Genomic DNA, 576,716 nt, shown 5'->3' on the forward strand with positions numbered 1-576,716 from the left:
TCTTTGGTGCTCAGCCTACTTTATGGCCCATCTCTCACATCCATATATGACTACTGGAAAAAACCATAGCTTTGACTATACAAACTTTTTGTCAAAGGTATGGTTGTGGCTCAGATGGTAAAGAATCTGCCTGCAATGCAGGAGATCTGTGTTCGATCCCTGGGTGGGGAAGATCCCCTGGAGAAGGGAATGGCAACCCACTTCAGTATTCTGGATGGAGAATTCCATGAACAGAGGAACCTGGTGGGCTATGGTTCAGGGGGTCACAAAAAGTCAGACACAACTGAGCAACTAGTTGTTTGGGCAAGTTATTTAAATTTGATTAACTTTTTTTTCTTCTGTAAAATGGAGATAATGATAACATATGCCTCATAGAGCTAGTGTGAAGATTAAATGATTTAACAATGTATGTAAATGTTAATCCAGTATCTGACACATATTAGAGCTCAATACGTGTTAGCAATTAATTTGTTTAAGAGGATGTTCCTTGATTACATATCTTATAAATGAACTCTCTATGTCTTTGCTATGATGATAAAACATCAGATGTTGGTCCAAGGATTTCAGAATAATCAGTTCTTTTTTTTTTTTTGGATGTGCCACATGGGTTTCACGATCTTAGTTCCCTGACCAGGGATTGAACCTCATGCAGTGGAAGCATGAAATCCTAACCACTGGACTTCCTGAGAATTCCCAGCTTTATTATTATTTTTTTTAGTTTTTAAATAATTTTTTCTTTTCTTTTTTCTTTGGCCATGCCACAGAGGTTGCAGGATCTTAGTCCCCCAATTGAACTGGTACTCTCTGCACTTGAAGCATAGACTCTTAACCACTGGACAGCCAGAGAGGTCCCAGCTTTGAATGGTAAAATTGTATACATGATGGCCATGAATAAATTTATTAAATGGCCTGCATGTGCTTCTTGGAGGTACTAACAGTTCCTAAACTGGGACTTTTACTAGTGATTACTCTTTGCTTGTTTGGGGATTGTGACACTGGTGAAAAGCACCCAAGTTCTATTTAAGTGTCCTTTTCAAACTGGAAACATGAGAAAGCTATTTCTTGCCAGCCACTATTTTTAGAGCTTGTGCTCTGGGTGCACAATGATGGTTCTTCAAGAGAATTAATCCCTGTATCTTTCTGTTACAAGGAGGCTGAGGTGCACCCTTCAATAATTTCTCTGAGCCACAACTTACGGGTGCCTGTAGTATGTAGGTAATGCAAAGACCATGGAAAAGGTGAGTTTCAACAAGGCCAAATCTCCCCTCAGATAGGGATCTTTCCAAAAATAACTCTTTAAGGAAATGAGATTTGAGGAATGTAGGTAAAAATGTAGTAAGTGATGATATCTTCTTATAGATATCTGGGCAAAGGGAGAATTAAAGGATCTTTTCTTAATGCCCCAAAATTAATAGGTCAAGTCAGAACTTGCCCCTGGAATGAAATATATCAATACATTAATGCTCAAAACCTATTCTATGTGCATGATATTTTAAAAAACTTTTTATTTGGAATTAATTTCGAGCTTATAGAGAAGTTACAAAAATAAGAATAGCACAAAGGATACTTGTATGATTCATCTATTGTAGACATTTTACTCAGCTCGCCTTATCATTTGCATTCCTCTTTCTCCCCTTCTCTTTACATATATAAATACTTATATACATATATATATATACACATGATACATATATATGCATACACTACATTTATATGTGTGTGTATGTGTGTGTATATATATATATATTCCACCTTCAGATGTAACACAGTGCCATTTCTGCTGCATTCCATTCATTGAAGCAATCACAAATTTATGTTCAGGCTCAAGGAGTGGGGAAACTGTTTCTGAAATGTTGTATGTATAAAAATAGTTTTTTCCTGAACTTTTTTTTTTAATTGCATGGAGTCTTCTTCGCTGCTCATGGGCTTTCTCAAGTCAGAGAGAGTGGGGCTACTCGTCACTGTGGTGCGCTGGCTTCTCACTGCGGTGGCTTCTCTTATTGAAGAGCATGGGCTCTAGAGCTTGGGCTTCAGTAGCTGTGGTGCACGGGCTTAATTGCCCCACAGTAGGTAGAATCTCCCTGGACCAGGGTTCGAAACTGTGTCCCCGGAATTGGCAGGCAGACTTCTGTCCACTGCACCACCAGGGAAGTCCTTCTTGAACCATTTAAAAGTAAGTTTCATGTATCATGGTCCCTTTTCCCTAAATAACTTCAGTGTATATTTACAAAGAACAGGTGATCAAGTCAGAAGATACTGCATTAGGGAAAACACATTAAGGAGCCTCATTCACACCTGGATCTGACCTATAGGATGGGATTCCAGACTCCAAGCCTGACCCTGATGTCATAATGGCTCTTTTGGAGAAAGGGCTGAAGATATACTGCAATATAGGAGGGAGGTAAATTGTTTGGCCAGAAGTCACACTGTGGCACAGCAATATTTCCAGAGACTATTTCCCTCCCTTTAAACCTGGCCAAAACTTTGTGACTGCTTCAGTGATGCGAATGCCTTAGAAGTGACACTGTGGGACTTCCTGGACGGTCTAGTGGTTAAGAATCAGCCTGCCAATGCAGGGGACACTGGTTCAATTCCTGGTCTGGGAAGATACCACATGCTCTGCAGCAGCTAAGTCTGTGCACCCCAACTACTGAGCATGCACTCTAGAGCCCTTGAGCTGCAACTACTGAAGCCCTCATACCCTAGAGACTGAATTTTCGCAACAAGAGAAGCCACCGCAATGAGAAGACTGCACACGGCAGCGAAGAGTAACTCTCGCTCACTATAACTGCAGAAAACCCATACGAAGAAATGAAGACCTAGCATAGCCAAAAAAAAAAAAAATTAACACTGAGTTATGTTTTAGGCTACATCATGAAAGGCGATATAGCTTAGGGTGATTCCCTTTTTGTCTCTCTCTCTCTGTCTCTGCTCACCTTTGGAACCTAGCCACAGCATTGTGAGAAAAGAGGAAACAACATTACACGTGTAATCGTTCCAACTGACAGTTCCAGCTATGGTCTCAGCCAACAACCAGCATCAACTGCCAGCATGTGAGTGATCAAACCCTCAGAGGATTCCTACTTCCTAGCTTTCAAGCCACTGCAGCTGACACTAAATGGAACAGAGGTTAGTTATCCCCACTGAACCTTGCCCAAATTGCAGATTCATGAACAAAATAAATGTTGTCATTGTTTCATGCCAGTAAGTTTTGGGGGATAATTTCTTGTGCAGGAGTAATAACCAAAATCATATATAGTAGCACAGGGATACTCACTTGTGTAAACAGACATATGTACCAGAATGTAATTCCAATCAGCACTCTAGTGTTTCAGAAGAATGAAAATTTAAGTTTAAGATCAATGAGGGATGGAGTATTGAGGATAGAAAAATTCCTTATATTAGTGTTTGTACAATGCTAAGTTGACCAGAGTTAATAAATGCACACAGAAGCCTACTAACTAGAATTTAACTCTACCTACCTCTGTTTTCATTACATATCCACAGAAACTAGAAGATTTGGATTAATTTAGCACCCTTTCTCCCCACTCCAGTACTCTTGCCTGGAAAATCCCATGGATGGAGGAGCCTGGTAAGCTGCAGTCCATGGGGTCGCTAGGAGTCGGACACGACTGAGCGACTTCCCTTTCACTTTTCACTTTCATGCGTTGGAGAAGGAAGTGGCAACCCACTCAAGTGTTCTTGCCTGGAGAATCCCAGGGACGGGGGAGCCTGGTGGGCTGCCGTCTATGGGGTCGCACAGAGTCGGACACGACTGAAGTGACTTAGCTGCCTTTCTTGGAAGGTTGCCCTAGAGTGCAGAGCATGATCTGAGTACTAATTAAGAGAGTATGTCTGAGTATATTGCAATATGGGAGGGAAATTTGAACCATTTCCCTATGGATTTTCAGGGAACAATTTTTGTATTTATTAGCTACTCTTTTAGATTTTTGCATGAATTAATTGGCATATCAGTATTATTTACTAATGTATACAAAAGTATGTATCTCAGCAATATCTTCTAAGTTATATCCAGGCTAATGTTCATACATTGGTAGAGATCTACTTTCAACCACTAATTATTATACTTTAGCCCAATTCATTCTTTTAGATCAAATTTTAAGGGTGCCTGTTGTCCCCAGAACCTCCTGTCCATTGCCCATTGACAGCTCAAAGAGATCACAGAAAAATAGATATGTAACAAAACCCAACTAAGCTCCTAAACATTTATAACATAAAATTTACTATTTAAACTATTTTTAAGTGTATATTTCAGTGGCAATAATTTAATTGACTATGTTGTTTGCAGTCATTACTACTATTTCTAAAGTATTTTTCATCACTCCCAAACTCTACTCATTAAGAAATAATTTCTGGAACTTTCCTGGTGGTCCAGTGGTTAGGACTCTGTGTTTCCACTGCAGGGGGCAGGGGTTTGATCCCTGGTCAGGGAACTAAGATCCCACATTCCACAAGCTGAGTGGCATGGCCAAAAAAAAAAAAAAATCTACCTGAAAGCAGTCCTCAAACACTTATAGTTCTTACCAAATGTTAGAAGTGAGAATGTTATCTTGCTGGTTAATAATGGATTTTGATTTTTCAGTCGTTTTAGTAGCTAGAGTTGATATTGTTGGTACAAAAGGCATTTCTGATGAAGCAAAGCTTCTTTGGAGTTTCACTTTGGAGTTCTTGGCATGCCTCTCCCTTTATTTATTTTAAAATTTTATTTATTTGGCTGTGTCGGGTCTTAGTTGTGGCACTCGGAATCTTCGATCTTCTTTTCAGCATGTGCTATCTTTCAGTTGTGGCATGTGAGATCTAGTTCCCTGATCAGGGATTGAACCCCAGCCCCCTGCATTGGGAAGGCAGAGTCCTAGCCATTGGACCACCAGGGAAGTCCCCTCTCCCTTTATTTGCTTCCCTACCTCCATGGCTTCACTTTCTCAGTCTTCTTGCTTGTTCTCCATCTCTGAACTTTTAATGCTGGAAGCCCTCTGGGAGGAGAACATGTTCTTGGAGATCTCATCCAGTCTTGAGTCTTTATATGCTATCACTCTCTAATGACTCCTCAGTTTATATCTCCAGCCTGGACTCTTTCTAATGTCAGACAGATATTTAACTCTCTCTTCACTTGGGGTTCCAAGAGGCAACTCAAACATAACAGGTCCAAAGCTGAGCTCCTGATCTGGACCCACAAACTTGTTCTCCTACTCTCTTTCTCATCTCAGTTCAGTTCAGTTCAGTTGCTCAGTTGTGTCCGACTCTTTGCAACCCCATGAATCGCAGCATGCCAGGCCTCCCTGTCCATCACCAACTCCCGAAGTTCACTCAGATTCACGTCCATCGAGTCAGTGATGCCATCCAGCCATCTCATCCTCTGTCATCCCCTTTTCCTCCTGCCCCCAATCCCTCCCAGCATCAGTCTTTTCCAATGACTCAACTCTTCGCGTGAGGTGGCCAAAGTACTGGAGTTTCAGCTTTAGCATCATTCCTTCCAAAGAAATCCCAGGGCTGATGTCCTTCAGAATGGACTGGTTGGATCTCCTTGCAGTCCAAGGGACTCTCAAGAGTCTTCTCCAACACCACAGTTCAAAAGCATCAATTTTTCAGCGCTCAGCTTTCTTCACAGTCCAACTCTCACATCCATACATGACAGTGAATGGCAATTCTATCCTTCCAGTTACTAAGGCCAACTTGGGAGTCACCCTTGAATATTCTCTCAGACATCCCAATCCCATCTATCAATAAATCCTGTTGGATCTTCCTTCAAATTACTATCTTGGGCCCAACATCTCCCAAATTGCCTCTTAACTGGTCTCCTTGTGTTTACCCTTTTGTCTCTTCTCTCACCCAAGCCCATTTTCAACACAGCAGTCAAAGAGATCCTCTAAAAATGCATGCTTGGAATGTCCCTGGTGGTCCAGTGGGTGAGAATCTGCCTGCCAGTGTAGGGGACACAGGTTCAGTCCCTAGTCCAGGAGGATTCCACGTGCTGTAGAGCAACTGAGCCTGTGTGCCCCAATTACTGAGCCCAAGTGCTGCAACTACTGAAGCCTGTGCACATAGAGCCTGTGCTCTGCAACAGAAGCTACTGCATGAGAAGCCGGTGAATCACATGGAAGCCCCCATTTACTGCAAATAGAGAAAGCCCGTGAGCAGCAGTGAAGACCCAGAGCAATTAAAAAAAAAAGCATGTCTAGGACTTCCCTGGTGGTCCAGTAGTTATGACTGGGCACTTTTACTGCTGGGCCCAGGTTCAATCCCTAGTCAGGGAACTAAGATCCCACAAGATGTGGAACATGGACAAAAAAGGAAAAAGAAGAAGAAAATATGCCAAACCTCTTCTTCCTTGAAAAAGCAGCAATAGCATCTTTTTTTTTTTTTTTGGCCTCACCACACTGCATGTGGGATCTCAGTTCTCTGACCAGGCATTGAACCTGTGTGCCCTGTAGTAGAAGTGCAGAGTCTTCACCACTGCACCACCAGGGAAGTCCCAGCATTCCATTTTGCAAAGAGTAAGAGCTGAAATCTTTAAGCAGGCCCGCCTCTATCCATTCCCCTCACTGTCACAGTCACACTTGCTCCTTGCTGGTCCTCACATCTGCCAGGGTGCTCTTGCCTTAGTGTCTAGAACAATTTTCCCTTGGATATCCATGAGATTTACTCTGTCATCTCCTTCAGATTTTGCCTCAAATACCATCTTTTTGCTTCTCTATGACCATTCTATTTTTTTTATTTGATGTAGACCATTTTTAAAGTCTTGTTGCATTTGTTACAATATTGCTTATGTTTTATGTTTTGTTTATTTGGCTACAAGGTGGGATCTTAGCTACTGACCAGGGATGCACCCTCTGCATTTGAATGTCCACCCACTGGACTGCCAGGGAAGTCCCTGGCCATTCTATTTTATTTACTTATGATTGTGCTGGGTCTTACTTGCTACTTGAGGGCTTTGTCTGGTTGTGGTTTGAGGGCTTTTCATTACAGTGTCTTCTCTTGTTGGGGAGCACTGGCTCTAGAGTGTGCGGCTTCAGGAGCTGCAGCACATGGGTGCAGTAGTTGAGGTTCACATGCTCTGGAGCGCCAGTTCAGTAGCTGGGCAAGGGCTTAGCTGCTCTGTGACATGTGGCATCTACCTGGACCAGGGATCCAACCGTGTCCCCTGCAATAGCAGGTGGATTCTTAACCCCGGGACCACATGGAAGTCCCTCATTCTATTTTAAATTGCAACCTTCATCTCAAGACTTTCTGTCTCCCCTTTTGGCCATAGAGCTTGTTACCAACTGGTTGTTATTTTGTTTATTGTCTTTTCCCACTAAAATGTAAATTTCGTAAGAGCTAGAACTTTAATTAAATGTCTTCAATGTGCAATTAAGTGTCTTCAATGCCTAGGACAGTGCCACAGAGCAGGCACTTTAAATTTGTTGAATGAGTGAATGAATGGCTGATTTCTTACTTATCCTTCAAGATTCCCACACCCCAAGACTTCCCTCCCTCTCCACTCTTTCAGTTTGGACTAACGCCGCTCCCTACTTTCAGTTCCCGTAACATACTATATTTATCCTGATCAAATGACTTTAAAATATTCAACTTTGGTTCCCTAAGATTTAGCACAGTCCCTTGCACAAGAAAAATGCTTAATGTGGAAATGAATTATTAGCAGCATTCATATCAAATGATGGGGCGGTGGGAAAATGTTAGCTAGGCAACAGTGAGGGACTTGTCAACTTCCTGTTTTTCTATATGAATTTCCTTCCTCTTTCAAAGAAATCCAGATTTGATTCTGCCTCCTGCCATGGGGTGAGGGTGGGGGGGCAGTAATTAAACACAATTACCAAAAAAACTTTTGACCAAATACTATTGTATAGCTTTCCAACCCTTTTGGAAGAAAATATTGGGACTTGTTTTTAATGATATTAATTGTTGGATCAGTAACACCAAGCAAAGATTTTACCTAAACCTACAATCACAACTCATGTACTGGTTAGCTAGCTTCACCTCCTAGTTCCTTTTAAGACTCCAGTGATTTACTCCATCCTCACTTCCACTGTGAATTCCTATGGAGTTTTCAAATTAAACCACAATTGTGTATGTGTGTGCTCAGTTGCTAAGTCGTGTCCAACTCTTTACAACCCCATAGATTGTCGCCCACCAGGCCCCTCTGTCCATGGAAATTCCCAGGCAAGAATACTGGCGTGGACTGCCATCTTCTCCAGGGGAATCTTCCTGACCTAGGGATCAAACCTGCATCTCCTGCTTGGCAGGTGGATTCTTTACCACTGACCCACCAGGGAAGCCCTATATCACAATTATTAGCCATTAAATATCTAAATGTAGGCAGGCAGATCCCTGTATCAGAATTTTTAAAGATATATATTTATTTATATATTTGGCTGCACCAGGTCTTAGTTGCGGCACTTGGAATCTTTCCTCTTCATTACGGCATATGTAATCTTTAGTTGCAGCATGCAGGATCTTTAGTTTGGGTACGCAAACTCTTAGTTGCGGCATGTGGTATCAAGTACCCTGACCAGGGATTGAACCTGGGCCCCTTGCACTGGGAGTGTGGTGTCTTAGCCCCTGGACCACCAGGGAAGTCCCTCTATACCAGAATTTTTGATAACTAGATTTTATTTTTTTAAGCAGTTTTAGGTTCACAGCAAAATTGAGCAGAAGGTACAGAGACTTCCCACTTGCCCCTGTCCCAAAAATGCATAGCCTCCCCATCAAAATGATAGTTACCAATGGAAAGGAAGCCCCAAGAGATGTCAGACAATTAGACAAACAGCAGACTGGGAGTTCACTAAAAGGTGGGAAATAGAATAGAAGCATTGTGTTAATTAGCCAGGTGAGAAAAAAAAAACACAAAACTCAGCCTGAACTAAAAATAAAAACAGATTTGAGCTGGCAAGAGATTGTATATTTCAAGACACAATAAGATAATAGAATTTAAGATCTGAAAAAAAGCCTGACTGAGTTTAAATCACTCATCTACTAGATGAAGAAATCAAAGGTCAGAGGTACCTTTGGTATTTCTCAGATATCTAAGAAAGCATATTAGACTGATAAGCTGGACTTTGGATGACTTGACAAAGCTATTTAGAACCTAGAAATTGAAATAAGATATATCCTATCTGTTCAGAGCTGGATTCTGTATTATTCTATGTTTTCATTGCTGAGTGGAATTCAATTAATGGCTTAATCTCAAACTTGTAGTTTCTATTATGCTGGAAAAGGCTGGCCTAAGAGTACAATGGAGTTGCCATAATATAAAGAATAAGAAGATCAGAAAGACTACAAAGAAGCTGTTTGATTTTTCAGTAGCTAATAAGAAAAAGCAGCCTTTTGGGTGACTGGTGGTCCTTGCATGAGACCTATTTCCTAACTGATATAAATTATTAATGAAAAAAAACACACAAGTACAACTTCATTGCAGTTGGACTGGAGGAAAACAATAGAGGAGCACTATCAAGTGTAAACACTTACAGAGGCTCAGTGAGTAACATGAAATGTTTGCCCAGCGTGGATTGTGGTAAGACTGAAAAGAGAACTTCTAAAGTAGGTCTAAGTTAAAGGTCCTCACTAAACATTTTCTTTCCCATTCTTAGTTTCAGCTTAGGTATCTGAAGAGTTGGAAGCCCTTAGGGGAAGGCCCTGTAGAAATCTTGACAATTTTAGGCATCTTTTTAAGAATGTTAAGTAGGAAAGAGAAACATCTCTAACTGCTGAGCAGAGAATGATATCTCTTTAGTCATTCTTCAAATATTTTGTCCAGGTTTAAAATGAGAGTGAATTTCATGTCTACAAAAGCAGCAATTCAATTCTTTGTTCCTTGGCTTTGTAATAGGTAAATGATAATAACAAAAATCAGCTTAAACTGATATTAATGTTAAAAGGATGAGGGGAAATTGACTTTCTCAGATAATCTTGATTAGAATATAATTTTTTTTTAGTTTTTGTTTTTTAAATTAGAATGTAAATTGATCCAACTTTTTTTCATTTTAAGAATTTAAGTGAAATAATATATACACCACCTACCCTTCGGGGACTTCTCTTGTGGCTCAATTGGTAAAGAATCCACCTGCAATGTGGAAGACCTGGCTTTGATCCCTGGGTTGGAAAGATCCCCTGGAAAAGGGAAAAGCTACTGACTCTAGGATTCTGGCCTGGAGAATTCCATGGACTGTATAGTCCATGGGGTTGCAAAGAGTTGGACATGACTGAGTGACTTTCACCTTCACTTACCCTTTACCATCATCACCAATTTAAGTGCATGTTTCTGAAGAATCAGATATATTCTCCTTCTCACAGAGCACCATCATCCCAAGTTTGTGTCTTGTAAGACCAAAATTCCACAACCATGAAAGTCTCACTCCCCATTCCCTCCCACAGCCCCTGACACTGATGTCCACTTTGGTCCATGAGTTGTCAACCCCAGGATCCCCACTGGAGTGGAATCCTACAGTGCTTGCTGATGGGTTGTTTTGGAGGAGTTGAGTTTCAGTTTGAATCTCTTCCTATTTCCATCTGAAGAATCTGAATTTAGGGAGAGAATGTATGAAGAAGTGGGTGTACAAGGGACTGGATGTCTGGGGCACAGATGAGCTAGGACCTGACCAGCTGCCTCATGGGCCCTCCTGTCCCATTTCTTGGCTTGCCTCATCTGCTTGCTCTAACTTTTTAGGCAGGCAACCTGGCAACATCTATTAAAACTTAAAGAAGGCCTTCTTCAATGAACAATGCATAAAAAATAGAGGAAAACAACAGAAGGGGAAAGACTAGAGCTCTCTTCAGGAAAATTGGAAATATCAAGGGAACATTTCGCCCAAAGATGGGCACAATAAAGGACATAAATGGTAGAGACCTAGTAGATGAAGAAGAAATCAAGAACAGATGGAAAGAATACATGGAGGAACTATACCAAAAAGATCTTAATGAACTGGATAACTATGATGGTGTGGTCAGTCACCCAGAGCCAGACATTCTGGAGGCGGAAGTCAAGTGGGCAGGCCCACTGCTGTGAACAAAGTTTTTGGATGTAATGGAATTCCAGTAAAGCTATTCAAAACCCTAAAAGATAATGCTATCAAAGTGTTGCACTCATTATGTCAGCAAATCTGGAAGACCCAGCAGTGACCAAGGACTGGACAACGTCAATCCTCATCCCAATTCCCAAGAAGGGTATTACTAAAGAATGTTCAAACCATTGGACAATTGCACTCATCTCCCATGATACTAAGGTCATGCTTAAAATCTTGCATGCTAGGTTTCAGCATTACGTGAACCAAGAACTTCCAGATGTCCAAGCTGGGTTTAGAAAAGGCAGAGGAACCAGAGATCTAGTCACTGGATCATAGAGAAAGCTAGGGAATTCCAGAAAACATCTACCTCTGTTTCATCAACTATGCTAAAGCCTTTGACTGCGTGGATCATAACAAACTGTGGAAACTCTTATAGCAAACTCTTAAAGAGATGGGAATACCAGACCATCTTACCTGTCTCCTGAGAAACCTTATGCAGGTCAAGAAGCAACATTTAGAACCCTGTACGGAATAATTAATTGGTTCAGGATTGGGAAAGGAGTATGACAGGGCTGTCTGTTGTCACCCTGTTTATTTAACCTATACACTGAGCACATCATGAGAAATTCCTGGGTGGATGAGTTACAAGCTAGAATCAAGATAGGCAGGAGAAACATCAACAACCTCAGACATGTGGATGATATCACTCTAATGGCAGAAAGGGAAGAGGAACTAAAGAATCTCTTGATAAGGGTGAAAGAGGAGAGTGAGAAAGCTGGATTAAAACTATATATTAAAAAACTAAGATCATGGCATCTGGCCCCATTACTTCATGGCAAATAGAAGGGGAAAAGCTAGAAGAAGTGACAGATTTCCTCTTCTTGGATTCTAAAATCACTGCAGCTGGTGACTGTAGCCATGAAATCAGAAGAAGATTCCTTCTTGGCAGGAAAACTATGACAAATCTAGACAGCGTGTTGAAAAGCAGAGACGTTACTCTGCTGACAAAGGTCCATATAGTCAAGGCTATGGTCTTCCCAGTGGTCACATATGGTTGTGAGAGCTGGACCATAAAGAAAGCAGAGCACCAAATAATTGATGCCTTTGAACTGTGGTGCTGGAGAAGACACCTGAGAGTCCCTTGGACAGCAAGGAGATCAAACCAGTCAATCTTAAAGGAAATCAACCCTGAACATTCATTGGAAGGACTGATGCTGAAGCTCCAGTATTTTGGTCACCTGATGCAAACAGCCAACTCATTGGAAAGTCCCTGATGCTGGGAAAGATTAAGGGCGGAAAAGAGGAGAGGGCATCAGAGGATGAGATGGCTGGATGGGATCACTGATGCAGTGGACATGAACTTGGGAAAACTTCGGAATATGGTGAGGGACAGGGCAGCCTGGCATGCTGCAGTCCATGGGATCACAAAGAGTCTGCCATGACTGGGTAACTAACAAAACAACAATTAAAACTTAAAAGGTTCATATTCATTCTCTGCCATTGCATTTCTGGGAATTCCATCTACACATACACTGACACATGTAAAAAGGTATATATTTACTAGGGTGTTTATTGTAACAGTACTTGTAATATTGAAACACTCGAAACAATCTAATGTTCATCAATAGGTAATTGGTTAATTATACATTAAATACACAAAATTGGCATCTTTAAAAAGATTAAGATAGAGCTGCATTCTGAGATAAAAAAAAGTCTGGAATATTCAGTTGAGTGAAAAAAGAAACTTCAGATCAATATGTAGACTATAAATAATATGTGTAAAAATAAAGGGAGTGTAAATGCAAATGTTATATGCATGAAAAATATGGTGGGTGTAGTCCCAGAAAACTGGAAAGATTACACACTTCTCCTGTGAAACAGTGAGTGTGACCTTTTGCTTTAGATATACTTTTGTACTGATAGAAATTTTTTTTTTACAATGACTGATAGTACTTTCATTGAAAATAGCTTAGGGACTTCTCTGGCAGTCCAGTAGTTAAGACTCGGTGCTCCTAATGCAGGGGTCGCAGGTTTGATCCCTGGTTGGCGGGGAAACGAAGATCCTCCAGGCCCGGAAGCATGTGGCCAGGAAAAAAATTTTTTTAAAGGTTAACTGCTTTACATAGAAGTATAATACAAGTAGGGAATTCCCTGGCTGTCCAGTGGTTAGGATTTGGTGCTTTCACTGCTGTAACCCCAAAGAACTAAGATCTTGCAAGCTGTGAGGAGGAGCCCCCCCAAAATACACACACACACACACACACACACACACACACACACACACACAATCACAATCTCCTACTGTGTCACCACGGGTAACAAGTCCCTAATTCTTTTAATTTTAAAATTTTTATTTAATTTGTCTGCACCAGGTTTTAGTTGCAGCATGTGGGATCAGGTTCCCTGACCAGGGATTCAACCCAGGGCCCTTGCATTGGACCACCAGGGAAGTCTAAGTCCCTAATTCTGGAAAATCAATTCTCTTATTGTGCAGTCATATTTCATACAGTGTGGGCCTCACTTTGTGGTAATCCAGTTAAACATAAGTCAGGTGCTGCTCCACCCTTTATTATATTGACCTCCTTGTCTGTGACTTATACTTCTTTGGAAATTACTAGAATGACTCTGCCCTATTTCTGTGCCAATTTTCTGGGAGTATAATCTGAGGAACACTGTCATTTAGATTCCCCAACTGGAAGAATAAATTACATACCAATCTCCCATGCATCTTCCTTTGGTTAACTCTTTCACAGACATATAATCATAGGTAAAGCAATGGTTCCTCAAGCGCCATCTAATGCTTAAAGTCAGGGGGCTGGCCAACTCTTCAGTGGATTAAGTGAAAGATAATGAAACAGAAGAAACTAAATGATTAATACAATTCTTTTCACCATGACAGGTAGACTTTAGATTTTCTACACCATCAAACTTAAGTGCTATATCAATTTTAAGATATAATAGAGGTTATGTTTAACATCTGACTGCCTGAGACGGTGTAATACAAACCAAAGAAAGAAAATAAAGTGAAGTCGCTCAGTCGTGTCCGACTCTTTGTGACCCCATGGACTGTAGCCTACCAGGCTCTTCCATCCATGGGATTTTCCAGGAGTGGGTTGCCATTTCCTTCTCCAGGAGATCTTCCCAACCCAGGGATTAAACCCAGGTCTCCCTCATTGTAGGCAGACGCTTTACCGTCTGAGCCACTAGGGAAACCTAATACAAACCAAAAGGCAGGTTTTAATCCCAGTTTAACAGTCTATGGGGTTGCACAGAGTTGGACACAACTGAAGCAACTTAGCAGTAACATTTAAAATTCCCATCAGAAATAACTATCTGCTTCACTGCCTTCAATAATACGTTTAAATGACCTTAAACAACGGAGAAATAGTATTTCCTAGTTTTCTCTCTCAACCCATAATTTTGAGTACTACCTAATCCATGGTAAACCCTGTGATGAAGTGAAAATTTTTATGACCCTAGGGGAAGCTGGGCCTAAACCCAAGGAAGAAATCTTAAAAGTTCCTGTGTATTAGTACTGCTCTAAATCTTTCTTTATGTAGTTTATAGTCTATTCTTTCCTGAGTATTTTATAATAATTTACTATTTCATGAGATAGATTAATTCCAACCCAATCCCACCTTTCAAGTGGGGCAAGTACTAAAAAGAGATAAAACAATTTGCTTCCAGTTCTACTGTAAATCAAGTGGGTAGATAATCACCCAGGGCTGTCCTTTCTACAGCAAGGTCGCCTTTAGGTACTGATTATTTAGGACAGTAATAAAGCCAAGGTATGTTGTAATTAAACTCTTGAGGGTCTTTTCTCCCACAGCTGAGCCCTTTCTTAAGAGTCACTTCCCATTAATAATGAAAATCTACTGCAGGCTGAAGATGACTGAGTTGTTTTGTCTGAAAACCTGCGTTTGAGCCGAACTAATCACCTGGAAATTAAAGGCTTTGAAGTACATTCCCAACCCCCTTATTCATGGCCTTTTAGTAGTGAAGCTAATCTGAGGCCTTAAAATTAACTACCTTACAGTGAACTGGAAAGGGCAGCACTGTGACTAATGCCAGGCTGCTGATCTGGTCTGCCAGGAAAGATGAGTAGAGTTATTACCTTCTCTCTCTAGCAGGGCATATTATAATCTGTTGACTTTAGGAACTAAAATCCTTTTGCTGTTCCTGAATTATGTATCACCTTAAATCTAATCTAATTCAAATGATTATTTTTCAAACAAATGTGTTTTCGTATACAGACAAACTGAATTAAAAAAAGCAAGGAACTGAATTTATTCCATTGTAGGCATATACTATATTTACTTATTCATCTGTCCAGTTGATGAGACACTTGCATTGCTTCTACCTTTTGCTTATTTTGAACAATGTTCTATAAACACGGAGATATAAGTATCTGTTCCTGTCCGGGTTTTCAATTCTTTTGGGTATATAATCACAACTGGAAGTGCTGGATCACACGGTAAACCTGGGAAATTCTGCTACTGTGCTGCAAAGTGGACAGATCCTGAGGACACTATGCTAAATGAAATAAACCAATCACAAAAAGGGAAATACTGTGTGATTCTGCTCTTGAGATATTTAAAAATGATTAGCATGGCAAATTTATATTTTAACATAATTTAAAAATAATAAAGAAAAGCGCAAGGAACTCTCTTATTAGTCTTGTAACGCTCACATTTCTGGTGGGGAGCAACTCTAGCAGATAAGCTAAGCTTTTGCACTACAGCTTCCACTGGCTGTAATAGAGGGAGGCGCAGAGCAGGACGCGCCCAGGGGCAAATTGCCTCGGCGTAAGTGAAAGAAAAACCGGCGTCAAAGGGTCTGGGAATGGGATACAGCTAAAAGGAAGATGTTCTAAATTTTGTCACAAGATTCACTTTCCTTAAGAATCACTCCACTAGGATGGAGAATTCTCTAGTGAAACCCTTAAGTCTCCTTTCCTTTCACAACTTACTTCCTAATCAAAAATGTCCTTAACGTCTGGAATGCCTCTTCTGCCCGTTCCTCTCACGAACCGCACCCGTTTCTGTCTCTCACAAACCGCACCCCTCGGACCCCGGCTCCCTAAGATTCCATTTATCTTTCAAGACGGCTCTGGGCCACAGTCAGACCAACCGTCAAGGGTTACGACCCCGCCCAGCGAGTACCACATCTTGTGGGCGGGAGGACGGCCTCAAGCGCCCCGGAAGTCACCAGTCCTCAGGCGGGCGGAGGCCCCTGGGCCTTGCGGCTTCGGATTGGCCGGAAGGTGGCGATGATGCATTACGCGCAGGGTCTGATCCCGCCCCTACGACCTGCGCGCGGCAAGCGTGAGGCGGGGCGGAGTGGGTGGCCCCTGGCGGCCATTACCCGGAACAATCCCCGGCCTCGGGTCAGCTGACCCTCGGCGGGGCAGGCGGGAGGGAGGGGGCGGGAAGAGGGCGTGAGGAGGGAAGGGAGGGGAGGGGAGGAGAGAGAAGGGCGGAGTAAGAGGGAGGGGAAGGGGGCGGGGTGGGAGCGGGTCACGTGATTCGGCATGGAGGTGGTGGCGGCGGCCGGGAGGAGCCGCCGGGGCAGGAGCCGCACTTGTTAGTGTTGGGGGAGGTGGGGACCGGGGGACGCAGACACCGTCAGCCAGGGACGCCGAGGAGAAGGCGGGAGGGGGGTGGGGGCGAGAGCGGGCTCCGACCCCCGGCCGAGGGGATGAAGGGAGCATGGGCGCCAAGGAGTCACGGATCGGATTCCTCAGCTACGAGGAGGCGCTGAGGAGAGGTGAGGGGGGGAGGGGTCTGGGCGAGCTGCCGGGGAGGCCGGCGACGGGCCGCCCGGAGGGTGGGTGACCGGGAAGGGGAGGGGAGCTTGAGGGCGTGGGGCGCCTGAGGCGGAAGGGAAAGGAGGCCACGATGGGGATTTTTGCGGGGGAGCAGGGTCGGGTGGGAGCAGTGTTTGGGGATTGAGATCGTGTGGACGGGGGCGAAGCTTTCCCAGAGAAAGGGGTGTCAGGCGCTGGCAGGGCGCTGACCGTGCTCTCTGGTGGCGTTGTTCTGGATGTGTCCAGGGAAGTCCTCCTCCCCTTTTTCCTTGGGTGGCACCAGCCCTTTCCAGCCCCCCTTATCCTTTACTGCCATTTTCTCCTATCACTCGTTCATAAACCCTCCAGCGACATCCTAACCTCGTACCTGACAGCCCTGGCTGGAAGGCAGGGGGAAGGCGGCTGCAGTGCTCTCTGTTCGCTAGCAGAAGCCCCTTCCAGTTGTGTGCCGTCTCTGCCGTTTCCAAGGGCTTTTTGCCAGTCTCTTGGGGGGCTGTCACCATCCACTGCCTGCCACCCCCTCACCCTTTGAGCGGCTGACTTTGATGAGAACGACCTGAAATTGAGTTGTGTTTGAGGTGAGATGAGACTGGACAGCTGGTGTTGCCACAAGACCTTGTCTTCGGTTTCATCGCCTCAGACATTGGTCAGAACCTTTCATTACACTTGATCCCCCCTGTTCGCTTCCCCTCCCTCCCCATAAAATGGCATTCGGAAATCCAGCATTCTGATATTGTGTTATAGCTCCCTTTAGAGACCGGCCTTCTTGCTGCCAGTTCTAGCCTGCTGCTTATTGGCTCTGATGCACAGTATGTTGTTAACAGCCCCAACCCCCTACCACTTAATCTGATACCACTGTCCATGATCACTAAAGCACACGCTAACTGGAAGTGTCTATTGCTCAGTTTATGGCCGGAATGTGACTTAATTTTTCATGACTGGGATTTGAGAGAGAGAAAGAGTGTGTGTGTGTGTGTGCGCGCGCGCGCGCACGTTTGCGCTTGTATTTCTTGTTAAAAAGTAAAAAAAAAAAACATTAAGCAGCTTAGGTGTTAGGCATTATTGTTAACAGGTTTCTAAGTCAAGAAAAGTCAAGAAACCAACCATGCTCCAGGTGATGGTATTAGTAGCTGCAGAAAAAAACTAGATTACAAGACAGGCATTCAATATGAGAATTTAGTAGCAAACTCTTGTTCCTATGTTGGAAGGAAAGGGTAAGTTCGTTGGGCCATCACCTGAAATTACATACAGAATTTTGATATATTCTTGGGAAATGACCAGAATAACAAAAATAACACCTTTTAGGTCTTTTTTCACCCTGTGAAACAGTATACTGATTGTTCTTATGGGCAATCTTGCTTGAACTTTTTTCCCTGCTTCAATATGAGAAAAATTCCAAATTCTTGATGTGTTTCCAGCTCTAGTAGGCTAGTCATTTCCGGGATGCTGTTGAGCCTGACAGGTCTGGCCTCAATTAGGCAATGGCTTACATGGCATGAAAGAGGACTTCAGTCAAACTGATTTCCAGCTTTAAGGTTTAGAGGTGTTTCAGTTTGAGGGTGATTTAGCTGACATTAAGGAATTCTGAAATTGAACTTTTATCTAACTCTAGCCGCATATAAAGTAAGATTCTACCATTGTAAATATAAAGGAAATTAACAGTTGGTGTATTTTAAACTGATTTGACTGAAGGTCTTTGTTCAATTTGTTAGACAGTGTCTGCTTGTTGAATTTTAAAACGTATCTTTGAAGAGGTAGCAAAATATTTGTTAAAATCTTATTAAATTTGTTTGAATTTATGTTTTATCATTTTTGCTTGCAGTGAAAAATTAAGGCAAGAAAGAGAAGCAAGCTGTTGATTAAACAGCATTTCTAAATGTAAACCAGGAGCTTTTTTTTTAAAACAACTTTTTATTTTGTATTATGGTATAGCCGATTAACAGTGTTAATTGTGAAAGTGATAGCTTCAGGCGAACAGGGAAAAGACTCAGCCATACATATGCCTATATCCATTCTCCCCCAAACTCCCCTCCCATCTAGGCTGCCACATAACATTGAGAAGAGATGAGCTTTTTAAATAAATAAAAATAAATAAAGTGGGTAATTCTTTTGATTATGATACTGTTTGTTAAATGTCAGACTTTGATACAGAATTTTTTTAGTAAGCTTGTAGAAGGAATTTATAAAGTTTTTGATAAAGCTAGAAAATAGTTTGAGAACTTTTTTGAGGCATGTGAATAATCTAAATAGGTACTAAACTTATATTTGTTAGTCTTAGCTGCTTGCTTATATTGTATAAGGTGAATGGGGAGGGTGAAGGACAAACAAGTAAAAAGCTAACTTGACAAACTACTGAAATACCTACTTGCTTGGCTTTACTTAAAAGTAGTGAGCCCTAAATAATGCCTAACCATAATTAGGTGGTATTAAAAAAAAAGGTCAAGTACGTATTGCCACCTTCAAATATGGAGTTACGGGCTGTTTATCTTGCAGAATGGGGCCTTGGAAATGTGGTGTTATGTTAACGACAGATAACACCTACTGGACCTGAGTGAAAGGGCAGTCTAGTGACTTCTTGTTTACGTTTCAGAAGCTCTCGAAATTAGAAGATTGCTTTTGGATACTATTTTAGCTACACTGTATATCAGCCTAATAAAAATTAATAATTTCCTTAAAGTATACTTTAATCTTTCTTTTTTCAAAGGAGATGTATTAGTGGTAGCTTTTATTTTTGGCTTGTATCTCTATTTTTCTTAAATAGAACACAAGCTTTCCCTTGAAGGCTTGACTCTAGTTAAATTGCATATATTATCTAAAGTATAATATACTTACTATATTTTATGGATAGTGAAAATTTTAGCAGATAAGTTCTGCATCTCTTTACCTCAGTTCTTTATTGCATTAAGTTTGAGGCCGTGTATTCCTAAAAATGTATTCTAAATGCTTGGAGCATAGCATTAAAAAAAAAAAAAAAAAAGGAAGGAGTTGCAGTTTAGAGCATTTAAGAACTCAGAATATCTTCTCCAGTTTTTTAATTCTTTTTTCATGCTCCTCCTTTCCTTGCATCATTCTGGAAACAGAATTATAAGGCTTTTTTTTTTTTAAGTAAGAATTGGCTAAATTAAAATTGTCCTTAAGTGAAGTTGCTCAGTCGTGCCCGACTCTTTGCAACCCCATGGACTGTAGCCTACCAGGCTCCTCTGTCCATGGGATTTTCCAGGCAATAGTACTGGAGTGGATTGCCATTTCCTTCTCCAGGGCATCTTCGAAGCCGGGTCTCCCGCATTGTAGACAGACCCTTTACCATCTGAGCCACCTTAGCTTTTAAATTGTGGTAATACAATACAGTGGGTAAATTTCTTCCAATCCTTTTCTTTGAGTAGAATTTGGCAGTTATATTAGACTAAGCAGCTAGGTGATGTCAGAAAATTTTGTTGTGGATTCATGTTTTGAAGTGTCTCTTTGCTCATACATTCAGCAACCTTTTACTGAGCATTGTCTACTTAGACATTGAAGGAACAGAGATGACTGAGACCCCCTCTCTCATAACCTGTGTCAGTGCTCTCCACTGAAATATACAGTATATACTTCAAAGTGTATGTAGGACTAGCCATGGGAGGTGGGAATAAAATATTAGGATTTCTATTTTAAGATTCTTTTTTTGTGTTTATTTGATAATGGGCATAATAACTTCTAAATGTTTTATGTATTAAATTTATAAATAATGAACACACAATATATTAAGTGCTACAGTACTATAGAAGGGAGTGCTGTGGGAGTGCAAAGTGTGTGGGAGTATTTGGTGACCTGGAGGTGCCCTGCCACCATACTCATTTCATAGTATGTGCTCAATAATTGTTTGTTAAAGAATTTAGCACTTAAAGGTCATTGTGTTTGCTAGTGAAATAATTAAGCATGTAATAGTTGAAGATTGCAAAGCTTCCCATTTTTCTTACCCATCAACCCTAATGTGCTCTAAGACATTGACTCTTCAACCAAAATTTTATCCTCCATGTTTTATAGTATTAATATTAAATTTTCATTAGTATTATACTAACCCTGATGTGATGTTAGCTGGTTTAGTGTAACATACCATTGTGCAAATGGAAATTGAATTTCACAGTTGGTACTTTCTGGGATGCACTGTTCTCTTTTATTAAGACACCAATTTGCCTTCATCGGTATTTGCTAAGTTTACCAGTGAACTCTCTAGCATTAGTGTGGAATGGTAGGTCTAGCCTTTTGCAAGTATGCCTCATCAACTGTTATTATATGTAAAGGAGAAAAACAGAGCAGTTTAAAAAAAAAAATTTATTTGGCTGTACCAGGTCTTAGTTGCAGTGTGTGCACTCTAGATCAGTATGTGGGCTCTAGATCCCTGACCAGGGACTGAACCTACCCGCCTGCATTGGGGGCTTCCCTGGTGGCTCAGATGCTAAAGAATCCGCCTGCAAGGTTGGAGACCTGGGTTCAATCACTGGGTTGGGAAGATCCCCTGGAGGAGGGCGTGGCAACCTACTCCCATATTCTTGCCTGGAGAATCCCCATGGACAGAGGAGCCTGGTGGGCTACAGTCCATGGGGTCGCACCCCTGCATTGGGAGCATGGAGTCTTAGTCACTGGATTAGTTTGCTTATATGTAGTCACCTAAGTAGTTACAAAGATACTGTTCTTCATAATCTCCAGTTTGACACTCCATATGGAGTGTCAGTGACAAAGAGGAGATAAATACACCAGTGAACCCTGGATTTGGGGGGGATGAGCAGAATGAGGTGACATCACTTGACTGTTAACGGCCTCCCCATTTACCAAACTGGACAGCTGTTGTTTGTTTTTTCTTGTTCATTGTTTGCCTTTGTGCTCAGTTAGTGAGACTTCACAGTGACAGCATTCAGGGTTGCCTTCCAGAAAGATGTGTAAGTTCCTTAGAGTTGGGAATATTGTGACCAGCCTATAGCCAGGTGTTCTCTCAGGAGACAGGGAAGGTTTTTGGCCCTTGATTTTATGATAGGTCACTGGAAGAGTTAGGAACGTGAATATTTTTGTTGCTGTGGCTGTAGAAAATCTGTTTTTGGAACACTGGAGTTTAATGATGAGAGTTTAAACTCCATTGTTAGCCAGCTGCAGAGGTGGAGAGATTTTTATTTGTGAATTAAAAGTTGGTGGTTTGATAGTGGTACTGAGAAGGCTAAGATGTTCTTTTTTTTAAATTATATCTTAACATTAAAAAAAAATTACATTGGAGTATAGTTGATTTATAATGTTGTCTTAGTTTCCAGTGAACAGCAAAGTGATTCAGTATTCATGTATACATATATCTATCTATTCTTTTTCAGATTCCTATCCCATTTAGATTATTACAGGAAATTGAGTAGAGTTCTCTGTGCTATACAGTAGATCTTTGTTGATGACAGTCTTTCCAAACCGTTTCCAGAAAGCGTGGCTTCTCTTTTCAGTGCTTGTTTATGCTTCCATTTTTACCTTTTGGGCTTCATGATATTTGTGTTTAAATTGGGCCACCCACTCAGCCTCTTTCCTTTCTTTTACTAAGAAAGAGCTCTTGGAGGTCGGAGGTAGATAGTTGATTACTGACCCCCAAACCTGACAAAACTAGCTTTATGATATTTACTGTTAAAGTCAGAGGCCTTCTGTTAGAAGATCCATCTATTGAAAGATGAAGGCCTTCCCTTGTCACCCATTTTTATTAGGAATTTAATATTAATATAAGGCTCTCTTGAGAAATCCCATGTTTATCACTATCCTATGAACAAGGTTCAGGAAAATTGATGGTGGTTGGAGTATTAGGAGCAAAACTGTGAGGTGTTACAGAGGAAGTTCTCCTTCTGTTTCATTTCTATAAAGTTAGATTGTGTTAACATCTTACCCCTTGCAGAAAAAAGCTTTTAAGGTCTGCTGTGGTGTCTTACCTTTTCGTCATAACTTGTAAAAGAGTCTAGAGAGATTGCATTGTGAGAAGGACTCTTGTATCAAGCTAGGCCTCTCCTAGTCTTCCATGTGACAGTAAGTGGCACCACTATTCCAACACAGTTCCTAAAGCCAAAAATCGATAGACACCCTCCCTTCTTCTCTTTCACCATCTGACCTATCCTCTTATCCCCAGTTTGTTGTCTAGTCCCGTCTGTTAGCGTCTGCTCATCTTCGCCGCCACTTCTCAGTTGCCGTCATCTCTTGCTAGTTCATGAGGTTTCCTAGTTTTACATAGCAGCCAGTGTAATCATAAAATTCAGATGGGATCCTGTCATCCCTTTCCTGTCAACCTGTTTTCCTCTCCGCCTGGAAAAACTGTTTACAAATTTTCCCATGTCTGACTCATTTTTCACACCTGAAGTCCCAGCTCTGATTGCCTCAGATCGGCCTTCTCGTATCCTCTTTCATGATACTTACACTTACTTACATGATACTTAGACTTACATGATACTTACACTTCTGTCATTGTTGCACTGTTCTGCATAGTTCACAACTTGTGATTGTTACATTTATTGTCAGTCATGATGCTGCATTCCCAGTACCAAGATAAGTTCAGTACCTGGTGTATTTTGTGCTTAGCAAATATTGCATGATTGGGTGAATATATAAATGATGTAGAGATTTGGAGAACCACATAATGTTTGTGGAGGGTAAAGTGTTAAGTGCTGACAGGGATGAGTATGCTGAGCAATATATCCATCCCAGAATTTCTTTTCCTTTCATCAACTTTGAAAAAAATGGCTAAAGGTTTTGAATCGTAGTTAAAAACATGGGATCCTTAAAAGTAATACATAGTTTAGTGTGTTTAGTTCAGGTATTTAATCTAATAATGTACATTCCTGAGTAGTCATTGAGAGACTAGAATGGCAGTCAGTACTGTGTTTATGAACGCTTAAGAATGTCTTTTAGTAATACATAGTATTTGGTAATTTTGTTCATGAAGTGATTTTTTGGGAAGAGATTTATTTATTTTCAATTTGTTTTTATACATTGATATTCATATATTTTTCATCCATAATGACAAGTATCATTCTATTGCTGGATATGAGATTAGAGTTGGAAACTTAAATGCTTCAAGTGTTGTATAGAGTTACTTCGGAAGCCAAGAATAAAATTCACATCAACATATAGAGCATTCTCACTGGTTGTAAATAATCCAAATGATTTAAAACTAAATTTTATGAATAGCTTTAAAAAAAAAATTAAGCTTATTTTTCGTACACTCCACAGCTAATGCCTTTCTTTCTCTTAGTCTTTTAGTTTTAATCTTTATCACAATGATACACACACATAATTTAAAATCAAATTATTTTACAGGGCTTGTTATGGAAACAATAGTAGTTATTCTCTCCCAGTTTTCATCCAGCCATCAGCCAATACTTTGAACACTTTAAATTTATTAATTTGGTCCTTATGTCTTGAAATAAAATGTTGAGGACTTGGCTTTTTTTTTTTTTAACACTGCTACCAGTCCCCAACACACACATATGTGCTCCTGTCCTCCCATTTTCTCTTCTTAGTGTGTGTATATTTTAATTTTGTTTAGAGATAGTTGTTAACTGTTTATATATTAGGCCTTTGTAAGTGCTCTTCTCAGCTAAGCTATTTAATGTACTATTAATAGGATTACTTTCCCTTTCCTGTACACTTTATTTCCTCTTAAATATTTCCTTATTAATTGCTTTTATTTGTGTAGGTTTCTATTTACTGTAATTCAACCCCCAGAGTTGCCACCAAATGTTAAATCTATTCCATATGTTAATAGACCTCAGATGTTCACTCAGTTCACCATATTAGAAAAAAACATTTCCTGGAGCCTTCTGGCCTGCTGCAGTCTGTACGTTTTGCCCTTGCACTTCCAGCCTAGCTGCTGTCCCGAGATCTCCTCTGCTGTCCTGTGTTGGATCCTGTTGTCTGTATACCTCCTTTCCTCTTTCTTGATTTACTCTTCCATTTTGGTGAGGCCATACCACACAGAGTGTGGCTTCTTGGTCTCTCAACCAGGGATTGAACCCGTGCCCCTCTGCAGTCAAAGCTTGGAGTCTTAACCACTGGACTGCCAGGGAAGGCCCTAAGCTGGTGCTTCCCTGAAAATTATTATTGTTTCTCTAGTCTTTAGTATCCGAGAGGCCTTCTGTGTTTTAATCAACCAATTATCTTGAAGTTCCTATTGAATAATCCTAACACTTAATCTCCAGTCACGTGGGTCTTAATTTAAGGCTCAGGGAAGATTCATTGCAGTAATCAGAGAGATACTGGGGTGGAAGGAAGACATTGCCCTAGAATGCAGTTTTCATGATCATATATGGTTTAGTGGTAAAGAACCCACCTGCCAATACAGGAGACATAAGAGATGTGAGTTCAATCCCTGGGTCAGGAAGATTCCCCTCAAGAAGAAAATGGCAACTCACTCTAGTATTCTTGCCTGGAAGATCCCATGGACAGGGGAGCCTGACATATCACAGTCCAAGCAATTGCAGAATCAGACACGACTTAGCAAATAAATGACAACATCCAGTCGCTCAGTTGTGTCCGACTCTTTGCGACCCCATGAATCGCAGCACGCCAGGCTTCCCTGTCCATCACCAACTCCCGGAGTTCACTCAGACTCACATCCATCGAGTCAGTGATGCCATCCAGCCATCTCATCCTCATCCCCTTCTCCTCCTGCCCCCAATCCCTCCCAGCATCAGGGTCTTTTCCAATGAGTCAACTCTTCATATGAGGTGGCCAAAGTACTGGAGTTTCAGCTTTAGCATCATTCCTTCCAAAGAACACCCAGGACTGATCTCCTTTAGAATGGACTGGTTGGATCTCCTTGCAGTCCAAGGGACTCTCAAGAGTCTTCTCCAACATCACAGTTGAAAAGCATCAATTCTTCAGCGCTCAGCCTTCTTCACAGTCCAACTCTCACATCCATACATGACCATAGGAAAAATCATAGCCTAGACTAGACAGATCTTTGTTGGCAAAGTAATGTCTCTGCTTTTTAATATGCTATCTAGGTTGGTCATAACTTTCCTTCCAAGGAGTAAGTGTCTTTTAATTTAATGGCTGCAGTCACCATCAGCAGTGATTTTGGAGCCCAAAAAAATAAAGTCTGACACTGTTTCCACTGTTTCCCCATCTATTTCCCATGAAGTGATGGGACTGGATGCCATGATCTTAGTTTTCTGAATGTTGAGCTTTAAGCCAACTTTTTCACTCTCCACTTTCACTTTCATCAAGAGGCTTTTGAGTTCCTCTTCACTTTCTGCCATAAGGGTGGTGTCATCTGCATATCTGAGGTTATTGATATTTCTCCTGGCAAACTTAATTCCAGCTTGTGCTTCTTCCAGCCCAGCGTTTCTCATGATGTACTCTGCATATAAGTTAAACAAGCAGGGTGACAATATACAGCCTTGACGTACTCCTTTTCCTATTTGGAACCAGTCTGTTGTTCCGTGTTCAGTTCTAATTGTTGCTTCCTGACCTGCATATAGGTTTCTCAAGAGGCAGGTCAGGTGGTCTGGTATTCCCATCTCTTTCAGAATTTTCCACAGTTTATTGTGATCCACACAGTCAAAGACTTGGCACAGTCAATAAAGCAGAAATAGATGTTTTTCTGGAACTCTTGCTTTTTCCACGATCCATCGGATGTTGGCAATTTGATCTCTGGTTCCTCTGCCTTTTCTAAAACCAGCTTGAACATCAGGAAGTTCACTGTTCATGTATTGCTGAAGCCTGGCTTGGAGAATTTTGAGCATTACTTTACTAGCGTGTGAGATGAGTGCAATTGTGCGGTAGTTTGAGCACTCTTTGACATTGCCTTTCTTTGGGATTGGAATGAAAACTGACCACTAGTACTAAGGTATAAAACTCCACAAGGGTGGGACATGTATGTTTTACTCACTGCTGTATCCCTAGCACTTACACAGGGCCTATCATATATTAGCTACTCAATATAGATTTGTTGTTTTTTTGTTTTTAAGAATTACTTACATATTTTTCATTGCACTGGGTCTTCAGTGCTGTGCTGGGCTTTCTCTAGTTGTGACGAGCAGGAGCTACTCTTCATTGTGGTGCACGAGCTTCTCCTTGCTGTGGCTTCTCTTGGGGAGCACAGGCTCTAGGCGCACAGGCTTCAGTAGTTGTAGCACTTGGGCTCAGTAGTTGTGGCACACGGGCTTAGTTGCTCTGTGGCATGTGGAATCTTCCCAGAGGGAAATTGAACCCCTGTGCCCTGCATTGGCAGGTGGATTCTTAGCCACTGTACTACCAGGGAAGTCCTCAATACATATTTGTTGAATGAGTGAATTGCATATCAAAGCATTCTTTTCTAAAAACTAGATTGAATTTTTAGAGGAAGATTGGTTTGAATATATGTGTGTGTGTGCCCAGAGGCCTAAAACTCATGTTTTCATATCTATAGTATATATGTATTTAAATGCATCTTTTACTTTTAAAAAATGGTTAGTTGTATTAGGCATGTTATTATGTCATTTTTGGCTCTGCTTTAAAGTTGGTTTTGGAATCTGTTGGTGAGCAGCTGTGGTGGGAAACTGTGATGGGTTTAGAACAGTTGTTGGATTAATAAATCTGGTTTAGAAATTCTTTAGTTTATGTAAGCATCTATAAATGAAGTCTTTCACTGTGTGGAATTTTATAGATCAGAAGTTATTCATTTTGTCAGATGTTGACTCGACCTCTTTAAAGCTGATTATGGAAGGACAAATTGCCTATTCTTTATAAGTTTGGAGGTGTAGTAAGGAGGAATTACCTAATGGTGGATCCATTTTATATTGTCATATCACTGGTACCATCTTAGAGATTCAAACAGAAGTTGATGTGTGATTACCAAGCAAATATATTTAAATTACAAAGAAATAAGACATCATCTGAATGAACACTTGGCAGTGAGTAACATCTCGTAGAAAAATGTTCCATTTTGATTGGAGCATATTTCTTATTTCAGTAGAGTGTAAAATTAAATGCAACTTCTTTTTCTATAGATCTGCTTTTATAATGCATATGTCTGCGATTTACCCATGGCCCCAGGCCAGAAACCTAGTCATCAGTTGAGACTTTTCCTTTCCTCTGTTCACATTTAATCAGTCACAATGTCCCTTTGGTGCTGCCTTCTTATTATCTTCTGTTCCTTTTCCACCTTTAAAGTTGTTGCCTTAGAAAAGACCTTCATCTGTCTCCTGGACTATTAATCTCATACCCTTCCAATCCATTATTTATTTTTCCACCAGTATAGTCTTTCTGAAATTCTCAAGTGCCTTTCAATGGAAGGTACCTGTATCCTATGGTTTAAAGTCAGTCTAGCATGGCAAGCACTCGTAGTTTCTGTGATTTGGTCCTTGCCTGAATACTCTTTACCTTTGAAAATGCTGCTTCCTAGATGTTGGAATGCTTTCTTATCACTTACATATAGTTAAGTGCACAAGTCTCACTGTACAGCTTGATGAAATTTTAGATGTGTACCCAAGTAACCACCATGTAAAATCTAGAAAAAGAACATTTCCCACACCCCCCTAGGCTCCTTCCTGCCCTCTCCCAGTTAACAGTACCCCTCAGAGGTAACCAGTGTTTTGACGTCTGTCACTGTAGATTAGGTTTGCCTATTTTTGAGTCTCGTGTAAATAGGATCATGTAATATTTGCCTTTTTGTGCACAGTGAACTGATTTGTTAAAAAGTTGAGTGTAAACTCATTTTTAAGGCCAAATTTCAAGGCTTTTCTCTATGAAGTAAATTCTTGAGAAGAGTACTAGTGTCTTGAAATTAGGGTCAGTGTGTATTATTTTTATTTCTAGAAGCTGACATAGAGGCTGACATGAATTGATGTGCATCTTTCTTCCTGTACTAGCTCCCTCATCAGATCCTCATCCCTCAAAACTGAGTCCAGGCATTAGGTCCTCTCAGAAGCCTTTGCTGATGCTGCTCCTCCTTTCCCTCCTGCTGTAATGCCCTTTTACTGTAGTAGTTACTCCACTGCATCACAGCTGCTGGTTTAATTGTCACCTCTACTTTATGTTGAGTTCTGAAATGCTTGATAATGAGAACTCTGGGATCTAGAAGGTACCTGGCAGGGCTTATATTAAAATGTTTACAGAATGAAGGGGCCAGCTTAGTGCCTTTTGAATTATGAAGAAAGCTGACAGAATAAAGCTAATAGTAATAATCTGGTAAACTGTGTTTTTACAGGATAAATTATGGTTGTTTCATGACATTTATGCAAATATTTGAATGCTCCAGGAATATAAATATTTAAAATTGAGTTACAAACTGGCTCTGAACTAAAATTATCGGAATCCATGAAGCACTTCATAGAAAATACGGAGGAAAACAGAAACACAACCTTATGTGCAAGGACTAGTAGATTTCTAATTTGTGTTATAATTCGAACCTTTGATTAAGTTTGAGTGCCCACTTTTTGCAGATGAGCAAAAAGTTTTAATGGTTCTGAGACACTCATATTTCTCATAAGCTGTAAATACTAGTATGAATAGATACAAGGGAAAAGTCATGTCAGAAGTCCATGTAATTTTTAGGAATGTTTTCCATATGATTTACACAATTTGATATTACGCCTACTTTAAAATTTTAAACTTCTCCATAATAAGCATTATCTGGGCTAATTGGTTGGTTCTCCTCATTTCAAATTTCTGTCATTTGCCTGGGTGACATTTTCTCTACTTTCATCTATTTTAATAATTTTATATTTTATGAAGTGTTGGACAAACGTGATGAGGCTGGAGTATGAATGGTTCTCATTCTACTCATGTTTTTGGACTTCTAGACTTTGCTTCGCAGAAGGCAATGGCACCCCACTCCAGTACTGTTGCCTGGAAAATCCCATGGATGGAAGAGCCTGGTAGGCTGCAGTCCATAGGGTCTCGAAGAGTCAGTCAGACACGACTGAGCGACTTCACTTTCACTTTTCACTTTCATGCATTGGAGAAGGAAATGGCAACCCACTCCAGTATTCTTGCCTGGAGAATCCCAGGGACGGGGGAGCCTGGTGGGCTGCCATCTGTGGGGTCGCACAGAGTTGGACACGACTGAAGTGACTTAGCAGCAGCAGACTTTGCCTAAATCTTCCTGTCTTCTCTAGAACATTACTGAACTACCCAGAGCTTACTACCCTTGAATTCCTGTGACTCTTAATTTGTATACTTATTATTTCAGTATTTTTACGTATGTATGGTGGTGTTTTATGTGTATTAATTCAGTCTTCCTGCTAGAGTGCAAGTTTCTTGAGGAATATTTTTTCAAAAAAAGTCACTTTGCACAGGTAGATGTTCAGCATTTCTTGGGTTATCTAGTGGCTAAGACAGTAAAGAATCTGCCTGCAGTGTGGGAGACCTGGGTTCGATCCCTGGGTTGGGAAGATTCCCTGGAAGAGGGCATAGCAGCCCATTCCAGTATACTTGCCTGGATAATCCCCACGGACAGAAGAGCCTGGTGGGGTCGCAGAGTCAGACACGACTCAGTGACTGAGCACACAGCACAAGAGAACGAGATGGTTACAGTCATTGGTGTCTTTACATGATTATGATGTGTTGTACTTTATATAAAATCAATAGTTATTTCTTAGTTTTCTTTTAAGATACACACTTGGCCCTCTGTGTTCTGTGGGTTTTGTGTCTACTGATAAGGAGGACTGACTGTATTCATTGTACTGCTCCATTTAATGTAAAGGACTTGAGCATCTGTGGATTTTGGTATTCTGGAACCAGTCCCCCACAGATACCAAGGGACCACTGTACCTTTTAAATTTCATTTCCGTGTCTTCATCTGAATCTTTAAATAACATGTGGCTCATACCTCAAACTTTGTAGGAATGTAAGTGAAGGTTACAATTATAGGTCCAAGAGAACTATACTGCATAGAGGTTCAGTATGTATTAGAAGAATTTATTAGAAGATAGGCATTTGAACACCCCACTCCAGTACTCTTGCCTGGAAAATCCCATGGACGGAGGAGCCTGGTAGGCTGCAGACCATGGGGTCACGAAGAGTCGGATACGACTGAGCGACTTCACTTTCACTTTTCACTTTCATGCATTGGAGAACGAAATGGAAACCCACTCCAGTGTTCTTGCCTGGACAATCCCAGGGATGGGGGGCCTTGTGGGCTGCTGTCTCTGGGGTCGCACAGAGTCGGACACGATTGAAGCGACTTAACAGCAGCAGCAGCAGCAGGCACTTGAGGAGGTGGCAAGAATACTGTACAAAAAAGATCTTCATGACCAAGAAGAACTGTACAAAAAAGATCTTCATGACCAAGATAATCACAATGGTGTGATCACTCACCTAGAGCCAGACATCCTGGAATGTGAAGTCAAGTGGGCCTTAGGAAGCATCACTATGAACAAAGCCAGTGGAGGTGGTGGAATTCCAGTTGAGCTATTTCAAATCCTGGAAGATGATGCTGTGAAAGTGCTGCACTTAATATGCCAGCAAATTTGGAAAACTCAGCAGCGGCCACAGGACTGGAAAAGGTCAGTTTTCATTCCAATCCCAAAGAAAGGCAATGTCAAAGAATGCTCAAACTACTGCACAATCGCACTCATCTCACACACTAGTAAAGTAACTCTCAAAATTCTCCAAGCCAGGCTTTAGCAGTTACATGAACCATGAACTTGCAGTTGTTCAAGCTGGTTTTAGAAAAGGTAGAGGAACCAGAGATCAAATTGCCAGCATCCACTGGGTCATCGAAAAAGCAAGAAAATTCCAGAAAAATATCTATTTCTGCTTTATTGACTATGCCAAAGCCTTTGAGTGTGTGGATCACAAGAAACTGGAAAATTCTGAAAGAGATGGGCATACCAGACCACCTGACCTGCCTCTTGAGAAGCCTATATGCAGGTCAGGAAGCAACGGTTAGAACTGGACATGGAACAACAGACTGGTTCCAAATAGGAAAAGGAGTACATCAAGACTGTATATTGTCACCCTGCTTATTTAACTGATATGCAGAGTACATCATGAGAAATGCTGGGCTGGAGGAAGCACAAGCTGGAATCAAGATTGCCAGGAGAAATATCAATAACCTCAGATATACAGATGACACCACCCTTATGGCAGAAAGTGAAGAGGAACTAAAAAGCTTCTTGATGAAAGTGAAAGAGGAGAGTGAAAAAGTTGGCTTAAAGCTCAACATTCAGAAAACGAAGATCATGGCATCCAGTCCCATCACTTCATGGGAAGTAGATGGAGAAACAGTGCAAACAGCGTCAGACTTTATTTTTTTGGGCTCCAAAATCACTGCAGATGGTGACTGCAGCCATTAAATTAAAAGACACTTACTCCTTGGAAGAAAAGTTATGACCAACCTAGATACATATTCAAAAGCAGAGACATTACTTTGCCAGCAAAGGTCAGTCTAGTCAAGGCTAGTTTTTCCAGTGGTCATGTATGCATGTGAGAGTTGGACTGTGAAGAAAGCTGAGCACCAAAGAATTGATGCTTTTGAACTGTGGTGTTGGAGAAGACTCTTGAGAGTCCCTTGGACTGCAAGGAGATCCAACCAGTCCATTCTAAAGATCAGTCCTGGGTGTTCTTTGGAAGGACTGATGCTAAAGCTGAAACTCCAATACTTTGGCCACCTGACGCAAAGAGTTGACTCACTGGAAAAGACTCTGATGCTGGGAGGGATTGGGGCAGGAGGTGATGACAGAGGATGAGATGGCTGGATGGCATCACCGACTCGATGGACATGAGTTTGAGTGAAGTCCCGGAGTTGGTGATGGACAGGGAGGCCTGGCGTGCTGCGATTCATGGGGTTGGACACGACTGAGCGACTGAACTGACTGACTGATGCAAGTGAAAACACTGCAAGTGGATTTTTCAGCCTTTCAAAATTTTCACATTTATTAAGCTCTTCACAATTATTTCCTGATTTAAAAAAGAAAACTGATTTGATGTTTGCATTTCTGTAAAACCCTTTCTAAACACTGTGCTTGTGTATTCCTAATATTAACAAATAAAATACACTTTTCTCATACATATGAGAGAAAGCGAAATTGTACTCAATTATGATTGCTGATTGTAATAGGAATATAGCTTTATGTCTAGTACTTTCAACTATGTCTTGACCTTATTGTAAGGAACTTCTGAAATGTTTTATGTGAATTTTTGTCTCATCTTCACAGACTCGGGTGTATATGTCATTTTTTTTTCTGACTTCAGTAATGTATTATTACTATAGTAAACTACTATAGTACACTGTATATAGTATGAACTTTACTCTTTGAACCATTTAAAAGTGCATACTTCACTGCCATTAAGTACATTTCATGATATTGTGCAACCATCACCAGTATCTATTTCAAGAACTTGTTCATTAACAGAAACTCTATAATTGTTAAATAATAACTCCTCACTTCTGCCACCCCGCCCCAAGCCCCTGATAACCTTTATTCTACTTCTGTCTCTGAATTTGTCTGTTCTAGGTACCTGAAGCAAAATCATGCAATATTTATCCTTTCATGTCTAATTTCACTTAGCATAATGTTTTCAAGGTTCATCCATGTTGTAACATGTAGCAGATTTCATTCCTTTTTATAGCTGGATAATATGTATATACTACATTTTGTTTATCTATTCATCTGGACATTTGAATTGTTTTTACCTTTTGGTTATTGTAAATGATGCTTCTAGGATCAGTGGTATACACATATCTCTCCAAGACCCTGCTTTCAGTTCTTTTGATATATACCTTGGAGTGTTGTCCAGTTGCTAAGTCATGTCCAACCCTTTGTGACCCCATGGAGTGCAGCACGCTAGTCTCCCCTGTCTTCACTGTCTTTTGGAGTTTGCTTAGATTCATATGCATTGAGTCAGTGATGCTATCTAGTCATTTCATCTTCTGCCACCGTCTTCTCCTGTCCTCAGTCTTTCCCTGCATCAGGGTCTTTTCCAATGAGTCAGCTCTTTGCATCAGGTGGCCAGAGTATTGGAGCTTCAGCTTAACATTAGTCCTTCCAGTGAATAGTCAGGGCTGATTTCCTTTAGGGTTGACGAGTTTGATCTTCTTGCTGTCCAGTGGGTTCTCAGGAATCTTCTCCAGCACCTCAATTTGAAAGCATCAATTTTTTGGTGCTCCTCCTTCTTTATGGTCCAACTCTAACATCTGTACATGACTACTGAAAAAAACCATAGTTTTAACTATACGGACTTTGTGGGCAAAGTGATATCTCTGCTTTTTATTTCAATACGCTGTCTAGGTTTGTCATAGCTTTCCTTCCATGGAGCAAGCCTCTTTTAATTTCATGGCTGGAGTCACTGTCCACTCAACGTTTAACAGTTTGATGAACTGCCAAATTGTTTTCCTAAGTGTCTGCACTGTTCTACACTCCCACCACCAGTGTATGAGATTGCAGTTTTTCCATCACCTTGTCTACACTTATTTGTCTTTCTTTTTTCTTCTTCTTTGTTTTTGCTGTTTATTTTTTATTTGGCTGTGTGGGGTCTTAGTTGCAGCACATGGGATCTTTGTTGTGGCCCGAGGGCTTTGTTTGTTTGGAACGTGGAACTTAGTTCCCCAACCAGAGATCCGACCCGCATCCGCTGCATTGCAGGGCGGATTCTCCAGGGAAGTCCCTATTTGCCTTTCTTATTTTAGCCGCCCTAGTGGATAGCAGTTTTGATTTGTATTTCTGTAATGGCTAGTGATGGTTGATCATCTTCTTCTGTGCTCCGTCATTTGTGTATTTTCTTGTTTTTGAAATGAGTTGTTTGCTTTTTTGTTGTTGTACAAGTTCTTTATGCTTCCCTGGTGGCTCAGAGGTTAAAGCGTCTGCCCGCAATGCGGGAGACCTGGGTTTGATCCCTGGGTCAGGAAAATCCCCTGGAGAAGGAAATGGCAACCCACTCCAGTATTCTTGCCTGGAGAATCCCATGGACAGAGGAGCCTGTGGACTGAAGGCCACGGGGTCACAAAGAGTTGGACACGACTGAGCGACAAGAAGTTCTTTATATATTCTAGATATTAATCCCATGTTGGATATATGATTTTCAAATATTTTCTCCCTTTGTGAGGGATGTTTTTCTGGCTCTTGATAGTGTCTTTGGTGGTCAAAATTTTGATGTCAGGTATTTAGTTTTGTTTTTAAATGTTATAGAGTGTGTAGAGGATAAAGCCATAAAACCCCAAAAGATTGAGCCCGCAGCTGTAGAAATCCAGAGCAGAAAGAACCCTACTTCCTATATCCAAAACACTTCCCCAAATAAGAGAATCCTTTGGACATAAATAATATGCACAGGCTGTGGGTAAATTGAAAGCAAACAATATTCATAAAGGCAGTGCTGTCTGAAATGAAAGTACTGGAGAGCCAATTTCATGATCAAATTTAGCCAGGTTGGAAAATTGGGATATTCACTGAAGAACAGTGTAAAGATCAACCTCTGTCATTGCAAGTCAGTTCAGTCGCTCAGTCGTGTTTGACTGTCTGTGACCCCATGGACTGCAGCATCCTGGGCTTCCCTGTCCATCACCAACTACTGGAGCTTCCTCAAACTCATGTGCTTTGAGTCGGTAATGCCATCCAACCATCTCATCCTCTGTTGTCCCCTTCTTCTCCTGCCTTCTATCTTTCCCAGCATCAGGGTCTTCTCCAATGAGTCAGTTCTTCTCATCAAGTGGCCAAAGTGTTGGAGCTTCAGCATCAGTCCTTCCAATGAATATTCAGGACTGATTTCCTTTAGGAAATTAGGATTGACTGGTTGGATCTCCTTGCAGTCCAAGGGACTCTCAAGAGTCTTCTCCAACACCACAGTTCAAAAGCATCAATTCTTTGGTGCTCAGCCTTCTTTATAGTCCAGCTCTCACATCCATATATGACTACTAGAAAAACCATAGCTTTGACTAGATGGACCTTTGTTGGCAAACGTGCACAAATGATAATTGATAGCCCTCACAAGGAATGAGATGTGCCTTGTGTCTTTATCAAGTCTAAGGAGGCCTAAAGCCTATGTGTTATATATGCTGTCAGAGTAGAGACCATTTTATTGTTAAGATGGTACTTAGTGATGCAAATAATGTTTATATGTCTTAAAATCTTATGTTTTTGTAGGCATTCTTTTAAAGAAAGTTTTGCTTTTTTTTTTTTTAACTTTCTACCTGGAAATAGATTGTCAAAAGTTATATCTTAATGGGCATATAGAGATTAATAGATGAGTAATACTGGGTGATAAATACTTGCTATAAGAGGTTTCTTTTTAGCTTTGTAACCTCACAAATGTAGTTCTTGCCATATCAAAATTTTACTATACCAGTGTTCTTTGTGTGATTTTATTAGAGGTTGTCAGCCACTCATCTAATGATTCTTACTTCACAAGATTTTATCTCTTGGCAGTGGCTTTTTAAATCTTAATATATTGGAGAAAACTTCTTTTCTAGACTTAAGGCTGATATTCTGTGTTAGCCTGAATATTTTTCCCCCAGCTTTTGAATGTTGTTTAACTGAGTAACCAGCTTGAATCAATGATTAATACTTTAATGTTATAATTTGGTACAATTACAGTAGAATACTCCAAGGAAGAAGTTAAATTTTCTTCATTTTAAAAAAGTTGAAAAAATCAGAATATAATTGGCAAAAAAATTGATAGGAAAAATTCAGTGCATATTCTGACCTACTGTTTTTTGATTACATATGTTGGAAGATATGGGTTATCCTTTATTTCCAAATTAATGTAGAAATTAGAAATTTGTTAGAAAAATTAAAAAAGATGAGTCAAAATTAGTATTTACTTTTTTCACCTTCCTCCTGCTGACATTTTGTGCTTAGAATTCACATCTCAATTCTGATTGGCATGTTAGACTTATTTCTGCAGCTTTCTGTCAGATTGCTTCTACCAGTGTTGATGGAATAAGGGTAATCATAACTCTGGCCTTATCCATGGAGTATACTTAGCTCTACTACATTTAAAATAGGAAAAGGAAAAACAGTATTAACCAGAGACAATTTAGTATATGTTATTTATACACTCATGGGTGTGTGTATATATGTTTGATCCTAGAATGCAGATTCCGGCATTATGCTATATAATTTATGGTGCATTATAGATATTTCTTTAAATGATCAATAATACTGTTCATGTAGTACACTATAACTTAAATTATCAGAATTAGTGTTTTATTGTTTGTAATAAAAAAACTTACCATGAATGGTTTCAAGTTTCCTTCTTGTATAACTTAAAATATGGAATGGGCCTCTTTTCTTTCATGAATTGTAATATTCCTTTCTAAATATGGATTAACTTCCAGTACTTTCTCTTTTGTGCTTCCAGTGTTGTGAAAGTACCTCTGAGGTTTCCTTAACGTTGGGTTTTTTTTTGCACCTGTGCTGCTTCCTCTGGGACATCTTCATCATTTTCAACACAACCACTGTCCTTATTTGCCTTTCACTGAAAGTGAAAGTGAAGTCGCTCAGTTGTGTCAGACTCTTTGCGACCCCATAGACTGTAGTCTACCAGGCTCCTCCGTCCATGGGGTTTTCCAGGCAAGAATACTGGAGTGGGTTGCCATTTCCTTCTCCAGAGGATCTTCCCGACCCAGGGATCAAACCTGGGTCTCCTGCATTGTAGGCAGACGCTTTACCGTCTGAGCCACCAGGGAAGCCTTTCACTAAGTTCCTCTAAATGCATATCTACAATGGCAGCCCACTCCAGTACTCTTGCCTGGAAAATCCCATGGACAGAGGAGCCTGGTGGGCTGCAGTCCATGGGGTTGCTAAGAGTCGGACACGACTGAGTGACTTCACTTTCACTTTTCACTTTCATGCATTGGAGAAGGAAATGGCAACGCACTCCAGTGTTCTTGCCTTGAGAATCCCAGGGATGGGGGAGCCTGGTGGGCTGCCGTCTATGGGGTCGCACAGGGTCGGACACGACTGAAGCGACTTAGCACCAGCAGCAATCTCTTAAAAGATAGTAATATCAATATTTCCATGGTCAACTGTTTCTTCTAAATCTCCATTTATGTTCTATTTGAATTTAGCATTATTTCTTCATTTGTTTGCTACATTTTTTGTCTTTGTTGATGAGTTCCCTCTTTTGATTATTCATTTTCATAAAATGTCATGGATTTATTATGCAAGTACCTTTGCTTTCCATGTGAGAACTACGTAACAGATGCTAAGTGACCAATTATAGACATACTTTTAGAGAAGTGACAGGAATTATCACTGATGATGATGTGCCTGTTTGCATAGAGATTTTTGCACTGAAGAGATAGCAGTGAAGTTTGGACTTTATGCGTTATTTACAGTTAATATGAATATGATAACTGAAATTTAAGCTATGTTTTGGGGGGACTTGGGTTATTCAGCTAAACTGCAGTAACTGAAATTCTGCATTGTGTGGTAACCATACAAAGCAAGGACTGCCTTTGTATTAAGAAGAATAACTTTAGTTTCTCTACAGTTCATAAATGCTTTGGTGAGGATTTGATTTCTCAAGAAGGGAATAAATGTGTCTATGGTTTGTAGAATAAAAGGGACATGTGTGCTCAGGCACTCAGTTGTGTCCGACTCTTTGCGACCCAATGGACGTAGCCTGCCAGGCTCCTCTGTCATTGGGATTCTCCCTGCAAAAATAATGGAGTGGGTTGTCACTTCCTTCTGCAGCTGATTTTCCTGACCCAGGGATCGAACCCTGGGTGTCCTGCATTGCAGGTGGATTGTTTACCTACTGAGCCACTAGGGAAGCCAAAGGATATGAGGCTTACCTATATAACCTCAGTTTTTCTTACACTTAAAAATTCTACGAGCTTACTGCTTTTAACATGGACAGTGTATGATGTGCTTACATTCTGTGGGTAGATTTTTAGATGCTTTTTGTTTCTTACCTACCTTGTGAAATTGATTAACAAAGATAGTGTTATTTCACCCCCAAAATTTATTAATGATTATTTGTTTTAAATTGTTTATAATTAAAATAATTAGGAACAGTTTGTGCCCACCAGTAGATTAGTAAAGTGAATTATATTCACACAATGAATATCATAGGCTCATTAAAACTGATACTGTAGAAGAATATTTAATAACATGGAATGCTGTTCAAAATATGATTCAGTGAGGAAAGCAGTATAATGTGTGATCTCAATTTTGTAAAAATGGTATACATGTAAAGGAAAATAAATTTGAAGAATATATTGTAAAATATTAACAGATTATCCCAGTGTTGTGAAGTTGACGGTGTTTTTCTTGTCTCCTTGTATGTGTGTTTTTCAAAATAGCTTAAGTTGTATTTTCTTATTACCAAAAAAAGAGGCAGTATCACGTTTTATGCCACTTCATGAATGACGTGTGTTTCTTTCATATTTAGCTGTAATAAGGAGTTCCATGTCTTTTGATATTCCGGTGGAATTAAAGTCACATTGAAATTTTAAATATTTATTTGTTTTTGACTGCGTTAGGTCTTAGTTGAGGCACGTGGGATCTTCGTGGTCATGTGCAGGCTTCTGTCCAGTTGTGGCGTGTGGGCACCAGAGCACAAGTGCTGTGTAGTTGCAGCACGTTGGCTCCCTTGTTGTGGCTCCTGGGCTTGGCTGCCCCAGTGCATGTGGGATCTTAGTTGCCCAACCAGAGATCATACTTGCATCCCCTGAATTGGAAGGTGGATTCTCAGCCACTGGACCACCAGGGAAGTCCCCCATTGTAAATTTTCTGTGACTTTTTTTAAGATTAAATTTTCAGGTTAATGTATAAATACGTTTTGTGTGCTTTCTGGCCATTATGAACATGGAGTTGTGTTTTATGAAGCTTTCAACAGCTTTTATTAATTTATTCCCTTTACCATTTAACAACTTTTCAAAGTTTTTTGTGCTGCAGAAAAATAGAGGCCTTTTGCTGGTATCACAATTAAAAGTGTTTGTGTTGACAGAATATCAGGTAAAGAGCTCTAGGACTTACTGAAAAATATTCAGTTTTTTTCAATATAATTGAAGAAATTTTTCTAAAAATTGTAGTACATTTTCTTCAAAATCAAAGTTTGGAGAATGATTTGATAGCTGCCTCTTTCGTTAGCTTATAAAGAATTGAAGATGTTTTGAGTTTATCATTAAAGTAATCTAGATAAGTTCCTATTAAACATTTGAATACTACTTTGTTAATCTGAGTTATATACAGAAGTTAAAGGTAAATTATTTTTTAAGTGTTCAAATAGAAAAAATAAAGTTGAATAGTAAGAAATTACATTTCTTTCACAAATCTCTTTTGTGTGTAACTTGTAAGTTCCTTTTGCCTTTCCCCCCTTTTAAAACCTTCATAGTTTGTTAGATTTGACAAAAGCACTTAGATTTCTTATTGAAATAAACAACTGGATGATTAATTCTTTTACTAAATGCATATGTACTGTTCTAGGCTCTGTTGTGAGTACTAGTTGTACCAAGATAAGACATGATATGACCTTCAGGGCCTTATGATTCATGTAAGATAAAACAGGGTCATGAAGGAGAGTTTGGCGATGAAAGAGGACTGAAAGATGATGAGGTGATCAGGTAGCATTGTAAAAAGTAGGATGGTATCTATTGAGAAGGAGGGAGCATTGTAAAGATAGGCAAACAGGGATGTCATCTAACAACCAATAGCACTTTTATCAAATGTGTTTAAAAATTAAAAAGCAATACAATAGAATTACTGAAACCTGGAAAAGAGAGAGAATTTCACTGATGATCCTGTTGCCTGACACAGCCAGTCATTTGCTTTTACTTTTTTTTTTTCCCAATAAATGTTTTATGTTATTTTAACCATAGCTTAAAGCTCAACATTCAGAAAACTAAGATCATGGCATCTCGTCCCATCACTTCATGGGAAGTAGATGGGGAAACAGTGTCAGACTTTATGTTTTTGGGGCTCCAAAATCACTGCAGATGGTGATTGCAGCCATGAAATTAAAAGACGCTTACTCCTTGGAAGGAAAGTTATGACCAACCTAGACAGCATATTCAAAAGCAGAGACATTACTTTGCCAACAAAGGTCCGTCTAGTCAAGGCTATGGTTTTTCCAGTAGTCATGTATGGATGTGAGAGTTGGACTGTGAAGAAAGCTGAGCGCCAACAAGTTGATGCTTTTGAACTGTGATGTTGGAGAAGACTCTTGAGAGTTTCTTGGACTGCAAGGAGATCCAACCAGTCCATTCTAAAGGAGATCAGTCCTGGGTGTTCATTGGAAGGACTGATGCTAAAGCTGAAACTCCAGGACTTTGGCCACCTCATGTGAAGAGTTGACTCACTGGAAAAGACACTGATGCTGGGAGGGATTGGGGGCAAGAGGAGAAGGGGACAACAGAGGATGAGATGGCTGGATGGCATCACCGACTTGATGGACGTGAGTCTGAGTGAACTCCGGGAGATGGTGATGGACAGGGAGGCCTGGCGTGCTGTGATTCATGGGGTTGCAAAGAGTCGGACACGACTGAGCAACTGAACTGAACCATAACATGTGCAGTTTTATATTGTCTAGTGTTTTCTGAGATGTCTATTTTTATTAGTGCCATACATGCATATAGCTCAAAGGGGTAAATAGTTTAAGATTTGTTGAATGATAAGCAGTTGCCTTATCTTCATATTTCCTCCTTCTCACAAGAGACTATATTCTAGGCATTATCTGTTGACTTCCCGACTTCTTAGCATGTGAATTTAGCTTTCTTCTCCTCCCTCCCCCTTAACCACTTCCCCATTCACCTCTCCCTATTACTTCATCCTTCCACTACAGTAATATAGTAATTTTGATGAGATAGATATTCAGTGTGTACCTTAGGACCATGTACATAATTCACAGCCACCGTTATGTAGTGAGCTATGATTTTTCTATCGCAATTTTTTTTTTCCCTTAGTGCTAATAAGGGTGGTTTTATTTGTGTTTGTTTAGTGTTCCTAAGTAAGAATCACTAATTCAACCCTATACTCACCTCTCAAGATTATCAGATGTTATCAGTTTCTTCTAATGTTTTCCTGTAGCCTTCGAACTCACCTCAAACTAGACTGGTTACTCTTTGAACCTAGTCCATAGTTAGGATCCTGGGAATTCCTTCACCCTTATCCTGGGGCTTCTCCTGTTCTAGATCTTTGTTACTTCTATTCCATATCTTCTGCTTTTTAGATTTTTCCTTGATTTGATTTCCTTGAACTTTTTAAGCATGAGTTTATCTAAAATAAATTATTAAAATTTGTAAGTCTGAAAATATATATATTTTAACAGTGTAAGACTTTTTATTTTCATAGCTGGCATTACAAATAGCATATTGATAAAAAAGACGCTGTCCTCCACAAATTCCTCACTGTTACTGTGACCACATCATTTAAGCTGTGTGGACTCTGCTTCCTACTTTTTATTTCATTCAGCAGCTGTGGATATATGTAAGGCTGAAAACATCTTAATTCTGTCCTCATACTTAACTGAAAGTTTGTCTGAGTTAGAATTCTAAGTTAGAAATCAGTTTTCTTCAGAATTTTGAAAAAGTGTTGCTTCATTTTTACCCTGGCTTCCCATTTGCTGTTGAGATATCCAGTGCCATTCTAATTCTCGAACCTTTGTATTTGTTTCTGTTTCTGGACGGTTACAGGATTTTTATCTAAAATGTTCTGAAATTTCACAATGATGTCCTTTAGTATGGCTCTGTTTTCACCTATTTAACACTAAAAACGGAATCCTTTAATCTGAACAGGAAATGAAAAAAAATTATAGATGATTTCCTCTCTTAGATTTTCTTTCTTCTTGCAGCTCTTATTTGGATATTGAATTTCTTGGACTAATCCTCTAATTTTCTTAGCTTTTTCCATCTTGTCTTTTTACCCTTTGGGGGAGATATCTTTAAATTTACCTTACAGGTTTTCAATTGATCTTTGTTTTTCTTCTCTCATTTTTTTTTTAATTTTTAAGAGTGCAATTTTTTCTTATTGAAAATTTTCATGTGGTAAATTTACATGTGGTGAAATGCACAGATCTTAAGTGTACACGTCAATGAGTTTAAAAACATGCATTCATGTTACCTACACTACTTTCAAAATAGATCTTAAATATTTAGTTCAGTGAATTCTGACAAATGCTTTACAATTATGTTATTACCCAATTCAAGATATAGAATATTTCCATCACCCCAGAAAGACCCTTCATGCTTCTTTCCAATCAATTATTCCCAGCCACCAGCTGCTGCTGCTGCTAATAAGTTGCTTCAATCTTGTCTGACTCTGTGCGACCCCATGCATAGCTGCCCACCAGGCTCCTCTGTCCACGGGTTTCTCCAGGCAAGAATACTGGAGTGGGTTGCCATTTCCTTCTCCTCCACCCACCAGAGGCATCCACTTTTCTGATTTCTGTCGCCATGTATTAGTTTTGTTCATTTTTACACTTAATGTAAGTGGAATCATATTGTGTGTATCCTTTTGTGTCTGGCTTTTTTTGCTCAAAAAATGTCTGAGAGATGTGATATTCATCCATGTTGTTGCTGAGTAGTATTCTATGTGAATTTAGTATTCTTCAGTAGGACATTTGGGTTTCCTCATTTTGGCTATTATGAATAAAACTGCTATAAACATTTTTGTACAAGTCTTTCTGAACGTATGCTTTCATATATACCTAGGAGTGGAGTGGAATGGTTGGGACATAGAATCGGTGTTTGTTTACCTTTATTAAAAACCATCAAATAGCTTTTCAAAGTGGTTGTATAATTTTTTCACTTTCACCAGTTTCAGTTGCTGTGCTTCCTTACCAATGCTTGGTATTGTGAGACTTTTTAATTTCAAACATTCAGATTAGTGGGAAGTGGGATGGGGGAGCCTGGTGGGCTGCTGTCTGTGGGGTCGCACAGAGTCGGACACGACTGAAGAGACTTAGCAGCAGCAGCAGTATCTCAGTGTTGTTTGAATTTGCATTTCTTTAAAGACTGCTGCTGCTGCTGCTAATATAGTCCTTAAAGACTAATAATGTTAAATACTTTTACTTGTGTGTGTTGGCTATTTGTATGTCCTTAAGAGCCCTTTTTTGTTCTGTGAATTGTGTTTAATAGTGTTGTTTTTTTTTCTTCATCTTTTTCATATTTTATCTTTGAGGATATTAATGATTTTTTTTATTAACAGGTTTTTTCCCCTCACTCTATAGACTGTTTCCTTAATTTTTTTCCTGTTTTTTTTTTTTTTTTGCTTCTTTCATATTAGAGGCATTTTGCAGATGCCTAATCATCTTGTTTCTCTGCTTATAATGCTGATTAGAAGTTCTGTATTAGGCTTGTTGCTGAGCATTTTTAATGTGCCCACCCCCAACTCAGTATATTTAGGTCTTTTCTCAGAGAAAAGTCCCCTCTAGTCTTTTGTTTGGAGGATAAATTTGTGACTGTTAGATTCTGGAAGCTCAGAGGAGGAAGAGGAGAGATTTCTCTACGTTCCCATTCATATATTTATTTAGTACCCTTATTTTTAGAATGGCTTACCTAATCTCATTTATCTGATGGCCAGAGAAATGTTTCCTATCTTCTAGACAATCAGGTTTTAGTCTTTTGCCATGGCTGGGGAGGCTTAGTGGCCAGGCTGTATGAAATGGAGTTGGAGATCTCTGGAGTATCACAGTTTCTTAAATAGCTTTGAGCCAATAGCACAACTGCCTTCTTTATTCTTATCCTTCTACACAGTCTAGAGGTACCCTGGTCCGACTCATTCTGAGCCTTAATAGGGTTCTGTCATATAAAAAGCTCACCTCCTATTGTCAGCTTAGGATTCAGCTTTATTACATCTACTAAGTCCTAATATTTTATATATGTCCATCCTTTATAACTTCCAAAATTTTCTTAGCTTTATCTCCTATGCTGATTTCTTTTTTGGGGGGGGGGTTTATGCATTTAAAGAAAACAGTCCCTTTACTGAGTTTCAGTGGACTCTTATGCAGGGAGTGAAATTAAATATTTCAATCTAGTGTTCTTTTAATCAAACTCTGTTTTTTGTCATATAGTGTATTGTATGTTAGTTTTTCAAATTGTTATATTTTCATATTTGTAATTATTCTTGGTTGCTTTATATTTGCATTGCCTAAATTGCCTATAATTTACTGTTGCCTTAGTATTAGATATTTAAATTTATTCCAGTTTTTCATTGATTACATTATGGTGAAATGAACGTCTTCATTCATTGAAGCTTCTCCCAAATTTAGGATTATTTCTTTAGGATAGAATTCAAGAAATAACATCTTTTGTCTGAATCATTTTCTTTTTTAAAAAATTAATTTTATTGGAGTATAGTTGATTTACAAAGTTGTGTTAATTTCTGCTGTATAGAAAAGTGATTCAATTATATCAATACATGTATATATTCTTTTTCACGTTCTTTTTCATTATGTTTGTCATAGTATATTGGATATTGTTTCCTGTGGTATATATATAATAGGACCTTATTGTTTTGATATCATTTTCTGAAAGTGATATGAGTGTTGATTTTACTAAAGATTTTGTCAGAATTTGGTATTATAATTTGCGAAAAAATTATTTGCTAATTGAATAGTCCAAAATGGCAACTTATTTTATATTTTTTGATTTAGTTGTCAAACTGGAAGCTTTCCTGTAATTTTTGGTAGCTGTATTTACTCATTGTCTTTTTGTCATTTTTCTTACCAACATTTTAAGTTTAAAGAAAATCACTTTGTAGAACCTCTTTATAATAAAGACTTTAAATGTAAATTGTCTGACAGATTTGCTGTATTTTCTCCAGTTGGTTTACCATTTTATTGATTGCTTTTTGCTATTTTTTTAATATGCATAAGTTTAAAATTTGTATATGGTTAAACCTGTGAACTCTATTTTGTACACTTTGGAAGTTTCACATTTTTACTCTTTAATAGATGTAAAAAAAATAATTTGAATTTATGACTTTATATTTTTAGTATTGAGCCTTAAAAAAATTTACCTGAAATTTATTTTAGAGTGAAAGTTAGTATCTGAATTTTTGTGTTTTTTTTTTTTTTAACTGCCAAGCAATTAATCCAGTATGAGCCAGGGAAACATTTCCGTTTTCTAAAAAGTCTTTAAAAAGAATGAATATGTGTGCTGCGTCACTTCAGTCGTGTCGGACTCTGTGTGACCCCAGAGATGGCAGCCCATCAGGCTCCCCCATCCCTGGGATTCTCCAGGCAAGAACACTGGAGTGGGTTGCCATTTCCTTCTCCTTGAATATGTGTAGTAACTCCTATTTTGCCTCATAAATTTCGTGCTGATTATTCCTCCACGTAGTCTTGCCACAGAAACTTGTGTATTTTCTCAGAGAAACTTGAATTGCATCATATGTAATCTAGACTTCCCTATTTTAAATTATTTTGTTCTGCTTTGGTTGTTTGGGAAGTGTTTGTACACTTTTGGTTTTGTGTAATAACTTCAGAATGTTGCCATCTTGAAGTTGTTTATAAAGCCATGTATGGTTATCAGGAAATAGCTGACAATTATGAAGTGCTTATTGTGTGCAATAGAGAAAAGAAACTCCTAGGCTTGTTTTATGTTTATTTTTTGATGGCCAGATTCAATTCTTGGTTTTAATAGTTCGTTTTGTTTTATTTTTGTTTCTTTAGCTAGGACCTTAGTTTAAAATATATTTTCCTGATAGCCTTTATCCCCTCTACTTATAATGGCCATATAACTGGTAGCCTGTTTCTTTTGAACCAGGGCCTTTTGGTGAAAAGATTTTCTTCTAATAGTAAAGCTACTTTAGATCTTTATGTCAGGATTTCTTATTAACAATAGAACCTCTCTTTTCCTTGATTGCTAGAAAGAAAAACATAAAAACCCCACTTCATATTGAAATGAAATTTAGTGTTTATATAATTCTGTCAACTTTAAAAAATTTTTACATTAAAATAAACAACAAGCAGAACTCTATCCAGTAGTGTTGTGCAGCGTGAAATGCTTCATTATCTCTAGATACTGTGTTTTTCTAGCAGCAGAAAGGATGAAATTGTGTTTATGAAACAAGGTGAATTTGGTTATATGAAATTTTTACTTACTGTCAACCCTTGCATTTTCTTTTTATTTGTTTATTGCCTATTAGCTTAATGGTTCTCTGAGATATATAGATTTCTTTTATTTTTATTTAAAATTAAAAAAAATTTTTTTTGGCTGTGTGGGGTCTTGGTTGCTGTGCAGGCTTTTCTCTAGTTTGGGCAAGGTGAGGGGCAGGGCACCTCTCTAGTTGCAATGCACATGGTTCTCATTGCGCTGGCTTCTCTTTTGGAGCAGCGGTTCTAGGGTGCAAAGGCTTCCATAGTTGCTACTCCGGACTCTAGAGCACAGACTCAATAATTGTGACGTGTGGGCTTAGTTGCTCTGTATGTGGGATCTTCCCAGATTGGGGATTGAACCCATGTATCCTGCATGGCAGACAGATTCTTTAGCACTGAGCCACCAGGGGAGTCTATGGATTTCTTTTAAAACGTGGGTTTAAGATGCTTATCCACTTTAATAATAGCAGCATGTTTCTGTTTCTGGGAGAAAAACAGCAGCACCACAATTTTCAAAAATAGAGTCAAATTAGAATATTTTTAGAATTATAAAAATCATGAATAAATAGCAGGCTCTTAACAAATCTCAGTTATATTTATTTTTCCTAAAAATGCAGTGAAATATTCATTTCAGTTTTAGATAAAACTATTACTATTAAAAATATGATCAAATTTCTTCAAAAGGCAGAACTCTTTTGGGTACCCCTGTTCTAATTTTTCCTCTTATATATTTATTCCATGGCATTATTTTGGGTATTTTAATAAATATATATATAAAGTTTTATTTGTAAAAAATGCCTCTCTGAATGAATCCTTCTAGTAATTACTTTGTTTCCTGACGACTTAATAACCACTGCCATGAGGTCACAGTGTAGAGTTATGATAAAAGGAATAAAATTTTTGTACATAACTAGGACAGAAGTTCCTTGGGGAAATATTGAGTGAATGATTACAGGAAAGATAATTCTTTAGTTACAGATTAATTGTCTTGAAAGTTAAATCCAACTTTAAAAGTCATTTTTAAAGAAAAAAATCATTTATGAAACTAAATTAACTAATTAGAGCTTGGTTGACAAGGAAAGCTGGAAGGTAATACATATTTTCTTCATTTAAACAAAATTAACTTTCACTTGTTGAATTAACTTCCTTTTCATTTTCGTTCAGACCATAAGTTGGTAATGCTGCTGTCGGTAACTCTACCTGAGTATTTAGTAGAATAGTAGTGGCTTTTCCCTCCAGGGCTTATTGATAACCATTGCTATTAGAAAATCTGAGATAAAAAAACTGGTAAGGGACAATATCTAAAATACTCAAGAAAATTAACTATGGTATATGAATCCTTCCTATAAAAATTTGAAGCTGTTAGATTTATTATAATTTTAATTAAAAATTTTTCAGATAAAAGCATTTGTTATTACCAGGTTGGTGTACACCTTCTTATCATAAAGTATGAGTAAAGACTATTGAGAAAATATAAAGCATAAACTCAGTTTGACAATGTAAATATGTGAATTTCTTTAAAGAATTCAAAATTGTCCCATTTAAATAATTCTTTTCAAAATTGCTTTTGGCATCTGAAGGAATAACATATAAAAGTTTGTCAGTTGTTATATGTTATTATCATTAGTAGTACTGAATATGACATTTTTTCCTGTCTTTTATTAGGCGTAGTATTTGCCAAGGCATTGATTTATTTTCAATACTCTTTCTTCTTAAATGACAGCAGTGTTGAGAATATAGGCACTGTGTGTGCTCTTTTTCACTAGTTTTCCAGGATAGTTAAAAAATTAGTTATTTCCACTCTGTATGGAAATTAAAAGAACAATAGCAAATTTCATTAATTTGTTTTCTTCTAATACATTTTTTAATTTCCAAAGTTCATTAACTTGTTCTCTTCTAAATTGGTTTTCTTTGTCATGCCTGTCATCAAGGATCTTAGTGAAACATAAAGATAGGTGAATTCTCATAGAATTGTGGGGAATTTTTCATGGTTTCTTAATTGAAAAGTATAAAAAATAACTTTAAACTTGAATATTATGGATTTAATTAGTACTGGTAGTAGAATATAGAATGTCAGGCTTTTAATTCTGTAATTAATTGCTAAAGATGTACCTGTGTTGTTATTTGTGACTTTCTTTACCAATGGGAGTCTAAAATATAAAATTTGACTTACTTGGAAGATGATGTCATTGGAGAACTGAGCTTTCATTTCTTTGCAGACATCTCAGTGAATAGTAAAATTTCTAAAAAGGAGAGATTTAGGATATGCAGTAAGTCCCCTACTTATGACTCTCCGAGTTGTGAACTTTCAGAGATGCGAAGGTGCATTTGCATATCCAGTCACATTAGTTAATTCACGTGCCTGGGATACATCGTCATGCCTGGGATACATCATCATGTGTGTGCGTCCTCTAGAAGTACTTGTGCTTTTATGTAGTTTATAGTACTGCATAGCCAACAGTAGTACAGTATCTTTTTTTCAAACCCAGATGTCTAGAAGCAAGCATAAAAGCAGCAGTGAGGTAGCTGGTACCGCTAAGAAACACCAGGTGATGTAATGATGAAAGCAAAAATGAAAATGACGGAGAGAGTGGAGTGAGGCGAAAAGATGGAATTGGAGGCCTAGAGAAAGGGCAAAGAGAGACAAGAAGAAGAAATAACTGAAGAACCAAAGGGATTCACAGTGCAGGAGACGCCAAGGGGATTTTCTTTGTTTGAGGAGGCACTGTTAGTTTTGGAGGCACAGGACCTGAACATATGACAGTATACAAAGATTGCAGCAGCCATTCTGAATGCAATCCCTTGCTACCGTGTCATCTAGATGAGCAAAGAGCTACTACCCAGGTATCACTGGATCATCTTTTCAAGATTGTTTTCAAGGGTCAGTAGAATTGAAATCAGCAAGGATCCAGAACCTGTGCCATTAACTTCAGGTGTGAGTGAAATCGCAGCTTGCCATCTGTCTCCTATTAATGATGATCCTTCAGCTGTGCCATCTCTGATCTCCCCTCCCTCCTCCAGTTCACTGGATGCCAGCCCCTGTATGCCAGCTATTGTACTTCCCACTGTACTTTTCAAGGTACTGTACTGTGATATTAAAAATATTTTCTTTAATCTTTGTGTTTGTTTTGTTAATGTACTATTTGTGTGAAATGGGGCTACTACTGGGGCTTCCCAGGTCGGGCAGTGGTAAAGAATCTGCCTGCCAGCGCAGGAGATCTAAGAGACAGTTTCGATCCCTGGGTGGGGAAGATCCCCTGGAGGAGGAAATGACAACCCACTCCAGTATTCTTGCCTGGAAAATTCCATGGACAAAGGATCCTGGCGGGCTATGGTCCAGGGTCTTGGCAAAGGGTCGGGCATGACTGAGTGCATGCACACACACACACATAGGTACAGTACTGTACTATAATATATAGCCTATTGTGTTAGTTGAGTTACTAACTTTGTCAGATTTATGACCGAATTGGACTTGCAGCTACTGCTGCTAAGTCACTTCAGTCATATCCGACTCTGTGTGACCCCATAGACAGCAGCCCACCAGGCTCCCTGGTCCCTGGGATTCTCCAGGCAAGAACACTGGAGTGGGTTGCCATTTCCTTCTCCAATGCATGAAAGTGAAAAGTGAAAGTGAAGTCGCTCAGTTGTGTCCAACCCTCAGCGACCCCATGGACTGCAGCCTTCCAGGCTCCTCTGTCCATGGGATTTTCCAGGCAAGAGTACTGGAGTGGGATGCCATTGCCTTCTCCTGGACTTGCAGATGTGTAGTCAAAACAAAACTTGTTTGTACGTAGGGAACTTACTGTATTATGTTATAAAAAAACTTCTTAAAAGGAAAGAGAATGAAAGTAGTAATTTTTTTAAATTTTAAATTCATGGATATTAAATGTGACTGGCTTAGCAGGTTTTAGGGGATGGTGATGAAAGAAACATCATTGGTTCCCTTCAGTTCAGTTGCTCAATCATGTCCAACTCTTTGTGACCCCGTGAATTGCAGCACACCAGGCCTCCCTGTCCATCACCAACTCCTGGAGTTCACCCAAGCTCATGTCCATCTAGTCGGTGATGCCATCCAGCCATCTCATCCTCTGTCATCCCCTTCTCCTCCTGCCCCCTAACCCTCCCAGCATCAGAGTCTTTTCCAGTGAGTCAGCTCTTTGCATGAGGTGGCCAAAGTATTGGAGTTTCAGCTTTAGCATTAGCCCTTCCAATGAACACCCAGGACTGATCTCCTTTAGAATGGACTGATTGGATCTCCTTGAAGTCCAAGGGACTCGCAAGAGTCTTCTTCAACACCACAGTTCAAAAGCATCAATTCTTCGGTGCTCAGCTTTCTTCACAGTCCAACTCTCACATCTATACATGACCACTGGAAAAACCATAGCCTTGACTAGACGGACCTTTGTTGGCAAAAGTAATGCTTTGCCATAGCTTTCCTTCCAAGGAGTAAGCATCTTTTAATTTCATGGCTGCAGTCGCCATCTGCAGTGGTTTGGTGGACCCCCAAAATAAAGTCTGACACTGTTTCTACTGTTTCCCCATCTGTTTGCCATGAAGTGATGGGACCAAATTGCATGATCTTCGTTTTCTGAATGTTGAGCTTTAAGCCAACTTTTTCACTCTCCTCTTTCACTTTCATCAAGAGGCTTTTGAGCTCCTCTTCACTTTCTGCCATAAGGGTGGTGTCATCTGCATATCTGAGGTTACTGGTATTTCTCCCAGCAATCTTGATTCCAGCTTGTGCTTCTTCCAGCCCAGCGTTTCTCATGTTTCTCTTAGGAAACCTGAAACCAGTGTGTGGGCTGGCCTTCTCTTCCTCCATCCCTCCCTCCTTCCCATTTATCTTTCCTCCTCCCCCTTCTTTCCTTCCTTCCCTTTTTCTTGCCTTTCTGCTTCCTCCTTCCCTTCCCTCCTCGCTTTCAGTCTTTTTCTCTCTCCTCAAGAGAATCAGTACAGAGATATACGTTAGCCTTATCTGACTCAGTTCAGTTCAGTCGCTCAGTCAGGTCTGACTCTTTGCGACCCTATGAACCGCATCACGCCAGGCCTCCCTGTTTACCCAACTCATGTCCATTGAGTCGGTGTCCTTCATTCTTTCTGGAGTTATTTCTCCACTGATCTCTAGTAGCATATTGGGCATCTACTGACCTGGGAGTTCATCTTTCAGTGTCCTATTTTTTTGCCTTTTCATACTGTTCATGGAGTTCTCAAGGCAAGAATACTGAAGTGGTTTGCCATTCCCTTCTCCAGTGGACCACGTTCTGTCAGACCTCTCCACCATGACCCATCCGTCTTGGGTGGCCCCACATGGCATGGCTTAGTTTCATTGAGTTAGACAAGCTATGGTCCGTGCTTATCTGACTAAACTATTGCAAAAATCCTTTTTTTTTTTTTTTGCCATCCCCAGCAGTTTGTGGAGTCTTAGTTCCTGGACTAGTGGTTGAACCCTTGGACCTTGGCAGTGAAAGCTCAGAGTCCTAACCACTGGACTGCTAGGGAATTCCATCCGCCCGCCCACCACTTATTTGGGAAGAATCTTATGAGATAGTGTCTGTAAAAATGCCTTTAAAGCATAAAATGCTAGGTTAGATACAAGGTATATTCTTTTTTTTTTTTTTTAAGAGATTAAAGGCACTGATGACAACTTGTCATTACATTTGGTAGATTTGCAGAGAAATTTGGGCTACTGATTGTCTTTTGACTAAGTTTTTTCATCTCTGGGGGAAAGGAGAGTACTTGGAAACATATATTTTAGAGTAGTTGAACTGATCAGTGCAGTGTTGCTGATAGCTCAAAAGTTTATGAACTAGGAGAATGATAAATTGTGTGTTTGATTTGAAAAACTGCTGGAAGCAAGTGAATGAACTAGAAAACTTGTCATCAACATATGTTAAATAGTCATTTTATATTATGGAGAATAAAAAAAGCCAAGTGAATACTTAAAGGCATTCTTTCCATGACATTTTTAAGACTCTCCTGCAGCATTTTAAGTATACAACAGATTTCCTGTGATCAAAAACTAAGTGGTGTCTTTTCTGATTTATGTTCTTACAGGCAGTTTTCAAAGGCACATTCATCCTTAGAAATTATTTGAGATTGCTAAGTGACATATTTGGCATGTTTCAGAATGTGAGCTGCCATTCTTAGTAGAAGAAAACCTGAACAACTTGCCTGTTTCTCCATTTGTGCTCTAAGCTGATGAGTTGTTATTGGTGCATTCATTGATAAAATAGCTCAGCTGTCCAGCACACATATTCCATTCTGTATTTTTTTTTCACATTTTTATGCTTGTTAATAGAAACTAACAGGAAGACACAGAATTTTCTCTTTGACTACTGCAATTTTTTATGCAGTGCAGCAAAGCTCAGGGATGCTGGGCAAGCAGAAGTAGTGGCAGATGGTTCAACCTGATGGTCTGCAAAGACAGAGTGGTTCCTTTTGATTACAGATACTGGCAGTCTGTGAAATGAAGATACCGAGCCACAGTCTACCACCATGCACTAACCGTGTGCGTGGTGGTAAAGCCAAGAACAACTTTGTATGGGCATCGTAGAAGTGCTGCATTCACTTTTCCACACACCCACACGTAGCAACACTGCCCGCATTGTATCTGTGAGTGCTAAGGCTAAACGGCATTGACGTTGCCATGCTGTTTTCTACTTTGAATTACAGATGATTTAAAACTAGTACATAAAAGCAGGGAACTAGATTTATACCTTCTCAATAACAAGAGAAATGGAGATTTATTTTCTCCATTATTTGAATAACTAACTGTACAGGGCCATACAGGATAGATTCTTTTAGAAATTTTTGTTTGAATTATAGAGACTATATAAACAACAATGAATAAAAGGCTCGGAAAAGTACAATTGTAGGCATGTAATTTGGTAGAGCCATTTGGAAGGAAGTTTGATATTTATTAAATGAAAGAAATGTGAATGACCTAGTTAGCACTTTCTAAAGAAGCATAATATATGTGTATATGTATATATTTTATTAGGAGGCATGATTTTTCATGGCAAATGTTGTATGAAGGAAAAAATGAGAAACAAGATAAATGTCCAACAATAAGTGAATATCTAGACTATCTGTAGTATTGTTGCATAACGGAATACTGTGCAGCACATAAAGGAATGAGCTACATTTCTATGAGTAGTACTTATAAAGGCATGAAAAAAGATCTGAAAGGAGGTAGACCAAACACTGAAGAAGGGTGTGGGATTGAAACTAGTGGGAGGAAGTGACAAGGATTTGGTAGTGGTGAGGCCTTTAGCCTTATGTGCGTGCAGTTTGAATTTAAAAGAAGACTGCTTTTACTTATTATTTGTGTAAAAAAAAGTTAATCAGAAAGCTATCCCAAAGTACTGTCCAGTACAACAACCACTTTGTTTTTGTATAATATCATTCATTGTGTATATATTTTGTACGCTTTTAATAATCTTTGGTCAGTTTATCTTATAAATATGTTTTCAAGGTTCTATGAAGTCTTTTTTTTTTTTTTGCCATCTTTAATGATACTCTTACATTATTTCTTTAAATGAAACTCCCAGGAATGAACCATATGATCAAAGGATATGAACATTTCCTGCTCTTAAATATTTCCATATTAATTTACAAAAGGATTTTTACCAGTGTATGATGCTACCAGCAAAAGTGAAGTGCACTAACTTCATAACCTCAGCATTCAAATTTCTTCTTAAAAGCATAACATAGAGATTAACATTATGGACCCTGGAAATTGAGTCCTTGGGTGCAAATCACGTTTCTGCCACTCAGCTGCCTGACTTTGGGCAAGTGACTTACCTTTTGTTCTCCAACTTCCTCATCTGTAAAATGGAAATAATAAGTGTGTACTCTGTAGGGAAATTACAAGGATTATATGAAATAATATTTGTAAAACACCTGGAATAGTGCCTCCCATAGAGCACATGTTAGATAAAATTAAAAAATAATAATAATAATTTGGAGGCCCCTTGGAGCAAGACTGTGTCATACATATCCAGTTTGTATCTTATCTGACTTGTTTGATATTGTGTGATTCTTTTTCTTCTAAAACTTGTCACTTTTTATCTTGAAGCAAAAAACATACCATGAAAATATATAAATACATAATTTTTGAGTACATGGTATCTGTTTTAATGATAAGGAAAAAGGTACATTTATCAGAGTTAAGAGATTGTGAGTCATCATTTGATTTTCTGCCTTTGCACAAGTAAATGTCTAAATTATACCTATTCTACAGAATTCAGTTCAGTTCAGTTGCTCAGTCGTGTCTGGCTCTTTGCGACCCCATGAATTGCAGCACGCCAGGCCTCCCTGTCCATCACCAACTCCCGGAGTTCAGTCAAACTCAAGTCCATTGAGTCCGTGATGCCATCCAGCCATCTCACACTCTGTCGTCCCCTTCTCCTCCTGTCCTCAATCCCTCCTAGCATCAGAGTCTTTTCCAGTGAGTCAACTCTTCGCATGAGGTGGCCAAAGTACTGGAGTTTTCAGCTTTAGCATCGGTCTTTCCAGTGAACACCCAGGACTGATCTCCTTTAGAATGGACTGGTTGGATCTCCTTGAAGTCCAAGGGACTCTCAAGAGTCTTCTCCAACACCACAGTTCAAAAGCATCAATTCTTCGGCGCTCAGCTTTCTTCACAGTCCAACTCTCACATCCATACATGACCGCTGGAAAAACCATAGCCTTGACTAGACAGACCTTTGTTGGCAAAGTAATGTCTCTGCTTTTTAATATGGTATCTGCTGCTGGTGCTGCTAAGTTGCTTCAGTTGTGTCTGACTCTGTGTGACCCCACAGATGGCAGCCCACCAGGCTCTCCTGTCCCTGGGATTCTCTAGGCAAGAACACTGGAGTGGGTTGCCATTTCCTTCTGCAGTGCATGAAAGTGAAAAGTGAAAGTGAAGTCACTCAGTCGTGTCCAACTCAGCGACCCCACGGACTGCAGCCTAGCAGGCCCCTCCATCCATGGGATTTTCCAGGCAAGAGTACTGGAGTGGGTTACCATTGCCTTCTCCGAATATGCTATCTAGGTTGGTCATAACTTTCCTTCCAGGGAGTAAGTGTCTTAATTTTATGGCTGCAATCACCATCTGCAGTGATTTTGGAGCCTCCAAAAATAAAGTCTGATACTGTTTCCACTGTTTGCTCATATATTTCCCATGAAGTGATGGGACTGGATGCCATGATCTTGGTTTTCTGAATGTTGAGCTTTAAGCCAACTTTTTCACTCTCCTCTTTCACCTTCATCAAGAGGCTTTTTGGTTCCTCTTCACTTTCTGCCATAAGGGTGGTGTCATCTGCATATCTGAGGTTATTGATATTTCTCCCAGCAGTCTTGACTCCAGCTTGTGCTTCTTCCAGCCCAGCATTTCTCATGATGTATTCTGCATATAAATTAAATAAACAGGGTGACAGTATACAGCCTTGATGTGCTCCTTTTCCTATTTGGAACCAGTCTGTTGTTGCATGTCCAGTTCTGACGCTTCCTGACCTGCATATAGGTTTCTCAAGAGGCAGGTCAGGTGGTCTGGTATTCCCATCTCTTTCAGAATTTTCCACAGTTTATTGTGATCCACACAGTCAAAGGCTTTGGCATAGTCAATAAAGCAGAAATAGATGTTTTTCTGGAACTCTTTTGCTTTTTCCATGATCCACCGGATGTTGGCAATTTGATCTCTGGTTCCTCTGCCTTTTCTAACATACTGTATGTCCCACCTGGGTTTCATTTAGTAGGATACTAAATGAAAGAGGAGGAGATACTTCTAGTGATGACAAACATTAGGTATAAGATAATGAGAAAACGGTTTTATTGAGCCCCATTGTGAGTCAGTATTGTTTTAGATGCTGTGATTCAGTAATAAGTGTAAGGCTATCAATAGAAGAATAGATAGGACATTCATTTGATCATTAAAAGAAATCTGAATCTCTATCCAAAAATTTATTGAACATCGTAGTATTTAAGATTCTTTGATTGGTGTTGGGGTACAGATTAATAAGGTCGTTTCTTTGTTCTCATGAGCAGAGGGGCGATACACAATTAAATCAATGAATACAGTGTAAGTTGTATTATTTAAAGGGTGAAGCATTGAAAAATTGATGCTAAGTAAATGGCGATGAAGAAGATCATTCTATGGGAGGAACACATAACTTTTTAGGTAGTGGGGCATGGAAGCCTTTAGAATATGCTTCTAGGAAAAGCACAAGAGAGACATTCGGCACTGTCTTTAATAGGCAGTGCAAGAGTGACAGTGAGTATAATATTGTTAGGGAATGGTAAATACAGTTAACTCTTAATCAACTCAGGTTTGAACTGCACAAGTCCATCTGTACTCAGATTTTTTCTCAGTAGTAAATACATATGTATGATCATGATTGGATGAATCTGAGAATGTGGGACTAAAGATACAGAGGAACCATGTATTCAGAAAAACTGCACATACAGAGAACCGACTATAAGTTTTATACATGAATTTTTCAATTGCATGGAGGGTTGGTACCCTAGCCTCCCCCCAACTCCCACCCCTTTCATTCATTTTTCGAGTCAACTATAATGGAATAGTTGGAGCCTTTGTGTAGCTACTTCTCATTCTAAGTTCTACAGTTAAATTTTTCCAAAAAAAAAAAAAAGGACTTCCCTGACAGTCCAGTGGTTAGGACTCCATGCTTCCTCTGCAAGGGGCCCAGGTTTGATCCCTGGTTGGGGAACTAGGATCTCATATGCCAAGCGGCCAAAAAAAAGAAAAAAAAATATCTTCTATTTATTGCATGCTAAAACATCTTAGATCCTTTTGGTCTAAGACAAGGATTCTCATCATCAGTATTATAGTCTTGGCTAGTTTATCCAAATTCAATATAGAATAAACTCTGTAAAAATTAGTTTCATTTAAAATCTAATTTTTAGATGTAAAAACTCTTGCTTGGGGTTTGTATTCTTGATGTACAGAGTAACGTTACTTTTATTAACCCTTTACTGGTTTTCTGATTCTTTGAATTCTGCATTATCTGCATTTTTCTAGTACTGTTTCTCAGTTTTGAGGTTCTGACCTATAACTGATGTTTTTCTGATTGCTCCCTATATATTTTATATATTCAAGTAACCATTAAATTACAAGCTACCCTGGTGGCTCAGACACTAAAAAATCTGCCTGCAATGCAGGAGACCTGGGTTCGATCCCTGGGTCGGGAAGATCCCTTGGAGAATGACATGGCAACCCACTCCAGTATTCTTGCCTAGAGAGTATCCATGGATAGAGGAGCCTGGTGGACTCCATGCAGTTCTTGGGGTCACAAAGAGTTGGGCATGACTGAACGACTAAGTGCAGCATAGCACAACCATTAAATTATCTTTTATATGCTCTCCTGATTATATTAGATATCCAGATTTAGTTCAGAAGTTTTACTTTTATGCTAGGTTAATGTATCTTGTACTTACCTTTGCAATGTGTTCATGCCAGACATAATTTATTCACCACTCATTTGCTTTTTACCATTTTCCTGTGTCATGTTTGTAGAAATTTCTCTGTTTCTTTTGCGGGATTTCTGCTTTATTACTTGTGCTTTTATGTTCAGTTAACTGTTTATATTTTACCATTCTTTTCCTCTCTATTAGATACTTTGAGAACTTTGAAAGAATGGTTATTTTGACTTTTCCTTAAAAATGCGGTATTTCTGTGTTTTAGAGTCAAACAAAATACTGTGCATGCTTAGAGGGATTTGTGAAAATTTATCTTGGTAGACGTGTTCACTATAAGAAATTAGATTTGTACTATTGAGTGATTTAAATGAGATTAAGAGAAACATACTAGATTAACTGAGCAATTGAAATGTGTTTTTTAAAAAATTATTTTTTTAGTTAAACTTTTTTTTGTCTGTGCTGCATATTCATTGCTGCTCCTGGGTTTTCTCTAGTTGCAGTGCGCAGGCTTCTCATTGCCGTGACTTCTGTTACAGAGCAGGGCTTCGGTCTCAGTAGTTGCGGCACATGGGCTTAGTTGCCCTGTGGCACGTGGACTCTTTCCTTGCCAGGGATTGAACCTGTGTCCCCTGCATCGGCAGGCAGATTCTTAACCACTGGACCACCAGGAAAGCCCAAAATGTATTTTGTATATGTGTATATGTACATATATATATACAAACACACAAAAGAGAGGGTGAGCTAGTTTTAAAGTACTCTACACTTTGAGTTCTGTAAGTTTATTTGGAATTTAAAATTTATTTCTCCATAGAAACAGTGTTAGAAATGATGATTAGATTCATAGGGTGGTGATTTACAGAAATTTAAGTCACTGTGTATCTGAAATATTGTATATTTGCAATAAAAAAGTAATACAAACAATTCTGTGGGGATACTAGATGAACTACAGTAATAATAAAGTTGAAAAAGTTATTTTAAAATATATCTAAATGCTAATATTTGAATATGTGGAATACTGTTCCCTGCTAAGTCAGTGAGTGCTTTTCAGATGCAGCCTCAGAGTGTTTATCAGCTGCATTAGTCACAAAGAAGGTTAAGAGTATTCTTAGGGAATTTTTGTCTTATTTGTAAATAGCTGGGGAGTTGTCAGTAAGTCAGGTGTTTGTATTTGTAGGAATGTTCCTATGCATTTGGGTTAGATTTTTCACATGGGTAAAATCTATTCTTTTTTTAAGTCAGCCTTCTTTTGCTCAATATAACAACAACTTCATCCATGTTGTTAACTTGGTTCAGTAGCTTTTGCCTCTTCTGTGCTGAATAGTATTCTGTAATCTTAATGTATAATGATTTTTTGTTAACCTGTTCAGTGAACATTTGGGTCATTTCCAGTTTTTTGCTGTTATCAGTGAAGTTACTATGAACATTTTGTACAAGTCCTTTGGGATCGTATAGTTTTATTTCTCTTAGGTAAATACTTAGGAGTGAAATTGCTGGGCCATAGGATAGGTATGTGTTAGTAAGAAACAGCTAAACTTTTTCCTAAGCAGGGTATGCTGTTTTATTATATTCCACTGCTGCTGCTGCAGCTAAGTCACTTCAGTCGTGTCCAACTCTGTGTGACCCCATAGATGGCAGCCCACCAGGCTCCCCCGTCCCTGGTATTTTCCAGGCAAGAACACTGGAGTGGGTTGCCATTTCCTTCTCCAAACTAGCAGTGAGTAAAAGTTTCACTTCCTCTGTATCCTTGTCAACATTTGGTGTTCTTAGCCTTTAAAGTTTTAGCCATTTTAATAGTTGTGTAATAGTGTCTCATCAATGGTTTTTTTCTTGAGGAAGTTTGTTTTTTTTTTTAACATGGACCATTTCAACAGTCTTTATGGAGTTTGTTACAATATTGTTTCTGATTTATGTTTTGTTTTTTTGGCCCCGGAGCATGTGGGATCTTAGCACCCTGGCTAGGGATGGAACCCGCACCTCCTGACTCCTGGAAGGGGAGTCTTAACTGCTGAGCTGCCAGGGAAGCCCCTCATCAATGGTTCTAATTTACATTTCCTATCTTCTTTTATGAAATGCTCATATAAGTGTTTTTTCTGATCTTTCACTTGGGCTCTCTGTCTTTCTAATGTGCGTTAAAGGAAGGTAATAGAAGGAGTCTGATACTTAGAGATGAAGTTGTAGATGTTCAGAAGCAATGTAGTTAGTAACTCTTAAACCAGGCAGTGATGTTTTCTGTATTGATGAGACGGCTAGGGATTGGACCTTCAATGATCTCATTTGCTTTTTGTGTTTTGATGGGTAGAATTCAGAATAAGTAGAAAGCTTATTAATTTAGATTGTAATAATAGAATTTAAACTTTGGGTTCCCAGGTAGAGCCATAGCCATATCTGCCATAGCAACAGTTTGTATGAGCATTGTTACGACTCCTACGAGCCATTAGTTTTTTTGAGGGTAATATTTCTTAGAGATCAAAATCAGTACTTAACAATACTAACATTGTCCTTGATTAGCCAAATCAGTCTTTTTTTGGCCTCATGTCTTTTTAGAATAAATACATAAGCATTAAAATTAGTTTTTTTACTTTATCTTATTTAGAGTTAATTTCCTGTGTCAAAGTGAATGTCTGCTTAAAAGGAATTGATCCTTTATATTAGAAACTCTAGTTTATGGAACAAATGTTAGGCAAGATTCAGAATTTCTAACTTTGTGCCGCTTGATTAAAGATTATGAATATGTATGTGATTTTAATCCTTCAACTTTACTTTTCCCCTTCTTATCAGAGGAGAAACTCTTATGTACCATTTGACCCTAGATATATTCTGAAACTTTTTAATTAAAAAAATTTTTTTTTAATTTTAATTTACTATTTTCATCTCTGCTGGGTCTTCATTGCCGCGTGGGGTTTTCTCTAGCTGTGGTGAGTTGGGGTACTCTCCAGTTGCAGTGCGAGGGCTTCTTGTTGCAGTGGCTTCTCTTGGTTCGGAGCATGGGCTCTAAGGTACCTGGACTTCGTAGTTGTGGTGCACAGGCTTAGTTGCTGCGTGGCAGGTGGAATCTTCCTGGATCAGGGTTCAAACCCATGTCTCCTGCATTGGCAGGCAGAATCTTAACCACTGGACCACAAGGGAAGTCCATATTCTGAAACTCTTGTTTTCTGAAGTCACTAGTGGCAAAAAAAATGCTGTTCGTAGGCTGTCTCTTAGATCTGAGACATTCAGGTTGGCCTTTATTATCTACTTGAAGTGACTTTGCAGTAGTTTTTGTTTTAAGTAGTCTGCCAGAGGCTTTTGGTAGGTAAATTCACTTTTAGATCAACCACATTAAGCATATTAAAAAAAAAATGTATTGGGATATAGCCGATTAACAATGTTGTGATAGTTTAGGTGAACCACGCAAAGGGGACTCAGCCATACATACATACATGTATCAAGGACATTTATAAATTAATAGCGGTTGTGATTTTCTTTCTACTTTGGGCATTTTCCTTCTGTATTTGGATATTCTTATTCTAGTTTGGCAGAGAAAAGCATATTTCCTAGTGTGTGTTTACTTCTGTGGTTATCTTCTGCTTCATACGTTGTTAAATTTTCATCCATGCCTTTGGAACCAAATTGTTAAATAGCAACTCCTGTCTTTTAGCAAAAATCTGAATGCATGATAGGCTTTGGCTGTATAAGAAGGATGAAGAAATAGATTGCTTGGTCCCTGCTTTCAAGAGACTTAAAATCTACTTGGAGAAATAAGACTTAACCATAACCTTTGAAAAAAAATTGTGATTTAAGGCAGTGTATAATAGGAATATAGAGTACCAATATTGTGAAATATTTTATAAGCATGTAATGAGTAGTAGTGAAGTAGTGAACTTTTAAAAAAAGCTTACCTTTACAAAAGTGGATTAAATTTCATGTACTTTACATATATGTATATGATTTAAATGGAAGTTAAAAAGAGTATAGTTTCACTAGAGTTCAGAGAATGCACATGGAAATGAAAATATCCATCTTAGGTCATTGCAGAAAAAGGTTGATGACTACTGGTATAGACAAAAGAATTATAAAAGTTTAGAGATAAGCAATGTTCTGGTTTTTTTATACTGATTTTTAAGGAGGGACAATCACAATATAGACATTTATTTTCCTTTCAAAGACTGCATTCTCATCCCTTCATCTGATCCTGTAGAAGCATTTAAGTAGTTTTTCTATCTAAACTAGAAAGGAGGATTTGGCCTGTTTATTATTGGTAATATGACTATTGTATTGGTCTGCTTAGGGTGTCATTTCCTCCTCCAGGGGATCTTCTTGATCCAGGGATTGGCAGGTGGATTCTTTACCACTGAGCTACCTGGGAAGCCTATCTCCTGCTATATTCCCATCTTTATTCCTGGCTTCTGCTGAAGTAGTTGCTTAAGTTTGGGTCTCGTGGACATAACTAAATTCCTTATCAAATAGATATTAGCGTTCTCTTCAGATCAAGCCTTTATCATTTTTTTGCAGTATGGATAGGCTGAGAATTTTCCAAACCTTAAAGTTCTGGGTCCTTTTTGTTCAACAATTCCTTCCATTTATCTCTTTCTTTACATTTTACTAAAAACAAGTAAGAGGAAAACAAGTCTTCAACGTTTTGCTTAGAAATCTCCTCACCCAAATAACCAGTTTCATCACTTCAAAGTTCTGTATTCTGTAGAACACTAGAACATGACCACAGTTCAGGCAAGTTTTTTGTCACATTTTAATAAGAATCAGAGGCTTCCCTGGTGGCTCAGTGGTAAAGAATCCGCCTGCTAATGCAGAAGTGGGTTTGATCCCTTAGGTCGGATCAGGAAGATCCCCTGGAGAGGGAAATGGCAACCCACTCCAGTATTCTTGCCTAGAAAATCCCGTGGTCAGAGGAGCCTGGTGGGCTGTAGTCCATGGGGTCGCAAAGGACTTGAACATGACTTAGCGACTAAAAAACAACAATAAGGGTTATCTCTCCTCTGGTTTCTTCTTCCTCATTTCTATCTGATATCTTTTTACCCAACTGAACTTGGGTTCATTGGCCCACCACTCAGCAAAGCAGTCTCCTGACGCCAGGTAATGGTGAAAAAATGCATGGCCTTTCTTTGCAGAGCACCACGCAAGGAGAGTGCACAGCTAATGATCAAAAGACCTGAACTCCCCCTGTGACTTTCAGGCAAGGGTTTTAAAAGGCAGCAATTAGGGATTGGGGTCATGGAGTGCATGAATCAGCTAGTGGACATCCTTCTGATTGGTTGGTGGTGATATTCAGGAATCTTAATCATCAATTTTCTGGTTTCAGTCAGTGTGGGGGTCTTTGTGCTTGTGGTCATGCTTGTGGTCAGCTTGTAGTTACCACCCTCCACTGGGTAGGCATCTTAGTTTCTGTAGAACAGCTCAATGATACATGTCAGACTGTTCTCTGTATCCCTCCAGTGACTTAGTTTTGTGACTCCGTTCAAGCTATTACTTTTCTTGCTTGACTGCTTTTCCTTTGTTTCAGCATTTTCCACTTCTTTAATTGTTAACTACTTGAGTCTCCTCTTTGGCCAAAACAGAGAGGGACACAGAGGGGCTAGTACCCAGGAAGAGTCTGTGAGGTCCCACTTGGTGTCAGTCTCCTCCTTTTCTTTGATGCTCCTTGGTCACGAGGGGAAGGGGTGGTACAAGAAAGGAAATAAAGGGTTTTTTTAATTAATTAATTTTAATTGGAGGCTAATTAATTTATAATATTGTAGTGGTTTTTGCCATACATTGACATGAATCAGCCACGGGTGTACATGCGTTCCCCATCCTGAACCCCCCTCCTACCTCACTCCCACCCATCCCATTCCTCAGGGTCATTCCACTGTACCAGCCCTGAGCGCCCTGTCTCATGCATTGAACCTGGACTGGCAGTCTATTCCACATATGATAATATACAATGCTATTCTTTCAAATCATCCCACCCTCGCCTTCTCCCACAGAGTCCAAAAGTCTGTTCTTTACATCTGTGTCTCTTTTGCTGTCTCGCATATAGGGCCATCTTTACCATCTTTCTAAATTCCATAGATATGTGTTAATATACTGTATTGGTGTTTTTCTTTCTGACTTACTTCACTCTGTATAATAGGCTCCATCCAGTTTCATCCACTTCATCAGAACTGATTCAAATGCATTCTTTTTAATAGCTGAATATTCCATTGTGTATATGTACCATAGCTTTCTTATCCATTCTTCTGCTGATGGACATCTAGGTTGCTTCCATGTCCTAGCTATAGTAAACAGTGCTGTGATGAACATTGGGGTACACGTATCTCTTTCATTTCTGGTTTCCTCGGTGTATATCCCCAGCAGTGGGATTGCTGGGTTGTATGGCAGTTCTGTTTCCAGTTTTTTAAGGAATCTCCACACTGTTCTCCATAGTGGCTGTACTAGTTTGCATTCCCACCAACAGTATAAGATGGTCTCCTTTTCTCCACACCCTCTCCTGCATTTATTGTTTGTAGACTTTTTTGATAGCAGCCGGGAATGAAGTTTTGGGTAGAGAGGTTAATCATAAACTCTGCAGGGGGAACTTGGTTTCAGTGGGATTTGGTTTCAGTCTCACCAGAATGGCATTAAGCATTCATATTCCTAACCAACATTCTGTTAATGATGTATTCTTTAAGATGTTGGAGACTTTCTCTGTAGCCCTCTTCTTTCTGAACTTGCCCTAGAATTGCCTTTGATGTCCATACTTTTGCCAACAGTTCCTTAACAGCAGTCTAAGCCTTTTCTATCAAGTATCTCAAAACTCCTCCAGCCTCTACCCATTGTTGTTGTTCAGTCGCTAAGTCGTGCCCAACTCTTTGAGACTCCATGGACTGCACCACACCAGACTCCTCTGTCCTTCACTGTCTCCTGGAGTTTGCTCAAATTCATATCTATTGAATGGGTGATGCTGTCTAACCATCTCATCCTCTGCTGCCCCCTTCTCCTTTTGCCTTCTGTCTTTCCCAGCATCAGGGTCCTTACCAATGAGTCAGCTCTTTGCGTCAGGTGGCAGAGTATTGGAGCTTCAGTTTCAGCATCAGTCCTTCCAGTGAATATTCAGGGTTGATTTCTTTTAGGATCTGCTTCTGCATTTTTATACATTTGTTACAGTAGCAGCTCACTTCTCAGTACCAAATTCTGTACCTATTAAACAGCTTGGGCTGCCATATCACAGGGCTTTCCTGGTGCCACAGCAGTAGTGAACTTGCCTCCCAGTATAGGAGATGTAGGCTCAATCCCTGGGTCAGAAAAATCTCCTGGCACAGGAAATGGCAACCCACTCTGGTATTCTTGCCTGGGAAACTCCAAGGACAGAGGAGACTGGCGTCTCAAAAGACTTAGACTCGACTGAGTGACTAAACAATACCACCACCATAACAAATACCATAGACTGGTTGGCTTAAAAAACAAATTTATTTTGTCTCAGTTCTGGAGATGGAAAGTCTACAAAAGTTTAGATTCTAGGAGAGTTTGGTTTCTGGTAAGGACTATTCTTGGCTTGCAGATGGCTGCCTTCTTTCTGAGCTCCTCACATGGCCTTCTATGTATGTGGGAAGGTCCTAGAGACACTGTGAGTCATGTTTCTTCTTACGTGGACATTAATCTGATTGGCCCCACCCTTATAATCTCATTTAACAGGAATTACTTCTTAACTTAAATAGCAGAGACATTACCAACAAAGGTCCGTCTAGTCAAAGCTATAATTTTTCCAGTGGTCATGTATGGATGTGAGGGTTGGACTATAAAGAAAGCTGAGTGAATTGATGCTTTTGAACTGTGGTGTTGGAGAAGACTCTTGAGAGTCTCTTGGACTGCAAGGAGATCAACCAGTCCATCTTAAAGGAGATCAGTCCAGAATATTCATTGGAAGGACTGATGCTGAAGCTGAAACTCCAATCGTTTGGCCACCTCATGTGAAGAACTGACTCATTTGAAAAGACCCTAATGCTGGGGAAGATTGAAGGCAGGAGGAGAAGGGGACGACAGAGGATGAGATGGCTGGATGGCATCACCGACTCAATGGACATGAGTTTGAGTGAACTCCGGGAGTTGGTGATGGACAGGGAGGCCTGGAGTGCTGCAGTCTGTGGGATCTCGGAGTCAGACACAACTGAACAACTGAACTGAACTGACTTCTTAACTCCAAATGCAGTCACGCTGGGGGTTAGAGCTTCAGCATATGAATGTGTAGTGACACATACATTTGATCCATAACAGAAATGTAATTATGGTTGACCTTTGATTAACTTTAGGGGTTCAGGGTGCTGACCCACCACCCTAGTTAAATTTGGGTATAGTTAAATATGGGTTACCAATGAAATGTATGTTGATTTTCGATGCCTCTTTGTCTAATATTTTCTCTTTAACCTTTCTATTTTCACTTAATTAACTTTCTTATTTCATTTGCCTTCATTTCTTCAATCTTGTTCTACTTCTACTTCCTGCATCATTTCTTTCTTAGGCCAGCAAACTGATGGTGGGAATTTTGGTAAGTATTTTTCCATAACGCTGGAGATCTCAAATCAGGGCCCAGTGGCCTTCTCTGTTATCAGAAGATGACATAAAATGAGGAGGAATGGATTTGTATGAGGGCTAATGTATATCTCTTTGGCTTTCTTTTTCAGATTTTTCAGATGTTTAGAGCATGGGTCCCCAAACCTCCAGCATTTAAGGCCTCGTGATCTGATTTGGGGTCCATACGTGGAATGTGTTGCGTTCATATGAACAGTGAACACTTAGTATAGAAGTCTTAAATCAGATTTAATTTTTCATTAGCCTCCAGGTGTGCATTCCAAATTTTAAAAGTTTACATTTTATTATACTTCTTTCACACTCTTACCAGAATAACTCCTGAAAACATAAAACTCATTAGCATATTTATCACCGTAGATATTCCTTCCACTTCTTTTCCCATACTTTTCTTTCACAATTCCCACAATTTGCATTCCAGCCTCTCAAACTGTTCTGCAAACCAGTCATCTTCAACCTTTCTGAAACCAGGGACCCGTTTCGTGGAAGACCGGGGGTGGGGGTGGGGATGATTCAGGTGACTTACTCTGCACTTTATTTCTATTGTTATTACATCCGCTCCACCTCAGATCACCAGGCCTTAGATCCTGGAGACTGGGGACCCCCAGCTCTAAACATTCCTAACATCCTCTGACCTCTGTGCTCACTCCCTTCCTGATACCTGACTGTTCTTCCTGTTTCTCTGTCTTGGGCTCATTCTTAATTTTCTAGCGTGGGAATGGCCCCCTTTTATGAAACTTCCTAGATTCCTCTGTAACCTTCTGTACTCCCATATCACTTGCTTATACCATTTAGGCTATTTATTATATTCTACTTTGTGTTATTAGAATGTTACTTATGTATTCATTTATTTAGCAAACATTTGAATCCCTGGGTTCTACTTACAGACTTCAGTTTATTGTTTTGGGTTGGAGCCTGGGCATCAGAATTCTTTCAGTGCACCTCAGGTGATTCCAGGAATAAGAATTTATGGAATAAAGGTAAAACACAGTGCCCACAGACAGAGTTCAGAGCTGTGGTGGCTTGATGCTGAGATGCTGGTGGAGTGCCTCGGGAAGGTGCGTGGCAGTGCTTGCGGTGCATGATGCCTCTCTTAATAGTCCTTTGCAAAACAAATGCTGAAAGCTGTTTTCTCTTGTCACCTTTTTTTCATAAAAACAAACATCCTCAGATTTCTTTTGGTTAACGAAAAGAGGTGCTAATGCAGGTTTCTCATTAAAAGTGAAGTGGTATAAAGTGAACTTTTGGAAACTGGGGGATACCTCTGTATGTGTGTACGCGTGCATGCAAAGTTGCTTCAGTTGTGTCCGACTGTTTGCGACCCTGTGGACTATAGCCTGCTTGGACCCAATGGCTTCTCTGTCCGTGGGATTCTCCAGGCAAGAGTACTGGAGTCAGTTGTTACCATGCCTTCCTCCAGGGGATCTTCCCGACCCAGCGATCAAACCCACATCTCTTATATCTCCTGCATTGGCAGGCGAGTTCTTTACCACTAGCTCTTCCTGGGAAGCCCTGCCTGTATATGATTAGTTGAAATACATAGTTTTGTTTAGCTTTCCTGATATTTTATGTAGCTGTATGGGCCATTCAGAATATGCTTGGATTACTATGTAACTGGAAACAGCTAGACAAACAGCAGTGAAATGTTTTTTCTGCTTTTGTTTATATTCTTGTTGTTGTTATTCAGTCGTTCAGTCATGTCCGACTCTCTGTGACCCCATGGACTGCAGCACGCCAGCCTTCCCTGTCCTTCACCATCTCCTGGAGTTTGCCCAAATTCATGACAACTGAGTCTGTGATGCCATCCAACCATCTCATCATCTGTTGTCCTCTTCTCCTCCTGACTTCAGTCTTTCCCAGGATCATGGTCTTTTCCAGTAGGTCAGCTCTTAGCAAGTGGCCAAGGTATTGGAGCTTCAGCTTCAACATTAGTCTTTCCAATGAATATTCAGGATTTATTTCCTTTAGGATTGACTGGTTTGGTCTCCAAGGGACTCACTCTCAAGAGTCTTCTCCAACACCACAGTTCAAAAACGTCAATTCTTTGGCACTCAGCTTTCTTTATGATCCAACTCTGACATCCATACATGACCACTGGAAAAACCATAGCTTTGACTAGACGGACCTTTGTTGGCAAAGTGATGTCTCTGCTTTTTGTCTTTTTTTTTGTTGTTGTTCACTTATTATGTCTAATATATTGTCCATAGAGTTGAACTATGTACACCACCATATAGTGTGTAAATAATGACACTTTTAATTTTGCTTTTCTTTGCATTTTTTAATTCTAAAGGCTTGGCTAGGCACTTTTTCATTATTAAATGTTGGATTGAATTGCTAAGGAGTGATATCGTTTTGTTATTCCTGATCTTGGGGCAATCTTTTAATATTTCACTTTAAAGTTGGAAGAATTTTTACATGAAAGCATATGAAGTGTGATTTTTTTTTAAAGATGTGATTTCTCAGATAAAGAAAATGCCCTGCTATTTCTAATTTGCTGAAAGTTTCATTTTGAAATAATGAAAGAGTTTTGAAGTTTATTAAATATCTCTTCTGTATCTGTAAAAATAATAGTAGATTTCCCCCCTTGTTTTATTTTCTTAATTTGATGCATTATGTTGAATTTTCAATGCTAAACTAATATTGTTTAGAAGAAATGCAAGTTGGTTGTAGCTTTGACTAGACGGACCTTTGTTGGCAAAGTGATGTCTCTGCTTTTTGATACGCTGTGTAGGTTTGTCATAGCTTTTCTTCCAAGGAGCAAGTATCTTTTAATTTCATGGCTGCAGTCATCATCTGCAGTGATTTTGGAGCCCCCAAAAATAAAGTCTATTGTTGTTTCCATTGTTTCCCCATCTGTTTGCCATGAAGTGATGGGACCGGATGCATGTTCTTAGCTTTTTGAATGTTGAGTTTTAGCCAGCTTTTTCACTTGCCTCTTTCACCTTCATCAAGAGGCTCTTTAGTTCCTCTTCGCTCTCTACCGTAAGGATGGTGTCATCTGCATATCTGAAGTTACTGATATTTCTCCCGGCAATATCGATTCCAGCTTGTGCTTTATCCAACCCGGCAGTTCTCGTGATGTACTCTGCATATAAATAAATAAGGTGACAGTATACAGCCTTGACGCACACCTTTCCCAATTTTGAACCTGTCTGCTGTTCCATGTCTGGTTCTAACTGTTGCTTCTTGACCTGCCTACAGGTTTGTCAGGCAGCAGGTAAGGTGGTCTGGTATTCCCATCTCTTTGAGAATTTTACACAATATGTTGTGATCTACACAGTCAAAGGCCTTATATTTTAAAAATCCATTTAAAAACACCCTCTGCTACTGCTGCTAAGTCACTTCAGTCGTGTCCGACTCTGTGTGACCCCATAGACGGCAGCCCATCAGGCTCCTCCGTCTCTGGGATTCTCCAGGCAAGAACATTGGAGTGGGTTGCCATTTCCTTCTCCAATGCATGAAAGTGAAAAGTGAAAGTGAAGAAGGGTATTTGGGAGGGGGAAATTCCAGAAAGTTCCAAAAAACCACAAAACTTCAATTTGCCAGTCCTGTTACATGCAGACAACTATATATTGATAGCATCTAACCCTAACCCCGGTTGGATCCAGGGATTCCCTCAGGAGGACCGCGTTGGCGATTAAAAGGATAGATAAAAGGAGAAAGACACAGAGGCTTGACCTGACTGGTTTATGTGGGAAACTAATAAAGTTCGTGACACCGAACTTGCTCTGACTCCGGAGGCCACAGGCGCTCTCTCGAATCGCGGAAGGTGCCCCACCTTAGGCACCTTCTCCAGTGGGTCTTAGAAGCCCAGGCAAATAAGTAGTCTCAGAGAGCCCCCACGCTCCCATCATTCATCCTGAAGGAAGAACAGAGAAGAAAAGGAGAGAAAAGGAAACAAGAAAGAACGACACGGGGAGACCAAGCCTGATGAGCGAGGCCCACAACTTTATTTTCCAAAGTAGCTTTTATACCTTAAATTGTGCATAGAGAATAATAGGGGGTGTAGAGTCATGCAAGGTCAGCAGTCTTTGACTCCTATCGAAGCCAGGCTTTCTTTCTGCAAACTTATCATATGCAAAGGCTTTAGGTGATTTACATCATCTTCTGGCCAGGAGGCCTGTTAACATTTTATGACCCTTTCTTCAGAAAACTTATTTTTCTTTAAAGGTGATTAGTCTAAAGTCAGGCGCCACCCTCCGAAAGCATTAGATAAAGTTGCATTCCTATAGGGCAAAAGTGTGGTGGGCTGTAACAAGGAAAGAATTAACTCAAGGGTCCAAGGTTACAAACATTAAAGTTACTACTTACATTTCTATATAGCAACTATATTAATCAATACACTCCCAGGGACACAGTAGGTAAGGGATATGGAAACTTGGCAGCAAGCATTAGCTCAAGAAAGAAATCCTCTACTAGTTCTATTCTTAAAATTTTAATTCTCTGAGAAGCTCTGCATTGTTAGAATATCTTAAGCTTCCCGTGCCTCTCGTGGTTGGGAGGCTGTGAACAATCACATGGGTAGCTGCAGGAGTCCAAACAAACCTGTCAGGCAAGCTAGAAAGTCATCGGAGGGGTTTGAATTGAAACACTCCTATTATGCCCAGGAGATTTATTAACTAGAGCTCTAAGTTGATTTTTTTCAGAGAAAGGTGGTTGGGGATAGCCCCCGTTAATGTCAGAAGAGTTGGTGAAAGTCGTGAAATAGTAAAACAGACAGATTCTGGTTTGGGGTAGACGCTCAGGCAGATCCAGGGGGGCCCTTGAGCCCTGACTCGCCTTGCCCATCAGGGCTCTCCTGCATGACCTTGTCATGGGTGGGAACTCCCGTGCTGGCTCCTGGCAGCAGTTTACCTCACATTTATATTGTTTTAGGTATTATGAGGAATTGTTTAGTTGCTAAGTCGCGTCCAACTCTTTGCAACCCCATGGACTGTAACCAGCCAGGCTCTTCTGTCTATGGGATTTCCCAGGCAAGAATACTGGCGTGATTTGCCATTTCCTTCTCTAGGGGATATTTCAGTTTCCTGTGTTGATAGGCAGATTCTTTACCACTGAGCCACCAGGGAAGCCCATTAGAAAGGATATGGAGATGACTTAAAATACAGAGTATAAAAAAAAATCTAGAGGAGGACTTCTTTAGATCATATGCAAATACTACATCGTTTTATATAAGAGATTTTGTTCCTCCCTGGATTTTGGTGAGTGGAGTGGCAGTGCTTGTCTTGGAACTGATTCCCTGAGGATACTAAGAGGTGACTTGGGTGCCTTCTTTACAATTAATGAATGACAATACTTTCTCTATGCTTGTCTGTCATACCTGCAGAAATGGCCTCCTTTTTCTTGATGTTTCTCCTCCTTGCTTTTTCTTTTCCTTCCGTCCCTTTGTTCCAGGGTTAGGTGGGTCTGCTGGGGTAGTAATATTAGTCTGCAGGTAAGGAGGAAAAAGGAGAGGGGCAGAAAAAGATTGTTCTTTTTTGAACTTTTACCTCCTCCCTCTGGACCTCATTTGTCACAACTTTCTTCCAGAGTTAGGAGTGGAAAGGTAACAGGGCTGCTCTCATTGCTGCTGGAAATCTCCTCTCCTCCTAGACTGGCATTATTGGACATCCATTCTTTTCCTGCATTTAAAACTTTATTATACACAGACACACGCACACACACACATAAATGACAGTGTTAGATTCAAATATATGTATGTTTTGTTTGTGCTCATAACCAGTTGACCACAGATTTCCAAACTTGGCAGCTGGTGGGCCATATTAAGACTGCATATTGGTTAATTTTTTTTTTAATTAACTGCTAATACTTTTAAAGTAGAGAGATTTCACAAAAATTTTACATTCTTGGGTTCCTTATTGCTACATTGCAGCCTATGCCTGGAACTTAGTAGCAGCTTCATGCTGGGGAAGGAATATGTGTTTTCTAGGGTTCCACAGGCCCTACCTGCCCCACTTCATTTATATTACCAGTATTTCTGTTTTTGAACTTTGCATCATTAGTCTTTACTACCACCAGTAATTCCTTTTATTCTTGAACTTGTGTTCCAGAGCAGAGGAGCTACAGAATATTTTATTCATACAACTTTTTTTCCCAGTGTCGAATCTGAGAATAGTCAGGTACAAAGGAGATGCCTCATGTTTCTGGCCTTTTGTGTTGGAATTACACATGTATGTTCATTTATTTGGACAGTATTTATTGATAGTGATGGGAGAGAATCAAATGAAATTCGGTTCAGAAATAGTGGAGAGTGTTAAGTACAAGTTTCTTGTTAGTGCCCACCACCCTGCCTATGTAGTCCGTCACTGGGATATAGACTGCCTGGATGACTTCAGCGTCCTCCCCTTAGCTCACACAGTATACTGTTGCTTTCATCCTGCGCTGAAAACCAAGTAATGAGAGAGAGTGGGAAAGTCTTAGATGAGAAGGTGTTCAGGAAACACAGATTTGTGGTTACGTTTAAACCAAATCCAGCCACATCAGTCACTGTTACACCAGTTGATACAAGCTGTAAATCTTACTTCTCTATTCCCAACTGGCACAGTGGTAAAGAATCCACCTGCCAATGCAGGAGGTGCAAGAGACGCAGGTTTGATCCCTAGGTTGAAAAGATTTTCTGGAGTAGGAAATGGCAACCCACTCCAATATTGTTGCCTGGAAAATTCCATGAGCAAAGGAACCTGGTGGGTTACAGTCCATGGTGTCACAAAGAGTCAGACACAACTGAGGGACTGAGCACGCATGCATATAAATCCTACTTAGCTCAGAAGACAAGTATTTTCTCTTGTAACTGGTGATTCAGTTCAGTTCAGTCACTCAGTCGTGTCCGACTCTTTGCAACCCCATGAATCGCAGCACGCAAGGCCTCCCTGTCCATCACCAACTCCTGGAGTTCACCCAAACTCGTGTCCATCAAGTCGGTGATGCCATCCAGCCATCTCATCCTCTGTCATCCCCTTCTCCTCCTGCCCCCAATCCCTCCCAGTATCAGGGTCTTTTCCAATGAGTCAACTCTTCAAATGAGGTGGCCAAAGTATTGGAGTTTCAACTTAGGTTGTTTATATTGATAAGTTGCTATATTAGGTTTATTATAGGTCAGCTAGGTCTTGAGAATGTCATGCTTTGGATGCCCAAATGTGAGAAGAAATCACAACAAGGAGATCTTGATATGAAATATATATATATATATGTGCAAATAGTCACTAGAATCACAACTAGCTATCTGCTTTGTTCTTAGTTGTACTTAGTGATGTAGTTTGGGAGCACTCTTTCCCGTTTTTAGGTGTTCTTCCCTGTGCACAACTATGTCTTTTATGTTTACTGTATTGTCATTGCTTATTCATGAGTCTGTCTCTTGGCTGAGTTCCTCGAAGGCAAACTTGGCTTATTAGTTTTGTGTTCCTCATGGCCTAGCACAGTTTTTGGGCATGTGATCAGTAAGGGCCCAGTAACCTTTAATTAATGATTGGTTGACTGATTGCATTTCAGAGGGTCTTACTGGAGGGATTCTGTTTCTGTGGTAAACACCATAATCTTTATTTTATTTCTGTTTCAGTATTTGCCTTTTCTTTGTAATTGCTTTTATCAATACTTTCGTGCTCTAATCATTAAGTGACTATCAAGTACTTTATTTTTCTTACCATATCTTGTATTTGAGTGTGAGTTGCTAATTCTCACTAATTGAATATTTTGAAAACTGATCTTGAAATCAAGGCTTTCTGTTGAATGAGGTTTGTGTTCAGTTCTCTTAAAAATTTGTGTTGATATGAGAAGAGCAAACTTTCTCCCTTATTCCCTTGTCTTTTATTCATACTTCCTGTTTGAGCGACTTTCACTTTCACTTTTCCTGTTTGAGAAAGGATTTTAGTTCTGTTCCTATAGTTTTCAATAAGATTCTAGTTGGTTTCTTAACTCTCATGAGTGTTATAGGTTAGTTGAAATGTTTCTACAGTTCCTTAGATTAAGCAAAACCTAAAGTAAAACCAGTCCTTGAGATTTATTTATTTGGCTGAGCTGGTTCTTCAGTAGCAGCATGTGGAATCCAGTTCCCTGATCAGGGATTGAACCCCGAGCCCCCTGCATTGGGAGCAAAGAGTCCTAGCCACTGGACCACCATGGAAGTCCCAAGATTTATTTTTTTGAAGGTGAAATACCTCTTTAAGATATTATCATTGTGGTCAGATGTATTAGTTTACTGTCAGACTTTCCACTTTTATTCTGGAGTCCTTTCTTCATTTCTAATCTGGTCTTGTTCTCTGTGCTTACTGCGTAGCTGTCCTCCTCAGATACCTTAATCATCCTGGAAATTTCCTTTACCTCTCTCCTGTTGCAGTCCGTCCAACTCTCACATCCATACGTGACTACTGGAAAAACCATAGCTTTGACTAGATGGACCTTTGTTGGCAAAGTAATGTCTCTGCTTTTTAATATGCTGTCTAGGTTAGTCATAGCTTTTCTTCCAAGAAGCAAGCATCTTTTAATTTCGTGGCTTCAGTCACCATCTGCCTTGATTTTGGAGCCCCCAAAAATAAAGTCTGTCACTCTTTCCATTGTTTCCCCATCTATTTGCCATGAAGTGATGGGACCAGATGCCATGACCTTAGTTTTCTGAATGTTGAGTTTTAAGCCAACTTTTTCACTCTCTTCTCTTACTTTCATCTAGAGGCTCTTTAGTTCTTTGCTTTCTGCCATAAGGGTGGTGTCATCTGCATATCTGAGGTTATTGATATTTCTCCTGGCAATCTTGATTCCAGCTTGTGCTTCATCCAGCCTGGTATTTCATATAATGTATTCTGCATATAAATTAAATAAGCAGAGTGACAATATACAGCTTTGATGTACTCCTATAAAGAAAGCTGAGTGCCAAAGAATTGATGCTTTTGAACTGTGGTGTTGGAGAAGACTCTTAAGAGTCCCTTGGGCAGCATGGAGATCCAACCAGTCCATTCTAAAGGAAATCAATCCTGAATATTCATTGGAAGGACTGATGCCGGAGCTGAAACTGCAATACTTTGGCCATCTGATGTGAAGAACTAACTCACTGGAAAAGACCCTGATGCTGGGAACAATTGAAGGTCGGGGGAGAAGGGGCTGACAGAGGATGAGATGGTTGGATGGCATCACCGACTCGATAGACATGAGTTTGAGTAAGCTCTGGGAGTTGGTGGTGGACAGGGAAGCCTGGTGTGCTGCAGTCCATGGGTCACAAAGAGTCAGACACGACTAGTGACTGAACTGAAGTGCTATAGTCAGTGTTTCCTGGATCTGTCTTCTTTCCTTTGTTTACCCCCTCATTTTGTTGTAGGGCAGTCTCCTGTAACTTTCTGGAAAAGGTACAAGAGAGTATCGTACTTTTTTCCTTGTTATATTTTTACAGTACCCTATTCTTATTTGGATGTAATTTTCTTATTCTCCTTTTCTGAAAATATTTGAAGGTTTTCACTTTTTTTCATCCTTCATTATTATTTCTACTTACCCCTCCTTTCCCCTATTTGTCTTGGTAATTTTCTTATTGAAATCTTCCTCAATATTTGGTGTTCTTTAACTGTTCATTCTTTTTTTTTTTCAGTCTATGCTATTGATACATAATTTATATACAATAAAATGCATAGATTTTAAGAATTCAGTAAGTGAACAGTTGTTCACTTTTGTAGCCACCACCCCAATCAAATATATAAAACATTTCCACACCTCAGAATAGTTCCCTCCTATCTCTCTGCAGGTGTCTGTTTCCTACAACTCCAGTCACATACTCCCTACTTCACTACCTGTCAACCACTGTCTTGGACACCATAACTGGTTTTGCTCCTTTGCGACTTTTATATATAATGTAGTCATATGGTATATGCTCTTCTGTGTCTGGCTTATTTTGCTCAGTGTAGTTTTTGAGATTCATTTATGTTGATGCATGGATCAGTAGTTTCTTCATGTTTACTGCAGAATACTATTCCATTGTATGCTATACTGCATTTACTTCATCACCTGTTCCTTTATCAAGGGGTTATTGTTTCTAGTTTTTTTTTTTCCTATTGTTAATAAAGCTCCTATGTATATTTCTGTGCAGTATTTTCTTGTGTAATTAACAAGGAGTGGAATTAATTGGGTTATAAGGTTAAGTATATGTTTAACTGTATCGTGTCGTGAAGTTGCTCAGTCGTGTCCTACTCTTTGTGACCCCATGGACTGTAGCCTACCAGGCTCCTCCCTCCATGGGATTCTCCAGGCAAGAGTACTAGAGTGGGTTGCCATTTCCTTCTCTAAGGAATCTTCCCAACCCAGGGATGGAACCTGGGTCTCCTGCATTCCACGCAGATGCTTTAACCTCTGAGCCACCAGGGAAGCAACTGTATAATGACTATCAAACTGACTTTTTATTTTAAATAGTTTATGCATTAAAAGATTGATTGGAAGACTTATATGTTTGAGTATATCCCTTGTTGTGGATGCTAGATGGCATCCAGTGTTGCTGGATGGCATCACCGATTCAATGGACGTGAGTCTGAGTGAACTCCGGGAGTTGGTGATGGACAGGGAGGCCTGGCGTGCTGCGATTCATGGGGTCGCAAAGAGTCGGACACGACTGAGTGACTGAACTGAACTTAACTGATATCCCTTGTTGACTTGTGGATTTTCCTTTTGGGAACCCAGCCATTTTTAAAAGGGAATGGCGGCATCCCCCTCACCCCATGTCGGTAACAGTAGGTCTTTGTTCTAGGATCATTTACTTTCTTCAGAGAAGAATGCTTATTGATTCTGCCCAGGGGGAGAACAGGGGGAGGGAGGGCAGCACGATGCAGATGCTCACTTAATCTTCACCTTTTTTCATACCTCATTGTCCTTCCTGTAGCTAAACCCGGTGTGGTCGAGTATGGAGCCTTTCTGTCTCTGTGTCTTTGGTTTCTTGATATATATCTACATCTAAAAGTGGTGTGCGGTGGCTAGATGGTAGATTGGTGCCTGACTCTTGTGCTTTAAGGGACCTGAGATTAGTCTAAGCACTTCTCTTGTAACTTTCAACCAATTTCTCTTCCATCCCGCTTTCTACCGCTACCCTCCCTTTTTTGTGTGTGGTAACTGGTACAGTGAATTCCGGAGCCTTTTTTGGGTGCTCTAGACAGGTTAAGTTAGTTTACTTTCTTGTCCACATTTCTCAGTTGGTTTCAATTGCTTAGGTTTCAGTTTTCATGGGTCTGCTTAAGTGAGTCACCACTCTTCCAGACACTAATGTTCCCCAGAAAAAGATTGACTCTCATAGTTCCTCAGTTCTTCTTTCTCCTATTTTCTTTGTCCTTGTGAGTTTGTGTCCTTTTTTAATTCTTACTGCAATTTTAGTGAAGTCTGTAGAGAGAAAGGAGGTAAAGAAAAATCCCACGTGTTGAACTTTCTAATTTTTCCAGAGATTGCCTTTTCTTTCTAAATTAATATTATGTTTTCCTACCTTAAATTTTCTAGGCTTGATTCTCTTTTGTTTTCCATCCTGCCTAAATTTTTATTTTGAAAATTTTGAAGGTTTCACTTGTATAGTGAACACTTTTAGGTATTCCTTGTCTGCAGGTTGGAGACAAGGAATTGTCAGATTTTATTTTTTAATAAAAATACTGTTTATTTTCAGTAAGTATGGATCTCTGGCAGTATTTTAGTGTCTGATAGTCTATTTTGTGCCTATACAATAGCTTATTCAGTCTGTCTGTTTGCTTTTGTTGTTGTTTAGTTACTCTGTCGTGTCTGACTCTTTTGGCTATCATAGACTGTAGCCCGCCAAGTTTCCCTGTCCATGAGATTTCCCAGGTAAGAATACTGGAATGGGTTGCCATTTCCTTATCCAGGGGATCTTCCTAACCCAGGGATTGAACCTGCGTCTCTTGCTTTGGCAGGCGGATTCTTTACCACTGAGCCACCAGGGAAGCCCTGTTTGCTTTTACAAATGCTTTAAAAAGTTTATGTGTATGTCTTCTCATGTTATAAGTGAATAGATTCATTAGTCATCAGTCATCATTGCTTTTTTTAAACATATTACCAAGCATTCCTTCAAATATCTGTAACCAACAGTGTATAGATTCTCACAGTGATTGATTTTTCTTGTCTTCTCTGGACTACGAACATCTAATTTGTTAGTAAAGCCATTAATGAAAAGTAGGCATACTGAAGAAATAGGTATTCCAGTCGCTGAAGGAATTTCTCCTCCATAACTATAATTTATAAAATTATCTTTCTTTTGTTTTTTCACTTTTGCATTCTAAAAAGGGGGCGGAAATCAGTAAATTGGGATGTTAATATTATGAATTTATTTTTTTTAATGAATTAAGCATTTAGTAGTTATACTTTTCTGTAGCTGCTTATTTGTGTATTAGTTCTTATTGTTTTATCATTGACCTACAGGTTGTAGAATTTGTGAACTTTCCCTCCCTACCACAGACTTCTTGACTGATAATCTGTGTGCCAGGCACTCTTCAGTCTTTATCTTGCTGGCCCTTTCTGCCTTCCTCGAGTGTGTAGACCAGCCCCTTCTTCTTGTCCTTTGGAAACTGCTTTTGTTTTTCCCAAGTATTCCTTGTCAGTCTTGTTTGAATATTTTTTTCTTTCTCAGCAGGTACTGGAAGCATTGCTTTCTTCCAGTTTTGTCTCTATGTCATTTGTGCTCTTTATTCATGACTTTAATTGCCAGCTACATGCTCATGACTTTCATCAAACCTTGCCTAAACTTTACACTCATAATTGTAAAAACTCAGTGGGTTTCCTGAAGGTTGCTCATTTTCAGTATGTCCTTATCATTTCAGTTCAGTTTAGTTCGGTCGCTTAGTCGTGTCTGACTCTTTGCGACCCCATGAATCGCAGCATGCCAGGTCTCCCTGTCCATCACCAACTCCCGGAGTCCACCCAAACTCATGTCCATTGAGTCGGTGATGCCATCCAACCACCTCATCCTCTGTCATCCCCTTCTCCTCCTGCCCTCAATCTTTCCCAGCATCAGGGTCTTTTCCAGTGAGTCAGTTCTTCACATCAGGTGGCCAGAGTATTGGAGTTTCAGCTTCAACTTCAGTCCTTCCAATGGATACCCAGGACTGATCTCCTTTAGGATGGACTGGTTGGATCTCCTTGCAGTCCAGGGGACTCTCAAGAGTCTTCTCCAACATCACAGTTCAAAAGCACAAATTCTTCAGCACTCAGCTTTCTTTACAGTTCAACTCTCACATCCATACATGACTAATCATTTAATTTTATTATTTATCATTTTTCCTTCCTCACTTTTTTTTCTTACATTCCCTTTCTATATGCTAAGACCATCCTTCAGAGTTTCTCAGGGTAGAATCCTGAATGTTATTCTACATTACTTCTACTCTTCAGTTAAGTTTCAAATTCTGTTGACTTTTCTTCTAAATAGTTCCCCAACAGCTTCTCCTTTTTCTTCTCATAGTAGCAGTCCACCTTTTGCTTCCACATTTTGCTTACCACAGAACTTGTAAACTACCTGAATTTTATCTGACTGTGTTCTGTTTCCTATCTGCCTGGAGTTCATACCTGAATTGTGTCTGACTGAATCCCTTCCTTACTGTGTCAGAACAGAATTGCTATGACTTGGTCAATGACTGCCTTAGGTTTATCTTACTACTCCCAGCCTTGTTCATTTTTTTCTGGTAACTTTATACATCCTGCTCTGTATACTTTCAAACAAACTATTATCTCTGCCTGGCATGCCCTTGTCCGTTTCGCTTGGGTTAACCTTTAAATTTCCATCCAGCCTTCCATCCATAAGTCTTTTTTTTTTTTTTAATTTTATTTTATTTTTAAACTTTACATAATTGTATTAGTTTTGCCAAATATCAAAATGAATCCATCACAGGTATACATGTATCTTTCTTCTCCAGCGTGGGCTAAAGGCACCATTTGTGGTACCTTCACTTACCGCATAGTACTAAAGAATAGTTTTCTCTCCTTGTAGACAGAGATTGTTCTATTCAGTGAAAGGCTTCAATGCCTAAAATAAAGTAATGGCTCAGTAATTTTTTTGTTAGTGGATGTCTAAAAATTATAGTTTATTAGCATCATCTATTTATAGGTTACTTTCTTTGTTGAGGATGATACAGTTTAAGCTAAATTTGGGAGCATGGATAAATAGGTGCTCAAAGAGTACAAATAATATAATTTTTATTCCAGAGGAGTACATTGCTGCTGAAAAGGTATTAATGTCAGAGCCTAATGCCATTCAGCTTACCTGCTAATTGTTACCTCTTCTTTACCCCTGCCTAGAATTTGTATGCATAATTTAATGTTCTGCCAATTGAAGACAGTGGGTCAAGAATTTTCATATTTATTTTTAAGATTAAATTTGAAAATATTAGAATTATAAAAAATATCTTTGGATTTATTTTACTTATTTGGGAAGAGAAGTAGTATTTGCTAGTTTTTGTTAGGAACTGGGTTGAAAAAAAAGTAAAGATTTTGAGAGACATCTTTTCTCCTCAGGTTTCTTACCCATCTTCTGTTTCTGAATTGCAGTTACAGATGTCGAGCTGAAACGACTGAAAGATGCCTTCAAGAGGACTTGTGGACTCTCGTATTACATGGGCCAGCACTGCTTCATCAGGGAAGTGCTTGGAGATGGAGTGCCTCCAAAAGTTGCCGAGGTAATCTTCATGCTCTAAGTTTTCCTTTGAGATAGTTATCCACCAGTCTGAATTCTTGAGGGTTCTCCTGGTCTTGACCGATTTAATCTTCCCTACAGTTATTTTTCTTGCTGAGTAGGTAAATAGGTCTTGTTTTAGATGTCAATATGGCTGTGTTGTTAGAGGCCAAATGGGAGAACTGCAGGCGTGCAGCTGAGCTTCTGTGTACTTCTGATCTTTAAGAGCCGCAGATCATAATCATGGGACCATTTCTATGATTGGCTTCTTATTCTTATGAACTTTGTCACTCTGACATGTCCTTTTTATGTTGGGAGTGTTTTTATAAACTTTGAGTTTTAAATCTTTCCATATAGTAAGACCTAATTAAATTAATTCTGTAAAATTATTTTGTATATGAAACTTGTAAAGTCTTATTTAGATTCCGTAAAAAATTTTTAGGTAGAGATGCAGTGAGCTAAGTTGGTATAAATATTCCCTTTCTAACATTAAATTCACTGCCTTATGCAGTGAATAAAGTATATATACAGTTATGTAATATGTCATTTGAAAGGTGAAATGAGAATACAGTTAATAAAACTGAAAATTATAGTAAGAATTTTAAGCTTAGTGTATTTCATAAACCTTAATTCACTGTCCTAATTAGTGACGGTTGTAATTTCTAACCTGTGCTATGTGCTTTTGAGTTTATGGTTTATAATATAGAAAGTACACTTACTGCTTTTTTTATGTGTGTTTTACTTTTTTTCTTGGTAGGGATATATGGTGTATTAATTTTATCATGTATTCTTGTGTAGAATTATTATGTACTTTCTTGCTGTCTTTATTTTGGATTTATGACAATTTTTTCCTAATACTATTTATTGGGACCTTTTTTCAGTATGAATTCATCCTCCTGTTTTGTCTTAAATGCCAATATAATATAAAAATTTGGAATTTAGAATTTTTCATTTTAGGATATAATTAGCAATTTAACACAGAGAGGGCAATGGCACCCCACTCCAGTACTCTTGCCTGGAAAATCCCATGGATGGAGGAGCCTGGTAGGCTGCAGTCCATTGGGTCCCTAAGAGTGGGACACGACTGAGCTACTTCACTTTCACTTTTCATTTTCCTGCATTGGAGAAGGAATGGCAACCTACTCCATTGTTCTTGCCTGGAGAATCCCAGGGACGGGGGAGCCTGGTGGGCTGCCGTCTATAGGGTCGCACAGAGTCGGACACGATTGAAGTGACTTAGCAGCAGCAGCAATTTAACGAATTAATATAAGTTGCCAATTAGAGGAAGGGATTTAAACTGGATCCATAGTAATTAAAACAACATTCTTCCAAATTCAAATATATACTAACTTGAGCCTTTCTTTTTCTTCAGCTTCTTCCTTAGGTCAAAATTGTCAGACTGTAAATTCGTGCTGCCGAGAAAACTTAAGTTAGAATATCTGATTTATTTCTTTGGATCATGTATAAAGATTTACATGTGTCCATCTATATATCTATAAATAGATGTCCGTTCAGGTCCTTGTTCAGTTTTTAATTGGGTTATTTGTCTTTTTAATACTTGAGTTGTAAGAGTTCTTTATGTATTCTAGATCCCGGTCCCTTATAAGATACCTGGTTTGCAAAAATATTCACTCGTCACATAATTCACTCTCTTGATGGGCTTACCCATTCTTCCTTTCATTCCTTGTTTCGTCTGGGAAACTAAGGTCACAAAGATTTACTCTTCTTTTTCCCTGTAAGAATTTTAGCTTTTACTTTTAGGTCTCATCTGTTTTGTGCTAATTTTTGTGTATGGTGCGACGAGTCCAACTTCGTTCTTTTGCAAATAGCTTTTTAGTTGTCCTGTTACCAAGTCCAAGCTCCTATTGCTCATTGCATTACAGGTCAGTAAATCAAGAGATGTGTTGTTGGTGCCAGAAATAGCAACTTTTTCGAAAAGCCAGCAAATCAGGAAGATAGATGGTCAACTAGTGTCCCAGAGAACCGTCTTATACCTGAATTAGAAGTTAGGCTTTACACTGAAAGGGGAGAGAGGGTGTGGCAGGTTTTTGCAAACTTTTCGGTACCTTTGTTCTTACAGCTGTCCAGGCAGGTCTCATCACAATGTTCCTAGACCTCCTATGAGATAACAGTTATTCTCCATTCTACTTTTTATTTCTATATGAGTGAGCCTTGAGAATGGGCTCTCCTGTATGTTTCAGGCTATAGCATTCTTTTACAAAAGGTGCAGAGCCTGCATGACTAAGCAGAGGCAGCAGAGCACAAGGGTTAGAGTTAAAGGAATGGATTCAGTATGGAGTCAGGTTTCTTCCTGTCAGTTACAGTCGTAGCACTGTTTGTTGAAAAGATTATTCTTTCCCATTGAATTTTCTTATCACTGTTGTTGAAAAGCAGTTGACCATAAGCATACGGTTTTATTTCTGAATTCTCAATTCTATTCCACTGATTTCTGTCTGTGCTTGCATCAATACTGCATTATCTCGATTACGCTAGCTTTGTAGCAAGTTTTTAAATCAGAAAGTGTCATCTCCTTAGCTTTATTCTTTTTCAAGTTGTATCTGTTCTGGGTCCCTTGCATTTACATATGAATTTTAGTATCAGCTTTTCAATTTCTGCAAAAGAGGCTGCTGAGATTTTAATAAGGGTTGCATTGACTCAGAGTACAGCCATTTTAACAATATGTTAAATCTTCTGATTCATGAAATTAGAATGCCTTTCTATTGATTTAGATTTTTAATTTCTTTCAGTGATGTTTTGTAGTTTTCAATGTACAAGTCAAATGTCCATCAGTAGAACAAAATGTGGTATATCTGTAGAAAGGAATATTGTTAATAAAAAAGGAGTGAAGTTTTCTGTTACATTCATGGATAAACCTTTAAAACATTCAAAGTCAAAGATGCCAAACACAAAGACCACATAATTTTTTGTTCCATTTGCATGAAATGGCCAGGATAGCCAACTCTATAGAAACAGGAAATTAATGGCACTTTCGTTAAAATTTTAGCTGGTTTTTTTCCTTACTTTCTTGCATAGTAGTTGCCTCTTACCCCTGTTGTTGTGGAGGAATCTGTCCTTCTTGAAATGTCAAATACAGGTTTCCCAGTTAGCTCAGCTCTCTGATATGCTCAAGAAATGTAAGATGATAGTTAAACGGTTTTTTCTTGTTTTTTTGGTTAGGAGTGACACTCTTTCAGGCTTTCTACAGCTAAGGTGAAAATGGAACTCCCTGGAGCGTCATTTATATGTGAATATTTTGTAAATTTCATTTTACCCAAAATTATTTCAGGAGTCTCTGTCCTTTGGACTATGTGTTAAAAATTATCACTGGCTAGAATACCTAAAGTAATTGTTTTACAAGAACGATCTTAATTTTAAGTTGTAAAATCTACAGTGATAGTTTCAAATTTCAATTTCTTTGCAGCTTACACATTCTTGTGTGTAAATTCTACCACAGTATTAAACACAAAAAGAATTTTATAAATGCTTTTAGTGATGGTGGTGAGCTTCATTTATTCTATTATTTACTGACCTAGGCTTATTTTAAGTGAGAAGTACTTTAGCACGTGAGTATTGATTAGTGCATATAACATAGTGTAAGTTTTAAAGTACTATAAGGAATTAAGTACTTCTGTCTTTGATCTCTGGTGTGTTTTCGTGGAACGGGTGTCTGTATAGTGTCTCATACAGTAATCTCAAAGAATGAGTGACCCCCATTAAGCTTAGTTCTGGAACAGTTTCAGCATTTGTGTAAAATGAGCCTTTTGCTTATTTCAGGCATCTCTCCAAGGCAGGCAGGTTAATAGATAGATTTCATCAACTTTTGTGTGTATTTGGGAAAAGGATTGAATTTATGAGTATGTTTCATCCTTGCAGAGTACATAGTTATTTGCTAAAGAGGAAATAGTACATTTGAAGTAGAATGGAAGTATAAATCTGGGCAGATAGTTTTGAAATTTGAATTTAGATAATAGTGGGTAGGCAGACTCATAGAATGGAAGATCTGTATTCTCTAGTTGCAGGGAAATGAGGGGATTTCTAAACAAAGTGATTAGTTGCAAAGCTAAGGAAATAATCATTCCACTGTATATAGTCATTGTGAGATCTTTCTTAAAATCCTTTGGAGAGTTTGGGCCTTAAATCTAGGTGAAGAGGGTCACCTACTCCTGGTGAGATTGTGAAAATAATGATTTGAGGCAATAGTCGTGTTTTAACACCAGTATCAGATCCCAGCGATTGAACCTGGGTCTCCCACATTGCAAGCAGATGCTTTACCGTCTGAGCCACCAGGGAAGCCCCCCTTTATAAGAAAAGCCACAGAACCCCTTTAAGCTGCCAATTGTGGATGGAGAAAGAACTTTATTCCCTAGTTTATCAGAGCTTTTCTTTACAGTAGTAGTAATAACATAATATCAAGAGCAAGGAAAGATAGTTTTGGAATCTTCATGCAGAAGGATGCTGAAACCATCCTCTTGTTTGAACATTAAATCTTTTCCAAATTAGAGGAAAATGCACATTTTAAGCAAAAACAATCACAGACCCTGGAGTGTTTTTAGCATAGTGATCAACATGTGCAGACAAGTAACTGATTAGTAGTATATTTTGCCATTAGTATTGATAAATTTATGCTGAAGTATTCGTATTGCATTTAGGTGGCCCTTGGGATTCGAGACATGCATTTACTAGACAGTCTAGGTTTAGGGGGACTACCCATAGAATACAGGTTTGTGATTTTTTGTTTGTTTGTTTTGATGTTTGTTGATCAGTATTATTGATTGCATTCCTTTATGTTGGATTTACTAGCATCATGGATAACAACTTTCTTGACAACTCCAGTCATTGACTGTTATCTCTTGATGCTATTGATCATTGACTATTATAAAAGACTAATATATCAACCAGAGAAAAGCAACTAATGTTTTCATTTGTTACATTAAATCCTAATCTTGACCTTATGGCTAACAGGAGAAAACTAAGCAGGCTACTGATTTAAAATCTTTCCTTGGAACTAGAATCTATAAAATATCCACTGGTCTTTATCTTAACTGCATCACTTAAAAAAATTTATTAATTTGGTTGTGTTGGTTGTGGCATGTGAAATCTTCGATCTTTGTTGTGGCACACAGACTCTTAGTTGTGACATGTGGGATCTAGTTCCTCTCCCAGGGATTGAACTCGGTCGCTCGCACTGGGAGGTGGAGTCTTAGCCACTGGACCACCAAGGAAGTCCAACTGAATCACTTTTGTTCATAGTGTAATATTCATGCTAGTTCTTAAATTTTATTTTATTTTTAAAAAATATTTCTCTTTGTATGACTGGTCAAAAAAGATTCCAAAGGGTCTGTTAGATGAAGATAGTGAGAGAATATATCACTCCCTTCTTGTAAAATTATATATAGACTTTTTTAAAAAGTACATTATTGTCTTGATGGTTCTTAACTGCCAAGTTTTATCCTAGAACAATTTTTTCCTTTGTCTGTAGATACCACTTACTGAACAATGGGGTACACATTTAGTTGGCAGTTCTATAGTTCGGATGGATTTCTGGTTTCACATCAGACGGTGCTTAAAAGCTCATTGATTACACTTTCCATGGACTTGATGTAGCTTGCATTCAGTTCTTTTATCTTCTTCAGTGTTTCCACTTCTTTTTCTCCTGAGATGTTACTTCTGACAGCCCATTATTTTAGCATGTTTCTGTCGAAACTGCTGATTTTGCATTCTCTGCTGATCAGTAGCTGCCATCTCTTCTTACTTGGCTTGGTGCAGTCATTTTGGTTTTTCTCTTCTTGGCTTTCTTGAGTTTGTCCTTGTCCCTTTTCTCTGCCTGGAGGAGCTGGTGGATTCCCTGTGACTGGCTGGTCCTGGTGGCAGCTTCCAGTCCGGCAGCTTCTGTGACTCTAGGAAGTGATGGATCTATTCATCCTTTGAGGAATCACTGCACAGCTCACACTATTGTGTCAACAGTGAGTTCTAAGCACAGCTGCCTGTTACAAACGGCCTGACGGAGTGAGCTATCCTAGAGCAGTTTTTCAACCGTTTCATAAACTGTTGGAAAACAAAGTTTATAGTAGAAGAGCTGACATGTTATTAAGCATAATGGGACTAGGGAACTCCTTGTATAAAACATTGTGTCAAATACGTTACATAAATTATGAATGTCTAAGTGGTATGCCAGATGTCAAAGAAGTTACTCACTTACATTGGTACTAAAAATTACTCTTATAGAAAATAACTTATGCATAATCACTTATTTTGAATCCTGGGTATATTAAGTGAACTATTGACATGACTAGTGAAGTAGATTATGAAAATAATTGGTATCCTTTTCAAGTCAGTCTTGATAAGACACGTCTATCCAATAAACATATTCCTTAATTGGTATTATAAGATAAAATAAGGTTGATTTAATGGATAGTTGAGAGTGTTAAAAACCTTTGCCTAAATTTAGCTGATAAAATTCAGCCAAGTTTGACTATAGAAGCTGGAAATTTTATATAAAATGAATTCTAAATGATGGGAAAAATAACAACCCAAGTTTTCTAAACTTGGGTGAATGTAGAAGGAAAGCATATTCATTGTTATCCTTTTCCCCCTTTCTGCTTGCCTATGGAATAAATACAGCTGTGTTTTATTGAGTGCCTACCTAATAAATTTCTGTTTGTAACAGAAATGGAATGGTTTTATGTTTGCCTTGTATATGGTAGTTATTATCTTTTAGACTATCATCTTTGAGTAGTATGAGTTATTATATTCTGTATTTATATTAAAATGTAAGAAGGGTTATAAAATACAGTTGAACTTTCTATATTTCCATATTTTTGTCATTAAGTGGTAAATATGAGTATCCTTTCTTAATGTACTTCTAAATGTAATTTCTTGATGCTTTATATTTTATGAGTAGCTGCCTGAAAATATGAAGAGAAAAGAATTTGTGTTCAGAGTCATTTATGCTTACAGCTTTAAGGTATACTTTTTTGTCCCTGGGTCTCTCTCAAGTCATAGGAACATCCTGAAGTACCTTTCTGAGAATCTGAGGTGTGGTCCCAAATACTCTATTATAAAAAATGATGGACATAATTGTTAACTGTGTAATGGTTAACTTTTTCATACTATATATATGTTGTGATTTTGAATACAAATATATACAATTCATATGTTGTAGTTTCAAAATATATATAACATTTTATAGTTATCTAAAATTGTGATTTTTAGGGTTAACTTTGCAATTAAGGAACATTTCACTCAATTTTGAGACTTTCACAGGTATATTCTCAGGAAATAAGTGCCTGAAGAAACAACAGTATATCCTCCTATATTCACACAAACTAATACAGGATAGCATTTTATTTATTGGAAAATGTTTATGTATGATGGCTTAAAAGAAAGTCCTTATATAGTCTATCCTTTTTTTTTACAGTGTTGTTTTTAGTAAGAGTCTCATTTATTCCCATTATTTAAAATAGTTATTTGTTGTAAAATGATTTTTTGTGAATAAAAGGTTTTTGAAATGAATTCAAAATCATAGTGTGTAATAAATGGGTTATAATGTGCACACTAGAATGTTACCACTGTATTTTCTCCCATGTTAATTACCTTTTCTCAGCAATGTACATTTAATAACTAATTCATATATTAGTTATTATATTTTAATAATTTATTAAATTATTTTTATATATTTTAATATATATTTTAAATAAGTCTTGTCCTATAGTTTTAGCTGTTAGAGCTAAATTATTGAAGTCTTTAATTTATTCTTACTTTTCCTGAGAGTTTGATACTAGTAGAATATATTTCTTCATTAGGCAGTCGTTGACATTCTTCCTTTTAAAACAGAAGATATTGAAAATGCTCATTCTGCTCATTATAAATGTAGTATGATGTTTTTTCTGAGAGTATTCTTTTTTGTTAGACTGTTGATTCCTTTTTTTTTTTGTAATTATTTATTTATTTTTGATTGCTCCGAGTCTTTTTTGCTGGGTGTGGACTCTGCCTCGTTGTGGCAGACTGGCGCTGCTCTCGGTTGTGGTGCACGGGCTTCTTGCTGTGGTGGCTTTTCTGGTTACAGAGCGCGGGCTGCAGGTGCATGGGCTTCGGCAGTGGTGCAGGCAGGCTCAGCGGTTGTGGCTTGCGGGCTCTGGGGCATGTGGGCTTCAGTGGTTGTGGCACAGGGGCTTAGTTACTCAGCGGCATGTGGAATCTTCCTGGACCAGGGATCAAATCTGTGTCCCCTTGCATTGGCAGGCAGATTATTATCCACTGCACCTCCAGGGAAGTCCACAAGGAATTTTTTTTTAACTACTTTGTAAAATTATATTAAATGACTTAATAGTAAAAAGGAAAATTATTGTACACTCAACAGTATGAGTGAATCTCACAATAATTTTGCTAAATAAAAACATAATTGGTAAAAATAGAGCACATGCTATGATTCCATTCATATAAAATTCTTTAAAATACAGAGTCTGTCATGAAATGAAGCTTACCTAGAGACTGGGTACTGATGCTGGTGCAGAAAGAGAGGGAAGGATAATTCCTCAGGGATAAGAAACTTCTGAGGTGATAGGAATGTTTGAAACTTTTCTTGATTATGGTGATGATTTCATTGATATGGCATGACATATGACAAAACGGATAAATTGTAAACATAAAATATGTGAGGGTAATTGTACCTCAGTTATTCCTCAAAAACTTTGTAAAACATTTGATTGGATGTACTTTTTGAGCTTTTCAGGAAGAATATTTAATCTACTTGGAAAAGTGAGCCAGAAATATAAAAATTGATTATTGGCAGATGTATGGTTTCCTTTTCAGTCTTTGTTAGGATATTTGGGTTTTAGTTCTAATTTTATTATGTACTTCATGTTCTTTTAGTAGTCACTTAAGTTCTGAGGCAAAAGAACCTCTAAACCTTTCATCAAAATCATTGTAGGAATTTATAGGTTTATGACCAGCTTGACTATAATTAGAAGAGTTTGAAGTGCAGTTAAATTGTGATGTTCTTCTGTTGACTTTGAGATCTGCCTGAATTGGAGGAGAGAAGGTTGTGGGCTAGGTTAGTCTGGGAAAGTTGGAGCAGTGAAAGGAAGGAATTCTCATTGATAAATCTGGAGTTCTACCTTTTTCTCCTGATTTAAAGTCACGGGTTAAATTAAACTTTTAGAAAACAAAAGTTACAGCAAGGCAATTCTAGAATGAGATCATTGATCATAAAAGGTCTAGGATAATTAGCTTCTAAGAAAAGTATGGATAATAAAGTAGATAAGGACAGACATGGGGAGCCAGTTTGAAGATAGGGATCCAATCTTACCATCATGGATCAAGATGTGGAACAGCAAAGAAGAAAGCTAGGCAAGAAGTCTCCCTAGACAGAATTCAGGAATATTAACTCCAGGGAGAAAAATTTTCACTTGAAACTTAGTAGTTGAATTTGTAGCATATTAACAGGTTTCTTTCTTCAACCATCAGTGGGTTTATGGAAAATTCCATTTCTTCCTTCAGATGGGAATAGATGAGTTATAAAGGACAAATATTTGCTTTAAAGGAAGCTAGTGAGTAGAAGGGGAGTTACAACCCAGAACTTCAAAGACAATATTTAATTATATTAAGTCAGGGCCAAGCTAATTGAGAGGGTATACCAATAATTTACCTCACTGATGTCTAGTGACACTGTAGTTTATACTGAGTCTCTTTTCTAGTTGTGTATTTGAATAGACTTCAGTAGGCAAGATATCTTCAGAGATGAGAAAGGAGGGTATAAACTGAATCTTAGGACTTGCCATCCAGTGTGGTGGCAGCAGGAATTTACTTAAGACAGAGGTAATAATCTGGTTTGTTTAGTCATTCCTGGGAGTAGTTTATTGGTCTGACAGTCTATGAGATATAAAATAAGTAATGTACAGAGGTATTCTGAATGTTTTGTTTAGGCAAGGCTCCTTTGCTTTTGGACTTAAGGAAAAGAGAGAAGATAATGAATGTTCTATTGTCTATATTTGAAAAGAATATTTATTAGTAACTTACTTCCTGACTCTTCCATAAACATTTAATGGCATGGATTCATGACTAGCATATAACAGTCAACAGTTTCCTGGGATATATATTTGACACAGGTCTGGGATAATTCTTAATGTGAAAAATAGTGGATTGTAGGACAAATATTAATGAAATAAATATACCAAGAATATGGAGCAACTAACATGTTTTAATTTTTTCTGAAAATAATATTTAATGTTTCCCTTTAATAATAAATTTCAAAATGTATTCTTTAACAATAAAGTAAGTTGACAGAATAGTAATCTATATAAATAAAATTAATATCTGTATCTTAGGATATCCTGTGAAAATAACCAGACTTGTGTCACAAAACTTGGCTACATATGTTTGGGGAGATGGGACTTACAAACTATTCTATATTCTGTACATGAACTTTTCATCTTTAGGATAATTTCAAGGAGAGAGGCATCTTACAGAATATCTCATACCGAGATCCAAGAATACCATGTGACTTACCACAAGTATTAAGTCTCAGCAGAATGAGAAAATAAACCATGATTTCAAATATGGATCTTAAATCAAGTTATAAGGGTAGATGGGCCGACATACAGGCTTTATTATTGATAAATAATAAACCGCCTTCTCCCACCTAAAATCCACAGTGACTAAATATATTGATTTTTTTCTTTTATGTAGAAGAATTTCAAAGGTAGGTATTCTAGGGCTTGAGTGGCAGCTGCCCTTTATCGTTAGGGTTGTTGTTTAGTTGCTAAGTTAATTTGGAAATCAACCCTGAGTATTCATTGGAAGGACTGATGCTGAAGCTGAAGCTCCAATACTTTGGCTACCCAATGCAAAGAGCCAACTCATTGGAAAAGACCCTGATGCTGGGAAAGATTGAAGGCAGAAGGAGAAGACTCTTTGCCACCACATGGACTTTAGCCTGTCAGGCTCCTCTGTCCTTGGGATTTCCCAGGCAAGAATACTGGAGTGGATTGGTATTTCCTTCTCTGGGGGATCTTCCTGACCCACTGCCATCTCCTGCTTGGCAGGCGGGTTTTTTACTGCTGAGCCACCAGGGAAAACTGTATTATTAGGGACCCAGTCATATTTGATCAGTCTTTTTGGAAGTCCATCTGTTGACTTTCAGTTTTATCTCATTGGTTCTCCCAAGTTGCAAGAGATGCTAGGAAATGTAAAAATTGTAAGTTTGAACAAGTATGATAGTATCTTAGAAAAAATTAGGGTTCTATTACAAGAAAGAAAAGAAAATAGAATTATGTAGATAACTAATGGTTTCTGCGATGTGCTGTATCATACAGGGTGTATTATGATCCAGGATAAATAGCAACAGGAATATACTTAAATACATTGGACAGTTGAATATTTTATTTAATAAAACTGCCTTTAAAAAATGTATGCAATAAATGTTTTAGTTATAGTGTTCATATTGAATTATAGTGCTCTTCTGTTAATTGCTCTATACTTCATGTTTTATAATCCTATGAACTCTTATTTATGATCTGAATTATTATTTTTATCATAGTGATATATACATATAGTTAAAGTGGAATCAGAGATTTAAAAACAGGAATCCTTGTCCCACCTATTTAAATCTCATCATGGTTCCAGAAGCAACCACTTTCCAGTAATAGTTTCTTATATACATACCTCCATTTTCTAAATACTGTTCTTTACTCCTCACTCTTAATTTTAGATTTTATCCTTTACTTTCCAATGATGGTGGTGGTTGTTCAGTTGCTCAGTCGTGTCTGACTCTTTGTGACCCCATGGACTGCAGCATGTCAGGCTTCCCTGTCCTTCACCATCTCCTGGAGTCTGCTCCAACTCATGTCCATTGAGTTGGTGATGCCATACAACTATCTCATCCTCTGTCTTCCCCTTCTCCTTCTGCCTTCAATCTTTCCCAGCATCAGGGTCTTTTCCAATGAGTTGGCTCTTCGCATCAGGTAGCCAAAGTATTGGAGCTTCAGCTACAGCATCAGTCCTTCCAGTGAATATTCAGAGTTGATTTCCTTTAGGATTGGCTGGTTTGATCTCCTTGCAGTCCAGGGAACTCTCAAGAGTCTTCTTCAACACCATAGTTCAAAGGCATCAATTCTTTGACACTCAGCCTTTTTTATTGCCCTGCTCTCACATCTGTACATGAGTACTGGAAAAACCATAGCTTTGACTAGATGGACCTTTGTCAGCAAAGTAATGTCTCTGATTTTTAATACTCTGTCTAGGTTTGTCATAGCTTTTCTTCCAAGGAGCAAATGTCTTTTAATTTCATGGCTGCAGACACCATCTGCAGTGATTTTGGAACCCAAGAAAATAAAGTCTGTCACTGTTTCGGTTGTTTCCCCATCTATTTGCCACAAAGTGATGGGACCAAGTGCCATGATCTTTGTTTTTTGGATGTTGAGTTTTAAGCCAGCTTTTTCTACTCTCTTCTTTCACCTTCATCAAGAGGCTCTTTAATTCCTCTTCGCTTTCTACCCTAGGGGTGGTGTCATCTGCATATGTGGGGTTATTGATATTTCTCCCCACTCTGCCGGGTCTTAGTTGCAGCATGTGGGATCTAACTCCCTGATCCTCCCTGGCCCCCTGCATTGGGAGTGCACAGTCTTAGCTATTGGACCACCAGGAAAGTTGCTTTCCAATGGTAGAAGATATTTAACATCCTTGCACACTCCATACCATGTCATCCCAATGCAATTGTATCATAACCTTTGATTAAATTGCTATTTGTTACTAATAGCATTATGACTGTGTAAATATTCTCTGCAACATGTAGTATTATTTAATTTTTTATTAATTTTTTTGTTTTTTTCCTGGAATTGTAAGTTTCCTTCTTTTTTAAAAAATTGAGGTATAGTTTATTTAGCATGTTTTATAATGTTCAACAGAGCAATTCACAATTTTTAAAGATTATGCTCCATTTATAGCTGCTATAAAATATTGCCTATATTTTTATTTGCTTAGTTTTCATACCTGTGGCTAAATCGTTCTACACCTTCCAACAGCTTTTTAGTTTAATTTTCTGTGAGACGGTAGTTAACTTTTTACACTGATCTTCTAAATGTATTTTTAGCTTAAGTATTTTAGTTGTGGTAGATTCATATATACATGTCATATCCATCTATTTATACCGGGCTGTCTGTTTCCTCTAATATTCCATGGATTTTTGTGCTTTTTGGAATTCCTTGTCCTAACCATGAATGAAAAAAAAAATTTGATGCAAGATTTAATTAGTGACGTTACCTTACTGGCTATTGGAGTAATGTGGGACATTGAGATAAAATATAGGAGGTGAATTGAGGGTGAATTTTAATCACATCATTTGCATGTTGTTAAATTACCATTAATGACAACAGTGGGAATATACTAGATATAAAATTCCATCTGTACAAAGCAGCTGACCTCAGAGGAAGGAGAAATCAGGCTTAAGAATTGTTTAATTTTATTTTTTTCCCCTCATGAAAGAAGCTGAAATATCCTTTAAAATCAGGTTAGCAGCATCTCTGAAAATGTTTTTGTTTTTTTCTAGATTCTGGCTAGAGTTTAGCTCTTCAAATAGTTTATAAATCTAAAAATCAGTTTATAATTTGTGCTGTTCATAGAAATTAGTAGTAGGCAAAATAGTTGTATGTATCGGTGGCAAATTTAATAGTATTCTATCTTTGAAGAATAATTTTTTCATAAGTTTCTGAATGACAGAAGCAGTAAAGGCATTTTGACAGTTGTACAGAAAACTATACTGGCATATCATACCTCATGTTAGGACTCATCCTGAACTATTTTTCCCATCTTTGCTTTTTCTTGTAGTTACATTTTATTTTCAGAAACTTCAGATTAGGAATCAAAAGACTTACAGGAGCAGTCTTCAGAAAAGTGTATTAAACCAACTTTGCTATGTATGCCCCTTCTTTGCTTTAAATGAAATAGTAGTCTTTCTTTTCCTGGCAGCTTTTTCCTTAACAGTTTCCTAATTATTGAGGTACAATATGTGCTCTTTAATTCACCCATTTGAAGAATATAGTCAGTAGTTTTTAGTTGGTTCTCAGAATTGTGCAACCATCACCACAGTCAGTTTTATCACCCTAAAAGAAACCTTTTTTCCTCCATCCCCTCCTGTGCCAGCCCTAAGCTAACGAATATGCTAGCTACCTTCCATCTCTATAGACTTAGCTATTTTGGACATTTCATATAAGTAGAATCACATCATATATGGTCTTTAGTGACTGGCTTCTTTGACTTAGCATCTATCTTGCAGCATGTATCACTTCTTCATTCCCTTTTATAGAATAATATTCTATTATGTGGATATATCACATTTTGTTTATTGTTTATCTACGGATAGATATTCGAGTTATTTTCACTTTGGGGCTATTATAAATAACAATGCTATGAACATTCATGTGCATTTGTGTGGACGTATGTTTTCATTACTCTTGAGTATATACGTTGGATGAAATATCTGTATCTTATGATAACTCTGTGCTTAACCTTTTGAAGAACTGCCAGATTGTTCTGCAAAGTCGCTTCACCATTTTACATTACCATCAACAGTGTGTGAGGGTCCAGTATTTCTCTACATCCTTGCCAACCTTGTTATTTGTTGTTTTAGTTGGTAAGTTGTGTCCAGATCTTTTTGCAACCCATTGGACTGTAGCCCACCAGGCTTCTCTGTCCATGGGATTTCCCAGGCAAGAATATTGGAGTGGGTTGCCATTTCCTTCTCCAGGGAATCTTTCCAATCAAAGATGGAACTTGTGTCTCTTGTGTCTCCTGCATTAGCGGGTAGATTCTTTACCATTGAGCCACCTGGGAAGCCCAACCAGAGATTGAACCCACAGACTCTTAACCACTGGACCACCAGGGAAGTCCCACTGCTCCGTTATAAATAAGGGACTTGAGCATCCATGGATTTTGGCATCTGCCAGGAGCTTGAAACCAGTCCTCCGTGGACACCAAGGGACAACTGTATGTTTGTTTTTATCATGCTGTGGGTATTGATGGGTTCAGGCTGTAAGTTCCAACCAGTCTTCTTTTGGTTGTGTCAGTGAAGGTTCCACAGCCTTTGCAGTGCTGTTTGGATCTGTACTGCATGTGCAGCCCACCCAGTGGACAGTCTGGAACCTGGGTGTTGATCTATCTTCAATTTGTAATACTGTTTAGGGTCAGATCCATGCTGGTTAGGGCCACATCCATGCATGTGCAGTTTGGAGACCCAGGAGTTGAAAAACATCTTTCCTGAGCTGCTTCCTCCTCTCAATATCCATAATACTTTTCCTTTCCCTGAGCTCCCATTTCTAGTCCTCCTATCAGAGCCAAGCCAGAGGACAACAGAGAGAGGAAAAAACCAATAATGAGAGTTTGTCTCACCTGCTTGGGACTGGAGCTCCTCTAATTGGAGAGTACGATAGGCTGAATCATGGACCCCCAAATCTCCAGGTGCTAGTTCCTGGAGTCCACATGTGGCGTGTCTGTGGAATTGTGGTAATAAATGGGCATGTTCTAAAATGCCAAGTTTATTACCTTACCTGAAACTATTTTTATTTATTTAATTGAAAAAATCTTCCTTGACTACTGGAAATAGGTTTACATAATTATGTATTCTTGGTTGTTTCTCAGTTAGAGATTTTCAACAGTGATTATTCTCTGAAAATTTATTGTGTGGGTGGCACTGTGCTAATGATGATATTGAAGGTATTTATAACCTGTCCTCTTTGGTTTTGTAATAAGTATTCTAGTTGCCCTTGTGATTTAATTAAATAAAATTGGCTGTTTACACAGTGTTTATCACATCCTCATATAAATTGTTGAGTTGAGTCATGATTTTCCCATTTCTCATAGAGTTATGTAGTATTTACCTATACCTAATAGTTAGGTGGCGTGGTGTTTAGGTCAGTATAAGCTACCAAAGGCGTAAGTTTCGGAAGATCATGATCTGAGCATTCCTGGCTCTTAGGTGGAGGGACAGGTCAAGTTAATAACAGTATAATACTGTAGTTTGCTCATTTTTTGTCTCAGTGAGAGATACTGACTATGAAGGTAGTTCTCAGAAGAGCTGTCCTTACTGCAAATTTTACGTTTAAGAAATAAGATTGATAGGAATTGCCTGCTGATCCAGTGGCTAAGACTCCATGCTCTCCATGCAGGGGACCTGGGTGTGATCTCTGGTCTGGGAACTAGATCCCACATGCCGCAACCAAGAGTTCTAATGCCACAACCAGAGCCTGCATGCCACAATGGAAGACCTGGCACAGCACCTCCCCAAAAAAATTATCACAAAAAAATAAATAGAAAAAAAATGCAAAAAATAAAAATAAATAAATGGGGATGATACAGATCAGATCAGATCAGTCGCTCAGTCGTGTCCAACTCTTTGTGACCCACCCCATGAATCGAAGCACGCCAGGCTTCCCTGTCCATCACCAACTCCCGGAGTTCACTCAGACTCATGTCCATCGAGTCAGTGATGCCATCAGCCATCTCATCCTCTGTCGTCCCCTTCTCCTCTTGCCCCAATCCCTCCCAGCATCAGAGTCTTTTCCAATGAGTCAGTTCTTCGCATGAGGTGGCCAAAGTACTGGAGTTTCAGCTTTAGCATCATTCCTTCTAAAGAACACCCAGGGCTGATCTCCTTTAGAATGGACTGGTTGGATCTCCTTGCAGTCCAAAGGACTCTCAAGAGTCTTCTCCAACACCACAGTTCAAAAGCATCAATTCTTCGGCCCTCAGCCTTCTTCACAGTCCAACTCACATCCATACATGACCACAGGAAATACCATAGCCTTGACTAGACGAATGTTTGTTGGCAAAGTAATGTCTCTGCTTTTGAATATGCTGTCTACGTTGGTCATAACTTTCCTTCCAAGGAGTAAGTGTCTTTTAATTTCATGGCTCCAGTCACCATCTGCAGTGATTTTGGAGCCCAGAAAAATAAAGTCTGACACTATTTCCACTATTTCCCCATCTATTTCCCATGAAGTGGTGGGACTGGACGCCATGATCTTCATTTTCTGAATGTTGAGCTTTAAGCCAACTTTTTCACTCTCAACTTTCACCTTCATCACGAGGCTTTTCAGTTCCTCTTCACTTTCTGCCATAAGGGTGGTGTCATCTGCATATCTGAGGTTATTGATATTTCTCCCGGCAATCTTGATTCCAGCTTGTGTTTCTTCCAGCCCAGCGTTTCTCATGATGTACTCTGCATATAAGTTAAATAAACAGGGTGACAATATACAGCCTTGACGTACTCCTTTTCCTATTTGGAACCAGTCTGTTGTTCCATGTCCAGTTCTAACCGTTGCTTCCTGACCTGCATACAAATTTCTCAAGAGGCAGATCAGGTGGTCTGGTATTCCCATCTCTTGAAGAATTTTCCACAGTTTATTGTGATCCACACAGTCAAAGGCTTTGGCATAGTCAGTAAAGCAGAAATAGATGTTTTTCTGGAACTCTCTTGCTTTTTCCATGATCCAGCGGATGTTGGCAATTTGGTCTCTGGTTCCTCTGCCTTTTCTAAAACCAGCTTGAACATCAGGAAGTTCACGGTTCACATATTGCTGAAGCCTGGCTTGGAGAATTTTGAGCATTACTTTACTAGCGTGTGAGATGAGTGCAATTGTGAGGTAGTTTGAGCATTCTTTGGCATTGCCTTTCTTTGGGATTGGAATGAAAACTGACCTTTTCCAGTCTTGTGGCCACTGCTGAGTTTTCCAAATTTGCTGGCATATTGAGTACAGCACTTTCACAGCATCATCTTTCAGGATTTGGAATAGCTCAACTGGAATTCCATCACCTCCACTAGCTTTGTTCGTAGTGATGCTTTCTAAGGCCCACTTGACTTCACATTCCAGGATGTCTGGCTCTAGGTCAGTGATCACACCATCGTGATCATCTGGGTCGTGAAGATCTTTTTTGTACAGTTCTTCTGTGTATTCTTGCCATCTCTTCTTAATATCTTCCGCTTTTGTTAGGTCCATACCTTTTCTGTCCTTTATCGAGCTCATCTTTGCATGAAATGTTCCCTTGGTATCTCTGATTTTCTTGAAGAGATCTCTAGTCTTTCCCATTCTGTTGTTTTCCTCTATTTCTTTGCATTGATCATTGAAGAAGGCTTTCTTATCTCTTCTTGCTATTCTTTAGAACTCTGCATTCAGATGTTTATATCTTTCCTTTTCTCCTTTGCTTTTCGCTTCTCTTCTTTTCACAGCTATTTGTAAGGCCTCCGCAGACAGCCATTTTGCTTTTTTGTATTTCTTTTCCATGGGGATGGTCTTGATCCCTGTCTCCTGTACATTGTCACGAACCTCATTCCATAGCTCATCAGGCACTCTATCTATCAGATCTAGGCCCTTAAATCTATTTCTCACTTCCATTGTATAATCATAAGGGATTTGATTTAGGTCATACCTGAATGGTCTAGTAATTTTCCCTACTTTCTTCAATTTAAGTCTGAATTTGGCAATAAGGAGTTCATGGTCTGAGCCACAGTCAGCTCCTGGTCTTGTTTTTGCTGACTGTATAGAGCTTCTCCATCTTTGGCTGCAAAGAATATAATCAATCTGATTTTGGTGTTGACCATCTGGTGATGTCCATATATACAGCACTGGATCAAATAATTTTGCCATTTCAAAGGACTTTTAAAAAATCTACAAGAGTAAGTTCCAAGACAAAATGAAGAGGTATATGTCAGTTTCTGATTAAAGTTCAACAAAATGTTGGTGCCAAGAAAGATCAGTTAAGTTGTTCTTTACTGTCTCTCCATTTGATGCCTGGCACATAGATAATATTTGTTATGTGGGGTATAATTTTATTAGTTTTTTGGCTTTATAAATAATTTCTTTCTTTCTTTCTTTTTGGCTGTGCTGTGCAGCGTGTGGGATCTTAGTTCCTAACCAGGGGTTGAACCCATGCCCCTTGTGTAGGGGGCACAGAATTTGAACCACTGGACAGTGAGGGAAGTCTCAGTTTGCTTCTTCTTTTTAATTGGGAAAGTGTTATATTATTTTTTGTTTTCAAATACATTCATGTTGTAAATGTGTCGATCTGTGTGGAATTTTTTTCTGTGGTCACTTGCCCTTTAGGAGAAAAACTAGCTATTATAGCTAATAGTAGAGAGAAAATATTATGTAGAATACATTTAACAGAAAATTTTTCCTAAAAATTCTTTCTGTGATACATTTACTCAAATATTAAGATCTGTTCGTCCTAAACTTTTTAACTGAAATTTTTAATGAGATAAATACAGATTCACATGCACTTAATAACAAAGAAAAGAGCACTTAATAACAACAATAAAAATATATTTTGCCAGTTTTTCGTGAAGATAACATTTTCCAGATGCAAAAAAACCACAGCCAGGTATTGTCACTGGTATTATCCACTGATCTCATTTCGCTTTCCATGTGTGTGTGTTTAATTCTGTATAGTTTTATAACTGTGTGGGTGCATGGATCTACCATCACAGTCAAGATACTAGATAGTTGGTAAAGTCATCAAAGCTTGATAGCTTGATAACCTGTGGGTTTTCTGTTGGTAGAAGTTGCAGCATGGAACCACATGCAGTATGATTTACCACAGTCCATTTATCAGTCTTCCAGCAAAGTTCCTTTGGTTTCTGGTTCTGATTGGTCGGGGGCACTTCTCATGATACCTTTAGTTCCTAAGAGTTGAAGTCCCTCATTCAAGTATGTTTGGGGATCCTTTCGTTTGTCCAAGAGAGCCCTGAAAAAGGGTCAGCAGCTTAATTGTACTGGTATTTTGAAAGCACTGTATTGAATGTTTTTGGACTGAAAAATAGTCCCCATTACTGATTTTCATTGTCTCTTTTTTCCCCTTACTAGGATCAGGAATACTTTTTTCAGTCACCCATAAGAACCACATTAAGCCCTCACCAGCCTGTTTATTTGGAGGATAATAGGGCATTTATTTCATGTCCTTGAATCCCAAAGAGATATGACCTGGGCTTACGATGAGCCTTTTCTCTACTAGGTCACTTAGAGCATCATGCTGTAATGACCAAGGTGGTTCATTTTATCCTTCTATGGATAATTTCAGCTGAATCCCAAACTGGCAATAACAGAGTTATATATGATAACGTGGTTTGCAAACATTACAGGAGGTACAAATAAAAGTAATTTGTTAATTTGAAACCAGACCTTTCCCTCAGAGATACTATATGACTGTGAGAGACTTTGGTGGTTGTTTATTAATATTATATGCTGCTTTTAGTATTATACTTTGAACAACCACATAATTCTGTTAATGGGGATATTAACTTTGAATACTTGGTAAAAATTGTGTTTGCCTAGTAAATTCACAGTTTTTTATCTTTTCATTTAACTTACACATTTGTATATATTATGTTTTTCACGATGCCAGTACTGATGTTACTACCATTTTATGAATGAGAAAAAGATACCGAGTCTTAAGGATGTTAGGTTACTTGCCCCAGTATTAAACCTAATGAGATCCAGGATTCAGGTCCAGGTATCCAAATCCTTATTAGCTACTGTTCTGTGTTGCCTCCCATGGATGATGATAATAACTAAAATTCATGGAGTTATTTACTATGTACCTGGCTTAGAATAATTATTTTATGTAAATTATCTCATTTAATTTTCACCATACCATGTGGCTGGTGTTATTATTAATAGCACCATGGAGGTTGGTAGTCCCATTATCTAGACTAGCAAATTGAAGTTACATAATTTATTTGACCATACAACTCCTAATTAGAAGAGCTAGGATTTGACCCCAGATCTTTTTGGTTCCAGAGTTGGTAACAATTATGTTTCACTGAAAACTTACCTGCAGTTGCAAGAACCTACGTTTGTCATGTTAATTCTTTTACCCTCATAAGATGCACGACACTGCCTTCTATTGAAAAACCGTCTTCTCTGGTGACCATGGCTTCATTTCTTACGTGATTTATATCCCTGTCAGTGTGATATGGCCAGTGAGGACAATTAGAAAATATATCTTTTTTTTCTTGTTCTCTTTCTGTACTTTTAAACAAATGATACATTCTCATGGTTCAAAATTTATAAAAGAACAGACGGTGAAAAAAATCTCCTTTCCACCTAGTCCCCTAAGGCCACCTCATTTCCCTTCCCAGAAGGAAGAATATTTCTTACCAGGATTTTTTTCCTTGGCCTTAGTGTGCAGCTTGTGGAATCTTAGCTACCTGACCCAGCCCCTGGCAGTGAACCGAGTCCCCTGACAGTGGAAGCGTGGAGTCCTAACCACTGGACCAACCGCCAGGGAATTCCCTCTTACTAATTTTTGATGTATCCTTTTAAGAGTTAAGATATATCTTAAAAGTGTGAATTGGGATATTTACTCTATTTTTTAAAAATTGCCATCACAGCAGTTTCTTTAAATTTCTAAAACAATTTGTTATCCTGGAATTTACAGAATCTAACTCTTGGGATTTTTTGTTTGTTTTGGTAAGAACACTTAAGTTCTCTTAATGAATTTGAATTAGTAGTATATAATGTATTAATAGTATTATCAACTATGTTCATGTTGTACATTAGGTTCTCAGACATCCTCCTCCATCTTACAGCTGAGAAGTTTGTGCCTTTCTCCCTTCCTGTCCTTGTTTCCCCCAAGCCTTGGTAACTGCTTTTCCACTCAGTTTCTAAGAGCTTGACCTTTTTTTTCCCCTTGAAAGATTCCACATGTCAGTGACACCAGAAGTTTTCTTTGCCTTTGTGGTTTATTACTTGTAGTATAGTGCCCTCAAGCTTTATTCATGTTGCTGCAAATGGCAGGATTTTCTTCTTTCTTGTGGCTGAATAATGCTGCTGCTGCTGCTGCTAAGTCGCTTCAGTCGTGTCCGACTCTGTGTGACCCCACTGTAAATGTATGTGTGCTTAATCGCATCTGACTCTGCGACCCCATGGACTGTAGTCTGCCAGGCTCTTCTGTCCATGGGATTTTTCCGATAATCATACTGGAGTGGGTTGCCATTTTCTCCTCAAGGGGATACCACATCTTTATTCATTTATCCATTGATGGATACTTAAGTTGTTTCCATATCTTGGCTATTGTGAATAATATTTGCTGCATTGAAAGTGGGAGTACATATATGTCTTTGACATCCTGTTTTTGTTTCCTTGGATATATTCCCAGAAATGGGATTGCTGGATTATATGGTAATCCTATTTTTAATTTTTTAAGGAACCACCATATTGTTTTCCATAATGACTGTACCAATTTACATTCCTGCCAATAGTACCCTGGGGCTCCATTTTCTCCACAGCCTCACCACTTTATTTTTTTTCCCAGTTTTATCAAGATACAAATTGACATCCAGCATTGAAGTTTAAGGTGTACAGCATAATGATTTGACTTACATATTTCTTGAAATGTTGCCACAGTAAATTTAAACATCTGTCATTCTATATAGATATAAAAAAGAAAAGAATTTTTACTCATGAGAAGACCTCTTTTAATTTGCTCTCTTGATAACTGTCATGTACACCGTGCAACAGTGTCTCATCTTTTTAATGATAGCTATTCCAACAGGTGTGAGGTGATATTTTCTTGTGATTTGATTTGTATTTTCCTAATGACTAGTGATGTACCTAATGTACCTGTTGGTCATTTGTATGTCTTTGGAAAAATGTCTATATTCAGTTCCTCTGTCCTTATCCAAACCCAGTTTCTTTTTTGTTTTGTTTCTTTTGGCTATTGAGTTCTTTATATATTTTGGATATTAACCCCTTATCGTACACATGACTTGCATATATTTTTCCCATTGTTTCATTGCCTTTTCATTTTGTTGTTGATCTTGTTTGCTGTGCATAAACTTTGTAGTTTGATGTAGTTATTTATTTTTGTCTTTGTTGCCTGGAATGAATGTGTGTTTGGGTTTGTGTGGTGTTTCTCAAATTTGCCTGATGATAAGATATCCCAGAATGTTATTTATTTGTTGAATGCATATTTTTGGCTACTGAGGGAAATAGGAATATAAGAATATCTTGGCACAAAGACATCTCAGTTCTTAAAACTGGCATTTTAGAGCCCACATAGTCTTAAATGTAGCTACAAGGGAGCAGTTGCATATGACAGCGCCTTGCAGTTCTCTTAGTTTGGCTATTGACTTCCCTCCAGGTTTATTTTTACCAGTAACCGGTGTACGTTTGTGCAGAAAGAGTGCTGTGTGCTCAATTACTTCTCTTTTTAAAAATTTATTTGATTAACGCATAGTTGCTTTACATCACTGTTATTAGTTTCTAGTATACAGTAAAGTGATTCAGTTCAGTTCAGTTCAGTTCACTTCAGTCGCTCAGTTGTGTCCTACTCTTTGCGACCCCATGAATCGCAGCACGCCAGGCCTCCCTGTCCATCACCAACTCCCAGAGTTCACTCAAACTCACGTCCATCAAGTCAGTGATGCCATCCAGCCAATCTCATCCTCTGTCGTTCCCTTCTCCTCCTGCCCCCAGTCCCTCCCAGCATCAGAGTCTTTTCCAATGAGTCAACTCTTCACATGAGGTGGCCAAAGTACTGGAGTTTCAGCTTTAGCATCATTAAGTTACACTTATATTAGGTTGATGCAAAAGTAATTGCGGTTTTGCATTAACTTTGCCATTTGATATTGAAATACATTCTTAAATAGATGTGGTTTCATGATACATTACTTTAATGCACAATTTCTTGCTTTATGTTTTTTGCTAATGAATTATTACTTGCTGTTTATTTTACGTTTATTTGGGACTAGGGATTTGTTGATCTCCTTTGCTGTGCATAAACTTTGTAGTTTGATATAGTTATTTATTTTTGTCTTTGTTGCCTGGAATGAATGTGTGTTTGGGTTTGTGTGGTGTTTCTCAAATTTGCCTGATGATAAGATATCCCGGAATGTTATTTATTTGTTGAATGCATATTTTTGATGTTAGACAACAAGCAAATTCAAGCGATTTTGTTACTCAAGTTCAAAATGGGTCGTAAAGCAGCAGAGACACCTTACATCAACAAAGTGTTTGGCCCAGGAGTTGCTAATGAATGTACAGTGCAGCGATGGTTCAAGAAGTTTTGCAAAGAAGATGAGCCTTGAAGATGAGAAGTATAGTGGCCAGCCATCAGAATTGACAACAACCAACTGAGAGCATAACATCAATAAGCTGATGATCTTACAACTTACATGAGAAGTTGCTCAAGAACTCAACATTGATCATTCTAAGATCATTTGGCATTTGAAGCGAATTGGAAAGGTGAAAAAGCTCGATAAGTGGGTGCCTCATAAGCTGACCACAAATCAAAAAAAATTGTTTTGAAGTGTCATCTTCTTTTATTCTACACAACAAGGAACCATTTCGTGATCAGATTGTGATGTGCGATAAAAAGTGGATTTTATGCAGCTACCAGTGATGACTGACTCAGCGCTTGGACTGAGAAGAAGCTCCAGAGCACTTCCCAGAGTCAAACTTGCTCCCAAAAAAAGGCTCATGGTCACTGTTTGGTGGTCTGCTGGCTGTTGGCTGTCCGATCCACTACAGCTTTCTGAATCCCAGCGAAACCATTACATCTGTGAAGTATGCTCAGCACATTGATGAGATGCACCAAAAACTGCAACGTCTGCCGCTGGCATTCTTCTCCACGACAATGCCTGACTACATGTTACACATCCAGTGCTTCAAAAGCTGAACGAATTGGGCTATGAAGTTTTGCCTTATCCTCCATATTTACCTGACATCTCACCAACTGATTACTACTTCTTCAAGCATCTCAACAACTTTTTGCAGGAAAAATGCTTCCACAACTAACAGTACGCAGAAAATGCTTTCCAATAGTTTGTCAAATTCCAAAACAAAGATTTTTATGCTACAAGAATAAACAAACTTATTTCTCCTTGACAGAAATGTGTTGACTGTAATGGTTCCTATTTTGATTAATGAAGACGTGTTTGAGCCTAGTTATAACGATTTCAGATTCAGGGTCCGAAACTGCTATTACTTGTCACCAATCTTAGTTTCATGCACATTACTTCTTGACTTGAACTGATTCCTGGATGAGATTAAGACATGGAAAAGGATAACCAAACATGTTAGTATCTTGCTTGATTGATCAATCTTCAGAGGAATGGTAGTCTAGGTTCTGGAAATGTGATTTTAGATAGATGTATTATCAAGGACATTTCTGGCATGGAGGGACTTGATTATTTCCTCTGTGGCTACTCCAGCTGCTCGTTTTTTCTTTAGCTTTCTTTTGTCTGATTAATAATCTCAGCAGTGGGACTTCCTTGGTGGTCCAGTGGTTAAAAATTCACCTTGCATGAAAAGACAGCCTTCAGAATGGGAGAAAATAATAGCAAATGAAGCAACAGACAAACAACTAATCTCAAAAATATACAAGCAACTCTTGCAGTTCAATTCCAGAAAAATAAATGACCCAATCAAAAAATGGGCCAAAGAACTAAATAGACATTTCTCCAAAGAAGACATACAGATGGCTAACAAACACATGAAAAGATGCTCAACATCACTCATTATCAGAGAAATGCAAATCAAAACCCAATGAGGTACCATTTCACGCCAGTCAGAATGGCTGCGATCCAAAAGTCTACAAGCAATAAATGCTGGAGAGGGTGTGGAGAAAAGGGAACCCTCTTACACTGTTGGTGGGAATGCAAACTAGTACAGCCACTATGGAGAATAGTGTGGAGATTCCTTAAAAAACTGGAAATAGAACTGCCTTATGATCCAGCAATCCCACTGCTGGGCATACACACTGAGGAAACCAGAATTGAAAGAGACACATGTACCCCAATGTTCATCGCAGCACTGTTTATAATAGCCAGGACATGGAAGCAACCTAGAGGTCCATCAGCAGATGAATGGATAAGACAGATGTGGTACATATACACAATGGAGTATTACTCAGCCATTAAAAAGAATACATTTGAATCAGTTCTAATGAGATGGATGAAACTGGAGCCTATTATACAGAGTGAAGTAGGCCAGAAAGAAAAACACCAATACAGTATACTAACGCATATATATGGAATTTAGAAAGATGGCAACAATAACCCTGTATACGAGACAGCAAAAGAGACACAGATGTATAGAACAGTCTTTTGGACTCTGTGGGAGAGGGAGAGGGTGGGATGATTTGGGAGAATGGCATTGAAATACGTATAATATCATACATGAAACGAGTCGCCAGTCCACGTTCGATGCACGATACTGGATGCTTGGGGCTGGTGCACTGGAATGACCCAGAGGGAGGGTATGGGGAGGGAGGAGGGTTCAGGATGGGAAACACATGTATACCTGTGGCAGATTCATTTTGATATATGGCAAAACCAATACAATATTGTAAAGTTAAATAAAATAAAATTTAAAAAAAATTCACCTTGCAATGCAAAGGACACTGGTTCAATCCCTGGTCCAGGAAGACCCCACAGGCTGTGGGGCAACTAAGCCTGTGCACCACAGCTACCCAGCCCATGGGCTGCAGCTACTGAAGCCTGCACACCCTGGAGCCGGTGCTCTGCAACAAGAGAAGCCACTGCAGTGAGAAGCCCATGTACCTACAGAGTAGCACTCCCAGCAACTAGAGAAAGCCCACGACAGCAGCAAAGAACCAATGCAGCCAAAAATAAATAAAAACTAAAAGAAAAGAAAATCTGAGCAGTGGGGACTGCATAGGGCCAGGATAAAGAGGAGAAATGGACTGAGACATTCATATTGTCTTTTTATTTCCTTTTCACCGCATAGTGTATGATATTTGTAAATAATGACTGCGTTCTTATACTTAGCCCCTAAGCTTATTTAGTTCATAATACAGATGAAATGAATACATTCACAGTTGTATACTTTTAAAGTGTTCTTTAAATTATTGTTACTTACTCAGTATTTTAACCACATTATAATTTATGTAGAATTCATGGGGTTAACCAGGGAAATCTGATCATTGGTTGTAAAGGAAAATGCATTCTGAATTCTAAGCAGTTCTTTCTATAAGGTGTAGTATGTGAGTGGGGAATGATTTCCTTGTTTCTTAATAATTAAATAACTTAATAACTAATTGCTTGAGTTATTTTAAGGGCTGCTTATATGTGAAATGATACACATGGCTTTTTGTGTGTGGCTTATTTCCTTTGTGTAATGTTTTCAGCATTCATCCACGTTGTAGTATGTGTTAGAACGTCATTTCTTTTGATGGCTGAATAATATTCCATTGTAACTGATAACTTATTTATTTTTTAATTAGTTCTTGGCTGTGCTGGGTCTTCATTGCAATGCATTAGCTTTCTCTGGTTGCAGTGAGCAGGAGCTACTCTCTAGACGCAGTGCTCGGACTTCTCATTTTGGTGACTTCTCTTGTTGCGGAGCCTGGGCTGTAGGCACTCAGGCTCAGTAGTTGTGGTACACAGCCTTAGTTGCCCCGTGGCATGTGCGATCTTCCCGAACCAGGGATTGATCACATATCCCCTGCGTTGGCAGGCAGATGTCAACCACTAGACCACCAGGGAAGTGCGATAACTTTTAGTAATAGTCAGTTTTATCTCAAACATCCTTCTCTGTTTAACATTTCTCTTATGTTGTTAAAGTTTTTGTGTCTTGCTAAGTGTTAGATGTTGTAAACTGATGTGACACATCACCTTGAAAATGTAAAATATCATGAATTGAGTGAAATTTTTGATTTTCATTTACCCCCTTTAAATTTGGGGGCATTGAAACAGATATGTATATTCACCTGACCTAGTCCCAGCCTCATTTTCCGGTTCTAGAGATAGGGACGGAGGTAGAAGTCACTGGGGATTTTGGCATGTTATCATGAGTCCGTAGTTTTTGCTGTCACCACTAGAACCCCCGTTGGAAATCTACTACTACTCAGAGATGGAATTCAGCTATTTGAATTGCAAAGTGGGAACCTGAACAAGTCCTTTTCCCCTACTGCTCCTTAACCATAGTTGATATGCATAGTGGTTAATCCCATGCTGTTTGTTCTCTAGATGGAATTAGATTAGTAACAGTAGGAGAATATTTAATTCTTTAATCACTACCATGTAGCATCGGAGAAGGTGATGACACCCCACTCCAGTACTCTTGCCTGGAAAATCCCATGGACGGAGGAGCCTGGTAGGCTGCAGTCCATGGGGTCGCTAAGAGTCAGACATGACTGAGCGACCTCACTTTCCCTTTTCACTTTCATGCATTGGAGAAGGAAATGGCAACCCACTCCAGTGTTCTTTTCCTCGAGAATCCCAGGGACAGGGATGGGGGAGCCTGGTGGGCTGCCGTCTATGGGGTCGCACAGAGTCGGACACGACTGAAGCGACTTAGCAGCAGCAGCAGCATGTAGCATTAAATTGTATTAGCTTAAGCAAAAAGGTCATAGCTTTGTTGGCTAAAATTTCCAAGCTTGATCTTATTCTTCTATCCTCACATATAATTCTGACTTTTTAAAAAATTCTGAACACATTACATTTAATCTTGCTGCATTTAGCCTTGTGTTCCTGCCTAAGATGAAGTTAATTCTATATTCTATTGCCTGTTTTATTAGTCATTCCTCCCAGCTTTTGTCTTTTACGAAATTAATACACATGCCTTCTATGTCATAATCCAAATCACTGATTTGTTGTTCTTCAGTTGCTAAGTCATGTCCAGCTCTTTGCGATCCCAAGGACTACAGCTCACCAGGCTCCCGTGTTCTTCACCATCTCCCAGAGTTTGCTCAAATTCATGTCCATTGAGTCAGTATTGCTATCTAACCATCTCATCCTCTGCTGCCCACTTTTCATTTTGCCTTCAGGCTTTTCCAGCATCAGGGTCTTTTCCAGTGAATCGGCTCTTCGCATCAGGTGGCCACAATATTGGAGCTTCAGCTTTATCATCAGTCCTTCCAGTGAATATTCAGGCTTGATTTCCTTTAAGATTGACTGGTTTGATCACCTTGCAGTTCAAGGGACTCTCAAGAGTCATCTCCAACAAAAAGTGTTTAATAGTTGGCAGGTTGGCACTTCTTTAGACCTATTTTTTCCAAAAAAGATGTAGAATTTTTAATCAACACTCTTTTATATTTGAGTTTCAATGAGATTTGCATGACCCTAACTCTAATTATTCAGTCCACAATTTATTATCTAAAATATGTTGTTATTGATATGAGACCTTGTCATAAACTTTCCTAAATAAAGTCAGCATGTTCATCTTAATTATTATTAGTTAATTTAATCACTGTACCATTTTAATTTTCGGGAACATGATCTTTGTCATAACGTGGACTGTAATTAACTTTTTATAACTTCTAGGCTAGCTTTATAGCTGGGCATATGAAGAAATTGGTCTACTTCTTATGTGATCTCTTAAAGGGAAAGGTATATTTTTTAAAATTTTACTTTACAGCTTTTTTTCTTCTTCTTTTTGGCTGCACTCAGTCTTCATTGTATGTCCTCTGGAGGGAACAACAGAGGATGATGGTTGGATGGCATCACCAACTTGATGGACATGAATTTGAGCAAGCTTAAAAAGTGAAGCAATTTTTTTTGGTCACACAGTGCTGCTTGCTGGATCTTAGTTCCCCACCACAGATCAAACCCGGGCCCCCTCCAGTGGAATCTTGGAGTCCTAACCACTGGACCTTAAGGGAATTCTCATAAAAATTCACTTTTATAGAGATTTGAATTGAATCCTTTTTCAAAATAGGTGTAGAAAAATATAAGAATTGATATATTCAGTTATTATTAGAAGATTGTTTCATTCACTTGAAAATAGTTGCTTCTTATATTATTGGTAAAACAAAGAATATGTCAAGTTGACCTTTTGCCAGTGCTATAGACTGTTTGTTTATTTTTCCAAATTAAACATTCATCTTATCATTGCAGGAGAATCTGAAGCATAAGATTAATTCAAGTCTAAAATTGATTTTGCTAAGATTTCTGTATAAGATTCAAAATCATTTGAAGTAAAAACAAGTGGTATCTGTATAAATTTGATCTAAAAGGACCTACTTAAGGAGAAAAAAAAGATCTATTATAATTATCTTTGAAAATGTGTTTTTCTAATGTCATTCATATAAAGAGGAATGCTGCTGCTGCTGCTAAGTCACTTCAGTCGTGTCCAACTCTGTGTGACCCTATAGACGGCAGCCCACCAGGCTCCCCTGTCCCTGAGATTCTTCAGGCAAGAACACTGGAGTGGGTTGCCGTTATATAGTGAGTGCTGAATAGCAGTAAATAGTCGCATAGAATCCCTGCCTCTTATATAACTTACATTTTTCTCAGGAGAGACAGATAATTAGCAAAACATACAAAGTGAAAAATTGCTAGTCTTTTAAAACTCCCAAGTGACTATACTTTGTGTAATTTCAGCTTTCCTTTAAGACAGTATAAACAGAAGGATATATGTCATTAGTTCTTTTGATCCTAAGCAGCCAGAGAATCACTTAAGTTTCCTGAAATAATGGGTTATAAGTAATACAAGGCTTCCCCGATGGCTTAGGTGGTAAAGAATCCACCTGCAATGTAGGAGATGCAGGAGATGTGGGTTTGAGCCTTGGGTTGGGAAGATCCCCTGAAGGTAATGCAACTGACTCCAGCATTCTTGCCTGGAAAATCCTATGGATAGAAGAGCCTGGTGGGCTACAGTCCATAGGGTTCAAAGGAGTCCGACACAACTGAGCATACAAGAAGATAGAAATCTTAGACTACAGCTATGTCTGGTTTCAACACTGAAATGAGTTCACATTCAGAAGAAGGGAATGGACTTTAGGAACTTCAAAATTGTCTAGGATCTTATGTATTTTAATTATTAGTGTGTCCCATGAATCTACTCCTAATTTCTTATAGCTGTAGCATTTTAATGGAAAGTAGGTTGGCACAATGGGACTCTAGCTGCCAACAGACCTGCATAGTGGGGTGAAATGTCTATTTTCTTAAGTGCACTCAATAATTCAGAAAATATTTGTTGTCTGTAATGTATGAAGCACTAAAAGATTTATTGCAATTTTTAAGATCTAGCAGAAGCATAAAGAAAGAAATAAAGCAGACTGAAGCATTTTGTTTTTTGAATATGCAACTGTGTTTGTTTTTTTTTTTAATAGCTGCTTTGGGTCTTTGTTGCTGTACAGGCTTTTCTCTGGTTGCCTGAGAGCAGATGCTACTCTTTGTTGCGGTGCTTGGTTTTCTCATTGCCATGGCTTCTCTTGTTGCAGAGCACGGGCGTGCAGGCCTCAGTGATTTTGACACACGGGCTCACTGGCAGTGGCTCTTGGACTCCAGAGCGCAATCTCAGTAGTTGTGGCACTGGGTTTAGTTTCCCCGTGGCGTGTGAGATCTTCCTGGCATGCGTTCATGGTTAGTCACTCATTCATGTCCATCCGTGTTGTAGCAGATTGCAAAATTTCATTCTATTTTATGGCTGAGTAGCATTCCATTGTGTATATGTAGGTATATACACACACCCCACATCTTTATCCATTCATCTGTTAATGAATACTTAGGTTGCTTCCATATCTTGGCTGTTGTAAATAATGCTATGAACATTAGGATACGTGTATCTTTTTGAATTAGTGGCTTTGCTTGGCAATGTCAAATCTTTGGCACTTAACACATCAGAAAGAGCTCTGTAAATCAGTACTGGAGTAATGGAGGGCATGCTCGGTTACTCATGCAATTAGGTGCCTGGCCCAAAAGTGGTGTCATTTCTCTATATAACCTTTTAGCCAGAAGTTGATATATAGCCCTGTTCATCTGCAAGAAGCATGGGGGAAATGTCTCCATGCCTTATGTCCCCAAGGAAAGGGAAACTGTGTTTGTGAGAGCATCAGAATTCTCTTTTACAAATATCTAGGTCCAGTATTCTCATGCTTTATGTTCTCAGAGCATAAAAAAGAAAGTTTTTATTTATTTGGCTGTGCCAGATTTTAGTTGCGGCACACGGGCTCTTCCATCTTCATTGCAGCATTTGTTTTCTTTTAATTGCAGCGTTCGGGATCTTTATTTGTGGCATGCGAACCCTTAGTTGTGGCATATGGGATCTTGTTCCCTAACCAGGGATCGACTCGGGCCGCCTGCATTGGGAGCACCCGAATCTTAGCCACTGGCTGCTGCTGCTGCTAAGTCGCTTCAGCCGTGTCTGACTCTGTGCGACCCCATAGACGGCAGCCCACCAGGCTCCCCCGTCCCTGGGATTCTCAAGGCAAGAACACTGGAGTGGGTTGCCATTTCCTTCTCCAATGCATGAGAGTGAAAAGTGAAAGTGAAGTCGCTCAGTCGTGTCTGACTCTTCGAGACCCCATGGACTGTAGCCCACCAGGCTCCTCTGTCCATGGGATTTTCCAGGCAAGAGTACTGGAGTGGGGTGCCATTGCCTTCTCCGCTTAGCTACTGGACGACCAGGGAAATCCCTAGATTCCCTTTGGAAGTTATCATTTAGAATTATCTTCTTGTTATCCTACTTCTCTGTTACCTTAGTTCAATAATGTCCTCTAGAAAGGAACATTGAAACATTGTTAATATGAAACATTTAATCTGTGTCAAATGCAGTGATTAACTTAGTTGGAGATGAAATGAAAAAATTGTATGTATGTGGGAGTATTAGTATACAATCTTCTGGGTTTTACTTTCCTAGATGTGTCCACTGAAAAGTTTGAGAAACAGTCAATAATACCCAAGCAGCAAGCACCCTTAGTATCGTGATTGTGATCTCTAAATAGAACTTCCCACTTTAAAGAACCAGGCTGCTTGAGAAAATATCTGATTCTAGGTTTGGGTCAGGAAATTTATAAAGTGAGCTTAGAATATCTTGTTGTACCAGAAAGGAAGGAAAGTGTCAGACAGTACTTAGAGTCATAAAAAATGGATTCAGGAGCCAATTTGAAGAACAGTCTGCCTCTACAAAGGGATAGGGAAATTGATCATGGCTAAACTATGAGTGTAAGGAGATTGAAACATATCAAATATATTTTAAAAACTACCCCTTTTAAGGGGATTGAGGGAGAATGGAGATGTGTATATGTGTGGCTGAGTTCTTCTGCTGTTCATCTGAAATTGTCACAACATTGTTAATCAGCTATACCCCAGCAAAATAAAAAGTGCAAAAGAAAAAAAATATACCCCTTTTGGATACAGGTTTTGAAGACCACTCCCAGATTCATGATTCACAGGAAGGGCTCCTAGGACTGAGCATAGTCATACTCAACTATTCTGATTCATTATCACAAAAGGATACAAAGCAAAATTAGCAAAGAGAAAAGGAATATGGGGCAAAATCTGGAGGAGACCAGGTGTAAGCTTCTTCCATTCCTCTTCCGGAGGGGATATACTTAGTTTCTCTAGTGGTAAGTTGTGACAACAGGTGTGAAATGTTACCATCAGGGACGCTCTTTAGAGAGACACGCATTGCTTAGGGCTTTTACTGAAGCTGGTCACCTGGACACCTTCTAACTTATCACAGGCCAAAATTCCAAACTTCCAAAAGAAAGCAGATGTTGAGCATAAACCACATTGTTTTCATAAACAGTTTAAGCAGTTAACCACATTTAACATTTAGGGAACAGTTAGATTCAGGAAGTCTCCCCAAAATCCAAGTTCACAGATACCAGTCAAGGGCCAAACTTGAAAGCGGATTTAAGGATAACCGTCTCAAGTAGTCTATATTTTCTTTTTTCTGCACAGATACCTCTGAAAAATGCTGGGAAACCAACTCATATTTTAAAAACTGGTTAATGAAGGAAAAGAAGTGCATCTCAGGGTAACCAAAAAGAGAGATAAGCAGTCATTATGTGCCTCCTGATGAAAATACAATAGCACCAACTGGGAGATGGTTCTTGCCAAAAAATATAATTTAAACGTGATCAGTTTTCTGGGTCTAACTACCTATTTACAGGAAATACAGAGGACAGACAATATAGGTCTGTCCCAAGACCTGTTCCCAAGGTCTACATTGTCAAAATGTAGACCTTGGGAAACTCCCCAGGACAAATGTCTTTGTTTCTTCAGCAAATAAATTGTGTTGAAAAAGAGAGGGAGAGAGAAAGAAAACCTACAGATCCAGAGAGTTAAGAGACTAGCAATCAATTATATATTTTAGATCTTAAGTTGAAAAAAAAATGAGATAGTTGGAGAAATTTGAATACTAACTAGATATTTGATGCTACTAAGGAATTTTTGTAGTATTTGTCTCAGTCCATTTTTAGGCTGCTATAACGATACCATGTTCTGGGTAGCTTATAAACAGAATTTTATTTCCCATAGTTCTGGAGGCTGAGAATTTCAGGATTATGGTGCCTGCAGATTCGGTCTCTGGTGAGGGCCCACTTCCTGGTCATAGATGGCCGTCTTTTTGCTGTGTCCTCCTGTGGCTAAAGAGGTAAAGGAGCTTTCCTAGGTCTCCCATTTATGAGAGTACTGAGCCCCCTGAGTACCGCAGCTACTGAGCCCACATGCTGCAGCTACCGAAGCTCGTGCAGACCAGAGCCCATGCTCTGCAACAGGAGAGGCCACCACCACGAGAAGCCGTGCACTGCAACTGGGGAGTAGCCTCTGTTCGCTGGAACAAGAGAAAACCTGCTCATCAACGAAGACCCAGGGCAACCAAAAATAAATTTTCAAAAAAAGACCACCTGTCCCATTTATAAGTGCTTCGCCCTCATTACCTCATCACCTCCTGAAAGTCCCATTACTGGGTTTCAACATAGGAATTTGGGAAGAGAGGGATTTTTTTAGTTTTGATAATGATATTATGCGTTATATTTTAAAAATATCTTGTGAAGAGAGACAATATTTTCATATCAAATTAAGAATAAACTATAATAAGTTTTTAAATTTTATTTAGCTACTTATTTTAAAAATATTTTTGTAATGGAAATATGGTTGATTTACAATGTTGTGTTAGTTTTTGGTGTATAACGCAGTGATTCTATACACACACACTATTTTATATTCTTTTACAAGACATTGAATATAGTTCCCTGTGCTGTACAGTAAGACTTTGTTGTTTATCCATTCTATGTATATAATAGCTTGCATCTGCTAGTTCAGAACTGCCAATCTATCCCTTCTCCCTTCCCACCGTTGACAACCACGAGTCTGTTTCCTGTTTCTGTGAGTCTGTTTGTTTCATAAGTAAGTCCATTTGTGTCGTGTTTTTTATTTTTTAAAATCTGTTCTTTGGCCACACTGTGCAGCTTGTGGGATCTTAGTTCCTCAACCAAGGACTGAACCTGGGTCCTCAGCATTGAAAGCACAGAGTCCTAATCACTGGGCTGTCAGGGAATTTCTTGTGTCATATTTTAAATTCCACTTACAAGTGATACCATAGTATGAAACCCATCATGAATCTATCTTTATGTCATCCTTGCTAAGGGGCCATTCTAATCTCCTCTATATCATTCCAGTTTTAGTATATGTGCTGCTGAAGTGAGCACTACAGGTTGTTTTTGTTTTTGTTTTTATTCAAGCACACAGTTAAGAGTTTGTTGTTGTGTAGACATTTCTAGAAAAATCAATTTTTCATTAACAAATTTAGATCAGCTAAATTTGATGTAAGAAGACTAGATTTGACAGTTCAGAAACTTTTGATATGAACAAAAACCAGCTGACAATCAAATATCTATTAAAAATTTTAGTGGAAAAGTGATTCTCTTGAAAATTATATAAAATGAATGAAAATTTGAAGATATTAATTTGGTTCTTTTGACTGTGAATCAAAATTGTTTAAAAAATGTAATAGTGTTTACTCAGGAAAAGTTGTATTCAAGGGCAAAGCCATGAGCTCATCAATGCTGAGTTAATTCTTACTGATAAACAGAATGGAGTCAGGCTGCAGTCTGCCTTCTGCCCTAAGAGTAGCCTTTCTCACACAGGGGCTGCTCTTCCACCTGGGTTCTAGAATGAGAAGACATGTGACACCAAGCCTCAGAGGACTGGAACTAAGGCTCAGGTAGTTAAGTGATTTGCCCAAGATTACGTAGCTGGTAAATTAGTAAAGCCTGGCTTCAACTCAGGAATTGCATCCCTTACTGCTGTCCTCTAGGAACAGTGGCATATCCTTGTACTTTATGTCCAAAAGATGCTAAAAGGAGAAGGACGAGGATCGTAGAACGTCAGTTGAAATGTGACACGGTCTTTCCTTTACACTGTACACCTACGTACATCTGCCTTTTTAACCTTCTAACTATATGGAGAGGGTTAGGTTCTTTGTATATTATAGTATAAGTCTTTCTCTTTTAAAATGCAGACTAATTCCCCAGTCTTCTCAACTAATCATATTATTTACTGGATGATATCACTGTCTGAAAAGAGGCTAGTGAGATCATTACCATAAGCATCAATTTTACACATTAGTGTAACAGTATGCCAAAGTCTCAATCCAGATGTTAATGGCTACCAAATGTTTAAGAAAATATGTTTTTTATTCTTCTTCCTTTCTAATAGCTACAGAAAATTATTAGAGGGATTTTAAAATAAAGTTTTTATAACAGATTATAGTAATAAGTTAACACGTGCCTTTTAAAAAGTGGCAACAAAATATCCTTGCTTATCCTGTATAGCCTCTTTCAGTGGATCCTAAGAACAGTGTAATGAGCATGGCACTTAATATTTCATTAATGTTAAAGTATTGTCAGTTATATGGTGACTGTTGATATAAAAATAACTTCTGCAGAGTGAAAGAAAGATATTACACATTTAATGTTAGATGCATAATGATTTCTGGAACATTAATAAAAGGTGGAAAATACATTCATCTTAGATCAGGGGATGTGGTAATTTTCTTGGGCCTGCTTTCATCATCTGTTAGATGAACTTTTGAACTTTGTGGTTTTAGAAAGTTATTGCTGTTCTTATGTTTTGGGCATGAGGGACCACTATATTCATTCCAACCAGACGTATTCAAAACAAAATCTACAATTTACAGGTACTTGCAAAACTGAAAAATCATATCTTACTCAGACTTTGTTGGTTAAGTTTACTTTTATGACTTTGCTCTCTTTGTATGAAAACCAATGAAGTGACCACATTATCAAGTTAAAGTGGAAAGAAAGGGATGCCAAAAAGTGGAAAGAAAGGGATGCCAAAAACATAGTGTCTGTAGATTGGGTTTGTGAATACTTTGAAATTTCTTTTGTTTAATCTTCAGTATATTTGACCAAAATGGTATACATCTTGCTGGGGATGTTTTTCATTTTACATGCTAAAGAATATGTGTAATTGTGCTGTGGAACAGTGAAAGAGTTAAGAGTTCAGTGTTAGGAACCTCAGTTTCAATCTTGATCCTGCTGCTTCATTGATGTATGACTTGGGAAAGGTTATTTCAGTCTCCTTGGGCTCTAGTTTTTCTCAGCCATAAAATAGGGACAGCAGTAATATCTTCCCCATGGAATTATCTTGAGGTTTAATACTGGTGAAGCAAAGCACTTGGATTAATACTAGACTTCACTGGTGGCTCAAGTGGTAAGGAATCTGCCTACAGTGGGGGAGACCGGGTTTGATCCCTGGGTCAGGAAGATCCCTTGGAGAAAGGAATGGCAACCCACTCCAGTATTATTGCCTGGAGAATCCCATGGACAGGAGAGCCTTGGGGGCTATAGTCCATGGGGTCACAGAGAGTCAGACATGACTGAGCAACTAACACAATAATATATAATTTAAAAGTATTAGCTATTGTTTTTATAAATTTATTAATGGAGTTGATGTTGGGTTAAACACTATGTGCTGTGATTAATTTCTCACTGGCATTGTGAAGACTGAGCTACAACATGGAATAACATTTTAGAATACAGTAGTAAACTTCCAATTCATCTGTCCCATGTTCTATTGTCATGTGTTTTACATATGCTATAAACACATTAGAATTTTACTGTTATTCCTTCCCTAGTAGCTCAGCTGATAAGGAATCACCTGCGATGCAGGAGACTCAGATTCGATTCCTGGGTCAGGAAGATCCGCTGGAGAAAGGATAGGCTACCCACCTGAGTATTCTTGGGCTTCCCTGGTGGCCCAGATGGTAAAGAATCTATCTGCAATGAAGGAGACCTGGGTTCGATCCCTGGGTTGGGAAGATGCCCTGGAGAAGGGAACAGCTACCCACTCCAGTATTCTGGCCTGGAGAATTCCATAGACTTTATAGTCTGCGGGGTGGCAAAGACTGAGCAACTTTCACTTTCTTTATTCCATTAGCCAGCCAATTATCTTTTAGACCAGTGAAAAATAAGGAAATTCCATATTTGATTTATTCGATTTCCTACTCTTTTTTTCTTTGTGTTGATACAGTTATTTTGTTTGATATCTTATTTCCTTCAGCCTGAAGTGCTTTCTTTTACCCTTTTATGTAGTATACGTTTGCTTCTCTGTTTTTATTTTCCTGAAAAAGTCTACTTTTTCTTTTTAAAAGGTATTTTCATTGGGAATAGGATTCTCAGGGTTTCTTTTCTTTTCTTTTCTTTAATTGCTTTAAAATTGTCATTCCACTGTTGTCTGGTTTATGTAGTTTTTGATGAGAAATGTTTTTCTCAGTGTAATGCATTTTTTTTCCTCTGGCTACCTTAAAGGTTTTCTTTTTACCTTTTGCTTTGAATAGTTTGGATACGATTAGCTGGTTTTGGGGAGTTAAAAGTGATTGTCCTACCTGTTCTCTGAACAACTTATATCTGAGGTTTTGTGTCTATTAGTTTTGGAAAATTCTCAACCTTTATCTTTTCAGCTATTCTGTTCCCTTCTCTTTTACTTCTCAGATTTCAGTTGCATGTGTGTTAAATCATTTTGTATTTTCTCACAGCCTTTGGATTTCCTGTTTTGTCCCCTCCCATCCCCACATATTTTCCCCTCTGTGTTTCGTTTGGATAATCTCAAACTTGAGCCTGTTGAGTTTGCTGTTGAGCCATTCCAGAGCTTTATAAAACTCTATTTCTATGTTTTTCCTTTGTCAGTCTGTGAGGTTTTGGGTTTTTCTCTGCTTCCTTGTGTGACTTATAATTTGTGGTGGGAAGATGGATGCTTTATATAGGACAGTAGAGACTGAGCTAAACAGTGTTTGTGCCTGGCTGAGTCTTAGCACAAGTAGTTGAGTCAGTCTAGACTTGAGTTGAGCTGGTTTTTTAGTGTGTTGTTATGACTTCCCGCAGTGCACACTACAGGCTTCAAATTCCACACTAAGGTTACCTCTTTTAGATTAGAGGCCCGTTTGCCAGGGGAGATTTGTAATGTCTGCTCTACCTTTAACTTTTGATCTTATTTTCTCTTTGGTACTGTACCTCGGAGAAGATCTCTCTACAGTCTTCCCTCTCCTTCAGTGGTAGACTGCTGTTATTGATTGCTCAGTGTTTGCTAACACAGTGGTGGAGGTGGGTGAGGGGTGCCAGGGTGGGGGATTTTCTGTTGTCCTATTGCTGTCTCAGTTTTAGGCGGTCCTTACGTCTCTGCAACTTGGAGGGTGAGACTTTCTCACTGATTCTGCCTCTTGCCAAATGGTAGGGGACCTTTAAAGGTCTGTGGCTGTGATGTTTTCCTGACCCTCCCTTAGAGATAGAGGGTACCTTCCTCTTGGGCTTCCCTGGTGACTCAGACAGTAAAGAATTTGCCTGCAATGCTGGAGATCCAGGTTCGATCCCTGGGGTGTGAAGCTCCCCTGGAGAAGGAAATGGAAACCCACTCCGGTATTCTTGCCTGGGAAATCTCATGGACAGAGGAGCCTGGTGGGCTGCAGTTCATGGGGTCACAAAAGAGTTGGACACGAATTATGCAGGGGCCAACTCGAAATAGTTACTACTCTACAAAGTATATGTGTTATATTCTTTTTATGTTTTGTGTATTCTGATTTGGAAACATCTCCCTGTGCTAGTTTCTGCTGAACATGCTATCAGTGGCACTGTAGACACACAGTTTCTAGCATCAGCTGTCATAGTGTTATTAAATATATTTATAAATATCATTTAATGAATATGTATTTTCATATGTTGACTCTTTAAGTTTTATTCCTTGAATTATCTTTAATCATGTATTTTAATGACAAATTCTTCTTGGCAGATACTAGGTCATGTTTTTTTCTTTTTTAAACCACACAGCACTTCTAACACCAAATGTGTGGAGTTTTTTCCCACATCAATCAGTTCTCTAACTCTCTGGACACCAGCTGGGTGTCCTATAAATCAATTCATTTCTGATACTAACTACCCAGAGTTAGTGCAGACATCCAGGTCTGCCCCCCACTTCAGAAGATGCCAGTTTCAGGTCCCCAACTTCTTCTACTTCTCACCAATCAGCTGTAAGTCAGGGGTTCCCATGTATCCCTCCTGGGATTCAGTAATTTTCTAGAAAGGGCTCACAGAACTCAGGAAGGCATTTTATTTACTGTTACCAGTTTACTATAAAGGATACAACTCACAAACAGCCAGATGGAAAGAGATGCATGGGATGGCGGATAGCGTGGGGCCGGAGGGACAGTTCAGAGGGAGATGGTGCACAGTACTTCCATGTCTTGGTGTTACACCCTTCTTGCACCATGATATGTTCACCAACATACCCATAGTTTAGGGCTTCTTCTGGAAGTTCCATTACATAGGCGTGTTGGTGGTTAGCTCCATTTTCAGCCCTTTGCTCCTTCCCTGACTCTGGAAAGTGGGGCTGAAAGTTCTAACCCTCTAATCACGTCATTAGTTCCTCTGACTACCAGCTCCCATTCTAAAGCTTTGTAAGCTAACCCTAACCTGCCAAGGATTAACCTATTAGCATAAATTCAGGTGTGGTTTAAAGAGGCTTATTATCAATAACAAAAGATGATCCTTTCATCTGTGGTGGTGGGGGTAGTGGTTTAGTTGCTAAGTCGAGTCCAGCTCTTGTGACCCCATGCCAGGCTCCTCTGTCCATGGGATTCTCCAGGCAAGAATACTGGAGTGGGTTGCCATTTCCTTCTCCACCTTTCATCTGTATCACTCTGGGAATTCCAAAGATTTTAGAAGCTCTTGCGTTGTTTTTTTTGGAACCTGGCAGAAGACCAAAATACATTTGTTATATGACAGTATCACACTAGGCTCTCAACACAGAACTGTTGAGTGAATGAATTTATGTGACTGCTGTTACTGTCACTTTCTTATGAATAGCTTTTCCTCTTTATTTCTGATTATTATAATATTCAATTTTAAGAGTATAAAAATGTCTTTATTTTCTTTTTCTTTTACTTAAAAGTTGAATATATTTAATGTACAGCATTGTATAAATTTAAGGTGTACAGCATGTTAATTAGGTGCATTTATATATTGTAGTATAATCACCATTGTATTTCTGAACATCCACTTACAGAATGTTGATTTTTCAAATCAAAATGATATGTAGACATTTAACAGAAGTTGAAGGAGGTTCTCTGGTCAAAATTCTTATCACATTATGGGACTATTGAAGGGGAAGAACTTATCTCTTTGGACTTTGATGAGGACTCCCAAGAGAAAGAAAATTCAGTGAGTCAGCCAGTGATACATATACTTTAGGATGGATACAGTATATTCTTGATTGAGTGTGATAACAAGGTATAAAGGAGGAAGAAGAGGGAGAAATTTAACATCTTTGCACTGAAGTTTATTAGGACCTTGTTTGGAGATGGAGATAAGATTTATTAAAGGTGATGTTACCAGCCTCAAATTCCTCAATAACTGAAATGTCTAAGGTTGGCTTTACCATTTATTTTCTCCTAGGTGATTTACTGTTCTTTTGGTGGAACATCCAAAGGACTACACTTCAATAACTTAATAGTTGGACTTGTCCTTCTTACAAGAGGCAGAGATGAAGAGAAAGCAAAATGTAAGTACTTTTATTATCTCAAAAAGTTAAAATACCACATTTATGTACAGAATAATCTACCTCAAAATTTTGATGACTGTCAAAGGATTTGAATTGATGTTTCTTCAAAGAAGATATACAAATAGCCAATAAGCACTTGAAAAAATGTTAAACATAAGTAGTTATTTGGGAAATGTAAATTAAAATTACAGTGAGATACCACTTAAGTGTAAGATAGATAATGCAGCCACTTTGGGAAACTAACTGGCAGTTTCTCAAACTGTTAAACATTGAGTTTTCAATTTCATTCCTAGATATATACCCAAGGAAACTGAAACCATATATTCATTAAAAAAAAAAGTTCATAACAGCACATTCATAATGGTTACAAAATGGAAACAATCCTAATGCCCATCAACTGATGCATTTATCATAAACAAAGTGTAATATAACCAGCAATAGAATATTGCTTGACAGTAAGAAGGAATAAAGTACTCTGAAAGAGCAGAAAAAACTTCCTTTCTAGGTTGTTTGGCTGATTTAATAATTAAGTTGATGTAAGACAGGTTAAGAGGAGAAAACCAAACACTTTTCGCACGTACGTATTTGTTGTAGTCATTCGTCGTGGCTTTTCTCCCAAAGTGCAAGTGTCTTTTCCTTTTTTGTGACTGCAGTCACCGTCCACAGTGATTTTGGAGCCCAAGAAAATAAAGTCTGTCCCTGTTTCCACTGTTTCCACATCTATTTACCATGAAGCTATGCAACCAGATGCTATGATTTTAGTTTTTTGAATGTTGAGTTTTAAAAATCAGCTTTTTCACTCTCCTTTGTCACTCTCATCAAGAGGCTCTTTAGTTCCTCTTCACTTTCTGCCGTTAGAGTGATATCATCTACATATCTGAGGTGGTTGATATTTTTCCTGGCAGTCCTTAGTTCCAGCTTGTGATTCATCCAGCCTGGCATTTCGCATGATATACTCTGCATATAATTTAAATAAACAGGGTGACAACATACAGCCTTGACATACTCCTTTCCCAGTTTTGAACCAATCCATTGTTCCATGTCTGGTTCTAACTGTTGCTTCTTGACCTGCATACAGATTTCTCAGGAGACAGGTAAGGTGGTCTGGTATTCCCATCTCTTTTAAGAATTTTCCACAGCTTGTTGTGATGCACACAGTCAAGGGCTTTGGCATAGTCAGTGAAGCAGAAGTAGATGTTTTTCTGGAATTCTCTTGCTTTTTCTATGATCCAGTGGATGTTGGCAATTTGATCTCTGGTTCCTCTGTCTTTTCTAAATCCAGCTTGTACATCTGGAAGTTCTCAGTTCATGTATTGTTGAAGCCTAGCTTGAAGGATTTTGAGCATTACCTTGCTATCAAGTGAAATGAGTGCAATTGTCCACGACAAACCTAGACAGTGTATTAAAAAGCAGAGACATCACTTTGCCGACAACAATCCTTATAGTCAAAGCTCTGGTGTTTCCAGTAGTCATGTACATATGTGATAGTTGGACCGTAAAGAAGGCTGAGCGCCAAAGAATTGATGCTTTCGAACTGTGGTGCTGGAGAAGACTCTTGAGAGTCCCTTAGACTGCAAGAGACCAAACCAGTCAATCCTAAAGGAAATCAGCCCTGATTGTTCATCGTAAGGACTGATGCTGAAGTTGCAGCTCCAATACTTTGTCTACCTGATGTGAAGAACGAACTCATTGGAAGAGACCCTGAAGCTGGGGAAGATTGAGGGCAAGAGGAGAAGGGGGCGGCAGATGAGATGGTTAGATAACATCACTGACCCAATGAACCTAAGTTTGAGTAAACTCCAGGAGATAGTAAAGGACAGGGAAGCCTGGCTTGCTACAGTCCACAGTGTCACAAAGAGTTGGATTCAACAATGAACAACAAATTTGTGTTGTTTTTTAGTTGCTGAGTTGTGATCCACATAGTCAAAGGCTTTAGTGTAGTCATTGAAGCAGAAGTACATATTTTTCTGGAATTCCCTTGCTTTCTCCATGATCCAGCAAATGTTGGCAATTTGATCTCTGATTGCTCTGCCTTTTCTAAACTTAGCGTGTACATCTGGAAATTCTTGGTTCACGTACTGCTGAAGCCCAACTTGAAGGATTTGAGCATTACCTTGCTAGAGTGTGATATGAGCACAATTGTACAGGAGAAGTCCAAAATTAAGATATTAGGAGAGTTTTGTTCTCTCTGAAATCTACAGGGAAGAATCCTTCCTTTTTCCTGACTTCTGGTGGTAGCCCTCAATGCTTGGTATTCCTTGACTTGCCAGTTGCTTCCCTCCAATCTCTCACTATCTCATCTCATGGTTTCTTTCCAGTGTTTCTGTCTTCTGTTCTTATAATCAGTCATATTGAATTAGGACCCAACCTAATAACCTCATCTTAATTTGATTTTATCTGCAGAGACCCTTTTTCAAATAAAGTCACATTCATGAGTACTGGGGTTAAGACTTCCAACATTTTTTTTGAGGGGGGAGATATAATTTAATCCATAACAGATGGTCAGAGCCTTCCAGCAAATATTCCCCCCTAACAGAATCAGCCATGGCATGTGGGTGGGCAGGCAAGGAACCCAGTGGGCCTTCAGAGGAATAGAATGTCTCTTCTTTCTATCACCTATGTTTCCAAATAAATTCAAATTCTCAGGTACTTGGAGATTAGGATTTCAGCATATCTTTTGGGCGGACGCAGTTCAACCCTTAACAGCAGTATTTCAAACATAATATGTACTTCTACCCAACTTTATTATTTCTTACCATTGTGTCATATTTGTCCCAGATCTTGGTTTTTTTTTTTTTTTTTTTACAAAATTAAAGATCATGGCCAAGCCAAATAAATGGTATACTATACAGATTTTTCAGTTTGCTTTTTGTACTGAAGATTATTGATATTTACCATGTTGGAACCCTAGTTCCTTTATTTTAATTGCTTTATAGTATTTCATTGTGTGTGTGTCTCAGGTTACCTATTTTTTTGTTGGTAGACATTTATCTTTTTCCCCCCACCTAAATTTCGCTATTATAAAGATTGCTTTGGTGTATGTTGTACCTCATGCTGATATGTATGAGAGTTTTTCACAAGTGGAGGTGGAGTTGCCTAGGAACTGAACTTCTAGCATAAATCTTCATCTTTACATTTTGACAAGGTACTCTCCAAGGTGTTACAGTAATAGATATTCATTAACAGTATATAAGAGTTCCAGTTTATCCTAGTTTATTGCTAACACTTTGTATTGTCACACTTAAACAGTTTTTGCAAGTTTGGTATGTGAAAAGATACCACATTGCTGTTGTAATTAGCATTGGTTTTTTTTTAAGGGATAAACTGTATATTTATAAAATGCTCAGTCACTCAATAATTGTTACCTTTCTCTTTCCTCCCTACATCCACCAGGGTACTTTTAATCTATGTTAAAATTAATTCATTATTTCTTTTTCCTAGACATTTTTAGTCTTTTTGCAAGTGAATCCGGGAGCTATGTTATACGGGAAGAAATGGAAAGAATGCTTCATGTGGTGGATGGTAAAGTCCCAGATACACTCAGGAAGTGTTTCTCAGAGGTACATTTAAAGATTTACATTGCATCCCTGTGGACAGAGTATTAAATCTTAGTTGTATGAGTTTAGCTGTGATGAATAGATGTTTATGTGCAGCATATTCTTGACATTTTTGTATTTAACGGTTGAAGTTTTTTAACGATTTGTGTGCTAGACTCAAAGGTCCATGACACTTACTGCTGCTGTGTTTGTGAATCTGAAAATTCCCAGTTCTACTGTAAAGGCAACTATCTCTACTTATGGTAGATGACACATACTCCCCCACTCTCACACCAGCACGCACACACACACTCACAGGCGATCCTGCAGACACCTGAGCATTGCTTAAGTTGTGGTGCTCTTAATTGCTTTTTGTCATGAGCACGTAGAAATAGCACTCATTGGCCTTGAGCTGTAGGTGACCTCTGTGATCCATCAATGCCTATTTTATCATAAATGCATTTTATAATTTATTTTTTAATTGGTTTGCATAGTGAAATATTTGGGTTTTAAAAATTGGCCATTTTCCTGTTTTCATAAATAATATATTTTCATTGTAAAAAACCTTTAACAACAGAAAATGTATATCTTTTAACAGAGAAAATTTTTCTTTAATTTCTTTTCAGAGGTGTGCTTACATGGGAAGTCCCAAGAGGTGGCAAAATAAAGCTCTTCTACAAGTTTTTGATCCTTTCCTGCAGCACTCAGTGCTGTGTAATTTCTTGTGGCCATTTGATCCACTTCCATTTCACAGATATTAGAGTCTTTCACTGCTGTTGGTTTTATTCAGAGTTTTTATTCAGTTAGTTTAGTCACCTTCCTACCTATATAAGCACTGATTATTAATACTCCAGGCATCTGCATATATCTGGTTCTAATATCTATTTGGACTCTGGCTTTAGCTTTTCATCACTCTGGCTTTAAGTTTCCCCTGTGTTAATAGCACCTGGAGATTTCCCTTTCTTGCTTTTCAGCTTGGCTAAGTAGTTTTTGGTAGTAGTTATGGTGTTACATTTTATTCAGCAGTTCTACATGTTTGGTGCTAAAAGGATTGTCTTCCTGCATTTTTGGTTGTCTTATTGACTGGAAGTTGCTGTGATAGTATTTCAGTACCTTAAGACAAACTAGATCATGTTTTTTGTTTTTCCTCTCTAAAATTTGCTGGCCAAATTTTATTAGGAAAAAAAAAGAGTTATCTAATCTTTGCAAGCCTGATAAATTGGATTTTTCACAGAAATATCAAGTGGTTTGCTTATTTTAGGGGAGAATGTGTATTTTTTTCATTTTAATAAGGTTTATACAGACATTCCTGTTTTATAGACAGGGATTTAATTTGGTTAGCCACCCAGTTCTCTTAAAATTTAGGCACAATAGCAGGTACATATACTAAGATAATAATTAGTGCTGTACAGAAAAATTAAGTAGACCACAGGAGATAGGTGGTGATAGGGAGGCGATATCTAGGTGTAGGTATTTTGTTATGGGATGGTTAGGAACAGCTTATAAGAGAAAGGGACATTAGAACAAAGAATTTTAAGGAAATGAGTATGGTAGTAAATGGCTAGGGAAGTCTTATATGAAGAACAAGGTCTTTGGAAGAGAGGAGATCAAAGAAATGAGAGGCCAAGGTTTGGGGATACTCATGTATATAGCTATTTACATCATTAGGTACTTATGGTTGTTTAAAGAAAAAAAAGACTGTGAATGGGCTAATTTTACCTAATTCAACTATTTGATGTATTTACCTACATAATTTTTGAGTAAGGTATGTGATGTGATCCACACTCTTGCTTCTTGAGTTACTATGTTTCCAGTAACTTGAGATGAAGGAAATCCACATAGGAGCTACATTGATTTTTTTCTTATTGAATTTTTTTGGTTGTTGATTCTCATGGTGGGAATTCGTACTTTATATTGCTCTTCAAAGATGTATCAATTTCAGAAGTTTATTTTTAATTGCCATTTATAGTACTGGAAGTTTTTTCCTAGACTGCTATTGTGATAGTTTATAAAAGATTTCCATTTTGCTTCCTTATTTAGAGCCATGACTCAAGAACATAGAAAGTCATGTTTGACAGATGGGATTTTAGTACTGCCAGTTATATGGAGTGATCCTAATGGGCAAGCAGATTAGAGAGGTCGCTTTGTATTTCACTGAGTTGCCAGGCAGTATATATAGTGTGTGATTCAGGCACAGAGGCTTTGGAGCCTGGACTGCTTGGGTTCAGTTCTATCTCTGCCACTGTATAACCTTGAACATACAGCTTTCAGAGCTTCAGTTTTCTCATGTGTAAAATGGGGATAATAGTATCTCCTATTATTGCTTGAGGATTAAATGAGTATAAAAATACTTAGAATTGTGCTTAGGGCATTGTAAATACACATTAAATATTAACTATGTGAAGTTGTTAGAAGCACCTATTATCATAGGCAGTTTTTTCTTAGTGGTACATGAAGGTGCGTCTTATAATAACATCTTAGCTTCATAAAACCGTTAAAACCACCATGTTCACTGGATATAAGATGCTTTTGATTAATAAGATGTGCTTTTATGTATTACTATAAAGAACAAAAAAACTACCAGTTACAATTAAAGGGTATTATTGATTTTAAGACTTATCCCAATGTCAAAGATGTTAATGTGTAAAAATGTGCCTCAGCTTGTGGAATTTATACTGCAAACCCTCTTTGTAGACCAAATGTGGGTAGAGAAAGAAAATGGATCTGATCCTCTAAACATGCAGCGATGTCCTCATGTCCCTGCAGCAAGTCTGAGTGCCATAGTCCTCCATTTAGAAAGCTAAGATTTCCAGTGTTGTCTTATTTATTTGTTTATTGGCTGCGCTGGGTATTCATTGCTGTGTGTGGACTGAATTGCCTCCAGTGAGGGCTCTCCTTTGTTGTGCTTCATCAGTTTCTCGCTGTGGTGGAACACAGATTCTAGGCCCACGGGCTTCAGTAGTTGCAGCACGCAGGCTCAGTAGTTGTGGCCCATGGGCTTAGTTGCTCCTCGGCAGGTGGGATCTTAGTTCGCTAACCAGGGATCCAACCTGTGTCCCCTGCATTGGCAGGTGTATTCTTAACTGCTGGACCACCAGGGAAGTCCCTCCAATGTTGTCTTGATTGCTTGAATTGTACTGTTAAATATTCTGAAACCATGAAGCTAAGCATATTACTGTACTTAATAGGATGCTACTAACAATATAGAAATTATTTCTACCGTAACTCTTTTAGGTTATAAGTTATTTGTATCACTTAATAGCTCCATCAGGATTATAGCTACTAGGCTCCTGAGTGTCGTTCTTCATTGTATTTCTATGTGGGTTGCTTCTGCCTTTTTCTCATAGAAATATCTGGCCCATACTCTTGTCTTCCAGTCAAAGAGATTGACTTGCACGGCCATATGATGTTTTTTCTCAGCCTGGAAACTTTTTTTCTCTGCAGATTTAGCAAGACAAGTACTTGGAAAGAAAGCAAAGAAATAGAAACCTCCTTGCTTCTTTTTTGTATTTTAGTTGACTTGTGAATGTACGTTTTCAGTGATGACTTTTGGAAGGGGACTCCTGGATAGTTTTTAATTTGCCAATGAAATTTAAAAGATTATTCATATTCCATACACATTGATTAAAATGTGCTTATTCTAACCAATGGAAGTGTTGAAGCAGGATAAAGCAAATGAAAAATGGCTTTTATTAAGTATTGAAAGAAATGCAGTTTACACTGATTGCAAGATGTACCTTAGCAAATAAAATGTGACTTAGTGGAAGTTCACTGCTTTAATGAATTGATAAAATAATTTGCAATTAGCATATAGGTTTTATGCAAATAAAAGTTCTGAAATAGTTACATTTGAAAAGTTTTTTTTCCAAATACATATATAGCCTATAATGATATTTAGATTATTCTTCCTTTATAGATAGTAGAAGGGAGTAAACATCAATTAAATGCAAATTTTAAATTGTGTAAGTTCTACGTAAGGTACCTTAAAGTTTAACTAAACCTGTGTTTTCTTGTTTTAATTTTAGGGTGAAAAGGTAAACTATGAAAAGTTTAGAAATTGGCTTCTTCTAAACAAAGATGCTTTTACCTTCTCTCGTTGGCTACTGTCTGGAGGTGTATATGTGACCCTCACTGATGATAGTGATACTCCCACTTTCTACCAAACTCTGGCTGGAGTCACACATTGTAAGTAATGGCATTTTATTGTGCTCTGTTCACTTTTTAACACAATTGCCTGGTAATAAGAGAATATGCCTATTATCAGTGTGGCTTTTTTTTCTTCCAAAGTGTAATAACGTGGAATGCTGGAGGCTTGAGTACATAACTGAAAAAGATAAACTTTTTTTGTCTACTCACTGAATACTTTCGTACTCCAAATGTGTAAATTTTTTCCCCTCACACCAAGCAATTCTCCAGTGCTCTGTGGACACCAACCGCGTGTCCTACACTTCAGTTCAGTTCTGACACTGTCTGCTGGGATTAGCGCAGACCCACCCCACAGGTTTAGGTCTCAGTCCCAAAAGACTGCCCCTCTGCCCTCCCTGCTTCAGATGCCAAGTCCAGATTGTGACCTTTGCTTCTGACTGACCACCTATAAATGAGACTTCCCATGACCCTCTCCTTGGGTTTGGTAATTTACTAGAACTTCAGGAAACATTTACCTTTACTGATTTATTATATAATAAAAGCTGTATTAAAGGAGACAGATGAACAGCTGGGTGAACAGATACGTAGGACAGAATCTGGAAGGGTCCCAAACCCAGGAGCTTCTGTCCACATGGAGCTGTGTTGCCCCCTTCTTGGCATGTAGATGTGTCTAGGTGCTCTCCAGACCCTGTGCTTTGGGATTTTTGTGCAGGCTTTGTTACATAAGCATTATCAGTTATTAACTGTATTTCTAAATCTTTTCTTCTTTCCAGAGAATGGGGGGTTCGGGGATGGGGTTGAAAGTTCCAAGTTTCTTGTATGGCTTGGTCTTTCTAGTGACCAGCCCCTTTCCAGGAACCTACCGAGAGTTACTTCAGGCATCAGAACAAAAGATTCCTGTCACCCAGAAAATTCTGAGGATTTAGGAGCTCTTCATCAGACATTCCTGTCACTCAGGAAATTAAAGAAATGTCCTCAAAGAGAAAATGTTAGCAAGAACTGGGATCAATATCACTTATTTCACAGCAGCCCTCTACTAATTGTTCTTAACCAAACTATATTAGTTCCTAGGGCTGCTGTAACAAATTAACACAATCCATAAACTGAAAAAACAGAAATCTACTCTCTTAGAGTTCTGGAAGCTGAAACCAAAGTGTTAATAGAGCCATGTTCCCTCTGAAGATCCCAGGGAAGCATCTTTCCTTGCCTCTCCCAGCTTCTTGTGAACCCAGGCTTTGCTTGACTTGTGGCAGCATAATTCTAGTTTCTGCCTCTGTTTTCATATAGCCTTCTGTGTGTGTGTGTGTCCTCTCCCCTTCCTTTAAAGACACCACTCATTGGATTTAGGGCCCAGTCTAAGTTTAGGATGATTTTAACTCTAGAACCCTAATTCGTTACACCTGCAAAGACCCTATTTCCAAGTGAGGTCACATTCTGTGATACCAGGTGATAATGAACTTTTGAGGGACGCTGATTAGGCCACAGCACAGGCCTAAATGTTAACTTCTACTGTTCTTTTCTGTGGTTACAGAATGGACGTACTCTGGGCTTTTGCTTATGCTGCTTAACACCAGAAGGAATGCCTTTCCCTTTTATTCTCCCTGCAAACGCTAGTCATCCTTGAAGATTTAAGTCACATGCTGCTTGCTTTCCATGAAATGTTTTCTTGCCTTCCTGTGAGAAATCATCTGTCCTTCCTCTGAACTCTCATAACACTTTCTTTTGTATTCTTCTTGGATGAACTTACCACTTTCATCTTTGTATTATAATTATTTATAATATTTTATTTATTTGTACATGTCATTTCTCTTAAATCATAGAGAGTCTGTATTATTCTTTTATTCACTCTCAGTGTCAAGCCTTAAATAAGTATTTGTTGACCGAGTAGAGGACCTTGGGTATCAGGCACTGTTTGTATGTATTTTTTCTTGTAATTTGTGAGTTGGCTACTAATTATTCACCAGCTGCTTTCCCTCTCATTTTTATTCCATTGTTACCAAAAATTCTGACACATAAATCCTGGCATGAATAGGCAATTAATTTGATGCTCCTACTTTTTCAGCACTACCATCTTTATTTTGAGAGGAAAGCCTTTTTTAAAAAATAGTTTTGTATAAAAAATTAGGAAATCTTTTTATACTTTAAGCTCTATCATTGTCAGTCATATGGATGTTCTGCTGAACTCTTGCTTTTATTTGTAATTGTATGGTAAATTATTTTTCTATTATTGGCTAAGGGTGTGATTACTTTCCTTGAGTGACACGTTATAGAAAAAATTGTTCTGGCACTTAATAAAATGGTAAACAAGACTTTTTAAAAATCATTTATTTTTGGTTGCTCTGCATCTTTGTTGCTGTGCTCAGGCTTTCTCTGGTTGCAGCGTGTGGGCTCTAGGGCTCTCGGGCTCCAGCAGTTGTAGCGCACGGTCTTAGTTGCTCAGCATGTGGAATCTTCCCGAACCAGGGATGGAACCCGGGTCCCCTGGATTGGCAGGCGAATTCTTATCCACTGTACCACCAGGGAAGTCCCATAAACAAAACTTTACTTCACGACTTTTACTTTTGCAGTAGTGGAGAGAGATTGGTCTTACCTCCAAATATTATAAGGAAAGCAACTTACAGCCAAGGAGCAAGGTGAGGTGATCAGTGGAAGGAAAATTACTAAGAGAAATCATCAAGGGTAGGGGAATTCTTACTAAAAGCTGGCCAAAGACTTATTCATTAAATATGGGGTATGAGGAACTTGATCGGGTATCAAAGATAGGGGATGATACAGCAGGATTCTTTGCTAAGATTCAGCTGGGCAAGCCAAAGACAGAATAAGGGGCCAACTTCTGAGCTTAGTAGAAAAGAGGGCTCAAAGGAGTGGGACTAAATTTTAGTCAAGGTGAGAGTCTCTGTCAGCTGCTTCAAGTTGAATTAGTTCTGACATACTTTGCAAACGCAAATGCTGCTTCAGTTCAGTTCAGTTCAGTTCAGTCGCTCAGTCGTGTCCGACTCTTTGCAACTCCATGAATCGCAGCACACCAAGCCTCCCTGTCCATCACCAACTCCTGGAGTTTACCCAGACTCATGTCCATCGAGTCGGTGATGCCATCCAGCCATCTCATCCTTTGTGTCCCCTTCTCCTCCTGCCCCCAATCCCTCCGAAAAACAGGGTCTTTTCCAATGAGTGAACTCTTTGCATGAGGTGGCCAAAGTATTAGAGTTTCAGCTTCAGCATCAGTCCTTCCAATGAACACCCAGGACTGATCTCCTTTAGAATGGACTGGTTGGATTTCCTTGCAGTCCAAGGGACTCTCAAGAGTCTTCTCCAACACCACAGTTCAAAAGCATCAGTTCTTCGGCACTCAGCTTTCTTCACAGTCCAACTCTCACATCCATACATGACCACTGGAAAAACCATAGCCTTTGTTGGCAAAGTAATGTCTCTACTTTTTAATATGCTATCTAGGTTGGTCATAATTTTCCTTCCAAGGAGTAAGCGTCTTTTAATTTCATGGTTGCAGTCACCATCTGCAGTGATTTTGGAGCCCCCCAAAATAAAGTCTGACGCTGTTTCCACTGTTTCCCCATCTATTTCCCATGAAATGATGGGACCAGATGCCATGATCTTCGTTTTCTGAATGTTGAGCTTTAAACCAAGTTTTTCTCTCTCCTCTTTCACTTCCATCAAGAGGCTTTTTAGTTCCTCTTCACTTTCTGCCATAAGGGGGGTGTCATCTGCATATCTGAGGTTATTGATATTTCTCCCGGCAATCTTGATTCCAGCTTGTGCTTCTTCCAGTCCAGTGTTTCTCATGATGTACTCTGCATATAAGTTAAATAAGCTGCTTATTGTTTATTTTTCAAAGCACTGTATCAAAGATTACAGGCTTGTGTAAATTTAATCAGTCAAAATAATTATCAAAATATTAAAAATGTTATCCCATTATATGGCTCCATTTTAATTTGAAAATGATCTTTTCAGTTTAATTTTTTATCAGTTGGGAAGATTTTGAGATTTTTAATGGTATCTAAAAGTACCTGCAAGGAGATCCAACCAGTCCATCCTAAAGGAGATCAGTCCTGGGTGTTCATTGGAAGGACTGATGCTGAAGCTGAAACTCCAATACTTAGGCCACCTCATGCAAAGAGTTGACTCATTGGAAAAGACCCTGACACTGGGAGGGATTGCAGGCAGAAGGAGAAGGGGACAACAGAGGATGAGACGGCTGGATGGCATCACTGACTCGATGGACATGAGTTTGAGTGAACTCCGAGAATTGGTGATGGACAGGGAGGCCTGGCATGCTGTGATTCATGGGGTCGCAAAGAGTCGGACACGACTGAGCAACTGAACTGAACTGACTGAAAAGTACATGACCTTTGTCTTGTTAAAAAATATTTTATCTTGATTTTATGCATTGTTTCATCTGAAATAATGACCTAATTTCTAAACTGAGTGGCTTTCTCCTAGGCTCATTGTACCTACTAATATCTCTGCAGCATTTTAGCACTATTGACAGTGTTCTTGAAATTCTCTTCTCCCTTGATTTTGAAACATTGTAGTTTTAAGTTATTTCTCATTGATCAGCCTTTAGTTCTGTTCTATTCTTAACTGGCATGCATGCTTTTGCTTCATTACAGCCATTTCTTTTGCTTCATTTATCCTTCATGTCTTTGCAGATGATACCTAGATGAAGTTTACTGATCTTGAGGTATCAAACTATATATTCATTTTATTAAATGCCTCCTGGATATATATTGTAACATCTTAATTTCATATATAACACCTTTCCTTACTTTAGTCCATTTGTAGATCAAAAAAAGCAAACATCCTATTCTTCCTCCTATGATTTTTTTTACTCTCTTTTTTTAAATTGAAGTATAGTTTTTGCTTTTGTTGTTTAGTTGCCAAATTGTGTCCAACTCTTTCTGTGACCCCATGGACTGTAGCCTGCCAGACTCCTCTGTCCATGGAATTCTTCAGGCAAGAATACTGGAGTGGGGAGCCATTCCCTTCTCCAGGGGATCTTCCCGACCCAGGGACTGAGCTGGGTTTCCTGCATTAAAGACAGATTCTTTACTGTCTGAGCCACCAGGGAAGCCCTTAAATCTTTATAGCTAGGCTCAAACACATTTTTATTAATCAAAATAGGAAACATTACAGTCAACTTATTTTTACCAACGAGAAATAAGTTTGTTTATTCCTCTAGTATAAAATCCTTGCTTCAGGATTCGATGAACTCTTGGAAAGCATTTTCTGGATCCTGCTGGTTGTGAAAGCATTTTCACTGCAAAACAAGTTGTTGAGATACTTGAAGAAGTGGTAGTCAGTTGGCTAAACATCAGGTGCATGTGGCAGAAGAGGCAAAACTTAGTAGTCCAGTTCGTTCACCTTCTGAATTACTGGTTGTGTGATAGGTGGTCAAGTGTTGTTGTGGAGAACAGTCGGGCTCTTTCTGTTGACCAAAGCTGGCTGCAGGCACTGCAGTTTTAGGTGCATCTCATCCATCTGCTGAGTATGCTGCTGCTAAGTCTCTTCAGTCGTGTCCGACTCTGTGCATCCCCATAGACGGCAGCCCACCAGGCTCTCCCGTCCCTGGGATTCTCCAGGCAAGAACACTGGAGTGGCTTGCCATTTCCTTCTCCAGTGCATGGAAGTGAAAAGTCAAAGTGAAGTCGCTCAGTCGTGTCTGACTCTCTGCGACCCCATGGACTGCAGCCCACCAGGCAAGATTCAGAATGCTGTGGTGGAGCAGACTGATTTCAGACATGCACAGCAGTAAATGGCAGCTTAACAGTAAGCAACAGCAAGCAATAGCTGGAAGCAAGGTCTTAATTTCCCAGACTGGAGTCCTAACCACTGGACCACAGGGGTCAGCAGTGAAGGCTAGAGTCCCTTCCTAGTCCTTGCCTGACTAGTTAAAAACGAATTCAGGCAAGGAGGCAGAAAGTAAAGAGTAAAGTAAGAAGTTTTTGTCTTCCTTCAGGCCAGTTATCTTGCTTTGTTCCCCTCCCCCCGCTAATTTGTATCAGGACTCTCCTCTGGGGTGCACATGCACCCCTTTAGCCAAGATGAATCTTGAAGCAAAGACTTCAGGGAGGAGCAAGACTCACTGTGGCCTGGAATTATCCTCTGACTTTTGACCCCAAGGAGCCTTTGTGGAAATGTATAGTGTCTCCCTTATCCTAAAAAGGGAGAAGCGGAGATCCTTCAGTCGTTTACTCAGAAAGTGTTTTGCCTCTGTCCTTGCCATAATTATTTCCTCTCCATAATTATATTTCTTCAAGATGTTTACAAGAGAAAAAGACTGGCTGTTTACCTTGTTTCTGTTGTTACTTCCATTTCGGAGGGCAATTGTAAATTCCTCAGCTGGAGCCCACGTAGCTCTTGTCTCAGGAAATGCTGACAGGGGGCCGGCTGTTGTAAATGTCCAGCTTGGAACCCATCTGTCTCCTATCTCAAGATGGGCAGCAGACCACCAAACAGTGACCATGACCTTTTTTTAATGCAAGTTTGGCTTTGAAAAGTGCTTTGGAGCTGCTTCTCCGTCCAGCCACTGAGCTGGTCATCACCAGTTTTTGTAGAAAATCCACTTTTTGTCACCGGTCACAATCCAATTGAGAAATGGTTCATTTTTGTTGAGTGGCATAAGAGAAGACAATATTTCAGAATGACAATTTTTTTGATTTGCTGTCAGTTAATGAGGCACTCACTCAGCAAGCTTTTTCACCTTTCCAATTTGTTTCAAATGCCAAACGAGTGTAGAGTGGTCGACAGTGAGTTCTTCAGCAACTTCTTGGGTAGTTGTAAGAGGATCAGGTTTGATGATTGCTCTCAATTGGTCATTGTCAACTTCCAATGGCCGGCCACTATGCTCCTCATCTTCAAGGCTCTCGTCTCATTTGCAAAACTTCTTAAACCACCACTGCACTGTATGGAAGTATTTCTTTGGAGGGAATGATGCTAAAGCTGAAACTCCAGTACTTTGGCCACCTCATGCGAAGAGTTGACTCGTTGGAAAAGACTCTCGTGCTGGGATGGATTGGGGGCAGGAGGAGAAGGGGACGACATAGGATGAGATGGCTGGATGGCATCACTGACTCGATGGACGTGAGTTTGAGTGAACTCTGGGAGTTGGTGATGGACAGGGAGGCCTGGCGTGCTGCGATTCATGGGGTCGCAAAGAGTCGGACATGACTGAGTGACTGAACTGAACTGCACTGTATGGTCGTTAGCAGTTCCTGGGCCAAATGGATTGTTGACATTGCGAGTTGTTTCCACTGCTTTAGGACCCATTTTGAACTGGAATAACAAAATTGCTTGAATTTGCTTTTTGTCTAACATATCCCTAGTCTAAAATAAATATAAAATACACATCAAGTAGTAAGTCATTAGCAAAAAAAAAATAAAGTGAGAAATGTGTATTAAAATGCTGTGTAACATAACCACATTTATTTAAGGATGTATTCCAGTATCAAATGGCAAATTTCACCAATGCAAAAACTGGAATTACATTTGCACCAACCTAATAATTCTAGTAATCCAATTTGAAGTTACCTTTGACTTTTCTTTATCAAGCTTCATATTAAATCCTATCAGTCTTAACTCAACCATATTTCTTGCATCTTTCTTTGCCACTGTCATCATTACGATAGTTTTTCTTACTTATCTGACCTGACTGTGGTTTGATAATAGGGGTAATCAAAGACGCATTTCTGTTTTTGTTTACTTAGTTTGCATAAAAGCAAAAACAAACCATTCTTACTTCCCTGCTTTGAAACCTTTGAGAAATCTTCACATTCTTAGTTTATCATTCTTATTCTCATTTCTCCTCACTTATGTTCTCAGCTTCAACTGAAGAGCACTGGTCAGTATTCCATGACCGTACCATGAACTTTCATGGCTACCCTCTCTACCGTCACTCCTAATATTCCTTCATGTAAGAATACATTCCATCTTTCAGTTCCTGACAGGTAAAATGCTCTGTCATCAATCCTAACTCAAATGTCATAACCCTTTTGTCATGCCTTCTCCATTTTTCTGCAGTTGGAATTAATCACTTTTTCTCTTTGCATTCCTGCACACTTTACTTTTGAATTAAAGTATTTAAGATGCTTTTTGCCTTACTGTAAAGTCAGTTGAAAATGGCTTTGTTTTTCAACAGAAGTTACAAGTCTCTTGAGGACAAGGCTTGTATTCTATTCATCTTTGGGTTTTTCTTAGTTCAGTGATCTATAATGCATGTTGTTGGACTGAACTGTGTTGGAAAATTTTCAACAACCAAAAGTCTGCATTCTGAGTATTGATTTAAACATTTGAATTCCCCAGGGGAGAGCAGGAGGACTATGTTGTTTTAGGATTGTAGGACTAAACCTACAGGAGGGAGAAGGACCAAGATAAATCATCATGTTTGAATAAAGTTTAACAACTTCATAGTATGTAAGTGTTCATATAAAGGCCTACCATATTTTTAGAGTGAAAATGAATTGTATGTGTCAATTTAAAGAACTGCTTAAGATTGCAAAATAGTTGTTCTTAGATCTTGCCTTTAAAACTTTTGGTTAGAAAAATTATGTGAGCTACGGAAAATTGGTTAGCAGTAACTTGAGGCGCACAGAGATCAGTCTACTTTAAATATTATAGGGAAAAAGAAGATATGTGTGTACATATAACTGATTCACTTGGCTGTACAGTAGAAACTAACTGAACATTGTAAAGCAACCATACTCCAATAAATATTAATTTAAAAAATAAATGTCAAAAAAAAAACCCCCAAACACTACATGGAATAAGCTGTCTGAACTAATTATTTTATCTCCTTCTATAATGTACCTGTTGGTTTCCTTGGTGGCTATAGAAGTAAATTGGCAGTGTGTGGTAAAAACCTGAAGAAATAACTTATGCTTTTAATTTTCTCGCTTATTTATAATATTTTTAATTGCTGACCTCTTAGCTGAATTTTGTTGTGTCCTTATTTCTTGTAAGAAGGATATACAAAAATAATCAACTATTCAACCACTATTTTGTAGTTAATGGCCTTTATCTTGAGCATTAGAATTATTTGAAGAGGGTGTTAAAAATGCAGGTTACTGGTTCTGTCTTCAAAGATTTTTTATCTGTGGGCCGTAGGGCTCTGTACTTTTAACTCTGGGTAATTCTGATATGGATGGATCATGAACTGCATTTTGGGAAATAATTTGTTATCGTTGTTCAGTCACTCAGTTGTGTCCAAGTATTTGCAACCCCATGGACTACAGCCTCCTAGAGCTTGCTCAAACTCATGTCTATTGAATCAGTGATCTCATCCAATCATCTTGTCCTCTTTCGTCCCCTTCTCCTGCCTTCAATCTCTCCCAGCATCAGGGTCTTTTCCAGTGAGTCGGTTCTTTGCCTCAGGTCGCCAAAGTATTGGAGCTTCAGCTTCAGTCTCAGTTCTTCCAATGAATATTCAGGGTTGATTTCCTTTAGGATGGACTGGTTTGACCTCCTTGCTGTCCAGGGGACTCTCAAGAGTCTTCTACAGCACCACAGTTCAAAAGCATCAGTTCTTTGGCGTGCTCAGCCTTCTTTATGGTCCAGCTCTCACATTCATTCATACATGACTACTGGAAAAACTGTAGCTTTGACTATATGGACCTTTGTTGGCAAAGTAACGTCTCTGCTTTTTAATATGCCGTCTAGGTTTGTCATTGCTTTTCGTCCAAGGTGCAGTGAAAGTGAAAGTCGCTCAGTTGTGTCTGACTCTTTGTGACCCATGCACAGTCCATGGAATTCTCTAGGCCAGAATACTGGAGTGGGTAGCCTTTCGCCTCTCCAGAGGATCTTCCCAACCCAGGGATTGAACCCAGGTCTTCCACATTGCAGGTAGATTCTTTCCCAGCTGAGCCACAAGGGAAACCCAAGAATCCTGGAGAGGGTAGCCTATCCCTTCCTCCAGTGGATCTTCCCAACACAGGAATTGAACTGGGGTCTCCTGCACTGCAGGTGGATTGTTTACCAACTAAGCTATCAGGGAAGCCATAATACTGGAGTGAGTAGCCATTCCCTTCTCCAGGGGATCTTCCCAGCCCAGGAATCAAACCCAGGTCTCCTGCATTGCAGGCAGATTCTTTACCAGCTGAGCCACCAGGGAAGCCCTTCAAAGAGCAAGTGTCTTTTAATTTCAGAGCTGCAGTCACCATCTGCAATGATTTTGGAGTCCAGAAAAAGTCATCACTGTTGCCTTTGTTTTCCCATCTATTTGCTGTGGAGTGCTGGGACCAGATGCCGTGATCTTAACTTCTTACTTTGTCTATGGAAAACAGGGGTAATGATACAACTTACATCATAGATTTGTGGTAAGGAGGGCAGGGAAGGAAAAGTATTATCCTGTACTCATCTTGGGCTCATTGGGTGGGGCCCTTTCAATTAGACTAACAAAAGACAGAAAACAAGAGAAAAACATAAGCTTACTTATTACTTACTAAGTTACTTACGCACTGGAACATTTAGTGATGAATAACTCAAAGGGGTGGTTAGAGCTTGAGCTTACATAGCATCTTAGCAAAGAACGGTAATTTGTGGAGAAGTGACAAAACAAAGGAAAAGAACTTTGAGCTGCTAGGAGTGGCACATTGTGGGAAAACAAATACATGGAGAAACTATTGCCTGATGTATGTGTGTTAGTCACTCAGACGTGTTCAACTCTTTGCGACCCCATGGTCTGTCCATGGAATTCTCTAGGCAAGAATACTGGAATGGGTTGCCATTTCCTTTTCCAGAAGATCTTCCTGACTCAGGGATCAAACCTGGGTTTCCTGCATTCCTGGGAATCCTGCTGATTCTTTACTGTCTGAGCTACTGGAGAAGACTTTGGTTGATTTGGCTGGTTAATAAGATTTGTTATGTAGATTCTTTCTTCTGGTGCCATCTCCAGGTTGATAAGGATCTAGAGTTTTCTCTGGTGATTAACATCTATCCTTCCTGGTAGAAAAGTTATTATTGTTCAGTTGCTCAGTTATATCTGACTCCTTGCAACCCCATGGAGTGCACACTCCAGGCTTACCTGTCTGTCCTTGACCATCTCCTGGAGCTTGCTTAAACTCATGTCCATTGAGTTGGTGATGCCATCCAGACATCTTGTCCTCTGTCGTCCCCTTCTCCTCCTGCCTTTGATCTTTCCCAGCGTCAGGGTCTTTTATAATGAGTCAGTTCTTCGCATCAAGTGGCCAAAGTATTGGAGCTTCAGCACCAGTCTTTCCAATGAATATTCAGGGTTAATTTCCTTTAGGATGGACTGGTTTGATCTCCTTGCAGTCCAGGAACTCTCAAGAGTCTTCTTCAGCACCACAGTTCAAAAGGATTGATTATTCAGTGCTCAACCTTCTTTATCTTATAACTGTCACATCCATACATGACTACTGGAAAAACCATAGCTTTCACTATACGGATCTTTGTTGGCAAAGTAATATCTCTGCTTTTAATACACTTTCTAGGTTTGTCATAGCTTTTCTTCCAAGGGGCAAGCGTCTTTTAATTTCATGGCTGCACTCACCATCTGCAGTGATTTTGGAGGCCAAGAAAGTAAAGTCTGTCACTGTTTTCATTGTTTCCCCATCTGTTTGCCATGAATTAATGGCACTGGATGCCATGGTCTTAGTTTTTTCAATGTTAAGTTTTAAGCCAGCTTTTTTACTCTCCTCTTTCACTTTTTTTTTTAGTTTCTTTTTTTTATTTTATAAATTTATTTATTTTAATTGGAGGTTAATTACTTTACAATATTGTATTGGTTTTGCCATACATAAATCCGCCACGGGTGTACACGTGTTCCCCATCCTGAACCCCCTTCCCACCTCCCTCCCCATACCATCCCTCCGGGTCGTCCCAGTGCACCAGCCCCAAGCATCCAGTATCATGCATCGAACGTGGACTGCGATTCGTTTCATATATGGTATTATACATGTTTCAATGCCATTCTCCCAAATCATCCCACCCTCTCCCTCTCCCACAGAGTCCAAAAGACTGTTCTATACATCTGTGTCTCTTTTGCCGTCTTGCATACAAGGTTATTGTTACCATCTTTCTAAATTCCATATATATGCGTTAGTATACTGTATTGGTGTTTTTCTTTCTGGCTTACTTCACTCTGTATAATAGGCTCCAGTTTCATCCACCTCATTAGAACTGATTCAAATGTATTCTTTTTAATGGCTTAGTAATAACTCCATTGTATATATGTATCACAGCTTTCTTATCCATTCATCTGCTGATGGACATCTAGGTTGCTTCCATGTCCTGGCTATTATAAACAGTGCTGCGATGAACACTGGGGTACACGTGTCTCTTTCGATTCTGGTTTCCTTGGTGTGTATGCCCAGCAGTGGGATTGCTGGGTCAAAATCCCATGGACAGAGGAGCCTGGTAGGCTGCAGTCCATGGGGTCACTAAGAGTCGGGCACGACTGAGCGACTTCACTTTCACTTTTCACTTTCATGCATTGGAGAAGGAAATGGCAACCCACTCCAGTGTTCTTGCCTGGAGAATCCCAGGGACAGAGGAGCCTAGTGGGCTACTGTCTGTGGGGTCGTCCAGAGTCGGACACGACTGAAGTGACTTAGCAGCAGCAAGGCAGTTCTATTTCCAGTTTTTTAAGGAATCTCCACACTGTTCTCCATAGTGGCTGTATTAGTTTGCATTCCCACCAATAGTGTAAGAGGGTTCCCTTTTCTCCACACCCTCTCCAGCATTTATTGCTTGTAGACTTTTGGATCGCAGTCATTCTGACTGGCGTGAAATGGTACCTCATTGGGTTTTGATTTGCATTTCTCTGATAATGAGTGATGTTGAGCATCTTTTCATGTGTTTGTTAGCCATCTGTATGTCTTCTTTGAGAAATCTCTGTTTAGTTCTTTGGCCCATTTTTTGATTGGGCCATTTGTTTTTCTGGAATTGAGCTGCAGGAGTTGCTTGTATATTTTTGAGATTTGCTGTTTGTCTGTTGCTTCATTTGCTATTATTTTCTCCCATTCTGAAGGCTGTCTTTTCATCTTGCTTATAGTTTCCTTTGTTGTGCAGAAGTTTTTAATTAGGTCCCATTTGTTTATTTTTGCTTTTATTTCCAATATTCTGGGAGGTGGGTCATAGAGGATCCTGCTGTGATGTATGTCGGAGAGTGTTTTGCCTATGTTCTTCTCTAGGAGTTTTATAGTTTCTGGTCTAACATTTAGATCTTTAATCCATTTTTAAGAGGATCTTTAGTTCCTCTTCGGTTTCTGCCATAACGGTGATGTCATCTGCATATCTGAGGTTATTGATACTTTCCTGGCAATCTAGATTTCAACTTCTGCTTCATCCAGCCCACGATTTCGCGTGATGTATGTACTCTGCATATAAGTTAAATAAGCAGGGTGACAATATACAGTACTCCTTTCCCAGTTTGGAACCAGTCCATTGTTGCATATCTGGTTCTAACAGTTGCTTCTTGACCTGCATACATGCTTCTCAGGAGACAAGTGAGATGGTCTGGTACTCCGATCTCTTTAAGAATTTGCCACAGTTTGTTGTGATGCACACAGTCAAAGACTTTTGCATAAGTCAGTGAAGCAGAAGTAGTTGTTTTTCTGGAATTCTCTTGCTTTTTTTTATGATCCATCGGATTTTGGCAATTTGATCTCTGATTCCTCTGCTTATTCTAAATCCTGCTTGAACATCTGGAAATTCTTGGTTCACGTACTGTTGAAGCCTAGCATGGAGAATTTTGAGCATTACTTTGCTAGCGTGTGAAATGAGTACAATTATGCGGTAGCTTGAACATTCTTTGACACTGTCTTTCTTTGGGATTGGAATGAAAACTGACCTTTTCCAGTCCTGTGGTCACTGCTGGATTTTCCAAATTTGCTGTTATATTGATTGCAGCACTTTAACAGCATCATCTGTTAGGATTTGAAATGGTTCAGCTGGAATACCATCATTCCACTAGCTTTGTTCATAGTAATGCTTCCTGAGGCCCACTTGACTTGGCCCTCCAGAATGTGTAGGTGTGTGATCACACTATCATGTTTATCTGAGTCATTGAGATCTTTTTTGTCTAGTTCTTCTGTGTATTCTTGCCACCTCTTCTTAACTATCTTCTGCTAGGCCATACTGTTTCTGTCCTTTATTGTACCCATCTTTGCATGAAATATTCCCTTGATATCTCTGGTTTTCTTGAAAAGATCTCTAGTCTTTCCCATTATATTGTTTTCCTCTATTTCTTTGCATTGGTCCCTGAGGAAGGCTTTCTTATCTCTCCTTGCTATTCTTTGGAACTCTGCATTTAGATGGGTAGGTCTTTCTTTTTCTCCTTTGCCTTTAGCTTCTCTTCTTTTCTCAGCTATTTGTGAGGCCTCCTCAGAGAACCATTTTGCCTTTTTTGCATTTCTGTTTCTTGGGGATGGTTTTGATCACTACCCCTTGTACAGTGTTACGAGCCTTTGTCCATAGTTCCTCAGGCACTCTATCAGTTCTAATCCCTTGAATCTATTTGTCACTTCCACTGTATAATTGTAAGGAACTTGATTTAGGTCATACTGTTATGGCCTAGTAGTTTTCCCTACTTTCTTCAATTTAAGTCAAATTTTGCAATAAGGAGTTCATGATCTGAGCCACAGTCAGCTCCCAGTCTTGTTTTTGCTAACTGTATAGAGCTTCTCCATTTTTGGCTGCAAAGACTATAATCAGTCTGATTTTGGTATTGACTATCTGGCGATATCCATGTGTCGAGTTGTCTCTTTGTGTTGTTGGAAAAGGGTGTTTGCTATGACCAGTGCGTTCTCTTGGGAAAACTCTGTTAGCCTTTGCCCTGCTTCATTTTGTACTCCAAGGCCAAACTTGCACTCCAGGTATCTCTTGACTTCCTGCTTTTGCATTCCAGTCGCCTGTGATGAAAAGGACATCTTTTTTTGGTGTTAGTTCTAGAAAGTCTTGTAGGTCATCATAGAACTGTTCAACCTCAGCTTCTTCCGCATTAGTGGTTGGGGCATAAACTGGAATTACTGTGAATTACTTGAATTACTGTGATACTGATTTGGCTCACAGTATTTGGAAATACTGTGAATTCCATTTGGCTTGGAAATGAACAGAGATCATTGCATCATTTTTGAGATTGCACCCAAGTAGTGCATTTCAGATTCCTGTTGACTATGATGGCTACTACATTTCTTCTAAGGGATTCTTGCCCACAGTAGTAGATATAAGGGTCATCTGAAGTACATTCACCCATTGCTGTCCATTTTAGTTCACTGATTCCTAAAATGTCAGTGTTCACTCTTACCATCTCCTGTTTGACCACTTCCAATTTACCTTGATTCATGGACCTAACATTCCAGATTCCTATGCAATGTTGTTCTTTATAGCATCAGACTTTACTTTCACCACCAGATGTCCACAACTGGACGTTGTTTCCATTTTGGCTCAGCCTATTCATGCTGTCTGGAGTTATTTCTCCAGTCTTCTCCAGTAGCATATTGGTCACCTACTGACCTGGGGAGTTCATCTTTCAGTGAGGCCAAACTATGATAGGGGTAATAACGACCTCCTTCAGAGGACTTACGCCAGCATGCCGCAGCTCCCAGGACTGTTGTAGTCAGTGCCTCTGACCTCGAGACAGGCTACTGTCGACACACACCTCCGCCGGAGATTCCTGGACACTCACTTGCAAGTCTGACTCCGTCTCTTGTGGGCTCACTGCTCCTTTCTCCTGGGTCCTTGTGTGCACAGCGTTTTGTTTGTGCCCTCCTAGAATGTTTCCCCCGTCCTGTGGAGGTTCTGTAATCAAATCCCACTGTCTTTCAAAGTCAGATTCCTTGGGGGTTCTCTGTCCTTTTGCTGGATCCCCAGGTTGGGAAATCTGTTGTGGGTACCCTAACTTTTCCAAGAGGGCGGGAACTTCTTTGTTATAATTGTTCCCCAGTTTGTTTCTCATCTGCTTGGCAGCTCTACAGTGAAGCTAATGGTGACCTCCTCCAAGAGGACGTATGCCATATGCCGTGCCTCCCAGGTCTGCTGCAGCCAGAGCCCCTGTCCTCGAAACAAAACACTGCTCACACGTGCCTCCAAGGCAGGTCTGGCTCAGTCTCTTGTGCAGGTCACTGCTCCTTTCCCTGGGTCCTGGTAGAGGATCGGGAAGCCATCTTTTCAAATTAGGCCGGTAGGGGGAACTAGAGGGCTTTTCTTATATCTGCTGCTTCTCATTTGCCTTCAACTCAAAATAATCCTTATACTGAAGCAGCATTTCCAGTAGCATATGGTGCTACATGAAATGTTACCTTTTTTAAAGGACTCAGCATTGTGCCTGGTATAGAATAGGCGCTTTACAATGAATATGCATCCTCTCTTTTTTTTTTTGGAGGTGCCGCAAGGCATGTGAGATCTTAGTTCCCTGACCAGGGATTGAACCTGTGCCCCCTGCATTGGAAGCACAGAGTCCTAACAAGTGGACCACCAAGGGATTCCCTTCGGAGAAGGCAGTGGCACCCCACTCCAGTACTCTTGCCTGGAAAATCCCTTGGACGGAGGAGCCTGGTAGGCTGCAGTCCATGGGGTTGCTAAGAGTCGAGCACGACTGAGCGACTTCACTTTCACTTTTCACTTTCATGTATTGGAGAAGGAAATGGCAACCCAATCCAGTGTTCTTGCCTGGAAAATCCCTTGGACGGAGGAGCCTGGTAGGCTGCAGTCCATGGGGTTGCTAAGAGTCGGGCACGACTGAGCGACTTCACTTTCACTTTTCACTTTCATGTATTGGAGAAGGAAGTGGCAACCCAATCCAGTGTTCTTGCCTGGAGAATCCCAGGGACAGAGGAGCCTGATGGGCTGCCGTCTATGGGGTCACACAGAGTCGGACATGACTGAAGCGACTTAGCAGTAAGGGATTCCCTTCATCCTCTTGTATTAGTAAACAGTTGGCTAGGAAATGTCAGTAAGCTTCATCCCACTTTCTCAGAGAGTAATTGTTTGGGGAACAAGCAATTTTCTAGAAATTGTTTTGGGAACAAGCAATTTTATAACAGAGGACTGTAGATCACTACAAAAATTAACTCATCCATGTCAATAGGAAGAAAATGTTTTCCTTACTAATTTGCTTTCCTTTACTTTACAGTTTATAAAAATAAAGGTATAACATACAACTCAATTGCTCCTGGCTTCAGCAAATAGCTGCTTTCTTAGTGGACTTTCCTATGAAAGCATTATCATAAAATCAGAATTACTGCTAAATTTCTTAAAGAAATTCTGACATGGGCAGGTTTATATTCTGATGACTGTGATTTATTGTATTAGTTATAAATTCTAAGCTTCTAGCTAAGCAGTTCACTGTGGACCACATTGCAGGGTTTTCCACTCAAAAATATTTGGTACATTAAACTTTTGAAATAATATATTAGGAATGTGGAAAATTGGGATAAAAATAGAGAATGTTATTAACTTGTCATTTATAAGTAGACATTTATTTTAAAGCATCAGTGACTGCATTTAAATTTGTGTAATAAGCCAAGATATCTAGGAAACAAAAAGGAGTTATAAGTTTTCACTTGTAAATAACATTTATGTTAGAGTACAGATGTATTTACTTTTTCACATATGATTATAAAGTAAAACTTGAAGTCCAGTAAGTTGAACATACTGCCATTTTTAATCAAATTTTTTCTCTTTTATGTATATCACAGATGAAACTGGGTCACTGTTTATTTATATTATTACACACTGAATACTGTATATTCAGTACAGAGTTTAGAATAATTAACTGATTTGATCTATACAAGATTTTAAATTTTGTCATGGCCAGTAGTTTTTAGAACTTAAGATTCCAAACTATTGTTACTTTACCTTTTATTTAAATTTAAGAAATTGAATTAGAACTTTTTGGATTTTTGGCAGTGCCACCCACAGTGCAGAATTTCAGTTCCCCAACCAGGGACTCAGTGAAAGCACTGAGCCCTAACTATTGGACTGCCAGGAAATTTCATGAATTAGAACTTCAGCCAAAAGGTCAAATTGTTAAACAGATTTTTATCAACAACAGATTTTTATGATATGTTTTTATTTTGTAATTTGCTACTTAAATACCTAAGATTAGATTTCCTAAAAAGATCTTTTTTGTCAAATGTTAATATATATACAGTGTTTTATTGACAAGTTAATTTTTATACATTTTGATGATATTCCGAATTGGAGAACATGTATAGATAACATAAACATTTTCTATATAGTTTAAATATTTGAAATAGTTTGGTACAGATTTTATTGGTGTTGTCATCATTATTATTGATATCTGAAAGAAGATTCTACTTTCTAAGACTAATCATTTGGTTTTTTCCTTTTAGTACCCTTTCCTCACCCATTTTGTTCATCATTATTTAGCATCACATAGTGTTGAACTTTGGAGACACAGACTATAAACTCAAAATGTAATTTGTTTTAATCAACTTTTTACAAATTTAGTGTATTGAATCCCCTACTATTGTACATGCATAGTCTTATCTAAACACAGTTTGGAAGCTCTGCTTGAGTTTGAAGGCTCATCTTTTAGATGCTTCGGAATGTCTACATTCTCACTGAACTGTCTACTAATTCTAGGTTGAATTGACATTTTTAACATTCCTTTTTTTTTTTTTTGGCAGGGGGTGGGGAGGTGTCACTCACTGGAAAGTAAAGTTCTTTCTTGTTTTTTGTCTTTTATTGTGGGTCCAGAGCATAAATCCTTCTTACAGGTTCTCCTTTTGCTTTTTTCTAATTATAGCAGAATATAACGGTTAATCTTTGTTTTTGCTTGTCTGTCCTATTGTTAGGTTGGTGCAAATGTAACTGCGGTTTCAGACCATGAATTTTAAATCGTTATAACTAGGTTCAAACACATCTTTATTAATCAAAATAGGACCCATTATAGTCAACACATTTTTGCCAACGAGAACGAAGTTTGTTTATTCCTGTAGCGTAAAAATCTGTACTTTGGGATTCTAGAAACTCTTGGGAAGTGTTTTCTGCCTCCTGCTGGTTGTGGAAGCTTTTTACCTGCAAAAAGCTGTCGAGATGCTTGAAGAAGTCATAGTTGATAAGAGGTCATGTGAATATGGCAGATGAGGCAAAACTTCATAGCCCAGTTCATTCAACTTTTGAAGCATTGGTTGTATGATGTGCTGTCGGTCCTTGTCGTGGAGAATTGGTCCTATTCTGTTGACCAGTACCAGCTGTAGTCATTGCAGTTTTCTCATCAATTTGCTGGGCAGACTTTTCAGATGTAATGTTCCGCTGGAATTCAGAAAGCTGAAGTGGATCAGACAGGCAGCAGACCACCAAACAGTGACCATGACCTTTTTTTCATTCAAGTTTGGCTTTGCGAAGTGCTTTGGAGCTTCTCAGTCCAGCCAGTGAGGTGGTCGTCACTGGTTGTCATATAAAATCCACTTTTTGTCACACATCACAGTCCTATCGAGAAATGGTTTATTTTGTTGGGTAAAATAGAAGAAGACAACACTTCAAAATGATGATTTTTAAAATTTGCTGTCAGTTTATGCAGCACATGTTTATCAAGCTTTTTTATCTTTCCAATTTGCTTCAAATGCCAAATGACTATGGAGTGGTCAATGTTGAGTTCTTCAGCAACTTCTCATGTAGTTTTAAGAGGATCAGGTTTGATGATTGTTCTCAAATGGTTGTTGTCAACTTCTGATGGCTGGCCATTACACTCCTCATCTTCAAGGCTCTTGTCTCCTTTGCAAAACTTCTTGAAACACCACTGCCCTGTACGTTCGTTAGCAGGTCCTGGACCAAATGCATTGTTGATGTTGCAAGTTATCTCTGCTGCTGTATGACCTATCTTGAATGTGAATAAGAAAATCACTCAAATTTGCTTTTTGTCTGACATCATTTCCCTAGTATAAAATAAATATAAAATACACATCAAGTAATAAGTCATTAGCAAAAAAAAGTGAAGTGAAAAATACACATTAAAATGATGTATAAAATAGCCACATTTATTTAAGAATATATTCCAGTATCAAATGGCAAAGTACAACATTGCAAAACTGCAATTACTTTTGCACCAACCTAATACTACCTGTTTTCCATAGAGATTTTTACACGTGTTTTTGCCTTTGTTTGTAATATCCTTCTGCTGCACTCATTTTTCCTTTCTGATCAACCCTTAGATGTTCTGTGTGTACCTCTTTTTAATATCAAGACTTCCAGGGCCTATCTATCTGCTAATGTGCTCTCTGAAAACTGTGTCTCTGTTCCTTCGTTGTACTTTCCACACTAGATTAAAATGACCCATTTTCTCTTCTACTAGAATCTAAATAAAATTATTTTGTTCACAGTCATGTCTAATTTTTAGCACAATGTCAGACACACAAAATGTCTTTATGAATGTTTGCCAAATATTAAATGATCTTGACCATTGGTCCTGTTCTTTTTTCTTCCCCCCCCCCAAAAAAATGCTTAGAAAGAAAGAAAGTGAAGTCGCTCAGTCGTGTCCTACTTTTTGCGACCCCATGGACTGTAGCCTACCAGGCTTCTCAGTCCATGGGATTCTCCAAGCAAGAGTATTGGAGTGGGGTGCCATTGCCTTCTCCAGGGGATCTTCCCAACCCAGGGATCGAAACTGGGTCTCCTACATTGGAGGCAGACACTTTAACCTCTGAGCCACCAGGGAAGCCCCCAAAAAAACGCTTAGGAAGGTTCCAATTTACCACATGCAGACTGAGCACTTACTAAAGGAAGCACTGTGCTCCTTGTACATTGTCTCACTCAAGCCTGTACCACCTCTGAAGTTAATTTTATCTCCATTCCAAAAATGAGGAAACCACAGCTATGAAGAGGTAAAGAAACTTTTCTCAAGATCAAATAGCTAAGAGGTGCTGAAATTGGGATATTAGAACCCAGAGTGCATATTATTATCCCTTTAGAATTTGAAGACAGTTTATTGACACACAGTCATTTTGCTTCTTTAATCTTTTATGAGTGGTCTGTGACTGCAGGTAAAAGGAGGTGGCCATGTGGTAGTTGTGGTTGCGGTGAGCCATCTTCCTCAGACTTGCTTTGGACAGCCTTGCAGGCTCACTTTTCCAATTTCCTTTTTTTTCCCCCTTGGGATACCTTCAAATGATTATTATTTTGAATTTCTCTTTAATAATTAATTTCATTGGATCCAGCAAGATCATTTACCAGCAGTGAAATAGGTGATTAGAAGAACTATGATTTTTAAGGACTGCGTTTTAAATTGAGAATTTTTTTCCTTAATGATGATCATATTTTCATAGAGTTCAGGTATATTATTTAGAAGAAAATATGTGTGCTAATTCTTTCTGTAAATATGTGTTTCAAATAGTAGAATCTAGATCCTGAGGTAATTTATAAATATTTGGGGCTAATTTTAGGGCCATTGAACTCTCTTTCATTGTTTTTCTTTTCTTATCGGAGTCAAATTTATATAGTTTCTATTTTAGCATTTATTATCTCAACTAAAATATACATATTATTATATTACCTTGTCACATTTTAGTTTGCAATGTTAAGACCTTCTTTGTGTAAGAAAAAAGTACTTGAGTGATTCTTCGGCCATCAACTGCCTAGTAAATCTTCATGTCCCTTCTTCAATATCCTCTTCATTATCTTCTTATCTGGTTATAATGATGTAAGGCTTAAGTAGATTACAGAAGGTCATTGCTTTTGAGAACAGGTTGCTTTCTCAGAAATGTTGCAGAACTGTGTTACTCTTTGAAAATACTTCGTATTTTCCTGGGCCTTGTTTTTTGTTTTTAAATGAGAATCCAGTTCTGGCATTAAAAAGCGCTTTCTGCAGCTGGAGCCTTCCGGTAAGGTGGGACTTGATTAGGATGGCTCAAAGGGCAGGCCGACAACTATTTAGACTGTTGGGAATATGTTATGCTACTGTTGTGAACCAGAAAAAATTATACCCATAGGTGGGTGATAAATTCATTCCTGTTTAGCAAATAAAATAGAAGTTTTGGTATTGATTTATGAATTGCAAATAGAGTAACTACTGCCATTATTACCTCTAACTTCTTTAAGTGAAAATAAAGTTAGTTGTTTTTCTTCTCAGCAGTTCAGCTAACAACTCATAGAAGTTTCATATAATTTTAAAAATCAATTCCAGTTACAAAGTAATTGAACCTTTGCAAAGGTTAATTCATCAAGAGGTTACAATATAGTAATGAATGTAGTATGAAAGTAATATATTTGTTATTTGGTTAAATAAGAAAAAATATATGATAGTTATATTGTATGTACCTGAGACATGTACCTTGTATGAAACTTGTATCTTTTTTTGTGTCATCTTTTTTGATGATTTTTGGCTTCCCTGATAGCTCAGTTGGTAAAAAAATCTGCCTGCAATGCAGGAGGCCTCTGTTCAGTTCCTGGGTCAGGAAGATCCCCTAGAGAAGGGAAAGGCTACCTACTCCAGTATTCTGGCCTGAAGAATTCCATGGACCATATAGTCCATGGAGTCGCAGGGTCGAACACGACTGAGTGACTTTCACTCACTTTTGATGATTTTTCTGTAAAATCTTAAAAATGAAATTTATCCCATTGATTATTTAAAACTGAACTAGGGGAAATTCCCTGGTGGTTAGGATTCAGCACTTTCATTGTTGCTGCCTGGGTTCAGTCCCTGGTTTTGGAATTGAGATTCTGTATCCTGCAAGCCACGAGGCATAGCAAAAAAAAAAACCCTGCTCTGAACTAGGATTTTGTGTAATGTGAAAAATCATACAGTGGTATAGATGATAGAATGAAATTATTAGATATAATCTTCCCAAACAGCCCAGGTGACAATCAAGTACATTTATGATTATAGTTAAATGAAGCCAGAGAACTGTGTTTCCTTTTCCTTTTTTTGATTACCTACATTTTAAATATTTTTCATGCAGCAAAATATACCACTAGTTTAATAAAAATAAGTAATACAAATTTTTAAATCAATTTAGTGTTATTAGTATTTTCATTTTTTAACTTCATAAAATACATTATCTTATATCCTTATCACTCAGTTACTTATTACTTTTAGTAAATAATAAGTGATTAGTTTCCTTTACTTCAAAAAGCAGGAAGTGGAATGTGACTGCTTTCTGACTTAGTCACTCAGTAGTGTCCAACTCTTTGCAACCCCGTGGACTGTAGCCTGACTGTTTCCTCTGTCCATGGGATTTTCTAGGCAAGAATACTGGAGTGGGTTGCCATTTCCTTCTCTAGAGGATCTTCCAGAGCCAGGGATCAGACCTAGGTCTCCCGCTTTGCAGGCAGATTCTTTACTGTCTGAGCCACCAGGGAAGCCCTTACTTCAAGTGTAGGGTAACTTCATTGTTGCTCCTGGACCCCTTCTCCATAGGTTTTAAGAGTATATGTTCTAGGATAGGCAAGGAAAGAACTTTCCAGGAGAGCATTCATCTTTGTAAATTGTGGGGACTAATTACATGTCTCAAAGCCTTTTTTGTTTGCAGCTATGGCAGGTATATAGTTATTCCCATGAACTTTTCTTTCTACTTAAGAATAAATTAGAAGAGTGTCTTTCTGAAAATCTCACTTCTTTCATTTACTGATCTATAGGATGATGTGTACAAAATTTTGTTCTCCCAGCAAAGGATTTTTATTTTTTGTTTTCAAAAAAAAGTCATTCTCTTTTAGATCTTTAGACATAGTGAACATCAGAGTAGAGTAGGGGATAGGAAGGAAAGACAGAGAAACATTAGCTTTCTGTCCTGGGAGCCCCTTGAAAGTCAAGCCAAAGGAGTAGTTTTTTTTCTTAAAATTTTATGTAAGTTGGTGGAATATGTTTTCATTTATTAACCAATTTTTATGACTATGATATTTGTATAAATACAGTACAATACATACGTTGATTTGACTATCTCTTAGATATCTTGCTGATAAGGACAAGTTTTTACCTGAAATTTTTTCTTAAAACTCCTAAGAAATAGTGTAAGAATGAATGCTTTGAAGTCACTGGAAATTTAAAATACATTGTTCTTGTCTTCCCAGGTAACTTGTAAGATATTGTCCATTAAAAAATATTTATGGAGTGCTCAAAATGTACCAGGTATTATTCGAAGTTTTAGAACATAGCAAAGAATAAAATAGACCCAAAAACCTGCCCACAAGGAGTATATGTTCTAGTTGGAGGAGACAGCAATAAACAAAACAAATGAGTCGTAGAGAGCAAAGTAAATAAAGAAGGAAAGGGGTGGAGGAATGTCATTGGATGGGATGGACTTTGGAAAATCTTGAGAATGTGACATAAGAGAAAAGATCTGAAGGAGTTGTGGAAATAGCCGTGCAGGTATCTTGGTAAATAGGGTTAAAAAGTTTTGAAGCAGAGAAGTAGCATGATTCTGTTTAAATTGTTCTTTTCAAATGACGTTTTATTCTTAGTGAAAAGTTCTCCCCATTTTTATGAATTATATGTCTTGTACTTGTTAATCTATTGTAGTCCTTATGTTTTTTAACTGCATGTATTGATTTAAACACACTTCTTGGCTGCCCACCAGGCTATTCCTAACTCAGCAGTCAAAAGTGGTGTTTGTTAGTTGGATCATGGCACTCCTCTGCTTCAGACCCTCCAGTGGTTCACAGTTTGACTTAAAATCAGAATCCTTCCAGTGGCCTGTATAATCTGACCACCGTTTTCTTGGTGACTTTATCTCCTACTACTCTCTCCTTACTATTATTATTATTCCCTCTGCTTACTAACTTCACTTTAGCCACTCTTGTTCTTTCTCTTCCTTGAGCTTTCGAGGCATGCTCTATCTCAAAGCCTCTATCCTTGTTCCTTCTGTCTAAAGTGTTTTTTCTCCATGCTTGGACCCCTTGCCTCCTTGAGATCTCTGCCCATGTTATCCTCACATTGTCAGGAGATAACCGTCTCCAGCCAGTAGTTCTGTCCTGTGGAAATTTTGCTGAGACTGAGGCTAGGCAGTTTCATGGGCTGGCAGTTTCAATGGCTCACAGTTTTGAAGTCTCAGAATCTTGAAGGTTGCAGTCTGAAGACTCTGTGGTCCTAAGATGCTGTCATTTATGGAGTTGGAGTCTTGTGGTTGTGCAACTTCAATTCAGGGATGCCAAACATATTTTTAAAAAGCAGTGAATATTTCAGACTTGTGGGCAGTATGGCTCTTCATTACAATTATTCAACTCTGCCATTGTAACATATTAGCAACCATAAACTGTGTATGTAAATGTTATTGTGTGCTAATAAAACATTATTTATACAAACATGCATGTGGCACCCCACTCCAGTACTCCTGCCTGGAAAATCCCATGGACGGAGGAACCTGGAAGGCTGCAGTCCGTGGGGTCGCGAAGAGTTGGACACGACTGAGCAACTTTACATTCACTTTTCACTTTTATGCATTGGAGAAGGAAATGGCAACCCACTCCAGTGTTCTTGCCTGGAGAATCCCAGGGACAGGGGAGCCTGATGGGCTGCCGTCTATGGGGTCACACAGAGTCGGACACGACTGAAGTGACTTAGCAGCAGCAGCATGCAACCAATGAGGCTAGAATTTGTAGACCTCCAGATTAAAAAACTGGTAGTTTCTGGGCTCTCTGGAATAGAAACATGAGCTCACCTTCAGAACATTTGAACTAGAGGTGTACTTCGTCTAACCAAAGCTGCAGCTAAACGCCCACCCACAGTCTGTTATGATTAATGATGTCAGATGGACGTTAGGAGCCGAGCATTTCTTGTTTTCATCATTCCTTTGTATAGATAGTGGTTTCCATCTGGTATCACTTAATCTGAAGAACATCTTTTTATATTCCTTTTGGTATAGTTCTGCTGTTGATGAATTCTCTCAGCTTTTGTTTGTCAAAAAAATGCTTTATTTTACCTTTATTTTTGAAGGAGTTTTCATAGGTTATAGAGTTTAACAGGGTTTTAGTTTATTTTCTCCTTTTTGATCCTCTTCCTCTCCTCCTGCCCCCATTGTCTTCTAGCTGCCTTGTTTCTGAAGAGAAATCATTGTTTAATTCCCCTGGTTATAATGTATTTTTTCTCCCTTCTCATGCTGCTTTAGAGATTTTTTTTTTCTTTATCAGCAACTTGGTTACATCTTACCTTGGTTTGGTTTTCTTTGAATTTTTCTTACACAGGGTTCATTGAACTTCTGGATTATGGGATTATAGTTTTTATCAAATTTGAAAAATTTTCAGCTGTTAAGTGTTTTAAACATTTTCTGCCCACTCTTTCCTGGGACCCCAATAATATATATGCTGTGCTTTTAAAAATTTTTTATTTTTGGCTGTGCTGAATTTCGCTGCTGCGCAGGCTCTTCTCTAGTTTTGAGGGCTACTCTCTAGTTGCAGTGAGAGGGCTTCTCGTTGTGGTGGCTTCTCTTGTGGAGCATGGGCTCTAGAGTGAGCAGGACTCCGTAGCTGCAGAGCACAGGCTCTGGAGGACACGATCAGCAGTCATGGCACATGTGCTTAGTTGCCTCACGGCCTGTGGGATCTTCCTGCACCAGGGGTCAAACCCGGTCTCCTGCATTGGCAGGTGGACTGTTTTACCACTGAGCCACCAGGTATACTTTTGATATTTGCTGTACTTTTGATATTGCCTTATAGGTCACTGAGATTCTAATAATTTTTTCAGTCTTTGTTCCTTGGAAGGAAAAAAACCACACATATAGAATGTAACCATAATTAGAGCTTATCTGTGACTTTTTTTAAAAAGAAAATGCATTTTCTGGTGAATGAGGAGAAAAAGCTGTTCATGTTTTCATGATGCCCCTATTACTTATCACACTATAAATTCTAATCTACTTTCTTTCTCATTTATTGACTTCATAATTTGAGTTTTTTTTAATATATATCTTTTAACTTTTTATTATATAATGGGAATTAGCCAATTAATAGTGTGTTGTGATAGTTTCAGGTGAACATTGAAGGGAACTTCATTACTTTTAACATCTTTTATCCTGTTCCTTTTCATTTCTTTAATAAGTACCGAATGTGTAAGTAGTTACCATATCAACAGGATGAATCAGACATAGAATCCTTCTGTTAGGATGTTTACAGTATAGCCAGGAGAGAAAAGAAAAAAAAAAAATATATATATATATAAAATCATCAAATCCAGGATAGAGATTGAATATTAGCAAAAACGAGTACAGATAAAAATGTTGTGGGAAACCAGAATGAAACATCTCAGTTGTTTACGATTTACATGTTGGACTTAAAACAGCCTACTGGGGAAAAAATTCCATTTTAAAACCCGTTTTATGTTAATTTGACTTACTTTTCATTTCATTTTAGGTATAATGTGTTTGTTTTTCAGAGTTTTGTTTTAGGTAGTTGTTAGCAGTATAACTGAGAAATTAAAACATATCCTTAGAAGTTGCATTTTCAGGATGAGCTAACTAACTGCCTAGAAGAGAAGACTGAGGTTTTATGATCTTGTTTGATTTGACTCTCAGTGGAGGAATCAGACATCATTGATCTGGAGAAACGCTATTGGTTGCTGAAGGCTCAATCCCGAACTGGACGATTCGATTTAGAGACATTTGGCCCATTGGTTTCACCACCAATTCGTCCATCTCTAAGTGAAGGTAGGAATCATTCTGTTTCTATGATGTTCCTTGCTTAAACACACATGAGACCAGCTTTTATTTCTAACCAGTATATCTTAACTCTAAAAGGCCATAATGTTACAGGTTTGCAGGTTTCTTGCAAATAGTTCGGTGGGGAGGAAAATTAAATTGGGAATTAAGATTATAGTCTTGAGCGTCCTATTCTACTTATGTAACCTTGCATAAGTCAGTTTAGCTCCCTCATCGGTACATTTGTGCTAATTAGTCGCTCAGTCATGTTTGACTCTTTGACCCCATGGACTGTAGCCTGCCAGGCTCCTCTGTCCGTGGGATTCTCTAGGCAAGAATACTGGCGGGGGATGCCATGCCGTCCTCCAGGGAATTTTCCCAACGCAGGGACCAAACTAGGTTCTCTTGTGGCTCCTGCATTGGCAAGCAGGTTCTTTACCACTAGGGCCACCTGGGAAGCCTCCCTCTCACCTGTATATTCTCATATGTAAAATGTTTTGACCATGACAGTGGTTATGAAACTGTCCTCCTGTGGGTGCCTCAGAAACTCACTCCTATAGTCCAGGGATTAGGGAGGTGGCCACTGAGCAGGGAAAGCTCTGGACTTCCACATACAGCCCCGCCTCTTCCTCAGCTCAAGAACCTCCACAATTTTTCTTTCACATAAGAAAGTTCACTGGGGAATTCCCTGACGGTCCAGCAGTTAGGACTCCTCGATTTCACTGCCAAGGGCCTGGGTTCAATTTCTGGTTGAGAAGTAGGATCCTGTGTGTGGCACAGCAAAAATTAAAAAAAAGAAGAGAAAGGTGCCACTGTTGTGTCACTCCTTCCCCCACCCAAAAAAAGATTAGGAAACCACTGGACTGGTCCATATCTACAGTTCTCGCTTAGCCCTAAATTTCTCATTGCTATCACTTAAAAAGATGGAAATGTAAACAGTAGTTGTCGGGTGATATCACAAAAACCACATATGGTGTCTGAATACTTGGGTTTTCTTTCTGGTCCAGACCTTGTTAAACTTTGTTTTGGCAAGTTGTTTAACTCCTCCTTAGCTATGATTTTCCTACTCTTTAACTGAGGGCACAGAAGTAGAGTCTTGTAGACTATCTGTATTCTTCACATTCCCTGTGTATTTCGGAAATACTTGTTAGGGGAACCAGAAGAGATAGGACATCACCTACTTCAGAGGTGCAGTTGTGTTTTTAACCTTTTTAGAATTAGAGAGTGATAAGTCATTTTATTTGAAAATAAAATTATTTCATTTCTATGTCATATAAAAAGTTTGAAAACCACAGATTATATTATAAATTCCCTTTTATTTCTGAAATTTAAAACATTTATATTATCAAGTAGCACAAAGAAGACTGCAATACAGAATTTCTTTCTCTTATACTGTATTACTCTTTTTTTGCCTCATGAAAGAGCTTAATGGAGCTTATTAATAACAGCACAGTATATCTTTGATATGCAGTTCAACTTTTCTTCTTTTTTCCTTTTTCTTCTCATTCTTTCCAAATAAGGATAGTTGTGGTCTCTGGCTTTTCTTTTTTTTCGGTTCTTAATTTTTTTAATTTGTTTCTACTTTTTACATACTATAGTCATTTTTAGCTATAGGATTTGATATAAGATAGAGACAGGCAGGCAAACAGAACCAAACACTAAATGATAGTAATGTATTTTGCGGTCTGTTAAAAAGTTAAGTTTTATAATTATATCAGGAAAAAAAAAACCTTCCTGAGACAGTGGGAGCTACTGATAAACTTTTATTTTTAATTCAGTAGTTTATGGGAAAAAGTCATGCCTCCTTTCATAAACATGTCATTAACATTAGGAAATTTGTTGATTCTGATTTATGTTGTCTTTTCCTATTTTACAGGTTTGTTTAATGCTTTTGATGAAAATCGTGACAATCACATAGATTTTAAGGAGATATCCTGTGGGTTATCAGCCTGTTGCAGAGGACCTCTTGCTGAAAGACAAAAATGTGAGTGTGTTAAACATTGTCACAAAATTTGCAAACGATACGGAGAAAAATATCAGCATTCATTCATGTAGAAATCATCTGTGGATTAAGGCTTAAATTTTCATTACTTTGGCAAATATCTATGTTGAAGTTCTAGTGAGGTCACTGTAAGGATTTAGTCATCTTTTTTTTTTTTTTTTTTTTGTACTGTGGAGTGATTTGGAATCTTTGTCATTAGTAATGGGGTTGATTTTCCAGATGAAGGTGCAGTTCATAATAAATGAACTACATCGATCATGATATCTTTGAAAATGTTAAGCACTTAGAAAATATTTTCTGGTAGTCTATATAGAAAATTTTGTATCTTACATGACTTGAATTATAGTTTATTTTCTGTCACTTCTATACATTAATATTTTATTAACAAAATGAAATTTATGATCAAAACACAATTTTATTAAATACTAAAAGTCTTTTAAACCTACTAAAAATGTTACGCCATAATTTATAAGCATTAGTATATTGCTTTAATAAATCTTAACCATATTTGAGAAAATGTAAGTTTACATTTAATTGGAATCTAATTCTAATATATTTACAAAAGTCATTATCTCTCTGTCTTTCAAAAATACAGTTTCACAAATGTTGCCTATTTTGGCTATGCTACTTGTTAGATTTCTTTTTTCTTCTTTGATATGGTATACTATTATTCCAGCATGATTTTATGATAGATTATTTGTTTCCATTAAAGTTCAAATACTAAATAAAGAGACTGACATCTTTGCTTCTCAGTTGAGGTTTATTATTGCCTTAAAATTTTTTAAAAATTGTTTTTTGCTAGTGCAAGTTAATAAGCTAGAGTGATTCATTTGATGTTAATTAGCAAATGTTAGTATTTCTAATTGTTCAGTTCAGTTGCTCAGTTGTGTCCGACTCTTTGCAACCCCATGAATGGCAGCACACTGGGCCTCCCTGTCCATCACCAACTCCCAGAATTTACCCAAACTCATGTCTGTCGAGTCGGTGATGCCATCCAGCCATCTCATCCTCTGTCATCCCCTTCTCCTCCTGTCCCAAATCCCTCCCAGCATCAGGGTCTTTTCCAATGAGTCAACTCTTCGCATGAGGTGGCCAAAGTATTGGAGTTTGAGCTTCAACATCAGTCCTTCCAATGAATACCCAGGACTGATCTCCTTCAGGATGGACTGGTTGGATCTCCTTGCAGTCCAAGGGACTCTCAAGAGTCTTTTCCAACACCACAGTTCAAAAACATCAATTCTTCAGTGCTCAGCTTTATTCACAGTCCAACTCTTTCTAATTGTTAGCCTGTTGTAGATAAACAAAAAATTGAAGAGTTGAACTTGTTCCTTGGCAAAAAAAAAAAAAAAATAGTTGAGTGTACCTTTAATTACACTGGAGAGGGAAAATCTTTGTATGGTTATCTCTTAGTATCAGCTGGGAGTTGGTTCTGGGACCCCTCTAGGACACCAAAATCCATGAATACTCAATTTCTTATATAAAATGGCATAGTGTTTGCATATATAAACTACATATATATTCTTATGTACTTTAAATCATCTCTAGGTTACTTATAATACCTAATGCAATGTAAATAGTTGTAAATACAATGTAGATGCTGTATAAATAGTTGCCAGTGTGTGGCAAATTCAAGTTTTACTCTTGGAAACTTCCTGAAGATTTTTTAAAAATTTTTATATATTTTTGTTTTGTGGTTGAATCTGGGAACGTGGAACCCCTTGGTATGGAGGGCCAAATGTACCAGCTTGTGTTGATTCTTAATATAGATGGAATATTTTCAGCATTGTGAGAATCAATTCTGAAATGATCAGTTTAAAATATTGAAAATTAAAGGCTTGAATTACCACCTCAAAATCTGCAAGATAATGTATAGTAACTTTCAGTTCAGTTCAGTTGCTCAGTCGTGTCCGACTCTTTGCTACCCCATGAATTGCAGCACACCAGGCGGCCCTGTCCATCACCAACTCCCAGAGTTCACTCAGACTCACATCTATCGAGTCGGTGATGCCATCCAGCCATTTCATCCTCTGTCATCCCCTTCTCCTCCTGCCCCCAATCCCTCCCAGCATCAGAGTCTTCTCCAATGAGTCAACTCTTTGCATGAGGTGGCCAAAGTATTGGAGTTTCAGCTTTAGCATCAGTCCTTCCAAAGAACACCCAGGACTGATCTCCTTTAGGATGGACTGGTTGGATCTCCTTGCAGCCCAAGGGACTCTCAAAAGTCTTCTCCAACATCACAGTTCAAAAGCATCAATTCTTTGGCGCTCAGCTTTCTTTATAGTCCAACTCTCACATCCATACGTGACTACTGGAAAAACCATAGCCTTGACCAGACAGACCTTTGTTGGCAAAGTAATGTCTCTGCTTTTCAATATGCTGTCTAGGTTGGTCGTAACTTTTCTTCCAAGGAGTAAGCGTCTTTTAATTTCATGGCTCCAATCACCATCTGCAGTGATTTTGGAGCCCCAAAAAATAAAGTCTGACACTGTTTCCAGTTTCCCCATCTATTTCCCATGCAGTGATGGGACCAGATGCCATGATCTTAGTTTTCTGAATGTTGAGCTTTAAGCCAACTTTTTCACTCTCCTCTTTCACTTTCATCAAGAGGCTTTTTACTGTAGTAAATTGGATCTTATTAATATTTTTCAGTTTATAAGGAATTTAGCTCTAGATTTAGAGGCAGGATAAGGTTCTCCAGCCTGGCTAATGATTTGGAGAGAGAGACTTAGAAATGTGTGCAGGAAGCCCTACAAGTTCAGAGGACTTCCATGACATAGTCTGCTCCAGATGAAAATTTAATCCAGAATGTACTTGCTTGAGAAACTTTGTAATTTTACTAGGGCAGCTTCTAGTAATATGTATTGTACTTCAAAGTATAAAAGTGATTTCCCTCCAAAAGAGTTTCTTTTGTTTAGTTTGTTTCAAGGTGTTTGATGTTGACCGTGATGGAGTTCTCTCCAGGGTTGAGCTGAGAAACATGGTTCTTGCACTATTAGAGGTCTGGAAGGACAACCGCACTGATGATATACCGGTAAATTCTGCTTGTATATACATTTTGGTGCATGTAAACTTCACACCAACAGGAAAATGCAGTGAATAAAATTTTTAAAGAGATCAAGAATAAAGGATTTGCTTTGACTTCTAGTTGCTATATTATGCTACTCAAAATATCTGTAGTTAAAAGTACAAAATTGGGAAGAGAATTTGCCTTAGAAAATTTAATAAACTGAATGTATTGTAAATATTTGACCAAAATATATACTTTTGTTATTGTTTGGTCACTAAGTTGTGTTTGACTCTTTTGCAACCCTGTGGACTGTAGCCTGGCTAGGCTCCTGTGTCCATAGGATTTCCCAGGCACCAATACTGGAGTGGGTTGTCATTTCCTTCTCCATAGGATCTTCCCAACCAAGGGACTGAACCCATGTCTTCTGCATTGGCAGGCAGGTTCTTTACCTCTGAGCCACCAGGGAAGCCCAACATCATATACTTAGTCACTGACTAATAAAAATGATAATCTGCTTTTTTTCTAATTACTTCTTTGGGTTTCTGTTTTTACAGGAATTACACATGGATCTATGTGACATTGTAGAAGGCATATTGAATGCACATGACACCACAAAGGTGAGTGCACCTGGGACTGACTTCTTTCTAAAAATACCTCATACTTTGAATTGGTATATGTAGCTGGTATATATATTTAAATCTCTTGTACGTTGTCTCAACCAAGTGCTTATTTGGACCAGTGGTTACAGTCCCTCCAAGCTGTCTCTAAAGACAGCCCATTCCGTATTTCCAATTTTAGTATATGTGCTGTCGAAGCAAGCAAAGCCTATTCCACCTTTAAACAACTCCGCTGAAGTGTTATATACATAAAAACATTTATATTTTATAAGGTAGGCATGTTATAAAAATTAAGTAAACACAGCCCATGCAATCTACAGTTTATAATCTGTATTTCTCCCATTTTAATAAGTTATAGAAAGGCTAACCTTGTACTCAGCAAAGGAAATGCTGGTAAAATGAAAACACATTGTATGATTCCATTTATATGAAGTTTGAGAATAGAGACAAAACCAGCAAATGGTAATAGGTGTTACAACAGTGGTTTTGCAGATGAGTGATTCAACTGGGAAGGGCCATAAGGAGATAATGGAAATGACTATCTTAATCTGGATACATACATTGTTTTACAAAATTTCTAAAGTAATACTGGTAAAGGTCTCTTCTGAGTTCTTTAATAGCATCCAGAATAACCATGTAATAGAAATAAGCATGTACTTTACAAATAATAAATTCTTGAACTTAGTTTGACAACATTTATTAGTTAGGGATATTATAATAGGTTTTCTCCTGTAGCTTGCTGTGATTTTCATACAGAATGTATGAAAAATGTCATTTTTAGTACACTTTGAAACCAAAAAAGAGTAACATTAAATTATATTTTAGGGAAATGTAATATAGATACTCATTTTTTATTTTTATTAAGTTCTTTTCAATCTCTAAGAACTCTGATGAAGTTGCTAAATATTTCTAAGAAGGGGGTCTTAGAAAATTGTTAGGATTTTATAAACACTTCGACCACTTGAGTTTGTATTTGCGTCAACCTGGGGCCTTTTGTAGGTTCCATAGGTAACGTATGAACCAGAAGATAATGTGAGTTATTTCCCAGGTGTTGTTGAAAGAAGAAGATGGTTGGTGATAAATTATCCTCATTGCCATTGACTACTTTAACGAAAACTTTTAAACTTATCCTGGCTGGCCTATTTCTCAGATGAACAGATAGCACCTGCCTTAAATTGTTGGATTTCTTTCAGACAAATAATCATTAGAAGTTTAATAAACCAGATTTTACTCAAATAAAAAATGAGGGCATTCTTAATATGAGGTCTTTTAAAATACTGTTTCTCTTTCAGATGGGTCATCTTACTCTAGAAGACTATCAAATCTGGAGTGTGAAAAATGTTCTTGCCAATGAATTTTTGAATCTACTTTTCCAGGTATGTTTAAGGTAAATGACAAGTACAGAGGGCAGTGATACCAGTAGTTCTTCATCTTTTCCATTACGTAGTAGTTAACTGCCATCTAAGCTACAAAACCATATATTATAAAAAAAACTACATTATCCTATATACTACCTGAAAGATGGTGAGATAAAGCATGAGTGCCTACTGAAGTTTCTCAAAGTCATGAGAAGTTAGGAGAGTGGAATGTAGCTGATCATGCTTATCTTAAAACTCATCACAGAGCAGAATGTAGACACAGAGAATAATTTAAATTGTGAAAGCCATTATAATTGCTATTTTTCTTCAAAGACCCCTCCTAATAAGGCCGTGGAACAGAGATGGTTCACAAATAGGCACCTGTAAATTTTTCACAAAATATTCAATCTTTCCAGTTAAGAGATTATCTTAGATGCAAAGTTATTTCTTTTTTTTTTCTAATTCTTTATAAGGTCCAAAAAAGATCAAAGGAGAAGGAAGAAAGAATAGCTGCTAGGAATGAGCAGCCAGATTTTAACTGTTTTCCCAGTTAAAATAGGTCTCTTGCTCCCATTTTTAAAAATAGTTTATGAAAAAAATAAATAAATAAAAAATAGTTTATGGTTTCCATTTTTCATAGTTTTTCATAAATACGTAAGTTGACTTAATAGTGATATTTTAGATTCTCCTTATTTTCCTTTCCTTGTAAAAGCACCCCTGTGAAAGTCAGAAAAGTTTGGTATCTTTGTCTTTATCATGATCTTCCATTATAAATAAAGAGGTCTATGACATAACTGTTAGAATAAATGGAAATTGAACTCTTCCTAGTGGATAATTACTAACTAATGTATATTTAAAGCATATGCAATCTGATACGCTTATAATAGCCATTTAAATCATTCAGCTACTCCACTATCAGTTTTCAACAGGAATTTAAGTTGATGGCTTTGGAAAATAAAAAATGTACAAAAGTAATATAAATCACTACTGTAAACAGAAATGACTTACTTGATAATATGAAAATTGATGAGCTCTTTTTTTAATCTCACTTAAAATAATATTCTCAAATTTTAAGTCATAATTAATTATATAAACATTTCGACCACTTGAGTTTGTATTTGCGTCATCCTGTAGTTCTCAGGCAGCAAAGCATTTTGAATTTTTGTATTGGCTTGACTATTTTCTCATGCTTATCAGGGACTTGCTGTGAAAGTATTTTCCTGTGATTCTAATTTATAAATAAACGAATGCTTGAGATTTGTTTCTGTATGTCAGTGTTTCCAGCATTATATTAAACAGTTGAAAGATTTTTTCATTGAGTACCCATCATCTACCTTTTACTGTGCTCACTTTATCCCATATTTAGACATGCTTTTAAAACTTTACGTTCACTTAATATATGTGTAAACAGATTGCTCTGAGTTATCCCCATGGATCCAGTCTAATCACACTAATCCTTAGAAGTGGAAAACTTTTCCCAGCTATGGTCAGAGAAAAAGAGATGGCATTGGGAGCAGGGCTAGAGAGGTGCAGATCTGTTAGCTTTGAAGGTAGAGAAAGAGCCATGAGCATAGGATTGTGGGTGAATTTTAGACACTGGAAAACGGAAGGAAGCATATTCTTCCTTTGACCTCCAGAAAGGAATACCACCCTGTTGCCATCTTGATTTTAGCCTGGAGAGATCTCTACCTTACTTTTGACCTGCATAACTGTAAAATAATAAATTTGTGTTGTTTTAAGCTATACATTTTGTGATAATTTATTACAACAGTAATAAAAATCCAGTACAGAGGGAGATAACCCATATTTATTGATTGGAAGGCTCAATGTGGTAAAGGTATCAGTTCCCCTTCAGTTGACTTAAAGATTTGTGCACTCAAAATCAGAATCCCCAGAAGCTCGTTTTTGTCACTGAGATTTTATAGAACATGACCAGAGGATTCTAAGTACACAGAAAAGTACAAGGGTCAAAAATATAGCAAAGAAGAAATTCAGGACAATGGATTTATATTACCAGATATTAGAACTTTTTATAAAATAGCAAGTGTTACAACAATGTGAAGTCTGCATAAAGTTAGATCAACCAATGGAACAACATTGAGTGTTCTTACACAGACCTACGTAGGTGTGATCACTTGATTTATAACAAAGAAGACATTGCATTGCGGATGAGAAGGGGTGGTCTTTTCAGTAAGTGGTACTGGATTAATTAGTATTCCTGTGGGAAAAACTATGCATCATTATTCATCCCATTACATGAAAAATAATTTTAGACCCTGTTACACAAAGTGAAGTAAGTCAGAGAAAAACAAATATTGTATATTAACGCATATATATGGAATCTAGAAAAACAGCACTGATGAACCTGTTTGCAGGGAAGCAATAGACATGCAGATGTAGAGAACAGAACTGTGCCACAGCAAGGGAAGGAGAGGGTAGAATGAATTGAGAAAGTAACATTGACATATATACACTGTCAGGTATAAAATAGATGGCTGGTAGGAGGCTGCGGTAGAGCACAGGGAGCCCAGCCTGGTACTCTGTGATGACCTATAAGGGTTGGATGGGAGCGGGAAGGGAGGCTTAGGATGGAAGGGCTGTGTGTGTAATTATGACTGATTTGGGCTTCCCTGGTGGCTCAGACAGTGAAGAATCTGCCTGCAACGCAGGAGACCCAGGTTCGATCCCTGAGTCAAAAAGATTCCCTAGAGAAGGGAATGGCTACCCACTCCAGTATTCTTGCCTGTAGAATTCCATGGACAGAGGAGCCTGGCGGGCTACAGTCTGTGGGGCTGCAAAGAGTCAGACACAACTGAGCAACTAATGTGGCTGGTTCACACTGTTGTACAGTGGAGGCCAGTGCAGCATTGTAAAGCAGTTATCCTGCAGTTAAAAATAAACGAATTTTTTAAAAGTAATTTTAGGTAGATTATAAATCTTAATAAATTTAGAAAGTAAAGAATAAATAAAGTGTCTAGAAAATAACATAGATATTGAATGACTTTGAGGTTGCAAAGAGTTCTTAAACAGCGCAGAGCACGCCAAGCACAAAAAAAGTTTTAAGTTGGACTTCAGTAAAATTAAGAATTCTTTTTTTCAAGAGATGCCATTAAGAAAATAATAAGAATTTATTTGCTTTTCTTGTGTCCAGCAAAAGACTTATGTATAGAGCATGTGTGTGCTAGTCGCTCGGTCATGTTCAACTCTTTTTGACCCCCTGCACTGTAGTCCGCCAGGTTCCTCTGTCCATGGAACTCTCCAGACAAGAATACTGGAGTGGGTTGCCATGCCCTTCTCCAGGGGAATCTTCCTGACCCAGGGATCAAACCAATGTCTATTACATCCCCTGCATTGGCAGGCATGTTCTTTACCACTAATGCCACCTGGGAAGCCCATCTAGGGCATACAAAGAACAAAAATCAATGGGAAACAAGGCAGAAGCTTAATATTAAAATGTACAAAAAACTTGAATGGGTGCTTCACAAAAGAGAATATCCAAATAGCTAATAATTATGAAAGGGGGCTAACTTATTTAGTCATAATGAAAATACATATTAAAATTGTACTTGGAATACCATTAGACATCCACTAGAATGGTTAGCCTTGAAGTGATAATGAAGCATTGTTGAAGATAAGAAAGTGTAACTTTCACATTGCCAGAAGGAATATAAATTCTTACAAGTATTGGCTGTTTTTATATATACGCTATAGAAACTTATATATCTGAACACCAAAAGACGTAGAATAAGTTCTTCTAATCACTTCTTATTACAGCCCCAAACAGAAAATGACCTAACTCTACCTGTCAACAATAAATACATAAAAGTTAATGGTGATACTTGCATACATATGGTTTAGTTTAAAGCAATAAAAATAAATATATTACTGCTACATACAACCACATCAAGGAATCTTACACAATATGGAATGGAAAATACTGGACCAGAAAAGCAGACAAAAAGCAATCCATGGTGTGGAATTCAGGGTAGTGAATACATCAAAGGGTACTTAGTGTCTGGGAAGGAACTCAAAGTGGAACTTCGGGGTAGGTAGCAATGTTCTGTTTCTTGACTAGATGAAGGTCGTGTGAAACTAACACAACATTATAAATCAACTATACTTCAATTTAAAAACCTTTAAAAAGTATTGTCTCAACAATAAAACAATGAACTATTGATAAATGGATGAGTCTCATAAACCTAATTTATGTTACTGTTAAGTAAATTTTACCTCAAAAGGTAAACAAAATTATAAACAGGCAGGCTGATATATTTACAGGGAGCTGTACTAATGTCTATAACTTACTTTGAAATACATGCAACAATTAAGATGGATTAATAGATGAATTGAGGGATGGATAGATGAAGTATAATGTTAATGTCAGAATTAGGTAATGAGTATGAGGTGTTCAGTGTAAATTTGTTTCAACTTTTCTGTATTTTTGAAATTTTTCATGATAAAATGGTGGGGGGTGGGGAATAACTTCTTTTATAATGATTTAGAGAAGGCAAATAAATGAGGAGAAAATGAGCCTTAAAAAGCATACTTAGAACTTCCGTGGTGGTCCAGTGGTTAAGAATCTGCCTGCCAATGCAGGAGACGCAGGTTCGCTCCCTGGCCTGGGAAGATTCCACATGCTGTGGAGCAGCTAAGCTGTGGGCCACCGCTGCTGTTTCTGCGTGCCACAACTACTGAAGCCCACTCACCCCAGAGGCCACGCCCCACAACAAGAAAAGTCTCACCCACAGTGAGAAGCCTGTGCACTGCAAAAGAGAGTCGCCCTCGCTCACCTCAGCTAGAAAAAGCCCAGGCAGCAACAAAGACCGGGCATACCAAAAATTTTTTTTAAAAATTCTTTTTTTTTAAAGCATATTTAGCGCTAGTAGCATTAATGTTCTTCTTAGAGCTATTTAAGTTGAAATGCTACCTTTATCCTTCATTTCCGGTATCCTTTTCGTCTCCCCTTTACCTTTCTACCCAAGTGCCGTAGTATGCTCTTGAGATTTCAGGAAAGAAGATAATATTCTCTGTGTGAGATAATTAAGGTATATAGCATTAATGAAACATTCTAAAAAGTAGTTTTTTCCTTCCTTTCTTTCTCCTTTTCTTCCTTTCTCTCTCTCTCTTTTTTTCCCTCCTATCACAGAGATTTGGAAATTGCTTCCATTGAAATGATTTATTTCTTTAAAAAAAACACACAAACTTTAAAGTTCAGATTTGCTCAAGTGGATCATTGGTAATTCATCAGCCAAAAGCTATTGCTAGTTTAGGTTCCCGTCTAGAAGTGGATATTATATAGAGAATGTGAAATATTATATGGTCCAGTCATTGGCACCAGTGAAGTTTAATTTACCATTTTATTTCTAGGTATGTCACATAGTTCTGGGGTTAAGACCAGCTACTCCAGAAGAGGAAGGACAAATTATTAGGTAAGTTTATAGATACAGTCTGTGTATATTTTCATTAAATAGTTAAAATTTCTGACATCTGAAATATATTGTTACTGTGATGACTTGGTATATTGTATGTGTTCTGAAAGAATTCCCCCCTCTAAGTTAATTAAGGCACCCATCACCATCATATATCTTATAATGAAAATTTGTACCTTTTTACCAGTCTCTCTCCCAGCTCCTGGCAGCCTCTTTTCTATTCTGTTTCTGAATTCAACTTTTTTTTGGATACCATGCAGTATTTGTCTTTCTCTGTCCGGCTTATTTCATTTAGAATAATACCCTCAAGCTTCCTCTGTGTGTTTTTGTAAAGACATGATTTCCTATTTTGAAAGGCTGAATAAAATTCCATTTTATATATTCATAAACAGCACATTTTCTTCATCTTTTCATCCACTTTTGGACACTTGGATTGTTTCCATGCCTTGGCTATTGTGAGTAATGTTGCAGTGAATGTGAGAGTAGAGCTGTCTCTTCAAGCTGATGAAGCGATCCATATCAAGACACATTACCATTAGGTTGTCAAAACCCAGAGACAGAGCTTTTAAAGCAGTAGCAGCATAAAGATACCTGTGTGTATCCTTCATAAAATTTAAATCGCTGAAAGAAAAAGAACACTGTAGCCAAGAATTCTATATCCCGAAAAAATATTTCTTCAAGAGTGATTTGGATTTTGAAATGAATTCTTATATAGAACAGAAGCAGTAGAAGAAAGAATAGGTAAATTTGGCTTCATGTAAATTAAAAACTTGTTCTTCAAAGGGCATTGTCAAGAAACTGAAAAGAAAATCTACGGACTGAGACATAATATTTGTAAATCATAGATCTGACAAGAATCAAGTAACTAGAATATATAAAGAACTCCTACAACTCATCAACCAAAATATAACTCAATTTTAAAACGGGCAAGGGACTTCAATGCACATTTCTCCAGAGATGATTTATACAAATGATATACACATGGTTGTCCAGCAGTTGAAAAGATGCTCAAAATCGTTTGTCATTAGGAAAATGCAACTCAAAACCACATGAAATTCCACTTTGTACCTACTAGGATGTTTGTGATTTTGATGTAGAGAATTTGGGATTCTCATTGCGTCACTGGTAGAGTTTGTAAAATGGTGTAACTGCTATAGAAAACAAGTTAGTATTTCCTCAAAATTGCAATTATCACATAACTCAGTAATTCCCTTCTAGGTATTTATCTAAAAAATTGAAAATAGACACTAAAATGCTTGTACCCAGATCTTCCTGTTAGCACTGTTCATAATAGCCATAAGGTGGGAATAGCCCAAATATCAATCAGTAAGGTGAATGGATAAACAAAATGTATATATATGCCATGAAATATCACTCAGCCATAAAAAGAAATGATGTACTGATACCTGATATGACATGGATGAACCTCGCAAATGAAAGAAGCTAGACAATAAGAGGTGACGTATTATACAATTCCATTTGTATGAAATATCCAAAAGAGGTAAAACTAAACTATCAGTACAGAAAGCAGATTGGTGATTGTTAAGGGCTAGGGGAAAGGAGTAACAGAAAAGAACTGCTTAGCTGTGGTGTATGAAATTGTTTTGGAAAAGTTCGCATAACATAAAATTAACCATTGTAAAGCATATATAATATTCAGTGGCATTTAGTACAATCAGAATGTGCAGAGACCACCTTATGTTATATGAATTTCTTCTCAATAAGAATAGTGTTTTTAAAAATCACATTGTGACACCACTTCACACTCACTAGGTGTGTAATAGAAAAGACAGACAATAACAAGTGTTAGTGAGAATGTGGAGCAACTACAACCCTCATACAATAATGATGGGGAAGTTAAGTGGTACAGCTGCTTTGGAAAACAGTTTGCCAGTTGCAGATTATCAGGTATTAGGTAGATAAGCAAAACATACACCAACACCCTGTGGAAAATTACTCAGTAATAATAAAAAAAAAAAACACAAAGTAATAGTATCTGCTCCAACATAGATGAACTTCAAAAACATTATGCTAAGTAAAAGAGGTCCGATGCAGGAGACCATAACATTCCATTTATTTATTTAATTCCCTTGCCCATTTTAAAATTGTGAAATGTTCAGAAATGGCAATCCACTTCAGTATTCTCGCCCAGGAAATCCAATGGACAGAGGAGCCTGACTGGTACAGTCCATGGGGTCCCAAAAGAGTCGGACAGGATTTAACAACTATACAACAATATATCTAATATAGAAAGAACTCTTAAAAATCAAAGTTAAAAAAATACCCCCAAAAAATGTGTAGAAAAAAAGGACAAAAGACATGAATAAACAATTCACAAAAAAGCTATATAATGGCCCATCGTCATATGAAAGAATCAAATTGACTTTATAATAAGAGAAGTACAAACCAAAGCTACCCTGAGACATCATTTGTCTCTTTTGCACATTGACAAAAAATACTTTTGACAAGCCACTCTGCTGGCAGTACTGGGAGAACAGGCATTGTTAAACCCTGCTATCAGGAGTGTGTGACTCAGACAATAAAGAATCCACTTGCAATCCAAGAGATCTGAGTTAGATCCCTGGGAAGATCCCCTAGAGAAGGGAACGGCTATCCACTCCCATTATTTTTACCTGCAGAATTCCATGGATAGAGGAGCCGGGTGTGGGCCACAGTCCATGGGGTCACAGAGAGTCAGGCATAACTGTGTGACTTTTTAAGAGATAGAAAATAAACTAGTGGTGTCATGAGGCTGAGGGCAGTAATTTGACTAAAAAAAATGACTAAAAATAAGGCATAAGATGTCTTCTGGGGGTATCTGAAATAATCTAAAATTGGATTGTGGTAATGGTTGCACATGTCTGTAAATTTACCAAAATCATTGAGTTCTAGACTCAATTCAGATAACTTGTATGTTATTAAATTATTCCTCAGTGAAGCTGTTTTTGAAACATCAGTTGGAGGCTTAATAGTGGTATTATGACTCCTGAAATTGGCTTATCAGTGTTTCACTAATTTAATATGTGGCCATTTCCCAAGTATATCTGTTTCACGCTTTTCCTTTGAAAAGTTTCTAATGATAACTTGTGAGTGTATGGTCATCTGTTTTACACACCATTTGATGTACTGAATTTCTTTTGTATGTAGAGGATGGTTAGAACGAGAAAGCAGGTATGGTCTGCAACCAGGACACAATTGGTTTATCATCTCTATGCAGTGGTGGCAGCAGTGGAAAGAATATGTCAAATATGTAAGTAAGATTCCTATTTATCTACATTTAAAATAAGATTTTTAACTCCATCAGACTTTGTGTGACTACTGGACAGTAATAAAATGCTCCAACCTAGAAAAAGATTTAAAGGTGAAAGAAATGATGCTTGCTAAGGACCAACCTGCTTTTCTAAAAAGCAAGTTCCAGAGCAAGTAATAGATTCACTAAGAAATCAAGTACTATATACTTAGTATTTATAGCACATTATGAAAACAAAAGTGTGAGACTGTAATTCTCACTTGGACAGTGGTTAGCAATTCTGATTGCATAGCAGAATCACATAGAAAGCTTAAAAAAAAAATTCCTGAGCAAATAAATTTATAAAGCATAATTGGAGAAAGGGATTTAATTAATTTAAATAAGTCATTTTTATATAATGAAAATTTTCTTTTGAAATCTAATTTAAATGAAATGCATTTTGCTGTCAGAAAAGCTGTGAGAAGATCAATATATCTTTAATGATTTGCCAAGAGGTCTACAAACTGAAGTCCAAACATATGATTAATAATTTAAATACTCAGGCCTAATTCACAGGCCATAGGTCAGTGTGATTCTATTGTTCTGTTGTCCATACAGTTATGACTTATTTAGTTAATAGTTGAATTTAAAATACTAATGGCTCCAAATCCATACTTAATGTAGTTGCCAGTTTTTAATCATTTGTATACTGTGGTCACCATTTTTTTGCCATATAATTTCCATACTATTATTTTCTTAGTTATATAAATAACTTTATCGTTTTTATGTAAATAAATATATCTTAATATATCTTATTTTAAATCTTATTTATATCACTATCTTAAATAGAAAATCAGTGTCACATTCCAGAAGTAGAAGATCAAAATAAAAATAAATTTAATGGAAGTAAAGTATATTAAATTCCAAGTAGTATTGCCTTTTGAAGACTGATACTGAGGCCTGTTCTCTGTTAAAAAGAGAAATTATCAAGTATTAGATGGGCATATCAAGTATTCAGTTAGCACATTAACACCAAACTGAGATCCTTTCCTCAAAATAATCAAAGGACTGGAAGAGAATTGAATAGGGAATAATTTTTTCACTGTGAAGTAGAGTTATTTAAAACCCAACATAATCTGCTACCTTTCATATATTTTAAGAAAGTTAATAATTAATAGAAGATACTAACATTTGGATCTGTAATAAAGACTATGAATCTGTGTCCTTCTGAATTATTTGAAGTTTTAACAATAAAGCTATTTAACTTTTTTTAGTTCAATAGAGTTAATTGGTATGTAGAAAGAAATCTGGGTTTTATTCTCATTCTTCTTGCCACTCTTTTGATTAAATCACTGTAATTTCTTCAGAACTGGCTTTTGAAGAATCTACATATTAATAGTTTTCACCTGGCTTACAGAGGTTAAAGCGTCTGCCTCCAATGTGGGAAACCCGGGTTCGATTCCTGGCTTGGGAAGATCCCCTGGAGAAGGAAATGGCAACCCACTCCAGTATTCTTGCTTGAAGAATCCCATGGACAGAGGAGCTTCGTAGGCTACAGTCCACAGGGTCCCAAAGAGTCGGACACGACCGAGTGACTTCACTTTCACCTGGCTTACAGATCAAAGAGGCAAAAAACATCTAATAAAATATTGATAAAATGTCTCCTTGTTTTGGCTAAAATTAGGGCTTCCCTTGTGGCTCAGATGATAAAGCATCTGCCTGCAATGCGGGAGACCTGGGTTCAGTCCCTGGGTCGGGAAGATCCCCTGGAGAAGGAAATGGCAACCCACTCCAGTACTCTTGCCTGGAAAATTCCACGCACAGAGGAGCCTGGTAGGCTACAGTCCATGGGATTGCAAAGAGTCAGACACAACCGAGCAACTTCACAGGGATGCTATAATTGTATAAAAAGAATCTAAAGCTTCCACTGTGCTATTGCTATGCTGTGACTTGGAGTTTCGTTCAGTTAGTTACTTTCTAAGTGGTGCCTTCAAGCCCTCCATCCGGATATTCATCAGTTTCATCTACTAAAATTTATGTTGCTGTTTACTGAATACCACTTTACTTCCTCTAGCCATGCTGTCTGTCTCCTCAGATGCCTCTGGGACCTTTTTCTACTGGTTAGCACCTTTAGTCTTTACCTTCACTTAAAAATATCCTGATCTTTTAAAAGGACTCACAGATACATATTCTCATAGCACCTTCCTTTCTGCTTCTCCTCAATCTTAGTTCTCTCTGTTTTTCTGTGTGTTTTTTGTTCACTGATTTTTTTTTTTTTTTTTCCTCACAAATAAGCTTAGTAGAAAATAGTTCTATGCAAGCTGCCTCTGCTTCTAGGGCTCTGTGTGTGTTTTCAGTCACTCATACGTGCCTGACTTTTTCTGACCCCATGTACTGCATGTAGTCAGCCAGGCTCCTCTTCCATGGAATTTTTCAGGCAAGGATACTGGAGTGGGTTGCCATTTTCCTCCTCCAGGGCATCTTCCCAACCGACAGAGGGATTGAATCTGCATCTCCTGCGTTGGCAGGCAGATTCTTTACCACTAGTGCCACCTGGGAAGCTGCCTCTCCTGATTTTTCTCTGGTCATCCAGACTCAGTATCCTTCCTAGATTCTTCTGCCACCAATCCTATAAATACTGTTCTCTCCTTATTCTACATATGCCATATTCTTGTGTTTCCAGAAATCTATATAGTCCCCAATCTATATCTCATCTCATACTCTGTCCTGAGCAATAGACTCAAATGTCCACAGAATCTCAAACCAGAGTAAGCTCATTCCCAAAACAATCCCATTCACTTATACACCTTATCTGATGAAGATGTCAACTCCCATCTAGTCGTCTAAGTCAGCATCTCATGTTCTACTTTGGAATTATCTGTGCCCTTCTTTCATACACAATTAATTGCCACTTTTTTTTTTTTCCTCCTGAATCCATGCTCTCTCTCCATCTCCTTATTTCTGGTTCTAGCTTTATGGTTGAGTATCTCAGCATCTCCTGCCTAAATTATTATAGAAGTCTTCTAACTTGTGTCTCAGTTTTCACTTTCTGCCTGCTTTTTGCACACTATAGAGTTATTTTTAAAACAAAAACTGGATTATACTATCCCCTATTTAGAAGCCTCTCACAGAAAAATCCTGTCAATATAATGTCAAGTGAAAGAAAAAGAAGCAATATGCTGTATTTAAAATGTGTTTTCTGACAACAACCAGAAGGATAGTTTATATTTACTAAATGCCAGGCATTTTACATGTGTCACTCATGTAATCTTCATATAACTCTGAGATACTAATATCCTAGTTTTTACCTATAAAGAAACTGAGGCTTGTAAGTTTATTTTATGAAAGGCTGCATAGCTGGTAGGTCAGTACCCTGCCCTTAATTCTAACCGTATCCCCCACATTTATTTTTTATAGATATGTGTATATGTTCAGTCACAAAAAATAAAGGAAACACATCAAAATGTCAACTATAGTTAATGCTAAGTGATGGAATCTGAGTACTTGTGATGTTTAGTTTCTTCATGTTTTTCTGTATTTCCTATAATAACAATGTAATCTTTAATAATAAAAGAATAAATACTATTTAGCTTTTTAATATTGATAAAAACCTTCCATGATTTTCAACTTTCAGCAGAATAAAGTCTAAATTACTTTATGTGGCACAGGGTCGCTTCAGTCTGTTCCCCTTCTACCTTACCAGTTTTACTTATATACACTATTCTTCTTTGAAGAAATTAAAACTCAGTTATACATCCAAATGTTTTAAGTGCCATAGCCAGCCACAGGAGAATTAGAAACAGTAGACAGTTGGGGGATTCATTTTTGAAGGCTGCATAATTGTCAGATTATTGAATTTTACCTCTTAATTTCTGACTTCATGGTTTTTAGGATGCCAGCCCTGTGGTGATTGAGCCATCATCTGTGCTGAATGGAGGAAAATACTCATTTGGAACAACAGTACATCCTATAGAGCAGAGTGAAGATAGAATTGGAGGAGGCAGCCCAAGTTATGTGAACACCACCGAAGAAAAATTTTCAGACAACGTTTCTAGTGCATCTGAAGCCTCAGAAACTGCTGGCAGTGGTCAGTACAACTTATTTTCCATGAGGTTTAGGCAGGGTCATTTCTTAAAGTGGTACAGTTTGTCAGAGAGTATGCTTGGTGGGATATGGGCATCAGGCTTCCATTCACAGAAACAGGTTTTGAATGAAATAGTCAATTAACAGATTCTTGAATATATTAGTAGCTTTACAAAGATGAACTCTTGTATATTATACATCATTAATCTCTCAATTTGAAAATATTTTCACAGTTTTCATTGATGAGGTCAATCTTTCCATATTGTTATTAAATCATTTTGTCAATAAATTTAGATTAGAGAAGCCATTTTTGAAGAAAATCTAAATTTTTATCTCCAGAACTCTAACCATAGCGCACCTTCATTGGACCAAATGCATCCTCATATTAGATTCAGACATTCCAGGCTGGAATTTGGGAGTTATTTTGTCAACATATTTAGAAAGAATTGATAATGTTGCCCATAATCCCCTTTGGTTGTTGATACCTACCTAAAACTTAGTAGTTTTACACTTATCTGGAAGGCACTTTGCTATATTTTGGCCCAAATGAATTTAGTTGATTCCTGTTATTCTCCAGGACTCTCAGTCTTATTCTGTTGTTTCACCTTTGAGATTTTTCTTCTCCCTTTTCTGTGGAGTAAGAAGGCAAATTGAACAGAGCTAGCATTTTCTCTACCGGAGAAGGCAATGGCACCCCACTCCAATACTCTTGCCTGGAAAATCCCATGGACGGAGGAGCCTGGTGGGCTGCAGTCCATGGGGTCACTAAGAGTCGGACACAACTGAGCGACTTCACTTTCAATTTTCACTTTCATGCATTGGCGAAGGAAATGGCAACCTACTCCAGTGTTCTTGCCTGGAGAATCCCAGGGACAGGAGAGCCTGGTGGGCTGCCGTCTGTGGGGTCGCACAGAGTCAGACATTACTGAAGCGACTTAGCAGCAATAGCAGCAGCAGCATTTTCTTTACAGAACTCCTTGTAGAATCTCAGTTCAGTTTAGTCGCTCAGTCGTGTCTGACTCTTTGCAACCCCATGGAGTGCAGCATGCCAGACTTCCCTGTCCATCACCAACCCCCAGAGCTTGCTCAAGCTCATGTCCATGGAGTCAGTGATGCCATCCAATCATCCCATCCTCTGTTGTCCCCCTCTCCTCCTGCCTCCAATCTTTCCCAGCATCAGGGTCATTTCCAATGAGACAGTTCTTTGCATCAGATGGCCAAAGTATTAAAGCTTCAGCTTCAGCATGAGTCCTTCCAGTGAGTATTCAGGACTGATTTCCTTTAGGATTGACTGGTTTGATCTCCTTGCCATCCAAGGGACTCTCAAGAGCTTTCTCCACACCACAGTTCAAAAGCATCAGTTCTTCGGTGCTCTCTTTCCCCATCTGATGTTATTATAGAGATCACTCAGCAGTCCTAAAAGTGCTCTCCAGGTTCGATGCACGATACTGGATGCTTGGGGCTAGTGCACTGGGATGACCCAGAGGGATGGTATGGGGAGGGGGGAGGGAGGAGGGAGGAGGGTTCAGGATGGGGAACGCATGTATACCTGTGGCGGATTCATTTTGATATTTGGCAAAACTAATACAATTATGTAAAGTTTAAAAATAAAAAAAAATAAAAAAATTAAAAAAGTGCTGTCTTTGATCAGCTCTTCACTGTTTCTTGACCCTCCCTCAGGTCCTTTTTGATGTATGCTCACTCTGCACACAGCTCAGCTCTGTGCTGTCCACGTGCGGAGCAGCACCACAAGTAGAAGGTTAAAAGTGGTTGATGACTAGAATGTTTACCAGAGATTACATGTGGTTGAGAGTTGCAATACTTTAAGATGCCATTCAGGTTCACAACTCTTCAGTCAGACTTATCAATCATTTTCCTGTATATATTTTTCTGTTGTAACATCCATGCCTTCCTTTCAAATAGATTTATTAGGGGACAGTTTCTTCTGTCCTAGCATTCTCCATTCTCCTGTTGGCATTCTTGTTTTTGCGCCTGCTCTTTGGTTTAGAGACTTGTTATCACCCTTATCTACTAAGAACCTTTGCGGGCAGAAGAGAATTAAGGAAAGGTATGGGAGAGTCCAGCTACTTGGCTATACTTCTTCCTTTCCTATCAGAGGACATAGAATTCTTGTGAATTATTAGATATTCTAGGAGTCTGGCCAAATGTTCATTTGATAATAGCTTTTAAAACTTTTATTCTACCTAGTGTTATTCTAGGTATTTTCCAGAAAGGAATACCTCTGTGTCTTCTACACAATTACAGAATCTAAGACTGTACTGACATGTCCACAGAATAATAGCATTAACCTAATACATGGACATTGAGTTCATATCTTCAAGCCTATTTTATGTATAATAAAACAGAGATTCCGTCTTCTTTGTCTTTTACAGGTTTTCTGTATTCTGCCACACCAGGAACAGACATGTGCTTTGCTCGACAACATAACACTTCTGACAATAACAACCAGTGTTTACTAGGAGCCAATGGGAATATTTTGTTGCACCTCAATCCTCAGAAGCCAGGGGCTATTGATAACCAGCCACTAGTAACTCAAGAACCAGTAAAGGTAAGTAATTTGACATCTCTTTCAAGTTGCTAATACATTTCATTCTAAAGAGTTCAGCACACAGAAAATGTTTGTGATTCATTTTATTAACCTGTTGTAGATAGAAATGTTTCTATGAGAGTATTTTATGACTTACTACTTGCATAGACTCAGTTTAGTGATCCTTGGAAATGTTATTTTTCTTACTTAGAACAGCTGCTATGAAAATGTAGTTTCACATGTATATGAAAAAAGCTTTTTTAAAAAATAATAATACTTTTTACTGTTGGAAAGAAGTCTATGAAAGCCATCCTTAATATTTTCAAATGTTCCAGTGATTTTCTTTCAAGTGATTTACCTTGAGTTTCCTTTCTTAAATAGTTTATTTTGAAAGTTCAAAATAAAAACCTTTTAGAAAATTCTTTTTTTTTTCTAGTAATGTAAAACTGAGTAGTGACATGTGTTTATTTTCCTGTGTCTGCTGTTGCTGCTAAGTCACTTCAGTTGTGTCCGACTCTGTGCGACCCCAGAGATGGCAGCCCACCAGACTCCCCCATCCCTGGGATTCTCCAGGCAAGAACACTGGAGTGGCAACTAGGTTTTGTTAAAACACAAGAGACTAATTTTAAATCCAACATTTGGGGGAATTCCCTGACAGTCCAGTGGTTAGGACTCCGAGCTTTCACTGCTGTGGGCCTGGGTTCCATCCCTGGTCAGGAAACTTAAGATCCCACAAGACAAGAGGTGGGGCCAAAAAAAAGAGTCAACATTTACATTCCATTCTTTTTAAGGCTACATCATTAACACTAGAAGGAGGACGATTAAAACGAACCCCACAGCTGATCCATGGAAGAGATTATGAGATGGTTCCAGAACCTGTATGGAGAGCACTTTATCATTGGTACGGAGCAAACCTGGCCCTACCTAGACCTGTAAGTACAGCCAGTATTGCCTTATATAAGCAGCATTTATAATAGGGCCTTCTATTAATTCACTATGTGAACCTCACTACCCACAAATTAGCTCTTAACCATGATAGAGCTTTCAATACCTGTTCAAATTAGTTGAATAAATTTTAGGTTCTTTTATGTTCATTCACTCATTTACTCATACATTTATTGAGCACTGTATTAGGTTCTAACCACAAAATGATATTCCTTTGGGAATGGGCAACTTATATAAAGCGAAGGAAATAATCACTGGACTAAATAGAGTCAAGGAATTATGAGGCTAGGCAATTACATAAGTCATCCACATAAACACAAACTTTAGATAATGCAGAACTTAGACTGGAGCAGAAGTCTGAGAGCCAGTGCCAAGAAGTTCAGTGAATATAGAAACAGTGGTGCAGATGTTATTTCTAAAATTGTTATTCCCATTAGCCACACAGACATCCACTTAGCTGTTCTGGATTTTGAGGTTTGTCTTTTTGAAGGAGGGACATAACAAGATCACAATAGATGATAGTAAGAATTCAAAGCCAGTGAATTCTGATCGTGACCATTAATAGAATGAGTCATTTAGAGCATAAGTGAAATGCTCTGAAGTAATTTAAAGAGCTTGGAGTGTGTAACATGAAAATATTAGTTAACTCTACAGCATCATTTTGTTTATACAGTAAACAGCAGTATTCATTGCCTTAAATACTCTTTACATTATTGATGCAGTAAAATACTTTATAAGCAGATTCTTTTGCCATATCAAAAAACACTCTCCCTTATATAATGTCCAAACTAGAACTTTTTTATACCAGGAAGGTTTTACATAGATAAGATATAGTAAGTTAGATCACTTCCAAAGAGTGAAACTCTGCTGTATATCCATAGTCTATAATTTTATAATGATTTTGTTATTAATAATTATATTTACAAAAATTATGTTTAAATCTTAATCAGGAATTTACGGTTTGTATTTGTTGGCTCCAAAAGGTTTTTACTATATTTATCAACAGAACTCCTAGGTAGTTACATGTAAATATGAATATACGTAGATGTATATGCATACATATTCTTTATTTATTGGGGTTTGGGGTAGTCCTTGAATTAATCACTTAATTTCTGGGACTTTCCTGCTCTGTCTAATATTCTGTACCTGTAAGGGAATCATTGTGATAATTGGATAGATGTTTGATGGATAGATGGATAGATAGATGCAGTTTGATATTTTAGAGTCTGCCTGAATTCACATTGAGTTCAGTTCAGTTCAGTTGCTCAGTCGTGTCCAACTCTTTGCTACCCCATGGACTGCAGTACACCAGGCTTCCCTGTCCTTCACCAACTTCTGGAGCTTACTCAAACTCATGTCCATCGAGTCGGTGATGTCATCTAACCATCTCATCCTCTGTCGTCCCTTCTCCTGCCTTCCAATCTTTCCCAGCATCAGGCTCTTTTCCAGTGAGTCCGTTCTTCACATCAGGAAGCTTCAGGACTGATTTCCTTTAGGATTTATTGGCTTGATATCCTTGCAGTCCAAGGGACTCTCAAGAGTCTTCTCCAACACCACAGTTCAAAAGCATCAGTGTTTTAATCTCTAAATCTTAGTTTCCTCTTCTGTAAAATGGAGTTAACAATAGTATCTACCTCATTAGACTTGTTTTGATAAGTAAATAATGCATATGATTAGCACAGCATCTGAGTTATAGTAATGGTCAGTAGCAAATTTTGCCTGTTGCTGCTGTCATCATCATTATAATTATTAAATGAGTTTTTTCAAAGCCTCACAAAAGGTCATGCTTTTTAACATTGATATCAGATAAATATTAGTTAAGCTACCATTTTACTACATTAAAGCTTCATTTGCTGGTTTGACAATATTTTTTCACCTCTAAATATGATAAGTTGCCTGATTTCAGGAAAAATTGCTATAAAAACACTTAAAGTATGGTGTTCCACGTTAAAGAATACTAAATATATTTGCCACAGCAAGGTTAAAAATCAATACTTTCATCGCCATGTTTACGTAAATCACACCATTTTTTAAAAATATAACTTTAATTCTTGTGAACAAGCTCGTTGACAAATTGAGCAAAGTAAAAAAGAACAAAGAAAATAAAAACCATATCCTACTCCTTAAGAAGTAATTACTATTAACATTTCAGTGTATGTCTTCCCAAACATTCCTCTGTGCCTATTCATGTACAAATTAGTATAAATAATTTTATGAAATTGAATCATATTATGCTTGCTGTCTTGTAATCTTTTCAATCTAAGATAGATGTTATTGATATCTTTCTAGGTTAATAACATAATTTATTAACCAATCACCATGGATAGACAATTAGTTTGCATCTAGATTTTCGTTGTTTAAAACGATTTTCTGGTGAATATTCTCTTTTCCAACGTGTGATGATTTCTTTAAGATAAATTCCTGTAAATGGAATTGCATTTATTGTTATCCAGTTGTAGTTCAATTAGTTCATAGATAAGAATAATTAAAATGTAAATAAATATGTATATATGTTTGATTATGCATGAATGTATAAGAATTCGTTGATCTGTAATTTGCTCACAAATTCACTTATCTTGAAAAGTAATCTACACATTAATAAAAGTTACTTCATTATCAGTTCAGATTCTGCCAAAAGTATGTTTTCTCTGTAGCCTGATAACTACAGGTACAGAATTATTGATCTTTCCCCAAATCACAGTTAAACTGAAGTCCTAAGAAAATTTGACTGTTGGCTACAATTTGTAGCTCTCAGTGACTCTAGAAGAAATGGAGAGACTTTTGTTTTTCTCCGTTGGTCTTACTGTTGGGGAGAGCTCCTTTTACTGCTTATTATTTAAATAGTAGTTGATAAAGCTTACAAGTGGAGCTTTTGTAGTATATATAGCATATCAGAACATGCAGAATACTTTAAAGAAATAGTCCTAAAGGTTTGGTTTGTATCATTGTTTTTATCTGGCTCTTTACTGCCCCCTCTTGATATTAAAAAATGCTCTGTTGCAGAATACATTGATTTCTAAAGCAAAAGAAAATGAAAGCCCAATTACTTGAGGTTGTTAAAGATTCTGTAAGATTTTATGTTTTAGAGAGTTTGAGGACTTCCCTGGAGGCCCAGTGGTTGAGAATCCACCTGCCAATGCAGAGGACATGGGTTCAGCCCCTGTCCTGATGAATATATCCGACATGCCACTGGTGAACTATACTCCATGTGCCGCACTACTGAGCCTGTGTTGTGGAGCCCGTGAGGGCTGTTTTAACCATGTGACTTTCAGTTTAGTACATCCAATTTAGTTGTTTTAATCATAGACAAAAAAGTATATGAACAGTCCAGTTAAAGAAAACATAGATAGTAAATTTTAACATGGAAACATTTTTGTTCTCACTACTAATACAAGAAATACAATTTAAAGTACATTTAAAATATTCTTTATATGTATTAAAGAAATTAAAGTCATGTCCAGTGATAAGGTTTTGTGACAGTAATACATTCATATAATTCTGGGAATATTGTAAATTGCTGCATTTTGGGTGGCCATATAACTTATGCAGTTAATGACATGAATGTGTGTGTGCTCAGTGATTTTAATCTTGTCCGACTTTTGTGACCCTATGGACTATCCCTCCAGGCTTCTCTGTCCTTGGGACTCCCCAGGCAAGATTGATGAATAATCCTGTACTTTTTTACTTGTGACTCCATTCGTAAGAATTTGTCCTCTAAAAGAACATCATTTTTCTATATGAGATATGTAAAAGTGAAAAGACTTATTGTGTGAAAATACTAGAATTGTAGATAATATTTAAGATTTTCCCTTTAATATTGGTATTACTTGCTTTTAAATGAAGGGGGAGAAAATACCTACCAGGAATCCTAATCCTGGAAAATGGACTTAGATGCAGGAGCCTGAGGGCCTATAAACCCATGTCATGTAAACTGGTGACTTTCTGACCTATAGGCAGTGAAGCTTTTGAACATTTCATTTTGAAAGTAAATCTCAGAAATTAGGTAAAAAATGGCAGGTTTTATTTCTTTTATAGTGATCACTTCATATATTTTAAAACAACAGGTGATCAAAAATAGCAAGACAGAAATCCCAGAACTGGAATTGTTTCCTCGCTATCTTCTCTTCCTGAGACAGCAGCCTGCCACTCGGACACAGCAGTCTAACATCTGGGTGAATATGGGTATGATGAGCCTGAGAGTGTTTCCTCAGCATTTACCAAGAGGTAACTTAAGAATGCAGCAAGAATACCGTGCATTTCCTTGAAAAAAATAAAAATGAAAACCAATTTGCTCCAAGCCTGGTGCCACTATTACTAATACACATTTTCATCTGTTTTCATACAGAATCAGAAAATCTCTTATGGGCCTTAGATCTACGGTCATGCGCAAGACTAGCTGGGGTAAAGGCAAAGTCCCAGCAGCAAATGAAAAGGGTTGTTTCCTTTTCTGGCTTGCAAACATACAAAGATAATAAGCAGAAATGAATTTTATATACTTTGTTTCTTTGAGAACAAGCCATTGTAAATTATGTGCTTGACCTCAGTTAGAGTCTGCCAGCCAGTGGCTGTTCTTTTCAACTCCACTCAGATTTCTAAGAAGTAATTTCTTCTGCAATATCCTCTTCTTGTGTGTGTGTTTTGAGTTTTTTGTTTTGGGGGGTTTTTGTAATAAAACATGATATATTTCTCATGCTAGGCCCAAGGAGCCTTTATAACAGATAATACAAAGGAAAAGATCTGTTTTTAAGAATGAAAGTGAACATTTTCTTCGAAAACATCAAGCCTATCAAAATGATATATAAATAAGTTTTCATTTTAATGTGATAGATGCAAAAAGTTCCCTTTTGATTTCTCTCTGAGGTTAAATTTTACCGATGGGCCAGGCTTGCTCTATGCTTTTGCATTACAAATATTTGAAATAGTTCTTCAGCAAAAATAATGAGTTCATCCATTTACACAAAATCTCAGACTATGTTAACAATGCCATAATGTTATTATAATCGCTATAACTTATTATTGCAAAAACCACCTATGAACCCAAACCAACCCTGTAAGTATCATCCCTTCTTTGAAATTTAGTAGGATTAGTTTTATTTCATCATTAAAGATTATATTCAGATAATATATGGAAATTCTTACATGTACTGTTTGGTAAGAATTATGCCAAAGCAGTGCCCTCAAACTTTGTCTTTAGGTAACACATTATAATCAAAAAACAGTGAAATAAGAATCTCTCTGAAACACTCTTAATTTAATTTTCCATTGAATAATATCAATAGTATTTGCCTTTCTTTCATGGCACCCATAGTACATATCTTTTTCAATTCTCTTTGAAAGATATCATGAGAGGCAAGATGTGTTGTTGCGCTTTTAGTAAGTATTCTTTATAACTCTTGTGCTGATCCTAGATTTTTGCTGCTTCTGTAAATTCCACTAGATTTGTTGGTGCTATTCAAAAGTATGAAATTATGTATAATAAGTGGCGGCCTGCTTAATGAGCTATGCTACAAAAACTGTCTAGAATTCAAATAAATTTCTTTATATGGCTTAGGACAATAGAAATTGACTTGGACACTAGCAAATGCTTATGAATCCTACAACTGTATAGTCATTATGCTCCAAATTTGTTCTTAATTTGAAATTTTATTTCTTACTAATTAGTTATGAAATCAATCATTAATCATTTTGAAGTTTATAAAAATATGCTTTCTTGCTGTAATCTTATAACTAATCCTCTGATTGTGTATTTAGAGAAATTTGCCCTTTTGTTTTCTTCTAGGATTATCCTTTGCTTGCTGATAGTAAATGATTTGCTTTGCTAGAGTTTAAAAGTTAATCGTAGTTGGGTTTTGTTCTCCATACATAGTTTTCATCTTTCTTTCTAATTTATCACAGCTATTTACTGGGCTCTTTTATTCCTTTTCGGCTTCCCTGGTTTCTGAGACAGTAAAGAACCTGCCTGAAATGCAGGAAACCTGAGCTCAGTTTCTGGGTTGGGAAGATCCCCTGGAGGAAGGCATGGCAACCCACTCCAGTATTCTTGTCTGGAGAATCCCCGTGGACAAAGGAGCCTGGCAGGGCCATAGTCCACGGGGTCACAGAGTCGGACACGACTGAGTGATTAAGCACACAATTTATTCCTTTTGAAGTGACAAGTTTCCAAACCTTACTACAGTTATCAATGACTTAATGGTAGCCTTTTTAATAGACAAAGCTACAGAAGTCGTTGTTAAATGATTTTTCAGCCTATTTTAGGTGAGTTAATTCTTGGAAGCTCTGAAAAAGTAGATGATGCCAGTGCTTTTCTCCTCTGTTTAGTAAGTAAAGACTCAAAGCACATTTAATGGGAGGGAAAAAAGCTAAGGTACCATTGAATGGGTGGAAAATTACCTGGAGTGTATAATTGTACCCTTGATAGATTATATTGATACATTGAGTGTATTTTTGTTTTGGGTTGCTCAGTGAACTAAATATAATCTCCCATAGGCAGAGATGACCATTTTAAGCTTCAGCTTTTGTCTAGATTTTTGGCTGAATAGTTACCCAGGGTTTAGCAGATGGTTTTAGCAACCTGTTTTTGATTTCCATAATCTCTTGTCATTTTATCCCCCTTTTCTTTTGAAATATATGGCTAGACTTGATACATTCTTCCTTTAGTCTTTACTCTTTCCCTTTATGCCTCTTTTTGTTTGCACTTTGAGCCCTTCAGGAATTCAAGGTCATGTTTACTGTCCTCTTATTGGGTAGACAGACCTTTATGGTTCTCCCTAGTACCTTTTGATAGGGCAGTTTCTTTTTTGTCATGGGACGTTTCTTGGCTTATTTTAAAGCTCTGTTGGCCATGTAATATCTGTGCCTACTTAGAATTCTAAGTAAAAGTTTCTTGAGTAATTGTGCCACAGTGGACCAGGTAATTGGGCCACTTAATGAGAGTGAGGGATTAGCAATGCAAATACAGTTTATTTTAAGAAAGTAGATCAGGTGAATCCAATTATCCTTCTGTGGTATTCAAATCCAGTCCCATTTCCCAGTGTAAGACTCTTCCCCATTCTTTAACACTGAGTTTTGATTTTGCTATCGAGTATGACCCAGCTGAGAGCCAAGAAATCAGTGCCCATTGATATTTGCCACTCTTCTTGGATTCCAGATACTGCCAATTATTTGCGTGTCTGATTTTGTTGTTCTTCCTTTCAAAGTTAAGGCTTACTCTAAGACGCTTAGGTCTCCTGTCTTCATTTTAAAGCTTCTTAAAATTTCTTAATTTATAAAATTATTAAATCTGTAATTCTTATTTCTCATTATTATTTCCTAAAATAGTATGGTCCCCATTACTAAAAGTGGTGCTTTCTCTTTTTTTAACATTTGCCTTTTTCCTTACTGTGATTACTATGACCATAGGAAATGTCCCTTCTCCGAATGCACCATTAAAGCGGGTCTTAGCCTATACAGGCTGTTTTAGTCGAATGCAGACCATCAAGGAAATTCATGAATATCTATCTCAGAGGCTGCGCATCAAAGAGGAAGATATGCGCCTGTGGCTATACAACAGTGAGGTAAGAGGCATGTCAGTCAAAGAAAGTCCTCCTTGTTAGATCCATGTTTCATAAGTATGGAGGGTTTGTCGACATTAATTGTTCATGGACAGTACAATCTTATAAACTCATTATTATAAAGTAACAATAAATACATCTTTTTAACAAATAGTTTATTTCAGATTTGTCTTAAAGTAAGGGACACACATATTGAAATTCAAACAATACGAAAGTATGTGGTGAAAATTCTTCCCATCCTCTGACCTCTGTCTTCCATTCTCCTTAGAGGCAGTGCTTTTAATTACTTATGTATTCTTCCTAACACATGCAATATGTTTTTATTTTACTCTGAAATTGGATGGTAAGTAGTTTTAACCGGCTCTTTATCCCCTAGTTCCTTCTTTCTTACATCTTTCTTTGGTCACCATTGAGAACTGAGAAGCAGTATAGTAAAGAAAGTTAAGAGCACAGCTCCTGGAGCCTCCCTGCCAGGGATTAAGTCCTGACTCCCTCCTGTTAGTTAACTAACCAAGGACAAGTCCCTTAACTCTCTGTCACAGTTTTTCCATGAGTAAATGGGGAAAATAATAATATTTCCCTTAGGATAGTTGTAAGAATTAGATGAGTTAATTTTCCAAGCACTTTAGACAGGGTGAGTGTCAACAAAATGTATAATTCTGTTGCATGGCATTTGGTTTTACATTTTCATTTCCTAGTTAGTGATCAAGGTCCATCTTGAATACAAGCACATTTACTCAGTTTAGTATATACTTACTATATATCAATCAAAACTTCTTTTCTGTAAGCTGTTTAGAAAATCTAAACCTCAGTGAATTTTGGTTTGTGTGATCAGTCTTTCCTGGTCTCCCCAAAATCAGATATAATTTTTTTTAGAAATATAAAATATGTGTTTACAGAGTATAGATTCTTTCCCTCATTTTGCCACCAAAATTATAAGTACTTTTGAATAACTGTAATATGTTAAATGTCTGTACATGAGTTATGTACATGTACCTTCAAGGAATTTTTTAAATTGTCATTCATTTTTATTTCGGCATTTGTTTCAAAGTTAGTAATTAAATTAACAAAACATTTCCTGCTCCATACACAGAATTACCTCACTCTTCTGGATGATGAGGATCACAGATTGGAATATTTGAAAATCCAGGATGAGCAGCACCTGGTAATTGAAGGTACAAGATGGAAACATACATCTGTATTAGATTGTTAGGGAAAGAATGAAAGGTTTAATTACTCACCAATAATCTACTTCATGGGGCTTCCCAGATGGTGCAGTGGTAAAGAATCCACCTGCCAATGCAGGAGATGCAGGTTCGATCCCTGGGTCGGGAAGATCCCCTGGAGCAGGAAATGGCAACCTACTCCTACTTTGTTCTTGCCTGGAAAATTCCATGATGTTGCAAAGAGTCGAAGACGACTGAGCAACTGAGCATGACAAGCCTACTTTATAGGTTTTTCCAGCTGGTATTTGATCAGTTTTCTTCATAGTAAAGAAAACCCATTAAACCTTTATGTAATCCTTTTGTAATGGGATATTATTTAGATTGCTTTAAGAGGAAAAACATGTCTACATTCATTATCTGGCAAGGGTGGAAACAGTTGTAAAAACAAGTGAATTCAGTTATAAGTTTACAGTTTATTAAAATTTTCAAGCTCCCTCCTTGAGTTTGAATGAGGAGATTAACATTCTTGCATTGTTAGTGATGCAGGCTTTTCATTAGTCCTCAACACTGATCAAGAAAGCTTAGCTCGAGTAACATACATTTACACACTGGCATGTATAAGTCATTGAAAACTTAGTGTGTCTTTTCTCAAGATTCATGAAACATTCCTAGCTGCCTTTGTATTAAAATGAATACTCCGGCAGTTTCACAATTTAAGAAAGAATTGTAAAAAAGAAAGAAGAAAGAATTGTGATAGTTCCAGTGTTTTAGGCTTAAGAATTTTAATTCCTTCTATTGAAGGTTGAGTATAATTTTACTTCAGGTATGCAACTGAGGAATTAGTTTACTAATTAATTCTAATCACTGACTATAAAGCCCCCTATCTAAAGAATTGGAATGGTTTCAGAGCCAATTACAAAAAAAATTTTTTTTCAGTTTCTGGTTTAGAAATAAGTTTTTGTTTTTAAACAGTACACTTGAGTGGGTGTGATTTGATTGGATAAGAGATTAACACATTATTGTCTTTCTAGTTCGCAACAAAGATATGAGTTGGCCTGAAGAAATGTCCTTTATAGCAAACAGTAGTAAAATAGATAGACACAAGGGTAAGTTTCCACTGTATTTATTTTTAAACAGATGATCTTAAAAGTATTATTTTATGTTTTCTTCTTTCAACTGTTGAAGTGTTAACAAATTGTAGCTTTCTAGCTCAATAGTGATTAGGCCCCGTCTTATTTTTCTTTTTCCTGAAGCATCACATTTCTTTCTAACCTTGCAATTAAATTATTTATTCATTTTAAAAGATACAATTCTAGGAGAGAGTTGTTTGAACTCTAAAAAACCATCAGAGCAATTGAAGAGAATCATTGCTACTTCCAGAGTACAAATGAGCATAGATCCAATAGATTATCATGATTGCCAGTGAGGCTCCGTGAAAAACTTCTACTTTAACATTGCAAGACCCAACAGAAAATTATTATCTCCATCTAACTGATTAGAAAAAGTATAAAAATCATTGCATTGAATACAAATCACTGTTTAGTCTATGACATCTTGCTGCAACTAGGCTTCTGTTCTCATATTGTTTGTTCCAGTTCCGACAGAAAAGGGGGCCACAGGTCTGAGTAACCTGGGAAATACATGCTTCATGAATTCAAGCATCCAGTGTGTTAGTAACACGCAGCCACTGACACAGTATTTTATCTCAGGGAGACATCTTTATGAACTCAACAGGTAATCTTCCTTGAGTCATTGGCTCTTAACTTTTATAATTTTGATATGAACCCAATATTACCTAAATCTGTTCTTTATTCACCCTGAGGGAGAAAATTCTTCATCTTATTTGCCCTGTTAAGCATGAAGTAAGCTTCCCTAGTGGCTCAGTGGTAAAGAATCCACCTGCCAGTACATGAGACATGGGTTGGTAAAGAACCCACCTGGGTCAGGAAGATCCCCTGGAAAAGGAAATGGCAACCCACTCCTGTATTCTTGCCTGAGAATTTCATGGCAGAGGAGCCTGGTGGGCTACAATCCATGGGGTTGCAAAGAGTCGGACACAATTGAAGCAACTAAAGGACAAGGACCAAATGTTGCTTCTCTTGTTTTGAAAATGTATTTTGATGTGAGAAAACAGATACTAGGCATTTCTATGTTCACATGATTGTGATTTATAAGAATCATTAAGCAATACATTTTCCTCCCAAACTTGTAGGACAAATCCCATTGGTATGAAGGGGCATATGGCTAAATGCTATGGGGATTTAGTACAGGAGCTTTGGAGTGGAACTCAGAAAAATGTCGCCCCATTAAAGCTTCGGGTAAGCATGTTAAAATAATATAAAGGTATTAAGTCTTAAGCAGCTGTTTAAGTAATTTTCTTTGTTTTTTATATTTATCTTTTAATTTTAGCTTAATGTTTTTGGGTCTTTCATAAGACATAAACTTTTACTTGTTCAATTATAAGCAAAATACTCTTATAGGCATAGTAGATAGAAAAAGTTCAGAAGTACAGTCTAAATTTATAAATTTTATCAAGTATTTTACTTGTATATATAGTAAACTTTTCTTTTTTCGACCTTCATTATTATCAGTATTCCAACTGCAAGGTAGCCCTGAGTCTAATTAATGATACTCAGTAGCTTTTTAACATTACTAAGATAATTAGTTCTATCCATAGAACAAAAAAAAAAAGTAGCAGAAAGAAAGACTGTAATTAATGAATACAAATTTTACATTAATATTATTTATAGTGAATTTTAGTAAAGTTTGGATTATTTTTTATCTTTATTTAAAAGTAAGTTGAGAACTTCCCTGGTGGTCAAGTGGCTTATTAGACTCCTTGCTTCCAATGCAGGGGGCCTGGGTTTGATCCCTGGTCAGGGAACTAGATCCCACATGTCACAATGAAGATTGATCTGTGTGCTATAGCTAAGACCTGGTGAAGTCAAATAATTTTTTTAAGGCAAGGCAAAAGCTTTTTAGGTTAAAAATTAATAATCATAGTAGCTAAAAATTTGGTTACTTATCACTTACCAGCCACTATCTGATTACTTTATGTGTATTAACTCATTTAATCTTCTAAATGGCCCCATAATATAAAGCAGTGTTACAGTCCCCATTTTATGGCTCAGGAAACTAAGGAGCCTATCCAAGGTTGCAAGCTAGTTAGTAAGTCTTCACAGTTGAACACTGGGCTATTCTGCCTCTAATAATAAAAGTTAGGATACAACAACACCAGAAAAGCTAACTGTAAAAGAAAACAGGGAATCTTCCAATGTGACCAAATGCTATTTTAATATTTTCATATTGTATCTTAAATAGCAATGGCAACCCACTCCAGTGTTCCTGCCTGGAGAATCCTAGGGACGGGAGCCTGGTGGGCTGCCATCTATGGGGGTCACACAGAGTCAGACACGACTGAAGTGAATTAGCAGCATGTACCTAAAGAACTGTTTGCCTATATTGATACTAAACCAGGACACAGGACTGGCCATAATACTTTTTTTAGTGGGCTGGGGGAGCATCATTTGATATAAAGATTAGAAAGATTTCCTGATTATCCAAAATATATTTGCTGAAATAGACTAAATACTATATTGTTTGGGCTTCCCTGGAAGCTCAGCTGGTAAAGAATCCATCTACAGTGCAGGGGACCCCAGTTTGATTCCTGGATCAGAAAGATCTGCTAGAGAAGGGATAGGCTACCCACTCCAGTATTCGTGGGCTTCCTTGGTGGCTCAGCTGGTAAAGAATCCGCCTGCAATGTGGGAGACCTGGATTCGATCCCTGGGTTGGGAAGATCCCCTGGAGAAGGGAATGGCTGCCCACTCCAGTATTCTGGCCTGGAGAATACTGTGGACTGTATAGTTTACTTATTCTCATGTCTCTGATTGAATTATGGGTATGGTCAGTCTCAATTTTATGGGATAGCAAATAATGAATTGGATTCCTTTTACACTTGTAGTGGACCATAGCAAAATATGCTCCCAGGTTTAATGGGTTCCAGCAACAAGACTCCCAAGAACTTCTGGCTTTTCTCTTGGATGGTCTGCATGAAGATCTCAACCGAGTCCATGAGAAGCCATATGTGGAACTGAAGGACAGTGATGGCAGACCAGATTGGGAAGTAGCTGCAGAGGTTTGTCACTTTTGAGTTTCTAATGTAAGCACAGATAAAATATTCTGGCCCCAAATAAGTTTTGCGCAACTTAAACACTAACTAAACTGTTCTGTGATCAGAATTTTACTGTGAAAATGAAGGAATTTTATAATTCTCTGCTTATTTCTTGTGCCATAATCCCAAAACAAAGTATCATTAATGAACATAGAAAAACGTTTCCTTTCCACATCACACATTTTGGGGAGAGGATGTAGGAATAATTATTCAGTAGAACTTTAGGAGTCCCCATAATTGCTAAAGTAATGTGTATAGTGACTAATAGGCATATTTTATGCGCCTTTAATGGACAAAGAACTCACCATTGTTACCATGGTAAAAAGAAAGAAAAGAAAGTAGGATTTTTCATCTGAATTTAGTATTTTATATATTGAGCAAAAAGAAACACATTCTAAGGAATTTCCTGGCAGTCCAGTGGCAGAGTCCATGCTCTCATTGCAGGGGGCCCAGGTTGGATCCCTGGTTAGGGAACTAAGATCTGAGCGCTGCATGGTGTGGCCAGAAAAAAAAAGAATTACATTCTATTCAATCACTGGTTTTCTTTACTTTCTCAGTAGGCAATATATTTAAAATTATATACCTGATTTGTAAATCTGTAGACAGAAAGCTTATTTTTGAAGGAAAAATTAAGGATTATAATCTTGACATTAAATCTAATATATTTAACCATTGCCTTGAATTTTTGGAGAAAAGCTTATGTTTTGAATTTGGAGGGGATAAAAAAGTTCTCTCATCTTTTTTCTTGCTAGGCCTGGGATAATCATCTAAGGAGAAATAGATCAATTGTTGTGGATTTGTTCCATGGGCAGCTAAGGTCCCAAGTCAAATGCAAGACATGTGGACATATAAGTGTCCGATTTGACCCTTTCAATTTTTTGTCTTTGCCACTACCAATGGACAGTTACATGCACTTAGAAATAACAGGTAGGTCACAAAGTTCTGAAACATTATTTAATTCCTTTGTCTTTTACCTTGTATTCAGTCAGCTTGAATTTGTAAGTTTAGTCATTTGTTTATAGTGAGTTCTCATAAAGATTGGTAGTCAGCATGTTATAGTTTTTTAAAAATTTTATTGGAGTATAATTGATTTACAATGTTCTGTAATGATAACAAGTCTGGTTTCAGGCATGATTTGAGGTTTGAAAGACTTGAACATGCGTCCATTTTTGTGCTCATTGAGTTCTCTTAATTTTAAATGTGCCAGAAGCTCTCTTGAAAAATCTTGCAAAGCCACTCACACTTCTTTATTGGGTGAACATACAAAAATAATGATTTTACTTAATATTATTTTAAACACCACCTGTTGTAGTGTGTACATATAAAAATTCTAGACAGATGTTTACTAGTTGCAAGTCTCACACACACACAGGTATAAAGCTTTCAGTGAAACCTGAATTTTACTAATAAAAATCTTTTCTCTTTACTAGTTATTAAGCTGGATGGTACTACCCCTGTACGATATGGACTAAGACTGAATATGGATGAAAAGTACACAGGTTTAAAAAAACAGCTGAGTGATCTCTGTGGACTTAAATCAGAACAAATCCTCCTTGCCGAAGTACATGGTTCCAACATAAAGGTGATATTAACTATTCTCTCTGGGAAACCCTTGATTCCTTCAAAAATCACAGTTTTCTCAATTAATTATTGTGTTAAATGACCAAGGGAGATAATAAAACACAACAAAAACTGGAAAAAAATTGTAAAGCTTTTCATTCCAGAAGAAACTAAAAGAGTTGTCCACCAGAATAAAAGAGTAAAATGATGGTGATATTTTTAAAGAAGAGAAACATGTAAGCCCAGAGCCCCCTATATGGAGTGGTCTAGCTATGTCAGTACAGTCTGAATTTACCCCAAGGACCGCCACTGCTTTGTTTTATGTCTCTTATGTGTTACTACTGTTCCTAGAATTCTTTAAGTATTTTGTGTATTTATGAATGTGTGTTCTTAATACTTATTTATAAATATATATACCTGGCCTTTAAACACACTAAGAGGGTAAAAACAAAGTGATGCAAATCACTTCTTCCTCCATACCAGCTGGAGAAAGAAGCAATAATAAATAAGTTGCCCTAAATTGAGTTCCTACCATTGGTATTATTTATATTCATCTTCAGGATTTTTAAACAAGTTCCCACCTCCTTAACATTTTTTTCATGTGTAATGCAGAGGTGAGATCTCTGGGGATTTGGGGTTTAGATTCTTGAAATGAAGGGCAAAACTTAAGTCAGTTATACACATCATACTTCCTTCCTATGAAAGAGGATAACGGTTTCTCCAGTAAAGTTAGTTTTCATTCAGTTTATCAAACCTGCATCTTTTAGTTATTTTAGAAAATTTATTCAGACATCTTGTTTGCTTTACTGATAAAAGAATCTAAGACATTTGCTTCAAATATATCAGAGATGATTCTCCATTTTGTCTGAAACATCTCCCCCTTCTCCTCTTGCTTCTTTTTCTGTAGAATTTCCCTCAGGACAACCAGAAAGTACGGCTCTCAGTGAGTGGATTTTTGTGTGCATTTGAAATTCCCATCCCTGGATCTCCAATTTCAGCTTCTAGTCCAATACAGACAGGTAAGAGAGAACTAGAGCTCTTTCTCATGATTTTAGCTTTGAATAATAGTCTAAGGGTTGTCATTCTTTTTCGGTTTTTGTTTAGGCTAAAAATATTAGAGAAAAAAAAAAATTACAGCAAAAGAATGTTGGCGCCTGTAGGAAACCGTACTGAACATCTTAAATTCTTCATTTTATTAATGAGGAACCTAAAATTCAGAGAACCTAAGTTGGATAGATAGTTCTTAGCTAAATCTACCACTGGAGTTCAGATCTTTTAACCCTCTTATCTAATACTAACATGGCAACAGGTGGTATGAAACAAATGTGCTTTAGAAAACAGAATAGTGAATTTGTCTAAAAAAGAAGTTTGTTTATACTCTGATATTTATATGGTCATTTATATAATTTAATATGGTCATCCAGTTAGTCTTCTTGGCCATCGTCTCTTCTTTTTATTGTTGATAATTAGATTTCCCAGCTATCAAAGGCTTCAGAGAGAAGGGGGCTCCTCTCATAGGTGCTCAGTAGATAGTACTGATGGTGGGTTGGTGGATGATTTATTATTGCTTTTTTTGTTTGTTTGTTTATATCATTTATATCACTGTCCTATAGAACCCTCTGCAATGATGAAAACTTTCTTTAATCTTTGCCATCCAATAGAGTATCCAATGGAGAAGGCAATGGCACCCCACTCCAGTGTTCTTGCCTGGAGAATCCCAGGGATGGCGGAGCCTGGTGGGCTGCCGTCGGTGGGGTCACACAGAGTCGGACATGACTAAAGCGACTTAGCAGCAGCAGAGTATCCAGTAGTCACACCAACTGTTTAGCATTTGAACTGTGGCTAGAAAAACTAAGAAAATGCATTTGTAATTTAAAAAGCAATGTCTTTCATCAGTTATAACAAATGTTTCATTGTGGTGGGGGAGGGTGCTAATGGGGGAGACTGTGCTTGTGTGGGGGCAGGGAGCAGATGGGAGTTCTCTGCAGGTGTTTTTAAAAATAAAGTGTTTGTAAAATATCTGGCTAGAGACTACATGGAGAAATGAATTTTTTGAGACTAAGAAAAAGAAAAGCAGAACTATTTTCATGCCATAACATAGGACTGATAAAGATTGTTGTAAAAATTTCACTTACTCTTTCTAGCAGTTACTCTTGTTTAGTCATTTAATCGAAAGTATTAGTAATGAAAGTAAAATCTAAAATGAAAGTCTTACAGTTAATCTAGAATTATTTGACCTATGATTACTTCCAGTCCTAAGTTAAAAGAGACTGTCAGTGGTCTGGGTCCCAGCAATGTTTGAGAAAAGAGGAAAGATAAAGGTACCACAAACATATGATGCTGTGCTTACCTTTGAATTTGTAGATTTCTCCTCCTCCCCATCTACAAACGGAATGTTCACCCTGACTGCCAACGGGGACCTGCCTCGACCAATATTCATTCCCAATGGAATGCCAAACACTGTTGTGCCATGTGGAACTGAGAAAAACTTCACAAATGGAATGGTGAATGGTCATATGCCATCTCTTCCCGACAGTTCCTTTACAGGCTACATCATTGCAGTCCACCGGAAAATGGTTAGTTCAATGTTAGGCAAATTACTGCTGGTCTTTCCAGTGCTATTTATGAAACAGCAGTTTCTGCCTTGGCAACATCTTCAGTGTGTGCACTTTCAATGTGTTGGTTACAGCCAGGATCTAGTATCACATCTGACAGCCTACATAGGAAATGATACTCCTCACTCACATTAAGCAGCAACAAGACAGCTGGTGCATCGGAATACTGTTGTCTCTAGAAAGTTTGTGACTCCTATATGTTCATGTCAGCGTGTACATCTTCGTTACCATATAAGTGTGGCTGCCTTAGATAAGGTTTTGTTTGTTTTGGAAGGAGAAACAAGATTCCTAGGCAAGACAAGTTGTTTCCTAGGACTGCTGTAGCAAATTGGCACAAACTTGTGGCTTAAAACAATAGAAATTAATTCTTTGACAGTTCTGAAGCCCGGAAGTCTGAAATCAAGGCATCAATATGGTTGTGCCCCTCCACAGGTTTTAGGAGAGAATCCTTCTTGCCTCTTCCAATTTGTAAATACCTGAAAATAAACTTTACAAAAAATATACAAGGTACCTATGTAGAAAACAATAAAATATTATTGCTAGAAATTAAAGAAGACTCAATTTGAAGGAATAGACTATGTCCATGGGATGGCAACCCACTCAAATAGTCTTGCCTGGAGAATCCCATGGACAGAGGAGCCTGGAGGGCTACAGTCCATAGGGTCACAAAGAGTTGATCATGACTGAAGCAACAGAGCATGCACTCATGGATTAGAAGACTCAATATTTCAAAAATAACAATTCTCCACAAACAGATCTATAGATTCAATGCACAGTCCTAATAAAAATGCAAACTCTGTATGTTACGCGTGTATGTGTATAACTTTATAAGCTGATTCTAATATATGGAAGCGCAAAGCACTAAAATAACCAAAGCAGTCTTGAAGAACAAAGAATGAGGAATTGAGCTATCAGATATCATGATTTTATTAAAGCTTCCCTGGTGGATCAGATGGTAAAGCGTCTGCCTGCAATGCAGGAGACCCGGGTTCAATCCCTGGGTTGGGAAGATCTGGAGAAGGAAATGGCACCCCACTCCAGTACTCTTGCCTGGAGAATCCCACGGACGGAGGAGCCTGGTAAGCTACAGTCCATGGGGTCACTAAGAGTGATTTTATTAAGCAATGATATTTGAGACATTGTGTTATTGGTATGAGAAAAGGCAAATAAACCAATGAAATAAAATAGCCCCCAAACAGGTTCACACATGTATGGGCACTTGATTTATAACAAAGATAGCATTACAGAGCTGTAAAAGACAACTCACTTAGTAAATGGTGCTGGGATAATTGGGTATCCATATGAAATTTGACATACCTAGATCTCACCACATAAAAATCAGTTGCAGGTGGACTGTAGAGTTAAATATGAAGGCAAAACAAAGGTGAATATGTTCATGACCTTGGTTTAGGGGGAAAACTTCTTCAGTAAGGCACAGAAAGCACTAAATATAAGAGGAAGGATTGTTAAATTGGGCATCATTAAAACTAAGAACTTCAGTTTCATCAGAAGACATCACTAAAAGAATTAAAGTCAAGCCATGGAGTAGAAGATGTTTGTAACTCATATTATCAACAAGAGCTCTCATACACTGCTGATGAGTGCACATTAATACAGCTACTTGGAAAACTAAGTTTTCTAACTGAAGATAAATAATTCCACCATTCTATTTTGTGTTTTTAAAAATGTCCATTAGTAGTAGAAAGGGTAAGGCAGTTGAGTCGTAGTCATAGAATATTATGCAGCATTGAAAATGAATGAATTTATACTTATTCCCAACATAAAAGAATCTCATAAAAATAACGCAGGAAAGAAATCAGAAACAAAAAGAAATGAAATAATATATTTATAAATAAAGCGTTAAAGACAGGGAAGATGAAATTTACTGTTTATTATGCATAGGGTATAAAACAAAGAAAAGCAAAGATATAATTACCAGAATTCAGAAAAACTGTTACCTCTAGGAGGAAGCTCAAAGAAAGCTTTGGAGTGCTGACCGAATTGCTTCTTGACCTGATTGGTGATTACACAGCTAATTACTTTGTGATAATTCTTTGAAATGTACATTTTCCCTTTGAATTAGTAACTCCCAAGTTAAAGTGATTTTTCTGACCATGTAGATGATGGTCTGTGGATCATTTTCTAGACAGGGTTGTTTGAGTAAACATCCTAGAGAATTAAGGGATATATTTGTGTCTTAGAATTTTGTTTAAGTGCAGCTCAAATCTTGTTTAAGCACAGTCCCATCAGCTAAGATCATTGGAGTGATTCATGCATTTCCCCATGTCTTTAAACAAAGCATTATCAGATTAAATATTAAGAACTCTGATGTATTTTAAAAAAATCTTTCTTACAAAACAGCTCCCTTCATCTATCATGTATGTTATATAAAGTGGTTGGTAAGTGCTTAAAGCATTATATACAGGTTTTTTTGTAATTATTGGACCATAAAGTGTGCTCTAAATTTTTACCTTTTAACCAGTTCCCTGTTTCCAGTTTACTTCATAATCTAATAGCTGCTTTGGGGAGTGCCTAAAATCGATGTGAGAGTTGAACTGTGAAGAAAGCTGAGCGCTGAAGAATTGATGTTTTTGAACTGTGGTGTTGGAGAAGACTCTTGAGAGTCCCTTGGACTGCAAGGAGATCCAACCAGTCCATCCTAAAGGAGATCAGTCCTAATGTTTATTGGAAGGACTGATGTTGAAGCTGAAACTCCAATACTTTGGCCACTTCATGCGAAGAGTTGACTCATTGGAAAAGACGCTGATGCTGGGAGGGATTGAGGGCAGGAGGAGAAGGGGACGACAGAGGATGAGATGGCTGGATGGCAGCACCGACTCGATGGACATGAGTTTGAGTGAACTCCGGGAGTTGGTGATGGACAGGGAGGCCTGGCGTGCTGCGATTCATGGGGTCGCAAAGAGTTGGACGTCACTGAGCGACTGAACTGAAAATCGATTTTACCATCTGTCCCAAGTCAACTCCCTTTCTTATTATGTGAAAGGCAATGCCATCCTTCCATGTAAAAGGCTCAAGGCTAGAGATGTTCTTAGATTTTTTCCCCTTTTCTTCTGAAACTCTAGTATATCATGTCTTTTAATTTCTTCTTTCAAAATACTACTTGAATTTACCATTTTCCTTCATTTTCATTGCCACCTTCTTCTTTCAGACACTTTAATCTCATGATTGAATTCCTTTGAAAATAGTTTGTCTTCTATTCCCTTCTACAAGATAGAAAAAGAAGAGGAATAAGGCAAGGTAACCTAAACAAGAATATCAGAGAATAAAGGGAGAAAGAATAGTGTTGTGTTGACACAACTACTAAAGGGAAGTCAACTTCAAAAAAGGGAAGAAAGAAGTGGCTACATGGACTAGAGACATCAAAAAGAATGAAAACTGAAAAGTTTGGCCAAGTAACCAAGTGAAGAAATAGGGCAAGAATTTAGCACAGTTAGGTCAAGTGAGATTTTTCAGATTAAAGAAGAAGTTGTTAGGATAGAACCAAAGAAAGATTCCTGTACAGTAAAGCTGGGAGCATTATCCCACGAAGAACTGAGCAGGTATGGGAGGTATAGGCCACAGGGCCCTGGAAGAAGTTACCTCCAAGAGGAAGAAAATCATATGAGTTTAGAAAAGAAAATAACACTGAGAAGGGTAGAGGAAAGAGATAGTTGCTTAAATCTCATTTATTTAGTAGCATAAGTCATCTACTGAGAGTTGGAGTGGAAGAAAGGTATAAGTTTAAGGAGAGAAAAACTAATCAAAGTTTTTTGATTTTTAAAAAATAGTTCTTCTGAACTATGTCTCCTTTCTATAGGTCTTATAATAATATAACCACCAATACATGAAATGGAGTCTTAAAATCATGTATTTAGCTAATAAGTGAATAACAGCAAAATAAAATACTTGGGGATCTGAAATAAGAGTCTTCCACTTAGAAACTAGTGAGTTTATAAGTTGTTGGCTTAGCTTCTCTACTACATAAAGTTCAAATTTAAAGAATTAAATGTCCAAGTGCTCAGCAGATTTTTTTTAATAATCCTGTAACTCCCAGCAGCTTTTCTATTATACTAAACTTTTGTTTTAAGTCACCATTTCCAGGCTAATTCTGTGCAGTATCTCGCATGTTAAGAAGTGATAAAAATCTCCTTTAACATCCTCAGAGCAAACATCTCAAAAGTTTACCTTTTATTCCATCATATAATTAAAATATGATTAAAAAATTTTTATATATGATTCATTGTGTGTGAGAAATGTTTATCAGAGAAAACTATGTAATTTGAAAATATTAAATGCTGAAAACCCAAGTTTGATAGAGGGCAACTCTGAAATTGGCACCCCTTCAGTGTCTCCACTTTGAATAACCATTCTCTTCACATTTTAATAAAAGATAGTTCTGTAAATAAAGAGAAGTGTGATAGTGACTGATTTGAAAATGGTAGTGATGCTTGTTCAGGGCAGTCCTAGAAGAACAAAAGAGAGGAATCAGAGGCCTCTTCTCAGCTCACTCTTCTCTTGTTTGTACTTACAGATGAGAACAGAACTGTATTTCCTGTCATCTCAGAAGAATCGCCCCAGCCTTTTTGGAATGCCTCTGATTGTTCCATGTACAGTGCATACCCGGAAGAAAGACCTGTATGATGCGGTTTGGATTCAAGTGTCACGATTAGCCAGCCCACTCCCACCTCAGGAAGCTAGTAATCATGCTCAGGATTGGTGAGTCTCTGGGCATCTTCCTAGATGTACAGTTTCCAAATGTAGAAAAAGGAGAATTTATGTTAATTCTGGGTGATTTATAGGACTCACTACAATTCAACCATTGGTTTTGGTTTTCTGAGTAGGAGAGACACTACACTTTCCTTTCATCACCTAGACGTTCCAGAGTCTTATAATCCTTATAATCTCTGATCTCTTACCTAAATCTTTCTGGCAAGTATTATAAGTAAAGAAATTTTTTAGAAGAGAATTGTTGTACAGTTCTCTGCCGGAGTGTTACCTGGCTGTTTTATCTCTTTATCTTTCTTTGCATTCCTTACTTACTGTTGACCTGGTTATCACTGACATGATACTGGACAACATGGGCTATCCATAATCATTCAGTCAATGAGTTAGACAGAAAGATGGGAACTGCTGTGACAGGCGTAATACTCATTCTTGCCCTTACAATGGTTGCCATTACAACCATGAGTCCTTATCATAGTTTCATTACCTTTAGCAGTCATGTGATAGCCACTACAAATTGCCGAATGATCCATAAAGTATATTGCTCTTATGTTATATTCTTTGTGTTGCTTCTTATTGGGGCAAGGATGAATAGTTTGGTTTTTTTTTACAGTCGGAGAACTCATAAAGCTATCTTGCAGTTAAAACATTATTCTAAATATGTTATATAGCTTATAGCTTTAGATAGTTAGGGCAAGGAAAAAGGGATGTCTGTCATGTACCACATCAGGGATTCTGATTAAAGAAGCTTCTAAATATATAGTCAGTCAACTCCTCTAAAACCATTGTGACCTTTCACTTTCCTGTGTTGTATCCGTGTTCTTGTCATAGAAGGAGTCTGGTTTAATGTGAATTAAATCTTTTGATAGAATTAGGGCTGAAAGATAACTAGCATTCGATCTCATGATTAGCTTATTTTATGAAATTTCCGTGGACCACATGGACTCTGTCAGAGACATCTGGCAGTCTGCTGTGTTTCCCCTCTACAAGCAGGGAGCCCTGAGTACAGCTGTGCAGGGCTGAAGTTAATGGGTTAGGATAACCAGCATGGAGCTGTCAGTGTGAGCATACTGCTCTCACAGATGCCCCTTTTTAGGGTTACTTCAGAGAAGATGAAAGAGACTCCAGATAAGAAATGTTTCTTACACTCTGATTTATGTTCTGTTTCAGTGATGACAGTATGGGTTATCAGTATCCATTCACTCTACGAGTTGTGCAGAAAGATGGGAACTCCTGTGCTTGGTGCCCATGGTACAGGTAAAGTCACCTTCTGAAAAGAAAAATGTTAGTAGAATTGCAGCTTCAGATATTATACCTTTTTCTTAAGCTTTCCAGTTTTTAGACGTAATAAGTAGTAATGGGAAGCTTGAAATAAACTTAGGAGTTCTTCATTCATCTCTTCCCTGTGAGGTCTATAGCTAAGTTTTGCTCTTGAGACTTAGCTGATTTTGTTAACTCTACAATCCTCATCAGATTCATAGTTTATGATCAACATTTATCATTCTAGACCTTCTGCTCCTTAGTTATAAATCAGTTTAGCAATTCTGAGTTCAGTAAAACATATTCTATTTACTAGACCTTACTGGAAGTCTATTTTTGGTTTTAAGAAAAGTTATAGAGATTGATTAGTCACTAGTGTTCCAGCTTGGAAAATGCCTGTGTACTGAAGTCAGCTTTCAGAGAACTGTAATAGCCTTAGCAAACTTGAGATGTATAGGCAGTGAAGCCATGGCCTTTGTCATGGTTCCTACCCACTCATAAATTTTTATATGTATTTAATGTGCCATTTGACAAACAAGGAAATAGGCATTGTTATGCCCCATAAGCATTAAGTAACTAAATTTAGAATTTCATGAGAGGTAAATTATCTCAAATATCCACTTCCCTTATCATTTATTTACCGTGAAGTTTCACATATTCATGTGGATTAACAATTGGTTATCAAATGCCTTGAAAAACTAAAGATTTGAGAAGTGTTAAGTGTGATTCAGTGAACTGCTAATAATTACTAACACATATTCATGCATTTATCAGTCTGAAGTTAGAAGCCCATGACGAATTGTGATACCCAAGAAGGAAAGTAGAGAAGTAGAAAAATAATTTTTTATTTTTTGGCCATGACTTGCAGGATCTTAGTTTCCCGGCCAGAGATGGAACCCCTGGGACATGGTAGTGTAAGCACCAAGTCCTAATCACTGGACCACCAGGGAATTCCTAGGGAAAATTAATTTTGATAAAATTTGGACTCATTAATTATTCTTTCCTCAGTAGATTGTTTTTCCCCTCTTTAGATTTTGCAGAGGCTGCAAAATTGATTGTGGGGAAGACAGGGCTTTCATTGGAAATGCCTATATTGCTGTGGATTGGGACCCCACAGCCCTTCACCTCCGCTATCAAACATCACAGGAAAGGGTAAGTACTCCAAGTCACCATAAGATGGCAGTTTTTATATGTAAATAAAAATATACACATTTTTATATGTAAAATATATGTAAAATTTTCCCCAGCTTAACTGTATCATGCTGTTTCTATTTTCAGACAATTTAAATAATAACCAGACAAATATTCATTGATATTCTCTGTGGCACTTAGATATATTAGCATGATTATGTGATTTCAGTTTCCCCACTTGTAGAGATAATTGTGGGGCTTCACAGATGGCACTAGTGGTAAAGAATCCGCCCGCCCGTGCAGGAGACGCAAGGGACTCTGGTCCGATTCTGGGGTCAGGAAGATCCCCTGGAGTGGGAAATGGCAACCGACTCCTGTATTCTTGCCTGGAAAAATTCCGTGGACAAAGGAGCCTCATGGGCTACAGTTTATGGGGTCAAAAAGAGTTGGACACAACTGAGCACCACCCCCCACACCCCTACATACACAAACAAAACACGAGTTAATTGTATTGTTGTTGTTGTTCAGTCACTCAGTCATGGCCAACTCTTTGCAACCCCATGGCCTGCAGCATGCCAGGCTTCCCTGTCCTTCACAATCTTCCCAAGCTTGCTCAAACTTATGTCCACTGAGTCAGTGAGGCCATCCAACCATCTCGTCCTCTGTCCTCCCCTTCTCCTCCTGCCTTCAGTTTTTCCCAGCATCAGGGTGTTTTCTAATGCCTCAGCTCTTCGCCTCAGGTGGCCAAAGTACTGGAGCTTCAGCTTCAGCATTAGTCCTTCCAGTGAATATTCAGAACTGATTTCCTTTAGGATTGACTGGGTGGATCTCCTTGCAGTCCAAGGGACTCTGAAGAGTCTTCTCCAACACCACAGTTCAAAAGCATCAACTCTTCGGCGCTCAGCCTTCTTATAGTCCAACTCTCACATCCCTACATGACTACTTGGAAAAACCATAGCTTTGACTAGATGGACCTTTGTTGGCAAAGTAAGGTCTCTGCTTTTATATGCTGTCTATGTTTGTCATAGCTTTTCCAAGTAGCAAGCGTCTTTTAATTTCATGGCTGCAGTCACTATCTGTAGTGATTTTGGAGTCCAAGAAAATAAAGAAAATGTTAATAGTAAGTAAATCTTGAAACCAAAGTTTGGGCATAAGTAAGAAGATATATTCTCTGGCCAGGGCATGTCAAGCATACCAATCTCTCTACCTGTTTATTAATTATTATTGAAGTTGCAGCATTCGGTAACCACTATTACTTAGCTCAAATGCATTCCAGGACTGTAGCTGCCACCTTTAATAGATACAGTGGTCAGAAAAATTAGAGAAAGGATTGACTGTTTCAAAATGGGGCACCTAAGAGTACACCTCCTTGCCTGTTCTTCACACTTAGCATTCCTCCACTGCCACTCTCAGGCCAGAGCAGTTCTTCAATGTTGAAAATAAAACTTCCAAAAGAATACTGACTCCACTAACTCCATATGCAAAAATGTTTGAAGGGAAGATTGACTAGATGGCTCGTGTGTAGAGATAGGAAGAATCCGATGGAGAAGTAAAAGCAACAGAATTAAAGGGGATGTTTTAGTCACATGAAGAAATGTAGTGGATTTTGCATTTATATGACTCTTGATGGAAATTTCTTTCACTGTTTCTTAATACATTCCCTTTAGATAAGGTAGTAATTAAAATTAAATTTTCTCTTTCTTTTTTTTTTTTTTGAAGTATAGTTGACTTACGGTGCTGTGTTCTGGTGTACAGCAAAGTGATTGACTTATACATATATACATTCTTTCCCATTATGGTTTATAATCACGGTACTGACTACAGTGCCCTGTGCTATGCAGTAGGACCTTGTCATAAATAGTTGGCATCTGCTAACCAACCAGTCCATTCTAAGGGAGATCAGTCCTGGGTGTTCTTTGGAAGGAATGATGCTAAAGCTGAAACTCCAGTACTTTGGCCACCTCATGCGAAGAACTGACTCATTGGAAAAGACTCTGATGCTGGGAGGGATTGGGGGCAGAAGGAGAAGGGGACCACAGAGGATGAGATGGCTGGATGGCATCACCAACTCGATGGACGTGAGTTTGAGTGAACTCCGGGAGTTGGTGATGGACAGGGAGGCCTGGCGTGCTGCGATTCACGGGGTCGCAAAGAGTTGGACACGACTGAGCGACTGAACTGAACTGATTCTCGAACCTCCATTCCACCTTTCCCCATCCCCTTGGCAACCACAGTCTGTTCTCTATGGACTTTTCTGTCTCTCTGTGCTGTTGAGGAGTGGGGGAACTCCCGATTCCAGACCAGATTCCCTGTTTGGAACCCTAACTATGCCCCCACACACCCTCAGGCTCTCACTAACCAAGAATTCTTTATGGATAGTTGCCAAATGAAAGGAAGCTGCAGAGAAATTGATGTTTTGGCAGATTTTGCTCATTGGAGCAAGATTAATTCAGTGACCTCCACCACACTTCCTTTGAAGAGGGAAAATTTTAGCAACTGAAAGATTCTTAAATCTTTGTTAGCACAGAATCTGACAGGACATTACTGTGGCAAGATAACTCCTGTCAAAGATGAAAAACTATTTGGCTGTAAATCTCCTTCCCTTTTTAAGAAGCCCAGTGTGCAATCTGAAAAATTCTAGAGGACATCCTACTTACAGGAAGAAGGACCTGTGTGACCTGTTAAATCTCACCCCACTTCCATTTTCAGTGATGCTTTTAGGGTACCATGGAAACCAAGCTGCTGTTGAGATATCCTTCCTTTCTGGGGAATGGGGCCACATGACTAATACCTTCCTACATGTGGATTCTGCATGTGCTTGGAGAGTCACGTAGACAAAAGAGATATCTTGGTTCAAAATTGAGATTATTCATGTGGCCCCGTAAAATATGTTTTATGTTTTTTACTCAAGTAATTTCCCTTTTAAGAGTTTATTCTAGGGAAATACTCTGATTTGCTGAAAGATTTCATCATAGCATTTGTTAGAGTAGTTAAACTAGAAGCAACTAGTATTTTCCTCACATTAGAGGAGTGGTTAAATAAAGTATGGTATAGTGATTGGGTAAAATACTATGCAATCACTGAAAATGAGGATTACCAGAAGTTTTTACACCAACATATATGGAAAGATGCTAATAATATCATGTGAAGTTTTTTATAAAGTAAGATAAAATTGCATATCCTGAAAAATATATAAAAAGGGCTGAAGAAAATCTGCCAATATTTTGACAGTTTGCCTTTATAAGGTTTCCTGCCTTTTAACATTTTTCACTGCTTTCCAAAATTTCTACATGAATGTTTTATTTGATAAAGAGGGGGAAAAAATAGGCAATTGCTCTTATTCTTTTAATTTTTTCCCTGTTTGAACCTCATATTCATTAATAGAAAATTAAACTAGATAACTTCTTAGATCTTCTCTTTTTCTAATAGTCTTATAATGTATGAAAGCTATTACTTCATTACTTTATGTTTTGGACTAAGGATGAGCTTTCAGGCAACTTAGAGAAAAATAAAGGAAGAGGGTGCCAATAAGTAATTTAGACTATTTGAATAATTATAGAGAATCTGGAGCTAGATCCCAAGGGGAAATTTTATTAATAAATAAAAATTACTGTCATCTGTAGATATGTTTTTTCATCCATTTTCTCATTCCTTCCTGTCTCTATCCAGCTGTCTAGCCTGTGTGTTGTATAGAAAATGTAGTCAGTAAAAGTCAACATTCTTTACCTACTTACTGTAATTTGTGGTTGGCCATAAAGCATCCCTGGTAGAGATAATATAGATAATATTTAACTGGCTGTGAGAAAAGAGACAGTACTATATTTGACATACCTCTTTTTCTTTTTTCCCCTAAACCTTAAACTTTTTATTTTGTATTGAGGTATAGTCAGTTAAGAGTGTTGTAGTAGTCTCAGGTGAACAGCGAAGGGACTCAGTCATACATATACATGCATCCATTCTCCCCCAAACCCTCCTCCCATCCAGGCTGGCGTGTAACACTGAGCAGAGTTCCCTGTGCTATACAATAGGTCCTTGTTGGTTATCCATTTTAAATATAGCAGTGTGTACATGACCTTCCCGACATACCTCTTTTTCTACTCTGATTCTAACCACCATGATACAGCATGTTTCTTTTTGAAGCATGTCAGTGTTCCCTGGGGAAAGTGTCAGAAGTCAGTGACTCAAGGTCAATCCAGATTTCCCTTTCTGAAAGGGTTTTCCTTGAAATTCCCCATTTTCAAATAAATTCTTTAGAAATGATGGGTGATGCAGTGCTAAGCTCTTCATTGCATGATCAACCCCAACCTTGATAGTTTATACAAACATTTGACAGCCTCTGACTCAGCCATCTCACGCAGGGAAAAAGTCACACCTGAAGAAAGCTGTTCTAAACTGAGAGCTCAGGAAGGAAAGCTGGAGGGAAATTGCCTTGGGCAAAGAGAACCATTTCACCTCTGGAAGGGAGGAGTAACAAGTAGGGTGAAGGGACCTGAGTATGACCTTTGCCAAAAAGAGACATTCATTGTTGTGCTTGTCCGGGCTCCACCCTGGGATGTGATCCCTGTGTGTGGTCTCACGGTTGTTCACAGTCATGCGATGTGTGCCTCACCCGCTGTGGTTCCTAATTGCTTTCTAAGTGGCAGCCAAGAATGGCAGAGGGAAAATTTCTTTCTGTTGCATCCTAGGCCCCTCAGTGTCTCCTTCCTCCTGATTCCCACGCCACCTCCTTCCTCGTGTTGGCCTCTTCCTTGCTTCAGTAGGACCACAGAGGTCTGGGCAGGTCTTAGGAAAATCAGGTTGTTTTGAGTCTGCTGTTCCTTTGTTAACCATGTCATATAAAAAGGCACCAAGAGGCAAGAGACAGGTAATGATACACATGGTGTTTTTTTATATTCATAATTTTGTTTATTTATTTATTTTGGCTGTGCTGTGTCTTCATTGCTGTTCAGGCTTTTCTCTAGTTGCAGTGCTCGGGCTTATGGCAGAGGCTTCTCTTGTTGCAGAGCACAGGAGTTAGGGCGTGAGGGCTTCAGTAGTCACAGCTCCCAGGGTTTTGAGCACAGGCTCAATAGTTGTGGTGCACGGGCTTATTTGCTCTTCAGCATACACATGGTGTTTTGATAACTCTGTGTTATGACTTGGCATCAACATGCAAATGATTGTGGCTTTGGGTTTTAATGCCCTGGTGACTGTCCTCTCAAGGTGAGTTTTTCTGTACCCTTTCTTATTTAATCCAGATCTGGCCTCTGTGTTCCAGTGATATTATTTCTCCTAGCCTCTGTAGAGCCTGCAGCATACTAATAATGTCCCCTGTCCCTGTTAAAAAAATAAATGTCCTAACCTCAACACCCTTGACTTGAAAGCCAGCCTGCATATAAGCTGTTTTCAGATTTCAAAATTGTAAAATAAACAGGCAATTCCTTGTTGGTTTTGTTTTTGTCATTTAGTAGCATGCAGAAATTTTTCCCAAAAAGCTATGGTCATTTAAGTAGAAATTTGATCAAAGATGTTATTGATGTGATATCTGGGAATAAATGTGCAAATGCTCTATTTACTCAGACTCTGGTTTGGTTGTATTTTAAAGTAAAGTAAATGAGGTTGAGTCACCAAGAGGATGATGCAGAGCAGGTGACCATTCTAAGCTCCCTCCTACCCCTTCTCCCTCCTACCCCTTCTCCCTCCTACCCCTTCTCCCGTTCCTCGTTTCCTCCACCTGCAGGTTGTAGATGAGCACGAGAGTGTGGAACAGAGTCGGCGTGCACAAGCTGAGCCCATCAACCTGGACAGCTGTCTCCGAGCTTTCACCAGCGAGGAGGAGCTGGGGGAGAATGAGATGTACTACTGCTCCAAGTGTAAGACCCACTGCTTGGCAACCAAGAAGCTAGATCTCTGGAGGCTTCCCCCCATCCTGGTATGTTACAACCCCACCTCTGAGAGAGTAGCAGTCTAGCTTGAAGGAAAGAAGCTGTGAACAAATAAGAATTTTTGAGAATAATCTTTCTTGCCACAGTGTTTAAAATGCTTTTCCTGGGAATTCCCTGGCAGTCCTGTGTTTTGGACTCAGCAGTTTCATTGGCAATTCAGTCCCTGGTCAGGGAACTAAGATCCCAGAAGCCACGCAGTTCAACCAACTATTTACATACATAAAACACTTTTGCTAGTGTACGCAGACCTGAATTGTCCTACATACATTTACTAGTTTTGTATCCTAAAGAGGGTATAGCCTCCAAGGGAAGAGAAGTCATATGGACCAGTAACTGCAGTTGAGTGAGACATGCGAGAAGTGCCCCACGTGGTAAAGCCTGGTGAAGTTGAACTTCAGGAGAAGGTGAAAGCACTTCTAGCTCTAGGGAGAGAGGAAGCTTGAGGTTTGCGCTTTACAGACTATAGAAGAGCAGGGAGCCTGAGCCTCCGGTCCCGCTGTGCTTGGTCACATAGGCGCAGACACCGCTGAATTAAATGTGTGTGCACCAGGTACACAGGGCCAATGTGTTCTTTCTGATTTGATGCACTTCTGCCTTCTCCATCCATGGATCAGGAGACTCTCCTGTTGATTGTCAAGAGTTGGAGTGTCAGTTCTTCCTATTCATTTAAGAAAGCTTTTTTCCATAAGGGAGGAAATCATATTGATAACCAGACCTTGCATCTATTATTTTATTCATATCTTCTTCCTACCACTCTGTGAGACTGAATGTAGACAAGAACAACTCCCCAGGGAAGGAAGCACAAGAAATTACTAACAGGGATTGGCTAGCTCCAGGGATAGCTTCTCTGGTAGCTCAACTGGTAAAGAATCCACCTGAAAATGCAGGAGACCCCAGTTCAATTCCTGGGTCAGGAAGATACCTGGAGAAGGGATAGGCTACCCACTTCAATATTCATGGACTTCCCTGGTGGCTCAGCTGGTAAGGAATCCGCCTGCAATTCTGGAGACCTGGGTTTGATCCCTGGGTTGGGAAGATCCCCTGGAGGAGGGCATGGCAACCCACTCCACTATTCTTGCCTGGAGAATCCCCGTGGACAGAGAGGAGCCTGGCAGGCTACAGTCCATGGGGTCGCAAAGAGTCAGAGACAACTGAGCGACTAAGCACAGCACAGGGATGGGAAGCTGAGCATAGGGACAGGCTTGAGAACAGGTAGGTGGGAAGGGGTAAGGTTTATTTTTTTTGATTGAGGTATGTAGTTAACATGTAGTTAAATTCATAGATTTAAAATATCTAGTTTGATGAATTTTGACAATTATTTATACTCATATGACCATCAAATAAAACATATCACATATCATGAAGTATCAGCATTTATAAAACTGTGTTTTTGAGACAGGAGACTCAGGTTCAATCCCTGAGTTGGGAACATCCCCTGAAGAAGGAAATGGAAACCCACTCCAATATTCTTGCCTAGGAAATCCCACAGACAGAGGAATCACTCTGGCAGGCTCCAGTTCAGTCCATGGAATCACAAAGAGTCAGACATGACTTAGCAACTGAACACAAAGAATAATGAGGAGTAAATGTTATATTGATAGCTCGATGGGCTTTTGTTACATCCACATACCAGCGTGGCCCTTAGAGAGGGATTCGCTTTATGTAAATAGTAAATAGTTAAGCATTTAGGGTAGAGGTAGCCACCCAAATATCTGTGCCCACAATCAGTTCAGTTCAGTCACTCAGTCATGTCCGACTCTTTGTGACCCCGTGGATTGCAGCACGCCAGGCTTCCCTGTCCATCACCAACTCCCAGAGCTTACGCAAACTCACGTCCATTGAGTCAGTGATGCCAATGAGATGGTGATCCAACCATCTCATCCTCTGTCGTCCCTTTCTCCCGCCCTCAATCTTTCCCAGCATCAGGGTCTTTTCCAATGAGTCAGGTCTTCACATCAGGGGGCCAGAGTATTGGAGTTTCAGCTTCGGCATCAATCCTTCCAATGAATATTCAGAACTGATTTCCTTTAGGATGGACTGGTTGGATCTCCTTGCAGTCCAAGGGACTCTCAAGAGTATGCTCACGATAGGGAGCATAATAACACTGTGTTTAAGCCTGAAGAAATTCATTGCTTTTGAAAAGAAAGAGAGAAGCCAGAAAGGAGAAGGAAGATTCTTAGGCTCTTCAGGACAGTGAAACCCCCTGATCTCAGCCAACAGAAATGTTAAGAAAAGAGAGACCTCCTGTTAGAGGCTGGGTAACTTTCATCTGTTAAAAACGCCTCCACTTTTCTTCAAATGATTCAGTCTGTAGTATTCTAGCCTCGTGTATTTGTGAATGGATGATATTGGAGAGAGGTAAAGGTCAGTGTGAGTCACAAGCCCAGAGGACATGGAAGAAGAGGCTCCTTTGATGTTGAAGACATTTGGGAGAGAGTTTGGATGTACACCGATTATGAAATTAGGGAGATTACCGTTTTAGCCACATAGCTAAAGGTCAGTGGCCTCTTAACTAGGTTACATAAGAACATATATTCTTTGGTGGGGGGAAAGACATATTTTTGGAACATATACAAATGTTTTAGACTTTTTTTTAGTGTGTAATTTGTGTCTTCAGAACACGTTAATACAACTGTTTTCTCTTCTTCTCCAGATTATTCATCTCAAACGATTTCAGTTTGTAAATGGTCGATGGATAAAATCACAGAAAATTGTTAAGTTTCCTCGTGAAAGTTTTGACCCTAGTGCTTTTCTGGTGCCGAGGGCCCCAGCTCTCTGTCAGCGTAGACCACTCACACCCCAGGGGGATGACCTCTCTGAGCCCAGGATCCCGACAGGAGAGGTGAAGAAAGCAGACGCTCAGAACTCCGCTGGGGAAGATGTCGTGCTCCTGAGTAAGAGCCCGTCCTCACTGAGTGCCAACATTGTCAGTAGTCCTAAAGGTGAGGAACCCAAAGCTCACTCCGGAGGGGGCCCTTCCTGGGCCCTCTAGGCTGCATGTTTCCCTCCGTCTTCCACTCTAGAGCAACAGCTTGGTTGTACCGGGATCCTTCTGGACTCAGTACATTTGAGCTCTGTGAGTTTTAGCAAGAGATACAGCCTCACTAAATCTCTTTTCTCATTCATAAAAAGAAGAAAATACTCAGTTCACAGAGTGAGAAATTGATACATCAAGAATTAAGCACTGTAGAGACTTCCCTGGTGGTCCAGGGGTTAAGAATCCGCTTGCAGTGCAAGGGTCCAGGGTTCAGTGCCTGGTGGGGGGACTAAGCTCCCACCTGCTGCAGGACGACTAAGCCTAAGCACCTCCACTGCTGAGCCCGGGCACTGCAAAGAAGGTCCCTCATGCCGTAACCAGGACCCAGTGCAGCCAAATAAATAAATATTATTAATAAAATGGAGAGTAAAGCACTTTACATAGCTCCTGGCATTTGGTGATTATGAATGATAGTTGTCATCCTTGTTTGCTTATATCAGAGGTTCTCAAAGTAAAATTTGGGGAAACCCCTAGAGGGTGCCTGAGACCCTTTCTGAAGATCAGAACTGTTTTCATAAAAATACTAAGTATTTGGGAATTCCCTGGCAGTCTGGTAGTTAGGACTCAGCGCTTTCACTGCTATAGCCCCAAGTTCAGTCCCTGGTAAGGAAACTGAAGATGCCACAAGCCATACGGTACAGCCAAAAAAAACCCAAAAGCTAAGTATTTGCCTTTCCACTCTCATTCTCTCACAGGTTGACTTAGAGCCAACATATATGTGATACTGTCCATGAAATATATGTGTCTTGTGTTTCTCAAATTCCTCAGTTTTAACTTCTAATATGGTAAATATATACATGGTAAATATTGATAAATGGAACTCACAAAAACAAAAGTTCTCAAGATCCTCAGCAATTTTTGAGGGATATAAGGGAGTCAGGAGCTGTTTGAGACCTGCTCCTTTGCAGGATTGTTGTGAGAGGTAGAAATAGTAAAGTTTCCGATGTCACGCCTTGCGGGAGTAAGTGCTTGATAATTTGTAGTCATATTTTTTAATCTAAAGAAAAATGCATATTTGTCAAACCCCTTCATCTAATATTATTTTGAATTGAATCTGCCCTAAATCATCTTTCTGCTCTTTTTCTAAGTCCATACTTAACTGTACTTCACATTTTCAGGACATTGCTGCCTTGAGAGGGTTGGCATTGAGGAAGACAAGAATGTAACTTATCGGCCACATAATAGGAGTAAAGCCTAGCCAGTCAGGATGCCCCTGGCTTTACCTTTTTGTGTACACTTGTGCAGTTGACTGCAGAATTAGCTTTTGGTGGCTGGTTCAATTTGTGACATTTGGATTTATCTTTTATTCCCTTTCACAGGTTCACCATCTACATCAAGAAAAAGTGGAACCAGCTGTCCCTCCAGCAAAAACAGCAGCCCTAACAGCAGCCCTAGGACTTTAGGGAGAAGCAAAGGGAGGCTCCGCCTACCCCAAATCGGCAGCAAAAACAAATTGTCAAGTAGTAAGGAGAACTTGGATGCCAGCAAAGAGAACGGGGCTGGGCACGTTTGTGAGCTGTCTGATGCCTTGAGCCGAGGGCACGTGCTGGGGGGCAGCCAGCCTGAGCTGGTCACCCCACAGGACCACGAAGTAGCTTTGGCCAATGGATTCCTTTATGAGCATGAGGCATGTGGCAATGGCTACAGCAATGGTCAGCTTGAAAACCACAGTGAAGAAGACAGTACTGACGACCAAAGAGAAGATATTCATGTTAAACCTATTTATAACCTATATGCAATTTCGGTAAGTGGTTTCTTGTATGATTTTTGGAATGATCTACCTTTTCAGTGGTTGGTTTGTTCATCTTCATTCATTCATCATTTTTTCAGAGCCTGCTCATTTGCAAGGCATTGAGCTTGGTGATAGACTAAGTTAGCAGTAAATATCTTGGCCTTTTGGGTAGAATCCAAGATGCTCACAGTTTAATAAAGGGAACAGTCATGTAATATTCTAGGTGGAGTCACAGGCTTAAGCCATTCAGAAGTGTGTGTTTCTGAGGGAGTTTTGCTTTCCAAAAATAATTACAAAAATAGAATGGTAAGATTCAAAGTTTTAAAATTTTCAGTTTTCCTTCTTGGTTTGTTTTTGGAAGAAGGAAAACACTTTTCCTTGGATTGGATCCTGGTACTTGCCCTGGCCTGAGTATTGTCAACTACTAATACACCTCCACTTTCTTCTCTCTTACAGTGCCATTCAGGAATTCTGGGCGGGGGCCATTACGTCACTTATGCCAAAAACCCAAATAGCAAGTGGTACTGTTACAATGACAGCAGCTGTAAGGTAAATGTCCCCGATCTTTTATAAAAGAAACAGAAATGTCAACAGATCTAGAAGACATTTGTTGAAATAATGGATTTTCTCCAGAATTATTGTTTAGTCACTAAGTCATGTCCTACTCTTTGCAACCCCATAGACTGTAGCACACCAGGCTCCTCTGTCCATGGGATTCTCCAGGCAAGAATGCTGGAGTGGGTTGCTATTTTCTTCTCCAAGGGATCTTTCTGGACCAGGGATCAAACCCGTGTCTCCTGCATTGGCAGGCAGATTCTTTACCACTGAGCTACTAGGAAAGCCCTTTCTCCTGAATAGAAAGTAGTTGTTTCTGTTAGAATCCATATATAGATGCCTTCAATATAAAGGAATAAAAGTGACATGCAGGGAATTCCCTGAAAGTCCAGTGGCTGAGACTTGTCAGGGCCTGGGTTCCATCCCTGGTCAGGGAATTAAGATCCCACAAGCCACACAGCATGCCCCTTCACCCTAAAAAAGTGATATGCAGAGCAGAAAATGAAAACAGTGAAAAAATAGAAGGTATTGATTAATAAGAAAAAGTTCTTATCTTTTGAGCTATTAGAATTTAAAGAAAGTGAAGTCGCTCAGTCGTGTCCAACTCTTTGCGATCCCGTGGACTGTAGCCCACCAGGCTCCTCTGTCCATGGGATTCTCCAGGCAAGAATACTGGAGTGGGTTGCCATTTCCTTCTCCAGGGGATCTTCCCAACCCAGGGATCCAACCCGGGTCTCCCACGTTGCAGGCAGACGCTTTACCCTCTGAGCCACCAGGGAATCCCATTAGAATTTAATGTGTTATTTTGTTTTCTATCATTCTTTTGACTTGTCTATGGCCTGTATATTTTCCCAAAACCAAACATTGAAAATAATGGTTCTTATTTTAGGGGCAGGTATGAGAAAGCCAAAATATTAAGCTGATTGGAAGCGATCAGTTTTAGTCATGAAAGAGGGTTGGTCCTCCCTTCCCTGGTGAGGATGTAGAGTCAGCGTGTGTGCTGTGTGCTTAGTCGCTCAGTTGTGTCTTGAACTGGGGCCCGCCGGGCTCGTCTGTCCATGGGGATTCTCCAGGCAAGAATACTGGAGTGAGTTGCATTCCCTCCTCCAGGGGATCTTCCCTACCAGGGATTTAACCCAGATTTCCCACATTGCAGGCAGATTATTTACCGTCTGAGCCACCAGGGAAGCCCAGCTTTTTTGTTAAAGACTTTTCTTGCTCCTCCAGGAACTTCACCCTGATGAAATTGACACCGACTCTGCCTACATTCTTTTCTATGAGCAGCAGGGGATAGACTATGCACAATTTCTGCCAAAGATCGATGGCAAAAAGATGGCAGACACAAGCAGCATGGACGAAGACTTCGAGTCTGATTACAAAAAGTACTGCGTGTTACAGTGAAGCTACCACTCTGGCTGCTGGGTAGACTGGTGATGAGGGAGATGGCTCCCTGTAGCTGACATTTGGCAAAAGCATCGCTGAAAGGCAAGCTCAATGTGTACTTATTTTATCCTGTGACCCTGAAGCACAAAACTTAAAAAAACTCTAATTAAAATAGCAGTTAACATACCAGTAGTAATAATTTTGTTTGGAAGTGTTTCACGTAAGCTCCCTGGTAGAGAGCTTTCAGGCAGAGCCCACCACTAGCCTGTAAACTAAAGGGTTTGGCACCAGCCACCTGGGACCAAATAAGAACTAAATTGTGCTTGTCCAGACACGAACAACCCTGTAGCGAATATAGTTTACCAATAATCATAACAGAATACTACGAATCTCCTTGGAGTCAAAGTAAAACAAAAAATTGTAGTGTTGTCTGGGGACGACATGATATGCTACCTCCTTTTTCCTGAAGTTTTATTCCATTGTAGCGACTGACACGATGGAGAAAGCGAGATCATGAAGGCGTGTGAAGGATTCTTACAGCATGGACACAGATTTTTCAATTTACGTTTTAAGGCATTTCCCCACCCTTTCTATATCTTCATTGCTTTTTGTTTCTGTTGTTGTGTCATTGTAGTGGAGACATGTATAAGTGGTCAGTCTGAAAGGGAGGCTCTCTTAAGAGCTGCGTGCCTTCTCCCCAGGGCCTTGGTTGGGAGACCCTGTAGGAAAAAAAAAAACATCGTGGGAGATCCAGCTAAAATAGCCCTCCAGATAGAGGCAGCTTGCACTGAGGGTACTTCAAGTGCCCTCAAAAACGTTCCCCCCCACTGCTGAGGGTGGGAGGGGAGTGGCGGCCGACATCGACACCATCCTTCCACGCACTGATGCGCAGTGTCTGAGAGGGGACGGGGCCACAAAGCTAGATGGTGTTTTGCAGTTAGTGGTTGTTTGTTCTTTGTTTCTTTGTTTTGCACTTTAAAAAAAGAATACGTGCAAATGAGCTTTGCAGAACTTGTTCATATTTGATGGCTGTAAGGGCTATAAATTAACTTGATGGGGGTATTTTCCCCTATCATATTAAATTTAAAAACAAAATACATCCCAAACGTTGATAATGTATAAGTATTTTTAATGCAGTTGGGGGATTTAGGAAGTAAACTTTTTGTTTGCATCTCCATTTGCTTTTTTTTTAAATAGTTCTGGTCATCAAAAGTTATGTTTCTTTGCTTACTTCATTTTATCCTCCAATAATTCAAGACTGGAACAAAAATATAAATGTTATTTATTTCAGGCAACATTTTTTTTCTGTGTTGTTTCTAAATATATATTCACGGTAAATATTTCACTTTTTTTATTCATCTGGACCCTGGAAGTTGATTCTCATTAATTGTCAGATTCCATTACCCTTCCCTCCTCATAGATAGTAGGTACCAATGTAATTAAGCATTTGTGTATTACTAACCAATTCTCAGAGCATTTAGAAAGGTAAATGGCTGAGTTGAAAGCCTATTCAGAAGAAGAATATAATTGCAAGTAGGAAGGGTTGGCCTAAATGCTATAATATAATGAAGTCAGACAAAACGCAGACTTTAGAGTTTCATGATTTTCAGTGTATAAAATCTGTCCATTCCTAACTGGACAAGTCCCATGAAAAAGTGGAAGATTTTAAATAATTTCCTTACAGATGTTTTATTTAAGCAGGTAGCACAATCTACTAATGTTGTTTGATCTGTGTTTGTTACATTGGTTGTAATTAATTTTTTTAATTCATGACTAGCAGAAAATTTATTAAATTAACTAACTACATTCACCTTGTAAATTACTGTATAAAACTTGTTGACAATGCACTGACTTTAGAAAGATGTTAATGTACATAAATAGAGTGTAAATAAAATAGTGTTGATGTACTGAAATATGAACTGTATAAAAAAGTATTGGTAATTGTATATGGAGTGTACCTGTTTCTCTGTAACTATTATCCAAACAAATTAAATACTGTGGATGCATCTATGTGCTCTTTTTCCTCTATACAAGTAAACACAAAAATGTCAAATTCTTTAGCCTTCCTCTCTGTGACCCTGTTTTAATTCTCCTATTTGAATACCTACCTGACTTACAGAGTTGGAGGTTCCATCTCTGAGAGAATGGAAGGTATGTTGAATGTAGAACAAGGTACTTGCAGCGACCAGATAAATTTGCTTCACATCCCTGTTAGGAAATTGTTTGGAAGACATTGAAAGTGTTCAGGAGAAGAGTAGCTTGCTCATTTGAAACTGAGAATTGAAGGAGTTTTTGCAATAGTTTTCATGCAGATTAAGGAATAAAGTGAAGAAGAGATGCACTTCTTACACAATGCCTGGAGATGATCCTTAGTTTATAGAGGACACTGAGAAACCAGGGATATATCCCAGGTTGTCATTCCAAGATGTCTCCAGGGAGACCATTCACAGTGTTAAGAAGAGTTGAAGATTTAGAGTTATGGAACCTTCACATTCAGTCCTGTTTATTTACTTTTAAAATCATAATACCTGCCTCTTGGGCTCATTTTTAGGAAATGAGGTATACAAATGCCTGACACAGTTTCTTGATAAGTGCTCAGTGAATGTGAAATCCTACCCCCATGAGATTCAGTCCTATTTGACAAGGAGATTTATGTATTCGCTTATTACGCTGACACTCAAAGAATTTCATATCTCTCTGCTTACATTCTCCAAAACACAGGAACAAAACATTAAAAATGTATAGAATGAAACATGTTGAATCAGCAGCAGTCGGAGCTTGTTTAAGGAAACAAATAAACAGAAAAAAGATCCAAAATGAAGCACCACTTCTAAAGTGCAGTCTGTGTCTCTGGCTTTTTAAATGACCGCCTTGAATATCTTCATCCTTATATCTCAAGCATTGTTCCTGGCACACAGGAAGTCAGTTATATATAAAATAATGTTTTACTGAAAAAATAAGAATAAGGGACAACTTTGGAAAGAAACAGCATAGAAAGGCGGATGGGTGTTTGACTTCTAGTTCTGAATGGCCCTGTAAATTGAGAGTGGTCATCAGCCTCCCAGCCCCTCTGGCTAAGGCAATTCAACATGGAATCTCTCTTCCACTTGGTGGCATTGCTCACTTCATTGTATATACCATTGAACAGGAGCAAGTGGATGCATTGGCTTATTTTCCATAACTGTTCTAAAGGTTAAATAAGAATTTTAATAGGCTACAGCCAGAACGTGCAGCTTAGGGAACAAAGATCCCAGCTTTCCTCGATGACGTATCACCAGGTAGGTTCCTTAGTATTGAAATCACAAGGTCAGAAATGTACCTACCTCATGGAGAAGGAAATGGCAATCCACTCCAGTATTCTTGCCTGGAGAATCCCATGGACAGAGAAGCCTGGTGGGCTACAGTCCATGGGGTCACAAAAGTCAGATACGACTTAGTGACTAAAGCACCACCACCACCAGTAACAGCTTGCAGACAAGCACATCCAATAATACTGACTGATCTAAGGTCCTTCTGAATTTCAACGCTCCACACAGTCCTTCCTTTGAGAAGGAAAAAAACCTTACTCTTCTTAGTCCTCTCACTACATTATTACTATATCAGCATATTTAAATACTTTATTGAAATATGACTGAAATAAACTACACATATTTAAAGTGGACAGTCTGAGCAGTTTTGACATACACGTACCCAGGAAAGCTTCTGGAGTAGGAAATGGCAACCCACTCCAGTATTCTTGCCTGGGAAATACGACAGGTAGAGAAACCTGGTGGGCTACAGTCCACAGGGCTGCAAAGAGTCGGAGACGACAGAGCACATGACCACAGGAAAGCATCACATCAATCAAGATGGTGAGCAACCAGTCATTCCTGAAAGTGTCATCCTATTTTGTTGTAATCCTTGCTTCTTGCCCACTTTGCTCCTAGACAACCACTAATCTACTTCCTGCCACTATAGATTAGTTCACATTTTCCAGAATTTAAATAGAATCATAGAGCATGTTCTTTTTTGTGTGTAATCTGGCTTCTTTCATTATGATTTTGAGTTCATCCATATTGCAACATTTATCAGTAGTTGATTTCCATTTTTGAGAACTATTCTGTTGTAGAATTCCACCATCATTTGTTTATCTCTTCACCTGTTAATGGATATTTTCGTTGTTTACAATTTTTGGCTATTAAAATACACAGAATGCTGTAAAAAAAAAAAAAAATGTACCTACCTCAGCGATGAGAGACCCATACAAGATGGTGCAATAAAAAGAGGCTGCCAGGCTTCCCTAGTGGTCTAATGGTTAAGAATCCACCTGCCAAGGCAGGGGACATGGGTTTGATCCCTGGTTCGGGAAGATCCCACAGGCTTCGGCGCAACTAAGCCCTCATGCCTGGAGCCCATGCTCCACAAGAGAAGTCACCACAATGAGAAGCCTGCGCACCTCGATGAAGAGTAGCCCTTGCTCACCTCAACTAGAGAAAGCCCTCAGGCTGCCACAGGGCAGCCAAAAGTTAATCTTTAAAAAACAATGAGAAAAACGCTGCCTTTAGATTTCGTAGCAGTGGAAAGCAAGGTAATAAATACTGCAGTCGTTGCACCTTCAGAGGCCCATAGGGGCTAGGTTGGGAGCAGAGTGTCAGAGAAGCTGGTCCCGCCGTGGAGAAGGGAACAATGGGGACTGGTGAGTTCTAGGGCACCCATCCTACCTGAGGCTGCATTTGATTGTTGCCATGAAGGAATGCGGGCCCCAGCGTTTCCAAACCTCTTCCACCCCACAGAGAAGCCAGAAACCCAGGTATTTATACAGAACATCCAATTTAGAAATGTTGGCAGGGCCTTGTTTTGTTAATTTTTAAACATTGTACTGTCTAAGTAAAAGTTATTTGCAAGCCAGATACTAGCCACTGGTTTTATGCCCTCTGGTGAGTAGAAAGCCTTGGAGTCCATTATCAGGGTCAGATTCTGCCTCTTGCCATATTACAACTATGCACTACAACAAGTTATTAATTTTTGTTTTTTTCATTCCAAGTGTGTTTATGTCTTCTCTCTTTTATTCTTTTTTTAACTTTTATCTTATATTGGCGTACAGCCAGTTAACAATGTTGTGATGGTTTCAGGTCGACAGCAGAGGGACTCAGCCACACATATACATGTATCCATTCTCCTCCAACGGACTGGTTCCAAATTGGGAAACAAGTACGTCAAGGCTGTATAGTGTCACCCTGCTTATTTAATGTATATGCAGAGTACATCATGCGAAATGCCGGACATCCAGCACAAGCTGGAATCAGATTGCAGGGAGAAATATCAATAACCTCAGATATGCAGATGACACCACCCTTAGGCCAGAAAGTGAAGAGAAACAAGAGCCTCTTGATGAAAGTGAAAGAGGGGAGAAAAACCTGGCTTAAAAGTCAACATTAGGAAAACAAAGATCATGGCATCCAGTCCCATCACTTGATTGCAAATAGATGGGGAAACAGTGGAAACAGTGACAGACTTTATTTTCTTGGGCTCCAAAATCACTGCAGATGGTGACTGCAGCCATGAAATTAAAAGACGCTTGCTCCTTGGAAGAAAAGCTATAACAAACCTAGACAGCATATTAAAAAGCAGAGACAGTACTTTGACAACTAATGTCCATGTAGTCAAAACTATGGTTTTTCCAGTAGTCATGTATGGATGTGAGAGTTGGGCCATAAAGAAGGCTAAACACCGAAGAATTGATGCCTTTGAACTGTGATGTTGGAGAAGACTCTTGAGAGTCCCTTAGATTGCAAGATCACACCAGTCAATCCTAAAGGAAATTAACCCTGAATATTCATTGGAAGGACTGATGCTGAAGCTGAAGCTCCAATACTTTGACCACCTGATGCAAAAAGCCAACTCATTAGAAGAGACCCTGATGCTAGGAAAGATTGAAGGCAGGAGGAGAAGGGGCGACAGAGGATGAGATAGTTGGATGGCATCACCAACTCAGTGGACATGAGTTTGAGCAAACTTCAGGAGCTGGTGATGGACAGGGAAGCCTGGCGTGCAGTCCATGGGGTCGAAAAGAGTCGGACATGACTGAGCGACTGAACTAAACTGATTCTCCCCCCAAACTCCCCTCTCATTCAAGCTGCCACATAACCTTGAGCAGAGTTCCATGTCCTATAACAGTAAGTCCTAAAACAAGTCCTTCACACCCTCAGATTTCTCATACCCAATGAGAATACCACTTCAAAATGTTATTAGAAGGAATAAATAATGAATGTAAATAGGCACAGGCCCTGACACCTATTGGGTAACCAAATCACAGTATTCTTTCCCCACTTAGAGCAGCAGAATGCAGGTATACCATAACTAATACTGGGATCAAACTCATTACCAGTCAAGAAGCATACGACATAGGAGTGCATGTACAGAGCTCTGCGCTCGGTTCTCTAGGGGCAGCTGTTCCTAATCTGTCAATTCAAGAGCACCATCAAAATCAGCTAGGAATTGGGCCTCCCTGGTGGCTCAGTGGTAAAGAATCCCCCTGCCAATTCAAAAGACGGGTTTGATCCCTGGTCTAGGAAGATCCCACATGTGGCAGAGCAACTAAGTCCATGCACCACAATTACTGAGCCTGTGCTCTAGAGCCCAAATGCCACACGCCCTAGAGCCTGTCCTCTGCAACAAGAGGAGCCCCAGTGATGAGAAGGCTATGCCCTGCAACTAGAGTGTAGCCCTCTTCTCCAAAGCTAGAGACAAGCCTGCCCAGCAACAAAGACCCAGCACAGCCAAAAAAAAAAAAAAAAAAAATCAACTAGGAGTTTGTTAAACCTGCTGTTTCCAGAGTTCCACCCACGTTGTCATGTAATATCTGTGCTCTCTGCCTGTTGACACCCAGATTTATGAGATCATCTCCTTCCACGCAGTCCAAATCTCCGCATTTTAGTAAGTTCTCAGGGGAGATTATTTTGCAACCGGTTGGCACTGTCCTGCAGACTGGTCATTTGTGGAAACCACCTCTTCAGAGAATGACTCAACTTCCAGTCTAATTAGGGAAGGATGGTATGCTCATGCACACGAGTAAGGGGGATTGGTAGATATAATTGTCCCGGATGAAGTGCTGACCAAGGACGGTAGACAGTAGCTGTTGGCAGAGTACTTAAGGAAAATCATATAGGAAGAGGGAGTGAGCTATGCCATGAAGCAAAACCAGGATTTTCTCTTTTTTTTTTTTTTTCCAACTTTTTATTTTGTATTGGGATATAGCTAATTATACCCCAATTATAAGAAAGCCTTCCTCAGCAATCAATGCAAAGAAAAGGAGGAAAACGATAGCATGGGAAAGACTAGAGATCTCTTCAAGAAAATTAGAGATACCAAGGTAATATTTCATGCAAAGATGGGCACAATAAAGGACAGAAACAGTATGGACCTAATAGAAGCCGAAGATATTAAGAAGAGGTGGCAAAAATACACAGAAGAACTGTACAAAAGAGATCTTCATGACCCAGATAACCACGATGGTGTGATCACTCACCTAGAGCCAGACATCCTGGAATGTGAAGTCAAGTGGGCCTTAGGAAGCATCACTACGAACAAAGCTAGTGGAGGTGATGGAATTCCAGTTGACCTATTTCAAATCCTAAAAGATGATGCTGTGAAAGTGCTGCACTCAATATGCCAGCAAATCTGGAAAACCTAGCAGTGGCCACGGGACTGGAAAAGGTCAGTTTTCATCACAGTCCCAAAGAAAGGCAATGCCAAAGAAAGCTCAAACTACCATACAATTGCACTCATCTCACACACTAGCAGGAAAACATCTATTTCTTCCTTATTGACTATGCTAAAGCCTTTGACTGTGTGGATCACAATAAACTGGAAAATTCTGAAAGAGATGGGAATACCAGACCACCTGACCTGCCTCTTGAGAAACCTGTATATAGGTCAGCAAGCAACAGTTAGAACTGGACATGGAACAACAGACTGGTTCCAAATAGGAAAAGGAGTACATCAAGGTTGTATATTGTTACCCTGCTTATTTAACTTACATGCAGAGTACATCATGAGAAACGCTGGGCTGGAAGAAACACAAGCTGGAATCAAGATTGCCAGGAGAAAGATCAATAACCTCAGATATGCAGATGACACCACCCTTATGGCAGAAAATGAAGAACTAAAGAGCCTCTTGATGAAAGTGAAAGAGGAGAGTGAAAAAGTTGGCTTAAAGCTCAACATTCAGAAAACTTAAGATCATGGCATCCAGTCCCATCACTTGATTGCAAATAGATGGGGAAACAGTGGCTGACTTTATTTTTCTGGGCTCCAAAATCACTGCAGATGGTGATTGCAGCCATGAAATTAAAAGACGCTTATTCCTTGGAAGGAAAGTTATGACCAACCTAGACAGCATATTAAAAAGCAGAGACATCGCTTTGTCAACAAAGGTCTGTCTAGTCAAGGCTATGGTTTTTCCTGTGGTCATGTATGGATGTGAGAGTTGGACTATAAAGAAAGCTGAGCGCCAAAGAATTGATGCTTTTGAACTGTGGTGTTGGAGAAGACTCTTGAGAGTCCCTTGGACTGCAAGGAGATCCAACCAGTCCATCCTAAAGGAGATCAGTCCTGGGTGTTCATTGCAAGGACTGATGTTGAAGCTGAAACTCCAATACTTTGGCCACCTGATGTGAAAAGCTGCCTCATTTGAAAAGACCCTGATGCTGGGAAAGATTGAGGGCAGGAGGAGAAGGGGACGACAGAGGATGAGATGGTTGGATGGCATCACCAACTCAGTGGACATGGGTTTGGGTGGACTCCGTGAGTTGGTGATGGACAGGGAGGCCTGGCATGCTGTGGCTCATGGGGTCGCAAAAAGTCAGACATGACTGAACGACTGAACTGAGTGAAGGTGCATGGGAAGCATAGTAGATGATAACAATCAGGAGAAACTGTGTTGTAAAGGCCTGCTTATTTAACTTCTATGCAGAGTACATCATGAGAAACGCTGGGCTGGAAGAAGCACAAGCTGGAATCAAAGATTGCCGGGAGAAATATCAATAACCTCAGATATGCAGATGATACCACCCTTATGGCAGAAAGTGAAGAGGAACTCAAAAGCCTCTTGATGAGAGTGAAAGAGGAGAGTGAAAAAGTTGGCTTAAAGCTCAACATTCAGAAAACTAAGATCATGGCATCCAGTCCCATCACTTCATGGGAAATAGATGTGGAAACAGTGGAAACAGTGTCAGACTTTATCTTTTTGGGCTCCAAAATCACTGCAGATGGTGACTGAAGCCATGAAATTAAAAGACGCTTACTCCTTGGAAGAAAAGTTATGACCAACCTAGATAGCATATTGAAAAGCAGAGACATTACTTTGCCAACAAAGGTCCATCTAGTCAAGGCTATGGTTTTTCCTGTGGTCATGTATGGATGTGAGAGTTGGACTGTGAAGAAAGCTGAACGCCGAAGAATTGATGCTTTTGAACTGTGGTGTTGGAGAAGACTCTTGAGAGTCCCTTGGACTACAAGGAGATCCAACCAGTCCATTTTTTTTTTTTTCCAACCAGTCCATTCTAAAGGAGATCAGCCCTGGGATTTCTTTGGAAGGACTGATGCTAAAGCTGAAACTCCAGTACTTTGGCCACCTCATGTGAAGAGTTGACTCATTGGAAAAGACTCTGATGCTGGGAGGGATTGGGGGCAGGAGGAGAAGGGGATGACAGAGGATGAGATGGCTGGATGGCATCACCGACTCGATGGACGTGAATCTGAGTGAACTCCGGGAGTTGGTGATGGACAGGGAGGCCTGGCGTGCTGTGATTCATGGGGTTGCAGAGTCAGACACGACTGAGCGACTGAACTGAACTGAAAGGACTTGGAGGGTCAGACCAGTTCTTATGGAAGTATTTCACATTGCCAAATATGCTGGTGTGGTTGCAAAACATGGTTTTCACTACATACACATCAATCTGAGATCGTTTAAACAAATTTGTTCTTGCTGTAACAACTTTCTCTCTTTCAAATACACAGTCACTTCTGCCGAAAATTCTCTTGGTGCTGAACTTTGGACTTTACCTCAAGCCCAAGAGGAATGCAGATGGAAACCAGGCTTCAAGAATTTCACAGAGGGGAAAAAAAGGAACCAGGCAGGAGGTGGAGGGAAACTTAGGAGAATTGTGGAAAGGGAGAAGGAATGCATGCCAGAGGGAAGAGCCTGCTCAGTGTGGCTGGGAGAACAGAGGCAAGGAGGATCGAGAGGTGGGGGGAGGGGCTGGTGGCGGCACCTAAAACCTTTGGGGGCAGGCATCTGCAGTTCTTCGTAGAAGGATCCTCCGCCCTGGTGCCTAAGCCCAGCCCTCACTGGGGTTATAGAGAGGAGGGCTTCATGTTGAACCTTGGCGGGGAGCGTCCCCAGGGTGGATCAGGAGACACCTGTCGTCAGCAGGGCAGCTCTGGCCCCTAGGCCAGGCCCATCGCCCTCACTGACACCACAGAGAACAACATTGCTCTGCTTCCTACAGGACTGTGTGACTCAGGTGGGTCCCTCAACTCCTCTGGCCTCAGTTTCTTTGTGAATCATGAAGGGTTTGCCCGAGGTCAGTAGTTCTTTAGCTTTTATTTTGAAACAACACTGGGGCAGAACCCTTCCAGCCAACTGCATTTTACCTGCAGGCTGTATATATCGCTGAAGTAGGTGAGGTTGGAGGTCCTCAGGTGGAAGTGACGGTCCAGGATAGGGTACGGCTTGAGCAGCTTTTGAGAGCTCTGGATCAGGTGTTCCGCAAGGCCTCTTGGATACTAAAGCATTCAGGAAGTCCGTCACGGGGAATTCCCTGGCAGTCCAGAGGCTTGGACTGGTTTGTTCACTGCCTCAGCCCTGGGTTCAATCCCTGGTCAGGGAACTGTGCAAGCCAGACTGCACAGCCAGAAAAAGGAAAGGAAGAAAGAAAACCGATCATGATGCAGAGCTGATCCCCAGAGAATGGTCCCCAGCAACAGTGCTGTCAAACCCAAGTTCCGGAGCCTGGCCCTGAGGCTACACAAACCGAAACATTGGAGTTTGGAGCAGAGAGAGAGTTCAGTCGCTCAGTCGTGTCTGATTCTTTGCAACCCCATGGACTGCAGCACGCCAGGCCTCCCTGTCCATCAGCAACTCCTGGAGCTTACTCAAACTCATGTCCATCGAGTCAGTGATGCCATCCAACCATCTCTTCTCTTGTCGTCCCCTTCTTCTCCCGCCTTCAACCTTTCCCAGCATCGGGGTCTTTTCCAATGAGTCAGTTCTTTGCATCAGGTGGCCAAAGTATTGGAGTTTCAGCTTCAGCATCAGTCCTTCCAGTGAATATTCAGGACTGATTTCCTTTTGGAGCAGAGAAAGTTTTATTGATAGGGTGGCAACCGAGAAGATGGAAGGGTAGATTTGTCTCAGATCCACTTTACTGGCCGGCCTGGGCCTAAGGTTTTTAGGGATAAAAAGGAGGGGGTTTCAGGGTGAGTGATCATCTTGTATCAGTCCTCTGATTGGTGCCTGGTGAGGTAGCATGGTGAAGTTTCATAAGAAAACACCAACCACCTGGTTCCAAGCAGCCGGGGTCTTCGTGCTTGTGGTCAGCATGGAGTCCTTCCTCCACCGGATGTGGGTCTTAGTTTTTGCAGAACAGCTCCAAGGTATGAGTCAGATTTTCATGAATAATTGTGACTCTGTATGTGCTCAGTTGTGTCTGACTCTGCAGCCCCTGGACTGAAGCCGCCATGCTCCTCTGCCCATGGGATTCTCCAGGCAAGAATACTGGAGTGGGTTGCCATTTCCTGCTCCAGGAGATCTTCCTGACCCAGGGATCTAACCTGAGTCTCCTGCATCGGCAGGCGGATTCTTTACCACTGAGCCACCTGGGGATCCCATGTGTGATTAGGACTCAGTTTTATAGCTAAACTATCATTTCCTGATCGCTTTTCCTTTGCTTCTGTGTTCCCTCACTTCCCTAATTAGTAACCGCTTGAATGTGCTCTTAAGAACTCAGGGAAGGCCTGAGACCACAGCCTTTTGCTATTGGGTTGGCCAAAAATTTCGTTTGGGTTTTTCTGTTACCTCAGCTTTTTGGCCAAGCCAACACAAACAAGAAATGAGGGGGTGGTGGGGGCGGGGCTGGGAGCATGGAGAATTCCCTGGAAGACCAGTGGTTAGGACTCTGAGCTTTCACTGAGGGCCTGGGTTCAATCCCTGGTTGGGGAGCTAAGGTGCCACAAGCCGCATGGCACAACCAAAAAAGAAAAAGAAACAGGGTGCTTTTGCACCCACGAGGGCCCCATAGGGTCCTGCTTGATTTCAACAGGAGAGCATTCTCATTTGTCTGCTGGAAATGACCATGCCAGCAGAGTGGGCCTTTCCAAAGCCATTTTGCTTCTCTTGGTACATCTGGGCAGGGAGAGAAAGCCAGCCAACCAGGGTGAAGGACAGTCAGCTTCCCTCCCCTGCAGAGACCACTGGAGCAGGCTGGGGCAGGGCACCTATCGGGAGCCAGCCCCAGGGCCTTGGCCTCTCGTGCCACCTGGAGAACGTCCCAGCTACCACTCCCTGTTTGCAGAGCTCCCAGTGGCTTGGAGCTGCAAATAAACATCCTCTCACTTTGGGAGAGATGGGAAAGGGCGAGGACAGTTTATCACTCACCCATCAAATGTTTATTGAGTTCCTGCATGCGTGCATGCTCAGTCACTCAGTCGTGTCCCACTCTCTGCGACCCCAGGGACTGTGGCCTACTGGGCTCCTCTCTCCATGGGATTCTCCAGGCAATAATACTGGAGTGGGTTGCCATTTCCCACTCTAAGCAATGTTCCTGACCCAGGGATTGAGTCTGAGTCTCTTGCGTCTCCTGCATTGACAGGCAGATTCTTTACCACTGCGCCACCTGGGAAGCCCTATTAAGTACTTACTCTGTGGCATAAAAGATAGTCCTCTGCTTGGAATCAGGAGAGAAGTTGAGGAAAGCACTCAGCCATGGAATGGACACATACTGTTTGCCAGACCCCAAGCTATGCCCGTTTCGTTCATTATTTATTGCTCACCGCAGCTCTGTTAGGGATGCACTATCATCTCTTTTTATAAATGAGGAACCACAATCAGTGAGATTACAGTATCATGACAATCACTGAATGAGAAACTGACCGTGAACTGCTTTCACAGCCGATAACACTTATGCAAATACAAAGTATTATTGTTCTATAAGGAGGTAAGGAGAGGAAGTAGGTGTCCTATAAGAAACCCCTCTTCCTGGAAGATGGAAAACTCTCAGGAGCAAACAGCCACGCAGTGACTCTTGAGGGACACCGACGTCCTAGCTTTGTCCTCATCACCTCTGGTGGCCCAGGGACTTTAGGAGCCAGATGGAGGAAGGGGTGTAGAAGGGGAGGTGGGACCAGGGAAGGGGAAAGGATGGACTCTGGGGCGGGTCAAGGCCACGAGCTCCAAACTGGACTTCGGAGTGTCTGATAGGATCTTATCAGGGATTTAGCAGGGATGTGATGGTGTCAGAGGCAGGATGGGAAAGACCAGGATTGAGAGATCTGGTTTCAGGAAGGCAGCTGCCAGCCACGGAAGCCACGAGAATCCCATGTTCCCCACGGGCCCCCTGCCAGACGGGCTACCTGAGAGGCCAACCCACCGAGGACAATGCTTCCTCCTCCCTTCAGCTGAGGCCTTTTCCTTCCTGGCCTTTCCTGGGAAGAGAGGGAAAACAATCGAGCCTGACCGTTTACATCCAGGTATTTGCACCCACAAGCCTGGGCTTCTAAACCGAACACCACATGTCCATCTGGCCACTGCCGTGGGCCAATCGCGCAGCAGGCAGACTCTGCAGGTGCCTTCCATTCAATTCTGACTGCCAAGTCCCAGCGCGGCAGCCCATTGTCTTTCTCTCCAGGGTTTATGGGCCCAACTTTGGTTTTCTCATCTCTCCACTATGATGATAAAGACACGTCAAGCCTCAATCCAGAACTCATATATATCAGGACTTCCCTGGTGGTCCAGTGGCTAAAACTCCATGCTCCCAATTCAGGGAGCCTGGGTTTGATCCCTGGTCAGGGAACTGGATCCCACATGCCACAACCAGGACCCAGCACAGCCAAATAAGTTAAAAAAAAAAAAAAAAAAAAAATATATATATATATATATATATATACACACACAGAAAACTCATATACATCGAGAGAGAGAAAGAAGTGGAAAGAGAAAGCATGGCTAATTTGGACGCTGGGGATGTAAGCAGTGTAAATTTGGAGGGAAATCTCAATGCCCTAGCTGATTAGGAAAGAACTGTTAAAACCCGGGATCTGCTGTGCTGCCCAAGGAACATTCTGGAAGTGGCAGCGTGGTCACAGTGCCTGGAAAAGGCTTGGATGAAATGTTTCATCTAATGCTGTTTGCTGGTTAGTTTGTTGAGGAAACCATTTCCTTGTTTAGACCACAGAGCAGCCTCCTCCCATTCCCTGGAACTTGAACTGTCATCAAATTCCACATGGCAGCCTCTGTGACCTGGCTTCTGGGCTGGCTGTGGCTGGCCTGGCCAAAGAGGCCTTGGGCTCAATGACGTTCACACTCTGAATATGCAGGTTGCATTGGATCTTACTTTTCTTTTAAATTTTATTTATTTTTTTGGTCTCACTGAATCTTCATTGATGATCACGGGCTTTTTCTAGTTGCGGTGAGTGGGGGCTGCTCGTCAGCGGGGTGTGTGGACTTCTCATCACAGCGGCTTCTCTTGTTGCAGAGCACAGGCTCTAGGCACATGGGTTTCAGCAGTTGCCGCACAAGGAAGGGCTCAGTAGTTGTGGCTCCCGGACTCTAACGCACAGGCTCAGTAGTTGTGGTGCATGGGCTTAGTTGCTCCAGGGCATGTGGCATCTTCCCAGACCAAGGATTCAAACTGTGTGTCCTGCATTCCCTGTGCCACCAGGGAAGTCCTGGATCTTACCCTTACAGCTCTTTCCCACTCTCTGTCTACATACTGGTAGCAGCCTTCTGAGGGTAGCTGGATGCAGCCTTCTGAGGATATCTGGATGTGACTCGAACAAGTCCTTGTAGCGACTTCCCTGGTCTTCCAGCGGCTAAGACTCCTGGCTCCCAATGCAGGGGGCCCAGGTTTGGTCCCTGGTCAGGGAACTAGATCCCGCATGCTGCAACTAAAGATTCTACATGCCACAACTAAAAAGATACCACGTGCTACAGCTAAGACCCATTGAAGCCAAATAAATAAATATTGAAAACAAAACAGGGACTCCCCCGGTTGCCCAGTGGCTAAGACTGAGCTCTCAATGGTGGGACCCTGGGTTTGATCCCTCGTCGGGGAACTAGATCCCATAAACAAATAAAAACTAGGTATTTCAAAACACAGCAAAACAAAGCTAGTGCTTTCAGCCGCCACGTGGTATCCACTGAGCAAGACCTCTTGATTTTTCAGGTACTGCTCATCCAACACCAGGACAGCCTCTCCCAGGCCTCCCCTCACAGACGGGGCTGCCAGGATCAGAGCCCCCACTGGTCCCTTCTGTGTCACTAGATCCTTCCCAAAGCAGAGCTGTTTCCCCCTGCATTCGTGTTTGGGAATGTCTCACTGAAAACTCGAGGAGCTGTAGAACTGTAGACATTCTTTATTCAGAGCAGCAGGGCCGACACGCTGTAGTCTCTCCTGGCTGACCCAGCGGACACAGCCCTGTGTGCCAAAAGGCTTTTCGGGTGGTGTTTGTGTAGGCAGGGTGCCCCTGAGCAGGGCTACAAATGATCTCAGCAAAGTCACCATTTACAGAAGATGGGAGGAGAGTGAGAGAACATGGGGTGAGAGACTGACCACCTCCATCTTGGCTGACTGTTATTGCCCTCCAGGGTCAAAGCGCTCTTCCGGTTTTTCTAGGCCACTTCCGTTCCCGTTATGACCCCAGTGTGAATCTCAGAAGCTTACTGATAGATGCCACACTGAACTCCGAGTCCCTCCGAATCCTACAACTCAGAGGCTTCACTTGGACCCAGCAAGTCACACTCACTTGTCACACTTGTCACACCCAACGCCTCTCCCCTAAGAGAGGTTCCTCCCAGGAAACCGCTGGGGAGACCAGGACCCTCCCACCACCCTCCAACCAGTCCCAATGTGACTCAACACGCGACTGCATGTGAAGCCAGAGCTTAAACTAGACTGAAACCCCAATTTGACCTGCAGCCTCATGGAGCCTGGCCAGGCCTGCAGGACGGAGAGGCAGAGCATCTGAGGGGCTACAAATTGGGAACCGGTTTCACTGGGGAACAGCAGAAGCCAGGGATCGAGCACCTCTATGCCTGGGGCCCACATATGGAAACAGGTGCTCAAACTATAACAAAACCAGGCTGATTGTGTCAGTCACTGAAGGAAAGTCTGCATAAATAGAGCTCGGAAGACCAGGCTTATCTCTCAGGATTGCCCAATGGGCAAAGTAAATATTTAGTCCCAGCCCTGGAATGGTGCCTGCTAATTCCGTGCTATGCTATCATTTTTCCCTTTATTCACTCACCTGCCAACATTTGCTGCCAGTCCCACCCTGAATGGCCAACCCTGGCCTGGTATCACCATCCTCCAAGGGCTCAGACGGGATCCTCCCGTTGTCTTCCCGTAGGGCATGTTGTTGGAGAAGGTGGGCAGCAGAGACTAGGAAGGCTTCACTTTTAAGATGCCTTTTGGTTGCTGTGTGAACCTCATGAGATGCAAGCCACAAACGGGAGGGACAGAAAGAGCCTGCCAGATCTAGGGAACAGCACGTGTCCCCAAGTCTCTGGCCGGACTGGTGGTTTCCACACTCAAGCTTCCCTCTAGTGAGGATGCCCCAGAAGCACTGAGTTCAAGCAAGGACTGTAGGCTTTATGTGATATCTTTTGGAAACCCGTGAATGGACTTTTGGGCCAACCCAATAGATGGGGCGGCCACTCACTGGCTGGAAACGGTGAGCTTCTCTACTCGCCGAGCCTCGGTTTCCTTCGGAAAAGTGATGGTAAGAGGGGGCGCTTGAGGATCCAATTGTCTGGGTCCAAATCCTACTAGCCAGCCCCGGCTCCCTGTCTTTCACCTCTTTATCTGAAAGTGGAGAACATACCCATCTCAGAAGCTAAGCATTGAGATAGTACCTCAAATTCTTCCACCTGCATAAACATTGGCTGCTTTGATTATACTGTTGTTATTTGTGCACAGTTGGGAGCAGCAATCCCTGCCCCAGGGTCCTTCCCAGCAGATTGAGAGCCTACTGCGTGCTCTGTGCTATTTGGACGTTTGATGGCCCCAGAAAACCCAAGCAATTGCATGTGCAGGATGTTTACTGAGGTTCGCCTTGTGGCCCAACACGGAGCCAGGGATCCTAGAGAGAAAAGTGGGGTGGTCGTGCAGGCGCAATGCCGACCTCGACAGGCCACCGCCGAAAGCTCCTTGCGGGTCACCCTAAATGGGGCCCGCCCTTTATCCGCCCCCTCCCCACCCTCCCCACCCTTGACCAGTCAATGGCTGGGGATCTGCAGAGAGGAGTGTGACCTTGAGCAAAGAGGCCTCTCCTCCCTGGAGAGGCCAAAGGCTAAAGATGTCCGAACTCCGACAGCACCCAGAGCTGGGACACGCAGTTCCTAGAAGGGGCCACCCCAAGCCGCGCATCACTGTCCCCATGAGCAGGAAACAAAACAGATGAAAAACCCCACGGTCCTGAAGCAGTTGTTCTAGTGGGAGTTGAGGTTCTAAAGGTTGCTGTCAGGATGAAATGAGATAATAGGTGTAAAGTACCTTTCAAAGGGTTTTGCATAACAGAACAGGCTTGCAGACAGGGATAACGACAGACAGATAAACAGATGGGGAGATTGCCAGGTGAAAGGACAGCAAGGAAGAGCCTCTAATGTGAATGGATGGGACTCAGAGTGTCTGGATCCTTCTCTGCCTGCACCGCAGGCTGTGACGTGGACGGGCGTTCCAGGCCCAATGGGGTCCCGCGCTTCTTAAGCCTTTCCTCAGTTTGTAAATAAAACCCTGGCATCAGGTCCCGCTAGACCCCACCAGAGCCGGCAGCCTGGCGCGGCCTGAGGGCTCCCTTCCGCCAGAGGTGGCTGGAATGATGGGCGGCAGCCTGGCTGCAGGAAGGGAGTCCTGGCACGCGCTCTAGAGGGGGGCTCCGGCGGAGACCAGGGAGATAAAGAGATTTCCCTGGCACCAGCCTCTCCCCAGGGGGAGGAAATCGACCAGCAGAAGGGCAAGCTCCAACGCCCTCCAGGGCTGAGCCAGCTGCCCTCCCCTCAAGAGCCGGATGAAACAGTCAGGTCTTCAGGGAGGGGAAGCCCACTGATTAATCTGCTCCCAGTTACCAGGGCCGTGGGCCCCTGGAGGCAGAAGGAAGCTGGCAAGGAGACAGAAGGGGGGTGGTGTCAGCCTCTTTGTCCCTCTTTTTTTTTTTTCCCTTTCTGTCTTGTCCCTCTTTTGTTCACCCTTTTCTCTTGGCCTCAGTTTCCCAGGTGGGACGAGGGAAGGGCCATCAGACCCAGTAAATCCAAATATGTGACACCCAGAGCAACATAAACACAGATAAATGACAGCGATAATATAAGAGTGAAGTGATGTAAAAGTCGCTCGGTTGTGTCCGACTCTTTGTGACCCCATGGACTACAGTCCATGGAATTCTCCAGATCAGAATACTGGAGTGGGTAGCTGCTTTCTTCTCCAGGGGATCTTCCTAACCCAGGGATCAAACCCTGGTCTCCCGCACTGCAGGTGGATTCTTTACCAGCTGAGCCGCCAGGGAAGCCCAATGTAAGGGTGCCCCATGCAATTTGGGAGGGAAAGGCTAAAATGTATTTGTTGTTTATCTGAAATTCACATCTGTCCGGCAACCCTAGGTGGCTGCAGACCTTGTGCTGGGGGAGGCCTGCAGCAAATCCGGATAGGAGAGGCGCCATGGCAGACAGCAGGGACAGAGCCTGAGCTGAAGAGAGAGATGTGTCAGAGGGCGGGCGTGTGGGCAAGTTCACAGCTCCTCGGGGAAGGACCGGAGGAAGGTGAAATGGGAAGCCAGTGCCCAGGCCCTCTCAGTCCCTCAGCAGGGAAGCAGACTGCCCTCTGACCTCACCCGACAAGGCAGGGACAGGAAGGAGAGCTTCGGGGCAGCCTGGACCTCCACTGGCCCCCTGGCTCCTCCTGATGATGGACTGAGTCCCCTAGTGACCCTGGCAATGCTGGGCAAAGGTGGGCTGGGAGGTCCGACTCTGTGAACTTTTCTGTGGATGAGTGAGATGGGGTGAGGGCTGGGGGATGCCCCTGAGTGTCTGAGCAGAGAGGCAGATACAGTGTGTGTGTGTGTGTGTGTGTGTGTGTGTGTGTGCGTGTGTGTGTGTGTGTGTGGTGTGAGGTGGAGGAGATCCTCCCTTAGGTAGGAGCAGCATGGGTCCCCCACCACACACCAGCTGCTGACCGCAGAGGTGAGCCAGTGCTTCTGTTCTTGGAATTCCAACTTGTGCCTGCCGTTCCCTACCTCCATCCCTGGAAGAAGCCAGTTTTCCCCCAACTGTAGGCCTTACCCATCCTTCAGTGCTCTCTCTCTCTAATAATAATAATAATAAACATAATAGAGACTTCCCTCGTGGTCCAGTGGCTGGGCCCCCACTCTCCTAATGCAGGGGGCCTGGGTTGGACCCCTAGTCAGGCAATAGATGCCACAAGCCACAACTAAGACTTTGCATGCTGCAAGTAAATAAAGAGGAAGAAAACACACACACACACATGATAATAACTACAAATTATTTAATACAGCCTCTTGTTATGATATCTTGTTTCATCTTTATAGCAACCCTAAGTGGTAAATGAGCTTCCCTGGTGGCTCAGTGGTAAAGAATTCTCCTACCAATGCAAGAGACAAGGGTTCCGTCCCTGGCTCAGGAAGATCCCCTGGAGGGCATGGCAACCCACTCCAGTATTCTTGCCTGGAAAATCCCATGGACTGAGGAGCCTGGCGGGCTGCAGTCCATGGGGTCGCAAAGAGTAAGATGTATTGACTTAACAATTAAAACAACCACCACAAAGGGATAAATACCATCCTTATCCCCATTTTACAGATGAGCAAACAGGCTCAGATGGTGACTTAAATGACCGAAGTCACCTCAGAGCTAGTCAGCAGGAGAGGGGAACCAAACCCAGGTCTGTGTGGCTCCGGGGTGCCTGCTCTAGGGTGTGTACCTGTGGTTTGTAGGCCTCGGCCCAGGAGTCTTGGGGGAAAGGCTCAGATGGGGCTTTTTCTCCCTGAATCATCCGTCCCTGGCACAGAGGAAATGATAGCGTTTATTGAAAGAAAAATCTTGTTCCCAAACGTATACCCAGTCTGTTCCCTGGCCCCGGCGCCTCACCCCGCCTTCCAGGCTCTGCAGGGCCGCACATGTTGTAGGAGTCCCGTCTCGGCTGGGACGAGGGCTCTGAGGAAGGAACTGGCTTGTGACTTGTCTGTCCCGTGGCTCCCTCCAAAGGAAGCCCCTCCCTGGGCGCAGGCGGGCCAGGAACATGTCCTTGGTCCCCAGAGGAGATAATGCCTTTGTCCCAGTTGAGATAAACAAACAGAGCGGCTAGAACTCGTGTAATGTAAGGTGCAGGAGCGCCCCGCCCGCAGTCACGGGTCTGGCCTCCCTCCCAAGGTCACCAGCAGGAGCCTGAGGACAGCTTCCATCCCACCCCACTTGGATCGAAGGGCCACGCTCAGCCCAGGCCCCGAGCAGGGAAACCACTCAGCTCCATTCCTGCGAGGTTACCAGCTTTCTGGCTTCTTCCCACCCCTCACCCACAGGGGAGCACGGGCCTCAGGGGCCAGCACAGCGCGGTCTCCAACGTGGCCTCCGTGCAGGCAGGCCTGGAGTTCTTTGAAAGGGCAGCCTTCACCTATGTCCCTTTCCACCTCCAGCACCCTTGACTTGGGGCCCCTGTAGACCCCTGGACCCTCCCCTTCCCCGCCGCCCCCACCTCCCTTACCCACTCCCAACACTATCCGAACAGAGCCTCAGGAAGCAGGGCCAGCAAGTGTGCAAACGGAGAGCCAAGATGGGGAAGTTTATTTTCTAAGAATCATCTAAATACACGGGGAGTATTTTTAGCCCCTGGCTCCCTCCCAGATGCCAAATCTAAACACGGGCCGGAGAGACAGCGCGTCAGGGACACCGAGTGGCGCGTGGAGACGGGGTGGGACAGGGTGCTGTAGGACCCTGCCCTGTCCAGGCCCAGAGGTTGGATGACCGTCAGGGAGAAGGCTGGCCACGGAGCCGAGGATGCAGAGAATGACCGCGGCCTCTGACAGGTGCCCTAACCCCGCCATGTGCCTCAGCACCCTCAGCCCACGTGTGACCGCAGTACAGCCTTAGACGATTGTCCTGGAGGCCGCGGTGGCTCCAGCAGGCATTCACTGAACATGCTGGGAGCCAGGGAACTAGAAGTCAGGTGGTGGCCCAGCCCTTCAGCCATGGAGCCTTCCCCAGGCTTAGCCAGCTGCAATGCAGTGTGTGTGTGTGTGTGTGTGTGTGTATACACATTGTTATGCCCAATGCAAGGACTCAGAAGCAATGAAAGTAGAGCTAGGGGCTCCTCGTCGCGCCCCCTCATCTCTGGGGGAGCTGTGTCAGGAGCCAGGCCAGACTGGAAAGACTGATGCCGAAGCTGAAGCTCCAGTATTTTGACCACCTGATGCAAAAAGCCGATTCACTGGAAAAGACCCTGATGCTGGGAGAGATTGAGGGTGGGAGAAGGGGCGACACAGGATGAGATGGTTGGATGGCATCACCAACTCAATGGATAAGAGTTTGAGCAAGCTCTGGGAGATAGTGAAGGACAGGAGCCTGATGTGCTGCAATCCATGGGCACAAGGAGCTTCAAACCCATTCTCTTGAGACGGGCTCTGCAGGGGTGGGGGCCGCTCTCAGGAATACACTGGCCCCTCTACCCCAGCCTCTGGGATGTGGGGCCAGTCCCGGGGGTGGGGCCGCCTGAGTGACCCGCCCGCAGTGACCTTGCTGTGAGTGGAGCATGGACGGCACCTGCTCTGGCCGCCAGATGCAGGCCCTGGACAAGCCGTGCCTGTTCCGGGCTCCGCTGGTCAGGTTCATTACTGTGGGGTCAGAGAGGCGGCAGGGGGTGGGGGGGGCGGTGGGGGGGGCGGTCGTGCGCCTTCAGCCAGGGGGGTGGTGGTTGGAGAGGCCTAGGCTCCCCTAGTCTCTGGCAGAGATCTGGGACTTACTGGTTCTGCTGCAGTGTTATTAGTTACCAAATGTTGCCTGGCGGGCAGGGATGGGGGTGGGGGGCGCTGGAGGGGAGAGGCAGTTCAGACTTCCAAGAGAGAGAGCGCCGAGCCTGGGAGGGACGAGGAAGAGGAGGGCATAGCTGAGATCTCAGATCCCCCCAGGCTGTATGGGAACCAAAGAGAACAGGTTTCAGTCCCTACACCCCCTGCTGACACAAGCTGCCTGCTGTTGCCATAGTGACGGCAATACCCACCCCTCCACCACCACCCCACGGCTGGCTGTGTGGTCACCAGTGAAGGGAGAGGGTGCTTATTCTTGGCCACAAAGGAGAAAAGGGACAGGGAGGCTGCTATGGAGGTGGGGAGGGGGCATAACCCTTCTCTGTCCCCCAGGCCTAGCTGGGGGTAGTCAGGGCCTCTGAGGGTTTCGAAGCCCGAGAAGGCTTAGAGGTCACCTCCTCCAACCAGCTCCGCTCCAGAGGGCAGCAGCAAGCCAGGGCTTCGAGTATCGGGTGCTGGAATCCCGTGTGTGCCAGCCGAGCTCCACGTCTTCCGTAGGTGTCACCCCCAGACCGGAAGCCTGTTACCAAGGCTGTTCCCATGATCTCAGGTGGCCTTGCCCTGCAGTGGTGGTTTGAAGTGGGGCTTGGCTTCCCAGCCGGAGGTTGAGACTGGGTGGTGGCAGTGAAAGCTCCAGATCCTAGCCACTAGGCCAGTGGTCAGAGAAGGGCCCTGGGCCTTCAACTTCGCAGAAAAGAATTCCCACAAAGACGGAAAGTAGTGAAGCCAGTAAAGTATTTATTAGGAGGCAAAAGTGTACAGTACGTGTGGATAGACACACAGGCAGCCTCAGAGGGAGAGTCCCTGAGTCTCGCCCTCATGACAGTTTAAATCACTCACAAGGGGCATTTCTTCCGGGTTTCCTTTGGCCGATCTTTTTGATTGACCTGGTTCACAGTCCATCTTTGATGTAGCTCAGGACCCTCTCATGTGTACACAAGCATCTTAGCCCAGATGGATTCTACCGCAAAGGACTATGGGTGGAGTATCCCTTGACATCACTCTGCTTTGACCTCCAAGGAGCCTTTCTGCAATTATGTGGTCGAGGAGGTCTCCTGACTTGCAGAATGAGAGATGTGGTCTGGGGAGGGCCCAGCTTCCTGCCTTGATTGTCCTGCTCTTCTTGTCTTGGAGATTCGGTCCACAGGGAATGAATCCACAGTCACTTTACCCCCGGGGGGCCCATCTACCTCCCACCTCACCTGCACCAACTGACCAGGCCCTGGCCCTGGCCCCAGGGCCCCTCTTCACCCAGTAAAGCCCGTTTTTGGCCTCTTCCTCTCGTCTCATGTTCCTCCAAAATCCACTCTCAAAATCTATCTCACGCTCTTCCAAAACTCCAGCCCTGCCCTGGGACCCCTCAACCCCTGGTTCCCGGGGCCTGGCCTGACTTGGGACCTGCCTCTCGGGTCCCAGAAAAGACCTTATTTCTTTCTCCCTGTTTTGTGGACTGTCCTCTCCACACCTGCTACCTCCTAGTCTTACTCCCTCCTTGGATTCCAGGAAGAGAAAAAAACCATTAGAAACTGCCAGGGGGGAGGGGAGCCTTTATTGACAGCTCAAGGGCCAAAGACCCTGGGGTTCACGTGTGACCCCTCAGCTCCTGGACACTGCAGCAGGCTCCTGACTGCCCCCACCCCTCCCCTGCACCCGACACACTGGGCCTCTCCCCTGCCCGTTCTGCGCTCTCTCTCCCCTCCCCTCCCTCCACTCCAGGCATGAATATTGCTGGCTTCCAGATGCCCCCCGCCCCCTTCAAGTCTTCCAGTGGGCGCCCCTACCGCTGAGGTCTTCCCTGACTACCTTCCCTTCCTGGTTCAGCTGCCTCCAGCAGTGTGTCTCTTTTATTTATAGTGTCTCCAGCGAGACTGTGAACTCCAGGACGACAGGCATTTCTGTCTTATTCCCTGCCATAACCCCAGTGCCTAGAACATAGATGCGCAAGAAATATTGAGGCAAAGCAATGAACTCCACCACCCACCCTGGACAGGCTGTGTGCACACACTCTGCCCCTAGTACAGGGCGGAAAGGGCAGGCTGGGTCTCAGCTGCCTCTGCTGGGGGTTCACTGGGCAGCCTTCACCAGCCTCCTCTCCTTTCGGGGCCTGTGTGTGTGTGTGTGTGTGTGCACACGCACGCACTTAGTCGCTCAGTAGTGTCCAATTCTTTGAGACCCCCATGGACTACAGCCCGCCAGGCTCCTCTGTCCACAGGATTCTCCAGGCAAGAATGCTGGAGTGGGTTGTCCATTTCCTTCTCCAGGGGATCCTCCTGACCCATGGCTCGAACCCAGGTCTCCTGCATTGCAGGCAGATTCTTTATCAGCTAATTCACCAGGGAAGCCTTTCTGGGCCTCTGCTTCCTCCCTTATATAACGAAAGGCTGGACTGGAACTTCTCCAGCTGTCACTGTGTAGGAACTCTGAGGTCCCTTCTCCATTTCTCCAAGTGGGGTGTCATCGATAGGGAATTCACAAAGGTGGAAGGGGTGCCTAGTGGTCCCTGCTCAGAATAAGTCTCCAGGCCCGAGGCCCTTATCCTGGCACCCTAGGATGGGTTGAGGAGAAAAAGACAGCAGTAGTTGTGGGAACTAAAATCAGGCTTTCCTGGCCATCCAGTGGTTAAGAATCCGCCTTCTAATGCAGGGGACATGGGTTCGACCCGTGGCTGGGGAACTAAGATCCCACTTGCCTTGGGGCAAGTAAGGCCATCTGCCACCACCACTGCGCCCAAAAGGAAAGATCCCAAGAGATACAACTAAGACCCAACACAGCAAAAAAAAGGAAAAAAGAAAAAACTGCACAGATTTGGGAAAGTTTTTTCCAAAAATAGATCCATATTTTAATCACCATCGAAGTCCAATCTGAGAAGCCTGAGGGACAGAGGCCAAGCCCTCTTAAGGGCTGAGACCAGAGGTCAAGTGTCCAGGAGGGAAGGGTCACCGGAGGAAGCCCACTGTCAAGCAGGCGAGCACGGGGGCCAACAGGGTGGGCAGCGGCTGGGCCAGCAGCAGTCCCGGGGCCCCGGACCTGAAAACCTGGCGCTGGCCCAGGCTCTGCACGGGCCTGACGTTGTCCGTCATATTCACTTTCTGCTGGTCGTCATAGAACAGCTTCTGGGAGAAGGCCAAGATCTGTGGGAGGGACAGGGCTCGTCAGGGCGGGTAGGCCCTGCTCAGTGTGTGGCTCAGAGGAAAAGAATGAGGGATGCAGGCCCTTGGCGTCTGGGGCTGCGGGGCGCTGGGGGGGAGCTCGGCTTCCTAAGCTTTCGGTTTGGAGAGTGCATGGTTCCTCTTCCCACCGCCGTATTATCAGAGAAGAGTGCTTCTCAAGCTCGAGCTGGCATCAGCCTCACCTGGGGGCTTGTCGGGCCGCCCTGCGCCCGCGCCCCCGCCCCTGGGACGGCTGGTTTCCGGGAGCCGGGTAGGGGATACTGCACCCTCGGGTGGGCCCTGTGTACCTGGTCCCTGTGGAGCTGTATTGGCTTCTGGAACACGGTCCAGACCACCTTCTCGTCGCAGGTCGGTGTGGTGAGCGAGCCCAGGTAGCGGAAGTAGTGCCTCAGACTCTCCTCCTCGGGGAGCAGGTCGAAGAGGCTGACGCCTTCTTTCATTGTGGTGTTCATATCTGCGGGGACAGAGGTCACCCCCTCACACACCTCACTCAGAGCTCAGGCCCCCACCATGCAGACCTTCCTTTAAAATATATATATATGTATTTATCTATTTGGCTGTGCTGGGTCTTAGTTGCGGCCCTTGGGGTCTTTAGTTGCAGCATGCAGAATCTGGTTCCCTGACCCGGAATTGAACCCAGGCCCCCTGCACTGGGAGCACGGTCTTAGCCACCAGGCCACCAGGGAAGTCCCTGGACCCTCCTTCCTAGGACAAAGTCTCCACCCCCATCCCCTCTGCTCCTGTGACCCCCACCTCCCAGTCCCTGCCATCCTGACTCACTGGGTCTGGGGATGTCAGACAGCGCCTCCACCAGGGGCTGGAAGTTCACATTCTTGGATCCGTCCTGGAATGGGAGGGAATGGGGCTTAAGAGAGGCTTGTGGGGAAGCGGGGTTGGGAGTGGGGTGACCACCAGTTCATTCTCCCAGTCTGGAGTGGGGGTGGGTGGGCAGGCAGTTTCTAGGACCCTGAGAGGCTCTGGGCTCCCCACATGAGGGTACACAAATCACTGAGTAACAGAGGGGACTTCCGAGCCTCCCCAGCCCCCTCCTGCCTTGCTGGGATCCCGGGCGCCTGAATCCTAGGAACCAGCCCCTCCGACCCTGGGGTGGCGGCCCACCTCCACCATGAAGGCCAGCACCGCGATCTCATCTTCGGCGAACTGGTTCTGGCTCGCATTCCCGGATAGCCCCTTCTCTTTCTCGTGCACTATGTGCATCTGGTCAGGGGTGAGTGGGATGGAGAGAGAGCCGGTCAGAGCGTGGACCGCCCTCCTCGCCCGAAGCAAGCATACCCAGGGCCCAGCCAAGGCGCCGACCCCAGGGGAAGAGGTCCCTCACCTCCATGGCAAAGCGCTCCCCGTCGAAGCTGTGCTCTGAGCCCCGATCCATCGCCCTGGACCAGTGCAGGTGCAGCTGCGTGGCTTGGTACCGGGTGCTCAGTCCTCCTCCAGCGATCGAGGGCTTATTCTCCAGCAACACCATCACTGAAGGGCACAGGAGGGTGCAGGGTCCTCGCACCCACCTCCTAGCCTCTCCCAGCCCCGTCCCAGCTCCCCCCAGGCAGGACCTTCTCTCCTATCTCCCTCCCATCCTGGGCTGCGGTCCTGAAGGGACAGGGCGAGTGGCACAGCCTGGCCCTTCCCCTGGCGCCTCACTGCCAGCCTCTCCCTCTGCACGCCCCCCACCGCCCGCCTAACACGCGGCTCAGCCTGGTCCCACCCCTCCACGCGTGGCGCCCCAGTGTTTTCAAGGCAGCGTCCAAATTCCCCAGCCTGGCTGGCTGACCCTGGGCTGGCTCTGTCCTGCACGCACACGGGGCTACACGCAGCCCCTTGAACACCCCAACTGTTGCACGCCCCCGTGCCTTTGCACACACTGTTCCTTCTTCCTAGAACCCGTCTCCGCCCCACCCCAAACTGCTTTGATTGAAAATACCACTAGAGCGTCCCCTCCTTTCCCAGGCCCACCCTGCTCTCCCTCTCTACCCCTGCCCTCCACGCAGGGCTTGTCGGCCCCTCCCCTGGCAAAGGTGCACCTCCCAGGAGGAGCCCAACCCTCCAGTCCTCAGGTAATGTGGGTCCCAAGACCAGGTGCCCCTGCTGCCTTGCCCGGGGTCTTCACCTCGCACGCCCGATACCCACCTGTATGCCCGTTGTTTTGCACGACCCACTGGTGCTTCATGTTGTAGCCAGAAAAGGAAAAGCGCCCCAGGTTTGGGTCCAGCTGAGTCTTGGCTGTGACGATGTTGACGGGGGACTGGCGGTTGTTCTGGCAGCTGCCTTCCCACTCGTCTGGCTCTGAGCAGGGAGGGAGGCTAGGCTGGGAATCAGGGGCGCCTGGCACAAGGGTATGGGGCCCTCTGCCCCATTCAGGTCCACCCAGGTTCAGCAAGGTCCTCCTCTGGAGGCCAGCAGACTGGGCTGGGGGATGCCCAGCATAGAACTCCGCCCTCTCCCTCCTTCCTCCTCAACGTGCACACGAGTGCGCACGCGCGCACACACACACACACACACACACACACACACACACACACACACAGAGTCAGCGAGGCGTAATGTGGGGCAGGGTGGGACTAGGCTGTGAGCTCTGGGGTACAGGACCACCTCGGATGCTCAGCTGTGAAAGGAGAATGCTGGTGATACCTGCTTCCTGGGGGTTCTGAAGTTCAAAGGAGCTGGGTGGCAGAGTGAAGGCAAGCCGTGAAGTCCCCTGGAAGGGCCACTTGCGAAACGACCCCAAGACCTGACACTGAGCCTTGTCCAGACACTGGGGGGCAGGACGGAGCCCCCACCCCACACCCCGCGGAGACGGGCTCCGTGAGTCTGGACCTCTGACACTGGGGGGCAGGGCGGGGGCGGGGAGTGCTGTCAGGCCAGCAGAGGAGGCAGCAAAGTGTGTTCCTCCCTTTGATGCTGCTGCTGCTTTATTTCAGAAGACGGAGGGCTGACTTCTTGGGTGACAGAGGTGATGACAGGAGGTACCAGGAAAAAGTCCAGGTCACTCTAAATCCCGTTTCCTGAGCACCAGGAGTGTGTGTGTGTGTGTGTGTGTGTGAAGCTGATATCTGCCTGCAGCCACCACCACCCTCATCCTTCCCACCGTCCCTGGGTCTCCATTTCTGCCTGGACGGTCCCTACCCCAAGACTCGCCGCACTTACCCAAGCAGGTGTAGTTGGAAGGCTTGACTTGAATCTGGTAGCACCAGTGTGACGCTGAAAGGGAGAGGAAGGACGTGAGGCCTGAGCAGACGCGTGTCAGTGCGGCTGCGTGCACCCATCTCTGTGAGTGCCGGCGAACTGTGTGCACACGGGTAACTGTGTGTGTGTGTGTGTGTTTATGTGGTGAGTCAGAGGCTGGGAACATCCCTGCAGTCAGAGCCCAGCTTGGCATGGGAGGGAGCTGAGGTCCTGTCCTGGGGGACAGAGGGCCCAGGAGGAGGAGACTTAAGAAGAAAAGGTAGGGATGGAGAAGGAGGCGGCTGAAGCAACCAGGCTCCGGGTGTCCCTGACGCACAGCTGGTCCCCTGGGCCTCTTGCCCGGGAGACACTGGCCCCTCCAAAGCTGGTCAGCTCTCCCCAGGGGCCAGCATCACTGTTGTTCATCAGCCACCCCCAACTAGACTTGGAGGAGAGGCTCTGGGGAAAAGGGAAGAGGAAGATTAGGGCCGGGCACCCCCCTCTCCTAGGACAACACAGCCGCGTTCAGCCTGGTTGCTTTCCCAGAGCTGATGGGTGATGGGGGAGACTAGGCTAGCCCCTCCCCAGAACACGCCCCCTTTACCTAGGCCTTCTCCCCTGTCCCACCACCTCAGTCCTGCTGAGGGTCCTGACCTTGCCTTCCCATCCCCCACTCTGCCTACAGCAGACACAGCATCGCCCTCAAAAAATGCTGCCTCAGGGATGTAGCCCTAATGAAAGATTGGCAGGAGGACAAGCTGCGCAGGGAGACCCTCTCCTCTGAGCCTTCTGCTCAGTGTTTCTGTAAACCTGAAACTGTCTAAAATCAGCCTACTGATTAAAAAAAAAGGCTGGGCCAGCAGAGTGGACGAAGCATTTGATCAGAGCTGGAATTCTTAGGTGGGCCACTTATGAAAGGTGGGTTTAGTGATGTCACTTAATCTCTCTGAGCCTTAGTTTAGCCAAGTGTAAAATGGAACTAATACCACCCACAGGGCTAACACCATCCACTCAGAGGATGGGAGGGAGGGTTAATGAGAGAGAGTGTTCCAGGCAGCCTGGAATTTAGTCAAGTCCTTCCCTTTCCCTTGCCTCCCTCCCTCCCTCCCTCCCTGCCCCCTCCTGTCGGGGCACAGATGGCCAAAGTTAAGGAGGGGCTGAGAGGAGAGAAATGAAGTGAGCTGGAAAGAACTCAGGGATGAGGAAATTCCTAAGAAAAGCACAGCTTCTCCAGCTCAGCCTGAGCTAAGGCTTCTAAGCACGTCCATCCCCACCCAACCCAACCTCCTCTGGGGTCCCTGCCATGAACCTGAGATGGGGAAGGGGCAGGCTCTCAGAGGGAGGTGGGAGGGAGGCCAGTAGAGTGAGCATCTAGAGGACCCTGGCCCCCCACCCTCCCCCATTCCCCACCCCCACCCCCCATCCCTGGGAGCCACCCTGGGTTTCCCAGTCTCCAAGTTCTGGAGCAAACGCTTCCCCTACTTTGCTGGCACAGCCTCTTTCAGCGATGGAGTGTCCCTGCAGTGCCTTCCCAGGCCAGTCCATCCCCTGCCTGGGACAGGGCTCTGCTGCGCCCTGTCTCTGCATCTGGGCAAGCCCCATGAGGGGCAGCAAAGGGTAGCGGCCGCTTCCCGTCCAGGCCCCTCTCTGCGCATGGGCAGAGGTGCAGTGCTGGAGCCCATCACCTGGCCTCCAGTCCTGCTCTGAGTCTTGCTTCTTCTCTGCAGCAGACTTCCCTAACTCTTCTGAGCCCACTAGCGTCCTTCCTTCCCGAGGCAAGAGGAGCTGCCACGGATCTCCCAGATCCGGTGTCCTCAGACACACTGGATGGGGGTTCAGCTGCGGCCATAAAAGGCTCCCTGTGTCTCCACCTCTCAGAGGTCCCGACAGCACAAGGGGCTACTGGAGTTGAGCCGGTCCTTCCCTGTAACTGAAGCCCGGCGGGAAGGAGTGTTTCAGGGCAAGCCCGACCTGAGCCAGGCTCCTCAGGACCCAGTTCTGGCAGGTGGAACCCCCATCACCTCCCCAGAGCCCATCTGGTCCAGCCTGAGCTTTTCTTAGGAATTTGGTCTTCCTGCCTTCTGGCTGCAGCTACTGGGATTATAATGGTGACCTCTGATCCAGCGTCTTAATCACAGAGACTTTTGACCTGCTTGGTTGAGTGCCCTTGTAACTACACTCTTCAAGAAGCCAAAGCCAGAAAAAATGTGATGTTGATGAGGCCAAAGCCAGGGTCAGGTCTGTATCCAAAGGCTGAAGGTAGGGGCTGGTTTTTAGGCAAGAGATGGCAGGCTCAAACCAGCTCAGGTTCTGTGCTGACTCGTGAGCAGGCAGCCCTTGTAGATGACTTTCAGCCCGCAGTCTCAGGCCACTTCCCAGGGGGCCGGGGAAGGAGAGGAGCTACTCGAAGGTCTTGGCTCCAAGCTCTGGGTTCTGCCCAGTCCCTCTGCCCTGACCAGGGATGGAGTGAGGGGACGGCCATTGCCAGTCACTCAGCTCCGGCCCCCCACCCTTGACTTACCCATCCCTCCAGCCCCCTGATTTAGAGATGACTGAAGATGTTCCCTCCGGTGGACCTTGCTCACACAGCCCTCCAACTCCAGGGGGAGGGAGGAATCTTGAAAACCAGCTCAGCAAAACCCAAATATGCCCCGGGCAAAGTCTCAGTAGCTTCTGGCCAGGTCTGGGGCTCTACAGGGGCCTGTGACCCTCTCTGCTCCTGTCTCCAGGGCAGCAGATACCCTGGGAACTTCAGTGTGCCGCCTGGTCACCCTGCAGCCTCAAGCTCCCTAGGAGATGAAGCGAGGGACAGTGCTCGGCATCTCCCAGTCAGAAAGCCCCAGCACTTCTGGGGCGCACAGCTTGTTATGAGGGGGTGGCTGAGAGAGGCTCCTGGCTTGCTGGGCCCAGGCCAGTGGTGGAGCAGTCAGAGCCATGTGGCTGCAGAGCGCCTGCCATGTGCCACACTAGCACTTACACCCACTGCCTTACTCGAATCCTTAGAACGGTACTTGAAGTCAGAATTACTTTCTGTTTTGTAAGTGAGGAAACTGACTTACCCAAGGAGGAAGCTGACTTACCAAGGAGGAAAGTGACTTACCCAAGGCCATGCAGCTACCCGGCAGCCACATTAATTGCAAAGCCATTTCTCTTTCTATAAGCCCAGCAGCTTAGAAAGCTTTCAAACCTCCAGCCTTATATACAAAAATGTTCACATCCTGCCTTCTCGCTCAGGATGCCTCTCACGTCCCCACCATGGGCCAGCTAAGTCTCTCCTGAAAGAGGCACCCACACCCTCTTTCTCTGCTACTGGGGGGGAACCCTCAACCCTTGACTCACTTCCAGGGAGGAGCATCTAGCTTTAGAGAGGAGATGCGGCCAGGTGGACCCCAAGGACCATCCGAGGGGTAGCTGAGAAGGGGAATGGCAGATAGGGGTCTCCTTCCAAGAAGACGGTTCCTCTTGGGGTGTGGAGAAGATGCCAGATCAGATTGGATCCCCGTGCCCAGACGCCAGAGGCGCCTTCAGCTCCTTATCAAATATTAACACCCCTCTCCTGCCACCTCCCACCTAGGCGAATAATTAAGGGCTCAGCCTCACCATTAATCTTTAAACGAAAATCACCCTGGCCGGAAAGACCGGCTTGGCCGGGACCTCGGGTCTCCGGATGCCCCCGGCCAGGCTTCATACACAGCGCTGGAGGTGAAAGGTGCTGGCAGCCTCCCGGGGGCAAGGAATCAGGGCGGAAAGCGGCGATGCCAGGGCCCCACCGCACCCAGTTCGTTGCCCCTGGTCTGAGCCGGGGGTAGCCACCAAGCACTGAGCCCCCGCGGGACGGAGAGCGACCCACGACAGACCGAGGAGCGCGAACAAGGGCGTGACACGCCAGAAAGGGTGAGAAAGCGGAGGCGCGCGCTGGGCCGCTCAGGGGAGCATCCTTGCCCGCAGCCCGCACGGCTCCTGGAGGAGGACCGCGGGCCCCGAGCCCCTTCGCTGGTTCCCCGGCGCCCGCCCCGCCCGGCCGCACGCGCCGCCGCATCTCGGGCGGGCGCAGCCTGGGCGCGGGGCGGGCGCGGGGCCGGAGCTCCGAGGGACCACTGAGGGGCCACCGAGGGGTCCCCGGGCCGAAGCCCTCGTTCACCTGCACGGGCCTGGGGCGGGGCGGCGGCGAGGACCAGGAGCGCCAGCAGCAGCCGCATCCTGCGTGGGAGCCCAGCCGGGGGTCGCGCACCGAGGAGGTCGCCGCGGGTGCCGTGGTCATGCCGACCCAGGTTTTATAGCAGAGCCGCAACGGGAGGGAGCCCCGACAGCAGGACGCGGGTAGCGGCTCCTCCCCCTGGCGGAGCCTCCCCTCCCCTGGCTCTCCTGATCAGAGCGCCTCCGTTCCCCGACTAGCGCTCCCGCCCCGCTCGGGGTCACCTTTCCACCAGTGCGCGGGGCCCCCTCCCCTACCTGCATCGGAGGCTGCGCCCTCCGCCCGGCTCCTCCCCATCCCACACCTGCTCTCCTGTTGGGGACTGGGAGAGCGATGTCGCAAGGTACCTGGGCCACACAAGGGTGGGACCCCAGATTCCTGCCTTGGATCATGTTGGCGTGGACCCCTGCGCCGCCCTCTCGCCTCGGGAGCAGCCAGCGTGAGGGCTTGGACCCGGCCAGAGTTAGGGGCTGGGGGAAAGAAGCTGACCTTCGGAGGGGTAGCGGAGTTGAGGGATGTGCGATGCTGTTTCTCGAATCCGGTGTTCCCCGAAAGCGGGGCTTGCTTCTCTCTCTCCGGGAGTGACCGCCGATTCCCTGGATCTTATCTCATTTTCAGCATCTCTCCCAGGCTGCTCCGCACTTAATTTCTAAGCAACCGAAAGACTGTTCTTCTAACAGAATGAGGAGGCCTGTGAATTGCTGTGCGAGGGTGTATGTGATGTCCAGCGCTGGGGATGTTGGGGCGCAGAACTGAGAAATGGATTGCCAAGGGGCTCACTGAGAGAGGAACTGATGAGATCAGAGGGGAGGGGTTGGTCCTCTTGAGACACCACCGCCCCCTGCCCAACTCCCACCCAGACCCCTGAGATAAGATGGGAAGAGAAGAGACTGGGGTCTGAATGGACCTCTCCTTATCTCATCTTTCAGAATCTTCAGAGCAGTTTAAGGATAGGAGACTTCCCTTGGAGGAGGCTCTAGCATTTGGGGAAACCGGGCTGGGCCCTCCCTAAAAAGGAAGCTGCCTCTGGTCCCAGGAGGGCTGCTCCCTCTCCTGGATTTGGCCCGGGGCTGCAGGAGACCCCTTCATGGCTCTGGGTACTGTGTGTCCCACGTGGGGTGGGGGCGTCTGTGAGAGTTTCAGAAGCTCACTCGGACTTGGGTGGGGAATGTGGACTTGGGTGGGCCTGGGCCCCCTACATCAACAGGAAGCCCCGGTTTTCTGGTCGAGTCGCTTCCCCATCCGCTGCCAACCTCTCAGCCCCCACTGGCCTTTGAACCTAGGCGAGAGACCTCTGAAGAGGGATCGCCTCCCCCAGAATGATCCAGGCAAAGGGGCTTCCTCCCTGGCCTGAGTCCTGGTGCACTCCCCGGACCTGCTGGCCCAGGATCACACAGCCTCCCAGAGCAGCTTTGATCCTCAGAGAGGGGAGGGGAGAATACACACCAGGTGTAGGGCCCTATTGTCTGCACTGTCTTAGAATCTAATCACCAGCCTGGGGCTAGTGATTAAATCACCAGTGGTGGGGGGGAGTGATTTAATCACAATTCAGGAGAAGATTCCACACCCTGGGGGTCTTCTCTGGGAAGCGGATCTGTGGTCACAAGGCAGTAAAAATCTCTCTTTTAGGACTGGGGAATGGAGCGAGGAGAAAGTCTATTCCAAGGAATGAAGTCTACTTCAGGGGTCCCTGTAACCCCAAGCCAGCCCCTCTTACAGGCAGGGAAGAGACTTGGAAGCCTTCCGTGAGGTTAAGAGGCTATTGACAAGTGACTTTAGGTTAGTGCTCAGCTGTTTCTGACTCTATAGCCCCATGGACTATAGCCCGCCAGGCTCCTCTGTCCATGGGATTGTCCAGGCAAAAGAGTACTGGAGTAGGTTGCCACTTCCTACTTCCAGGGGGTCTTTCCGACCCAGGGATGGAAGCCTTGTCTCCTGTGTCTCCTGCATTGGCAGGCGAATTTTGTACCACTAAACACCACCTGGGAAGCCCCTGGTGGCTTTAGAGGCACTTCAAAGTCCCTTTGGGAAGAGGAAGCTGATTTCAAAGTACTCCTGCTCCCCTCCAGTCAGGGCTCCCCTTGGTAGGACCGTTGAGCTGAGGGAGGAGAACCACGCCCCTGGGGGGGGGGGCCTCTGAGGCATGAGGTGGTGAGGGGGGAGGATGTTAAGGATGGGCATTTCCTCAAGGCTGCATCTTTAGTCACTGGCACCACCACCCAGACTACACCATCTGTGACGCAGGAACTCAAGGAGGTGGGGGATGGCTCCTGCTCTATCTATCATCTCTGACTCCAAGGTTACACAAAGCAGGTTACCTTGTGTTGCCAAGGTCACCCAGCCTTATCTTCCAGCCTGGACCCCTGTCCTACCTGCCATAAACCTATTACCTGTCACTGTCTAGGTCACGCTGGTCCTAGTTCCTTTGGAGGGGACAAGACCCCCCCCCCATTACAGCAGGAATCATAAGAGCAGGGATGGGCCCTAACACATCACAGTGACTTACAGGGCCCATAAAGCTGCCAGCCTCGGGCCCAGCAGTGCCAGCCCATCACAGCCTCCTTCCTCTTACTCCACATAGGATCCCTGAGTGTCCTTTGTTCAAGTACCCAGTCTTCCTTTGACTCAGGGATGACCTTGGGCAACTTTCCTGCTCCTCTCTGATTGCAACTTCCTCATCTATAACGTGGGGAGGATAATCCTGCCCTGCTGACCTCTGTCAATAAACAGTTATTAGGCCAGAGCCTGCCCAGCCCAGACTTTCACAACCAGCCTCCGGGGTGTAGCTGCTGGCACATTGAAGATGCAGGAATGAATCACAATTCTCATCCTTTGGGGGTTTTCCTGCCACGGCCCTGTCTGGATCGGGAGGGAGGAATTGGGGAAACTATAGGGCTTTAAGGTCAGACAGCCCTGGATCACTCCTGGCCCCACCCACTTGCTCTGTGACATCAGCTGAGCCGTGGTTTTCTTCATCTGTAAAATAAAAACCATATCCCCATCTTCCTCCTAGGTTCCCCATCATTCACTATGAGAATTCAGTGACTAAAGCCTGAGAAGGGCCAACCCAGCCCTGGGCACATTAGCACGAGTCACCGTGACCTTTAAGCAGAGGTCCTTTCACCTGGATTGAACGTGATTCTAAACAAGCATGGATGTAGCGTTGGGTGGCGAGAACACTGAGGTCGGCCCAGAGAGGGTCCTCGGCCACATCCCGGGTCCTCCTGGTCTCGCAAGACCTCGGGAGGGGTGGGGAAGGCTGAGGGGCAAGGAGGGAACCCCCAGCCTCAGGGACCCAAAAGAGGGAGATTTGGATTCAGCCTCTCCTACGACTCTGATGGGCCTCGGGTAGAGGCACAAGGGAGCAAGATGCTGCACTCCTGGTGTCCGTAGGTCAGAGGAGGACCTAGGATGTAGCCCTTAGCAGGAAACGACCAGGAGGCCTGTGATCAGGGGGTGAGATGGGCAAATGGATAAGGCAGGAGATTAGAACAGGCTTTGGAGCAACACTGCCCTGGATTCAACATCCCCGCCTCCCACTTGCCCTGCACTCCCTCAAGCTCAGTGTCCGGATCCAAAAAATGGGGATGAAAGCAGGGCCTCCCTTCCATGGGTGCAGTTAGGATTCAACTAGAGGATGCTGGGGAAAGGGCCTGGCCGAGGTTTAGGTGCTCAATAAACGTCGGCCATAAGCATAGCTATTACAGGTAAAGGTAGCAGATGCCCATGAGGTTATGGGAGCCCATAGGAGGGCTACCTGGCCCAGCCAGTGGGAGCTGGTGGACGCTTCCTGGAGGAGATAAGACTCAAGCTGAGTTTTGATAAGACTCAAGCTGAGACACATCGGTGGGGCAAGAGGGAGAGACTGGAGAGTTATCTGGCACCACACAGGAGGACTTGTCTGTTGGGGTTAGGAAGTTGGACTGATCTTTCCTTTGATGAGGGATAGATATCAAGATCCTGATTTTATAAGCCAGGAAATATCCCAAGAGAGTCATTTGGTTGTAGAAAGCAACAGAGATGCTCAGCTACTTCTCTGAGTCATAGAAGAACTGAGGCTGAGAGAGGGCAGCGACGCAGGCTTGTTGCCCAGTCCCTGCCACTGCCCCTGAGAGGGTAACAAGCAGGAAGGCCAGGGGTCTCCAAAGGGAGGAAATAGGCTGCAAGTGTCAGACATTTTTATCTCTCTTAAGTGGCAGGAGGAAACAAACTAGCGATATTTTTTCCCTTCTCTATACAAATTTAAAAGGAGATTTCTCTTAAAATACTGTGTTGCCATAATGACACCTGGTTTCACCTGAAGTTAACTATTCTCAAACCTTAAGATAACCAATGCATTTTTCTTATGGAAATGTTTGTCTTAAACTATGCTAATGTACTATGCATTTACCCCAGACTCTGTCTTCAAGTTGGTTCACCTAATGGCTCAGAACCTACTCGACAAACCAGTATGTTATACTCAGACATTGTTTCCTTAATCTATGTAAATGAAACTATTTGTATGGTAATCTGCCCTTCTACAAGATTCAAGTCAATCATTTTGTGGCCCGGGATAAATCGTCTGGTGCCAAGATTATCCCAAAATGCATCTTATGGATGAGGGGCCTGGTGCCATTCTGAGTTTTAAGACATTCCTTTCTTTCATTAACTGAAGGCTAGTGAGAAGGCAATGGCACCCCACTCCAGTACTCTTGCCTGGAAAATCCCACAGATGGAGGAGCCTGGTGGGCTGCAGTCCATGGGGTCTCGAAGAGTCGGACACAACTGAGCGACTTCACTTTCACTTTTCACTTCCATGCATTGGGGAAGGAAATGGCAACCCACTCCAGTGTTCTTACCTGGAGAATCCCAGGGACGGGGGAGCCTGGTGGGCTGCCGTCTACAGGGTCGCACAGAGTCAGACATGACTGAAGCGACTTAGCAGCAGCAGCAGCAGCAGTGACTATATAACATCCAGCTGAAGACTAGCAGGGGGTACTCTTTCTGCCCCCTTCTGATGCCTTTGTCAGAAGCTTTCTCCATCTCCTTTATATTTTAATAAAATTTATTTCACAAAAGCTCTGAGCGATCAAGCCTCGTCTCTGGCCCCGGATTGAATTCTTCTCCTCCGGAGGCCAAAAATCCTGGCGTCTTTTCTTGGGTCAGCAACAACTTTTCACTCCCACCCCAGCCTACCCCTCACCACCCTCCCCCCCACCCGCCGCCCCCAGCAACCCGGGCTCTTTCCATGCCATCTCATGCTCCCCAACACACTCCTCCCTGCCATTGGAACCCCTAGCCTCCATTTCCCCTTGCGTTTGGCCCCAGGCAGAGTCCCCTTCAATTAACAGATAATTCAGGGAAATGTTTGCAGAGACGTCAGCTTCTTGTCCTTGGCTATTGAGGTTAAAGCCACATGCAAAGTGGGTTCCACCACGCCTGAACCTGAACCTCTGCCACGTGCAGAGACAAGAAGGTGCCTGTCCAGCCAGCATCTGTGGAAAGGAAGCTGCAGTCCCCCTCCCCTGGTCTCCACACTCAGCCAGTTTCTCTGGCCCGCAGAGGGAACCCGGGAGGGGAGCAGAGAGAGAGCTATCATGAGGACGGGGATACGGCCCTCTTTGGTAGAGAGCTTGGCGGAAACTTCTGCCCCTGAACATCTTGAAATAGTAGCAGCAAGAAGCATGGAACAATCCAGCAATGGAGATGCCATATGTTCTGTCCGCCCCGCAGAGGCCTCAGGAAAGCTCCCCCAGGGCTGCCCCTCCCCTCTCAGCCAGGGAGCCAGGTCACACCGGCGAGAGGCTGGGCTCAGAGCCGCTTTGGATTTTCCCACATAGTATTCATATATATTCTGGTTTGTGGTGGAAGGACCACCAGAGAGGGTGATGAGGGTGGTACCAGACAGAGGGAAAAAGGAAGGGCCACGTAGGCAGCCTTGTGGACAAAAGGGCATCGTTAAGGCTATGCCAACATGAAGAGACAGCCTCTCTTAGGCGGATGTGTGTCTGTTAACTTCTTTTTCTCTGGTCATCCAGATAATACCTACTCATTGTAGAGTATTTGGAAAGAAGCAGAGGGAGAAAACTGCAGATAACCTTATCTCCCAGAGGTAACCATTTTACAATTTTAACGTGTTTCTGAGGGAAAGTATTTTAAAGAAAACAGTCATTCCCACCTTAATCTGTTTCATTTTTCCAACTCCCCTTTCCATTTTTATCTGCAGGCAAAACCTTGTGGACACAGTGAGCAATTCAGTATCCTTTTTTAGCTTTCACCGTGCAGTGTCAACATGCGTCCCTGTTACCTCACAGCCTCTCCAACTGTCGTTCTGTGGTTCCACAGTGTGCACAGCTTGCGTCATCAGTTTACTTTCCACTGTAAATAACACTGCAGAGAACATCTTCCCACTGGGACGGGAAGGGCCACAAGCTGCGGAAGAAAACCAGGGCTCCCAGGTCCTCTCCCTAGCTCCTCGCTCTGAAGGAGCACCACCAGCTTATGAAAATAGTTTGGAGATAGGGTTAGGGTCCAAGGGACCCCTAGAGGCCAGGTAAAGAATCTTAATCAGAAATTCTAACTCTTGGATTGCTGAAGTACCTGTCAGATACGGAATTTGGGCGGGGGGCAGGGTGGTGCACACATCAGTGGGTAAGGAATGTTTCTGTGTAGATTTGCAGAGACAATGTGAGAAAAAATGCATGCCTTGTCGGGGCCCCTTCCTATGGGTGTGTTCACACAACAACAGCGCCCTCTGCTGTCCCTGCTCCCCCAACAGTTCTGTGCCCTTTACAGTTTAGAAGGTCTTCCTCCTGTTTAACCATGGGTTAGTCTGTCTTTCCCTAGTGTTTCTTTTTCCGTTCTGGGGAACATGGTAAGATAGTGACAGTAAAATAATTTTCAAAGAGTTGAAAAACAGTTCTTGGTGGGCTGCCGTCTATGGGGTTGCACAGAGTCGGACACGACTGAAGCGACTTAGCAGCAGCAACAGTACCCTATACCTGATACTCAGATCTTTAGCTCTGATAAAAATAATTTAGCTGAGTAAATTTTAAAGACCTGTTTGGCTTTATTCAATGATTAATTTATTTTAAAATTTTAATTTATTTATTTGGCTGTGCTGGGTCTTAGCTGAAGCATCTTTATTTGTGGCAGGCAAACTCTTAGTTGCAGCATATAGGATCTAGCTCCCTGAACCCGGGCCCCCTGCATTGGGAGTATGGAGTCATAGCCACCCCAGGAACCAGAACCCCAGGAAGTCCCTCAATGATTATTAATTGCGCAGCATCCAATCTAGTAGATTTAATGGAGTTCCGAGGAGCTGTACAAAATACTAGACAAAACAACAACAAAACCAGACTGGTTATGGCAAGTTCACTTTCCTGTAGAGAATAGCAGGGGTTATTCAGAATGAGGCAGATTGCTTAACTACTTCTGGTCCTCTGAAGATCCAGCCCGAGCCCCCCTTCCTTCAGGAAGTGACTCCCTGGCTCTGGCTCCCGCTTGCCCGGAGAACGGATGAAAGTGTCAGAGCTGCAGACAGAAGCTGAAATGTAGCAAGGCTGCAAAGATAATTCACCTCCCACCTTTGATAAGGGCAACAGGTGGGTACCTGTGGAAGGGTCAGATCAATCTGCCCTGGCTCTTCCCTTATTATGGCAACAGAGGAAGGGGGCAGTGATTCTGCCTTAGTAAGTAACCCCAAACTTAACCTTGCAGGGTAAAGCTTATTAAATGACTCTCATGTGGGATGGGTAGGAGCAGTGCTGGCTTCAAGGGCATGGGACTTGCATAGTCGCACAGGGGCTGCACTTGATTTAATGTTCTGCTGTTGCCCTCTCGAAAAGCTTCGTTTTTGAACCAGGGGCTTCTGAGTTTCTATTTTGTAGCAGATCCGAGTTGGGGGCGGGCATGCGCAGCCTTCTCGCTGGCTCTCCACCCTCCCAGGGCGCCCGGAAGCAGCCGGGCAACCGCGCCTCGGAGAGCCCGTGGACCAGCAGCAGCTTGTGGAGTCCTTGGCTGGCTCGGGTTCTGCTTTCTCGCAGGAAACCCTGCACACTCGCTTGTCCCGGAGCGCCGTCGGCTGTGTGCAGCGGCGCGTGACTCTGAGGCACTCGCCACTCGCACCCGAGCACGGCCACCCGGCTCAGCCTTCACCAGGAGGTAGTGCTGGGGTTTGCCGCAGGCTCGGCTCGCCGGGAACACGCTGGACAGCACCTGCTCCGCAAACTTCTGCCTCCGCTGTCTGGTTTCACACTGCGCCCGGGGCTGGTCATCAGAAGGTGCGGGAAGTTCCTGAGCTCCGGGCGGCTCTGGAGGGCCGTGCAGAGTCACAAGGGACGCGGAGGTGCGGCAGGACCCTCCCCGGGCTCGGCGGAGCGCGTGAGCTCCGCGTCCTGGCTGTTCACTGTGCCTCTGAGCCCTGGTTTCTGAATTTGCCCCATCTTCTTCGGGCTTCTCAAAATTACTGCTAGTGTGATCGCGTTTAACTCTTCGGGCAATCTCTCCATCTATACCCTCAAAGGCAAAACCTCCGGACCGGAAGTTGCTGTACTCTACCTGGGGAGTCACTGGCACCTTCCTTCTTGTTCGGACTTTGGAAGCATGGGATGGCACACACACGAGCTGGGGGTCACCCAGAGTCCAAGGAGGGCACATTCACTGGGTGAAAGGTGAAGGGGAGGAAGTTCTAGGGATTTTTCTGTCCTTAATTTTTGAACCAGGGGCTCTGCTTGTTGGGGGCGGTCATGCGCAGTCTTCTCGCTGGAAATCCACCCTCCCAGGGCGCGGGGAAGCAGCCGGCCAAAGTCGTCTCGGAGAGCCTGTGGACCAGCAGCCATAGGTTTTGAACCAGAGCCCCTGGTTCAAAAATTATCTTCTAGGTAGCAGCGTCTACACAGCTTGGATGCTCATAAGGGGGTCGGATCCCTGAAAATTGAGGGAGGCCTTCCCAGTCTCACCAAACAATTCACAAGACAGGTTTAGAGTGGGCGGGGACTATGTTCACAATGTATGAGTTCCTACTAACACCAGGACAGAACAAGAAATTGGAGTTTTGCCCACCACTCCCACGATCCCTGGGTCTGGCCACTTTCCAAGCCTCCTCAGGCAACCTCAGAGCCCCTGCATGCCTCCAGTTTAAACCAGTGATGATCTGAACTGTTGAGGCAATTGATGACCCATGAGGGTTATTGGACCAGTGTGAACACACCCTGGAGTTTGGGCGTCCCCCTGAGGTGGGGACGCGGTTTCTCCTAGGGCGCAGAGGTCTGGGGGAGTTTCAGCACCGCAGGATGGACAGCACCCTAGAGCTGCAAGTCTAAACCCAATAGCCCAGGCGAGAGCCCCACTCCCCCACCGCGAGCTTTAGTGGGGGAGGCCAGACGGAGATGCATTCAGGGCCGGGCCGAGCTCCTGGATCCTGATCTCAAGTCCCAGAGGCTTTGTGGGGCTTGGAGCAGTGTTCAGAGGATAGGACCCTAGTTTGAGGTCCGCAATGAGAGGGAAGGAGGCGGGGAGGGAGCCCGAGCCGACCTAGCCGGAGAAAGTTGGTGTTCCAGAACCGCCGAGCCTACGACGGAGATCCTATTCACTCCCCTGGAGCCTCCTTTCAATTCGCCTGGAATTCCAGTGTAGACGCTTACTCTGGTGCTCTTTACAACGGAACCTCAGGCACTCGCAGGCCAGGTATGCAGCCTCCACTTCCTGCCCAAGATTCAAAGGAAAGATAAGGGCACCGTTTGAAGGGAAATTAAGGTGTGGAAGGGCTATTCCAGGGGAGGGAGGCAGAGCGGTGACCTGGTAAACGCGAGAGAAGTTACAGACTTCGAGGAACCTTGTAATTGGCCCTTTGTCGTGCTGCGATTCATGGGGTGGAAAAGAGTCGGACACAGCCGAGCGACTCATCTGATCTGATCTGAAGGCTCAGATTACACACCTCGTGCCTGGGCCTCCCTGCAGCGGAACGGTCCCCAGAGCCTCCGGGGCCGGTTTGTCCAGGTCAGAGAGAAGCCCCAGGACTCAGCCGGCTAAGGCGGAGGGGGAGGCGCTTGCGATGGGCGGCCACTTGTGGCTCTGGGAGGGCCAGAGGAATTCCTCCCTCCTCTGGGAGGAATCCTAACAAGTTCCCCCTCCCCATCCCAGTGCCAGGATGAAACCCAGGGCTCCCACTAAACGTCACGCCATCTAGACACTGTTACACTCCACTGTCTAACTGGTCCCTGGTCACATCCACTCCACAGACAGTCCCAGGGTTCCACCTCCTCACTATTTCAACCTCCTGGAATTTCTGATTCCACCCACCCGGAAAACTCTACCCAGTCAGGCTTGAACATCCCCTTTGGCCTGAAATATCCTAGCTCCAACCCCTCCATCCCTACTTCTGTAGCCAATGTTACTCTGCAGAACTCTCCTGTCTACCCTTGTCAGTCTCTCTCAACAAGGCCCTGAGCTTCCTTGAGTCAGGAATTAGGTTGGCTTCTCCCATAGCAGCACTACACAGTAGAATACAGTAGGAGCCCCACAAGTATTTGTCAATCAAGCTTTGTCTTGCTTTACTCAGCATGGGTAGCATGGACTGAGGAAAGGTGGGCTCCTAAGGGCCAGTGGCTCAGGATCACCCAGGGAGAGTCTCAGTGAAATGACTGCTCCCTGATCCGACTGCTGGCCCCAATTTGGGTCTATCCAGTTGTACGATGTATTGGCAGTGTTATGAAAATGCCATGGTGGGGGAACCTTATGGTTTCAGGTGTTCTGAATTTCTTTGACAGGACTATAAGCCCAGAGATGGGCTGTGATTTTTCCCAGGTCACCTAGCAAAGTAGCAGAGGGCCAATGTCAAAGTTTTTTTAAAAGATGTGAACAGATGGAGAAAATCACTTTCCATCCCCAGAAAACTGAACTGGGGGTAACCTGGGTGTAGTGTTACTGGAGAAGGCAATGGCACCCCACTCCAGTACTCTTGCCTGGAAAATCCCATGGACAAAGGAGCCTGGTAGGCTGCAGTGCATGGGGTCGCTGAGAGTCAGACACGACTGAGCGACTTCACTTTCACTTTTCACTTTCATGCATTGGAGAAGGAAATGGCAACCCACTCCAGTGTTCTTGCCTGGAGAATCCCAGCCCACCCAAGCCTGGTGGGCTGCCATCTATGGGGTCGCACAGAGTCAGACATGACTGAAGCAACTTAGCTTAGCAGCAGCAGCAGCAGCCGCAGTGTATTCCTGCTGGAAAAGCTTCAGGGGGCCCTGGTCAGGGTGAGACCACTGATATCAGCCACACTGGCGCTGATCCTGGGCTTGCTGGTCCAGGATAAAAGGGGGACTGTAGAGAGCGTTTTTTGTTCCACTTGTTCATTTTATAAGACCCAGACAGAAGAGACATCTGCCCCGAAGCCGCACGGCGAGGTAAGGAGAGGGCCTAGGATAGTGTTCTCGGAACTGAATTATTCGAGAACAATTTCCTTCCACGTGAAGGAACCTCGACCTTCCAGACACCCATGAGGCAACCAGCCAGCGAGGTCCTTCAGTTTAGCCAAGTTTCCGCCTAGGTCCTGGGACCTACCTCGGATCGAGTGTAAGACGCTCTACTTGTAGTCTTGAGTGAAAAGCGAGACCGATCGATTGGTCTCCCTGCCCGGGGTCGCTGAGCGCTGATTGGCTCTGGCTCGGAAAGGAGCGAGGCGGAGGCGAGGCAGTGGGCGGGGCTTGGCGCGGACCCGGCGCCGTTTGGCGTCCTGGGTTCTCGGAGCCCAGGTAGGCCGGCCGGTCTTCAGGAGCTCGGCGAGTACTTCAGGCTGGGCAGGGCCCGGGGCTTCCCTCGCTTCTCGCAGCTATGAGGTCGAAATCTCAAGCTCGTCCTCAGTCTGGCGCCTCCTTGCCTCACTCAGACGCCCTCCTGAGGCTCTCAGGCGCTGTTGGTACCGTCGCTAAAACACTTATAACTGCACCTTCAGTGTCGATATCGAAGCAGTGGTTTTCAAAAGAAATCATTTTCCACCGGCCGTCTGGTGCTGAAAGCAAGGCTGGGGATCTAGGTTCCTGAACACATCTCCACACCCCTGATCTCCGGGGTTCTGCCTCCAAGCATATTCCTGCTCTTTCTTTGTTGCTCATAATACACAAAACGGTGACCTTGGAATACTGGTGACCGTTGGTCACCTGGTCACCATTTCCTCGGCTGAAAGGGGGACAGATTCGAGTAAGATTTGAAATAACAACAACAAAAATCACAACAATAGCAAAAAGTTAGTAAATACCATGCCATCTGAGAGAACAAACTGGCAACAAATAGCTCAATTCTCTGAAAGGGAAATTAATTAAAAGCTCAGAGGAGATGCCAGAACACTTAGCTAGCAGGTTTAAAGAAGGGTGGGGCGGGAGGGGGACTTCCCTAGCAGTCCTGTGATTAGGACCCCGTTCTCCACTGTAGGAGGCAGGGGTTCCATCCCTGGTGGGGGAATTGAGATCCTGCAAGCAGCATGGTGTGGCAAAAAAAAAAAAAAAAAAAGTAAGGGGGCTCTGGAAAATTCCTAGCTATATTGATACAAATAATCCAAGCCTACAGCCCAGAAGGGCAGGCCCAGCAGGGTTAGAGACTATCCATTGTCCCAGCTTTCCCTGTGGGTTCATGGGCTTTGCTGCTTGCCTTTAAGGTGGAGCCACAATCATGCACAGGTTCCCTGAGGCAGTGCTCTGATGAAAGTCCCAGTCCAGCTGTGTCCTACCCTTTGGACAGTGTAATCACTGAGGCCAGAAGCACTGGCTTCCTCTAAGGCCTCTCATATTCATGGAGTTATGGGCTAAGGCCAGCCCCAGAGGCCAGAGGCAGATATTTGCCCCCAGGAGCCTGGTCTGCATGGGCGCAGGGGCAAGGAACTCAGGGAACAGGGACCCTGGAAGAAAGGATTCTCCTTTATTCCTTTGACCTTAGAAAAAAATTTTCTATATTCCAATGAGTTAAAAAAAATTTTTTCCCCATAACTTCAGATTTTCCAGCCCTCTTAATAGAAACTTGGAAGCAAAACTCTGTTTTGACATTTCCCAGCACCAGACTACAAACAGCTGGAATCCTTTAACTGGACTGGTTCAGTGAGACTGCATTGGCCTAGTATTCCCAGTATCACTTTTTAACTCTTACAACCCTTCAGTGTGGGTGGTATCACCCCATTTTATACACGAAGAATGCAAGGCTCAGAGAGATTCAGGGACTTGCCTGAGGCCATTTAGCTAGCAGTGGCCAATCTGTTCTGACGCAGATCTGTCTCATGTCAAAGTACACTTTAAATGGATACATTGTATGTGAATTATATCTCAATACAATTTCTAAAAATATAGCAGTCACTACTTTTAGCCATAAGAGGAGTATGTTTAAGATTAATATTTTATGGGTGGCAACACAGTGACTCATTGGAAAAGACCTTGATGCTGGGAAAGATTGGGAGCAGGAGGAGAAGGGGACAACAGAGGATGAGATGGTTAGATGGCATCATCGACTCAGTACACGTAAATTTGAGCAAACTCTGGGAGATGGTGAAGGACAGGGAAGTTTGGCATGCTACAGTTCATGGGGTTGCAAAGAGTCTGACACGACTGAGCGATTAAACAACAACACAGTGACCTTATTTTGGTCAGTTCTTGGACAAAATTATGAACTGGCTTTATCGTGTCTCGTTTTATCATGTTCTCAGAGTGACTTTGTGTGAGGTTGGTATTCTGTGATTGTTTATGTCCAACAGAAGGACGTGAAATGTCCAGCCAGAGACCTGGCTCTGAGTGTTTGAGGTCTATGAACATCAGATCACTTCTAGTTGTCAAAGGCTGGTTTTTCTCTTCCTCGGCAGACACTGGGAACCTCAGCTGGGCCCTCAGGGACCCACAAGAATTCTAGTGAACACTTGGAATGTCCACAGAAACTCTGGTCCCACCCTCCTGCTGGTGTGAGCCTGGGCTCCGGTGCCTGGGATCTGGGAACTGGGGACACCAGGCCAGAGGAGAATATGCGTCATCTGTGATACAGGGATGTTTTGTACTTGTTATGTTTGTTGCTAATTCAGAATATTGAGAGGCAGAAGTTTGCCCCACTGTCTCTGCCAAGGAGCATCCTCCCCCCCAATACTCCAGTGATTACTTCCAGCCCCTCCCTGCTGGTTCCTCCCCCAGGACTCCGTCTGTAACTCAGGGAGGATTTGGAGGGTGGGGCTGAGGGGCTGAAGCTTTTTCAGGCCTGGCAGTAAGGGGACTTTTCCTGTCTCTGCCTGTTCTCCATTGCAGAGATCCAGGTTGGGAGTTCAGACTACTGATTAAGGCTTATTTTGTGTTGCGATTAATCTCAACAGGCATTCAGGGGGTATCTGGAGTCCCTGTACACCCTTCCTCAGTTCAGTTCAGTTCAGTTCAGTCGCTCAGTCGTATCTGACTCTTTGAGACCCCATGAATCACAGCACACCAGGCCTCTTTGTCCATCACCAACTCCCGGAGTTCACTCAGACTCATGTCCATCGAGTCAGTGATGCCATCCAGCCATCTCATCCTCTGTCGTCCCCTTCTCCTCCTGCCCCCAATCCCTCCCAGCATCAGGGTCTTTTCCAATGAGTCAACTCTTCGCATAAGGTGGCCAAAGTACTGGAGTTTCAGCTTCAGCATCAGTCCTTCCAATGAACACCCAGGACTGACCTCTTTGGATCTCCTTGCAGTCCAAGGGACTCTCAAGAGTCTTCTCCAACCCTACAGTTCAAAAGCATCAATTCTTCGGCACTCAGCTTTCTTCACAGTCCAACTCTCACATCCATGCATGACCACTGGAAAAACCATAGCCTTGACTAGACAGACCTTTGTTGGCAAAGTAATATCTCTGTTTTTCAATATGCTATCTAGGTTGGTCATAACTTTTCTTCCAAGGAGTAAGCGTCTTTTAATTTCATGGCTTCAGTCACCATCTGCAGTGATTTTGGAGCCCAGAAAAATAGTCTGACACTGTTTCCCCATCTATTTCCCATGAAGTGATGGGACTGGATGCCATGATCTTAAATTTTCTGAATGTTGAGCTTTAAGCCAACTTTTTCACTCTCCTCTTTCACTTTCATCAAGAGGCTCTTTAGTTCTTCATTTTCTGCCATAAGGGTGGTGTCATCTGCATATCTGAGGTTATTGATATTTCTCCTGGCAATCTTGATTCCAACTTGTGTTTCTTCCAGCCCAGCGTTTCTCATGATGTACTCTGCATGTAAGTTAAATAAGCAGGGTGACAATATACAGCCTTGACGTACTCCTTTTCCTATTTGGAACCAGTGTGTTGTTCCATGTCCAGTTCTAACTGTTGCTTCCTGACCTGCATATAGGTTTCTCAAGAGGCAGGTCAGGTGGTCTGGTATTCCCATCTCTTGAAGAATTTTCCACAGTTGATTGTGATCCACACAGTCAAAGGCTTTGGCATAGTCAATAAAGCAGAAATAGATGTTTTTCTGGAACTCTCTTGCTTTTTCGATGATCCAGCGGATGTTGGCAATTTGATCTCTGGTTCCTCTGCCTTTTCTAAAACCAGCTTGAACATCTGGAAGTTCATGGTTCACGTACTGCTGAAGCCTGGCTTAGAGAATTTTGAGCATTACTTTACTAGCATGTGAGATGAGTGCAATTGTGTGGTAGTTTGAGCATTCTTTGGCATTGCCTTTCTTTGGGATTTAAATGAAAACTGACCTTTTCCAGTCCTGTGGCCACTGCTGAGTTTTCCAAATTTGCTGGCATATTGAGTGCAGCACGTTCACACCATCATCTTCCAGGATTTGAAATAGCTCAACTGGAATTCCATTACCTCCACTAGCTTTGGTTGTAGTGATGCTTTCTAAGGCCCACTTGACTTCACATTCCAGGATGTCTGGCTCTAGATGAGTGATCACATCATGATTATCTGTGTCGTGAAGATCTTTTTTGTACAGTTCTTCTATGTACTCTTACCACCTCTTAATATCTTCTGCTTCTGTTAGGTCCATACCATTACTGTCCTTTATCGAGCCCATCTTTGCATGAAATGTTCCCTTGGTATCTCTAATTTTCTTGAAGAGATCTCTAGTCTTTCCCATTCTGTTGTTTTCCTCTATTTCTTTGCATTGATTGCTGAGAAAGACTTTCCTATCCTTGCTATTCTTTGGAACTCTGCATTCAGATGCTTATATCTTTCCTTTTCTCCTTTGCTTTTCGCTTCTCTTCTTTTCACAGCTATTTGTAAGGCCTCCCCAGATAGCCATTTTGCTTTTTTGCATTTCTTTTCCATGGGGATGGTCTTGATCCCTGTCTCCTGTACAATGTCACGAACCTCTGACCATAGTTCATCAGGCACTCTGTCTATCAGATCTAGTCCCTTAAATCTATTTCTCACTTCCAATGTATAATCATAAGGGATTTGATGCGCTGCACTTTGTTGGAGCAGCCGTGAAGAGATACCGCACGTCCAAGGTAAGAGAAACCCAAGTAAGACGGTAGGTGTTGCAAGAGGGCATCAGAGGGCAGACACACTGAAACCATAATCACAGAAAACTAGCCAATCTGATCACATGTGTCTAACTCAATGAAACTAAGCCATGCCGTGTGGGGCCACCCAAGACGGGCGGGTCATGGTGGAGAGGTCTGACAGAATGTGGTCCACTGGAGAAGGGAATGGCAAACCACTTCAGTATTCTTGCCTTGAGAACCCCATGAACAGTATGGAAAGGCAAAATGATAAGATACTGAAAGAGGAACTCCCCAGGAGGTAGGTGCCCAATATGTTACTGGAGATCAGTGGAGAAATAACTCCAGAAAGAATGAAGGGATGGAGCCAAAGCAAAAACAATACCCAGTTGTGGATGTGACTGGTGATAGAAGCAAGGTCCAATATTGTAAAGAGCAATATTGCATAGGAACCTGGAATGTCAGGTCCATGAATCAAGGCAAATTGGAAGTGGTCAAACAGGAGATGGCAAGAGTGGACGTCGATATTCTAGGAATCAGCGAACTAAAATGGACTGGAATGGGTGAATTTAACTCAGATGACCATTATATCTACTACTGTGGGCAGGAATCCCTTAGAAGAAATACAGTTGCCATCATGGTCAACAAAAGAGTCCTAAATGCAGTACTTGGGTGCAATCTCAAAAATGACAAAATGATCTCTGTTCATTTCCAAGGCAAACCATTCAATATCATGGTAATCCAAGCCTATGCCCCAACCAGTCACACTGAAGAAGCTGAAGTTGAACGGTTCTATGAAGACCTACAAGACCTTTTAGAACTAACACCCCAAAAAGATGTCCTTTTCATTATAGGGGACTGGAATGCAAAAGTAGGAAGTCAAGAAACACCTGGAGTAACAGGCAAATTTGGCCTTGGAGTATGGAATGAAGCAGGGCAAAGGCTAATAGAGTTTTGCAAAGAGAATGCATTGGTCATAACAAACACCCTCTTCCAACAACACAAGAGAAGACTCTACACACGGACATCACCAGATGCTCAACACCAAAATCAGACTGATTATATTCTTTGCAGCCAAAGATGGAGAAGCTCTATACAGTCAGCAAAACCAAGACCAGGAACTGACTGTGGTTCAGATCATGAACTCCTTATTGCCAATTTCAGACACCCTTCCTGGTATCCATCAAAGGATGCAGAGGACAGGTCAGGTAGAGGCTGGGGTTCCGTTTCAGAGACTGTTTTGGCCTTTCCCTGATCTGTCAGGTCCAGGAGTGCAAGGCCTCATTCCCTGTATTTCTTCCCCATGTCCAGTATGGGTCCTGGCAGAACTGAATTTAAATCTCACATTATCTAGGGTTGGGAAAGGATAAATTAGGAACTTGGGATTAACATATATGCACTACTATATATAAAATAGATAAACAACAAGGTCCTACTGTGTACCACAGGGAACTGTATTCAGTATTTTTATTTTATTTTTTTTTCCCACAATGCTTGCCTTTTGAATCTTCATTCCCTGGCCAGGGATTGAACCTGGATCCCAACACAGAAACACAAAGACTGCTGAGTCCCAACCCCGGGACTGCCAGTGAATTACTTTCATTATTTCTATTAAATATTTATTTGGCTATGCTGGGTCTTAGTTGTAGCATATGGGATCTAGTTCCCTGACCAGGGATTAAACCCAGACCTGCTGCATTTGGGAGCCTGGAGTCTTAACCACTGAATCACCAGGGATGTCCGACCCTTTCATTAATTTTTTTTTCATTCCTTCATTACTATGAGCATGCAAATACTGTTCACAACAGAACCTTACTATGCAATAGAATTGCATTTCCTATTTTGTAAAATATTTTTGTTTTTCCTGTAGTTAATAGTTGACCTACTTTTCACTTGCTTAGTTTCTTTTGTAGCTCATGCATTTTATGCCATATTTCAGAACTCTTTCCCAAATGCTGTATCACTCCTAAGTTTTCTAGTAGGATGTTACTCCATATATTTAGGTCCATGATCCATTTTGAGTTAACTTTTCTATGTAGTGTAGGATTGTAGTTGAATTTTTTTGGGTGAGGGTGCATATGGCAAAGATTGCTTCCTCCCCCACCCCCCACCTGCCCCTCCCCCACCCCCACCCCCAATGAATTGCTTTGGTTCATTTGTCAAAAATCAGTTGACTGGGAATTCCCTGGTGGTCCAGTGGTTAACTCCGTGCTTCCACTGCAGCAAACAAGAGTTCTATCTCTGGTCGGGGAACTAAGATCATGTAAGTCCTGCAATGTGGCAAAAAAAAAGAAAATCAGTTAACCATATAGTGTAGGCCTATTTCTGGGCTCTCTATTCCATTTCTGTACGCCTCAGTCAGTCAGTTCAGTTCAGTCGCTCAGTCGTGTCTGACTCTTTGTGACCCTATGAATCGCAGCACGCTAGGCTTCCCGGTCCATCACCAACTCCCGGAGTTCACTCAGACTCACGTCCATCGAGTCAGTGATGCCATCCAGCCATCTCATCCTCTGTCGTCCCCTTCTCCTCCTGCCCCCAATCCCTCCCAGCATCAGAGTCTTTTCCAATGAGTCAACTCTTCGCATGAGGTGGCCAAAGTACTGGAGTTTCAGCTTTAGCATCATTCCTTCCAAAAAAATCCCAGGGCTGATTTCCTTCAGAATGGACTGGTTGGATCTCCTTGCAGTCCAAGGGACTCTCAAGAGTCTTCTCCAACACCACAGTTCAAAAGTATCAATTCTTTGGCACTCAGCCTTCTTCACAGTCCAACTCTCACATCCATACATGACCACTGGAAAAACCATAGCCTTGACTAGACGAACCTTTGTTGGCAAAGTAATGTCTCTGCTTTTGAATATGCTATCGAGGTTGGTCATAACTTTCCTTCCAAGGAATAAGCATCTTTTAATTTCATGGCTGCAGTCACCATCTGCAGTGATTTTGGAGCCCAAAAAAATAAAGTCTGACACTGTTTCCACTGTTTCCCCATCTATTTCCCATGAAGTGATGGGACTGGATGCCATGATCTTCGTTTTCTGAATGTTGAGCTTTAAGCCAACTTTTTCACTCTCTACTTTCACTTTCATCAAGAGGCTTTTTAGTTCCTCTTCACTTTCTGCCATAAGGATGGTGCCATCTGCATCTGAGGTTATTGATATTTCTCCTGGCAATCTTGATTCCAGCTTGTGTTTCTTCCAGTCCATCATTTCTCATGATGTACTCTGCATATAAGCTAAATAAGCAGGGTGACAATATACAGCCTTGACGTACTCCTTTTCCTATTTGGAACCAGTCTGTTGTTCCATGTCCAGTTCTAACTGTTGCTTCCTGACCTGCATACAAATTTTTCAAGAGGCAGGTCAAGTGGTCTGGTATTCCCATCTCTTTCAGAATTTTCCACAGTTTATTGTGATCCACACAGTCAAAGGCTTGGCATAGTCAATAAAGCAGAAGTAGATGTTTTTCTGGAACTCTCTTGTTTTTTCAATGATCCAGCAGATGTTGGCAATTTGATCTCTGGTTCCTCTGCCTTTTCTAAAACCAGCTTGAACACCTGGAAGTTCATGGTTCACATACTGCTGAAGCCTGGCTTGGAGAATTTTGAGCATTACTTGACCAGTGTGTGAGATGAGTGCAATTGTGTGGTAGTTTGAGCATTTTTGGCATTGCCTTTCTTTGGGATTGGAATGAAAACTGACCTTTTCCAGTCCTGTGGCCACTGCTGAGTTTTCCAAATTTGCTGGCATATTGAGTGCAGCACTTTCACAGCATCATCTTTCAGGATTTAAAATAGCTCAACTGGAATTCCATCATGTCCACTGGCTTTGTTCGTAGTAATGCTTTCAGTTAAGTCCGTATCTGACCTCGGGAGCCAGCAAACACCGTTGATCATGCTGACGGGCTCATACGTGCCTCCAGCCTCCTTACCCTGCAGAATCCCAGAGGCTCCTAGACCTCCTGCTCCTGTTTGGATTGGGAACTGCCTGGTACTGCTGCTATGTAGCTCACCCGAGAGCATCTCTACCCCTTCATCTGGGGGTCCCCGTGCCCCCTCCTATAACAGGTCCTCTTTGTCTGGATCCCATGGCTTCCTCATTCTTTGTTTGTTTTTTTTAAGCTCTTCTGGGTCTTCAATGGGGCGAGTGGGGCCTTCTCTTATTGAGGAGCATGGGGTCTAGAGCTTGCAGGCTCAGTAGTTGTGGTGTGGGCTTAATTGCCCTGTAACATATGGAATCTTAGTCCCTAACTAGGAATCGAACACTGCATCCTCTGCATTTCGAGGTAGTATCTTAACCACTGGACCACCAGGGCAGTTCCTTTAGTTCACTTCTTTGTGTTTTTTGTGGAGCACGTTCTCTGGCAGTTTCCTGGTAGAGGCACATGGAAGGTAAGCTTTTGAGACCTTCAACATCTAATGATATTTTCTTTCTACCCTCACATTTGGTTGATACTTGAATGAAATAATTCCTAAGTTGGAGATAATTTTCCCTCCAAAGTTTGGAGTTTTCTTCTCATGTGCTATAACAATTCATAGTCCCTAATGTCTGATTATTTTTTTGCAGAAAGTTTTAGGACTTCTTTATGTGTTCCTGTATTCAGTGGCTTAGTCATGTGCAACTCTTTTGCTACCCCATGAACCATAGCCTGCCAGGCTCCTCTGTCCATGAGATTGCCCAGAATACTGGAGTGGGTTGCCATTTCCTCCTCCAGGGGATCTTCCCGACCTAGACTGAACCCATGTCTCCTGCATCAGCAGGTGGATTCTTTACATCTGAGCCACTGGGGACACCTTGTCGGTGCTGTGCCTCGTGTGGTAGTTTTCATCCACTGTGTGTGGTACGGTATGAGTCCCTTCAACCTGTCAACTCATGCTCTTCCATTATGGGGGTTAAAAAATAGTCCTACCATTTTCTCCTTCTAGAACTCCTACTAATACGAAGTTTAATCATCATCTAAGTTTCTTAGCTGTTTTTAAAAATCTATTCTGTAAATCTCCTTTCTGGGAAATTTTTCTCAACCTTAGCCTCCAATTCTGTCTGTTTTGGGGGGCATGAGGGGATACAGAATTGGGGATGGGGGCAGAAGAGGGGACGAGGACCCCCTGGAGATGTGTAAGGGAGTTTTTATTGCTCTGTACACTGCCCCGTTTGATGTTCCCAACCTTCCCCCCGGGTAATTCAGGTTGTGGAATTCTAGCTCACTTGGATGCCTAATCACTCAATTTGGCAGGATCCCTACCATGCTGGACTTTAGGGAAGTCCCTGCAGTAACCCCTCATTTTCCCTCATTCTGCCAGTCCTGCTGGATATATTTGGATTCACATTCTTCCCCAAGAGCCTGGCATAGCTGTGACTCAACTACTGCAATGAGCAGCTTAGATAGTACTTCTGGCTCACTGCCCGAGGGCCAGCACATGCAGGAGGTGTCAGGCCCCCTTCCCTCCCCAGGGTCTGCCTGTCTAGCAGCCCCCTTCCTTCTTGGATGCTGTTCACGTCCTTGGCGTGGCTGTAGGCATGTTCACCCAAGGTCTGGCATGTTGGCCCTCAGGCCACAGGAGCCTTCCCTGTGTCCTCCTAGGACTATGTTGTTGAGAACCTGGAGTAGTTATTTGTTACCATGGTAACCAGAGCTGTTTGGCTTTGATGGAGGGGACCTCCATTAGCATCAGTTCCTTGATGGATGAAGCAGAGATCTGGGGACAGGAAGGAAGGTGTTGCAATAAGCTGAAGAGCAGAAAGTTGGGGAAATTATCTGATGGTTCAGTGGTTATTAGACCTTGGCACTTTTACTGCTGTGGCTCCAGGTTCAATCTCTGGTTGGGGAACTAAGATCCCACAAACTGTGCCCACCACACACACACAAAAAGCTGGACTTCCTCTGGGGTTTTGGTGACTGCACCATGGCTTCTATGCCCCTGTTTTCTCATCTACCTAATGGGTTAGTAATATCCACTTTGTCTGCTTCCAGGGGTCACTGTGACGCCCTGGACAACATTAGTGATTAATTCATTGCCGACAAGCTACCCTTGTGGCACTAGTGGTAAAGAATCCACCTGCCAATGCATGAGACATCAGAGACACAGATTCGATCCCTGGGTTGGGAAGATCCCCTGGAGGAGGGCATGGCAAACCACTCCAGTATTCTTGCCTGGAGAATTCCATGGACAGAGGAGCCTGGCAGGCTACAGTCCATAGAGTCACAAAGAGTCAGACACAACTGAAGTGATTTAGCACAGCACATGAGGGCTACAGTATGGGGCCTATGTGTTGGGAGGTGGGGTTAGACCATCTCCTTCTGTGGGTGACTGTCCCCTCCTGTCCCATACAACCATCTTCAGGCACTCATCCAGGGTGAATAAAGAGGGGGGTCAAGCAACTTGATTCACCATGCAGCACAATAGCCAATTTTAAAAATCCTCATTCTGAGATGATTCAACAGTCTTGAGGCTGCTGCCTGCCCTTCCTCTTGGTGTGAACTCAGCCCTGCCATTGTGCACTGTCCCCTGGGGCTCTTCAAGCCACATCCAGCCAGAATGTACTATATGCCCCAGAGAGCCTTAAACTGGAGTTGCCTGGCAGTTGTGGGCACTGGACTTGGGTCCTTACACGAATCTGAGGAGACCAGAACCTGATATTTACTTCTGCCAAATGAATGCTGGCCACACTCAGCTCCTTCGGAGCATCCTCTCAAAACTCTCTTGTTTAGACTTCTACTTCATCTTTCTCTCAGCCTGAAAAGAAGCCTCTGATTAGGAGGCTGATTAGGAGGTAGGACTGAGTTCTGGGCTGCTTTGATGATGCTGTGGGGTCACGGGGTGAGCCAGAGTATGGTAGGTTCAGTGTGGGCTTGGTCCTAGGCACCAGGGGACTGCTCCTTCACCAACTGACCAGCCTTCTGTTCTGGACTAATTTCTGCCCTATAGCCAGCTTCTTCATGCTGCCCAGTATCATGGCCATCACAGTTACACTCAAGTCACTAAGCAACTGAGTCGTTTACTCCTTCAAGAACAAGATTTGGGACTCCAAGTTGCAGAGCTCTTCACTGAAGACACCTGATTTTGCCTACCTGTCTGGACGTTGGGTTGGAGGGAGGGGCTGTGAACACCCACAGAAGTCAAGGTCATCTGGAGTGGAGGGAGAGACATCTTTACTGCAGGGAATGGGTATGTCTGTTTCACCCCACCCCGCACAGGTAGTAGGGCTTGCTGGGTTTGGATGCAAGTGGGAAGAATTGAGTTCCTTCAAAGTGAGTGAACCATCCTCTGGGCCAGTCTCCCCATAGAACTTATAGGCCAAGTCAAAAGGGGTCCATGGAGATGCCCATAGTTCTACTGGTTTCAGGATGGAGCACAAAAATTGACTATTGTCCACTCTGGAGTTGTTTGACTCCCCCCGCCCCCACCCCCGCCCAGGCAAACATAGGCTCTCCCTGGGCCTTCTCAAGGAACTCGGGCCTCTGAGGCGATTCCAGTTTAAACCTGTTAGGCAGACAAGGACCCTTGTGGATTATTAGGCCAGTGTGAACGAGGCCGGAGCCTACCAGGATGGGAATGGCGGCTGCAGGCAGGACTGCTGTCTTTTCTCGGTTGGCGGCGCCCAGTACGCTTCAGCACCGTGGGCTGGACAGCGCCTTCGGAGCAGTGGGGTGGGGCCCGACGGGAACAAGTGTCATCTCTTAACCAGAACTCACCCAGGGGAAAGGGCTGGGTTTCCGGGCAGGCTCTGAGCGGGGGAAGTGGGGGGGTGGGGGGGGGGCAAGGCATCGTGGCCCTAGTGCAGGCCAGTGATTTGACCAAAGAAGGGAAGGCAAAGAATGTGCCAAACTAAGGCTCTGGAAGGGCGAGTGCACTTGGCCAAGAAACCTGAGGAGGCTGGGATCCCCTCTGAGGCTGAGGTGAGACTCAGGGTTCCTGTTAAAGCATGATTAAGTCCTGAGCCTGGCCGCTCTAGGCTGGTCACAACTCCTCTATGGGGACTAATTTTTGACCAGTCCATGCCCAAAGGCTCCTGGCCCCAGAGCTTCCGAATGGGCTAGGTATCCCCAGCTGAGACCCCTCATCCTGGACTATGCACCCTGGGTGCAGAGGTCACAGGGCAGGTCACTGGTTTGCACCCCTCTCCATCTCCCCACACTACCCCCATCCCCAGGAAAGGCTTCTCCCCATGGCCCCAGTGGCCCCTCTGGGCACGTAGTAGAAGCAGCTCCATAAATATTTGTCAGGAAACCAGCCTCACCCTTCTTTCTTCAGGGAGGGTGGCCTGGGCTGGAAAACAGAACCTGGAGCTTTTGTTACCTGACTCAGCCAAACTCTGGACAAGTTCTCAGGATCCTGGGAGCCTTGCGTTTGTTTTTGGACACTGTCCTGGGGTTTCCTGTGCCCGCGAGGCAGGGGTACTGGTTCTCAGCCCCCAGCTGTCTCCTCTGGTCTCTGTAAGTGGAGAATGTGACTGAGAGAGTGGTTGCTTGACAGCTGCCAGGAAAACCAGCACTGTTTGGACCTAATTGGGAAGAAGAAGTGCGGATACCAGCTGTCTCCAGGTGTTTGCTGTTGTTTTTACTTGTCTGCACAGGTTATTTTTTGGGGAGCAGGGGGGCCTTCCCCGATGACTCATCAGGTAAAGAATTCACCTGCAATGCAGGAGACACAGGGAAACCAGGTTCTGTCCCTAGGAAGATTCCTTGGAGGAGGAAATGGCAACCCTCTCCAGTATTCTTGCCTGAAAAATCCCATGGACAGAGGAGCCTGATGGGCTATCGTCCAAGGGATCACAAAGGGTCACACACTACTGAGCTACTAAGCAAGCAGGGTCTTGGTTTTTTTTTTTTTTTAATTATTATTTGGTGGCAGTAGATCTTCTTGCTGTGCACTGGCTTTCTCTGGTTGCCATGCAGTCTTTCATTGCAGTGACTTGTCTTATTGCAGAGCAGGGGCTTCAGGAGTTGCAGCTAGCAATCTATTAGAGACACTTAGAACTCGGGGCTGGCTCACAGAAGAGCCGACCCATTTTGTGGACTAGTAGCCAATTTGGACATCAGTCTGAGTGAACTCCGGGAGTTGGTGATGGACAGGGAGGCCTGGCGTGCTGCAATTCATGGGGTCGAAAAGAGTCGGACACGACTGAGCGATGAACTAAGCCAATTTTGGGGCTTCCCTGGTAGTTCAGCTGGTAAAGAATCCACCTGCAATTCGGGAGACCTGGGTTCAATTCCTGGGTTGGGGAGATCCCCTGGTAGAGGGCATGGCAACTCACTCCAGTATTCTTGCCTGGAGAATCCCCATGAACAGAGGAGCCTGGAGGGCTACAGTCCATGGGGTCTCAAAGAATCAGACACAACTGAGTGACTAAGCACAAGGCAGCCAATTTTTATAGCCTCAAGACAAAGAAAATCCCTGCAGGAAGGGTGGCATTAGGTGAGTGGTTAGGACTCTACAGCATGGGTACTAGGGTGGGTATTTTACCTAGTATGGGATCAGGGGACTGGCCTGTTTGGATCAGGAGGCTCATGGCAACAGTTGCTATGGGGCTTGGTCAGTTCCAGAGATTTTTGTCCCATGATCTTGGTACAGGGCTCCACATCTGTGACCTTGGTCATTAGGGCTCCACAAGGGACTCTAGTCTCTTGCTATCAGGATGGCCTCTAGGTTCCAAGGGTGTCAAACTGAAACCTCTCTTCCAGAACATTCTCTAACTAGAACAGCAACCACACCTCTCACCCAGATAAAACAGCTGCTGCCCTAGGGTGCTGTGACACCAGTGTCTAAGTGGGTGATGTCAGAGTCACCGGGGAAGCAGAGAGGCGTGAGGACAGGTGCGGCCCTCGCAGGGCACGGGGTCTGGGGCGGAGGGAAGTGTGCGGCTGTGGCCCCTGGTGGTGCTGCTTTGATGCCTGCTGGAGCTGTGAGACGTTATGGACAAACTCAGCTGGGGGCTTGAAACTAAAGAGACACCAAGAAGAAACAGGAAAAAGAAAGAGAGAGGTAAGGAGGAAATGGCAACCCACTCCAGTACTCTTGCCTGGAGAATCCCATGGAGGGAGGAGCCTGGTGGGCTACAATCCATGGGGTCGCAAAGAGTCGGACACGACTGAGCGACTTCACTTTCACTTTCAAGGAGAGACAGAGACAGAAAGAATTTCAAAAGGCTCCCTGTCTCCTCTCAGTTCCCTGAGTAAGTGTCCTGAACGGAGCCTGAGAGGGAAGTGGGGCTACTGGGCCCCCAGTTCTAGCTCCGCCTGCGTGTTAGAAAGTGTAGGGAGTTCTCCAAGCTATGGATTGTGCTGCTTTTAGGACTTAATCTTTATGAAGGAGTCTAACATATCCAAACTTCTACAGTAAGGCTGGCTGCTCACTGCAGTTTAAGTCAACCAGCCCATGTTCATTTTCCACAGGCTGTTTGGAAGAAAGCTTGATTTCTCCTGAGATCCACACCATTCTCCTGATCACATGGTTGCTTGGCTACACTGTTAGTGTTCTCCTTTTTTGCAAAATGCATAGGCTGAGAATCTTAAGTTCTGCTCGTTTTTGCTTAGCAATTCCACCTATAAATCATTTCTCTCTTCTTACATATTACTGAATGCAGTCAGGAGGAGCCAAGCCATACCTTCAATGCTTTGACTAGAAATCTCCTAGCTAAACATCCAGTGGCATCACTTGCAAGATCCACCTTCCACAGAACTCAGGAACAGGAACACAATTCAGCCAAGTTCTTTGCCACGTTTTACTAAGGATCAACTTTCCACCAGTTTCCAATGTTGTTTATTTCCTCCAGAGACCTCATCAGAATGGACTTTACAACCCACATTTCTACCAATATTCAATTCACCATCACTTAACTGTTCTCTAAGAAGATTGATGTAAAGAATCGACTCATTGGAAAAGATCCTGATGCTGGGAAAGATTGAGGGTATAAAGGGAAAAGGATGACTGAGGATGAGATGGTTGGATGGCATCACCAACTCAATGGACATGAGTTTAAGCAAACTCCAGGACATAGTGAAGGACAGGGAAGCCTGGTGTGCTGCAGTCCATGGGGTCACAAAGAATCAGACATGACTGAGCAACTGAACAACAGCAAGAAGGTTAAGGCTTTCTCTACAGCTCTCCTCCTCTGGGGCCTCACTCAAATTGCCTTTGACGGTCACTTCATGGCAGTGTAGGCTTTTTCTAGGCTCTAAACTCTTCCAGCCTCTACCATTACCAGTGCCCAAAGCTGTTTTCACATTTTTAGGCTTATCGGTATCTACTTCCTGGTACTGATACCTGCCTTAAACCATTTGGGCTGCTATAATAAAAATACTATAAAATGGGTGGCTTGAACAGGAAACATCTAGGAAAATATTTGCGTTGGATCTTAGTTGCAGCATGCAGGCATGTGGCATGTGGGGTTTTTCATCACTGTGCTCGGGCTCTTCCTTGTAGCTCTGGGCTCAGTTGGCCCACAGCACATGGGATCTTAGTTCTCTGATCTGGCATTGAACTCACCAACCAAGGGAGTCCCATCAGCCTTTTTTTCTCACAGTTCTGGAGGCTGGGAAGTCCAACATCAAGGTGCCACCAAATGTGGTGCCTGCTTCACAGACTGTTATTCATGAAAAGAGGGCACGAGAGCCCTCTGGGGTGTCATATATAAGGGCACTAACACCATTCATGAGTGTTCCATTCTCATGACCTTATCACCTACCAAAGGCCCCACCCACTTCTTAATATTATCATATTGGGGGCTGGGATTTCAGCATATGAATTTTGAGGGGGGTGCAAATGTACAATTCATAGCAGCCTCCTTGCCAACACTCGGTATTGCCAATCTTTGTAATTTTAGTTACTCTGGTACGTTTATGGTATTATATTGTGATTTTAATTTGCATCTGATATCATTTTCCTATTGCCTGAATAACTTTCCTGTGCAGATCTGCTGATGAAAGAGTCTCAAGGCTTTAATTTTTATTTGACTCCTTTGATCTCTGTTCTAGGGAATGTATGGTGAGAGATATATGTATGTGGACTTGCAAGTGGGAGAAGGTGTGAGAAAATAAAACTGTGGGGTTTGGGTGGCAGTGACCTTTAAGGTCTGTGCTCTTCTATCAGTTCTGCTGAGATAATGCAATTACTCTCTCTCTCTTTAAAAAATTTTTAAAAAACTATATTTTTGACTGTGTTGGGTCTTAGTCACATAACACGGGCTCTGTGGTTGCAGCACACAGACTCTCTAGTTGCAGGGCAGCACGTGGGATCTTAGTTCCCTGACCAGGAATCGGAAGCCGCATCCCCTGCATTGCAAGGCAGATTGTTGACAACTGGCCCAGGAGGGAAGCCCCTATGTCTTCTGTTGTTTGGCGGTTCTCCTTGGAGTCTAATGGAAGGTCAGACTGTCACTGTCTCGAGTTGGGGAATCAATGCCATTGCAAGATAAAATAACATGCAGAGAGTTGAAATCAGATAACTTGGAAACCACTCCACCAGAATCTCAGGCTATCTTTATTTGATTCATACCAACAACCTCACCCCCTTTAAATTCTGAAGCACTCTCTCAGATAGCAGAGAGTAAGTGGAAGGGAGGAGATGAAACCAGGTGGTATAGGTTCCTAAACACATCACTGTAGACACTTCCCTTGGTGCAGCCAAGAGGGTGGAGGGTTAGAGGTATTAGGACTGTAGAAAGAAGCTGAGATTGAGCACAGCTCCACAGGGAGCCCAGCTTTATCAACCTCTGGCCTCGGATACGGGCATCATGCAGCCTATATGTCCACCCCATTATGGCATCGGGAAAGACGCAGGGCACTGGGTGCGCCCTAGTTAGTGACCTGAAAGCTCCAGAAGTACTATTAAGCTTTCATCAAGCTAATATGGGGTGGCAAGCTTTCAGCTGGATCTCTACCCCAGGGGTTGCCAAGAGGCGTGGGCCGGGGCCAACCCCGGGAACTCTCCCTGGACAGCCAGGCGCATTTGGAGCTCTCGGCTGGCCTGGTGTGGGCCTTGCTTTCATGGAAGAGTCACTGCTGCCCATCCGGTCGTCGGTTTCAACTCCGCACTCTTGACCCTCTTGTGCAGGCCAGGCCTGGGTTTGCTTTTCCCTGCGTAGTCAGTATTGCCTCCCACGCCAGGTGCAAAGTCGGGTGCGAGAGGCGCTGCAGACCTGCTCAGGCGCCGGCCGCGCCAGGACCAATCTCCATCTGGGGCGCCCTCTGGCGGTGCTAGGTGCGGGACCTGGGCCTCCACGTTGAAGACAACGTCTCCTGTCTTCGGCGTCGGCGCCGGGCTGGGCTTGCCTGGAATGTGCTGGACAGAGCCTGCCAGGCAGCGGGGCTCTGGAAACCATTCTGCCTTGATTACTACCTCTCCTCTCTCCAGGTTCTGCTCTGCGCCTCAAGCTGACGCTGAGAAGACGTGAGGCAGCCTTAGCTGCTAGGAGGGCGTGATGGGGGACCATAGAAGCCAGGGCAAATCCGTGTGGACATCTAGTTGTTGGGCCCAGCGTCATTCCTGTCTTTCTGCTCTGAACTAGCCATTGCCCAGAGGAGCTGTACCAGGTTTCTGTCGCTGCTTCTTGGTTTTCCCCAACCTCCCCGCCATCACAGTTGAGCCACCTCCTTTCCTGGATATTGGAGCGGGAGGGGTCGGTCCTTGGAAGATGAGGGTCACCCAGAGTAGAAGAGGCATTTCTACTGAATGGAGTGTGCATGAGAGGAATTCCAGGAAGGTTTTTTTTTTTTTTTTTCTGGAGTACCATCTCTGAACCCGAAGGTAGGGGAGCCAGCATGGTATGGATGTGGATGGGGTCTGGTTGAGCCCCTGAAAATTGTGGAAACTCTGCATGGCCTCAGCCTCCAAACACAACTCACAGGAAAAGTCTGGGTGGGCAACGGTGATGTCCATAGTGGGGGAATTAGTACTGATGCCAGAGAGCACGGGATTCAAGTCACTGACCTCTGTCCTTCCCTGTTAAGCGTGGACTTTCTCGGACACTTCTGATTCAAATCAGCAGTGGTCACAACTGTTGAGGGATACAAGGAATGCTTCAGAGTATTGGAGAAGTGGGAAAACATTGGATTTTGGTGTGAGTTCTGTTAGGAAGCTGGAGGCAGGGGCAGCTGCATGCTGGGGCAGGTAGGCAACCAGAAGGGCAGTGCTACTTCAGCACTGAGGACTGGACAGCACCCTCAACAGCCTGGCAAAGCTAGTCACTCCAGCCCAACCCCAGTGCAGCTCACTGAGGCTGGCAGTGGAACCCTTTTAGAGGAGCCTAAGGTCCAAGACCTCAGCCTCCAGGAACTCGGAGCCTGGAACTTGGGCTTATGGGGTTGGAACCAGAGCTCCAAAAGAGTTATAGACTCTAGATATCACATAAATAACCCTTTGTAGCACTGCAGATCACAAATCTTTTTACAGTCACCTCTCTGCCTTGCAATAGCTCAGAAAAGTAGGAACATCTACTCTAACAGACGAGGGAGCTCAGAGAGGGTAGCCAGTCTCTCCAAGTCACACAGCCAGCAAGGGGTCCGAGCTGAGACTTGAATGGCTGCTTGGGGGCACAGCAGATTCATCCCTACAGACTGTGACAGTGGAGCGGGGCCCTTGTAGTAAGGAGATCCTGAGGGCTGATGGACCAACGCAAAAGGGTTAGGGTTCAGATTAGGGGGTGAGGGTGACTTATGACCCCAAGACAGCACCGCACATGTGGAGTGGGAAGCCTGGTAAAGCTGGACAGTGCTCAGGGCTTTGAAGAGGAGCAGGGCTCCCAATAAAATGTGACTTTGTCTCTTCCTAAAGCCCGAGGTGGCATTCAAGCCCTTTTCTGGACCAGGATGTCCACCTTTGGGCCAGAGGTCACTCATCTGTAACCTGGCCAATCAGTCCCACTCAGGGATTCTCCCTCCTGCCTTCACTCTAAGCCTTAAGCTCCCAGAGACAGTGCCTGCTAATCCCTGGGTGTTCCCAGCCCAGCGTCTGGGAAGCACCGGGCTCACAGTTAGAGCTCAATAAACATTTGTCAGTGGCCAAGGCTTGTCTTCTTTTCCTGTGAGAAAAATGGCTGGGAAGGGCACACGTGTGTCACGTGGCCTAGCTGAGTCTGGTTTGGCCAGTGTGTGGACTTCTTGTTTGCTGTGCTTAGTCGCTCAGTCACGCCTGACTCTTTGCCATGCCATGGACTGTGGCCCGCCAGGCTCCTCTGTCCATGGGGATTCTCCAGGCCAGAATACTGGGGTGGGCACCCTTTCCCTTCTCCAGGGGATCTTCCCAACCCAGAGATGGAACCCAGGTCTCCCGCATTGCAGGCGGATTCTTTTCCAGCTTAGCCACCAGGGAAGCCCTAATCAGGGAGCACCCCTGACAATGGGCTCTGGATGCGTATCGAGTGCATCGACTTTCTACTTCTCAGGCCTGGAACGATGAGCGGGATCAATCGATTGCTTTTGACGGCCAGTAAGTGCTGCGCGCTGATTGGTCCTGGTTGAGGAAACGGAAGAAAGGGCGGGCACGTGGGGCTCGGGGGCCCCGGGCTGGCGCGCAGGCGAGGGGCGCGTCTTGGGAGAGACCATGTCGTCGCTCAGCTGCGGTACCGCTGTCTGCGTTGTCTGTTTGGAGAAACCCAAATACCGCTGCCCCGCCTGCCGCGTGCCCTAGTGAGTGCCCGGGGTCGCGGGGCCGGGGGCGGGCGGCGGGGCGGCGGGAGGCTCCGCGCCGCCCTCGGGACTGACGCGCCCTGTGGCTTTGTTTTTGCAGCTGCTCCTTGCCCTGCTTCCGGAAGCACAAAGGTAAGGCGCCCTTCTTCGTGGACCGCAGCGCCCTCATCCTGCTGCGGTCTCGGGGACGTGAATCCCGGGGCCCGGCTATCAGCCTATCAGCCTTGCAACGCCCGACCCTGGGGACCGCCTCCCACCCACCGTGGGCAGACGGATACCTCTTCCTGCGAATGCGCCTCCACTCTACGGACAATCACAAACCTTTCCTCTGCTCCACTTTCCTTTCTGCGTGCCATCTTTTTCTTTTTTTTTTAACAGTCTTTGGTTTTTGTCACAAAAGCCTCCCCTAGCTATGCCTTCCTCTTAGTTTTCAGCTCCGCGTTCTTTGGCAGAATCTTCTCTGGCTGAGGTTAACGACGTTTTCTTTCTTTTAAGTGATGTCTTTATAGAAACAGGGAGGTATACCAGTTTACGGTAAGGAGCAGCGTCCCTGGCTCTCACTGTTGTCAAGTCTACATTTTACGTCTTTTTCTGTCCGGCGCCTCTTCTCAGTCTTCAGGGACCCTTTCCCATGCCCTCTCTCTCTCAGTGACTTTTCTGTTAAGAGTTCCTCACTGGTGGTTTGCCTCTAGTTTTATGCCCTCCAGTCTCTGATTTTATAGCTGTTTGTTTCGAGCACCACCGTCCCCGCTCCAACTTTTTTTTTTTTAATCCTAATGTCTTTGGAGCTCTTTGAAAAAAAACCCTTTCGCCTCAAGATAGGAACGAAGTAGAACTGCTTTGCTGGAATAGTTTAGGAGCTGTGTCTGGAATGCTTCTCTCTGGTCCTGCAGCCCTGTGAGGCCCCTCCTAAGACTCCCTAGCGCAATCTGGGTAATTTTTCTGATACACAGATTTGAGTAGTTCACTCTGTGTTGGAAACTCCAGCCTCTCTGTTAGTGTGTTTTTTGGGGGGCGAGGGGATCGCTGCGTTGGTTCTTGTTTGCTGCTAATGGACTTTGTCTAGTTGCGGTGCTGGGGGCGGGGGGTGGGTCCTACTCTTTAGTTGCAGTGCTTGGGCTTATCATGCAGTAGCTTCTCTTGTTGCGGAGCACCGGCTCTAGGGTACATGGGCTCAGTAATTGTGACCCACAGGCTTCATTGCCCATGGCATGTGGCATCTTCTCAGACCAGGGATTGAACTGGTGTCCCCTGTATTAGCAGGTGGATTCTTAACACTGGACCACAGGGAAACCCTGCTTGGTTTGTTCTTATTAAAAAAATATTTTTTTAAATTGAAGTATAGTTGATTTACAATGTTTCAGGTATACAGCAAAGTGATTCAGTGATCTGTATCCTTTTTTGGTTCTTTTTCATTGTAAGTTATTCAGTTCAGTTCAGTTGCTCAGTCGTGTCCGACTTTTTGCGACCCCATGAATCGCAGCACGCCAGGCCTCCCTGTCCATCACCAACTCCCGGAGTTCACTCAGACTCATGTCCATCAAGTCAGTGATGCCATCCAGCCATCTCATCCTCTTTCGTCCCCTTTTCCTCCTTATTACAAGGTCATGAATATAGTTCTCTATGATATTCTTTCCTTGGTGGTTCAGTGTAAAGAATCTGCCTGCCAGTGCAGGAGACACAGGTTAATTCCTTGAGTTGGGAAGATCTGCTGGAGAAGGACATGGCAACCCACTCCAGTATTCTTGCCTGGGACATCCCATGGACAGAGAAGCCTGGAGGGCTACAGTTCATGGGGTCACAAGAGTCAGCACCACTTAGCAACTAAATGAAACAATAATATATTTTAGGCCCGTGTTGTTTATCTGTTTATACATAGTAATGTGTTTCTGTTAATCCCATATTCCTAATTTAGCCTTCCTCACCCCTTCTCCTTTGGATCCATAAATTTGTTTTCTGTTTCTGAAGTCTTTCTGTTTTGTAAATTAATTCATTTGTACCATTTTTTTAGATTCTGTGTATAAGTGATATCATGATTATTTGTCTTTCTCTGACGGACTTCACTAGGTTTCATAATCTCTAGGTCCATGTATGTTGCTGCAAACGGCAGCATTTCGTTTTTATGGCTGAGTAGTATTCCACCACACACCACGTCTTATTCATTTCTCTGTTGATGGACATTTAGGTTGCTTCCATGTCTTGGCTGTTGTAAATAGTGCTGCTATGAACATTGGGGTGCATGTATCTTCAAATTTGAGGTTTTATTTTTTCTGGATGTATGTCCAGGAGTGGGATTGAGCACTATGGTAACTATTTTTAATTTTTTAGAGAATCTTCATACCGTTTTCCATAGTGGCTACACCAGTTTACATTCCCACCAACTGTGTAGGGGGGTTTCCTTTTTTTTTTGGAGGAGTGCCTTTTTTCTGCAGCATTTATTTGTAGATTCTTTTTTATTTGGCTTACTGAATTATTATAAAGCGAACACCACCCAGGTCAGGAAAATAAAACTTGGACTTCCTGGTGGTTCAGTGGGTAAGAACCTGCCTGTGAATGCAGGGGATGCAGGTTCTACCCCTCGGAGCTTCTAAGCCCATGCACCACAACTGCTGAGCCCACGTTCTAGAACCTCTGCTCTGCAACAAGAGAAGCCACTGCAGTGAGAAGCCTGTGCATTGAAAGAGGTGCCCCTGCCTGTTGCAACTAGAGAAAGTCCGTGTGCAGCAATAAAGACCCGGTGCAACCAAAATAAAAATAAATTATGTATGTATTTTAAAAAATATAAAAAACCTGCCTGTCAGTGCAGGGGCAGTGTGTTCCATCCCTGGTCTCTGAAGTTTCCGTATGCCTCGGGGCAGCTAAGCCCGCATGCCACAGCTACTGAAGCCTGTGCCCCTAGAACCTGTGCTTTCAGCAGGAGAGTAGCCCCCACTTGGTGCAAGCAGAGATAAGGCCTTGGAGAAAGAAAGACCCAGCACATCCAAATTTAAAAAAAAATTTAAAAAGAAAATAGAACTTTGCCATCCACTCCAGAAACCCCTCCATATGCCCTGTCCTGACCCACTGTTCTCACTTCCTGTAAATGACCACTCTGTTGACCTTTATAGCAGTCACATCTTTGCTTTTTCAGTTTTATTATGCAAGGATGTATCCTGAAAGAGTATTGTTTCATCTTGTTCTTAGTTCCCTGACCAGGGATTGAACCTAACCTAACCAAAAGCACCAAGTCCCAACCACTGGACTGCCAGGGAATTCCCCCAAAATGTGATATTTCTTTTAAGTCTCTCTTAATTTGTAAATTGCTCCTCCATCCTCTGTTATTACTTTAAAAAAAAAATTTCTCTGTGGAAGAATTCAAGCCATTTGACTTGCAGAGTTCCCCACAGTCTGGATTTTGCTGATTGCAAACTCACGCTGCGGTTAGGCATACTCCTTAGTCCTCTGTTTCTTACAAATTGACAGATTAGAGACTGGATCAGAGCTCAGGGTCAGTCTCTGGCAAAATTACAGGTGGTCTTAGGCACAACTATAAGTGGTGCATAATGTCTGGTGATTTTTTTTTTTATTGAAGTAAAGTTGATTTACAGTGTTACTAATCTCTGTACAGCAGAGTGACTCAGTTATGCACATGCATAGCATTCTTTTTTCTTTATATTCTTTTCTATTGTGGTTTATCATAGGATCCTGACTGTAATCGCCTGTGCTATATAGTAGGACCTTCTTGTTCATCCATTGTCCATCTAATATTTTGCATCTGCTAACCCCAACCTCCCGCTTAATCCCTCCCCCAGCCCCTCCCCTGCAGCAACTACCAGTCTGTCCTCTGCGTCTGGGAGCGTGCTGCTGCTTCATAGGTAGGTTCATTGTGTCATCTTAGATCCCACATTAGGGTGGTGTGGTATGAGACAGACTGGCGTCTTGCAGGCGCCTTCCTCCTCTTGTGCCCCATCCTCCTGCCAGGCCTGCTTTGCCCGTCAGCTGCCAGTTGCTTGTCACCGTATCCTTGCACCTGACTCGACTTGCTCAAGGGTCGGCTCCGGCCACGGGCCTTTCCTTTGGCCCGGAATGCTCCTTCCAGCTGGCAGCACCTCCCCCTCGTCTCCCACCCTCTTGGGTGACTGGGATCCGACTCTCCTTACCTCGGCCATCTCCCTGTCCTTTGTGAGGCGGAGCCCCTCCCAGGTGGTCCTGGCGAGTTGTGTGTGTGGACTCCCGGTGGCACGGGGACCAGTACATTCGGGATCTGAAACTGCTGAAGACACAGTTTGCGGCTAATCGAAGTCAGCGTGTTACTGAATCTTGGTGAAGTCTCTGTGGGATTAGGCAGGACAGGGAGGATGGAGATAGGCCCTCGGGGAGCGTGAGGCGGGCTTCCTCAGCCCTTCTGCTGGGCCCAGGTTTCTCCTGCCCCCTGACGGAATCTCTCACTTCCTCTCCTTCATCCCCCACCCAGCCCCTCACCCCTCCAGAGGCTTCCTCCTAGATGCTGGATGCTGCTTGGGGGAGTGCAGCCTTGTCACTCAAACGGAGGTGATGTACACCTGAGATTTGTGTCTTTCAGAGCAGTGCAGGCCTGCAGCTGGTCCTGTCGAGAAAAAAATAAGATCAGCTCTGACTGCAAAAACTAAAAAGCCTGTGGAAAACGAAGGTGGGTTGGTTGACTGCAAACACACAAACCGAGAAAAGGCTTTCAAATAGAATATGTGGAGAGAGGAGAAGAGACTTCTGCACTGGGGCCAGGAGGCAGGTTCATCAGGGAGCAGCAGCTTCCTCAGCCCTGTGCACCAGCGCCAGGAGCACATGTTGTCACGGGTGGCGATGTGGGGCCGCCTGAAGATGCAGAAGGGCAGGGGGGAAAGGCCGCAGCTGTGGTTTGGGGTGAGCGGTGGACCCTGCTGGCAGGAGCCGCCTCCAGTCACGGCTTCGGGCCTCCCTCCCTGGGCCTGGCGGGGGTTCACTTGACCTGGACCCGCGGGGCACGTGGCCCTTGGCCTTGCTGCTCCTGGCGGCCTCAGAGCCTGCAGCGCGAGTGTGCTGCCGTCCTCCTCATCCACCTAGCCTTTTTAAAATATATTTTTTTTTCTCTGGTATTAGGCCTTGGTTGCCATGTGCAGGCTTTCTCTAGCTGCAGAGAGCAGCACAGGCTCTAGGGTGAGCGAGCTTCAGTGGGATGGCGCTCGGGTTCCAGAGTGCAGGCTTCATAGTTGTGGCGCAGCATTCGGGATCTTCCGGGCATTGCAAGGCAGATTCTTAACCCCTGGGCCACCAGGCAAGCCCCACGTACCCTTTCTTTAACGCCTCCTGCGCACCATGCATCATGCTGGGCTCTGAAGACGGCCCCTCCCGGTGCCACCGAAAAGGTATTGAGCAGTCAGAGCCAGGGGATGGCCCGCTTCTGCCCTTTGAGAAACTTGATGGGTTCGGATGTTTCCGCCCATGCCGAGAACACAGGGGAGTCCTGTCCGTGGGTTTTTACAGACAGGGCTGGAGCTGTAGTGCGCAGAGGTAGGCTGGAAAGAATTGGAAAACAAGGCCCTAAGCCCAAACATAGTTTAAGTGTGTGAACACTATCAGCAGCTCTTCACTTTCCTAAAATAGTGTTAGTGTAGTCACAAATTCCTCAGAAGTGGTGGTTTTGTCTGTACCCACTTGCTTTATCTCTGTTCTTGTGTGTGTGCACACACATTTTTTATTTACTGGAGTTGTTAAAACCTGGCACCTAGGTTTCCTTTGCGCTCATAAACAGGTTCCTTAGATGATGATGACTCTGTGGCTGATTTTCTCAATAGTGATGAGGAAGAGGACAGAGTGTCTTTGCAGAATTTAAAGAATTTAGGTAAGTTTGCAGGTAAGACAATTTTTAAGCTAAGTCTGTGCAGGTACAGTAACTTTTACTTGGGTGAATGGCATTAAGATATTTACAGAGGACTAATAAAGAATAAGATTCTGACAGCATTTAACTTGGAAACCATCTGACATGCTGACCTCACCTTACGTGAGCATGTATGCTCAGTCATACCTGATTCTTTGCAACCCCCTGAACTGTAGCCCACCAAGCTCCTCTGTCCATGGACTTTTCCAGGCAAGAATACTGGAATGGGTAGCCATTCCCTTCTCCAGGGGATCTTCCTGACCCAGGGATCGAACCCACATCTCGTGTGTCTCCTGCGTTGGCAGGTGGATTCTCTACCACTACCGCCACCTGGGAAGCCCCACCTCATGTGAAATGCTGGGTGAGGGGGTACAGCGTGCTTGGTGTTTATTACGTTGGAATATTTGGCTTTCAGCCGTCTCTGTCTGCACCCACTTGAGCTCAGCTTGGCTCTCCTCACTTCATTTTAAGGGGAGTCTGCAGCACTGAGGAGCTTACTGCTCAATCCACACCTCAGACAGCTGATGGTCGACCTCGATCAGGCGGACGACAAGGCCAAGCTTATGCGAGCCTGCATGCAGGAGCCCTTGTTTGTGGAGTTTGCTGACTGCTGCTTGAGTATCGTGGAGCCGTCTCAGAACGAGGATCCTTAAGGTGGATTATTGTGTTGCCTGCTCCTCCTGGGAGGCCGTCACGTGGGGGGCCCTGCCCAGGGGTGGCGATGCCAGGACTCAGCGGCTGACGTCAGGTGGGCCCCCCAGACTCCTTCCGGCACTGTGGGGGTACTCAGGATGGCAGACCCGTATGGAGAGAACTCGATGTTCAAATGGTGGTTTTTAAGTGTTTTATTTTTGATAGAATTAAGACATAAATATTTACTGAATTTCCACACCCATTTGAGTAAAAACGTGCTCAGTGTTAAAATTTTGGTGTGGTGTTTCTTTGGTATATTGCGTTGATCATTCTTGATTTATAATCTAGTTGCTTGACATTAAATTAATCAAATATTTAAATAGTAAGGTTTTGTTCCTTTTAAAGGAACTCAAGGCAAAGTTTCCCCCAGCCACAATGTTAGAGCTGATATCAAGCTGACTTTGCCTGTGGGGTGTCCACTGTAGTGATGGCCAGCACCGCTGAGTTAGATCTGTGAAGGTAGTGAAGGCCCTGACGTTTCCTAATCCTGGTTTGGTCACTGCCAACCCTGATACCCATCAGGGTGTGGGGGCAGGGGATGTGTAGACTGCTGCCCCAGGCCACTGGTGCAGCCGCTGGCCCGCCTGCAGGCTGGAGCCATGGCTCCCTGAGTGCACTCGGAGTCCCTGTGGGAGTTGTCTGGCAGCCGGGTGTTGATTACATGTCTCTGGCGAGGCTGCTGGCAGGAAAAGGCCTTGTGGGAAAAAAGGCACAGGGGATGGCCCAGCTGGTGAGGCTGGGAGGGGAGAAGAGGTCACACGTGGCCCGGCCTGTGTCTTTCCAGCAGGATCTGATTAAAGCCAGTAACACTGTCGGGCGAGGGTCCAGGGCAGGTGTCAGCGTAGCGCAGCGGAGACTTTCTGCAGTGAAACCTGATCGAGCCCTGGGGAGAGAGACGCAGCTCAGCCCCAGCTCCTGGGAGGTTGAAGGGACCTCTTGGCGTGAAGGCTAGGAATGCAGGGAGGTGGGGACACCCGAGGACCTGCCGGAGTCACAGCAGTGGCAGACTGACTTAGTGCGCTTTTCCTCCTTACTAAGACGGGAGCAGACTCCAAAACAGTATTAAAGACAAAGTGTCACATCCACCCAGTGTGAGATAGATGAGGAAAGCTAGGAGGGAGCTCTTCCCTGTTAAGAATATCATCTGTCCCAGTCTTAGGACTGCTTAAAGCTGGAAGATCAAAGAGCTGCACTTCTGTTTACACTCTGGCAGGCCCGTGTGTTGTCATGGCGATTTTATCCAGATTATGTCCTGTAGGAATTCCTCCGGGAGGAAATGCAGTGTTTCCTTCTCCCTTGTGTCACTTGATCCTTGTAAAAGGCGGGTATTAGCCCTTGTCTGTGCTCGCTGCCTCTTTCCCTGGCGGCTGCCCACAATATAAAACCTTGAACCACTGACTCATGTGCTTGTCAGGAATAGGGTAAGCCAAAGAATACGAGGGGAAAGTGTGTGTTAGTCTCGCTCAGTCGTGTCTGACTCTTTGCCACCCCGTGGACCATAGCCCGCCAGGCTCCTCTGTCCCTGGGATTTCTAGGCATGAATAGTGGAGTGGGGTGCCATTTCCTCCTCTAGGGGATCCCAACCCAGGGAACGAGCCTGGGTTTCCTGTATTGCAGCCGGATTCTTTACTGTCAGAGCCACCAGGGAAGCCCAAGTAGGGGGAAGCATGGTGCCAAATCCAGCGCCATTGGAGGGGAAAAGCTGCTGTTACCACAACCCATTTTTTTGGAAGTAGGACTAATTTAAAGATGACTCAGAAGAGATGCTAGAACACTTGGAGGCAGCTTTTTAACAGTGAAAGGACTTTGGAAAACCCTAATTGTAATGATGGGAACGACTCGACTGCTGCCAGCTGGGATGCGCAAGGTTCGGAGGCCTTCATCTCAGCCTCAGTCCTGCTGCTGCTGCTGCGACCCCCCGGGCTCCGCCCCCCACCCTGCAGTGGGGCGGTCAGGACGCCAGCCCCATCGCATGGCCCACCTGAGGCAGCGCTCGGATGGACAGGACTCCGGCTTGTTCTTGGGCTGTCTGGACGGCGCAGCTCCTGGGGCTGCCCACGGGGAGCTGGAGGCAGGCGAAGACCACCAGCTTCCTCTGAAAGCCGTGAACACCCACAGCTGCGTTGGCCAGGGCCAGTCCCAGGGGCCAGAGGCGGGTTATTGCGCCCTGGAGCCTGGTCTGAGCCGGGGGCAGCGGACTGGAGCCCGGGGAGCAGGGAGCGTGAGGTGAGTGTTTTTCCTCCACACCATCCAGTTCTTCAGAAGCAAGGAAGGCCATTCTGATCTTAAAAAAGAACAGCATATCGCAGCTCTTAATGGAAAACAGAAACCAAAAGTCTCTTTGGTGATTTGCCCTTAACAAGGTGAACTGAAGGGCACCTGGCTGGATGTGGCACAGGCCTATACACAGAGCAGCTGTGCTGAGGCTTCACATACTTTTAAAAAGTAACAGCCTTTGGGGTGTGCTCAGAGCAGGGGGTCTGAAGAAATGGCTCGTCTGTTTATAACACACCCGACAGGAATCTGGGTTCACTGTGACGAGAGGCACAAAACGTGTGGCCTTCCTATGAACAGAAACCCAACATGTGTCCCCCTGACCTCCACGTGGCTGCTGGGCAGGGCCAGTACTGGAGGGAAAGCCGCAGCACGTAGTGGGGGAGCTTGCCGCCTGGAGCCTGTCTAGTCCACGCCTGGGTGGGCCAGGGGTGGTCTCATAAAGGGTCTGAACCTCTCATTTCGAGGAGAAAGAGATTCCACCTGTATGCCATTCTGGGAAAGGCAAAACTGTGGAGACGATAAAAAGATCAGTGGTTGTCAGGAGTTTGCAGAGAGGAATATACAGAGTACAGAAGTTTTCATGAGCAGTGAAAGTACTTTGAGCGACATTATAATGATGAATATACGTGGTCATACTTTTTGTCCAAACCCACAGAGTACGCAACACTGCTCTGCTCATTAAAGCGAGCCCTAGGTGAACTGGGGATGTTCTGATCACGTGTCAATGCAGTCATCCTTGGTCTAAAAAAAAGTAGAGGTACCATTCTGTTGATAATGGCTGTTCATGTGAGGGGAGGCGGTATATGGGGAATTTCTGTACATTCCTGTCAAGTTTTATTGTAAACCTAAAACTGCTTTAAAAAAAGAAAAAGATCTCAAAAAAAAAATTTAACACTCGGGGTAGACACTTTTGGCAAAACTTTTGTTTCACTTTTATGTACGTATACATATTATATATGTGTATGTGTTTGTTGGATTGTGATATAAAATGTATTTTTTTAGATCAAAGAAGCCTGCAGGCCACTGTGGTTAATTATACTGGCAAATAAAAGCATAAATTAACCTCAAAAAAAAAATCCACCTTATTGAGATCTAATTGATAACACTGTAAAATTCATGCTTTTAAAGTGTATGGCTGTATGAGTTTTCGTGTATTCCCTGAGTGGCTTGTGCCCGTCACAGCCATCCTGCCACGTGGCTGGTGCGGTGCCCACATCATTCGTGAGACCCTGTGGCCACCTGCCCCGCGGGCAGGGCCAGTCCGCAGCCCGGGCCCATCACTGGCCGCCCTGACCTCTGGATCAGCACTCACCCTCCACTCTCGCCACGCACGCTTGATGACCGTGGCAGCCGCGTGCAGCTGCTGGATATGCTTCCGAGTCAGCCAGGAACGGACGGCTGAGGGGTTTGTCCAGAAACAGGAAACAAGAGTTAACATGCCAGTTAGAGCTCTTGGTAAACCAGGCTACACCAGTGCCAGAGCTGCCGTAAACGTAGGAATGAAGGCCGGCAGCCACATGAGGTCAGGGACCGAGTCAACGGGACACGGACCTGGCTCTGAAAAACAGCGCTCAGACCTGCAGGCAGATGCCTACAGCCAAGGGAAACTGCCACCTCCCACCCTGGGCAACGCCCAGGGAACACGAGGGATCTGAACTGTCTGCACCTTTTAAAACGACCTCTATTTTTGGAAGCCCTCATTTGAATTTGCTTGCTCGCCTTATGGATCCACGAAGGACGCAACTACACACCCACACCTGGTGAAGGTCACAGATGGGAGGCTGATCATGGATGGGGCAGCACCTGGTGAAGGTCATAGCTACAGGATGGGAGGCTGATCATGGGTGGGGCAGTTTTAATTTTCTCCTTTTGAAATACGCATTTTCTGATTTTTTGGTACAGTCATTCAGAAAAAGGGCTATTTGGTAAAGACACGAAAGTCACCTGTTATCAGCCCAGGTAGTTTTGCAGCACCCGTCACGTTTTTCAGGCCCCCCCCTGCCACACCCCTTAGGAAGGTGGCATCACCTTGCTGTGTAGCGCATCACCCAGGTTTAAGCATCATATTGGAAGTGGGGTTTCCATGAAACTAAAAATATTCTTCAAAAACACTTCTTAGCTGGATCACAAGGATGGGTCCATAATGTAGCCATGCCTCCACCAACTGTCAGATATTTGGGTTGTTTCTAGTATTTTTGCTTTTCAAAGTGAGGCTGTGTCATGGTTCATACATGCTTCCTTGTTTCACCAGATCTTGTTGATTTTTACCTTCTTAAGCTCAACAAGCCCAGGAACCCAGGTGATGATGAGAGTTGTCACCAAGGGGAATAATATATGACAAATATAGCTAGCTAGGACTGGGGGAGGGGAATTCAAGGCAACTTCTGAGCCTCTGCCACCTATAGAGAACCCTTACTTGGGGTGGGACATGGTCTGCGCTGAACTGGGGGTGCTCTGGGTGAGCTGGACAGGGAATTCGAGGCCCAGCACACCATGGGGACACGCAGTTAACATCTAGAGGCTGGGACACAGTCCGCTTTGGTCTGTGGGGACTCTAGGAGCAGGGTCTCAAGGGAAACAGGTATCCCGTAGGATCACGTGCAGCTGCAGAGACGGCTACTCCTGGGCCCACCTGCTGGCCATGAGTGTGGGCCGTGTGCCCGGGCCCCCTTCCTACCTGCCTGGATGAGCACAGCTGCCCGCCTCCGCCTGGCCTGCGTGCGGCACCGGTGTCTCCTCCAGCCACGCTGGATGTGGCGGGCACACTGCTCCAGCACCTGGGCACGCCCACGCTCCAGGAGCTCGAGCTGGGGGAAGGGCATCCGCTGAGGTCCTCAGCCGCCCGTGCTCCCCGTCCTCCACCCAGGCCCGTGGCCGCCAGCTCCTCACCCCAGGCCCGCTTACCGTGGAGTCGGTCATGAACACCTTGGTCCTGCCGCAGTGCAGTGGGGCTGGCAGTGTGTGGAGGATCTCCTGGAGGAGGCCCTGCAGTGTGGCCGGCTCGGTGCATGGAGGGCACTCTGAGGATGGAGACAGGGCCCGTCAGTCCGTCACCATCCCCTCGGCGTCCCCCTGACGCGCCACAGGCTTCCTTCCCGCTGCACATGCTTCTCAACATCCCTTCCTTCCTTTTGGGGAGGAGGCCAGAGGGGGCCTCTTCTCATCGTCCCTCAGGCTGCCCCGAGGGATCTTGGTCACCCCCTGGAGGCTGTGCCCTGCACTGGCCGGCAGCCCCCACCCTGGAGGTCCCCTAGGGCAGAGGACACTTGGTGCCTAGACTCCCACGCTGCTTTGCCAGCCCGTTTCCAAGGCCCTAAACATGCTGAGGGCCGCACAGGGCAGCCCAGCCTCCCCCTCTGCCCCTGAGCCCTCCCACCCCAGATGGAAAGCGGAGAACAGACCCCCAGACCCCAGCGGGGGCCCTGCCTGCCCCCCACACCTGGTGGGGCAGCTCCTACAGATGGAGGGTTTACCTGAGGGCTCTGACCACCTTTAGCTGCCCAGGGCCTCTCTGGAGACAGCGGCGGCCAGAGGAAACGCTGCAGATGAGAAACAGCAGCAAAGCCGACCAGGGGCCCGGGGGGCTTTGGGCAAGAGACAGAACAGGAGAGCATACCGCAGGGAGAGCGGGGAGAGGTGGGGAGAAAGGATGAAAGGAGAGTGGGAAAACTGCCCGAGAGATGGGAGATACAAAGCAGAACTGTGCCTGTGGGTACACGGCCCTGGGGGAAGGCTGTGGGGGTTGTGTGTGTACTGGGGGCACGCACCCTGTCCTTGGCCTTTGCCCAGGTGTGTGTGTGTGGGTGTATTGGGGGGACTTGCCCCGTCCTTGGCCTTTGCCCAGGGTCTTCACACCTGCTCTCACAGCCTCAGTGACGCCAAGTGCGACAGACAACCCCCTGTAGAGCAGGCCTCTCCTGACATCCCCCTGGCCAGGCCTGGCCCGGCAGCTGCCCCAGAAAGAAAGCCCTTTCCCGACCTCTCTTCCCCACTGGCCAGGCCTGGCTAATCCTTTCGTCTCCTCCCTACATCGAATCCAATGCTAGCCAAGTCCGACCAATTTCTTCCCAACATTTCCCAACTGTGCCCACATCTAGAGCCTCTCTCCCCTCTGGCCACCCAGGGCCCCACCCTGCAGTGGCCTCTGGAAAGCCCCAGGCTGGTATCACCCCCTCCCTTCCTGGAAGTGCCTCCCATCTATCTGAAGAATGTCCGGCTTCTGGGACTGGGCCCGCCTGCCCCCAGCCTCGCCTCCCACTGTCCTCTATGCCCAGGAGCCAGCAACCTTCAACAGCCTGGAGCTCCTCACACACAGGGTGCTGTCTCCTGTCCATGGAGTGCCTTCACCTGGCTAGTCCCACCCCACCTCAGATGCCACATCCTCCAGGAAGCCTTTGGTTCATACCTCTCTACACCACCCACAGCATCCTGTTTCTGTCTCACCACTTTCCTCACTGCTTAACTGCCTTCTTTTAGTCTCTCTCCCATTGGACCAAGAGCCATGAGGGCAGGACTGTGTCTTACTCATCTCTGAGGCCCCAGGCCCTCGCCCTGAGATGGTCCAAGTAGGTGCTCAGGGAACTGGGTGAACAGATGACTGGCCAGTGGGTGCCCTCACCTGAGCGCCCTCCATCTGGACACGGGCCGTGGGGGCTGGGGGTTATGGCAGGACGGAGCCTTCTCAGTAGCTGGTACCGCTCCATGAAGTTCCGGTGAGAGACCCTGGAAGCCGAGGCAGGCGGAAGGAGAAAGTGACCAGTGGTGAGCTGATGTCACTGTTTACTCTGCTTGACCACCAGCGAGACGCTGCCCTGCCGTGCCCACTGCGTGGATGAGGTCACTGGGCTCCCTTGGCGGGAAGCCAGCCTTAGCCTCTCCCGGATGGAGCCTTGCTTTTCTCGGCAAGGCCTTCACAGAGTGCACTCGCTCTCAGCCTCCAGGATACCCGCAGCCCCGCTTCCTCTTTCCCTGACTCCCTCCAGGCTGTTGCCGGCTTCTCATCCCTCAGGGAGTGGCCTCACACCTCCCGCCTCCCCCTGGGGTCTCCTCCTTGCTCGTGCTGTTAAAAGTCACCAAGAACAGCCCCTCACGTGCCCCAACACTTCAAACCTGACTCCCCACCCCTGGGCGTCCCCCCAGGTCATCCTGTGTCAGGAACTGTCCCGATTCACCCATTTGCCTCAGATGGAAGCTGGACGTTGCTTCTGTGGCCTGGAAGTCGGCTGCTCCCCTCGCCAGTGACCCACCGTCCACCAGCCCAGGTCCCATCCCCACAGCCAGGCCAGAGTCCGCTTCTACCCCCTTTTCTTTCACCAGGCCATCCTTTGCGCCCGGAGGATCGGTAATGGCTTCCCACTCACGTCCTCCCATCTCTCCTGACTCTAGGGCAGACCCGGTGCCTCCTCAAAACAGGGCACAGCAAGTGAGCACAGCCCTAAAGCTCCAGGCCGACTTCCACAGGCCTGCCTCTCACTCCATCTCCACATCCTGCTGACCCGCGGCCCAAGCACCTCCCTGGCTCTGCCCCGCCCCCACGCCGGACAGACAGACCGACCCACTCACCGGATGGGGAAGCCAGCGGCACTGATGTGGATGGTCTCCACGAGGCCACAGGCCTCCAGCTGGCTCAGGACCTGCGGGGAGGGGAGACGGCGTGGGCAGCAGGGGCCATAGGCCCCAGACACCATGTCGTCAGTGGCCCCGCTGGCAGGGACCTGCGGGCTCCCCTGAGGGCACTCTTCGGGGCAGCGAGCAGTCAAGGGACCTGGAGAGACCCTCCCTGCTAGAAGGGGTCCTGGTGGCCCCAGATCCCTTTACGTGAAGCCTGGCTTCTGGTACAGCCGAGGCCGGTGCTGGCCATCTTACTGCTTCCAACTGTGCTTCACAACGCAGCCCAATCCAGTTCCTCGTTTTTGTTTATTTTATATTCTGCAGATAACACCGTGCGTCACAGCTGAGAGGCGGGGGAGGTTGTACTGTGAAGACGCTTCCGGGACTCACCCAAGGTCTTTACCATAGAGCAGTGATCCTGGCCATGGACCCTAAGGCCACATCAACCATGTGACTGTGGGACCCACTCCAGCACCGTCCAGCTCTCACATCTCACCCACATCCCTCCACAGGGCAAAGGGCAGCTGCTGGCCACAGAGTGCTTCTGAGCAAATTTTAGGAACTACACCCTCATCGGACCAGCCCTGTGCCTGGTCTGTAAGGTGACTCAGACTCTCAGCTAATCGTAAGACACCCATTCCTCTGGGCCGCCTGTCCGTCAGGGCACGTGGCTTGGCGAGCAGAGAGCAAGATGCACTGTTGCCCCTACTCGCCTCTGTGGCTGGGCCACTGTGCAGTGCACAGACCACACCACCGTACACGACTGTCCTGCCAGAGCTGGGGAGAGAAGCCCTTCCTCACGTCACTCCACCTGGAGCAGACGTCCCGTTTCTCACCCCGCCAGCGTCTCGGCACAATGGGACCCTCCACGAAGCAGCTCCAGCCCAGTGTGTTACCTCCTCTCGGTGGAATATCTGTGCCTGGGCCTGGCTGTTGGGCTTGATGCAGCGAATGTAGTGGGGTGTGGTGCCATGTAGGACCTGCAGGAGCTGCTCCAGGGAGGCCTGCAGAGGAGAGACTGCGGCTCAGGCTGTGGGGCGGCATCAGCTGGGCAACCCGGAGCCCATGACCCTCACACACCCCGGATGACTCCCAGTGGCCCTCACTGGGTATACTCAGAGCATGCCCCCAGGGACCCTTCTTGACTTGTGACCCTCCACCTGGTCCATCTGCCTGCATCTAGTCTCAGGCTCCCCCAACACCAACCAGGGCAATCTTCCCAGAAGGGAACCCTCTCAGAACCCCTGTCGTTCATTCGGGCAACTCCTGTCATTACTAAGCCCGTACTGTGTGCTGGGGCTACGACACAGCTGTCCGCCGTCACCTCACAGTGCAGGGCCTCGCAGACAGGGGGCGGGCCCTCAGGAGCGTGTCTGAGGCTAGACAGGGATGTGTTTCCCTGTCCCGGGAGGTGAAGAGAATGGTTGGAAGCAGGACAAGGAATAAACCGAGAGGGGCGGCACGAGGGTGGGAGTAACGCAGAGCTGAGGGGAGGGCCCAGGGGCGGGGCCGAGAGCAGCACACGGCCCGAGGACAGTCTGTCCGGAAGTGAGGGAGCTGGCAGCCGGCCGCCACGGAGGTTCAGCAGCCACTGCTCTGCTGTGATGACTGTCAGCGGTGGGCGAGAGGGCACACCGCCGCCCACGGGTCTGAGGCTTCCTGTCACGTCAACTACAGACCCCCAGTTCATCTGTCAGGTTCCCGTCTCTACCGCAGACCGGGACCACGGCTACGGGCCTCCGCCGTGCTCCGGGCGCACAGCCCCGATCCCAAGAGGTGCTCGGTAAACGCTGGACACTCATGAGCGAGCACGTGGTGTCAACGCCGCTGGGCCCACCTTGAACTTGGACACCACGGTCAACACAGGGGCCCGGTTCTGGCCGGAGGGCTCCTCAGGGGACTTGTCTTCGGGGTCGGCAGGAAAGAGCACCTTGAGCAGGGGGTCCTGGGACTGCTGCAGGAGGCTGGTCAGCTCCGGGGGGACGGGGTCCTATGGGGAAAGGACAGAGCAGCGGGTGAGGGCAGGGGGCTTGGGGGGAGCTGCCGGCCCTGTCACTGGGGCCCCAGGAGGGCCGGCCCACGTCTGAACCTGGAGGCCAGGAGACGCGGTATGAGGCGGGTTGTTTTTAGGCAGGTCGTGCCAGAGTAGCAGAGACCTCAGAAAGGTGGGCCCGAGAGGTGACCCTGGACCCCGAGAGGATGTGCGGGCGGGCAGGGAACACAGTGGATGTTTCTGCACACGTGCGGCGACGCCTCCGCGTTTGGATTCACAGGTGACACCGGGCACGGCGTGGCCCTCACCTTGTTCTTCTCCACCAGGCCCGCGGTGCGGTACCGCACGGGCCCCGCGTAATGCAGCACAATGAAGCTGGGCTCCGGGCTCAGCCTGTCGCGCCCCAGGCGGGGGTGGCCGGTCAGGGCGCTCTCGATGCGCGTCTGGAGCTGGGCTGCGCTGCTTGGCCGATTAAGGCGGCACTCCTGTGTGGGGCGGGCAGTCAGCCACAGGGCAGAGGGGCACGGGAACCCACCCATGGGAGCATCATGGCACCCCTGTGACAGAGGGCTCACAGGGCAGGCGAACCCACTAAGCAGACAGAGAGAAAGAGGCGCAGGGTGGGCCTCGAGGTCCCGGGAAAAGCCCAAAGCCCCGCCCTGGGGGCTCCGCAGGCCAGCGACCCTCCAACCTCGTTTATGAGGGAGCAGATGCTGACGGGGCTCCCCTCGATGAGATCCAAGCAGGGCTGGTTGTCCTGGTAGCTGACAAACGACCACGCCAGGCCCTCCATTGCATACTCCTCCTGGGGGTGGAGGGCAGTCGGGGTCTGAGCTCTGGGGGGTCACCCCCTGCTGGCCTCGGCACTCACAGAGGGAACTGAAGGCGCCCAGTGGCACCCGGGACGGGGCTGGGGGCCGGGGAGAGGGCGAGGACGCGGGCAGTGCACCACACACCTGCTGGGCCCGGAGGTAGTGAGCCACGAAGTGCTGCTGCAGCTTCTCGTTGGCGTAGTTGATGCAGAGCTGCTCCAGGCTGTTGTTGGGGAACGACTCAAACCCGTACACGTCCAGCAGGCCTGGGGGGCCAGGGGAACCCGTGGGGGCTACTGTGGGGCTACAGGGGCCTGGGGTGAAGCCTCACCCTTGGCAGCCTGAAGACGAAACCGAGTGGGTACTCTACCCCACCCCAAGGAGAGAGGCGGTTCCCATCACCGCCTCCTGCCCCTCAGAACTCAGCGGGAAGAGGCCGAAGGGGTGAGGGAACCAGGCCCCAGGGACCCCGTGTCCCACCCAGTCTGGATGGCCTGGGTCGTGGCTGCTCAGTGGGTGCTCGCTGTTTTGTGAGCCAACGTTACTGATGCCTCTGAGCTTTGCTTCCTTCCCTACCTGACTGTCCCACCCAGGTTCCCCTACCTGACTGTCCCATCCAGGTTCCAAAGATGTTCTCAAATCCCCCCTAAGGCCCTTTGAGCCCGTTCGCTGCTCCTCACTAATCTGAGACTGGATCTGGGTCTCCAGGGGGTGAAGGGGCCCTCGTGGCCCGGGCACCAGCTGAGCCTGCCTGGAGAGCTAGGGATGCTGAGACACGGGCACTGGAGAAAGCGACATTGGCCCACACTGGTGGAGCAGCAGGGGATAGGTGCAGAATTGCCCGGAAGCCCCCAGGAGACCCAGGCTCTGCTCTCTGTCCGTGGACCCCCGACCTACCTATGAAAGTGGTCCAGGAGTCGGGGGCGGCACAGATGCTGCTGTTGATCACCGAGACCAGCCAGTCAAACAGCCTGTTGGTGTGTGTGTGGGGGGAGTGGGCTCGGGTGAGAGGGGTCCGGCTGAGCTGGAAGGGTGGCAGAACTGCCCTTCCAGCCTGGGTACCAACCCTCAGATGGAGGGCCTGTCTTCTGAGCCTGAAAGGTCAAGGGCTAAACCCTCTCCGCTGGTTTCCCGCCCATCCTGTCCCAGCCCACTACACCTGCAGGCTGGGGTCACGTGTGTTCCCAGGCACACGAAGGCCTGGCTTGTCCACAGCAAGAGTGAGCAGGGGACCAGCTGCAGGCACGTCACAGTAAGCTTCCTTTACTGCCTGGTTTACAGACTGAAAGTCTGTGCCAACCCGGCATCGAACAAGCCTATTGTGCTACTTTTCTAAAAGTGCTATTTTAAAATTATTATACATTGTTCTTTTAGATGTAAAGCCACTGCACACTTAACAGACTACCATATAGTGTAAATACATCTTATCTATGTACCAAGAAACCAATAAATTTGTGCGACTCACTTTACTGCGGTGGTCTGAAAGTGACTCTACAATATTGCTGAGGTCTGCTGTGGAATGCTGGGGCTAGACAGGGTGTGGGTGCGCCCAGTCACTGGCCTGGCACCCAGCTGCTGTCTAGACAAGGGGTGGAGGGGCAGGCCTGGGTGGGATTATAAAGGCCTGAGTTCACTGGACTCCCCTGCAAACCTCGGCCAGTGGAGGCCAGAGCTCAAGGCCCCCCGACACCTGCCTACTCTGTCCTATGAGGGCACCCCATTACCCCAGCTGGACAGTGACACCCTGCACTCTGCAACCATCTCCCCTGAGACGATGGAATGGTTGCCGTCCAACGTGGTGACACATACGACATGATACAAGGGTTTTCTTCCTTACGATTTCTTTAAGTAACTGCTCTGCAAATTTTTAAACAGTTTCTATTTTTGCAATAAGGGCTTCAAATATCCATGGGAGGTAGTAAAAACAAGAGATAGTGATAGAAGGACCTGCTTGCTGTGTGTAAAATGATCCATGGTTAGAGGTTCACTGTGTCTGTAACCGGCACGCTTTATCTACCCATTTTGCCGTGATCTGACACAAAACCTTTAAAAATCCTTGTCCTGAAATTCTGACCTGAAATTTGCTTCGAGGGAGTGAGAACGGAGTCCCTTGCTAAACTGGGTTCAGTCTGGGCCCAGGGGCCCTGGGCCACTTTCCCTCCGAGGTTCTGACTCCCTCACCGGTGCTGGTGCGGCTCTTAGCTCTTGAGAAGCTCATGAAAGCAACGGGACCTTCCCTCCTTCCCAAGCACTCGCATGTGTGCACACGCACACACAGAGGTGTTCTGTCCCATCGTTTCAGAGAATCCTGGGCCCCAGATACCCTCAGGGGCATTCTGAAGGGTCTGAGAGCCCAGGGTGAGAAACGCCCCCAAGTGCATGGCCGGAGGGTGGAGATGCCCACAGAACCAACAGGGAAAGGCCAAGACCCCCACCTTCCCCGTTCTGGGCTCCACTCCCTGCAGTGTTGCTCAAGGCTGTGGGCTAAACTCCCGGCTCTACCAGCAGCTATCAAAACCCCAGGTGGCTACAGAGAGCACGAGGGCAGGGACCAAGGAGCCTATTCATCCACAGGTCTGCGCCTGGACCTGGGAGGAACTCACGTCACCTCTGGGCTGGCCTTGCCAGCGGCCGGCCAGGCAGGCCTTCCTCGCCCATCGCCAAGGCGAAGGCAGGCTCCTGTCCCCGAACAACACGCTGAATCTAGGCCAGGCTGTGGCCACTTCCCCACGCAGAGCCCTCTGGAATCGAGCCAAGGGCTTTGCTTGGGGAAGCCCAGCAGCCACTCCCTCTTGTCCCCCCGGGGCTGGGGAACGGGGCAGGGAACCCGTCTGCTTCTGTCTGGTCCAACTCCAGACTGGGGGCATCTGGGAGGAGGGCAGGGCCCAGAGCACTCACCGTGCATAGACCAGTTTGGCCAGACAGTCTCTGCGGGTGTTGCACTCGGCCTGAGAGCAGGGCTTCTGGAATACCTGCTGGCCCCTGCCCGCCCGGATGGTTCGAATCTGTAGTGTCTCCAGCAGATGATCTTCCGGGAGCCCCAGCAGCAAGGCCGACGTCCCAACAGAGCCTGGGAGGCAGAAATACCCTCCGTCCAAAAGGCCCTCTGCACAAGGCCCCGTGAAGTCATCATGGTGGAGCCGTGACCCCCTCAATGGGGCAGAGCAAACTCAGGAACGGGGAGAGAAGAGACTCAACAGGGGCAGGGGCAGGACTTGAACCCAGGACTGCTGTGCCCCAGTCCACACGGCCAGGAGTGGGATAAAGCACTGCATAACCCACTCACCCCCACCCGCCCCTGCTCTCGTTTTCTCATCTGTAAGATGCAGAGGAAGCTGTCTGCCTCAGCAGAGCTGGGGTGAGGAGGAACCCCTCCAGGGCAGGGCCCTACAGCCGACAGCCCAGGGGCACAGATCCCAAACTGCACCCTCTGGCCTCCTTGCACCCGATCCCACCACACGCTGGCCCTCCTCTGGTCAGGGCCTGCCTCACGCTTGGGCGGTGTGACCAAAGCCCCTGGTCCTCGCCCTCACACTGAGCATCATCCACCAGCGGGCAGGGCTGGGCTTCGTTCCCTGAGTCAGCAAACCGGGTGTTGCCGAGGTGCAGCAGTCCAGCCAGGGCCTGAGGGGGCAGGAGAGGACACCCAGTGGGCACCTTCTCAAGGGCTGGAGCCCAGCCCGGGAAGGGTCTCTCTCCTGCCGAACAGAATCACGAAAGCAGAATAGAAACAGCTCTCATTTACTGCCCACTTACTCCGGGACTCGGCCAGGCAGGGCTCTCCACAAGTGATACGCATAGTCTCGTGTAACCAGTGAGGCACGTGCTATGGTGATGCCCACGACAGAGACGAGACAGAGGTTAAAGCCCACACTTGGTAAAGGAGAAGGAACCCAGGATGAGAGCCCAGGCAGTCTGACTTCCGATCCCTCCTGGGGCAGCCAAAGGGAGCGCCACACCACCCAGTCTGTCCCTCTGTCTCCCGCTCCAGGACCAGACTGTCTCCTGTGGTCCAGACCACTTCTGTGTGGCTGCTGGGGGCTTGGCTCTGGTGCCCTTTGCTCCTTTCCTGACACTGTTGGGCTCCGATAGCCCGGCCCAGTCCAGGGAAGGAGCTGTGATCTTGGTCTCTGTACAGTGGGTGATCTACTCGGGGGAGCCCCCGGGGGGGCTAAAGGAAGAGGACCCCTGGGTCCAGCAACTTGGAAACCCTTGGACCAGGCACCGGTAGAGCAGGGCCTCTCCCCCCATCCCTGTCTGGTCCCAGAAAGGGTGGCTTCCAGGCCACAAGCACCGCAGGAGGAGACTGCCATGCTGATGGGCGTTGTGGATGGGCCAGGGCTCATGCTGCCTTCAAGCTCGCAGACTTGGCCAGACTCCTGGGTGGTCCACTTGCCCTGGGCTTGTCCCCCGTGCCGTCCCTCTGTATAAGCTGCCCGTACTGGCTGTGACCCCCCTCCCCTGCCTGAGCAACCCCCACATGGAGATGGAGGCCACACTTCACCCCACTGCTCTGCAGGGGTCACCACCTGCAGACGGAGGCCGCCAGTGGGGGTGACTGGGCCCGGCTCGCCTGGGCCAGCACTGAGTCCCAGGAAGAAGGAGAAGGAGGTGGGAAGTTGGAACCAGCATGTCTTCAAGAAACTATCTGTACCACCAAGTGCTGTCTGGCTTTGGGCAGGTCTCAACCATGGAATGGGAATAATCTCCATACCCATGGAACCGCTGAAAAAAACAAGTGAGCTAAGAGTGATGATTTGAAAGTTTTAACACGCTAGACAAACACGTGGCAGCATTGTTTTCTCTGCTCTGATTTAACAGAGCAACAACTGATCCAGGCACTTTCCCTCTGACCTCCGGGATCACCGTGCTGGTTTCTTCTACAGCGCTCTGTGCTCTGGCCCTGTCCACCCTGACACCCTGTCTCCAGGCTCCGCTGCGCAGAGAGGTGGTCGCCTCCTTGGTGATCGTGCCGTCGGAGCCTAGAGTCCTAGATCCTCAGGGAAAGAGACTCCCGAGTTGAGAGAAGGGCCCTACGAAGGGGGCTGCCCATCACCGCCACCACACGTGAGTGGTGTGGCTTTTCCTCTGACCTGAAAGATGTTGTTCTGGGTGGGGGCATCGATGCCCAAATGAAGCATGGCCTCCCTGGTCACCTCGAAACAATCCTCTGTAAAGGAATCCGAGCCACAGCCCTGCGTCAGGACCCAAGGTCAGCGGGGGCGGCGGGCCCTGGAGGGATGTGTGGGTGCTGCTGGGCTAGCCCAGGGCACCGGGCAAGGCTCCCCCTACCTTCCAAGGTCCTCTCTGGGTGGGGCAGCCAGGAGAAGGCGGCTCCCTCGGGGAGGCGCCACCGGACCCTCTCCTCTGCGTGGGCTCCTTTGTAGATCTGTGGGGGTGGGAACGGGTGGCTGAGCCAGGGGTACCGGGGATGCCCAGGACTGCATGGACTTGGGTGGGCGGCGGGGGGGAGTGGCAGCCACACCACAAGACCCAGAGGCCCCTGTAGGGAGCCAAGGGCGGGCAGGGGCGGGAAAGCAGTGGCAAATAGTTCTGGGCATCTCCATTCGGTGCAAAAAAACCCCACTCACTGAGGGGGCCTGTGGCATGAGGAGGAAACCCTAACCCTGTTTGGGGAGCCCCCGGTCCCGATCTGAGAGCAGCGAGACACTGTCCACGCCTCGGCGGACCCTTGGTCTAATGGAGGGGACACAGTTTAGGGAAGGCTTTGTTCGGTTGGTGGAGGCAGCTGCTGTTCCAGGACAGCCCTCCGTCTGAAGGTGAGTGCTTCCCGTGTGGAGACAGGCCCAGCCTCAAGGACCCTCTGATGGGAAAAGAAGGCAAGCGCACCTCCAGGCCTGGGACTGCCCAGGGAGCCGAGGGCTAGGGCGAGACGCGAGTGTGACGTGAGGTTTGTGGGAGTAAGTGGGGTGGCAGCGCTGAAAGCCCGGCGAAGAGGAGGCAGGAAGCAAGGCAGGCGGCGGGGCGGGTAGGCTGAGAGGCACAGACCCTTCTCCGCCCTGCACCTGGGCAGCTGTGGGCCCCGCCTGGGACTCACCTGGTAGAATATGTGGAAGTTCCTCTCGCTGGGGGCCTGGCAGGCCACTCGAGTTTTCTCCAGGAGGTAGGTCTGAACTGCAGCTCCCGTCATCTGCTGGGCCCTGGGCACAAGCAGGTTGGAGCCCGTCAGTGGTCCGTTCACTCCAGAGCCGTTTATTGGGAACTTACTGTGTGCCAGGCTGCAGCCTCGCCCCAGCTCCTCCACTTAAGCAAAGGGGGTCATGAGGACTGGGGAGGACCTCTCAGCAGGTCCTGGGGTGGGGGCAGGGGCAGGGAGGGGAAGGGCTGGGACAGTCCCCTCCAACCAGCTCAGGGACAGGGCCCAGGCCTCGGTGCCTCACTTTGCCCCAGCCCAAGGCAGGAAGAGAAGCCCCAGCCTTAAGCTCAGAGATGCGGCCAAGGTGACAGTTTTAAGTGACAGTTTTAACTAGAAGTCTCTGCGAAGGGCAGAAGCCAGAAGGCACGTGTCAGGACAGGCACAGTCCCTGGGTCCCTCAGGCTGGGGCACCTAGAGTTCCCCAGGTTCAAAGTGTACGCACAGGTTCACTCACCCCACATACGAACCTGCCAGGCACGGCAGGGTTCTGCCCGTGGTGGCAGCCCAGGCTGGGCACTGCCCCCCAGCTCGCCCGGCCCCCCAGCAGCCAGGGTGGCCGCAGAGATTACCCATTCAGCTGGAGCTGGATGAACTTCCCGAAGCGGCTGCTGTTGCTGTTCCTCAGCGTGCACGCGTTCCCTGCGGACCACAGCTTCTGTTCAGAGGCCCCGCGGGCTAAGGTGGCCGCAGGTCTGCTGGGGCCACGCCGCTATCCTCAAGTCACCTACAGGCCCCTCTACTGGTTTCCGGGTCACAGGGGACAGGGCTAGGGACTGGGCACTTGGGCTTTTAGCAAGTGTGATTCAGTTGGGTTAGAACTTCCTGGCAAAGTGGGAAGAGCCAATCTAGGCAGTCAGGGATTTTTGTTTGAAGGGAAAGGATCAAAAACAAGGTGTCGGGACTTCCCTGGTGGTCCAGGGGTTAAAAATACTCCTGCTAATGCAGGAGACACAGGTTTTTGAACCCTGGTCCGGGAAGATTCCATGTGTCTCGGGGCAGCTAAGCCCATGTGCCACAACTACCGAAGCCTGCTCGCCTAGAGCCTGTGCTTCTCAAGAAGAGAAGTCACTGCAACGAGAAGCCTGGGCATTGCAACTGGAGAGCAGCCTCCACTTGCCACAACGAGAGAAGGCCCATCTGCAGCAGCAGAGACCGGTATGCCCCACCACCCCCCCTCAAAAAAAACAAGCGTTACTACTGAGGTGGACAGTAAGGCGCAACATCTAGAGTGCCAACATGGACACGACTGCTGTGCATCCTCAGACATGTTCCCTTCTCTGAACCATCAGGGAGCTGTTCAGAAGGACGGGACATGGACTGGGTGAGCCTCTCCCGCACCTCTGCTCCCTTTGCCTGGGCGAGACGGAGAGGTCGACAGAGTGATGCGACCACAGCCGGAAGGAGGCTAAGGGCACCCGGGAGGCATGGTTGGGGATCCAAGGCACTGAATGATGAGTCATTCTCCACCCCGCAAAGAGAGGGTCTCAAAACAGTGCTCCCCTGCCCGGAAGGTGGTAAATTCCAGAGGAGACGGGGCGGAGGAGCTGTGCGGAGGACACTGGGCTTACCGAAAGCTTCCATGACGGGGTTGGAGTTCAAGATGCGCTGTTCGATCCTCTCGGCAACCTTGTGGCTTTCCCAGGACATGGGTGAGGCGGCCACCACGGCGTAGAACTTCATCAGGCAGCGGGATGTCCATGTCTGCGGCAGAAATGGCCCTGTGGGAGCTGTGCCCGCGTTCCGTCCACGTGTGAGCCTGCCAGGGGGACTGGGGCCCGCGACCGCCCTCTTGTCCGCCATCCGTGTTGCTGATCAAAGGGCTGAAAGCTGAATTCAACTGTGTCCCTCATCTGACCGACTTCTGCTTCTCCTAGCTCCTGAGGGTGCATTTACGAATTGGGGGGCGGTGGTGAGGAACTTCTCCGGTGGTCCAGCGGTTAAGAATCTGCCTTCTAAGGCAGGGGATAAGGGTTCGATTCCTGGTTGAGGAACTGAGATCCCACGTGCCATGGGGCAACTAAGCCCAAGAGCCGCAACTAGAGAAGCCGGTAAGTGGCAACTACTGAGCCTGTGCTCCGTAACAAGAGAAGCCCGCAGGACACAACTAGGGGAACGCCTGTGAGCCGCAAGGCACCCTCTCGGCCAAAGAGGAAAAAAAGGAATGACGGGGGCTGGGATAGAGGAGGGCCACCCACACCGACCTGAGCAGGCTACTGAGCCACGTATGTTTTCACCAGCCCTACAGATGCAGTGCAGTTATATACTACCTGCTTTCAAAATGATTAAACTCGGGCATCAGGAAAACCTAAATTTTATTGAAGATGACATATTCAGTAAATGATAGGGCTCTGATTTATACTCAGGCAATCTAATTATAAAATTCCCACTGTTTTTATAATCAGCTGAGATGAGGTCTGTATGTGTTAAGTGTTAGTCGCTCAGTCGTGCCCGACTCTTTGCGACCCCACAGACTGCAGCCCACCAGGCTCCTCTGTCCATGACATTTTCCAGGCAAGGACACTGGAGTGGGTTGCCATTTCCTTCTCCATGTAAATAGATGAGGTCTATTTACATTTTAATTTCCAATTGTTCATTGTGAGGACAGAGAGCCACAAGAGATTTCCATATACTGACTCTGGATCTCGTCACTGCTCTAGATCTAAGTTTTTAGTTGTAGCTTTGTTTTGGGTTTTTTTTTTTTTTGGTTGCTCTTTTGGTATATGTATTTTTAGGTCTCGCTCTGAGGTGGGAGGTGTTCCCTCTCTACTGTTTTCTAGAAGAACCTGTATGGAACTGGTAACATTAATTTTCAGAAACACTTGGTTGTAGCTGTCGTTCAGTGGCTCAGTCGTGTCCGACTCTTCATGACTCCAGGGACTGCAGCACACCAGGCTTCCCTGTCCTTCACTGTCTCCTAGACTTTGCTCAGACTCACATCCATCGAGTCGGTGATGCCATCCAACCATCTTATCCTCTGTTGCCCCCTCTCCTCCCGCCCTCAATCTTTCCCAGCATCAGGGTCTTAAACACTTGGAAGAATCCACAAAGTGAAACCGCCTGAGCGTGGGGCTTTCTAAGAGGAAAGATTTTTAACTATGATTTAAATTTGCCTCAGAAATTTAGATATTCAGGTTATGTATTTCTTCTTGTGTGAGCTGCAGCCGTTAACATGTTTCAAAATACTCTTTCATTAAATTGGAGAACTTATTGAAATAAAGTTAATGAAAAATCTCATCTGTGGGATCTTTAGTTATGCCTATTCTTTCATTTCTGACATTTGTAATTTGTCCTTTTCTCTCTCTAGGTCTGGTTAGAAGGGGACCTCCCTGGCGGTCGAGTCGTTAGGATTCTGTGCTTATACTGCAGGGGGTTCAGGTTTGATCCCTGGTCAGAGAACTAAGATCCTACAAGCTGTGCCTCATGGCCAATAAAAAAGTCTGACTAGAGGGTTACTGATTTTACTGATCTTTAAAAAAGACAGCCATTGATTTCATTTACTTCATTATTTTTTTCTGTTTCTACTTTAGTGTTTTGTTAAAAAATTTTTTTATTTATTTAAGAACTATGGACACCACTTTGTTGACAAAGGTCTGTATAGTCAAAGCTATGGTTTTTCCAGTAGTGATGTACAGATGTGAGTGAAAGCCAAAGAACTGATGCTTTCAAACTGTGGTGCTGGAGAAGACCCTTGAGAGTCCTTGGACTGCAAGGAGATCAAACCAGTCAATCCTAAAGGAAATCAACCCTGAAGACTCATTGGAAGGACCGATGCTCCAATACTTTGGCCACCTGATGCAAAAAGCTGACTCACTGGAAAAGACCCTGATGCTGGGAAAGATTGAGGACAGGAGGAGAAGATGACAACAGGGATGAGATGGTTGGATGGCATCACCGACTCGATGGACATGAGTTTGAGCAAGCCCCGGAAGATAGCGAAGGACAGGGATGCTGGTATGCTGCGGTCTATGGGGTCGCAGAGAGCTGGACATGACTTCAGCGATTCAACAGCGACAATTCACTCATTCTTGGCTGTGCTGGATCCTGGTGGCCGTGTGGGCTTTTCTCTAGGTGTGGCAAGTGGGGCTTCTCTCCAGGTGTGGTGCGCAGGCCTCTCGTGCTCTCTAACACAAGCTACAACAAATTTCCCTCCAGGCGCTGCTTTTTTTTTTAAAGCACAGATTTTGATATGTTGTGCTTTCCTTTTCATTCAGTTCAAAGTGTTTTCTAACATGCATTGTGATTACTTCTTTGACCCAAAGGATATTTGGGTTTACCAAAGGATATTTACAACACAGTTCATATTTTAATCTTTTCAAATTGAGATTTGCTTTATGGCTCAGAAGAGTCCATATCAATTCCACGTGTACTTGAATGTACAAATATCAAACTATTAATTTTGACTTTATTTCTCCTTTCAATTGCATTTAAGAACAAGGATCTGTGGTTGCCAGCTTTTGGTAGTTTTCTTAGGATGTTATTAATACTTCCGACCCACATTCTCTCTTCACCTGGGACACCAATTCCAAGTATGGAAAACCATCTGATGTTGCACCAAAGCTCCTGGACGCACCTTTTCTCTTTCTCAATTCCCTCTTTGTTTTTTGATTTGTATTGACCCACTCTCAAGTTCACTGATGTATTCTTCTGCATGTCTAACCTGCTGATAAGCATAAAGGAGTTGTTCATGTTTTTAATTTTTATCATTTCCATATAACTGTAGTTTCCATCTCTCAGGAAAGAGATTGGATGAAATCTTTTCTGGAGAAAAGATACTAACAAGCTCATGAGAACAAAGTTATGGGCATTCAGGGTCCCACAGGTTTAGAAAGCTACCCCTGGTGAGGTAGCTTTCTAAACTCTTTCATAATCTCTTATGTTTATGGTATCCTGTCCATAAACGTAGATTCTAATCAGTTGCTTAAGGCTTTACTCTTAAGTATGAACAGAAATTCAAAGATCATCAACTACTTGGTAAACTTCTTTTACATGATTGCAAATATCACAACAAAAGAGGAAAAGGAACTAGAAGGAAACAAATGAAAAGGGCAGGAGCCAAGTAAAAATCATGAAAGATCCTCAAAGAGAAGAGAAGAAATAAGACCAAGATGCTGGCGGGGGGGGGGGTGGGGGCGGAATAATACTCAGAGAATAAGAAAGAACTCTTAGAAGTAAACTGCTTAATAAAAATTCAAAATTAAAAAGAATTGAAGGATAAATTAGAGAATATCTCCCAGAAGACAGGACAAAATATTAAGAGACAGAAGAATATGTAAGAAAAATAGGATATTAGACAATTTATCAAACTCCCTACTAATAGGAATTTCAGAAGGAGAAAACAAGCGGTGTAAATTATTAAATTATTAGATATAGCATTTTCCCAATCTAAAGGACATGAGTCTCAAGGTTAAAAAGACCTACACAAAGTATCCAGCACGGCAAGAGAGAAAAGACACGTCACTGTGAATTTCAACACCTATCGAGATGACCCTAAAAACTTTTGGAAAGAAAATACAAACTGCCACTTAAGGACTGGGACTTTTAACATCAACACTCGAAGAATATATGAAGAAATAACTTCTAAATTCAGAAAGAAAATCATTTCCAACTTGAGATCAGAATATCCAGCCAAGATGTCAAATTAAGGCACAATAAACATTTGCAGATGTGCAACAACTCAAAATATGCCCTTCATGTAACCTTTGTCGAGAAGCTACTAAAGAAAATGCTCCAGTAAAACAAGGCAGTAAAGCAAGAGGAGGAAGCCACTGGCCTCCGACAACGGGATTTACCACAGGACGGACGGCACTCTGGATCCCCAGAGCGGGGCAGACAGCTCCCGGGTGACAGCTCCCCAGCAGCCCTTGGCAGCCACCAGTCCGGATGGAGGAGACATGAGAGCGCTAGCTAGGGCATCACCAGGGGAGAAAAAGCACCTGATCTACTGCCAGCTGGGCAGGTGTTTCCCAGTTCTGGTGACAAGTTTGATAATAAAGAACAGGTATGTAAAAACTATACAAGTGAATATATGTGGGAGTTATTAAGAAGAAAGTAAAAATCATACAAGAAAGGAAATATAATCATAGGATATTATAGTGCTTGGCTGTGAACAATATGTACATAGCACTATATATATTAACCTCCTTAGAAATCATAAGATAATTACATATGCATTTGGGGGCAGGGTAACAGGGCTACACCGTCAAAGTAGGAAGTGAACAGCGAAGGTTCAAAAGGGAAAAATCAGTAACTAATTACATAAGCACGTTGTTTAGAAACATGGATGGCCATACCCAAACAAACTGCTAAGATGGAAAGGCAGCTGCCCCTGAGACAGGGAACAGGGCTGAGAGACACGAGGCAGGGCCGCTGTTTTTCTTTGTAAGCCCTGTAGTATTGCTCGATTTTTGAACTATGTAGCTATATTGCTAGTTATTAAAAATAAATTTTAAAAAGATACCAGGCCCAGCCCATGACCACAGTAGCTATTCAATAAAGGGTTTCTGAGCTCTGGTTGCATGGGTCTAGGGCCAGGCCCAGCCTCAGCTCCCCAGAGCAATTCTGGAGGACAATGGGCTTCATCCAGGAGCCGAGCATCACCACCCCACCAGCAGCCTCGGCACAGCTCTCCAAGATCACCTGTGTACCCAAGTCCTAGCCTCATCCCTAGAGCGTGCAGTCTTCATCTGCTTCCTTGTCTGTCTTTCCCACTGGGCCAAGCATTGTTGTGGAAGTTGCTAAGTCATGTCCGACTCCTTGGGACCCCATGGACTATACATAGTCCATGGCATTCTCCAGGCCAGAATACTGGAGTGGGTAGCCTTTTCCTTTCCAGGGGATCTTCCCAACCTAGGGATTGAACCCAGGTCTTCCCCATTGTGGGCAGATTCTTTATCAGCTGAGCCACAAGGGAAGCCCAAGAATACTGGAGTGGGTAGCCTATCCCTTCTCCAGTGGATCTTCCTGACCCAGGAATCGAACTAGGGTCTCCTGCATTGCAGGTGGATTCTTTACCAACTGGGCTATCTCTGTTTCTCCACTTGCCACTCCTCATGGCTAGCCCAGGGCCTAGAACCTGCCTAGGTGCTTGGCAATGCTTTCATGGGTGACTGTAGATAGAGTGGGTTTACGGTCCAAAGAATCCCTTGAGAAGGTAACGTGGAGGAAAGGGTTGGGTGGCTGGTGAGGCTTGACAAGAAGGGGGTGAGGCCCTGGCCAGCAGGCCTCTGACAGCCGCGCAACTCCTCACCCATCCGTGCACAATGTTCCGTGTCACCTGGACTGACTGTGCCGCCTGGGGACCGCATGACCACACAGGAGACTCTGTCCTTCCCCGCATCCGGCCCCATGCACCACCCTTGCCATCAACGGTGACCCAGAGATGCAGGCGGGGTGCTTCCTTACTGGAACCCCAACGACTCTGGAGGAGTGCTGCCGTGTGCCGAGCACGCCACCAAGCGCCTTACGTGCACAGAAAGCCCCTGTGAGCTACGTGCCAGTCCTTCCCTCCTTGCCATTTTACACGTGGAAGAACTGAGGTCTGCAAGAGCTGAATACTGTTCTGATATGCTCTTCAACGCTATGCTGGAACCCCCAACTGCTGACTTTTGTTTCCAATGGCTGTCAGAGCTGGGAGAGTCCTCTGATGAGGACATGAAGGCTCAGAGAGGAAAGACTCTCCCCTCGGGTCAGGGCAGAGCTGGTGGAAGAGCCGGCCTAGAACCCCTGGCTCCTGACTTCCTGCCCAGGTCCCACCCAGCACTGCATGCTGACTCCAGGAGTGACACTCCCTGGAGCCCCAGCCCAGCCTGTCTGCCCGTCCAGCCAGTCATGAAGCTGCCAGGGTGGGAAGGAGGCCCGCTTACCTTTCCAGCGCCACTCTCTCCACTGACAACAACAGACTGGTTGACCGGCTCGATCAGGCTCTTGACATTCCTGTAGGTCTGTTCGCCCACAGTGAAGATGTGGGGCTTCAGTGTCTGAAACATCAAGGGGTGAAAGGTCATGGCAGCAAACCCGTCTTCGAGGAGGGGTTGATCCAGCGATGGCTGCGACGGGGAGCCTGTCCACAGCAGCGGTGGAGGCTTCCTCTAGAAAAACTTCTTGGCATAACAACGTGAGGCCAGCTGCAGGCGTGACCCATTCATCTTCTCTCAGTTTGGAAGCAGTGCTGGCCTTGACCAGTTTATGACATTAACACGTTATCCTCCCATCTTATGTCAATAGTTTTATTCTGCTACTTTTTTTATTTTATGTTATTACAATTTGCAAGAACTTTCTTACCAGTTATTGCCTAAGAAGTAACCCTATTTTATAGATGACAAACTGGAGGTTCATATGGGTTAAATAACCTTCTCAAGGCCACTCAGCAAATAAAGGCATCTGTGTGATTTGGATTCCAATGTTACTGTTCTCCTTTCGATCAACAAGGATTAATTGTTTTCAGTGTGCTGGGCATCAAGCTGGGCACTGAGGGAACAGAGGGGACCATCACGCGGCTTTGCCTTTGAGGAGGCAGTCGGTAAGACCGGCTCTCAGGCCAGACCTCCCTGGCTGCCCACCCAGACACGAACCCTGGATGAGCCGGGTTAGTCCATGCAGACCCAGTGCGGCTCTGCCAGCAATGACCGCTTGCCTACAGCTTCCTGAAGGGAGAGGGCATCATTCTGGAGGCTGTCAGAACCATCTCTCTCTAGGCCCTCACCCCACCCACTTCTCACCTGGAGAGTTACAAAGCCTCCAGCCATTCAGCCGCTGGTCTCACCTTCCTTAACCCAACTCCCCCAACTTCATCCCCACGGCGGGCTCTGTTCACAGCCCCACTCCCACCCAGATGAAGCAGCTCTGTGGACTCTCAGCTGCGGTGCAGACCCTCTGATGACAGCCCTGGAATAGCTCACCTTCCCACCCTCATCTGTGCTTCTCTCCACAACACCCTGCTCCTGCCGCCAAGTTTGCTCTGGCTTCTCCCTGCACGCTAACATCCTCTGGGGTGTTCCCTGCCTGTACCAGCTTCATCCCCACTTGCGTAAAAAGAGACCCCTCCTCCCAATCAGTGGAGACGAACATGTGCTGAATTTTCCAAGGCAATCCTAACTGCACGTAATTTTATTCTTTTCCCCAAAAAGTGGTTTTTAAATACACAAATATGCCTTGGGAAATTCTTTCCAACTAATAAATTCACAAACAAGAAAAAAAAAAAAAATCTGTCCATGTCCCTATTTTAGGATCCAAAATCAGTTAAGCAAATACTGCTTTCTCTCTCATTTTGCACCTCCTGGCACGTGTCCAAACTTCTGTGAGCTTCTGGTGGGAAGGTCACAGCCCCAGCAGTCTCTGAATGACAGCCCAGCTGACAATGACACGGATAAGGACAGCGAAGCTGCCAGGTGCCCGCGGGGAGGAGGGGGAGCCCTGATTCCCTGGGAAGCGGGGGTCTCACCTGGGGCTGAGAAGCAGCGTGGTACTCTCGCATCAGCTCGGGCGAGTAGAGCTGAGGGACAGGCTTGAAGGGGTTCATAGCCACCAGGGTGCAGCCGGCGTTGGTGTAGAACGTGTCGGCCATGTACCGGGCCTGCAGACACCTCAGGACTGAGGCAGGGATGCCGTTAGCAAACTCTGGCTCAGATGGAGACACAGCCGCACGTACAGACCAACACCCCACCTACCAGAGTTCCCTCTGCAATTAGCCAAGAGCCATGAGAGCCCAGCCTCTCCCTGATGAGCAGGTATGAGAAAGATCTAATTAAGATGAACCCCACATCTGGAGCAAAGCCTGTGCTGGGGAGTCTGAGGGCAGCCGCCAGGCGGGGGTCTGGAGCAGCCCACCTGGCTGTCCACGTCCTGTCTGACCCGAGGCAGCGGAGCCGAATACCCTCTGGGAGAAGGTGCACCCCTCTGGGGTGGGGTGGGTGGGCGGGGGAGGCATACCTGTCTCCAGCGTCACAGGATTCACCTTGGTGAGGTCATTGAGCTGCTGCGGCGGGACCTCCCCACCCAGGAGCTCCTTCAGGTCTTCCCTCAGGGACTCCCCGCTGTGGGCAGCAGAGCCTGAACCGTGGCCATTAACCTGGGAGGGAAAAACAGGACCAGAAGCGCTGGGACTCAGACCGGCTGGCAGCTCCGTCAGGGTGAGGGCTTGTACAAGAGACAGAAAACCAGCTTCTGGGATCACAGTCTGGTTGTACAAATTGTACCTCCACCATTAACTAGACCTGTGAGCCTGCATAAGCTTCTTAACCTTTCTGAGGTTAAGCGGGGGCTTCTTTATTTGTAAATAAAGGAAAACAGAATCAACTCACAAGGTTGTTTGGAAGAAAAACAAGAAAGAGATGGAAAGCGCTTAGTTGGGGACCTCCCTGGTGAAGCAATGATTAAGAATCTGCCTTGCAAGGCTGGGGATGTGAGTTTGAGTCCTGGTCAGGGAACTAAGATCCCATGTTGCTGCAGAGCAACTAGGCCCGCAAGCCACAACTACTGAACCTGTGCGCTCTGGACGCAGTGGGCCACACCTGGAGAGCCCAAGTGTTGCACCTGCGTGCCACAACGAGAGATTCCGTGCTGCAAGGAAAGATACCAGACGATGCAATGAACACCCTGAGTGCAGCAACTGACACCTGATGCAGCCAAATAAACAAATGTTGGGGGGAAGAAAGCAAAGCCCTTGGTGCCTGGCACAGAGAATGTACTCAAAGTGGAAGTGTTAGCTGTTTCAGTGGTGTCTGACTCTTTGTGACCCCATAGGGCTGAAGCCCGCCAGGCTCCTCTGTCCATGGGGTTCTCCAGGCAAGAGTACTGGAGTGGGGTGCCATGCCCTCCTCCAGGGGATCTTCCCGACCCAGGGATCAAACTCATTCCCTCTGTCTCCAGCACTGCAGGCGCATTCTTTACCCGCTGAGCCATCAGGGAAGCATGTACTCAGGAAATCAATAAATGCGATCCCTTCTTCTCTGCCATGCGTTCCAGCTTTCAGGTGAGTCAGTGCCCGACCTTACTGGGCTGGCGGGGGTGAGGCCCGAGGTGGGGGGTACTGCGAAGGGAAAGAACCAGGGTTTGGGCCTTTTTTGATACAGACGTTATCAGCTGTGAGGTAGTACCATGCCTTCATCACGTGCCTCTTGGGACTGAATTTAGGATCGCTAACTAATTAGCTCCTGCTGCCCTGGTCTACTTGAGAGCAGATGAGGTCAAGAACAAGCACCAGTGGGGAAGAGGCTTTTTCTGCCTCGCCCTTGCCCATCCCTGATACCAACGCTTTACATAACTTCTCCCCACTTTCCTCCTGTGATCCCACTTCTCCTCTCTTCTCCCAGAGGGTGGCAGGGAAGGTGCGCGGAACAGGCAGTAACCTGGGTGAAATCTGCTTTTGGAAGAAGGGGTCTGTGATATAACATGTGTGGGTTTCTTTTTTTGAAATTTTTATGTATTTATTCGGCTGTGCTGGGTCTTCACTGCTGTGTGGGGGCTTTCTCTGGTTGCGGCGAGCAGGGGCTACTCTCTAGTTGGGGTGCGCAGGCTTCTCCTTTCAGCGGCTTCTCCTGTTGCTGAGCATGGGCTCTGGGGCAAGCGGGCTTCAGCAGTTGCAGATCAAGAGCTCAGTCGCCCGTGGCAATATGGGATCTTTCTGGACAAACCCGTGTCCCCTGCAGGTGGATTCTTAACCACCGGACCACCACGTAAGTTCCTATGTGCGGGTTTCTAATGAGACCAGTGAACCTTAGAGTTCAAAAATCTCCAGCAAAAGTGGCAAGTGTCATTTGAGAGGCCCAGTGATAAGTTTCCTTCCGAAGATGCTGCCTGTTCTCTGAACTTAGGCCCAACCACAAGGCATGCACAAGGCGGACTCTTATCTCCAGGATTAACTGCTGAAGTCAGAGTGTGACTGTGTCCATGCAAATCCCTCTACCCTAGTGGAAAAAGGAAATCACTCACACCCAGCCATAATTTATGAACAGATCTGATCCAACCAGACAGGCAGCTGAGTATCATGGTTCTTGAGCTGGACTTGAAAGCTAGATTGCCTGGGTTTGAATCCTGATTCCACCACGTCCTAGTTACAGAATCTTATGTAAGTTTCTTAGTCTCTCTGCACCCCAATGTTCCTCATCTGTAAAATGGGAATGGTGGTAGTAGTGGTAGATCTCATAGATACTAACAAGCACATAAAGTATTTAGAAAAAACATCTGGTTTCTGCCACCAAAAGTTTGCTATTATCATTCTGTTTAAAAGTAGCTCTTATAATTAGGCAATAATATACTGATGGCTCAGATGACACCCAGGTTCAATCTCCGGGTCGGGAAGATATCCTGGAGAAGGAAATGGCAACCCACTCCAGTACTCTTGCCTGAAAAATCCCATGGACGGAGGAACCTGGTAGGCTACAGTCCATGGGGTCGCAAAGAGTCGGACACGACTGAGCAACCTCACTTTCTTTCACTTTTCATACCAAGGGCCTTAAAACTACCCTGCAATTCTTCTAGAACATGATACTATATAAAAGCCATAAGAATGTTCTGTGTATATAGAAACATTTACAATGCAAAACAAACAAACAAAAAAACCCAAGTGCCCAAGTAGTAGCTTAAATTATAGTACCTCCTTACAATTGAATAAAGCAGGTTACAAAGAGAAAGATATCTTTAAATGTTTTCAAAATTTTTAGGGAGAAAAATCTAGGGTATTCTTTAAAATGTCAGTTATCTATGGGCAGTACAATTATGGGTAATTGTAATGTTCTTTTTGCTTATCTATATTTCCCACATCGTTGTAATGAACGTGACCTTGAATAAGTCACCTAACTGCTCTGAGCCCTATCTTCAAAATGGGGATATAATGGCATTGGGTATGTAATACTGTATCCTTCTCAAGTACTAAACAAAATTGTATGTGTAAAATGCTTAGTATAGTGCTTACTATACAGCAAGAGCGCAACACGGAGCAGCTGCTAGTACAGTTTTGATAAACATGGTTGTTGTTTAATTGCTAAGTCATGTCTGACTCTTTTGTGACCCCACAGACTGCAGCCTGGCAGACTCCTCTGTTCATAGGATTTCCCAGGCAAGAATACTAGAGTGAGTTGCCATTTCCTTCTCCAGGGGATGTTCCCAACCCAGGGATCGAACTGTCATCTCCTGCATTGCAGGTGGATTCTTTACTGATGAGCCAACAAGGGAAGCCCTGATAAACATTACTGTTTTTTAAATGAGAAAGAAGTTAAAAATGCACAATAAAAAAGCTCCCTCTGCAAAAAAAAAAAAAAGCCTGGAGCAGGTAGCTGTGCTGCCTGCTCTCTGGCCTCCAAGCCTGTTTCATGAGCCAAAGGATCAAGAGGTCAAGCAGCAGAGTCTACCAGGGTTCCTTTGAGGCTGGCTGACCTCACATTCAGTTATCCTGTCTTACTTGCCTGGGACTCCACTAGTCCAGGAATCATCTTAAACATCTGCCTTGGCCCAACGGCTGCTGCGGCTGCTGCTAAGTTGCTTCACTCATGTCCAACTCTGTGCGACCTCATGGACTGTAGCCCACTAGGCTCCTCTGTCCATGGGATTCTCCAAGCAAGAATGCTGGAGTGGGTTGCCATTTCCTTCTCCATGGCCCAATGCCAACACTCAGTAAATAAAAAAATTCAGCTAACATCTGGCATTCTCTCTGGACCAAGAGCTGCAAGTGAAGGATGATATGGGTAGGAGGTGAGGCACCACAGGGAAGGGTGATTTGGAATCCTGCAGGCCTGGGGCCATAGGAGCCTTTAGCGGCAGAGGCCCACAGTGAAGGGCGGGTTTCACATCCCATTCCCCATGTTCCCTGTGATCCATTCATCAGAATTCTTGTCTATTTCCACATAGGTCATCTTCTCCCACATTTCTGCACAGGCTGACTCTGCCTGGACTGCTTACTTTCCTTCTCCATTTGACTAATTCCTACTCTTTCTTTTTTCTGGCTGAGCCATGTGGCATGCAGGATCTGAGTTCCCCAACCAGGGGTTGAACCAGTGCCCTTTGCGATGGGAGTGCAGAGTCTTAACCACTGGACTGCCAAGGAAGTCCCAACTCTTACTTCTTTAAGGCTCAGCTTTAAAGAACACCTCCTCTTGGAAGCCCCAGGCTTCCAACTTGTCTATACAATTCAGGCTGTGAGGAGCATCTCTCAGGACTCCCTCACAGGTTCAGGCTTGTAAGGTCACCAAAACACTCCAAGGATTCCCTCACCCAGCTTGTCTTACCCATCCTAGGGAAAAGAGCTAAAAACCACAACAGGAGAGATTCAAATTAGGTATCAGGAAGAGCTTCTCAGCAACAGACAAAAGGCAGCGAGGTGCCTCTCTGAAGACAGAAAAGAAGAAAGGCCTTTAAAGGGGTCTTTCCCTCCATTCCAGGTCAGGGCAGTGGAAGCATCATTCGGGTAAACGAAAGAGGCCGAGCTGCCTTAGGTACTTGAGGGTCTGGGTTATCTTAGGGTGAGGACTTTACCTGCTGGAGCATCCTGCTTCAGTGTGGTCAGCCAGGATTCTGGGTCGCGGGTACGAGGAATGCTATCCACCTGGTCATGGGGGCACAGGCTGGGGCATGGATCCTGCGAAGGGCTCAGCTCCCAAGGAATCTCTGAGACAAGCCACCCCAGAGCCTGTGGTAGAAGACAGAAGATAAGGGCCGCATACAGGTGATGAGGGTTTCTCCAAGGTGACTCAGTCCTGCTCCTCCCACCGAGCACCAGGAACTAAAATGAGACCCAGGGTGAGCCTGGGCAGAGAGGAAGACTCTGTCCTGCCCCCTGCCAATTAGGGAATGAAGGAAACTTTTACAAGAGCCTCCAGAGCCTCCTCGGGCTCCTTCAGGGCCAGTTTCACTACAGGGTTTGGGGTGGGGCTGCAAATCTTCTGGGTCAGTGTGCCATGGAGGGTGAGGACACTGGAAAGCAGAGAAGCCTCTCGGGCACACAGAAATATTTCATCTTAGTACAGCCAGTATTCAGTGGGGCAGGAAGGCTGGAGTCAATTCTTGATATTCCAGGAAAGCGGTTGTGTGGGACAGAAACCATAGCTCAGTCTTTCACCTGACCAGCCACCTCACCTTCCCTGCCTGCCTTCACTCCTCATTTGCAAAAGCTACTTTGCAGGGAGCGGCTGTGAAGGTCAATTGGGTGAAAGCACTCTACAAAGTCCAAATTTGAATATTCATTTAGAGGAGAAATATTGTTAGTAAGAAGAATGGATGATCCATTCGGGAGCACTGATTACGTGGAACAGTTCAGTGTCAGCTTTAAGAAGGCCAAGCTTTTGGAGGAGGAGAGTCCATCTGAGAGGGGGGTGTCTTGAGGCTGGGTTTGGGCCAATCTCTGAAAAACTGTGAGTGACTCTTAGAATTTCCCTGGCCCCACACATCCCCAGCAAGGAGGGATGAGGATGAGGGGTGCTGGTAATGGACTGACCTTGGAGGAAAGTTTCTTGAGACTCTGAATACATTGAGCCTTTCAAAGAACTCAGGAATGGGGGACCTCCAAGAAAACAGGAAAAAGGACAATGTAGGCAGAGGAGGGCATCAAGACTGTGGTGGACACATTCACTCTGGACACTGACTGTACCCCATCCAGGCGACAGCTGTGCAGAGGGCTCTGGAGACTCAAGGCCAACGAAGTTCCCTCAATGGAAAGTTCGTCTTAAGAGAAGGGATCAGAGGGGAATACAGCAGATTGTGTAGTTAGAATCCAGAGCCCACAACCCCTCAAAAATGCAGTTCACAGGACCTCTCTAAGCCTTATTCCGTGTTTTCCTTTGCAAAAAGGACTACTAATATCCAGACCTCACAAGGCCGAGTTAAGGATCAACGAGATAGTACCTTTGAGAGCGCTTGGCAAATGTTGGTTATTACGATACGGAGCCCACTTCCTGCCAGAATCAAGTCAGATGGAAGCGGTTTTCTCCAGGTTCCCCGAGCTCTTGTTCCGCGTCGGCTTCGGGATTACCAGCCGAGAATTTCTGAAAAGGGCGTGACCACTGTGGGCAGGAGGGAGACAGGAATGAATAGATGAAAGCCCCTAGGCAGGGCCAGGCAAGTGGCAACCTGATTATCAACTCCTCCCTCCCCCCCGCCCCCTCCCCCAGCCTCCGGGCAGACGAGACTGGCGGGGTAAGGGTCCCGGGAGCCCGGCCGGCCCCGCCCGCAGCTTCCCGGAGGGAACCGGGCACTCCCGGTCCCGGCAAGCTGCCGCCGGGCCCAGGACTGGGATGCCACTCCGGAAACACTGGGCACGGGGACAGTCCGTCCTTCTCGGGAAGGTGGACGTGACCCCCCAGCCAAGGGCGCAGCTGCCTGCACGCCTCCCGGGGCCCCCCTCCCAGGTCTCCAGGAGGGGAAAGGCGCGCAGCGGGAGTGGGACCTCCCTGCACCCCAGGCCGCCCCTGCAGGCACGGTAAGGCGTGACCCCGGAGGGTCCTTGTCCTGGAGCAAAAGGCAGAGAGCCGGGCTTCCTCCTCCTGGGATACGAGAGGGTCAAAACCGAAAGGGCGAAGTGAAGCCCGCGCTCTGGAAAGGGGAAAAGAGGGGCGCCCCCTTCTCCAGCGCCGCGGGGGCCCACTGGCCTCCCCGGTTCCTTCGGGCCCGGCTGCGGGGTGGCACTCACCGGTCCCACGGCCCCCGCCGGCCGGACAGGAAAGACAGACGGGCGGGCCGGGTGAGGGCGGCGGGAAGGGCCTGCGAAGCAGAGGGCGGGCGCCGGCCGGGGAGGCGCCGGGAAGGCTGCGGGCGCCGCGCCTCGGGCCGAGTGGCCGGGAGCCGGCGGGCTCCTCCCCGGGGGCGGGGCGCGCGACAGCCGGGCGCACGTGGCCCGCCCGGGACGCCAGGATCCGGAGCCGAGGGCTTGCTCCGGGACTGGGTACTTTAGAGCCCGCGGTGAGGTGCAAGGGAACGGGGACGGACGGAGGGGCCCCGGGGCCCTCGCGGGACTGTGGGTCTCCCAGCCGGGAGACCGGGCGCCCTGACGCTCGCCGCGGGGTCTGATGGCCAGTGGTGGGGTGCGGGACCCGTTTCCTCCCGGGCGCCTCTGACAGACCGGCTTGCCAGCGGCCCGGGCCACGGAGTCAGGACCTGGGCTGGCCGAGCCGGAGACCCAGAGGGCCTGAGGCGCGCGGGGAACAGGCGGGGCGTGGGAAACTGGCACCCTCTGGGGCGGGGCCGCGCGGTGGGCGGGGCCTGGGAGCGCGGGCCGCCCCGCCCCATCTCGGCCGGAAGCGCCGCTCACGAGGCGGAAGTGGCGGGCTTCCGCGCTTCCCGCGGCGGCGCGGGTACCAGCTCTCCAGCCCAGTGACGCGGTGCGCTGAAACCCCAGGAGCACGTGAGGTTTGAGGACCGGTGCGCATGTCTGTTAGGAAAAGAGCTCTTTTTTTAAAGGCCAGCCGGTTCGGATCGGTTTCTTCTCGGGTGGTTGGGTCCCGATAGGCCATCCCTCAAACGTGCATTCTCGGGCTGGTTCTTGTTTGACTGACATGTGTGTTTCCCGTGTGCCGCTTTTCAGACATGGACGTGGGGCGGAGAGGCGTTTTGTAGCCGTTAAAACAATTAACACTAGCATGTATTTACGGTCCCTACTCCTCCTCCGTGATTAGCGTCCATTCCACTCTACCTACACCTTGTAAAGGAGGTGAGGAGCAAGCAGCCTGGGGAGCTCGGGGGATCCCTGGAGGGTTCGCATTTTGTGCTGGAGGCAGGAGGTTCAGAGAGGCTCGGGACAGAAACTGGGGCCCCCAAATCCAAAGTGTACTTAAGCACCTTCTCTTTCCTCATCCCTCTTCTCCCCCCACATATTGGACTCGAAATCATTAGTTAGGTGTGTTTAATTTTCATTACATTGTTTTCATGACAGTGTACTGTGTTTATTTTTTAGCAGTTCTGGGTCTTCCTTGCTGTGGGAGGGCTTTCTCTCTTTGCAGAGTGTAGGGACTACTCTCTCTCTACTTGTGGGTGCGCAGGCTTCTCACTGCAGTGGCTTCTTTTTGTTGTGTAGGGGCTCCAGGACGTATCCGGCTTCAGTGCTTGTGGCGCAGGCCTAGTTGCCCTGTGGCATGTGGAATCTTCCGGGACCTGGGATCGAACCGGTATCCCCTGCACTCTTAAGGTGGACTCCCAACCACTGGACCACCAGGCAAGTCCCAACTAAAGCTTTTTTTTTCCCCCCAGCTAAAGCTTTTTAACCAGTAATTTCATTCTATTAGTAGGACATCTTTATCTTCATATATTAGGCTTCTTCCAACAATCCTTGGAGGGGAATCTCAAGTCCTAGATTCTGCTCTGAAATTCAGGAATAAGTAAAATCCAGTCAGGTGCATCTATATGCCAATCCCACAGAAGGGTTGGTTTTCACAAATGCATCCCTTTGCTCTTGTTTTCATAGGAAGAAGAAAAAATGTCTCAAAAGCAGATGAAGGAAGCTTTTGTCAGTAACCAGAATGGAACGAGCGTGCTGGAGATCACGGAGGGCTTGTGCCTGCCTGCACTCTGCATCCTGTGTAGAGGACTCCTGATCATTCTCTCACAGCAATTATGTTCTTCTTTACATAACTCGAGGACTCGATTCTTGGTTGACTTTGCTTTCCTGATAGTTCCCCTGGTCACCACTTTGACCATTTTCTCTTCATTTGTCCTCCTCGAGTATCTTGTTGCAATCATCCTTGGGGCAGGGCTGCTCTATGAAATATACTGCAGAAGAACTTGCTATGCCAGAATGCCTTTCCAGAAAATCTGTGAAAAATTCTTGAAAGTCAGTCTAGAATCAGAACACATTCCAGCCATCTCCTGTTTCCGTGTCGTTAACAGTGCCTTTACTGCTGTTGCCATTTTGGCTGTGGACTTCCCACTATTTCCCAGAAGATATGCCAAAACCGAGCTCTACGGGACAGGAGCAATGGATTATGGAGTAGGGGGCTTTATTTTTGGGTCTGCAATGGTTTCTCCAGAGGTTAGGAGAAAATATACAAAAGGCTCCAGATTCTGTTATCTTACAAAGTCACTGTACTCTCTTTGGCCATTAGTTTTCCTAGGAGTGGGGCGATTAGTTGCTATAAAATCCGTAGACTATCAGGAACATTTAACTGAATATGGTGTTCACTGGAACTTTTTCTTCACCTTAATAGCTGTGAAACTGATCACATCACTGCTTTTGATTATTTGCCCCCTGAATAGGTCCTGGGTTGTGGCCATCAGCATTGCTGCATTATACCAGCTAGCCCTTGATTTTACCCCCCTGAAAAGTTTAATTTTGTATGGCACTGATGGTAGTGGCACAAGGGTTGGTTTATTAAATGCCAACCGAGAAGGAATCATCTCTATCTTGGGGTATGTGGCAGTACACATGGCTGGTGTTCAAACAGGGTTATATGTGCTTAAAAAAAGGTCACATATCAAAGACTGGATAAAAGTAGCATGCTGTATTCTATTGACAGCTATTGGCCTTTTCATTTCTCTTTACATAGTTCAGGTAAATGTAGAAGTAGCATCTCGAAGAATGGCCAATTTAGCTTTTTGTATTTGGATAGTTGCTTCTTGCCTGATCCTTCTTAGTAGTTTATTACTGGGTGATATAATTTTGAGTTTTGCCAAATTTGTAATTAAAGAGGCAGCAGTACCATGTTCTTGGAAACTTATCCAGTCACCCACTGCAAATAAAAAGCATTTGGAATCCATAGTCTTTGACGCCAAAAGAAAGGAACCCACTCTCTGTTTAATCACAGCAATGAACAGAAACCAGTTACTTTTTTTCTTGCTGTCAAATGTAACAACTGGTCTAGTCAACCTTTCCATAGATACATTACACAGCAGTACCCCTTGGGCCTTGTGCCTGCTCAATCTCTACATGTTTACCAACTGCTTAATTATATATGTGCTACACTTGCAAGACAAGACAATCAAATTTTGGTGATCAATAGGGGTACTATATGTTTTGAGCAATATTATGTTAATGAGGAAGAATAAATATAAAGTGTGAAGAAAATGGGCATCTGTCAATCCAGGGTTAAAGTTTCATTCCTGCTTTAACAGTAGTGATGCTTAATACTTTACATGTATGTCAACACTGTAAAATCAATATAGAAGAAACAAAGCCTTGTGACTTGTTAGAATACTTCTAAATTTTAGTTATTTTAAAGAAGCTGTTGTGTTTACAGTTGTGACACTGGAAGATTGGAGGGTAGGAAGGAGGATTTTTTACATTGTATCTTTTTGGGGGGGGGGGTTGAGAAGCACAAAGGATCTTAGTTCCTTCACCAGGGATTACCTTTGTCCCCTGCAGTGGAAGTGGGGAGTCTTAACCACTGGACTGCCAGGAAAGCCCCTTTTACTTTCTGTCTTGTATCACCTATTACCATTCTGTATTTTCTATTGTATGTATTTTATAATATTTACATTAAAATATCTCAGTTGTGGAACTGTCAACAGTACTGCTTAATTTTAATCTTTTAAAAAAGACTCGGTATAAGAAAGCAAATGTTTAAAGTCAAATACTTAAAAGATCACAAAACAGCTAAATGCTCCAAAGAAGAATGTGTTAGTTGCTCAGGTGTCGAACTCTTTTTGACCCCAGGAGCTTGCCAGGCTCTTCTGTCCATGGAATTCTCCAGGCAAGAATATTGGAGTGGGTAGCCATTCCCTTCTGCAGGAGACCTTCCTGAATCAGGGATTGAACTCAGGTCTCTTGCATTGCAGGTGGATTCTTTACCTTCTGAGCCACGAGGGAGGACCCAAATGCCCTAAAGAATATATTGAATTATTTGTTGTGATTTACAAGCTTAATAATTATGAGACAATAGTTTTGCAGTGAGACTCATTTTTTTTAGCCTGCTCTCTGCTAGGGATTGGAGAAGGCAATGGCACCCCATTCCAGTACTCTTGCCTAGAAAATCCCATGGACAGAGAAGCCTGGTGGGCTGCAGTCCATGGGGTCGCTAAGAGTCGGACAGGACTGAGCAACTTCTTTCACTTTTCACTTTCATGCAATGGAGAAGGAATGGCAATCCACTCCAGTGTTCTTGCCTGGAGAATCCCAGCCCACCCAAGCCTGGTAGGCTGCTGTCTACGGGGTCGCACAGAGTCAGAGAGGACGGGAACAACTCAGCAGCAGCAGTTGCTAGTGATGATAAACAAAAGGTTCCTGATATCTTGGAGCTTGCAATCTAATGGGGGAAACACATTAAACTGTTATAAACTGTGCTAAGTCAATGAAATATAGGTTGCCAAAAGTGTCAAATCAAGAACTGACTTTACAATAGAGTGAAGAAACTTTTCCCCACAGATGGTTAATTTTTTTTTTTTTGAGCTAGAGTCGATGGGTGGAATGAAGAGTTAGTGTTTGTGTGTCTAGGGAGCAGAGGGTCTGATGCTAGTAAGGGAGAGGGGTCAACAGCAAACATGATTATTGTACTAATGAGTTTAAATTCTTAAGTTGATGAGGACTAATTTGGTCCTCATCAACTTAAAAAATTCTTCAACCAGTAATGCTGAAGAAGCTGAAGTTGAATGGTTCTATGAAGACCTACAAGACCTTTTAGAACTAACACCCAAAAAAGATGTCCTTTTCATTATAGGGGACTGGAATGCAAAAGTAGGAAGTCAAGAAACACCTGGAGTAACAGGCAAATTTGGCCTTGGAATAGGAAAGAAGCAGGGCAAAGACTAATAGAGTTTTGCCAAGAAAATGCACTGGTCATAGCAAATACCCTCTTCCAACAACACAAGAGAAGACTCTACACATTGACATCACCAGATGGTCAACACCGAAATCAGATTGATTATATTCTTTGCAGCCAAAGATGGAGAAGCTCTATACAGTCAACAAAATCAAGACCAGGAGCTGACTGTGGCTCAGATCATGAACTCCTTATTGCCAAATTCAGACTGAAATTGAAGAAAGTAGGGAAAATTACTAGACCATTCAGGTATGACCTAAATCAAATCCTTTATACAGTGGAAGTGAGAAATAGATTTAAGGGACTAGATCTGATACATAGAGTGCCTGATGAACTATGGAATGAGGTCCATGACATTGTACAGGAGACAGGGATCAAGACCATCCCCATGGAAAAGAAATGCAAAAAAGCAAAATGGCTGTCTGGGGAGGCCTTATAAATAGCTGTGAAAAGAAGAGAAGCGAAAAGCAAAGGAGAAAAGGAAAGATATAAGCATCTGAATGCAGAGTTCCAAAGAATAGCAAGAAGAGATAAGAAAGCCTTCTTCAGAGATCAATGCAAAGAAATAGAGGAAAACAACAGAATGGGAAAGACTAGAGATCTCTTCAAGAAAATTAGAGATACCGAGGGGACATTTCATGCAAAGACGGGCGCAATAAAGGACAGAAATGGTATGGACCTAACAGAAGCAGAAGATATTAAGAAGAGGTGGCAAAAATACACAGAAGAACTGTACAAAAAAGATCTTCACGACCCAGATAATCACGATGATGTGATCGCTCACCTAGAGCCAGATATCCTGGAATGTGAAGTCCAGTGGGCCTTAGAAAGCATCACTATGAACAAAGCTAGTGGAGGTGATGGAATTCCAGTTGAGCTATTCCAAATACTGAAAGATGATGCTGTGAAAGTGCTGCACTCAATATGCCAGCAAATTTGGAAAACTCAGCAGTGGCCACAGGACTGGAAAAGGTCAGTTTTCATTCCAATCCCAAAGAAAGGCAATGCCAAAGAATGCTCAAACTACCGCACAATTGCACTCATCTCACGTGTTAGTAAAGTAATGCTCAAAATTCTCCAAGCCAGGCTTCAGCAATATGTGAACCGTGAACTTCCAGATGTTCAAGCTGGTTTTAGAAAAGGCAGAGGAACCAGAGACCAAATTGCCAACATCTGCTGGATCATGGGAAAAGCAAGAGAGTTCCAGAAAAACATCTATTTCTGCTTTATTGACTATGCCAAAGCCTTTGACTGTGTGGATCACAAGAAACTGTGGAAAATTCTGAAAGAGATGAGAATACCAGACCACCTGATCTGCCTCTTGAGAAATTTGTATGCAGGTCAGGAAGCAACAGTTAGAACTGGACATGGAACAGACTGGTTCCAAATAGGAAAAGGAGTACGTCAAGGCTGTATATTATCACCCTGCTTATTTAACTTATATGCAGAGTACATCATGAGAAACGCTGGGCTGGAAGAAGCACAAGCTGGAATCAAGATTGCCAGGAGAAATATCAATAACCTCAGATATGCAGATGACACCATCCTTATGGCAGAAAGTGAAGAGGAACTAAAAAGCCTCTTGATGAAGGTGAAAGAGGAGAGTGAAAAAGTTGGCAAAAAACTCAATATTCAGAAAACGAAGATCATGGCATCCAGTCCCATCACTTCATGGGAAATAGATGGAGAAACAGTGGAAACAGTGTCAGACTTTATTTTTGGGGGCTCCAAAATCACTGCAGATGGTGACTGCAGCCATGAAATTAAAAGATGCTTACTCCTTGGAAGAATAGTTATGACCAACCCAGATAGCATATTCAAAAGCAGAGACATTTCTTTGCCAACAAAGGTCCGTCTAGTCAAGGCTATGGTTTTTCCAGTGGCCATGTATGGATGTGAGAGTTGGACTGTGAAGAAAGCTGAGTGCCGAAGAATTGATGCTTTTTGAACTGTGGTGTTGGAGAAGACTCTTGAGAGTCCCTCGGACTGCAAGGAGATCCAACCAGTCCATTCTGAAGGAGATCAGCCCTGGGATTTCTTTGGAAGGACTGATGCTAAAGCTGAAACTCCAGTACTTTGGCCACCTCATGCAAAGAGTTGACTCATTGGAAAGGACTCTGTTGCTGGGAGGGATTGGGGGCAGAAGGGGACGACAGAGGATGAGATGGCTGGATGGCATCACTGACTCGATAGATGTGAGTCTGAGTGAACTCTGGGAGTTTGTGATGGACAGGGAGGCCTGGAGTGCAGCGATTCATGGGGTCGCAGAGTCGGACACGACTGAGCGACTAAACTGAACTGAAGTGAATTTAGTGCTTCAGATCAGATCAGATCAGTCGCTCAGTGCTTAGGTAGCATTTTATCCTTGCTAACTACAGTTATATTTGGAGGTAATCTATTGAAAGAAATTTCCCCCTCAAAAAAGAACATATTGAATAGTTATGTTGCTATAAAAACAAAAGATTAGATTTTATTTCTGATTAATAAGGAAGACTTGAAATTTAACCAAGATTGTAGTATGTAAATTAAGCAGAGAAGGCGATGGCACCCCACTCCAGTACTCTTGCCTGGAAAATCCCATGGACGGAGGAGCCTGGTAGGCTGCAGTCCATGGGGTCGCTAAAAGTCGGAGACGACTGAGCGACTTCACTTTCACCTTTCACTTCCATGCATTGGAGAAGGAAATGGCAACCCACTCCGGTGTTCTTGCCTGGAGAATCCCAGGGACGGGGGACCCTGGTGGGCTGCCGTCTATGGGGTCGCACAGAGTCGGACGCGACTGAAGCGACGCAGCAGCAGCAGCAATGGTGACTGGTTTTCCTGCCGTGTCACAGTACTAATATCCTACAATTGACCTGTTCAAAGCATTTTAGGAGGGCTGAGAGGCTCTAACCATATTGTTCTCACTAAAAGAGTAATTTTAAAAGTATTTGGTGACTTAATGACCATGTGTCTAATTGGTCTGCTGCTTCTTGTCCCAGGTCTTAAATATCTTTCAGTAAGTCTGTCTCCCAATTATAGATACTGAATCATAACTAAGAACAAAATGTACTATATGTTTTTTCCACCTCCAATTAGGAAAGTCATGGAAGAGAAAGTTAATGAAATTACCTTCATAAAAAATAACAAAGTAAACCAATCTGATTTGATTTTACTTTACAGAAGAGAAAGAGATCATTAAATAAATATTTACTAAGTTCCAATGTGCTAGATACAGGTGCTGGGGAAACAACAGAAAATAACACCCTGCCCTAATGTGGCTTCTATTTTAACTTGTGGACATTATTTTTCCTTTACAAATTTCTTTTAGTGGGGAAAATCTGTCCCTATTTTTGACAGATATAATAGAACTTCCCACTGTCAGGTCACGAAAAAGAAAACCCAATTCACAAATACTCAGATCTGGACAACTGTGGTAAATTAAGTAATAAGATTTTGCTGTTGATTTTACTACCACATAAAACAATGAGGTTATTATAGTGAAAACAACAGTAGGTATTTTAATCTTCAACTATCAATTTTTGAGGAGAGAAGTGAGGGACAAAGAAGAGAGAATATAATCTAGTTTAGGACTTATTTGTGACCTTCAGAAAGTGACTCATTCCCATGACTTTAATTTTACACTATTATAAACTGGGGATGTCTACTACATATGTATTAATAGTTTTGTGTTCAGTAGATGACAATGTTTTATTTTTATTGAGCACCTTGTCCAATATGTTGTGTAAATTATATAAGAACATACTTTGCTCCCTAGGAATTCCTCTATGAACACAGGAATATAAGGAACAAATCAGTATCCTTTATTGCTTTTAAACCCAGGTAGCTTGGAGACTAGTCATATCTCATCATGTCTGAGTTTTGCCCTTGGCTTCTCACACATCGTGGACCTGCCAAAGAAGAAAAAGAATGGTATTTTTATGGAGAATGTGATATGATATCGCATCTCCATCGCACCAACTGTTCCTTATGAGGTACCAGCAAAAGGTCTTCTGTTGTTAACTGCCTGCTTTCTCTTAGCCTTTAAAAATTTTCAGCTTTGCCCTTCACAATGCCAGTATTGAAATTTAAAAAGGCAACAACTGGCTCTTTTAAAAATGCAATCGTTTTATCAAAGATAAGCTCTCTGAAGGCAGATCCTTAGTCATGAAACATTTGCTGTAGCACTAAATATATTTGCTTCAGCTAAATATAGCTGCAGACCAATAGTGAAAAAAATGAATGCCTGCTCTAAACTGAAGAAGATACAAGGTTAAAAATTCTAAAAAGTTGTTTTGCAGTGAAGTAATTTGCTAAGCATTTTCCCCTCAAATGTTGATTTTGTCTTATTTGTAGCACCCAGGGACCTCCCTGAGAAAGAGCAATTTATCAAGTATATTAACTCTTTAGCCTTATAAGAAGTCCATTATTAAATAGTATGTGAAACATTGTCAAAAATACTACACGGTGTGCTCAGTGGATCTAGAAGACAAATCCAAATCATGGGAAGTAATCTCAGATGGAAAGACATTGCTGTAGTCTCCTCATTTTAAGTTTTATATCTGGGTTTTAATGCCTTTTTTTAAACTTATAAACCCCCAAGGTGAATACTCTTTGCTAGTACCCAGTGTGTACTCAGTCATGAAAGTTATTAAAATTAGCACCTATACATTGAACTTATATTTTCAATGCCCTTTACCAACCATCATCCAAAGAAAGTTTGAAAGGTACATTAGGTACATTAATTGACAGTCGTTATAGGAGCACTTTCAGATTTTAGAAGCCACCTTATTCTTTTTCCTTACGGGTGTTTTACATAAAACACAAGATTCTCTAAAACTGTCCATATTTTGGCTATGTAGTCTAATTTGTCAGAACTTAATGCAATCCTATATGCCTACTGAATTTAAGCTAAAGACCACACACTCTTCTGCTCTCCTAACATGGCTAAGGACATAAATACTTACTGGATAATCACACCTTTGGGACTGAACAATGGTTCTTCCAGTTTATTATGTCACCTACCCTAACAGTGACCACACAATGTCATAAGTCAACATGGCTAAGGGGTTGCATGCACTATGGGTTTTTTTGTTGCGAATCTCTAAGACTTAATGTGATGACCAAAATACTTTTTAAAGTCAGTATCACAGCTCTAGCCTATTCTACCAGGAAATACAGATCACCAGGATTAGTTAGTTGTAAGAGCATCCGATGGAGTGAGTCTTAAAATCGTCAAGACTTTTCACAGGCAAAAAAATATTCCCGACAACTATATTGGCTTTACAAACAGGACTCTAACGCCTCCAAGGTAAGAACCGAGTATACCATGGCACGCAGTGTGTGCATGAATTTGTCTTGACGGTAGCTCTGATTCTCGGAAGAGGGTCAGAGGGAAGGGCCTTTGGCCAGCACCAGCACTTTGCCCGAGGGATCTGTTGTCCTTTCTGAGTGTCTAGGTTAATATTAACCGGACCCAATAAGTTTCTCTGCCCAGGACGCGTACACAAGCCACTATCGGCACAGTGTAACAACAACAAAAAACTGTCAGCACTTAATGTATTTTCTGTCCCTGTCGGAGGGATCTCAACCTGAGTCTGGGAAGCGGCTAGCTTCTGAAGAACCAGGGCGTCAGGGAAAGCGGCGTCAAGGGCCTGGAAACCCAGCCTAGTCTGTCGTTCACTCCCCAGATGCACGTCTCCCCTCCGCCGACTCCCACCTTTTGCTCTCACTGGTTTTGAAAAGTCTCGGCTCCCCCCTGACTTCACTTACCCAAGTCCTCACTGGGCCCCAACCCTCGGCGGAGTCCCCTCGGCTCCGCTCCCTTCTACCCTCCGCCCTCGGGAGGGCGGTTCCCGGGCCCCACACAGCGGAGGACTGAGGGGAGGCCTACTCACCCCTCCTAACAGCCCTATTTCGGGTTTATTTGAGTAGCTAGACTCCCGGAAGGGCGCAGGTCACGCGTCAGGAGGCTGCCGGGGTAGCACCCCACCCCCTCCGCCAGGGTTTCGAAAGGGGCGATCCTGGAGCGCGCCTGGAGTCTCGCGAGAGGAGGTGGGGCCCCGCCCGGCTCGCTCGGCCCCGCCCCGCCCCACCCTCCCCACGTCCCCCCCACCCTCCCTCCCCCACTCCCCCGTGGCGCGAGCGGCTGACTGAGCCTGGAGAGGAAACGGCATTCTGAGCCGCGCTCCCGCCCAGGCCGGCCCCGACGCGGGCCTCGTCAGCCGGTAACGGGGAGCCGAGGTGGGGGGTCAGGGAGGCGACCACGCAAGCGGTGAAGGTCAGAAGCGGGAGGCCTCCTCCGAGAAGGGTGAGGAGGGGAGGGTCTGTGCCTCCCCCGCGGACTCCGCAGAGCTGAGGCGGGGTCGACCCCTCCCAGGGGCGGGGTCGCGCTGGGCAACTGCAGCCCAGGGGACTGATGGGGCGGGGCCCGCCCTTAAAGGGGGAGAAGGGGTCAGCTGTGTGTGGGGGGTGGGCTGAGGGCTCCTGGGCCGCGGGCCGTGGGCTGAGGAGCGGAAGCTGGGGGTGGCGTCCTAGACCCGGGACTCCGCTGACCCGCTGGGGGAAGCCCCGGAGCCGCCAGGTCCCTTCCGCCTCTCCTTTGGACCCTGACTGGAGGCCGGCGGGCTGGGTGGGGGGGGGTAGGGAGAACGGCGCGAGGGGGCGGGTCCCCGCTCTGCTCGCCGCTGATTGGCTGAGCGCGTGTGGAATCGGGTGATGGGAAACGCAGCCCAGCTCTCCCGTCCCCTCCTGCTGCTCTCCCTCTCCCCCCGCCTTCTCCCCGTGGCGAATGTGCTGCGCGGCGGCGGGTGCTTACGCTCGCGGGGTTTGGCTGTTGCAGGCAGGAGCTGGGAGGAGGCGGCAGCGGCAGCGGCAGGAGCGGCGGCGGCAGCAGCAGCAGCAGCAGCAGCTGGGAGGAGGTGGTGACGGTGGCAACGGCAGCGTCAGGGACGATGGCGCGACTGGTGGCTGTGTGCAGGGACGGGGAGGAGGAATTCCCCTTCGAGAGGAGGCAGATTCCCCTCTACATAGACGACACCCTCACGGTGAGCGGGCCGGGCCGGGCCGGGCTCGCCGCTCCCCTGGCAGCTGTTTCCCCTCCTCCCCCTCCCCCAGGCCGAGCGCTGCGCACTGGAGAAAAGAGTGTGTTGCAACTCCTAGGCGAGGCCTTCTCTCCGGCAGGCCCCACAAACTCGCCTTTGCAGTGGGTCGTTTGGTAACGTCCGCGGGCCCCTAGGTTGGCGCTCCACCCGCACTGAGAGCCCCTCTCTCCGGCTGTTACTCCTCCTTTGCCGCTCTCTTCCTTCACCCTTTCCCTTTCGGAGATGGTGCTTTTACCCAAAGCACGCTCCTCGGAGAGGGGCTGAAGGATCTCGGGCGTCCAGGGCCTATTCCTTACAGAAACCACCTACCCTCGGGGAGGCTTAATTATCTGGAAATGTCGCAGCTGCACTGCTACCTGTCTATTTTCTAGCTTAATACTACAGCTCTCACTCCATAAAGCATAATTACGGAGGGCAGGGTGACATGCTCTTGTACAGGAAAGATCCCACTAAAAGGATCTGATTTCGCTAGAGTGTCAATATGCCTAGTCCATTAAAACTGTTGGAAATGATTGTATTGCGAGGCCATGACTCTTCAAAACGGGCTTTCTTGGTATTAATGATTATTGAATTTACAGGTAGCTTTTCCTAAAGAAGCCACAATATTGAATGTGTAAGGGCATTATAAAAGGCTGATGGCTCATCTTGAATGTCAAAACCCAGTTCTGAGTAGTTTTCCTTTTTTAGAGTTGATGGTGGTACAGCATTACAGACCCTCTGCCCTGGGTTGCTGTAGTGTTTCCTTTAGAAGGAAATGGCAGAAATTTGAATCTGAACAGGAAATGAGTGCAGTCGCTTATCACAATTTCTTAAGAAATGAAATGGACCTTTTCTGAGAATCTTGAAATGTGCATTTTGATGATGCTGAAGCTTTGGATTATACATTTGCGTTTTGATAAGGTGTTAACTAAGTGTCTTCATCAAAGGCGGTAGCCTTTGCCTTTTTTCCTTTTCAAAGGTGGTTGGTGTGTTTTGCTCCTGAATTTCTTTTTTGCAAATACCTACTGAACTTTTTTCAAATTTTGTGTAAAATGCAAGTCATTGTAGAGATGTCACTCTATGCCTTTCTGTTTGCCAGTCTCAATTAAGACTTGATTGAGCTGCAGTACCTTTAAAAAGCATTAGAAGAGCTATTGAATGACTTAATTTGTTAGAACTTTTTAAGTGAAAGCATCTATAATTACCTAAGTGCATTTTTCTTTTTTCATGGAAAAAGAATGATTGGGCTCACATAAGGTACATAGACTTTGTGTTTCATTAGAAAGTGTACTTGTATGCTTTGGTCATGATTACTGCACCTTTTGCATTAAAAGTATAATGGACTTGTATTTTAAAAAGTGTTTTTTAAAAAATTAGCACTCTGATCAAATTAAATGAAGGATTTCTCAATTTGAAAATTAATATGAGTTCATTTATTGATAATTTTCTTTCTTCTCTCTCCCTCCAACACAGATACTTTTCTAGAGCTTATAGTTTGGTATCAACCTTTTGTGTTTATTGTCCTAGATAATCTTTGAAGTTAAAAAAAATTTGGATGTAAGGTTACTATTGAGTGTACACTATCAAAACAGGGGAAATCAACCTAAGATTTGAGTATTTACAAAAATTTAAGACACTTATGAGTCTCTTCTTATGTTCACAGAGTCACCTTTAATATGGACGTGGCATTGATATATCCATTAAATAGTTTTTTAAAATAGGCAACTTTGGGGTGTTCTTAAACTCTCTTCTGAATGAATTTCCAAAATTTTCCTCAGAAAAAGATGTAACCTGCACTGTGATTTATTATTGTTACTTCTCTAGGGAAGTTGGGATTGGACTGACCTGGCAATAGAGTTTTGCTTTTATTGTATGGTGGACTTGTGACCCAGGCAAATAAAATTTAGGCTTGCTTAATTTAAGTATCTTAAGCAGCATCTTATTTTTTTATGTATCTTTACTCTGGAAAGGTTTTTATCACTAGGAAATGAGTGGGACTCTTCATTGCTTTGTTATGGAACTTACATATGTCACTGAATGCTGGTTTGTGTAAAATCTTGTCAAGTGTCCATTATATTTAGGGAAACAAGTTTCAGAACTGTTCTACCAGACAATACTTAAAGGAAGAGTGTAGAGCAAACACCTGTTGAGGAAGAGGGAGGAAGCAAGCTTGCAACAGAGGGTTATGCTCAGCACTGGGTCCTTGATAGTTTGATGACATTGTATCCCTGAAGGTAACTTTTGGTTTGATCTTTGTTCCTAGACTCCATAGGTAATCCTCTGAGGAAACATTGTGTGATTATTTCAAGTCTTAGAACCTTGTTAACTTCTAGGTGTTAAGTCTAGTTACAATGTTTACAGTCAGTTACAAATGTTTATCCTTGCAGAAGCCAAAAGCTCTAGCCTGGGGTAAACTAGCGATTTTAAGTTGGATTTGTAAAATGAAATTAACAAGCTTGTAGATGAGGAAGTAGCCTCCTCTTTTATGTGGTATGTTGCAGCCACATTTAAAAGACTCATGGCAGTTCATTGGGTTTGAGTACTTGAGTACAGTGCTGATATAGGTGTGTTTGAGAAAAATCCCAAGTAAGTAAACTGGTGGAATATTTAGGAAAATGGTATGCTGTGTAGCTAAAATGCTTTTCAGTGTTATTAGAATTATAGAATAGCAGATAGACAGAATACAGATTTTATTTTAAAGACATCTTTGAAGAATTGGGGCTTCCCTAGTGGCTTAGATGGTAAAGAATCTGCCTGCAATGCAGGAGACCCAGATTTGATCCCTGGGTCGGGAAGATCCCCTGGAGAAGGATATGGCACCCCACTCCAGTATTCTTGCCTAGATAATTCTATGGACAGAGGAGCCCAGTGGGCTACAGTCTATGGGGTTGCGGACAAGACTGAGCGGCTAACACACTTTCTTTGAAGAATTACCGTTTTTAAAGTATTTTTAGAAGGAATTAATAGTCAGAATATATACTCCTTATAATATAATCTTGAAAAATAGTTGCAAAACAAAACAAATTATCCTTTACCCTGCTTCCCAGAGATAGCTGAGATTATAGAGCAGCATTTCATGTAGTTCCCATCATAGAAACATAGAGATTCAGAGTTGAGATATGTCATCTTCTGTAACACTTCCTATCTTGCTGCTTTTCACTGAATGTAATATTAAGAACATTTTCTTTTGTTATTCTTAAGCAGTGTTAATGGCCTTGCAATACTTTGTTGTATGACATTCCAGGATGTAATCATTCCTCCTTTGTTGGACTTAGAGGTAGTCCTAGTTTTTGCTATGAATAACATTCTTAATATGAATTATGCATAAATAATGCATTGTTTGCGTTAACAATTTTTTCTGGCTTTTCAAAGGAAAATTAGTGGATCAAAGGATAAAAATCTTCTATAAAATTCTTGATACATACTGTCAAGTTACTACAATGTGGAACACAGTTTACCCTCCTAATTCAAACCAATCTAAATGGACTAGAAGCTCTGATAAGGGTTTTTGAGACTTTAAAAAGATGAAAAATGTAGTGTGTCCTTTTGAGGATTAGGTAGTTAGCATCAGTTAGAAGTTTAGTATTGTTTGCTTAAAAAAAAAAAAAAACCCAAAACTTAGATCTTTATTTATTTATTTTATATTTTAAGCTAGGCCATGTGTGTCATGGCATGAGGGATCTTAGTTTCCTGACCAGGGATTGAACCCATGCCGCCTGCATTAGGAGCTCAGAGTCTTAACCACTGGCCCACCAGGGAAATTCACCTGTTTTCAATTCTTGATTAAGTTTTTAATTTACCAAAGGTGATAGATGTTACAGATGGCTGTGAAAATGAAGAAGTAAAAAAGTAAAACTAAAGGGACAGGGATTTTTAATAAATACAAACAGTATTGTTGGATTAGAGCTTGTGAGAATACGCTAGGAACAGATTATTTGTGGTCAGAAGAAACCAGGACAGGTACTTAAGAGTGAAAGTGGGTAATGGATTCAATAAACTTTATAAAGCAGTAATTGCAGGACAATGACTTGTTCTATTTTTGGCAAGCCTAGGGATAGGCAACCTCATCATGAAGCCAGACATTAATGATTCCTCTGTGAGACCACACCTGAAGTACTTTACGTGACTCTTCCTTTGGGTAACCTAGGATCTGAAGAATAAGTCAGGGAAGTGATTTTAAAGAATGAGGAAAAATAGTTCCACTGTCCTCTTATCTTTCTCTTTTTATTTTTTCCCTTTTTCTTATTTTGTTGTCATCATTGAAGAGCATATAGTGATTGGCCAGTAAACAGCAAAGTAAAAAGCCATTGTTGAAAGGGAAAGGCAAGGACAATAATTATTTAGTGTGAGCGTGGAGTTTCTAATTGGGGCGGTATTGAATATGTGTGTGAGTGTGTGCATGCGTGCTCAGGAGCCCAGTTGTGTATGTACAAGAGAAAATTTAGTATTATTCAAGCCAGTGAAACACAGGAAAGACACAGTAATATACTTGATCTTTACATTTGTCTGTACTAGTTAGGTAAAAATGAAATGGTTGGAAATGAGGGTTCTGTTTCAAACATTTTAACCCTGTTCTTTATTGACTTTTTAAAAAGGATTCGAGAATTAGGTATTATTCATTAAATTTTATTTATTTATTTATGGCTATGCTGGGTCTTCATTGCTGCATGGGCTTTTCTCTAGTTGTGGCCAGCTGGGGCTACTTTTTGTTGTAGTGTGCAAGCTTCTTATTGCGGTGGCTTCTCTTGCTTACGGAGCACACACCGTAGGGTGCGTGGTCCTTAGCGTTACGGCTCCCAGGCTCTAGAGCATGGGGTCGGTAGTTGTGGCATGCAGGCTTCGTTGCCCTGAGGCTTGATCCTCCTGGATCAGGGATTGAACCCGTGTCTCCTGCATTGGAAGCCGGATTCTTTATCACAGGGAAGCCCCTATTAAATTTTATAAACATATATTTTAAAGGTCAGCTGGTGGATTTTAAGATACAGGTGTGCACTCAGTCCTCTGCTTTAATTATTAAAACAATAAAGTACAGCTGATCAGAATAAAAAATTTACTTATACAGAGTCAGAATTTAGGATTTCACCTATGAACTGGAGAGACATTGATTTGGTAAATTGAATAACTTTGATTTTAAAATAGTATAGGTAATTGTCTCAGTTGTTTTTTGTTTAATGGTGGCAATTAATATGTAGTGAAATGATGTATATATGGATCAAGCAAGTGAAAATGTAAATCAAAGTATTAGTTGTTTAAATGGTAGATTGGAGTGACTTGCAATGTTCTAGTGAGTTACATGGTTTATTTTGTACCTTTTTTTATGACTTGATGAGTTAAATTTATTTGTGTTTTAAACCATGTAGTGACTCCAGAGAACATGTGAGTTAATTGTACTGTTCTTTTTTCAGTTTTTATGGGCCAGGATTTCTAATACCAGGATTGTTGAGACTAGTAACCAATTTTATTTTGTATTGTTGGCAAAGTTAATATATGACAGTGCTCAGAACCATGGCTAGTATACATAAAGCTTCGTTAAATGTCTTTATTATTACTACCATCAGTCTTTGGGGATAAGACACCAAAAACTGGTGACAAGTTGGTTAGCCTAAAAATTGGGTAATTGATCCTAAAACCATGAGCTATGGACATGCAGTCTATATGTATGGAAGAAGAAACTTCCAACATAGTAAAAGCTATTGAGATGGAAGCATGAGCATATCTCTGAACTTGATATAATGAATATAGAATTGGAAACAAGGAACACTAGCTCTTTCCCTGGTAATAAGTGGTATATGTGTGTTACAATACATTTGGGAAAGTCATCTATCTTTTCACCTAGAGATAGCCACATCTGTAGGAAAATATACACATGAAAATTTGAATCATATTGTACATGCAGTTTTTGGTTCTGTGAAATAAATGCAAGTCCTCTGGATTGTTGAATAGGTGTTTGCATCCATCCTTAGTATCTACTTGCCTTTCTAGCACACATATCCAGTAGTCCCCTCTTCACAAATCAAGAAAAGGTCATATATCTGTTGTTTATACTTGCCTTGATTGTTTCGTCCTCTGTTTACTGTTAGAACAAGCATGTGTTTAGGTTCTCATTTCTGATGTGGAGGGAAAGAGGGGTCACTTGGTTAAAGAAGCAGGTCTTTGTGACGCTGGTTGGTGAAGGGAGGAGTCTTTTTAAGATCCCGTTCAGCTGAGTGGGTTTTTTAGCTTTTTAGTTTTTGCCTCAAATGGTGTCTTGGTCTTGACTTCACTCTTTGAGCATGTAGGAGTTTGTGGCCCTTGTCACCTGGAAATAGAAGTTTGTCCTTGCGTAGTATGTTTGATACACTTAACAATGCTTTAGTTAAGATATAAATGTGTTACTTTATTCCATTGTTTTGAAGGCATACTTTTTTCATATTCAACATCTCTAAAATTGGGATACTTCTTTCATTTGGTGACATCTTCCAGTTACAATGGTTCTTTCCTAGTGGTACATAACCTAGTGGTGTCTAGTGGTGCGTAAGGTACTCCTTAAAATTAGTGTGTCACACATCAGTGAAATGTGGTGATTAGTGATTCCCGTTGTCTGACATCCCGAAACAGCCTTAAGCTTTATGTGTCTCTCATCCTCTGCAATGAATTTTGAGAACTGAATAAATATTTCAGTGTATTTTTTTCTGTTCATGATTAGAGCCAGCATTCGCTATGTGTTGGGTATTATTCTGAGTGTGTATCTGTGTGTGTGTGTATATGTGAAGTGAAGTCATTACATATATAGTCGTATATGTCTATATAGTTATTTACGTGATAAGATTTACTGTATTTTGGAGCTGTGAGGACTAACTGAAAATGTCAGGATTCTTAATGTAAGATATCAGGTTATTTCACTTACTAAGTGCTTTCATTAGCTACTACAACACACATTTTTAAATATAAGTTTTAAATATAAGTCACAACCCGTTCTATAAGAGATACTAAAAGTTACTGCTTAATCTCATTTTACAAATAAGGAAGCTGAAAATCAGACTTGTTAAGTAACTTGCCCAGAATTATGACATAAATTGTAAATTATAATAGAAGTGCATTTGAATTCAGGTCTGCCTGAATTCAGTGCCCTTGCTTCTAATGACTATACCATTTCTGGCTTTAGAAACTGTAATTTGGATTTTTTTTTTTTTTTAACTTTTTGATGGAGGTGGGAGGGAGCAAATCTGGCTTTAGGGGAGTCTATTTTTGTCCTAGGATATTATAAAATAGTCTGTATCAATGCTTTCAAAGAAGGCAAAATAATTGATTTATATTCTTTTATATATTAAGATGGTGATGGAATTTCCTGACAATGTGTTAAATCTTGATGGGCATCAAAATAATGGTACACAGCTGAAGCAGTTCATTCAGGTAAGTTTTAAAAATTAATGTTGTAAATGGCTTGTGTGTGCATGAGCATGTGCGTGTATGTGTGTGTTTTAAGGAGTCAGAGATGTGAGCAGTCATTTTATCTTACCTAGGGCTCTCTAGGTCGTAAGGTTCAGTGTGGTTGTTTTCTTTTGCTGTTGCTCCAGTTACATTTACATCCCTGTGATGCAAAAGATTTGGTGGTGGTTGGTGTGTTACCATTTTACATGTCCATAAGGCATTAGCTTTTAAAAATTAATTTTAAATTTAATTTCCCTGTTTTTAAAAGATAGGACAGACAACTTTTCTTTGAGAACTTTGTTATTTTCTGTAATTGTTTTCTTTGGTTTAAAAAAAAAACTTTGTATTGTGAATTTCCTGATTTTTATTTAATTCTTTTTTAAATTTTATTTTATTTTTTTATGGAAGTATAGTTGATATACAATGTCATGCTAATTTTTGCTGTACAGCAGAGTGACTAGTTGTACACATGTATGCATTCTTTACATTCTTTTCCTTTGTGGTTTATCCCAGAAGATTGGCTATAGTTCCCTGTGCTGTACAGTAGGACCTTGTTGTTTATGCATTTTAAATGTAATAGTTTGCGGGACTTCCCTGGATGTCCAGTGGTTAAGACTTTACTTTCTAATACAAAGGGTGTGGTGAGAGTTCTGTCTCTGATGAGGAGCTGAGATCCTGCATGCCTCATGGCCAAAAAACCAGAATATAAACAACAGAAGCAATACTGTAACAAATGCAATAAAGACTTTTAAAAAAATGTAATAGTTTGTGGCTACTAATTCCAAACTCCTAGTCCTATTTAATTTTTAAACAGTGTGATACTTTGTAAATACACTATATATGATCAGTATAAAGGAAGATAAATGGCTAATTTATTTCAAAATTGTTTCAACTTTTGGAGAAAACTGAATTAAAGGTTAGTGGTAAATATGATAATATCCTTCTTGGGAGTTACCTTTCTCACCTTTATTTATTTATTTATTTTGGTAAACTGGATTATTGGCAAAGAAGGCAGTGGCACCCCACTCCAGTACTCTTGCCTGGAAAATCCCATGGACGGAGGAGCCTGGTAGGCTGCAGTCCATGGGGTCGCTAAGAGTCGGAGACGACTGAGCGACTTCACTTTCACCTTTCACTTCCATGCATTGGAGAAGGAAATGGCAACCCACTCCGGTGTTCTTTCCTGGAGAATCCCAGGGACGGGGGACCCTGGTGGGCTGCCGTCTATGGGGTCGCACAGAGTCGGACGTGACTGAAGCGACGCAGCAGCAGCACACTACATTACTTGTAGTATAACTATAGCTCCAGCCAAGTAGAAGTTACTTCCTGGAGTTTTTGTCTATTTCCCTACATTCATATGCACCAGCATTTTACTCACTGCTGCTGCTGCTGCTAAGTCGCTTCAGTCGTGTCGACTCTGTGCGACCCCATAGATGGCAGCCTACCAGGCTCCGCTGTCCATGGGATTTTTCAGGCAAGAACACTGGAGTGGGTTGCCATTGCCTTCTCCAGTGCATGAAGATGAAAAGTGAAAATGAAGTCACTCAGTCGTATCCGACTCTTAGCGACCCCATGGACTGCAGCCTACCAGGCTCCTCCGTCCATGGGGTTTTCCAGGCAAGAGTACTGGAGTGGGGTGCCATCACCTTCTCCGACTCACTCACTGCAGGCTCCTCCATAGGTGAGATGGGCCTTGTTCTCTCCCACTGATCCGTAACACACCTGCTCACGCCTCCAGGTTGAGAACTGCTGCCCTACATGATCACCATCCTAACTTGACTCATGCAGCTAAACATAGTGTGTTGTTAAAGGTTGACAAGGAGACATAGTAAAGCTACATTGTTTTTATTCTTTTTTCTTTTAAAGCTTTTTAAGTGAGAGTACTACTCTTAATACTCACATTGAACAAGCACTGGATTTCCAGATGCAGGGTTTCTTTTGGCTGTGCTGGTCACCTACTGCACAGCCCTGGCATCCCAAGCAGCGTTTTTTTATTTTAGCTGTGCCATGCAGCATGCGGGATCTTAGTTCCCCAGCTCAGGACTGAACCTGTGCCCCCTGCACTGGGAGCTCAGGGTCTTAGCCGTTAGACCACCGGGGAAAGTCCGTAAGCAGAGTTTTTCATACTTGAGATTCTAAAACTGGGCTCCGGGGAGGGCAGTGTAAGGGTTGTGGAATAAACTCAGTGCAGCATGGGTAAGGCTGACCCATCTTGCCTTTCTGACTCAGTTGCAGGTAGATGGCAGGCCCTGCCCGGGTTGTACTTACTGCACAAGGATAAGGAATCAGAAGGAGTAGTGAAAGTCATTTTATGTCTTCCTTATGAACTCTTCTTTATCTTTCTTTCCCTTTTTTCTCAGCGACATAGTATGCTTAAGCAACAAGATCTAAGTATTGCCATGGTGGTGACATCACGTGAAGTCTTGAGCGCACTTTCTCAGCTTGTGCCATGTGTGGGTTGTCGTCGCAGTGTGGAACGCCTCTTTTCCCAGCTTGTGGAGTCTGGAAATCCTGCCCTTGAACCCCTGACAGTGGGGCCCAAGGGAGTCCTGTCTGTAACTCGAAGCTGCATGACTGATGCAAAGAAGCTTTATACATTATTTTACGTACATGGGTGAGTATAATCAATTAGGAAACAATGGGTTTGCTTAAGTTTTTAAACTCAGTGACAGTGGGTAGCTTTTTTCTAACTTTGGGGCAAAGCTTAAGTTCAGATTTACCACAAGTAACTTCTGTGTGCCAGTGACTAAAGTTTCTTTTCTTGAGGGAGAGACAGGCAGTAAACAAATATATACTTTGTGAAGAAAGTTGTTATGAAGACAAACCAGTAAGGGAGATAGAGAATGAGTGGGTAGAACTCACGTGGAGAGTGGTCAGGGAAGGCCTCTCTAATAAAATGACATTGCATATAGGCTAGAATAGAGTGAGGGAGTGAGCCATGTAGTTATTTGGGTGAAGCAGAGAAAGGGCAGCAGGGTAAAGGTTCAGAGATTGGAGTTTCCCCGGCGTGTTTGAAGAATAGCAAGGAAGCCATTGTGACTGGGGGCAGATGAATGAAGGAAACAGTAATAAAAGATGAGGTCAGAGGAGCACCGAGAGGCCTAATTATGTGGTGCTATGCTGAGGTCTTTTATCTTAACTCTGAGACGGGAAGATTTGGGAAGGTTTTGAGCAGAGGAGTACGTGGTCTACCTTGGAGTTATGCTTCCTTTTACCTCTGTGTTACGAGTAAGTGGAAAGCAGAGAAACAAGCTGTTCAATAGTCCATGCAAGAAAGAATAGTGACCAGTATAGTGGCCACAGAGATAATGGGAAATGGCTGGATCCAGTAGTTGCAGTGCCTGGACTAAGTTGCCCCGAGGCATGTGGGATTTTAGTTCCCCAACCAGGGATGGAACCTGAGTCCCCTGCACTGAAAGGCAGATTCTTAATCACTAGACCACCTTGGAAGCCCTAGGAGGAGCAATTTCGCAGAGCTGACTTTTGGGCATATTAATTTGAGGTAGCAATTGGGAGTGCAAGTAGAGTTCAGAGAGTTCTGGCCTAGGGATATAAATTTGTGTCATCAGCATATGCATATATATATACACATACATATGTATGTATACATATGTATATACACATACACACACGCACATGTATCCACACACCCACCTATAAGGTGAAATGTGATCACCAAAGGGTAAGTGGTGTGAATAGGAAAAGAGAAGCTGTCTGAAGGTGGTGGTAGAGATTATGGATTTTTATTCTGCCTAAGAAAAGAAGCTTTGAAGGATTTCTAAATAGAGATAGAAGAATATGATTTTTGTCTTGGAAAGATGACTCCAGCTGCTAAGTGAAACGTAGAATGTAAAGGCAAAGGGTAGACGGCAAGGAGACCATTTGGGAGGCCAACTGTTGGAATTGACTAAGCTAGAGAGGCAAGTTGGACAAGGGTCATAACAGTGGCGGTGATGAGAAATGATCTAATTCTGGATATATTTAAGAGTTGACAACCTATGCTTATTGGTTGGATTCAGGATTTGGATGTTTAGCATTATGTATTTCTATATTTGCATAAAATTTCTGTTGAAGGCTCTTCATCAAGGATAATGTATGTTTATTTATTTTTTAAAAACTTATTAGCTATATGAGCTAGGACTTTTAACAATTATTTTTATTTTGACTGTGCTGGGTCTTCGTTACTACTTGAGCTTTATGCTAGTTGCAGAGAGTGGGGCTCTTCTCTAGTTGTGGCGCGCGGGCTTCCCATTGCAGTGGTTTCTCTTACGGAGCACGGGCTCTTCGGCTTGTGAGCTTTCATAGTTGCTGCTCCCGGTTTCTAGAGCATAGGCTTAATAGTTGTGGCTCATGGGCTTAGTTGCTCCATGGCATGTGGGATCTTGGCAGAACAGGGATTGAACCCATGTCTCCTGCATTGGCACTCAGATTCTTTACCATTGAGCCACCAGGGAATCCCCTGTTTATTTTATTTTTAATTAACCTCCCCCGCCTCTTTTTTTTTTTTTTGGCCATACTGCACAGCTTGTGGGATTTTAGATCCCTGAGCAGGGATTGAACCTGGGCTCTTGGTAGTGAGTGCTCAGAGTCCTAACCACTGGACCACCAGGGAATTGTCAAGGATAGTGTAAGTTTGGATAAGGGAGTATGGCTGAGTGTCAGGTAGCAATAAGTCATAAAATATTGGAGTGCCAGGCACACTGCTATATACAATGCAGACGTAGGGATGAATGAGATGGATGCAGACTAAGGGAAAGAGTATGTTGAATAGAGCAGGCCTCCTTCAACATTCTGATAGTCTGGGAATGGAATAGGAATATTGTATAGACCCTTGGGTTAGAGTTCATTTGAAGAGAATTTTTCAAAGTGATACGTCTGTAATACTTTAAATATACTTCTCATTAAAGAGCATAAAGATTTTGAAAATTCTCAAGAAAAATTAATGTTAATCAGACCTTTAATGGTATATTTATTTTTTATTATTTGTTTATTTATTAGGTCCAAACTAAATGACATGATAGATGCTATTCCAAAAAGTAAAAAGAACAAGAGATGTCAGTTGCACTCCTTAGACACGCACAAACCAAAACCTTTGGGGTAAGTAAAATTGATTATCAAGATACTTTGTTAGTGTTAAGATTATAAATGTTGATCCTATTTGGTAAAAAGAGAAGAAACAATGCTAGTTTTATTTCATTAATTGTTTACACTGTAAAATAGAACACCATATAATTGGTCAAAATAAATATGTCTCCTGGTTCTTTTTGCATTGGGTCTATATAGGGTCTCAGTATAAGTTTGACTTCTAAAAATTTTTTTCCCTTGTATTAAATGTGTTTCAGGGAAAGGAGGTTGAGATCTTTGGTTAATTTATGTAGCCAGTATTAATTTTTTCAAAGTAGTGGTGTCATTTTTTAACCTAATAGTTGTATAAATTATTTTTCTTGTCTTTCTTGTCTTTAGGTCTCCCTAATAATTTATCAAGGATTTACCAAAAAACCCTTGAGTTAGTTAAAGCAATGTGAATTTATGTAACTAATTTGCAGTTTTCTTCTTGGTTAGATGCTACAGTGCCCAAGGCTGCCCCCTTCTCCCAGCTCAGTGTCAAGTTTCCCCTTGAAAATTGCTTGGGGTTGGGGGTGGGTGGTAAGGAGAAGTCATGGAATTTGAAGGGAGTTTCTAAGAAGTAACTTTTGGGGAGAACGGGATGATATAAAACTGTGCTCCTGAATTAATTTTAGAAGTTAGTTTTTTGAACATCTCGTTAGTATTGTTGACATTTTCCTCCCTGGTAAAAAGATCTGGATGACCAGGTGGTGGTATGTTAATCTCTTTTTTGCCCCCATACTCAGGAACAAAAAAATTTTTTTAAACTTTCATCATGAAGACTGTCAAACACATAGAAAAGTAGAGAGACTATACAAGGACCCTGTTGCCCCCAAATACCTTTACCCAGACTCACTTGTTACCAGGATTTGCCACATTTATTTCATTTGTTTGCTTTTTCCTTTGCTGAAGTATTTTAAAGCAAATTCCAGACATCATGTTATTTTACTACTACATTCATCTCTAAATACAGTGACATTTTCTTTCATGACAGTGCCATTATAACACCTAACAAAAACTTAACTACAATAATGTAATACCCAGTTGATATTCACGTTTCACCGACTCTCTCTGAAAGTGTCTTCTTACATTGATTTGTTAGAATCAAGATTTACATAAGAATCACACATGATTTCTAAATGTGAGAACTCTAAACGCAGTAAAGCTCTGTACAACCTCAAATGGTTATCTAAGGATAATTATTTCACATACCTGATTTACCAGTATCTTTAAAGAATTCCTGACTCTCTGAGTGCAGAATTTAGTCTGATTTTCATTGGACAGTAACCTTTATCTGAATAACCTGTTGACTAAAACCGCAGAATAGTCTGATACAATACAAAGCCTGCCTTCTGTTTCTTGATTATGAATGTTTGTCACTGAGGAACTGAAAAGCAAGAGCTACCCCACATGGTAAACATCTGTGCCCATTGCTACCTTCCTACAAAGACCAGTCGTTCCATTTTTGCTCTGGATTCCATTGCTCTCTTGTTCTTGACTTTGCTTCATTGATTACTTTCATTAAATTGACATATAGCTGTGTCTGCCTATGTTTTAGCTTAGAAATAAAAAACATAACCTCCACAGGCTTCACATCCAATGTCAGCTCTAGCCCCACCACATAGGAAGCCAGATGTTTTGGAAGATTGTTTGCCGAATTATGCAATCAGTGTGAGTGGAGTTAGTTGATCTTAAGCAACACCTCCTAAGGTAGTTTCAGTTATTCCCCGTGCCACGTGGATAGCTGGTCAGAGTATAGTCTGCTTAGCCAAGACTTCTCCTCCTCCACTTTGGATGGTCACCGCCATTCTGTGCTACTATGACTTTTTGTATTTTTCCACTGTTGTTCCCCCCTTTCATTTTCTTCAGGGGAAGGTATAATACAGTTAATTAGGTTTTAGCCTAACCAATAGTAACAGTCCAGTTCAGTCTTTCTTAGAGTATTCTCATATTCATACAAGCAAACCTAGGTTATTGTCTGGGAGTAAGTGTGTGGTCTGAAAGAAAGGTCTAGGCCCAGGTTGTAGGCCTGTAGCTGATGGGTGGTGTACCGCTGACTCTTGAACAGCACAGGGGTTAGGAGCACAGATCCTCCACACAGTGGAAAATTTGAGTGTAACTGCTAGTTGGCAACTTCATATATTATACATGGTTCCTTCATGTCCTCATATTCAGTAACTGCCGATTGTGTAGTGCGGTGGTATTTACTATTGAAAAAAATCCACGTGTAAGTTGACCTGCACAAGTCAGCCTCGTGTTGTTCAGTGGTCAGCCGTATAAGATCACCTACAGGAAGAGTAGGGTAACAGAAAGGAATGCTGAGGACTTCAGTTTAATGGTAAGAAAGAATAAGTCTAAAGAAACTTGAGAGAGTGGCTGGAGAGGCAGGAGGAAACCACGGGAAAAGAGTGTTTTGGGGGGCAGGGAGTTGGACAGCTGTGTTGAAGGTTGCTGAGTTATCAAGGACCTCAGAGTCCATTGGATATAGCAACACCAAGATAATTGGTGATCTTGATGAGCGGATCTGTGGTTGAATGCATCAGAATCCAGATCAGAATGTGTAGAAAAATGCATGCATTGCAGGGTCTTAATGGACTAAGCTGTCAGTGGAAAGTATGGAAGTAGAACAAAGAAGTGAAAAGACTCCCTTTTTCAGAAAGCTTGATCTTGACAGGAAGAAGAAGTATAAAGACATTTGGTTTGGAGAGATTATGGATAAAATCTTGATTTGAGTTATAGAATTTCAAGTTGTTTTAGAATAATGCTTTCACATTCTGATGGTATAATAGTCATTCCCCAGCCCTTTTCATCAAAACTGAGAATTTGAGAGTTATGTGGATCACTGAAGCATAATTAGAAAATTTGAAATTTGGGAGATGAGAGTAGAAGGATGTAACATGCAAGGCAGAGCAGGAGTTGAGGTGTTTGCTTCAAAAACAAGAACCATTCACCCTTTCTTAAGCCCTTGTGAGATGAGACTAGGGAGCTGAATTGTATGTCTGATCTTATATGGTGGGCAGGGGGTTGAGAAATACCTATTTAGCTATAGAAAGTAGGTTAAGTAAAGATTCAGAAGTGTTTCCATCTCAAGCATCCCAGGTAATGAATTTCTAGGACTAGTGAGACCTGCAGAAGAACAGGCAGGAGCCAGTTGTTCAGAATCATGAAAAATCAAGAAGACTATCATTGAATGGAAAATAGAAACACATTTCTCTTGGAATGCACATCTGCAACAAAGCAAAATGCGTGACCAGCGCCACATTGAAACCTGTGGGGGAGGGAGAGTCTGGGAAGTTTTTAGTAAGTTTTTAAAAAATTATTTGTGTAGTACTACTAATTTAGGCTGTGTTAAGTGTTCATCTTAGTATGCTATCTTTATTTTCAAAAATGTAAAATTTTATTTAATTAGATTAATTTGTGACTTTCCCAGCTACTTGTAAATATGAAGGTAGATAAGAATTTTGTTGCCATGGGCTAGCTATAAAATCACATTAAGTAGATCAACACTTGTTAGCATTTTCAATTTGTGGAAAGTTGATCCGTGTATAGAAGTGAAAATATTTTGCAATTTTTTCAGCCCTTTTGACTTTAACATTTCAAGTAGATATGCTCATAAAATGCTTACTATATTAAACAGTTACTATCTTGATAAATGTAAATGTTAAATTATTATCAAGTAAACGTAATAGTTGAGCACACGTTTTTGTGTAAAGATATGAGCTCCTGTATAAATAACATTTTAATATGGTTAAAGTAAATATGTAATTATATACAAATTTGCAAACTTACCCTACTAATATATCTTAATGTATTAAAGAGTTCATGATCTTAATTTAGACTATAGAAATTATTCCTTCAGATCATCTCAGTGTCACTAAGCTTTGTACTGTACTGTACTACAGTGAAGGGAGCAGTAGCAGTGTCAGTTCAGAGAAGTTAAGTACAGATAAGAGGAGTAGTGAAGACCACAGGAAGGACAGCAAGTGTAGGATCATTTTCCATTATGGACCTTTCCAGGGAACAGCCAGGTAAAATCAAGCACTCCTTTACTCCGCTTTTTAAAATGTTTTTCCATTATATATTCCTCCATCTCACTAAGATTTATTTCTTTCTGCAGAGGTTGTTGGATGGATGTATGGGAACTCATGTCCCAAGAATGCAGGGATGAAGTAGTTTTAATCGACTCTAGTTGTCTTTTAGAAACGCTAGAAACGTATCTGCGAAAACACAGGTAAGTCCAAAGGTCATGATGATGTAGTGGGAAGATGCGTTAGGTGTCAGTCACCTTCTTCCTGTAATAGTACTCTGCTGCTGCTGCTAAGTCGCTTCAGTCGTGTCGACTCTGTGCGACCCCATAGACGGCAGCCCACCAGGCCCCCCCATCCCTAGGATTCTCCAGGCAAGAACACTGGAGTGGGTTGCCATTTCCCTCTCCAATGCATGAAAGTGAAAAGTCAAAGTGAAGTCGCTCAGTCGTGTCCGACTCTTAGCGACCCCGTGGACTGCAGTCTACCAGACTCCTCCGTCCATGGGATTTTCCAGGCAGGAGTACTGGAGTGGGGTGCCATAGTACTCCAGCCCTCCCGTTAATACCTGCCACCAGGCGGAGCTTAGTGCTAGGGCAGGAAGTTCCTTTATGGCACGATGCTCAGTGTTGACCTTCTTGTGTTTTACCTGTTGGTTCCAGGCCAGCCTTTCAAGGAACACAGAGTGACTGTGAATTGAATAAAGTGTACTTAATCACTGTGGAAATTCTTGTATTCCTTGTTTTTGATGGACGTGTTTCATGGTATCATTTTCAAAATTAAAGTTAAAATAGCAGCTTTTACTTAGTAATATTTTCAATTATTTTTTGTCAAGAGCTAAAAATAGAGTTGGAAATCATGTGCTTCATGTATTATAAAAGTAACTTCAGATTTTTCTTTTTAGAATACTACTTTACAAAGAATTTTCCAAGTGTCATTAACATTTGCAAATTCATAGGGAGGGAGAGTACAGTAGGAAAGGAAACCCATAAAGGAGGCATCTAGAGGTGGCGTTGTGCTGTTTGTCACGTGTTGGGTTTGTGGTTATGTGTCTTATGTCTTTGGGACAGATATACACAATTACTTTGGGGACGCTTCTAGAAAACACACGTAAATTATAAAAACTGGCATTATCAAGGTTGGTGTTCATATGGCAATGAGCTAATGACTTAATCTGCATACTAAGTTTATTAAGTGTTTTTCTTTTTTCAATTACAACTTTCTTGTTTTTTGCCTTATTGGTTGATTGTACCGAAAAGAATAGAGAATGTCAGTTATTTGGAGTTTGGGAAGTAAATGTAAAACAAATGAATGTATAGGTCCGTCACAGATAACCTTTCTTTTTCAATATATATTTCCTTGTATTCAGTATGAATTGGCCCACCCAAAAGAGCTTTTTTGGGTGATAAATTAGTAGTTACTAGAGCTAACATTTTGAAATTTCCTATATTGGTTGTAGATATTTCCTGTGTTTGGGGGGCAGTATTTTATAGGAAAGGTGGAGTCCGTTTTATAACTATATTAAGGATTCAGGGGAAGAAGTACAATTAGGAGCAGTTAAGGAAGATTGCAGTGAATCTGGGTTCTACTGATTATAACTTTGTACAGATTACTTTTCTGTGCTTCCGTGTTTTTCTGTTTTAAGAAAAAATAGTATTCCTATAGAACTTATTATAAGATTAAATTTGTTAGGATTGATGATACATAACAAGACTTACTTAGAACAGTATCTGGCACATAGTAACACATCAGGGAATATGCGTCTGCCAGATTTGCAAGTCCTTGTTATTCCTGTGTAACTAGTTCTTATTTTAGGTACAGTTTGAGTTTTTGAGGTACAGTCAGTTGAAAATGATTTCTAAAGGTCTGAATAGTGGATGTTCTTGGCACATCTATTTTTATTTAATAGATTTTTCTGAGCAGTGTATAATAAAGATTTTATAACACTATTTAAATTATAATAGTGCATTATTAGAAATTAGGTGTTAGAAACTCTGAAACCTCTGTCTTAAGAAACTTTTTTTTTTTTAATTTGTGTGCAAGGTTACTTTTGAAAACAGGAAAAATCACTTTCATTCTTACAGCTTCTGTATAAAATTTTAAATGACTGTTTGCTTATGTTTATGCTACTTAACGATCATGTACAGTCAAACATATTAAACTGATGATTTAAAGCAGTAAGATATAGGGAAAATATTTCAAGCTTTATTATTGGTACTATATGATATTTAACCATTTATTTACTAAAAAAATGTAGACTTACCATTTATAGCCTCAAAATGTGGAAGTAATTTTATTTCTGTGTCTAAGACCATTTCTCCCACCAAGGGGAAGACTTTTTAAAAATTGTGATAAAAAATACATAACATGCGTTTACTTCTTAACAGTTTTTAAGTGTATAGCACAGTACTGTCAACTATTTACTAGCTATTGTGCACTGGATCTCTAGAACTTTTTCATCTTGTGTGACTGAAGCTAAACCCACCTATTGACTAAAAACTCCTCGTTTCCGTCTCCCTGCACCTCCTGCCAGCCACCGTTCTGTTTTCTGTTTGAGTTCAGTTACTTCATATAACTCATATAGGTGGAATCATGCCATATTTGTCTTTTGTGTTTAGCTTGTTTCACTTAGCATAATGTCCTCAAGGTTTACCCATGTTTTAACACATGACAGAATTATCTCTTTTTAAGGATGAATAATGTCCCATTGTATGTATACACTGTGTCCATCTATCAGTGGACATTTAGGTTGTTCTCACATATTGGCTTTTGTGAAAAATGCTGTAGTGAACATGGATGTGTGCCAAAAGCTCTTGGAGATTCCGTTTTTAATTCTTTTGTATGTGTTCCCAGAATTGGGATTGCTGGATTATATGGTAATTCTATTCTTAATTTTTTAAGGAAATGCTATACTATTTGCCATGCTGGCAGCCACTTTATAATCTTGTCAACAGTGTGCAAGGAAGGGTTCCAGTATTTCCAGATCCTTGACAACACTTGTTATTTTCTAATTAAAAAAAAAAAAAAAATATATATATATATATATATATATATATATTTGGTTGTGCTGGGTCTTAGTTGATGCACTTGGGGTCTTCAGTCTTCATTGCGGCATTAGGGCTCTTTAGTTGGAGCCTGTGAACTCTAGTTGTGGTGTGTGAAATCTGGTTCCCAGACCAGGGATTGAACCTGGGCTCCCTGCATTGGGAGTGCAGTCTTAGCTGCCGAGCCACCAGGGAAGTCTCTCTTTTCTAATTTTTGATAGTGGCCATACAGTGGGCTTGAGGTGATCTCATGTGGTTTTGATTAGCATCTCCCTGATGATTAGTGATGTTGAGCATTTTATCATGTACTTACTAGCCTCTCTTTGAAGTGTCTGTTCATGTCCTTTGTCCACTTTTTAATCCTACTTTTTTTTTGTCTGTTATTGAATTGTGAGAGTGCCTTATTCTGTACATTAACCCCTTGTCCAGTGTGTGGTCTGTAAATACTTTCTCTGTTCCATAGGTTGGCCTTCACTCTGTTGTTTCCTTTACTGCACAGAAGTTTTTAGGTTTGATGCAGTCTCATTTGTCTTTTTTATTTTGTTCCTTGTGCTTTTGATTCCATATGCGAGAAGTCATCACCTATTCCATTGTTACATGTTCTCTAACAGTTTTACAGTTTCAGGTCTTAATATTTAGGTCTTTAACACATTTTGAATTAATTTTTGTATATTTCTGTGTCTCTTTTTTAACTGTTAGTGAAACAGTGATTTAACTTTACTTGCCAACATGATTGCATCTGTTTACAAAGTGGGCTTAGAGCTTCTGTTTTAACAAATATTCATTTCAAGAAACAGAGTTATCTGCTATTGGGTCAAAAAGATGTGCATAACAAAATAATTGTATGACATTGTAAGGGTAAATGCTATAATGATAAGTGTAAGTCAGAGATAATGGGAATACAGGAAGGTTGAATTTTAGTTATGGAAATTGCAAGAGGCTTTTTTAAGGATGGGTATGATTTAGGCAAATGGAGATGGATATGGAGGGGAGTGGGGAGGAAGCAGAAGCAAAAAAAGACTTTGTAGTAGGGACGCATCAGTTATGTACAAAGTAATCCATTGTCCATGGAAGCGACCTAAATGTTCATTGACAGGTGAGTGGATTAGGGAGATGATGCGTGTGCCCATGCATGCACACAGTGGAGTACTGCTCAGCCAGAAGAAAGACCAAAATAATGCCATTTGTAGCAGCATGGATGGACCTGGAGATGATCATGTTCTGTGCTTAGTTGCTCAGTTTTGTCTGACTCTCTGTGGCCAGGCTCCTCTGTCCATGGAATTTTCTAGGCAAAAATACTGAAGTGGGTTACCATTTTCCTCCTCCACGGGATCTTCCCGACTTGGTGATCAAACCTGCATCTCTTGTGTCTCCTGCATTAGCAGGTGGATTCTTCACCACAGAGCCACCTGGGAAACCCCAGAAATTATCACATTAAGTGAAGTAAATCACAAAGGCAAATTCCATATGATATCACTTATATGTGGAATCTAAAATATGATACAAATCAACTTACTTACAAAACAGAAACGGACTCACAGACATAGAAAACCAGCTTATGGTTACCAGAGGGGGAAGAAAACAGGGGAGGGATAAATTAGGAGTTTGGGATTAGCAGGTACACACATTGCTATGTATAAAATAGATAAACAACAAGATCCTACTGTATATATAGCACAGGAACTATATTCAATATTCTGTAATAAACCATTATGGAAAAGACTATGGGAAAGAACCTGTGTGTGTGTCTGTGTGTGTATCTGAATCACTGTGGTATACACCAGAAACTAACACAACATCATACATCAGCTATACTTCAATTAAAGAAAAACGGAAGTAGTCCATTTGTATATATTGTATATGTACGGGGGCAGGGCAGTGTAGAGGGACCATGAAGGGAGAGGCAGGTCTTGGGAAAAAGTCTGGAAATAGTAGGTTGGGTAAGAGAAGAAAGCACCTGAGGCCTTAACAAGTTTGAACTTTATTTGTAGATGGTGGGGAGGTTTTTAAGCTGAGAGTGAGGTAATGAGATGTTTTAAAAAATTATTTTGGTATGAGAGCTGCATTAGAGCTAGTAAGAGTGGAAGCAGGGAAATGTATTAGGAAGCATTTTTTTTTTTTTAATTGACTAGGCAATTTAAAACAGGGCAGAGGGAGTTGAAAAGAAGTAACCTTCCTCAGTGTAAGAAAGAGTTGATACCAATTGGCTCCACCCCTAAAAGCAGGAGTTGCAGTTAACTAAGGAGTTGGAATTACCTGAGGTTCCATCCTGGGTGACTGTGTAAATGGTGATTTCTTCACACCTATGGAAGGTAACATAGGAAGGGGACTGTGTTGCCCTTGGTTTTGGACATCTATATTGTCCCACATTTTTCAGCATGGGTCTGGCCTTCAGGCAAGGACAGAGCCTTGAGCGGAGCTGTGGAGTTGATATGTTGACGGGAACCGCTGTGGGAGTAGATAAGCTCACCTGGATAGATAAATTTAAATCATAGAGAGCAAAATTTCCTCATTCCATCACAGCCAATCTTCTCAGAGAGCCAATTACTAATATTGTGAGCCTGACCGAATTCTTCCTTATTTTAGGAATTCAAAAATAGACCAGACTCTTATTTTTTCTTTTCTGATTGAATGATGTTTGGTTTCTAGAAGAAAAGAGTGTTATCCTTCTACTTCACATGCTCTTCTACACTTTTACCGCATTTAGTTCAGTTCAGTCGCTCAGTCGTGTCCGACTCTTTGCAACCCCATGAATCACAGCACGCCAGGCCTCCCTTTCCATCACCAGCTACCGGAGTTCACTCAGACTCATGTCCATCGAGTCAGTGATGCCATCCAGCCATCTCATCCTCTGTCGTCCCCTTCTCCTCCTGCCCCCAATCCCTCCCAGCATCAGAGTCTTTTCCAATGAGTCAACTCTTCGCATGAGGTGGCCAAAGTAGTGGAGTTTCAGCTTTAGCATCATTCCTTCCAAAGAAATCCCAGGGCTGATCTCCTTCAGAATGGACTGGTTGGATCTCCTTGCAGTCCAAGGGACTCTCAAGAGTCTTCTCCAACACCACAGTTCAAAAGCATTAATTCTTCGGCACTCAGCCTTCTTCACAGTCCAACTCTCTCAGTACACTTAAGTTGAAACCACATTTCTACATATATGTTGTATATATTATTTATGTGTGTGTTGAGAAACATACTTTTTTGTGTGTGTGGAAGAAAGAATTTGACATTTAGGAAATTACCAGTAAACTAAAAATACATGTACCACTTTCCTATTCTTCTTGCCCTCCCCACCCTACATATTAATACTTAGTTGGTGATGTATTTATTAAAATGTCAACATTTGAATCAAGGTTTACTGGTTGAAGGGCTTCCCTTGTAGCTCAGTCAGTAAAGAATCTGCCTGCAGTGCAGGAGACCCGGGTTCAATCCCTGAGTTAGGAAGATCCCCTGGAGAAGGAAATGGCAACCCACTCCAATATCCTTGCCTGGAAAATCTCATGGACCGAGGAGCCTGGTGGGCTGCAGTCCATGGGGTAACAAAGAGTCGGGCACGACTGAGCAACTAACACTTTACTGGTTGAAGATACCAACTATTTTCAGAGACTGAAAGGAGAGGGATCCTAGAGTCATTGGTTGGTAGCCTCTGTTGTTCTATTTCTGACCTGCACAGATAGCTCGTGAAGTGACGATACATAGTCCTTGGCAACTAATATCTTCTGGGCATGTATTTTATGAACTAACAGATATTTATCTGCTTCATTCTTTTAGGCCCATGTGTTTCTCTAGTTTAAAAAGCATTTGCAAGTGGAGAACTAGCTATAGCTGTGTAATCCCTAAATGTGTATTTACCTTATATGTGTATGACTTCAGTGTGTGGAGGCTTTTTTTAATACTCAATATGGGAGGGGAGTGTCATTGTCTAGTAAACTGTTAAATACCTCATGAAATAATTACACAGCCAGTTCTTAATTTTGAAATTTTTCTTTTCAACAGGTTTTGTACTGATTGCAAAAATAAAGTCCTGCGAGCCTATAATATCCTTATTGGTGAACTTGATTGCAGCAAAGAGAAGGGCTACTGTGCTGCACTTTATGAAGGCTTGCGGTGCTGTCCACACGAGCGACACATTCATGTTTGCTGTGAGACAGACTTCATTGCACATCTTCTGGGTCGTGCTGAGCCAGAGTTCGCAGGAGGGTATGAGTATGTAATTTGCTAGAATGGGCTATCTAGCGCTTTGCTTCATTTTATCCTTCTGCCTCAGTACATATGTGTGTAAATTAAAGTGTGCCTGTACAGATTTTGCTTTTTTTTAAATATGCATTTAGTTGAGTAAAAAAAGGGAGAAAGTATTGATCCATTGTCTGCTTATTGTTGCTTGAAGTAGGAATTCCGGCTTTTTTTGGCTTTTATTATTATAGCTTATCATTTTCACTTGAAAATGATTAGAAGGGATTTTTTCCTCCCCTCCATCCATGCATTTCCATGTTTAAATTTTGTTTATAATGATGGTTTTTGCATAGGAAACAAGATCTTTGCAACAGGGGTTTAAGAAATACTTCACTGAATGTAATTCATGAACTGTGGATGTTATTATTAAATTACAGAGGAACCTAAAATTTTATCTCTGGCTTTGTTGTAAAAGTCAGGAAAAATTGTTCACAGAATACATTGAACCCACTCCCCCTCTGTTTTGTGTATTAGCTGTCATTTGAGTGCCTGTTTTCTGCTAGGCATTTAGAATACAAACACCACTTCTGTCACTGAAGTTGGTGATCATTTCTAGTGAAGACTAGCCTAGAGGGCTTTTGCCCGGGATTGAATCACTTTGGCATTGTCTTTCTCCATTCCCCATCAAAAAGAACAAAAACCAAGTAGGCATTTGGTATAATTGGAAGGTGAACTGTCATGCCTGCTATGAGCTGGACACTTAAATATGTGACGTCTTTGTGCCCCCAAAAACATTTCTTTAGGGCCAGTTCCTGAATTACCTTCTTTTTAGCAGTATTAGGACTAAGTTCTACTTGCATGTGTATTTTGCATTGGTAATATACATGTGTGCTTGTGTATTTATATATATGTTGAGTTTGAATGTATAAATGTCTTGTTATTAGTTTGTTTACTAGATATGCAGATTATGTTTAAAACCTGAACCTGCAGAGAGGTGTTATCAATCTCTTACTGTTTCAGCTTAAGAGTTGTAGGAAACATGTGTGATTTATTCTTCTTTACAGGAGAAGAGAAAGGCATGCTAAGACAATAGATATAGCTCAAGAAGAAGTTCTGACCTGCTTGGGAATTCATCTTTATGAAAGACTGCATCGAATCTGGCAAAAACTGCGGGCAGAAGAGCAGACATGGCAGATGCTTTTCTATCTTGGTGTTGATGCTTTACGCAAGAGTTTTGAGGTAAGAACAGTGGACTGCTTCAGTGTCTGGACTGCTTAGTTATTAGATGGAATCTTTTTTTTTTTTTTTTTTTAATTATTTCTTGATTGTACTGGGTCTCTTTGCTACATGAGGGCTTTTTTCTTGTGGCCTTCTCACTGTGGTAGCTTCTCTTGTCGCACAGCACAGGCTCTAGGTGCATGGGCTTCAGTGGTTGCAGCCTGCAGGTTCAGTAGTTGGGTCTCTGGGTCTCTAGGGTGCGGGCTCAGTGGTTGTGGTGCATGGGCTTATCTGCCCTGCCGCATGTGGAATCTTCCCAGACCAGGGATCAAACCCATGTCCGCTGCGTTCGCAGGCCGATTCTTATCCACTGGACCACCACGGGAGTTGTGAACTGTGGACTGAATCTTAATGTTAATTGCTGCTCTCACCTTGCCTTAGAGAGCTGTGATCCGCTGGTCATGGCTCTGGAGGGTTAGGAGAGGAGTTGGCTGGAGAACTGGAATTTAGAACAAGTTTGTGGATTTTTCTTTGTTTTTTAAACCTGTCACACTGCCAGCCTTGATTTTTTTAGACATTTTCAGAGTAGAGAACTGAAATTGACGATTATTTAATGAGAAGCTGCTATGAAACATAGCTATTGGCAAGTTAAAAGCAGCCCAAAAATAAGCATCAAAATTAGAAACATTTAATGAGTCCCAGTTTGCCTGCTTCTTTCCAGTAATATGAAGTAAATGCTGTCTGAATGCCATGATATGAGAGCTACTTTTTAGAAGCACACTGAAGGCTCTTTATAATGCTGGTATTGGGTTTTGTGTTGTGATTTAGTAATATCTTTTTTCAGTTATGCTCTGTAGAATATAAATTTTTGGCTAGTGAATATTCTGTTGTAGTCTAGGGCAGGGTCATAACTGTTTAACTGGTCACCTGTCCCTTTTGAGAATGGTATGTGAACTATAAACTCTTTTTCAAAAGCCTATCCTTGGACTTTAAACATTGTTCTGGGGAGTCTGAGGAGATGTGTGTTTGTTTTTGCCGAAAAGATTTCTTATTCCTTTCTCTTTGTATATTTGTGTCTTCAGAAACTAGATCATTTAATCAGGTTAAATAGTGTTCTCATTGTATGAAGAAATAGGATGAATGTTTACTTTGTTGTGTTAAAATTCTGAAATTTAAAACTAGAATATTTCTGGATTCAAACTGGAGTATGTGTAAGTCTCCCTTTCCCATTGGAGTTAGTTGTACATTCATTTCCTGATATTTTAAGACTGTCATCATTTAAGGTATTAAAATTTAAAATTCTTTTTGGGGACTGCTGGACAAAATTACAGCATGAAATGCCAGTTTCTGTGTGTGTGATATCATTTAAAATTAACAAGTGAGAATTTCCTTGGAGAATAAAGGGAAGTTTGAGCCAGTATTCAGTCTCAGCTTTGTTTTTTATAATAGATGACTGTGGAAAAAGTACAGGGTATTAGTCGATTGGAACAACTTTGTGAAGAATTTTCAGAAGAGGAACGAGTAAGAGAACTCAAGCAAGAGAAGAAGCGCCAGAAACGGAAGAATAGACGAAAAAACAAATGTGTATGTGATATCCCTACTCCCTTACAAACAGCAGATGAAAAGGAAGTAAGCCAAGAGAAGGTAGTATTCCTTAATATTGACTTGACAATATATGGCTTTTTTTCTAGATTTCAGCACTTTCACTGTGCTTTCTCAGAACATGGGTTCCTCTGGCTTGTACGTTGGCTTTTTTTCTTACTGTAGTCTGTATAACAACCTCTTTAATGTCATTTGTTTTATAAAGACAATGTTCAATAATTAGTAGTATCTTACTACCTGACCTTAGTATTCTGTTAGATCAAAGCCCAAATGTGAAAAGTTATCTCCATGCATGACCTAGAGCAGTTCTCAACTTTTGGTCTCAGGATCTCTTTTCATTCTTAAAAATTAGGGTGCCTAGTGAGCTTTTGTTTATGTGAATTATACTTATCAGCATTTATTGTATTAGAAATTACAGTGGAGAAATTTAAAGTTATTTGTTAATTCTTTTAAAAATAATAAGCCTATTTAATGTTAACATGAATAACATATTTTGAAAAAGAACTGCTTTCTAGGAAAATTTGAGAAGGGTGGCTTTACTTTATATTTTTACAAATCTCTTTAATATTTGGCTTAAAAGGAATCAGATAGATTCTCTTTATCTGTTTCTGCATTCAGTCTGTTTGCATATGTTGCTTGGTCAAAGCATGTGAATAAAGTCTTACTTCACTCATATATGGTAGGAAAAGGGGAGAGGAATATTCCTTTTTAGATAGTTGTGGATATTCTTCTTTGGCATTATAACTTGACAGGTGGTAAGATTTTTTATAGTGTGGAACCTGACACCTTAAAGTGACCTTTCATACTTTTAAAATCCATCAGCAGTTTGAACAGATTTTATTCATGCATGATTCTGTAACATCATGCACTGGTCATTTGAAAACATAATGGTTCACTGAGGTAGGCACATCTCCCCAGATGCTGACATTTCATTACATAGTATCAGACAACAATGTTAAAACCACTGTTCTTCCCATTAGAAAGGTCTTAAGCTTCAATCTCATTGTGCTTGTATATACAAGTTTTCAAAATTCTAATTATAGTTTGAAAGTTTAAATTTTATCAGTGACAACAAATACTGTCTGTTTTTTTCTTTTAAGAGCTGGACTGACTTCATTTATTTTTGAGAAAATGTCTTTTAAATATTCAAGTCTGAATAACCACAGTTTGTCTCTTACCCTCTCTTTCAAGTGAAGTTGGTGTTCTAGCTAGTTTAACTTGCAACTCAAACTGTTGCACAGGCACTTCTTGAGACAGTCATACATTGGTATTCATCAAAAATGCTTTAAGCATTCTTCTCATTTCTCACAGACTAATAAAAAGATCTCTACTTCATGAGTTGGTATTTAATAAAATTAATATTTTTAGTGCTGCATGCGTCAAAGACATTTATAAGTGAAATATCCTTTTATCTCTGTTTATTTCCACTGAGAATGCTTGACAAGTGAAGAGTACAGTGACTGTTGGTACACACTTGGGTTGCTTCTGTCTTGGTTTGTGCTAAAGTACCAGCAGCTTTTCCCACCACTGCTTTTATACCATCAGCGTAAGTGTCAAGACAATGAAAAAGGCAAATCACATCTTAGTGTTAGGATGAAAGTGGTTTTGACCTAGGGAACCCCAGGAGCCAGCAGACCACACTTTTGAGAACAGTTGTCCTAGACTTTCCTGATACCATTAAGGTCTTGACTTGGTTCTAGTTGATTCCTAGTTTTTAAATGAATTAATGATCTTCATGAGAATAGTTTTTTTTTTTTCTTTAATTTTTATCTAATTAGTTAATGTTGAGGAAATTAAAATATAGCCATATGGAGGTAAAGATTTTTACCATCTCTTAATATTAATCCTTAAAGGAAACAGACTTCATAGAAAACAGCTGCAAAGCCTGTGGCAGCACTGAAGATGGTAATAGTTGTGTAGAAGTAATTGTTACCAATGAAAACACATCCTGTACCTGTCCTACCAGTGGCAATCTTTTGGGGTCCCCTAAAATAAAGAAAGGTAAGTGAACAGTTTAAAAAATATTAACTCTTAAGTTTATTCTTTCTTTCTTTTAAATACAAGAGCTTTTAGAGAGCCTGTAACCTAAAGGTTAGGAAGTGCTTTATAGACCCAAGAATATCATATAATTTAGTCAAACACTTAGGGTATTTGATTTGTTAAACAATAATGAAATAAAAAACCGTAAGTCTCCAGTCACATTTTCATTATTTAATGTACTTTTTACTTTCAGTAAGCCATTGGTTTTGAAATTTTTAAGTAGTCCCCATTTGGGTTATCCTTTGTCTCAATATATTTATTGGCATGTTAATAGTAACTCACTCGATTTGTTCTCAGGCTTATCGCCACACTGTAATGGTAGTGATTGTGGATATTCATCTAGCATGGAAGGGAGTGAAACAGGCTCTCGGGAGGGTTCAGACGTCGCCTGCACTGAAGGCATTTGTAATCATGACGAACATGGTAGGTTCAGATTAAGCTTCCCAATTATTTCTGCTACATGGCTGAGTTAAGCACATAAATAAAAAACTACTGATTTCTTCAGGTGATGACTCCTGTGTTCATCACTGTGAAGACAAAGAGGATGATGGTGATAGTTGTGTTGAATGTTGGGCAAATTCAGAAGAGAACAGCACCAAAGGAAAAAATAAAAAGAAGAAAAAGAAAAGCAAGATGTTGAAATGTGATGAACATGTAAGTGTCATAAAATGTCATTCTTAAACCTTTGCTCTTTTCCTTGGAGTGGCTTAGTCGCTACACACCTTAGTCTCTAGGCTTTTTTGTTTTTAGAATGAATACCTATGCAGTTCCGTTGGTTACTCATCCTGTGATTTTTATAGGCATGTGTGTCTGATGTGTGGTTGTTTGTCCAACAGTCCGTGTGCGACATAAATCCAATTCCTTTTTTCACAGTAGTTTTTAATGTTAGCTCCGTGATCTTGAGCAGTTTGCTTGATCTGTTTTCCCTGCTGTAAAATGGGGATAATAGTCCCTGTCAGATCAGATTCTGTGAAGATTAAATGAGATTATATTGATGGGTTAGCATAGTGTTTGTGTGTGCGTGCTCAGTTGTGTCTGACTTTTTGTGACCCGCCCTGGACTGTAGCCCACCAGGCTCCTCTGTTAATGGAATTTCCCAAGCAAGAGTACTGGAGTGGGTTGCCATTTTCTACTCTAGGGGATCTTCCCGACTGGAGGATTGAACCCTTATCTCTTGTGTTTCTTGTGTTGGCAGGCGGATTCTCTGCCACTGAGCCACCTGGGAAGTGTAGTGTTCGCTGTGTAGTAAATGCCTAGAAACTGCCAGCTGTTGCTGCTGTTCTGTATTCCTGGTGAAATCTTAACATACTCTCAGGGCATTTATTTTTTCTTTAAAAAAGAGTCATTGCTATTATGCTCTGCCTTTTGGGGCTTCCCTGGCTCAGTGGTAAAGAACCTGCCTGTCAGGCAGGAGACTCGGGTTCGATCCCTGGATTAGGAAGATTCCCCTGGAGAAGGAAATGGCAGCCCACTCCAGTATTCTTGTCTAAGAAATCCCATGGACAGAGGAGCCTGGCGCGCTGCAGTCCATGGGGTTGCAAAGAGTCAGACACGACTTGACAACTAAACAACCACCACCTGCCTTTTTACCTGAGAGAGACTTTTGCTGTGGTTTCAGATCCAAAAGCTTGGAAGCTGTATCACAGATCCAGGTACTCGAGAGACCTCAGGAAATACCGTGCACACAGTGTTTCACCGTGACAAGACCAAAGATGCACATCCTGAAAGCTGCTGCAGCTCTGAAAAGGGCGGGCAGCCCCTGGCTTGGTTTGAGCATAGGAAAAACGTACCACAGTGTGCAGAACCCACAGAAACATCGTTTGGTCCTGATTCTGGAAAAGGTGCCAAGAGCTTAGTTGAACTCCTTGTAAGTAAGCCATGATATCTTTTTGTGGATAATTGATTGCTCATGGGTAGATGTGGGAGGAGACAGTATTTGAGGGTTTCGCATTGGGAATGGGAGGAGGCTCTTAAGCAGTATTTTATTATTTTTTGGTGACTTCATTCCTGCCCTTCCACTGTGTAACTGTTCTGGAGCACATTTCCTTGTCCTCCTTTGTCTCAAAGGTAGAAGAGCCTATTTGGGAGAGGTACAGAGAGTTGGCATCAAGTCTAAGAGTCTGACTCCTTGGTGGGGATTGTTATAAGCAAGCTACCTTTCTGAGTGCTAATTAATGGTAGCCAACCTTCCAGACCAGGAAAGTATATAGAATCTGAACTAGAGTCCATTTTCCGGGTTACTTCCTTCATGTAACCTTCATGTCATGTAGGATAAAAGCCTAACTGAACTTGGGACATCTTTTATAATTGATTTGCAGTCTTTATACTTTAGATGAATTATACCTGATTCCAAGCAACCCAGGGCATAGTTCGTGTGGAATTTGCAGGAGGGGCAAGGAAAGAAAAGGGTGGCATCTTTCCTGTAGTCATCACAGGATTCCAAGGGAAACAAATCCTTTAGAATGCTAGCTTTTTTCTTTTTTATATAGTTGTAAAGTTTATTGGTGATACTGTATATTTCATAAGTTTTAAAAAGGTTATATTTTACCTAACTTGTGGAGATAAATGTTTCAACATAGAACCAGCCAGAGAAAAGTCAGATTATTTAAAATTTGGAAGCTATTTATAACCATCTCTAATTAATCACTTTTTAAGGCTAAGGTGTGTTAGTAGTCTGCTTGTAGGCTTCTAGGACAAATTATAGATCGAGTTTTAAATCAAGTTGAGTTGCATTTTATTCTTACTTAGTACTTTCCAAGGCAGAATGACATTTTGTTATCCTGTAAACATTCTATTTAAAGCCTTTATGTGACTGAATTAAAACTAAAAACTAGCCTGCTTTAGTTTTTAGCTGTCTTCTATTAGGATAGCATTTTGCATTCTTCATTTAAGTCATAGTCTTAACTACTGCTTTAATTTGCAGGATGAGTCTGAATGTACTTCAGATGAGGAAATCTTTATCTCACAAGATGAAATACAGTCATTTATGGCTAATAACCAGTCTTTCTACAGCAATAGAGAACAATACCGACAGCATCTGAAGGAGAAATTTAATAAATACTGCCGCTTAAATGATCACAAGAGGCCCATTTGTAGTGGCTGGTTGACAACGGCTGGAGCAAATTAAATAAATAAAATAGCTCTGTCTTTCAGTGAAACACTCAAGATGACTACTGCGCCTTCTCTTTCAAAAAAACTCTTTAATTTTAGTGACTTATGGCAAAATTTTATCTTAAATCAATGTGATTCTTTCTTGTTTTGGGAGACGGTGGAGGTAACCTCATTAGTTTGTTCTTTCTTCAGGCTTGTGTCTTTAGTTGTGTGGCTGCGCAGGCCTGCCATATGATTTAAGCCATCTCTTTTCATTAAATGTTTCTCTTCCTGTGAGACTTACTAAAAAGCAACTTAGTGGCAAAAAGTAATGTTGTACTTATACTTCTGTACAGAAATGACAATGAGCTGAATATATGGTTTTACAAAGTAGACATCCACTTGCGAAATGTTTGGATGTAATGTTAAAGCGCAATGTGCAAAATTTAAAATAAAGAATATTTATTAATACGCATAGTAAAATTTGGTGTACATGTTTCTACTTAATGTGTGGCAGTATTTTAATTAGCCACCTGTGGTCTTGGTATTTGACCAGTGATGATGTTAGAGAGGATGAAGAGCAAATAAGGAGAGGGATACAGGCTGTTGAAGACAAAAATTCTTCCCCTTCGTCAGAGTTGACAGCTGAGAAGAGCAGGGTCCAGTCTTTTGTTCTGAAAGAATAAATTTGCTGCGATACGTTTAAATACTGACTAGCATCATACTTCCTTGGGAGATTTTTTAACTGCTGTTATTTATAATGTTCCTTGATAACATAACATAGAGCACCTTAAATTCAGAGGTTCAGATTGAACTAGAAGAGTGAAGCAAAACTTGGCAGAATTTCAACCAGGGGTTGCCTGATCAGTAGTTACTTGGTGCGTAGAGAACTGGGAGCAGAAGGCTCCACTGAGAGCTGACCACACTGCGGTCTGTGTGAGTGCCTGTTCCTTATCTGGTTTCCAACAATAAAGCCACTCTGGCTTTACAGTTACTGTTTTCACAAGCTGTCTGTGAGTACTGAAGGTGAGATTCCCCGAGGAGTAGCATTTGGCTGCCATTTAAAAGGTTGAGTCAATAGTTAAGTAAAATCATGTGCTTACAGCTTTGTGTCTACATGTTGATAATACTTGGTGGGCCACAGACAAATGGTGGGACGGTCAGTACCTCTCTGCAGTGGGGATGGAGTGAACCTTGTGGATTTTCTACCACTTAATCAGATTTCTAATCAGATTTCAAGTGGGCAACAGCAGAAGCTTAGTGAGATTTTAACTTTTGTAGTTGGTATTTTTTTGAGCCACCCCGAGTTGTCTTTTCAAATCAAAGTGTGGTACAGGGACTAGAGCAGAGATGAAATGAGTAATTCCTTTCTGATCCTTGTTTGCTTTCATCCTGGAATCCATAAAAAAATGACTAAGGGTTCTCCCAACAGCCCTTGGCTCTGAGCCCAATCCTCCTTCCACCACCTGTTGCAGTCAACTTTTCTCTTGAGATTCCTAAATTAAGCAAGGGCTGGTTTTATTTTAATCTTTGCCCTTGGGGACCCCAGCCACATTCACGGCTTATTCCATTGGTTGCAGTGGTGGGATTCCAGCAGAGATGTTTTCTCTTTGAAAGGACGGCTATATAAAGAATGCAGAAGGGAGGCAGTATTCAGTGTTTTGATGGAATATCCTTAGTGGTCAGCAAAGTGACTTCTACTTTGAATAGAACCAACAACCTAAGAAGAGACAAGGGAGGACACAGTGAAGGCAGTTTCAGAACACATCCCCTGGCCTAATACTGGACTGCTTGCCATCCAAGCCAGGCTCCTCGTCTGTCTCGGTATATCCTATAAAATGACAGTGTTAATAGATTCTATCTCATAGGGCTCTTGTGCACATTAATATATTTGAGATGCTTAAAATGTATTTTACTGTGCCTGTCACAGTAAGCGCTCAATAAACGTCAGCTATTGCTTTAATTTTTCGCATACACCGTGATATATTTGCTCCAGTGGGAGTAGGGGGGCTTAGAGGAGTTGTAGGCTATAGGTCATGAGGGATACAATCCCCTCCACCCCAATACACATGTACTTGGGAGTGTTTGCCTTTTTAACCATGAGTTCTCCTCGGTTGGAAAGGCCAAGCGATCAGGCGGGGTTGAAAGGTCACCCCGCCCCAAGGTCACCCAGCGTCGACCGCTGAGACGCTCAACCTTGTCTGAGCTGAACCGTTCCCATCAGCCGCCGGCTGGTTGAGGAAGGCGGTGGCGTCACCTTAAGTGCCCCGTAACTTCTCTTCCTGGCCTTTGGGTCAGGATAGGGAAGGCGGACAGAGCAAGAGGCGAGTACGCGCGTCCTCAGGCCTGGTGCAAGCCTGCACCGAGCCTCGTTCTCTTCCAAGGATAAGAGCTCACAGAGGGGAAACTACAAACTCCCGGGACCCTCCCGCCCAGTCCCGCGAGAAGCGGTTTTGTCCGAGCTAGGGCCGGAAGGGGTGGGGTGGGGCGGGGACCGGGCGAGAGCCGGAAGGGGCGGGGCCGTGCTGGAGGAACGGAGTGGAGTCCGGGATCCGGCGAGAGCCGGATGGGGCGGGGCCGTGCCCTCGCGGCAGGGGCGGGGAGGGGTGGGGGCGGGGCCGTGCTCTCGCGGCAGGGGCGGGGCGGGGCTGCCGGCCCGCATCGTCCTCCAGCCGGGATGTGGCCGATCGCCGAGGAGCGGAGGGTGGAGCAGGGGGCGGAGGCCGGCCAGAGTGGAGGCAGGTCCTGGCGTACCTCTGACGCGGGCAGGTCGACTGCGGGCGCCGCGGGGGTGACAAGAGAGCGGCCGGGCCCCTACGACCTAGGGCGGAGCTCGGCGATCCAAGGGCTCTGCTCCCAGAGCGAGGTGGCCGGGCGGCTCGGGACCGTGGCCAGAGCCGGCATGGAGCGGTGGCGTGACCGGCTGGCACTGGTGACGGGAGCCTCGGGAGGTATCGGCGCGGCCGTGGCCCGGGCCCTGGTCCAGCAGGGTCTGAAGGTGGTGGGTTGTGCCCGCACCGTGGGCAACATCGAGGTAAGGCCCTGCGGGGGAGCGAGTGGCTCCGGGTGGCGTCGTTTCCGCCGGGCTTGGGTCCAGGTGGGGGATGGGGAGCGGTCGGAGCCAAGGTGTCACGCTGCCCTCTTACCCGCCACCCCAGGGCCACTTGCAGCGGGCTCAGGGGCAAGAGAGGTGGATGCCTAGTTGGTGGAGGAGGCTTTTGGATCCCTCAGGGCAGGACTCTCTCTTTGCTTTTTAAAGTCTTGTCCGTTAGGGAGCTTTTTTCCTGACAGCCTCTGCTCTAGTATACCAAGTCTATGACTCCCTGGCATCTTTTCTCCTGCTTCCCTACCTGCCTGCTCAGGTTGGCTGAGAAAAGGAGAAGCCAGGGAGAAGGGAAGAAAGCTTTCTGGCCTCAGTGGCGAAGCTGGCTACTGGGTTGCTTCCTCTGGTTCCCAGACCTAGTCCACAAAGCCAAACAAAGCGAGTAGGAGCTAGAGGACTTGATCCTGCTCATTTTTCACCCAGGACTGAGAATGGGGTTGGAGTGGGAGTGGAGCTTTTCTGAAGAGGCTCAGCTCCACCTTCTCCTGAAGGTGAGGGTTAACCTTCTCGATGGACATAAGGGACAAATGGGATGTATATATAAAGTAGACCTTTTTTCCAGTTTCACTGTCACAGGTGGGACTGAGGAGGTAAACCAGGGCATTGAACCTGTGTGCTCTGGGGGACAAAGCAATGTGGAACTGAACCCCCTGGTTCTTCTCTTAATGTGGGTTGGGAGCCCCAAGGGTTGTGAGCAATGAGAGCTCAGAGAAGAAGGAAATGAAGTTGGCTGTGTTGGAGCAGGGAGGAAGAAGGATGAGCAGTTTCCATCATAGGAGCTTGGGATTTACCCCAGCCAGGACCCCCCTCAGGGTTTGGGCTGGTGCTGAGCTTGACCTCCACCCTTGCTCAAAGTCCCTGGGGCAGGGAGAGGGCGAGGAGGCCTTGGGTGGGGCTGAGCTGGAAGGTGTGCAGGAGGGAGGCCTGTCCCCTCCCCTGTTGCCGACCAAAGGTTCGCTTTATAGCCTCCTAGATGGTTCCAAGGTCACCTGGCTATACTCTTGCCCCACACTGCCCCTCCCTTTCCCCTGTTCTGAGGTGCTCAGGGCCCGCCTCCACTCCGGAGCCTAGAGGATCAGACCAGGGATTAAGCCACTTGATTCTCTGATTCTAAAGCCACTCTTGCCTTCTGTTCCTACTTCCACCCCAACTGCAAACCATCCAGAAGGGTCCCTGAACCCTGAGGAGAGCCCCCGATTGATCACTCACCCCCCAGGAGGCCTCCTTTAATGAGGGGGGATGGCTCAGCTGTGAGGGGACTGACATGATTTCAGGTCCTTTTTGAGGATAGATGCGGACAGGTAGGGCAATGAGAAAACAGCAACAGAGAGACATGTATTATCAGTCCCTCCATTGTGGCTTTGCTGCAGGGCTTTGAGTCTGGAGGAGGAATGGAGAGTTTCGTGCCAGGAGAGGGCAGAATTCCAGGCTGCTTTGCCCACCATCTGCTTTTCTTGATTGGTTGATGGATTCATTCATTGACACTCAAACAAAATTTGAGTTCCAACCTCCTACAGTGAGAAGCCCTGTTTCCCGAGGGGGTTGTTGAGCAGGTGAAATGTTGAGTAGGTGAAATTGGGTGAAGGGGGACTTCTGAGACCCAGAAGACTGTACTGCTTAAACTCATGGAAAGTTAAAGCAGAAAAGAATTTCCTAGGTCACCTGACTGAGCCCTTTATTCCTGACTTGGTTTGGGGGTAGGATGGTGTTCCAGGGCAGGAGACCAAGCTGGCCCTCCTCTAGGGCTCCCTGCCCTGGCACCCCTGGCCCACCGACACATGTCCATAGTCACCTTGAGGAGGCTCTGGTGCCCGGTCACTGGCCTCCAAAGCAACCACACAGCTGGTTTTCTTCCTGCTTCTGAATGGCTGCTTACCTCAGCCATCTCCCAGTGGCCTTTCTGTCTTAGGGATCTTTAGTGTCTCGAGGGCCCTGGCAGTGCCCAGGGGGGTGCCCAGTGTCACCTACTACCTGGCTTGGCTCACAGTCTCCAGAGAAACTGGGGTGGAGGGTGGTGCCCCGTGGGTCAGAGAGAAAGACTCTCCTGACTTCCTGACGATTTCTATAAGCAGGGCGAGGGGAGACCAGCTGTTGAGCTCAACTGAAAAGTGAAAAGTCTGTGTGAGGGTTCTGAGCCAGCTGGCTGCAGCTTGTGGAGGAACAGTGATCGTTTAGATATAAGCCCTTCTGAGAGGGGTTGGTAGAGTGATGGGAGAGAAGTGAATTGAGGTCCTGGTGACCCTGGGCGCTGGTGGAAGAAGCATGGGGTGGAGTATGGCTATGAGCGGAGGTGTGTTCCTGTTGGGAAAGAGTCAGAAAAGAGACATCTCTCCATTCCCGGGATCCCCAGGCCCCTTCTCTGACCTCCCCACCTCACCCCAGAGCCCCAGAAACTTCTCCCTTCTTGAACGGAAGACTCGAGTTTATTTGGGAGGTTCCTCCACTGATGATCTCAGCCTCCCCCACCCTTACTCAGGGACTGCTCTCACCCCTGGACTTTGACCTGAGAGGTCAGGCTGTGAGGATGGCCACCAGAGGCGAGAGCTCTGAGCGGTGACAGCGGCGGGAGGTGGAGTCTGAGGGCGCGGGGTGGGTTGTGTGTGGAGTGAGCAGCTCATCCCAGTTAGACCCCTGTTGGGTTTCATAGGAGCTGGCTGCCGAATGTAAGAGTGCAGGCTACCCCGGGACTTTGATCCCCTACAGATGTGACCTGTCGAACGAGGAGGACATCCTCTCCATGTTCTCAGCGGTCCGCTCTCAGCACAGCGGTGTGGACATCTGCATCAACAATGCTGGCCTGGCCCGGCCGGACACCCTGCTCTCAGGCAGCACCAGCGGCTGGAAGGAAATGTTCAATGTAAGGCCTGGGGGCAGGGTCTGTGGGGGGGGAGAAGCGGGTCACAGCAGCTGGGAGGAAAGCAGGAAGATAGACCTCTATGGCCAGGAGGAAAGCAGGAAGATAGACATACATCTACAGCCAGGAGGAAAGCAGGAAGATAGACATCTATAGCCAGGAGGAAAGCAGAAAGATAGACATCTAGGGAGAGGAGGCTTCAGGTTTCTGCCTGGGGCACTTTGAGTCTCACCTGCTTCTCCTCCCCAGAGGGAGAGGGAGTGGAGGAAAGGCCAAATCTTTCCCATTCTTCTTTCCTCTGAGCCCCTGGGGGCAGTGCTTAAAAGCTGGTTTCTTTCTGTTGGAAGAGAGATTGGTAGGAAAGAAAACTGCCCTCAATCGGATGTCCCCAAGTGGCAGCTTTGTGCTTGGGGACACGGTCTGATGGGAAGAACAGGAACCCAGAGGCTGAAGATGATGGTCTCATTCAGCCCCTCCAGTAACCATGTGGCTTCAGGCAGGTCATCACCCTCTCTGAACTTCAGTCTTGTCACATGGTAATTGGGATGAACTGCACCCAGACCATCAATGTCTGGGATCACAAATTCCAGTGTCTCCTGAGGCCAGGTAGGAACCCAAAGAGTGGGGCGGGTTGCACGGGGAAGCACTTGGCCATGGAGGGCCCCGCCCCTCCCATCCTCTGCCGTCTGGGCAAGCACAGGCCTCCCCACCCCACCCCCGCTGCCCCGTGTGTGGCCAGATCTGTGACTTCGCTGAGAGCAGCGGGGGCATCAATTTCCATGGAGACCCCCACCCACCCCATTCACCAAAACCTCAGCTCCAGGAATGCAAGGACTTTTGTCTATTTTATTTTTAGAATGTTTTAAAACCACGTGTAGACCAAGCACAGCCTTCAGGGCGTGGATTTTCAACCTCTAGACTGTAATATGGGGCAGTACCTTCAGGTACTCAGAAACTAATTCTGAGAAGTGGAAAGCAGTGTGTAAATGGAATGTTTCTATCCCCCGCCCCCCACCAGACTTTTCATATGTGCTCACAATAACACCTGACAGGTGCTTGGGCCCCGAAATGAGCAACGAACGTTGAAATGTTGAACGGGGATATGCAGCCCTGCCCTTGCCCTCAGAGAACCTTCTGAGAGATCCAAGTTGTGGACGTCACCTGCAGTCAGGTCGTCTCTAAAACTAGACCTCAGCTTGCCTGACTGTAAAGCGAGGCATGTATATGAAATCCCTAAGCCCCGTTCAGCTGGAACATTATGTCATTCTCTTCAGTTCAGTTCAGTCGCTCAGTCGTGTCCAACTCTTTGCGACCCCATGAATCGTAGCACGCCAGGCCTCCCTGTCCATCACCAACTCCCAGAGTTCACTCAGACTCACATCTGTCGAGTCAGTGATGCCATCCAGCCATCTCATCCTCTGTCGTCCCCTTCTCCTCCTGCCCCCAATCCCTCCCAGCATCAGAGTCTTTTCCAATGAGTCAACTCTTCACATGAGGTGGCCAAAGTACTGGAGTTTCAGCTTCAGCATCATTCCTTCCAAAGAAATCCCAGGGCTGATCTCCTTCAGAATGGACTGGTTGGATCTCCTTGCAGTCCAAGGGACTCTCAAGAGTCTTCTCCAACACCACAGTTCAAAAGCATCAATTCTTCAGTGCTCAGCCTTCTTCAGAGTCCAACTCTCACATCCATACATGACCACAGGAAAAACCATAGCCTTGACTAGACGAACCTTTGTTGGCAAAGTAATGTCTCTGCTTTTGAATATGCTGTCTAGGTTGGTCATAACTTTCCTTCCAAGGAGTAAGCGTCTTTTAATTTCATGGCTGCAGTCACCATCTGCAGTGATTTTGGAGTCCAAAATAATAAAGTCTGACACTGTCTCCACTGTTTCCCCATCTATTTCCCATGAAGTGATGGGACCGGATGCCATGGTCTTCGTTTTCTGAATGTTGAGCTTTAAGCCAACATTTTTACTCTCCATTTGTACTTTCATCAAGAGACTTTTTAGTTCTTCACTTTCTGCCATAAGGGTGGTGTCATCTGCATATCTGAGGTTATTGATATTTCTCCTGGCAATCTTGATTCCAGCTTGTGTTTCTTCCAGTCCAGCGTTTCTCATGATGTACTCTGCATATAAGTTAAATAGGCAGGGTGACAATATACAGCCTTGACGAACTCCTTTTCCTATTTGGAACCAGTCTGTTATTCCATGTCCAGTTCTAACTGTTGCTTCCTGACCTGCATACAGATTTCTCAAGAGGCAGGTCAGGTGGTCTGATATTCCCATCTCTTTCAGAATTTTCCACAGTTTATTGTGATCCACACAGTCAAAGACTTTGGCATAGCCAATAAAGCAGAAATAGATGTTTTTCTGGAACTCTCTTGCTTTTTCCATGATCCAGCGAATGTTGGCAATTTGGTCTCTGGTTCCTCTGCCTTTTCTAAAACCAGCTTGAACATCAGGAAGTTCACGGTTCATGTATTGCTGAAGCCTGGCTTGGAGAATTTGAGCATTACTTTACTAGCATGTGAGATGAGTGCAATTGTGCGGTAGTTTGAGCATTCTTAGGCATTGCCTTTCTTTGGGATTGGCATGAAAACTGACCTTTTCCAGTCCTATGGGCACTGCTGAGTTTTCCAAATTTGCTGGCATATTGAGTGCAGCACTTTCACAGCATCATCTTTCAGGATTTGAAATAGCTCAACTGGAATTCCATCACCTCCACTAGCTTTGTTCGTAGTGATGCTTTCTAAGGCCCACTTGACTTCACATTCCAGGATGTCTGGCTCTAGGTCAGTGATCACACCATCATGATTATCTGGGTCGTGAAGATCTTTTTTGTACAGTTCTTCTGTGTATTCTTGCCATCTCTTCTTAATATCTTCTGCTTCTGTTAGGTCCATACCATTTCTGTCCTTTATCGAGCCCATCTTTCATTCTCTTAGGATTGTCTTATGAGGCATTTCCCAAGAGAACCACGTCAGTGATCACAGAGGGAACCCTCGACCTCCAGATCTAGAAGATTCGCTCCCCTGGCCCGAGGGGATCTGTTTCTCCTAGTTTCTCCTCCTCCATCCCTCCATCCCCAAAAGCTGAGTTCTCTGCCCCACAAACCCACATTGTTAAGAGGACCAAAAGCAGGGCTGGAAACCGCCTGTGTCCTGCCGTGAACGCCGGGCCAGGTTTATAGCGGGAGTGTTCTGTCCTGATGCCTGGCGCTGACACCTGATAAAGATAAACGTCTGACCTCCCAGCTGGTCTCCCCTCTTCCCCAGAGGAGAGAGTGAAGGCCCGTTGAAAGTTTTATCTCTGCTTGCCCTCCTGGCTGAGCCTAAGTGGTGGGGCTGGGCGGGCGCTTTTAGCAGAGACCCTTCCGTTGGGCCTCTGTTCCCTGCAGGTTGGGGTCTGGGGGTCACCTCTGCCAGAGGAGCAGAAGTGGGCAGGGTGCAGGAAGCTTCATGCCCTTGGGAGGCCCCTTGCCACAGTGACACGTGACTGTACCCCCTGTGCCCAGTCCTGTAAACAGGATGGAGGTTGGAGGACGGCGTGGAAGGACGGAGGGCCAGCCTTCTCCCGTCCACTCTAGTCTCAAGGGAGGGGCCGGAAAGGCAGAGAGCAGCGGGGTGAAAGGCTGAGCTTGGTCCGGAGGAGAGAGATTTTCAAAGGAAGGATTTTAGGCTGTTTCGGAGAGAGGAAAGCCCGTGACTCTGTCCCAGAGAAGAGTAGGGCATTTGGGGAAGAAAAGGGGGTGATTTCCCTAAGGCAGAGGAGACAGCCAAGATGGGGAGCGCTCCTGGGTGGATTCTGGGGAGGGGTGGTGTCTGTTTCTGAATACAGGGGAACTTGAGGGCATCACCCAGCGAGGGGAGCCGCCTCTGCTGTCCGCTGGGGCTGGTGGCTGGACGGGGAGCAGCACGTAAGGCCCGCGGCCCTGGCATGTCCTTGGTCTCGGGTAGGACCCAGCCCTGTTTGGGATGCCCCCCACCCTGGGGTGCTCTGGGGCTCCATCACCTGCTCAGACGGGCCCAAAGATGCAGACACGCATTGCCCCCCACCCCGCCTGCAGGTGAACGTGCTGGCCCTCAGCATCTGCACGCGGGAAGCCTGCCAGTCCATGAGGGAGCGGAAGGTGGATGACGGGCACATCATCAACATCAACAGGTGCGGCGGCCGGGGCTGGTCAGGGTGCCCCCGCCCCCCAGCGGGGCGATCTGCTGCGGCTCCTTTGACCTCTTTGGACCTCAGAATTCCCCAGTGGTAGAGCAGGGATCTCACACCCAGTTAACACCCAGAGGGCACGACTAGGGGGCGGGGAAGAACATTGTTGTGGTTGTTTAGTTGCTTAGTCCCGTCTGACCCTTTGTGACCCCATGGACTGTAGCCTGCCAGGCTCCTCAGTCTGTGGGATTCTCCAGGCAAGAAAACTGGAGTGAGCTGCCATGCCCTCCTCCAGCAGGGGAAGAACAGTACGTGGCAAACACCAGCCCCTCGTTGGCTGGAAGGGGTAGCTCGGCCCCTTGGCGGCTGAGGCCTGGGGGCCCTCCCGGGACTGGGGTTCTGCATTCCTCAGGCCGCAGCAGGAACCTCACCCTGTGGCACAGAGACTGCAGTCTCTGTCATGGGGGCGCCTGCGGAGACACGGCCTCCGTGCCCTAGACTCTAAGGAGAACCCTTTCAGTGAACCACACAGGTGAAAGGGAGAGAGCTTTGATTTTGACAGCCTGCGTGGACTGAAGAGGGAATCCTGGGGTCCACGGAGGGAGGCCTTGGAGGAGGAGGGGGCCTGGAGGAGCTGTCGATGTGGACAAGCCGGATGAGTGGCGGGAGGACAGTCCCTGATGTTCAGGAGGCACCTGGGGGGGAGCTGGTCAGGCAGGCAGCCGGGCATCACTCTCTCCTTCCCCTTCCCTTCCTGCGCCCAGCATGTGTGGCCACCGAGTGCCACCCCCGGCTGAGACCCATTTCTACAGTGCTACCAAGTACGCTGTCACCGCGCTGACGGAGGGGCTGAGGCAAGAGCTCCGGGAGGCCCGGAGCCACATCCGAGCCACGGTGAGGGGCGACCTGACCCCGGCCCCTCCCCACCGCACACACTCGCGGCCCCAGAGCCCGGCGTCCGTCCTGGGCACAGGCCTCCCGGGCTCTGCTGCTGCCTGCGGGGCCCCGCTCAGTCCTTGAGTCCCTGCGCGTCTCTGCCTTTAAGGCGGGAGAGGGGCTGACTTGAACCTAGAGAAGGGGGCGAGGGCGGAGGGGTGAGGCTGAGGGAGCACAAGGGACCTTGGGAGGCCACGGCTGGAAAGCAGGACTGGGGCTCTCCCCGGGAAGGCTGCCTGAGCTTGGGTGGCTTGCTCAGCCTCTCCATGCCTCAGTCTTCCCAGCTGTAAAATGGAGATGAAAACACTTAGGGTATGAGGGTATGAGGCTTCCCTTAGGAAGCCACTTTGTAAAGCTGACCTGGCTTTTGGTAATGGCCCAGTAGCTGGTAGGAATCATTCTGATAACCCCCCCGTGGCAGCTTTGGAGGGCGGAGGTGGCCGCTGGACCTTGGGTGGCCGTCCCTGTGAGGCTGGGGCCCTGTGGCCTCCGTCCTTTCCCTCCCAGCCCCCTGCCCCAGGCTGGCCTCTGGCCGGGGCTCAGCTCCTGAGCAGGCTCTCTCTTTTGGCCCAGTGCATTTCTCCAGGAGTGGTGGAGACACAGTTCGCCTTCAAACTCCACGACAAGGACCCCGAGAAGGCAGCCGCCACCTATGAACACATGAAGGTGGGGCCCAGTGAAGCCACCCACTCCCTAAATGAAAGCAGAGGGTGCCCTGGCCTTCAGACCTCGCCCTTCTAGCCAGCCTGTCGCCTCTCCTGGGTTGGGGGAACACGGATGCTGGAGAGGACCTCCCTGGTTGGGGGGAGGACCTTAGATCATTCTGTCCTCACCTCTCCTTTCCCCTGGTGCTCCCAGTGTCTCAAACCTGAGGATGTGGCCGAGGCCGTGATCTATGTTCTCAGCACGCCCCCTCATGTCCAGGTGAGTCTGGCCTTGGCTGGCTGTCCCCTGGAGGAGCCTAGCCAGCCCAGAGGTGGAGAGTGGGAAGGCCTTAAGAGGGTGGGGAGAGCGTCCTGGCTTCCTCAAGCCTTGTTTGTGCCTTCTGCAGATCGGAGACATCCAGATGAGGCCCACAGAGCAGGTGACCTAGCGCCCTGTGGGGAGCTCCTCCTTCCCGCATCCCCCTTACAGCTGGGCACCTGCCCCTGGACTGGGGGTGTTGATTTCTGAACCCCTGGATTTCACTTCCTTTCCCCACCCCCACCAGGGGCTAGAAAACTTGAGGTTTTTATATGTCAAATTGTTGCCACCATGAATGGGTGAGGGGAGAGGAGGTGGTGCCCCCTGATTGTTTTACCTGCTCCTGCTTTCTTAGTCCTCTTCTTGGGCTCCCTGGCCTTTGTCTGCTGCCCTTGCCTTCTTCCCTTTGGCCTGGGGAAGGGACTGTGGCCAAAAGTGGGGCTTTCCCCTATCTTCCTGAACCCTCACCCACACTGTCCCTGAAGGATGAGGCCGCGGAGGGAAGCCCTCACCTTCCATCTGAATGCTTACTGGGGCTCCAGGCTTCCTTCTGCCCTCCCCCACCGCCCCTTCTTTGCCCCATCTCAATTCTCCAGCCCCACTGCGGCTTCTCCATCCCTCGTGGGGTCCTCCCTCCACTCTGACTATGCCAGCAGCAGACCAGGGCCTGCCTCCCAAGTGGGTTTCACTGTGATCATTAAAAAAAGAAAAATTGCATTAAAAAATCTTGGCTGCAGAAGTGTCTTTCAGTTCTTCCCCCTTCTTGTGATGAGGAATGGTTGTCTCAGAGTTCCTTGCAGGAGAGCGGGAAGGTGGGTGGATTGGGGGCATCCTTCCTGGAGTGTGAATTACCTTTCAGTTGGGTCTGGAAAATGGGTAGGAATTTCCGGCCAGAAAAAGAGGACAGCGGGGCGCGCCAGGCAGGGAGGCCCCAAAGAGCACGCAGGGCTGGAATAGCACAGAACTTAGTGCAGGAGTGACAGTGAGACTGAAAAGGCAGCTCCTGCCTGGATCCCAGGGTGGGGGTGGGGATGGGGGTCATGAGCAAGGAGTCTGGCCCTTAACCTGTGGGGCCAAGGGCATCAGCTGGCTTGTCAGTATGCCAGAGCTGTCACTCAGAGAATCAGGGCCGTGGGATCGGAAGTCGTCCGTGGGGTTTCTGCTGACGGGTGCTAAGGTCTGACAGGCAGTGGAGGTGTCGCGGAGGGGCTGGATGCAGAAGCAGCTCCGGAAGAAAACCGCCAGCACCCGGTGGCGGAGGGCCGTCACCAAGCCCGGCCAGGTTGGACAGGAAACGCAACACATCTCCTTAAAGTGTCCTTTGCTGGCGCCGGGGTGAAAGGTCCTTCAGCCTCCCGGGACCTTGGAGGGTGCACGACGCCACCCGGCCCGACGTCGGGTCAGCTCAGCGGCGAGCACCCGCTCGCTCCGGCGCCTCGACGGTGGATGGTGGTCGCTCCGCCGGCCCTGCAGGGGGCACTGTGGGAACGGCTTAGCCTCCGCGCATGCGCCTTGCGGCAACCCGGGCGGGGGCGGGGCGTCCGGACGCGGAAGCGGAGCTGCTCCCGTGAGGGACGGCGCCGGCGGGAGTAGCCGCCTTTGCGGACGCAGCCGGGTTATCGACCATGGCGCTGCCCCCGGCCGTCGGGACCGCGACCTGGCCCTGCTGCAGCCTCCCCCTCACGCGTCCTTTCTCCCAAGCGACGCGGCGCTGGGGGCGGCCCGGCGGGGAGGAGCTCGGCCGCCTGCCCCTGGATGACCTGGCGTCGATGCCGCGGTCGGCCGGGGGCCCGGAGCTCCTGTTTGGCCTGTCCCCGTGCCTCCTGGCGCTGCGGGCCGCCCGCCGCCGCGTCGCCCGGCTCCTGCTCCAGGCCTGCAGGTCTGGGCTGCAGGGGCAGCGGGCCGAGCTGCTGCGCGCGGCCGAGGAGCGGGCCATCCCAGTGCTGCGGCCCCGGCGGCGGGAGCTGGATGTCCTGTGCCGTCACCAGGTTCACCAGGGCGTCTGCATGGAAGTGAGCCCCCTGCGGCCCCGGCCCTGGGCCGAGGCCGAGGTGGCCCGGCCAGGAGACGACCCCCAGCAGCTGTGGCTCGTCCTCGAGGGGCTACAGGATCCCCGGAATCTTGGGGCTGTGCTGCGCTCCGCTCACTTCCTCGGAGTGGATAAGGTCATCACCAGCCGGAGAAACAGGCATGGACGCCCCTTATTTTCCGTGCGTCCCCATCTGGAGGCACAGCCGAGTTCCTAAGCACCTTGACCCTTGGGTGGTCCCTCAACCAGGCCTCCCCGACTCCAGAATTCTTACCCCCTAACCCTTGGGGTATGGGGGAGGGCACAGCACCGGGCCTGAGGTTACCCGGCTTCATATGGTGGCATGGGGAAACCTTGCAGCTGCCCGCTCACTCCAGTAGTCAGCAAGGCCAGCGCCGGGGCTATGGAGGTGATGGACGTGTTCTCCACTGATGACCTGGCCGGTTTTTTACAGGTAATGGCGCGGGGGAAGCGGGGGTGTGTTAGTAAAGGAGAAGAAATGAACTAAGCTCAGTCTCCAAGAGCCTCCTGGCCAGCAGCTGAGGGAGGAAGGGGTTGGGGGCGGTGGTATCGCTTCCTTGTTTGTTTAGTCACTAAGTCGTGTCCACTCTTTTCGACCTCACGGACTGCAGCACGCCAGGCTTCCCTGTCCAAAATATTGTGGCCATTGGAGCTTCAGCATTATTAGCCCTTCCAGTGAATATTTAGGGTTGATTTCCTTTGGGATGGACTGGTTTGCTCTCCTTGCAGTCCAAGGGACTATCAAGAGTCTTCTCCAGTTCCACAATTTGAAGGCATTAATTCTTCGGAGCTCAGCCTTTATGGTCCAACTCTCGCATCCATACATGACTACTGGAAAAACTGTAGCTTTGGCTATATGGACCTTTGTCAACAAAGTGATGTCTCTGCTTTTTAATACGCTGTCTAGGTTGGTCATAGCTTTTCTTCCAAGGAGCAAGCATCTTTTAATTTCATAGTTAAAGTCACCATTTGCAGTGATTTTGGAGCCTCCAAAATAAAACCGGTCGCTGTTTCCACTTTTTCCCCTTCTGTTTGTCATGAAGTAATGAGACAGGTGCCATGATCTTTTGTTTTTTGAATGTTGAGTTTTAAGCCAGGCTTTTCACTCTTTCACCCTCCTCAAGAAGCGCTTTAGTTCCTCTTAGTTTCTGCCATTAGAGTGGTATCATCTGCATATCTGAGGTTGGTGATATTTCTCCTGGCAGTCTTGATTCCAGCTTGTGATTCATCCAGCCGTCTAAATCGCTTTGAGGAGAGAAGGATCTGGAGTTTTACAAAGCATACATGGAGCAGAATCTGACGTTAGGGACTTCCACTGCAGTCCTTTCAGAGGTGTACTTTTTGCTCCTCCTGCAGGTTTACTCAGTGCTCCACTGCCTAGGGGCTTCCTGATAGCTCAGTTGGTGAAGAATACGCCTGCAATGCAGGAGACCCTGGTTTGATTCCTAGGTCTGGAAGATCCACTGGAGAAGGGATAGGCTACCCATTCCAGTATTCTGGCCTGGAGAATTCCATGGACTGTATAGTCCATGGAGACGCAAAGAGTCGACATGACTGAGTGACTTTCAGTTCACTGCCTAGTAAGTAAAGTGTTAGTTGCTCAGTCATGTCCAACTCTTTGGGGCCCCATGGACTGTAGCCTGCCAGGCCCCTCTGTCCATGGGATTCTTCAGGCAAGAATAATGGCATGGGTAGCCATTCCCTTCTCCAGGGGATCTTCTCAACCCAGGGGATCGAACCCAGGTCTCCTGCATTGCAGGCAGGTTCTTTACCATCTGAGCTACCAGGGAAGCCCATCTAGTAAGTAGGTCTTGAGTAAATGTTCACTCGTGAGAAACCAGTGGTTCCTGCTTCCTCCTGTAGGGAAGCACTTTGAAAGGCTCTTTGAACAAGGACTAGTCTATCCCTTCCCCCTGGTCCCTCCCACAAAAGAAGAAACAAACAAAACAAACCCCCCAAACCACTACCACCAGCAGCAGCATCACCACCACCAAAAAAACCCACTTTGATGTCTAGGAAGGGACAGTTCAGTTCAGTCGCTCAGTCCTGTCCAACTCTTTGCGACCCCATGAATTGCAGCACGCCAGGCCTCCCGGTCCATCACCAACTCCAGGAGTTCACCCAAACTCATGTCCATTGATTGGGTGATGGCATCCAGCCATCTCATCCTCTGTCAGTTCAGTTCAGTTCAGTTCAGTCGCTCAGTTGTGTCCGACTCTGCGACCCCATGAATCGCAGCACGCCAGGCCTCCCTGTCCATCACCAACTCCCGGACTTCACTCAGACTCACGTCCATCGAGTCAGTGATGCCATCCAGCCATCTCATCCTCTGACGTCCCCTTCTCCTCCTGCCCCCAATCCCTCCCAGCAACAGAGTCTTTTCCAATGAGTCAACTCTTCGCATGAGGTGGCCAAAGTATTGGAGTTTCAGCTTCAGCATCAGTCCTTCCAATAAACATTCAGGACTGATATCCTTTAGGATGGACTGGTTGGATCTCCTTGCAGTCCAAGGGACTGTCAAGAGTCTTCTCCAACACCACAGTTCAAAAGCATCAATTCTTCGGCGCTCAGCCTTCTTCACAGTCCAACTCTCACATCCATGCATGACCACTGGAAAAACCGTAGCCTTGACTAGACAGACCCTTGTTGGCAAAGTAATGTCTCTGCTTTTCAGTATGCTATCTAGGTTGGTCATAACTTTTCTTCCAAGGAGTAAGCGTCTTTTAATTTCATGGCTGCAGTCACCACCTGCAGTGATTTTGGAGCCCAAAAAGATAAAGTCTGACACTGTTTCCACTGTTTCCCCATCTATTTCCCATGAAGTGATGGGACCGGATGCCATGATCTTCATTTTCTGAATGTTGAGCTTTAAGCCAGCATTTTCACTCTCCACTTTCATCTTCATCAAGAGGCTTTTTAGTTCCTCTTTACTTTCTGCCATAAGGGTGGTGTCATCTGCATATCTGAGGTTATTGATATTTCTCCCGGCAATCTTGATTCCAGCTTGTGTTTCTTCCAGTCCAGCGTTTCTCATGATGTACTCTGCATATAAGTTAAATAAGCAGGGTGACAATATACAGCCATGACGTACTCCTTTTCCTATTTGGAACCAGTCTGTTGTTCCATGTCCAGGTCTAACTGTAGCTTCCTGACCTGCATACAGATTTCTCAAGAGGCAGGTCAAGTGGTCTGGTATTCCCATCTCTCAGAATTTTCCACAGTTTATTGTGATCCACACAGTCAAAGACTTTGGCATAGTCAATAAAGCAGAAATAGATGTTTTTCTGGAACTCTTGCTTTTTCCATGGTCCAGCAGATGTTGGCAATTTGGTCTCTGGTTCCTCTGCCTTTTCTAAAACCAGCTTGAACATCAGGAAGTTCACGGTTCACATATTGCTGAAGCCTGGCTTGGAGAATTTTGAGCATTACTTTACTAACACGTGAGATGAGTGCAATTGTGCGGTAGTTTGAGCATTCTTAGGCATTGCCTTTCTTTGGGATTGGCATGAAAACTGACCTTTTCCAGTCCTGTGGCCACTGCTGAGTTTTCCAAATTTGTTGGCATATTGAGTGCAGCACTTTCACAGCATCATCTTTCAGGATTTGAAATAGCTCAACTGGAATTCCATCACCTCCACTAGCTTTGTTCGTAGTGATGCTTTCTAAGGCCCACTTGACTTCACATTCCAGGATGTCTGGCTCTAGATGAGTGATCACACCATCATGATTATCTGCATCATGAAGATCTTTTTTGTACAGTTCTTCTGTGTATTCTTGCCATCTCTTCTTAATATCTTCTGCTTCTGTTAGGTCCATACCATTTCTGTCCTTTATCGAGCCCGTCTTTGCATGAAATGTTCCCTTGGTATCTCTAATTTTCTTGAAGAGATCTCTAGTTTTTCCCATTCTGTTGTTTTCCTCTATTTCTTTGCATTGATTGCTGAGGAAGGCTTTTCTATCTCTCCTTGCTATTCTTTGGAACTCTGCATTCAGATGCTTATATCTTTCCTTTTCTCCTTTGCTTTTCGCTTCTCTTCTTTTCACAGCTATTTATAAGGCCTCCCCAGACAGCCATTTTACTTTTTTGCATTTCTTTTCCATGGGGATGGTCTTGATCCCTGTCTCCTGTACAATGTCACGAACCTCAGTCCATAGTTCATCAGGCACTCTATCTATCAGATCTAGTCCCTTAAATCTATTTCTCACTTCCACTGTATAATCATAAGGAATTTGATTTAAGTCATACCTGAATGGTCTAGTGGTTTTCCCTACTTTCTTCAATTTGAGTCTGAATTTGGTAATAAGGAGTTCATGATCTGAGCTACAGTCAGCTCCTGGTCTTGATTTTGTTGACTGTATAAAGCTTCTCCATCTTTGGCTGCAAAGAATATAATCAATCTGATTTCGGTGTTGACCATCTGGTGATGTCCAAGTGTAGAGTCTTCTCTTGTGTTGTTGGAAGAGGGTGTTTGCTATGACCAGTGCATTTTCTTGGCAGAACTCTATTAGTCTTCACCCTGCTTCATTCCATATTCCAAGGCCAAATTTGCCTGTTACTCCAGGTGTTTCTTGACTTCCTACTTTTGCATTCCAGTCCCCTATAATGAAAAGGCCATCTTCTTTGGGTGTTAGTTCTAAAAGATCTTGTAGGTCTTCATAGAACCGTTCAACTTCAGCTACTTCAGTGTTACTAGTTGGGGCATAGACTTGGATTACTGTGATATTGAATGGTTTGCCTTGGAAACGAACAGAGATCATGCTGTCGTTTTTGAGATTGCATCCAAGTACTGCATTTCGGACTCTTTTGTTGACCCTGATGGCTGCTCCATTTCTTCTGAGGGATTCCTGCCCGCAGTGGTAGATATAATGGTCATCTGAGTTAAATTCATCCATTCCAGTCCATTTTAGTTCGCTGATTCCTAGAATGTTGACATTCACTCTTGCCATCTCTTGTTTGACCACTTCCAATTTGCCTTGATTCATGGACCTGACATTCCAGGTTCCTATGCAATATTGCTCTTTACAGCATCGGACCTTGCTTCTATCACCAGTCACATCCACAGCTGGGTGGTATTTTTGCTTTGGCTCCATCCCTTCATTCTTTCTGGAGTTATTTCTCCACTGATCTCCAGTAGCGTATTGGGCACCTACTGACCTGGGGAGTTCCTCTTTCAATATCCTATCATTTTGCCTTTTCATACTGTTCATGGGGTTCTCAAGGCAAGAATACTGAAGTGGTTTGCCATTCCCTTCTCCAGTGGACCACATTCTGTCAGATCTCTCCACCATGACCCACCCGTCTTGGGTTGTCCCACGAGCATGGCTTAGTTTCATTGAGTTAGACAAGCCTGTGGTCCTAGTGTGATTAGATTGACTAGTTTTCTGGGAGTATGGTTTCAGTGTGTTTGCCCTCTGATGCCCTCTTGCAACACCTACTGTCTTACTTGGGTTTCTCTTACCTTGGGCGTGGGGTATCTCTTCACGGCTGCTCCAGCAAAGCGCAGCCACTGCTCCTTACCTTAGACGAGGGGTATCTCCTCACTGCCACCCTTCCTGACCTTCAACGTGGGATAGCTCCTCTAGGCCCTCCTGTGCCCGCGCAGCCACTGCTCCTTGGATGTGGGGTTGCTCCTCCTGGCTGCCACCCCTGACCTCGGACTTGAGTAGCTCCTCTCGGCCATTCCTGCGCCGTCGCAGCCTGGCACTCTCGGCCACTGCCCCTGACCTCGGACGTGGGGTAACTCCTCTTGGCCGCTGCCCTTCGGGCATGGGGCCCTCCCAGGTTCTGCCCCTGACCTTGGATGTGGGGTAGCTCCTCTCGGCCGCGCTTAGTGCGCCGGTCGCATCCTCTGTCAAATCTTAGCAAAACCCGTGGTCCATCAGCATTTATCTTCAGCTGTGCTTCCCTTGCTGGACACAAGGGGGCAGTATTGCCCTGTATTTAGCAGTTTCCCTGACCGTCCCCCAGGGCTCCTCTCAGTCCTTGGGTCCCTGTTCTATACTTATTTCTTGTTTGTCACATGCAATCTGATGGTTTTAAATTGCCATTTAGATACGAATGCCTCCCAAATATATATCCTTCTGGGTTTTGCTCCTGAACCTCAGATTCACATATCTAGTTGCCAACTCAACAGCTCTTTTTTCTGTCTAATGGGCGTTTCAAACAAGATTTCCAAATGTTCCTGTTCCTTTTGCAGAGTTAGCCAGCTCAGTTGATGGCAGCTCTTCCTGCCTTCAGTTGCTTAGGCCTTGGCATCCTCCTTGGGTCTTCTGCTCTCTCACCCCACATCCCACCTGTCTTACGAGGACGTGATTGTCCAGTCCTGCACGTGCAGCTGACGACAAAGGCACCGCTAGTTCAGGTTTGCCCAGAGATTAGAAAGGATTTAGAATACACAGATATTGTTAAGGCACAGCCTTTCATTTTTACCTTGGCCTTATTTCCATACTTACCTGGCAGGAAATGGCAACCCACTCCAGTACTCTTGCCTAGAAAATCCCATGGACAGAAGAGCCTGGTAGGCTACAGTCCATGGGGTCGCAAAGAGTCGGACACGGCTGAGCAACTTTCTTTCTTTCTTCTTTCTTTCTATTTCCACATTCTGACCATTGCTAACCATCTCCACTGTTACCACTGTGGTCCAAGCCACCATCATCTCTCCCTGTGTCACTGCAGAAACCTAACTGGTCTGCTTGCTTCTGCTCTCAACATAGAGTGATTCTGTAGAGACGTAAGTCAGACCGTGTCCCGGCTTCTCTGCTCAAAACCCTTCAAAGGCTTTGCCTCTCTCAGAGTGAAAGCCAAAGGCCTTCCAGTCGCCTTTGAGGTCCTACCTCCTGTGGCCTCTTTTTTCCTTTCTTGTCTCAGCAGCTCCCTTTCCACTGGCTACTTGGCTGTTCTGCTGTTCCTCACGCTTGCCTGGTAAGCGCCTGCCTCTCGGCCTTTGCCCTTATTGATCTCTGCCTAGAGTATCTCCTCCCCCAGGTGTCTGCGTGGTGCTCCCTCCCCTCACCTCCCGCAGGTCTACACTTCAGTGAGGCTTCCCTGACCTCCCTGCCACGAGGCTGGGGTTTGGGCCTGTTTTGTTCATCCCCTTATCCCCAGTGCTGAGCACAGAGCCTGTCCACTCTAGGTACTTGATAACTACTGACTGAATCCAGCGGCTTAACGAGGGGATGACTAGATGTGCAAGGCCAGGCTCCTCCTGGCTGGTGCTCCGCTGAAGAATTGATTTCACCTCTCCCCTTTCAGGCCAGAGCCCGGCAGGGCTGGCTCGTGGCTGGCACAGTGGGCTGCCCGGGGCCTGAGATCGCCCTGTCCTCCAAGATCCCCGTCACTCGCTGCTTGGATTTCCTCTGGGACCGGCCTACCCTCCTCGTGCTAGGTAGGTAGATGTCCCTGCTCTTTGCTGAGATGCAAGCTTCCTGAGTGCCTGCCTGCACAGCTGGGGCCTCTGTAACCCTCCGGCCCCCTTGCTCTGCAGGGAACGAGGGCTCTGGTCTGTCTCGGGCAGTGCAGGCCTCCTGCCAGCTTCTCCTCACCATCCTGCCCGGCCGGCAGCTGCCTCCTGGACTCGAGTCCTTAAACGTCTCCGTGGCCGCAGGTGAGTTTCCACTCCCCTTTCTTCTCTCCTTCTGATCACATGCATAGAGCTGCTTCAATTCATCCTAAATACCTTTCTCAATCTTGCTGTGTCCGAATTGCTTATATATGCCGAATGAGGAAAATATCTACATCTTTTAAAAAATTAATAATGTTTGACTGCTCTGGTTCATCATTGCTGTCCAAGGACTTTCTCTAGTTAAAGTCAGTAGAGCAGAGGTCACTGTCTAGTTGCAGGCTTCTCATTGCAGTGGCTTCTCTTGTTTGTGTGCGGGCTTAGTAGCTGTGGTGCATGGGCTTCATCGCCCTGCAGAGCATGTGGGAATCTTCCCGAACTAGGGATGGAACCCGTGTCCCCCGCATTGGCAGGCAGGTTCTTAACCACTGGACCACCAGGGAAGCCCCCTACAGCCTCTTGAGGATGGAGTGAAGAAGTGCCTGGCCCATGGTCCCTCCTCTGTTCCACCCTTGTCCTTCTATCTGTCTGTGCAGGAATCCTTCTTCACTCCATTTGCAGCCAGAGGAAGGGGTTCCCAGTGGAACGGAGGAGAGAGCAACTTCTCCATGACCCCCAGGATCCCTCGGCCTCATCTGAAGCAGCCAGAGTGGCTCAGCACCCAGGACTGTCCTCAGGATCAGAAAAGAAGAGACAAGACGGGGGCTAACCGGGACTGTCCATGGTGTCTGTGTGCTGGGGAGCGCACGCACCCACACCCTCGAATGTGCTGGAGTCTCTTTGTCTTATGAGTGGGCATCAGGCCTCTGTTTATAAACCGCTATCCTGGGGAGCCATGAGCTTTGCAGTAGAGACCACAGGAAGTTCAGTTTCCCGTTTTTTTGGACTTTCGGTTGGAGATGGCAGCCTATTGATTTCTACGCTGTGCTGGGACAGAGGGTCTCTTTCTTCCCAGGTCCCGCCTGGAAGCAAGGGGGAGTTTTGGACATCAGAAGGGGATCGGGCAGCCCCATCCAGGGTCCTCTTCCTCTTGGATGGGTGTGAGAAGGCAGAGGAAAGCCCGGGGCACTCCTGTGGGCCAGACAGGTGCAAATCCAGGCTCAAACCCTCTGAACACACGACTTCATCTTTCTAACCCCCAGGGCTGTTGTCAGGATCCAGTGAAACATCACTTGATATCCAGCAGGCACCCCTTCTCTCTGGTTCGTCCACTAGGTGGCAGCCTTGTTCTTTGGTCCACGGTCCCTTTGGCAAGCTTTCGCAGCCACCTGGGGAGATTCCTGGCTGTGGCCCACCCCAGAGACACAGGGGAAAGATTAGCAAATACCTATCAACTCACTGGCCCTCCAGTACCCACCATGGGTGAGTTAGTCGGCCTCCATGGAAAGACCTGCCGAACCAGAGTTCTGGCCTTTGATTCTGGGAGGTGGTGAGGACCTTGCAGATTTGCCATTTGTTGTACAACCCAGACAGATTCGGTACTACTCTCCCAGGCTCCCGTGAGCAGAGCAGAAGCCACTAGGATAAGTAGCTTAGGGCAGTCTTGGCTGCTGACTGGAACCACCTGGCAAGCTTTGAAAAGAAGCTGACACCCCCTCAGCCTGATGTAATTGGTCAGTGTGCAACGTGAACATCCGACTTTTTTTTTTTTTTTTTAAGGATTTTATTTGTTTTCTTTTTTGGCCGTGCTGGGTCTTCATTGCTGCTCAGGCTCTTCTCTAGTTGCGGAGAGCAGGGGCTACTCTAGCTGCAGTGCACGGGCTTCAGTAGTTGTGGCAAAGGGCTCAGTGGTTGCAGCTCCCCGGCTCTAGAGCACAGGCTCAGTAGTTGCGGTGAATGGGCTTAGTTGCCCCGCGGCATGTGGGATCTTCCCGGATCAGGGATCCAACCCTTGTCCCCTGCATTGGCAGGCGGATTCTTTACCGCTGAGCCACCAGGGATTTCCGAACATCCGAATTTTTAAAGCTCCCCCAGTTGGGTCTCAGTTGCAGCCCAGGTCGGGACCCATTAGGTTTCTACTGATGTTCTGGGCTGGGTAACTCAGGGCATTTAGCAGCGTCTCTGGCCTCTGTCTACAAGATGACAATAAGCACCCTCTCCCCCGAGTTGTGACAACCGAAAACGTCTCCAGACGCCGCCTCCAGACGCCGCCGTGTGTCCCTAGGGGGATGGAACGAGCCCTTGAGCAGCACTGCTTAGGAGCGTGGGTCTGGGGGATGGCCGCCGAGGCACAGGTCCTGATGCTCTGACTGGCCAGTTCCTCCCCCTCCTGCTCCTCAGTGGGCGGGGATAATCCTGCCTCCCTGGGTGGCGGGGAGGAGAGAGGCCAGAGAACTCAGGGCCATACACACTGCAGGCGCTTGGTAAGTAGTACTGCCCTATTCTCTGTGGGGTGGAGTCAGCTCGAATTCTAATGGTGATGCCAGTTAGAAAGACACTGAACTTCAATTTTTAAAAGGCCAAAGATGGGACTTCCCTGGCGGTCCAGTACTTAAGACTCTGTGCTCCCAAGGCAGGGGGCCTGGGTTTGATCCCTAGTCAGGGAACTAGATCCCACGTGCTGAAGCTAAATCTGGTGCAGCCAAATAAATATTTTTTTTAAAAAATAGTATAATTCCAGCTGATTTGGATAGTTGCACAGCAGAAAACAACGCAACGTTGTGAAGCAGTTTTCCTCCAATTAAGTGAAAGTGAAGTCGCTCAGTCATGTCCGACTCTTTGTGACCCCAGGAACTGCAGCCCGCCAGGCTCCTCCATTCCTGGGGTTTTCCAGGCAAGGATACTGAAGTGGGTTGCCATTTCCTGCTCCAGGGGATCTTCCTGACCCAGGGATTGAACCCCGGGTCTCTCTGCATTGCAGGCAGACTCTACCATCTGAGCCACCAGGGAGTCCCTCCAATTAAAAAGTAAATTATAAATGAATGAAAGGGACAAAGATGGCTTTAAAGTCAGAGCTTTTCCTCTCAAAAAGGAGGAAGAACCCCTCCTTCATACACTCCATAGATCTCCATCACACAGGTTTCTCCCTGAGCTCTGTCCCTGACTGCCACACAGATGTGACCTCCATCCAGCTCAGGTGTACGACCCCACCTCCCGCATCACCTCTGCTCTCTCCACAAAGAGGCTAGTGTGTTTTTGTTTTTCTTCTGTTTTCTGGCTGCACCACATGGTAAGTGAGATCTTAGTTCCCCGCCCAGGGATCAAGCCCATGCCCACTGTAGTGGAAGCGCTGAGTCTTAACCTCTGACCACCAGGGCGGTCCCCCTTGTGTGGTTTCTGGCTGTGGCCATCCTTAGCCTCGTGGGGTCAGGGAACGGGAGGGTCACTTGAATAGTCCAGGTGTGCAGAGGTACAGGCTGACTGAATCAGCATCTCTCGGGAAGAAGCCAGGCACCAGCATTTTTTTTTTTTAGAACTATCCCGCTGATGGCCAGTATACAGCCAGTTGGAGAATCACTGGCTGTCACATTACTACATATGTCCAACTGCTTCCAAGTCGTTCACACCCGTGCTTTTGAATGCATACCAGAAAGTTTGGGCCAAGCAAGCTTTTACCTGTCCCCAAGGTTCTTCAGAAAATGCTGGATCTCCAGCCCTGACTCTGGCTTCCTCCCTGGGTGGTGTCTCGGTCTCCTCATCTATACAATGGGGATAGTGCCATCTACACCTGCTCCAGCTACCCTCTCCCCAACAGGGAAGTTGTAAAGATAAAAAAGCATTGTGTAAACTGCAGGACTTTGTGCCCAGGCCTGGCATGTCATAATTCAAACCTGGGTGTGAGGGTTCAGATCAATGTGTCAACCTGAGTGGGCCACAGGGTGCCCAGATACTTGGTCAAGCATTATCCTGGGTGGTTCTGTGAGGGTATTTTTGGATGAGATTAGCACTGCTGGACTGAGTAAAGCAGATCGCACTGCCCTGTGTGGTGGGCCTTGTCTAATCCGTTGAGACCCCCAGTAGAACAGAAAGGCTGACCCTTCCCCAAGTGAGAGAATATGCCTGCCTTTTGGAACTGGAACATGGCCTCTTCCCAGATCTCAAGCCTGCTAGCCCTCAGATGGTCACTATATCATCAGCTCTCCTGGGGTTTCCAGCCCTACCCTGCAGAACTTGGGGTTTCTCAGCCTCTGTAATCACATGACCCAATTCCTTATAACATATAGTGTGTATGTGTATGTGGGTGTGCATATATGTGTGTGTGTGTGCACAAGCTTGCCTGCATGCTTGGTCATGTCTGACTCTGTGCAACCCTATGGACTGTAGCCCACCAGGCTCCTCTGTCCGTGGGATTTTTCAGGCAAGAATACTGGAGTGAGTGGTCCTTTCCTTTTCCAGGGGATCTTCCTCACCCAGGGATCAAACCTGCATCTTGTATCTCCTGCATTGGCAGATCCTTTACCACTGTACACCTGGGAAGTCAAATCGACTTAGCAGCAGCAGCATAGAGAGAGAGAGAGGTTCTGTTTCTCCTATTGGGTCTGTTTCTCTGGAGATCCCAGAGTAACAGATCTGGTGAAAACTGAGGTGTCCTGGTGCTCCCCTCCATCCTGGGGTGCAGAATTGAGCTTTGCTCTCCAGAACTAAAGCCAGCATGAAACCTAGAGGTGGGGTTGGCTGTTCTCGGGGTCTGGAGCCCTCTCCTTCCCACCGACTCCTCTGTGGTGTCCGGAGCCCTATCTAACCTTGGGCCTGCTATCCGTCAGCTTTCTGTGGTCTGGGTCACCTCCAGGGCCACTCCCCCAGGGAAACAGCCGGGCCCAGGTGGCTCCTTCCTGCTTCATCCCCCCAGGCAGCAGGCTGGCTGTCCTCTGGAAGACAGGTTCACTTGAACCAAAGGGAATTGGCGGCTGTAATTACCTGCCCAGGACATACAGATACGTAATTGTCATGCAACCCAGACACTCCCCAAATGAAGAAAGGCCCCGAGGCCAAGGCTGAGGCCTGCTTCTCTGCACGTGACCTCAGGTGCCAGGTACATAGAGGCTGCTGAGCTCAGCTAGTGTGGTTCAACACCCGGGAGCTGGGGCGACAGGCCATGGGTACGAAGGGCAGCAGGGTCAGGGTGCAGCTGGAGGAGAGCACGGTGCTGGCTGAGGACCTGACCTTGGCTGGCAAGCAGTGGGCGCTTTGAGCTCCAGCTCTGACTTTGGCAGTGGTGTCAAGGTGGCCATGTTCTTAACTTTTTCAAGCCTTGGCTTTCTTCATCTGTAAATAGGGACGACAACAGTGTCCACGTGGGGGGATCGTGCATGTAAAGCCCTCGGCCCTGTTTCCTCGGACTTTGAGATGCTCTCACAGCTGACATGGGGGGCCGACCTAGAGGTCAGGACACTGGACCCTGCCCTCCCACCACCCTGGCCTCAATTTCCCAGAGGCTCTAGGACCCCTTTTAGCTGCAAGACACAGTGGTTTACCGGGGAGAACAGAGGTGGGTTGGAAGAGGCAGGGGCTGAAATGACATTCCTAGGCTACTCCTTTATCAGGGTCTCCAAGCCAATAGGGGCAGGGTCTCAGAAGGTTGGGGTTCCCAGAGAACCCTACCCCCTCCAGGGCTGGCGTCTTTTTTTTCCCCTACAGAAGGCTAAATTTCCAGTTTCACCCTGCCCCAGGCTGGGATCCTCAACTAGAGCCCCTCTACTCCTCCAGGGAGAGTCGGGCGCCAGGGAGCCCCACAGTTTGTAAATGTAATCAACCTTGAGGTCTCTGACTTCCACAGGTGCAATTAGCATGCCCATCTGCTAATCCCTGATTGATGATGTTTACAAACACAGGACTCTGCTCTCAGAGCTGCTCAGCGCCCTCCTCTGGGGCCAGGAGGCAGGGGTCTTCCGAGCACCGCCCCCCACCACCCCACCCCATGTAGCCTACTACTTCGGGCCTCCCCACTCAACAGCCCTTCCATCCCCTCCTCCAGGCAGTGAGCAGAGCTGGAGGTCCTTCCAGATCCCTTGGCCCAGTCCTCACTGCACACAGTTAGAGCAGAGACGCCGTGAGAGCACAGGGAGCCCAGAGGCTGCGGGGCTGGGGCCTTGCTCTCCTTTCTCCCCAGTTCTGGACTTCCTGGGACACACGATGTTGCTTTCACTCTCCAGCCCAGCGCTAGCCCTGAGGCACACACGCCTCCCTTCCTGGAGGAGTGGGCCTGGCCCTGGCACCCTGAGGCCTCTCCCCAGACAGGGAGGCATTTCAACCCCACCTACCCTCCTGAGGACTGCCTGGGTCCTCTCACAGGCAAAGTAGCTAAAGCATCAGGAACACACTTCTAGGGGACTTCCCTGCTGGTCCAGTGGTTAAGGACCTGCCTCCTAATGCAGGGAACGTGGGTTCCATCCCTGGTCTGGGAACTAATCTCCTACTTTGTTTTGTTTTTGTTGTTAAGTCGTTCAGTCATGTCTGACTCTGTGCAACCCCATGGACTGTAGCCCGCTAGGCTCCTCTGTCCATGGGATTTCCCAGGGAATTATACTGGAGTGGGTTGTCATTTCCCTCTCCAGGGGATCTTTCCAACCCAGAGATTGAACCCAAGTCTCCTGCATTGGCAGGTGGGTTCTTCTATCACTGAGCCACCACACGCCGCAGGGCAGCTAAGGGATTGCACCGCGACTGCTGAGCCTGTTGCTCTGGAGCCCACGTGCCACAACGAGAGAACTTGTCTGCTGCCCACAGACCCTGCAGAGATCCTGTGGGCAGCAACTAAGACCCCACGCAGCCAAATAATGAATATTAAAACACACACATTTCTGAGTCAGACTGTCCTGGGTCAGCCTCAGGCCCATCCCTTAACCTGATTTAATCACAGTTTCTCCATCTGTGAAGTGGAGATAGGAACAGTACCTTTCATAGGGGTCGTTGTGAGCATTAACGATGGGATGTATAAAAAGGACTCAGCACGGTTCTGGGGACACAGTAGGTGCTCAATAAAGGTGAACACTTTCAGGGCAGCGGAAATAATGATAATGGTGATGATGTTGATAGGAAAAGAGGTCTCTGAAGCTCCAGGATGTCTCCTTCTCCTGCTGCCCCACCCCCACCACACCCCTCTGGGGAGAAGGGCAGGTCCTGGCTCATTACTGGCGGGGGGGGGGCTGGGGTGGAGGTGTCAGATTGGAATCCCTCCTGGGTCTGTTCGCAGCTTCTCTGTTTCATTAACACCTCCCTGGTGGTCTTCAGCTCATCCTGCTGGGGGAGATGCTCCAGAAAGTTCTAACTCCCCAGCCCAGAGCTCACTGCTTCCCGCTGCTAGGTCTGTGCTCAGACCCGCGTAGACAGGGTTTTATGTGGCAGAGAGGTGGCCGCTGGCCCAGAGGCTGTCTCTGTCCCTGCACCCCAGGGTCCTGGGGGCCTGGTTAGGGGGTCTGGCACCTGAAGCTGCCCCTTGCTCCTCAAGCAGCCTCTCTTCCCCAGTGCATCCCACCCAGTCCAGCCACTTCTTCCTTCCTTTTGGATCTCCGTGACTGTGAACACGGCTTGGTCCTGGGCTCTCATCCTGACCCACCACTTCCTAGCTCGATGACCAGAGGCAAGTCGCTCTCCTCCAGGACATCTATCCAGTTCTGCAAAATGGGGACACGACGCCACAGCCCGGAAGCCCACAGCCCGCTAAATCAGTCAGCTCTCCGCAACGGGCAGCTGTTGTGATTTCACAGGGAATGACAGTCGCTCTCAGAACGATCATTCTACACCCCAGGACTTGGTTTAGCCAGCTGGGGGGTCGGGGAGTGGAGGCCAGAGTCCCAAGGACCTGTCAGGTTCCAGGAAGCAGGAGAGGGCGTGAGCTTTGCCCCCATGAATTGTTCCAGCTCCCTCCTCAGACTGGGAGAGGGAGTGCGGCTGGTCAATGAACTGGGACCAGGAGATTTATTCCTCGGGCTCTGGGAAGGCTGCTTCTAAACAAGGTTCCTCTCCACTACACTCCAAGAAGGCTTCTTATGGAAATGCCTGTCCTTCGCCCCGCTCTGCCCTCTCGGTCACAATGGTCCATTTCTGAGGATGCTCTTCACCAGCTGCGGTGGCCCAGGGGAGGAGGGGCTCGGTTGGAGGTGGGGCTGGGCCCGAGCCCCTCTCCACTCCCCCTCCGCGCCCCCCCATCCAGGCAGTCTAGTTGAACTTGACCCCTTCTGCTTTCTCCTGCCACCTCTCACCCTCCTGGCCCCCCTCCCGTGCCCTGCTTTTTGCTGAGGTTTGTGGATGTCAGAAGGGAGAGACGATGGAAAGTGGTCCCTTTTGTGGTTTGTATGTCAACTCAAAAAAATGTCAGTGGCTCAACAGTTTCCTTCAGAAAGAAGAAAATGAGAAGTCAGCAAACAAGGGAGGCAGTAAAGGGGTTGGGGGGGGGCTTGCTTCCTTCTTCCTAGCAGCCTTAAGGCCCTTCCCCCAGCCTCTCGGCCCCCAGAGTCCTCTGAAGACCCTAAGCACCCCCCACGCCCCCAGGAAGGCCCACCCCGTCCTTGAGTCTTTGGGGCAGGAATTATTAATAGCTTCCTAGGTCCCCCACACAGGGCCAGGCACTTACGGGGAGAGGGAGGGTAGTTTATAAACAATGAATGAACAAGCAAATAGGTCCTGAGGTCGGAGACTAATTGCCTCCTCTTTCTCTTCGGTGGGGTGGGTTGTGGGGGGCAAATCTCTCAGCGTGTTTCCAGCTGGCCCTGCCCCTCCACTTTTCAGAGGAGGCAAGATGCAAATGATCCCCCAGCCACAGCTGCTCTCCATTCTCTGAAACAAAGGAGCTCATCGAAGGCTGAGGGGACAGCTCTGCAAAAGCCCTCAGCCCTTCACCCCGCTGAGATCCATCAGCACCCAGGCCCGGCGTGGAAACCCCTCCCCTCGACGGGGGTACTAGCCATGGGGCTGGATCTTGCTTAAATTGGAGCCCCGAGGCTAACACACACACACACCCCGCTCTCAGCGTGGTGGGTGTGGGACCCAGGAGCTGGCAGCAGGGCGACGATGTTGATGATGGGAACGATAACGATGCTGACGGTGGTGATAGTACTAATGTTTATTATGTATGTGCCCTGTGCTGGAAGTTTTACGTGTCTCCTTGAATCCTTTTGATGCTTTTGGGGCGGCCACCGTTACTACCTTTGCTTTATAGATAGCAAACGGGCACGGAGGGGTTGAGGAACTTGCCCAGGGTCATGGTCGGGCAGTCAGAAGGGTGTAGGAAGGAAGGAGGAGCCAGGGTGGGCAGGAGAGGCCCTGCAGCCCAAGCATCCCCTCGGAGGCTGCCTCCCGGGAGGCCAAGCCACGGGGGCATGCGGCCACGCTCTCAACCCCCAACACCAAGCCCCTCCGCCCATGCAGCACCCCACCCTGTCTCCCCTCTCCGCCTCTCCCCAGCTCTCCTGACAAGCTCAAAGTGGGGCACCCCAGTGCAGGGCACCTCCACCCACTCCCCGCTCGGCTGTGGGTATTAGGCTGGGTGGGCTGCAGCGGGTGGCATGGCTCCTAGAGACACCCAGACTTGGGTTTAAATCCTGCCCCTGCTCCTGTGTCTAAAGCCTTGGACCTGGGCTGAGTTTCTGAGCCTCTCTGCTTAGTTTTCTCCCTGTAAAATGGTGCCCACGGGACTTCCCTGGCAGTCCAGTGGTTAGGGCTTCGCCTTCCAAGGCAGGGGGTGTGGGTTTGATTCCTGACCGGGGAGCTAAGATCCACATGACTCGTGGCCACAAAAACCAAAACACAGAACAGAAGCAGCATTGTAACAAATTCAACAATGAGTTTAAAAATGGTCCACATCAGAAAAGTAAAATGGTGCCCAAACTGGCTTTGAATATTCACTGGAAGGACTGAGGTTGAAGCTGAAACTCCAATACTTTAGCCACCTGATTCGAAGAGCTGACTCACTGGAAAAGACCCTGCTGCTGGGAGAGATTGAAGGCAGGAGAAGGGGACAACAGAAGATGAGATGGTTGGATGGCATCACCGATTGTATGGACATGAGTCTGAGCAAGCTCCAGGAGTTGGTGATGGATAGGGAGGCCTGGCATGATGCAGTCCATGGGGTCGCAAAGAGTTGGACATGACTGAACGACTGAACTGAACTGAGACTGGCTTTATCCTGAGGGTGTGCTGGGGCTTGAAAGCAGATGCCCATGGCACGAGGTAGGTCTTCAGGGCTCTGGGTCTCCCGCCTCCTCTCCTCCTCAGCTCTGCCTCTGTGTTCCCATGTTGTCCATCCTGTCTGCTGTTACCGGGGGTCCCTGCCGCTGTTCCCTCTCCGGGGCTGCATCTCCACACACCGGATGTCCCTCTCTTTGCCTCTCCTCTGGCTCCACCCCTTGGGGCTGATCGATGGCAGCCGCTGGTTATCGACTGGGGTGGGCATCCAAATGAGGCTGCCGGAGGCCAGGATTAATGGACGGGATCGGTGCCCAGGCTGAGGGGGAGGCAGTTGGGGAGGTGGGTGAGCGTGCAGTGTGGGGGAGGCGCCACTTTGAATAGTGTGGTCAAAGACTGACCCCCTTGCAAAGATGACCTGTACACAAAGACCCGGGAAAGGGAAGGAGTGAGCGCTCTGAGTGTTCTGTGCTGTGGAAACCACGAGAAGGGCCAGACGCCTTCTGGCAGGGGCAGAGCGATGTGCTTTGGGCTCCCAAGGAAGCCAGGTGGCCGGAGTGAGGGTTAAGGAGGGAAGGAGTAAAGGAGGGGAGCTGGATGGGGTGGGGGGGCAGTGGGGGGCCAGGCCCGGGCACAGCGGGGCACACAGTCAGTCCAGGCCGAGAGGCCCGAGCAGCTTCCGCACAGGGCAGCTTCTAGAGCACGACTCTGCTGCTCCAGCCATGTCAGGAGTTTCTGTTTACTTATTTGTGACTTCTACTGAAGTGTAGTTGAAGTATGTAGTGGGCTTCCTGGGTGGCTCAGTGGTAAAGAACCTGCCTGCCAATGCAGGAGGTGCTGGTTCCATCCCAGGGTCGGGAAGATCCCCCTGGAGGAGGAAATGGCAACCCACTCCAGTATTCTTGCCTGGAGAATCTCCTGGACAGAGGAGCCTGGCGGGGTGCAGTCCATGGGGTTGCAAAGAGTTGGACAGAACTGAGCGACTAAATGACAACAATAATGAACATAGCGGAAGTATAGTTGACTTATGACGCTGTCTTAATTTCAGGTGTACAGTGCAGCGATCCAGTTACACATATGTATGTGTGTGTATACTTTTTCCGATTCTTTTTCCTTATCAGATCAGATCAGTTGCTCAGTCATGTTCGACTCTTTGCGACCCCATGAATCGCAGCACGCCAGGCCTCCCTGTCCACCACCAACTCCTGGAGTTCATTCAGACTCACGTCCATCGAGTCAGTGATGCTATCCAGCCATCTCATCCTCTGTCGTCCCCTTCTCCTCCTGCCCCCAATCCCTCCCAGCATCAGAGTCTTTTCCAATGAGTCAACTCTTCGCATGAGGTGGCCAAAGTACTGGAGTTTCAGCTTCAGCATCATTCCTTCCAAAGAAATCCCAGGGCTGATCTCCTTCAGAATGGACTGGTTGGATCTCCTTGCAGTCCAAGGGACTCTCAAGAGTCTTCTCCAACACCACAGTTCAAAAGCATCAATTCTTCGGCGCTCAGCCTTCTTCACAGTCCAACATCCATACATGACCACAGGAAAAACCATAGCCTTGACTAGACGGACCTTTGTTAGCAAAGTAATGTCTCTGCTTTTGAATATGCTATCTAGGTTGGTCATAACTTTCTTTCCAAGGAGTAAGCGTCTTTTAATTTCAATTTTAAATTTTCCTTATAGGTTATTGCAAAATATTGAGTATCGTTCCCTGTGCTATACAGAAGGTCTTTGTGGGTTATCTATTTTTATTTTACCTATTTTTTAGCGGGTGTTTAAGAAATGGTTTCATTCATTGATTGATTGATATCCTGGCTGCACTGGGTGCTCACTGCTGGGCACGGCCTTCTCAAGTTGCTTCCGGTTGGGGTGACTCTAGTTGCAGTGCACGGGTTTCTCATTGTGGTGGCTTCTCTTGTTAAGGAGCTCAGTCTCTAGGGAGCCTGGGCTTCAGTAGTTGCCATGCACAGGCTTAGATGCCCCTTGGCACGTGGAATCTTTTCCAACCAAGGATCGAACCTGTGTCCCCTGCATTGGCAGGTGATTCTTCACCACTGGACCACCAGGGAAGGCCAGTTATCTATTTTATACAAGCCACTAAAAGCCACTAAAGTGAAGTTGCTCAGTCATGTCCGACTCTTTGCAACCATGGACTGTAGCCTACCAAGCTCCTCTGTCCATGGGATTTTCCAGGCAAGAGAACTGGAATGGGTTGCCATTTCCTTCTCCAGGGGATCTTCCCAACCCAGGAATCAAACCTGGGTCTCCCACATTGTAAGCAGATGTTTTACCGTCTGAGCCACCAGGTAATTTTATACATAGTAGTATGTATATGTTAATCCCTTCCTACTAATGTATCCCTCCAATAGTGACCATGTCCAGGGTCCTCCACTGATTTGCCAGGAAGATAACGCTCTTCTCAGACTCTCTCAAGTCCCTCGTCTGGTTTGGGGGACAGAGGCTCACAGACATTCAGCAGCTTGCCCAGGGTCATGCAGCTAGGAAATGACAGAGCTGGAAATCAAAGCCAGTTTTGCCTGACTCCAAAATCATTTCTCTTTCCTTCTTTTTTGGTTACCATCCTTATCACTTTTATGTGTACATTCCAGGAGTTAAGTATTTTCGCACTCTTATGAAATAGATCTACAGATCTTTCCCATCTTACAGAACTGAAACTCTCTACCCATTAAACCGTCATTCCTCATCCCCAGTCCCTGATGATCACCATTCTGTTTTCTGTTTCTGTGAATTTGACAACCTCAGATACTCATCAAAGTGGTATCATACAGTATTTTTTTTTATGACCACGTTATTTCTGTTAGTACAATGTCTTCAGTGTTCGTTCATGTAGCATGTGACAGGATTTCCTTCCCTTTTTAAGGCTGAATAATATTTCAGAGAGTGTATCTACCACGTTTTGTTTATCCATTCATCAGTTGATGGGCACTGGATTGCTTCTGTCTCTTGGCTGTGGTGAATAACGCTGCATTGAACATGAAGGCGCAAATCTCTCTGTGAGATCCTGTGTTTTAATTCTTATGGATACATACCTAGAAGTGGGATTACTGGATCGTATGGTGTGTGCGTGCTAAGTCGCTTCAGTCGTGTCTGCTTCTTTGCAACCCTATGGACTGTAGCCTTCCAGGCTTCTCTGTCCATGGGTTCTCCAGGCAAGAATTACTGGAGTGGGTAGCCATGCGCTTCTCCAGGGCATCTTCTTGAGGGCATCTTCTCCAGGGCATCTCTCTTATGTCTCCTGCATTAGCAGGCGTGTTCTTTACTACTAGTGCCTCCTAGGAAGCCCAGATCATATGGTAGTTCTGTTTTTAATCTTTGTTTTATTTGAATACTGGAGTGGGTGGCCAGTCCCTTCTCCAGGGGATCTTCCCGACCTAGGGATTGAATCCACGTCTGCTGTGTCTCCTGTATTGGCAGGCAGATTCTTTTATCGTTGCACCACTTGGAAGTCCTCTCTGATACATAGAAGTTTTAAATTTTGATGTAGTCTCATTTACCTTCTTTTATTGTCTGTGCCTTCATTGCCAAGTCCATCCAAAATGGTTGTTTTTAACCACTCCTGTGTGTCAACAATGCTGCTGACAACTTTGGGTGGGTAGGAGGGATGGGGGAAGACAGTTTGCAGTGGTTGAGGAAATGAGGAAGAGTTTAGCCAGGAGAGTGGGGGTGATGGTTGTTGTGGGAGCAGCGGTCGTGGTATTCCACTTACAGAAGAGCTTTTCATGGGCCAGACTGATAACCCAGAGGGCAGGATGGGCCCAGTGGGAGGCCCAGGGAGTCAAATAGCAGCTCAGTCTTAACAGGATTCCAAAGATTGAATGGGGGTACTTTGTAGGTAGTGAGCTCCCCATCACTGGAGGAATGCAAGCACTCAGATGACCACTCAGGTAGGATACTGCCAGGGGCTTCAGGCACATGATATTAAGATTGGGTTGATGGCCTCTGATCCCTTTGGTTATTCAGTAGGGAAGGAGGGAACTCAAACTTTAGCCAGTGGGGTAGACACCTGGCCCCAGCAGACACCTAAACCAGCCCAGGGTAGACAGGATTTCAGCTGACAGATGTCCTCTGTTTTGTGCCTGAGGTACGTCCTGTAATTTGGGGTTGAGATGTGGAGAAGATTCCCTGAGTTCCCGTCACTCTGGAGCCTGAACCCAAGCTCTGACCCAGATGGCCCAAGTATCTGGAAGAGGAGAAGACAGGTGACGATGTGGCACCTTCATGGCCTGCGAGGTGCTGCTTGCCAGCAGAATGGGGAAAACACAGACTTCTGGGCCTGGCAGACCTTGGTTCAGGTGCTGCCTCGGGCACTTGCCACCTGGGCGGCTGTGGGCAATTTCTTCAGCTTCTCTGATCCTCACTCTCCTCATCTGAGCAAGGGGCCTATTGTGTCTCTTGCAGGGTTTTCTGCAGAATGATGATAACAGGTGCTTGGAGCCAGGCAGCTGCTCAATAACTGCTCATCATCACCGTCCAAAGCCAATGACCCTGAGTGGGCTGTACAACCCCCACCCTCTGTTGCCGCTTCCTGCTCTTCTTTGCCACAAGCAGCTCCTCTGATCTGGGTGGATCTCAGCCCCACTTCCTTCTGAGGTTGGGAGTCCAGAGTCCTGGATCCAGAACGCAGCCTGGCCCCAGCAGACACCCAAGCCGGCCCAGGGGCCCTCTCGGCCCAGGAGGCTGGGGCCGGGTGGCAGCCTGATCGCCTATCTGTTGGTCCTCTGTCTTGGCCTGTCCTCGAGGCTGCTGGCCCTGGAGCCTCCCCGCCGCTCATTGCCCAGTCCCTCCCTGCCCTGTAAGCTGTGTCTGTCCCCATCTCCTAGCGTGCTGCACCCAGAGAGCTCCCGCATCACCCCCAGCTCAGCACCCCTCGTTGGGGCAAAAACTCAAATCTCATTAAAGGTCGTTGATTTTCCGCCAAATTTGCAGCGAGTATACTCTGAGGCTTCTTAAGAGAATGAGAGGGCTGGGGAGCTGTCTTCCAGGGCCCCTAGCCCGCTCTGACCCTTCAAGGCAACAAGATTCTAGATATGCCCCTGATTTCTGGGGAGTGAGTCTTCTCCTGTCTGGCTGACCCCATCTTCTGGGTTTGGGCAGAGCAGTGTGTGCTTCTGCTTGTAGTATGTCTGTCTTGGCATGTCAGTATGTGACTATGTCTATGTGTGTGTCCCTGGGTGTTGATGGTGTATCTCTGTGTATCTGAGTCCATTTGTCTCTGTATCTGTGTGTGAGTCTGTGTGTGTGTGTGTGTGCACGCTTGCATGACTGCAGTATGGGGGATGGGGCTTGGCAGGCAGTTGAACTCTGGATGTTCTGCTGCCTGTGCACCAGCCAGACTTGACTTGGGGTGTGTGCATGTGCGTGCTAAGTCACTTCAGTTGTGTCTGACTCTTTACGACCCCATGGACTGTAGCCCTCCAGGCTCCTGTCCATGGATTCTCCCGGCAAGAATACTGGAGTGGGTTGCCATGCCCTCCTCTAGGGGACCTTCCCGATCCAGGGATTGAACCCTCATCTCTTACATCTCCTGCATTGGTAGGCAGGGTCTTTACCACTAGTGCCACCTGGGAAGCCCTACTTGGGATAAACCAATGGATCTGTTCCCAGGGGCCACGGACTGGGAGGGCTCTGGATGGGGCATAGGCATCCCTGTCCTCTCCTCTCTATCCCTGCTGTCCCAATGTCATCTTGGAAATGGGACGCCTTGCTGGTTTTGTTGTTCCCCAACAAAAAACTGGGGCTTGGGGGAACTGGTGGAAAAGATTTGCAGCCTGATGTTGAGAGTGTCTGAACTAAGAGCCCCAGGTGAGTGTGTTTAGAGTAGGATGGACATATGTTCACCTGAGCAAATTCTGGGGGACAATGAAGGACGGAGGAGCCTGGTGAGCTGCAGTCCACAGGGCTGTAAAGGGTCGGACACGACTTAGCGACCGAACAACAACCATGTGCGCACCTGGTGAGTCTGGAGGGAAGGTTGGTGAGTGAGGACGCCAGAGAGAGGGTGGGCACAGAGAGCATCCCTGTCCGCCTGAGCCATAGACTGCCTTAATGGGGATGAAGCTCACACGGGCCCTTTGGCTTTCGTGGTGTGGAGTGGCTTATGGCCTGGCTGCAGGGAGCTTCTCTGGTGGCTCAGACATTAAAGAATCTGCCCACAATGCGGGAGACCTGGGTTTGATCCCTGGGTTGGAAAGATCCCCTAGAGAAGGAAATGGCAACCCACTCCAGTATTCTTGCCTAGAGAATCCGATGGACAGAGAAGCCTAGTGGGCTACAGTCCATGGGCTTGCAACGAGTCGGACTCGACAGAGCGACTCACACACAACATCACCGCCTGCCAGGGACAGAGGTCAGCCATGATGCTGGCCTGGCCTTCTAAGCCCTGGGACACGGCTGAGATGCCCCAGCAAGCAGCCTCAATGGGGTCTCCCACACATTTGGGTGTGGGACGGTCCCTGGATGCGTGCCCTCAATGAAGCCTCTCCTGTACCCCCAGCCCTTCACAGGCGTGTCCTGTGTGAGTTCAAGGATGTGCATGCGTGTTCTCACTGCGGCCTCTGCCGGGAGAGCTGGGAGCAGCTCTCTGGGTTCTGGGGACAGGCCAGATTTATGGTGCTGGGAGAAATATTTAGGCCTGAGACAGTTTGGTTGTGTTAATTATGGAAATCTAAAGATAATCTATATTTAATGCTGAATTTTGTCAAATTTGCTAAAGAATTAGGGGAGCATGTGCAAACAGTGACACTTCAATGAAGAACAAGGTGCAATTAAACTCTGAAATTTACAGTGGAATAATTGGAGAGCATGACAAATATAGTTATCAGCAGCAACTAATTAGGGGTCTGCTCGAGGTTTCTGGGCTTGATTAATCTCGCCTAGATGCTAATACGTTATGCTGGGCAGCTGATTCCATTTGTAGCCTCCTACTTTCCACTCTGCCTCCAGAGCATTTGTGGGGCGGGAACGTAGCCCATTGGGTCATCCCGGGTACAAGTACAACCTGGCCTGAAGGGGACCACGGGGGTACCACAGATCCCCTGCTGAGACTGCCCTCCCCTGCCAAGGACGGCGTGAACCGCTTGAGCTGCTCAGGCATTCTGGGGTCTCACTGGGGTTGGGAAGTTCTTCTCACTTGAGCTTGTTGAGGTTGAGGGAGGGAGGTATTGGAGGCAGAGTTTTAGGGTCTGACTCAGCCTCAGTGGGTCAGATCTGTGCCCTCCAAGCTGACATAGCTGTCTGTCTCCTACCTCCACTTCCCACTCCATGTCTTGTGGGAAGGGGTGCTGAACCCCCTTTCCCTCCCCAAGATAGATTCCATGCACATTATTCCTTGCCCAGGCACCCCCCTCCTCCTCCTCTCCCTGGTCTTGGCTAATCTTCTTTGCAGCTGATTGCGCCCAAGCTTTAGATGGATTGATTCAAGTTTAGGCCTGAACTGGTGCTATTACTGGGCTGGTGTGTGGCCAGCACCCTGGGCGTCACGGCAGGTGAACCAGAACCATCTGCTTCCTCTCTGCCTCTCGGCCTGCCCGTGTCTCCTGCCCAGATGCCCCCTCTAACCTGCTGTCCTTGTCCCCCTTCAGGGGCCCAGCCTTCCCTCAGCACTTCTCCTGTCTGCCATGTCCCCACCCCGGGGAGGCGGTCCCCCAGGGCTGGCAGGGCATGGACCCCATCCTGGGGACCCCCTCTGCTGTCTCCTGCCTTTACTTAACATCATCTGGCACAGGCCAGGGACTCCGGTTGGGGTCCTCAGATGAGGTTGGTGAATCTAAACTGGGAAGCTGGATGAACTGTGATGTTCTCTGTGGACGTCTGTGATGCCCCAAGAACTCAAAGCATGAGTGCGTGAGCATGTGTCCTAGGAGGCTGGTGGAGAGACTGCTGGGGCAGGGGCGGGGGATGGGGTCCCACAGAACACCTCCCCTTGGTGTCTGGGCCAGAGTGGTCCTCCTCCCGGGAGGAGGAGGTTTGCTTCCTTGAGGCCTCCGTTTCTCTTCCTGCTTGTGGTCGGAGGAGCTTTGAGGTCAGACCCACCTGGGCTTGTATTCTGGCCCTGGAGCTCCCGGGCTGTTCCCAACCGTCTCGGGTCTTGGTTTCCTTCTTTGGAACAGAGATAATTATTTCAGGGCACTTACCCCCATGGTCACCGGGACCGGGGATAAAGGGTGAGGACTGAGCAGACCTTCAGTAAAGGGGCTCCCTCCCAGCCCCCTTCTGATCTCCTGCCCCTTCACCTTTCGGGGGACTTACATACTCCTCAGGCAGTGTTGGGGCCCTGTCTGAGGAGGCCAGTGTGGGAACCAGCGCCTGGAGTTTCACTGTCCCCAGCGACTGTCTTCGGGCTGGGAACCCACACAGCTTGAGGCCTATGTGCAGTGGTTAAAAAAGGGCTTATAAGGTCTCCTTACAAGAATTGATCCCTTCGAGTTGTAGTGCTAGAGAAGACTCTTGAGAGTCCCTTGGATTGCAAAGAGATCAAACCAGTCAATCCTAAAGGAAATCAACCCTGAATATTCATTGGAAGGACTGATGCTGAAGCTCCAATACTTCGGCCACCTGATGCAAAGAGCTAACTCATTGGAAAAGACCCTGATGCTGGGGAAGACTGAAGGGAAAAGGAGAAGAATGCAGCAGAGGATGAGATGGTCAGATAGCATCACTGACTCAATGGACATGAATCTGAGCAAACTCCAGGAGATGCTAAAGGACAGGGGAGCCTGGGGTGCTGCAGTTCATGAGGTTGGAAAGAACTGGACACAACTTAGCAACTGAACAACGAAAGGTCTCCAGTCAGGCCATAAGCTGTTGCTTTTGTTAATGGAGGGAGGTGGCTCCCATAAAAATTGTTTATTAATGGCTACCCTGGGCTTCCTCTAGTTAGGACAAGCAGGGGCTACTCTCTCGTTGCGGTTCACGGGCTTCTCATTGTGGTGGCTTCTTTTGCTGTGGAGCACGGGCTTAGCTGCTCCGTGGCATGTGGAATCTTCCTGGACCAGGATCAAACCCATGTCCCCTGAATTGGCAGGTGGATTCTTTTTTTTTTTCTGTAATAAAGTTTTATTAAAGTATAAAGGAGACAGAGAAAGCTTCTGACATAGGCATCAGAAGGGGGCAGAAAGAGTACCCCCCTGGCTAGTCTTCAGCTGGATATATAGTCACTGCTGCTGCTAAGTCGCTTCAGTCGTGTCCAACTCTGTGCAACCCCATAGACAGCAGCCCACCAGGCTCCCGCATCCCTGGGATTCTCCAAGCAAGAACACTGGAGTGGGTTGCCATTTCCTTCTCCAGGCAGGTGGATTCTTAACCACGGGATCACCAGGGAAGTCCTCGGATAGCCTTTTTGTCTACACTCCCTCTCCAAAGGGTAATCCTAAAATGCAAATCAGATCTTTCCTGTCCCAGCTCAGAAAACTTCAATGGCTCCTGTTTCCTCCAGGATAAAGTGCAGGTTTCTTAGCCTCAAGGTCAAAGCTATCCACAATCTGCCCCAATCTGGCTCCTACATCCTCCTGGGTCCCTTGAAGTTCCTTCACTCTGCCCTCGATCCCTACTCAAACCCTCTTCCCTCCAAACCCCTGCTGCACTTGACACTTTGAAGGCTTTTATTGGGGGTAGTTTCCACTGCTGGAAATGTCTTCCCTCCTGCTCTCATCCCCACGTCCACCTTCTGGGAGACGCAGCTCAGGCCTCATTGCCCCTCTCCCCACAAAGCCTGCCCAGATGCTCCCTTAGAACCTGTCAGCCCCTCCACCACCCCACCCGAATTCCTTCTGGTTGCGGTTGTCCCTTGGTGGTTCAGATAGTAAAAAATCTGTCTGTAATGCAGGAGACCTGGATGTGATCCCTAGGTCAGGAAGATCCCCTGGAGAAAGGAACGGCTACCCCCTCCAGTATTCTTGCCTGGAAAGTTCCACAGACGGAGGAGCCTGGCAGCCTGTAGTCCATGGGGTGTCAAAGAGTCTGGACACGACTGAGTGTCTGACACTCTCACTTTCTTGTACCTGTGTCACACTTCTCTACCAGGGCACGGTAGATGTTATGTGGTGGTGGTTCAGTCGCTCAGTCGTGTCTGACTCTTTGCAACCCCATGGACTGCAGCACGCCAGGCTTCCCTGTCCTTCAGCATCTCCCGGAGCTTGCTCAAACTCATGTCATTGAGTCGGTGATGCCATCCAACCATCTCGTCCCCTTCTCCTCCTGTCTTCAATCTTTCCCAGCAGCAGAATCTTTTCCAATATGTTGGCTCTTTGCATCAGGTGGCCAAAGTATTGGAGCTTCAGCTTCAGCATCAGTCCTTCCAGTGACTATTCAGGACTGATTTCCTTTAGGATTGACTGGTTTGATCTCCTTGCAGTTCAAGCGACTCTCAAGAGTTTTCTCTAACACCACAGTTCAAAAGCATCAATTCTTCAGTGCTCAGCCTTCTTTATGGTCCAACTCTCACATCTGTACATGACTACTGGAAAAAACGTGGCTTTGACTATACGGACCTTTGTTGGCAAAGTGATGTCTCTGCTTTTTAATACACTGTCTAGGTTTGTTGTAGCTTTTCTTCCAAGGAGCAAGTGTCTTTTAATTTCACCATCTGCAGTGATTTTGGAGCCCGAGAAAATAAAGTCTGTCACTGTTTCCATTGTTTCCCCATCTATTTGCCATGAACTGGTGGGACCAGGTGCCATGGTCTTCATTTTTTGAACGTTGAATTTTAAGCCAGCTTTTTCAGCCTCTTCTTTCACCTTCATCAAGAGGCGCTTTAGTTCCTCTTTGCTTTTTGGGCACAAGCCAAGGGGACCACAACAGCCTGGCTCTACCTGGCCTTGGACCTGCCTCTGCTGTGGTGTCTCCTGGACTTCATGGCTGGAGGATTTGGGGTCAGGGTGCATCGCCTGACCATTTCACAGACCACTGTGGCTCCGAGGAGTTAGTGACCTGTCCACAGACACACAGAACTTGGAGGTTTCGGGGCCGGAAGCCTGAAGCACCACTCGCAGTTGGTGTTAACTCTTCTCTGCAGAGTTAACACTCTTTGAGATTTGGATAAAGATAACTAGGTGTCAATCAGCAGCCCAGTGGTCAAGAATCTGCCTGCTAAGCAGGAGACTCGGATTTGATCCCTGGGTTGGGAAGATCCCCTGGAGAAGGAAATGGCAACTCCTCTATTCTTGCCTGGAGAATCCCATGGACAGGAGCCTGGTGGGCTACCATCCATGGGGTTGCAAAGAGTCGTTCACCTGACTTAATGACTAAACAACCAGAACACCAGAACTAGAGTCTTACATTTGTGTACACTGGGGCAAATTTACCTGGGTCCCCAGGACAGGCCGTTACTGGCCCATTTTACAGATGGAGAAACACGTCTTGGTCATTGCTTGAACTTGCAGAGTCTGACAAGTCACAGTTGCAGAATGCCTTGGGTAAATGGAGGCTCAGAGCACATTTGCTGTGGGTAACGTGACCTGCGAGGGGGGGACTGGGGCTCAAACCCGGGCCTCTGATTTTACTTTAGCAACTTTTCCTCCACACCAGTCTCGTGGTGATTCAAGACCCCGGTCCGGTCCCTCCCCGTCGATCTCACAGCCCCTGGCTCTGAGGCATCCGCGAGTGGTGCTTCACGCTTCCGGCCCCGAAACCGCCAAGCTCTGTGTGTCTGTGGACAGGTCACTAACCCCTCTGAGCCGCAGAGGTCTGTGAAATGGTCAGGCGATGCTCAGTCACTTCGTGGCAGGGTTATTATGGGGTGAGGAGGGATGACGGATGCCAAGGTCTCTCTCCCCTAAGATGGACCCCCTGTGAACCTGGGCTGGGGTGTCTCCCAAGGACTCTTGGTCTGCCACTTGGGGTGTGGAGGGGAACGCAGACACCGGCCGGTGTAGTTCAGCCCTTCTCTGGGGGGAGGAGAAGAGAGGCCTGGGGGGCTTGTTCCTTAGGAGCCTCCTCCAGCCCTTGCTGCTGCTGGAAGCGATCAGGTTCTGTTGCCATGGCAACTCGGCGGGCCAGCGGCTGACCTCACTTAGGATGATTACCTTTTGGCAAATAAAATAATTGTGTTAATAAAGAGGCTGTTCACCCCCTCCTCCCCCACTGCACTGGCCCATTCCCCATCCCCAGCCCAGGAGAAAGAGAGGACCCCCCACCCAGTTGCTCCTGGCCTGTGGGATGTCTTCTCCGTAGATCAGCTGTTGGCTGAGACCCTGGCTGGGCTTTCATTTTTGCCTGTTTCAAGCATTTCTCACTCGGGCCTGGCTTGCCCTCAGCCTCCTTGCCCTGATGTCTCTGGTGCACGGAGATGACACAGCTCTTTCTGTTTTCCTTTGATGTAGCTTTTTTAAAAAAAATTCAATTAATTATTTTATTTTTGGCTGTGTCAGGTTGCAGCACGTGGGACCTTGTGTTGTGGCAAGCAGGCTCTAGAGCGCATGGGTTCAGTAGCTGTGGCTCGAAGTCTCAGTTGCCCTGCAGTATGTGGGCTCTTAGTTCCCTGACCGGGGATTGAATGTGCGTCCCCTGCGTTGGAAAGCGGATTCTCAACCACTGGACCACCAGGGAAGTCCCGCCGTTGACATTGCTTTGAAAACCAACTGGGCCTCCCAGTGATCAGCATAATACATTCTACCTGTTATTCTACTTGCTGGGTGTGACACCCTTTACCAGGGCCTTCATATACGTCTTCTTTATGTCCTAACACACTGTTCAAGTCAGGAGCTTCAACACCACTTCAGATCGGGGAGAAGCCTGAGGCTCTGGAACAGGGCGTGTTTGTTTGGACAGGACTAGAAAGCTGGATTGGTTTCGCCGCCTCTGAACTGAAGAACGGGCTCTTCCCACAGGTGTGGCCGTTTGGCCTGAGAACATTCTGTCGAGTGGCTGGTTAATATACACTCGCTGTTGGCTTGGTGCCAGGATGGGTAGATGGACACGTTCATGGAAAACAGAGGCAACGTGCCTGTGACGTGTTCTCAGAGACCGAAAAAACAGCGGAGACCCGGCTTGAGGTGCTGTGGAGTCCCCACTGGAGACGAGGAAGACGAGTCTGGCTGATACAGAGACTCGGGTGAGTGGCTGGCACTGCTGAAGGCCACGTTTGTTATCTCATACGATGCTCGTTACAACCCCATCTCACAGGTGGGAAAAGTGAGGCTCAGAGAGCCTAGGTGAGTTTTTCTTTAAAAAAAAATTTTTTTTTTTATTGGAGTATAGTTGCCTTACAATGTTGTATTAGTTTCTGCTGTATGGCAGAGTGAGTCAGCTGTGTGTACACATATATCCCCTCTTTTTTGGATTTCCTTCCTGATTAGGCCATTATTATTAGGCCATTATTAGGCCATTATTCCCCAGGGCATTATTAAGTGAATTTTTCAAGGTCACACAGCTGGTATGGAGCAAGGCTTCAAACCTGGACTTTGGCCTGACCTCCCTGCCCATGCTGTGTGCTCATTTGAACTGTTTGGAGGCAGGGGTGGGATGGAGCACAGGCCCCACACTGCTCATTGTTTGAGGCTCTTGTGCAGCATCAGGACTGGAGGGGGATGACAAGTCACTCCACCGTTCTTGCCTGGAAAATCCCCTGGACAGAGGAGCCTGGCGGGCTTCAGTCCATGGGGTCACCAAGAGGACATGACTGAGCGCACAGAAAGAGGGTTTATCAAAATAGTGGCTAATTTGGGAAATTTGCTTTTCACCAATGGACACAAAATAATGCAATTTGATTAAACTACTGGAAAGCTCACTTTAAGCCTTACAGGCAGGATGAAGCCAGGGCTTTGCGGGCAGTGCTGTCTCATGATGGGGCAAAGCTTTTGAATTGTGAGGGGACTGCCCTCACTAGGTGCCAGGGTCTCTCTGTGACTGGAGGAATAGTTTCACAGCACAGAACATCAGCAGGTAGGATTTGAGGCTATTTGGAAGCAAGTCCCAGCCAGGGTAGAGACTCTTCCTGGTGTTTGACCTGCCCTAGAGGAGAAGTGATGGCACCCCACTCCAGTACTCTTGGCTGGAAAATCCCATGGACGGAGGAGCCTGGTGGGCTGCAGTCCATGGGGTCGCAAGGAGTCAGACACTACTGAGCGACTTCCCTTTCACTTTTCACTTTCATGCATTGGAGAAGGAAATGACAACCCACTCCAGTGTTCTTGCCTGGAGAATCCCAGGGACGGGGGAGCCTGGTGGGCTGCCGTCTATGGGGTCGCCCAGGGTTGGACACTACTGAAGCGACTTAGCAGCAGCAGCAGCAGAGTGAACCCGGCAAGTCCTGGGCAGGGTCCGGGGCGCCCACCAGGCACACTAGGTGGCGCTCTTACATCGGTCAATCCCCAGAGCGCCTGGCGGGGCCTGGCCAGAGGGCACGGCAGGGGTGACTTGGAGGGGAAAGGAGTCTGGCTGGACCTGACGCCCGGCTGGGGCTAGGTGACAGGCACTGGAGAGGTCCCAGCCAGGCTGGGGGTCAGGAGTGTGGTTCCTCCCACTCTGGTCTCCTGGTCATCCTCGGGGCTACAGGCAGTGGGGACTGGAAGCGTGGCAGCAGGAAGCACAGAGAGATGTGTGCTGCGTGGGGGTGAAGGTCGGGTGGGGGGGCCTGAGCCAGGTGTCCTGTTTTTGTTCAGTTGCTGTTGTGTCTGATTCTTTGCGACTCTGTGGACTATAGCACACCAGGCTTTCCCATCCTTCACTATCTCCTGGAGTTTGCTCAAACTCATGTCCAGTGATTCAGTGATGCCATCCAACCATCTCATCCTCAGTCGCCCCCTTCTCCTCCTACCCTCAATCTTTCCCAGCATCAGAGTCTTTTCCAATGAGTTAGCTCTTCTCATCAGGTGGCCAGAGTATTGGAGCTTCAGCCTCAGTCCTTCCAATGAATATTCAGGGTTGATTTCCTTTAGGGTTGACTGGTTTGATCTCCTTGCAGTCCAAGGGACTCTCAAGAGTCTCCTCCAGTCCTGTCATTGACCACTAAAGCTCAGGGTTCTAAACCCAGGGCCCACCTCATCTGCTCTTGGACCCCAGGACAGGTCAGAGGCTGGGGGGGAGGAGGAGTGTGTAAGTCATCCAGCCTCTATCAAAGGAAGCCTGGGGGACGTCCCTGGTGGTCCCATGGTTAAGAATCTGCCTGCCAATGCAGGGGACATGGGTTCGATCTCTGGTCCAGAAGATTCTACTTGCCATAGGACAAAGAGGCCCATGTGCCCCAACTATTGAGCCCACGCTCTAGAGCCTGTTCTCTGCAACCAGAGAAGCCACCATAATGAGAAGCCTGTGAACGGCAACTAGAGCATAGTCCTTGCTCGAGGCTGCTAGAGAAAGCCTGCACACGGCAATGAAGACCCAGCACAGCCAAAAATAAATAATTACAAATATTTAAAAAAGGAAGGCTTGAGAAATGTTGGTGAGGAAACAGCTTTGTTCTCAGAAAAAGATGCGGGCACAGGCCCCAAAAGCCTTGCATTTGTCTCTAGTTTAGCCGTGTCCCAACCATGTGACTGGGGCTCCCCTGATGGCTCAGATGGTAAAGAATCTGCCTGCAGTATGGGATACCCAGGTTCAATCCCTGGGTTGCGAAGATCCCCTGGAGAAGGAGATGGCTGCCCACTCCAGTATTCTTGCCTGAAAAGTCCCATGGACAGAGGAGCCTGGGTGCTAGAGTTCATGGGGTTGCAAAGAGTCAGATATGACTGAGCAACTAACACACACACAAACACACACACAGAGCCATGTGATGAGGGGCAGGCCACTGAGACCTCTGCTTCACTCTGTGATATGGACATAATTCTCAGAGTTGCTGGCAAGCTTAAACAAGAGTGTGTCCAGAGAAGCACTCAGTGTGCCCAAGTGAAGCATCTCTCTTGGCTGGTGGTTGGCAGGAGTTGCATCTTGCACCCTTTCTTTGCCTGCAGACCAGTGAACTCTCAGTGATGTTGGTTGATTAACTCCTGGGGTTGGGGCAGCTGGAGTTGGCAGTGTTCCAAAGGGACCTTCAAACCTCAGCCTGTGGGGGATCTTCCCTGAGAGGCCCCTGCCCTCAGATATTAGCATCTTCCCTGTTTAGGAATGCACACTCTGAAGGTGGGCCTGACCAGTCCTCATACCTGTCCTGCTCTCTCCCCTTGCAGGTCTCTCACTGCATGTCTGGGGTTCTGTGGGGCTCGAGAGAGAAAGACAATCCCGGCACCCCCTGGGGTGGAAGGAGGTAGAGGGCCTCTTTTCCAGCAGCCTGCTTGCCTACAGCTCTGGTACAGGTGGGGAAACTGAGTCAAGGGGTGTCATTGCATCAAACCACAAATCCCTGAAAGCTGGTAGGTGCAGAGAGGAAGGTGGCAGATTGTCTTTCCAGCCTCCTTAGGGGGCCTGGGGGTTCCGTGACCCTGAACTCCTGGGGGAGATATGTCAAATGTCTGGCTGGAGCCATCTAAGGAGACAGGAGAGGGAAGGACGAGAACGGTCCTGAAGGAGAAGTAAGATCAAGCAAGTGGGGGACAACTCAGTGGACAAACGTGCTGCAGACGTTCAGTGAGCCCCTTAGCGGGTCACACACTGTCACAGGTGCCAGGGACTCAGGGGACCTACCCTGGGGAGGGTCCATGGGGCCAGGCAGTTTGGGGCTTGGCTCCAAGTGGCTTCCCCAAATCACCTAACAACTCTAAGTGCATGTTTCATCATCTGTGAAATGGGGAGACGGGGATGATAACAACATCTCCCCCCCTGGGGTGAATGAATGTCAGATGCATGGAAAGCGCTCAGTGCTGCTCTGGGCACTGAATGGTTGTGGGGTTGTCAGTAACGTGGTCACCAGCTCTGGACAGTGAGACCTTGATTCAGTTGCTTGCCTTCCTTGAATCTCAGGTTCCTCATCTAAGAAATGGGTTCAAGACATCTGCCCTGCCCACCTCCCAGGACCCTGTTCTGAGGTTTAAACCAGTTAAGATAATGCATGGGGAAGGGTCAGTTTAAACTGTGTTTGTGTGTATGTAACAGAGATGCCAGCGTTTGCGCTCCATCCATCCTGCAGGCTACCTGAGTTCAGGTAAGCCATCAGACGGCTTTGTGGTGCCTGGCAATTCATGTCGGCATGTCTGTTCCAGAGCCTTGGGGATGGGACTGAAACGCAGGCCGAGATGTGAAGATAAGGCCCCAGGGGAGAATTGTAGCATTTCTCCAAAAGCCTAGGAAGTCAATGGCTTTCCAGGTGGCGCAGTGGTAAAGAATCCACCTGCTAACACAAGAGATACAAGAGACACGGGTTCAATCCCTGGGTTGGGAAGATCCTCTGGAGTAAGAAATGGAAACCCACGCCAGTATTCTTGCCTGGAAAATCCCAAGGACAGAGGAGCCTGGTGGGTCCCAGTCCGCGGGGTCACAGAGAATCGGACATGACTGAGCAACTGAGCACACACACAGGAAGTCAAGAAAGAAATTTCAGAGACTGAGTTGGGATCAACCCCTCTCCCCATCCCAGCTCAGAATGAGGGGCTGGCAAGGAAGCCTGTAGAGGTCAGGGGGTCCTTTCTCCCCTCTGTGAGGGTCTCTTTCTGCATGAGCCTCCCTCTCCCCCAGCAGCCTCTCCCTCCAGGCTAATTCCTGCTGCTAAGCTGCGGACTGACCCAGGAATAAGTAATACAGTGGAGCTCTATCCCAGAAGATTTTTTTGGCCATGCAACATGAGGGATCTCAGCTCCCTGATCAGGGATCGAACCCATGCCCCTGCATTGGAAGCATGGAGTCTAAACCACCAGACCACCAGGAAAGTCCTTTCCAGAGGTTTTCGATGTCTGTGCCTCCTAGCTCCTTGTGCCCGTAAGAAGGTGCTTGGTCACTCCCATTAATGTTGTTAGTGCCCAGGACTCCCCAGCCCCCACCCACCCCACCTGCCCAGCAGCTGGCTGAGTGGTGGAGCTGGTCAGAGTTCAGCTTGAACGAGACTGAAGAAGCAAAGAGGAATCATCTCCCTTCTGGGAGAATTTGGATTGGGGGCGGCTCCCTCTTCCCCTAGAAAAGACCAGTAGGAGGCAGTGTGACAAAATAGGAAGAATGTGGGTCTTGGGGTTGGCCAGCCTGGGGTTCCGATCCTTTACCAGCTGGGGGCTGGGTCCTGGGCAGGATGGGATGGCAGTAGGGTCTGCTCTGCAGGGTGGAATGCGACTTTCAGGGGGTGATGTGTGTGATGTGCCTCAGACTGTGAATCCAAACTTCGTTGATAGGATCAGTTACCTGGAATTTGGGCAATTTTGTGGCCTCCCGTCCCCAACCCCAGCTACTTTTCCTAGCTTGTTGATTGATTGATTAGGGGAAAGGCAGCACAGGGAATGAGCAAGATGCCATTCAGCTGGGGGATCGGGGTGTGAGCAGAAAATCCCAGAGTGTGATTCCTTTCCTAGACAGCAGAGACAAAAAGGAGCATTTCTAGTTGAGAGATTGCCTGGCCTTGTGAAGGAGGGGCTGCTATGAGACTCTGACTGGTGGGGAAGGGGAGGGGTGCCTGGTGGAAGGAATTAGCAGGAGCAGAGCCTAGAGGTGGACACGCTGGGGACACGTGCACCAAAGTGCAAAGAGGCTGCTTTCCTAGAGCAGAGGGCGAGTGAGATGAGGCTGAAAGGGCCTTGACCCAGTTCCTGGCTTATTAGAAGTGGGACTTCCCTGGTGGTCAAGAATCTGTCTGCCAATACAGTGGACACGGGCTCGATCCCTGGTCTGGGAAGATCCCATGTGCCTCGGAGCAGCTGAGCCCGTGTGCCATGCGGCAACTCCGAAGCCCACACACTCAGAGCCCACTCCGTGCAACAGAGCAGTCTCCGGTTGCCGCAACTAGAGGAAGCCCACACAGAAATGAAGACCCAGTGCAGCCAAAAATAAAGAACTGAAAAAACAAATAAAAAACTAGAAGAGAGTTTTTTCTGGGAAGAGAGGAGGAGGCTGAATTACTTGGATCCTTACTAAAATGCTGTCAGTTCCTACATTTGAGGAATCTGCTCGCTCAAGGTGACCCGCCTCTTTTTTTCCCTTTCCCCTTAAAAACAACAGTGGAGGAAAACGTTTCTCCACTGCCTCCCCCCAAAGAGCATCCCTTTCCCTTCTTCATCCTCCCCTCCTTCAGCTTCATCTTGTGTCTTTAACCCCATCCCCACTCCTTGAAGAAAGAAGGTGGTATGGGAGGAAGTTCAGACAGGGAGGCAAGGTGGTCCCCAGGCTGTGCTAGGATAATAAAGAGGGACAGTCTAGCCTTGGGGGTGTCTGGGGTCCTGCGTCTTTCTTAAGTCCCCAGGGCGATACACATTGGGGAGGACCCTGTTCTCTGCCAGAAATACTCAGGTCGAGTGATTCACATTACACTGGGCTTACTAGCCTCTTCCTTCTTCAAATGGATACCCAGGGAAGGAGATGCTGTTTGGGCAGCAGGAGAGAAGGAGGAGGTGGTGGCCACCAGCTAGCAGAGATGCCCCTTTATTTCTCATTCCTGGAGCCGGCTGGCAGAGCCCGTCGCTCACGCTGACGGGGGCAGGCCGCAAGCTACAGGAGGAGATGCTTGGGCCCTCCTCCCTCCCTGCTTCCAGCTCTCGCCCCTTCCCTCCCGCTGCCTCTCTCCCCCTCTTCTCCCGTGTGACTCCTTAGGCTCCTTGGTGCTTCCTGAGGACTGAGCCGGGTGGGAATGATTTTTGTTCCTTCCCATTTTAGATGGACAAAGTTCTTGTGCCCAGCCACGGAGTGTGGCTTTGGTCCTCTCTGGGGGCCCTGGTGGCGGGGAACCCACACGTCTTTCCCCCTCCTTTCTTTCCTTCCTTTTTAAAATTGTATTTATTTATTTTTGGCTGTGTTGGGTCTTCATTGCTGCGTGTGGGATTTCTCTGGCTGTGGCAAGCGGGGGCTGCTCCCCAATGCTGTGCTCAGGCTTCTCTTGTTTCAGAGCATGGGCTCAGGAGTGGTGGCCCGCGGGCTCAGTTGCTCCTCGGCGTGTGGAACCTGTGTCTGTCTTCTGCCTTGGCAGGTGGACTCTCAACCGCTGGCCCGCCTGGGAAGTCCCTCTCTCTCTTTCTTCCAGAGCCCAGCCAATCCTTCCCGGGTCTCCTGTCCCCCACGGGGAAGCTTCAAAGCTCTGGAGCCCTTCCTCTCAAACCATATCTTGTCTTTTTTCTTTCTTTCTCTTTTTAAAATGGACTTATTCCAAAAAGGATCTAAAGAATTTTTTTTTTTTTTTGCTGCACCATAGCCTGTAGGATCTTTGTTCCCCCATCAGGGACCAGGTATTGAAACTGGCTACCCCTGCCCCCAGCAGTGACAGCATGGAGTCCTAACCACTGGACTGCCAGGGAATTCCAAGAACTTTCACATTTTGTCAGTTTAAATGTTCACATTTTGGTCAGTTCTTTATTGATGTTTACTGCCTTCGGGGAGTGTTTTTTGTGTTTTTTGTTAGCTAATTTTGGAATCTGATTTAACCCTCCCACAACACCATGCCACGAGCAGGGGTGTTGATTGCCTTTTACCAATAGAACAATCAAGGCTCATGAACAGCGTTAACCAATGAGGTTGGATTGGAACCCAGTTCTCCCCTGCGCTGGTGCAGGGCACTCTTCCTGGGGGCTGTGTGCCCTCTGGATTTCCTGCTTTCACCTAACGTCCAGGCACACAGATGTTTTCAGGGTGGCAGAGTCTGAAACATGGTCATTTTAACGTCCACGTGGTGTCCCATCACTTCGATGGGTGCTGCCTCTTTCAGTCACTCCCTCCTTGCTGGGTATGTGAGGGGTGTCTAATTTCTTACTGTAATAAATGCAGCTGCTGTGAGCATTTTGCTCTAATTGCCTCCACCATGGTCTTCATCCCCAGTATGTTCCATGAGTAGGCATAGGTAGGGTACCATGGCTCAGTCTCGCAGTCGGGGTTTTGGTGGTAATCAGTCCTTGGTATCTTGACTTAGAGCACGATCAATGCAGAGGAGGCTCCAACCACCTCTTTTTTTTTTTTTCTCTCTCCTTACTTAGATTTTTTTTTTCTAATTTTATTTTATTTTTAAACTTTACATAATTGTATTAGTTTTGCCAAATATCAAAATGAATCCGCCACAGGTATACATGTGTTCCCCATCCTGAACCCTCCTCCCTCCTCCCTCCCCACACCATCCCTCTGGGTCGTCCCAGTGCACTAGCCCCAAGCATCCAGTATCGTGCATCGAACCTGGCTTACTTAGATTTTGACTGCACCAAGTCTCGGTTGTGGTAGTCAGGATCTTGGATGCTTGCTATGGCATGTGGGGTCTTTAGCTGTAACACGCAAGATCTTTAGTTGCAGCAAGTGGGATCTAGTTCCCTGACTGGGGGTCGAACCCATGCCCCCTGCATTGGGAGCTTGGCGTCTTAGCCACTAGACCCCTAGGGAAGTCACTCAACCATCTCTTGTGGTTTTAAATTCACCTCCACCCAGAAGAGGTTACACCACCTCTTTGGGGACTGGTATATTGGTAATTACCAGTAACTTACCAGCCGGGTAAAGTCCCTGTGTGCACGTGGTCTGGGCCCATTTCACTACTGCATAGCCACCACCACATCAAAAACCAAGAGCTGAAGTGACCCAGAGAATAAATCTACTTCAAACCTTGTCCAGGGGATTTAGTGTTAGCCAAATGGCCAAGGTTATCAATAGCCAGCTTAACGCGAAATTGCTAATGCATTTTCCCAAACAGGTAGCAAGATTTAGAGACTGAGAATGGGTAAGTGGGAGAACCATGAAGTTCAGGTTTTAGCCTTAACACGTCTGTTTGGGGGTAGAGCATACATTTTATGAACAAATTGGACGGAATGGGAAAAGGGATCAACTATAGGAAGAAACCCTTATTTCAGCTCCAATGGGAGGAAGGTCAGTGGTTCAGGTGGCAAATGGGTTTGGGAATTTAGGTGGACCTCTCGGGGTGTGAGTCTCTCATGAGTGGGCAAAGAAGGGAAGCAGAGGGCAGTGGTCACTGCAGAGGGATGAGGAAGGGGCAGGTCTTCCCAGTTCGGGGGAGGTGAAGGCACAAGTCAGGAAGGGACGTGCCTGGGGTCAGGATTGGACTCCTGTGGAGTTCCAAGCATCCCAGCCAAGCTGCCTTGTGGTTTTGAAAAGCATGGATATTAATAAGGGTGATTAGTAATCATGACGTGTGAATAATAAGGGATGGTTAATTGTCCTGGTTATGATGAACAGCAGTCACTGGGAGAAGGTGGGGGAGTTGGGACCCCCCCAACACACACACACACACACACACACACACACACACACGTATGTGATCTGTTCTTGGCTGATGCTTATGAGGCCATGGAGCCAGCAAGCTAAAGGGCATCAATATTTTAAAAACTGAAACCTAATAAGGCAAATTTAGAAATTCACTGAACACATGTTCTCAACAGAAAATTTGGAAAATACAGAAATATTAAGGAAGGAAACAAAAGCACTATAAATAGTTTGGTGTATATCCTTCTAGCCTTCTGTGCTCAGTCGCTCTTACTCTTTGTGACCCCCTGGACTGGAGCCCGCCAGGCTCCTCTGTCCATGGGGATTCTCCAGGCAGGAATACTGGAGAGGGTTGATTTTCCAGGTGATCTCTCCAACCCAGGGATCAAACCCATGTCTCCCACATTGCAGGCAGATTCTTTACCACTGAGCCACCAGGGAAGCTCAAGAATACTGGAGTGGGCAGCCTATCCGTTCTCCAGGGGAACTTCCTGACCCAGGAATCAAACCGGGGCCTCCTGCATTGCAGGTGGATTCTTTTCCAGCTGAGCTACCCTGGGACAGAAATATAGCCATAAACTACATTTGAAATGAAACATAATTAGGATTATATTCTGCACGACATTTGGTAGCTTGATTTCTTTTTAACTTACAAACACTTCTCGTGTGCTTCTCCATGATGTCAAGTGATCTTTGAGAGTGTGTTGTTTTGATGAGGGAAACAATATTTGGGGCAAGAAGTCCATCCTTTCGAGCCTCCTCCAGTCTTCAGAAATACAGAAGGGCGATACTGGGGTGGGGCAGGGCCACTCAGTGCGCCCAGTGGACGGGGAAGTGGGGCAAGGAGGCGACAGGGTTGCTTCACAACCTGAGCTTGATAGAGGAAAATATCTTCTGAAAACATAATTTTTTTTTCATACTCAGTTGAGGATAGACAACAGTCAGAATCCTTCACTGGGCATTGATGCCAGGGTTAGTACGTGGTCCTGGAGACAATTTGAGCCCGTCTAAGCCTCGGTTTCCCCATCTGTATGTAGAGGAAAGAGCACCTGCCTCCTACCCATCTCCTGGAAGGCTGTCACCAAGGCCTGAGACACAAGAAAACTTAGGATGTGAAAGAATACTGATTCTGGGACTCTCATCAGAATAACAAAAGACAGAGCAAACCTCCAGGTATGGAGAGGGGACCAACTGTGTGACCCAAGGGAAGCCCGTCCTCTCCTTGGGCCCGACTTTTCTCTGCTGTGAAACTTCCGGACACCTGGCTGGTGCCAGGGTACAGGAGGCTCAATTATGCTGCTGCCTAGGGGCTCCTGTTCTTGGGAAGAGGTTACAGCTGGAGCCATAGAGCCTCTGTCTCCTGTTTGGAACTCTGTGAGAAGGACATCTGGTTTGAGAGAGATGAGGGATCGAGTGTGATTCCATCCTTCCTAAAAATGGGACAGAAATCATGCGACAGCGAATGTTGACTTGAGCTCAAGGTCTTTCCCACCAACACGGAGAAGCCTCTGTTCCACAGGGCTCTGAGGTCAGCTGCCTCTGCCTTGCTCTGCAACCCCAGTGTTCATGGGCTCAGTGTGTGTGGGAGGGACTCCAGGACCACTGGCAATATGTCAGCATTCTGAAAGTTTCATTCACTCATTAATTCATCCATTAAAAAAAAAAGATTTATTTATTTCTGGTTGTGCCGGGTCTTTGTTGCTGCACGCGGGCTTTCTCGAGTTGCGGCATGCGGACTTCTCATGGCAGTGGCTTCTTTTGTTGCAAAGCACGGGCTTACTAATTGTGACACACGGGCTTATTTGCTCCGCAGCGTGTGGGATCTTCCTGGAGCAGGGATCAAACCAGGGTCTTCTGCATTGGTAGGTGGATTTTTTTGTTGTTGTTGCCACTGAAGCCCTTTATCCACCCACTTAAAAAAATATATATATTTTTAATTTATTTGGTTCCCCTGGGTCTTCGTTGCAGCATGCTCGGTCTTTTAGTTGGAGCATACAGGATCTAGTTCCCCGACCAGGGATCGAAGCCCAGGCCCCCCGAATTGGGAGCGTGCAGTCTTAGCCCCTGGACCACGAGGGATGACCTTATCCACTTGATAAGTAAGAATTATCCACATCTGTTTCCTGAATAACACTCCTGCCACCCACAAGCTCTATGACTGTGGTCAAGGGGCTTCAGCTCTCTGTCCTCAATCTCCTTATCTGTAAAATGGGTCTTTGTAACAGTACCTATCTCATAGCACCGATGGGAAGAATAAGATGAAATTGTATAAGGACAATGCTGGAGCAATGATCCTGATACCATCATTATCAGATCAGCATCACTATTATGTGTCAGGTACCAGGTAAGTAGTAATAGTGTTAATCGCTCAGTGTCCGACTCTTTGCGACCCCATAGACTGCAGCCCGCCAGGCTCCTCTGTCCATGGGATGCTCCAGGCAAGAATACTGGAGTGGGTTGCCATGTCCTCCTCCATGGGATCTTCCTGACCTAGGGATCGAATCCAGGTCTCCTGCGTTGTAGACAGACTCTTTATGGTCTGAGCCACTAGGGGTTTTGTGTCAGGTACCAGGTAAAGGGATGATTAAAATCATCCAGACCCAGGTCCTACTCTCAGGGTGCACAGAATCAGCCTGATGCACAGGCTGCTCTGGGAGCACAAACAAAAGAGGGCCTCCTGGGTAAGGTTTTGGCAGGCAGCCTCCCACCCCTAACTCCTGCCTGCTCCCAGCTGCAGCACCCATGACAGGTAGCCCCCTCCTCATCACCCCCCTCCCCCAAGACCCAGCCTACAGCACAGCTTCTTCTTGCCCTTAAAAAGCCAGGCCAGCCTCTCCCCCAGCCCCCTATCCCTCCACTGTAGCAGCACGCAGGCTGTTTGGAGAGGTGACAAAAAATTAAAATTAAAGCTAAATTAAAAAGAAGATTCCCATTTCCTCTCCCCATCGCACTTTCCACCTTAATTTTATCGCATCTTCCTTCTCGTTTTATTGACTTTTAGAAGCATTGCCACAAGATTTAGTGTGGAGCAGGAGGGGAGGTAATAAATGTGGTACTGCTCAGGCCTCCAATTAATGCTGTCAGGGGGTGGGGGCCGGTGGGGGAACAGGGGGGCGGCCTCTGGGTGTGAAGCCCCTGCGGGGGAAGCCGAGACCCCAGAGGTGGGGGAGATTACCTTAACCCATCCCAAGGTGGGGGTGATGGTTGCTTTTGGCTTTTGTCCCCTCCCTGGGCCCGTTTCCTGGTGACCCAGAGAAAAAAGAATCACGTTCAACTTTGCTCATCAGGCCAGACAACAGAAATCAGAATTTCATCTCCTCAGTCTGGCTTTACAAAAATAAAATAAAATAAATAACAACTCTCCTCTCCCCCGAAGACTCCACCCATATTTCCCAGGATGAAGATTCCCCACCCACCAAACAGATCTTTATTTAATTTTATTTTATTTCATGCTCTGTTGGTGCAAGGCAGTTTTCCCTCCTCTCCCCACCCTCTCTCCTTCCTTCTTCTATTTATTCCACCCCCCCATCTCTAATATCATTTTCACCCACCCACAGCGACGCCGCATGCTTGTAATTTTCTTCTGACCCTAATGGCTCCGGTTTCCCCTCAGTATTTAAGCGGAACAAGACAGAGGTAAGTGGCAAATAAACAGCGGTTCCTATTTACGCTGCCAATTTCTGTTGATGGTGAAAAGGCTGCCTTGAAATGAACTCTGCCGCTGTCTGCGCGGAGGCCTGTCTGCCAGACGCTGGGGGCGGTCGGCTCCCTGCCGCCTATTACAGCACCTCCCGGTTATCCGCTGGGGTTACACTGGAGGGGGGGTGGAGACCGGGCGGAGAGGTGTGCCCAGGATGGTGTCCTTGTTCGTGTTGTTGTTGTTTTAACAGGCTCCTCCCCTTCCTGGCTTTGGCCTTTCACCTCTGTAGGCCAGCAGTCCTCCCACTGGGGTGGGACCTCCTCCCACTGGGGTGGAAGGGCCTTAGCTGTCACCAGATAATAGGGTTGATTCTCCAACCATCTCAAACCTACTGAATCAGAAACTGTGAGAATGCTTCAGCAATCCGTGTTTTTGTTTTTTTTTTAAACAACTTTATTGAAGTATAATTCACATACCATAAAATTCACCCTTTTAAAGCATGCTATTCAATGATTTTTTAGGAAATTTATCGAGTTGTGCAACCATCGCCACAACCCAGTTATAGAACATTTCTATCACCCCAATAAGATCCCTGACGTCTGTTTACAGTTCATCCTCTCCCTCCCTCAAGCCCTGGGCAACTACTAATCTACTTTCTGTCTGTATAGATTTGCTTATTTCGGACGATCTTTTGAGTCTAGCTTCTTTTACGTAGCATAAAGTTTTGTTAACAGCTCTGTTGAGATACACAATTTACCCTTTTAAACTCTACAGTTCAGGACTTCTCCGATGGTCCAGTGGTTAAGACTCCACCCTTCCAATGCTGGAGGCTAGGGTTGGAACCCTGGTTAGGGAACTAAGATCCCACATGCTGTCAGGTACAGTAAAGAAAAAAAATGTGTACAGTTCAATAGCTTTTAATATATTCACAGAGATGTACAACATTGATTTGAGAACATTTTCATTACCCCAGAAAGAAATGTGTTGTCACTTCCAAATTCTCTTATCCTCCAACCCCAAATCTATTCAGTAGATTTGCCTCTTCTGGACATTTCCAGAATGTTATATAATAGATTCATATAACATGTGGGCCTCTGTGACTGGCTGTTTTTCACTTTGCATGATGTCTTCAAGGTTCATACGTATGGTAGCAGTATAAAAGCAGCTTAGTCTTTTTATTGCTGAATACTATTCTATTGTATGTATATGCCACATTTTGTTTATCCATTCATCACTTGATAGACATTTGTGTTGTTTCTCCTTTTTGGCTATCATAATAATTGTATTGCTGATCCTGTTCATGACGCCGATTGTCTTGCTGTTCACACTGTTTCCTGAACCCAGGGTAGGCAAGGTGAGTAGGAGCTAAATGTGTCTGCATTTCCTATGGCTCCTCAAGTCTCCTTCCAGCCTCTTAGCTCGCCTTGCCTACCCTGGGTTCAGGAGACAGTGTGAACAGCCTCCCTCCTGGTTGACACAGCAGCTGTAGCAGCAGCCATAACATAACCATAACAGCCATAACATAACCTCATATAACATAACCATGATGTTGCTCCAATGCAGCTCCAATGCAGCAGCAGCCAGGGCTTCATGGTGAAGCTCATACCTTTGGTGTACCACACAAAGTAGCCTGTGGCCAAGCGGCTACCTCCTGACGCGCATGTGCAGTGCTATAAGTGAGCTCAGCTGCTTACGGTACAAAGTCATTGGTTACAGAACATGGGGTGAGAGGGCGTGAAAGCGTGGGGGAGAGAGGCTGACTGGTGCCATCCTGTTCATTTCCCCACAATAATACTATGGAAATTTGATCCAAAAAATTCTGTGTGCATAACTAAGAAATCCTTATTCAATTCTGATTATGCTACACTTGAGCACCACTGGTCTAGGCTTCACCCCCCATCTCTCTTCTGGATCGTTCCTTTGCTCTTCATCTTCCCACATTAAGTCCCCTGTTTCCAGTCTCTACCTTCTTTCATTCTTTAAAAACAAATTTTATTTTTAATTTTTTGACCATGTCACACAGCTTGTGGGAACTTAGTTCCCTGTCCAGGGACTGAACTCATGCCCCTTGCAGTGGAAGCTGAGTCCTAACCATAGGACCACCAGGGAACTCCCCCTTCTTTCATTACTTGAACAAACATTAAGGCAGCTCCTTCTATGTGTGCCCCGTGCAGGGTATGGTGGATGGCAGGGCCAACAAGCGGCCAGGGTGCTTGTGCTTCGCACCGTCCTTCTTACCTAAGCTTCCTGCGGCAGCGGGACTGTGGCCCTTTCCTTCCTGCTGGCCCTCAGGGGTCCCCAGAGCATCACTGGAAGCATGGAGTCTCAACCACTGGACCACCAGGGAAGTCCCTCCTAGGGGTTTCCTAATGTGTGTGCCTCCCAGCTCCTTGCATGGATGAGAAGGTGCCTGGCCACTTCTGTTAATGTGCTACTGTCCTTAGCGTCCAGCTAATAGGGCGGCCTGTCCTCTACCCTGTCCCTCTCTACTGAAAAGGGCACCTGGTAGGTCAGCTGGTGGACTTTAAGTCCCTTTCGCTTCTATATCCTGCTCTTCATTGGGGCTGCCTTCCTTCCCTGGAGCTCACGGCCACCTCCTCCCCACTGCCTCAGCGCCGGCCTCCGGTACCCCGTGCCTGGGCCCAGAGCGCTCCAGGCATTCCTTCCACCCTTCCTAGGGGGACAAGGCTGGGGCTGCCTTAGGCCCTGTGCCTGCTGAGTCGCTTCAGTCAGTGTCCGACTCTTAGCTACCCCGTGGACTGTGGCCCGCCAGGTTCCTCTGTCCATGAGTCTCCAGACAAGAATACTGGAGTGGGGTGCCATTTCCTTCTTCAAGGGATCTTCCCCAGCCAGGGATCGAACTTGGGCCTCCTGTATTGCAGGCGAGTTTTTTTTTTTTTTTTTTTTTTACCACGGAGACCCCTGGGAAGCCCCTCTGTGTCTCTACATAGGCCCTGGGCAATCCGCAAAAACTTTTAAAAATGCAGTCTTTTGGAATCCACTGGTCCAGCGAGGCCGGGGCTCGGGGCGCACCGGCTGCTTCGGCGTCCCATCCTGGGGCCGGGCCTGTGTAGCCCTAACTCCCGGGGTTTCAGGAGCCCCTGCTCGAGGTTGGGACTCCCTCCCCAGAGGTGTCTCCGCGGTGTGAAAGCGCACAGCGGCCGCCCTCCGGGGACAGGGTTCCTTGGGGCGCCCCCCCTCTCGCTTTTGCTCCCCTTCTCCTAGACCCATCTCACACCCTTCTCGGGGGTCGCTCCTTTCCGTCCCCAGCGCCCGGGTCGTGCTCCCGGTTCCCACTCCGGGCCAGGCGAGGGGCGCGCTGGGGTCCTCCCCACCCGCGCCGCCAGCCCTGCATTAGAGCTGCTCATTAGCGTGTTTGTTTTCATTGGACGCACAATAACCATCATGGGCGCCGGGCGCGCTAATTACAGCTATGAATATTCATAGCGCGGGGGTGGCTCTCGGTAGGGGGGACGCCCCAGGGAGATGCGCCCGGGGGACTGGGCGCCGGGAGAGACGGGGGTGTGTGGGGAGGGGGCGGGGGTGCTGTCGCTAGTCCCGGGTTAGGAGGGTGGGTGGGCCCCCGGCCGGAATCAAGGGGTCCCGGAGCCCACAAATCAAAGCACTAGCTAAAACTTCCCTCCCGTGCAGTTCCTTCCCTTCTTTCACCTTGGCTGCTGGGCAGAGTAAATAGTGGTGGATTTGGGATCCTGACGATCCCACCGCACAGTGCTGACTCCGAAGGGCGTCCTACTTCCCAGGCCTCCTACCTAGATCTTGCCCGCCGCCTGGGTTCCCTCTTTCGCTCCCGCTCTATTATTCTGTCATCTGGTCTCGGTTTTGGCTTTGTCTTCCCGCCCACCGTTCTCTGCCACGGAAAGTTCCCGTGACACAAAACTCCTGGCGGAGACAACGGAGCTGGGCGCCGTAAAGGGAAGCGTGTGCCTTGTGAATTAAGAGATTTAGTCACTTGTGGAATGACTTTATTTTATAGCGACTTCCTCCCCGACTGAGTGATGTTGCATGCATTGGTTGTATTTATAACTTAATAGCTTTTCTCAATTTTATTATACTTTTTATGATACTTGTGGCTTTATGGGACTTCATAATTTTTCTCAGATTCATTAAATCCAGCTGAGGGTGGAGCTAATGGAAGGAGCAGGTACCAGGTTCCAAGATGGCAGGTGAGACGGTAGGGTGCCACCCCCCATCTCCTGCTGCCCCCTCAAGCATTCCGCCTTCTGCCAACTGATGCCCATGGGTCTGTGGGGTCATTTCGTTTACTCCTCTGAGCCTGACATTTCCAGGAGAACCTACCAGAGAGACAAAGCCCCATCCAGGGACATCCCAGCTTTGGTCAAGGGCTGTAGCTGGTTCCCTCTTGTCCTGAGCCCTGTCTCATTCCAACACTAATTTCTAGAACCAGAGACACTTCCAGCCCAGATATCCCAACCTTTTCATCGAACAGATGGGGAAACTGAGGCTCGGGGAGAGAGGCCGTTACAGAGCTAGGGACTGGCAGATGGAGACTTGGTCTCCTACTTTCTGCTGCCAGCAACAGGTTTGGATACTCTGTAGCTTTGCCCCCACGTTCTCTCCTGCCCCGGATTTTATGTTCTCTTGAAGGCAATAATCATAATAGTTAACATTTACCGAGCACATGCCTTGTGTCCTTGTCTTCACAACAGCCCTGCTAGAGCAGCTGCTAGTGTTTATCTCCATTTTACAGATGAGGCAAAAAAGTTGCAGTGAGATGAAAACATTTTGCTCAGGTTTGCACAGTCTATGGCCATGCTGGGGTGGAGAGACTCAAGGCTTCTGTTCTCTGCAGTGACCTCATCCATGCAGTCATAGCTAAGTGGATTATTTGCAAATTTCCCCGATGCCTTCCCTCTCCAGGAATTCTTTTTGTTGAGAGGTGGTGGGCAGGAGGAGCAAATAGTCTGGGGGACTAACCAATCAGAGCAGGGGCTCTTAACTCCAGAACCACGATGTTGGCCGAAGGAGGGGAAGAAAGGCGGGAGGCAGAGGTGGGTCAGCCGTGGGTGGAGAGGCCGGTGGGTGTCAGCGCCTTCCGGCCGGTGACTGCATCACCCTGGCCACCTCTGGCATCCAGGAGGGTAGCAGCTACATTTTGTGAGATGGATGACTTTGAGTGCCCTGCCCTGCCCAGAATCTCCCTATAGGCCTCTTCTATTTCTGAGGTTCCAATACATTAAAAAGAAATTTTTTTTAATCTTTAAAAAATTTATTTATTTTTAATTGAAGGATAATTGTTTTACAGAATATTGTTGTTTTCTGTCAAACATCAACATGAATCAGCCATAAGTGTACATATGTCCCATCCCTCTTGAACCTTCCTCCCATCTCCCTCCCCATCCCACACTTCCAGTTGTTACAGAGCCCCTGAGTTCCCCCAAGTCATACAGCAAATTCCCATGGTCTGTCTATTTTCCATATGGTATTGTAAGTTTCCACGTTACTCTCTCCATATGTCTCACCCTCTCCCTGGGTCCATAAGTCTGTTCTCTATGTTCTCCATTGCTGCCGTGCAAATAAATTCATCAGTACCATCTTTCTAGATTCCGTATATATGTGTCCATATACAATATTTATCTTTCTGACTTCATGCTATATAATGGGCTCTAGAACTCACTAGAACTGACTCAAATGAATTTTTAAAAATTTTATTTATTTATTTAGCTGCCTCAGGTCTTAGTTACAGCATGTGGGATCTTTCTTCATGGCACTTGGACTCCCTAGCTGTGAAGCGCAGGCTCTAGAGTTCACGGACTTAGTTGCTCCTCAGTCTGTGGGATCTGAGTTCCCCCACCAGGGATCGAACTCATGTCCCCTGCATGGCAAGGCAGATTCTTAACCCCTGGACCACCAGGGAAATCCCTCCAGTGCATTTAAAGAGGAAGAAATGCCAACAAGTATTGCAGAAGGGTTATGTGAGTTACATTCCGTAAGTTAACACTTTTAACTCACGAAAGACAAGGCATATAATTGTGCCTCTCACAAAATCATTTCAAGACTGAGAAAATGATGAATGCAAAGTGAGCTCCAGGACAGCGGGCTTTTGGTCCCCTGTTTTGTTTGCCACTGTAACTCTGGCCTCTAGAGCCGTGCTCAGCACAGGGAAGGAGCCCGGGCACCTTGCTGCTCCTCTGAGGAGTGAATGGCGCACTCCAGGCAGTGTGGGCAGGTGAGACTCCAGTTTAAAGCTGTAAGAGAAACACCTTCCGGCTCTGCTGGAGTGGCCCTGTGGCTGTCAACATAACCCCCCTTTGGAGATCATGACAAAAGTGTAGACTGCAGGACTTCTGTCTTATTTGCCTGTGTTTTAATTTTTTTCCCCCAAGAATATGGTGATGAAAATTAAAATTCCTTTAAAAGTGTGCTTGGGTTTGTTGTAGCTTTGGGTCATTGGGCGCTTTTCTCAATTTACAGGTGTTTAGAAATAGAACCATCCAGTGCGCTTGTGAGTGCCTGTGGTTGGTGGGGTGTCAAATGACTGAGATGCTAAAAAAGATCCTTGGAATCTGGAGAGCTGGACAGTCCTGCTTCAGAAGAATGGTATCTTGTTCTGTTCACAGCTTGTCAGGTTTGCCGTTCACGCGACGTAGTGGTGGTGTGACAGGTGTGTGCTCGAAGAATGTGTGTAGTTCCTCAAATGAAGCTGGTAGGAATAAGCTCCTTGAAGGCAGTGGTGGAAAGGATGTGGAGTCAGTGAGCCTAGGTTCAAATCCATGCTCTTCTTGTTAAGGAGCAAATTATCTTGAGCCAAAATCACAGCCTCGCCAAGCCTCAGTTTCCTCACCTGTAAAATGGGTGGAATAAAAACCTAGTTCCTTCCAGGGGTGGGGATGACCAGGAAAAACCTTAGCAAGTGCCCCATCAGTTGTCACGGCGGTCACCCCCATCCTTTAGGTCCTTCACGTGGATTGTAGTGCGCACTCCGCGTGTCTGCCATATAAAATTGGAGACACAGAATGAGCAGCCACACAGAAAACGTTCCTCCGGCTTCCACCCTGAAGCTCCCCTGGCTTGAGTGAAGGCTGTGCCCCAAGCTCACCCTGCTCGGTGCCTCCATTACAGACCTCGGGGACAGGGTCCTCAAGATGCATTTGTAATTTTTATTGTTATATCTTTTAATTTTATTTTGCTCTCCCTGCTGTCTTGAGCAGGGGAGATAGGGAGCTGGTATTTATAGCTGCTCCTGCGACCTACCTCTTGGAATGTATGTATCAGTTAATTTAATCTCCCCTGGTTTTATTTAAACTGTTTTTCCTGATTCACTCTCTTTTCTCTCCATCCACAACTTCCCCCTCCCCTCTCATCCCAGCCTCTTTTTTGTGTGTGTCTGTTTCTGGGCTCTGTCCTTTTCCTCCTTCCTCTCGCTGCTTCTCCTAACTCCTCCTTCTCCCCTCCCTGCCCACCCCCCTCACCCCAAACCTTCTGCCTTGACTTTGGCCTGGCCCTTTCCACTGCCGGCTTGGGGAGGGTGAAGAAGCCTCTTACACTGAGGTTGCTACAGTCTTTTCCTGGCTCCTCTTTTTCTGTCTCTCTCTCTGCCCTGTTGCGTGATTGACATTTACAAATTACCCAGCTGAAAGTGTTCAATCCCTGACCCGCCTGTTTCTGTTCAGCAATGAGTGAGATTTGCAAGCATTTTGTCATATAATTACTGCAAATCCCTTGAAAATTTCCACAACAAGGCCAGATGAATGGTAATTTGGGGGCCTCCAGCTCCCAGTCGCCTTCGCTGGTTGAGGCCAGAAACGCAAACCCGCCCCCAAGTCCTTCATATGTGTTTATTTATTTACTGGGGTGGGGGGCAGTGGTTGGGGCGATGCGGGGCGGGGGAGGGGGGACCTCGCTGGTCGTTTTGTTTTTTTCCCCTAGAGATTTCTGGGAAAATCTTGAACAGCCCAGACACACTCACTTCTCCGCCTTCCTCTTTGTGGTGCGCGTGCTGTAAAATGTTTGGATTGGGAGATTTATTTGCTTTACACGGGTGTATTTGTGCTGATTTTATTGTATTGACTGGGCGCATTTTTTCTGCCCTCCTCTACAGTTTTATTGTGAGCCGGTCTCTGGCATACATCACTTGCATTGTTTTCTGTGAAAATTACGCCCCTTTTCACTGTGACTTGATAGGACTTTACTGCATTAGTACCTAAGTGGGGAGATTTGCTGCCGCCAAAGATGCTCCCATGCCTGGGCACCCCCCCTCCCCGGGCCCCCCTCCTGTAGCTGGGCAGCACCAGCACTTTGGGCTGAGGACACAGGCCCCTGGGTTTCTGTGCCTTGAGGACCCTGGACCCAGGGAGGAGGCTGGATGATGGAGGAGGGGGTTAGAGTTGGCCAGGGGGAAAGGTCAGAGGTCATGGGGTTGAGGGTGGAAGAAGCCACAGCTGGGCAGTCAGATGAAGAGAGGTGCTGTGCTAAGTCGCTTCGGTCATGTCCGATTCTGTGTGACCCCATGGACTGTAGCCCGCCGGGCTCCTCTGTCCTTGGGATTCTCCACGCAAGAATTCTGGAATGCGTTGCTGTGCTCTCCTCCAGGGGACCTTCCCGTCCTAGGGATTAAACCCCCATCTCTTGTGTCTCCTGCATTGGCAAGCGGGCTCTTTACCACTAGCGCCACCTGGGGTCCTGTTAATGTCTCTGCTTCCTGCCAATACTGGCTATATTCACCCCTGGGGAGCATTCGTGGGCCTTTCATGGTCTCTCCTGGGGACCAGTGAGCATGACAGAGACCCTGAGTCCCACACTTCAACAGTAGGCAGAAGGTTTGGCTGGCATCTTATGGCATAGTTGCTCTCCCCACTTTACAGTTGGGGACATGGTGGCGTGGAGACACATGGTCCCTTGCCGGGGGTTACATACTTAGCAAGTGGTGGGTGGGCATTGGAGCTGATGACTGCCTGATACCAGGGCCTGCTACCCACCCTTGGGAAAGTCCAGGAGGAAGAAGGCGTGTACAAAGGATGATGATTCAAGGCACGGGGGTTAAAGCTGGAAAGACTCTTAGAAACCATCTATCCCACCTTCCACAAAGACGGGGAAACTGCAGCCTGGGAGGGGTCAGCCAACTTGTCCAAAGCCAAGAAGGCTGTTCAGTAGTTAACTGGAGGAGCCTCATTTTCCTTCTTCTCCCGGGACTGTTTAGACGGTTGGGGGTCTGGGTGACTGCCTGGACTGCCTGGCCGCTCCATGGTGTAAGTGTTTTTTGTGGGTGTGTATGTGTATGAGTCTATGTGTACTTGTGTGTCAAGCAGAGGCCAGGAGGAGTGTACCACGGCCTGATCTGGCCGTGAGATGGATCGCCTGCGTGAGCCCAGGCCCTCCCCCTCCCCCGAGGCGGCGGTGGATTTGGCCTGTGGTTTCCCTTCCCAGTTCTGCCCCGCGGTCCCTAGAGCCACCCCAGTATTATACTGGGGGCTCCAGGATGGATCTGGGTCTGCCGCATCCCCGGGACGTCCGCAGTCACCTCCTCATTTCCACTTCCGTACTGTGTCCCAGGGGTCACACACCGGAAGCAAAGGATGCATTCCAACATCTCAGCCCCTCCCCCACTCCATACCGCTTAAAAAAAACCCCAAAGATTACATAATTAAATTAAAAAATGTGTCTTCTAATAAACTGTCTTTCCTCGTGGTAAAGTCCCACATTTTTGAGGGCGAGGCTGTAATATCGTATCTGGAAATGTTTTCCTTTGGGTATGAGCTGTCTCTTCCAGTTAATTGTTTCTACCATCGCACCAGCAGCTTGGCCTCCTCCGGGAGGGTCCTCTGGCAGGAAGCGGCTGAACGGAAGAGCTTGGGGCCAGGGGGTCTGCCCAGGCCCAGCCAGCTCCCGGGGAGCAGCTCTGGGAGGAGCTCTGGGCACAGGGACCCCTGCCAGTGGGGCGGTGGAGGCTGCTGCTCCCCAACCTTCAGGGAGGGACTTGGGCCCCGCCCTCCACACACACCCGTGAGTGTGACCCAGCCCCACGTGCACAGACAGGCTCACGCCCACAAACATCATGAAGACATAGACAGACAAACTGCCACATGCAGACACCATGTGTGAGCAGTTGTGTGAGCGAATACGTCCAGGCTCCTGCACATGCTGGGCACGCCTTGCACTTGTGGGTGTGCCAACTGTACATAGAGAACTCTTTCCAGGGACTTTCCTCGTGGTCCAGTGGCTAAGACTTCACTTTCCAATGCAGGGGGTGCAGGTTTGACCCCTGCTCAGAGAGCTAAGATCCCATATGCCGCCAGACCTAAAAATCAGGACATAAACAACAAAAGCACTATTGTAACCAATTCAATAAAGACTTAAAAAAAAAAATGGTCCACATAAAAAATCTTAAACCAAAAAACTCTTTCCGTCAAATTGAAGTCAGCCTGTGGCTTCAGAGTCAAGAGCCCAGGTTCCCGCCTTCTCCTCCCAGCTGTGACGCTGTGTGACAGAAGGCAATGCCGTTCCCTCTCTGGGCCCTTCTCTGTCTCAGCAGAGGCTCTCCGAGCCCCAGCTGTCCGTGAATCCTCCTCTCCTCGTGGTCGTTCGCTTCTCTCTCGCTCAGGGTTTTTTCTCGGAAGGAGGCAGGAGGGGTCTCTCCCCGTCCCTGACCTCCAGCCCCCACTCTGTCTCGTGCACTCAAGGTCCCCACACTTGCTCCGACCACTCTTGGTCCCAGAGGCCTTTCCTCCCACGCCAAGAGCTCCGTGGTGTCCAGAGGGGAGCCGGGTGTGGGCCATAAGCACAGGAATAGGCAGTGGGTGAACTGACCACGGGCTTCCCTGGTGGCTCAGGTGGTGAAGAACATGCCTGCCAATGCAGGAGGGATAAGAAATGCAGGTTTGATCCCTGGGTCGGGGAGATCCCCTAGAGGAGGGCATGGCTACCACTCCAGGATTCTTGCCTGGAGAATCCCATGGACAGTGGAGCCTGGTGGGCTACGATCCATGGAGTTGCAAAGAGTCGGACACGACTGAGTGACTAACACTTGCACTTTCTTTCTGAACTGACCTTGGCTGTCCTCTCTTCTCAACAGCTGACTGTCAAGGGCATGAGCAGACAAGCCTGAAATTTGGGTCTGGCTGGGAAGCTTTAATGGGTCTCCTGGATGCCCCACCCCAATCCCAAACCTCCTTTCCCTGTGCCACCTCCATGCAGCATCCGGCAAAGACAGCTCATCCTAGCCAACATGGAGCAGCAAAGATCTACCTGGGTGGGGGGCTTGGTGGGGCGGCAGAGGGGGAGAAGCAGGAAGGAGGAGGCGGGGCCCACAGGCAGTGTTGGGGAATCTCTACCCCTGTGTCTATCTTGGGATGAAGCTCCTGACTCAGTTTCTCCTGATAAAGCCAGAAACAGAAATGAAAAAGAAAGTTTGGGGGCAGGTAAACGTGTTCTGGATGGAGTTACATAGCATCTCCTTATCTCCCCCTAAATTAACACCCTCATTGGTTAGTGGGGAGGAAGAGGGGAGAGCAGGGTGGTAGCCAGGGGCAACCCTCCTCTCATCCGGAGTTAATGCCTACTGCTGAAGAGCCCTCCAGGGCCAGCGAATCACCCACATAATTATCCCCGGAGGTAATGGGTTTAGAGAGGTGGGGGTGGGGATGGAGCTCAGGATGAAGGATTTGCTGATGCTGGGGAGCAAAGGGATCTTCCTGTCTGTGGGAGGGGGGCAGGGCCAGGATGTGGGTGCTGGGTAGGTGGGGGTCCCAGCTGCCAACTTCCATCCCCTACCCTGCGACTGTGTTTCCCACAAGAATTGGATTTGAGGGCTGGGTTTGTCTTCTGTTGTCTAGTTGGAAACCTGGTGTGTGTGTGTGTGTGTGTGTGAGAGAGAGAGAGAGAGAGAGAGAGAGAGAGAGAGAGGTATTCAAGGTTTTCTGGTTTGGGGAGGGGTAGGAGACATAGAGGCTTCCCTGGTAGCTCAGATGGTAAAGAATCCACCTGCAATGCAGGAGATCCCAGTTTGATTCCTGGGTAGGGAAGGTCCCCCTGAGAAGGGATAGGCTACCCGCTCCAGTATTCTTGGCTTTCCCTGGTGGCTCTGTTGGTAAAGAATCCACCTGCAATGCAGGAGATGCAGAAGATGCTGGTTTGATCCCTGGGTTGGAAAGGTCCTCTGGAGGAGGGCATGGCAACCCGCTCCAGTATTCTTTCCAGGAGAATCCCCAAGGACAGAGGACCCTGGTGGGTTACAGTCCGTGGTGTTGCAGAGTCGGACAGGACTCACCAACTCAGCACAGCACAGCACAGCACAGGAGATATAGAGGGTTGGGCCAAAAGTAGATACAAGTGTATAAGTTCTGCTTCTTCTTTTCAAACTGAAGTTATTTTCTTGGAGGAAGGTGTGTGGAGGAGGGATAGGATCCCCGCCTTTCTGGATTTAGGGAGAAAACTGTAATCTAGGCTTACAGCTTGCCACCCTTTCTCCAATGACACATTTCTTTCTTTCTTTTTTTAACTGAAGTATAATTGATAAGTACTGTTTAGTTTCAAGTGTACAGCATAGTGATTTCAGATTTTTTTTGTAGATTATACTCCATTATATGTTATTATAAGATACTGGGTATAATTCCTTGTGCTCCACATATTTCTATTTATAGCTTAGAGGGAGTGTGTGTGTGTGTGTGTGTGTGTGTGTGTGTGTATGTGACAGATACAAAGAGAGACAGCGAGGTGGTGAGGGGTTAAGCTGAACCAGGCTTTCCTGGGAAGTGGGGAGGGTGCGATCTTTGGGGATGAAGCTAACTTCTGGGCACAGGGCCCCAGACTGCGAGGTGAGCCTGGGGAGAAGGTTCAATGGCGGGTCTGTATCAGTGTCTGGATACTTCTCTGCCTCCCGCCAACCCATCCCAGCTCCAGCACAAATTTGCATTTAAATAGAGATTTTTTTCTTTTTTTAATGAGAAGGACCCAAGGGAGCCCCCAGACTATTAAGTTTTCTTCTGGGGGCTGTGTGGATCCTTCTTCATTTGCCCCTCCACCCCAGCCTCCCACCTCTCCACCCCCTACCGTCATATTATTCTGTGGCCATATATTCTGAGGGCCAGATGAGGCTCTGGCTCTGACAATCTGAGGGCACTTGTGGGGACAATGGGGCCGGCGCTCCTGGGAAGATAGAGGATGCTTAGTGCTCGACCCTGATCCTTCCTTCCTCTTTGTCTGCCGAGGCCGGCCAACCCGCCCTCAACGCTTGCACCTCCCTCTGCTGGCCCTGGGGAGTGGAAGGGCCTGCCCTGGGAGTCCTGCTGCCAGCTCTAGGCTGCAGGCAGTAGCGGCAGGATCCGTGTTTTCATCACACTGGGCAAAGCGTGTTCACTGGGTATCAGGAGACCCAGTCTGTGTCCTGGCCCCGCCATTCCCATGCTGCATAACCTTGGGCGAGTCGCTCAGCTGCTCTGAGCCTCAGTTTCCTCGTCTGTGGAATGGGGATACTCATAGCTACTCCTTACGGGTGAGTGTAGTGTTGAATGAGATCATGCAGTAATTTGTTTAGCCCAGTGCCTGGCACGGGGTAGGCCCTCAGTGATCAGATTGAGAAGATTAGGGAGAAAGAGATTTCCAGGAAAGAGTCTGATGCTGTAGTGGAAAGAGCAGGATTTAAGTCAAGAGACCAGGGTTGCTTTTCCTGCTTTCTGGGGAAGCTGCGAGGCTTTCCCATCTATTAACTGGAGATTCTGAATTAAAACTCATCTCAAAGGGTTCTTGTGAGCATCAAATGGTACAGTGGGTACTCAGTAAAGGTCAGCTCTCTTCCACTTTCGCTTCCATAGAGGGGGCAGATTTGAAAGGTGTTCCAGGGCCTTGGAAAATGTTTGGGAGGACTGGTTGGGGGGAGGGTGTTGTTGGGGGGTGCTGTGGGGTGAGGATTAAAGATCTGAAGCTCTGGGTGGGGGGGGGCTTTGGGTAGACTCCAGGGTGCCCACCTGGGGAAGCTCAGAGATTGAAAGCCCCAGATAAAGGAAGCTAGCTCTGCCGTGCCCCGTCTCCCAGACGGCCCTGATGGGGGGTGACACGGCTCTGTGCGTGTCGGGGGGGTTATGGAATCTGAAGGTGTCAGCACACCCATGGCTGATGGCTGAGGAGCTTGGGAGGGAAATTGAAGGAGAAAAGGTCAGCTCAGGAGGGTTCCCCCCACCTCTCCACGGCTCCCATCACTAGGTCTAGGAGGAGGAAATGAGACATGACAGGTCCCTGGCCACCTGGCATAGTCTGAGAAGGGAGACAGGGTGGGCAAGGGAGATGTGTGTGTGTGTGTGTGTGTGACCTGTTAGTTCTAATTCACCCCTCACCCCCAGCCCTGGATGCTGGCGGGCCCAGATTAGTCCTGGCATCTCAACTAGCAGAGTGACAGTGACAAGTTCTTTGATTAGAAAAGCTCTGTGGTTTGATGCCCCTCTTCTTCCTCTTCTTTCTTTCTTCCTTCCCTTCTTTCCCTCTTTCTTTTCCTTTTTCTCCTCTGTCTCACTTTCTACTTTTCTTCACCTTTTTATTGTTTTAAGATTAATCTTCTAAGCTTCTTTTTATTTATTTGGCCATGCCAGGCCCTGGCTATGGCATGCAAGATCTTCTGTTGCAGTTCACGTGCCTCTCTTTGGTTGTGACTCGTGGGCTCAGGCTGTGGCCGTGGGCTTAGTTGCCCTGAGGTATGTGGGATCCCAGCTCCCCAACCAGGGATTGAACCCATGTCCCTCACATTAGAGGGTGGACTCTAAACCACTGGAGCACGAGGGAGGTCTGTGTTTTTTTTTTTAAAGCAAATGATATCTCCTAGACACAGTTGAAGAAGCCCCACCTCTCAGGGCCTGGCTGGTCCAAGAGGCATCTCTGTAAGAATTAGGAAAATGTGACTGCTCTGGGAGGGCCCAGCCTTCCAGAGGGTACAGCCTTCCTGTGGGTACAGGGCAAGACTGGTGGAGGGCGCTCTCTGTGAACCACAGCCTCATGGCAGGGTGTGGCTTGGTCAGTAGAGCAAAGACTGGACTTTAGCTGCTGCCTGCCCTTTGGGCAGTCAACAACCTGTACTCCCATACAGGGCAGTCCTCTACCCCTAGCCCCGCCTCTCCTCCCCCCTAGGGGCTACCTCTATCCTGGTGCAGTTGTACATCTTTTACATCCATGTTTTTGTATTTTTAAATATTTCTTTCCTTCTCTGGGCTTCTTTGAGTCTTTTCTCCTCTTCCTCCTCTTCCTAGAACTCATGTCTTCCCAGAACAAGTCTTACATACAAGTCTTTCTGCACACCTGCTTGTGTCTTTATTGTTAGCAAGTATTGTGTGTGTGTTCATGGTTCTCTCTGCACAGGATATGTGTCTATTGTGTCTTTCTCTTCGGGCTTGGCACATAGTAGCTGCTGAAAATTATGTGACTGGGTATGTGTCCACATGTGTTTCTCCATGTGTCTCAGCTCTCTGGAGCCCCTCAATTGTCCCCTCACTTGAGTGTAGAAAGGAAAGGGAGTTAGAAGGGGAACCCCACAAGATGGAGGCCGCGTACTCCCCACCGCCTCTCAGCTGACACTCCGTCTTCCACAGAGCATCGAGGAAGGGCAAGCTGAGGGCCATCCTGACTTGATGGCACTGGCCTTGGGGTGTGTCCCCTCCACTCCCCTTCCCAGGCCTCCCAAACCCTCCAAGACCAGAGCTGGGAGGGCAGGGGCGGGGGAGGGAGTAGAGAGGAGGGAGCTTGAGGAAGCCAGGCAGGGGCTGCCGCCCCTGGGACCCCTTTCCACAAGGACAGAGGCGGCACCAGCTGCTCCACAGAAGAAATATTCCCCAAAGTCAGAGTGGTCGTCTCATATTTTAAGTGGCCCTTATTTATCACCGTCCTCCTGGGCTCCCTTTCGTGGCAAATGATGATAAAAGACAGCAGGGAGGGGGCATGGGGGCTGTTCCCGGCTGGCCCTGCAGCTGTTGGAGGTGGCAGCACCAGGGGATGTGCAGATAGCAACACATGGGCACAGTGACATGCACACACAGACAGTGGCACCAGCACACACGCACAATGGTGCGTGCCCACAGACACAGCAGCATGCACACACAATAGTGCATGCAGACACACCAGCACACACGCACAATGGTGCACACCCACAGACACAGCAGCACACACGCACATGGTGCATGCAGACACACCAGCACACACGCACAATGGTGCGTGCCCACAGACACAGCAGCATGCACACACAATGGTGCATGCAGACACACCAGCACACACACACAATGGTGTGTGCAGACACACCAGCACACACGCACAATGGTGCGTGCAGACACACCAGCACACATGCACAATGGTGCGTGCCCACAGACACAGCAGCATGCACACACAATGGTGCATGCAGACACACCAGCACACACGCACAATGGTGCACACCCACAGACACAGCAGCACGCACACACAATGGTGCATGCAGACACACCAGCACACACGCACAATGGTGCGTGCCCACAGACACAGCAGCATGCACACACAATGGTGCATGCAGACACACCAGCACACACGCACAATGGTGCACACCCACAGACACAGCAGCACGCACACACAATGGTGCATGCAGACACACCAGCACACACACACAATGGTGCGTGCCCACAGACACAGCAGCACGCACACACAATGGTGCGTGCAGACACACCAGCACACACACACAATGGTGCGTGCAGACACACCAGCACACACGCACAATGGTGCGTGCAGACACACCAGCACACATGCACAATGGTGCATGCAGACACACCAGCACACATGCACAATGGTGCATGCAGACACACCAGCACACATGTACAATGGTGTGTGCCCACAGACACAGCAGCACACATGCACAATGGTGTGTGCACAGAGACACACCAGCACACACACACAATGGTGCATGCAGACACACTAGTACACATGCACAATGGTGCATGCACACAGACACACCAGCACACATGCACAATGGTGCACGCACACAGACACACCAGCACGCACACACAATGGTGCATGCCCACAGACACAGTAGCATGCACACACAATGGTGTGTGCAGACACACCAGCACACATGCACAATGGTGCATGCCCACAGACACAGCAGCATGCACTCACAATGGTGCGTGCAGACACACCAGTACACATGCACAATGGTGTTCACACATAGACACACTAGCACACATGCACAATGGTGCACACACATAGACACATCAGTACACACACACAATGGTGCATGCCCACAGACACACCAGCACACATGCACGATGATGCTTTCACAGACACACCAGCACACATACACAGTGGTGTGCATGTACAGACACACACACACACACACAATAGGGTGCACACAAACCCAGACATGCCAACAACCTCATACACACACACACACATAGACACATACACACACACAAACAGATTCAGCTACAACCATGACATGCCCACAAATGCTGACCACACGCATGTATGCTAAGTGACACCCACAGCTGTGAGCATACACATAGTCTGATCTATGCCCGGGGACACCCATTTACCAACACAGGCACAGTGACAGACACAGCCATATGCCAGCACACACTCACACGATGCTCCCCTAAACAAGCCTGTGTCACGGCCTCTCTGGGGCACTTGCTGGCTTCTCCTGCCCACTGTGCTCACACACCCTTGACCTTCAACGTGTCTCTATATGTGTCTTCCTTGGGCTTCCCTGGTGGCTCAGTGGGTAAAGAATCTGCCTGCAATGCGGGAGACCTGGGTTTGATCCCTGGGTTGGGAAGATCCCCTGGAGAAGGGAATGGCTGCCCACTCCAGTATTCTGGCCTGGACAGAGGAGACTGGCAGCCTACAGTCATGGGGTCACAAAGCGTTGGATATGACCAAGTGACTTTCACTTTCACTTTAGCCTCTACGTGTGTGCCCTCAGATTAGGCAACTTCTGTGTGGACGCCAGCACATGTGTGTGTACTCCAGTCCAGACACACCTATCCACACACATGGATGTGCAAACACACTCATGGTCCAACTGAAAGAAATGAACATCAACTCTTACCTCAGATCATACCCAGAAGTTAATTCAAAATGGATCAATGACCTCAATGTAAGATGTGGAAACAATAAAACTTCTGGAAGCAAACATAAGAGAAGGGACTTTCCCTGGTAGTCCGGTGCCATTGCAGGGAACACGGGTTCAGTCCCTGGTCCTGGAAGATCCCACGTGCCGTGGGGCAATAAAGCCTGGGGGTCATGACTATAGAGCTCACACACCACAACGACCAAGCCTCCCGAGAGCCTGTGCTCCACAACTAGAGAGTGGCCCCCACTCACCACACGAGAGAAAGCCTGCAGGTAGCAGTGAAGACCTCGCAGAGCCAATAAATAAATACATTTAGAAGAAGAAGAAGGAAACATAAGAGAAGACCTTTGTGACCTTGGAGCAGGCGGGTAGAACGCTCATAAGCTAAAGTGGCCTGGCTTTAAGCACAGGCTTTGAAATAAGAAAACCTCTTGTTGATCCCTGTTTTATGACACAATTGGCAGAATTAACTTTCTGTAAGTTACTTGCTGTCTCTGATTCACATATCTTCGTCCACTGAAGGTCTGCTACCACCTGTCTCTCTGGATGCTTGTCAACTCGAGAACTAATGCATGTGAAATACCCTTTAAAAGCCGTAATGCATCATACAAAGATCTGCTAAACAGAAGAAAAATTATTTTTGTGTGTTGTACTTATTCACACATGTACACCTGGGCACACCTTCTAAGCAGCAGTCCATACCCAGGCATCTCCCTGCCCTCTCAGTCAGGGGAGCCAGGTCTGGGGTTCATGTTGATCTTGGCCCTGCCCAGTGAAGCCTCCCCCCACCCGGATCCCCCCACCCTTTTCCACATTAGCCACCCGGTTGCCAATCAACCTCCCTCCCCAGCCTCAGCCCATTAGTACAGCTCCCTGGGGGAATCTATTTTTTAAAGGTTATTAGCAGATTATTGGTTCTTTATCAACCTCAGGCCCCAGTCTCCAATCTCCCAATGAAGCCATTGTCGCCTAATAAGATGCACTTGATAATCTTGGCATGAAGGTAGTGGAGGGCCTGGTGGGGGTAGGGGCAGCTGGAAGGAGGGAAGGGTTAATAGCACTGCCCCACCCCCACCCCCTCGGTCCTCAAATAGCTGAACTACTGTATGTTGTAGTTTTCAACTGAAAATCATCTTTAATAGCAGACATCACGGGATGGCTCATTACATTAAGCTATTTTTCATGCTATCTCCTGTAATATCCTTTAATCCAATGCGTTTCAAATCACCTCGGGCTAAAATAAGAGACATAGCGATGTAATAGCCTAGTGTATTAGTGGGTTAATTGCCCTGTTGTACTCTTTCTAGTAGCTATCTCTGGAATGACTTCTATATTAATTGTAAATTGCTTAATACATTTAACTCCTTGCCACCGCCCCATCCCCTAAAGAAGGAGGCCACTACCCAGTTGCTTGATGGGATTGTGTGTGTGTGTGTGTGTGTGTGTGTGTGTTTTGTGGGCACTCTTTTCCAACTCTGGTTCCCCTCTGTCCTCTCAGGCTGAGCTGGCTTGAGATGTACTTCTCAGCTTAGTGAGAGGAAGAGAAACAGCATTTATTGAATACCTGCTGTATGCCAGACGCTGGCCTTGGCCCTTTCACCAAATACTGTCTCCTTGAAGCCTCATTAGACCCTGAGTACTTGCAGTATGCGCCCCAGAGGTCTTGTGACTTGTTCAAGGTCACAGAACAAAACCACAATGAAGCTGGGTTTGAATCCATCCTTGAAGACTAGAGCATCCTAGAGCCTCAGTGCCTGAGAACTGGGGAGGACCCAGGGCTTTTGAACGTGAGCTCAGCTGAGGTCAGCAGGATCTTGGGGGGTAGGGTGGGAGGGATGGGGACTCCCAGTCTGCAGAGGAGAGACTCCCTTGACCTGGGGGAGTTCTTAGTCTGATGGCAGGGGACAGAAGCCTCTATTCTGGGGAGCTCCGAATCTGATGGGGGGACAGATCCCCTGCCAAAGGAAAGCTCTCAGGCAAATGGAGGAGGCTCCCCTATTCTGGGGAGCAAGCAATCTAATGCGGGGCGGCGGGGGGCGGGGAGGAATACAGCCTCTGCCCTGGCGGTGGGGGAGGGTGCCTCTGGTCTGATGAGAAAGCGTAGTCTCCGTCAGTCAGATGAGACGCCAATCTAACCGATCCACACAGAGAAAAAAGGAAAAGGGTGCAAATGAGTGAGATTCGAGGCAGAGCGAATGGACACTGCAAACAGAGCTCGGAGCACAAGGGCAGAACCCCAGCACTGGTGTGGCCAGCGCCTCACTTCCGGGTTAGGGCGGGGCCTAAGCGGGGCGGGGGTGGGGTGGGGACGGGTCATCACCTCCCCCATGCTCCTTCCCTCCGTGTGCGTTTCCCCCTGGGCTGACCTCTCCCGTGACTGGCAGGTGGGGGAACGTCAGGCCTTGGCAGGGACCGAGACCTCCTCGCTACGGTCCTGGTTCTCTGCGCCAACAGCTCCCCGTTTTCCAAACAGCCGCCCCACCCTGTGTCCTGTGTGCCCAGAACTTGGACTCTCTCCCGTCTCCCCCTCCCTTGTCTCTTTGCACGGAAGACAAATGGAGATCCTGGAGGACAGGAAAGAAAGATCAGGGAGGGAAAGATTGCGGAGGGGAAGCCATGTCACAGCAGAGCCGCAGAGATGGGTGAAGTGTTTGCAGCTGCAGGTGAGAAGCGCACGCGGTCCTGCGTTATCAGTGACACTCGCGAGGCCGTCTCTGCATCAAAGACTCTGCCGTCCGGGGACTCCCGGGGCAGAGGGACCCAAGCGTAAAGTAGCTACACAGTTAAGAGCCTCCTTCACTCAAGCCGGTGTTCCTCACTCCGTCCATTTACCATAGGGGAGTGAACTTGAGGTTTCTTGGTGAGTTTGGACCGAGAGCCTCTGGATGCTTCGTCCCGGAGATAGGGCCTTGGGACAAAAAAATGGAGAGACAGACACAGAAGGAAAGAGGAAGGCGGCGGGGGCGCAGCGGACCAGGCGGGGAGCGGGCCCTTCCGGGTCTTCGCGGCCGCGGGGGTCGGGGCGTGGAGCGGGGCTGAGGCTCGGTGCCCGGGTCCCGGGCGGAGGCGGCGGCGGCTTTGTTGGCGGCCGGCTCCGGGAGCAACCTTGAGCGCGGGCGCGGAGACAGTGATTTAGGGGCTGGCATTGAAGCGTGAAGGTAAATGGCCACATTTCACCGTCAGAAGGTGAGCGGGAGGCGCCCGCCCCTTCCCTTCCCCCAAGGCCCCGGGGTGGGGGGTGCGGGGGATCGGCCTGTCGCGGGCACCCGCCGAGATCCCGGCTGAATCCCTGAGGCCCTGCGGCCGCAGCCGCCCCGGAGGAGGGAAGCCGGACGCCCAGCACTTCTTTCCTGACGCGTTCATATCTGGGGAAGTTAAGCGATCTGGGGCCCGAAGCTGCTTCAGGGGAGAATCTGAGAGGCAAAGGCCCACAGCCCGGGGACCTGAGGGACCCTCTGCTGGTCAGGACGGGGTGCGGGAGGCAGCTTAACTCTTCACAGGGGTCCTGAGGTCTGGTCGGCCTTCTGCTCACAGTGCAGATGTGGAAACAGAGGCTCAGGAGGTTAAGTGACCTGCTGCAGACCCTGCATCTGGGGAGGGATGAGCAGGGAGGGATCTAGGTCTGCGGGACCCCCCAGCCTGTGTCACTGAACCCTAAACCCCCAGCAGGTTGCCTCCAAGAGCTCTGGGATCTGGGCACTGGGTGTGGGGGAGCTTGTGGGTGCAGGAAGTGTCGGCATCCAGCAACCTCCTGCTGTTTTGAAAATAATACAGGAAAATAATCATGAAAATAACTTCTGCTCTTCATGTTCCGAGGTGGCTGAGACAGAAAAGAATCCACCTGAAATGCTGGAGACCTGGGTTCAATCTCTGGGTCGGGAAGATCTCCTGGAGGAGGGCATGTCAACCCACTCTACTGTTCTTGCCTGGGAAACCCCATGGACAGAGGAGCCTGGCGGGCTACAGTCCATGGGGTCGCAAAGAGTTGGACACGACTGAAGTGACTAACACTTTCACTAACACGTCATATTAAAAAAATACAGAAATTTGGCTGTGATTTGATAACCCTTCTTTTTGACCCGTCTACCTGTCCCTCCTTTGGGCAAAGCTTCCTTCCCGGAGACCCCTTAATCTCTCCCACAGTTTTGAGCCAAGCGCATGTGAGTGGAGTGTTGAGATGAGTAATTTGATTCATTTTGTTATTTTGCTGAGAAAAAGAGGCCCAGGCTGGGGCATGCGTGCCCTGTTGGAGTAGGGCCATGACATTGCAGACTGGCCCCGCCCCCTGCCCTGCCCCAGCATCATTTCCCAGGCTCAAGTGGCAGAGAGAGGCAGAGTCAGGAGGAGGGGCTGGGGGGAGTAAGCCCAGGGCACCAGGGCTGGGCCAGAGAGACCCCCAGAGGGTGGAAGGAAATAGTTCCCTGGCTCTACTTGGGGCAGCTTTGGTGGTTTTTATTCATAACAGCTGCTTTTTCTTGGATGCCTACTAAGTGTTCAGCATACCTTTAATCATGCCAGCAACCCTACGTAATACATATTGTTATCCCTATTTTATAGATATGAACACTGAGGCTGGGCCCCTGATCTAAAAATCCACTGCTGAGAGGTGGTGGAGCTGGGATTGGACCTGAGTCCCGTTGACCGTAGAGAGATTCTTCTGCGGCCGCTCTCTTTCACTGGGAAGGGGACTGCAGAGGCCTTGAGGAGATGACCCAGCACTCAATGGTAAAGGAGGCTGGCATTCACCTCCCTCTTGTGATTTTCCTTGGGCCAGTTCTCCTACGGAGTCTGGGTGGGACCGCAGGTCAGGGCAGAGGGTAGTCAGGTGTGGGAGGTGGAGGTCAGACCTCTCAGCTAACACTTGCCCTCAACCCTGGGCAGACAGAAGAGGGTCCCTGGGGGTGGGGGGGTGGGGGCTGTGTATCCTCAGGTTCCAGTGGAAGGTGCTCTGGATGGTGGGAGAGAGATTACCTTCCATGGTCTGAATTACTCCTGGAGAGGCCAAAGACCCCCTACTAGAGAAATTCTATGGGGCTGGGGGGCAGGTGCAGGCATCCCAGGGGTTCATCCTTTCTAGGACGGGGCCCTGGTGGGAGCAAAACCAGCCACGGGACCCAGGTGAACACAGGCTGAGGCTTTGGGGAAGTGAGGCCTGTTTTCAGAAAGCCCTGGTTCCTCAGACCCCAGTTCCTATGACAACTTCAAATAGCCGTTATCATTGAACACTGACTATGTGCCCCAAACTGTGCTAAGCCTTCTCTTAATCCTGACAGCCGCCGTGTACAGTAGGAACTATATTAACTCCATCTGACCGATGAGTAAATAGAGGCAGAAGCTCCCCTGGGCCAACAAGCTCTCCTAGACCTGCTTCCTCCCCTATGGGGGTGGGGCAGGAGGACATAGCACATGGAGAGGGGTCTCCAAACCCTTATAATCTCAGCATAGGGCCTGGCCCCTGGAAGCCCTCAATACACGTAGCTTCTTTATCATTCTTTTGTTTGTTTGTTTGTTTTATTTTTAATTGGAGATAATTGCTTTACATTAGTGAGTAGGTTTCTGCCATACATCAGTGTGAATCAGCCATAGGTCTGCTATTATTAGGGCTTCCTTGGTGGCTCAGACAGTAAAGAATCTGCCTGCAATGCAGGAGACCCAGGTTTGATCCCTGAGTTGGGAAGATCCCCTGGAGAAGGGAATGGATACATACTCCGTACTCCGGTATTATTGCCTGGAGAATCCCAAGGACAGAGGAGCCTGGCAGGCTACAGTCCATGGAGTCACAAAGAGTCGGACATGACTGAGCAACTAACACACACACCATTATTATTCTTGATGTTTGGTGGGTGGAGGCATTGGGTGGTGGCACCTTGCCTTTCAGCCCATTATTTTTGGGGCCAAGGTCTTACCTTCTAAACTGGGGCCTCAGGGTACACATCTTTCTCCCAGCTCCTTCTGAGTCTGCCTTTACCTCCAGGTGGCCCTTGATCTAGGGGAGACGCATGTGGGAGCCTGTGTGTGTGAACGTGATGAAAAGATGTCTCTTGTTCTGTGAAGAGCAGAGTAGGGGGTCCCAGAAAGGCCCTTCCTTCCCAGGACAGGGTCCTATCCTGGGTCGCTTCAGGAACCATCCCCCACACTCCCGTCCATTTCTGCATTGGTCGCCTGGATGGAGGTGGGTGGTGTCAGGCTAACCTCTTTTCCCTTCATCAACCTTCATAGTGGTGACCAGACCAGGGGTCTGTCCTCTTTCTGGGTTCTCGGCCTTCTGCGCCCCTACCCTGGTCCTTGGCAGGGATCCCAGATTCCAGCTGGTCCAACCCCACCTTTTGACAGATAAGGGCAGGGAAGCTCAGAGAAGGGGAGCGACCTGAACAAGGTCACACAGCGAGTGATGATGCTGGGGTAGGCAACCCGAGGGGAATCTCCTAGGGCTTCCAGTTTGGGGGGGGTCGAGAAATGAGGGGTGCCCGCCCTCTCCTCTTGCCTGGGGTGTTGTCAGCTTGAGCACTAGCCACCCGCCCCCATCCCCATCCACACACCAGGTGGAATTGTCTTAATGCAGCAAATTGTTCATACACATGTAAGCAAATATCTCCTCAAATTATCTCTTATCACCAAATAGGCCACGATGCTCACCGGCTGGAGGGCTGAGGTTGTCTTTCAATCCACTGATGATGAGGGGGAGGCAGGGGAGGGGGCCCGGCTGACACCAAAAATAAGCCAGCTGAGCGGGGATGGTTGTCGCAAGGGGCAGAGCGAAGTTGTCAGGCGGCGAGAGCGTGTGAGGCGGCAGGACGATAATGTGGCATGACACTTCTGAAATGAGCGGCCCGTTGCCATGGTGAGCAGCCAGGAGGGACCGGCTCTCCCGAGGCTGAAATAAAACACGCTTTAAATGATGTTTGATTAGAATTTAGATCATGTAACCGAATACCTCAGTCCTTCTCGTCCCTGTGCTTTTCTTCTTTTCTTCTCAATTCTCCCCTTCTCCCCTCCATCCCCTCCCCACCCTACCCTGGGGCGCATGTACACTCCTGTGCCACACTCACACAGGCACACACACACACACTTGCACACACACGCCCTTCTTCTCTCTCTCTCTCTCCTCTCCCCAGTTGTTCTCTGCCTTGGTTGGACCTCATTTCAGAAAATTTGGCTCAGAGCAGATGCCGGGGGCCCCTTGGCGGGGTCACAGCACTGGCCTCGGGGTCCTGGTTTGAGTCTCTGCTGTTGTGCTCTGATAATAGTAACGCTAAAACAATCCACAGGGTCCAAGCCTCTTCTTTGTGCCCTTTACAAAGCTCTGCTGCTGCCCTTTGCCGGCTTGTCATCATACCCATTTTCTGGATGGGGAAGCTGAGGCTCAAAGAGGCCAAATGTCTTATCCAAGATCACACAAGATGTGAATTCAGCACTGCTACGGGCTCCTCTTGGGGCTCTGGGGAGAACCCTCCTAAACACCTTTAGGAGGAAGGGAGTGGAGCCTGCTCTCTGTCCTCTGGGTCCTCGACCTTGACTGGTCCAGCTTGTTTTGAAGATCTACGCTGCTCTTGTTCTGCCTGTGTGAACCATCCCAGGGATGGGCAAAGCCCCGACTTGGTTCCAGAGGGCACTGGGACAAACTCTGATTTTCTTGTCATATGCTCCTGCTCTTTTGTTTGGCAATGGATGTATGTTTTATTTGTGGTGGTTTTTCCAGGGCATGCTGCCCAGATGGGGAAGACAGCCAGTCCCGAAGACAGAGGGCACTGCTATTGATTATGGCTGGCATGTAGAGACAGGGCAGACAGGGCTGCTCTTGGTGCCTGGATTTTCTCAGAGGCGCCTGGAGAGTTATCATCATCCTAGGTGTGTGTCAGAAGGCTGCGGCTTGACCCAGCATCCACCTTCTCCAGCAGACCAAGGTCTCCAGACTGTCTCTCTCATCCTCAGCCTGTCCATCCATGTGTTCACTTGTTCAACATCAGCTGTGTGCCAAGATGCTCACTGTGGAGCAGCCCTGACCTCCGCCTTCACAGGTGTGGCGGTTTGTGGGCCACGGGCAGGTGATCTGAAGACAGACACCCAAACACACACACACACACTACACACACACACACACACACACACACACACACACACGAGTCTCCTTTGGTGCAGAGTGTGAATGATTTGATGCAGGAGGAAGCAAAGTGCTCCGGGAACATCAAGGATGGGAGCCCTCCTGTGTCAGATGGGGACCCAGGAAGGCTTCTCAGAGGAGATGATAAACGAAGGAAGACAAAAGGCTTCTTGGGGCTCCCCTGGTGGTCCAACTGTTGAGGCTCTGCCCTCCCAAAGCAGGAGGCCTGAGTCTGATCTCAGGTCAGGGAACTAGATTCCACATGCCGCAATTAAGAGTTCACTTGCTGCGATTAGAGATCGATTAGAGAAGGAAATGGCAACCCACTCCAGTGTTCTTGCCTGGAGAATCCCGGGGACCGGGGAGCCTGGTGGGCTGCCGTCTATGGGGTCACACAGAGTCGGACACAACTGAAGTGACTTTGCAGCAGCAGAGATCCTGCATGCAGCAACGGGGATCTCGTGTGCTGCAATTAAGGCCCGGGGCAGCTGAAATTAAAAAATATACATATTAAAAAAAAAAGACAGGTGCTTCTCCAAGTGCTCAGACAGAAAGGACAGCCCAGGCGGGGAGCCCTCGATGTGCAAAGTCCAACGTACCCAGCAGAAAGGAAGTTCCTGGGGTAGATGGGGGGTGGGAGTGGGATTGCGGATGGGGTTGGGGGGGAGGGGGGCAGGGGTTTGGGAAGGTGGGGGTGAGAGGGTGGGTGTCTGTGTTTCTTCCATTAGACTCTAAGCTTTTGAAAGGCAGAGACTGAGCCCCTGAAAACCTCCCCCCAAGATGGGGTTACCCTGAGGGTATAGAGGTGTCTTTTATTTCTTTTGTCTTCTGCAATTCAAAAGGCCTTCATTTCTTTGCATATCCTGTTAACTCTGAAAGCAGGGGCCCCTCCTTAATGTATGTGTCTGGCCTCCTTAGTGTTTGGCACAGGATCTGTTTCATATATATATTTAATTAAAAATTTTTTTAAATTTATTTATGTTTTTGGTTGTGCTGGGTCTTTGTCATTGCATGGGCTTTTCTCTAGCTGCAGAGACGGGAGAGGGGGGCTACTCTCTAGTTACAATCGCTTCTCTCGCCGAGGAGCACGGGCTTCAGTAGTTGCGGCTCCCGGGCTCTGGAGCGCAGGCTCAGTAGCTGTGGTGCACAGGCTTAGCTGCTCCGTGGCATATGGGATTCTCCCAGATCAGGGATGGAACCTGTGTCTCCAGATTGACAGGTGGATTCTTCACCACTGAGCAACCAGGGAAGCCCCTGTAGTCAATTTTTGACAGCACCCTGGAGCATGGGAGGGACCTTAGTTTCCCAACCAGGGATCAAAATTTCGCCCCCTGCATTGGGAGGCAGAGTCTTAACCACTGGACCACCGGGGAAGTTCTGGACCTGTTACGTAAAAATGAATCAGTGCTTATTGGGTACTTACTGTGTCCCTGGCATTGTGCTAAACGTTTCACAGGTGATTCCCTCCTTTGAGCAGCGCTTGACCAGCAACAACTCCCTGGTATTTCAAGGGCAGGAAAGAGCAAGTGGGGGGTTTGGTGAGGGGAGAAGCTGTGGATCAGATTCTGGGGCCCCAAAGGGAAGGATGGGGGGCGGAGGAGGGGGCCTGGATAAATTAGGCCGTCAAGGTTGGGAAAAGGCAGAGGACATTTGACTGGGACTGACTGGGATGGGAAGGGGGTCGGCAGGGGCAGCAAGAGATGCGGGCTGGGGAAGCAGCCATCACCTAGAACCAGGGATCTTTTTCCCTTCCCCACCCTCCCATCTGGTTGCTGTCAACTTCTGAATCCAGCCCTCCCTTCCAGCCCCACCACTCCTGCCCTTGGCTGGTTTATCCCCCGCTTGGACCTCTGTAGCCGCCTTTCTCACTGGCTCCTCGCCCCAGAATTCTCCTTCTGCCACCTTTTCCTCCTGGCCATCTGTTAGCTTCCTGTAACTTAGATTTGACTGCTTCATTCCTGTGCCCCAAAGCCATCGTGGCCCCATCATGGCCCCATCGTGGACCCATGACCCAGGGTCCACAGCTCTGACTCCCCTCTCAAGCCCCACTGTGATGTGATCCCAGCCTGCCTCTCCAGCCTCGACAACTCTCAACTTCTCATCTCCTGATTGGTCAGTTCTTGGTGCCTCTTCTTACCTGCACCCATGCAAACTCAGAGTGCCCTGCAGGAATGCCTTCTCTTGCCCCCTGGTCAAGGCTGACTCATCTCTTTCTTTATAGGCTCAGCTCAAATCTTTGCCACTCTGGAACCCCTTTCCTGACCACTTCTTTCAGAAAGCATGTATCTTTTTCTTTTTCTTTTGGCCATGCTTTGTGGCTTGTGGGATCTTAGTTGCCTCGCCAGAGGCTGAACCAGGGTCCTCTGCAGTGAAAGTGCAGTGTCTTAACCATTGGACTTCCAGGGAATTCTCAGAAGGCATGTATATTAGTCAGCTTGAGCTGCCATAACAAAACACGATAGACTGGGTGGTTTAAACAACAGGAATGTATTTTGCCTAGTTCTGGGAAGTCCAAGGTCTAGGCACTGGCTCATTTGGTTCCCTGGAGGGTCCCTGTTCTCCTGGCTGTAGACGGCTGCCTTCTCTCTGGATTCTTCACGTGGTGGACAGAGAGCAGGGAAGAGCTCTGGTCTCTTTCTCTTCTTACAAGGCACTAATTCCACCACAGGGCCCCACCCTCCTGACTTTATTAAATTACCTCCCAAAGTCCTCATCTCCAAACCCCATCACTTTGGGCTGCAGCATATGAATTTTGTGGGGAACAAACATCCAGCCCACAGCAGTCTGTTACAGGCAGGTCAGATTTTTCAATGTTGTCTAATTGTTTCAGGTTATTTCCTTAACTTGACTGGAAGCTCCCTGAGGAGCAAACTGTGACTGGCAGTAATTGTGTATTGACATGCCTGGTAATAACATCTGCCTATTTATTACAGGCTCCCCAAAAGTTCACACTCAAGGGTCCCCAGACTTCACCTTTCCTCTGTCCCCAAGGAAGTTTCTGTGTTTAGCCCTGTTTGGGCCTCAATAGCTTGGGTGGGCATAGTGGATTGGAAAGAAAGTTGAAAGAAGCCCAGAAAAGACAGAGTGCCCCTCCTGGCTGGATAGGATCAAAGGATAAAAGGCAGAGGGGAGAGCAAGGAGAGGTAGGCACCTGCAGGGGCTGGTTTGGTGAGGGCTTCAGGGGAGGTTGAGGCACCTTGAATGAGCTGTGGGAGGGAGTGGGAGATAGGAGAAGAAGATTCAAATACATGTCACTTTGTCTTATGAATGTGTGTGCATGTGTGTATTACATATATATATATATACACACACATTTTGGAGAAGGAAATGGCAACCCACTCCAGTGCTCTTGCCTGGAGAATCTCCATGGACAGAGGAGCCTGGCAGGGTACAGTCCAAGGGGTCGCAAGAGTCAGACACGACTTAGCAACTAAACCACCACCACCATATACATATATATGGTGGCACTAGCTGTTAAGAACCCACCTGCCAATGGAGGAAATGTAAGAGACACGGGTTCGATCCCTGTGTCGAGAAGATCCCCTGGAGGAGGGCATGGCAACCCACTCCAGTATTCTTGCCTGGAAAATCCCATGGACAGAGGAGTCTGGCAGGCTACAGTCCATAGGATCACAAAGAGTCGGGACACAACTGAGGTGACTTAGCACGCATGAGGAGAGAGCAGAAGGGGTGACTCTGGCCCTAACCCTGGGCCTCTAACCCTAGAGCTGTATCTTCCGATGGGGCCACCGTGGTCTTTGAACTCTGTGTTGGGGGAGACCAGGAGGCTCATTAGGCTGGAACGTGATTATATGTACCTATGGCTCAGCTCTATCTGTGTGGTCAAAGGTGGCGCAGGTCCAGGCCTCTGTAGCCTTCAGAGTCCAGACGACAGTGTGATTCGCTGTTTGGGAGCGTGGTCCTGAGAGGCCAGAAATTGGGGGGGGAGTGGCAGGTGTTCTGGAGGGTGTGCAGACAAAGGGGCGGGGCGCCTTGAGGCCAAGGACATTAAACGACACGGCTCACGGTCTCCCTGGGCTCCACCTGTTAGCACGCAGGGCCTCTTTGGTAAGGGGACAACCTTACAACTCAGAGTAACTTTGTGTGTGTGTCCGACTCTTTGCGACTTCATGGACTGTAGCCCGCCAGGCTCCTCTGTCCATGGGATTCTCCAGGCGAGAATACTGGAATGGGTTGCCATGGCCTCCTCCAAGGGATCTTTCTGACCCAGGGATCGAACCTGGGTTGGAAAGATCCAGACCGACCCGCGTCTCTTGTGTCTCCTGTATTGGCAGGTGGATTCTTTACCACTAGCGCCACCTGGAAAGGTAGGGTTTGTTTTATTGCAATACAGGAAGAAAACCCAGGGCTTGGAGGTCAGGAAATCTAGGTTCATGGCCCTCCAATTGGGCTCCCAGGGGTGCCTTCATTGTGCTGTGTGCCTAAGTTTCTCCACCAATAAACTGGATGCAAGACTCATGTTGTTCATCTCGGAGGTGGCACGGAAGTGACGGTGATTGGAGAGGTCGAGTCCACTGTTCACACAGGAGCTGGGTGAGGGGGTGGTCACAGTAACTCTGCAGCGAGATGAAGCCCGTGAGGACCCGCACATCACAGGTTCGACCTTGGCACTGCAGCCCCAAGGGGTGGGCGTCCAGGGTGAGATCTCTGCAGGGACAGGAAGGGGCCCAGGCGTGGCTGGGATCTGGGGAAGGACAGACCCAGAAGAGGGGTCCTGGCAGATGGGGGACTGCCATCCCTTCTTTTCAGGACCCTGTGGGAGAAAGAATTCTCCCCTCCTTCTGTCAACTGAGTTGCAGCCCAGCAATGAACAGTAAGAGTAATAAAAAAACAATAGCTTGGGACTTCCCTGGTGGTCCAGTGGCTAAGACTCTAGGCTCTCAGTGCAGGGGGCCTGGGTTTGATCCCTGGTCAGGGATCTAAAGCCCACCTGCTGCAAACTAAGACCCAGCACAGCCAAGTAAATAAATAAAAATTAAAAAATAAAAATAATAGCTCATGTCTCAAGGGCCTGTATATCAATCTCTATTTTTAAGCACTTTACCTCATTTCTGCCTCAGAACGACCCTATGGAGAGAGAACTGTTTTAATCTGTATTTTACAGATGCAGAAACCAGAGCAGCTGGGTGACCTTCTCAAGGTCACAGAGCTTGTAAGTGGTGGAGTCATGACTCATGCTCAGACGATCCAGGGCTTGTGCCATGCTGTCCTGTCAGGAACTAATCCTGTATCCTTTACACTTCAGAGCAGGACTCCTCAGCTAAAAGTATCTCATTTGCCCCACATATTAAGACCAGGCAGAGGTTCACAGCCACCTCTCCAAACAGAAGATCTACACTTGGGCACCCCGTGGCTGCTGCTCCCTGCTTCTGTACTCTTAGGCAAGTTAGCTCATCTGTAAAATGGGCGGACATACATTTGTTGAGTATCTCTTATGTGACACATTCTTTTTGTTTGTTTGTTTTTTGACTGCACCGCATGGCTTGCAGGATCTTCGTGTCCCCACCAGAGATTGAACCTGGGCCCCAGCAGCAAAAGCACTGAGTCCTAACCACTGGACTGCCAGGGAATTCCATTATGTGCCACATTTAATTTAAATCTGACCACTACATTTTGAGATTGCTCCACTTAGCAGCTGGGGAAGCTGAGTCACAGAGGGGTGAAAACAAATTCCCCAAGGCCACATGAAACAGGCTGACATGAAACAGGCTTAGTCTGTCCTATTTTGGAGTGTATGTTCTTTCTATTCCCTCTCATTCCTCAAGTTGTAATCCACAAAGCCTGAATTCCTGGGGGTGGGGGTGTGTGTTAATAATTATTGTGTTAAAAAATGTTCCATGATCAACTCTGTTTAGGGAAGGCTGTTTTCAAAAATTAGAAGTTATTTGTTTCAGGACTTCTCAGAGCCTTTATTATACTGGTGTGCCTTAGGAAGCTCTAAGAGGAGAGCAGAGTTAGTATGAACTTCCTCACCGTGAGATAGTTTGTCGGGAAGAAGCTTGTGGGAGAAGCATTCCTTGGAACTCACTTTGGGAAGAGCTGTACTTCACCCTCAAGGCTTCCGTGGTAACAACAGTGATGCCAGTAGCAATAACAGTGACACCGAGAAAGAGATCATCACGATCATGTTAGTTGTGTGTCGGTTGCAATGATCCTTTTCTGTGCAGGATTTTTGGGAGATTTTTCTGCATCCTTCCCAGCTTTAAGCACCCTGATCCCTTCTTTGAGCTCAGGGCAGGTCCAGTCTGTTCCTCATGCCTGGGGCTCCTCTCTCCTCTCCTCTAAGCCTTTGCCTGGGTCAGGCCGTTTAGGCTGCTCTCCCCTTCCTCCCCTTGTTCCTGACAAAAATAAGGGAGGCTTGGAGAGGGGAAGTGATGTGGCCCAGGGTGTGTGGTGAGACAGGCATCCCCCATCTCCTGCCGCTCTCCCACAGCCCTCCTGCACAGGACATCCCACTTCTGAGAAGTATCCAGAATGGACTCGTCCCAGGGCCAACCACGAGCTTCTCTGGCTCTGTCTCAGTCTTATCACGCTTGGTCTCTATTACGCACCGCTAAGCGACGTCAGGACTGCCTTTTATGTTGTTGCTGTTCAGTTGCCAAGTTGTGTTTGACTCTTTTGGGCCCCATGGACTGCAGCACGCCGGGCTTCGCTGTCCTTCACCATCTCCCAGAGTTCGCTCAAACTCATGTCCATTGAGTCAGTGATGCCATCCAACCATCTCATCCTCTGTTGTCCCCTTCTCCTCCTACCTTCAATCTTTCCCAGCATCAGGGTCTTTTACAGTGAGTCAGTTCTTCGAATCAGGTGGCTAAAGTATCGGCGCTTCAGCTTCAGCATCAATCCTTCCAATGAGTATTCAGAGTTGATTTCCTTTAGGATGGACTGATTCGATCTCTTTGCTGTCCAAGGTATTCTCAACAGTCTTCTCCGACACCACAGTTCAAAAGCATCAATTCTTTGGCACTCAGTCTTCTTTATGATCCAACGTTCCATCTGTACATGACTACTGGAAAAACCATAGCTTTGACTAGATGGACCTTTGTCGGCAAAGTGATGTCTCTGCTTTTTAATATGCTGTCTAGGTTTGTCATAGCTTTTGGTATGCTGTATTAAAAGAAAACAGTTTTGTTAAGATATTCATATATCATAAAATTTACCCTATTATCATATTCATTTAAAAGTTGTTTATTATAATAATTTTTCTACATAAAGAGCACAAATCAGCACACAGAGTGATGAATTTTTAACAAAGTAAAAACATCTGTGTAATCAGCATCTGTGTTTGAAGCGGATCATCTCCTGCCCCAAAGAACCTCCCTGGTGTATTCTCCCTTCACCCAAGGTTAACACACCTGACCACTACCCCACAGAGGTTTGTTTAGAAAACAAAAGCAAAAAACAACTCCTTGGGACTTCCCGGGTGGTCCAGTGGTTAAGAATCCACCTGCCAATTCAGGGGCCCCGGCTTCAATCCCTGGTCCGGAAAGATCTCACGTGCCATGGGTCAGCTAAGCCTGACAGCCACAACTACGGAGGCCTGCTCACCTCAAGCCTGTGTACTGCAACAAGAGAAGCCGTGGCAATGAGAAGCCTGTACACTGCAGCGAAGAGTTGCCCTGCTCACTGCAACTAAAGAAAGCCCACTTGCTGCAAAAAAAAATAAACTCATCAACTTATCCCTTTCCCTTTTCTTCTTTCCTTCCTCCTTCCCTCCCTTCTGACCCACTTCCTTTATTCCTCTACCCCCTCCTTCCTTTCTTGTTGATTCTACTTCCATATAGTTTATTTAAAGTTTATAGTAAGAGGCACAGCGAGACTGTAAAAGCCTTAACATGTGCCCTGGGAGGTGGTGTGAGGTGAGGGGGTCAAGTTGCTGAGAGACCTGACTCTAGACTGGCCACTGCCAGCTGTGAGGCCTGGGGCTTGTGACAGAACCTCTCTGCCTTAGTTTTCTTACCTGTGAAATGGGAGTAATGACTCGACTGACTGCAAAGGGTGATGGGAAGATTAAACAAGGTGTCTTTACCTTATGTGTGCAAAGTGTTTACATACACCTGTGCCAGGAAGCCTGGGGAAAGCTCTACTGGATGATAATATCTCTTACAAGATGAGAAGTGAGGACAGGGGATGAGAACCACGGCCATTTAATGAGCACCTGCTGTATGCTGGGGCTTTACCTCTGATCTGCCTGGCTGTCCTGCAAGAAGAGATTATTATCTCCATTTTATTTATTTTTTAAAAAGCATTTATTAATTTGGCTGCTTCCGGTGCTGACTGCGGCATGTGTGATCCTTGTTGCAGCGCGTGGGCTCTTTCCCCAACCTCATGTGGGATCTTAGTCCCCAGATCAGGGATCAAACCTGCCCACAGCCTTGGAAGGTGGCTTCTTAACCACTGGACCACCAGGGAAGTCCCCATCTCCATCTTACAGATGAGGAGATGAGGCCTGGAGAGGTAAATCCTGAAGACGTAGGTTGGTAAGTGTTGGAACTGGAGCTGGAACCCCAGGAGTCTGGCTTGAATGCCCACGTTCCCACCCTGGGAACCAGCCTTGTGTTAATGTCACCTAGCTGTGAGCTGAGCACTGTCCTCTGTGGGGGATGTCCCTTGCTGTGGTCCCATTGTGATCCTATCCTCCCAGGGACACAATACTCCGCCCCCCGCACCCCATGCTGGGGACATCCTCCTGGGGCAGGGGTGGGGCTCTAGGGAGGGGATGGTTTCCCAGGGAAGAGCACTGGAGAGGACTGCCTGGCAGTAGAGGGTTCGGACTGTCCTGGGCACGCGCAGTTCCTGCGCCTACTGGAAGCCTCCCTCCCACCCAGGGAAGCTCTGGGGCCCCAGGGAAGGGCTGGCCTATGGGGTGGCTTTACAGCCCACCACCCTGGGGCAATGGAGAAGAGTCCGCACCCTGCAGAATCGCCTTGTAGGGCCCTGTCCTGCCCATCAGGACTCATGGGGTGGGGTCGGGGGGTACAAAGCAGAGCCAGGCAGGTCAGGCATGGGGGTGCTGATGACTCCTCCAGCTGGGGCAGGACCAGGGTGGGGTGATGGATCTCCCACCCCTGCTGAGTGCTCGGTAAACAGCCGGTTCTGCTGTGACCCCTCCAACAGGGGGAAGGCTCCCCAGGCAGAGGAGACTAGCTCTTCAGACCAGTTCTGGGGCCCTGAGGCCTCCTTCCTGCCCATCTCCCGAACCAGTGTGTTGTGCTGTGGCCTCGGAGCAGAGGGCAATGGGGGCACCCCCCCCCACCCCTGGTGCCTCAGGCCGCACCTGGCTCCTCGGGGGGCCTGGTGGGAGTGCAGACATCACCTGCCCTCTTGCTGGCCTCAACCGTCCCTACCCTGACCTCCAAGCTCCCGGGGGCCAGCTGGGACATCTGTATCCATCTTGCCCCAAACTCTGGAGATTCTGACAAATTTCCTTTCATTGCTTGCAGCCATGTTATTTAAAGTAATTAACCTTAATTTATAAATTTTTATATCAAACTGCCTTTTAACTTTTAGAACTGGCAGGAGCAGCCTTATCCCTGGGCTCCTAATAGTTCTCCATTTAATCAAAATTCATCCATCAGGTTCCAGTGTTAAATCATCTTTTAATTGGGAGTTACATTCTGGTTAATAGTTTTATAATTCGCCTCCTCTAATAGTTTTTACCACAGGGATCTCTACTCCATTTTTCCTCACTCTATTATTGAGGGCGTGCGGTTCTGCGGGGACGGCTTTGCTGGGCCCCGCCTCTCTGGCCTCTGCTGGTCGTCGCCTCTTTTGTTCTTGGTGGTCTCATTAATTCCCGAGAAGAGTTGTCTCTGCTGCGTGTTACTAGGGCAGAGCTACTCTCCTCGCTTCCGCAGCCTTCGGAGCTGTGGCCAGTGCCCGTTTCTCTCCACGAGGAAGTCACAGCAACAGAAAGGGAGAGAGGGAGAGAGATGGAGATTGGAACAGAGAGTGTGGAGAGCAAGGAAGGTTCTGGAAGCCCATAGGTCCGGCCCGCAGCAGACGGGGAGAGAGAAGCAGACGAGTTAGGAAGTAGATGCAGACCCAGGACTGGCTCTTCCCTGGCTCCTGCCCACCACCGATCATCCACATCCCCTTCCACCCGGAAGTTGCGGGAAGGGACGTGCCTCCCCGCCCCACCCCGCCCTGAGACCCGGAATGGCCGGGCCCGCGGGATTCCTGGAGGAGGGCAAGGAAGGGCGGCTGCATTAGAGCTATCCCGGAGATGCTGCTGGGCCTCCGGCGGGCGAGAGGGAGAGGGCATAGAGACTGCAGTATCAGGAAGGGGAGAGAGAGGCCAGAGAGACACGGCAGTAGAAGAGAGTCAAGAACAAGAAAAGAGGGACTTCCCTGGCGGTCTAGTGGTTAAGACTGTGCTCCTTTTGCGGGGGGCATGGGTTCGATCCCTGGTTGGAGAATTAATATCTTACATGCCTGGCGGTGCAGCCAAAAAAAAAAAAAAAGATTAAAGAATAAAAGGATTTCCCTGGTGGCCCAGTGGTTAAGAGACTGCCTGCCAATGCAGGGGACACAGGCTCAGTCCCTGGTCCAGGAAGATTCCACCCGCCACCGGGCAACTAAGTCCACACTCTGCAACTTCTGAGCACACCTGCCACAACTACGGAGGCCTGCGTGCCCTAGAGCCCAGGCTCCACGCAGTGAGAAGCCACGGCAATGAGAAGTCCGCGCCCTGTGACTAGAGCGTAGCCCCCGCTCGCCTGTGCAACTGGAGAACGCCTGTGAACAGCAACGAAGACCCAGCGCAGACACAAAAGACAAATAAGTAAAAAATTTCAAAAGATATTAAACATAAAGAGCAAGAAAAGAGAGGGGAGATAAAGAGGGGAGAGAAGGGGAAAGAAAGACGACATTGGAAGGGTACAGAGGAAACGGGTCCCTCCGGTCAGGAGCCCTGACTGGTAAGCAGACATGTTTGTGTGGACACCTGCTCTCGCAAGCCCACGTGCTCGCACAGGGCTGAAACCAGACCTGGAGGCACCTCGCACAGGGGTGATGATGGGCTGGGGGTCAGACCCCGCGCCTGTGGATGGGAGTCTTTGAGATGGCCTCCAGGGCAGGTGGAATGGGAGGGATGCTCCTAGATTCCTGACCCTCAGAAACCTCATAGAAGAAAGGTTGTTGTAAGTTGCTACATGTAGGCAGTAATTTGTTATGCAGCAGTAGATAACTGGTACACATTCATGCCATCAGCATTGCTGGGGGTGGAACTTGACTCGGGTATGTTTCAAAGCTCCCCATGCAATGCCAGTGTGCATCCCAGGTGGAGGGCCACTGCCCCAAGGCCTGTGTGTGCCCGTGAGAGTGTGTGTGTGTGCACCTGGTGTATGCCTGTGCCATGTGCGTGTTTACGGTGGGGTGTGGGCACCACGCCACATGCATTTGTCAGTAGGCAGAAATACCAGCAGCCCCTTGTGTGTTTTGGGCCCAGGTACCCGTGTCAGTTCCTGGCTCAGGAAAGTCTGGAGAACGGAAGGAGCCTCGGAGGTTTTGTGGCCAGACTGACATGGGCCATCCACCACTTCCCCTCTGTGAGCCCTCTCTGAGCCTCAGTTTCCCCACTTGTGAAATGAGGGCATGCAGATCCCCATTCTGCCCAGTCCTTTGAGGAGGTGCTATATGAGCTGACTACGTACCTCCTGGACTGGCTTTGGCAAAATATCTTGGTAGAGTTGTTTAGTGGCTAGGTCATTTCCGACTCTGCAACCCTGTGGACTGTAGCCCACCAGGTTCCTCTGTCCATGGGATTCTCCAGGAAGAATACTGGAGTGGGTTGCCATTTCCTCCTCCAGGGGATCTTCCTGATCCAGGGATTGAACCTGTGTCTCTTGTGCCTCCTGCAATGGCAGGCAGGCTCTTTTGTTGTAATGGCTCTTGGTGTAGTGAGATCTGACCTGCAGTGCCATAGATGTGAAAGCAATCAAGTGTGTAGCCCCCTCTGCAGGACCTGACCTGAAGGAGGGTCTGTCCTGGGGCACATCCCTGAGGATGGGGTGGGGAAGGAGACAACATTAGTCATGGCTGGGTTAGGGCTTGGGATTTGAGGCCAGTAAATAGTCTTTCCCTCTAAATGCCAAGTGGCTTAGATGGGCAGGACGAGAACAGAGGTAGGCTGGTGGTTCCAGCTGAGTCTACACCCCTCCCGTCTGCGAGTCCTTGCCTGAGCCTCTTATCCTTGTTCGGCCTCAGTTTCCTCATCCCTGAAGTGGAACAGCAAACCATCTCCCACCTTCTGCATGTGATATGCTGCATCTCCACACCAAGCCCCTGTGTGGGAGGTTGGGAAAGGAGAGAATCTGGGTGAAAGGAGCTCACCTGGGCCTCCAGCCAGTTCTGCAAACAGAACTGATTCCCAACCCTGGCTCTTGCTGTGTGACCTTAGGGAAGTCACTGCCCCATCTCTGGGCCTTATCATCAGTAGGTAATGATGCCTGCCTTGTGGTGGTATGGAGAAAATGGAAAAAGATGCTGCTTGGGGTGTGCCCTGCATGGTACTTGAAAGTGTCAGTCGTTCAGTTTTGTCCAACTCTGGGATCCCATGGACTGGAGCCCACCAGGTTTCTCTGAGCATGGGATTCTCCAGGCAAGAATACTGGAGTGGGTTGCCATTCCCTTCTCCAGGGGATTGTCTAAGCCCAGGGATCGAACCCGGGTCTCCTGCATTGCAGGCAGATTCTTTACCGTCTGAGCCACAGGAAACAGAGATGCATGGTACTTGGCATCCAATAAAGGGCAAACTTGCTTGTCATAAGCTCCAGCCAAACTTTTCCAGGTGTCTAAGAAAACACTATGGAAAAACACAATGTTCACTACGGAAAATGGCTTTTCATTTCTGTGGCTCTGGGGTGGCGGGGACGGGGGGTACAGAAGAGGAAGAAGACGGGAGGAGGGACAGGAAAGCATCGTTTGTTGTGAACTCACCAGGTGCCCCTGCAACATGGTGCTTTTACTCCCATCTCATGTGACGTCTAAACCTGGTGACAATAAGGATGATCGGTCCCACTTTACAGACAGGGAACTAAGGCTCAGGAGGGCCAAGGAACATCCTTGTTCAGTGTCACATGGCTAAGGACTGCAGAGTCAGGTCTCCATTTTCCTGTTCTCTTTTTCTTTCAAAAAAAAAAAATTATTTGGCTGCGTTGGGTCTTAGTTGCAGCACACAGGATCTTTAGTGTGTGCGAGTTTATATGAACTCGCAGTTGCAGCATGTGGGATCTAGTTCCCTGACCAGGGATGGAACCTGGGCCCCCTGCGTTGGGAGTGAGGAGTCTTAGCCACTGGACCACCAGGGAAGTCCTTCTGTTTTCTTGTTTTCTTTGTGACTGTCTGTGTCCCTGAAACAAGCCTCTGATCTCCAGTGACTCTGATAGCGGGAAAGCTTTGTAACTTACAGAGTCATCTGGGGAAGATCTCTGTGTGATGACATCCAAGGATGGTTAAAGAAGGCGTCACAGCCCCCAAAGCACATGAGTCAACCCTGACCCCTCGCCCTGACAGGAAATCTCTCACTGAGCCCATTTCACAGATGAAAGGACTGATGCTCAGAGAGCCTGAGTGGGACCCAGTCGTCAAGGCATTGGAGCAGCTGAGACTCTGGTCTCTGGCGGAGTGAGAGGTGCATGCAGGGGCAGAGGGAGAGGGAGAGAGCAGGGGTGAGGACAGCAAAGCTGTGCGGAGCCAGCCCCTGGGGCTGAGGAGCCCGTGTGTGTTTATGGGGGTCCGAAAAAGAGGCTGAAGACGGATACCTCTAGTGCCCTCAGCTGCCAGAAGCAGGCTGGCATTTGTGCTGCGGTGCCGGCCATTGGATGTCCAGCTCTGGGTTAGCCGTCCATCAGCCTCCCGGCCCAGTTTGCCTACCTTCCCAGTAGGGACTGTCACTGAGCCCAGGGGTGACGGAACAGCTGAGGGGACAAAGAGGGGGGATCTGGCAGCAGAAAGGGGATCCGGGGAGAGAGGTTATTCCCTGAAATCTCAGGCCTTTTAGCACTGCCCGTCGGGGTGGGGGAGGTGTGAGGACCCCGCAGGCCTGGCAGGATGAAATGTTTATTTTCCCTAGGGGCTGAAGTCAGTGATGGAGGAAAGGAGAACAGACGAGGCAGGAGGATTGGAAACTCACCAAGACATGGAGCCCGGGAGACAGAAGTAGGCAGAGAAGGAGCGAGACCAGGGAGAGCCAACAGCAGCCTGTTGGCTGCCCATCCCGGGTGAGCTGGGGCGGTAAAGCCTGCATCCTTGGAGCGGTGACCAGGATCCAGGGTCTCCGTTTCCATGGGGAAAAATCTGGACTCTTCTGCAGGGGAGAAACCCAGCTTCCCCTTTTGGGGGATGGAGGGGTTCAGGCAGGGCTTCTCCAGCCCCATTCCCTCCTCTCCTCCCACCCGGATCCAGGCTCTGTCTCTGCACCGCACCCCTCCCCAGCCCCTCCCACCCTCCTGCTGCTGACCTGGGAGAAGCTGCTGGTTCCTAAGAAACGATTCCCAGGACTGTGGGCTGCCAGGATCCAGGCTCCTTTCTGTCTAATAGCTGGGGACGGGGGCCCTGGCAGGAGCTTAGCTCAGATTTGTGTAAATGAAGCTGGACCGCAGCTTAGAGTAGTGACAGCCTGGAGCCCATGGATGCCAAGTCCTGGCTGGGTTTTGGTTTTTCAGTTATTCTGGGCAAGTGGGGACATGTCCAGGCCTCCTCTGACCCCCAGCACCACCCAAGTGACTTTCTGCTGGGGTTGTGAGTGAGGCTGAGAGGTGAAGGGCAGTGGGGGGAAGGGCAGGAAGCCTCTCTCAGGGGCCTCCCGGGGGATTATATACTTGCGTTTTATATACTTGCCCTTTTGAGCCCTCGCCATCGGTGGGGCAGAAATTATGACTCCCATTTTCACACGTGAGGGAAGCCGGACTCAGAAAGGTTAATTAAATTGCCCAAGGTCACTCAGCCAGTGATGATGGAAATCAGGATTCGAATCCAGGTCTGGTCCCAAAGTCTGGCTCTTTTCATGCTGCTGTGTGCATGGGATTGAGGCGGGGGAGGGGAGAGCCTGAATAAGGGAGAGAGGGGTACAGGCCAGGCATGGGGAGGGGGTCACTGGGTGTGGTGGGGCGGGGCGTGCCCTAGACCTGGAAAACCTTCCTTAGCACCCTGGCTTTGCCCGTTTTCACTTGTGCAAGGTTGGGCGAGCCCCTTATCTCTGAGTCACACGTAGATGGAGTGGCTGTGAGGTGTCTTTTCCCTGTTTGTCAAATAAGTGAACAAAAAGGCAAGCGGAGGCAGGAAGAGGAAGACATATATTCTAACTTGGGTCTAAGGCTGGAGCTCCCCCTTTGACCGGGGACAGAGTCCCTGCAGACACCCAGCCCCTGAACATCTGTCCCTCTCAACCCACCTAAATGAGGCCCCCCACTCCCTGCAGGCAGGTGAGCCAACTGCTAGGTGGTGGATGGGAGTGCACGTCCTGGGGGCTCCAATTCTGGTGGCTCCCTATCACAGTGTAGCATCCTCTCCCCTGGAGAGTCACCCTGAGGTCTCTGTTTCTGGGCTGGGTTGGTTACTGTTAATTAAACCAGTTGTTGGACTGAATGCCTCCCTTTATCATGTCTCCTAGACCTAGTAATCCCCCACCAGTGGAGGAAGGGGATGGGAGGGCAGAGGGTTCTCAAAACCAAGCCAGCCTGCCTCTGGAGACAAGAAGACACCTGAGAGAGTCAAGCCCACCCTTTGATCCCTCTTGGGAGGCTGGGAAACTTGCATTCCAGCCTCAGAATTCCTGGAAGCTGGCTGTGTCTGCATCCCATGAGATTCAGCTAAGGCCTTTTGGCCGCCACGACCCTTGGGACCGCTTTCCCACTGAGCTTCTTTGGAGCCACTGGGGCAGAATCAGCAAGAGTGGAGGTGACTGCATGGGGCTGAGGTGGGGGGCCAGGGACTTATCTGTGAGGCCAGAATGGAATGCTGGATGGGACTGAGGTTTCCAGTTGCAAAGCCAGGGATACCCCTGCTTCATCCACGCACCCCTGTTCCCTTTGAAGATCTTTGGGGCCAGGTGGGGGGTGGGTCCCCAAACATCTCACTTCTCTGCTCAGGCCTTCCTGGAAGTATATGGACCTAGAGACAGATGCTGGGCCCATGCACGGATGCTCAGACTTCTGGTCAACCTCTCCCTTGTGCCTTCTTCCCTCCCAGCTGAACCTGCCTCCTCCTGCCCGCCCGGTCCACCACCACCCCCCGCCCCCCCCAGTGTCAGAGGCCAGTTGGGGCAGGGAGGGAGCCAGGGTGGGGCCAGCAGAAGGTGCATAAATCATTATTGGCGAAGACCTCAGCCCTGAGCTGCCGGGTGGAGGCTGCTGCTCACGGTCAGGCCAGGGCATAAATCATAATTCCCCTACAATAGATCCTTTTGCAGCCGCCATCAGGAAAACTGTGTTGGTTTTATCGATTTTTTGACATGGGGGCCTAGGCAGCGGGCGGCTCCTGAATCATTATGAAATGAAACTGATTAGGAATTCATGGAATACTAAATAAACTTTACGAGCCCGTTGTAAGTTTTTTGATGCATGGGGAGCGGAAAATGAAAACTAATGATATAAAAATTACACAGCGTGCTGAGTATTATTATACTGCTATTGATTTGTTTCAAACTGTACATCAAAATCGAAGAGGGCTGGGGCGGCTCCTGCAGTGATGCTGGGGATGTTTGGGCTCACCAGGGCTAGAAGGCTTTTTTTCCCCTTTCTATTTTTATTTATTTTTTTCTCTCTTGCCTCTAGCCTCCCTGCTCTGAAAGCCGAATCCTTTTTCCCCACCTCTAGTCTTCCGGAGAAGGCCTCCAGGGGCCACTTAGCCACCCACCCACAGGGCAGCCTCCTTCTCAGCTTGGAATCTGGACCCTGATTCAACTTGAGTTCCTAGCCTCCACTGGTCTTTCTCTCTGGAGCTGCATTTTCAGTCTGTGAGTTTCTCTTTTCCCTTCTGCCCCCCGTCCCTCTTCTCTAGGGAAGGACAGCAAGCTTCAGGAAAAAGAGCTGAGGATCTGTTTTCTGTTGGCATCTTGCTGTGTGACCTTGAGCATGTCACCGTACCTCTCTGGGTATCAAAAAGACTGCACTCATTAGATCAGAGTTTCCCAAGGTATAGTCTGTTGATAGCCACATGATAATCACCTTCAGATCTAGTCAAAAATATTAATTTCCCAGGCCCTTCCTTGGATGAACTGACTAAAGCTCAGGAGTGGGATATTTTACTAAGTATCCCTTGTGATTCCCAGACATGTTTGATACCCATGGATCTAAAGTGACATGATCTGAGCCACTTATCCCATTCTGTTGTCAGAGGTGGCCTTAAAGCTGTGATTGTTGCCCTCTGCATTAGTCAGCTTTTGCTAGTTTGGGAAGCAGTAACAAGCAATCCCCAAGTTTCAGCAGCTTACAGCAACAATAGATAATTTTTTGCTCATGGTACATGTCTGCTGTGGGTCATTTGTGACCCAGCTCTGTATATCTTCATTCCTGGGATCAGACTGAAAAAGCAGTCTCAATCAAAGACTTGTTATTCCAGTGGCAGAGGGAAAAGAGCAAGAAAGATGGTGGAAATATCTGATGTTTCCCAGGTGGCTCAGCGGGTAAAGAATCTGCCTCCTTGCAGGAGACAGGAGAAGCAGGTTCAATCCTTGGATTTGAAATATCCCCTGGAGGAGGAAATGGTAGCCTACTCCAGTATTCTTGTCTGGAAAAACCTCATGGACAGAGGAGCCTGGCTGGCTATAGTCCATGGGGTTGCAAAGAATCAGACATGACTGAGTGACTGAGCTTGCCTGCGTGCATTATCCTACCATTATCATTTCCTAAAGCTTTTGCTTGACATGTATTTATCACTTCTGCTTCCATTCCATTCACCAAAAGGAGTCATATTATAAACTCCAATGTCATTGGAGTGGAAAGTACATTTACTTCTCCCATAGGAGGATGGCCATCAGGGGGAGGCCCTGTAGCAATGGGTTGAAGGAGAAGGCAGCGGATACTGTGATGTGCTAAACCATATCCTCCTGGACTTGGTCTTGGGTCCAGGCTGCTCCAGGATTTGGGGTCCAGGATCTTGTCTGGCTAGATCATGGGGTCTCAGCTCAGTGCGATTAGGAGTAGTGCTGCTTTACACAGGTGTTTACGCCCCCTCTACACAATCATGTATCTGCATGACTGTTGTCTACTGACTTCTTCCTCTACTGCTCTGAGATCCTTGCCTTCCTCTCAGTGGGGTTCTCAGTGGGTAGGGCTTAGGGCTCAGTGGGGTTCTCAGTGGGTAGGGCTTAGGGCCTTTGTCTTTAACATCTTTGTTTCATTCATTCCTGCCTTCCTTCTGGGGCGGTCTGTAAACACCCACTCTCAATCCTTAGCAGAACTGCTGTAACAATTAGACTCTTTTTATAAAATTGTCCTTTATCCTCTAAACTCATAGGGTAAATTTAAATTTCGGGTCTTGGATTTTCTTAATGTGAATGCAATATCCTTTTTTTTTTTTTTTTTTAAGCAAGTGTCCACTTTTGCACAAGAGATAACTCATGAAAGATACCTCTTTTGCTAGTGTTATGCTTATTATATTCAACTGTATATTAGTCTGTGTCTCAGAAAGGTCGACCTCTTCCCCTGGGCATGCACTGTGTCATTCCTGAAACATGACTGCCCAACACTGGGCATGCCAGAAGACATCTCCAGGAAGCCCATTGATACTTAATGTCCAGGGATCACCTGGGGGACCCACTACACTGACTTGGGTGGGTGGTACTAGTGGTAAAGAACCCACTTGCCAATGCAGGAGATGCAAGAGATGAGGGTTTGATCCCTGGGTTCGGAAGGTCCCCTGGAGTAGGAAATGGGAACCTATTCCAGTATTCTTGTCTAGAGAATCCCATGGACAGAGGAGCCTGGCAGACTACAGTCCGTAGGGTCTCAAAGAAGTGGATACAACTGAAGCAACTTAGCATGCACTCATGGGAGATGTCAGGCATGTCCATGGCACAAGCGTGGCCCTTGGGAACCTCAGTATCTCTCTGAGGACCCAGAAGCACGCACACACACACACACACACACATATACCTTTTCAGAACTAGACAAACAGATCACACATTTGTCCAGAAAGCACACAAGAGTAAGAGTTTTCAGATTTGAATTTGATCCTCAATTCTGTCCCTAACTGGCTCTGTGCTTTGAATAAGTGACTTGAAAAAACTGTGGGATTCAGTTTTTTCCACTGCCAAAGATGGATTTGGACTCCATTGTCCGAGATTCCTTCTAGAGGATGAGGGTGGGCAGAGGTTCACATGCTGGCACAATTCCCAAGGGATGTTGTTGCCTACATTAGTCCCAATTCTTTTCAGTTTGGGGAAAGAGGCTTATAGAAACCTAAAGTTGAATTGGCTTAAGCAAAAAGGAGGTTATTATTGTTGTTCAGTTGCTAAGTGATGTCTGACTCTCTGGTACCCCTTGGGCAGGAGCAGGCCAGGCTTCCCTGTCCTTCACTTCATTGGAATTTGCTCAGACTCACGTCCATTGAGTTGGTGATGCCATCCAACCATCTCATTCTCTGTTGCCTCCTTCTCCTCCTGCCCTCAATCTTTCCCAGCATCAGAATCTTTTCCAATGAGTTGGCTCTTCGCATCAGGTGGCTAAAATATTGGAGCTTCAGCGTCAGTCCTTCCAATGAATATTTAGGACTGATTTCCTTTAGGATGGACTGGTTTGATGTCCAAGGGACTCTCAAGAGTTTTCTCTAGCACCACAAAAGAGGTTATTGACTATTAAGGAAGCCAAGGGAGTCTTCAGGTAACATGTGACCTGGAACTTCAGACATTACCAAATATCTGTCTTCTTCTCTCAGTTCTTTTTGCCCTCTCGGGACTTTTCTCAGGGAATGCCTTCTACTCATGGTGACAAGATGGCTGCCAGGCCCATATCCTAATGATTCAACCAAGGAAACATGTTCTTTCCAGTAGTAAGAGTAAAATTCTCGAGACTGAATTTCACTGGCCCAGCTAAGGTTACATGCCTGCTCATGAACCAGTCACTCTAGCTGGGGGCAGAGGGAGGATTTAGGCCCACAGGCATCCCTGGTTCTGCCCCTGCAGAACGTCATGGACTCACAGTGGGAGAGGGATGCAGGCTCCCAGGAAAATTCGAGGTACAGTCTCAAAAGAGATCGATTCTGGAGAGATGAAAGCCACAGAAGTCCACTGAAGTCCCCGAGGTCAGGGGCAGGAACAGTGGGGAGGATGAAGGCAGAATAGGGAAGGTTCTTCTGGCCCTGAGTCATGTCTAGACCTTTGGAGACAGCTGGGATAAAGCCCAAGGAAGGGTGTGAGGGGTCCTTCACCTGTTGGGGAGCTTGAAGACAGCAGTGGAGCCCTGAGGCTGCCCCCCCCGGGAAGGGACGGAGTGTCCCAGCTCCACCCACCGGCATCCTCATCTCTGTGTGAGCCTGGTTGATGAGTCACCAGCAGTGCTGGTCTCTAAAATCACACACCTGGGCTCACATCCTCTTTCCAGCAATGGGACTCTGAGCCAATCCCCTACTCTGTGAAGTGAGTTTCTGAGGATGGAGTGAGAAAACATGAGTGCTGACCCCAGCCTGGCTCCCAGGAGCTGCTCAGGTAAGACCCATTTGCCCCCTGGCCCTAGAAGCTGAGCTTGCACACAGAAATCCTCCCAGGTTCTGAATTGGTGTGTCAGTTATGTCTTCCCCTCTGGTCTTTTGCTGTTTATAAAAGTATTTTTTTTAATTAAAAAATTTTTTAAACATTTAAAATTTATTTATTTTTAGCTGCACTTGGTCTCTGTTGCTGTGCGGTGGGCGAGGGCTGTCTTCATTGCGGTGCATGGGCTTCTCATTACGGTGGCTTCTCTTACTGCAGAGCACTGGCTCTAGGCACATGGGCTTCAGTAGCTGTGGGTCAAGGGCCTAGCTATCCCATTGCATGTGGGATCTTCCTGGACCAGGGTTCGAACCTGTGTCCCCTGCATTGGCAGGCAGAGTCTTAACCTCTGGTCCACCAGGGAAGTCCCTCCCCTTTGGTCTTTGATGGAGGGCAGAACCACAGCACATATGTGGTTGTTCCCAGGTACTGGCTGTGCCTGACATGCAGTCTCTATCCGTGAATGGCTGTGGGATGAATGCCAGCTGATCCGTGACCCTCTGCACATGCAGCTCTGAATGCAGCTGGGCACTTCAGCCTCTCCTGTGCCCCCAGGCTCACTCTGGGCCACGGCACAGACTACCTGACCCCATTCAAGCGGCTTCCTCCCACTCTGGGCACTGTGGCCAACCACCAGGCCTCTGTGACCCTGCATCCCACCAACCCCCTCAAGATGCCCCCGTGTTGATTCCCTGAGGCTCAGAGACGGCACTTGACCTGCCCCATGTCACCCAGCCCCTGTGCAGAGCTCCTCTCACTACACCCTAGCTGCCTTTGGGGGCTAGGTTTGGTACCCTCCCATGAACCCCTGTGGGTGGAAGATGTGGGGCGAGGCAGGATTGCCCTTGGCTGGCCTTCCCCCCTCTTGGAGTTTGGGGTGCTGCACACGTTGAATTTAGATGTGGCTCTCAGGAGGCTGTTCATTCATTCTGGCCCATATCGACTGCAGAATTGAGTGCTACAAGTAAGAAGGAGTTTAGCTATTATTCTCCTACTGATGTGATTTAATGTTTGGCTTATTCCTGGCCTGCTCCCCCACCCCCTCATCAGTTTGACATTTGCATAGTGTTTTCCTGCAGTTTTGTGAAACACATGGTTTTTCTGGCAGCTGTCTGCTTTGACTTTTTTGGGGGGAGTTGGGACCCCAATGACGCGTCTTCCTTCCCACCCTTGAAGCTTTTCCTTCCACCTGTTGGTGGGGGGAAACAGGAATAACCTGACCTCCCTGGTTTTTGCCCCTTGTGAGCGTGTAAGATTCCTGCTGCCTGGTGGCCTGTAAGTGTTTCTGAGTGTCCTGGTGGGTAGGGGTCTCAGCTCACTCGTGAATAAGTCTGCCCCCGCCCACCCCACCTCCTGGGAAACGTCTGCCCTTCCACTCGGCACCTCTGCCAACACCTCAAAAGCCTTGGGATGCTCAGGCTGCCCAGTGGTCAGGAGGCATGTCCTCCCCGCTCTGTCTCTTGGTGCTGACTTTCATTAGAGGGGCCCCATGGCCGGGCCAGGTGGGCCTCAGGATCTATACCCGGTGGTCTCAGTCTGCTCAGAAGCAGACTCTGGGACAAGAACTCATTGGAAATCGTTTGCCGGGGAGGTGAAAGGGAGCTTCAGGAGCCAATGGGATGTGGGACACGGAAGGGTACCTCCTTGGTAGTTGAGGTTAATTCCTCCCCAGTTCCTCACCTAACATGCCTGAGCCCCTGCGGACAGCACCCCGGGGATGAGAGGGGATACGGCTGGGAGCTCTCCTCCCACAAGACAACGGCCAAGCCAGTTGGGAAAAGGCTCAGCCACACAGGAGTCTCCAGCAGAAATCTGCACATTCCTGAGTCCCAGATCCTGTGCTAGGATGTGTCTCTCTCCAGCTGGCCCTAGAACGGAGCTAGAACTGGGTGGAGGTGGGGTGGGGGGATGCGGTGACAGGGAGGCAGCCAGAAGCCTAAGAGGAGGCTGACATGTGGGCAAAGGCATCAGCAGCACAGTGACGGGAAGTGATCAGGCAGAGCCCGAATGCTCGCCTGCCCAGGGATGCCATCAGCATAAGGCAAAGAGCCAGTGCATATTAAATGCCTGCTGTATACAACAAGCTCTAGCTATTTGGGACTAGAATTCAAGCTCCTACAATTCTGGGCCCCTGTTTTTTTTTTTTTTAACGTATTTATTTTTGCCTGTGTTGGGTCTTTGTTGCTGTGGAGGCTTTTCTCCAAGTATGGTGAATGGGGGCTGCTCTCTATTGCAGTGCACAGGCTTCTCATTGATGCAGGGCAGGGGCTTCAGCAGTGTGGTTCCCGGGCTCTAGAGCACAGACCCAACAGCTGTAGAGCACTGGTTCAGTTAGTCTGAGGCGTGTGGAATCCTCCAGGGTCAGGGATCGAACCCGTGTCTCCTGCACTGGGAGATGGATTCCTTATGACTGAGTCACCAGGGAAGTCCTGGGCCTCTGTTTTGTTTCTGTTGGCATTCTTTCTTTTTTTTTTTTCTTGTGTGTTATTCTTCGTGCTTACCATTGTGCTTGGCTCCTGGTCATAAAAACTAGAACAAGAGGAAACACAGCAACCATTGATAGACCATTATATAGGCATTAAGTGTCTTGTATTTATTGTAATGCACCCGATGACAATTATTCATGGGAGGTACTGTTTTACAGATGAGGAAACTGAGGCTCAGTGAGGTTTAAATGATTTGCCCATGGTCACACCTCTAAGCAAAGCCAGGATTTATATATATATTTTGATCCACTGCTGCTCTGCAAGTGAGATCTTAGTTCCCTGACTAGGGATCGAACCCCTGTCCCCTGAACTGGAAGCACAGAGTCTTAACCACTGGACTGCCAGGGAAGTCCCAAAGCCATGATTTGAACTCAGGTCCGTCTCCTCTGCGGTGTGTCCTTACACTGGGTGGGGTTGGGGGAGAGGAGAGTTAGGCTTCAGATGTCCTTGGAAAGCCCTCCAACTTGTGAGGTTCTGTCTCGTTAGCTGCCATTCCCCTCTACCCCCCACCAACCGTAAAGAAAAGGAAAAGTCCTTTGCTCCTCCTCAGGTGGCTCGTGGTGGATTACTTAGCGCTTGACACGGCGTGTCTCTGTGTCACTGTTCCCGGGCGGAATTAAATCAGGACAGGAAAATATTAATTCCGAGTTGGGGATGGAGGCCGCTCCTTTCCAATTACTCTCCACCCCGTCAGGCTTATCCTGGCACAAACAAGGAAGGAGGCTGGATTAATTGCTTTGGACTCTGCCCCACTCCAGTCCCAATTACTGGGCCGGCTTGGCTCCCAGCATTATGAAGCGCACTGCTGTGCAGGAAATTGTGTGAAATGTTAACGGATTTTCAGATGCAATAATGGAGCACAGGATTTGGGGCCAGTATTTGCCGGGCAGCCGGGCCCTCTGTGCCGCGGCTGAGGTTAAGCTATTTGGGGTTTCTTTGTGTATTAAAGGATCATCTGGTTAACTCCAAAGCCTGGGGCCACCAGGATGGTGCAGCCACTGACCCTGCAGAGGCAGGGTGGGCTCCTGGAGGACGAGGAAGCCCACTGCGTTCATAACGATGATAATGATAGCAGCATTTTCGGAGCCTCCACATGTGCCAGGCGCTTACCTACAACATCTGTAAGCCTCATCCTTTGAAGTTCCTTTTCCCCACCTTATAAAGGAGAAAAAGGGGATACAAAGAGATTAAGTAATATTAGCACAATGTAGTTGTTCTTCTGTCGCTCAGCCATGTCCAACTCTTTGTGACCCCATGGACGGCAGCATGCTAGGCTTCCCTGTCCTTCGCCGTCTCTTGGAGCTTGCTCAAATTCATGTCCATTCAGTCAGTGATGCCATCCAATCATCTCATCCTCTGTCACCCCCTTTTTTTCCTGTCTTCAATTTTTCCCAGAATCAGGGTCTTTTCCAAAGAGTTGGTTCTTTGCCTCAGGTGGCCAAAGTATTGGAGCTTCAGTTTCAGCATCAGTCCTTCCAACGAATATTCAGGGTAGATTTCCTTTTGTATTGACTGGTTTGATCTCCTTGCAGTCCAAGGGACTCTCAAGAGTCTTCTCCAGCACCACAGTTCGAAAGCATCAGTTCTTCGGTGCTAAGCCTTCTTTATGGTCTAACTCTCACATCCATGCGTGACTGCTGGAAAAATCACAGCATTAGCTGGTTCCTTAGTGGCAAAGTCAAGATCTGAACCCAGGTCTGTCTCCAAGGCTACTCTCTTTTGGGGCACCACTCTGCTTCTTCCCTTCTTCTTAAGGATGCATTGTCAATGCATCTGTCCTACCACACTTGAACTTCTGGTGTACAAGGTCCTTTCTTGCTCTGTCTCTGCATCTTCAGCCATTGTCAAGGCACCTGGCACACAGCAGGTACCTGTGAAAAGGTTTATTGAACTGCCCTGAACTTGGCCTAGCACCTGGACTCCAGGATTTATTAACAGTATAGAGGGGGCGAGCTGCTGAGACCCAGAGAGTGAGCCCCATTTGGGTTCATCTGGAACCCACTGGAGGGAGTCGGGGGGGGGAGTGTGTCCCCAGCCCTAATGTGGAACCGACTCTGCCTGGAGGCTTTCCACATACAGTTTCTGTTCATCCTTACCCAAACCTAACGAGATGGGTGGCATCACCCACACCTGAGAGCTGTGGAAATGAGGCTCAGAGAGGTGAGTGCACTCATCTGGGGTGAGTAAAGGTGAGTGGGTGAGTAAAGGACGGCCCAATCCACCCCAAGAGCTTGGCTTTCCTTAGTCCGTTGAGTCTGGAAAGACCTGGGGTGTGGGTTTCAAGCTCCAAGATTTTTACATCTCTTAATGTTGTGGCACCTGTGGTTTAAATAGTAAACAAAATTCTGCCCATGAGTTTAACATGCCAACCTGGGTAAAGCGGAAGTGCTCTGATGGAAGAGGGACATGGGGACCCCGTGTGTCTGCAGAGGACTGGAGGGAGGAGGCAGACTTGTTGAGAGGTGACTGACTTGGAGAAGGGGACATAGGTGTGGCACTTGGAGAAGTGAGTGCCAGGTAGCTATCAAAGCTCAGACTCCTCTGGGGTGGCTGCACAGAAAGAGAACCTGACTTGAGGGGTGGGGCCCCCAGAGAAGGACCCTGGAGACGGGAGGGTGGCAGAGAATGAGGGTGCGGCACGCCGAGATCATCAGTAGCTGTCCAATTCTCACCTGCCCCTTTTAGCTAAAGGAGAATTAATTATGTGCAGGGGACGCCCCCTTAATGGCCATCATTTAGTTTAATTTAAGAAACAGGCCTCTCCACACCCGCCTCTCCCCCCCACCACCCCGGACAAGCCAGCAGCAGCACCATTGGCAGCTGCGCTGATGAATGACCTCCTCCTGTATGTATACACGAGAGCAGAGGTTCTCAAACTGGAGCCAGCCTCTGAATTTCTTGGATGGCTCATCAGAAAAATCCCACATGATGCAAGGAAGATCCTGCATGCCGCAACTAAGACCCAACACCACCAAATAAATAGATAAATAATAATAATAAAAAACCCACCGTTTGCTAGGCCCCACCCCTGGGTGGGTATCCGATGGTGTGCCTTTTCAACAATTTTCCAGATGATGCTGATGTTTTCTAGGGTCTGGAGAACACACTTTGGAAATCGCTGTAGTGGAGACAGGGTTTCAGGTGAGCACCATCCAGTCCTTGAGAACTCGGGCCCTCGCCCCCCACAGGGGTCCTGTAATCTCTTAGGGGAGGGGCGTAGCCATCTCTGTCATGTTATTACGCCCCCCCACCACAATCCCTCCAATGATGTGTAGGACAAGCGCATTTTCTCAACATCTCAGTAAAGTCCCTGCCCTGGGCATTTCTGCTTAGGAGTGGAGGGAGGGATGCCAACAGCTTGATTCCTTGACCCCTCCGCCTGCATGCAGCGCCCCCCCATCAAGCTGGATTCTGGGGACACCCGCTTGCTTCATCCTCAGCTCCTAGGCCAGAGGGGTGCAAGGGCAGCTGGACCCTATTTTGTAGGCCCTGGGCTCCAGGCCACCAGGTGAGAGAGGTCAGGCAGTGGGTGTCTCCAGGGACCTAGCCTTGGCAGGAGGGCCCTGCAGTTATCGCCCAACTGAGGACTGTGGGCAGCCCTCCCCACTGCCTCCCACACCCCCTAACCATTGATCCAGGTCTGCAGGCTTCACCAGGACTACCATCCGGAGAGCCTGTTTGCAAGGCCCGCTCAGGAAACCTAATTAGCTAGTTTGGTGTTTTATATTGATAATTAGGTCCTTTAAAAGAATTCATAGGTGGTGATAATAAGCCCATTTAGAAATCTATTAAGCTTTGGGGGAGGTTGAGGGAAGCCTGGTCATGGTGCACACACATGCTTCCTCTTTGCTCATCTCCTCTCATCCCCCCGCCGCTCTCCAGTTCTGCACCCCTCTTCTCCCTCCTGCCCTCTTTGCCCGTCTGCAGCCTCAGTTCCTCCAGCTCCTGCAGATGAGAAGACCTTCGACAGTCCCTCCACAGCAGGCAGCCGTGTGCGCTCATGCACTTCCTTCTCCCACAGCCCTCAAAGTGGGGGCCCACCACCATCCCCGGCTGACAGATGGGGAGCCTGGAGCACAAAGAGATGGGACATCCCCTGGGAAGCCACGTGCCCTTGGGCAGGTGAGCCACAGGCCTGGCTCCTCATCCCTCCCCAAGCCTCACTTCATCAGCCTGCATCGCCCTCTCCCCCAACAGCCCCAGACCTCCTTGCTCCAGGGCTCCCACCAAGCAGGGTGAGCTGGAATTTTACAGATCACTTCCCTGTTTTCACAGAGAGTTAGTGCCAGGGCTCCAGAGCTAACTGCAGAGGGGTGTGTGATGGACAATGACTTCACATACACTTTGCTTCTCTAGCAACTCTTTTCCATTTGGATTTCTGCCCGTTTGGAGGCTGAATGCCTCCCTCTCTCTCTCTTTCCTTCTTCCTTCTTCCCCTCCCCCACCTTTTTTTTGTATTGCAGTGGAAGAGCCAGAGATGAAGTCAGCCAGCTTCTAACTGAGGGGCCCAAGGGGGTCCCCTAATGCCTCCATATCTGCATGAGACACCCCAGCTCTCTCTTATCACCCTCTGCATTTTCTTCATAGCACTTATCACAACATGACATTTTGTTGAAGATTTGTGCACTTATTCATTTATTACCTATCTCTCCCCATTACAAGTGCCCTTGGGCGGGGTGGGATGGGGGAGTCGGGTAGGTTCAAAGATGTGCCTGTATGTATCTGCTTTCCTGGGGCCTGCACAGAGCCAGAATGAGCAAATGTTGAATGACTAAACGTGTTGAACCTGATCTTCAGTTCCCCATCTTTTTTTTTTTTTTTTCCGGCTGTGCCTTTCCTTGCAGTTTGAGGGATCTTAGTTCCCAAGGGAATGAACCCAGGCCCTTGGCAGTGGAAGCACAGGATCTTAGCCAATGGACCACCAGGGCGTTCCCAAAGTCTTCAGTTTCCTCATCTCTAAAGTGGGAGTAAACTGTCTCCTCTACAAGGAGCTGAAATGCCTGGCACGAAGCGGGCAATCCACAAATGTCAGCGTCAACACTCCATCCGTCCCCTTTGGGTAAGCACTGCTGTGTCCAGGGAAGTTCTGCTGCTTAAAACACTGCTTTGATAACACCTCTTATTTATAGTGCAAAGAATTTTTCTATAAAGCAAAGGAGAACTCCTAGATTTACCTACTTTGAAATGGTGCTCAGTGTTTTTGTTTGTATTGGGCTTTCTTGAAGTGGGCTGACTGAGGGTGTGTAACTGTAGACAGTGGATATATTAGTGCCTTGTTATCAGAGTTCATGATTATGCAGCCTATGAAAAAGAAGGCTCAAATTATACCTTCTTGAAACATAACCACAACTGCAGAGATATAAAAGCCAGAGGCAAGGCTGCTGCTCTTAGCCTAGCTGGCAGAGAGCTTGCCCTGGTGACCAAGCTGGGTTTGCATTGATGACCAGTTGGCAAGTTTTTGAATCTCTTGAAGACTGAGTTTTCTATAAAATGAGGGTGGGTGGGTAATATTTATGTCTATCTTATAGCATGCCTGTGTGTGAATGTTCAAGTCGTGTCCAATTCTTTGCGACCCCATGGACTCTAGCCCACCAGGCTCCTCTGTCCATGGATTTTCCCAGGCAAGAATACTGGAATGGGTCTTCCTGATCCAGAGATTGAACCTGCATCTCCTGTGTCTTTGGCACTGGCAGGTGGATTCTTTACCACTGTGCCACCTGGGAAGTCTTCTTATAGCATAACCACCTTATTAAACGAAGCCATGAGCTCAATCATTTATTCACTGTCAAACACCTCTGTGCCAAGCAATTGTTCTGAGCTCTGGGGATTTAGCACTGAGTGATATATTCCATGCCCCATGGGGCTTACATTCTAGTGGGAATTCATGATTCGGTGAAGCACTAGGAATGGTGCTCAGTGAACACTGGCCTGGAGGGTAACAACGCACAGAGTTGCTCGACAGTGACATGGCTTGTGGATATAGGTCTGCGCCTCCAAAGCTTCTTCTCTGAAGGTGTATCGGTGGCTGGACATATCTCCATGCCATTGATTTCTGGCAGAATTTGGACTGGCTCCTCTCTTCTGTGATGCTGAGATGCTTTGTGTGTGTGTGTGTGTTGGGAATCAATGGACGTGGGGGAGCGTGTGGCTTTCAGTGGACAGAGGTCAGTCTCATCTTTCTCTGCCCCTCTTCATGAACCACTTATTGCCTCTCTCACAGGCACACTTTGCCTTCACACTCTGCTTTGACTCGTCCGGTTTGCTGCTCCTGGATGGCTTTCTTCCTATCCCTGCAAACTCCACTCACCCTTCAAGGTCTTCCTTTGTGAAGCTGTTCCTGCACCTTCAGCTGGGAAAAATCCCTCCCTTGACTCTCCATCCTCCTCCTCCTCTCTCACACCCGTTTCCCTCTCCTCCCCACGTCCCTTGGTCTGTTTCAGCTCTCCTGCTGGACTGTGAGCTCCTTCATGACTAGATCCTGTTCTGTTCACTTCTGTGTCCTCTGTACCACATTGCTTTACCTGAAATAGACTCTCAACAAACATTTCTTAGGCAACTAAACAAATGTATGGCTCAGTGGATCTATATGGGATCATTAGCTGTCACTTTTTCTGGGGGTGGGAGAACCGAGGCAGGGGCCTTGGATACAGCACTAATGGCCTTTTTCTTTGGTTGGTTTTTGCACGGGCTGCTCTGCTTGTGTACAGAAGCTCCCACATGAGTGCTGTAGCCCACCTCTCTGTGTACTCTCACGTGCATCCACAGTTGTCTTGGGTGTGTACGTGTGGGGGTACAGTGGCAGCCCAGTGCCCAGTGATGGATGAGGGGGGTGGAGGTGACTTTCCCAGGGGAAGATTAGCGCCTGGCAGCTATGATTTGTCTCGTGCCCTCCTGTCCTTTTGCTGGGCCCCACTGCAGAGCCATTCATTACAGAGGCTGCTGTCACAGGGCTGGGGGCAGGGGCTGAGCAATGTGTGTGTGTGTAGAGGGGTGGCAGGCTGGACCCCTCCTCCAGAGAGACTCTCATGCCAGAGCCCAGAGTTTTCTGGAGTTGTGAAGAAGAGTACCAAGTTGTAATTCACCTTCTGGGACATAACCCTGCACCCAGGGGTAACACTGTATGTGATGGAATGGGGCAGGGTTTCATTCATTCATTCATTCATTTGGCAAACAATTCAAGTGCCCACCAGACGTGTTCTCTCCTTTCATGGAACTCACCATTGCTGGAGGAAGGTAGACTTGTAAACAGACAGTGCAGGGTAGGTAATAGGCTGGTTCAGACAGATGCCCTTTTGCCCGGGGGGACCTCAGGGCAAGTGAGAAACCATAGGAGTTGGTGGAAAGAGCAATGAACTTGGAGACTGAAAACTTAGGCTTGAGTCTTGGCTTTATTACTTTCTAGTGTAATGGCCTTGGACAAGTCACTTCAAGCCTGCTTAAGCCTTGTTGCCCACATCCATGAAATGGGGCCAATGATATGTCCTCCATCCATAAAGCTGTTTTAAAAGTGAAAAAATGCTGTCTCAATGCTTTTTAAATAGGAAGGTGCTATGGGATCATTGTCAGATCTGGGAAAGGACTCTTAGAAAAATCTCGGCTTGCCCTCTTCTCTCCTGCTGCTGCTGCTGCTAAGTTGCTTCAGTTGTGTCCGACTCTGTGCAACCCCATAGACGGCAGCCCACAAGGCTCCCCTGTCCCTGGAATTCTCAAAGCAAGAACACTGGAGTGGTTTGCCATTTCCTTCTCCATATCTCTCCTGCTAACAACCTCTAACTTAGAGATCATTGCTTCCTCCATCCAGATGCAGGGGTGGGGTGGGGTGGGGAAGGGTGAGGCAGGGAGTGGAAGCAGGGTAGCCAGATGAGTCTCCAAGAAAAAAATAATACAACCTTCCACTTTGTATCTATCCAGCCCTCTACGGTTTACAACACAGTTTTATACTCTTTCTGTTTCTTGATCCCTATAACAACCTCGCAAGCCAAGTCAAGGCAGATATTATTAACTCCCATTTTGCAGGGCAGGAAGAAGCTCAAATAGGATAAGGGGCTTGCCCAAGGTCACTTAGTAGGTGGATGAGCTAGGGCTGGAATCTGGTTCTTTCTGATATTTAAGCCCTTGCACTCTTTGCCTTTTTTCTACCCACCAGGGTTCCTCCTCTTTGATAAGACCCTCCATTCATCTCTTTTCTGGTCTGAGTGACACTATCCCCACCCCTGGAGAGCCCCCACCTCATGAATTGATACAGCACCTTCCCTATTCCCCACACCTTCATTTTGCCAACTTATGTCCACTTTTGGAAATAATGATGTCAGGGATGAGGGGTGAGCAGAAAGGGATCTATAAGTTTGAGGTTATTAACTGGAGAGAAGAGAGCAAGCTGAGATTTTTCTAAGAGTCCTTACCCAGATCTGGCATGCCCACAGATAAATTAGTATGGTAAGGGGAGAAAGAAAAAGCAAGGAGGGAGGAAGGAAGGGAAGAGAAGAAAAGGCAGGAAAGAAAGAGAGAATGAAAGTTGGGGTGGAGAGCTTGAAAAAGAAATACAGGGAGGGGGGAAATACAAGCAAATGAGAAAGGAGACAGGAAGGAATCTGGGAGAGGTGAGGAAGCAAGGTGAGAAAAGGGGAAGGAAGGAGGCCTAAGAGGCTGGGGAGGATGTTGGGGGAGGGCCAGCAATGCTCTGGCAAGAGGTGGGAGATTGAAGGCTGAAGCACAGCAGGCTGTGGAGGAGAGGAATAAGTCATAAACGCTGCAGGAGCAAAGGTCAAATATAGACTGATGGCTCCATTGTTTCCCAGCCTGTGAGGAGGACCCTGTTGGGGGTTGCTGAGATGCTTAACCCTTCCCTGCCCAGGTTTTTGATGGTGAGATGCAGAGCAAGAAAAGCACCTGTGTGTCAGAGATGAAGATTGGAGAGCTGAAATTAGGGTTGGGCAGGGACCCCACAGGGTTGGGGCTGGGTCTTGGGAAAAGGGACTCAAGGGTCTTTTCTACTTCAACTCATAGGAAGGGAATAAATAAAAACATGCCAGGTCTCTTTTTCTGCTGATAAGTGTTCTTTTTTTCTGCTGATAAGAGTCCTTTTTTTTTCATCCCCATGGGAGGAGATTTCCTGGGGCAGAAGGAAGTTTCTGGAAAATGGTTCTTGAGTAACATCTATCCACAAGAACAATCATAAATAGTAGTATCAGTGTAAAATAAATATTTACTAAATAATAAAAGCAAAATTAATATCAATATTTATCATGAACACATTAATATATTATTACATATGCAGTGTTTGTGGTTTGCAAATAACTAACAAATATAAATCCTTTAAATCTAACAACCCTGTGTGACCAACATTATCACTGTTTGCCATGGAAGAAACTGATACTCAGACTTGTCTAAATGTGGTTGCTGCTGCTGCTGCTGCTGCTAAGTCGCTTCAGTCGTGTCCGACTCTGTGCAACCCCATAGACAGCAGCCCACCAGGCTCCTCCGTCCATGGGATTTTCCAGGCAAGAATACTGGAGTGGGTTGCAGCCTATTTTTAAGTCCTAATCCATAGATATTTCTGCTACTCCACAGCTTTCCTTGGGCAGTATCATACCCACTTTATAGAGGAGAAAAACGGATTTGGGGGATATATTTGGTTATACAGTGACTTCCTGGTTGAGAAAGCCAAATGTAGTTGGTTAGAGAAGGGAAGAGAGGGTAAAGTCCGTCGGTGGGACAGGACTTCAGCACCACGGACAGCCCCAGACGCCGGCAACCTCGCCCCTCTTGCCTGGCAGCCCTGCGTTGTTACCTGCGTTCTCTTAAGGAGCGGTCCATCATCAGACCCTTTGGGCCCCACCCCCAGGGGAGAGCTGGGGGCCGGATCGACTCCTCAAGCGCTGTAACTACCTCCCACCCACCCCCACCCCAGCACCAATGATGTATAGACTGACAAAGGACTTAATGCTGTGAATACATAAAGCGCGAGGCCTGGGCGGTGGAGGGTGACAGCTGCCCTTTAATGCTTGGCTTTTTAAAGATCATGGTAGAGTTCAGAAAGTATAGTCATGAGGTTTAATGATTTAATGGGGACGACTGGGGAGCAAAAATAGTTACTGCGCCCTGGGGAAAAGTGACTCCTCATACATATTACTTTAGCCTAATGGCCTATAACGCCCTCCCCGCCGCGCCCGCGGGGGGAGTCACGCTACATAGCCACTGTAATACCGAATGGCCTGATTAAATGCATATTAAACAATACTAAATTGGGGAAAAAAAGGCAGAGGCGGTGCTAAATGTATTTATTCAGTTCTGTGGGGGGACGATGTGGCTTCTCCTCTGGGATTAGGTGGAAGAGATCCTTCTCCTTACTGTTTCTCAAAAGATGTGGTGCCCAGTGGGATTTGGAGGGAGGTGGGCTTCCCAGTTATCTGGGAGGAACTTAAGGAGGGAGACAACTCCAAAAATGGGGGGAGATGCCAGCCATTAATGGGACTCGAATGCTAGGAGGAAGAAGGATGAGCCAGACCCTGTGTCTTGGGACCTTCATGTGGTCCTCACTTTGGAGACTTGCCCACAGAATCGTGGTTTTATTCTAGTCAGTCATTTTTAAGAGGCTGCTTTTGTAGGTTCTGAGGCTACTCTGGAACTCTTGGGTCAACTGTGATGGTCTTTTTATCTGTTAAACCTCACAACCTTCTATCCATGGCTCTGGTCACCAGTTTCTGAGATCTCTGACTAGAAGGAGAGTACAGCCTTAGTTCTTCAATGCACCTGGGTTCTATATACCCATGAAAGCACATTAAAATAACTGGGAGAGGTTTTTAAAATGCCAGTGTATGTTGGGGTTATATCTCGAGAGATTCTGATTCAATTGGCCTGGGGTGTGTGTGACCCAAGTGCTCGTGTTCTTACTGATAAAAAATATCAGTAAGAACCTGGGTGATTCCAGTGTACCTCCAAAGTTGAGAGTCCCTTTAGGAGCATACCAGACCTCAGAGATAAGCACCTGGTTCAAGTTCTTCATTTTGCAGATGAGGAGTTGAGGCTCAGAGAGGCCATGGCCTCTCCAAGATCCATAGGGGTGGATCAGGCTCTTGACTCCCAGTCCAAAGCTTTTCCTACTACACCCCTCTCTTTCTCATGGTAGCATGAACAGGGCCAGTACCAGAAGCAGGGACTAAGATGTGTTAGCATCTTGGCTCTGTAACTCTCTGCCCCAGACAAGCCAAGGCCAAACTCAGACCAGGCAGACTTAAGGCAGCATCTCCTCCCCTGTACTTGGGGAAGAGGGATTCTTTGTATGGTTACTCATCCCTGTCTAAGATGCTAACATATGTGGGTTTTCTGATCCTAAGAACCTTCTAGACTATCTCCCTGGACCTGGGTCCCCTAGGCCCTGGCTGCCGTTAAGAGCATGGGCTCTGGAGCCAAGCTGCTTGGATTTCAATCCTGGACTTGCCACTTTATCACTATTGTAACTTTGTGCAAGTTAACCCCTATGACAACAGTACTGACCTCGTAAGGTTGAAATAAAGATTAAATGAGCTAATATACACAAAAGTACCTAGAACAGTGTCTGATTGCTGTGTGTGTGTGTGTGTGTGTGTGTGTGTGTGTGTGTGCATGCATGTGTGTGTTCAGTTGCTCAGTGGTGTCCAACTCTCTGTGACCCCATGGACCTGCCAGGCTTCTCTGTCCATGGAGCTTTCCAGGCAAGAATACTGGAGTGGGTTGCCAGTTCGTACTCCAGATTTCTATGTAAATGATAGCTATTCTGGATTTAACATTTTAAATGTGCACTGCACTGTATTAAGTTGTTTGTATATTTATCTCTGTTCTTCGAGTTCCTTAAGGATGGATTCTAGGGTTTGTACCTCAGGAATTTTGTTTACTTAGGTCTAGAATGGCCTCAGGTCCTAGTCAAGATCCAGTTAAGTTTGGATATTGCCCTGCTCAAAGAGGAGGAGAAAAAAAGCCTTCTTCAACTTGGATGAGGATGGGGTAAGGAGGACAGGAACTTAGTTATGTAGAAACCCAGGCAAGCACGAGGCCCAGTGTGAAGTCTCTGCCCGTCCTCTAGGATTTTTGAAACACTTGAGAGTACTTTAGGTAGTGATGAGTGTTAGACTCCAAAAAACCCCACTGATAAGTGAGTATTAAATAGAAAGAAGTTTTGCTTCTGGCTTCCAGGTGGGAATAGTAAGGTCATATGAGTGGACACTTGTCTTTTTCCTTACCTACAGCCTAACTTTGTTGAGGAGCAATCTTATTTCTAGCCAGGCTGGTTTGCCTAGCCACTGACTGGGATGCAATGGTTTGGAGCCAGAAACCATCCAAGGCATGGCCTGCAGTCCATAGTGTTCTACCCCTGCTCCCACCAAGCACCTGCCCTTGTGTCTTGAGGAGAATGAGGCAGGAGTATAGACGTCCAAAAAGGCACCATCCTCCCAGACTAGCATCTGTACTTTCAGCTGCCTGATATACAGGACTTTCTGAGAGTGGCCTTCTCAACGTCATCTCTAATGATGACCCTTTCCAAGTTTTCTGTCCTGGACGATGGCCCACTCTTCCTCATTCACATGGCTCCCTCAGATACCTCCAGTCTTGGTTCATCACACTCTGTTCATCTGAATTGCCTTTCTCTGTTATTTCATGTCCAAATCCTGCTCATCCATCAAAGCCCAGGTTCACGTCATCACCTCTAGCAAGCATCCTGTAGTGGAATGGACTCTTTCTGTATTGAGCACCCTATAGCCTTCACATTTCCTTCTCTCATTGCCCTTTTTAGAAACTGCACTATACCACAGTTATCTGGGCTCCTCCTGGCTCAGCCAACCACTGGTCTAAGCTTTGAGGGTATGATGCCTTGCCTAACCAATTTATATGTACGCTGCCTTGCATGTTCAGTCACTCAGTCATGTCTGACTCTTTGCGATCCCACAGACTGTAGCCCACCAGGCTCCTCTGTTCATGGGATTCTCCAGGCCAGAATACTGGAGTGGATTGCCATTTCCTCCTCCAGGGGAATCTTCTCCACCCGGGGATCGAACTTGAGTCTCCTGCATCTCCTGCATTGTAGGCAGATTCTTTACCACCTAGCCATTGGCGAACCCCTAACCAATCTGTGTGTGACCCACTCTAAAATATAAAACAGGATCTATCTCAGAATTGGCATGTATTGTTGTACAAATGAATAGAAGCTGAATGTTCTTACCTATTAAAGAATTCATGAGTTAGCCTTCCCTAGACCTGATCAGAAAGGCTTGGAAGGGGTGAAAAACCTCCTGCTTAGGGAGTAAGTGGCAGAAAGCCCTCAGCTCCAACCCTTCCCTTGGGGTCAGAGAGGGGGAAGGAAAACAGTGATTGATTCCTCTTTCTTATTCCATGAGACACGCCTCCACACACTCACACACTGCCACACACACAGACCTTGCTACCTGCCCTCCTACCACCTTCCTCCCTAACCTGCATTTAAAATAAATGCCTATTAAAAAAAAAAAAAGCCTCCTCTTCCCACGACTACATGGGCCAGACCCTCCCACCCCCAGGTCCCCGATGCTCTTAGACTTTCTTGCTGCCACGTTCCACCCTGAGCCATGTCTTCTAGTATTTTGCTTTCAAATTGTGTCTCCTGCCATTTGTGCCGCATTTAAAATGCTAACAGTACAGAATGTCATTTACAGAACCGGGGCGTTTGCTCCGGAAAATTAATTTGACTTATTCCTTCTGCCTGTTCCTATCTCCAGGCCAATATTATGCTACTCATTCTACAAGAGTAATACTTAATGAATAGGACTATTAATAATGTCAAGGTCCGCGGGGGCCTGGCGGCTAACGGATAGGCGTAGACGGAAGGAACCCATCACCTGACTCCTGGTTTAATGTCCCATGAAAATATCAGGCACTGCAGTGTAATTATGGAGCAGGGAGAGGCGAGTGGATGACGACCCAGAGTTTCTTAAATATTTTTCAAATTAGTTGATGCTTTTCCTTTTGGGGAAGAGATGCTTCTCCCCCACCCCCACCCCCTCTATTTTTAGTTCTGGTCTAGAAGAGGAGGTGGACCTGTTTTTATTGAACACATACACACAGACCATGTATAATACAGAGATGCTAATAGCTGCTCTCAGTCCAGCATGTTGAGACACTCAGTTGGAAATAAGAAGGAGGAGGAGGGCTTAGGTTTTGATTTAGCAAGAAGAAAAAAAAAGAAAAGTGGAATCATAAAATCTGATTTACAAAGAGTACCCCTGTGGCCTTCCTTTTCTCCATTCATCTCCCCTTTTCCCAGTGCATACAGAATCACAGAGCTAACAGTGGCTTCTAGAGAGAATGTAGTCCCCTGTTTACCTGCAGGCCGAGCCCCCCTATTGCCCACAATCCTGAATATTCAAGGAGATGGAAGAATGTACCTGGGTACAGTTTCTTCTTTGCTGGAAGGCTGATTTCTCTCAAGCCCCGGGATTTTGATCTTGAGTTGGCTGCTTTTATGGGAATGGATCATCAGGCTTGGGCAGGAGCATGGGGGAGGTGAGGGGTGGGGGAGGTCAGAACCAGGGGTGAGGGAGTTGGAACAGGACCCTTGGTTATTAGTCTCATCTCATCGGTGGAAAGGGGATAAGAATACATGCCATGCAAGATGGTGGGGAGGCCAGGAGATAACGGGTGTGAAAAGCCTGGGACCATGGCTAGCCCACGAGGGTCCGATCATGTTAGTCTGTTTACCCCTGTTCACAGATGGTGTGGTCAGACTCAGCTACAGCAGGAACCAAACACCTCTTCTGGGTGCAGGGTCAAACAAAGGATACACACACCTCCTGCCCCAGGGAAACCTCGTGCGTGGGAGCTTCCAATGTAGTGGGGGAACCTCTGTTCTTGAGCGACCTTAAAGTCCTATGAATCAGTCGTAATCCCTACCCTGGAGGCCCCTAATCTTATGAGAGAAACTCAGGCTCTGACCTGAGTGGCTTCTGGTTTGTTGGTGAAACCCTTGTCCTTTGAGGGGCTGCAAGTCTTAAGAAGGAATTATGGTGCCTATTGTGTGTGTTTGGTGAAGGGGGCGAGGCGGGGACTAGTCTTATGAGGGGATTCCAGATCCCAGTATAGGAAACATTCTAGTCCAGTGAGAGAAACCAAGCTTCAGATCGGGGTGGAGGGCTTCTAATCTGGTTGGGGAAACTGAGCCCCTACCTACCCTTGAGGAAGCTCTAGTCTGGTAGAGGACACACGCAGCCTTTGTTCTAAGGGTGAGGGAGAGGGAGAGGACCCGTTTGTTGGTAGAGGCAGGTCTTGCTTCAAGGGAGCTCTAAACCTGGTGAGAGAAGCATAAGCCTGGCATAGTAAAATCCTGGTCTGATGGGGAGACAGAGTATGTCTTGGAGAGATTTCAGTCTGATGACGGTAACAGCCTGAAAAAAAAGTCTCTCTGGTGGGAGACAACAGAGCTTCCTGCTGAGGAAGATAGACCCCTTGGCCTCAGCGAGGTGTGCCAGTAGGACTGGGGGTGGGGCCTTTTCTGCAGGGACAGATGCCCCAGTCTTGATTGAAGAGACATAGTGTCTTTTAGCTTCTACCCTGACAGGGACAGCAGGGCAAATGAAAGCAGGTAAGCTCCAGAAATCCCAAGAAGGGGAGGCACACACCATTCAGTTAGCCTTGAAGAAATCACCCAAGCCCACCAAAGTGGCGGATCCTCAGGGAGGATGGGCGTGCCAGCCTAACCCTGTAAGGTCAAACTGGAAGCCTGCAGGAAAACTCTGCCTGCCAGGAAAGCTCCCTTTTCAGCACCTCAGCCAGTGACCACGTAGCCGTGCGTACCCGCAGTTCCACCCTCGGGTCCTTCTCACACCTTTGCCTTCTTCATGCCTCCCCTCTCGGTCCAAAGGTCCCCGGGGTTTAACGGGCAGGCGGCCGGGGTGTGTGTCAGGAGGTGGGGCGCCTCCCTCACGCGTCTCTCCGCCGAGTATCTGTCTCCCCCATGCGTCTGCAGCTCCTCACAGAGGCTTGGGGAATGCGCATCTGCGAGTCTCTCTCCTGCCAGAAGCTGACCCCGCGAAGAGGGGAAACACTTCCCAGACCCGCTCTCCTTCTCCAGGGTTAGGAAGAGCTGCAAGGGTTCCTCTTGGGGCCAGCGGGATCGGGAGCCTGATTGGTCTCTCTGAAGGCCCAGGGGTGTGTTCGGGGGTGTTGCTGTAAAGGGGTCTTGCTGTTCATGCCTTCTTGGGGCAGTGCAGGGCTGACTAGAACACGACAGCCTCCTGAGCTCTGAGTGCTCTGCTCACAGGGTGGGGGAGCAGGCCTGGGTCTGTAGCTAATCTCAAATGCTCCCTGCCCCCACTCTGGAGCTGTCTGCAGGAGAGTCTAGTGCAGGAACACTGGGCTTCTTTGAGGGACCCCGAGGGACCCCAGGACAACTTAAGGTCAGGAGATCAGGGGACACTGCTGTTACTATGTACCAGCCCCTCTTCTTCCTTCTCTCTCCATCAACCAGTTTGGGGCCCTTACCATCTCCCACAGAACACGTAACCATGGCACCTGCTCTTTTCTTCACTTGAACCTTCACATATCCAGGTGGTCCAACCAGACCCCCGTCATTCTCTCCTCAGACCCCAGCCTCTCAGAAGAAAGGTGAAGGGCTTGAAGTACTTGGACACAGTACTTCATCTCCAACTCCACCCACCTCCATCCTCACAAAAAGGCAAATACGGAATCAGCCAAAAAAAAGGTCAAATAAAAAGTAATAAAGTCATACAATTAATAATTATTCTGATAGACTCATCAGAATTCACAGCCAGGCCAAGAAAAGTGGGAAAAGGGGGTCAGAGAGGACAAACGTGGGGGGCGCCTTCTTGGCCCTCACCCTCAGGTGAGAGTAAAGAACCTCCTGCCAAGTTCTCGTTTTCTCACTTGCTCCTTTTTTTTTTTTTTTATGGGGCATCCTGAGTGTAAAAAATATGACTTGCCTTTATGGTGCTCCAACAGGAATGAAGCTATAAAATTATGAACAGTTTTTATGACGGCTATTCGGGGGATGCTGTTATATTGATGGTATACAGCCTGAATCTGTCTTTTTTGCATCCCACCCCTCTTCCCTGGGTGGGGAGGGGAAGTCTCTGTAACTATTTTTCATGCATTTAATATATTAATTATCCGGTAAATGCTCCCCAGGCTGTGCTCGGGACATTGGAGAGTGACAGGTTCTCAGCGAGCCTCCAAAGGCAGCGCATCAGCCTGCAGTGTATTATGTCGGTGAGGTCAGGGTGGGGTTAATGTAACTTTTTATTTGCTGATTTTTCATAGGCGGGAGCAAAGCTGCGATAGAGAAGGGAGGGAGGGAGGAGAAGAGGGAGGAGAAGGTGCCACGAGAACAGAGATAATGGTGAGGCAGAGCTCTCCACCCCCAATTCCCCTCTGTCAATGCCAGGAGGTTTGATTAGGTGGGAAAGGAGCGGTAGGAAACCCTCTCTGGGCTGGCTCCATCACCCAACAACATATACCCCGGTGATGCTTCTGAGCTCTCCCCGGCTGAATCTTACACACTTGAATGCGGGCATGGCTTCACCATTTGACTCCTTCTTACTTCCTCAAACCAAAACCCAGGATCTCAGGCCTGGAAAAAATCTGTAAGGTTACATGGGCGCGTCTGGCCGTCTTCCCTTTGCAACTCTCAGATGAGTGTTTGTACACACATACTTGCACACCGCCATGTGGATTTGTGCAACCCACTGCTGGCTTTGTCACTCCGTTCTGCATTGTCCCTCCTGCTCTCATGCATTAAATTTTCACTCGGAGCCCTTGCCCATTCACAAAGCACAACTTCCGGAGATTAACTAAGAGGATCCAGGAATGGGTCCCACTGGTCCTGTTTTCTCATCTCTATCATGATGCTGTCTGCCCTCCTGTCTAATGCTGAGGCCTTGTCCACCCCGCAAGGAAGAATAGCTATCAGATAACCAGATAGCCCGTCACTGCCGGAGTGCAGGGTGGTCCAGGGTACCCAGCGCCAAGATGCTCCCTGGGCCCGAGTGTGTTCCAGTCTTGGGAGGGTGAAGGTTGCTGCTTAGACCAAGCTGGGGCTGCTCTGTCCCTGGCCTCCTGCCCCTGCCCCGCCATCTGCCGGCCCCAAGAGGGCAGCACAGCTGAGTCTTTTCTGCTTTTCACTTCTCTGTGATCCTGAACACCGACTTCTGGCTCCCCAACCTTCTGGAGCCTTTATTTTTGTGTGTATATTTTTATGTAAAGATGTGTACTCATTCAGAAAAGTACAGACTTTAAAGAATTGGTGTAGACATGTTTGTGTGTCCAGGAAGGATGAGAGTTGTTCTTGCTGAACCAGGAGCGCAGACGCTGGGACTCAGGCGCTCAGTTCTGCTCAGCGGTGCTGTGCGAGGCCCCTTTTCCTTCCCTATAGGAGACAAAGCGAGGTGAGACTTCTGAAGCCCTGCAGACGTAGCCACCCATGCCTCGGGTGGGCACTGAGGCGTGTGTGCATGCGTGTATGTGCGTGTGTACGCATGTGCCCTATCTCCCTCAAAGGAGACACATTCACTGTTTGAGTCCTAGAAACAGAGGGACTGCAGTTCAGGTTCTTGCTCTGCCGCTTCCTGATCTTTGACCTTGAGAGAGTTTCTTCACTGCTTTCAGACTCATTTCCACATCTCTAAGTTGGGGTTTATTATATTGGGAATGGGCTTTCCTGGTGGCTTAGTGGTAAAGAACCTGCCTGCCAGTGCAGGAGACCTGGGGTCGATCCCTGGGTCAGGAAGATCCCCTGGAGAAGGAAATGGCAACCCACTCCAGTATTCTTGCCTGGGAAATCCCATGGACAGAGGAGCCTGGAGGGCTTCGGTCCGTGGGGTTGCAAAGAGTCAGATCTGACTGAGCTACTGAGCACGCGCGCTTGTGCGCGTGCACACACACATTGGAAACGAAACCTTATAGGAACATTGTAAAGAAGCAAGACGTTAATAGATGTGAGATGCCTAGCTCTGTGCCCAGCACAGACGCTATTGCTATTGCTCATTTTATGATTTGATTCTACCCTCTCCCACCCACCTTTGTTTTCTACAACTCAGCCTCTAGGAAGTTACTACCTATCTATAACTTGGCAAACTCTGCATTTTAAGTGGTTATTTCCTGTTAGGTGTTTGGTCCAAGTTGTGGTGTACTGTGAATAAATGTGTGAAAGTGAAACTATTAATCGATCAGTTGTGTCCGACTTTGCGACCCCCATGACTGTAGCCCACAAGGCTCCTCTGTCCATGGGATTGCCCAGGCCAGAATACTGGAGTGGGTAGCCATTTCCTTCTCCAGAATAGATGTGTGGTGATGTCTAATTATGATCCAAACATCCAAGCAGCCTTAGTATGCACTTGCCTTTCCCATCCCTGTGAGGCCAGCATAGAGAGTAGCATTAAGGAGCCAGCATTGTTGGACATCTATTGAGGGCTGGGGAGGTGGGGTTACATGAATTACCTCCTTTATTTTCTCAATGACCTTACCAGGTATAAGATATTATTAAGCCATCTCACTGGTGAGGAGCCTGAGGATCAGGGAGACCCAGTCAATGACATGCCGGCCGGAGGTCACCCAGGTGGGATAGGCACCAGGATTGGAATTCAAGGCCACACTCCTCCAAAGCTCATGTTCTTCCCATTCCTTCTGGCTGCCTCACGCTCTGGTTTTGAAACGATACATCTAACTAAAGCAGTGATAGCAATCTTGCAAATATATAAGGGCCTACTATCTGTCAGGCACTGGTGAGGGGCTCACAAGAATGAAATGTTGTTGCTGCCCTGGAGGAGTCTGGGGGCCACTTGGGGAGAGATAAGACATTTAGCAATAGCTGTGGTGGTTGTTGGGCTTCCCTGTTGGCTCAGAAGGTGAAGAATCTGCCTGCAATGCAGGAGACCTGGGTTCGATCCCTGGGTTGGGAAGATCCCCTTGAGGAGGGCATGGCACCCACTCCAGTATTCCTATCTGGAGAATCCCCCTGGACAGAGGAGCCTGGTGGGCTACAGTCCATGGGATCAAAAGGAGTCGAACACGACTGAGTGACTAAGCACAGCACAGTGGTTGCAGTACCCTTACTATTACTGTGCGGCTAACAGTACTATCCAGAGAAGGCAATGGCACCCCAGTCCAGTACTCTTACCTGGAAAATCCCACGGATGGAGGAGCCTGGTGGGCTACAGTCTATGGGGTCGCACAGAGTTGGACACAACTGAGTGACTTCGCTTTCACTTTTCACTTTCATGCATTGGAGAAGGAAATGGCAACCCACTCCAGTGTTCTTGCCTGGAGAATCCCAGGGACGGGGGAGCCTGGGGGGCTGCCGTCTATGGGGTCACACAGAGTCGGACACGACTGATGTGACTTAGCAGCAGCAGCAGCAGAAACAGTACTATCAGTAGCAATAGCCAGAATAGTTAATGCTTTCTCTGTGTCAAACACTTTCCCAAGAAGCTTAGCCCATATAAGTTCACTTTATCCTCACAACCTTGTACGACTGGTACTCTGTAGATGAGGAAACTGAGATGCTGAGAAACTAAGGTGCAGAGAATTTGCACAACCAGCATGTGGAAGATTCTGAGACAAGCTGACTCCAGAGGTGAAGCTCTTAAACTCATGATCTGCTGTATGCCACATACCTACTTCTCTTCACAGCTCCTTCCCCAGTTTGAGATCTTTACTGTCATTTAGGTGTATATAAATCTGTTGGCCCTTTTAATATTTCTATCTTTGTGCAAGTATTTAATGGGAGTATTTTAAGTGCTGTGCATCTGATCATTATGGTTCTAGGGATGGTAGTTGTGTGCCAGGCTTCGTTTGCTAAGTATTGCCCTATTTCATTTCCTCCACAACTTCATGAGACAGGTACTATATTGTCTCTATTTTATAGATGAGGAAACTGAGGTTTTGAGGTTAATCGACTTCCTCAGACTCATGCAATAAGTGGGGGAACCAGGATTTCAGCCCAGCCATGAAATTAAAAGATGCTTGCTCCTTGGAAGAAAGGCTATGACAAAGCTAGACAGCATATTAAAAAGCAGAAACATTACTTTGCCAACAAATGTCCATCTAGTCAAAGCTATGGTTTTTCCAGTAGTCATGTATGGATGTGAGAGTTTGACCATAAAAAAAGCTGAGTGCCAAAGAATTGATGCTTTTGAACTGTGGTGTTGGAGAAGACTCTTGAGAGTCCCTTGGACTGCAAGGAGATTAAACCAGTCAATCCTAAAGGAAATCAGTCCTGAATATTCATTGGAAGGATTGATGCTGAAGCTGAAGCTCCAATACATGGGAAGCTGAAGTTCCCCTGATACGAAGAACAGACTCATTAGAAAAGACCCTGATGCTGGGAAAGATTGAAGACAGGAGGAGAAGGGGCTGACAGAGGATGAGATGGTTGGATGGTGTCACTGACTCGATGGACATGAGTTTGAGCGAGCTCCAGGAGTTGGTGATGGACAGGGAAGCCTGGCGTGCTGCAGTCCATGGGGCTGCAAATCATCGGACATGACTGAGAGACTGAATTGAACTAAACTGAACCTGTCTCCAGAGCCATTGACCCAAAGCTTTTAATAAGAGAAGCTTATGGAATCAAAGGGAGAAGCTCCCTGTTGTCTCATTGTACTCCGGCCGCATTCTACCATTCCATCTCCATTTCCTTCAAGGAGCTATGAGATAGAATTTTCATATATATATCAGATCAGATCCGTCGCTCAGTCGTGTCCGACTCTTTGCAACCCCATGAATTGCAGCACACCAGGCCTCCCTGTCCATCACCAACTCCCAGAGTTCACTGAGACTCATGTCCATCGAGTCAGTGATGCCATCCAGCCATCTCATCCTCTGTCGTCCCCTTCTCCTCCTGCCCCCAATCCCTCCCAGCATCAGAGTCTTTTCCAATGAGTCAACTCTTCGCATGAGGTGGCCAAAGTACTGGAGTTTCAGCTTTAGCATCAGTCCTTCCAAAGAAATCCCAGGGCTGATCTCCTTCAGAATGGACTGGTTGGATCTCCTTGCAGTCCAAGGGACTCTCAAGAGTCTTCTCCAACACCACAGTTCAAAAGCATCAATTCTTCATCGCTCAGCCTTCTTCACAGTCCAACTCTCACATCCATACATGACCACAGGGAAAACCATAGCCTTGACTAGACGGACCTTTGTTGGCAAAGTAATGTCTCTGCTTTTGAATATGCTACCTAGGTTGGTCATAACTTTCCTTCCAAGGAGTAAGCGTCTTTTAATTTCATGGCTGCAGTCACCATCTGTAGTGATTTTGGAGCCCAGAAAAATAAAGTCTGACACTGTTTCCACTGTTTCCCCATCTATTTCCTATGAAGTGGTGGGACTGGATGCCATGATCTTTGTCTTCTGAATGTTGAGCTTTAAGCCAACTTTTTCACTCTCCACTTTCACTTTCATCAAGAGGCTTTTGAGTTCCTCTTCACTTTCTGCCATAAGGGTGGTGTCATCTGCATATCTGAGGTTATTGATATTTCTCCCGGCAATCTTGATTCCAGCTTGTGTTTCTTCCAGTCCAGCGTTTCTCATGATGTACTCTGCATATAAGTTAAATAAACAGGGTGACAATATACAGCCTTGACGTACTCCTTTTCCTATTTGGAACCAGTCTGTTGTTCCACGTCCAGTTCTAACTGTTGCTTCCTGACCTGCATACAAATTTCTCAAGAGGCAGATCAGGTGGTCTGGTATTCCCATCTCTCGAAGAATTTTCCACAGTTTATTGTGATCCACACAGTTAAAGGCTTTGGCATAGTCAATAAAGCAGAAATAGATGTTTTTCTGGAACTCTCTTGCTTTTTCTATGATCCAGCGGATGTTGGCAATTTGATCTCTGGTTCCTCTGCCTTTTCTAAAATCAGCTTGAACATCAGGAAGTTCACGGTTCACATATTGCTGAAGCCTGGCTTGGAGAATTTTGAGCATTACTTTACTAGCATGTGAGATGAGTGCAATTGTGCGGTAGTTTGAGCATTCTTTGGCATTGCCTTTCTTTGGGATTGGAATGAAAACTGACCTTTTCCAATCCTGTGGCCATTGCTGAGTTTTCCAAATTTGCTGGCATATTGAGTGCAGCACTTTCACAGCATCATCTTTCAGGATTTGGAATAGCTCAACTGGATTCCATCACCTCCACTAGCTTTGTTCATAGTGATGCTTTCTAAGGCCCACTTGACTTCACATTCCAGGATGTCTGGCTCTAGGTCAGTGATCACACCATCGTGATTATCTGGGTCGTAAAGATCTTTTTTGTACAGTTCTTCTGTATATTCTTGCCATCTCTTCTTAATATCTTCTGCCTCTGTTAGGTCCATACCTTTTCTGTCCTTTATCGAGCTCATCTTTGCATGAAATATTCCTTTAATATATATATGTGTGTGTATATATATATATATATATATATATATATATATTCATGTATGTGTGCTTCCATGGTGGCTCGGTTGGTAAAGAATCTGCCTACAATGTAGGAGACATGGATTCAATCCCTGGGTTGGGAAGATTTCCCTGGAGGAGGAAATGGAAACCCATTCCAGTGTTCTTGCCTGGAGAATCCCATGGACAGAGGAACCTGGTGGGCTACAGTCCACGGGGTTGCAAGAGTTGGACATGACCTAGCAAGTAAACCACCACCACTACCACATATATGTATATTTATATAAATGGATTTTTCCCCCATACGTCATCATTCTTTTGTATTGTTCTATAGTTTGCTTTTCTCTTTTCTCATTAATGTCAATGTCAATCTTATTCTTTTAACTTCTGCCTAGTATTTCCTGAATGGGTTCACCTTAATTCCCCCATTGACAGACGGGTGGGCTGTTTCCAATTCTTTGATATTGAATGTGATGAGCAGCGCTTCCCTGAACATTCCAGTACAGCCCTTTAGTGCACATGTGCTCAATACCTATAAGTAGAATTGCAGACGGTCCAGAACGTGCCTTAACATTTTTATAGCTGTTGCCAAACCATCCTCCAAAAAGGCTTCATGCTCCCTGCAAAGTGTATGAGAGGTCCCTCATCGATTTGTATCCTTTGATACATCTTTTTCCCATTTTTGCTAAGCTGATGTATGAAAAAAAACTTGTGTTGTTTTAACTTGACTGATTACCACTGAGATTGGGGAGCTTTATGTTTATTTGCTATTTTTTTCTATTTTTTTGCCCTTTATTTGTGTATTTTTGACATATACACACTACTATATTTATTTATTGATTTTTGGCTGTGTTGGGTCTTTGTTGCTGCATGTGGGCTTTCTCTAGTTGCAGAGTGCAGACTTCTCATTCTGGTGGCTTCTCCTGTTACAAAACACGGGCTCTAGGCAAGCAGGCTTCAGCAGCCGCTACACAGGGGCTCGTGAGTTGTGTCTCTCAGGCCCTGGAGTGTGCAGACCGTAGTGGTTGCGGTTTGTGGGTGTAGAGCACAGATTCAGTAGTTGTGGTGCACAGGCTTATTTGCTCCGAGGCATGAGGGATCTTCCCGGACCAGGGATCGAACCGGTGTGTCCCCTGCGTTGGCAGGTGAATTCTTATCCACGGCACCACCAGGGAAGTCCTTCTTTGCCCTTTTTATATCTTGTCTATGTATATGCTTTGCCCATATTATGATTGGGTTGAGGCCTTAAGGTGTTTATAATATTAATTTTCTGAGTATAAAATACATATAGTACATTTTAAATGAAGAATATTAGAAAACAAAGACAGCAACAAAGAAAGAAAATAGATTCAACACATAATCCCTCCACCCTGAGATAACACTGGTCAGCATATCTGTGCATTTTTGCACCTTTTTTCTATGCAAATATATGTGCTCTGTACTTCTGCTCTTAGAATAACATGGTTTTACAGTCCTGTACCTCTTCTCCCACTTGACATTACAATGAACACATTTTCCTTTTAAATATCTTAAACATAATTTGTATAGTTTGCTCAGTATTGATCAAATCAACATTCATCTAGCCATTACGCTAATTACAGAATGTATAAGTTGCTTCCAGTTTTCTCACTATTATAAATAACACTAGAGTGAACATCTTTGTACATACATCTCTGTCTACATCTTTGATTATTTTCTTAAGGTAGAGTCCTTGAAGTGGAATTACAGGATCAAAGGTATAAATTGTTAAAGATTTTTTATCCATATTGCCAAGGAAAGATATACCCATTTGAATGCAGAGTTCCAAAGAATAGCAAGGAGAGAAAAGAAAGCCTTCCTCAGCGAACAATGCAAAGAAATAGAGGAAAACAATAGAATGGGAAAGACTAGAGAGCTCATCAAGAAAATTAGAGATACCAATGGCAACCCACTTCAGTACTCTTGCCTGGCAAATCTCATGGACAGAGGAGCCTGGGAGGCTGCTGTCCATGGGGTCGCTAGGAGTTGGATACAACTCAGCGACTTCACTTTCACTTTTCACTTTCATGCATTGGAGAAGGAAATGGCAACGCACTCCAGTGTTCTTGCTTGGAGAATCCCAGGGACGGGGAAGCCTGATGGGCTGCCGTCTATGGGGTCGCACAGGGTCGGACACGACTGAAGCGACTTAGCAGCAGCAGCAGCGAGGGAACATTTCATGCAAAAGATGAGCACAATAAAGGACAGAAATTGTATGGACCTAACAGAAGCAGAAGATATTAAGAGGTGGCAAGAATACATGGAAGAACTATACAAAAAAAGATCTTCATGTCCCAGATAACCATGATAGTGTGATCATTCACCTAGAGCCAGACATCCTGGAATGCGAAGTCAAGTGGGCCTTAGGAAACATCACTACAAATAAAGTTAGTGGAGGTGATGGGATTCCAGTTGAGCTATTTCAAACCCTGAAAGATGATGCTGTGAAAGTGCTGCATTCAATATGCCAGCAAATCTGGAAAACTCAGCAGTGGCCACAGGACTGGAAAAGGTCAGTTTTCATTCCAATTCCAAAGTAAGGCAATGCCAAAGAATGCTCAAACTACTGCACAATTGCACTCATCTCACATGCAAGTAAAGTAATGCTCAAAATTCTCCAAGCCAGGCTTCAACAGTACATGAACCGTGAACTTCCAGATGTTCAAGCTGGATTTAGAAAAGACAGAGGAACCAGAGATCAAATTGCCAACATTCGCTGATCATCGAAAAAGAGAGACAGTTCCAGAAAAACATCTATTTCTGCTTTATTGACTATGCCAAAGCCTTTGACTGTGTGGATCACAACAAACTGTGGAAAATTCTTGAAGAGATTGGAATATCAGACCACCTGACCTGCCTCCTGAGAAATCTGAATACAGATCAAGAAGCAACAGTTAGAACTGGACACGAAACAACAGACTGTTTCCAAATCGGGAAAGGGGTACATGAATGCTGTGTATTGTTACCCTGCTTATTTAACTTCTATGCAGAGTACATCATGAGAAATGTCAGGCTGGTTGAAGCACAAGCTGGAATCAAGATTGCCAGGAGAAATATCAATAACCTCGGATATGTAGTTGACACCACTCTTACGGCAGAAAGCAAAGAAGAACTAAAGAGCCTCTTGATGAAAGTGAAAGAGGAGAGTGAAAAAGTTGGCTTAAACCTCAACATTCAGAAAACATGGCATCCGGTCCCATTACTTCATGGCAAATAGATGGGGAAACAGTGGAAACAGTGTCAGACTTTATTTTTCTGGGCTCCAAAATCACTACAGATGGTGACTGCAGCCATGAAATTAAAAGACTCTTACTCCTTGGAAGGAAAGTTATGACCAACCTAGATAGCATATTGAAAAGCAGAGACATTACTTTGCCAACAAAGGTTCGTCTAGTCAAGGCTATGGTTTTTCCTGTGGTCATGTATGGATGTGAGAGTTGGACTGTGAAGAAAGCTGAGCGATGAAGAATTGATGCTTTTGAACTGTGGTGTTGGAGAAGACTCTTGAGAGTCTGTTGGACTGCAAGGAGATCCAAACAATCAATCCTAAAGGAAGTCAGTCCTGAACATTCATTGGAAGGACTGATGCTGAAGCTGAAACTCCAGTACTTTGGCCACCTCATGCAAAGAACTGACTCACTGTAAAAGACCCTGATGCTGGGAAAGATTGAAGGTGGGAGGAGGAGGGGGCGACAGAGGATGAGATGGTTGGATGGCCTCACTGACGCAGTGGACATGAGTTTGAGTAAACTCCGGGAGTTAGTGATAGACAGGCAAGCTTGGTGTCCTGCAGTCCATGGGATCCCAAAGAGTCGGACACGACTGAGTGACTGAACTGAACTGACTGTCAAATTGCTTCCCAAGAGGGTTATGTTGATTTACATCCCCATTAACTATATAGAAGACATACACTTAAGTACACACTTTATAATTTTAAAAAACCTTTCAACTCGTTACTGTCTTAGTCTTCACTGTTTCTTGCAGTGAAGTTAAATATATTTTCTACACCTCTCAGCCATTTGCATGCTATAAATTGTTCGTTGGTATTCTTTGCCCATTTTCTTTTTTTGGCTGTGCTTCTTGGCCACTTGCAAGGTTTTAGTTCCTCCAACCAGGGACTGAACCTGGGGCCTCCGCAGTGAAAATCCAGGGTTCTAACCACTGGACAGCCAGGGAATGCCCTTTGACCACTGCTTTTCTTTCTTTTAAAAGGTTTATTTATTTTTAATTGAAGGGTAATTACAGTATTGTGCTGGTTTCTGCCGTCCATCAACATGGATCAGTCATAGGTATATATATGTCCCCTCCCTCTTGAGCCTCCCTCCTCCCTTTGCCCACTTTCTATTAGACTAGTTATCCCCATTTTGTGGACAAAGAAACTGAGGCTCAGAGTAGTTAAGTAATCCACTCGCGGTTACACAGCTGGCAACAGGCAGAGGCAGATACAAACCTCTCTTCTTTCCAGTCCTGAGCTCTTGCATTATGTTGCTGCTTTTTGCTCTCGAGCAAGTATCAGTCAATTACTGCTCAGCCTGCTGGCCGTTTCTGTAAATATAATCGTTGGAGCACAGCCACTCCCATTTACCGACTATCACCTCTGGCTGATATCATCTTTCGCACTCCAGTGGCAGAGTGGTTGTGACAGAGACCGTATGGCCCGCAGGCGCTAAAGTATTTACTATCTATTTATTCGGAAATGTTTTTATACGGAATAAATACTATCTATGTATACAGAAATCCAGAACACCATTGTATGTTTGAGTCTGAATTTCCTAGTAGCCACATTTTAAAACTAAAAAGAAGCAGGTGAATTTAGAGTCTATTTTAATTAGTTAGCTAGAGTATATTTTATTTAGTTTGATATAATGAAAATATTGTCCTTTCAACAAGTAATCGACATAAAACTTATTAATGAGATATTTTACATTTTGGGGGAACTGTTTTTGAAGTCATTTGTGTATTTTGTACTGAGAGCCAAATTCAATTCAGACTAGACAAATTTCAAGTGTTTGGTAGCTACGTATGGCTAGTGGCCAACCTTAAGGGGCCGCACAGCTCGAGACCCCCGATTATTTTCGTCTGCAGAATACAGACAATGCTAGCACCATGCCCTTCACAGGGCTGTTGGAAAATGGAATGAGAGGCAATATGTTTCTAAGATAACCATGTATTCATGCTCAGTTACTAAGTCATATCGAACTCTTAGCGACCCCATGGACTGGAGCCCACCAGGCTCCTCTGTCCATGGGATTCTCCAGGCAAGAATACTGGAGTGGGTAGCCATATTCTCCTCCAGGGGATCTTCCTGACCTCAGGGATCGAACCTGCATCTCCTGTACGGGCAGGCGGATTCTTTACCACTGAGCCACCTGGGAAGCCTCTTGTAAGATCCTATATTGGGTTACAATTATAATCATGTACTGGGATCCAGGGGTAAATTGCCTTACACAGTCAAGGACAGGCAGAAATTTGATAGGCAGAGGGCAGTTGTTGCCAGGGTAGTTCAGAAGATCAAACACACACACACACACACACACACACACACACACACACTCATACCGTATTTTTGTTTCTTCCCTTCACTGGCTCAGTGTTTCCTGAATAGTACTTAGGCTCTGAGAATAAGTTATATGTACTCAACCCAGAAGAGACTCTTTCATTAATTCCTTATTAATTCCTTAAATGCCCTATTATTTCCTGTGGGCTGCACCCATGGCCACAAGAGGTATCTGCCTCTGAATCACCCTGCTTGGCTCCCAAGCAGAATTAAAATCTGACTTTTTAATTTATTCCTTCATTCACTCATCAAACACTTTCCCAACATCTATTGTCCACTGGCCTCAAAGTGGGAGTTTTTATTTCATAAAAGATTTTCTCAAAAGATACGTTGCAACAAAGTTATCAAAATAAAAATGGAAAAGCAGTGAAGAGGTAAAGGTGTCTAGGCATAGAGCTGATAGAACATGAAATTAGGCTCTGAGCTTCTTGGCAACAAGGGCAAAAGGGGAAAAATATTGGATCACATCATTTTCATTATCTGGGAGAATAAAATTTGCTACTTTTTTTTTTTTTCAAGAGAAACAAACTGTTCCCTGGCTGCTATTGTGGATTAGTCACTAAGTTGTGCCTGACTCATTATGACTCCATGGACTGTAACCCTTGTCCATGGGATTTCCCAGGCAGGAATATTGGAATGGGTAGCCATTTCCTTCTCCAGGGGATCTTCCCAACACAGGGGTTGAACCTGTGTCTCCTGCATTGGCAGGCAGATTCTTTACCACTGAGCCACCAGGGAAGCCCCATTCCCTGTTCAGTTCAGTCACTCAGTTGTGTCCGACTCTTTGCGACCCCATGGACTGCAGCACGCCAGGCTTCCCTGTCCATCACCAACTCCCAGAACTTGTTCAAACTCATGTCCATTGAGTCAGTGATGCCATCCAACCATCTCATCCTCTGTCGTCCCCTTTTCCTCCTGCCTTCAATCTTTTCCAGCATCAGAGTCTTTTTCAGTGAGTCAGCTCTTCGCATCAGGTGGCCAAAGGATTGGAGTTTCACCTTCAGCATCAGCCCTTCCAATGAATATTCAGGACTGATTTCCTTTAGGATTGACATTCCCTGCTACTACATTCAAATAGGTAGCCATCACCCGAGTTGTTGCTCAGGGACTCAGAGAGCGAGTGGACAAAGGCTTCCATCGGAGATTTACAGCAGGTGCAGCCAGCCCTGATCCTCATGTGGCTGTTTCTGGCATCTGCCCTCAATAAAAGCTGAGGGCACGGTGTGAAAGCTCAGACCCAGTGAAGGCGATCCTGCAGAAGGCTAACTTAGTGCGGTCCAGCTATATGGCTTTCTAGGGACTCAGCTGGAAGCAAGGAAAGCGTTCAGAATGCCTACTGGAGGGCGTGCCCCCACCGTCCATCCCAATCCAGCTTGTCCTCTGCTTTCTCTCCCACTGTCACCGCGTAGGGGGGGATCTCGTCGTTTCCTGCCTCTTCCCTGGTCTACCTCCAGACCGTCCCCCACCCAGCAGTCTGTGATCTTTCTAATACTCAAACCCCATCATCACCCCCACATTCCCCAGCCTAAAAATCCATCAGTGACCAAGTGGTGAGATATGAAGTGAATTTGTTTACTCTCAGCTTGGAATTTTTAGTCATTGTTTGAATTTTTAGAATAAGTGTGGATAATGCTTACAAAAGCAATAGGGTGGTTTTACTTTAGGGGGGAAAAAAAAAGATGTCCCAAGATTCTCATAGTGTGAATTCTGGGTGTTGAGACTATGGTTGATTGCTCCCCTTATTTTCTTTTTCCCTCTATACTTAAGTATATTTTTTTAAGTAAAAAGATCATTTAGCACATAATGATTGCTTTAAAAAATATTATTTATTTGTCTGCGTTGGGTCTTAGTCACAGCTCGGGGGATCTTCACTGTGTCATACAGACCTTTCACTGCGGCACACAGGCTCTGGTCGTGTCAGATGGGCTCAGGAGTTGTGGAGTGTGTGCTTAGCTGCTCTGTGGCATGCGGGATCTTAGTTCCCAGACGAGGGATGGAACCTGCGTCCCCTGCCTTGTAAGGCAGATTTTTTTTTTTTTGGGCCACTTTTTTTTTTTTAAATTAAAGGATACTTGCCTTACAGAATCTTGTGGTTTTCTGTCATACATCAACAAGAGTCAGCCATAGGTACACCCATGTCCCCTCCCTCCTGGACCTCCCTCCCATCTCCCTCCCGATCCCGCACTTCCAGATTGTTACCTTGTCCCTGTCTGAGTCCCCCCGAGTCATACAGCAAATTCCCATTGGCTGTCTATTTTCCATACGATATTGTAAGTTTCCATTTTACTCTCTCCATATGTCTCACCCTCTCCCTCCTCCCCTCCTGCTGTGCCCATAAGTCTGTTTTCTATGTCTGTTTCTCCATCGCTGACCTGAAAATAAATTCGTCAGTACCATCTTTATAGATTCCACAAATATGCATCAGTATATGATATTTATATCTCTCTTTCTGACTTAGTTCACTTTGTATAATAGTCTCTAGGCTCGTCCACCTCATTGGAACTGACTCAAATGTGTTCTTTTTAATGACTGAGTAATATTCCATTGTGCCACAGCTTTATCCATTCATCTGTCAATGGACATCTAGGTTGCTTCCATGTTCTAGCTATTGTAAATAGTGATGCAACGAACATTGGGGTACATGTGTCTTTTCTAGTTGTAAGACGGATTCTTGACTGCTGGGCCACAGGGAAATCCCTTCATTGTTGCTTTTATGTCACTTGGCGCTCAGCTACTTCTCCTCTGAGCTCTTATGGCTTCCTTGGCATAATTACCACAATTAATAGGCACCTGCTGTGTGCCAACCACTGTGTTTAGTTACTTTAGAAAAGATAAATATTGCTGCATTTAAACCATGTGTTGAGTCCATTTTATGGATGAGGAAACTGAAGGTAGAGAGGTTATGGACTTGCACGAAGTTCCAGGGCTGGAGTAACAGAGCCATGATTAGAAAGAGCTCAGGCAGTGTGAGGCCAGAGTGTGACTTTCCCTTTACATCACAGTCTCCTATAGTACGTTTGGTCTTTAGGTCTTTTTTTCCCCCTAACCTCAGCATTTCACTTGGCACATTCTACATGTACAATAAATGTTTACTGTTGAATAAAAGTACTGCATAACTATCACTCTTGTGGTGGGGTATTTTTGAAATGCTTATTGTTGTTTCTTTTCAGCCTTTACAACTTCCCCTCCCTCCACCCCTCAGTACCATAGCAGGGTAGAAAGTGGAGATCATGAAGGCTTTCTAGCTTAGGTCTTCAAAACCTCAGGCGCTTGGGGGGAATGGACACTGTTTCCAGGCTGAGAATTTAGGTGTTGCTGGACCTCAGATGATGAGGCCCCAAGATCCCAGAGGGCGTAGCTGAGAGGTGACTCTAGACAGTTGGCATCTGTGGCTGCAGGGGGTCCCATTCCCAGGATAGGAGCAGCAAATCACCATGTGCTTTCCATCACGGTCCCATACAACACAGACCTGAAGGTGTAACTTTTGCCAAGAAAGAAGACCCTCTTAGAGAGTGAACAGGTAACATGCTGAGTCATATGGTCCCTCCTTGACATCAGTACTATATACACCGCTGTAACTTACAAGTCTAGGGAAAGGAAAAGAGCTGGAGAAAAAACAGAAATGCCTGAGACTGAATTGTCCACACCCCCCATCCCCCAACCCCCGTTACTAGTGGAATGAAGACTCCAAATGGAAATTAATTTGCATTGAAGAAAAATAGGTTTTCTCTTCCACTTTGAGTCTTTGGACTGAGACTTTTCTTCACTGTCCTAAGCGGGACATTTTCCCTGGACTGGAGAACATTTCAAAACTGCACTGTTCCCTGAGCATGCTGAAGGAAGCCTCAGAATTTCCAATCACCCACCGAGGGTGGGGAGATCCTCAGATTTTAGAACTCAGAGGAGTGGACAACATCCTAAGACTAAAGGAGATGGGTAAGTGTTCTTCCCACCTGGAAGGTCTCATCCACCATGTGTGCAGGTGGACTGGAGGGTCCCCGTGTAGGCGAACCCAAGGTTTCCCCCATGATGGGTCTTTTGCTACCCATCATGCTCACAGACAGGAACTTGATCTAGACCCACAATTCCACCCCGTGGACCATGACCAGATTGATCTTGGCCTGAGAAACTTTCAGGGCAGATACGACTGGGCCATGTCCACATTATGAGTGCCGTGGTGGACTCTCCCCTTCTGAGCAGTGCTGCTCCCTGGGGGACCTTCAAGATGAGTAAGCCATGAAGTGGGGCCCCTCTAGGGATCAAAAAGAGAGGGGTCTGCTGAATGAGGTTACTAACCAGTGACACTTTATATCTAGGCCTATGTCTGTCAAGGATGGTGAATTCGGCTTTGCTGTAGTTGATGCTTTCAACTATGGCAACTTAAGGAATTTTCAGCTTAAGGAAATCAGTCCTGAATATTCATTGGAAGGACTGATGCTGAAGCTGAAGCTCCAATACTTTGGCCACCTGATGTGAAGAACTGACTCATTGGAAAAGACCCTGATGCTGGGAAAGATTGAAGGCAGGAGGAAAAGGGGATGATAGAGGATGAGACGGTTGGATGGCATCACTGACTCAATGGACATGAGTTTGAACAAGTTCTGGGAGTTGGTGATGGACAGGGAAGCCTGGCGTGCTGCAGTCCACGGGGTCGCAAAGAGTCAGACACGGCTGAGCAACTGAACGGAACTGATAGTTGATGCTTTCAGAGCTTGGGCTGTGGGGAAGGAGGGACAGCACTAGCAGAGCAGCAGGGCAGTGGACCAGACCTGAATTTCACATTTTAGTTCTGCTCCCGCCAGCTTGGGTTGGGCAACCCCTTCCCCTTCTTTAATGCCCTTATGTGTTAGAAATGCCTACCGCACATGGCTGTGGGGGAGGGCACTGGGGAAGCTCTCCATGGCCTCCCCTTAGGCGCTCTCATCCTATTTCACTAGCAGCCGCCTTATCCGGTCTTAGCTGCAACCCCATGCCACCCGTGGAAATCCTGTTATCACAGGAAAATGGTGTGATTCAATGCAATTAGGATAAAGAGGGACTTGGGGGGCAGCCACTAGTGGTTACAGTGCAGCTAGAAAGCAAGTGGCCTCTTTACTGCCAGGAAGCCCTGCGTGTCTCCCAGCCCCAGCTGGTCCCAGGCTGCTGCTGCGGCTTCTAGTTGAAACTACATCTTCTGTAAAACAAGGAATCCCATACTTCGGGCAAACACTTTCATTATGCTCTTCCTCTGGGGTGTGGGAGAGGTGGGTGTTGTGGGGCCATCTAAAACAAATTAGCTCTGAGCCGGGAATTCTTTTTGTTTTAGTTGGAATTTTCACAGCAAGAAAGCCACTGGCTGACAACCTTTCCTGTATATGATCTCATTCAAGCCTCAGGACACTTTGGCAAGGCAAGCTAGGTAGGTATTATCTTACCTGTTAACTCTCTCTCTATTCTGTCCACATCTCGCCATCACCTCTGCCACCTTCCTAGTCGAAACCACTGTCAATTCTTTTCACTAAGCTTTTTTTGAGGTGCAACATTTAGCAAAGTGTGCAAACCTGATATGCAGTTTGATGAGTTTTTACCCTATTGTAACCACCTTCCAGATGGAGATATAGAAGTTCCCAGCTTTACCACATGTCATGGTCATTATCCCTCCCCAAAATAAGTTATTCTGATTGCTGTCCTTATAGATTTGTTTGCCCATTTTGAACTTCATATAAATAGAAACATACAGTACATCTTCTCTTGCAAGATTCATCCGTGTGTTTAACAGTAGACTGTTCTTTGTCATTGCTGTATGATGTTGCACTGTGGACGGACCATGGTTTATTTGCCCACTCTGCAGTTGTTGGACATTTGAGTTGTTTCCGGTTTTTTGCTACTACAAATAAAAATAAAGCTCATGTCTTTTGGCGGGCTTTACTCTGGGTCACAGTGTATACTTACATTTAACTTGTGTCTGACTTTTCTGTGACCCCATGGACTATAGCCCACCAGAACCAGTCTTCCTCTTCCTGCTTTGGGCCTCTCTAGTCTCATCTGCCCAGTACATCTGCAGTGAGTGGTATTCCTAACGTGTAGTGTGTAAATTTCCTGCTTAAATTCCCTTCCCAGTATTCATCACATTCTGCAATTACATACTAATATGATGATTTGATTGATGTCTTGCTTTGCTACTAGACCATAAGCTGCATAGGAGCAAGCCTGACACCTGTCTTGCTCATTATGGCATTTGCAGTGTCCTCCTGGAGGGCAATGATGATGTCTTTTTTGTTCGCCACTGGATCCCTAACAGTCAGTACAGTGCCTGGAATATCAGAGACTGTTAACCTGGGTTGGATTGATAGTTAACTCTTTGAATTGAAGTACTGTCAGTACAGACCAGTATAAAGAAAAATGTCACCTTCTTGCTGAAAGCAGATGCTATGGGACTGTCCACACGTTTTCATTTTGCTGGGATTGTATGGGACTGATTATTGCTCAAATTAGGGAGCTTGGTGACAGGTACCTGGAAATCTGTCACAGGCTAAATGGCATTCACTCAAACCTTAATCATCTAAAACTTGTTCTCGTCGCACCTAAGCAAGCTGACTTTCATTTGCTTTCTTGGGGGAAAAAAAAAAGTTAGCCTGAACCATGAAGGATAGAAACAAGAGGACACTCCAAAGGCCATAAGGCACCTACCATAGAGAATTAGGACTTTGTTCATTGTTGGCAAGCAAATTGATGCTGCTCATTGCAGATGGATCTTATTTGCTCACCATCAAGTCTTATCTGCTCATCCGAGCCGGTCTCGCTGCCACGCTGCTTGGCAGCAGATGGGTTCCAGGGATGGTAGCCCCGTGGAAGTAATAAAGTGGTGTTTCGCTTCCAATTGTCTTTCACTGAGACCTCTCAGTGATTCCGACTGATTGTCCTGTAACCCGACGCAGGGACTGACTGAGTCAGGTTTATCTGGGCTAGAATTTTTGTCGCTGTCTTGGGAACTGAATGGTACATACCGCAAGGCTGGTCCAGAGCTGCCCAGGGGCACGGTCCTCTCCAGCCAGGGTCCAAGGCCTGTGTGTGGGTGAGGTGAGAGGTGGCACTTTCAGGCCTGGAAGCTAGGCTTCTGGTTTCCTGATACATCCCCAGGAACAGGCCTGCAATGGTCTCCATCTCCTTGCCTCTGCTGTGACTACGGTGCTTTAGAATTCCCTGCGGTTTCAGGCTTTGTCTGTAATGGGAATGGTCCATCCTCTAAGGCTCCTCCATCCATCTGGGTTCCTAGATGCTTCCAGGAGTGCAGCTTCTTCACTCCTCCAGTGGCCTGGCTTTAGCTCTGGATGCCTGCTTCTTTCTGCTGAGGCAGAGAAGTGGGTGGATGGGGCCAGGGTAGGGAGAAATAATAACTCTTTGCCTGAGCTGTTCGTTGGGTTTTACTTTTAGGAGCAGGGAAAGGCAGAGATTCCAGGGTGCTGAGGGGGAAGCTGGGGTCTGGCAGGGTTCTGCAACACACCCTCCCCTCATCACACCAATAGCCAAGTCACTAGGCAGAGTCTCTGCTCAGCTCAGAAGCCTCTGCCAAGTCCTGTGTTTGAAGGGCCAGGCCCCCCGCCCCTGGGATTCAGATTCGCCTTGGACCCCCTGCCCATCCCCTTTCCTTTCCATTTCTGTGAATTTTTAGTTCTTCTCCTGGCCCTGTCTCCTCTCTCCCTGCCTTCCACAGCCCCATCCCTTCAGACTCATCTACCCCTCAGCCCCATCCGACTGCCAATTGAAAAGGCCTGAAAATAATGTGAAATAATATAGTTTATCACCCAGAGGCTGCTGACAGGCAGTGCGGCCACCTCTGAAAACAGGCAGGGAGGCTGGGAGGGCGAGGAAATTATAGGCTGCACAAAGCAGAAAAAGTTAAAGTAAGAGCTCCATAAAAGAAAGTGGAACTATTATGCCGCAAAATGCCAACTCATTACAAAGCGGCCAAATAAGAGAGAAATACGGCACTGCCTGTAATAGCAGTTTACAAGGGAACATTGTACAGCAACAGAAAAGACGCGGCTATAATTTGCTCTAACAACTCCAATTATCCCTTTTATTGATTTGGCAACACATTTAATAGGAGTAGCCACACCTCTTCTGTTACAAATCATTAAAGGTGTTGAACGGTGTAATTTTAAAATTGTCCTCCTACAGTTGTCAGTATGACAGCATAATTCCCCCTGATTTCGGCTATGTAAACACCGAGGCACGGTCATTTCCCCCTTACAAGGCCAGAGATGTTGTCAGCCTGGGGTTTTTGTGCAGAAACATCCATTTAATACATATCTTTTTTTTTTCCCCCCAGCCGGCTCTCCTAATTGCAGTGATGTTTGGTTTAGTTTTTTTTCCCCTCCTCTCCCTTTTTCTCTCTCTTACCCTCTTTTCTTCCATCTACGAGGTGTGTGTGTAATGGGGATAGAGGAGGGAGGGAAATAAACAGGCTGTTTGCCCTCCTCTTTCTTCTCTGGCAGCCTTAATTGCTACTTAAGTCTGGGCCCCGCACTTAACATGCGGGGGGCGCGCCGGGCACAGCCTCTGGAGGCGCAGCGCGCGCCCCGGCCCCCGACGTCCCCGGGAGCGGCGGGCGCGCGCGCGCGCTCTCCACAGGGCTGGTGTGCTACGGGCCGTGGAGGCAACTGAGCCCGCGGCTCGCCGGCAGGAGGGCAGTCTGGCGGCTTCTGGCAGCACAAGCACGGGGTCATGGTCAGGGTCAAAGTCACGATCAGGTGGCAGAGGCCGGTGGGGTGCGAGCGGAATCAGAGGGTGGCCTGGGCCGGGCACACGCGGTCGGGGGATGGCCAGGCTGGGCGGCGCTGGGTAGGAGTGTAGGGGTCGAGGGACTTGTGGGGTGCAGAGGCCCTGGGCAGGGGGCACCGGGTGGGTGAGCCCCTGCCCTGCAGCCCCTCTACTCCGATTGGGCCTTTTGTGAGGTTACTGGCCCTGCGTGGGCCTCCCTCGGGCTTCCAACCCGGTTCATCAGCCCCTTCAGGGAGTCTAGTTTTTATCACTTCCACATCCCAGTGCTCAGCCCAGGGGGAGGCTCTCAACAGACAATTGTTGAATGAATGGAAACATGGCAGGAGGAAGGATGCTGAGGAAATGAGGTGGCCCCTGGGCTCAGGTGGTGGGAGGGGGCTGGCCATGGCGGGTGACCCGTGGGGTCCCTGACCTGTGCTGTTAGACGTGTGTAGGGCTTGGGTGGGGTACTGGGACAAGCTCATGTCCTCTAAGACTACTGCATCCAAACCCTCTCCAGTCCTCGAGGTGTGGACTGTGTCCCCTTGGGTTCAGGTCAGCCAGGGGCTCCTGGCTTCCACCAGGAACCAGAGGCCAGGGGTTGTGGGGTAAAGGGCTGTGTTATGAGGAGAAGGGAATGGCAACTCATTCCAGTATTCTTTCCCAAAGAATCCCCTGGACAGAGGGGCCTGGCGGGCTACAGCTCATGCAGTTGCACAGATTCAGACTTGGCTGAAATGACTTAGCCTGCCTGTGAGGAGTCAGGATCCCTTTCCAATTCCACCTCTTCAAAATCTTGGGCCAGTTCCTCCTCCCCATCCTGTCCCTGACTTGCCCTCTGTCTAATGAAGCTCGGTCTAGAACCTCTCCGAGGGGTGCCACTTTGGGTGACTTCCAGGGGGCCAGGCTCCTGAGCAGGTGCTCAGAATGAAGCGGGCATCCTGGAAAGAGACTTTGTGACCTTGAGCTCCTGCCCTCTACCACTGGAGGTGGAGCTAAGCCCCACTTGGAGAGACTCGAGTTAGACTGAAAGGATGTTAGATTTCAGGACTGCATGTTCCAGGTTAGGTGACTGGGGACTTTTTCTTTAAAAAATTGTGTCTATTTATTTGTTTTTGGCTGTGCTTTGTCTTTGTTCCTGCATGGGCTTTTTTCCTAGTTGTGGCGAGTGCGGGCATCTCATTGTGGTGGTTCCTCTTCTTGTGGAGCGTGGGTTCTAGGCGCTCAGGCTCAGTAGTTGCAGTTCCTGGGCTTCAGATCACAGGCTCAGTGGTTGTGGCACATGGGCTTAGTTGCCCAGAGGCATGTGGGATCTCCCTGGACCAGGGATTGAACTCGAGTCTCCTGCATTGGCAGGAGGATTCGTTAACCACTGAGCCACCAGAGAAGCCCGAGGGGACTTTCTTAAGGTCAGGAGACCCCCTTCCTCTGCAGTGGGCCAGCTGAAGGGCTCTTAGTTCGTGGCAGAGGAATGCTGACCCAAACATAGTCATCATGGAGAATCTGCAGGAGCTGGGCTGGTGGCCTTGGCTCCCGGGACAGTGGGCGATGGGAAGCAGTGTCAGCAGCTGCCATCTTGCTCTTCTCTGCCCACATCTACAGATCTTGTTTGCCATCCTCGGGACCTGACCCTTCCCACACCTGAGCCTACTGGGCCCCTGCGGGAGAAACCTTAGACATCCCCAAGCCCCACTCTCATATCCTCACGGGAGGAAGCTTTGGGTCTGCTGAGAGGGGGCTCTGGGCAGGAACCTCTTCTGTACTCCACCATGCAGAGCAGAGGTGCTGGCATGTGTATGTGTGTGTCTGTGCACATCTCTTGCTCTCTCTAAGCACTTCTGTGTGTTTTCACCTCTGCCTTCCTCTTTCTCAGCACCTCTGGCTTTCTCTTTGTGTCTTTTCCTCCCTGGCTGTCTTCTTATGCTTCTCCAGGCTGCTTTTCAGCTTTGTGTTTCTTGCTCCGTGTATTGTAATTGCTGTTCCCATGCCTGCTCTCTCCTACCAGAGCATGAGCTCTGTGTGGACAAAGAGCGCCCTGCACCTGCACACAGTAGGTGCCTCGTACATTCCAGTGGGCTTCCCTGATGGCTCAGCAGGTAAAGAGTCCACCTGTGATGCAGGAGACACAGGAGATGCGGGTTTGATCCCTGGGTCGGGAAGATCCCCTGGAGGAGGAAATGGCAACCCACTCCAGTATTCTTGCCTGGAAAATCCCATGGACAGAGGAGCTGGGTGGACTACAGTCCATGGGACTGCAGAGAGTTAGACACGACTGAGCACTCAAGCACGCATATATTCCAGGGGAATAAATCAGTGGATACCTGAATCTGCCCAGAATGCCTTTGTGCCTGCCCGCATCTTTCTGGATCTCCGTGACTCTCTCAGTAGCTAGTTTGGTGGCAGTGCCCGATCTGTGCTCAGGTATACGTGTGTTTCTTGGGCTATCGTTCCTCTCCTTGCCTGTGTCTGTCTTCAGGTCTGCTGATCTGCCTCAGTGTCTCTCCGTACAGCTCTATATCTCCCCCCATGCCTGCCGGTCTTCAACATGGTGTGGAAAGGATACTGTAGGCATTCATGTTGGGGGCACTCGGACATGGACATCCAAGTGCCACGTGGGTGAGCTTCTCTTAGACGCTGTCACAAGAGGCTGTGAGCACCTGAAACTGATCACCTCCTTCTCAGCTTTGGTGGTCCTCTTCATCCCTTGCTCTCATGGTGACCCCAATCACAGCACCTGCCCTTCTCTAACTGGCCGATGTCAGCGGAAGGGGGAGGGGAAGTTGATGTCCAAGGAGGAAATCCCATTAGGGGAGCCAGCGCCAAGTTATTAGCGGTTAAGATGTAATTGGAGTTAGTGAATAATCTCCTTCGATTCATCATGTATTTATGGCACACCCAACTGTGTGACCTTGCGTGAGTTGTGTCACCTCTCTGATGAAATAAGACCTCCGTGCTTGCCAAGGACCTCTGGATTTCTGGCATTCCGAGTCCTGAAGCTGGAAGGAATTTCTCTCCACGGATTCTGATCACTTGCTACTGCCCCTCTCCTGGGAGGTACTCAAATGTTTCCTCTGAATTATGTGCTAGTTGCTCAAGTTCACCTGCTAAACTGCACTCTGAGGACAGGGTCTTTTTTATCCCCCCCCACCACAGTCAAGTGCCTTGCACACAGTGGGTGGTTTATCCGTTTTTTGAATGAATGACTGATTAAGCAGGATGCACTGTGATTAACCATAAAAAAAAATAGGAAGCCGAGACCCTGCACTTAAGCAGCACACACTTCCGGTGGAAAGGTATGCCCTGTCCCTTGCTAGCATTGTGAACTTATGTGAGTTCTTCAGCCTCTGTGTCCTCATTCATAATGTGAAGTAATAATAACTACCTTCCTGGTGGTCCAGTGGCTGAGGCTCCGCACTCCCAATGCCTGGGTTTGGTCCCTCGTCAGGGAACTAGAACCCACATGTCACAACTAAGAGTTCATGTGCTGCAACTGAATGATCCCGCGTGCTACAATGAGTATTGAAGACCCTTCGTACCGCAGACAAGACCTGGCACAACCAAATAAATGAAATTTTAAAAAACAATAAGTACCATACAATGTATGGCTTAAATTCAATCATAGGTTTAGTTACACACTGAATTTAGTGCTTGGCACTTACCAGATCCTTACTTAATATGTACTCCTGCTCTATTCTTGGGGCTTCCCTGGTGGCTCAGATGGTAAAGAATCTGCCTACAATGCAGGAGACCCAGGTTCAATCCCTGGATGGGAAGATCCCCTGGAGAAGGGAATGGCTACCCGCTCCAGTATTCTTGCCCGGAGAATCTCATAGACAGAGGAGCCTGAGGGGTGACACTATATGAGCGAAGAGTTTGACTCGCTCTGTTCTTCAGTAGAGAAGAGACACTAAGCCCTACGGATGTCAGAAGGGGAGAAATCAGTGTTGGGTGCGTTTTTCCATTGAGGCTGGGGAGTGGGGACTAGCTTCGTGGTTAGACACTGCTGTTTGTGCCCTGTGGGCTTTTTGGCTTATGTCCTGCCCCCCAAACCCCGCCTGCAACACAAAGATAGATAGAAGGGGCTCAAAAGTACTGAATTAATGAATTCATTAATTTAAAAAGTTGAATTAATGAATAAAGTGAAGCCACTTTCTTTGCCGCTAAAGACAGCAGATCCCAAGTTAGACTTCTCAACTGAATCACCTGGGATCTTTCAAAAAAATCTACTTTCTCACCCCCCAAATCTAAAAGCACCCACACAGACGTTGATTCAGAATCTTCAGGCTTGGGCTCAGAATCTAGTATTCTTTTAAAATTACCCATGTGATCCTGACCTGTGGATGATTTTGGGATATCCTGGCTTAGGACATGACGAAGATTACATATAATTCATGTATGTTTGAAAATAACTGTTACCTGGTTTGAAGATATAAATGCTAAACATTATTATTTGAACATTGTTTATGTAAACCCATGTTCATACACTACTTTCCACTCCCAAGTCACCTCGGCTACAGTAGGGGGTTCATTTTCAGGGTAACATTGGAGTCAGGGTGCGGAAGGATGAGTAAGTTGGGCTTGGAGTTAGGACCAGAGAGAGAGAGTTTAGCCCAGGTCACAGATGTGAAGGGACTGGAAGGGAAGCCAGCAGGCTGGAGGTTATTTGCAAAGCTGTGGACCCTGGAGCAGGTGACTAGCCCCCCCTCCCTTGGAGTCTCCCAACAGCTCCTCCTGAACTGCTCCCTTTCCAGGCCTGGGAAGGACAGAGGAGCTGGGGGAAGCAACTTTACAATCCCCACCCCCCAATCATGGCTCAGTCCAGTCTCAGTTTCCCAGGGAGTAGAGGGCAGAGGTAGGATGGACTATGTAAATACATAGAGAGGCGCAGGACCCAGAGATACGGAGGGCCAACTCCAAGTTGCTGTTGCTGCTGCTGCTAAGTCGATTCAATCGTGTCTGACTCTGTGCGACCCCATAGACGGCAGCCCACCAGGCTCCCCCGTCCCTGGGATTCTCCAGGCAAGAACACTGGAGTGGGTTGCCATTTCCTTCTCCAATGCAGGTTAAGTTTTACATATATATATACATGTTATATGTATATGTTACACATATGTTATATGTATTGGAGAAGGCAATGGCACCCCACTCCAGTACTCTTGCCTGGAAAATCCCATGGATGGAGGAGCCTGGGAGGCTGCAGTCCATGGGGTCGCGGACACGACTGAGCAACTTGACTTTCACTTTTCACTGTCATGCATTGGAGAAGGAAATGGCAACCCACTCCAGTGTTCTTGCCTGGAGAATCCCAGGGACGGGGGAGCCTGGTGGGCTGCCGTCTATGGGGTCGCACAGAGTCAGACACGACTGAAGTGACTTAGCAGTATGTATATATTATACATATGTTATATGTATTATGTTAGACGTGTATGTTATGTCTAGCTTATAACCAGAGATTAACCCCCAGGTTGTTCAAGGGTCAACTGTAAATGGAAGCTTCTCTGTGGAGCTTTGAGCTTCAGTTTTCAGCATCCTTGGTTTATTGTCTGCTATGCTTGTCGTTACAAGGCATTGCTTCTTCTCCTTTGATATGACCAACTACTATGTGCTAACCCAACTCTCCAAGGTATTAATAGAAGCCATTATTATTTCCATTTTATAGATAGGGGGCTGAGGAGGCTCAGAGAGATTGACCTACTGGATGGAGTCCACACACACAGCTCACAAGAGGTTAGAGCTGCGAGTGCCCCCAGCTTCCTTGACTCCAAGGCCCATGATTTCCCTCCATGCCTGCCTGGGAAGGGACCCAAGCCAAGGGGTTGGGGATTTCACTCGGACAGTGGCTGAGGCCTGATCACTACTTTGATTCCTGCCATTTGCAGAATGGCTCCAGCTGGTGGAGCCTGGGGAGAAAGGACTGGCTCTCTGGACCACACCTCCATCCTGCTTCTTGTGAGCCCTCACCCCCATCCTTTGCCTGGTGGCCCCTCCTCAGGTGTGTGTCTGGTGCCCAAAGAAGCCCCCTGCTCTCGCCCAGCTATCCTTGCCTTCACACCTCTCTTTATTTACCAAATCACTCAGCACGAGTTCACTCAGCTTGGCCAGGTGCTGTGCTGGGTTCAGGCATCCAGGGGTGGGGAGGACGCTCCTGGCCATTTAAGAGCTTTCGAGCAAGAGGGGGCAGTGCATTGACTGCCAATACCCTGGGATGAGTACTGTGCAGGAGAGACGAGGGCAGAGGAGGAGGAACCAGCTTCCAGCTTGGCCCTGTGGGAAGTCAGCTTTTCACGTTTTCTGGGACAAGAGTCCAGCTGGAATGGCTCAGAGTGGCCACAGTGCGGTGTTACCACGAGCACGTGGGGGCTGTTTGGATTGGCTTAGGATGCCCAGCTGGGCAGTCACATGGGCTGCTGGCACCCTTGGGTTGGAGGGGTCCCGCCTTCTCTAAACTCATCTCTAGGACCCCTTAGAAGGCTTCTACTTTTCTGGCTTATTTTCCTCAAAATGATCTGTCCTTGCAGAGGGGCTTCTCCTTCTAGACTAGGTTGTTTCCTGAGTTCTGTTCTTCCACTGTGTGTGTGCCCGTGTGAAAGAACAGGAAAAAGGGAGAAAGGATGTGCCCTTACATCTCATCTCTACCTCTCTCCATCCCTGGGACCTCCTTCTCCATCCCTGGTCTCAGTAGACGGACAGCTGGAGCCCTGCTTTGAGGCAGAAAGCCCCATTCTTGCCTCCTGCAGGGAGCACGGTGGCACAGTGCCTGCTATAACCCCCTGAGCCTCAGGGAGCTTGCAGCCTGGCGAGCAAGTCATTTTGCAAGAACTCTCAGCAGAGCTTAGAAGGAGCCAGGGGAGGAGAGGCTGGAGGTGGAGGAGGGATAAAGAAAGGCCTTGGTTTTCCCTACTTTCCAAGGGAGGAAGCATGGGATGAATGGCCTCAGCGGTCACCTCCCTGGAAGACAGGGGACCAGGGACCCTCTGAAGAAGCAAGACTGCCTCCAGCCCACGCCCCGCCCCGCCCCCAACCCCTGCAGCCCCTGAGGGTCCCCATCCTCCAGTGGCTTGGCCAAACCAGGTCTAGGCTGTGTCCCCAGTTGGGGGCAGTGCGGGTGGAGGTGGGGGGGTCAGTTCTTGAGGTCTCAAGGCCACGGGGTTAAGCCCCCAACAGCCAAGTTTCTGGCGTCAGCCCTTTCCTATCTGCCTCGCCCTCACCCTGCGGAACCCCAACACCCCCCCCCCCCGCCCCCCACATCCTCCTCCTCCTCCTCCTGCTCCTCCTCCCCTTTCCATTTGGAAGAAGGAGGCTTGCTGTCTTTGTATTTTAACTGTAGCAAAAAGATTAAATTGTTTAGGAGCCGGGAGCCTCGGCTGGCTGGATGAGCCGGAAGAGACAAAGATAGACATTCTAATTCTCCCTGTTCTCCGGGCCTCCGTCCCCCTGCCTGCCGCTAATTCTTTTATCTGGCCCCAACACTCCAGGCATTATGTGCATTCATAAAAAAAGGTGGGGGGGGGGGGCGGAGAGAGCCCTCGCCGAAGCCAGCAAAATTACTGTTCTCTGCGCCGATTCTCTGATAGCAATCTCTTGAATGCTGATTACTTTTGCCCCCCCCCCCCCGTGCCCCCTCCCCCCTTCCCAGCACCCAACATAAGTTGGTCTTTAACCCTTTATCTTTAGCAGGCAGAAAGACATGGAAAACATCTCACTCAGTGGGTGGAAAAAAAAAAAAAAAAAGGAGGGGGGAGGGAGAGAGAGGAAAAAAAAAAAAAAAAAAACCCCAGCACGGAGAAGAATTACTGTTATCTCCCTACCAGAAGAGGAACAGCAGAGATAAGAGAGGCCTGAAGAATTAAAAGAAACGGAGCGTTGGGGGCTCTAAATTCATGCCGGAGCTGGTTGTATTTGTCTGTCACGGGGGTTCATAATTTTCCGAGGTTGTTTTGATAGACTTATTGTGCGGACTGCATAGAAAACTCATCAGCATTTGTTGCCTCTGAGCATTATTGTCAGAGGTAACTGCGTGTCTATAGACTGGGGGAGATAATGGCTGAAGTAGAAAGCAGATAAAGCCGGGGCCCTTCTCATTAAGGACTATCTCTGCCTCCGCAGACCGGCTGGGACCGAGTGACGGGGTGGCGGCGGCGCGGGGTTATACATTATGCCGGCGAAAGGCGGCGTCCGGCCCGCGGGCGGCCAGGCGCACCCCGTGGGCCCGGTGGATGGCCCGGAGGGGCTCCCGCATCGGGACCCTCTGGGCTCAGTGTATTCACCAGCGGGGGCTGTGGGCAGAGGTGCGGGGGGATGGGAGAGGCTCGCCTAGCTGCCAGGGGCTGGGGGAGTGCGGTGAAGCCGGTGGGCGGTGGACGGTCCTGGGATTCAAGTCCACGTCTGGCAGGGATGAGGATCAGAGAAGGGAAGGGTGCGCCTGAGGCCTTTTGCAAGTTCTTGTCGTTCTAGACACTTCCACCTTGGCCCACGCCTCCCATGTGGCTTGGTTGAAAGAGGTGAGCCTCCGGACTGCTGTCCAGGTGGTGATGTACAGGGCGGACGTCCCCTGAACATCGGGGGCTGTGGGCCTCGCCCTTCCTCCCCTGCCTTTTCTCCAGCACCAGTGCCTAGGAGGAGCCAGGCGCCGAGGGGCACTGTGAGCATATTTTGCCTGTAAACTCCTCCTTCTGTCTACCATGGGCCACCCTCCTTCAAAGTCAGCAGAGGGGAGTGGGCACGTCTGGGCAGAGAGGCTCACAAATGTCCCTAAGCCAAGCCCTGAAGCCAGGCGGGGTCCAACCCAGATGCCGAAGTGGAGACTGGGGTGGGCAGAACCGGGCTCTGGGGAGCTTGAGACAGGGGCCTTTCTCTTGCCCTTTCCCCCGTGAGAAATGCAGATAATAATGGGGGCCGCTCCGTAGAGTGGTCGAGAGGACTGACGAGATCATTTAAGAAGGTCTGTCAGCACCCTGGGGCTTCCCCCGATGGCTCAGCAGTAAAGAATCCGCCTGCCATGCAGGAGACACAGGAGATGCTGGTTCGATCCCTGGGTTGGGAGGATCCCCTGGAGAAGGGCATGGCAACCCATTCCAATATTCTTGCCTGGAGAATCCCATGGACAGAGGAGCCTGGTGGGCTACCGTCCATGGGGTCGCAAAGAGTCGGACACGACTGAGGCGAGGAGCACAAGCGCGTACATGTTGTACACGCGGACAATGCCTGCACCTGCCATGCGCTCAGTAAGCCCGTTCCTTTCTGTGTGGTTGCTGTTCCTTGATGGCCCTAAGGCCTGTGTACAGCTCAGTGCTTCCTCCTTCATCCGGGCCAGCGAAGGGAAAAGTGAAGTTCAGGGGAGAGGTTTCTGAGCTGTAAGTGAATGCCCTATCTTCAGGTCCTGCTCCCATAAAGCTGAGGCCTTGGCATTTCCTGAGTCCATTCCTCTCGGTTGGCAGATGGGGTATTGAGGCCCAGAGAAGGAAGGGGCTGGCCCAGGGCACATGGTAGGTCCTAGGCAGAGCTGGACAAAGGCCCAGGTCTCACAGCTGTCCGGGGTGGTGGGGGGTTCCTCTCCTTTGCAGCATCCTGCCTTCTGGGCTGCTTCCGCCATCAGGCTGGCCAGGCAGGAGAGATCACTGGTGCTTGCAGTCGTGGGGGACAGAGGGGACCAAGGCCCTGCCACTGGCCCCGGGGCCCCAGTCTGCAGCTTGCTCAGAATGACCCAAGTCAGGCTCCAAAATGGGAGTGCTTCTAGCAGTTGATTGCTCCTCTGCATCTGGTTTGGCTCAGGCCAGCTGAGAAACGGACAGGGTCATCAGCAGAGGGATGTAGTGACGGGATGGGACAGGGTGATGCAAGCAGGGCAAGAGGAGGGGCCCCAGACAGATGCAAGAGTACAGAAGGTCGCTGGTCACGGAGTCTGCGGTGTGGACAGTGGGGGAGCCCTTAGATGCAGCCTCTCCTGATACATCACTCACCCACGCACCCTCCTGGGCACTTGGCAAGAGCCCAGCCCTGGGCAGGGGGTAGTTAAGGGACTCACCATCTGTTGAGCACTTCTTACATGTCACACTTTTTTTTACTTCTCTTGTGTTATCTCACCCCTGCCTAAGAGGAAGCCATTCCCATGCTCAGTTTACAGGGGGAAACACTGAGACCAGGGAGATGAAGCGTGTTCTCTCTCTCTCTTTTCCGGCTCCACTGCACATCCCATTTGTGGGATCTTAGCTCCTCAAGCAGGGATTGAACCTGGGCTCTTGGCAGTGAGAGGGCAAAGTCCTAACCACTGGACTGCTAGGAAAGTGCCCCAGAGAGACAAAGTAACAGGCCATAAGACTCTGGACTCTCGGACTCCAAAGTCTGGGATTTATTCACTCCACGTCTGCTCCATGTCTTCCTTCTAGGGCCAGCTGGCCTCCAGTTCCTTCCTTCCTTTCCCTTCCCCTCCGCCTCCTCCCCTCCCCTCCCCCTCCTCCCCTCCCTCCCCCATTTCCCTCCCTCCCGCTTCATCCCTTCCTTCCTCTCTCCTTCCCTCCCTTCTTTCCTTCTTTCTATTATGCAATACTACCACCCTCTTCAAACCCATCTTCCTCAGGTGTCAGCAGCTCACTGTGGGACTGATTCCCTGTAGCAGAGTTTGGTAGGAGTGGCAGAATGTGGAGTGGCAAGATCACTGCCTCTGGAATGCCCAAACCTAGTGAACTGTGAATCGGATCTCCAGGCTCCGTGGCCTTGGGGGCCAGGAAGGTCATCTCCCTGGACTCAGTTTTCTAATCTGTAAAGTGGGGACAGCATCTATCTCACAAAGTTGCTACAAGAATTAACTCAGGATCGTGTCAAGTGGCTGGAGTGTTGCAGCCTTGAACTAAAAGCCAGTTCTCCTGTCTTCACCTCCTATCCTGCCCGCTGTCAGCACTGCAGCTGGGACAAGGCAGCCTGCCCTCCCCAGGCCAGCTCACACACAGTGCTCACGCTCCTCAAGTCCCCGGATAGCTATGTGGGTTTAGTCACACCTTGTCTCCCAGGGGCCAAGCACTGCTCCCACCCTTTCCTGCCTTTGCTGATGATGACATCCTGGCATTCATGCCAGCCTGCTCTCCTCAGCAAAACCCCTGGCATTTGCACTCCAGCCCGAAAATCCACCTCCAGCACCTGTCAGCACAGCCCTGCCTGCCATGTCCAGCATCCCTGGACATGGCCTTCACCTGCCTAGACTGGTGGACCCTCCTGCCTCTCTTGAGTCAGACCTGTCCCTAGTCCCCATTTCAGTCTTGCCCCCTGTAGCAGGACTAGCTCCTGGGAGGTCCCTGCCCGTGGAAGGTTCTGCTGTCACCCTGCAGTTTAGATTGGATGGAGGAATCGATTGGGGCCACCCTGGTGGCCAGTGGGCTCTGAATGAAGACAGCAGGGGCAGCTCCACCGCAGTGGAGGGAATTCTGACTGAGAAGCAGGTGAGCCCTGACTGTGTCTAAGTCAAGTCACTGACCCTCTATGGGCCTCAGATTATTAACCTGTCATCGGAGATGATCATCTGTGAAGCCTGTTCCGGCTTTAACGGTCTGGGATTCTGGGGGGGTGGGGGTGGGTGGGGAAGGGCCAGTGGTCCGCTGCAAAGCTCTGTAACCCCTTTCCTCCATGGTGGAGGAGGGGATGCGGGGGGCACCGCTCGGCTCTTGGCGCAGCCCTGCCCCCGCTGGCTGGGAGACCCACTCCCTCCGCGGGATTTACAGTGGGCTGAATTAATTTGCATGACAAAATTGGCTCGGGTATCCAAGTGTTGCAGGAAGACAAGTGTAACATTACGCAGAACAGCAGCCGGGAGGAAGGTTACCCGCCGACAATGAGGGAGCAAGCCGCCCTCCCACCCGCTGCCTCTGCCCACCTTTCATCCTCAGGTGTGATGGGTGGGGGCGGTGTCAGGGGCGGGGGAGGAGAGAGATCACAGGTGTGGGGCTGGCCCCCTGCCCAAGGATCTGGAGTCAGGGCTGGAGGGAGGCTGTCTCCTCTTCCAGTGGCTTTCCAAGATTAGTGCAGAGGAGATTTCCTTTGCTATTTCTAAATGCCTCCACCCTTTAAATGGTTGCAAGGTTATTTCCTCACTCTCAGGACTTGATAACACAGGCGCTTTCCGAATCACCCTCTGAGCACTTGTCCAGGTATCCATCTGTTCACTCACTCCTTCATCCATTTCCTGACTCACCCACACATCCACTATCTATCCATCTACCCACTCACCCATCCAGCCACCCATCCACCTATCCATCTTCCCACTCATCCAGTCATCCTTCCACATGCCCACCCACCCCTTCTACTTACCCCTGCACTCACCTATTTACCGAGCCATCTGCGCTCCATATGCACCCATCCACCCATTCCTTCATACACTCATCCATCCTCGCAACCATCCACCCACCGAGCTGCTCATTAACTCACCTACCCTTGCTTCCATCTCTCTAACAAGAGTAGATATTAGACACTGTGTGCCAGGTACAGTTCCAGACATTTCTCTGTACTTCAGGTTTCTCCTCTGTAAAATAGGGATAAAAATAGGATCTACTGGTCTCGGAAACCTGGGTGGTAAGGGGTGGAGCCCAAGGCGGGATGCACAGAGTCAGAGAAGCCTGAGCACGCAGGTGAGGCGTACCTATGAGACTCCTCCAGGCGGTGGAGGAGATGCAGGCCAGGTGCTCTGGCCGCAGAGCTCTCAGCTTGAGCCAAGGAAGCCCGACTCCAGGCTCTTCTCACAGTCCCCACCATGACCACCCTCCCCTGGACCACCGGGACGCCTGCGGACGCTTCCTCCTGCATCTCCCAGCCTGCTCCCTTTCTCTCCTCTCCCCTCCACATCCCCATCTGCTCCGCTGTCCTTCTCTCTCTTTCGCAGAATCCCTGTGGCCTCTTCTTTCTTTCTTCCGTGATCTTGCTTGCCCCATCGCCCATCTGCCTTTCTCTTCCCACAAGAGGTCAACTCCAGGAGGGCAGCTATTATTAGAGCTGGGATCACGTTACAGGCCCATGGCTGGTGAATAGTAGGTGTTCAGTAAGTGCTTGTTGGATGAATAAATATCTATCAGAGTGATCTTCTGGAAAAAAAAAAATAGTGTCTACTTTACAGGGTTGAGCCCAACCCAGAAGAAGTGCTCTAGGGAGTTTTCTACTGCCAATCTTATTAGACACTGAGCACCCCCAAGATAAATAAGACACAGTTGCTCCTGCCAGAAGGAACGATAGATTTCTGGGGGGAAGAGATACAAGAAAAGTGGTGTCACAGTCCCATGTGCTTAGTCGCTCAGTCGTGTCTGACTCTGCGACCCCATGGACTGTAGACTGCTGGAATCCTCTGTTCATGGGCATTCTCCAGGCAAGAATACTGGAGTGGGTTGCCATGCCCTGCTCCAGGGGATCTTCCCAACCCAGGGATCGAACCCAGGTCTCCCAGACTGCAGGTGGATTCTTTACAGTCTGAGCCACCAGGGAAGCCCAAGGTCCCATAGGCTGTGCAATGCTACACATGCTATGCAGGCTGTGCTGCAGTCGCATAGGCTGTGCCATTGGGAAGTATAGGGACTGTGGTGGGCGATGGGCAGGGCTGGGGTATCTCACCTGAAACTCTGCCTGGGAGGCAGGTGGGGACAGGCAGTGAATGTCTCCTTGTGTAACAGGTAAGGTAACCGAGTCTTAGGAGGGTTAGTGGACTGCCCACAGCCGCACCGACACACAGAATGGCCAGGACTGAACGCTGTGTCTTTTTATTTGATGACATCCGAGCAGCCAGGGCGGTGCTCTCCCTGGCTCTTTCAGCAGCAGGACGAGGTTTCCTTCCTGCCAGGTTGCATGCGCTGCACCGTGCTGCCCAGATCCCTGGAGGAAGAGGATGGCTGAGCTCTAAGGGGCCATACCCAGAGCCCCGAGCCTATTCTGAGCCCCTCACTTAAGGTAAAGGGGGACGATGACCAGCTGAGATGGGTCAGCTTGTGTGAGATGGGGTGGGGGAGGCGGTGATCATTCATTCAGAATCGAGGCCTCAGCAAGGAAAGGACATGTGGTCATTTGTCATTACAGGATCAGGCTCCAGTTAGCAGAACTGCTCCCAGCAAAGTGGTCATTTCCTTGTCACTGAAAGTTCTAAAATGTTAGAGGGAGCTGAGTGTGGTAGAGTGTGGCCTTTGGAGCGCTTCAGGTCTGGGTTCGAATCCAAATGTTGCCTAATACTGTCTGTGTGACCTCAGGCAACTCCCTGAACTTCTCTGAGGCCTTTGGAAAATGGAAATCATAAGCCTCCATCACTATTTTGTGAGGATTAAGTCATAATCATCAGTACTTAGAATGTATTTTATTACATAGTTAGTCCTCCTCACAACAAACTTTGGAGACAGTATTTTAATTTTTTTACTAAACTTTTACATTTGGAGTAATTTTAAATTTACAGGAAAGTTGCCAAAACAGCAGAAAGTTCCCGTAAACCCCTCACCCAGCTTCCCCTATTGTTAACATCTTACGTGACCACTGTACGTTTGTCAAAACCAACACTGGCACATTTAGGTTCTTGAGTTTTTAATCATCTCACCTTTACGGATGAGCTTAGGGAGGCCCAGAGAAGCTGAGTATCTAGCCCAAGGTCACACTGCGTTATGATACAGAAAATGAAGTACACTACGTAAAAAACCCATTGGATGCCTGGCCTCAGTCCTGTTCCCATTCCAGAAAGCCTGGCTCGGGCCTGGCCTCCACCCTCTCATTCAATGGCCCTGGCAGGCTGGATCCCAGCATCTTTGTCCCGCTTCCCTGTAGGGGTGGTTCTGTGTCACAGCATGGAGTCACCAGAGAGAGAGAGAGAGAGAGAGAGAGAAAGAGAGAGAGAGGGAGAGCACTTTGTAAAGAGCGGAGGTTGATGGAGCAGGAACAGACAGCTGCCATTCTGTCCAGACTGCCTGTCTGTGCTTCTCAGTGGGCACACAGTAGGCGCTCAATAAAGGACTTATGGAATAAACACATGAATGAGTGAACGAATGGAATCCAGGGCACTCCTCTTTGTGTAGGAGATTGAATTCAGGCACCTCTAGGGGCCTTTCCAGATTGAAAACCCTGAAATTCTAAAATGACCAGCCTCTTCCCTAGCCAGGTCCAACTGAGAAGCTGGAGTCACCCATCTGTGAAGGCACACAGTAGGTACTTAGTGGATGAGGCCAATGCTAATACCTCTATATACATTTTTCTTTGGTCTCAATTTCGTCTTCATATATTTAAATTTTGCTTTACCTATTTGTACTGGTTCCAGATAGGAAAAGGAGTACATCAAGGCTGTATATTGTCACCCTGCTTATTTAACTTTTATCATGAGAGTACATCATCAGAAACGTTGGGCTGGAGGAAGCACAAGCTGGAATCAAGATTGCCAGGAGAAATATCAATAACCTCAGATATGCAGGTGACACCACCCTTATGGCAGAAAGTGAAGAAGAACTAAAGAGCCTCTTGATGAAAGTGAAAGGAGAGTGAAAAAGTTAGCTTAAAACTCAACATTCAGAAAACTAAGATCATGGCATCCAGTCCCATCACTTCATGGCAAATAGATGGGGAAACAGTGGCTGACTTTATTTTTCTGGGCTCCAAAATCACTGCAGATGGTGACTGCAGCCATGAAATTAAAAGACGCTTACTCCTTGGAAGGAAAATTATGACCAACCTAGACAGCACATTAAAAAGCAGAGACATTACTTTGCCACAAAGCTCTATCTAGTCAAGGCTATGGTTTTTTCAGTGGTCATGTATGGATGTGAGAGTTGGACTATAAAGAAAGCTGAGCACCGAAGAATTGATGCTCTTGAACTGTGGTGTTGGAGAAGACTCTTGAGAGTGCCTTGGACTGCAAGGAGATCCACCCAGTCCATCCTAAAGGAGATCAGTCCTGGCTGTTCATTGGAAGGACTGATGTTGAAGCTGAAACTCCAATACTTTGGCCACCTGATGTGAAGAACTGACTCATTTGAAAAGACCGTGATGCTGGGAAAGATTGATGGCAGGAGGAGAAGGGGACGACAGAGGATGAGATGGTTGGATGGCATCACCAACTCGATGGACATGAGTTTGGGTGAACTCCAGGAGTTGGTGATGGACAGGGAGGCCTGGCATGCTGCGGTTCATGGGGTCACAAAGAGTCGGACACGACTGAGTGACTGAACTGAACTGAACTGATTTGTATGTTGTTTTTACATGCTGCATCAAGTTCTCGACAGTGTGTGTGTGTGTGTGTGTGTGTGTGTGTGTGTGTTGCATGGTACATAAAGGACCCTAGGAGTCAATCACTGATGGTAATAATGGTGGCATGAGTTGAAAATGAAGTGGGGGAGCCCTTACCTCAAGATTCTCAGGGGCTTCCCCTTAGGGGGTCCCTGCAGAAGCAGTTCTTTGTCCATCACTCAGAGAGGGTGTTGAGCCCCCACTGTGTGCAGGTGCTCTGATGAAACACCCAGCCTCTGCTCTCAGGAGCTCAGTGCTGGGTGGAGGGGTCAGTGGAGGACAAATCAAGGACACCACGTGCAGCAAGAGTCTCCTGGGGCCCAGCCTGGGGAGCTCCAGGGACGACCCTCCCTGCACCCACTCCCTCAGTTAGAACCTCCTCCCCACTTCTCTCCTTTGAAGTCCTCCGCATCCTTCAAGGCTAAACCCAGCATCATCTCCTGACCCTCCCTCATCTCCTCCTGGTCCTCTTGGCAGGCTGCCCCGGTGGTCCCTGCCCCACAGCGCTGTCAGCCCAAGCCAGCACTCCCAGGTCCCTCTGTTCAGGAGTCTGGAACTCAGCTCCCGCTCTGGCTTCCCACCAGCACCCAGCACAGTCCCCAGCGCGTGGGAAGCATGCAGACAGTGTCCTGCTCCTTCTGGGACTCGGGGCTCCAGCACACACCTGGGCTCATCCTGGGATACCGATGAGCATGGAGGGCTCACTCGAGGCTGCTGGACCCAGGACAGTGCAGGCTGAGAGGGTCAGATGTGGGGACCCTGCTGTCCCCCCTCTTCCATGGTGACCCAGAGAGGCCCTTAATAGTGAGCTGAATTGTCTTCCCCCCCCAAAGATGTGTCCAAAAGCTAACCCCCAGTACCTGAGAATATGGCCTTATTTGGAAATAGAATCTTCATTGATATAATTAATTTAAGGATCTTGAAATGAGATCATCCTGCATTTAGGGTGGGCCCTACAGGGTTTCCCTGGTGGCTCAGTGGTAAAGAATCTGCCTGCCAAGCAGGAGACACAGGTTTGATCCTTGAGTCGGGAAGATCCCCTGGAGAAGGAAATGGCAGCTCACTCCAGTATTCTTGCCTGGGAAATCCCATGGAAGGAGGAGCCTAGTAGGCTACAGTCCATGAGGTTGCAAAGAGTCAGATACGACTTAGCAACTAAACCACAACGACTACATTAATGACTCATATCCTTTTAAGAGAAAGGAGATTTGAGATCCATAGAGATGGAGGCAGAGACTGGAGTGATGCAGCCACAAGCCAAGGGATGCTGGCAGCCATCAGAAAGTAAGAAGAGAGGTACGGCGTAGATTTTCCTTCAGAATCTGCAGGACCAACCCTGCCAGCACCTTGCTTTCAGCCTTCTGGTCTGGAGAACTGTGAGACATTTCTGTCATTTCACCAAGAGTGAGGTACTTTTGTGGCAGCCCTAGGAGACGAATACAACCCCTTAAAATCGGTTCAGCGGCCTCCAGTGTGAGTTTTGGGCAGCCTCGAGAACAGCGAGGGGACATCCCCCACCCTTACCCCTCCCCCCAGGGACTGTGCAGGGAACTCTCACATACAACACTGCCCGCCCCCAGATGCTGGTGACTCCCTGCATGCTCTTCTCTGGGCCTCAGTTTCCCCATCTGTATGGGGAGCTGGACAAGTTGATTTCTAAGACACTTTCTAGCTTGGAGTGGAGTATGTGCGTGCATGCACGCATGCATGCTCAGTCATGTCCAACTCTTTCTGACCCCATGGACCGTAGCCTGCCAGGCTCCTCTGTCCTTGGGCTTCCCCAGAAAAGAATACTGGAGTGGGTTGCCATTTCCTCCTCCAGGGGAACTTCCTGGAGAGTCCATGTATCTAAAAGTCTGTTTTTTAAAGCCTTTGCTGTTTTCCAGAACTTGGTGGTAGAGGGGGTGGGTACCAGACCCTTTCCTTGCAGTGACTCTGTGCTCTGCCTCCTCTCCACCACCCACACTGTGACCAAGGGTCCTAGGAGACCCTGTGGTCCACTCCATCCCCACGGGCGACCCCATCGTGTACACCCCAGGTGTAGGAATCCCAGAAGATTCTGACATGCATCCCGCCACTGGAGCTGGCTGTCTCCTTGTCACTCTGTGTGTGGAATGGTCTCCCTCGCTTACTAGGATGCTCGCTTCTCTCTCCTGCCACGTGTGGGGTCCTCTGAAGCCAGGGCTTTATCAAATAGAGCCTCAAACGGCTCTCCGTGCCGGATCATTGGAGGGGGGAAGAAATGCATGAGCCTGGGCCCCGGGGGTGCCAAGCCTGAGGGGCAGGGGTGAGAGAGGAGGACGGGATCTGCCATTGGCCCCGCTGCTGCTGAGAACTGCACAGAATAGAGGAAAGGCATTTCTTTCTTTCGTAAAGATTTTGGCATTTTTCATATTTATTTATTTATTTTTTGGCTATGCCACATGGTATGTGGGACCTCCCCCAACCAGAGATCAACCCACACCCCCTGTAGTGGACACGTAGAGTCTCAGCCACTGGACCACCAGGGAAGCCCTGGAAGTAAAGCATTTTCTTGAGCGTGCATCACACGCTAAGGTTTGCTCTGAGCTTTTCCAGGTTCTCTCTGTCAACAACAGCCCTGGGAATGGAGTGTGATACCCCCATCCTACAGACAGAAAACCAAGTGGTTGCAAGGTTGCCCAAGGTCAAGGAATCTGGAAACAGAGAAGCCCCACTGTGTGCTGTCTAGCTTGGTGGAGGGGGCGGGGGAGGGCAGTCTTGCTGAGCATGAAAAACTGCTCCCAAGGAACTGAGACTCAGTCAACAAGGGAAAAGGAAGGAAGGAGTGAAGGATGAAAAACGAGGGAAGGGAGGGGCTTATGGCAAGATTCGGGGGTCTCTGCCAATGAGAGCCCCACTAAGGCTGCAGCCAGCTGCCCGATTCTCCGCAGCCCTGAGTCAGCGTGGACCCCCTAGAAGGGAGGTGGGGTCAGGCACGTGATGCGACGGTGGGACTCTCGAAAACTCACTTCTCCCTTCTGTCAAGTGAGGGGTCCAGCCCTCACTCCAGCTGAGCAGGTCTGTGATCCGTGACCTCTCTCTAAGAATGACAGTGGCACCTCCTGACACTGCAGTGCGGCCCGGCAGGGCACGGAGAGCCCAGTTCCCTGGCGTGTACGCCCCGCCCCACCACTTTCCATCTCTGCGGTCTGGGTGAGTTTCTTAGTGTTTCTATACCCCAGTTTTCCCATCTGGGAAATGGACGTGATGGCTGTGTCTCCCTATTAGACTTTGCTGGGCTCACGTGTTGATGGAGAGCTGGAGACATGGTAAGCTCTCTGGTCAGGCAGTGTTTGCTGTCATTGGTTGTGAAAATAGTTGTAATAGTTTTTGTAATAATAGTAATAGTGTTGTTAATCATTATTAACAGCCCATGGAGTCACAAAGAATCGGACATGACTGAGTGACTGAACACACACACACACTATTAATAGCATTATTTTTGTTGTTTAGTTGCTAAGTTGTATCCGACTTTTTTGTGACCCCATGGACTGTAGCCCACCAGGCTCCCCTGTCCATGGGATTTCCCAGGCAAGAATACTGGAGTGGGTTGCCATTTCCTTCTCCGAGGGGGTCTTCCCTGGCCCAGGGATTGAACCTGCATCTCCTGCATTGGCAGGAGGGTTCTTTACCCCTGACCCACCTGAAAACCAATAGTGATGTTATTACTACAACAACATAGCAAGCATTGTTCTAAATGCTGTGTTAACACATCTAATCCTCACTGCTAAGTCACTTCAGTCATGTCCAACTCTGTGCGACCCCATAGACAGCAGCCCACCAAGCTCCCCTGTCCCTGGGATTCTCCAGGCAAGAACACTGGGGTGGGTTGCCATTTCCTTCTTCAATGCATGAAAGTGAAAAGTGAAAGTGAAGTCGCTCAGTCGTATCCGACTCTTAGCGACCCCATGGACTGCAGCCTACCAGGCTCCTCCATCCATGGGATTTTCCCGGCAAGAGTACTGGAGTGGGGTGCCATTGCCTTCTCTGTCTAATCCTCACAGACACCCAGAAAGGAGGACACTGGGGCCCTGAGAGATTACATGGCCGTTTAGGTCAAGCATCTGGTCAGTGGCAGAGCCCTAAGTCACCTGACATGCTGTCCGACTCCCAGACCCTACCTCGCCAGGACCCAGCACAGCCTCCCAGAGACAGAGACCGCCCTGGGTCCGGGAGTAGAGCAAGGAAGCATTTACTGAGCACCTACTGTGTTCTCCTGATCAGATATAATCTTTACAACTGCCGGCATAGGTGGCTGGTCTGATTATTCCCAATGTAGAGATGGGGAAACTGAGGCTCAAAGAGCAACTTCCCTATTGCCGGGTGGTGGAGCAGGGCTTGCTGAGCTGGTGTGATTATACCTGAGAGCAGAGCCAGATCCTCCCCGGGCTGGAAGGTTCCCACACTGGACCTTCCCTTCCTCTGTGTGTGGAGGGGGTGCAGGCCTGGCCGCTGATACCTGCCAGGTCATGTGTGACTGTGAGAACGTTTGTGTGACTGTGAGTGTGTCCAAGCGTGGGAGCAAATGCTTGCTCCTTTTTCCGCTTGAACGTAGAGCGGTCCCTCTGTGTGGGAGGGGACAGTGAGGTCAAGCAGAGGGAGGTATATGCATGAGAGAGAAGTGTGTATGTGTGTGAGAGAGAAGGACATGTGTATGTGTGAGAGACAGATGGGGGTGTGTGTGTGTATGTACTTCTGTGCACACGTGTATCTGTATGGGCCAGGGGTAGGGAGCCTTTGTCTCCTGGGCTCTGTACACCAGGGAATTGGTTGGAGGGGGTGGGGGTCGCTTGGGAAGGCCTGAGAGCTGGGATGTGGGAGGAGGGCAGGGTAGCCCATTAATACTGCCCTCCTGGTGGGGCGCAGCTGAGTGGCCCCAGGGGGCCGTGCTGAGGACCCTCTAACTAGCTTGTTGCCATGGGGATGCTGGCTGTGAATACAGGCCTGGAAGTTCAACTTGAGCCTTCCAACCCCTCCCCTTCCTGGCAGGTGGAGACCCCCAGCCGGGGTGTGTTTGTCTGGGAAACTGGACTGGAGGGCCGGCCCATCTACCTCTCTGTTATTTAGAGTGAAGGCCTCCGTTCCTTCCATTGCCTCTCAGGAGGGCTCTCCTGGGCCAAAGGGAAAAGTCTCCATCGTCCTGGGGACCGTGGGTCTCAGTGTCCAGGGGCTGGCTTCTTGCTTCCCCAGGTGGCCAGGGAAGGAAGAGAAACACAGGGAGTCACCCAGCCACACGTCTGGTTCTCCTCCTCCTGGCCAGGAGACCAGACTCTTGCTGACCCTGGGGACACTGAGGGGCCTGGAGCTTGTTCTCAAAGAGTGTCCAATTTATCTGAGAACCAGCAACTCTCCTTGATGGGGGTCTGTCTGGAGTCAGAATCCCTGAGGGGTTTTGTGAGTATTTCATTATGAACATGTTCAAACAGTAAAAACTGGAGAGAGTAGTTTGAGTCCCAGGTACTCATCATTCAGGTACAACAATCATCAGCTTTGCCGTCTTGTTTCATCTACTCCCTCTCTCTCACTTTCTTTTTTATTTTTTGGCTGGGGTAGTTGAAAGCAAATCAGCAGCTAGCAGGCCATTTCATCTGGAAACACTTCAGTGTGTATCTCCCCTTGATAACTGACCACCCGGTGATCACACCTAACCAAATGAACAGTAATCTCAGTGATGAATATCATCTAATTCTCGGTCTGGCTTTAAATCTGCCTTTAAGTATGTAGACTCATAATCCGAGAGCGAATAGAAGCCAAGTAGCAAACTCTCTGGGCTGTAGCTTTGGGACCTCCAGGGAAGTGATGGGTGGTTGCTGTGGCTTTGGGGAAGTTATTTTGCTTTAGAGGGCCCAAGGTTCCTCTTACCCCTAAGGTATTGACCTCTTTCAAGGATAGGGGGAGGATGGAATAAGATTCTATATGTACCATACCAGGAGCATGCCGGAGACTCAGAAAATGATGGCAATGATTGTGATACTTTCAGAGGAAACTGAACCTTGGAGAGTGACTCACCCAAGGTCACACAGCTCAGAGTAAGTGAGGCTGGGATGGATGTCTTCTAAGTTTGCTGGGATGGCCATTCAACATATCTCCTGACCTTCTGTCCTACCTCTGTTCACCTCCACTGTCCCGTGTGTGAGTGCTGAGTTGCTTCTGTTGTGTCCGACTCTGTGCGACAGTATGGACTGTAGCCTGCCAGGCACTTCTGTCCATGGGATTTGCCAAGGCAAGAATACTGGAATGGGTTGTCATGCCCTCCTCCAGGGAATCTTCTCGAGCCAGGGATAAATCTGCAGCCTCTCCTGATCTGCATTGCAGGCAGATTCTTTCCCGCTGAGCCACCCTGGGTGACTTCAACAGGTTCCCCCTCTTTCTTTGACAGCCAGTGTATCAGACATGGTGCAGTAGGCTGAGCAGATGATAAGATACCAGTGGGCCCGGCTCCAAGAAACCTTCAACAAGATCCTCCCCTCCCAAGCCTCAGTTTCCCCCTGGGTACCAGGGGCACATGGTCTCAAAGACTCTCCCGGTTCTGCTTTGCTCCCCCTAGGGTGACCAACCCTGGGAATGAGGGGGATATTTAAGGTTGATGGGGGTTTCCAGTAGTCCCCCAGGCTACAGGACTGTGTGGGGGTGAGAGAGCACATCCTTTATTGGGGAGCAGGGATGGGGTGGCCCAGCTCAGTAGAACCAAAGCTCTGTCTTCTCCCCAGATGGTAAGCCCTTGAAACTGGGGCTGTGATTTGCATATCATGAGTACCACACAGGTGAGAAGCAAAATCCCATTGATGTAACGGCTAGAACAACTAGACAGAAGATGAACAAGGACATAGAAGACTTAAGTATTATAAACCACGAGGCCTAGCAGACGCTATTTTCTTTCTTTTTAAAAAAATATGTCTTTATTCGGCTGTGCTGGATCTTAGTTGCAGCATGCGAAATCTTCCATCTCCGTTGCGGCTTACGGGATCTGTAGTTGTGCCATTCTAACTCTTAGGCGAAGCATGTGGGATCTAGTTCCCTGACCCAGGCCCCCTGCATTGGGAGCGAGGAGTCTTACCCACTGGACCGCTAGGGAAGTCCTACTATTTTCTAACCTAATAGAATATTCCACCCAACAATTGCAGAATGCATGTTCTCAAGTGTTCATGGAACGTTCTTCAGGAGAGAACACATCTTAGGCTGCAAAATCAGCCTCTATAAGTTGTAAAAGATTGAAATCATACAAAGCATGCTCTCTGATGACAGTGGAATGAAATTAAAAAATCAATAACAGAAGGAAATTTGGAAAAGTCACATATATGTGGAGATGAAACAACACACTCTTAAATAACTAATGGGTCAAAGAATACTTTGAGATGAATGAAAACAAAGATGCTACATACCAAAATGTATGAGATGCAGCAAAAACAATGCTCAGGGGGAAATTTATAGCTGAAATATCAACATTAAAATAGAAGAAATATCTCTAGTCAGTAACCCCTCACCTACTAGAAAAGGGCTTCCCTGATAGCTCAGTTGCAGGAGACCCTGGTTCGATTCCTGGGTTGGGAAGATCAGCTGGAGAAGGGATAGGCTACCCACTCCAGTGTTCTTGGGTTTCCCTATGGCTCAGCTGGTAAAGAATCCGCCTACAATGTGTGAGACCAGGGTTCGATCCCTGGGTTGGGAAGATCCCTCCCCCTCCCCAGAGAAGGGAAAAGCTACCCCACTCCATTATTCTGGCCTGGAGAATTCCATGGACTCTATAGTCCATGGGTTCACAAAGAGTTGGACACGACTGAGTGCCTTTCACTTCACTTTACTAGAAAAAGAAGACTGAACTTAACCCAAAGCCAGCAGAAGGGAGGACATCATAAAGATTAGAGATAAATGAAATGGGGAGTAAAAAAAAGCAACACCTGCAAAGGAGAACTGACAAAACCAAAAGTTGGTTCTCTGAAAAGATCAGCAAAACTGACCAACTTTTAGCTAGACTGACCAAGAAGAAAAAAGAAGACTCAAATTAGTAACATCAGAACATAGAAGTGGAGATATCACTACTGACCTTATAGAAATAAAAAGGATTATAAAATGTTATTAGTACAGAGGCTCCAGAGAAGTTCCACAACATTTCTAGAGTTGTGAAGAGAACAGTCAGGAACAGTCACCAGTCGCTGTTTTCTGGGAGTAAGAAGGGGAGGGAAGGCCATTTGCTTTTCATTGTGAGCCCTTACAAGCTGTTTTTGTAAATGTTTTCATTGTGAAATAAAACACATGTATGGAAAAGTGAGCAAAAACAAATACCCAGCTCAGAAAGTTATCACCAATAGAACACCCTTGGAACCAACACCCAGTCAAGAATTAGAATGCCGCCAGCTGCCCAGATGCCCCCTTAAACACTCCCCCAGCCTCTCTTCCCTAAAGAGAACAACCATCCTGACTTTTACGGAAAGTATTTCTTTACTTTCCTTGATAGTTTTGCCATCACTAACCTTTATATTTTGGTTCAGTTGGTGTTTTGGACTTCATATAAACCCAGACTACAGCAGGTCCTCATTTGGATCTGGCTTCTTGAATTTAACATCATGTGTGAGATTCACCCATACTCTTGAATACAAGAGTTTCCCTTTTCTTTGCTGTATCGTATTCCATTGTATAAGTCCATCACTGTTTATGTGTCCATCCAACTACTGATGGAATGAGCTCTAAAAAAATGTTAAACGACATGAAAATAAATTGATAAAAATATTTACAGTAAATACAAATTGAAGATGGAACTCAGAGAGTGTTAATTCAATGTTCATTTCTAAGACCTTCACCACTTTCTTTTTCTGCTCCAGTCAGTCACAAAGCCAGTCTGGGTCTCGGAAAAAATAGGTCACTTAGGTCCGAGCCCAGAGGGACTAGATCTGAGAGATGCCACAAGCCAAAGAGAGCTCTCTTATCAGCCCTCTGTCCCAATTTTTAGCTTCAAATGGGGGACATCACATAGGTGGATCAAAGAGAACTCCATGCCTCCCACCCAACGTCTGCAGCTTCCTAACACACCTACGAGTGCACATATGGGGGGCCGGGCAAGAGCATGTGCCACACGTGGGCACACTCTGGAGGGGGCAACACCTGCAGGCCCCTGACCAACAGGCCAGGTCTATGCACAGAGAAGTTGGTGGAAGAAGAGGAGGAGGAGGAGGAGGAGGGAAAAAAATCCCCTCATTTCTGAAGAAATGTCCCAGATTAGATTTGTAAATCAAAAACCAATATATAACATGCAAGAATTGATCTGTTTTATATTCCTCAGTTACATTTTTGTGAAGCACATTTAGAAGATTTAGAACGTATTTGCGCCTGCTGGTTGGGCCATTATATGCTTGAGTTCATACATCTATTTGTGAGGCTATAAAACAGGCATCGACTACCATGTAAATTGTGTTCTCCACAATAAATTATATGCATACTTGCAAAAATACATAACTGCCGTGGCTGGGCCAACGCGGCCAGAATACTAATGAGGGCGAAAGTTGCTTTGTCCCTCTCCTCTGGCCTAATTTAGCCTCTACATCAAAAATTATGTAGGAAAAATCACTTTATCCTCTCACTGAGAAATAAAATAGCACTCACGGGCACCCTCATCTCTTCCCACCCCTCTTCCTTTTAACCGAACACTACCATTTTCATACTAATTTTAGCTGCTCCAGGTTTACCGGGAAGGAACCTGGCTCAACTAAAGCCAGGAGTCACTGGGCTCTCTGCATGCCTGTGAGGGCTTTTGGAACTGGCACACGTGTGTGTACGCCCCCATATGCGCACAGGTGAATGCGTGTTCCCTCCTCGTGGTTTGCGTTCACTCGCGCCAGGGTGGGTTCACAACATGTAGATGGACCCCTACGCACACTTGGAGACCTGCCCCAGACATGCATGTGCACACTGTCCCCAGGCTTCATTCATGGCACCTGTCCCCTCCCTGGTACACTGGGAAAATTCAGTTCAGTCCAGCAAGTGTTTACTGAGCGCCTACTATATGCCTTCGATGGTGCTTGGCACTGGGAATGTGGAAATTTCAAAAAAAAAGACCTCAGGTCACAGTTCAGAGGAGGAGGTAACCTTTTGAACAAAGGTGGCAAGACAAGGAGGGTGCTGGGGGGCTGTAGCAGATGTGCACACACACACACACACACACACACACATACATGAGTACTCTAACCATCAGTATAGGTACCTTCCCACTCTCACTGCTGCACACTGATGCCTTCCTGGCCTTCGGCCTTTCCACAAGGCTGAGTCACCTGCCCTGTCTGGCTTGCCTGGCTCTTTGGGCTTGGTGGTGGTTTATACTGGAAAAAGAGCCACTTCCAACGCTAGGCTGCCTTCCACTGCTCCCACTTCTCCCAGTGACCTGGCCCAAGGTCCCATCCTGGCGGGATTTCCAGAGGGCTCACCACCAAGGGAGGAGGAGACCCAAAGCCAAACTTGCTTTTATGATCTCAGGCCAGTCCCCCCTCCTGTGACACCTCGGGCCACCCATTCTTAAAATGTGGCGATTGGATTGTCTCCGAGGCTGCAGAGGCCCACAGTTTTTGTTGCTGAAGAAGGTTGGGCCTCTGTCCAGGTCGTGGAGTACGAGCCAACAGCAGAGACAGCCCCGAACGGGGGATGGCTCAGCCTAGCTTTGAGCTCCTAGCCTAAGAGGACCGTGAGCCTGGAGGCAAGACTGGAAGTGACAAGCTCACCAGAGCACATCCTTGAGGAAAAGAGGAGTGAAAGTGTGAAGGAGAGAAGCTTGGGCGAGGACTCGGTCCAGTCCAGCTCAGACGGTTACAGGTACCAGACCTACTTGTGGAATTTCATTCTATCTTCAAATGCCGTTAGAGCTGCAGTAGGCAGAGGGAAGGGATTTCTGTGTGACCCAGTTGATAGAACTGGCACAGCAGGAAAGTGGGCAGAAGCTCCAAGGAGACGGACTTCGGTTCAATGTAACGATCGGTGTGATTTCTCTGTGTGCGTGTATTCTGCTCTTGCATTTTTAGTTTCCTAGTGGTCCTTTAAATGGCAACCCATTCCAGTGTTCTTGCCTGGAGAATCCCAGGGATGGCGGGGCCTGGTGGGCTGCCGTCTATGGGGTCGCACAGAGTCAGACACGACTGAAGCGACTTAGCAGCAGCAGCAGCAGCAGCGGTCCTTTATCTCAACTGTTCTATTTCTCCTATTTCTTTTTTTTTTTTTTTAAAGATTTTCATGTGGACCGTTTTCAAAGTCTTTGTTGAATTTATTGCAACATTGCTTCTGTTTTATGTTTTGGTTTCTTGACCTCGAATCGTATCTTAGGTCCCCAACCAGGGATCGAACCAGCATCCCTTGCATTGGCAGGTGAAGCCTTAACCACTGGGCTGCCAGGGAAGTCCCCATATTTCTTTTTTTATACCACACTGTTTTCTCTTTATCTCACCCTATTCTCTGAGTAGAAAATATTCTCTTTTAAAAAGTAAATAGTGTTTTTGTTCATAAAAAGTACTATGTGCATATGATGAAAAGTTCGAACTGGTCAAATACATACAGTGAAAAGGAGGTCTCACTCCCCTCCCAGACTTCCCAGTTTCAGTCATCCAGTTTCCCTCTCCGGAAACAATCACTATTACCAATGTTCATGTTTTCTTTCAGAAATGGACTGTGCATCACGCATACGTATCTATATATTGATCGATCAGCCTACTTTTCCATCAATCTATCATGTAGATCCTTTATTTTAACACAACAGAGAGCATGTATGACCTCATCCTTGCCCCTCCTCCGCCCCCCAACCTGACTATGTACCTTGGAAACTGTTTCTAAGGGAAAGTTTTCCATGGGGAGTGTTTATCCGTGGAATGAGTTCATGAGATTCCCCAGCACTGGAGACGTGGATGCGCAGGCTAGATGACCATGTGGAGAAAGGAAATGGGAAAGTTGAACCCCTGAATGAAAGAAGGAGTTTAGACTCCCAGCTTTTAAGGCTCTATTCATCAGCCAGTTTCTTTCTTTTGTTTTCACAGTTCTAAAAAATTTGGTGTTGATGGCTAACCACTGGACAGCCAGGGGATTCCCATCACCCAGTTTCCTGAATAAAAAGAGAAAGACTGTCTATTTCACTCTGCCCTTTCTCCCTACCCCTCCCAGGCACCCCCACTAACACCAGCTTGGACACCAGTGCCTAAAGCTGCCCAAGCGTGGCTTCCAGCCCTACTGTAATCGACAAGAACCCCCACTCCCCGAGACGGCCTCTCTCTGTGCCAGCCACATGCCACTAAACTCCAGATTAAGAGGCCCAGCTGAGATTTCTCTTATTCCCCCCATACCCCTGGGGCCAATCGTCTCTCATTTCAGGAGGGGGAATGGAACTAGAAGTTTGGATTTGGGAAGGGGGGTCGAGAGGGCTCACCGCCAAAGCCGAAGCTGGTATGCTCCAGAGAGATGTGCGTGTCCTACCATGCAGCTTAAGACTTCTCCAAAACACCGTCCCCCCCAAATCCAATAAAATTGCAAATTTCACTGTATTTCACAATATCCTAAATAAACATGAACAGCATGCGTTTCTCTTCCTTGCATCAAATATTAATCTGCCCGTGGCCAGCGCCCGCTCCCCCGCGTGTGTGCACACACTGGGTAAACACCGGGGAGATTGTGATGCCAGACCTTCCCTTCCCTTCCCCAAGTCGAGAGCATGACAAATTTTTCTCCTAATTACACCTGCCACTGTTTGCCTTCTAATACTGTAAATCCTCCATCACATAGTTTTTCAGATTCGGGATTAGGTTCTTTTCCTGTCATACAAATGATTGGAGGGGGTGGGGATGGGGGGGGTAGGGGGCGGTGTGGGCTGCGTGGCATTGCTTTTTACGATTTCTCCTTGGGGGTCCCTGAGCTGGGTACCAGCAGGGTTCCCAGGCCCCTGACCCTCCTGCAGAGTGGGAAGGAGGTTTCCAGGGGGAGGGGAGAGGAAAGAATGGAGAAAAGCCACCTGCTCAGGTGTGCAGAACCTGCTTACCTCAGCTTTATTAGCTCCCTTGCTGTTGCTCAGTAGCTATGTCGTGTCTGACTCTTTGTGACCACATGGTCTGTAGCCCGCCAGGCTCCTCTGTCCATGGGATTTCCTAGGCAAGAATACCAGAGTGGGTTGTCATTTCCTTCTCCGTTAGATCCCTCAGTCAGTTCAGTCAGTTCAGTCGCTCAGTCGTGTCCGACTCTTTGCGACCTCATGAATTGCAGCACGCCAGGCCTCCCTGTCCATCACCAACTCCCGGAGTTCTCCCAAACTCATGTCCATCGACTCGGTGATGCCATCCAACCATCTCATTCTCTGTCGTCCCCTTCTTCTCCTGCCCCCAATCCCTCCCAGCATCAGAGTCTTTTGCAATGAGTCAACTCTTCACGTGAGGTGGCCAAAGTACTGGAGTTTCAGCTTTAGCATCAGTCCTTCCAATGAACACCCAGGACTGATCTCCTTTAGAATGGACTGGATGGATCTCCTTGCAGTCCAAGGGACTCTCAAGAGTCTTCTCCAAGACTACAGTTCAAAAGCATCAATTCTTCGGCGCTCAGCTTTCTTGACAGTCCAACTCTCACATCCATACATGACCACTGGAAAAACCATATCCTTGACTAGACGGACCTTTGTTGGCAAAGTAATGTCTCTGCTATTTAATATGCTATCTAAGTTGGTCATAACCCTCCTTCCAAGGAGTAAGCGTCTTTTAATTTCATGGCTGCAGTCACCATCTGCAGTGATTTTGGAGCCCAGAAAAATAAAGTCAGCCACTGTTTCCCCATCTATTTCCCATGAAGTGATGGAACCAGATGCCACGATCTTCATTTTCTGAATGTTGAGTTTTAAGCCAACTTTTTCACTCTCCTCTTTCACCTTCATCAGGAGCCTTTTTAGTTCCTCTTCACTTTCTGCCATTAGGGTGGTGTCATCGGCATATCTGAGGTTATTGATATTTCTCCCGGCAATCTTGATTCCAGCTTGTGCTTCTTCCAGCCCAGCGTTTCTCATGATGTACTCTGCATAGAAGTTAAACAAGCAGGGTGACAATATACAGCCTTGACGTACTCCTTTTCCTGTTTGGAACCAGTCTGTTGTTCCGTGTTCAGTTCTAATTGCTGCTTCCTGACCTGCATATAGGTTTCTCAAGAGGCAGATCAGGTGGTCTGGTATTCCCATCTCTTTCAGAATTTTCCACAGTTTATTGTGATCCACACAGTCAAAGGCTTTGGCATAGTCAATAAAGCAGAAATAGATGTTTTTCTGGAACTCTAGCTGCCCCCAAATGCTGGACATAATACAAATCCCAAGATGGAGGGAGAAGATGATGAAAATGTCCAGTACAGTGTCCGGGACGTAGTAGGTGAACAATAAGCCATAGTCGCTTCCCCTGTGCTTTATCTCCTGGCTGAAGCCAACACAACTTTCTCCTGGACTGTGAAGACCTGCCTCCTCAGTGGTTTCCCGTCTTGCCTCACCCCTCCCCAATGAACCCACTGACCCCCCCAGCTGCCAGGGGATTCTTTCTCAAGCCTAGAGCTCTCCAGTCATGGTAGCTCTGCCTTAAAGCCCTCCCGCTGTCTGAATCCTGTCCAGTCCCAGCATCTAAGGCCATCTGCCGCCGGGGCCCACCTGCTCGCCCTACTCTCAGTCCAGCCCTCCCCACGTTGCGTCTATCCACTCCACAGTGTGGCCGGCTGCTCACCATCTACCCTTCCCCCCGTGCACCGTGTGAGTGCCACCCGCATCCGTTCCTTTGCCGGTTGAGATTTTGGCTGTCGTTCAGGTGTTCACCCTGACGACACGCCTCCTTGAGTCTCTCCTGAGCCCCTGAATCGGGGCCTCCTTTGCGCTCCTGCGGGGCTTTGCATTCACCATGTGCTGACTTCAACCTTTGGCTCATCTGCCAATGGTATACAGATCTGACCCCGTCGTGGGGGCCTTCGAGGTGGGGACCAGGTCTCAAGCATCTCTCTCAGTGCAGTGTCTCTCTAGCTTCCGAGTCTTGATGCTGCAGAGGGTGATAGTTAATGTGCGGTTGGGGGGACACTTGGGGTTTCCTGCTGCCCTTACTCTCATGACCATGTCAACCACCCCCTGCTCCACCAGTGGGTGAGAGTGTGTCCCCAGGGCCAGCTGCCCAGCCTGGCAGAAAGCACAGAGCCCCCTTGAGCACAAGAGAAGCAACCCCTCAAGGCCACAGTGGCAGAGGGGAGGGGGGTCTTATGACCCTCCTGTCCCCCACTCCAATGACCAAGCTTGCCCCCTGCCCATTTTCCCTCCCTGAGCCCAGGCTGATGGAGTTCCCTGCCAGGCATCTGTGTGTCTGGGGCAACCAAGCTATGAAAACAATACTCAGATCATTCCAGGGGGTGGGGGTGGGGGTGGGGGTGGGGGCTTGGCACATGCAATATCATTGGCTGCTTTTTTTCGGTGAAGAGGGGCAGGAATCAGCTTTGCCTTTCTTCACTTCTTAGAGACCCATCTGCCTCTAGGGATGCCCCATCCCATTGGCAGGGCTTCCCTGGTGGCTCAGATGGTAAAAAATCTGGCTTTAATGCAGGAGACCTGGGTTTGATCCCTGGGATGGGAAGATCCTCTGGAGAAGGGAATGGAAACCCGCTCCACTATTCTTGACTGGGAAATCCCATGGACAGAGGAGCCTGGTAGACTACAGTCCATGGGGTCGCAAAGGGTTGGACACGCCTGATAGACTAACACGCACACACATCCCACTGACAAAGGAGGGAGACCCCAGCCTTGGAGGCTGGAGGCCTAGAGCTGGGCTGAGGAGGGCAGTCTTGGGCATGCCCAGATCTTTCCTGGTAAACGTCCCCTTTTCCTAAATGGGGGAGTGGTGATGGTAAAAGCTGCCCCCACCCTACCAAAGCCCCCCTGGAGCCACTCCTGAAGACTTCTCTCATAGTCAGCTTGTTCAGCTTGAATAATAACTGTTTCTGGCCCTGTCCCCTCCCCACACATTTCACCTTCAAAGGGCTGGGAGAAATTTCCCTAATTAATTAACTCCTCTGCAGCCTGCCCTCCACGTCGTCGGGTGATTAATTGTCACTGTGCCTTTAAATCCAGAGGCGGAGGGAAGGTGGGTTGAGTTGGCAGTGCCGGCGCCAGAAGCAGGCGCTGGGGCGGGGGCAGCCCGAGGGCCTTTCCTGGGGTTGGAGCATCCCCGCCCCCACCCCCGTTCCTGTCCTTGCCCAGGGCCTGACTGAGAGGCCCCAGAGCCAGACCACAAATGCACCCATCAATAATCAATCGATGACCCTAAATATGAGACTGAGGGAACTGGGGCATTCTGGGAGAGGCGGGGTGGTGGTTGCCCCCACCTAAAAGCTGCAAAACAGGGCATGGGTTTTGGGCTCAAAAAGGACCGAGTTCTAATCCCAACTCTGCCTCTTTCTGGCCGTAGGATCACGGTCGGGTTACTCGGCCTCCCTGAGCCTCAGTGTTCTCACCTATAAAATGGAGGCTAGTAATAGGACCGATCTCCCAGGATAGCTGGCAGAATGAAAGGAGATTAATGCTTTGTGAAGCTGTTAACGCGGTACAGGGTACACAGCACGCGCTCGGTAATGGTGGCGGCGATCACCCTGCAACTGATGGGTTCGGAGAGGGCTGTAAGACCACACTTGTCCCCATGCCCACCTAGGGTCTTCCCTCAGCTCTGTTCTCCTTAGCAGCTCCTCTCCGGCCCCCTCCTTTGGGTGGGGTCCCTCGACCTGGTCCCAGCTGCAGCCCTCACCTGCGGAAGCTTGGAGTGGTTCAAGGATGTTCTCTTCATGCATTCCCCTGCCCGGCCCCACCCCGCCCCCAGGAACACTGACGCGTGCGCAGGTCCTCTGGGTAGGAGGAAAGTGAAGGGACGCGTGGACTGGGGGCTCGTGGAGGCGTTCATCCCATCTCAAGCAGGCGCAAAGGGACCTAGATGTCTTCTAATGCAGCCCCTAAGCTTACCAGTGAGAAAGCACAGGGTGCAGAGGGCAGGGTCTTGCCTAAGGTCACATGGGTTCTTGGTAATAGAACTCAGAATCCAGGGTTTTTCAGAACAGGATTCCCAGTGGGAATGATGTTGGGGGAAGGGGCGAGGAATGAGATTGTTGCCTGATGTAGGAGCAGAGGGAGAATTGTTGGAAACATCATTTAGTGGAACAAGGAGGGCAGAGAAGAAGGGCAGAGGGGGTTGTACCCAGGAGGTCAGGATGCAGCGCGGGGCAAAGTAAACAGGTGTTGAAGCAGAGATGCCTCACTCTCTCTCCCCTTTCTAAGCTCTGTGACCCTGGGCGAGTTACTTCACCTCTCTGACCATCAATCTCCTAAATGTGAGGTGCTCATTTTACAGAAAGTGAAAAGTGAAAGTGTTAGTGGCTCAGTCCTCTTTCCAACCCCATGGACCATAGCCCACCAGGCTCCTCTGTCCATGGGATTCTCCAGGCAAGAATACTGGAGTGGGTTGCCATTTCCTCCTCCAGGGGATCTTCCAGACCCAGGGATCAAACCCAGGTCTCCTGCATTACAGGCAGGTTCGTTACCATCAGAACTACCCAAAGGCTAAGACAAATGCCAGTTTTCTTCTTTTTCCCTTTTCCTCGCCCCTTCCCTGGGAGCTTCACTCTCCGTTGGAGTTCCTGGTAGATTCATTCATTTGATGGAAAACAGACTAGGTGCAGGGATGGTTCTAAGCCCTGGGGTCAAGCAATGAAAAAACAGAAATGACTGCCCTCAGGGAGTCTACATCCAAGCTGAAGGAGACAGATGGTAAATAACATCAGGTGGTGAGTGAAAGAGACAAAGGGGGTGTGGAGGCCGTTGTGGGAGTGGAATAGTTTTTAAGTAGGGTAGTCAAGGAGGGCTTCCCGGAGAAGGTGATGGCTGAGCAGAGACTTGATCTAGATGAGCTGTGCAGAATTCTGGAGGAGGAGACTTCTGGGCAGAGGGAACAGCTAGTGAAAAAGCCCTGAGACAGGACAGGGCCTGGGGGACTGGAGGTGAGTCAATGAATGAAGCCAGTGGAATGAGAGGGGGAGAGCATGGTGGGAGGCAGGTGCTAAGAGGGGAGGGCACTGGTGATGGATAGAGTGGTCCTGGTGGGCCACTGGGGGGCTCTGCGGGAAGCAGGGAGCCATAGTAGAGTTTGAGTCTGGGAAGATGTAATCTGATTTAGGCTTAATGGGGTCCCTCTGGCTGCTGGGTTGACAGTAGACTGTAGGGGAAGGAAAGTGGGAGCCAGAGAGGGTGATGGGGCCAGAGGGGCTGGGGTGGGTGGTCCTGAGCACGTTCAACGTGAACTGGTAGTTTTCTTCTGCTAAGAACATGTTTGGGCTGCTGTCCAGAGCTGGAGCTTCCCTCCTCCAATCCCCTTTCCTTTTCTGCCTGCTGAGGTCTATGGCAGGCATTTCTTCTGGAGTATGAGCCTCAGGGAGGCATATGCACACACACACACACATGTGCAGGCTACCTTCTAGAGCTTTAAGATACTGTTTTCTGGGATTGGACTCAAGCCTTCCTCCTGCTGAAGCAGAATTAGGAAACCTCAGGTCAAGAAACTGGCGTCCTTCTGTTTGAACCTTGATGTACCCACCTGAGAAGTGGGAACAGTTTGTGGGAGAGCCCCGGGCTGGGGGCGTGTCTGAGGGTCGTGTAGATGGGAACTAGAACATCCACCTGAGTGTAGTTGCAGTGAGACTGGGCGGGGGAAGGGGTGTTCAGGAGGGTATCCAGGTATCTGAGAGGGGAACATGGAGGGGGCCGAGTTTAGAGATGGGAGGAGGGTCCGGGGATGGATGGACCTGAGAGGTGGGTCAGGTGTGTGAGGGGCAGGTGTGGGTTGGGGAGAGGGCCTGGGAAGTCCTGGGGTGCAGGTGCTGGGTGTGTGATGAGTGCTCCGGGTGTGCTCTGGCCTGTATCCCATCAGCCCCGCTCCTCTCCACCTCCCCTCCCACCCCTGCCCTCTGCTCCCTCCGCTGACCTCGTGGGCCCCAGACCTGCTCCCACCTCGGGGCCTTTGTCTCTGTCCCCCAGACATCCACGTGCTCTCACCCACTTCATGCCTTCGCTGGAAGGTCCTCTCTCTCTGTGGGGTCTTCCTGACCATCCTGTTTATCTCCATAGCCCTCCCACCGGCACTCCCTTCTCTGACTTAATTTCTCTCCATAGCACTCGTCACCATCTTTCATATATTTTTACTTATTTTCTTTTTTGCTCTCTCTTTCCATTAGAATCTAAGCTCCATGAAGATAAAGACTTGTGTTTTGTGTTTTTACTGTGGGATATATATCTATAACAATATTTATTTAAATTATTTGTAAGTGTACAGTTCAGTGGCATCAGAAACATTTGCAATGTTATGTAACCATCACCACTGTCTGTATCCTATACTTTTTTGTCATCTCCAACACAGACTCCATCCCTCTTAAACAATCACTCCTCATTCCCTCCTCCCCGAAAATCCTGGTAACCCCTATTCTGCTTTCTCCGTCTGAATTTGCTTATACCTCATGTGAGTGGAATCATTCAATTTTAGTCCTTCTGTGTCTGACTTATTTGACTTAGCACAACATTTTCAAGGTCCACATGTGTTGTGGCTTGTATCGGAATCCCACTCCTTTTCATGGCCGTATACTCCTCCATTGCAGGTATATATCACGTGTTGGTTAGAGCTGCAGGTTCAGTGCCTGGCATAGTGCATGACTCTGAGTCAGTGCTTGATCAGTATTTTTTTGAATGAATGAGTGAATGAATGAATGGCAGGGATGTTAGACCTTTATGGTTTTGCTTTTGTCTGAGAAACATTACCTCTGAGAACCTAACCTAGAGGAATATTCAAACAGAGACACCAGTAAGTGGCCCTGGGTGCTGAGGATGAAGGGGACCAAGCGGTCCATGGGCCCCAGGGGAGATGAGCAGGGCTACGAGGAGGGGCCCAGTGGCTCTCCCAGCTCAAAGGGCTCCTTCCAGCCCTAGGCAGGGCACGACCCTTCCTTACTCCAGAGGTGACTAGGGTGGGGGGAACGGCCTTTGGTGGGGATGTAGTTTAGGGCTCCCGACCCCAGCCTGATCTGGCGTCTCCTCCCTTTGGGTTGCTCAGGGTGTCGGGGGAGCTCTGTGCCTGTTGAGGGGGGGTTCAGGTCCGGCACACTGGAGATGATGTCCCTGCAGGCAACTGTCCTCAGCCAGAGTGTACTGAGGGTCGGAACTCACCCAGGGCAGGGTCCAGATGTCCAGCCTCATCCCTGATAATTAGTGCAATTAATTAACAAGTGGCTCTGTGGCTCTGGGAGTCTGGATCTCCCTTGGCGTTCTGGATCTGGGGTCAGCACTGTGAACAGGGTCTGGGGGTCTGCCAGAGGGTGATGAAGGAGACAGGACTCCAGGCTGATGCTTTCTGGGATGCTGGCGAATGTTTATCAACTGGCTCTCTGGGGAAAAGTCCCGGGTACTAACATTCACCCATTTCAGTAGGATAAGTCCTTCCATCATAGCCGGTTTCAAGCTGTCAACTGTGGTGTCCCTGAACACGGAATTGGAAAGTAGTGTGTGTGTGTGTGTGTGTGTGTGTTTGGCTCTTGTGAGGTAGGAGCTGACTCCAGCGTGTGCAGGTTTCTTTTCTTGGCTTGAGAAAATCATCAGATGAAACAGAACCAGCCCCTCCCCCACCAACCTTACCCTCAGCCCTCTCCCTCAGCGGCCCTAACTGTAGGCAGGTGGCCAGAAAGACTGATGGCAGGTAGACAGGTGGTGCTGGGCCGGGGCCTCTGCATTCGGTAGGCCTTAGGGGCTCCATGTGGGGACGGCAGCGGTGACATGGTGCCTCTGCCCCCTCTCCCAGCGGAATGTCACCCGCAGCCAGTCTGCATTTCAGGGAGCTCTCAGAGACCTGAGCGCCAGGCTTGGAGCCCAGGCGTGGACTTATCAATGACCAGACATGCCCTGTTCACTCTTTTCACCTGGAAAACCCGCTTCCTCTTAAGATTCAGGTCACCATGTGGGGGCGGCCTGAGCAAGGACCGGCCCAGCTGTGGGCTGTTTGGCCCCTTCCTGCCAGCCTCGATGTCTGGGTTGGCATTATCTCTCTCCCGAAAAGCCATGGGCAGTGTGAATCTGGGCAGAAGCCAGGGCTCTGGGTTCTGGTCTTCCCATTGTTGCTGTTTCATGAGCCACCCTGGAAACCCATCTGGGACACACACTGGTGTGGGGCACTTTTGTGTTCACAAAGCACTTGGACACAGATTGTTTTGTCTTATCCTCACCGCAGCCCTGTGGGTCCAGTGTGCTTATAAATATCTTTTTCTACACTTCCCTGGGGGTACAGCAGATAGGAATCTGCCTGCCAGTGCAGGGGACTTGGCTTTGATCCCTGGCCCAGGAAGATTCCACATGCCATGAAGCAACTGAGCCCACGTGCCATACCTACTGAGCACTCTAGAACCTGGGAGGCCGCAACTATTACGGAGCCCCTGTGCCACAGCTACTGAAGCCGGGCACCTAGAGCCTGTACTGCACGACAGGAGAAGCCACCGCAAGGAGAAGCCCATGCACTGCAATAGAGAAAGCCCATGAGCAGCCAAAAATACATAAGTAAGTGCCATTTTCTTTTTAGTTGGAAGAGGAAGCAGGGAGCTGTGGGGTCTTGAGAGAATTTCTCAAAGTCCACCAGCAAGATGTGGCAGAGCTGCTCACAGCAGGCCCCTCTCCTCCCAGGCTTCCATCCTGCCTGCTGGGCCTTGCCACTCTGCGCTGCCACGTCTGCCCCCCTGTAAATGAGACAGAGGGACTCAATTCGAATTCAAGCCCCTTCCAGCACTAACACCCTCGGCATTGCAATAGGTGGGGGACAGGGGTGGGGGTGAGGGGGTGAGGAATGCCAGGGGCTCTTTTTAAAAAAATTGTTATTGGAGTATAGTTGATTCACAATGTTGCATTGGCTTCTGCTGTGCAGCAAAGTGAATCAGTTATACATACGTGTTTTTATTCACTTTTTTTAGATCCTTTTCCCATATAGGCCATTACAGGGTGTTGAGTAGAGATCCCTGTGCTATATAGTAGGTCCTTATTAGTTACCTATTTTATATAGTAGTGTATATATGTTAATCCCTATCTTCCAATTTATCCCTACCCCCCTTACCTTCTAGTAACCATAAGTCTGTGTTCTACATCTGTAATTCTAATTCTGTTTTGTAGTTAAGTTCATTTGTACCCCTTTTTTTAGATTCCACATATAAGTGATGTCATATGATACTTGTCTTTCTCTGTCTGACTTATTTTACTGAGTAGAACAACCTTTAGATCCATCCATGTTGCGGCAAATGGCATTGTTTTGTTCTTTTTCATTGCTGAGTAATATTCCATTGTGTATATGTCCCACATCTTATTTATCCATTCCTCCGTGCATAGACATTTATGTTCCGTCTGTGTGCTGGCTATCGTAAACAGTGCTGCAGTGACCGCTGGTGTGCATGTATCTTTCAGAAATATGGTTTTCTCCAAATATATGCCCAGGACTCTGTTTTTTAAAAAACAAACTTGGAAAGTTCTGTAAAGTGGACCAGATAGATGTGAGTGGGTAGATACAGGTGTGTGGGTGGGCATACTTGAGTGATCAGGTGTATTGAGGGCACATGGGTGTGTACACATCTGACTGAGTGAGGTGTAAGAGTATGCAGGCACACAGGGATATCCCTGGGGATTGGCTGTTATGCATGGGGTGATTGTGTGAGAGTGCACAAGAGTGTATGTGTCTGGGGGTGCACGTGCTTGGTGCACAGGTGTGCTGCTGGGTGTTGTGAGCATGTGGACATGTTGCACAAGTGTATTGCAGAGTGAGTGTGGGTGTGTGAATAAGTGTGCACATGCGTGTGCATTCACATTAGGCATTTAGTAAGTGAGTGTGTGTTGGTGGAGAGAACCTTAGCAGGGCAGACGGATGTCCATCTTTCCACCCCTCTCTGACTCCCATGCTGTGCTCCCTGCAGCCCACTCTCTAAAAGGCTCGTGGATTGGGGGTGGAGCTAAGCCAGACCCCAACTGCCCTCCCACTGAGGGTCAGGACCCTCTCCTGGCCCAGTGTAGGGGACCAGAGCCCTTGTCCAGTGGGCTGGTGCCCACAACGGCACAGGATTAGCAGCTGAGAGATACAATGGACACATATGGTCCCGAGTGCCGTGTGCGGCCCAGGGCCCCTTACTCAGCGCCACCAGGATTAGACCTAATGAATTGGAAGGAGTTAACAATGCTTCAGGGCCCAGCAGAGGCCCAGGAGGCTGGCTCAGGCCCTGCGCTGGGGTTGCCTTTCACCGCAGAGGTGTAATCCGCTTTGAAATCAAAGGTGGTACAAAGTATGAATTTAAATTCAACATGTACAGCGCCAGTGAGATGATGTATTCTGGAAAGGTCTCTTCTTCTTTGGGGGGGGGGGTGGGGAGAGAGGAGGCAAGAGAAGCCATCTGCTCTCAGAGGAGGCCCAGGCTGGCCCCGTCCTGGCCACCTTGCCCCCTGTGCCTTGGGCCAGAAGAGGGGGCAGTTTGGGGACTTGAGGGCAGCTGGCAAAGAGGAAGAGGGACAGTAAAATCGGTCTCTCACTCTTGCTTTAGAGGGTCCACCTTACACAGGGCTCCCCTAATTCCAAAAAGATAGAGCAGAATCCTTGCCAAAGAGGGTCTTGGGCCCATGTGTTTTCCTGTTGGATTAAAATTTTTTACTTATGGTAAAATATATGCAAGATAAACTTAGTCATTTTAATCATTTTCTAAGTTCAGTGGCATTAGTTACATTTACAATGTCATACAACCATCCCCACTGTCTATATCCAAAGCTTTTTAATTGCCCCAAACAGAATCTCAGTACCTGTGAAGCTATGACCTCCCATGTCCCACTCCCTGCAGCCCCTGGTAACTGCTAATATACTTTCTGTCTCTATGACTTTGCCCATCTGGATATTTCATATTAGTGGAAACGTGTGATGGTTATCCTTTTGTGTCCAGTTTTTCTCACTTAGCATAATGTCTTCAAGGTTCATCCGTGTCATAGCATGTAGCATAACTTCATTCCTATTTGTAGCTGAGTAATAGTCTACACCAAATTTTAGTTAGCTATTTATCTGTTGATGGGCACTTGAGCTGTTTCCACCTTTATGGCTGTTGTGAATAATGCTGCTATGAAACATTGGTATATTAGTATCTATTTAAGGGGGCCTATTCAATTCTTTTCTGGATATACACCTACGACTAGAATTGCTGACCTTCCCTGGTGGCTCAGATGGTAAAGAATCTGCCTGCAATGCAGGAGAGCTGGGTTTGATCCCTGGGTTGGGAAGATCACCTGGAGAAGGGCAAGGCTATCCACTCCAGTATTCTTGCCTGGAGAATTCCATGGACAGAGGAGCCTGGCAAGCTACAGTCCAAAGGGTCACAAAGAGTCAGACATGACTGAGTGATTGACACTTTTAACTTTCGTGATAATTTTATGGTTAATTTTTGAGGACCCTCCAAACTATTTTCCTCAACAATGGCACTGTTTTACACTTCTACCAGCAATGCACGAAGGTTCTGATGTCTCCACATCCCACCACCCTTTATTTTCTGTTTCTTTTCTTTCTTTATTCTCTCTTTTTGGGGGAAGGGGGCTGTGCCTCGAGGCTTATAGGATCTTAATTCCTCTACCAGGAATTAAAGCTGTGCCCCTTCCAATGGAAGTATGGAGTCCTAACCACTGGACCACCAGGGAATTCCTGGCCAACATTTATTTTCTGTGTTTCCTTTTGTTTGTTTTGTTACAGCCATCTTCAGTTCAGTTCAGTTGCTCAGTCGTGTTCGACTCTTTGCGACCCCATGGACTACAGCATGCCAGGCCTCCCTGTCCATCACCAGCTCCCAGAGCTTGCTCAAACTCATGTCCATCGAGTCGGTGATGCCATCCAACCATCTCATCCTCTGTCGTGCCTTCTCCTCTCGCCTTCAATCTCTCCCAGCATCAGGGTCTTTTCCAGTGAGTCAACTCTTTGCATTAGGTGGTCAAAGTACTGGAGCTTGAGCTTCAGCATCAGTCCTTCCAGTGAATATTCAGGCTTGATTTCCTTTAGGATTGACTGGTTTGATCTCCTTGCAGTCCAAGGGACTCTCAAGAGTCTTCTTCAACACCACAGTTCCAAAGTATCGATTCTTCGGGACTCAGCATGCTTTGAGCGCCGAAGAATTGATGCTTTTGAACTGTGGTGTTGGAGAAGACTCTTGAGAGTTCCTTGGACTGCAAGGAGATCCAACCAGTCCATCCTAAAGGAGATCAGTCCTGGGTGCTCATTGGAAGGACTGATGTTGAAGCTGAAACTCCAATACTTTGGCCACCTGATGCGAAGAGCTGACTCATTTGAAAAGACCCTGATGCTGGGAAAGATTGAGGGCAGGAGGAGAAGGGGACGAAAGAGGATGAGATGGTTGGATGGCATCACCGACTCGATGGACATGGGTTTGGGTGGACTCTGGGAGTTGGTGATGGACAGGGAGGCCTGGTGTGCTGCGGTCCATGGGGTTGCAAAGAGTCGGACATGACTGAGCGATTGAACTGAACAGCTTGCTTTATAGTCCCACTCTCACATCCATACATGATTACTGGAAAAACCATAGCTTCGACTAGATGGACCTTTATTGGTAAAGTAACGTCTCTGCTTCTTAATATGCTGTCTAGGTTTGTCATCTTAGGAGACTGAAATTGTATCTCCATTTCCCTGATGACAAATGATGTTGAGCATCTTTCCATGTGCTTATTTGCCATTTGAATGTCTTCTTTGGAACCTGGTTCCATTTTATAGAAAAGGAAGCTGAGGTCTAACTGTGTGGGGTGGCATTCTGGGCCTGTTCATATTTGGCCTCAGCCCCTTCAGGTTCTCCAGCCTCATAACTCCAGCAGCCTCATAACTCCAGAGGATTCCCATGTTTCACAGACACTGCTGGGACTCTGCTGAGCTGCAGGTGGAGAGGAAAGCAGAGGTGTCTGCTACGTGCCGGCCCCAGGCTGGACTCCTTCCCCTGGCCTGAGTCCCCTGCCCTCACGTCCCTCCGTGATGACTCCCTGCCTGTGCTTCCAGCCCAGACAGCACCTCCTCCAGGCAGGACTCAGCATTCCTCTCTGGGCTCTTAGGAACCTCTGTCCTCGTCTCAACACTGAGCTCCTCGTGACGGAAGTTAAGTGATGGTTTAGGTCCACATTTAGGGATTTCCTCCAAGGGTGGGCGCCATGCCCCTCCCCTGGGCACCCGGCTTGGAGTCCCGGAGCATGTGGCTCCTTGTGCTGTATTTTCTCCTTCTGCACCTCTTCTCAGTGAGCATTTGTTTGGAGGAAGTGTAGGGAATGAGAGAACATTCACAGGTTCCAGCATTTATTGAACTCTTACTATATCCCAGGCCACGCTGGGCTCTGACATCATCTGTCTCCAGTTCACAACGACCTCAAAAGGTAGGTACTCTTATTACCTCCTTCTTCAGAAAAAGGTGCCCCTCACAGGTGGCCACAAAGGGAGCTGCTTCTTATTGCCATTGGCTCTGTGATGGCCACCCTTCGGACCTCCCAAACCTTCCCTCCCCTGGCACAGTCCTTCTGGCTCTTGTCGCATTTCACCCCACATCTGTCACGTTCCAGATCTGAACGGGGGTGATCAACAGGCCTGGCAATGAGAAAATGCTATCCGACTCCTTCCCTAAGTATAGTGCGTCCCAAGCTCATCCGTTAAGGGTTAGTGAGCCCTTGATCTTCTGAGTCGGTTGGAGGTTATTTCTTCCTCTGTAACAGATGAGGAGACCGAGGCTTAGAGAAACCCAGCCGGTTGTCTGATACCACACAGGCAGTGGGGATGGAGGCGGCTTCAGTTTCAGATCTTTTGCCCTCTCACATCCAGAGCTCTTTTCTTCAAGGTTCCTCTTTAGATGCAAGGGCTGGTTTCAACAATCTCTAACAGACATTTTAATTATTTTTCTTCATTTTATATTAGTTTTTCTTGGCCATGCTGCATAGCGTGTGGGATCCAGTTGCTCTGATTAGGGTTTGAACCTGTGCCCCCTGCAGTGGAGTCTCAACCTCTAGACCACCAGCGGGGGGGGGGGGGGGAATTTTTTTTAATGATTGATTTATTTTAATTTTTTTTAATTAAAAGAAGTTTTTAACAGATATTTTAAAACACAACTTCAGCCTTGGGTTGACTTGCCTCCCACCCTTAATGTTCTCATCCCTAAAATGGGAATCATAAAACCTACCTCTCACAGCTGCTGGTGGAGGTCATAATGAATGCAAAGCAGCCGCACAGTGCCTGGCACACAGTAGGTGACCCACTGTTTCTTTCCCTGCACTCTTTGGGCACATACCCTCCTTTCCTCGAGGGTCTGCGGCAGTGGGAAATGAGAATTTCTGGGCCGGGGGGTAGTCTACCGCGTTTGAAGTGACAGTGACAGATGGGTGTGGTGGCTCTCCCAGGCGCCCCGCCAGCCCCGTGGTGCGTGTCCGCCAGTCCCCGGACGTTTTCTTCCTCCTCCTGGCCACGATGAGGTGTCATTTGCCGCCTGTCCCTTCTCGTCATCGATTTCTAAGTCGTTAATTAACGGGGCTTGTCAGCTGGGAAGATGAATTCTGTCCTCGGCTCTCGGGGCCTTTTGTTTTGGGATTGTAAATGTTATAGATCTCCCATGATGGAAGGCCATAGGGTCAGGGGGCGCCGGGCTGCCCGGTGGGGGTGGCAGGCGGGCAGAGGAGGCTGTGGGCCTGGCTGGGCCCTGTCGGCCCGGGACAGGCACCCCTGTGACTCCTTACAGCGGCCTCTCTGGTTTGGCTCCCTGGGGTGGGGGTGGGAGGGATTCGGAGGGTTTTCTGTCATCCAAAATTTCATTCTGGGAGAAACAGTCTCATGCCAGATGGTATAGGCTCAGTTGTGCCAGGATGGGGACTTGATGGAGGGAGCCCAGACCCTTCTCAGTCTGATGGGGGAGACTGCGTTCTTCTCAGGGAGCAACTAGTCTGATGAGGGAGACACATTGCTGTCTTTGGAGAATAAACCAGTCTAACGAGGAAGTCACAATTCTGGCCCAGGAAAGCCCTCAGTCTGATGGGGGAGACACTCTCCTGGGAGAATCCCCAGTGAGGTGGGGGAGACAGAGCTCTGCCTTGGACACCGCCAGTTTGATAGAGACACACAGATCTTGCACTGGGGGACTATAGACTTTGAAAAACATTTTTTTTTGTCAGCAAAACGACTCAGAGGTTGGTTTAGCTGGGTTTCCCGGTGTCTGGGCAGGCAGGTGGGAGGTCTCAGGGCAGATAGAGGATTTCACCAATAGCCAAGCTGAATTCCAGGAGGGCAAGACTCATGCCTAAGAACTCAAGCTAATATAAAAATAAAAACACACACGCCACAACTACTGAGCCCGCGTGCTACCTCTAGTGAAGTCTGCATGCCTAGAGTCTCTGCTCTGCAACAAGAGGAGCCACCCCGGTGAGAAGCCTGCTCACCGCAGCTGGAGAGTAACCCTTGCTTGCCGCAACTAGAGAAAGCCCTCACAGGGCAGCAAAGACCCAGAGCAGCCATAAATAAATAAATAAAAGTATAGAAATAAATAAATAAAAACGACACACTCGGTTTTATGATCTGAGCCTTGGGATTTGTGTTTTGGGAAGAGGCTTACGAATCACTGACCAACAGCCATGGAGCAGCCCCATGCATCTGGGAGACCTGTCTTCTTTTCTGCTAAGGAGAGGGTAGGGAGGGGAAGGATTTTCTGGGTGGTGGGGACTTCTCTGCTTGGGGCTTCCCCAAAACTGGCTGAGTATGGCTGAGAGCTCAGGGCAGGCCCTTGGGGAACCAGTTTGAGCAACAAGATTCCTTCTGCCTTGCTGTGTGATTTGGGGGGATTTTTCTCCTATCTCTGGCCTCTGTTTCGCATAAAAGGAGGAGAGCAAAGGTGCCTCCCAGTCTGATGCTCAGGGTGGTGGGTAGAGGGTCAGGTGTCAGAGCCAGACCCCTGGAGTGCTAACCTGGCCCTGTGCTCTTACCTCGGCCGAGTACTTCAACCCCTTTGAGCTTCGTTTCCTACCTCTAAGTTGGGGATAGTAGTGTTTGTCTCTTCACGATCCCAGGGACTGTAGCCGGCCAGGCTCTTCTGTCCACGGGATTTCCCAGGCAAGAATACTGGAGTGATAGCATATGCTTTTTAGGGTTGTTGTGATGATTAAAAGAGCTGTTAGGGGTAAAGTGCTTAGGGCAGTACTTGGCTCCGTGAACGCGGCTTCGTCTTTGTTATCTATGTGGCTGAGCGCTGCCCACAGCCCACTGCCACACTGGCTGTCCCCCACGTGGGTCATTTCTCCACCCACTCCACTTTCTGCTCCCTGGGGCCCCGATACAGCGGGACAGCCTGGTGTCTGCCTACAGCTGGGAGTGGGCCAAAGAGACACCCAGGCCCAGATCTCTCAGAAGCTCCTGGGTTCCTGCTTAGAGCCGTGAGGATGCAGCCTGGTTTGGGCAGCCCTGCCTGGGTCGGTGGGGTGGACATAAGAAGCCCCAGAAGGTGGCTTCTGTGTTTGAATCTCTTTTGAGTGTAAAAAGAACTTCTTCTTACACTGGATGGAGGGCGGCGGGGGTGGAGGGACTTCCAAGAGTCTCTGACCTCAGGCTAGGATGAGAGGGGGCCCTTGGCCTCAGTGACAGACCTGGGGATGAAGAGGGCACATAGGCAGCAGCTGCCCACCCTCGGGCCTCCCCCAGAATCAGGGAGTTGGGAGCACAGCATAATGTCACAACTTGGGGAAATGGGGGCTCTGGGGGAGCCAGATCAGCGAGTGTTATCCCATGACATGAAGTAGACTCCAGGGTGGGAGGAAGTGGGAGTGCCCATCAGGGCCCCACCCTACCTGACTCAGGGGCCCCCATTATAAAGAACTGAGCCCCAAAAAGGGCTGCTCACCCCAGGGAATATCAAGAGCTGTTGGCAGAGCAGGACTTGAATCCAGACATCTGGACTCACCGCCCAGCGCTCTCTCCCTGTTGCCACCTGGTGGAAGGAGCCCCAAGCCAGAAAAGGAGCCCGAGAGCCCCCACCTCATCCCCTCCAGACACCCCACAGCTTCCTCTCTGTGCGATCTGGGCCCTGGCTTTGAGGGAGAGAATAAGGGAATGAATGAAAAACAGTGAATGCTGTGATTTTATTCTCAGCTCCAGCAGGGTCCTGGCTAGATCCCTCCCCATTTCAGAGTGAGACCCCAATAGTCCCATTGGACAGATGGAAAACTAGAGGCGAGGGAGAATGGCCATGGAGTGAACTTCTTTGGGAGCTGATGCTTCCTGGCTTCTCAAGGAGTCTGGGGTGGGGTGGGCAGGATAATGGGGTCCCTAGTGGGGAGATGGAAGAGCCGTGCTTAGCAGAGGTGTTGGTGAGTGGGTGGGGTCCCTGGCCCAGGCCTGCGGTGAGGACATTCCCTCTGCCAGGGCTGGTGGTCCCCTCTTCCATCCTGCAGAGGCGCCTTCTGCTTCTCCACATTTGTAAATCATAAGCTAAGGGGCTGGAATCGGGGGGAGGAGCCGGGCGGGGCTGTTGGGGAAATTTACAGTGGTGATTTTCTCCTGCACGCTGGGAGCCGAGGGGGCTGCAGTAACTCTGCTGCAGCTCCTTATAAAATATCCCCCACGCCCCTAGCCTGATGCTTCATTTACCGAGCAAGGGGCAGGGGCGAGGCTGCTGCAGGGAGGGTGGAGGGCCGACTTCCGCCAGAACTTGCCAGACCACCAAGGAGGGTCGAAATGGGTGAATGATGGAGGTAGCGGTGCACAGAGGCTGGGGGATGGATGAGATGGCTGATGGGGTACTACTCTCCCACTTGACAAATATTTCATGGGTGCCAGTATGTGCCAGGGTCTCTCTGTGCTCTTAAGCATGACAGATGTGAGCTGAACTCACTGGGGCCCCAGGAGCAAGATGGACTTTTAGTGGGATAACCCCATGAACACATCCCAGTGGGCTGGGGATCCTGCCTGCAGATTCCTTATGGCCTGAGGGAGTTTGAGGGAATCACTGCCCTCCAGTATCTGGGCTGGGTTTGAGGCCCTGGAGCTGCTTTCTCTGTCCATACTGACTTCCAATCAAGGTCTTAATTATAGCTGCCTGCCCTATGCCGGCCTCTCGTGGTGACATCTTCATACAGCCCTGGGACCATCCAGTTTGCTGGTCTTTCCTCCTGATCTCTCCCAAACTAGTCTCAGGGACCCCAGCTTCCTGTGGGGTCAAACTCGGGCTGTGCCGGGCTGCGGGGATAGCACTTCCTTCTCTCCTTCCCAAACCCACATCTCTAAATGCCCCAGGACAAGGACTCAGTTAAGATAGTGACACTTCTCAAGGAGGTGAGAATGCAAGGGAAGAGGTTCAGGGTCATGTCCAGGGTCCTTGGAGAATAATTTAAGATGCTTCACAAAGATCCCAGAGCCAGAGCCAACCTGGTGAGGAGAAAAGAGCATCATAGGCAATTAGGAAACCCAATTCTTGGCTTGGTGACCTTTCTGAATATAACCTTGGGCAATTCACTGAGCCTCTATTCAGTTCAGTTCAGTTCAGTCACTCAGTTGTGTCCGACTCTTTGTGACCCCATGAACTGCAGCACGCCAGGCCTCCCTGTCTATCACCAATTCCCAGAGTCCACCCAAACCCATGTCCATCGAGTCGGTGATGCCATCCAACCATCTCATTCTCTGTCGTACCCTTCTCCTCCTGCCCTCAATCTTTCCCAGCATTAGAGTCTTTTCAAATGAGTCAGCTTTTCACATCAGGTAGCCAAAGTATTGGAGTTTCAGCTTCAACATCAGTCCTTACACTGAACATTCAGGACTGATCTCCTTTAGGATGGACTGGTTGGATCTCCACCACAGTTCAAAAGCATCAATTCTTTGGCGCTCAGCTTTCTTCACAGTCCAACTCTCACATGCATACATGACCACTGAAAAAACCATAGCCTTGACTAGACGGACCTTTGTTGGCAAAGTAATGTCTCTGCTTTTTAATATGCTGTCTAGGTTGGTCATAACTTTCCTTCCAAGGAGTAAGCGTCTTTTAATTTCATGGCTGCAGTCACCATCTGCAGTGATTTTGGAGCCCAGAAAAATAAAGTCAGCCATTGTTTCCACTGTTTCCCCATAACATATTTATTAACATAAATTCCCCATATATTTGCCATGAAGTGATGGGACTGGATGCCATGATCTTAGTTTTCTGAATGTTGAGTTTTAAGCCAACTTTTTCACTCTCCTCTTTCACTTTCATCGAGAGGCTCTTTAGTTCTTCTTCACTTTCTGCCAAAAGTGTGGTGTCATCTGCATATCTGAGGTTATTGATATTTCTCCTGGCAATCTTGATTCCAGCTTGTACTTCCTCCAGCCCAGCATTTCTCATGATGTACTGTGCATATAAGTTAAAATAAGCCTCTATTGCTCATCTGTAAAATGGGATTAAACACACCCAACATTGTTATGAGAGTTAAATAGGAAAATACTTTGTAAATGGAAAGATATACATGGGCAGATGAATAATAGCAAACATTATCAAGCACCTATACTAAGCTAGGCATTAACTTCCTCAGTCTTCAGTAACCCAGTGCAGCAGACATTATGATAACATTTTATAGGTGTTGACTTAAAAAATAGTCACAACTTCCAGTAATCATGTATGGGTGTGAGAATTGGACCATAAAGAAAGCTGAGCACCAAAGAACTGATGCTTTCGAACTGTGGTACAGGAAGACTTTTGAGAGTCCCTTGGACAGCAAGGAGATCAAACCAGTCAATCCCAAAGGAAATCAACCCTGAATATTCATTGGAAGGACAGATGGTGAAGCTGAAGCTCCAATACTTTGGCCACCTGATGCAAAGAGCTGACTCATTGGAAAAGACCCTGATGCTGGGAAAGATTGAAGGCAGAAGGAGAAGGGGAGGGATGAGATGAATGGCATCACCGACTCGATGGACATGAATTTGAGCAAACTCCAGGAGATTGTGAAGGACAGGGAAGCCTGGTGTGCTGCAGTCCATGGGGTTGCAGAGTTGGACACTGCTGAGTGAATGAACAACACCACCAAGAACAAATGTTTTATTTGGTGGGAATTTTTAGAACTTCAGTCCTGGGAGACAGCATCTCAAGTGACCCTGAGAGAAGAATCAAGTTATATAGAAGTTTGCAACAAAGGGCAAATAGTCTGAACATCAAAAGTATTTTTGTGATTTAAAGAAACCCAAACATCTCAAGTTAAGAAATTAGTGCTTTTCTGTATATGGGAAGATACAAGAGCCCAGCTCACTGAAATCATTCCTTTCATATATATCTGGCTATCTGGAGCCAGTGCCCTGCTTTTCTCCTCCGTGCTCACCGTAGGGAGTGGCTACAACCGAATGGCTGCAGAATGGCATGTATTTCTCTCCTTTCTGGTTGCTCTGGAGGGGTGGTATTGCTGATGACTATGACATCCTTGTTTACTGATACAGCAGGAAATACTCCATGTCTCATAGGTGAAGAAACCTTGGTTCAGAGAAGTTAAATCACTTGCTGATCTTAAAACCTGGGTCTCCTGCATTGCAGGCAGATTCTTTACCATCTGAGCCACCAGAGAAGTCCCAGTCTTACAATATGTGCTGGCAGATGGTAGGTACTGGGGCTCAGACTTTTGCTTCCAAAGCCTTAAAACCCACCTGGTAGCTTGTGAGCTGATGAATGGGGGCACAGCTGACCCCAGCCTCAGCCTGAGCTGTGCCAGCCATGGACTGGAAGAACTAGAATGGTTTTTCCAAAAGTAATCTGCCTATTTTTACTAGGTAATGTATGCACAGAGTACCAAATTCCAAATGACAAATGGGTGCAAATAAGGAGTAAATCTTCCACCAACCCCTGTACTGACCACCCGTTTCCCCTCCTTGGATGAAATGATATTGCTTGTTTTGTAGCAGAACCTTCCAAAGAGAGCTTATCTATACATATTAGGCATATGTATATATATATATATATATATATATATATACATAATATATTTAGACAAATAATTCAAATTTTTTGCAAAAGAGCCATACACTGCATGCACCTTATTTTTTAAAATTTTTTTTATTTTTAAATTTTTATTGGAGTACTGTTGATTTACAATGCTGTGTTAGTTTCAGGTATACAACAAAGTGACTCACATATCCACTTTTTTTTAGATTCTTTTCTCATGTAGGCCGTTACAGAGTGTTGGATAGAGTTCCCTGTGCTGTAAAGCAGGTTATTAGTTATCTATTTTATATATAGTTATTTACCCTGCATATAGTAGTGTGCATATGTCAGTTCCAATCTCCCAATTTATCCCTTCCCCCCTTATATCAGGGGATAAGGTAACAAACTTATGGTTACCTTATCCCCTGGTAACCCTGTTTGTTTTCTGCATCTGTGACTCTACTTCTGCTTTGTCATTAAATTCATTTGTGTTATTTTTTTCCCAGATTCCATATATAAGCGATATCATGATATTTATATTTCTGTTCTGACTTGGTTCACTCAGTAAGACAATCTCTGGGTCCATTCTTGCTGCTGCAAATGGCATTATCTTGTTCTTCTTTACTGCTGAGTAAAACTCCATTCCATTGTATATATATGCCATATTTTCTTTGTTCATTTCTCTGTTGATGGACATGTACGTTGTTTCCACATCCTGGCTATTATAGTGCTGCAATGAACATTGCATGTTTCTTTTAGAATTATGGTTTTCTCTAGGTATTTGCCCAGGAATGGGATTGCTGGGTCATGGCACCCTACTCCAGTACTCTTGCCTGGAAAATCCCATGGATGGAGGAGCCTGGTAGGCTGCAGTCCACGGGGTCGCTAGGAGTTGGACACAACTGAGCGACTTAGCAGCAGCAGCAGCAGTACTGGTTCTCCACAGTGACTCTATCAATTTACATTCCCACCAACAGTGTAGAAGCGTTTCCTTCTCTCCACACCCTCTCCAGCACTTATTGTTTGTAGATTAAAAAAAATTTTTTTAATGATGGCCATTCTGACCATGAGGTGATACCGCATTGTATTCAATAGTTTCAATTTGCATTTCTCTAATATCTAGTGATATTGAGTATCTTTTCCTGTGCTTTTTGGTCATCTGTAGGCCTTCTTTGGAGAAATGTCTAGGTCTTCCACCCATTTTTTGATTGGGCTACTTTTTTTTTTTTTAATATATTGAGCTGCATGACCTATTTGTATATTTTAGAGATTAATCCCTTGTCAGTTTCTCCATTTGCAAATGTTTTCTCCCATTCTGAGCATTGTCTTTTTGTTGTCTTTATGGTTTCCTTTGCTGTGCAAAAGCTTTTAAGTTTATTTAGATCCATTTGTTTGTTTTTATTTTCATTAGGACATGGATCAAAAAATATCTTGCCACAATTTATGTCAAAGAGTGTTCTGCCTGAATTTTCCTCTAAGAGTTTTATAGTGTCTGGGATGAACCTTACTTCTAAGAAGCACTTTCTAGGATCAGAAGTGAGCTCCTCGTTACAGGAGACATTCAAGCAGAAGCTGGGTGATTGAGGGGATGTTGCAGGAGGGAGCCCATCATTGGGTGGGGCTGGTCTGTGTTTCTACCCAGAGTCTTCTCTGTCTGCACATTCTGCAGAAGTGGAAATGACGTGTGGAGTGGTGAAGGGACGTGATCCATTGTACAGAGAGTCTGTAGAAAAGCTAGTGAAGACCAAGTGGATGAAAATGACATGGGGCCTGAGCCCATGGGAAGATGCCCAATGGTGCTTGGGTCCAAGATGAGGGAAGGCCAGGGAGGCCCAGGACATCCCAGAAGGTCCACCATGCCTCAGCGGTGCTGGGGTGGGGAGTGGCAGCCTGTGCACCCCTGCAGCCCTGGTGTTTGTTTATAAGGGCTCAGGCAGGAATCTGCCCTCGTGATCCTGAGGCCTCAGGTTTCAGGGCTCAGAGCTGGCCCTGGGGGACAGAGTGGGGGCAACCGGCACCTGACCCCCTAAACCCAGTGTCTCCACCGATCACCCGGCCAGATAAAGGGCAGGTCACCCGCTGACCTTAGGCGTCGGGGCCCTTAGTCAGGGAGGCATAGTAGTGTTGCAGTTAGAGGGTCCTGCTCCCAGAAAGCCCCCAAAGAACTTCTTGGCCACTGTTTCTCAAACTGCAGTAATGCCCATCTGCTTTTACACTGCTGGCCAGTTCAAGTGCCCTGGTGTTCTTATTTTTACTTTTATTTTTAATATTTATTTATGTGGTTGTGTCAGGTCTTACTTGCGGCACGCAGAATCTTTCATATGGCACATTCTTCTCTAGTTGTGGTGCATGGGCTCAGTTGCCCTGCAGCAGGCAGGATCTTAGTTCCCCGACCAGGGATTGAACTCACGTCCCCTGCATTGGAAGGTGGATTCTTAACCACTACCAGGGAAGTCCCTCCCTGGTATTTTTAAACTGAAAGTGCACATATGCAAGTGCTCAGCCTGATGGATTTTTGAAGGTGTTCCTCCCATCACAGTATGGACCACCTCCAGCACCCAGAAGGCTCTCTCTTGCCCTCTCCCAGTCGGTACTCTGCTCTCCAAAAGTAACCAAAGACTCGTTTTGTCTGTTTTTGAACTTCATATAAGTGGGCTCAGCCACTGGGCCCTTTTCTTTGTCTTGCTTCCTTCACTCAGCATTTTTCCCGGGAGCTCCATCTGCCATGTTGGGTGAGGCCACGCACATGTGCTCAGTCACTCAGTCGTGTCTGACTCTTTGTGCCCCCACGGACTGAAGCCCACAGGCTCCTCTGTCCATGGGACTTTCCAGGCAAGAATACTGGAGTGGGTTGCTGTATGGGTGAGGCTACAGTGTGCCCCCTTTCATGTGCTGCATAGTGTCTGATTCTATTTATACACCACAAAATTTATTTATCCAGTCTCCTGTTGGTAGACACTTGAGGTTTTTTCTGGTTTGGACTATTAACCACGTGCTACTGTGTACAGTTCTAAACAGTCTGTTTATTGGATACATGAACACACTTATTCTGGGCATCCCCCTGGGGGGAAAGTGCTAGGTCATGGGGTTTCACCCTCTATTACTATTTATGTACAATATCATTAATACCCAATTTGTATAAAACTTTATAGTGTATGTACAGAAAAGTACACCATATGTAAGGGAATTTCCAGATGAATTTTTCATGAAGGACACACTCCCATGTAACCAGCACCCAGACAGAGAAAACATAACCAAAACCCCAAAGATTCCCACAGACCCCCTCCAGGGGGGACCGCTCTTCTGACTTCTAACACTATCATGAATCAGTTTTGCATTTTTAAAACTTTATAAAAACAGAATCACAGGGGATAGACTCTTTGGTATTTGGCTTCTTGCAGTCAGTATTATGTCTATGAGATTTATTCACATTGTGTACAATGGACACACATTGCTTTTTCATTGCTGTATAGTATTCCAGTGTGTGTGTGTGTGTGTGTGTGTGTGTGTGTGTGTGTGTGTGTAGTGCTTACTTTATCCACCTTTCTACTGGTGGAAAGCTCTTCCCAACAGTACTGCTTCGATGAGTCTTCAACAGGCTGGGGTATTTACATATCTGCTTTTAGAAGTAGAATTGCCTGGTAGACAAACTTCTTAAATACACTAGCTGATTTTTAAATTAACAGACTTCATATTTTAGAAAACTTTTAAGTTTACAGAAAAAATGAGCAGAAAGGACAGAGAGTTTCCATATGACCCTGCTCCTTCTGCCCATGGTTTCCACTCATGAACATCTTGCATTGCTATGGTACAAGTTGCAATTAATAAACAAATACTGATATGCTATTATTAACTGAAGCCCACAGTTCCCAATAGCATTCACTGTTTGTGTTGTACAGTTCTGTGTGTTTTGACAAATGCATAATTTCACATGTTTGCTTTTCAAATGTCACAAAGAATAGTTTTTGCTGCCCTGTGCTCTACCTATTTATTCCTCCCTCCTCTCAACCATGCATCTTTTTATTGTCTTTATAGTTTTGCCTTTTTCAAAATGTCATGCAGGACTTCCCTGGTGGTCCAGGGGTCAAGAATCCATCTGTCAATACAGGGAACATGGGTTTGACCCCTGGTCCAGGAAGATCTCACATGCCTTGCTAAGCTCATGCACCACGACTACTGAATCTGAGCACCCTAGAGCCTGTACTCTGCAGCAAGAGAAGCCACCACAATGAGAAGACCACGCACCACGACAAAGAATTGACCCTGCTCTTTGCAACAAGAGAAAGCCCACACATAGCCACAAAGTACCAGTGCAGCCAAAAATAAATAAACAAAACAAATATCATATAGTTGGAATCATGCAGTATGTAGCTCTTCAGACTGCCTTCTTTCATGTAGTAATATGCAATTAAGTTTGCTCCATGTCTTTTCATGGCTTGATAGTTCATCTCTTTTTAACACTGATTAATATTCTATTGTATGGATGTACAGAGGTAAGCCAGAGTTGGCTTACCCACATCTGGTTGCTTCCAAATTTGGGCAATTTTAGAAGTAAAGATGCTATGAACATTCATGCGCAGTTTTTTGTGTGGACCTAAGTTTCCCACTCGTTTGGATGAACACCAAGGAGTGTGACTGCTAGGTCATGTGGTAAGAATATGTTTAGCTTTGTGAGAAACTTCCAACTGTATTCTAAAGTGGCTGTACCATTGCATTCCCTCCAGCCATGACTGAGACTTCCTGTTGCTCCACATTTAGTGTCAGTTGGTACTTTGAATGTTTAATAGGTAGTTAATGGCGTTTCGTCATTATGAAAACTTATGCACGCTAAGTCATTTCAGTCATGTCTGATTCTTTGCGACCCTCTGGACTGTAGCCCTCCAGACTCCTCTGTCCATGGGATTCTCCAGGAAAGAATACTGCAGTGGGTTGCCATGCCCTCCTCCAGAGGATCTTCCCAATCCAAGGGTGGAACCCGTGTCTCTTAAGTCTCCTGCATTGACAGGCGGGTTCTTTACTGCTAGCGCCTTGCAATCCCCTAATAACATATAATGTGGAGCATCTTTCATCTGCTTATTTGCCGTCTTTTTATGTTCTCTGGTGAGATGACTGTTCCACATCTCTGGCCCACTTTTGGAGTTGTTTGTTTTCTTACTATTGAGTTTTAGATGTCTTTGTATATTTTGGTTACACGTCTTTTATCAAATGTGTGTTTTACAAATATTTTCTCCCATTTGTGCCTTGTCTTTTCATTTTCTTAAAATATATTCATTTTTAAAATGAAACTTCCAATCACAGCAATAATGGGGAAACCAGAATCCCTTGCCATGAAAGAAGATAACCATAAAAAGATAAAATAGAAAGCCCCATGTTATTTCATTCTAGCGAGTCTGGTCACCTGCTCTAGAGCTCTGAGCCTGAGGTTTAATCTCTCCTGTTAAAAAGGGAATGAACATGTGACAGAGAAGTGCAAACTGTATTCACACCAAACCAAGACCTTCTCCTGGTCAAAAATCAGAAAGCTTAAAAAATAATTGAAGGAGTAACTTTTTCTCTGTGTACAAAATGCTATTTGATGCTGATAAATGTATCTCCTAAAATAATCTCTGGGAACCACTGATACAGTCTACCCCATGACCCCTGTCTCTAAAATCCTTTGATCTTTCACCCCGTGTGTGCTCCCTTCCAGTGAACGGAAATCCCTTCCTCCCAAGACAAACCATCTCTCCCGAGGCGGCTCTACTGGGAAGCTCCTTAGTGTATCAAGCCAAAATCTCCCTGTTACCTCCCCTACTGGCCTTCTCTCTCCACCTTGGGGACCCCAGGATCAAAGCCATGACCCTCTCAGAGCCCGAGTTCCTTCATCTAGAAATTGGGGAGAATAATACTTACTTTCTGGGGAGTTTTAATGATGAAATCAGATACAGCATGTAAAGTACTCAGCCCCATGCCTGGTCACCAGGGAGGTGGGAAGAAAGGAGCCTTTCTGTTGATTCTACTGTGAATTCATCCATAGGAAGAGGTGGGGAAGGGTTGGTACAGTTTTGTCCGAGGTGGCAGGTAGGGCAGAGGGGGTCTCAGCATCACTGAGAAGGGCCAGGATCTGAAAGTCTGAGGAGGCTCTGCCATTACATGACTGGGTCTGTGTCCAGCAGAAACTTCAGGATAATCTGACCCAGCTTGTTCATTCCACAGTTTAGAAGCTGGAGATTAGAGAAGCTGAGAGATTTGTCCAGGGCCACATGATGAGAGGCAAAGCAGAAGCCTGTGGGGACAGACCAGAATTTCTCAGTGCTAGAAGTAGACTTGTATTTCCATACAAATTGTGAAATTATTTGTTCTAGTTCTCTGAAAAATACCGTTGGTAGCTTGATAGGGATTGCATTGAATCTATAGATTGCTTTGGGTAGTAACTCATTTTCACTATATTGATTCCTCCGATCCACAAACACGGTATATTTCTCCATCTATTTGTGTCCTCTTTGATTTCTTTCACCAATGTTTTATAGTTTTATATATATAGGTCTTTTGTTTCTTTAGGTAGATATATTCCTAAGTATTTTATTCTTTTCGTTGCAATGGTGAATGGAATTTTCCCCTTAATTTCTCTTTCCGTTTTCTCATTGTTAGTGTATAGGAATGCAAGGGATTTATGTGTGTTGATTTTATATCCTGCAACTTTACTATATTCATTGATTAGTTCTAGTAATTTTCTGGTGGAGCCTTTAGGGTTTTCTATGTAAAGGATCATGTCATATGCAAACAATGAGAGTTTTACTTCTTCTTTTCCAATCTGGATTCCTTTTATTTCTTTTTCTGCTCTGATTGCTGTAGCCAAAACTTACAAAACGATGTTGAATATTAGTGGTGAGAGTGGGCACCCTTGTCTTGTTCCTGACTTTAGGGGAAATGCTTTCAATTTTTCACTGTTGAAGATAATGTTTGCTGTGGGTTTGTCATATATAGCTTTTATTATGTTGAGGTATGTTCCTTCTATTCCTGCTTTCTGGACATGGAAGCAACCTAGATGCCCATCATCAGACAAATGGATAAGAAAGCTGTGGTACATATATGCAATGGAATATTACTCAGCCATTAAAAAGAATTCATTTGAATCAGTTCTAATGAGGTGGATGAAACTGGAGCCTATTATACAGAGTGAAGTAAGCCAGAAAGAAAAACACCAGTACAGTATACTAAGGCATATATATGGAATTTAGAAAGAGGGTAATGATAACCCTGTATGTGAGATAGCAAAAGAGACACAGATGTATAGAACAGTCTTTTGGACTCTGTGGGAGAGGGCGAGGGTGGGATGATTTGGGAGAATGGCACTGAAACATGTACATTATCATATGTGAAACGAATCACCAGTCCAGGTTCGATGCATGATACAGGGTGCTCGGGGCTGGTGCACTGGGATGACCCAGAGGGATGGGATGGGGAGGGAGGTGGGAGGGGGGTTCACGAGGGGGAGCGCATGTACGCCCATGGCAGATTCATGTCAATATATGGCAAAACCAAAACAATATTGTAAAGTAATTAGCCTCCAATTAAAATAAATAAATTTAAAGAAAAGGAAAAAAAAAAAAAAAAGAAGAAGTAGACTTGGAGTCCTGAGCTCTAGATATGGACTATGCAGCTATGTGGAGAACTTGCTGTGTAACTTTGGGCAAATGATTTTCCATCTCTGGGCCTCGGTTTCCTAACTTATAAAACAAGACATTGACCTAAATGATTTTTGAGGTTCCTTCTGGCTCTAAAATTCTATCATCCAAGAGGTGGTCCTTCAGCTTGAAGGAAGGGTGGGATCAACTTATCCACGATACAAGTGCATTTCAGATGAGGAAAATAGGACAAGCCAAGTTTAGGGGAGGTAACAGAATTGGACATTTAGAGACTGTTTGCAACCCCATGGACTATACAGTCCATGGAATTCTCCAGGCCAGAATACTGGAGTGGGTAGCCTTTTCCTTCTCCAGGGGATCTTCCCAACCCAGGCATCAAACCCAGGTCTCCCACATTGCAGGTGGATTCTTTACTAGCTGAGCTACAAGGGAAGCCCAAGAATACTGGAGTGGGAGCCTATCCCTTCTCCAGAGGATCTTCCCAACCCAGGAATAGAACTTGGGTCTCCTGCATTGCAGATGGATTCTTTACCAACTGAGCTATCAGGGAAGCCCCAGATGAGACCCCAGAGCCTTTTAAATGTACAGGAAAGCACTTAGCATGGTGTCTAACTGAATAAATTCTTTTCCCTTTGAGCAAAACTTTCCATTTCCACATCTCTACCTCATCCATTAAACAGAGGACAGTATTATTGAACCAAAGGCCATTCTCCTTTTCTTCCAAAGCAGTGAAGCTGTACTTGGCATGTGGTTGCCCTGCTAGGGACCAGATTCCCCCACTCCCTTGTAGCCTGGGTGTGATTAGATGACTAGCTCCCCACAAATGGAATGGGAGCTGAGTGATGTGTTGCTATTATACTTCTGGCCCAGCCCTTAAAACACTACTCATGTGTTCTTCCCATGTTTCTCCTTCCTGAAGACATTACATGGACATGCCTGTGCCCAGCATGACCATGCAGATGAAGGACTCACCTAGAGCTGGGGGACAGAACCTTGAGGAGGTAGTGGGTTCTTGTCTGGCTGTGTGGAGCAGCTCAGCTCTCCTACCTGCCCCAATACATGAGAGCTAGGTAAACTCTTCTGTTCTTTAGACCAGTGGACTCTTTGTTACAGCAGCTCATCCTTTTGCCAGAATCAGTGCAATGTCTCTAGGTGACTAAGGGCAAAGAGGACATCAAATGACCCCTCAGTGCTAAGTTTTGAGTGTTTCTGAGGACCAGCTCACTGCTCTCTCCTGAGGAGCTCTGCTCTTTGGCCCGTCTCCTTGGGTGGTTGCTATGTTGTTGTTAAGTCACTAAGTCATGTCCAGCTCCTTTGTGGCCCCCTGGACTGTAGCTCTCCAGGCTCTTCTGTCCATGGGATCCTACAGGCAAGAATACTGGAGTATGTTGGCATTTCCTAATCCAAGGGATCTTCCTGACCCAGGGATTGAACCCGCATCTCTTGTGCCTCCTGCATTTCAGGTAGATTGTTTACCACTGAACCATCAGGAAAGCCCTTGGGTGACGGCTATAAGTCCATTAAAATGGATGGAAGAATCCTATTGAAAAAGGAAAGAGAAAGGAGGGAGTTCCCTGGTGGCCTAGTGGTTAGGATTCTGGGCTTTCACTTCCATGGCCCAGGTTCATTTCCTGGTCAGGAACTGAGATCCCATGAGGTGTGCAGCTCAGTCAAAAAGAAAGAGAAAAAGAAAGGAAGAAGGAAAGGGAAGTCAAACATGAAGCCAAAGAAGGAATCCAAGGATCACAGAGCCATAAGAAGTCTTGGAGATGGTCTCACCCACTTGCAGTCCTCCCAGCCACCGAGGCCTCCCCCTTATACAGAGCCCCTCTTTTGACTATCTGGGAGGAACAGTCATAGCTAAAGAAAAGTATGTGAGACTTAGTGGGGGAGTGGGAACAAGTGCAGAAGGGTATGCATGTTGCTATCCGTGGTCCTGAAAAGCCTCATACTCAGGATGAGTGCTACATCACTTCAGTTGTGTTTGACTCTGTGACCCCATGGACTGTAGCCCTCCAGGCTCCTCTGTCCATGAGATTCTTCAAGCAAGAATATTGGAGTGAGTTGCTGTTTCCTTCTCCACATACTAAGGACAAGTCATTATTATTTCTTCCATTCTGGGACTGGAAGAAATCACTGATGATTCTGGTTCATTGTCTTCTAGGAATTCTGACCCAAGGAAGAGAAGAGGGGGCTCATGGGGCAGAAAGGCTTAGGGACAGCAGCAATAGAGAGGCAGAGCTGTGATAGATTGTTAGGGAAAAGCAGAGAGGCTTTTGTTTTGACATTGTTTTCAAACAACTGCAGTTACCTGGAAAGAAACCAACCACTACCAACTATTGCCTAAATATAAAATGACTAAGAATAAGAAATATATGTCTCAAGTGATGCGAAGCTGTGCATGTGTCAACACGAGTGAACTAATTCAGACGGGCAGGCAGAACACAAACGGGAAGAGTAATAGGGTTGACAGTAGTTAGTCCTTATTTTTCTGTTCTTGCCTGATGAAAATTTGCAATTTTTACACTGTCACAGTGCGATCAAAACTATGATTATGTTTCACAATTTTGACAGCTAGTTTCATGTACTTTAGGTACTTCTATTCAGTTATAGACAATTTAAACAATTTGCTCTTCTCTGGGAAGTTAAGGGAGGACTACACACTTTTCTACTTCCCACTAAGCCCATGTGGAGAGCGAGCCATAAAGCTGGAATTTCTTGATCCCTGCTCTAAGTTCGTTGTGCCCAAAAACTTATTTATCCTTCATAATGACTCAGAGAGGAAGGTGCCCTTAGAGCAGATGATGATACAGAGTGTCAGAGTGGTAAGTACTTGGTTGAAGGCTACCAACTGGCAAATGGCGGGCTAAGATTTGAACCAGGTAGTTTAGCTCCATATCCTTCATTCCCAGCCCTTCCAAATCCTTGGTGTCTTACTTAGCAACAGCAGAACCATACCCAAGCTTCCTGAGTCCCAGAGTAGACCCTTTCTTCCCTACCATCTCCATGTAGGTACAACACAGAACTGAGGTTCCATTTGTTGAAGGGAGATGCAGAGAGTCTTGTAGATCGGCAGTCCCCAAAATTTTGACACCAGTGACCAGTTTTGTGAAAGACAGTTTTTCCACAGATTGGGGGGTGGAGGTGGGAGGGATGGTTTGGGGGTGATTCAAGCATATTACACTTATTGTGCACTTTATTTCTATTTTATTACATTGTGATATATAATGAAGTAATTATGACTCACCATAATGCAGGGTTTCCCTGGAGGCTTAGCGGTTAAGAATCCGCCTGCCAGTTCAGGAGACACAAGAGAATCGGTTTGGTCCCTGGGTCGGGAAGATCCCCTGGAGGAGGAAATGACAACCCAATCCAGTATTCTTGCCTGGGAAATCCCATGAACAGAGTAGCCTGGTGGGCTACGGTCCATGGGGTCATGAAGAGTCAGACACGACTTAGCAACTAAACAACACGAATGATGCAGAATCAGTGGGAGCTCTGAGCTTGTTTTTCTGCAACTAGATGGTCCCATCTGGGGGTGATGGGAGACAGTGACACCGAAGTGTGTGACGGGGAGCAGTTGTAAATAAGGATGAAACTTTGCTAGCTCATCCACTGCTCACCTTCTGCTGTGTAATCCGGTTCCTAACAGGCCATGGGCCATTTCTAGTCTGTGGACTGGGGATTTGGGACCCTGACTGTAGATCTGCTATGCAGTTGAAGCACAAGGGTGGTCTTGGCAGGAGACACGGGGAGGAGAAATTTGGTTCCTGCTGAGATCTGGGCTCCAGCATCCCCTTCATGCCCCCAGGGAACTCAGGCCAGGGAGGAAGATCCAATTTCCAGGCATGGTTGAAACCAGAGCTGGGCTGCCCCCTCCTGCTTGCCTCCCATGTCCCTCCCCCTTGTGTTGCTGATGTGAAATAGGCCGAGGGGACAAGGGGAGGTATTGTTCCTGCCCCCACCTTGCATGACCCAGATCCCAGTGGAGCGCGGAGGAGTTTGTGTAACTTTCCTGGGGGTTAAGAGCAGGTCAGCACAGGGCTACAGCTCAGACCACTCTCCCAGCAAAAAGAGCCTCAGGCTAAGCTGGGCAGCCTCGTGGGAACAGCAGCACATACCTGCTGCCCATGCCCTGAAACGGGAGGGCAGCCTGAGCTGCTGGTCTGTGAAGAAACAGACCCCAAATCCGCCAGCTGCCCTCCTCCCAGCCTGGGCCTTGGGCACAGAGGCACATCACAGAAACCAGGACCTACAGGGAACTGGGGAAAGGCAGACCAATGACCACACTTGACAGGTGGGCATAATCAGGCCCAGAGAGGAAATAGGAGCTACCGTGAATCGTACACCTTATGGAGTGCCATTCATTCATTCGTTCACTCACCCATTCACTTACTGAACAATCACTTGTGCATTGTTAAGTGTGGACACTGTCCAAGGGGTTCATTACATTTTCTCATTCAGAGGAGGAAATAGAGGCTGAGAGAAGGCATGGATCTTTCCAAAGTCACACAGCTGGTTTGCAGCACATCTACTGAGTGCAGCCCTAGACTCACACCAATGTACCAGACATGAGAATATGTATAAATGTCTGGTTCCTAGAAAGTCAGATGGAAGAGGAGTCTGAAGAACCTATCTGTTCCATTATCCTGTGTCCAGGCAAATATGACCGAGTCTGTTCTACTCAGCAATTTATGCTGTGTCTACTCTGGGCAAAGTACTTAATTGAGTCTCTGCTTCTGGGAAGATTTCCAGGAACCAACTAGCCTCCTATATTAGGAAGTTAGTCCTGATAAAATCTCTCCTCCTTTAATTTAAGCCCTCTTCACTTGTCATCCGTAGGATGGGAACATCACTTGTGTTCCAAGCAAAGTCCTTCCCCACCACGGGACAAGTGGAGGCTGGAATGAGGTCATGAATATGGATGTGCAAAGATATGTTCACTTCCTGGCCCCTTGTGGAGAGTCAGAGCTCAATGAAGAGACTAGGGGGAATGAATGAAAAGGCACGTGAAACTCAACATTTAAGCAGCGCTTCAAAGCTTCACAGAAGAGGTTGATGAACATCATCTTTCCACAAAGCAATCCTGGAAGGCAGTCAGGCATTCTATCCCCATTTCAAAGATGAGGAAGTCAAGGCTCAGAGAGCATCACTGGCTTGCTGAGGGTCGCAGATCTCATGAGAGCAGAGTTGGACCTGCACCCAGAGGTCTCTCTGCTTCTTCTGTGATGTCATGCAGCTCAGGTACACCTGCGTGGTACAGGATGGTGTCGTGACAATGGCAAGTGTGTGTCTCTGGCATTCTTGCAGGGAGGGAAATGCTTGGCTGAGCTGGAGCCGTTTCTTCCTTTCCTGGAGAGGAGGTGGAGGAGGGGCCTCTATCCGGCCAGATGTGTCGGGAGGAAGAATGAGTTCATGACTTGGGTTAATGATCCCTGCAGCCCACATCACTGGGTGGTGGGAACAGGTGGCCAGAGCCAGGCTGATCACACAGGGGATGGGGGTGACTGAGTTTGGAGGCACCAGCTGCGGTCCACTTTCCCCGCCTCCCAGATAGATGGATTTGGGGCATCTCGTCGTATTGTCCCCACCTTAGTTCAAACGCTCATAAGCGTGCATCTGGGCCATTACAACTGCCTCCTACCTGGTGCCCTGTGGCCAGCCCTGTCCAGTCTAATGGCTCCTCCTTGCTGATAGCAGAGCTGGGTTTATACAGCTTGAACCTGCCCATGTCACTTGTCTCCAGAGGATCCTACAAGCTCTCTCCCTTAAGTGCAGAGCACAACGTCCCAAGCAGGCTTGCTCCAACTTACACATCTAAACTTGGGCACAGGAACTGCCCTGGTGGTCCAGAGGTTAAGACTCCACGCTCCTAATTCAGGGGACCTGGGTTCAATCCCTGGTCAGGGAACTAGATTCCATGTGCTGCAACTAAGAATTTGTATGTTGTTGTTTAGTAACTAAGTTGCATCTGACTCTTGGTGACCTCATGGACTGCCAGGCTCCTCTGTCTATGCGATTTCCCAGGCAAGATTATTGGAGCAGGTTGCCATTTCCTACTCCAGGGGATCTTCCCAACCCAGGGATCAAACCCAAATCTCTTGCGATTCCTGCATTGACAGGCAGATTCTTTATCACTGAGCCACCAGGGAAGCCCCAAGAGTTCGTATGCCTCAACTAAAGATCCTGCATGCTGCAAAGAAGATTGAAGATCCCCCATGCTGCAACAAAGACCTAGCAGAGCCAAACAAACACACAAACAAACAAACTTGGACACAGAACTCCTGTTTAGGCACCCTGTGCCCTCACAGTGCCCTCCCCCCGCCCCTGGCTTGTCTTTGCTCTTCCCTTTAACTCAAATGCCCCTCAGGCTCTGACTTTGACCTTTCCCTCTTTTCAGCTTGCAACTCACTTTTTCTCTCATGATATTACCCATCTTTTAACTTGTGTTTCTGGGCATCTTATCTCCTGCCCTGGACCACGAGCTCCTCAGGATGTAACTCATTTAGTCCCCTCTGGCCCCAGCACAGTAGTTGCTCATGGTAGGGGCTTAGCAGCCTACAGTGAGGTAGGCCAGGGGCAAGATACGGGAGTGCTCTAGAGTCAAACGGTGCCTGATAGTTAATCCTGCCTCTGTCAGTTACTACTTGTATGATTTGGGCAAGCTGCTGCACGCCTGTGCCTCAGTTTCAGTTCAGCTCAGTTCAGTCTCGCAGTCGTGTCCAGTTCTTTGCAATACTATGGACTGCAGCACGCCAGGCCTCCCTGTCCATCACCAACTCCCGGAGTTTACTCAAACTCATGTCCATTGAGTCAGTGACGCCATCCAACCATCTCATCATCTGTCGTCCCTTTCTCCTTCCACCTTCAATCTTTGATGATGATCCAGCATCAGGGTCTTTTCAAATCAGTCAGCTCTTCACATCAGGTGGCCAAAGTGTTGGAGTTTCAGCTTCAGCATCAGTCCTTCCAATGAACATTCAGGACTGATTTCCTTTAGGATGGACTGGTTGGATCTCCTTGCAGTCCAAGGGACTTTCAAGAGTCTTCTCCAACACCACAGTTCAAAAGCATCAATTCTTCGGTGCTCAACTTTCTTTATAGTCCAACTCTCACATCCATACATGACTACTGGAAAAACCATAGCTTTGACTAGACAGACCTTTGTTGGCAAAGTAATGTCTGTGCTTTTTAATATGCTG

The 576,716-nt window shown here is 45.5% G+C and overlaps 8 protein-coding genes, 3 long non-coding RNA genes, 2 other non-coding genes and 1 pseudogene across 34 annotated transcripts; 8 read left to right on the forward strand and 6 right to left on the reverse strand.

The window, feature by feature from the left end:
- Positions 1 to 16,543: 16,543 nt before the first annotated feature.
- On the forward strand, positions 16,544 to 220,379 carry USP32 (ubiquitin specific peptidase 32). Its single transcript, XM_024980631.2, has 34 exons — positions 16,544 to 16,787; positions 81,235 to 81,362; positions 123,005 to 123,110; positions 126,552 to 126,670; positions 130,672 to 130,831; positions 158,224 to 158,355; positions 160,223 to 160,330; positions 163,264 to 163,379; positions 163,910 to 163,972; positions 165,265 to 165,348; positions 170,698 to 170,759; positions 173,907 to 174,009; positions 177,880 to 178,075; positions 180,465 to 180,640; positions 181,411 to 181,551; positions 185,629 to 185,746; positions 188,963 to 189,117; positions 190,208 to 190,289; positions 191,312 to 191,386; positions 191,876 to 192,014; positions 192,493 to 192,598; positions 194,245 to 194,418; positions 195,207 to 195,381; positions 195,885 to 196,036; positions 196,922 to 197,033; positions 198,379 to 198,590; positions 203,161 to 203,345; positions 204,522 to 204,608; positions 205,643 to 205,763; positions 211,462 to 211,653; positions 214,320 to 214,608; positions 216,023 to 216,447; positions 216,892 to 216,984; positions 218,218 to 220,379. The coding sequence occupies exons 1-34, from the start codon at positions 16,730 to 16,732 to the stop codon at positions 218,389 to 218,391; spliced, it is 4,818 nt and encodes a 1,605-aa protein (XP_024836399.1). The 5' UTR covers positions 16,544 to 16,729; the 3' UTR covers positions 218,392 to 220,379.
- On the reverse strand, positions 86,798 to 121,871 carry LOC101903622 (V-type proton ATPase subunit G 3-like; annotated as a pseudogene).
- Positions 116,645 to 116,746, reverse strand: LOC112442778 (U6 spliceosomal RNA). Its single transcript, XR_003031073.1, has one exon. It is a non-coding gene; the product is annotated as a U6 spliceosomal RNA (small nuclear RNA).
- Positions 219,486 to 223,408, reverse strand: LOC132343008 (uncharacterized). The gene is made up of 2 exons (XR_009491641.1): positions 223,074 to 223,408; positions 219,486 to 220,581 (listed from the first exon to the last, which is right to left on the reverse strand). It is a non-coding gene; the product is annotated as an uncharacterized lncRNA (long non-coding RNA).
- A 20,060-nt stretch (positions 223,409 to 243,468) lies between these two features.
- CA4 (carbonic anhydrase 4) lies at positions 243,469 to 251,237 on the reverse strand. 3 transcript variants are annotated; one of them, XM_005219973.3, is made up of 8 exons: positions 250,341 to 250,487; positions 246,984 to 247,037; positions 245,967 to 246,122; positions 245,164 to 245,309; positions 244,944 to 245,042; positions 244,605 to 244,668; positions 244,112 to 244,278; positions 243,469 to 243,785 (listed from the first exon to the last, which is right to left on the reverse strand). In XM_005219973.3, the coding sequence occupies exons 1-8, from the start codon at positions 250,354 to 250,356 to the stop codon at positions 243,591 to 243,593; spliced, it is 897 nt and encodes a 298-aa protein (XP_005220030.1). In that variant the 5' UTR covers positions 250,357 to 250,487; the 3' UTR covers positions 243,469 to 243,590. The 3 variants fall into 3 exon arrangements, with proteins under 3 accessions (XP_005220030.1, XP_024835300.1, NP_776322.1); NM_173897.1 differs by lacking the exon at positions 250,341 to 250,487 and adding an exon at positions 251,143 to 251,237 and having other exon boundaries at positions 243,475 to 243,785; XM_024979532.2 differs by lacking the exon at positions 250,341 to 250,487 and having other exon boundaries at positions 246,984 to 248,094.
- Positions 251,238 to 283,091: 31,854 nt separating this feature from the next.
- On the forward strand, positions 283,092 to 290,037 carry ZNHIT3 (zinc finger HIT-type containing 3). Of its 4 annotated transcripts, none has more exons than XM_059877804.1 (6): positions 283,092 to 283,241; positions 283,342 to 283,373; positions 287,803 to 287,889; positions 288,988 to 289,077; positions 289,324 to 289,474; positions 289,585 to 290,037. In XM_059877804.1, exons 1-5 carry the CDS (start codon positions 283,156 to 283,158, stop codon positions 289,464 to 289,466), a joined length of 438 nt encoding a protein of 145 aa, XP_059733787.1. In that variant the 5' UTR covers positions 283,092 to 283,155; the 3' UTR covers positions 289,467 to 289,474; positions 289,585 to 290,037. The 4 variants fall into 4 exon arrangements, with proteins under 4 accessions (XP_059733787.1, XP_024835496.1, XP_010814050.1 ...); NM_001045895.1 differs by lacking the exon at positions 289,324 to 289,474 and adding an exon at positions 287,033 to 287,095 and having other exon boundaries at positions 283,108 to 283,241; XM_024979728.2 differs by lacking the exon at positions 289,324 to 289,474 and having other exon boundaries at positions 288,988 to 289,089.
- MYO19 (myosin XIX) lies at positions 289,943 to 323,408 on the reverse strand. 4 transcript variants are annotated; one of them, NM_001024501.2, is given in 26 exon segments: positions 289,943 to 290,689; positions 291,788 to 292,090; positions 293,396 to 293,481; positions 294,761 to 294,890; positions 294,988 to 295,103; positions 296,702 to 296,805; positions 297,646 to 297,716; positions 298,590 to 298,697; positions 299,531 to 299,683; positions 299,995 to 300,171; positions 300,378 to 300,491; positions 300,643 to 300,764; positions 301,396 to 301,469; positions 303,397 to 303,568; positions 304,032 to 304,122; positions 305,592 to 305,668; positions 305,791 to 305,887; positions 306,557 to 306,659; positions 307,225 to 307,294; positions 308,224 to 308,356; positions 314,518 to 314,631; positions 316,095 to 316,243; positions 316,583 to 316,721; positions 321,122 to 321,275; positions 322,487 to 322,644; positions 323,271 to 323,408. In NM_001024501.2, coding segments are annotated over 24 exon segments (2,844 nt in total). In that variant the 5' UTR covers positions 321,134 to 321,275; positions 322,487 to 322,644; positions 323,271 to 323,408; the 3' UTR covers positions 289,943 to 290,560.
- Positions 292,264 to 292,393, forward strand: LOC112442834 (small nucleolar RNA SNORA11). The gene has a single exon (XR_003031124.1). It is a non-coding gene; the product is annotated as a small nucleolar RNA SNORA11 (small nucleolar RNA).
- A 485-nt stretch (positions 323,409 to 323,893) lies between the features above and the next one.
- Positions 323,894 to 327,073, forward strand: PIGW (phosphatidylinositol glycan anchor biosynthesis class W). 3 transcript variants are annotated; one of them, NM_001077109.1, is given in 3 exon segments: positions 323,914 to 323,998; positions 324,651 to 324,788; positions 325,038 to 327,073. In NM_001077109.1, a coding segment is annotated over 1 exon segment (1,512 nt). In that variant the 5' UTR covers positions 323,914 to 323,998; positions 324,651 to 324,788; positions 325,038 to 325,049; the 3' UTR covers positions 326,562 to 327,073.
- A 5,032-nt stretch (positions 327,074 to 332,105) lies between these two features.
- On the reverse strand, positions 332,106 to 334,401 carry LOC107131496 (uncharacterized). The gene is made up of 2 exons (XR_001494272.3): positions 334,200 to 334,401; positions 332,106 to 332,213 (listed from the first exon to the last, which is right to left on the reverse strand). It is a non-coding gene; the product is annotated as an uncharacterized lncRNA (long non-coding RNA).
- A 43-nt stretch (positions 334,402 to 334,444) lies between these two features.
- GGNBP2 (gametogenetin binding protein 2) lies at positions 334,445 to 367,697 on the forward strand. Of its 12 annotated transcripts, none has more exons than XM_015458546.3 (15): positions 334,445 to 334,612; positions 335,144 to 335,348; positions 342,696 to 342,776; positions 345,155 to 345,408; positions 347,793 to 347,891; positions 351,803 to 351,928; positions 352,018 to 352,131; positions 358,960 to 359,169; positions 360,201 to 360,375; positions 361,804 to 361,998; positions 363,810 to 363,957; positions 364,294 to 364,419; positions 364,502 to 364,650; positions 365,615 to 365,863; positions 366,920 to 367,569. In XM_015458546.3, exons 2-15 carry the CDS (start codon positions 335,256 to 335,258, stop codon positions 367,121 to 367,123), a joined length of 2,223 nt encoding a protein of 740 aa, XP_015314032.1. In that variant the 5' UTR covers positions 334,445 to 334,612; positions 335,144 to 335,255; the 3' UTR covers positions 367,124 to 367,569. The 12 variants fall into 12 exon arrangements, with proteins under 12 accessions (XP_015314032.1, XP_059734158.1, XP_024836093.1 ...); XM_059878175.1 differs by having other exon boundaries at positions 361,804 to 361,983; XM_024980325.2 differs by having other exon boundaries at positions 361,804 to 361,938.
- Positions 367,698 to 369,909: 2,212 nt separating this feature from the next.
- DHRS11 (dehydrogenase/reductase 11) lies at positions 369,910 to 379,808 on the forward strand. The gene is given in 7 exon segments (NM_001035088.2): positions 369,910 to 370,120; positions 372,837 to 373,046; positions 377,112 to 377,206; positions 377,968 to 378,097; positions 378,713 to 378,805; positions 378,998 to 379,063; positions 379,191 to 379,808. Coding segments are annotated over 7 exon segments (768 nt in total). The 5' UTR covers positions 369,910 to 369,988; the 3' UTR covers positions 379,233 to 379,808.
- Positions 379,809 to 380,700: 892 nt separating this feature from the next.
- Positions 380,701 to 389,576, forward strand: MRM1 (mitochondrial rRNA methyltransferase 1). The gene is given in 5 exon segments (NM_001101126.2): positions 380,701 to 381,290; positions 381,492 to 381,585; positions 388,405 to 388,537; positions 388,637 to 388,756; positions 389,248 to 389,576. Coding segments are annotated over 5 exon segments (1,083 nt in total). The 5' UTR covers positions 380,701 to 380,727; the 3' UTR covers positions 389,421 to 389,576.
- Positions 389,577 to 444,388: 54,812 nt separating this feature from the next.
- On the forward strand, positions 444,389 to 446,717 carry LOC132343009 (uncharacterized). The gene is made up of 3 exons (XR_009491642.1): positions 444,389 to 444,469; positions 445,141 to 445,330; positions 446,484 to 446,717. It is a non-coding gene; the product is annotated as an uncharacterized lncRNA (long non-coding RNA).
- The last annotated feature ends 129,999 nt before the right edge of the window (positions 446,718 to 576,716 follow it).

This window comes from Bos taurus, chromosome 19 (genome assembly GCF_002263795.3).
Source record: "Bos taurus isolate L1 Dominette 01449 registration number 42190680 breed Hereford chromosome 19, ARS-UCD2.0, whole genome shotgun sequence".
NCBI classification, from domain to species: domain Eukaryota; kingdom Metazoa; phylum Chordata; class Mammalia; order Artiodactyla; family Bovidae; genus Bos; species Bos taurus.

Bases quoted from the DNA above. Each gene is read 5' to 3' on its own strand.
- USP32 (XM_024980631.2), top strand. From the start codon at position 16,730: ATGGGCGCCAAGGAGTCACGGATCGGATTCCTCAGCTACGAGGAGGCG. The intron at 192,599-194,244 runs GTAAGCATGTTA...TTACACTTGTAG, and splicing joins TCGCCCCATTAAAGCTTCGG to TGGACCATAGCAAAATATGC. The intron at 214,609-216,022 runs GTGAGGAACCCA...TCCCTTTCACAG, and splicing joins CATTGTCAGTAGTCCTAAAG to GTTCACCATCTACATCAAGA.
- CA4 (XM_024979532.2), bottom strand. From the start codon at position 247,215: ATGCCAAGCTGGGCTCTGACTGCAGGGATGTTCCCAGCCTCTGACTCA. The intron at 245,310-245,966 runs GTGGGTATCGGG...TGTGCCCTTCAG, and splicing joins GCAAAACAACGGGCATACAG to TGATGGTGTTGCTGGAGAAT. The intron at 245,043-245,163 runs GTGAGGGACCTC...ACCCCTGACCAG, and splicing joins GGGAGCGCTTTGCCATGGAG to ATGCACATAGTGCACGAGAA.
- ZNHIT3 (NM_001045895.1), top strand. From the start codon at position 283,156: ATGTCGTCGCTCAGCTGCGGTACCGCTGTCTGCGTTGTCTGTTTGGAG. The intron at 283,242-283,341 runs GTGAGTGCCCGG...TTGTTTTTGCAG, and splicing joins CCCGCCTGCCGCGTGCCCTA to CTGCTCCTTGCCCTGCTTCC. The intron at 283,374-287,032 runs GTAAGGCGCCCT...TCCCTCCCCCAG, and splicing joins CTGCTTCCGGAAGCACAAAG to CCCCTCCCCTGCAGCAACTA.
- MYO19 (XM_024979851.2), bottom strand. The intron at 300,172-300,377 runs GTTGGAGGGTCG...CGCCCCACACAG, and splicing joins TCTGCTCCCTCATAAACGAG to GAGTGCCGCCTTAATCGGCC. The intron at 295,104-296,701 runs GTGAGGGCACCC...CTCCATCCTCAG, and splicing joins TCCAGATGGAGGGCGCTCAG to AGTGCCCTCCATGCACCGAG.
- PIGW (XM_005220041.5), top strand. From the start codon at position 325,050: ATGTCTCAAAAGCAGATGAAGGAAGCTTTTGTCAGTAACCAGAATGGA.
- GGNBP2 (XM_015458546.3), top strand. From the start codon at position 335,256: ATGGCGCGACTGGTGGCTGTGTGCAGGGACGGGGAGGAGGAATTCCCC. The intron at 345,409-347,792 runs GTGAGTATAATC...TTTATTTATTAG, and splicing joins ACATTATTTTACGTACATGG to GTCCAAACTAAATGACATGA. The intron at 360,376-361,803 runs GTAAGAACAGTG...TTTTTATAATAG, and splicing joins CTTTACGCAAGAGTTTTGAG to ATGACTGTGGAAAAAGTACA.